Source organism: Molossus molossus, unplaced genomic scaffold (genome assembly GCF_014108415.1).
Source record: "Molossus molossus isolate mMolMol1 unplaced genomic scaffold, mMolMol1.p scaffold_m16_p_2, whole genome shotgun sequence".
Lineage (NCBI taxonomy): Eukaryota > Metazoa > Chordata > Mammalia > Chiroptera > Molossidae > Molossus > Molossus molossus.
Window position 1 is genome coordinate 76227563 of NW_023425355.1, and position 576716 is coordinate 76804278.

The window sequence follows — 576716 nt, forward strand, 5'->3', positions numbered from 1 at the left end:
CGAGGCCTGAGGCATGTGCCAAGCCGCCTGAGGGGATGAGCCCAGGTGGAGCCCGGAGCCTTCCGTTGCCATCTGCACGTGGGAGTCTAGGCTGGGACCGCCACCCCAGCCGTCCGCCGCCGAACTCCACCCTGCGTCGGTGTCCACGCACCACCGGAGGGTTCCTGCTGCTGGACCCGCTCGGCCCAGCCGTGGCCAGCCCTCCCGCCTGAGACCGCTTGCGGGGCTAGGGGCGCTGGAGTTTGCAGAGTGCTGAGCTCCTGGATCCCAGGAACTTGCTCAGAGTGTGGGGCTCCGATGGAGTGCTTCTGGCCACCGCCACCACGAAAGCAACTTCTCCAGGGTGTGCACACACTCCACAGTATAGCTTCCAAAAGGATGGGAGGAGGCGAGGCGGGGAATGTGACAGAGAGGCTCAAGTAGCCAAAAGGGAGAACCCCTGCAGAGTCGCCCATTATCAGGGAGGGAAGGCTAGGCTACCAGAGCATATGTGGTGGGAGAAGCCGGCCATCCTCGCATTCCCAGGGCAACTCTTCCAAGTCTTGGTGGTTCCCTAGCATTCCAGCTCGCACTGGCTAGAGGAAAGATTCACTGCTCCGCTGCTCCGGGGAGTTGCTCAATGGAGGCACCGGTGGGTGGCCCTGCCAGGACTGCTGTCCCTGTCAGCACCAAGAGGAGACTAGCCCTGGACAGCCTAAAAGGGTCTGTGCTGAGACCAGAATATGCCTTCCCCACCCCCAAAGGGGGCGCGCTCTCTCTCTCTCTCTCTCGTTCTTAACTCTTGGGGATTTTAAGTGTCTTGCCCTCCAGATCCCCGATTCTTAAACTCTGGGGTCCTAGGAAGCCCCTGTATAGATACCTGGGCTGCCATCCCTCAGAGGCTTGGGAATCTTCACCCGTCTTTGAGAGGGCACAAGAAAACAGGAAGGCAAGGGGAGGCGACTTATGAGAGAAGTTGAGTGGGAAAGAAAAGGGAGCTAGAGCTCATTCCTTTCCCCAAACCTCCAGGGATGGGACAAAGGAAGGATGGGGCTCTGCAGGCCTGGAAGTAAAGAAGTTACCAGGGCCTTCAGGAAGCTGCAGTGGGCTGAGAAGTGGCCAGGGGGGTGTCAGCATAAAAACTACACAAGTCTGAAACTGATTCAGTGCCACAGGGATTTTCCAGCTTCTGTTCCAATGCTAGAAGTCTTCATGGGAATTACAAGTGCCACTTATTTATTTAATTCTACCCTTTTCAAAATGGTTTGTCAGGAGAGTGGCTGATGTTATATAGGCCAATTATTCGAAGTGAATCTTTGAGATACTCTATGGGAAGTCACTGATTTATACCTGAGAAGAATGGGTCCACAAAAAGTACAAAAGGCAAAAGTGAGTAGGGGAGGAACAGACACACACACACACACACACACACACACCTTTTTCTCTAGCCTGTTTAAGTTCTGTCTGAATGCGTCAAGTCAACAGGCAGAATGTTTGCCAGCCTCTCTCTTGACTATGTGCAGAGGGGAGACTGGCAACTGCTTATAATTGTCCTCTCTGTTGTGGACAAGATGACATTAAAAATTCCACCAATGCTACAGTCATTGTTCTTTTACAACAATTTAAGTTAAAAATAAATAAGAATATAAAAGTCTATAAAAGTACTAGATGAGGGGGAAAGAAAAATGGCGGCGGAGTGAACGGAAGCTACACAGACCGTCTCCCAGAACCAAACTGGAATTACAACTATAACACAGACAAATCGACAGGAAAAAGCAACAGAAAAGCAGCTTGCGAGGACCATACAACGAGGGACACTGACTCCATCCCGGTAGGCTTGCGAAGGCGCGAGATGGGGGGAGCCCACAATTGGCAGCTCGGCAGTGGCCTTAGCTGGGAGCGGCGCCCTCGGGTTACACTCCCAGGGGGCTCTGCAGCGCAGAGCCTGGACAGAGGCTGAAACAGCCACAGCCACTCATCTTGGGCTCCGGCAGAGGGAGGGCAGACTGGACTGGAACTGTATCGGGACACTCGAGATTTGGAGGGCGCTCAGAGCTTTGGCTGAGTGCAGCCACGCAGGACAGTGGGCATATTACTCCTTCCCAGGGCTCTGGGGAGAGGCAGCAGCCCCTCCCTCGGAGATCCAACCCCACCCTGTGGGCCATTGAAGTGCTAATTGAGGCTCACTAATGACCAGCATTTGCCCCAACCTCGGGAAATCCCCTTGTGCCAAGCACCTAAGGGAGCTTTTCAATCAACTGACAACCCAAAACTCATCAAGTAACCTAGACTGCTAGTCTCCAGGCAAAAAGCTAGAGGATAACAGTACCTTTCCTGGGCTGGCAACTTTAACCAGGAAAGTAAGACTTGACAGTAGTGTTCAACGTGGGTCCACCCTCGCTCATCTAAACACAGGAGAGGGAGCCACAAACAGCAGAACACCAACACCCACAGGGAAAACTTGACAGGCTCCAAAGCCCACAGTGATAGCCAAAATGGTGAAACACAGAAACAGAAGCCAAATGAAAGAGCAAGAGACCTCCACCGAAGATGAGATCAATGTGGAGCAATTAGGCATGTTAACAGAGCTAGAATTCAGAGCCATGATCTTGAGGAAGCTGAACAGCATGAGTAAGGCCATAGAGACACTGAAAATAAGCCAATTGGAAATTAAAAACCAACAAGAAGAGATAAAAAATGACATATCCGAAATGAAAAACACATTGGAAGGTTTAAAAAGCAGAGCAGAGGAAGCTGAGGACCGGATCAGTGAATTAGAAGACAGGGTAGAAAAAATCAACCAATCAGACAAACAAAAGGAAAAAAAACTATTAAAAAACAGGAAGACAGCTTAAGAGAACTGTGGGACAATGGGAAACATAATAATATTCGCGTCATAGGAGTCCCCGAAGAAGAACAAAATGAACAAGGGATAGAGAATATATTCAAAGAAATAGTGACAGAAAAAATTCCCTAATTTGGTGAAGGAAGAAGGCATTCAAGTTCAAGAAGCACAGAGTCCCAAGTAAGAAGAACCCAAACAGGCCCACACCAAGACACATAGTAATTAAAATGCCACAAATTAAAGACAAAGAGAGAATCCTAAAAGCAGCAAGAGATAAGCAACAGGTTACCTACAAAGGGAACCCCATAAGGCTCTCAGCTGACTTCTCACAAGAAACACTACAGGCCAGAAGGGAATGGCATGAAGTAATCAAAGTCATGAAAAACAAGAATCTGAATCCAAGACTACTCTACCCAGCAAGGCTATCATTCAAAATAGAAGATAAAATAAAGAGCTTCCCAGACAAAAAAAGGCTAAGGGAATACATTAGCACCAAACCAGCAGTGCAAGAAATGTTAAAAGGACTGCTGTAATTAGCAGTAGAAATGGGAAGAAAAATAGAACCACACTAAACAAAAATTGCAATAAATAAGTACATATCAATAATCACCTTAAATGTAAATGGATTGAAATACAAAAGATCATTAACAACTACTATGAACAACTATATGGCAACACATTCGACAATCTAAGCGAAATGGACAAATTTCTAGAAACACACAGTCTCCCAAAACGATTCCCGGAAGAGATAGAAAACTTGAACAGACCAATGACAACTAAGGAAATTGAAGAGGTAATCAAGACTCTCCCAGCAAACAAAAGCCCAGGCCCAGATGGCTCCATGGGGGAGTTTTACCGAACATTCAAAAAAGAACTAACACCCATTCTCCTCAAACTATTTCAAAAAATTCAAGAAGAAGGAAGACTTCCAAACACGTTCTATGAGGCCAGCATAATTCTAATTCCAAAACCAGAAAAAGATACTAAGAAGAAAGAAAACTACAGGCCAATATCCTTGATGAACATAGACACCAAAATCCTGAACAAAATATTAGCAAATTGAATCCAGAAATACATAAAGAAAAATTATTCACCATGACCAAGTGGGATGCATGCCAGGGATTCAAGGCTGGTACAATATTCGCAAATCAATAAACGTGATACACCACATAAACAAAATGAAGACTAAAAATCACATGATCATATCAATAGATGCTGAAAAAGCATTCGACAAAATCCAGCATCCATTTCTGATAAAAACGCTCAGCAATGTAGGAATAGAGGGATTATATCTCGACATAATAAAGGCCATATATGAAAGACCTACAGCCAACATCATACTCAATGGACAGAAACTAAAAACATTTCCATTAAGAACAGGAACAAGACAGGGATGTCCACTTTTGCCACTCTTATTTAACATTGTACTGGAAGTCTTAGCCACAGCAATCAGACATGAAGAAAAAATAAAAAGGATCCAAATTGGAAAGGAGGAAGTGAAACTGTCACTATTTGCAGATGACATGATATTATACATAGAAAACCTTAAAGACTCCATCAAAAATCTACTAGACTTAATAAATGAATTTGGCAAAGTAGCAGGATACAAAAGTAACGTCAAGAAATCGACGGCATTCTTGTACACCAATGATGAACTCACAGAAAGAGAAACTGAAAAAACAATCCCATTTACCATCGCACCAAAAAAATTACGATACCTAGGAATAAACTTAACCAAAGAAGTAAAGGACCTATTTGCAGAAAACTACAGGTCATTGAAAAAAGAAATAGAGGAAGATATAAAAAAGTGGAAGCACATACCCTGTTCATGGATTGGAAGAATTAACATCATTAAAATGTCCATACTACCCAAAGCAATCTATAGATTCAATGCAATCCCCATCAAAATACCAACGACATATTTCATAGAACTAGAACAAATACTTCAAAAGTTCATATGGAACCAAAAAAGACCCTGAATAGCCACAGCAATCTTGAAAAAAAAAAAGAACAAAGTAGGTGGGATCACAATACCAGATATCAGGTTATGCTACAAAGCGACTGTAAGCAAAACAGCCTGGTACTGGCTCAAGAACAGGCATATAGACCAGCGGAACAGAACTGAAAACCCAGAAATGGACCCAAGGCAATACGCTCAATTAATATTTGACAAAGGTGGCAAGAACATACAGTGGAGTAAAGACAGCCTCTTTAATAAATGGTGTTGGGAAAATTGGACAGCTACATGCAAAAAAATGAAACTAGACCATCAACTTACACCCTACACAAAAATAAACTCAAAATAGATAAAAGAATTAAATGTGACCTGTGAATCCATAAAAATTCTAGAAGAAAATGTAGGCAACAAACTTTCGGACATCATACGGAGCAGAATTTTCACTGATACATCACCTAAGGCAACAGAAATAAAGGAGAAAATGAACACATGGGACTACATCAAATTCAAAAGCTTCTGCACAGCAAAAGAAACAACCATCAAAATGGAAAGGCAACCCACTGTATGGGAGAACATCATTGCCAATGATGTATCAGAGAAGGGCTTAATTTCCAATATATATAGAGTGCTCATACAACTCAACAAAAGGAAGACAAAGAACCCAATTAAAAAATGGGCAGAGGAGCTGAATAGACACCTCTCCAAACAGGACATACAAATGGCCAAAAGACATATGAAGAAATGCTCAACATCACTAATCATCAGAGAGATGCAAATTAAAACAACAATGAGGTATCACCTCACACCTGTCAGAATGGCCGCCATCAACAAATCATCAAACAACAAGTGTTGGTGAGGGTGTGGAGAAAAGGGGACTCCAATACACTGCTGGTGGGAATGCAGACTGGTGCAGCCGCTATGGAAAACAATATGGTGCTACCTCAAAAAATTAAAAATTGAACTGCCATTTGACCCAGTGATCCCACTGCTGGGAATATACCCTAAGAAGCCTGAAACACCAATCAGGAAGAATATATGTACCCCCATGTTCATAGCAGCACTATTTACAATAGCTAAGATCTGAAAACAGCCCAAGTGTCCACCAGTAGACGAATGGATAAAAAAGCTGTGGTACATATACACAATGGAGTACTATGCAGCGGTAAGAAAGAAAGATCTCTTATCCTTTGAGATGACATGGAGGGACCTAGAAAGTATTATCCTAAGTGAAAGAAGCCAAGCAGAAAAAGATAAGTACCACATGATCTCACTTATATATGGAATATAATGAACATAACAGTCTGAGGAATACAGTAGACCCAGAAACATGTAAGTAGGGCACAGACTGACACCCCTCAGAAGAGGGGGTGGGGGGGTGGGGGGGTGGGAAGAGATAAACCACAGAACTTATATGCATGTATGCATGACCAATGGACATGGACAACTAAGCCGGGGACGGGGCGGAGGTGGGGAGGGGTGGGGGGTGCCAATGGGGTAAAAAGGTAAAATATATGTAACAAAAAAATATATAAAAAAAGTACTAGATGACTATATAGGAGGGTATTTTTACAACATTGGGGTGGAAAAGGCTTTACTTAGCATAATAAGAAAAATATGCACTTGATCCACATATGGAGAGACACCTGCTATATTGTCAAGTGAAAAAAGTAAGATGCAAAACCATATTTAAGTTTTGTAATACTTTTAAAATCCTATACTTATGTATATGAACAGAAAATGACTGGGAAGGATACAAACCTCTAACAGTGGTGGTATCTGGAAACTGAAATTGGCAATTAAGACAATTCAACAGAGAAAGAATATTTTTTTTCAACAAATTGTGCTGGGACAACTAAATACCTATATGCAAAATAATTCAGTTGGACCTATACCTTACATCATGTACAAAAATTATTCAAAGTAGATCAATGATCAAAATGTAAGAGTTAAAATTACAAAACTACTACGAGAAAACAAAGGTATAAATATTCATAACCTTGAACTGGACAGTGGTTTCTTATACCATATCAAAAGCACAGGTAACAAAAGAAAACTAGATAAAGTAGAGGTCATTTAAAAAAAGTAATGTGTGAAAAACTATCAGGAAAATGAAAAAATAACTCAGAATAGGAGAAAATATTTGGAAATAATATATCTGACAAATGTCTAGTGTTTAGAATATATAAAAAACTTTTACAAATCTAAGATAAAAAGTCAAATAAAGTAACTTAAAAATGGGCAAAGGATTTAAATAAACATTTCTCCAAAGAATATATAGAAATGATGGATAAGTACATGAAAAGATGCTCGACATCATTAGCCATCATGTAAATGCAAGTCAAAATCACAATACAATAACACTTCAGATCCACTAGAACGGTTATAATAAAAGACAGACAATAACAAGTGTTGGTAAGAATGTAAAGAAAATGGAAACTTCATTATTTATGGGAGTGTAAAATATTGCAGTCACTGTGGTAAACACTGGCAGTTTCTCAAAAAGTCAAATATAGCATTACCACATAACCCCAGCAATTCCACTCCCAGGTGTCCAAAGAGGGATGAAAATGTTTCCACACATTTGTATACAAATGTTCATAGCAGCATTATTCATAACAGCGAGAATGTCGAAACAACTTAAATGCCTATGAAGAGATAAGTGAATAAACAAAATGTTTATTCATACAGTAAAACATTATTTGGTTTTAAAAGGAATGAAATTCTAATACATGCTACAACATGGTTGAACCTTGAAAACAATACACCACAAAAGACTACTCATTTTGTTATTCTATTTACATGAAATGTCCAGAATAGGTAATATAAAGATAGAAAGTAGATAGTGGTTGCTGGGAAATGGGGAAGATGGAGTGATCGTGGATAACAGCTAGAGTACTTTGTCTTAGAGTAATGAAATGTTCTAAAATTAATTATGCTGATAGATGGTCAATTTTGTGAATATACTAAAAAACATTGAATTGTACAGTTTAAATGGGTAAAATTCATTGTATTTTAATTTTATCACAGTAAATATGTTTAAAATATCCTTAATATGTGAAAAGTATTCATAAATTAATATGAAAATGGTCACAAGATAGGGACAGATAACTCTCAGGAGAAAACAAAAACAAAATATATATATCTTAGGGGGGTAATTTTATAACTATAAAAAAATAAACCAAAGAATCCCAGGATATTATTTTTTCACTCATCAAATTGGCAAAGATACTTTTTTTTTTTTTTAGTAGAAAACATATAGATGAATATTTTTGCAATTTTTGGGAATGAAGAATACATTTCTAAATAGTCCTATGGCAGAAAGAAGAAAACTGATGGGAGAACATTAAAATGAATGAAACTTTTCTACATACAACATAAAATTTAAAAGGTAAATAATAAATAAAAATATTTAGAAATATATATGATGATATTCTTAACATATAAAAAGTCTTTAAAAATTAATAGGAAATATGAACACTAACAAAACTGAGAAATACACATTAATATACAGTGTACAAAAAATATACAAGGGAACTCTACAATTTAGAAATAATTAAAGAAATACGAATTTGATTAAAATTATGAACAATTTGATCCTATTTAAAATAAAATTATCTGAATTTTGGGGGGCTGAACAGCCTCAGATGAACAAAAGAATTTGAAATGTGTGAAAACAAGAATGTTGGGTCCTGCCAGGAGCTCTGTGTGCGGTTTGTTCTTACTCAGCCATCCCAGCTTCCCACCCTCACCTTGGCTGTTCTTTTCTCTGCTCCTTGAACACCTGTATTCCAAACTTCTCCCTCCACTCCCTGTGTCCCTCGTCCACGATGGGCACCAGGATGTTCTGTCTCCAGTTACTGAAATAGTCAACTGTAGGTAGGTAGCACTGAATATTGCCTATAAGGCTCACCAATTTCTGTATCACTTGCTGGTTGCTACTCATATTCTCTTCCTTCATGTTGCAAATTCCTTTAAATTACTCAAGATGTCCATGAGTGAGGGAAAGCAAGGACTGGGGACTGCCAGTTCAGGGTTTTAGGCTGCACAGGCTTAACTCACTCATTCTAAGAGGTGAGGGGATTAAAGTTTAGCAGCACACATTGGAGTCTCTGCTCTAGGGGGATTCATTCAACTGAGGTTAAGAACCTATGAAATTTAGAGGTTCTGGAACTCTAGAAAAGAGTTTAGAAAATGGAAAAGGTTAAGCATTAATGGTTCAGTACTGTTTAAACATAATAATGAAAAGAAACTACTCTCTCTAAGATGCCTACTATTTCTTTTGATTCACAGCATGTGTGTGTGTGTGTGTGTGTCTGTACGTGTGTTTGTATATTCTGAATCAAGAGAAGTATCATCCTAGAGGGGCAATATAATTTCTTCTCATTGTTAGCTTTAAAAAGCATTGAAATAGTAATTTGTTATCAGAAGCATTGTTAGGCTGCTATAGAAATGTTTAGAATCTGGTATGCATGAAATCAATTAATGGGCTGTGATCAATATTCTTAACAAGAACTGAAATAAAATAGACTAGACCAGAAAATAAGAAAGTGTATTTTATGTGGTAATGGTAAAGTGTGTTTCTTGAAATTTTGTTTTAGTTTTGTGTGTGTGCGTGTGTTTGTATTCCCTATAATGTGTGCAGGGTTACAGTGTAAAATGTATTTCTTACAATAAGTTTGAATTGAAAAAAGTTTCAGAAATGTTCTCTTACTATGGTAAATAAGGTAGTATTCTAAGAAAGGCAATGCTGCTAAGTTTATTTATATTTTCCTCTAGATCTTTTATTTTATTTTATTTTATTTTTGTTACAGATGTTTCTCCTTTTTTTACCCCATTGACACCCTACTCCTCATCACCTCCACCACGTCCCAGGCTTTGTTGTCTATGTTCATTGGTTATGCTTACATGCATATAAGTTCTGTGGTTTATCTCTTTCCTCCCCCCACCACTCCCTCTTATGAGGGTTGTCAGTCTGTACCCTATTCCACGTCTCTTGGTCTACCCAACTCCTCAGATTGTTATGTTCATTATATTCCACAAATAACTGAGATCATGTGGTATTTGTCTTTTTCTGCTTGGCTTCTTTCACTTAGGATAATACTTTCCAGGTTCCTCCATGTCGTCTCAAAGGATAAGAGATCTTTCTTTATTACATCTGCATAGTACTCCATTGTGTATATGTACCACAGCTTTTTTATCCATTCATTTACTGATGGACATTTGGGCAGTTTCCAGATCTTAGCTATTGTAAATAGTGCTGCCACAAACATGGTGGTACATATATTCTTTCTGATTGGTGTTTCAGGCTTCTTAGGGTAGATTCCTAGAAGTGGGATCACTGGGTCAAATGGCAGTTAAATTTTCAGCTTTTTGAGGTAACACCATATTGTTTTCCATGGTGGCTGCACCAGTCTGCATTCCCACCAGAAGTGTACTAGAGTCCCCTTTTCTCCTCACCATTACCAACACTTGTTGTTTGATGATTTGTTGATGGCGGCCATTCTGATAGGTGTGAGGTGATACCTCATTGTTGTTTTAATTTGTATCTCTCTGATGATTAGTGACGTGGAGCATTTTTTCATATGTCTCTTAGCCGTTTGTATGTCCTGTTTGGAGAGGTGTCTATTTAGTTCCTCTGCCCATTTTTTAATTGGGTTCTTTGTCTTCCTTTTGTTGAGTTGTATGAACACTCTATATACTTTGGAAATTAACCCCTTATCTGATGTATCAATGGCAGTCATGCTCTCACATAGAGTGGGTTGCCTTTCCATTTTGGTGGTTGTTTCTTTTGCTGTGCAGAAGCTTTTGAGTTTGATGTAGTCACATGTGTTCATTTTCTCCTTTGTTTCTGTTGCCTTAGGTGATGAATCAGTGAAAATTCTGCTGCATATAATATCTGAAATTTTGTTGCATACATTTTCATCTAGGATTTTATGGATTCATGAGTCACATTTAAGTCTTTTATTCATTTTCAGTTTATTCTTGTTTATGGTGTAAGTTTATGGTCTAGTTTCATTTTTTAACATGTAGTTGTCCAATTTTCCCAACACCATTTATTAAACAGGCTGTCTTTACTCCACTGTATGCTCTTGCCACCTTTGTCAAATATTAATTGAGCATATTGTTTTGGGTCCATTTCTGGGTTCTCTAATTAGTTCCATTGATCTATCGGCCTGTTCTTGTGCTAGTACCAGGCTATTTTAAATACAATGGCTTTGTAGTATAACCTTAAATCTGGTAATGTGATCTCTTCAACTTTGTTCTTCTTTTTCAAGATTGCTGTGGCTATTCCAGGTCTTTTTTGGTTCCATATGAACTTTTGAGGTATTTGTTCTAGTTCTGTGAAGTATGTCACTGGTATTTTGATGGGGATTGCATTGAATCTATATATTGCTTTGGGTAATATGGACATTTTAATGATGTTAATTCTTCCAATCCATGAACAAGGTATGTGCTTCCACATTTTTATATCTTCCTCTATTTCTTATTTCAATGACCTGTAGTTTTCTGCGAATAGGTCATTTATTTCCTTGATTAAGTTTATTCCTAGGTATCTAAATTTTTTTTGCAACGATGGTAAATGGGACTGTTTTTTTAGTTTCTGTGAGTTCATCATTGGTGTATAAGAATGAAATCGATTTCTTGAAGTTAATTTTGTATCCTGCTACTTTGCCAAATTCATTTATTAAGTCTAGTAAATTTTTGATGGAATGTTTGGGGTTTTCTATTTATAGTATCATGTCATATGCGAACAATGACAGTTTCACTTCCTCTTTTCCAACATGGATCCCTTTTATTCTTTCTTCCTGTCTGATTGCTGTGGCTAAGACTTCCAGTACTATGTTAAATAAGAGTGGTGAGAGTGGGCATCCTTGTCTTGTTCCTGTTCTTAATGGAAATGCTTTTTGTTTTTGCCCATGGAGTTGATGTTGGCAGTAGGTATTTCATATATGGTCTTTATTATGTCGAGATATGATCCTTCTATCCAAAGACTGCTGAGAATTTTTATCAGAAATGGGTGCTGGATGTAGTCAAATGCTTTTTCAGCATCTATTGATATGATCATATGATTTTTATGTTTCATTTTGTTTAGGTGGTGTATCGCATTTATTGATTTGCAAATATTGTACCAGTCTTGCATCCCTGGAATGAATCCCACTTGGTTATGGTAAGTAATTTTTTTTATATATTGCTGGATTTGATTTGCTAGTGTTTTGTTCAGGATTTCGGCATCTATGTTGCTCAGGGATATTGGCTTGTAGTTTTCTTTCTTTGTAGTGTCTTTTTCTGGTTTTGGAATTAGAATTATGCTGGCCACATAAAATGAATTTGGAAGTCTTCCTTCTTCTTGAATTTTTTGAAATAGTTTGAGCAGAATGGGTGTTAGTTCTTTGGTAAAATTCCCTCATGAAGCTGTCCAGGCCTGGGCTTTTGTTTGCTGGGAAAATCTTGATTACATCTTCAATTTCTTTTATTGTTATTGGTCTGTTCATGTTTTCTATCTCTTCAAGGTTCAATTTTGGGAAACTATGTTTCTAGAAATTTGTCCATTTGACTCAGATTGAATTTTTTGCCGTATAAATGTTCATAATGTTTGTTAATGATCCTTTGTATTTCTGTGGTATCAGTTATTATTTCTCCTAGTTCATTTCTGAATTTGGATTCTCTTTCTTTGTTTCTTGGTGAGTCTAGCTATGGGTCCATCAATCTTGTTTATCTTTTCAAAGAACCAGCTCTTTATTTCTTTGATCCTTTGATTTTTTTTTTTTTTTTGGTGTCCATGTCATTTATTTCTGCTCTGATCTTTACTATTTTCTTCCTTCTACTTGCTCTGTTTTGTTTGTTTGTTTGTTTGTTTGTTTGCATTCTAGTTCTTTAATTTGTGAGGCTAGATAGTCTATTAGAGATTTTTCTTGCTTCTTGAGGTAGGCTGCAGTGCTCTCAGAGCTGCTCTCCCTGCATCCCATAGATTTTGTGTTGTTGTGTGTTCATTTTTCTTGGTTTCCAGGAAGTTTTTAATTTCTTCCTTGATCTCCATGGTAACCCATTCATTGTTCAATAACATGCTATTTAGCCTCTATGTTTTCAAATGTCTTTGCATGTTCTTGTTGCAATTGAGTTCTAGTTTCATGCCATTGTGATCTGAGAAGATGCTTCACAGGATTTCAATCTTCTTGCTCTTGTAGAGACTTAGTTTGTGTACTAACATGTGGTCTATCTTTGAGAATGTCCCATGTGCACTTGAAAAGAATGTGAATTATGCAGTTTTGGGGTCTAATTCTCTGTAGATATCTATTAAATCCATTTGATCTAGTGCTTCATTTTGAGTCTGTGTTTCCTCATTTATTTTTTGTCTAGATCTATCCAGTGATATCAGCAGGGTGTTGAAGTCCCCTGCTATGATCGTATTGCTGTTAATTGTTTTTTAAAGTCCTCCAGAATATTTTAAATATATTTTGGTGCTTCTTTATTGGGTGCATATATGTTTACCAAGGTTATATCTTCCTGTTAGATAGATTCTTTCAATAATATGTAGTGGCCTTTTTGTCTCTAGTTATGTTCTTCATTTTTAAATCTACACTATCAGAAATGATTATTGCTACCCCAACATTTTTTTTCATTTGCTTGAAAGATTTTTTTTCATCCCTTCTCTTTCAACTTATGTGAGTCTTCTGTTTTGAGGTGGGTCTCTTGTAAACAACATATATGGGAGTCATGCTCTCTTATCCAGTCAACTACTCTGTGTCTTTTTATTGGATCATTAAAACCATTCACATTTAAGGTGATAATTGATAAGTATTTATTTATTGACATTTTTGTTTAGTGTGGTTCTATTTTTCTTCCTATTTCTTCTACTAATCACAGCAGTCGTTTTAGCATATCTTACAGTGCTGGTTTGGTTGTAGTGTATTCCCTTAGCCTTTTTTTTTTTTTTGGTTTGGAAAGCTCTTTATTTGACCTTCTCTTTTTAATGGAATCAGATCCTCGTTTTTCATGACCCTGATTACTTCATGCCACTCCGTTCTGGCCTGTAGTGTTTCTGTTGAAAAGTCAGCTGAGAGCCTTATGGGGTTTTCTTTGTAGGTAACCTGTTGCTTATCTCTTGCTGCCTTTAGGGTTCTCTCTTTGTCTTGAATTTTTGGCTTTGTAGTTACTATATGTCTTGGTGTGGGCCTGTTTACATTCTGCTTACTTGGGGCTCTCTGTGCTTATTGTACTTGAATGCCTTCTTCCTTCACCAAATTAGGGAAGATTTCTGTCACTATTTCTTCAAATATATTCTCTAACTTGTGCCCATTTTTTCCTCTTTGGGGATTCCTATGATGTGAATGTTATTAAGTTTCCAGTTGTCCCACAGTTCTCTTAACTGTCTTCCTGTTTTTTAATTGTTTTTTTTTTTCCATTTGGTTTTCTGATTGGTTGATTTTTTCTACCCTGTCTTATCATTCACTGATCCAGTCCTCAGCTTCCTCTACTCTGCTGGTTAGTCCTTCCAATGCGTTATATATATATTTTTTTTTTCTGCTATGCCATTCTTTATTTCCACTTGGTTGCTTTTCAGTGTTTCTGACGTCCTTACTCATGCTGTTGAGCTCACTCAAGATTGTGGCTTTGAACTCTACCTCTGATAATTTGCTTAACTGCATTTCATTTACCTCATCTTCAGTAGAGTTCTTTTGTTCTTTAATTTGGGATTTGTTTCTTTGTTTCATCATTTTCACTATATCAGTGGGTTTTGGAGCTTGCTAAATTTTCCTGTGGGTGTTGGTGTCCTGCTGTTTGTGGCTTTCTCTCCTGGGTTTGGATGAGCCTGGATGGGCTCACATTAAACACCACTTACTTTCCTGGGTAGATTTCCAAGCCCAGGAAAGGTTCAGTTATCCTTTAGCTTTTTGCCTGGAGGCTAGTAGCCTGAGTTACTCAGGGCCTTGGAATATAGCCCTAGTGTTCTGCATAAGAGGATTTCCAGAAGGTGGGAAAAATGCTCGTTGTTAATGAGCCTCAATTTACATTTCTTTGCTTCACCTGGAAAAGGCTAAATCTCTGAGGGAGAGGCTGCTGCTTTTTCCCACAGTTCTGGGAAGGAGCAAACTGACCACTGTCCTTTGTGGCCGCAACTCAGCAAAAACTCTGAGTGTCCTCCAAATCCCAGATGGCCCCACAGAGTTCCAGTCCAGTCTCCCCTTCCTCTGCCAGAGCCCCAGGTGAGTTGCTCTAGCCAGTCTTGGGCTCTGTTCTGGCCCTCTATGCTGTGGAGCAAGCTTAATATTTTATTCCCAAGGGCACTGCTCACAGCTAAGTCCACTGCTGTGCATGGGCTCCCAGCCTGCCACCCTGTCACACCTCCACAGATCCTACCGGTGTCCCTGGTTATATGGTCCTGTCCCACTGCTTTTCTGTTGCTTTTTTCTGAAGATCTGTCTTTATTTTAGTTGTAATTTCCGTTTGGTCCTGGGAGATCATCTGTGTAGCTCTCATTCACTCCACTGCCATTTTCCTCTCCGATTGAATTCTATAATACCCAATCAAATCTATATTTAGGTGATTTGGAACTGAAGACTGGCATCTGAAAAGATGATCAAGTTAAAACAGCTTGTTTTAAGAAAACCACTTTCACCAGAGTGGTTATTTAGCTCACATGAGGATAAAAAAAGTACAGGTAATAGACCTAAGCTGATTCCATAATTATACATAATACCTGGTATTTCTCAAAAAAATATATATATTCTTTGGTAACAGTAACCAATAAAAAAGATAATCTGTGCTATTTACTTTGTATAAGGCCAAATTTAAAGATCCAAGTTTTTATAAGTTTAGTAGGTAACCATCTTAATTTGATATACGCCAGTTGCCGCTGTTACTACTACTAATAAAAGTAATGTGCACTCTCTTTGTTTCCACACTTCATCTTCATCCACACTTACAAGTACTTTTACCTTTTCATTCATTTGATCCTCCAAAAATGCTTCAAGGAAGGCCCACTTTATTTATCCTCACTTTTCAGGTGATGAAATTTAGATTAAGACAGACTAACAGAGTTGCCCAAACTCATGCTGTTAGCCTGTAGCATAACTAGAACTACTCTAAGTCTGTTTACTAATCCCAGCATTTTTGAAAAACAATCACAGAGATGAACTATGATTTTCATGTCTGCAACTTGAAAATATTACTCCAACCCGAAATTATATATTTTTTCAGGCTTCCTACTTCCTTTGTCTCTTTCTTTTTCTCTCTCTGTTTCTCTCTTAGAAATAATCAATTTAATTTTTTTTTTCAATTGCAGTTGACATTCAATATTGTATTAGTTTCATGTGTAGAGGTTAGTGGTTAGAAATTTATATAACTTACCAAGTGATCCCTCTAATAAACTTCCTCTCTTTAAAAGAGGAATCTTAGCCCTGACCAGTGTGGTTCACTTGGTTGGTTTGTAGTCCCATGCACCAAAAGGTGACGGGCTCAATCCCAGATCAGGGTTTATTTAGGGCGAGTATGGGAGGCAACCAATGGATGAATCTCTCTCACATCGATGTTTCTCTCTCTCTTTCCCTGCTTTCCCCTCTCTCAAAAAGAAAAAGAGGAATTTTAGTGTTTATAAAGTGCAGTTTCCCAGAATTTCACCCATTAGTAATTGCAATATCAGCATTAAGGATTCTAGTATAGCATACCATGCTTTTTCTTTTAGTAACAGCTTTATTGAGATATAACCCACAGAGATGTGCAACCATTACAAAAATCTAATTATAGAACATTTCATCACTCGTAAAAGAAATCCATACCCTTTAATAGTCACCTCCCCAAGTGCCCCATCCCCACCTAGTAATCACATTTCTGTCTCTATGAATTTTTCTATTCTGGACATGTTTCTGTAAGTGGAATTATGCAATATGTGGCCTTTTGTGCCTGACTTCATTCATTTAGCATAATGATTTCAAGGTTTTTCCATGTTGTCATTTATTTTTATGGCTGAATAATTTTTAATTGTATTTGTCACATTTTGTTTACCCATCCATCATTTGATGGATACTATGCTCTTTTTAATATAAAATATTGAAACTGATATTTTTGAGCTAATTATTTTCTCCTTAGAACACTTATTTAAAAAATCTAATCTTGAGATGTGAGTACTGCAATAAAATTTCAAACCACAGACACACTCATTTTGAAAGTGTTCTGAGGACCTCCCTCCTCTGAGTAAAGCCCTTCCAAGTCTCTTACTATTGTTGAAATGGCTGATTCTGGGTTAGCTGTGAGGTTGAACATTTTTTTGTTGTTGTTGTTTTATAGTTACCTAGCTGTTCTCTTGGAGTCTGTTTTCAGAGGTCTCTGATGAAATAAGCTTAGAATGGGGTGTGAATATTAAAATAAAAGGGCCGAGAAAGAAGAAAGCTATGATAGGGAGATGATGAGAGAAGGGTAGAGACAAGGGATGTTCTTAGGCCCAATTTCCAGAGCTTCCTCTTGAACTTGACCACCTCCTTTTCCCCTGACTTAGGTTCTCTGAGTTCCCTCCCCCTTTCCATCCAGGCCAGATTTTTTTCTTAGGATTTTTTTTTTCCTCACCCGAGGATATTTTTCCATTTTTTTGTACAGATAGAGTGGGAGGGAAAGAGAGGAAGGGAGAGAGAGAGAGAAACATCGACGTGAAGGGACACATCGAGTGGCTGCCACCCACACGACCAACCAGGGCCGGGGACAAACTGCAACCGAAGTACGTGCCCTTAGCGGGAACCGAACCCAGGTCTCTCCGGACTGCAGGCCGATGCTCTAACTGCTGAGTCAAACTGGCCAGGGCTTTTCTTAGGATCTTATCCCTCCTTCTCTATGGTAATTTATTCTACCTGTGACCTTCTTTTTCAATCATCCTATCTGGAGGCACTCAAGCAAGAAGGACAGAACAGCCTCATCTGAGCCTCTACTGGGAGAAACATGTTATAGGGAAGAAGATGATAACCATATTTAAATTTTTAATAAAATACTGATATTTTGGTGTAACTAGGAATACACTTACAGGTGAAGGAAAATTCCACCACCACTACCAAGCCATGGAGCCAGACACCAGGAACACCAATTAAAATCTGGCCAGGTAGCTCAGTTGGTTAGAGCGTCATCCCAATTCACCAAGATTGTAGGTTCCATTCAAGGTCATGGTTTTGATTCCTGGTCAGGGTACATACAAGAAGCAACTTGTATGTTCCTCACCCTTGCAAGAGAGCAGAGACTTCTCTGGAAAATTGGAGGGCCTTTTAAAAATTCCAAATTCTGCTATTTAGGGGTTTCCATCACATTATTCTATTCCTCATCTTTTTACCCTAAAGCAAAGACTTTCAGTTTGTCAGCCCGGCCTACAAACTCCCCAATCAGCTTTTCTGGGCTTTATTTTTTAAATGTTTTTATTGATTTTTTAGAGAGAGAGGAAGGGACAGAGAGATGAAAACTTCGGTGCATAGGTCAATGCTCAACTACTGACCCACCCTGGGCTGGGCTTTATTTTTAAATATGAACAGGCCTGCAAGGATCAATAAATGTTTGAAGTAAATGACTCTAATGATCACTTTTATATGTCAATTTGGTTAGGCTACAGTTATCCAGTCAAACACTAATCTAGGTGTTGCTATGAGGTATTTTGTAGAAGTTATTAACTTCTATAATCAATTGACTTTAAGCCAATTGTCCTTGAGAACTGGGATGGCCTTATCCAATGAATTGAAAATCTTAAACAGCAAAACAGAGGTTTTTCTGAGAAAGAAATAAAAATGCCTCAGGCCTGTAAGTTAGCACCTGCCTGAGGTTTCACCTTGTAGACCTACAGTGTTTATTTCAGATACACCTAGACAGCCCCATGATTGCCATTGCTTAAGCCAATTCCTTGAAATAAACCTCTGTCTGTCTGTCTTTCTTTATCTACAGAAAGATAGATATATATGCATGTGTGTGTATATTCACATATACTCTATTAGTTGTGTTCCTCTGGTAAAAATTGAAATAGGTCACCAAATGCAAAAAGAGGCTAAGATAAACAGTGGAAATGATATGCCCCAACCCCTACCTTACCAAATTCATCTGTTATCACTCTGCCTCTTGGTGCTCATTGTCCAGTCACACTAGCCTTCTTGCTGTTCCTGGGACACAGCATGCTTGTGCTGTTTTCAGAGCCCAGGACCCCTGAGGCTGTCTCCCATTGCAATGATTTGTCTGGCCTTCAGAGACACCTTCCCAGACCACTTCATTAAAAAAAAACAAAAAAACAAAAAACAGATTTCTACTCCCACATGCTTTATCTATAGCATTAATTTTTTTCATTCATAGCAAAAATGACTTCCTAAAATTATATATTTGTACATTTATTATCCTATTATCTATCTCCACTAGCATGCCAGTTCCAGGAGAGAGACCTTTTGTGTATTGTTCACCGTTGTATCACCATCACCTAAAATAGCGCCTCATCCTTTATTTGAAGAGTTGATATATAGATGAATGGATAAGTGGAAAAAAAAAAAAAAACAAGAAAGTAATAGACATAATTCAGGAAACAGAGAACTTTAAAAACAATGCTAATTATTTATACACTGAAAGATTCAAGTCATTGTTACAATCTATAAACAATAATGGGATACTATGAAAAGAGAATAATCAGAGAACAAGAGATGTCTTAGAACTGAAAAATGATTGGCAAAATTTGTTTTTAAAGTCACAGAATGGACAATTTTAAGCTATTAACTCCATGTCACTGAATGCTAAATTGGGAAGAAAGGTGCAGAATTGGCTCTCATAGGTTGGTTTGAGCTGTTGTGTTAGAAGCAGTGACGTATCATCCAGATCCTACTTCAGAAATGAAGGATTTATTCTCTCATCTGTTGAAAATGCTGCTAGATAAATGTCTTCACCTGTCAGTCCCCTGCAAGGATTGTCTCAGCTGAAAAGACCCACCTAACGTAAGGTCACTGCCCCTGCCAAGGGCAACCCATATCCAAAGACTAAACAATATGGGGTATCAAGGTCCACCTCCTTAGCCACAGATAGGTCCACTCTGACAAATTATACCATCTTCAGAACTTTCTCTAGGGTTGGATGAGGCTTCTATTGAGGATTCTTTACAGTTTGACTTCTTCCTCTGCCCAAACAATCTTCCTTAGCTTCCTTATTCTTGCAAAAGTGTTAATGTCAGTAACATGCTTTCATAAACCTCCTATTTTTTTTTTGAAGTCATTAAATGATAGTGAAGAGGAGGAGGAGGGGAGGGAAGAGGAATGAGCGTAGGAACTTTGAGGAAAGAAAAGAGAGGTGAAATGGTCATTTTAGAGCTGAAAACTGGGTTTCTAGGAAAGTATAGTGGGATTGCTTGATGGTGTTGAGTAAGAGAAAAGAGATATAGAGAGTCAATTCTGGAGGCACAATATCCCACAGGAGCCTAAGAAAGAACAACAACAAAAATATTGTAACTTTCTATAATGATGGATGGTAACTAGACTTGTTGTGTTGATAATTTTACAATATATACAAATATCAAATCATTATGTTGTACACTTGAAACTAATAAAATGTTATGTGTCAATTATACTTCAGTGAAAAAAGAAAGAACACGGAAGAAGGGGAGGGGCATTTCAAAGAAACAATAGAATAAAAATAATTTTTTTTCTAGAATTGAGTAACATAAGCATTTGTGTTAAAAGGGCCCATCAAATGCAAAATGAGATGATTTTTTTCTAAAGTACACTGAAACATACCCTTATGAATTTTTAAGGACAACAGAAATATGAAAATCACCTAAATATTTCCAGGGTGGGGGGAATCCCTTACAAAGGAATAAGAATCAAATGGCTAACATGGCGGCAGGCAGGACTAGAGGGAAGGTGAGTGTGTGAGAGAGTGAGCTAGTTTGTGAGAGAGTATGAGTGGACCTTAAGGTGGATGACCAAACCCAAGCAATGCAGAGCCACGGAGCAGAAAGTTCCTGTGCTGTAGACGAGAACAGCCGGCTACCGTGGTAAGTGGACCTTCAGGGTGCTTCTCCCTGCACCATGGGGAGGTCCCACCATTTTGGAAGATCCCGGGTCTTCCCAAGGAGGATGCAGTGGGAGCATCCAGGGCCGCTGAGCCCGCCAGCACACGAGGCACCACTGGACCAGTGGACACTCTGTGTCAACACAGACCTGTGCACAGTAGTGGAGCTCCGAAGGTGCTGGTCCCAGAAGCTGCAGACAACCCACAGCCCAGCACCATCCCCCACAGTAGCAGCCCACTCAGAGTCGAAATATACCCCCAGCAACAGAGGCTGGGGAGCAGACATCTATCTCCAGGCAACAGAAGCACAGACCAGAAGCTGAGACCCATCCCAAAAAACTACAGCAAAAGCTGAGGAGGAGTTTAGCCCCCACAGGGCAGCAGAACTCCCCAGCCACCAGTGGCGGGACCTGGGGCTCCACAGAGGCCTGTGTAGTCCAGTAACTCAAAAGTGCAGTGGGAAGCCAGAGCATGAGAGAGACTAGTGTGATGCAGCTGCCCGCCCACAGAAACTGCAAGGTGCAGGGGCACCAGAGAGGCCTGTGCCACCCAGCAAGGACTGTACTATCCAATTACCCCCGGGACCTGTGGGGTGCTGATGCACCAGAGAGGACTATGTGAACCAGCAGGAACTGCACAATTGAGTTGCCCACGGGATGCTGAAGCCAGAGAGGCCTGCACGACACAGCAGGGACTGTGCCATCCACTTACTCGCAGGACCTGCAGGGTGCTGAAGCACCAGAAAGGCCTGTGCGACCCAGCTATGCATGAGATAGGTGTAGAGGATGTGAAAATGGAGGCGGAGTGAATAGAAGCTAGGCAGAAAATCTCCCAGAACCAAGTGGAAATTACAACTAAAATAAAGACTAATCCTCAGAAGAAAGCAACACTAAAACAGCAGGACAAGACCATATAACCAAGGACACTGGTAAGATCTGCAAAGGCGCAAGAGGGTGGTGGGCTGGGAACCCATGGACAGCGGCAGTCTTAGCTGTGAGCAGCACCTTTGGGGAATAAAGACCAAGCCCACTCCACAGCACAGAGAGCCTGGACAGAGCACTAAAATATCCACAGCCACTCAACTAGGGCCTATGGCAGAGGGAAGGCAGACTGGGCTGAAGCTCTGTGAAAACAACCGGGATGTGGAGGGCACTCAGAGTTTTTCCTGAGTTGTGGCCACAAAGGAAAGTAGTCAGTGTGCTCCTTCCCAGAGCTGTGGGGAAAAGCAGCAGCCTTCCCCCCTCAGAGATTCAGCCTTTCCCAGGTGAGGCAAAGAAATCTAAATTGAGGCTCATTAACAACAAACATCTATTCCACCCTCTGGAAATCCTCTTAAGCAGAACACCAGGGCTACATTCCAAGGTACTGAGTAACTGAGACTACTAGCCACGAGGAAAAAGCTAGAGGATAACTGAACCATTCCTGGGCTTTCAAATCTACCCAGAAAAGTAAGACTTCACAGTGGTGTTTAACATGAGCATACCGAGGCTCATCCAAACCCAGTAGAGGAAGCCACAAACAGCAGAACACCAACACCCACAGGGAAAATTTGGCAGGCTCCAAAGCCCACTGAGATAGCCAAAATGGTGAAACAAAGAAACAAATCCCAAATGAAAGAACAAGAGAACTCTATCGAAGATGAGATAAATAAAATGCAGCTAAGCAAATTATCAGCGTAGAGTTCAGAGCCATTGTCTTGAGAAAGCTCACCAGCATGAATAATGACATCAGCGCCATGAATAGATACAGATTTTGTCGAATGCTTTTTCAGCATCTATTGATATGATCATGTGGTTTTTATTCTTCATTTTATTTATCTGGTGTATCACATTTATTGATTTGCTAATACTGTACCAGCCTTGTATCCCTGGGAGGAATCCTACTTGGTCACGGTGAATAATTTTTTGATGTGTTGCTGGATTCGATTTGCTAGTATTCGTTCAGGATTTTGGTGTCTATGTTCATCAGGGATATTGGTCTGTAGTTTTCTTTCTTTGTAGTGTCTTTTTCTGGTTTTGTTAGATCTTTTTTGAATGTTCGGAAAAACTCCCCCTTGAAGCCATCCGGGCCTGGACTTTTGTTTGCCGGGAGAGTCTTGATTACATATTCAATTTCCTTAGTTATTTGGTCTGTTCAAGTTTTCTATGTCTTCCCAGTCCAGTTTTGGGAGACTATGTGTTTCTAGAAATTTATCCATTTTGCTTAGATTGTCGAATTTGTTGCCATATAATTGTTCATAGTAGTTGCTAACAATCTTTTGTATTTCTTTGGTGTCAGTTGTTAGTTCTCTTTCATTTGTAATTTTGTGTATTTGGGTACTCTGTCTTTGTTTCTTGGTGAGTCTAGCTAAGGGACCATCAATCTTGTTTATCTTTTTGAAAAACCAGCTCTTTGTTTCATTGATCATTTGAATAGATATTTTGGTCTCTATGTCATTAATTTCTGCTCTGATCTTTACTATTTCCTTCCTTCTACTTGCTCTGGGGTTTTCTTACTGTTTGCTTACTAGTTCTTTAAGTTGTGAGGTTAGATCGTCTATTAAAAATTTTATAGATTTTGTGCTCTTGTGTCTTCATTTTCATTGGTTTCCAGGAAGTTTTTAATTTCTTCCTTGATCTCCTCGGTAAGCCATGCTATTTAGCCACCACGTGTTTAAATGTCTTTGTATGTTCTTACTGCAACCGATTTCTAGTTTCATGCCATTGTGATCTGAGAAGATGCTTGATAGGATTTCAATCTTCTTGAACTAGTAGAGATTTAGTTGGTGTCCTATCATGTGGTCTATCTTTGAGAATGTCCCATGTGCACTTGAGAAGAATGTGAATTCTGTAGTTTTGGGTTTTAATTCTCTGTAGATATCTATTAAATCCATCTGTTCTAGTGCTTCATTTAGAGTCTCTGTTTCCTTGCCAATGTTTTGTCTAGAGGATCTATCCAGTGATGTCAGTGGGGTGTTGAGGTCCCCTGATATTATTGTATTGCTGTCTATTTCTCCCCTGAAGTCCGCCAGATAATTTTTAATATATTTTGGTACTCCTATATTGGGTGCATATATGCTTATCAAGTTTATATCTTCCTGTTGGATAGATTTTTTTCAATATTACATAGTGGCCTTCTTTGTCTCTAGTTATGGCCTTCATTTTCAAATCTATTTTATCAGATATGAGTATTGCTACCCCAGCTTTTTTTTTTTTCTTTCCATTTGCTTGGAACTTTTTTTTCATCTCTTCATGTTCAACCTATGTGAGTCTTTTGTTGTGAGGTGGGTCTCTTGTTAACTACATATAGATGAGTCATGCGTTCTTATCCAATTAGCTACTCTGTGTCTTTGTATCGGAGCATTCAATCCATTTACATTTAAGGTGATTATTGATATGTACTTATTTTTTGTTTTGTTTGGTTTTATATTTCTTTCTATTTCCTCTACTAATTACAGCAGTCCTTTACATTTCTTGCATGCTGGTTTGGTGCTAATATTATTCCCTTAGCCTTTTTTTTTTTTTTTTTTTTTTTTTACTGGGACACGCTTTATTTGACCTTCTTTTTTGAATGATAGCCTTACTGGGTAGAGTAGTCTTGGATTCACATTCTTGTTTTCCATAAACTTGGTTACTTCATGCCATTACCTTCTGGCCTGTAGTGTTTCTGTTGAGAAATTATATGAGAGCCTTATGTGGGTTCCTTTGTAGGTAACCTGTTGCTGATCTCTTGCTGCTTTTAGGATTCTCGCTTTGTCTTTAATTTTTGGCATTTTGATTACTATGTGTCTTGGTGAGGGCCTGTTTGGGTTCTTCTTATATGCGGCTCTCTGTGCTTCTTGACCTTGAATGGCTTCTTTCTTCACCAAATTAGGGATGATTTCTGTCACTATTTTGTCAAATATATTCTCTAACACTTGTTCATTTTTTTCTTCTTCAGGGACTCCTATGATGCAAATATTATTACGTTTCCAGTTGTCCCACAGTTCTCTTAAGCTGTCTTTCTGTTTTTTAATTGATTTTTTTTCCTTTGGTTTTATGATTGGTTGATTTTTTCTACCCTGTCTTCTAATTCACTAATTCAGTCCTCAGCTTCCTCTACTCTGCTTTTAGACCTTCCAATGTGTTCTTTATTTCTGATATGCCATACTTCATTTCTTCTTGGTGGTTTTTAATTTCCAATCGGTTGATTTTCAACATTTCTATGTCTTTACTCATAGTGCTCATGTCCTTACACATGCTGTTGAGCTTCCTCAAAATCATGGCTCTGAATTCTAGCTCTGTTAACTTGCTCAACTGCTCCACATTTATCTCATTCAGTAGAGTTCTCTTGTTTTTTCATTTGGCTTTGTTTGTTTGTTTGTTTCATCACTTTGGGAATCACAATGTGCTTTGGAGCCTGACAAATTTTTCTGTGGGTATTGGTGTTATTTTGTTTGTGGCTCCCTTTCCTGGGTTTGGATGAGCGAGGGAGGAACCATGTTAAACACCAATGTCAAGCCTTACTTTCCTTGTTAGAGTTCATATCCCAGGAATAATTCAGTTACTCTTTAGCTTTTTGCCTGCAGGTTATTAGTAGCAGTAACTTGAAGAGCCTTAGGTTCTCAGTTGAATGAAAAACTTCCTCAGGTGTTCAGCATAAGGGGATTTCTCCAGGTTAGGACAGATGCTGGTTTTTAATGAGGCTCAATTTGCATTTCAATGGCCCTCCTGGGTGGGTTGATTCTCAGGAGGTGGGGCTGCTGCCTCTTCCCATAGCCCTGGGAAGTAGTAAGATGGCCATTGTCCTCTGTGGCTGCAACTCAGAAAAAGCTCTGACCACCCTCCAAATCCAGAGTGTCCCCACACAGTTCCAGTCCAGTCCACCCTCCCTGGACTGGAGGCAAATATGAGTGGCTGTGGCTATTTTAGCATCTTTCCCAGCTCTGGGCTGTGGAGATGCTTGAGAACTTAACCCGAGGACGCTGCTCACAGGTAAGACTCCTGCTGTCCATGAGTATCAAGCCCCCCACTTGCACCTCTGTAATTCTACTGGGATCGAGTCAGTGTCCCTGGTTATATGATCCTTTCAAGCTGCTTTTCCGTTGCTTTTTCACCCGACGATTTGTCTTTATTTTAGTTGTAATTCCAGATTAGTCCTGGAAGCCAGTCTCTGTAGCTTCCATTTATTCAACCACCATTTTTGAATCCAGCATCCATATCTTCAAGAGACATGAAAAAAATAAAAATAAAAGGGATACAAATTGAAAAGGAGAAAGTGAAACTGTCATTATTTGCAGATGACATGATATTATACATAGAAAATCCTAAAGACTCCATCAAAAATCTACTAAACTTAAAAAGTAAATTTGGCATAGTAGCACGAAACAAAATTAAAATCAAGAAATAGACAGCATTCTTATACACATAGATGAACCCACAGATAGAGAAACTAATAAATAATTGCATTTACCATCACAGCAAAAAATTAAGATCCCTAGGAATAAACTTAACCAAAGAAGTAAATGACCTATTTGCAGAAAACTACAGGACATTGAAAAAAGAAATAGAGGAATACATAAAAAAGTGGAAGCATATACCTTGTTCATGCATTGGAAGATTTAACAACAATAAAATGTCCGTATTACCCAAATCAATCTATAGACTCAATGCAATCCCCATCAAACTACCAATGACATATTTTACAGAACTAGAATAAATACTTCAAAAGTTCATATGGAACCAAAAAAGACCCCAAATAACCACAGCAATCATGAAAAAGAAGGACAAAGTAGGTGGGATCACAATACCTGATATCAAGTTATACTACAAAGCTACTGTAATCAAAACAAACTGGTACTGGCACAAGAACAGGCATATAGACCAGTGGAACAGAACAGAGAACCCAGAATTTGACACAAGACATTATGCTCAATTAATATTTGACAAAGGAGGCAAGAGCATACAACGGAGTAAAGACTGCCTATTTAATAAATGGTGTTGGGAAAATTGAAAAGCAAATGGAAAAAAATGAAACTAAATCATTAACTTACACCATACACAAAAATAAACTCAAAATGAATAAAAGATTTAAATGTGACCTCTGAATCCATAAAAAGTCTAGAATAAAATGTAGGCAACAAAATTTTAGACATCATATGTAGCAGAATTTTCACTGATACATCACCTAAGACAAGAGAAACAAAGGAGAAAATGAACACATGGGACTACATCAAACTCAAAAGCTTCTGCCCTACAAAAGAAACAACCATCAAAATGGAAAGGCAACCCACTCTATGGGAGAGCATAATTACCAATGATATATCAGAGAAGGGGTTAATTTGCAATATATATAGAGTGCTCATACAACTCAACAAAAGGAAGACAAAGAACCCAATTAAAAAATGGGCAGAGGAACTCAATAGACACTTCTCCAAACAGGACGTCCAAATGGCTAAGAGACATATGAAGAAATGCTCAACATCACTAATCACCAGAGAGATGCAAATTAAAACAATAATGAAGTATCACCTCACACCTGTCAGAATGGCCACTATCAACAAATCATCAAACAACAAGTGTTGGCGAGGGTGTGGAGAAAAGAGGACTCTAGTACACTGCTGGTGGGAATGCAGACTTGTGCAGCCACTATGGAAAACAATACGGTATTATGTCAAAAAGTTAAAAATTGAAGTGCCATTTGACCCAGGGATCCCACTTCTAGCGATATACCCTACGAAGCCTGAAACACCAATCAAAAAGAATATATGTACTCCCATGTTTGTAGCAGCACTATTTACAATACCTAAGTTCTGGAAACAGACCAAATATCCATCAGTAGACGAATGGATAAAAAAGCTGTGGTACAGGACCAGAAAATGGCAGCGGAGTGAATGGAGGCTACACAGACAATCTCCCAGGACCAAACTGGAATTACAATGTAAATAAAGACAAATTGTCAGGAAAAGGCAACCGAAAAGAAGCTTGGAGAACCACATAAGCAGGCACACTGAGTCAATCCTGGTAGGTTTGCGAAGACACGAGAGGGGGCCCGGAGCCTTCAGTCTGCAGCGACCTGGGTTGGGACCTGCGGCTGCCTCGGCTGGACCTGCACCCTCATCTGGGACCTGCGCCTTCAGCTGGGACCTGTGCCCTCGGCTCGAAACTGTGGCCTCGGCTGTGACCTGTGGAATATAAGCCTGAAAACACCAATCAGAAAGAATATATGTACCCCCATGTTTGTAGCAGCACTATTTACAATAGCTAAGATGTGGAAACAGCCCAAGTGTCCATAAGTAGACAAATGGATAAAAAAGCTGTGGTACATATACACAATGAAGTACTATGCAGCAGTAAGAAAGAAAGATCTCTTATCCTTTGAGACGACATGGAAAGTATCATTCTAAGTGTAACAAGCCAAACAGAGAAAGACAAGTATCATATGATCTCACTTATTTGTGGAATATAATGAACATAACAGTCTGAGAAATGGGGTAGTCCTAGAGACGTGGAAGTGGGGTACAGACTGACAATCCCCAGAATATTGGGTGATGGGGGAGAGATAAACCACATAACTTATATGCATTTTGTGCATGAACAATGGACATGGACAACAAAGCTGGGGACAGGGCAGGGAGGGAGAGGAGGGGGGAATCAGTGGGGGGAAAAGGAGAAACATCTGTAACAAAAATGAATTAATAAAAATAAATAAATAAATAAATAAATAAATAATAAATAAATAAATAGGTTTCTTTGTCTTTCTTTTGTTGAGTTGTATGAGCAGTCTATATATTTTGCAAATTAATCCCTTATCTGATGCATCATTGGCGATAGTCTCCCATATAGTGGGATCCCTTTTCTTTTTGATGCTTGTTTTTTTGTTTTTTTGTTTTTTTTGTGCTGTGCAGAAGCTTTTTACTTTGATGTAGTCCCATGTGTTCATTTTTTCTTTTGTTTCTGTTGCCTTAGGTGTTGTATTAGTGAAAATTCTGCTGCATATGATGTCCGAGATTTTGTTGCCTACATTTTTGTCTAGAATATTTATGGATTCACGAGTTACATTTAAGTCTTTTATCCATTTTGAGTTTATTTTCGTGTATGGTGTAAGTTGGTTTTCTAGCTTCAGTTTTTGCAAGTAGCTGTCCAATTTTCCCAACACTATTTATTGAAGAGACTGTCTTGACCCCACTGTATGCTCTTGCCACCTTTGTCAAATATTAATTGAGCATTTTGTCTTGGGTAAATCTCTGGGTTCTCTATTCTGTTCCTGTGGTCTATATGCCTGTTCTTGTGCCAGTACCAGGCTTTTTTGATTACAGTGGCTTTGTAGTATAACCTGAAATCTGGTAATGTGATCCCTCCTACTTTTTTCTTCTTTTTCAAGATTGCTGTGGCTATTTGGGGTCTTTTTTGGTTCCATATAAACTTTTGGAATGTTTTTTTCTAGTTATGAGAAGTATGTCATTGGTATTTTGATGGGGATTGCATTGAATCTATAGATTGCTTGGGGTAGCATAGACATTTCAATGATGTTAATTCTTCTAATCCATGAACAAGGTATGTGCTTTCACTTTTTTATGTCTTCCTCTATTTTTTTTTTTTTTTTTAAAGACTTGTAGTTTTCTGTGAAGTGGTACTTTACTTCTTTGGTTAAGTTTATTATTAGGTATCTTAAGTTTTTGCCATGATGATAAATGGGACTGCTTTTTAGTTTCTCTTTCTGTGAGTCAATCATTGGTGTATAAGAATGCCACTGATTTATTGATGTTAACTTTATATTCTGCTAATTTGAGAAATTCATTTATTAAGTCTAGTAAATTTTTGATGGAGTCTTTGGGGTTTTCTAAGTATAATATTACGTCATCTGCGAATAATGACGGTTTCACTTTCTCCTTTCCAATTTGAATCCCTTTTATTTGTACTTCATGTCTGATTGCTGAGCCTAAGACTTCCAGTAATATGTTAAATAACAATGGTGAAAGTGGGCATCCCTCTCTTATTCTTGTTCTTAAGGAAAATGCTTTAATTTTTGCCTATTGAGTATGATGTTGCCTGTAGGTCTTTCGTATATGGCCTTTATTATGTCAAGATATAATCCCTCTATTACCACATTTCTGAACTTTTTTTTTTTTTTTATCAGCAATGTATGCTGGATTTTGTCGAATGCTTCCTCAGCATCTATTGATATGAGCATGTGGTTTTTATCTTTCATTTTGTTGTGATCTGAGTAGATGCTTGATATGATTTCAATCTTCTTGAACTTGTACAGACTTAGCTTGTGTCCTACCATGTCATCTATCTTTCAGAATGTCCTATGTGCCATTGAGAAGAATATATATTCTTTGGTTTTGGGGTGTAATTCTCTGTAGATATCTATTAAATCCATTTGGTCTAGTGTTCATTTAGAGTCTCTGTTTCCTTGTTAAACTTTTGTCTACAGGATCTATCCAGTGATGTCAGCAGGGTGTTGAAGTCCCCTGCTATGATTGTATTTCTGTCGATTTCTCCTTAGATGTCTTCCAGAATGTTTTTAATGTATTGTTGTACTCCTATATTGTGTGCATATATGTTTACCATGGTTATATCTTCTTGTTAGATAGATCCTCTCAATATTATGTAGTGACCTTCTATTTCTCTAGTTATGGCCTTCATTTTGAAATCTGTCTTATCAGATATGAGTATTGCTACACCCGCTCATTTTTCCTTTCTGTTAGCTTGGAAGATTTTTTTCCATCCTTTCACTTTCAACCTATGTGAGTCTTTTGTTGTTAGGTGCGTTTCATATAAACAACATATATGTGAGTCATGCTTTCTTATCCAGTCAGCTACTTTGTGTCTTCTTATCGGAACATTCAAACCATTTGCACTTAAGATCATTATTGATATGTACTTATTTACTGCCATTTTTGTTTAGTGTGGTTATATTTTTCTTCCTATTTCTTCTAATTACAGCAATCCTTTTAGCATATCTCACAGTGATGGTTTGGTGTTAATATATTCCCTTAGCCTTTTTTTTTTTTGTCATGGAAGCTCTTTATTTGACTTTCTATTTTGAGCGATAGCCTTTCTGGGTAGAGTAGTCTTGGATTCAGATCCTTGTTTTTCTTGACCTTGGTCTGCAATGTTTCTGTTGAGAAATCAGCTGAGAGCCTTATGGGGGTTTGTTTGTTGATAACCTGTTACTTATCTCTTACGGCCTTTAGGATTTTCTATTTGTCTTTAATTTTTGGCATTTTAATTACTATGTGTCTTGGTGAGGGCCTGTTTGGGTTCTTCTTACTTGGGGCTCTCTGTGCTTCTTGAATTTGAATGGCTTCTTCCTTCACCAAATTAGGGAAGATTTCTATCACTATTTCTTCAAATATATTCTCTAACCCTTGCTCATTTTCTTCTTCGGGGACTCCTATGATGCAAATATTATTATGTTTCCAGTTGTCCCAAAGTTCTCTTAAGCTGTATTCCTGTTTTCTAATTTTTTTTTTCCTTTTGGTTTTCTCACTATTTTGTTTTTTTTTTTACCCTGTCTTCTAATTCACTGATCAGGTCCTCAGCTTCCTCTGCTCTGCTGTTTAGTCCTCCAAGATGTTCTTTATTTCTACTTTGTCATTCTTCATTTGTTCTTGGTGGTTTTTCATTTTCAATTGGTTGAGTTTCAATGTTTCTATGTCTTTACTTATGGTGTCGATGTCCCTACCCATGCTGTTGATCTTCCTCAAGATCATGGCTCTGAATTCTACGTGTTATAACTTGCTTAACTGCATTTTAATGATCGCATCTTCAGTAGAGGTCTCTTGTTCTTTCATTTGGGATTTATTTTTTATTTCACTATTTTGGCTATCTTAGTAGGTTTTGGAGCCTATCCATTTTTTTTCTGTGGGTGTTGGTGTTCTGCGGTGTGTGCCTTTCTCCACTGGGTTTGGATGAGTGTGGGAGAACCCATGTTAAATACCACTGTCAAGTCTTACTTTCCTGAGATTTGCAAACCCAGGAATGGTTCAGTTATCCTCTAGCTTTCTGCCTGGAGGCTATTAGACACGGTTACTTGAAGAGCCTGGGTTTCTCAGTTCAATAAAAAATTCCCTCAGGTGTTTCACATAAGAGGATTTCCAGAGAGTAGGGCAGACACTGATTGTTAATGAGCCTCAATTTGCATTTCAATCGCCCACCTGGATGGGGTTGAAACTCTGAGAGAGTGATCGCCTCTCCTAAGATCCCTGGTAATGAGTAAGTTGACCACTGTCCTGCATGGCTGCAACTCAGCAAAAGTTCTAGCAACCCTCCAAATCCCTAGTGTTCCCACACAGTTACAGTCCTGTCCACCCTCCCTCAGCCAGAGCCCAAGTTGTGTGCTGTGGCTATTTTAGCATTCTTTCCTGGCCCTCTGTACTGTGGAGCAGGCTTGAAATTTTAACTCCAAGAGTGCTGCTCACAGCTAAGACGTCTGTGGGCTCCCAGCCCCCGTCTCATGCCTCCATAATTCTACTACAATCAATTCAGTGTCCCTGGTTATAAGACTTTTGGAAGCTGCTTTTCTGTTGCTTTTCCCCAATGATTGTCTTTATTTTAGTTGTAATTCCAGTTTGATCCTGGGAGATTGTCTGTGTAGCTTCCATTCACTCTGCTGCCATTTTGGAATCTGTATTCTGCATGAGTTCTTTATATATTTTGCAAATTAACCCCATATCAAATGTATCATTGGCATATATGTTCTCCCACACAGTGGAAAATCATTTCATTTTTTTATGGTTTCTTTTGCTGTACAGAAGCTTTTTAGTTTAATGTAATTCCATTTTTTCCTCATTTGTTTCTTTTGCCCTAGGTGATGTATCAGTGAAAATTCAGCTACATGAGATGTCAGAGATTTTGATACCTATGGTTTCTTTTAGGATATTTATGATTTCACAAGTTACATTTAAGTCTTTTATCTATTTTGAGTTTATTCTTTTGTATGGTATAAGTTGGTGGTCTATTTTCATTTTTTTTTTTGCATGTACCTGTCCAATTTTTTTCTGTATAGTTTATTGAAGAGACTATCTTTACTCCATTGTATGCTCTTGCCTTCTTTGTCAAATGCTAATTGAGTGTAATGGCTTGGGTGAATTTCTGGGTTCTCTGTTCTGTTCCATTGATCTATAAGCCTGTTCTTCTGCCAGTACCAGGCTCTTTTGATTAAAATAGCTTTGTAGTATAACCTGATGTCTGGTATCATGATCCCTTCTACTTTGTCCTTTTTTCTCAAGATTGCTGTCACACATTCTTCATTGTCCTTCCATTTTTTAGAAACAACATTTAAAGAACAAAGATGCTGACTACACTGACTGGATTTGGCCCATGTGTCATAGTTAGCTAGTTTGTAAGCCCCTGATCTATTGGAAATGATAACAGGTAGATAATACTTAATGGTGAGGGTAAACAGGTTCACTATTTTAGAGAGTACAGATTGATACAACATTTCTAAGGGACATTTATCAATGTATCAGCATTTTAAGCATGCACATTCTTTGCATCAAAAGTCCTTCTTTTTTTTTTTATTTTATACCAGAAGATAATCCAACAAGTATGTAATTTTTTTTATTTTGTTTGGTCTAGGGTACATTGTCTCATCATTAACATTAGCAGGCAGGAAGAGGAAGAGGAGGAACTCAAATAGACATCAACTAGGGGATGGCTAAATAATAAATGTACATAAAATCAATCTCTGAATTTAACATGGAAAGGTTTTCATAGCTTTTCTGTTAAAATATATAAAATAGGGTGCATAATATTGTCCAATTTATATAAAATTATGCATACATATGTGTTATATACATGTTATCTGTATATATGTGCATAGAGAGATATTTTGAAGAATACAGTTAACTTGGGGGGGTTAGAATATTAAGTAAGTTACTTTCTCATTTATATTATTAGGCATTTCTTTTTGAGTAGGTATGATTATTTTAATTTTAAAAACTCTTACTAAATTTGGAAAACATATAGTAAATTAAAATAGATTTTGTATGAAATGCCATTTTTAAAAAATCATCATTCCAAAAGTATTCTTATAATACAACAATGGCAGCTATTTTTTCACCATTTAAACAAATATTTTTATGTGCTTTGTTAGCTTTTTAGATTGTATCTTGTGCTAAAAGTACTAAGTTGCTCATTAAGTCATCTTATTAATATTGTTTTTGGAAATCTATTGTCATGCATTTGAATTTATACCACCACTTTTTTCGAACTCTGTGAACATTCACTGGCACCATCATAGTATCATCATACTCTCAACAGAGGGCACAGAGAATGGAACTACAAAAAAATCACCACACTGGCTACTGCACAGAAGATACAGAGTGAAAAGTTGGAAAGAAAGTGGAGGGTGAAAAGCATTTGAGAAAGCACTCCCTCTGAAAATGCCCTCACAACCAGCATTAGCATGTCAGTCAATCACTATCTGCAAGTTGCAGCTAAGCAGTCCTCAGTTACTCCACACTTGAAAATAAAACTGTAAATAAACAGAAATATCAAAGCCCTCATGTTCTAAATAGCACTTTATTTGCACCATGCCTCAGATCAACAATGAATATTTCAGTATTCAAATAAAAAGTGCTCACTGACAAAGTTACAACAGGAATTCAGATTAAAGCTCTTAGAATCAGGAGTATTGAACAGGCCCTGGCCAAGTACAGTCATCCCTTGCCACTTCACGCTTCGGCTTTTGTGGCTTCACTCTATCTTGGTTTTTTCAAATATATTAATTAAAAAGTTGATTGAGATAGTGAAAATGAAACAGCGCATGCTCAGTTGTCTGAGTCAATTATACACCCCTGCATTACAATTAAAATTGAAATTACTGTGTGTATAAACTGTAGGCCTATGTATTTGAGCACCCTAGGAATCCTTCAACACCAGGTGCAACCGCTAGGGTCTGAAACGGATTAACCGCAATAAAAAAGAAACAACTGTAGCTCAGTTGGAGAGTGTTGTTCTAATACCCCAAGGTTATGAGTTTCATCCCTTGTCAGGGAACATGAAATCCAGAACCCATCTATGATAAAAAAAAACAACAACCTCTCAGCAAGGTGGTAATAGAGGAATCATAACTCAAATTAATATAGGCCATGAATGAAAAACCTTCAGCCAACATCAACTCAATGAGCAAAAACTAAACATGTTGCCCTTAAGATTGGAAAAAAGACAAAGATGTCTGCTTTCACCACTCCTAGCCACAGAGATCACACAAGAACAAAAATAATTTAAAGGCATCCAAATTGGATAGGAGAAAGTAAAATGGTCATTATTTGCAAATGACATGATATTATACACAGGAAAACTTAAATATTCCACCAAAAAACTACTAGATCTAATAAATGAATCTGGCAAAGTAGCCAGATACACAATTAATATCTAGAAATTGGTGGCATTTTTATACACCAATAACACGCTCTGAAATTAAGAAAACTATCCCATTTACTATTGTAACAAAAGAAAAATAAACTACCTAGGAATAAATGCAAAAAAAGGAGGTAAAAGACCTGTACTCAGAAAACTATAGGACATTGAAGAAAGAATGAAAGGAAGATGCAAACAAGTGGAAGCATATACCATGTTCACAGATTAGAAGAATCAACATCATTAAAGTGTCACTAGCTAGAGAATCAAGGCAATTCCTATTAAAATACCAGAGGCATATTCCACAGATCTAGAAGAAATATTCTAAAAATTTATATGGAACCAAAAAGGTTCTACATAGCCTTAGAAATCTTGAGAAAGAAGAACAAAGTTGGAGGAATTACAATACTGGTTATCAAACTACAAAGCAACTCTAATCAAAACAGCCTTTTGCTGGTACAAGAACAGGCATACAGATAAATGGCAAGAAATAAGTACATATTATCATAGCATGTTATTAAACAAAAAATGGATTACTAGCAAGATTAAGGAAGAAATTAAAAACTTCCTGGAAACCAATGAAAACAAATATACAACAACACAAAATCTATGGGACACAGCGAAAGCAGTCCTGAGAGGGAAGTTTGTAGCACTACAGGCGTACCTCAAGAAACAAGAAAAATGCCTAATTGATTTTCTACCTACGACTTAAAGAACTAGAAAGTAAACAAAAAGAAAAACACAGAGCTAGTAAGATGAGGGAAACAGTTAAGGTCAGAGCAGAAATAAATGACATAGAGAATAAAAAAATAATTCAAAAGATCAATAAAACAAAAAGGTGTTTTTTTGAAAAAATAAATAAGATCGATGTACCTTTAGCCAGACTCACCAAGAAAGAAAAAGAGAGAAACCAAATAAACAAAATAAAAAACAAAGGAGGAGAAGTAACAACTGACATCACAAAAATACAAAGGATCATCAAAACATACTATGAACAATTATACACCAACAAATTGGACAATTTAGGAGAAATGGACAAATTTCTAGAAATTTAAAGCCTCTCAAAACTGAACCAGGAAGAGATAGAAGACATGAACAGACCAAAAACAACAAAGAAAACTGAAGATGTAATTAAGAAACTCTCAGCATAAAAAAGCCCAGGCCCAGATGACTTGATGGAGAGTTTTACCGAACATTCAAAGAAGAGCTACTACCTGTTCTCTTCAAACTATTCCAAAAAATCCAAGAAAACAAAACACTTCCAAACTCACTTTATGAGGCCAGCATAATTCTAATTCCAAAACCAGATAAATACACTACAAGGAAAGAAAATCACAGGACAATATCCTTGATGAACACAAAAGCCAAAATTCTTAACACAATATTAGCAAATTGGATCCAGCAATATATCAAAATAATTATTCATCATGACCAAGTGCAATTTATCCCAGGGATGCAAGGCTGGTACAATATGGGCAAATCAATAAATGTGATACATCACATAAACAAAATAAAAGATAAAAACCATATGATCATATCAATATATGCTAAAAAAGCATTTGACAAAATCCAGCACCCATTTCTGATAAAAACGCTCAGCAATGTGGGAATAGAGGGATCATATCGCAATGTAATAAAGGTCATATATAAAAAACCTATAGCCAACATCATACTCAATGGGCAAAAACTAAAAGCATTCTCCTTAAGAACGGAAACAAGAGAGGGATGCCTACTTTTGCCACTCTTATTTAACATAGTACTAGAAGTCTTAGCCACAGCAATTAGACATGAAGAAAAAATAAAGGGGATCCAAATTAGAAAGGAGGAAGTGAAACTGTCATTATTTGCAGATGACATGATATTGTACACCGAGAATCCTAAAGACTCCATCAAAAATCTACTAAAGTTAATAAATGAATTTGGCAAAGTAGCAGGATACAAAATCAATGTCAAGAAATCAACAGCATTATTATACACCAATGATTAACTCACAGAATGAGAAACTAAAAAGACAATCCCATTCACCATCACAGAAAAAAAAAAAAAAAAAAGATACCTAGAAATAAACGTAACCAAAGAAGTAAAAAACCTCTTCACAGAAAACTACAGGTCATTGAAAAAAGAAATAGAGGAAGATATAAAAAAGTGAAAGCACATACTTTGTTCATAAATTGGAAGAATTAACATCATTAAATAACTATACTACCCAAAGCAATCCATAGATTCAATGCAATCCCCATCAAAATACCAATGACATATATCACAGAACTAGAACAAACACTCCAAAAGCTTATATGGAACCAAAAAAGACCTTGAATATCCACAGCAATCTTGAAAAAGAAGAACAAAGTAGGAGGCATTACATTACCAGATATCAGGTTATACTACACAGCCATTGTAATAGAAACAGCCTGGTACTGGCACAAGAGCAGGTACATAGATCAATGGAACAAAACAGAGAACCCAGAAATTGACCAAAGACAATATGCTCAATTTGTATTTCACAAAGGTGGCAAGAGTATACAGTGGAGTCAAGACCGTCTCTTCAATAAATGGTGTTGGGAAAATTGAAGAGCTACATGCAAAAAAATAAATAAATAAATAAAACTAGATCATCAACTTACACCATACACAAGAATAAACTCAAAATGGATAAAAGACTTAAATGTGACTCGTAAATTTATAAAAATCTAGAATAAAATGTAGGCAACAAAATTTTAGACATCTAATGCAGCAGAATTTTCATTGATACAACACCCAAGGCAAGAGAAACAAACAAAAAAGTGAACACATGGGACTACATCACACTAAAAAGCTTGTGCACAGCAAAAGAAAACCATCAAAATAAGAAGGGAACCCACTGTATGGGAGAGCATAATTGTCTATGATACATCAGATAAGGAGTTAATTTCCAAAATATATAGAGTGCTCCTACAACTCAACAAAAGGAAGACAAATAACCCAATTTAAAAATGTGCAGAGGACCTAAATAGACACCTCTCCAAACAGGATGAGTAGATACAAAATCAATGGTACATATATACAATGGAATACTCTGCAGCTGTAAGAAAGAAAGATGTCTTATCCTTTGAGACAAAATGGAGGGACTTGGAGAGTGTTATGCTAAGTAAAATAAGCCAATCAGAGAAAGACAAATATAACATGATCCCACATATGTCAAATATAATGAACAAGGTGCACAGCAAAAGAAAATGATGAACAAAATAGACCCAGAGACATAGAAAAGAGTATGGATCAGACTGACAAACCTCAGAGGAGGATGTGGGGTGGATGGATGAGATGATCCAAACAACTTTATGCATGTATGCATAACCAATGGATATAGACAACAATGCTGGTGGGGGGAGGGGAGGCGGGACAGGGAGGAGGGTGTCTAGGGGGGAAAATAGAAGAAACATATGTAACAAAAAAAAATTAATAAAAATTGAAAAAAAAAAGACAAAGAGATATCACTTCACACCTGTCAGAAATGGCAGCTATCAAAGTGTCAACAAACAAGTGTTGGTGAGGATGTGGGGAAAAGGGAACCCAATACACTGCTGGTGGGGATGCAGATTGGTGCAGCCACTGTAAAAAAAAAGTATGGAATTTCCTCAAAAAAGTACAAATGAAACTGCCTTTTGACCCAGTGATCCCACCTCTGAGTATATATATATATCCTAAAAATGCCAAAATACCAATCAGAAAGAATATGAGCACCCCTATGTTTACAGCAGCATTATTTACAATAGTCAAGATCTGGAAATAGGCAAGTGACCATAAGTAGATTAGTGGATTAAAAAGCTGTGGTACATTTACACAATGGAATACTATGTGGCTGTAAAAAGTAGGATCTCTTACCCTTTGAGACAGCTTGAAGGGACCTGCAGAGTATTATGCTCAGTGAAATAAGCCAGACAGAGATAGACAATTACCATATGATCTCCCTCATATGTAGAATCTAATGAACAAAATAAATAGGAGTAAAATAGGACCAGAGCCATAGATATATGGAACAAACTGACAGATCTCAGAGGGGAGGGTTGTGGGAGGACTGGATAAAGGATGGTGAAGGGCTTATCTAAAGATAAGCATAGGCCATAGACACAGACAATAGTGTGGGGTAGACCAAGGGGGCAGTGGGGACTGGGCAAAGGCAGGGGTGCAAATAGGTGACATCTGCAATAGTGTCAATAATAAAAATTTTAAATTAAAAAAATCAACTGAAAAATGAATAAATAAGTGGAACAATAAATTGATGTTTCTCTCTCCCTCTCCTCCCACCCATTTCTCTCTCAAAAATCAAATAGAAATGGGAGTATTACACTGCTGAAATTTAGTTTACTTTTATCTTTGAGAATGATTTACTTTTTAGTGTTTTTTATTATACATGCTCACTGTAGATTTGTAATCTATAGAAGAGCATAAAATGAACAGAAAAGTAGCCTGGCTGGTATGGCTCAGTGGACTGAGCATCATCTCATGGACTGAGAGGTTTTGGTTCAATTCCTGGTCAGGGCACATCCTCAGGTTACAGGCTTGATCCCCCATGGGGGGCGTGCAGGAGGCAGCCAATTGATGTTTCTCTCTCTCAACAATGTTTCCATCTCTCTCTCTAATAAAAATAAATAAAAATATATTAATAAAAGCAGAAAGGCAAAACCCTGCCTTAATGGCCACCATGGATAATATGGCATTTTGCCCCCAGACATTTTGAGATCAGGCTGTTTTAACTTTGAATATTTTCTTTTACTAGGCATTAAAGTGTAGTCATTTCCCATGGGCAATATCTTTGTAATCTATGTGAAGAAAAACACACCAAAGCTTTAAATAACAAACTAGTAATGAAATAAGTTTAACAGATTATATTTGCACAATGTGTGACTTCATACCACTATAATTAAAATCTAGGGTGCTACACAAAATTGCATTTTAAATACAACAAGGATATTTTCAAAAACAAACTAAAACCTAAACATTGAATTATATAGTACTTTCAATCAAATGGTCAGAAAATTTCTTATAATCAAAAGAAGGGTCTTTAGGGGGAAAGTATTAAATATGCCATCAATGCACACAGTGTTAATCACATCCTTTGATGACACTTCAGTGATTGACAAAAAAGTTTAAGTTGCTTTTCAAATTTTATATACAGACCCAAAATTTTTAATTATTTTTCTTCCAGATGTTTCTCCTTTTCCCTCCATTGACACCATCCTCCCAACTCCTGCCCACTCCCCCTTCACATTATTGTCTATATCCATTGCATATATGCATATGTTCTTTGGTTCATCTTTTCCCCACCTCTCACCCCCTTCCTCCTCTGAGGTTTGTCAGTCTGATATCTTATTCTATGTCTCTTCATCTATTTTGTTATCAGTTTATTTTTTTTTATTATATTCCACAAATAAGTGAGATTGTGTGGTATTTGTCTTTCTCTGAATGGCTTATTTTGCTTAGCATAATACTCTCCAGGTCCCTCCATGTCCTCTCAAAGGAAAAGAGATCATTTTTTCTTACAGCTGCATAGTATTCCATTGTATAAATGTACCACAGCTTTTTCATCCACTCATCTACTAATGAACACTTGGGTTGTTTCCAGATCTTAGCAATTGGAAATGGTGCTGCTCTGAACATAGATGTGCATATATTCTTTCTCATGATTGTTTCAGGCTTCTTTGGATATATTCTTAGAAGTGGAATCACTGGGTCAAATGGCAGTTCAATTTTTAATTTCTTGAGGAAACACCATATTGTTTTCCATAATGGCTGCACCAGGCTGCATTCCCACCAGCAGTGTACTAGAGTCCCCTTTTCTACACAAACTCACCAGCACTTGTTTGATAATTTGTTGATGGCAGCCTTTCTGGCAGGTGTGAGTTTATACCTCATAATCATTTTAATTTGCATCTCTCTGATGATTAGTGACACTGAGCATTTTTTCCATATGTCTCTTGGCCATTTGTATCTCCTGTTTGGAGAGGTGTCTATTTAGGGCCCGCACCCATTTTTTAATTGGATTCTGTGTCTTCATTTTGTTGAGTTGTATCAGCACTCTCTATATTTTGGAAATTAACTCCTTATCTGATGTATCATTGGACATTATGTTCTCCCATACAGTGGGTTCCCTTTCCATTTTAATGCTTGTTTCTTTTGCTGTACAGCTTTTTATTTTGATGTAGTCCCATTGATTAATTTTTTGTGTTGTATCTCTTGCCCTAGGCATTGTGTCAGTGAAAATTCTGCTGCATGTGATGTCTAAGGTTTTGCTGACTACATTTACTTCTAGAATTTTTATGAATTCACTAGTCACATTTAAGTCTTTATCCATTTTGAGTTTATTCTTATGTATGGTATAAGCTGGAGTTGTAGTTTCATTTTTTTGTGTGTGTGTAGCTGTCCAATTTCCCAACAAAAATTATTAAAGAAACTGTCTTTACACCATTGTATGCTCTTGCTACCTTTGTCAAATATTAACTGAGCAGAATGTCTTTGGTCAATTTCTGGGTTCTCTGTTCTGTTCCATTGATCTATATGCCTGCTCTTGTGCCAGTACCAGGCTGTTTTGACTACAGTGGGTTTGTAGTATAACCTGATATCTGGTATTATGATCCCTCCCACTTTGTTCTTTTTCAAGATTCTGTGGCTATTTGAAGTCTTTTTTGATTCTATATACATTTTTGAAGTACTCGTTCTAATTCTGTAAAATATGTTGTTGGTAGTTTAATGGGGATTGCATTGAATCTGTAGATCGCTTTGGGTAGTGTGGACATTTTAATGATGTTAATTCTTCCAATTTATAAACAAGGTATATGCTTCCACTTTTATATATCTTCCTCTTTTTTTCTTTCAATGTCCTTTATTTCTTTGATTAAGTTTATTCTGAGGTGTCTTATTTTTTTTTTTTTCACAATGCAATGGTAAATATGTTGTTTTTTGTTTCTCTTTCTGTGTCTTTATTATTGATATATAATGAAAATGCCAACGAGTTCTGGATGTTCATTTTGTATTCTGCTACTTTGCTGAATTCTTTTATTAAATCTAGTAGATTTTTGATAGAGACTTTAGGGTTTTCTATGTACAATATCATGTCATCTGCAGATAAGGGCAGTTTCATTTTTCCTTCTTGTTTGACTCCTGTGGCTAAGACTTTCAGTACTATGTTAAATAAGAGTGGTGAAAGTGGACTTCCCTGCTTGTTACTGTTCTTCAGGGAAATTATTTTAGTTTTTGACCATTGAGTATGAGGTTGATTGTAGGTTTGTTATACATGGCCTTTATTATGTTGAGATATGATTCTTCTATTCCCACTGTTCTGAATTTTTATCACAAAAGGGTGCTGGATTTTGCCAAATGCTTTTTTGGCATCTATTGATATAATTATATGATTTTTATCTTTCATTGTGTTTATGTGGTGTATCACATTTATTTATTTACAGATATTGCGCCAGCTTTACAGCTCTGGAATAAATCCCACTCGGTCATGGTGTATAATTATTTAAATATATTGCTGAATTCAATTTGCTAAGATTTTGTTGAGGATTTTGGCATCTATTTTCCTCGGGGATATTGGCCTGTAATTTTCTTTTTTTGTTCTGTCTTTATCTGAATTTGATTTTAGAATTATGCTGGCCTCATAAAAAGAGCTTTGAAGTTTTTCTTCCTCTTGAATATTTTGGAGTAGTATAAGGAGAATAGGTGATAGTTCTTCTTTGAATGTTTGGTAAAGTCCACTGTGGAGTCCTTCAGATCAGGGCTTCTATTTGCTGGGAATTTATTGATTACTGATTATATTTCCTTAGTTGTTGTTCTGTTAAGGTCTTCTTACTCTTCCCTGTTGAGTTTTGAAGGACTGTATAATTCTAAGAATTTGTCCATTTTACCTAGATTGTTGAATTTGTTGGCATATAATTATTCACAGTATTTTCTTACAATTCTTTGTATTTCTTTAGTTATGTTGTTACTTTATCTCTTTCATTTCTCATTTTATAAATTTGGGTCCTGTCTCTGCTTCTTGATGATTCTGGCTAAAGGTTGATCAATCTTGTTTATCATTTCAAAGAACAAGCTCTTGGTTTCATTGATATTTTGTATTGTTTATTGAGTCTCTGTCATTTATTTCTGCTCTGATCTTAATTATTTACTTCCTTCTACTAACTGTGGGTTTCTGTTTTTGTTCTCTTTCTAAATCTTTAAGTTGTTGGGTTACTTTATTATAAATTTTTATTCTTGAGGTAGGCCTGTATTGCTATTAACTTCCCTCTCAGAAATACTTTACTGTGTCCCATGGATTTTTTATGTTGTTATGTGTTAATTTTTTTTAGTTTCCAGGAAGTTTTTAATTTCTTTGTTGATCTCCTTGGTAACCCATTCATTGTAATAACATGCTATTTAACGTCCATATGTTTGAATGTTTTTGAGTGTTTTTATTGTAATTGCTTTCTAGTTTTATGCCATTGTGATCTGACAAGATTCTTGATATGATTTCAATCTTTTTGCCTTTGTAGTGACCTAGTTTGTATCCTAACATGTGGTATATCTTTGAGAATGTCCAGTGTGCACTAGAGAGGAATGTATATAATGCAGCTTTGGGGTGAAATGTTCTGTAAATATCAGTGGAATCCAACAGATCTAGTTGGTCATTTAGGGACTCTTGTTTCCTTGTTAATTTTTCATTCAGAAAATCCATCTGGTGGTGTCAGTGAGGTGATAAGTCACCCACTGTCATTGTATTGCTATTGATGTCTCCCTTGAAGTCCTCCAGCAATTTTTAAATATATTTTGGTGCTCCTGTATTTGGTGTGTATGTTTACCAGGGTTATATCCTCTTGTTGGATTGATCCCTCTAATATTATGTAGTGACCTTCTTTGTCTCTTATAATGGACCCTGTTTGGAAGTCTATCTTATCAGATAAAAGTTGTTTGTTATTTTTTTTTCATTTGCCCAGAAATATTTTTTTATCCCTTCACTTTTACCCTGTGTGAGTCCTTTGTTGTGAGGTGGGTCTCTTGTTGACAGCATATATATGGGTCGTGTTTTCTTATCCAATCAGCTACCCTATGTCTTTTGATTGGAGCATTTAAGCCATTTATATTTAAGGTTATTATTTGCCATTTTTATTTTATGTCTGTATTCCTCTCTCGCTCTTTCTCTCTGTTTCTTCTTCTTATACAGTCTCTTCAGCATTTCTTGCAGTGCTGGTTTGGTGGTGGTAAATTTCGTTAGCTTTTTTTTTCCCTCTGTGAAGTTCTTTATTTCACCTTGAATTGTGAATAATAGCCTTACTGGATAGAGCAGTCTTGAATTCAGACCCTTCCTTTCATTAATTTGTACACTTCATGCCACTCTCTTCTAGCCTGCAGTGTTTTTATTGAGAAATGAGCAGAATGTCTAATGGGAGCTCCCTTGTAGGTAATTTTCTGTTTCTCTCTTGCTCCCTTTAAGATTCTTTGTCTTTAACGTTTGGCATTTTAATTATAATGTGTCTAGCTGTGGGTCTTTTGGGGTTCATCTTGCTTGGGTCTCTCTGTGTTTCCTGGACTTGTGTGAGCTTTTTGTTCTCCAAATTAAAGAAATTTTCTGTAATTATTTCTTCAAACAGATTCTCCATTCCTTTATCTGATTATTCTCCTTCTGGTACCCCTATGATGCAAATTTTATGTTTCGTATTGGTCCAAAGCTCCCTTAAACTCACCTCCTGCTTTTTAATTTTTTTCCCCATTTCCTGCTCTATTTGGGTATTTGTTTGTTTTTCTACTTTGTCTTATAACTCACTGATTTGGTCTTCAGCATCTTCTAATCTACTATTGAATCCCTCCAAGGTATTTGTTGTCAGCTACATCAGTCTTTATTTTCACTTTATTTTTATTCATAGCTTCTATATCTTTTTTATGCTGATGTAGTTCCCACTGAACTCTTTATAATTCTCATTAAGTTGCTTGTAGTTCTCACAAAGTTGTTTGAGCACCCGTAAAACCATTGCTTTGAATTCTTTATCTGACAATCTGCTTGTCTTTCTTTCATGTAGTTCCTTTTCTAGCAATTCCTCCTTTTCTTTCACCTGGGTGTTGTTTTTTTGTCTCACCATTTTAGCAGTCTGGTAGTTCCAGGTCAGGTGAGGCATGTTGGAATGTGTAGGCAGGTTGGTTTGTTATCAGGTAAGACTGCGATGCCTCCCAGACTGTTCTGGTGTGTGGTGCCTCTTGTCTGCTGTGGGTCCTAGAGGACTGACAACTGGTGGCTGGTATTGGTCAGTTGTGGTAGGTACTGCTCGGGTGTGTGGATCCAATCCAGCTGGTGTGCTGCTGTAGTACGTGGGTTCTCAGGTACCACTGCTCCCTGGTGGGGCTCAGTTCTTAATCAGCCACTGCTGATCCTGGTGGGGGCGAGTGTCAGTTACCAGTTTGCTCTGCTATGGCTGCTGCTACTGCTGCTCCTGCTGCTGCAAGGGGACTCTTAGCTCCCAATCCTCTGTTGCTGTTGGGGGCTCAGAATGCTCAGCTACCAGGTCATTGCTGCTGCTAGGGTAGGGTCTCCACTCCCAATTCACTGTTGCAGTTGTCAGGGGCGTGTCTTAACTACCCAAGCCTTGCTGCTGCTTGGGCTGGGGCACCGCTCCTAATCAGCCTCTGCTGATGCTGGTGGGCTGGGTCTCAGCTGCTGATGTGTGCTGCTGCTGCTGCCGCCTGGAAGTAAGTGACCACTCCTGAGCCTCCGCATATGTTGTGGGTGGGGCTCCATCCCTGAACCAGTCACTGCTGCTGTCAGGAAAAGTGCTGGTCTCCTAAGCTGGCACTACTGCTGTTGGATGTGGTGCTCAGCTCCAATCAAGCTGCTGCTTTGGGGGATGTTGCTTGGCTCCCAACCTGGCACTAAAGTTGTGAGATTGTGCTCAGCTCCGAAGCTGGCTACTGCTGTGGGGGATGGTGCTCGGCTCCCAGCCCATTGCTGCTTCTACAAACAGATACCTTGACAGCTCCACTACTGTGCACTGATCACATCTGAATGGGGGGGCCACTGGTACAATGGCACAAGGTGCACAGTTGGCCTCAGGTCACTGGGCCCTAGCAGTTCCCTGATGCCTTCTCCTAGAGAAGACCAGCAGATCTTCCATGGTGGGGCATTCCAGCCCTGTGCAAGGAGAAGCACCCTGACAAGCTGCACACAGTGGTAGCCAGCTGCTCCCCTGTCCACAGCACTGTAACCCTATGCCCTATGTTTCTGCACTGATGCGCAGTTGCTCACCCACACTCACATCCACTCACACTCTCTCTTACACTCGCTCACACTCTCACACACTCACCCTCACTCTGGTCCTGCCTGCTGCCATCTTTCTCTATATACAGATTGATTTTCAAGGCATGGAAAGAAAACAAGATAAAAATTTGTGATCCCTATCTAGTTCTACAAATATTCAATAGAATGGATAATTTAAATGTCAGAAAAAGGCCTTTCAAACACTTTCAGAAATATTGACAAATGGCATAAATAATCTTCACCTAATATTTTTATAATTTAAAATGTATTCTTTATTTAAAAAAAAAATTACTCCAGCCTGGCCAGTGTGGCTTAGTGGATTGAGCATCATCCAGTTCACCAGGAGGTTGCTGGCTTAATTCCCGAATGGGACACATGCCCAGGTTGCAGGCTTGATCCCCAGTAGGGGACATGCCTGAGGCAGCCGACTGATGTTTCTCTCTCACCCATGTTTCTATCTCTCTCCTTTTCTCTCTCTGAAATAAATAAAGACATTAAAAAATATCCGGAAGTCTTCACATCAGTTTCACCTATAAAACAATAGTACACTATTCAATTCAAATTCAAAGCAAATTTATATTTAGATTTCAATAGTACATGTTCATCCTTAAAGGTTATAATTTGTTTTAAATAGTACAGCCATCTGTCCTGTGGTGGCTCATATGAGTTTAATTATTAGAGAAATCTAAGTGAAATTTCTCCCAAAAATTCACATCCTGCTGATCTATACTGAAAGCATGAGACTTGACTCTGACACCTCTATCTTACAAGGGTATTATACTCTTGAATTCACTATTTTTCAGTAGTATAAATCACTAATGTCTGCCACATTATACATTACATTCAGCTATCATCCATCATATATTTATAAAGCAGTTACTACTTCTAGAACCTTCTTATTAATGATTGCTGACCTGTTATTGCAATGAGTATATATTTAGGTTTGCTCTGTACACACTTTGCAATACATAGTGTATGTATAATAAATTGCACTCAAAGTTATTTATTTTGGTTTAACACCTTAAATCTTAGAAGGCAAGCCTATAAAATTTGCACACATAACAGAGGTAGCATTTTCAGAAATTATAGAGTAAGATTTAAAATATCTCAGCAAGGTAGGATAGTAGGGTAAAAACCAGTGTAATGAGGAGTCCAGCTTAGGCATAAAATTGTGCTATTCTCATGACTCATCCACATGGTAGCACATCTAAATCTCTAAGATGACTTTGTAGTAGGTCTAGATCTAGAGAAAGGGACTGAGGAGTCTCATAGGAAGGAAGTCACTTTAGTGGTGTGTCAAGGCATAGGGGCAATAATTAGGCTAGTTATTAGGAGAAGAAAGACTGAATGCAGGTTAGTTTATTTGTTCATTTTATTCAACAAATACTGAGCTCATGCAACTTTCTATACACTGAGGGATATATGGAGAGCAAAAAACAGGGGTCCTGCCCTCAGGTAGCTTACATGTATAGTTGGGGGAAAAAAACATAAACCAATAAAGTATGATGTTATTATTTGATCAAACTTAAATAGGACCTACTTTGTGTCAAGTACTTTTCTAAGTGCTTTACATGTAGTTCACCTAAACAACAACCATATAATGTAGGCACTATTTTATTTTCAGTCTAAAGATGAGGAGCTGTGGTATACAGTGACTTGCCCAAGTAACCCCACCAGACACTTGCAGGGTCCATACCCTTAACTCTTATGCTGTGCTGCCTTGGGATGACAATGGTGAAGGGATAGGGTGGCAGAAGTGACTTAAAACTTTCTCTTAGGTGATCTAGTGCCACCAATTATTCAGCATTTGTTAATTCAATAAATATTTCCTAGGGGTCCTGCTGTGTGGCTGGCACTGCATTGGGCTATTAGGACACAGTTATGAACAAGACTTTGTAGTCACTGCCTTCAATGGAACCTAAAGACCAGCAGGGAAGGAAAATATAGAACAAACAACATGAAAAGAGAAGTACAGAGAGTGATGGGGAAAGATAGCCTGGACCCCTAGCCCAGATCAGGAAACTGATATCTCCATTACTCAAACTGTCCTGTGGCTCAGGCCTCACAGGTGATCAGACACACAGACTCTCCTCCAACTAGAAAAAAACAGCACTCTATGACATCTGTGTGAGATGTAGGAAGCACAAAGGAAATTATTTAGGGATCACAGATGAGGTAGAGGGGCAGCTTCTCCCCATGACACCTACCTCTAGAGGGACAGCATCAATCACATGGGAGGTAGTACTCGTGTTAGACCTTCACAGAAACTCTGTGGATGTGGACACTTTACCATAGGGAGTCAGAGGAGTAGAGATAGATGCCATATGGAGAGTGTTCTTATGACAGCTTGCAGGAGAGAGGATTTTAATGGATAGAGGTCCTACAGTAGCAGGTAAATGAAAAATCAGCACAACACTGTACTCTTATTATTGTGATGCAATTTTTAAACAAGACAATGTGGCCTAGGAAAATCAACAATAAACAAAACGTGACTAAATTAAAAAATCCTGTATTCATGTTCCAAAAAACAATTGTACAATCATAGAATGGGAGGCTGTAATGAGTTGAACATTGGCCTCAGATATGTCCACTTTCTGATCTCTGGAAACTGTGAATGTAACTTTATTTGGTAAAAGGGTCTTTCCAGATAGTTAAATTAAGGGTCTCAAGATGATGTCATCCCAGATTATCTCTGTGGGCTCTAAATTCAATGACAAGCATTCTTATAAAAGAGACACAAAGGAAAGACACAGAGAGAAGAGAAGGAGGCGATGTGAAGATGGAAGCAGAGATTGAAGTGATGCAGCCACAAAGCAAGGAAGTCTTCTTACAGAAACTTTGGAGTAAGTGTGTTTCTGTTGATACCTTAATTTCAGACTTCTAGCCTCCAAAACTATGAAAGGATAAATTTCTGTTGTTGATAGCCATGAAGACTGTAGTAAATTTTTACAGCAGCCCTAAGAAATTAACCTAGGGACACATGGGTTGACAACAGTATATGTGAAAATATTTGGGCCAACATCATAATGTGGCTGATAAAGAAAGAAAATGTGGTCCCCAGCCACAGCAACATAAACAGAATTAATAGATCAAGGAAAGTAATTGTTCTACCAGGTAGCTGCAATATTGCACTCTGTTCTTAGTGCAACATTTTGGAAGGGACATTGATGAATATGAGCCTAGTCAGAGACAAGTGACCAGGATAGTGATGGTTCTGTAAAGCTTGTCATAAAAAGGATGAGTTGAGAGTACTGGAGTTGGTTATGGTGGGAAATGGGTGGATGAACGTGAGAGCAATCCTGAAATATGTGAAAGGCTGTCTTGTCAAAGAGGGTATCATCTTGTTTTGTGTTTCTCCGGGAGGAAAAATTGGGTCCAGCAAGTGGAAAGAAAAATGGAAAAGTTGTATAACAATTGTCAATTATAGGAACTCAAAACATTGGAAATACTTGAGAAGGGAAATGTTTTGCTTCCTATTTCCAGAGATATAGTATGTGGTTCTGCCTTTGCAGTTAATTGGTTGTATGACTCTGGATATATAATTCACCCTTCTTTGGACCACAGTTTCCTTCTATGTAAAATTAAGAGGTTAAATTGGTTGCTTTCCCAAAGTTACTTTGCTTTTGTTTACTTCCCATTCTACAGTTTAATAAAAATCTTAAGATGTTTTACAATTTCTTAGTACCCAGTATGTGCTAAGGCTAGCATCTGTACTAAGTGCTTCAACATGCATGATCTCATATAATCCTCTCCGCACTGCCTGGTAGGTATGTTAACCTCATTTTACAGATTAGATCGCTGGAAGATTGTGACTTGCCCAAGGTCATAAAATATGCAGCTGAGCTAAAAGAATGCAGCATTATGTACAATAGGCAAGATATGGAAGCAACCAAAGTGCTCATCAATAGAAGAGTGGATAAAAAAAGCTGTGGTACATTTACACAATGGAATACTACTCAACCATAAAAAAGAAAGAAATCTTACCATTTGTGATGGCATAGATGGGCCTAGAGGGTATTTTGTGAGACAAAAATATAATTTCAGTTATATGTAGAAACTAAAGAACAAAATCAACGAACAAATAAAACTGAAACAGGTTCACAGACATAGAGAGCAGATTGGTGGTTGCCAGAGGGAGAGGGGTTGGGGGATTGGGTAGAAGATGTGAAGCAATTAAGTATAAATAGGTAGTTATAGAATAGTCATAGAGTTGTAAAGTACAGCATAGGGAACATAGTCTATAACATTGTGATAATTATGTACAGCACCAGGTAGGTACTAGACTTATCATAAGGATCACTTTGTATGTTACATAAATGTCTAACCACTATGCTATACACCAGAAACTAATATAAAATAATACTGAAGGTAAACTGTAAAAAAAAAAAATTAATTAAAAACAAAAATTCCTCTGGGTTTGTTGAGTCAGAACCTTTCCCTCATCATTTCATATAGTATCTGATCTTCTTCTCTGAAGAGATGGGTAAGCTAGAGGGTTAGTAGTTCCCTTGGGAATCTGGGGCAGCCTGGGTTGTTGGGCTGTGGAGCATGGAGGTGAAAGTAAAAAAGAGTAGCAATGTCTTGTGGAATTTCTACCAAAGAGGAAGATAAATAGGAAAGCAGGTTGAAGCTCCTTAGAATTCTATGCATGAGAGGCTCAGCACAGGAAGTATGTAGAATCAGCCTGGAGGATACTTCAACCAAGAAGTACTCAGCCAACTGCAGGGTTTTTATGTGATTCCTGTGGCTTTGGGGTGAGGATGAGTGGGCACCATCCCTGAGAACTCAGTACAGTCCAAAGTCAGCACGCATGGAATTCTGATACACTTATTCATCTGAATTTTAGTCAGTTATATGTTATAATTTACAAAGTAATCCACGGGAGAAGTTAACAGGAAGGAAGCAGACAAATGTAGCAAGATAAATGCTATAAATGTAGCAAGAAGTAATAATAACTGACAATGAGTGCACAGGAGGTGCCAGGACAACAGTAGCAAGAAATCTGGTATGCATGTAAAGCCAAGCAATGTGGAAGCACCCAATCATGGCTATTACTATACTTCTTTGTCTGGCACTATACTGGAAATCCATAATGATGACTCAGTGTCATCAAGAGAAGTAGAGATAGTATTCTGTGTCTTCTGTATATAATGGCAGAAAAAAAGTGCAGCACAATATAAAAAAATTTCTGTTCAAAAATGACCTGAGAGATGATGTAGGTTGGCCAGGGGGTTGAAGGCATCCTCCACCTCAGTGGAATAACTCTGACAAATTTGGGAGCTCATGGTTGTTCAGCAATAAGGAGTTAAGGTGGACTGCTTCCAAACATTCCATGTCTCATCTGACTGCAACATCATGAATAAGCCAGAGAGGATTCCAAAATGGTGGCAGAGTGAATGGAAGCTACACAGATCAAACTGGAATTACAACTAAAATAAAGACAAACTGTCAGGAAAAAACAACAACAACAAAGAAGCAGCTGTGATTATACAGGTATAATAACTCTCAGAAAGAGGACACTAAATAGAGCCTGGTAGGAACTATGGAGGTGTGGGAGGGTGGGCTGGGAGCCCACGGAAAGCAGCTGTTTTAGCTGTGAGCACCTCCCTTGGGGTTAACATACCAAGCTTGCTCCATAGCACAGAGGGTAGAGACAGAGCACTAAATTAGCTACAGATACTCACATTGGGCTCCAGAAGAGGGCGGACTGGACTGAAACTGTGTGGAGAATCAGGAGCTTGGAAAGCTGGGAGGACAATGGAGGTTTTTTGATGAATCACTCCCTCACAGGACAGTAGCCATATTACTCAAAGAGCCCCTGCCCAGAGCCCAGAAGAGAAGCAACAGCCCTTCTTTCGGAAATTTAACACCACCTGGCGAGGCTGGAGAAATGCAAATTGAAGCTCATTAACAGCCAGCAAGCATCTGCCCCACCAACTGGAAATCCTCTTATCCTGAACACCTGAGGGCTTTTTCCATTCAGTTGATAGCTACAATCCAAGGCTAATCAAGTAACTGAGACTAATAACCTCCAGGCAAAAAGCTAGAGGATAACTGAACTTTTCCTGGGCTTGCAAATTTTCCCAGGAAAGTAACACTTGACAGAGATTTTTTTTTTTTTTTTTTTTTTTTTTTATTATCACCCGAGGATATTTTTCCATTTTTTGTACAGATAGAGTGGGAGGGAGAGAGAGGAAGGGAGAGAGAGAGAGAAACATCGACGTGAAGGGACACATCGAGTGGCTGCCACCCGCACGACCAACCAGGGCCGGGGACAAACTGCAACCCAAGTACGTGCCCTTAGCGGGAACCGAACCCGGGTCTCTCCGGACCGCAGGCCGACGCTCTAACCGCTGGACCAAACTGGCCAGGGCTTGACAGAGATTTTTAACATAGGTCCTCCCACACTCATCCAGACCCAGTAGAGGGAGCCAAAATAAGCAGAACACCAACATCCACAGGGAAAATATGGCAAGCTCCAAAACCAACTGAGATAGCCAAAATGGTGAGACAAAGAAACACATCTAAAATGACAGAAGACAATTCAACAGAAGATGAAATAAATGAAAGGAAACTGAGAAAGATATCAGAGGGAGAGTTCAGAGTAATAATCATGATGAAGTTCAACAGCATGAATTAAAGATACAGAAGCACTGAAAACCAACAAATTGGAAATGAAGAATGACATAGCAGAAATAAAGAACACCTTAGAAAGAATAACTAAGAGAGTAGAGGAGGTCAAAGATTGTATCAGTGAGTTAGAAGACAGGGTAGAAAAAAATCACCCAATCAGAGAACCAAAAAGAAAAAACAATTAAAAAAGAGGAAGACAGCCTAAGCTAACTGTAGACAACTGGAAACATAATAGGAGTTCCAGAAGAAGAAAATGAGCAAGGGTTAGGGACTATATTAGAAGAAAAACTTGCACAACTTGGTGAAGAAAGAAGGCACTCAAGTTGAAAAAGCACAGAGAGCCCCAAGTAAGAAGAACCCAAACTGGCCTGCAGAAAGATACATAATAATTAAAATGCCAAAAATTAAAGACAAAGAATCCTAAAGGCAGTAAGAGAGAAGCAACAGGTTACCTACAAAGGAAACCCCATAAGGCTCTCAGGTGACTTCTCAACAGAAACACCACAGGGCAGAAGGAAATGGTATGAAGTAATCAAAGTCATGAAAAACAAGGATCTGAATCCAAGACTACTCTATCCAGCAAGGCTATCATTCAAAATAGAAAGTCAAATAAAAATCTTCCCAGACAAAAAAAAAAGGCTAAGGGAATACATTAGCACCAATGCAGTATTGCAAGAAAACTTAAAAGGACTGTTGTAATTAGTAGAAAAAAATAGGAAAAAAATAGAACCAGAACAAACAAAAATGGCAATAAATAAGTACATATCAATAACCATTAATGTAAATGAATTAAACTCTCCAATCAAAAGACACACAGTAGCTGATTGAATAAGAAAGCATGACTTGCCTTGGCCAGTTTGGCTCAGCAGTTGAGCATCAGCCTGTGGACCAGAGGGTCCCGGATTTGATTCCCATTAGGGACACATACCACAAAAAATAAATTAAATAAAATAAAGAAAGCATGACTCATACATATGTTGTTTACAAGAGAAAACGAAGGACTCACATATGTTGAAAGTGAAGGGATGCAAAAAATCGTCCAAGTAAATGGAAAGAAAAAAAGAGCTGGGGTAGCAATACTCATATCTGATAAAACAGACTTCAAAATGAAGGCCATATATAGAAACAAAGAATGCCACTACATAATACTGAAAAGGTCTATTGAATAGGAGGATATAACGTTGGTAAACATATATACATGCAATATAGGAGCATCAAAATATATTACAAAACTACTGGAGGACTTCAAAGAAGAAACAGAGAGCAATACAATCATAGCAGGAGACTTCAACTCCCCACTGACATCACTGAATAGATCCTCTAGATAAAAAATTAACAAGGAGAAAGAGACTCTAAATGATGCCCCAGATCAAATGAATTTAATAGATGTCTACAGAGAATTAAACCCAAAACTGCAAAATTCATGTTCTTCTCAAGTGCACATGGGACATTCTCAAAGATAGAACATAAGTTAGGACACAAACTAAGTCTCTACAAGTACAAGAACAATGAAATCACATCAAGTACCTTCTCAGATCACAATGGCATTAATCGACAAATCAAAACATGCAAAAACATTTAAACACATGGAGGCTAAATAGCACATTATGAAACAATGAATGGTATCCATCCCCAGGCAACAAAAGCACAGACCAGCAGCTGAGACCCATCGCCAAACACCACAGCAGAAGCTGAGCAGGAGTTGAGCCACATAGGGAAGCAGGACTCCCCAGCCACAAGGGTCAGGAGCTAGGGCTATACAGAGGCCTGTGTGGCCCAGCAGCTCACAAGGGCAGTGGGAAAATGGAGCCCGAGAGAGACTGCAGCAATCCAGCTGCCTGCCTGCAGGACCTACAGGGTGTAGGGGCACCAGAGAGGCCTACGTGACCCAGCAAGTGCTGTGCAATATAGTTACTCTTGGGACCTGCAGGGTGCTGAACCACAAGAGAGGCCTTTGCGACCAAGCAGGGATGGCACGATCTACTTACCCATGGGACCTGCGGGGAAGTGAAAAACCAGAGAGGCCTGTGCGACCCAGCTGCACACAAGACAGGCTTAGGGGATGTGAAAATGGATGCGGAGTGAATGGAAGCTACCCAGAAGATCTCCCAGGACCAAATGGGAATTACAATTAAAATAAAGACAAATCCTTGGAAAAAAAGCATAAAAAAGCAGTAGGTCAGGACCATATGACCAGGGACACGGGTAGGATCTGCAGAGGCACAAGAGGGTGGCGGGCTAGGAGCCCATGGACAGCAGCAGTCTTACCTTGTGAGCAGCACCTTTGGGAAATAAAGAACAAGACAGATCCACAGCGCAGAAAGCTGGGACAGAGCACTAAAATGGCCACAGCCACTCACCTGGGGCTATGTCAGAGGGAGGGCAACTGGGTTGGAACTCTGTGGAAATACCTGGGAATTGGAGGGCACTCAGAGTTATTGCTGGGTTGTGGTCAGAAAGGAAGATGGAAACTGTGCTCCTTCCCAGAGCTGTGGGGAAAAGAACCAGGACTCCCCCGGCCTCGGGGAGATTCAGCCTTTCCCAGATGAGGCAAAGAAATCTAAATTGAGGCTCATTAACAACCAGCATCTATCCCACCCTCAGGAAATCCTCTTATGCAGAACACCAGGACTACATTCCAAGGCACTGAGTAACTGAGACTACTAGCCTCCAAGGAAAAGCTAGAGGAAAACTAAACCTTTCCTGGGCTTGTAAATCTACTCAGGAAAGTAAGACTTGACAGTGGTGTTTAACATGGGTCCGCCCAGGCCCATCCAACCCAGAAGAGGGAGCCACAAACAGCAGAACACCAACACCCAAAGGATAATTTGGCAGGCTATAAAACCCACTGAGATAGCCAAAATGGTGAAACAAAGACACAAATCCCAAATGAAAGAACAAGAGGACTCTATCGAAGATGAGATAAATAAAATGCAACTAAGCAAATAATCAGAGGTAGAGTTCAGAGCCATGATCTGGAGGAAGCTCAACAGCACGAGTAAGGACATCAGCACCATGAGTAAAGATATAGAAACATTAAGAACCAACCAAGTGGAAATAAAGAATGACAAAGCAGAAATTAACAACAAATTGGAAGGACGAACCAGCAGAATAGAGAAAGCTGAGAACTGAATCAGTAAATTAAAACACAGGTTAGAAAAAATCAACGAATCAAAAAAACCAAAAGGAAAAAACAAAAAAACAAGAAGACAGCTTAAGAGAAATGTGGAACAACCGAAACTGTAATAACATTCGGCTGATAGGAGTCCCCGAAGAAGAAAAAAATGGGCAAGCGTTAGAGAATATATTTGAAGAAATAGTGACAGAAAACTTTCCTAACTTGGTGAAGGAAGAAGGCATTCAAGTTCAAGAAGCACAGAGAGACCCAAGTAAGAAGAACCGAAACAGGCCCACACCAAGACATATAGTAACTAAAGTGCCAAAAATTAAAGACAAAGAAAGAATCCTAGAGAAAGCAAGAGATAAGCAACAGGTTATATACAAAGGAAACCCCATAAGGCTCTCAGCTGACTTCTGAACAAAAACACTACAGGCCAGAAGGGAATGGCATGAGGTAATCAAGGTCATGAAAAACAAGGATCTGAATCCAAGATTACTCTATCCAGCAAGGATATCATTCAAAATAGAAGGTCAAATGAAGAGCTTTCCAGATTAAAAAAAGGCTAAGGTAATACATTAACACCAAACCAGCACTGCAAGATATGGTAAAAAGACTGCTGTAATTAGTAGAAGAAATGCGAAGAAAAATAGAACTACACTAAACAAAAATGGCAATAAATAAGTATGTATCAATAATCACCTTAAATGTAAATGGACTGAATGCTCCCATAAAAATACACAGAGTAGCTGACTGGATAAGAAAGCATGACTCACATATATGTTATTCACAAGAGACCCACCTCACAACAAAAGACTCACACAGGTTGAAGTGAAGGGATGGAAACAAATCTTCCAAGCAAATGGAAAGCAAAAAAAAAAAAAAAAAAAAAAAAAAAAGCTGTAATAGCAATACTCATATCTGATAAATTAGATTTCAAAAAGAAGGCCATAACTAGAGACAAAGAAGGCTACTACATAATATTGAAAGGATCTATCCAAAAGGAAGATATGACCTTGATAAACATATATGCACCCAATATAGGAGCACCAACATATATTAAAACTCTTTTGGAGGACTTCAAAGGAGAAAACAACAGCAATACAATAATAGCAGTGGACTTCAATAACCTGCTGACATCAATGGATAGAACTTCTAGAAAAAAATTAGCAAGAAACAGAGACTCTAAATGAAGCACTAGACAAAATGGATTTAATAGATATCTACAGAGAATTACACCCCAAAATTGCAGAATTCACATTCTTCTCAAGTGCACATGGGACATGCTCAAATATAAACCACATGTTTGGACACAAACTAAGTCTCTACAAGTTCAAGAAGATTGCGATCCTATCAAGCATCTTCTCAGATCACAATGGCTTGGAACTAGAAATCAATTGCAACAAGAACATGCAAAGACATTTGAAAACATGGAGGCTAAATAGTATGATCCTAGACAATGAATGGGTTACCATGAAGATCAAGGAAGAAATTAAAAGCTTCCTGGAAACCAATGAAAATGAACACACAACAACACAAAATCTGTGGGATGCAGCAAAAGCAGTTCTGAAAGGGAAGTTCATAGTACTACAGGCCTACCTCAAGAAGCAAGAAAATTTTCTAATAGACCATTTAACAGTACAATTTAAATAATTAGAAAGCAAACAGAAAGAAAACCCCAGAGCAAGTAGAAGGAAGGAAATTCCAGTACAGATCAGAGCAGAAATAAATGACATGGAGACCAATAAAATAATACAAAGATTCAATGACAGAAAGATCTGGTTCTTTGAAAAGATAAACAAGATTGATGGACCCTCAGCTAGACTCACCAAGAAACAAAGACAGAGAACCCAAATACACAAAATCAGAAAGGGAAGAGGAGAAATAATAACTGGCACCACAGAAACACAAAGGATTGTTAACAGATATTATAATCAATTATACGGCAAATATTCGATAATCTAAGGAAAATGGATAAATTTCTAGAAACACATATTCTCCCAAAAACTTGACCGGGAAGACATAGAAAACTTGAACAGACCAAGAACAACTAAGGAAATTGAAGATGTAATGAAGACTCTCCAAGCAAACAAAAGCGCGGAACCAGACAGGTTTACGGGTGAATTTTACCAAACATTCAAAGAAGAACTAACACCTATTCTCCTCAAACTATTTCATAAAATTCAAGAAGAAGGAAGACTTCCAAATTCTAATTTCAAAACCAGAAAAAGACAATATAAGGAAGAAAACTACAGGCCAATATCCCTGATGAATATAGATGCCAAAATCCTTAACAAAATACTAGGAAATCGGATCCAGCAATACATCAAAAGTATTATTCACCACAACCAAGTGGGATTCATCCCAGAGATGCAAGGCTGGTACAATATTCACAAATCAATAAAAGTAATACACCACATAAACAAAATTAAAGATATAATTCATATGATCATATCAATAGACACTGATAAAGGATTTGACAAAATCCAGCACCCATTTCTGATTAAAACACTCAGCAATGTGGAAATAGATGGATCATATCTTGACATAATAAAGGCCATATATGAAAGACTTACAGTCAACACCATATTCAATGGGCAAAAACTAAAAGCATTTCCCTTAAGAACAGGAACAAGGCAAGGATACCCATTTTTTAACATAGTACTAGAAGTCTTAGCCACAGCAATCAGACAGGAAGAAAAAATAAAAGGGATTCAAATTAAAAGGAGAATGTGAAACTGTCATTATTCGCAGATCACTTGATACTATACATAGAAAACCCCAAAGACTCTATCAAAAATTACTCGACTTAATAAATGAATTTGGCAAAGTAGCAGGATACAAAATTAACGTCAAGAAATCGATGGCATTCTTATACACCGATAATAAACTCACAAAAAGAAAAAGTGAAAAAACAATCCCGTTTACCATCACGGCAAAAAAATTAAGATAGCTAGGAATAAACTTAACCACAGAAATAAAGGACCCATTCACAGAAAACTACAGGTCATTTAAAAAATAAATAGAGGAAGATATAAAAAAGTGGAAGCACATACCTTGTTCATGGATTGGAAGAATTAACATCATTCAAATGTCCATACTACCCAAAGCAATCTATAGATTCATTCCAATCCCCATCAAAATACCAACGACATATTTCACAGAACTAGAACAAATACTTCAAAAGTTCATATGAAACCAAAAAAGACTCCGAATATCCACTGCAATCTTGAAAATGAAGAGCAAAGTAGGAGAGATCACAATACGAGATATGAAGTTATACTACAAAGCCATTGTAATCAAAACAGCCTGGTACTGGCACAAGAGCAGGCATATAGAACAATGGAACAGAGCAGGGAACCTGGAAATTGACCCAAAATATTACACTCAATTAATATTTGAAAAAGGTAACAAAAGTATACAATGGTGTAGAGAGTCTTTTTAAGAAATAGTGTTGGAAAAATTGGAGAGTTAATTGCAAAAAATAATGCAACTGGACCATGAACTTACATCATGTACAAGAATAATCTCAAAATTGATAAAGACTTAAATGTGATGTGTGAATCCATAAAAGTCCTAGAAGGAAATGTAGGCAACAAAATTTCAGACATCATACGCAGCAGAATTTTCACTGATACAATGCCTAAGGTAAGAGTAACAAAGGAAAAAAACAACAACAACAACGAATAAATGGGACAACATCAATCTAAATAGCTTCTGCGCAGCAAAAGAAACCACCACCAATTAGAAAGAATATATGTACCCCCATGTTCATAGCAGCACTATTTACAATAGCTAAGATCTGGAAACAGCCCAAGTGTCCATCAGTAGATGAGTGGATAAAAAACCTCTGGTACAGATCAGAAAATGTGAATGGCGGCGGAGTGAATGGAAGCTACACAGTCCATCTCCCAGGACCAAACTGGAATTACAACAAAAATAAAGACAAATTGTCAGGAAGGCGCAACCAAAAGGCAGCTTGTAGGACCACATAACCAGGGACATTGACTCAATACTAGTAGGCTTGTGAGGACACGAGATGGGGCCGGGAACCCACAGTCTGCAGCGGCCTGGGCTGAGACCTGCTGCGGCCTTCGGCTGGGTCTTGCGACCCCAGCTGTGCCTTGTGGCCCCTGCTGGGACCTGCTGTGGCCTCGTGTGGGACCTGTTTCAGCCTCGGCTGCGACCTGTGGCCCCCGGCTAAGATCTGCGGCCTCGGCTGGGTCCTGTGACCTCGGATGGGAGCTGGTGTACCATGGGCCGCCCTTAGCTGGGAGCAGCACACTCGGTTAAAGTCCCAGGCAGCTCCACAGCGCAGAGCCCAGACAGAAGCTAAATTGGCAGCAGCCAGTCACCTTGGGCTCCGGCACAGCAAGGGCAGACTGGACTGGAACTGTGTGGGGACACTCGGGATTTGGAGGGTGCTCAGAGCTTTTGCTGAGTGCAGCCACACAGAACTGTGGTCATCTTACTCCTTCCCAGGGCCCTGGGGAGAGGTGGCGCCCCTCCCTCGGAGATTCAACCTCACCTGGTGGCCAATGAAATGCCAATTGAGGCCCATTAACAACCAGCATCTGCCCCACCCTCTTACACTGAACACCTGAAGGAGTTTTTCGTTCAACTCAGACACCAAGGTTCATCAGGTGACGGCTACTAATTGCCTCCAGGCAAAAAAAGCTAGATGATACCTACCATTCCCTGGGCTAGCAACTCTAACCAGGAAAGTTAAGACTTGACAGTGGTGGTTAAAGTGGGTCCTACCTGCCTCATCCAAACCCAGGAGAGGGAGCCACAAACAGCAGAACACCACCACCCACAGGGAAATTTTGCAGGCTCCAAAGTCCACTGTGATAGCCAAAATGGTGAAAGACAGAAACAAAGGCCAAATGAAAGAACATGAGACCTCTACCGAAGATGAGATAAATGAGGTGCAGTTAAGCATGTTAACAGAACTAGAATTCAGAGCCATGATCTGGAGGAAGCTCAACAGCATGTGTAAGGACATGAGCACCATGAGTAAAGACAAAGTAATGTTGAAAATCAACCAGTTGGAAATTAAAAACACCCAAGAAGAAATTAAGAATGACATATCAGAAATAAAGAACAGATTGGAAAGTCTAAATACCAGAGTAGAGGAAGCTGAGGACCGGATCAGTGAATTAGAAAATAGGGTAGACAAAATCAACCAATCAGAAAACCAAAAGGAAAAAACGATTAAAATACAGAAAAACAGCTTAAGGGAACTGTGGGACAACTGGAAACGTAATAACATTTGCATCATAGGAGTCCCTGAAGAAGAAAATGAGCAAGGGTTAGAGAATATATTTGAAGAAATAGTGACAGAAAACTTCCCTAATTTGGTGAAGAAAGAAGACATTCAAGTTCCAGAAGCACAGAGAGCCCCAAGTAAGAAGAACACAAACAGGCCCACACCAAGACACATAGTAATCAAAGTGCCAAAAATTCAAGACAAAGAAAGAAGCCTAAAAGCAGCAAGAGAGAAGCAACATGTTACCTGCAAAACAAACCCCATAAGGCTCTCAGCTGACTTCTCAACAGAACCACTACAGACCAAAAGGGAATGGCATGAAGTAATCGGTCATGAAAAACAAGAATCTGAATCCAAGACTACTCTACCCAGCAAGGCTATCATTCAAAATAGAAGGTTAAATAAAGAGCTTCCCAGGTTAAAAAAAAAAAAAAAAAAAAGGTAAGGGAATACATTAGCACCAAACCAGCAATGCAAGAAATGTTAAAAGGACTGCTGTAATTAGCAGGAGAAATAGGAACAAAAATATAACCACACTGAACAAAAATGGAAATAAATAAGTGCATATCACCTTAAATGTAAATGTATTGAATGCTGCCATAAAAAGACAAAGAGTTTCTAATTGGATAAGAAAGCAATTCAAAGGATCAATGAAACAGAGGTGGTTTTCTGAAAAGATAAACAAGATTGGTGGACCCTTAGCTAGCCTCATCAAGAAACAAAGAGAACCCAAATACACAAAATCAGAAATGAAAGAGGAGAAGTAACAACTGACACCACAGAAATACAAAAGATCGTTAACAACTACTGTGAACAATTATATGGCAACAAATTCGACAATCTAAGTGAAATGGACAAATTTCTAGAAACACGTAGTCTCCAAAAACTGGATCAAAAAGAGACAGAAAACTTGAACAGACCAATAACAACAGAAGAAATTGAAGATGTAATCAAGACTCTCTCAGCAAACAAAAGCCCGGGCCTGGGTGGCTTCACGTGGGAATTTTACCAAACATTCGAAGAAGAACTAACACCCATTCTCCTCAAACTATTTAAAAAGTTCAAGAAGAAGGAAGACTTCCAAACTCGTTTTATGAAGCCAGCATAATCCTAATTCCAAAACTAGAAAGAGACACAACAAAGAAAGAAAACTACAGGCCAATATCCATGATGAACACAGACGCCAAAATCCTGAACAAAATATTAGCAAATCGGATCCTCAATACACCCAAAAAATTATCCACCATGACCAAGTGGGATTCATCCCAGAGATGGAAGGCTGATGCAATATTCGCAAACCAATAAACGTGATACACCACATAAATAAAATGAAGAATAAAAACCACATGATCATATCAATAGATGCCGAAAAAGCCTTTGACAAAATGCAGCATCCACTTCTGATAAAAACACTCGGCAATGTGGGAATAAAGGGATCATATGTCGACATAATAAAAGTTATATATGAAAGACCTACAACCAACATCATACTCAATGGGCAAAAACTAAAAGCATTTCCCTTAAGAACAGGAACAAGGCAAAAATGCCCACGTTCGCCACTCTTGTTTAACATAGTACTGAAAGTCTTAGCTACAGCAATCAGACAGGAAGAAAAAATAAAAGGGATCCAAATTGAAAAGAAGGAAGTAAAACTGTCATTTTTTGCAGATGACATGATACTATACGTAGAAAATCCCAAAGACTCCATCAAAGTTTTACTAGACTTAATAAATGAATTTGGAAAAGTAGCAGGATACAAAATTAACGTGAAGAAATCGATGGCATTCTTATACACCAATGATAAACTCACAGAAAGAGTAACTAAGAAAACAATCCCACTTACCATTGCGGCAAAAAATTTAAGATACCTAGTAATAAACTTAACCAAAGAAATAAAGGACCTATTCTCAGAATACAGGTCATTGAAAAAAGAAATAGAGTAAGTTATAAAAAAGTGGAAGCACATACGTTGTTCATGCATTTGAATAATTAATATCATTAAAATGTCCATACTACCCAAAGCAATATATAGATTCAATGCAATCCCCATCAAAATACCAACGACATACTTCACAGAATTAGAGCAAGTACTTCAAAAGTTCATATGGAACCAAAAATGACCTCAAATAGACACAGCAATCTTGAAAAAGAACAAAGTTGGAGGTATCACATTACCAGATTTCAGGTTATACTACAAAGCCACTATAATCATAACAGCCTGGTACTGGCACAAGAACAGGCATATAGACCAGTGGAACAGAATAGAGAACCCAGAAATGGACCCAAGGTACTATGCTCAATTAATATTTAACAAAGGTGGCAAGCGCATACAGTGGAGTAAGGACAGCCTCTTTAATAAAAGGTGTTGGGAAAATTGGACAGCTAAATGCAGAAAAATGAAACTAGACCATCAACTTACACCTTACACAAGAATAAACTCAAAATGGATAAAATACTTAAATGTGACTCATGAATCCATAAAAATCCTAGAAGAAACTGGAGACAACAAAATTTCAGACATTATACACAGCAGAATTTTCACTGATACATCACCTAACGCAATAGAAACAAAGGAGAAAATGAACACATGGGACTACATCAAACTCAAAAGCTTCTGCACAGCGAAAGATACAATCATCAAAATGGAAAGGCTACCCACCCTATGGGAGAGCATAATTGCAAATTATATATTAAATAAGGGGTTAATTTCCAATATATATAGAGTGCTCATAAACTCAACAAAAGGAAGACAAAGAACCCAATTAAAAAATGGGCAGAACTAAATAGACACCTCTCCAAACAGGACATACAAATGGCTAAGAGACATATGAAGAAATGCTCAACATCACTAATCATCAGAGAGATGCAAATTAAAACAACAATGAGGGATCACCTCACACCTGTCAGAATGGCCGCCATCAATAAATCATCAAACAACAAGTGTTGGCGAGGGTGTGGAGAAAAGGGGACTCTAGTACACTGCTGGTGGGAATGCAGACTGGTGCAGCCACTGTGAAAAACAATATGATGTTACCTCAAAAATTTAAAAATTGAACTTCCATTTGACCCAGTGATCCCACTTCTAGGAATATAACCTAAGAAGCCTGAAACACCGATCAGAAAGGATATATGTACTCCAATGTCTGTAGCAGCACTATTTACAATAGCTAAGATCTGGAAACAGCCCAAGTGTCCATCAGTAGACAAATGGATAAAAAAGCTGTGGTACATATACACAATGCAGTACTACGCAACCGTAGGAAAGAAAGATTTCTTATTCTTTGAGACAACATGGAGAGACCTGGAAAGTATTATCGTAAGCGAAACAATCCAATCAGAGAAAGACAAGTATCATATGATCTCACTTATTTGTGGAATATAATGAACATAACAGTCTGAGTAATGGGGTAATCCCAGAGATGTGGAAGTGGGGTACAGACTGACAATCCCCAGAAGAGTGGTTGGTGGGAGAAAGATAAACCACAGAACTTATATACATGTGTGCATGAACAATGGACATGGACAACAAATCTGGGGACAGGGCAGGGAGGGAGGGGAAGGGGGTAATCAGTGGGGGGAAAAGGAGAAACATCTGTTAGAAAAATAAATTAATTAGTAAAAAAAAAAAAAGTGGTGGTACATATACACAATGGAACACTATGCAGCTGTGATAAAGATCTTGTATCCTTTGAAATGACATGGAGGGACCTGGAGAGTATTATGCTAAGCAAAATAAGCCAATCAGAAAAAGAGAAGTACCACTTGATCTCATATATTTGTGGACTATAATGAACAGAAAAAGCTGATGAACAAAAAAGACCCAGAGACATAGAAAAGAGTATGGTTCAGACTGACAAACCTCAGTGGGGTTGAGTGGGGAGATGAGATAAGCCAAAGACTTATGTGTATGTTTGCTTAACAAATGGACATAGACAACAAGGAGGGTGTCTGCAGGAAAAAAGGAGAAACATTTGTAACAAAAATCACTTAATATAAAATAATTAAAAATAATCTCAGAAAAAGTTTTGATGCCTAACTGAATATGTTATCTAGACAATCCAATTAGATATACATTGACAGTGCAAGATGAAAGACATCATGTTGTCAAGGAAATCTAGCAAATGTGGGGGGGTTATGCTCAATAAATATATTAAAAACCAAATTCAATTTCTGACTTGGCTTGCCCCCATCCTGCCAGGCTGCCTCCATAAACAAATGAGTGAATGAATAAAAAAAAAAATTTGTTTCTAGGTTTCCCTTTTTCTCAGGTTTAGGTTATAGTATTGCCAAGGCTGGCTAGGATCTTGTCTGTCTTGATACACCCCACGTTATCTCCATTCCTGTTATTTCCCTGGGGGTGCTGCTCAGTAGGAGAGCATAAGTTCTGTCTGCTCTTTTCACGCAAAGACCCCTTTCTCATTTCTTCTCCAGTATCCTGGGGAAAGAATCTGTAATCATATAATTCCAAGACGCTCTGTGCCCATGACTCCCCTTTTCCTTTTCCTGTGCAAACCTAAATTCTCCTTAGTGATCCTCCTTTGAAACACAAAAGTCAAAGGCTATGCAGGCAATATTTTGCTTTTCTGGTGCTGTATACTTCTTAAGGTAATGAATGAGCTTGGGGCTAGCTATGCGAATATGAAGGTAAAGGAGAAAATGTGAATAACACTCCCCCTCATATATTGCAATATCTCTCCCCTGTGAATTCAAAGACAGTTGAGAAAGAGGTTCAGGCAGCAGTCAGACAGACATAAAATGCATTCATTAATTTAACATGTATTTGTTAAATGCCATCTATGGCTCCAGCATGGCGATAGGTCATAAAAATGCAGCAGGGTGTAAAGCAGACAAAATAGCCATCTAATATTTGCAAAGTTGCATTTTTACTTCTCAGACGGGATAATCATACACAGAACTTCCCAAAGTTATTTGCCCAGGGAACCTACTTTTTGAAGAAAATCTAACATTTCCTAGGATTCTGGTTTCCCTTTAAAAAAAAAACAAACCAGATACCCCCCCCCCCTTCACTCACCTTCCTGTTGTCTGGGTCTATTGATTATGCATATATGCATATAAGTTCTTTGATTTATCTCTTCCCGCCCTCCTGCCTTCCCATACCTGGTTCCCTCTGAGTAGACTAGTGGATAAAAAAGCTGTTATACATATACACTCGTTTCTTCATACAACCCAGTTTGGGGAATGCTGAATAACAATCATCTCAATAAGATTTTGATAGAGTGGGGTAGAAGCATTGGAGATAAAGTGCTGGCATATCTCCATGTTCTTGCTTTAAGTGAAGTACATACTTTAGATCCAGAAGTAGAGGTAGGTGACTAACCTGATACCTCATAATTTAATTGAAGCTTGCTTGTATTCTCACTCAGATGGCAGGAGGCAAAGTAGGCTAAAACTTACCTGGGACACCTGAATAAGTAGCACCTGAGGAAAACCCAGTTTAGGGGCAAAAGGGAAAACCTGGACCTCGGGCATTCTGAGGCCATCCACCTCAACAGTAAGTGTTGACATGAGTCCTGTTTATGGTTAGATTTGCAGCAGGATTGACTGCATCCTGGTGGGCCCACATGAAAATGACTGCAATAAGATTTGTTTCATTAATCTCTAGAATCAAGTAGGACATCCTTTAGAAGCTCCAGACAAAATGCAGTGTGGTGTAGTGGGAAGCACGTGGCTCAGACCAGGGTTCAGGCCTGTGGGAACAAGAACATAATTAACCTGTCTGAGCCTGCGTCATTGTATATAAGAATCTGGAAGATCTCTACATAGGGCTGTTGTGAAGATTAAATAAGGTATGCAAAAGCATTCCAGAAAGTGCTATGCAGATATTAGCTAAGACCTTGTTTCTCTTTTACAGTCAACTTAATGTTCTCTCCCATTATTTTTATACTTCATTGTGTTATAATTTTTCAAATTATAATTTTAAAATAATTTCAGACTTTAGTTGCAAAAACAGTAGGAAAACTTTCATATACTTTCCTCTCAGACTCCCCAAAATATAACATAATCACAGCACAATTTAAAAACTCAGGATATTACATTAATATAATGCATATAATGTGCATACCATAGTCAAACTTTACCAATAATCTAATGTCCAACTTCTGATCGTACACTGTACTTAGTTACATCGTCCATTTCCTTTATGTGGGCATTCCTTAGTCTTTATCTTTCATAACTTTGATAATTTTCAAGACTACAAGCCAGTTATAGTGTAGACTGTCCCTCAACTTGGGTCTGTCTGATGCTCTCATGGTTAATGTTAATGTTTTGCATTAATATCGTAGTGCTTTATGTTTACTTGTGCCATCAGGGGTGGTATGATGGAAATTATGTTCCGGTTAAGTGCATAGACTCTAATCAAAATACCTGGGTTCAAAATATGACCATACTAAACTGTGTAACCTTGGTTTGTGACTCAGCTTCCCTGTCAAATGAATACATGTTAATACCAATTCCATAGGGCTGTTAGAATTATTATTAAAGGAGTTAATATATGTAAAGTCATTACAACAGTGCTTGGCTGTGTGTTAATGAGTTGGGATTTTAGTGACTTTACTAGTAGGAATTATCCCCTTGCAAACTGATGAAGAGACCAAAGCAGCAGCAGGCATTTTAGCCATAAGCATCCTTTGCCCCTCCCCACCCAAAGGTCCAGGGCCAAAGACTTGCTGCTGGCAGGAACTCTGGTCAACCAAGAGGTGTACTGCTCCTTTCAGCTCGTAAGGCCCATGAGATGAGGATTTGCTTGATCCACACAGCAGTATTTCTTCAGCATAATAGGTCCACATACTAGGAACTAAGCATACGTTTCCTTGTCCATCAGTTGCTGAGAGAAAATGTGCAAAATTAAAAAAAAAAAATGTTGTGAAATACTTAAGCCCCCTTTTGCCCTGTAAACTATTCCCAGAACTCAGCCCTTCAAGCTTTATTAGTATGCACCCAGCACTTCAGCCATGCACACATTCACTGAATAACCATAGTGACAACCTCAGCCCCTAACCTTTGCATATGCTTCTCGTCCAAGGGGCCAAACCACTCAAGACCCTCACAATACCTTATTGGCCAATCCTCAGCAGACTCAGCAGTGAGGCAGCCCCCCAAAGGCTGGATGGGGGAAGTGGGGGCTGAATAGACTAATTCTAAAAAGGTAGAAAGAATCTAATAAAATTTGGTAAATGACAACTAGTCATTTAGAAAGTGAAAACAAACAAAAAACAAACAAACAAAAAAAACCCTTAATATAAAAAGAATGTTTTCATCTGAATAGCAAATGACATTTTACAAAGCAATTTTTATCCTTTACCTCATTTGACCACCTCTTACTCCCAAGACACCACTTTGCAGGTAAAAAAGAGGACTGAGAGGGAAATGGCTCTAAGTGGCAAAGCTGATACTTTAACTCAGGTCTCATCTCAAAATGCAGTACATTTCCCACTTAACAAAAATAGGCCAAAAAAAGAGACTCACGTGTAAAAATGTAATGCATCAAACTACAGTGGAGAAACTAGTTTCTTAGTCAAGGAAAGCAGGGTTTTTCAACAGAGACTTTTAACCACAAGAAGGAAGGTAGAGAAGTAGGGGAGAGGGAAAAAGGGAGAGAGGTGTACATACTTTAGATCAAGTTTCAAGCCATTGTAAAATCCCTGCATCTTTGCCTACTTAAGAATCAAATGATTTCAATGGGATGGAGACAACCGACCATACATCACACCACCTCCAATGCATGGGCAGCAGCAAGCACACTGACAAGCACAGTTGACTTTCAATATGTATTTGCTGATTTGGCTGGACTTTTATCTATGCAGTAACATGATATAGTTTTATTCAATACTCCCACCAATATCATAACTTCCACAAATTAGATACTGCCCTAAAATGCCAATGAAATGGCATTTTGTGACTTGTATAGGCAAAGAGGAAATTAGAAACTTTTTCCCATCACCAAACTGCTTCTATATTGTTTTTATGTCTGAGATGTTTCCAGAAAAGAAGCTAAAATATCAATCATATCATACCAGTTTATTGATTAGATCAAACAATATTTCTGTAATGAAAAAGGCAAGATGCATTCATAAAAGAGGGCATTCACACTCATTATAGAAAAGCAACAACAAAGATGTAAAAAATTGCTTAAGTGAAAAAATGTCATATTGCAGTCCCATTTTGCAAGCCAAAAAATAATTTTGTTCAACATTTGCATAAAATCTGCACATTTATAAACTGTATGTTATTAAAACCTTTCATCACTAAATTATTATGAACTTTGCAGATTTATGCTTATATTTATACTGTTGCTGGTGTAAATGTGATAGGTATGGAATTTAGTTTTTCAGTTCAGTAGGTAACACCCTCAAACAATAGATAACAGTTGTGAAATTACAAGGACATTTTGATTATTCAAAATTCTTAAAATGATGTAATATGATTCTAGAGTTACACTTTCTCATCTGTCACAAAATAAGGTGGTTAGATTATAGTGTTGGGCATACTGGATGGCTTACTTCAAGTTATTCTATCTGGTTTAACCCCACACTAGCCAATTTTTAGCTCATTAATAAAATGTCTTTTAAAAAGGAAAGTTGAGTTCCTCTCAAGGATTTAAACCATGATATTACACGTCATTGCCATAATGAATTTGAACTGCAGTGTAATGGGTAGCTGAGACATGACTTGAAATCCTCCTTACTCTTCTTTCTTCTTGGCTGCAGGAATTTTATATGCTACCAGTTGTATTTCCACTGCAATGGATATTCTGATTATGTCAAATCTTCAATGGTTCTGCATTAAACAAGCATCTTTATCCACTGTGGCTCTCTCATTTGTATTCATAGTCCCTATAGTTCTTACATAAAACAATAATAATACAGCAACAACTATAAAAACAAGAACAGCCCTGACCGATATGGCTCAGTTGATTGGGTGTCTTACTGTGCACCTAAAGGTTGCCAGTTTGATTCCTCGTTAGGGAACATACCCAGGTTTTGGGCTCGATCTCTGGTAGGAGGTGCATAGGAGGCAGCTGATCGATGTTTCTCTTTTTCCCCCTTCCTTTTCTCTCTAAAAAGAAAAATCAGCCAGACCAGTGTGGCTCAGTGGTTGAGCCTTGACCCACACACCAAGAAGTCGCCAGTTCGATTCCCGGTCAGGGCACATGTTCAGGTTGGGCACCAAATCTGGGGGGCATGAAGGAGGCAGTCAATCAGTGTTCTCTCTCATCGATGCTTCTATCTCTATCTCCCTCTCCCTTCCTCTCTCTCTAAAATCAATAAAGAAAAACATTTTAAATAAAATATATTTTTTAAAAAGTACTTCTTTGAAAACCAGTAACAACAAAACATCACAAGCTTTCCTGGGTCTGAATTTTTAGCTCTTTGGAATAAGCAAAGAAGATATACACTTTGTTTTCAGCAGGTTGCCTGAAATACAGGCTACCAGAACACAGCATACTTAAGTAAGGTGTGAATGACACCTAACAAAAATACTCAAAAACAATACTGACTGATGACAACAAATGAAATAATGAAAACGGGTCAGTAATGATAAAATGGTTCTGATAAGTGAAATTATGTCCTTCTAGAACTTAAGAAAAACTACATCTAAACATTAACACAAAATATATATAAAAGAATCAAATATGCCATATGGACTATAAAATACACTGGTATAGACTGAATTCAAAAGTTTTCTAAACAGGTACAATATAAACACTAATAATAGTATAGGCATGCCAGAAAGACAACCAAAAATGGAAGCTGGTATGAAAACACTTTCTAAAAGACCATTTCTTTCTATTTTTTTTTTTTAATTTTTGGTACATGCCCCTAGCAGGAACCAAACCCTGGACTCTCTGGTCCACAGGCCGATGCTCCAACCACTGAGCCAAACTGGCCAGGGCTAAAAGACCATTTCAATCTAGTAGTCTAATGTAGTCATTTATATCCCACCAAAATATGTTTAATTTTACCATGTAATAAAGACACTTCACATTTATTTTTATGTTTTAAGTTAACTCATTAGCAGGCTAAAATTTCCTTCTAGTCCAGTAAGTTGAGGGCTTTAACAAGGTGAATCTCATGGTTTAGAGTTAGACCATAACCCAGCTAGTTTGCTGAGAGAGACAGCATTTATGTTCAGAGTTATGGCTCTTCAGGCTGAAATACCATTTGGAATGGATCCTTCCCTCCCACATTGGTAAGTAAAAAAAAGTGCTCTATATATGATTAAATGTAGCCTCTTTCAAATAAAAACTGTTAAGTTTGAAAGAAGCTATTCTTACTTCCTCTCTACACAAAGTTATAAAAGACTGATGTTCAAAAATGCCCTTTACTTTTATGTAACTATGGTTTGGCCCACCTTACCTTAGATCCCAGTAAAATATGGGAACAATCTGTTACATCTCAACTATTTTGAGGGGCTACTAAGCGATTGGAAATGTTTTATTTTCAAATCTAGTAGCCACACATTCATTGAGTGGGGTTTATTGAGAAGAACGAAACTAAAACTAAATACATGTTTTTGATTCTCACAAAAACACCCAGGACTAACGTTATTTTAATATAAATGTTCAAGGTATTTTTTTGGCAAGGATATTCTATCAAGACAAAATTAACATGTGGGTGAACAGAAAGGATTAACTATTCTATCTGATGCATTGATATCATTTAGTCTTCTTGTATTTTCAAGTATTCCTTTCATATGTTGAAAAAATAATTTAAGGTTATCATTCAGCAGAAACAAGAAATGTGATCCAAACAGCTTATTTCTTCTACCAGGCAAAGAAAGAAATATTAGTAAAATCTATTCATTCCCATTGCATGACTCCTATTTTATACTATTCTTTTTATATCTATTCACAAAATCCATGGGTTAACAGAGCACCCATTTGGTAGTTATATTATTCTATCTAAAGCCAGAAATTCTAAATATTCTTACTTTCAACTTTCATATAATTTGTAACTTAAAGCTTTGGCCATAACAGCTACTTACAATAACTGTAAATGCTTACAATAGTCATTTGGTATTTTAATGGATATTTATTCTGAACCCTAGACATGAGAGTGGTTTAGTTTGTTGCATATCGAATATCCTGAGATGATAACTTTTTGTACTTGTTTCTTCATGCTTTCTTTTTTTTAGCTGTAACCACTGTCAATATGCTTGAAGGACAATAACATAGGCAGTTCAAGATTCGGATTCTGAAAAATTTAAAATATACAAAGTTAAAAGGTTTATTTTAATAATAATGTAAAACCATCTGTATAGCATTTTCAAAAATAAATCAAGTAGTAAATTTTGTTATGAGAGTAAAGCCGTTTCATTCACATGCAGGGAAAAAGAGTGACGCAATAACCAGTTTTTAATAATTTCATCATTTGTCAGCTGAATAAGATTCAGACTTGCTTTTTGCTTTTGGATTGCTCCAGGGTTCTCCTAACAGTTGTTACCACAAGGAATATCCACTATAGCAGAGGCTTACATCACACCAAGATCCCTTCCTCTAGACTTTAAGCTCCTCGAAAACAGGGACATTTTATTTATCTTTTTATCTCTAGCACCTAGCACAGTGTCTGGCACATAGCAGATGCTCAGGACATGCTGAATGAATTAATCAATTACTATTTTTGGAATGTGTACATTTTGACAATGTCTAAAGACATATTCAGTTTTGAAAGACTGCTGTGAAAGTATTTTTCCTTTATTGAAAGAAACAAGTTAGCACCCTGTAATATTAAAGTTAATTTTCTTTTTGGTAGATCATCTAAGGGTTAACTAGGTCATTTTTCTTATTCACTGTCTTTTTAGGAAAGAAGACAGAGATTTCCCCCAAAATATTGTAGATTCTTTTCTGTCCTCTAAATATTATCAAATGCTATGATCGGGATGGGGCATGCTATGCCAACAAATCACTGAGTGTAAATCAGGTGTGTAGAAAAGTAGAAGACTTATGTCAAAAGAGGGAACCTAACTTTGATTTTCTGCTCTAAAATCCAATCTTTTTAAACCTGAGTAGTGGAAGGCTTTAAAGGGGTGTGCTATTTTGTTCCCATTTTGGTGCACCTTCCTTGCCATGGTTGGACTAGAAGTCCTCTAGAGTACCTTCCATTCCTTTTTATGTTCTGTATTCTCATATTAGTCTTTCAGATAGCAGGGTTATGATGACTAAAGAAAATAAGATTGCAATTCACACTGAGAATTTGTAAAATGTGTCGCCTTATGAATCAAGGGACAAATTCAGAGGGGCTAAACTAATTGCCAAATATTTTTCTTGGAGGAGAAATAATGCCACATGAATACAAATTCCTGGAGAAATAAATACATTAAAATAAGACAATTGTTTTTAAAAAAAACACAACTTCCTCAGTTCTATTATAGGCATTGTAGGAGTTAAAGCCCTGGAGAGGCCAAAAGCAATAGCAGTGTCTGCTACCCAGCCTAGTCACCCAAACCACAGACCAAGCTGAAGAAAGCAATCCAGGGGGATACAAAATTAACTGGAAACAGTATAGTGAAAATGTACCACACAGCTTAGGACAAGGCTATCTGGGACAAAAGGGTCAAAGACTTTGAAGGTTACTGGGAAGCAGATTTATCACTGAGGGAAAATATAAGCAAGTGAGTTGCTCAAAATGGAGTTGTTGGGGGGAAATGCTAACAGAGGCAAAATTAGTCGGCCTCCAAAATAACAATGCAGATGCACACTGTGACAAACTGTAGGAGACAGAAGAACCAATGGAATCAATCCATCAGCTCAATATTTCTTTTTTTCTGGAGTGTGGGGAAGTTGATAACTAATAAAAGAATGGGCTATGAGGTGGACTCACAATTATTAACTTCAAAATGAACTGACTTGCAATTTCTTTCATGATCAGTAATTTTTATGTGTGCATGAAAGATAGCCCTGCCCTAAGCTGTACAAAGTTGTTTCCAAGCTGACAAGCTTGGAAACCTCACTCATCATGAATTACTCTAAATTTCCATTATTGGATAAAAGACCTACAAAAGTCTAGAGTAGCAGAGGCCCTTGCAGTAAGAAACAGAATACACATGGAGGAGTCACTCCAAGTTCAAGGATTCCTCCCATAACATATCAATTCCTCCCCAATACTTTTTGGGCAAATGAAAGAATGCTATTAAATGAATTTACTCGTTTTTATAAAAATTGATTATGAAATAGCTTATATAATTAGGCCAGCACCCCCCTGAATGGCTAGGAAAGATTTTACCTGTGAAAGCTGAAACATTTAGCTTGAATATAATTAGACATTAAAAGTGATTAGAGTAGACTGGCTCATTAATATACTTTTGGGGATCAGACATTTACAAGGACATTTAAACCTGCAAACACACAGACACGGCATATGGAGATAGAAACACACTGACTTATTTTCACATAATTCCAAAAAGAACATGCAAAGCTAAACTGACTTGATATTATACAGATGCAATTTTGGAATATTTATTTTCAATTTTCCAAATTATATTTTAAAAGAAAAATTATATTTCTTGATTATTATTGAGCATTTTCATATGATGAGACTGCCGTGATTACTTGCCCCTTACAAATTAAATATACTGTATTACCATTCAGCTCTGGAAAATGCCTAAAATTTTATTGGAGGCAGTTAGCAAATTTAAAATACATATTTCCACATATTCCAAGTAATGCATCTTTATATTTTTGCAAAGAACAGTATAAAGTTCACCACATCAACAGCAGAAAAATATTAGAGAGTGATATTTTCATTTTTTCTTTATAATGCTATTAATCTTTCTTTAAAGCCAGCCCACTTAACACTAGGTACCTGTTACAATATATTAGATTCGTCTGAGAATGTTCGTAAAAGAAGAGGTCTGACTGAAGGTCTGGCAGATAATGAATCAGATGCCTTTTTACAGCTCAGATTTCTCTGTAATAGTGAGGTAAAGATACTTAAAGGATTTGAAGATTGGTTAACCTACCTGGTGATAAAAATGTAGAAGAAAAAAATCACTTTCTATAGACTGCTCTTCTGGCCAAAAGTACAAGTGACTACAGCATAGCAAATGAATAACATTTAAATGAATACACTTAAAATCTAAGGAAGTCTCCAACTTGAATTGAATTGTTTTCATAAAAGTATACAAACATTAATAGGATGTGCCAAACTTGGGTTTTTGAAATGACACCAGTAGATTATCTGGTAGATGAGTCATTATGCTTTGATTAGTAAACCATATCATCCTTTTGGTGAACACCTCTGAGAGTTGTGGCGTGCTCTCAGTGTATCGAACAAAGAAACTGTGCAAAACATTCTTGTCTTGGTGAACAGATTGGCTCTAACGCGCCGTGGCTTCTACTGCATACTAGAAATCAATGGGAACAGAGACTAAGTTTTTGAGAGTAATTCCTCTACAGTGTGACAATTTAAGAAGATGAACAAATGATTAAGGGAAAATGACAAAATACTCTTAAGTATCAGTACAAGATATAAAAATGAGTCACGAGAAGTAATTTTTCACAGAAAACCAGAAGATGGTGTTAAACAAATGAGAATGCAAGCAAGTTGGTACATTAAGAAAGGAAATCACCTTGTTCACTCCAAGAGAAATTGTGATTGCTGGGAGTTTGAGAAAGCATGAAGACAGTAGATGTTCCTGAGGAAGGGAGGCGTTTCATTACCTTGTTCACAATTGCACAAAAGGTGGAAAATTGCAGTAAAAATAAGAGAAATGCAGAAACAAAACAAAAAAAGTAAATATTCTCTGAAATGTAAGACATTTAAAAAGAAACCTTGAGAATTTGAAGTTGAAATGACATGTTAGTATTGAAGATGTTACTTTTTCAAGTAAGAGTTAGAGTTAGGAAGAGTCTATTATATGTGCAAACTACTATTTCTCTATATATCAATTTAAAATTTTGCTAATGAGAAAATTGACTATTTTGAATAAAATAATTTTAAAATGTTTCTCATTGAAATAAGGCTTATCTCTAATCATTAGTTCACTAAGTTACATTGTTCAAAATCCACTGGTCAGACAGCTATGTCCAGGTCCATCAGCAGTCTACCTTGAAATGACGGTCTCCTATGCAACTGCACAAATACAATATGAAGGGACTAACTGCCCTTAAGCAGCTGCAGGTTAAAAACCTAATCAACACTAACAAAGTGGGAACACATTTGGTGAAACCATACTTTAGTCCCATTTACCACTGGGCCAGTGGTTAACTACATTTACTCTAACATACTTTGATGATGGGTTTCCTCCTTTTTCCTACAGAGAACTCTTTAAAAGTGTAGGCTAAAGAGCTATAATTTTCCCCTTTAAAACACCTAGAAAAAGTAAGCATTGATATAGTTTAATCAGAAAACCTAAAAGATTATGTTTTTCCTTCTTTTTCTGTGCCTGAAGTTATAAGAAATTAGAGACTTGGTTTTGGCATTGCCCAAGCAAAACAGAAGATGAGTAGTCAACTATGGGTACAAGTTTAACAAAGGTGCTCATTATCCATATCATCTACTTAGTTACTAATGGAAACACTTAAAAAAAGAAACCAGTTAAACTAACATATGTATCCACCAGAGTCTAATAAACAAACTTTTAAAGGTAAATACTTTGATTTATTCATGTTTTTTTTTTTTCACTTTACTACTTTTTTCCTATTAATATTGTACCTTAAATAAAGTTGGTAAAATGTTGGTAACATGCAAATTACAAATGGATAAAGCTAAAGAAATATTTAGTTTTTAAAAAAATTATTTTTCTTAATTTGTTTTTGTTACAGATGTATCTCCTTTTCCCCACATTGATACCCACCTTCCCATCCTCCCCGCCCCATCCCCAACTTTGTTGTCTATGTCCATTGGTTATGCATACATGCATGAAAGTTCTCTGGTTTATCTCTCCTCCCCCAACACCCTCTCTACTGATGTTTGTCACTCTGTACCCAACCTCTATGTCTCTGGGTCAATTTTGGTCATCACTTTAAGTTCATTACATTCCAAAAATAAATGAGATCATGTGATATTTGTCTTTCTCGGATTGGCTTCTTTCCCTTAGCATAATACTCTCCAGATCCCTCCATATCGTCTCAAATGATAAGAGATCCTTCTTTCTTACAGCCGCACAGTATTCCATTGTGTACATGTACCACAGCTTTTTTTTATCCACTCATCTACTGATGGACACTTTGGTTGTTTCCAGATCTTAGCTATTGTAAATAGTGCTGCTGTGAACATATGGGTACATATAATCTTTCTGATTGGTGTTTCAGGCTACTTAGGATATATTCCAAGAGTGGCATCACTGAGTCAAATGGCAGTTCAATTTTAAACTTTTTGAGCTAACACCATAGTTTTCTTCTTTTTTTTTTTTATTTATTTTTTGTCTTTTTAGTCTTCACCCGAGGACATTTTTTTTTTTAGTATTTTGTTCAGATAGATTGGGAAAGAGAGAGAGAGAAAAACATTGACGTGAAAGGGACACATCAAGTGGTTGCCACCCACACGACCCAACCAGGGCCGGGGACAAAATGCAACCGAGGTACATGCCCTTAGAGGGTACTAAACCTGGGTCTCTCCGGACCGCAGGCAGACGCTCTAACCCCTAAGCCAAACTGGCCAGGGCCATAGTGTTTTCCATAGTGGCTTCACCAGTCTGCATTCCCACCAGCAGTGTACTAGAGTTCCCTTTTGTCCACACCCTCGCTAACACTTGCTGTTTGATAATTTGTTGATGGCGGCCATTCTGACAGGTATGAAGAGATACCTCATAGTCGTTTTAATTTGCATCTCTCTGATAATTAGTAACGTTGAGTATTTTTTCATATGTCTCTTGGCCATTTGTATGTCCTGTTTGGAGGTGTCAATTTAGGTCCTCTGCCCATTTTTAAATTGGTTCTTTGTCTTGCTTTATTGAGTTGTAGAAACACTCTATATATTTTGGAAAGTAATCCCTTAATCTGAAGCAACATTGGCAATTATGGTCTCCCATAGAATGGTTTCCCTATCCATTTTGATGATTGTTTCCATTGCTGTGTAGAAGCTTTTTAGTTTGATATAGTCCCATGTGTTCATTTTTTCCTTTGTTTCTCTTGCCTTAGGTGTTATATCAGTGAAAATTTTGCTGTATATGATGTCTAAAGTTTTGTTGCCTACATTTTCTTCCAGGATATTTTTAATTTATTTTTATTAATTTTTTTAAAGATGTTTCTCCTCCCCCCCCGCCCTGTCCCCAGCGTTGCTATTCATGTCCGCTGTTCATGCATACATGCATATAGGTTCTGTGGTTTATCCCCCCCCCCTCTACTGGGGATTGTCAGTCTGTACCCTACTTCCGTGTTTCTGGGTCTACGCTATTCCTCAGACTGTTATATTCCATATATAAGTGAGATCATGTGGTATTTGTCTTTTTCTGCTTGGCTTGTTTCACTTAAGATAATACTTTCCAGCCTTGGCCAGTTTGGCTCAGCGGTTAGAGCGTTGGCCTGCGGTCTGGAGAGACCCTAGTTCGGTTCCCGCTAAGGGCACGTACTTTGGTTGCAGTTTGTCCCCGGCCCTGGTTGGTCGTGCGGGTGGCAGCCACTCGATGTGTCCCTTCACGTCGATGTTTCTCTCTCTCTCTCCCTTCCTCTCTCTCCCTCCCACTCTATCTGTACAAAAAGTGGAAAAATATCCTCGGGTGAGGATAACAAAAAAAAACAAAAAAAACAAAAAGATAATACTTTCCAGGTCCTTCCATGTCGTCGCAAAGGATAAGAGATCTTTCTTTCTTACAGCTGCATAGTACTCCATTGTGTGTATGTACCACAGCTTTTTTATTCATTCATCTACTGATGGACACTTGGGCTGTTTCCAGATCTTAGCTATTGTAAATAGTGCTGCTATGAACATGGGGGTACATATAGTTTTTCTGATTGGTGTTTCAGGCTTCTTAGGATATATTCCTAGAAGCGGGATCACTGGATCAAATGGAAGTTCAATTTTTAATTTTTTGAGGTAACATCGTATTGTTTTCCATAGTGGCTGCACCAGTCTGCATTCCCACCAGCAGTATACAAGAGTCCTCTTTTCTCCACACCCTCGCCAACACTTGTTGTTTGATGATTTGCTGATGGCGGCCATTCTGACAGGTATGAGGTGATACCTCGTTGTTTTAATTTGTATCTCTCTAATGATTAGTGATGTTGAGCATTTCTTCATATGTCTCTTAGTGATTTGTATGTCCTGTTTGGAGAGGTGTCGATTTAGTTCTTCTGCCCATTTTTTAGTTGGGTTCTTTGTCTTCCTTTTGTTGAGTTGTATGAGCACTCTATATATATTGGAAATGAACCTCTTAACTAATATATCATTGGCAATTATGCTCTCCCATATAGTGGGTGGCCTTTCCATCTTGATTTTGCTGTGTATCTTTTACTGTGGAGAAGCTTTTGTTTGATGTAGTCCCATGTGTTTTTTTCCTTTGTTTCAGTTGCCTTAGGTGATGTATCAGTGAAAATTCTGCTGTGTATGATGTCTGAAATTTTGCTGCCTACATTTTCTTCCAGGATTTTGATGGATTCACGAGTTACATTTAAGTATTTTATACATTTTGAGTTTATTCTTGTATATGGTGTAAGTTGGTGTTCTAGCTTCAATTTTATGCAAGTAGCTGTCCAATTTTCCCAATACCAATTATTGAAGAGACTGTCTTGACTGTACTATATGCTCTTGCCCACTTTCTCAAATATTAATTGACCATATTGTCTTGGGTCAATTTCTGGGTTCTCTGTTCTGTTCCATTGATCTATCTACCTGTTCTTGTGCCAGTACCAGGCTGTTTTCATTAGAGTGACTTTGTAGTATAACCTGATATCTGGTAATGTGATGCCTCCTACTTTGTTTTTCTTTTTCATGATTGCTGTGGATATTTCGGGTCTTTTTTGGTTCCATACAAATTTTGGGAGTGTTTGTTCTAGTTCTGGAAGATATGCCATTGGTATATTGATGGGGATTGGATTGAATCTATAGATTGCTTTGGGTAGTATGGACATTTTAATGATGTTAATTCTTCCAGTCCATGAACAAGGTATGTGCTTTCACTTTTTTATATCTTCCTCTATTTTTTTTCAATGACCTGTAGCTTTCTGTGAAGAGGTTCTCTATTTCGTTGGTTAAGCTTATTCCTAGGTATCTTAATTTTTTTGCTGCGATGGTAAATGGGATTGTTTTTTAGTTTCTCTTTCAGTGAGTTCATCATTGGTGTATAAGAATGCCATTGTTTTCTTGACGTTAATTTTGTATCCTGCTACTTTGCCAAATTCATTTATTAAGTCTAGTAGATGTTTGAAGGAGTCTTTAGGATTTTCTAAATACAATATCGTCATCTGCAAATAATGACAGTTTCACTTCCTCCTTTCCAATTTGGATCCCTTTTATTTTTTCTTCCTGTCTAACTGCTGTGTCTAAGACTTCGAGTACTATGTTGAATAAGAGTGGTGAAAACGGGCAACCCTGTCTTGTTCCTGGTCTTAAGGGGCATGCTTTTAGTTTTTGCCCATTGAGTATGATGTTGGCTGTAGGTTTTCCATATATGACCTTTATGATGTTGAGATATGATCCCTGTATTCTCATATTGCTGAGTATTTTTATCAGAAACGGGTGTTGGATTTTGTGAAATGCTTTTTCAGCATCTACTGATATGATCATACAGTTTTTATCTTTCAGTTTGTTTATTGGTGTATCACATTTATTGATTTGCAAATATTGTACCATCCATGCATCCCTGGGATGAATCCCACTTGGTCATGGTGAATAATCTTTTTGATGTATTGCTGGATTCGATTTGCTAACATTTTGTGAAGGATTTTGGCGTCTATATTCATCAGGGATATTGGTCTGTAGTTTTCTTTCTTTGTATTGTCTTTATCTGGTTTTGGAATTAGCATTACGGTGGCCTCATAACATGAGTTTGGAAGTGTTCTGCCTTCTTGTATTTTTTGGAATAGTTTGATGAGAATGGCTATTAGATCTTCTTTGAATGTTTGGTAAAACTCCCCCATGAAGCCATCTGGGCCTGGGCTTTTGTTTCCTGGGATGTTCTTAATTACATCTTCAATTTCCTTTGTTGTTACTGGTCTGTCCAAGTTTTCTGTCTCTTTCTGGTTCAATTTTGGGAGGCTGTGTGTTTCTAGAAATTTGTCCATTTCTCCAAGGTTGTCCAATTTGTTGGTGTGTAATTGTTCATAGTATGTTTTGATGATGCTTAGTATTTCTGTGGTGTGAGTTGTTCCTTCTCTTTCATTTTTGATTTTGTTTATTTGGTTTCTCTTTTTGTTTCTTGGTGAGTCTGGTTAAAGGTCCATCAATCTTGTTTATCTTTTCAAAGAACCAGCTTTTTGTTTCATTGATCTTTTGAATTAGTTTTTTGTTTTCTTTTTTCTTTTTGGTCTGTATGTTTATTTCTGCTCTGACGTTTATTATTTCCTTCCTACTACTAGCTCTGGGTTTTTCTATTTGTTTACTTTCTAGTTCTTTAAGTTGTTGGGTTGGAAAGTCAATTAGGAATTTTTCTTGTTTCTTGAGGTAGGCCTGTAGTGCTATGAATTTCCCTCTCAGGACTGCTTTCGCTCTGTTCCATAGATTTTGTGTTGTTGTGTGTTCGTTTTCATTGGTTTCCAGGAAGTTTTAAATTTCTTCCTTGATCTCATTAGTCACCCATATTTGGTTTAATAATATGCTGTTGAGCCTCCCAGTGTTTGAGGGTTTTTTTTGTTTTTATTGTAATTGAATTCTGGTTTCATGTCACTGTGATCTGAGAAGATGCTTGATATGATGTCAATCTTCTTGAATTTGTAGAGACTTGCTTTGTGTACTAACATGTGGTCTATCTTTGAGAATGTCCCATGTGCACTTGAGAAGAATGTATATTCTGCAGCTTTGGGGTGAAATGTTCTGTAAATATCAATAAAGTACAAGATCTATGTCATTGCTCATTTTTTTGTCTAGAAGATTGACCCAGTGGTATCAGTGGCATGTTAAAGTCACCCACTATGATCATCTTGCTATTGATCTCTCTCTTGAAGTCCTCCAGAAGCTTTTAAATATATTTTTGTGGTCTCGTATTTGGTGCGTATGTTTACCAGGGTTATATCTTCTTGTTAGATTGATCTTTTTAATATTATGTAGTGAGTTTCTCTGTCTCTTACTATGGCCCTTGTTTTGAAGTCTATCTTGACAGATATTAAGTATTGGTACACTAGCTTTTTTTTTTTCATTTCCATTTGCTTGGAAAATTTTTTTCCATCCCTTCACTTTCATCCTTTGTGAGTCTTTTGTTGTGAGGTGGGTCTCTTGTAGACAGCATAGATATGGGTTGTGTTTTCTTATCCATTCCACTATCCTATATCTTTTGATTGGAGCATTTAAGCCATTTACATTTAAGGTAATTATTGATAGTTATCAGTTACCATTTTAATTTTATGCCCTCCTCCTCCTCCCCCTCCCCCCTTCCTCTTCTTCCAACAGTCTTCTCATCATTTCTTGCAGTGAAGGTTTGGTAGTGGTAAATACCTTCAGCTTTTTTTTTTTTTTAATCATCCGTAAAGCTCTTCATTTCTGCTTCAATTTTGAATGATAGCCTTGATGGATAGAGTAGTCATGGATTCAGACCCTTGCCTTGCATTACTTTGTACACTTCATGCCACTCCCTTCTGGCCTGCATGGTTTCTATTGAGAAATCAGCTGACAGTCTAATGGAAGCTGCCTTGTAGGTAAGTTTCTGTCTCTCTCTTGCTTCAAGATCCTTTCTTTGTCTTTAAAATTTGCCATTTTTATTATGTGTCTAGCGGTGGGTCTTCTGGGGTTCATCTTACTTGGGACTCTATGTGTTTCCTGGATTTGTGACTTTTTCCTTCACCCGTTTAGGGAAGTTTTCTGTCATTATTTCTTCAAACAGGTTCTCTATTCTTCTCCGATTCTTCTCCTTCAGGTACCTCTATAATGCAAATGTTGTTATGTTTTGTATTGCCCCACACCTCCCTTAAACTCTCCTCCTGCTTTTTAAACTTGTTTCCCATTTGTTGCTCTATTTGGGTGTTTTCTTTACCTTGTCTTCTAAGTCGCTGATTCAGTCTTCAGCTTCTTCTAATCTACTATTGAACCCTTCTGTGGTATTTTTTATAACAGCTATGTCATTCTTTATTTCCTCTTGATTTTTATGCATAGTTTTTACCTCTTTATGCATAGCTTCTACCTCTTTTTTTAAGCTGAAGTAGTTCCCAGTGAGCTCTTTATAATTCTTATTAAGTTACTTGTAGTTCTCACCAAATTGTTTGAGCACCCTTAAAATCATTGCTTTGAATTTTTTATCTAACAAGTTGGTTTCTTCCATTTCCTGTAGTTCCTTTTCTGGTGATTCCTTTTTCTTTCCTTTGGGTGTTGTTTCTTTGTCTCCCCATTTTAGCTGTCTGGTAGCTCTAGACCCGGTGAGGGATGTCTGGATGTGTAGGCAGCTCATTGTATATCAAATAAGGCTACTGTGCCTCCCAGACTGTTCTGTTGTGTGTCGACTCTTGCCTGCTGTGGATCCTTTAGGACTGAGTACTGGAAGCTGGTATTGGTGTGTCCTGTTAGGTGCTGCTGCTGGATTGCATGGGCCCCTCTGAAGCTGTGTTTTCCACTGGTCGCTGGTGCTACCTTTAGCTGTATTGCTCAGGACCTGCTGAAGTCGCACTCCCTGCCCGCACCTTTGGCCACTGGTTCACACAGGTCCCTCTGGATCCCTGGCTCCGCACTGCTCTTGTAGGGTGCTGTGTTGCACAGGCCCCTATGGAGCCCCAGGTCCTGCTGCTGGGAAGTGCTGCTGCCCGGTGGAGCTCAGCTCCTGCTCAGCCTTTTCAGTACTTTATGGGGTTGGGTCTCAGCTGCTGGTCTGTGCTTCTGTTGCCTGGGGATGGATGTCTGCTACCCAGCCTCTATTCCTGGGGGTATATCTTGACTCTGATCATGCTGCTACTGTGGGGGATGATGCTGGGGTCCTGGTCGTTTGAGCTTTCCGCAACCAGCACCTTAACAGCTCCTCTACTGTGCATTGGTCTGTGTTGACACAGAGTTTCCACTGGTCTGATGATGCCAGGTGTACTGGCGGGGTTAGGGTACTGGGGCCTAGCTGTTACCACTGCTTCCTCCCAGGGAAGACCCGGGATCTTCCAAAATGGTAGGACCTCCCTGCAGCACAGAGAGAAGCGCCCTGAAGAGCAGCTTACCATGGTAGCTGGCTGCTCCCATACACAGCACAGGAACCTTCTGTTCCATGTCTCTGCACTGTACGAGTTTGGTTGTCCACCTTCACATCCACTCTCTCTCTGTCACACACTAGCTGACTCTCTCATACACTCACCCTCCCTCTCGTCTTGCCTGCCATCATCTTTTCTATTGAGAAATATTTAGTTTATTAAAAAATGCTTTGAAAATTTGCTTTGTCTTCTATTTTGTGGGTGAAAACCTTACAAGATTAGCATGATACCAAGTCGCTCACCTCCATGTTTAATATACAAGCCTATCTTTTAAATACTATAATGAGAAGCATATTTTGGTGCACTCAAAACCTTGTATCCAACCACTAAAGATAAAACTATTTCTATATAGCATACATTTTAGAAGATTATAGATTAGGTTACTTTATAAAGAAAAAAAAATGAGGTATGAAAGTACAGAAGGCAGTAGAGGGCATGGAGAGTATCTAATGAAATCCAAAACTGACATAGTTTGAAATTGGTAGGGGAGAGAGGTGAGAAGTATGTGAGATAATGTGCTAAAACAGTAAGAAATTTCCCCATTCCTTTGTAGTCATCTATAGCTTTAACACCAGCTCAGTTTGCCATATGTCAATGAGGCCAATGCACAAAGGTCCACTGCAACAGCCATGGCATTCGGATTCAACTTTACTTTTGTCTAATAGTTTGGTCTTAATTTTCCTCAGAATCAATGGTTGTACGTAACTATTAGCATTTCAGTAGTAATCGTGATCGTCACTATTGTTATTATAAGGATAAACTACATTTTCCAAACATTTCAAAGTGCTTTCTCTGGGCATTTTGCTCAGATAGCTGACATATGTCCTTTGTTCCACTTTGAAAGAGCTCCCTGCATAATGGAATATTTTTTCTTGTTTTGACAGACATCCCATGCTAGGCATCACCATGTTAATGGGTCCCTTCCCAATGGATTATAGTGTTCCCATGTCTAATAGTCAAAGTCAAACCTCCCTTTTGATTATGGTGGTTTACATGGGAAAACTTATATAAAACTATGTGGAAAACTCCTCTATTGGAAATGGGAAGTGGTATTTACTACATGGCCAGAAAGTGTAGATGTATTTCACTGAGAGAGTCTAACAATTGTGTTCAGAGGGGAAAACAATTTTTTGAAATACCAAAAATCCTAAACTTTAAATTTCCTTTGAAGTGTTATTCTGTGGCTCCACTGTTCAGTGTTCAATGGTAGTTCCATCATACACTGTCAGTAGTACGGCAGTGTGGCTTTGTCAATTTATAAGCTACAGAAAAGCCCTATGATACTTAATGATGGAATTTTAGTTTAAAAATAAGCAAATTGCTGAAAATAAAGATGAGGAATATATAGCTTAACTATACCCTTAAATTAAATGACTGAGGGAACATATTTCTGAAGATAGTAGAATTTCTTTTTATCCTTATCTTTTTAAAAATAATTTATTTTTATTTTTCAATTACAGTTGGCATCCAGTATTATATTTGTTTCAAGTATACAACCCAGTGATTAGACATTTATTTAGCTTAGAAATTGATCACCCTGATAAGTCTATTACCTATCTGGCCCCATATATAGTTATTAGAATATTATTGACTATATTCTTTATGCTGTACTTTACATTCAATGAGTATTCTGTAATTACCAATTTGTACTTCTTAATCCCTTCACTTTTTTGAAGATAGCAGAATTCTTTATAAATGTTACTGCTATGACAGAACTTGGCTGTGGTGGAAGCTGCCATACCAAGCCTTTTTATTGGAGGCTTCAGGAGGTAATGACTCAACTGAAATACCTCAGTTGTCTTAAAACAAGCCATAGCAGCCCTGGCCGATTTTGCTAAGCGGTTAGAGCATCAGCCCTCAGACCAATGAGTTGCAGGTTCGATTCCAATCAAGGGCATGTACCTCGGGGGCAGTTTGTCCCCAGCCCTTGTTGGGTCGTGCGGGAGGCAACCAGTTAGTGTGTTTCTTTCACATCAATATTTCTCTCTCTCCCTCCCTCCCACTCTATATGATGATAAATAGAAAAATAACCTCAGATGAGGATTGAAAAAAAACCAAAACAAAACAATAAACAAGCCGTATCATTGAGTCTATTATTATAATTTATATCACATGAATCCCTTTTATAATTTAACTAGAGTGAGGCTCCTTATGAGCTGGGGCCTCATCTGATTCATCCCTGAATTATCAACACCTAGCACAGTAGCTAACTTATAGTGGAACCTCAGGGAATGCGTACTGAATTGAATGGTAGTCACCAAAAGGCTGCTTCTGTAATTGTTACATGTAAATGTCTTAGTTTCCTTCTTCAAGGCCATGGAGACATTTTCACTACCCACTGCTAAATTCCTTCTCAAAAAGGCTGCCAAGACAGACATGAGGATAACCCTAGGTGTCTACCTGCCATAGGCATTTCTGGCAGTGTGTAGAAAATATCCAGTATGCTTACTGGTTGGTGGCCAGGAGATCTTCTATTCCTAGGTAGGAACACATCCCTTGTCCCATTAGGGAGAGTGTCAGGTATGAGGCCAAACTAGCATAAAATAGTATTTTCCCCTCTTTAAAATGAGGCCAATGCCACCCTGGCCAGTTTGGCTCAGCAGTTAGAGTGTCGGCCCATGGACCAGAGTCGTGGGTTCAATTCCAGCCAAAGGCATGTGCCTTAGTTACGGTTCATCCCCAGCCCTGGTCGTGGTCATGCGGGAGGCAGCCATTCGATGTCTCTCTCTCACATCGGTATTTCTCTCTCTCTCTCTCCTCCCCTCCCCTTCCACTCTATCTAAAGATAAATGGAACAAATATCCTCGGGTGAGGACTTAAAATAAATAAATAAAATAAAATAAATAAATAAATGAAATGAGGCCAATGCCCTAGCAAGGGCTATTGAACAAAGTAGGAAGTCACCCAGGATGTCAGACTGTTGGTCTTTAAGATATTCTTTCTACTTTATCTTAGAAGTGGCCTCTGCCTCTTTGACATAGCCAAATAGGGCCTTATGTAAACAGGTGACTTATCAGAATAGTTGTGGCTGCCACATTTTAGTTGGCCTTGATGCATTCACATGTACTACTTTGCTCTTGCAATTTCTCACAAGGAAAAAAAAAAGTGGCAGCACTGTTGAGTGCCCACAATGTTCTGTCTCATCAGCAACTCTCAAAATCAGAGTTTGAAAAACCATTTAGCCTTTCAGATATTGGATATAAAAAGAAATGTTCATCATTAGGTGGTTCAACATGTTCACTAGTTCAATGAGGGTAAGAATAAATGAATGAATGATTGAATGAATGAAAGTGATTATGAAAATGATCCTTGTTGTTCTAGCACATCAGCATGACAAGCTACAGTACAGACACTAGAATTCTTCCACCCATGGCAAACAAATTTCATGCTGAACCCCTGGCAACATTCTGTGCTTGCTATGTAGAGGGCTGTAGTCCCAGAACTGCATGGTTTCAATAGAAGTTAAGAATGTTTTAGTCTTTATCTGTGACTGCTTTGTAGCATCTCTCCATTTAACAGCCATTTAATTTATAGAAAAGTCATGCCTGGCCGGTATGGCTCAATGGTTGAGCATTGCCCCATGGACTGAGAGGTAGGTCCTGGTTTGATTCCCAGTCAGGGCATGTGCCCAGGTTTCGGGCTCGATCCCCAGTAGTGGGGAAGGGGGAGACAGCAGATCAATGTATCTCTTTCACATCGATGTTTCTATCTCTCTCCCTAAAAAATTTAATAAAATCACATATTTTTAAAAAGTCACCTTCAGCCCTGGCCATTTCGCTCAGCGGTTAGAACATCAGCCTGCAGTCCAGAGAAAACCGGGTTCGGTTCCTGCTAAGGGCGCGTACCTTGGTTGCAGTTTGTCCCCAGCCCTGGTTGGGTCGTGGCGGGTGGCAACCACTCAATGTGTCCCTTTCAGGTCGATGTTTCTCTTTCTCTCTCTCCCTCCCACTCCATCTGAACAAAAAATGGAAAAATGTCCTCGGGTGAGGATAAAAAAAAGTTACCTTCAGCCAGTATCTAATTTTTTTTGTCTGTCAGTGGTTTCTATCACCTAAGAATCTAAGTTTTTTTACAGGGCCTAAAGGAAGAGGATAATATATTTGAAGGTTTTGATTTCTGAAGATTTTTATATCATCTTTAGAGCATGAAGCTGGATGTGAGCCATTATTTAGTACAAGCTCCATTACCCCACACATAAGAAAAATATTTAGGAGTACCCCAAAGTGTACTTCCAAATAATGAGAATAGAAAATCACCTCAGAGATTCTTCCCAGACAAATTCTCTATTATAACAAGACACCAAACCATTTCTTACTGTGACACTTTTTATTTGGCTTTATGCAAATTGCCACTTGAGCCATTCTGGGAGGAAGCTGTTATGTCAATCTGTTCATCTGATATTAAGATAATAATAAGAAAAGCAAGTGTCACTTTCCCATCCTAAAACTAAACATCAGGCTAGAAGAAGTTAGTCAGGGGTCTATTAGAATGATGGAAGAGTAGACTAAGGCAGTATTAGCTAGTTTAACATTATTGTATCCAGTTCTACCCATAAGGGATGCAGAAGCAGGGAATCAAAGCCAGTTCTGACCACTTAATTGTATACTGACTGGCCTTGTATACCAAGAATCAGTGTGGCTTATGCCACTGACAGTGTATTGCTTTTGACTGGGGCCAATACTGACCTGTATCAATCATGTTCCTCTTTTACATATCTAATCACTAAAAATATTCCCACTATAATTATTTTAGTTCCCCATGTCTGCATGATGACAACCACTGCATTCTATCGATTCAATAGGCAAAAAAAAAAAAAAAATCCAGACAAACCACTATTGTGGCTAAAGTGGTTGACAAATTTGATCAAACAGGTTAGAAGATATAGCTTAGACTATTACATGAAAATGTTGCCTTGGAGGGGCTACAAGATCTAATTGTTGTCAGTAAGATAGAAACTAGGTTTTGTTTGGCAAAATGAGATAGAATGACATATTAACATGTTGGTCAAAATTTGCCAAAAGTCCCCCCTAACCAGGTTAATCTACCCCCTTTACTTTAAAGGCTTCTATAGAAATGCTCAAAGAGCCCTGGCCGGTTTGGCTCAGCAGTTACAGTGTTGGCTCGTGGTCCAGAGAGATGCGGGTTCGGTTCTCGCTAAGGGTGCGTACCTCAGTTGCAGTTTGTCCCTGGCCCTGACTAGGTTGTGCAGGTGGCAACCACTCTATGTGTCCCTTTCACGTTGATGTTTCTCTCTCTCTCTCTCTCTCTCTCTCTCTCTCTCTCCTTCCCACTCTATCTGAACAAAATGGAAAGATGTCCTCAGGTGAGGATGACAAAAAAAAGAAATGTTCAAAGATATCAGACAATGCAGGGCTAAAGCGATTAGGCTGACAGAGGGTAATAATTTCTCATTCCTACAAAAAAAGTACAATTTAAGCAGCAATAATAAAAACACACTTATAAAGCAATCTTGAATTTTTAAAAGTGTGTTCAGGAGGGTAAGGATGTAGAAACCACATCCAGGGAATTTCCTTTGGTTCAATTATACTGCTGGACAGACAAGGCTAGACACAACTCAGAGATTAAGCAGCACTATAATTAAAGGAAGGGAAAAGTTATGAAAAAAGGCAAATGAGGACTATCAACTGAAAAAAAAAACTCTGCGAAGAACACACAGGGAAATTTCTAAGGTTAAAGCTGGAATGTTGGCGTGGAAATTCCTGGTGTAAAAATTCTAGGCTGAAGAAAAAAATCATTTTTCCATTTAAAATTCCATATAGAGCATACATGATACTCCATATGGGTTGCTAAAGGTTACATAGAACACTATTAAGGAATCTACTTACCATCTCTATTGGATAATGAAGTTTTTACTATACTTTTTATGCAGAAGAGGAAATTAATGAACCTGTAAGGAGGGGTTTAACATGCTGTAGCTAATGCAATTCTCTAAATAAGGTTTTTAGTTCACAGTTGATGTTGAAGTCCCTTCCAAAAACCAGGTTGTAATATAAACTTAGTTCTTACCCTGGTACTTCTTCTTCTTACATTCTTTAATACTATCAGGAGAATCTCAGGGAAAAGGCTGATAAATATTAGAAGAACTATGGCCAGCCACGTGGATACAGAAGACAGCATTTGAGCAAACACAAAATACATTCTCTGTTGTTTGAGAAAAGGCCTAGAGTGGAAAGAAAATGCATAATGGAAAAACAAATCAGTCCCTGTCATAAAAAAGAGAACTATAATTGAAACTGCCTTTTGTATTTAAAAAGAATTTTCCTTATTTACATTAATAAAAAGAATTTTCTTTAGAATGTTCCAAAAGTAGTAAACAGATTTCATTTATCAAATGTTTGAAAAGAAATGATCATCAAAAAGAAAAAAAAAGATAATAAATGCACTTGACTTTAGAACAGCCAAGCAATCAACTTTAAACCTGCTAACTAGAAAACCTTTATTTACATTAGAAAATATTGGAGCTGCAAAGATATGGAAGAAAAATGATAGGTAATTTTTATGCTAAATAGCATTTTATTTCCTCGGCTGTTTTATTAATAGGAGAGTGGATTTGTGCTCTATATTCAAAATTTAAAAGACATTTTTATACCCCCCCTCAAATCCCTATGTAAATACAAAAAGAACTGTAGAGCTTATCACTCTTAAATGGGAAGACACTACCCATTCGCATCAACAAATATATATTGAGTACTAGTGTATGTCAAATAGGTTGACAGACAGCAGAATATTGCTAAAAGGACATTAAGCCTTGGAGTCCAGATATCCAGGAGGACCCCTCATTCTGCTGTTGGATTTCATTTCAAGTCATCCATTGAACTGAAGGGTGGCTACTGAGAAGCACAACCAGATTTTCTTCTACTGCCTAGCTGAACCACAGAGCGGCTAATCAAGGTTGGAATTCACTCCAGACTATCCTCAGATTAGGAACCCTAGACAGATAAATGGTTGGTCCCATTTTTTAAGTCATATACAGTACTCACTGAAGATAAAATATTCTCATGTTAAAAAGGACATTTGTGCACTCATATGTAACATGATAAAATCAAGCTTGTTGCTCTACATATATAAAAACCAGACTGGGGAATAAAAAGTGACCAGAACAGTGAGGTGGAGAAACTTAAAAGGTTTGGGTTAAACAGACTTTCTAGAGTCACTACTATACATAAGTGATAGCTTAATCACTTAAAGGATTTATTTAAATCAATAAGAAATAGTCTATGGGGACTTCCGGTCAAGATGGCGGCGTAGGTAAACGCGGTATCGCATCCTCCCACAACCACATCAAAGTTGCAACTAAACTACAGAACAACCATCATTCAAAACCGCCTGAAATCAAGCTGAATGGAAGTCCTACAACTACAGAACTAAGAAAAAAAAAGCAGCTACATCCAGACCGGTTGGAAAACAGGCTTAGAGAGGTTGAATCACATGCATAGTTGGTATTGCTATAAACTGAATGTCTGTGTCCTCCTGAAATTCACATATTGAAAACTAACCTTCAATATGATGGTAGAAGGAGATCGGTTCTGTGGAAGGTGATTAAGTCATGAAGGTATTTGGTATTACAAAGAAGGTCTCATGAATTCTAAAAATGGCGGCGGAGAGAATGGAGCTACACAGACCGTCTCCCAGAACCACACTGGAATTACAACTATAACACAGACAAATCGACAGGAAAAATCAACAGAAAAGCAGCTTGCAAGGACCATATAACGAGGGACACTGACTCCATCCCGGTAGGCTTGCGAAGGCGCGAGACGGGGGCTGGGAGCCCACGGTCGGCAGCTCGGCAGAGGCCTTAGCTGTGAGCAGCGCCCTCGGGTTACAATCCAAGGCGGCTCCACAGCGCAGAGACGGGACAGAGGCTAAAACCTTGGGCTCCGGCAGAGGGAGGGCGGACTGGACTGGAACTGTGTGGGGACACTCGGGGTTTGGAGGGCACTCAGAGCTTTGGCTGAGTGCAGCCACTCAGGACGGTGGCCATATTGCTCCTTCCCAGGGCTCTGAGAGAGGCAGCAGCCCCTCCCTCGGAGATACAACCCCCCCTGTGGGCCACTGAAGTGCTAATTGAGGCTCACTAAAGAACAGCACCTGCCCCATCCTCCTGAAAGCCCCTTGGCTGGGCACCAGAGGGAGTTTTTCAATCAACTGACAACCCAAAACTCAACAAGTAACCTAGACTGCTAGCCTCCAGGCAAAAAGCTAGAGGATAACAGTACCTTTCCTGTGCTGGCAACTTTAACCAGGAAAGTAAGACTTGACAGTGGTGTTCAACGTGGGTACTCCCTCGCTCATCTAAACACAGGAGAGGGAGCCACAAACAGCAGAACACCAACACCCACAGGGAGAACTTGACAGGCTCCAAAGCCCACAGTGATAGCCAAAATGGTGAAACACAGAAACAGAAGCCAAATGAAAGAGCAAGAGACCTCCACCGAAGATGAGATCAATGTGGAGCAATTAGGCATGTTAACAGAGCTAGAATTCAGAGTCATGATCTTGAGGAAGCTGAACAGCATTAGTAAGGACATAGAGACACTGAAAATAAGCCAATTGGAAATTAAAAACCAACAAGAAGAGATAAAAAATGACATATCAGAAATGAAAAACACATTGGAAGGTTTAAAAAGCAGAGTAGAGGAAGCTGAGGACTGGATCAGTGAATTAGAAGACAGGGTAGAAAAAATCAACCAATCAGAAAAACAAAAGGAAAAAACTATTAAAAAACAGGAAGACAGCTTAAGAGAACTATGGGACAACTGGAAACGTAATAATATTCACATCATAGGAGTCCCCGATGAAGAAGAAAACGAGCAAGGGATAGAGAATATATTCAAAAAAATAGTGAGACAAAACTTCCTTAATTTGGTGAAGGAAGAAGGCATTCAAGTTCAAGAAGCACAGAGAGTCCCAAGTAAGAAGAACCCAAACAGGCCCACACCAAGACACATAGTAATTAAAATGCCACAAATTAAAGACAAAGAGTGAATCCTAAAAGCAGCAAGAGATAAGCAACAGGTTACCTACAAAGGGAACCCCATAAGGCTCTCAGCTGACTTCTCACAAGAAACACTACAGGCCAGAAGAGAATGGCATGAAGTAATCAAAGTCATGAAAAACAAGAATCTGAATCCAAGACTACTCTACCCAGCAAGGCTATCATTCAAAATAGAAGATCAAATAAAGAGCTTCCCAGACAAAAAAAGGCTAAGGGAATACATTAGCACCAAACCAGCACTGCAAGAAATGTTCAAGGGACTGCTGTAATTAGCAGTAGAAATGGGAAGAAAAATAGAACCACACTAAACAAAAATGGCAATAAATAAGTACATATCAATAATCACCTTAAACGTAAATGGATTGAATGCTCCCATAAAAAGACACAGAGTAGCTGATAGGATAAGAAAGCATGACTCATCTATATGTTGTTTACAAGAAACCCACCTCTCAACAAAAGACTCACATAGGTTGAAAGTGAAGGGATGGAAAAAAATTTTCCAAGAAAACGGAAAACAAAAAAAAGCTGGGGTAGCAATTCTCATATCTGATAAAAATAGATTTCAAAATGAAGACCATAAATAGAGACAAAGAAGGCCACTATATAATATTGAAAGGATCTATCCAACAGGAAGATATAACCTTGATAAACATATATGCACCCAATATAGGAGCACCAAAATATATTAAAAATCTTCTGGAGGACTTCCAAGGAGAAATCGAAATAATACAATCATAGCAGGGGACTTCAACACCCCGTTGACAGCACTGGATAGATCCTCTAGGCAAAAAATTAGCACCCAAAACTACAGAATACACATTCTTCTCAAGTGTACATGGGACATTCTCAAAGATAGACCACATGATAGACACAAACTAAATCTCTACAAGTTCAAGAAGATTGAAATCATATCAAGCATCTTCTCAGATCACAATGGCATGAAACTAGAAATCAATTGCAACAAGAACATGCAAAGACATTTCAACACATGGAGGCTAAAGAGCAGGTTATTAAACAATGAATGGGTCACCGAGGAGATCAAAAAAGAAATTAAAAACTTCCTGGAAACCAATGAAAATGAACACACAAAAACACAAAATCTATGGGATGCAGCGAAAGCAGTTCTGAGAGAGAAGTTCATAGCAATACAGGCCTACCACAAAAAACAAGAAAAATTTCTAATTGACTGTCTAACCTCACAACTTAAAGAATTAGAAAGCAAACAAAAAGAAAACCCCAGAGCAAATAGAAGGAAGGAAATAGTAAAGATCAGAGCAGAAATAAATGACATAGAGACCAAAAAAACAATTCAAAGGATCAATGAAACGAAGAGCTGGTTTTTCGAAAAGATAAACAAGATTGATGGACCCTTAGCTAGACTCACCAAGAAACAAAGAGAGAAAACCCAAATACACAAAATCAGAAATGAAAGAGGAGAAGTAACAACCAACACCACGGAATACAAAAGATCGTTAACAACTACTATGAACAATTATATGGGAACAAATTCGACAATCTAAGCGAAATGGACACATTTCTAGAAACACACAGTCTGCCAAAACTACTCCCGGAAGAGATAGAAAACTTGAACAGACCAATTACAACTAAGGAAATTGAAGAGGTAATCAAGACTCTCCCAGCAAACAAAAGCCCAGGCCCAGATGGCTTCACGGGGGAGTTTTACCGAACATTCAAAGAAGAACTAACACCCATTCTCCTCAAACTATTTCAAAAAATTCAAGAAGAAGGAAGACTTCTAAACACGTTCTATGAAGCCAGCATAATTCTAATTCCAAAACCAGAAAAAGACACTACAAAGAAAGAAAACTACAGGCCAATATCCTTGATGAACATAGACGCCAAAATCCTGAACAAAATATTAGCAAATCGGATCCAGAAATACATCAAAAAAATTATTCACCATGACCAAGTGGGATTCATTCCAGGGATGCAAGACTGGTACAATATTCACAAATCAATAAACGTGATACACCACATAAATAAAATAAGAATAAAAAACACATGATCATACCAATAGATGCTGAAAAAGCATTCGACAAAATCCAGCACCCATTTCTGATAAAAATGCTCAGCAATGTAGGAATAGAGGGATCATACCTCGACATAATAAAGGCCATATATGAAAAACCTACAGCCAACATCATACTCAATGGACAGAAACTAAAAACATTTCCATTAAGAACAGGAACAAGACAGGGATCTCCACTTTCGCCACTCTTATTTAACATTGTACTGGAAGTCTTGGCCACAGCAATCAGACATGAAGAAAAAATAAAAGAGATCCAAATCGGAAAGGAGGAAGTGAAACTGTCATTATTTGCAGATGACATGTTATTGTACACAGAAAACCCTAAAGACTCCATCAAAAATCTACTAGACTTAATAAATGAATTTGGCAAAGTAGCAGGATACAAAAGTAACGTCAAGAAATCGACGGCATTCTTGTACACCAATGATGAACTCACAGAAAGAGAAACTGAAAAAACAATCCCATTTACCATCGCGCCAAAAAAATTACGATACCTAGGAATAAACTTAACCGAAGAAGTAAAGGACCTATTTGCAGAAAACTGCAGGTCATTGAAAAAAGAAATAGAAGATATAAAAAAGTGGAAGCACATACCCTGTTCATGGATTGGAAGAATTAACATCATTAAAATGTCCATACTACCCAAAGCAATCTATAGATTCAATGCAATCCCCATCAAAATACCAACGACACATTTCATAGAACTAGAACAAATACTTCAAAAGTTCATATGGAACCAAAAAAGACCTCGAATAGCCACAGCAATCTTGAAAAAGAAGAACAAAGTAGGTGGGATCACAATACCAGATATCAGGTTATACTACAAAGCGACTGTAACCAAAACAGCCTGGTACTGGCACAAGAACAGGCATATAGACCAGTGGAACAGAACTGAAAACCCAGAAATGGACCCAAGGCAATACGCTCAATTAATATTTGACAAAGGTGGCAGGAGCATACAGTGGAGTAAAGACAGCCTCTTTAATAAATGGTGTTGGGAAAATTGGACAGCTACATGCAAAAAAATGAAACTAGACCATCAACTTATACCATACACAAAAATAGACTCAAAATGGATAAAAGACTTAAATGTGACCCATGAATCCATAAAAATTCTAGATGAAAATGTAGGCAACAAAATTTCGGAGATCATACGGAGCAGAATTTTCACTGATAAATCACCTAAGGCAACAGAAATAAAGGAGAAAATGAACACATGGGACTACATCAAACTAAAAAGCTTCTGCACAGCAAAGGAAACAATCATCAAAATGGAAAGGCAACCCACTGTATGGGAGAACATCATCGCCAATGATGTATCAGATAAGGGGTTAATTTCCAATATATATAGAGTGCTCATACAACTCCACAAAAGGAAGACAAAGAACCCAATTAAAAAATGGGCAGAGGAGCTGAATAGACACCTCTCCAAACAGGACATACAAATGGCCAAAAGACATATGAAGAAATGCTCAACATCACTAATCATCAGAGAGATGCAAATTAAAACAACAATGAGGTATCACCTCACACCTGTCAGAATGGCCGCCATCAACAAATCATCAAACAACAAGTGTTGGCGAGGGTGTGGAGAAAAGGGGACTCTAATACACTGCTGGTGGGAATGCAGACTGGTGCAGCTGCTATGGAAAACAATATGGTGCTACCTCAAAAAATTAAAAATTGAACTTCCATTTGACCCAGTGATCCCACTGCTGGGAATATACCCTAAGAAGCCTGAAACACCAATCAGGAAGAATATATGTACCCCCATGTTCATAGCAGGACTATTTACAATAGCTAAGATCTGGAAACAGCCCAAGTGTCCACCAGTAGACGAATGGATAAAAAAGCTGTGGTACATATACACAATGGAGTACTATGGAGCGGTAAGAAAGAAAGATCTCTTATCCTTTGAGACGACATGGAAGGACCTGGAAAGTATTATCCTAAGTGAAAGAAGCCAAGCAGAAAAAGACAAATACCACATGATCTCACTTATATACGGAATATAATGAACATAACAGTCTGAGGAATACAGTAGACCCAGACACATGGAAGTAGGGCACAGACTGACATCCCTCAGAAGAGGGGATGGGGGGGTGGGGGGTGGGAAGAGATAAACCACAGAACTTATATGCATGTATGCATGACCAATGGACATGGACAACTAAGCCGGGGACGGGACGGAGGTGGGGTGGGGTGGGGGGTGCCAATGGGGTAAAAAGTTAAAATATCTGTAACAAAAAAAATAAATAAAAATTCATCAAAAAAAAAAATAGTCTATGGTAAGAGTTAGAAAGTAGTTTAAGACATTTTATTTTTATGGAAATTTTGCATAATTAGTTCAGATGCTGATTACACAGATTCATCTGTGAATTTTGGTATCCGCAGGGGTCCTGAAATAAGTCCTTAGTGGATACCAAGGAACGACTGTAATTTTAAGTTTTCTTGCAAGTCAAAAGATTAGATTTTCAATTGTGTGTGTGTGGGGGGGCTAACTTTCGTGTTGTGGGTAAGGAAAAGAGATGAAAATCTAACTTATTTTCATTCTTTATAACTCTCCCAATCACAGCTAAGTGTTTCTCAGTGGACTCGAATCTCCTTAAAGCAGGGGTACAGTCTATGTCTTGTATCCCAAAGAGTACCTCACACAAAATGGATCCTGAATATACATGTATTAAACCAAAATTAACTAAATAAACTTTAAGGCCAAGTTTTAGTCTCTGTTTTTACCCTCCAAAACAATGAGATGGTTATTTTAAGACATAACTCTCTAAGTATTAAGTGGTATATATTCTATACCATCAGTACACCTGCAGTGACATGAATGACAGCTATATACCATAAAGAGAGAATAGGGCCCAAAGAGATAATAATGTATCTATCAGTCATTATATTGTATAGAATCTTTACAGGATGTGTATTTCCACTAGAAATCAGATGAGAGGTCATAGTAGAAATTACAGTTTCACTTCATAGAGAGATGTTTACACACTTTCAAGTTGAAAGATTTGCCCAGGGGCTACCAGAAAGGAACTCTTTTAAGTAATTTGTGAAGTCTATACACTTGTATTTGAAATCTCCCTGAAGTTAGCAGTGTTATTGGCTAGAAGTAAATTCCAGTCCATTAATATTGAAGACATGTCATCTTATATAATGAAAACTTTAAAAGTATAATTAATGTTTGCATATACAATGTATATATACATATACCTATTTTCTTATTTACATATTACACATATATAGATGCTTACCAAATAATTCCTCCCCAGAAGAATGAGAAAAATACATAAAAGGCTAAAGAACCCCAAATCACAAAGTGATTTATCCATGTCCAGAAACGAGTATCCAAGGCAAGCTGAAAAGATATAACACAAGAGATTTCATAATGAGTACAGATTGTACCAGGCAATAATACAGTATAGTATCAGATAACTTGTATACAATATAGTATGTACGGGACGATCTAACTTGGGCCAGGCTTCCAGGAGAGAATGAAACTAAAATGAGAACAGAGTCCAGGCCTTTCAAAGAGATAGGGTATGAAAGTACTGAACTCTTTCTTAAGTCCTTTAGATTCTAGAGTACAGGTGTAGAGATGTGGTCAAGCAAGTAGCTAGTAGGTATGGGGCTACAGATGTCTTACTAGTGAAGAAAGGGCAAATAATGAGGTAATGATAACATCTAGGAGTTTTTAGCCCCAAATCCTCAGGTATTGGTGGACAGGGAGATGACAGCAAAAGGAGAAGGCCTCACTAGGAAAGGTAAACAAATCACACAGAGTCTTGATAGCTCAAACACAACAAATAGGGGTTACTAAATACAAAGGAAACTAGCTCTAAACACCTGCATCATGTAGCAGTGGATCATGGGACTATGTAGTGTGCCTTTCAAATGCAAAACCCTTATCTATTCAATTAAATAACACTTTCAGTTGTCTTAGATTTTAATCCTTTGTGGAACTGGGATTTTCAAATGCAATCTAAAAACAAGAAAGTATCGTCTGCTTCGCTTGCTTATAATTTCTGGGTCACATGAATTAATATTCAGGACACTGCATTTTTGAAGAGTAAGTGGTATCTCAGTTTTGATACTTGCTGTGACACCATGGTCTTCAGCTCTTTGTTACAGTTTCTCACTCATAAACAGGATGTTGATAACATTGTTAATGTAGTCTAGTCTTGAATTCTCACTGTCTGGGGTACTAGGGAAATTGTCACAATAATATCCATCCAAAGAAGAGGGAGTGGATGTCTTTTGAGGGACTCATGAAAGATGTTGCAGTAAGGCCAACTTTAATTATGAAGGGCACTTGAAGTTCTGGGGCCATACACAAGGCCAGGAGAAAAAAGGGTGGGGGGGCTTCCATTTCAAATTATGACCCTATAAATCATAGTAATAAATAACAACTAGCACTTATTGTACTGAGAACATTCTAGTATGTGCCAGATTGCATTCTAAGTGCTTTATATGGACCATTAATTGAATTCTCACACACACAAAAAAATCCTATGAGAGTAGGTTCACTTTTATCTCCATTTTATAGAAGAGATGAAATGGAGGTACTGAGAAAACAAGTCACTTGCCCAAGATAACACCATGCTATTAAGTAGCTAAATTGGGATGAATTGTAACATTTTTTGGTAATCCTAAAATATCACTGAAATAGCAGATACAAACATGTTAGTTCTTTTTGGTATAAGAAATTAACCAGGAATACAATTTAAGAGGGGAAATTATTAGCACTCTATTATCAATTATACTTCTGAATTCTAGTTCTTACTACTGGGCATATTGGAATTCATTTAAAAGCACTCATTCTTAGATCCTATGTGAGGTGTTTATTACTGGAACAATCAAAAGAATTTGATTATTCTTTCAACTATAAGAGAGTCCCAACTCATGAGCCTCAAGAGTAGCATTCATAAGGCTTCAGAGCCATCACTATATGGCTGCCAATGATTTTGCCAAAACCAGCCTTCTTACGTGTTACCTGCAATATATTTTTATATATTTGATTACTAACATAGGTAAATTTCAGTGATGAATACATTCTATAACATTTCAGCACTACTAAGCTCTTTTACATACATATCTTGCTGAGCTGTGTTAAGTACTGAAATTCACTTAAGGCCTGGTGTACTTAAACAAATATATAACTTGTAAAAACTATATAGGTACTGCCTGGCTGGTGTGGCTCACTGGTTGAGCATCGACCCATGCACCAAGAGGTTGCCAGTTTGATTCCCAGTCAGGGCACATGCCCAGGTTGTGGGCCCAATCCCCAGTGGGGGGCATGCAAGAGGCAGCCAACTGATGTTCTCTCTCATTGATGTTTCTCTCTCTCTCCCTACCTCTCTCTAAAATCAATAAAGAAAAAATATTAACCCCCCCCACAAACTATACAAGTACTTAACATGGTAAAACACACACACACACATACACAGTCTGATTATATACCACTTTTAACATCTTGAAAATAACTGAAAAGAAGGAACAGATTTCCAACATAAGTGTGGTGTAAGACTTTTTAAAAAATAAAGCCAAATAAAGGGGATAGACAATATACAGTAAAACATGAATCACAAATAGTATACAGATACCTATATCTCTAATATTATACATATTTTAGTAAGTATTCAGACATAAATGATAACCCATGATAAAAATAAAGATTAAAAGGCAAAAAAAAAATATTAGTATAAGACCAGAAAGTATTACAAAAATTCTGTTAGACACATTTGAATAAATAAAAATCTAACCTTCAGAGTTACAGTGAATACTAAGACTGTAAAAACAATGGTTCCAAAAGTCCAGTTTCCATACACCTGAAAAAAAAAAAACAAAAAACTACATGTACCAAGAATACAAAAGCCTGCTTAAAAAATAAAAGCCAAGTATAATCTTGTATATAACTGCAAAGAAATTTTGTATGAATTGTTTAGGGAATATCAAGTCAAAAGATCAGGCCAAAATGCTGGATTTAATTGTGACTTGGTCAGGTATACCACACTTGTGGTTGGTAGCATTTATTTCCATTATTCCATACAGTATGAAACAGGAAAAATACTGGTATGATAAAGGCAGAAAAAAAACCCTATTACACTAACAATAATGTTCGTTATTGCATGCCTCATGTCTCTAAAGAGATTGATATGGGCTTTCCCTATAATATAAAACTAAAGCTCTGAAATAAGTACTAATTTGCAGACAAATAGACTCTCATTTTTAAAACAGAGTTCAATTTTTGGCTGTAAATATTAGAGCTGTCAGCATGTGCACATCAAAGAAAAGCAGATATCATATATAACCCAAATGATGGCAATGAATGGCACACATGCTTACCAAATGCTGTCAAATCTGAATGCATAACATTAAAACAGAATAAAAATGTAAAAAGTTTTCAAAATTAAAAACAAAAAATTAAGGTTAATAGAAGCAAAAAAAGAATTCATACATGGGCTTTATGTTTAACTGATGATAGCAGTTATTACACTTACTGTAATTTTAGCAAACATTTAGATGGTGAAATATACAGTAAAATCTAATTAAACTGGACATCATAAACTGAACATGGGTGATGAATTGGACACAGGCTGTGCTGAGGCTCCCCATGCATCATCTGAAGAATTTGCTGAGCAAATGAACCATGTCAGTAGGATTGCAGGAGAGTATCCACCTACTTTGTAGCAAACTTTTTGAAAAGCAATGGTCAGCTCTATATAAATTGTGTCAAATAAAAATAAAATGAAAAGTGAAAGTCACAGAATCAGTCATAAAGCTAAAGACTTGAAAAATTATAAAATCTAATTCCTTCTTCTTACTGATGGACAAAATTCACTTGGAAAGCTGAAGTGACTTGCCCAAGACATAGAGAGATTAAGTAGGGCACACTTCTTGGCAAGTGTTACATGTACCTACTTTGAATTACTAGATGCGTATTTCCTCAAAAGGTACTCAGTGATTAATAATTTTAATGGATTCATACTAAACTGACTTCTGCCAGTCCAAATTAGAGAGGTTTTGACTGTAGTACCTAATTTAAAGTATTATTCAAATCCACTGACCCTATAAATCCCTAATAGATATTGACTATCTAGGGTCTAGACATAGGCATTGTACTCAGTAAATTCTTTTTGAACCTTAGCTTTGCTTCACATTATGAATATAAAGAATGAATAGCAACAAAAGGGGAAAACCAGGAATAGCAAACATAGTGAAAGCAGCATGCAAGCTGGTTAGTCTGATTTTCCACTGTGTGGCTGCAGGAAGACCATTCTCTCCTATAGCACAGTCAGGGCAAAATCATACCAATGCAGGGGCTAACTTATATGCTTGCTGGAAATGCACTGGCGGGACCAGTGCAGCCTTTCTGGAAAACACTATGCTACCATGTGGAAGGGAAGGAGGAAGAGAAGGGAATTCCAAAGATATGGCAGTTACCCTCCTGAACTCCAACCATGGAAGGCCACTATGAATAAGAACTGAGTAGGGCCAGACTTTGCTTTTAAAACAGAAAAGCCTTGCTCACATCAAAGTGTAGTGGTTCAAAGTCTGAAGTCCCAATAACTTTGTTCTTCTAATAAAAACAGCCAAGTTAAATTAAGCTTCCAAAAGGTTTGCACATAAGCTCTCTAGTTAGCCATGCACAAAAGAAGTGATTTTATACTTCAACACTTCTAATGTTCAAAAGAAGTTGTGAGAACTATACTGTACCTTTAAAAAATTGCAAAATGAGCCCTGGCCGGTTTGGCTCAGCGGTTAGAGCGTCGCCCTGCGGTCCTGAGAGACCCGGGTTCGGTTCCCGCTAAGGGCATGTACCTCGGTTGCAGTTTGTCCCCGGCCCTGGTTGGTTGTGCGGGTGGCAGCCACTCGATGTGTCCCTTTCACGTCAATGTTTCTCTCTCTCTCTCTCTGTTCCTCTCTCTCCCCTGCACTCTACCTGAACAAAAAATGGAAAAATGTCCTCGGGTGAGGATAAAAAAAAAAATTGCAAAATGATTACAGCTAGAATATGTATATGATAGATCTAGTGACTATGGAAAAAAGATAAGCCATGTTTCTAATACCAAAAGAGTAATGCTATTTTTTTTTTACCTTTGCAGTTTCTTCTAGGGATAAAGTCTGAAAAAGAAAATAAGTCCCAAAGAAAAATACTATCCCTTCAAATGCAGCCAGAAACGTCCAATATAAGAAGGGGCTCCACTGCAGCATGGCATTGCCAGAAATTTTCCTATTGAGTAATGGGAAAAATACAGGTTAATGAATTTCTGAATTATGTTTATTTAAAAATATGGTGAACTGTCAAAAGCGCACATGGGTTTTGACACTGTTATAATGAAAGGGGCTACCCCTGAAGAGCTGAAAGGCTTTTGGTAAAAGATCAGACTGAACCATGGGTTTATTTTTGTGCAAACATCTCCTGACTGAGGTATTGGAGTAAACTGTGCAAACACTTGTATGTTAAAATTCTGGCCACCTGACAACAATAATATAATCAATAATAATTAGCTCCCATTTATTGAATACTTATATGTCAGAAAATTAGGTTAAGTTGTACACAGACAATTTTTATCCACATAAAAACCACATGTGGTAAGTATTGTTATCACTTCTATCTATAAATAATAAGGAGCCTCAAAAAAGTGTATCATAATGCTTCCCAAACTTTGATGCACATTGGAATCACCTGGGGATCTTTGAAAACAATGATGCCTGGCTCCCAACCTGATTTAATTGGCTAAAGGCTAACCTGGGCATCAGGATATTTTTAAAGCTACCCAGGTGATTCTATCATGCAGTAACATTTGGGAACCACTAGCGTAGCAGCACACCAGAGTTCACTCATTTAGTAAGGGACAGAGCTAATATACAGTCCTAGATTTACTAAAATCAAATGCTTTCAACCAAGACACTTCCACTTTCCCACTAAAATTGTTAAAATATTTCTTTTAATCAAGATTTCTTCCTGGGAGTTTAACCTTTTTTGGTCTTGGGATGCCACCTTTGTACTTTTGCAGTTTAGTCAAATAACATGTTTGAAGCTGTACAGTCTTGCTTTGCCAAATGGAAGATAGCAAATTAAACATTTACAATCTGTCAAAAATAGCACAATATTTTCAGTGCAAGTCAGAATATTAAACAAGGATATCAAAAGTAATAGAGTAGAGCTGCAGAAAGAAGATAGATTTGTGCATAGAATTTCTTTGGACTTATTACTCTATTTCAAATTACTGTTAATATTTATCAAAAGGTATCTAATCACTCAAAAATAACACACCAGTCATCAATAGCACCAAGAATGTCACTGTGCTGATGGAATACAAAACATCTTTGTAATGCAAATACCACTGATCCTCATTCAGCTGGTATTGAATACTTTGGGGTTTCCTGAAAACATAGCAAATATACAACTTTTACTTACTAATACTTCCAGGTACATGCAGGTTCTGAAATTCAGGGGATGCATAAAGCAATGCACTGTTGTTGGACTTAGCAACACTGCAGGAGGAAAGAGGTAGCTGCTTCCCAGAAACAAGCTATCCCCACAGCCAATAAGTCAGATTCCCAAGGCAACTAGGAGCCAGAGGCACCTTCCTAAAGATCCTTGCAAGAACTGTCCAGCAACTGCCAGCCAATAAGGCTTTTGAGAGCCACTGTCATGGGCTGAGGCAGAAAGTGGTTCCTGTGTTTCTACACCTTCTCTGGAGTTACATTACATAATGTGAAAAGATGGACAGGGGTGTTGTGGTATATGTGTGAAGCCTTCTGGCTGTATTCAGATAAATGACAAAGTAATTGGAAACAGAATATGGCAGTCAACATGCAGGAGAACATGAGAGACAATATAGACCTGGGGAGCCATTGACCAGCAGCACATGCCTGAGCATCTCCATCTGATGGGAGGCAACTGCTGTACCAGGACCCTTTTTTGCTTTTAAATCAGTAGAAGAAACAAACCGTGTTTCTTCCCTCTATAAAGAAACTAGTTTACCTTTAACATTTCTCTTAAAAATATAAAAATATCCAATTATGTTTTTCTTGTTTCATGTCAAAATGTGTGGGAAATGCCTAAGTCACTAGGTTCCTGAAGATGTAATCTAAAATATGCTACACCACTGCAGAGAGAGCTACATATGAAGACTAGGGTTTCATATTTACAAAATAATACTTGGATTAATGGAGCAATCTACAGTGACAGGCTGAGAGTAATGTCTCATCAGAACACACAAGAAGGAAAACTGAATTTTGGGCTGGGCAACAGGTATGCCATGGCTTTCATTTCTACATCAGATGTGGCATGTATACTATACCCTCTATGCAAAATTGTTTAATAGTTCATTACCTACACCTGCCGTTCAGTAAGTAAAACTTCATGGAAACCCTTATACTAATTTGTGCTCAACAGTTTTCTTTAGGTTTTCAACATTCTTAATGTATGACAGTGCTCAGAACAGCCCTGAAATTAAGTGTAGGAGGGTGTTAGAATAAGATCAATAACTACCATCTTCTGAAAACTTACTATGTGCCAGGCACTGTTTTAAGTTTTTTTTCTTTATTATTATTTTTTATTATCTTTATGATTGAGGGTGTTACAGATGTCCCCCCACTTTAATCCCCAATTGCCCCCTTCCACCCAGCTCCTGCCCCACCATCCAGTCCTTCACCATCCTACTGTCAGTGTCATGGGCACATATATGCATATAAGTTCTTTGGTTAATCTATTCCCATCCCCCTTTCCTCTGAGATCCATCAGTCTGTTTTAAGTTCTTTTATACATAGTCACTAGTTTAATCCTTATAAAACCACTGTGGATTAGGTGTTATTGTTGCCCAGACTATAATGAAGATGAAATTGAGGCACATTTCAGTTAAGTAACCTGGGAAAAGTCACACAGTTAGTGAGTGGTAAAGCTGGGACTAGAACTCAGGCAATTAACTGGACCTCTTGCTGGGATTAAATGAGAGGGATTATGGTCACTGCTGCCCAAACCCCACTTCAACCAGACCAATGGCACTATTGGCTTCACATTTGTGTTGTCGTAAAACAGAATACACTGTTGGCTCAGTGTTTGAAAACCACCAGCCTGCTGGAAAGAGCACAGTGTTGATCATCAGGAGGACCAAATTCTGATCTTAGTTTGGCCTTTAGTTATACCCTGCGTTCTTAGGCAAGTCTTTTCTGGGTCCTGGTTCCTCATTTTAAAAATGAGAGTATGGGAGATGATGCTCTGTAACATTTCTACAAAAGTTTCTGTGATTCCCCTCTGCAGCAAATCTAACTATCCCTTTGCAGCAAATATGGGGTAAAGAAAAACTATCTAACTATCCCTTTGCAGCAAATATGGGGTAAAGAAAAACATGTTAATCAATGCAATCAGCAAACTCTAGATCAGGGGAAACTAGATAAGATAAATGATCCTGTTTCTGCAACAAATAAGTTGTCAGGTTAACCTACATATTAAAAGAAAATCAAGAGCCTGGGCTGGTTTGGCACAGTGGTTAGAATGTCGGCCCCATGGACAAAAGGGTTTTGAATTCAATTCCTTGGTTCGGGTCCTGTGGGAGGCAACAAATCGATGTGTCTCTCTCATATTGATCTACATTTTGATCTCTCTCTTTATCTCTCTCTCTCTTTCTCCTTCCCGCTACATCTAAAGGAAAAAAATACTTGAGTGGGCATTAACAAAAAAGAGAGAGAGAAAGACTCAAGAAGCAGATTAACCAACTGCAATATATGAACCTTATATCCTGAGTCAAACACGAATGCTATTCAAAGAAATAAATCAGTTGGAGAAATCTGAACAATGACTGAATATTTGATACTATGGACTTGTAAAATTTTAAGGTATAATAAGGAACTATTATTTTCTAAGTCCTTATCTTTAAAAGATATATACTGAGATTTCCAAAATTGCGGTGGAGTGATTGGAAGCTACACAGACCGTCTCTCAGGACCAAACTGGAATTACAACTAAAACACAGACAAATCTATGGGAAAAAGCATCAGAAAAGCAGCTTTCGAGGACCACATAACCAGGGACACTGACCTGATCCTGGTAGGATTGTGAAGACCTGAGATGGGGGCTGGGAGCCCATGGTCAGCAGCTTGGCAGCAACCTTAGCTGTGAGCAGTGCCCTTGGGTTAAACAACCAAGCGGCTCCACAGTGCAGAGCCCGGACAGAGGCGAAAATAGCCACAGCCACTCACCTTGGGCTCTGGCAGAGGGAGGGCAGACTGGACTGGAACTGTGTGGAGACACTAAGGATTTGGAGGGTGCTCAGAGCTTTTGCTGAGTTGCGGCCACAAAGGGCTGTGGCCATATTGCTCCTTCCCAGGGCTCTGGGGTGAGCCAGCAGCCCCTCGCTTGGAGATTGAACTCCACCCTGTGGACCATTGAAATGCAAATTGAGGCTCACTAACAACCAGCATCTGCCCCACCCTGGGGAAATCCCCTTACACAGAGCACCAGAGATAGTTTTTCAATCAACTGACAACACAAAACTCTTCAAGTAACCTCTACTGCTAGCCTCCAGGCAAAAAGCTACAGGATAACAGTACCATTCCTGGGCTAGCAACTCTAACCAGAAAAGTAAGATTGACAGTGGTGTTTAACGTGGATCCACCCTCGATCATCTAAACCCAGGAGAGGGAGCCACAAACAGCAGAACACCAACACCCACAGGAAAACTTGACAGGCTCCAAAGCCCACAGTGATAGCCAAAATGGTGAAACACAGAAATAAAAGCCAAATGAAAGAACAAGAGACCTCCACAGAAGATGATATCAATGTGGAGCAGTTAGGCATGTTAACAGAGCTAGAATTCAGAGCCATGATCTTGAGGAATCTCAACAGCATGAGTAAGGACATAGAGAAGCTGAAAATAAAACAATTGGATATTAAAAACCACCAGGAAAAGAGAATCCTAAAAGCAGCAAGAGATAGGCAACAGGTTACCTACAAAGGAAACCCCATGAGGCTCTCAGTTGACTTCTCACAAGAAACACTACAGGCCAGAAGGGAATGGCATAAAGTAATCAAGGTCATGAAAAACAAGGATCTGAATCCAAGACTACTCTACCCAGCAAGACTATCATTCAAAATGGAAGGTCAAATAAAGAGCTTCCCAGACAAAAAAAGGGTAAGGGAATACATTAGCCCCAAACCAGCACTGCAAGAAATGTTAAAAGTACTGCTGTAATTAGTAGAAGAAATAGAAAGAAAAATACAACCAAATTAAAAAAAATGGCAATAAATAAGTACATATCAATAATCGCCATAAATATAAATGCACTGAATGCTCCAATAAAAAGACATAGAGTAGCTGATTGGATAAGAAAGCATGACTCATCTATATGATGCTTACAAGAAACCCACCACACAACAAAAGACTCACACAGTTTGAAAGTGAAGGGAGGGAAAAAAATCTTCCAAGCAAACAGAAAGGAAAAAAAAGCTGGGGTAGCAATACTCATATATGATGAAATAGATTTCAAAATGAAGGCCATAACTAGAGACAAAGAAGGCCACTACATAATACTGCAAGGATCTATCCAACAGGAAGATAAAACCTTGTTAAACATATATGCACCCAATATAAGAGCAGTAAAATATATTAAAAAATTTCTGGAGGACTTCAAATGAGAAATCGACAGCAATACAATCATAGCAGGGGACTTTAACACCACGTTGACACCACTGGATAGATCCTCTAGACAAAAAATTAGCAAGGAAACAGAGACTCTCAATGAAGCACTAGACCAAATGGATTTAATAGATATCTACAGAATTCACATTCTTATCAAGTGCACATGGGACATTCTCAAAGATAGACCACATGATAGAACACAAATAAATCTTTACAAGTTCAAGAAGATTAAAATCATATCAAGCATCTTCTCAGATCACAATGGCATGAAACTAGAAATCAATTGCAACAAAAACATGCAAAGACATTTGAAAACGTGGAGGCTAAATAGCATGTTATTAAACAATGAATGGGTTGCTGAGGAGATCAAGGAAGAAATTAAAAACTTCCTGGAAACCAATGAAAATGAACACACAACAACACAAAATCTATGGGATGCAGCGAAAGCAGTTCTGAGAGGGAAGTTCACAGCACTACAGGACTACCTCAAGAAACAAGAAAAATTTCTAATTGACTGTCTAACCACACAACGTAAAGAATTAGAATGCAAACAAATAGAAAATCCCACAGCAAGTACAAGGAAGGAAATAGTAAAGATCAGAGCAGAAATAAATCACAGAAAGACCAAAAAAACAATTCAAAGAATCAATGAACAAAGAGGTGGTTTTTCGAAAAGATAAGATTGATGGACCCTTAGCTAGATTCACCAGGAAACAAAGAGAGAAAACACAAATGCACAATATCAGAAATGAAAGAGTGAAAAATCACAACTGACACCACAGGAATACAAAAGATCGTTAACAGCTACTATGAACAATTATATGGCAAGAAATTTGATAATCTAAGCAAAATAGACAAATTTCTAGAAACACATAGTGTCCCAAAACTGGACCAGGAAGAGATAGAAAACTTGAACAGACCAATAACAATTAAGGAAATTGAAGAGGTAATTAAGATTCTTCCAGCAAACAAAAGCCCATACCCAGATGGCTTCATGGGGGAGTTTTACCGAACATTCAAAAAAGAACTAACACCCATTCTCCTCAAACTATTTCAAAAAAATTCAAGAAGCAGGAAGACTTCCAAACTCATTTTATGAGGCCAGCATAATTCTAATACCAAAAACAGAAAAAGACACTACAAAGAAAGACAACTATAGGCCAATATCCCTGATGAACAGACACCAAAATCCTGAACAAAATACTAGCAAATCGGATCAGGCAATACATCAAAAAAATTTTTCACCATGACCAAGTGGGATTCATCCCAGAAATGCAAGGCTGGTACAATATTCGTAAATCAATAAACGTGATAAACCACATAAATAAAAAAAAGAATAAAAACCACATGATCATATCAATAGATGGTGAAAAAACATTCGACAAAATCCAGCATCCATTTCTGATAAAAACGCTCAGCAATGTGGGAATAGAGGGATCATATCTCAACATAATAAGGCCATATATGAAAGACCTACAGCCAACATCATACTCAATGGGCAGAAACTAAAAACATTTCCTTTAAGAACAGGAACAAAACAAGGATGTCCACTTTTGCCACTCTTATTTAACATTGTACTGGAAGTCTTAGCCATAGCAATCAGACATGAAAAAATAAAAGGGATCCAAATTGGAAAGGAGGAAGTGAAACTGTCATCATTTGCAGATGACATGATATTACACATAGAAAACCCTAAAGACTCCATCAAAAATCTACTAGACTTAATAAATGAATTTGGTAAAGTAGCAGGATACAAAATTAACGTCAAGAAATCGATGGCATTCTTATACACCAATGATGAACTCACAGAAAAAAAAAAACAAAACAGAAAACAATCCCATTTACCATCGTGGCAAAAAAATTAAGGTACCTAAGAATATACTTAACCAAAGAAGTAAAGGACTATTTGCAGAAAACTACAGGACACTGAAAAAAGAAATAGAGGAAGATATAAAAAAGTGGAAGCACATACCTTGTTCATGGATTGGAAGAATTAACATCATTAAAATGTCCATATTACCCAAATCAATTTATAGACTCAATGCAATCTCCATAAAAATACCAACAACATATTTCACAGAACTAGAACAAATACTTCAAAAGTTCATATGCAACCAAAAAAGACCCCGAATAGCCATAGCAATTTTGAAAAAAAAGGGCAAAGTAGATGGGATCACAATACCAGATATCAGGTTATACTACAAAGTGACAGTAATCAAAACAGCCTCGTATTGGCACAAGAATAGGCATACAGACCAGTGGAACAGAATAGAGAACCCAGAAATGAACCCAAGGCAATATGCTCAATTAATATTTGACAACGGTTGTAAGAGCATACAGTGGAGTCAAGACAGCCTCTTTAATAAATGGTGTTGGGAAAATTGGACAGCTACATGCAAAAAAGTGAAACTAGACCATCAACTTACACCATACACAAAAATAAACTCTAAATGGATAAAATAATTAAATGTAACCCATAAATCCATAAAAATTCTAGAAGAAAATGTAGGCAACAAAATTTCGAACATCATACGCAGCAGAATTTTCACTGATACATCACCTAAGGCAACAGAAACAAAGGAAAAAAATGAACACATGGGACGACATCAAACTAAATAGCTTCTGCACAGCAAAAGAAACAACCATCAAAATAGAAAGGCAACCCACTGTATGGGAGAGCATCATTGTCAATGATACATCAGATGAGGGGTTAATTTTCAAAATATATAGAGTACTCATACAACGCAACAAAACAAAGACAAAGACAAACCCAATTAAAAAATGGGCAGAGGAGCTGAATAGACACCTCTCCAAACAGGACATACAAATGGCCAAGGGACATATGAAGAAATGCTCAACATCACTAATTGTCAGAGAGATGTAAATTAAAACAACAATGAGGTATCACCTCACACCTGTCAGAATCGCCGCCATCAAGAAATCATCAAACAAGTGTTGGCAAGGGTGTGGAGAAAAGTGGACTCTAGTGCACTGCTGGTAGGAATGCAGACTGGTGCAGCCACTATGGAAAACAATATGGTGTTACCTCAAAAAATTAAAAATTGAACTTCCATTTGACCCAGTGATCACGCTTCTAGGAATATACCCTATGAAGTCTGAAACACCAATCAGGAAGAATATATGTACCCCCATGTTTGTAGCAAATAGCTAAGATCTGGAAACAGCCCAAGTGTCCATCAGTAGACAAATGGATAAAAAAGCTGTGGTACACATACACAATGGAGTACTATGCAGCTGTAAGAAAGAAAGATCTCTTATCCTTTGAGAGGACATGGAGAGACCTGGAAAGTATTATCCTAAGTGAAAGAAGCCAAGCAGAAAAAGACAAATACCACATGATATCACTTATATATGGAATATAATGAACATAACAGTCTGAGGAATAGGGTAGACCCAGAAACATGAAAGTAGGGTACAGACTGACAACCCTCAGAAGAGGGGGTGGTGGGGGTGGGAAGAGATAAACCACAGAACTTATATGCATGTACGCATAACAAATGGACATGGACAATAAAGCCAGCGATGGGGTGGGGGGCATGGGGGGAGGGTATCAATGGTATAATAATGGAGAAACATCTGTAACAAAAATAAAATTAAAAAATAAAAATAAATTTTAGAAAAAAATGATATATACTGAAATAATTATTTTTATACAATGTTTGATATTTTCTTCAAAATAAGTCTGTGATGTGATGGAGCAGAGAGGGTTATTAATGAAAGAGAACTGGCCCTTAATTGATAACTGGTGAAGCTGTGTGGTAATGACAGGGAAGTTCACCATAATAATAGTATTTTTGCCACTTTGGTGCATGTTCAAAAATTCTCGTAATAAATACAATACCTTAAAAATTATGATGATATATTTTATAAATCTGATTAAGTCTAACAATTACTAAATGTGAATTTTATGAGTCATACTGGTTAAAGAAATGCCTTAATTTGTATACCTTCACTCCATACAAATAAACCACCCAAGTCTCTGTACTGCTCTTGACATCCACTATTTAGTAATGCTTATAATCTGCTTTAAATTAACATCTTATTTATTCTTAGCTTTAGGCTTAACTAATAAAATCCAATTAAATCATAGGGTAAGCAACTGAGGCTAGTTAGTGCCCAGTCAGTCCCCCATCCATACAGAAACACGTGCATTTCCAAAGGAAGGAAAATGAATATTATGGCTTGGTAAATTTATTATTTTGTTCAACAAAGCACTTTTAGAATGAGGCTAACAAAGGGAGAGAGTCTTCAGGGGCAGTTTACAAGAGAAAGCTTAACATAATATCATCAGTTTATTCTATTATATGTAGAATTCAATATTCTAAACTAAAAAAATTTGTATTAGGCTATTATGTTTTTGGTAGTTAAAATATTGTATCTTCCTCTAAGACTCCGAAACTCTATGACAATATAGGTTCAAGTTTTAGAAATTAATGATTTTGAACTAAATGGTTCATACACATTCAAGTATAGGATCTATACCTAGGAAATATACCATTTTCCTGTTGAATGGAACAGAACCATGTGATCAAACCAGGTGGGTAGTCTGTGTCCTTCCCTCCTTCATACGAAGTGAAACCCACAACTTTGTAAGTCTGAGGAAACTTAAACTGTAATGTTCAACTTACATATACAAGTGGGGATCTGAGGTCAGAGTGTCAATGTTGATGTGCTGTTCCAGTAGACTGTAGGCCAGGATGGGCAAGGACGTGAAGCAGATATTGTACATTGTAAGGTAAGCAGCATCATACAGTGGCTGAAATGACAAACAACAGAAGAGAAAGAAAAGTCCTATAACAATCATCTTCAAGAGGATATTTATGTGTTAAAAAAAAACAAAAGCTAAAACAAGACAGTTTTTTCACATTTTGTAATACCAAAGGAAGTTTTCTTAAAAAAAATTAAATACCTTTTTATTTTGAAATTACAGTTGACATTATATTAGTTTCAGATGTGCAATCCTGTAACTAGGCATTTATATAACTTATGGAGTTATCACTCTGATAATTCAAAGTACCCATCTGGCACGATACATAGTTATTACAATATTATTGACTATATTCCTTATGCTGTACTTTACACCCCCATTACTATTCTGTAACCACCAATTTGTACTTCTTAATCCCTTCACCTTTTTCACCCATACTCCCCCAAATCTAACCTCATCCCACCCCAAATCTGGCAACCATCATAGTGTTCTCTGTATCTATGAGTTTGTTTCTCTTCTCCATGTTTGTTTATTTTGTTTTTTAGATTCCACATATACATCTGGTATTGTCTTTCTCTGTCTGATTTATTTCACTCAGCTCAATACTCTCTAGACCAGTGGTTCCTAACCTTCCTAATGCCGTGACCCTTTAATACAGTTCCTCATGTTGTGGTGACCCCCAACCATAAAATTATTTTCGTTGTTACTTCATAACTGTAATTTTGCTACTGTTATGTCTTAGGCGACCCCTATAAAAGGGTCGTTTGACCCCCAAAGGGGTCGAGACTCACAGGTTGAGAACTGTTGCTCTAGACTCATCCATGTTATTGCAGATGGCAAGATTTCATTCTTTGTTATGGCTGAATTATATTCCATTGTATACATGCATTTAGTTATCCATTCATCTACTGATGGACACTTAGGTTGTTTCCATATCTTGGATATTGTAAATAATGCTACAATGAACATATGGGTGTATATGTCTTTTTGATTTAGTGTTTAGGTTTCTTTAGATTAACACCCAGAAGTGAAGCTGCTGGGTCCTTCTTTGTCTCTTGTTATAGCCTTTATTTTAAAGTCTATTTTATCTGGTATAAGTATTGCTATCCCAGCTTTTTGTTTGTTTGTTTCCATTTTCATGAGATAGCTGCAGCTTGAGAAAGAGCAAAGTGGCTTCTGACATCACGGAGCTGGCCTGGCGCTCACAGCTAAGCATGGGTGGTCTGCCAAACATGTACATTTTCACAGAAATGTAATATCAAACAAGGCCATTCTGTGATTATGATGTATTAAAACAAAAACAAAACCAGTCCACAATCACATATGAACACAGAGCATGAATATCATTCAAATCATAAATAATGACAAACAAACCCATTCTGGATAATATGAGTAACTGTTGCTTCTTGACCAATGACAATGTTAACCTCTTTCTAGTCTTTATTCCTCCTGAATAAGATTTACTGAAATGCCCAGTCATAAAATTACCTCTGCTTATTAACAGTACACAATCTAGAGCAAGGCTCCACTTCTTAAAGCCTTCTGAAAATTACCTAACTCAACCCAAATCTTATAAGACTTTTCTAACACTCTCTTCATGAGAGGCCTCTGTTCCTCATGGTGTGTATTCTTTCTCATTGCATCGAGCAATAAACCAAATTTGATTACCTACAAGTGTGTTCCTGGTAGTGTTTGGCTAGAGGGCTTTGACAACCTTAAGCTCTTAGAACAGAACTTGACATATAAAAAGCATTCAATAAATATTGAATGATTGATTAGAGATTGAAAGCTATAACACATTTGTAAAAACCTGATTTGATATTGTAAATTTTCCTTTATGGAAAAAAATTAAGGTATTCTCTGAATCTCATTTTGATGAATATACTTATTGAGTTCAGTATTTCTCTACACAGTGTTAGATATCATACAACCATTACCTGTGGCCTGAATATCTCATATTCATCTGTATTTTCACACATATAAATGTTATTTGATTAATAAAATGCATTTAAATATGACATAAGTGAACACAATTATGCATTTTCAAACAATGGTTAGTAAAGATACACTTACTATCATAATGGGAGTTGCCTCAAAAAGGTTGAGAACAACTTGAATAGAGCATTAGTTCATTTATTACTTGAGTTAAAAAACATTTACTGAGTGCTTACTAAGTGACAAGTAAGATTCATGCCCTGTATGTTTAGGAACCCAAATTGCAGAAGCAGAGCAGGGTGGTGAGTGTATAAAGAGCTGGGGAAGCTTAGAGGAAGGGACAAATTTGACCTACGTTAGAGACAAAGCAAGATAATATGCATGCAAAATTATCAATGAAGTTAAAACTATGGCTCTACATAGAACATGGAGATGCTTCCATATACAAAGGTTTAAACTCAGCAAAAATATTCTACTAAATTCTTAAGGGGGAGGACTAGTCTGTTGACATAAAGCACTACATTTTCATTGGAAACTACCCATTTTCGCTAATGAGGAAATTAAAAAGAATAACTCAGATTGATTGGTATTTAATTTAGTCTTGAATTTCACTCAAACAAAAGAAAGAAGCATCAGTCTACTTTTGTTTCACTATGGTACTTTGAGGTTACATGAAAGAGAATAGTAATTCTTAGATGCATAATTAGAGAAGGTAGAATTCTGTCCTCAAAATAAACAACAGCTTTACTTGATAATACTATTTGTTATATCAAGTTAACATACAGCATATTCTTTATGTAGTAAATGTTCAAAAAAATAATAGAAGACAAAAAAATGTAGAGTTGATCAAGTAATCCAAGGCTTTATCGAGGAATCACAGCTTCACGGCCAGCTTAAAACTCAACGTTTTTCTAAAAAATCAATTTGAGAAACTGCAAAGGTGTGAGATTCTATTTTATGAAATATTAAATTATAACATTTTAGGATTATTGGAAAACAATAAATATGCTGATACAAAGAAAAAAATCAGAATACTCTTTCAAAGGTTATCTCAAGTCTAATAAGATATACTAAATAACTTTAAAAACAAAGTAATAATAAGAACACGACTAAAACAAAAACAAACATTTGCTGTTGTCAAAATGCAAGCCAAGAAGGTCTACTGTTGGGAAAAAAAAAAAAAAAAACTCTTTTTACTTTGGATATACTTCTCTAATACCTATAATCCAACACATAAAAAGGTAAATTATTAATAGTAAGTATAAACTATATTATAACAAATAACTAGGGAAACAAACCTGTTGTGAGAATCCGCAGAAGAATTGGTACAAAAATTGTGGCAAAATGAAACAAAGGTTCTGGGAGAAAAATGGAGAAAAAGGTTAATGTTTTCACTTAATCAAATTTCTAAACTAAAACAAGAAACTACTCCAAATAGACTACAGGCAGTCCTAAGTCCTTCTAACATCAGAAGGCAATAAATCTCTATTCTAGAGTTGTAAGTGAATAACAAAAACAAATGACTAATTCATATTAATATCAACTTTTGCCCTACCAAGGCCAAAAGATCTCACTTTATGAGAACCTCTTGCTATTCTTCTGGTAAAGGAATGAGATCACATAATACAAGTACCTAATGGTACTATACCTTAAATGCCAATTAGATTTAAAATCATTATAAAGTAGTTTTATCATTAACTGTGTTTCAGTACTCACAACTGTAAACCTACTTTTGCCCATCCCGTATTTTAAATCAATTAATGCCAATAAAGAGTCAGGAAATTATTACAGTGTATGTTGCTTTACTGCCTTTATCACTGCCTCATCAAACAATCAACATACTAATATTGATCATTTACTATAAGCAAAGACGGCACCCTGGGTGATACAAGAAAACCAAACCAAAACAAAACTACTTATTCCTAAGGGACTTATAATTTAATAGGGAGAATACTAAAATTAGATATTAAAAATTCAAGCAAAGAATTCATAAGGCACTAAAAGTTACTTGCTGTGGCTCTAAATACTGAAATTAATATCTTCAGGCCAAACTACCAGAATCAATACTTTCAAATGACCTTGAGTGCTGCTTATTCACTTTTTCAAACTGTCTCTGGATTTTTCTTTGGGCAGCACCTTTATGAGCCCATTTTTGAGCCATGTCAAAAAGCTAGTCTCCTTCCTTCTGTCATACATTCTCACTTAGGTAATTTACCAGGCTGGGAGACTAGAGGTTGTTTTTGAAAATCTAGCCCCACTGGTTTGGCTCAGTGGATTGAGCATCGTTCCACGGATTGAGAGGTCCTAGTTTGATTCCTGGTCAGGGCACATGCCCTGGTTGTGGGCTAGATCCCTAGTGGGGGGCATGTAGGAGACAGCTGATTGATGTTTCTCTCTCCCATCGATGTTTCTATCTCTCTCTCCCTTAAAAATCAATAAAAACATATTTAAAAAAATATATATAAATCCAATACATTCTCAAAGGATGAACATCTGCCATGGCTGAGGATATTTAGGTGAATATAATAAAGGCTCTGGAGGATATTCCTAAAGAAAATTGCTATACATGTTTTGATTAACTCCTATAGCATTACAGTAAGTGCCACTGCTCAAAAGAGTTCATCACCTGGAAGGGCAGCACTCAATTGTATGTATCAATTCTAATATAAAGTAAAATTTTGTAGGTAGCATTTCTAAAGTCATACTTTTTCTTTTTTATTGAATTTATTTTTTTATATTTTATTTTTTTAAGAGATAAGGGAGAGAGAGAAACATCGATGTGAGAGAGCTACATCAATTGGCTGCCTCCTGCACACCCCCTACTGGGGATGGAGCCCACAACCTGGGGAATGTGCCCTGACTGGGAATCAAACCAGGACCTCTCAGTCCATGGGAAGATGCTCAATCCACTGAGCAACACTGGCCAGGCTTTTACTGAATATATTGATGTGACATTGGTTAATACGATTCTATCGGTTTCAGATGTACAATTCTATAATATATCAAATGTATATTGTCTTGTGTGTTCAACAACCCAAGTCAAGTTTCTTGCCATCACCATTTATCCCCCCCATACCCTCTAAATACTGATGTCTGAGGAGGCAGAGCTTGGAGGGATTATGGGAGTGCTTTGTGGGAAGGGGAGTCTGACTCTCCCACTAGGATGTAATTTCCATAAGAACAGGGAGTTTGTTTTATTCCATTATGAATTCTGGGGGCCTAAAACAGTGCTTGCCACGTGGTAATACATTCAAACATTTGTTGATTGAATAAATAGAGAAGTTAGCATTTGAACTAGATGCTAAAGATGATTAGGATATGCTGATAGTAGGAAACAAGGTAAGGTTTTAAGAATTTTAAAAAGATAAGGTAAAACAGGGTGAGACTGTGCGGTGCTTTAAAAGCCAGACTAATCCGTAGACAATGGAGAGTCAAGTTTCTATAGTACAGTTGGTAAGTGAGATTTTTCAAACATTAACCTGGCTGAATTATGCAAGGTAGACTGCATGGAGAAACAGAAAGCAAGATCTGTCACTGAAGTACTTCAGGGATGAGGCAATAACAAACTGAAGATGTAGGAAGTCTTTTTAGCTCAGCTAAAGAGGGCCAAAGGTATTATAAATTATCTTGGGATGAATGGCAGCACTAAAATAGGAATATTTCTAAGTCAGTAATTAAGAGATAATGGGCATAGAGATCCTATGAAGACAGAGGGCACCACCTATATAAATAATCCCCACAATTGGGAACCTTCAATTACAGACAACTGGGTAAACATTAGCCATTTTAATGCTTATTTTGTTTTCCTTAATAGAGTATTCCTTCCATCTGGTGGCAACTGAATGAATTGCAGGCCAACATTTTAGGCAAACCAAGCCTCTGGAAATAGGGATTAGACTGGTAGGCAGATCTCTATGGTAAATCTTCATGGGCTCTCCTAGAGGGAGGTAAGAGAGAATAACAACCCATCGCCACGCTCCATTTGGGGCTGTTAAGTTACTGAGTCCGAGGTTCCATAAACCCTAATTATTTTGTACAGAGTACTAGAATTAGCGTAAGTAAAGCTATTGTGGAAATCTTGTTCTGTCACCTCCTATATTGCTCCAAAGGCAAGTTATGTAAGTTCTCTGAGGCCTACTTTCCACATATTTTATTTTTAATTTTTAGTTTTTACATTTTTTTCTTTATTGATTTTAGAGAGAGAGGAAGGGAGAAGAAGAGAGAGAGAACATCGATTGGCCACCTCCTGCATGCCCCCCACGAGGATTTGGCCCACAACCTGGGCATGTGTCCTGACCAGGAATTGAACTGGCAACTTCTTGGTGCATGGGTTGATGCTCAACCACTGAACCACACAGGCCAGGCTCCACATATTTTAAATGGAAATAATATGAACTGCCTCGTAGATTTGTGAAGATTAAATAAGAAAATAAAGTGTTTTTGTCAACCAGTAAAGTACATTACACATACTGGGTTAATAATTATCACTATTAATCATCATCGATGTTTGACCTGGATAGCAGCTGATATTGGTTGACAGGGTCTTAGCAAATCTGTAAACCTGAGGTCATGGTTTTATATATATTTTGTTTGTTTGTTTGTTTTTTTAAAATATGAAGTTAATAAGACCTGGGCTTGATCACAGAAAAACAGTTTCTAAGCTTTTCCTCCTATGATATATAGGGTATGAAACATCCTAACCACTTGAATCATTTAGAACTGGTACATTAACCTGATAATACACCTATAAACTGAGATATAATTAAAATCTTTGGTAAATGGCTATTATAGACAGAACAATGAGTATGCAGGCTCAGTTTAACATGTACTCTAATTGATGTTAAAAGAAAATCAAGGTGTTGTTGGAGAAACTACCTTATGTTTTTTGGGAAACCCCCAATGTCTAATCATGGGGGGGGTTTGCACAATTATTATTTTAGGTGAACATTTAACTGGATGGAAAAAAATGCTCACAACATATTAAATAAAAATGGCAAAGTGCTAAACATGTTTTGGGGCTGACTGCTAATAGGTTTGCGGTTTCTTATTGGAGTGATGGAAATGTTCTGGAATTAAATAGTGGTGATGGTTGCACAGCCTAGTGAATATACTAAAAGCCACTGTATTATATACTACAGTGAATCGTTATCTGAATTACACCTCAAAAAAAAAAAAAAAGAAAAAGAAAAGAAAACGCCCAGTATACACAGTGTATGAAAACAATGTGTACATATGTTAATTTGTATAGACAAAAGTACAGGTCACATAACAACGTTATCATTGGTTCTTTCTATTGGTATGCATTTACAGATGACTTCAAAAATTTCATTTTAGAAAAGAAGTTATGTATAAGTAAAAGAGATTGGAAAAAATCCCTTGTAAAATTTTCCTTTCATTTAGAGCATTAACTCACTAAGCAACATCCTCAGAGAACCTCAACTTGAGGAGAACCATGCAAGTTTGACATAATCAAAAATCAGAATTAGTCAAGATTAGAGAGGAAAGACCCAATTGAAACGCAAACAAAAATTTTACCTAAATATATTACAAATAAATAACATAACCACACTAAAATGGTAGAAAAGGGGGGTAAAAACAAAGTTTGGAAATAGTATTTTGACTATAGACTCTAAGGCCAAAGACAAAAATAAGGGCACACAAATATATAACTCAAGTGAGTTTGTTTCTCCCAGGAGTATGAGTTAGCAATTCTGAAACTACTTTAAGTGTATTCTAGGATTGAGTAAATAAATAAACATATTGAGAATAATGTTGACTTATTTGAGGCAATGAGAACCAGGTTTCTCATCACTGAAGAAAGGAGTTACAAATAAGGAAAAGGGAAAAGTTAGAATAAACCTTGTGGTGTTGGCGGGAATCAAAGGTATCAGTATAAACTGAGTTCACATACTGAGTTCACACTGGTACTTTGGATTCCTACTCCAACACCTACATATATTTCCTAGCTGGGTCCACTGAGAAGGCCTAGAATCTTCACCTCAGCAGTAATAAGTACAACTCGCACCCAGATCTTGATTTCTAAATAACACTTGCAAATAAAAGAAACTAGTATTCCTTGAAGAAATGTACAAATCTAGGATAGGAGCAGGAAAACTACAAGATGAGCTTAGAACATCATGTGGTACTCGAAAATAAAGGAGTCTTCAAGAAGGTTGGGGATGGGGGCAGGAGGGAATGGGGAATTGCTACTCAATGGATGTAAAGTTTTAATTATGCAAGATGAGTAAGTTATAGAGATCTGCTGTACAATGTTGTGCCTATAGTTAACACTACTGTATTGTACACTTCAAAGTCTGTTAAATGAGTAGAACTCAGGTTAAGTATTCTTATCACAATAAAATAAAAAACTTAAAAATCATGAGGAGAACTTTCAGTCAAGATGGCAGTGTAGGTAAACATGGTACTTGCCTCCTCCCACAACCACATCAACATTACAACTAAACTACAGAACAACCATCATTCAGAACCTCCTGAAACTGAGCTAAATCAAAGTCCTACAACTACGAAATTAAAGAAGCCACACCAAGACTGGTAGGAGGGGCAGAGACACGGACAGGCTGGTCCCATACCCACATGATGATAAAAATCAGGAGGGATACCGCAGCTGTGAAACTCCTCCCTGAGGAGTGAGGGATCCCTATCCTACACAAGGGCCCCCCAGCTCAGGGTTCCAGTGCCAGGAAGAGATGTCCCCATAACTTCTGGCTGTAAAAACCAGTGGGAATTGAGGCTGAGGGAAGCTGAGGCTGCTGGAGCCCCAGGCAGTTCCTCTTCAAGGGCCATAGCATGGACTTACTCAGACTCACACCCTCCAGGCTCCAGTGTGCAGGACACAGCTTGAAAGTCACCAGAGACATACGGCGAATAATTGAGTTGTTTGGCATTGGGTGGAGAGATGGAGGGGCAGCTTTCTCTTGGACAGACTTGCTGTCAGAGGCCACTGTTTCTTTGGTGAGCCCTTCCCTGGGGAAGCAGATGGCTGGCAGCCATATCTGGGACTCTAGCAACCTGGTTCACACTGTTTGCCCTGCCCTGGCAATTCCCTGAGGCCCTTTGCCACCCAACATTTGGGCCCACACAAGCTGTTTCCAATGGCTTCACCATATGATTGGCCTGTCTTGGATTCTGTTTCAAATTTTCCTAAATTCTCACCAAAAAAAGTACCATCTAGCCTCAGTGAGTTCCATACCTCTCACTAAGTGGCCCCAGGCCCAGCACTAGGAACACCTAACTTTAGTTCACAACGACTTTGCCTGGGCACCTCCAAGACCAGCACAAGAAGCAGCAACCTGCAGATCGCTTTGTAGCTTATGTTGGGTGGCCCCAGGTAGAACACAGGCAGAGGCTGATCTTGCCCCAGAGCCAGCACACCCAGTGGACAGCTTCAGATCACATCTAAAACCACCATCCAACTACCTCCACAAGTAAGACACTCAATGAGTGGACTCAGTGGGTACCAGAGCCCTGCTGAAGTAAGTCTTTCTCTGTGTGGTGGGCCCTGCATAGCTGGTCCTCCAAAGTAGTCAGAGATCAGTGGTTATTGGGCACAGACAGTCCTTGCAGCTAATCAGCCTGAGTAAATACCTCCCATTGACAAGTCAACAGCAATGAAGGCTCAATTACAACAGAAAGGTGTACACTCCACACTAGGGGTGCACCTCATGGGCACAGCTGGGGTGATGAGGGAGGCTGTGCCACTGTACCCTGTAGGACACCTACTATAATAGGCCACCATAGGAAGCCTAGAAGACATAGAAACTCTACCTAATACATAGAAACAAAGAGAGGCAAGCAAAATGAGAAGAGAAAGAAATATGTCCCAAATGAAAGAAAAGAACAAAACTCCAGGAAAAGAACTAAATGAAATGAAGATAAGCAATCTAACAGATGCAGAGTTCAAAAACACTGGTTATAAGGACGCTCAGTGAACTTAGTCAGGGTCTTAAGAGCATAAAAAAGGAGCAGTCAGAAATGAAGGATGCACTAACTGAAATAAAAAATAATTTACAGGGAATCTATAGTACAGTAGGTGAAGCCAAGGAGCAAACCATTAACTTTGAATATAAGGAAACAAGAAACACCTGATTAGAACAGCAAAAATAATAATAATAATAATAATAATAAAAATGAAGATAGTGTAAAGAGCCTCTGGGACAACCTCAAGTGTACCAATATTCACATCATGGGGGTGCCAGGCAGAGAAGAGAGAGAACAAGAAATTGAAAACCTATCTGAAAATATAATGACAGAAAACTTCCCTAACTTGGTGAAGGAAACAGACATACAAGTCCAGGAAGCACAGAGTCCTAAACAAGATGAACCCAAAAAAGGCCCACACCAAGACACATCATCATTAAAAGCAAAAGGTTAAAGATAATGAGAGAATCTTAAAAGCAGCAAGAGAAAAGCAGTTACTTACCTACAAGGGAGCTCCCATAAGACTGTCAGTTGATTTCTCAAAAGAAACTTTGCAGGGCAGAAAGGAGTGGCAAGAGATATTCAAGGTGATGAGAAGCAACAACCTACAACCAAGATTACTCTGTCCTGCAAAACTATCATTTAGAATAGAAAGATATAAAAGGAGTGTCCCAGACAAGAAAAAGCTAAAGGAGTTCATCACCACCAAAACAGTATTATATGAAATATTGAAGGGTCTTCTTGAAGAAAAAGACAAAAAATATGAATAATAAAGTGGCAATAAATACATGTCTATCAACAACTAAATCTACAAACAAAATAAGCAAGCAGAACAGAAAAAGACCCATAGATACAGACAACTTTTTGTTGGTTGCCAGATGGGAGGGGGGTTGGAGGAATGGGTGAAAAAGGTGAAGGGATTGCCCGGCTGGTGTGGCTCAGTGGTTTAGCGTCGACCCATGCACCAAGAGGTCAATGGTTCAATTCCGGGTCCGGGCGCATGCTCAGCTTGTGGGCCCGATTCCCAGTGGGGGGCATGCAGGAGGTGACCAATTGATGTTCTCTCTTATCAATGTTCTCTCTCATCAATCTCTCTTTCCCTCTTCCTTCCTCTCTCTCTAAAAATCAATGAAAAAAAAATTTAAGGTGAAGGGATTAAGAGGTACAAATTGGTTATTAGACTGACAAACCTTAAAGGGAAGGGGGAGGAGGGGCAGGAAGAGATGAACTAAAGAACTTATACGCATATATCCATAACCAATGGACATAGACAATAGTGTGGGGTAAGCAGGTGGCAGGTAGAAGCAGGGAGGAGGTGGTCAATAAAAGGAAAAGGTGTAACATCTGTAATACATTTAACAATAAAGATAAGTTTTAAAATAAATAAATAAAAACAAATAGTTTTAAACAATAAAAAAAAAACTGCTGCAGAAAGTCACGCCACATGATAACAAAACCAATTACCAAGTGTGATGGGTATGATCACGTACTAATCATTCACAGAACATTGTTTATAAGTAGTGACTCTTGGATTTAAATATGTAGACTATAGTTGTAGATATGTAATATTTATTTATGTTAGCAAAATTACTACAGTGTTTTTTCTAACATATGGCCTGATTGCTAAAATCTGTTAAAATAACAGTGAATTAATAACAAAAAATAACCTTTTATTTTAATTATAATCAAATCTTGGGTAAAAGCATTGTAAAATTAACAGGGTGTTAATTTTCACATATTACATATGGACCGAAAATTTTGTCCTTTAAATCCACATTCCATTAAATCGAGGTCGGCAAAATCAAAGGTTTACTGTACTTTGAATGGGTATCTTTTATTGTATTTAAAGTATATTTCAAGAAAGTTGACAAAATTTCATCACAAATCTCTTGCATTAAAAGGAATTTCTACTTTCTGATTCCATAAATAGATTTCTATTTTGCTGACTACAAATTTAGTATGAAGACAGCAAAAGAAACATGAAAAAAAGGAGGAAAAACACTATAACTAAACTGAACCCATGTTGGATTAAGTAGTCATATGTTAAATTGTAAATATTTGTTCACATACCTTATAGAAGAAATACTGTACAAGGTGTGCTATTCTCACATAATATAGATGTCCATGAGCCAATAGCAGTTTCTTTAAATGTTTAAACTTTGGAAGAGAATAATCACTATTCCTGGATGCTTGGCGACCTTCTTTGCCTTTAATACCTAAAAAAAGAAAGAAAATCTCTATAGGATGAGTATTTTATAGAATAAACAAGCCCTGGATTTGTTATTTTCAACTTGCTTACATGTTATAGTTCAATTCTATAGTCTAGCTTAGTTTTATTTAACCAAAAAGCACTTTCTTGCCCTGGCCGGTTTTGCTCAGCCGTTAGAGCATTGGCCCTCGGACCAAAGAATCGTGGGTTTGGTCCCTGGCCGGGTCGTGCAGTAGGCAACCAGTTGATGTATCCCTCTCACATAGATCTCTCTCTCTCTCTCTCTTTCCCTCTTCCCTTCCCTCCCTCCCACTCTATCTGAAGAAAATGGAGGGAAGTATCCTCAGGTGAGGGTTAAAAAAAAAAGTACTTTCTTTAACAATGACAATTACCAATAAAGAGTAAAATCAAGTTTAATTGGTATTTACCTATTTATAACACACTATACAACAATTGAATAGAATAATTATTTTAATCATTATAAGGCAAAAATTACCTTGAGAAAAAATTAAACCTGAAAGTTATTTTAAAGCCACCTAGTGCTTAATTGTGCATGGCACTAAACTGGGTACAATATTAAAGCAAACCAGAGACCTGGGGTTTGTGGTCTAGGAGCTGAAAACTAAAAAGTTACAATGAGATAGTGAAATTCTTTCAATGAATAAAACTCTCAGTAGTGCCTATGTTTTATGAGCTTAAGCAGCTTTAGGCCATTTCTACAATGGATAACCAATGAATAGAAAGAACTAAGAGTTCCACATAATATAGGGTTACTTCCAAATGAAAATAATTTGGGAATCCAAACTGCAGTACAATAATTCCCAAGATATAACTTCCATTACTTCTCCTCCTTCAAAAAAAAAAAAAAACTTGCTAGGATGTTAGGATTGCTTTTTACCAGCAGCCTGACGGGGAAAAAGGTACAGGTTATAGAGAAGCTGTTGTTATATGCCAACATATAAATTGAACACCACAGCCCAAACCACCCATAAATAATACCATGTGGAAAACCAGCCAAGCATTTATCATTTCTTAGTACCAAACAATTAAGAATCTCAAAAGATATAGTGCAGCAACATAGGAAGGTAATGTGGCCAGGAGAGAAAAATCAATAAAATTTCATACATGCTGTAAAAGTGAGATCAATTGTGCTGCTAGTAGATTTGGGAAATTCATTTTACTTGGCTCATATAAAAAGATCTTCAACTTTGTATTGCTATATTCCCCCCCACAGGAATAGGACTTCGGATGGACATGTTGCATGATAAAATGGCGACCTTCAATCAATTAAAAATTGATTCCCAAGTTCGAATTCAGATGAGCAACCAAAACAATCTCTCTAGAATATAAGACCACACTACCTAAAAGCAATACTGATACCTTACAGCTGCCATCTCATTAGATGTTTCTTACCTATTCCCACATGGGATTCCAAGATCATACTAACATCATTGGCACCATCACCTATCGACAGTGTTATTGGGCTGCCTTTTAAATTCTTCACCATTCTGACAATCTAAACATTAAATACAAAAGAGGTATAGAAAAGGTCAAAGCTGAAAGTGAGATTGTACTACATTAGGGATAAATGCCTCATTCATACCTGTACATGGAAGCTGCAAGCTGAAAGGGCATTTGTGCGTATATGTATAATCATAGAATTTTCAGAGGCAGAAGAACACAGCTTTTTAAAATGTAATACCAAGGAGACTTGACTTGGGGAGGTAAACACACAATACAATATACAGATGATGCATTACAGAATTTTATACCTGAATGCTAAATAATTTTATGAACCAATGTCACATCAATAAATTCAATGAAAAAGAAATAAAATGTAATACCAGTGCCCACTTGTTTCTGGTTTTATGACTATATGAACTGTTAAAATCCCTGCCTCTTACCTATATTAGAGGACAACATGTTTTCCTCTTTTGTCATTGCTTCATGTATCCTTTTGGATCAGGTGCTGAATGTGACAGTGAAGACCAGAAAGTTGATTTGGGGTACAATGCATAGGGCTACCAGAACAAAAGTGGGAAGTGAAAGAACAATGTCTGGGAAACCTATCCCTCTCTTCTCCATGCTGACATTCCTACTCCTCATTGATACACCCCAAACCTTATCCCCAGGGACTTATCTAATGTTAAATTCTTGCATTCATCTAGATGCCAACTAAATTTCTCCCAGTGCCCAATATAATTTCACTTCTCCTATATGTAGCAGCATTTTAAAAGGGGAAAGATTTTTACAATCTGAAGAAAAAACAGAGTATGGGTAGCTACATTTTGAAAGGGGACATCTTAAAGGCAGCGAGATTTGCAGAAACTATCAGAGATATGTGCAAAAAGCCTGTCACTATTCCTCGAGTGTCTCTTCAAGATGTCAATGAAACAGTGTAGCTCAATGCTGTGTTCATGGTAGGTACTCTATAAAATAAATCTTCTGGACACAGACAATAGAGTGGGGAAGGCAAAAGAGAGGTGGGAGCAGGGAGGAGGGGGGTCAATGGGGGAAAAAGGGGGGACATCTATAATAATTTTCAACAATAAATATTAAATAAATACTTACATTACCTTGAAAATAAATAAATAAATAAAATAAATCTTCTGGTGCACTTACTTGTAGGAAGTGTATTCAGTAAGCAGCTGTCCTCCCATCCTATGTTTTAGATAATTACTGCTTTATGTGTCAACCCTCAAAACCCCTTTAAAAGCTTATAAAATCTAGTAGTTAAATAATGCTTTGCAAAAATTCTGTGCTCACAACTGATTTCAATAGTTAACATACATAAAATATATTTTAAACATAACTAAAGTAATTCAAAATAATTTATGTAAAGCTAAATCAACCCACAGTATTTTCTTTAAACAAAATTGTCAGGTTTTATTTAGTATTAAATAGCATACCCCAAAAACCCACATCCAATTCAATTTAACAGAAAAATTATGTTACTGTGGAATGGCAGCATTTCTTCCAATCCTTTCCTCTCATCTGGGTTCAACTATAAAACTTTATAAGAATGTCACAAATTATGAGTCAAAGACAAAATTTAAAAACTCAAATTAAATTATTTTTTTATATGCTACAGTACTTGTTAAACTAATTCTACTTGTTATACTATGTGTAGTAATGATTTGTACCTCAAGGAAGAAAAACTGCAGCCAGGAAAGGTAATGAAATTATCAAAGGTGACAGCTTCTGCATGAAAATATAGATTAAAAATAATAAAGCTTGTCCTTGTGGAAAGAAAAGGAAATATGGTCATGGACTACAAAATAAGGAAAGATTTATAGATAAATATGAAGTTTTTTTTTTTACTGAGCCCCAGGTTACCTGGATTAAGAATTTCTCTTCAATCTCTAGGATAGCTTCATGAAAGAAATCAATTTACCAAAAGCTGTTTATTGATCAAATATAATTTCAGGTAACTCAATGTGCAAAGCAAAGTACAAATTCCAAAAATGATATAAGGCTTGGTCACCTTAAAAAGCATATGATTAAATAGCAGAGATAGAGAATGAATACAAGAATATTAGTAATCAGATTAACAATACAAGAGAACAGTATGCAGTAACCTGTGCAAGGGAATATATAACATTGTTATCTAAGTCATCCACATAACAAGGCCTATGACTTCAGAGAAGGAAGAGGATACTATATACCACAGAAGAGTGATATGATCTCAATCATAAAAGATTGGTAAGATTTCTATGGATGGGGAAAACAAGGTTGGAGAAATATTCCAGATAAAGAAAATGTCACGGCCTGGATGGTGTGGCTCGGTGGTTGAGTGTTGACCCATGCACCAAGAGGTTGCCGGTTTGATTCCCGGTCAGGGCACATGCCCAGGTTGTGGGCCCGATCCCCAGTGGGAGGCATGCAGGAGGCGGCCAATAGATGTTCTCTCTCATAGATGTTTCTATCTCTCCCTCTCCCTTCCTCTCTCTCTAAAACCAATAAAGAAAAAAATATAAAAAAATAAAGAAAATGTCATACTTTAAGACATATAGTTTGGTAAGCACAGCAAATGCTCAGAAAATAGATCTGGCTTCAGCATGTCAATGAGTTTTCATGTAGGGGGAATGGACAGGTACACGTGGGGCCAGATCAACAGGGACTGATATTCTGAAAGTGGCAGCAGGGTGCAAGAAAAATGGGAAGAAAGAGCAAGACTGCAGGCAAAGAGAAGTTAGGTGGCTAGTTATAGGTTCAGTTCAATTAGTTGTTAAAGGCCTAGACCTGGAAAATAATGTACAGAAAGGAATGGATGGCAAAGACAATGATGTACTAGAAAGCAGATGGGAATAAGTGACGGAGGATAAAGCATGGGGGAAGGCAACACAGATTTAAATGTTTTTAATCTAGAAACCTAGTGAGCTCAGTAATAGACACAGAAAAATACAAGGAAAATGAGAGTTGGGCTCTAGAGAAAGCTGAGTTGAGGTGATAATGATACACCCAAGGAGATGTATTCAGTAAGAAACTACAGAAGTAAAGTAAAACCCAAAGATTTGGAATGAAGAAGTGACTTGAAAATTACCTACATGAACATGACAGATGAGTAGATGATAACCCAGAAGTGACTATATTGAGAGAAATAAAACAGAGTGCGGACTGCACCACAGGGGGCTCCATATTCTGGGTGGGAGAATAAGCATGGGGTCAGGAATTCAGTCACCAGCCTGGGCAATGCAATAGTCAAAACCCAGGTGAGGAACTTGAGCAACAATGATTATAGGAGGGATAAAAGGGATATTGCCTCTTACTAAAGGGACAGATTTCTATGAATGTGTTCTGGCAGGATATGCCTCCCGAGCTGGGACTAACCAGGGCTCTGAAGGTTGAATAAAAAAAAAAAAAAAGAGCACCTGACTGGTGAAGATTGAGAGTGAGAAGAAAGTAGACAGAGACAATACACTAAATAAGGATGGGCTCTGTGTGTGCATGTGTGTGTGTGTGTGTGCATGTGTGTGAGTGCGTGTATGAGGCAGGAGGCAGGTTGTATGTAAAGGAGAAGTCAAAGACACAATAATACCCTGTATTTAGAGCAAGCAGCTGAAAAATCTGAAGAAGCAAGACTAACACATATGAAAGAATACTCTAAAGTGCATACAGCAGTGAAAAGTGTATCACTGAGATTCTAAAGTTCCTTGAGTACAAGGAAGCAAGGTGAAGCACATCGATGTGGGCTGGAGAAGATGAAAAGAATAGCGTATGGGAAGTGGTCTTGAGCTGGGTTTTATTATGAGTATAATTTTTGTTAGGCCAAGAGGAATTCCAATAGAATTACAGATGAGGAGATGATAGAAGAAAAACTTGGAAGTTGGCAAGTGCATAGTATGTTGGAAGCACATTAAAGGGGAAACAATTCACACTGGATATGAGAGTTGTGATGGACACAAAGTATGTAGGCATACATTAAGAGCCAACAGGGTGAGCCTTGAGTCCTACACTGAGTCATCTGCCCTTCATTCTGAGAGACTAGGAAACTACTGAAAGTGACTGAGCAAGTATATATGCGAAGTAGTGTTTTGACAAGATTAATTTGTGAGTGTGGGGAAAGCGATTAAAGGGGGAGCTGTGAAAGCAAGGAGACCAAATCAAATGATCTCTGTGTAGTCATCAGGGCTTGGAGTGGGCTGTAGGGAAAAGGTTTAAAAAGATGGCACCAAAATGAGAGCTATGACAAAGGGTAGAATCAACAGGACATAGTGTCTATATATGGAGTAAAAGAGAAGAGCAGGGTCAGAGGTAATTTGGAGACTTAAAAAGCAAAAGAAAAATGGCACTGGTAACAGGAATAATAAAGACATAAAACAAACTGGCCTGAAGGAAAAAAATTGTAAGATCTGTTTTGAACACTAGAATTTAACATGACAGTGGGGAATCCATATGGAGCTGTTGAGCAGACAGCCAGAAATATGAGACTTAATGAAAAAGAAAAGTCAAGACCAGAGAAAACTGATAATTAGGAGAACATAGATGAAAGAAAATTAAAAGACACTAGACTGTCAAGTAGGAGGCAAAAAAAGTCAGGACTGTGTACCATCATGGAAACCAAGAGAGGAGTTTTAAGGAGGCTATAATTGATACTGTCAATTGCAGTGAAGAACTGAGGAGAATGGAAAACAGCACAATGGATTTGGCCAGGAGGTCATTGTTCTCCTTTAGGAGATCCAACAGGGTAAGATGAGAAGAAAGAATGCATGGGACTAGGGTAGGTAGCAGGCAGCAAACATTCATTAGAGAAGTCTGGAAAGTGAGGAACAGGACAACCAGCTTGAGGGAACAACAAGGCTGGTTTAATTCAAATTGAAGAGAAAACTCCTAACTTTGACCACAAAGAGGATGAAGCCAGGGAAGATGTAATTAGGTAATAATAGCTCTTTGAAGAAGAAACACGTTAAAATAAAAGTGAACATTTGCATAGGTGTATATAGAAGTCCCCGGAATGGAACATTAACTAATATCCAGTTACCTGTGCTTTCTGTAACGGTGCCATCCGGCAGCAGAGCACTGCAGTGCACTTCATACAAATCTGTATGAAAATGCTTTTGTAATTGTTAGAACCAGAGTCCTGACCAGAATTTAATATGAGTGACAACGTGGAGCCATCAATAATTAATCCATATTCCTGTTGTTCTGTCCATGCTCTGAAAAGGAAAATCAATACTGTATTTAAATCTATTATACAACTCCATTTAGGAACCTTACTTCTTTTTAACTATAAGGAGGAGGATCTCACGTGAGTCATCATCAATTTGATTCCTGAACCTATAAATTCTAAAGAAGCAAATGTCTCTAATTAGGGCATATCAGAGACTTTTAATCACATGTTTGAGACTCAAGCTGCTTATATAGATGACTTTAAGTTCCAAAACGTGTAAAAATAATGGACATTTAGTGGTCAGTCTCCCTATAAGAAACGGAAGGTGAATTTTGGAAATTATAGATTAGTCAAACTCTGCTATAAAGACAAACTATTAGTCAACCTAGGAACTACTTAACAATACAAGGAAAAGACAAAATGGCTTTGGTGTATACACCCACAGAGGACCTTTTCTTAATAGTTTTGCCTGAATGACATAAAATATAAGTAGACCTGGCTTCTCAAATATGGTGGAGTACCTAAAATATATGGTGTTCATTAAAGAATACCATACAATGATATGCATTCCTTAAATAATTATCATTTTACACCTGATTAGTGGTTCTCAGATACAACCTTCCCATTATGATCATCTGAGCAGTTTTAAAAAAATTGCCCATGCCTGAGGACTATCCCCAGACAAATTAAATCAGAGTATCTTGGGCAAGGCTCAGAGAGATATATATATGTATACACACACACACACACATAAGTGTGCGCGCACACATTAAAAACCTCTGTAGATGATTCTCATGCATAGCCAGGAAAGAAAAATGTAACCAGTTCCAACTATTTAAGAAAAACATATGAGAGGGCTGGCAGGTGTGGCTCTGTGGTCGAGTGTGGACCCATGCACCAATAGGTCGCAGTTTGATTCCCGGTCAGGGCACATGCCCAGGTTGTGGGCCTGATCCCCAGTGTGGGGCATGCAGGAGGCGGCCAATCGATGTTCTCTCTCATCAATGTTTCTATCTCCCTCTCTATTCCTCAAAGTATTGATTTTAGAGAGAGAGGAAGAGAGAAGGAGAGAGAAGAAGAGAGAGGGAGAGACAGGAAGGGAGAGAGAGAGAGGGAGAAAGAGAGATAGAAACATCGATGAGAGAAACATCAATTGGCTGCCTCCTGCATGTCCCCCACTGGGGATCGGGTCCACAACCTGGGCATGTGCCCTAACCGGAAATCGAACTGGCGACCTATTGATGCATGGGTCGATGCTCAACCGCTAAGCCACACCAGTAGGGCAAGAAAAACTATTTTTTAAAAAAGAAAAACATGAGGGGAAAACTTACAACTGAGAAAATTCTACCAATCAACATGTATTTTTTTTTTTTTACAGTGAAGAATAAAACAGTGATTAGTCAATGTTAGCTCAGGAAATCTTGGGTGTCAATTGAGAACCAATGCAGTGAAAGTATTAGAGCTTGATCTCACGATTATATATTCATTTGTCTAACTTGATGCTTCCCAAAGTTTAATGTTTAAAAGAATCTTGCTAAAATTTCTGGAAATCTTGTAGATTCTGATTCAATAAATTTGGGGGTATATCATAAGATTTTATATTTCTAACAAGTTTCTGGTGATAATGGAGCTGCTGTTCGATGGACCAAACTTTAAGTAGTAAGAGCCTAATATGCCTCATCTATCCTTTATTCCATATTTCTTTGGTGTATAGTGCTAACACCATAATATTTTGTACTTATTTATATTTTGATTCATAATTTTATGACCATTTTTTTCACTAATTAAAGAGATATCACTCATGTGTTCTCCTTCTTTGCTCCCCTATCCACAGAGCTGACTTATTATGTAAACAGTGGCTCAATAATCAGTCAATCAATATTTGTAAATACCAACTATAACTAGGTCATATAAAAGAATGAAAAGAATTATTAACTAATCTTTCCTTGGAGAACAGAAAATCTCCTTGGGGTGACAAAAACATATGATAGACTATACAACCAAAGAAGATATTAAATAGTCACTATCCAGTGATTGGGGCAATAAATGCACAGGAAGAACAGTGGGTTCTTTATGAGGTGTGATATCTAAAATGGAACTTGAAAAACAGGGCAGAAAGTTGTACGGAGAGAGAATGTATGTTGTGATGCACTAGAAAAGCAAGTTGAAAATGTCACTTGAGGGCTTTGGTCCAAACTGATTCTGTGGGTAATGGAGAACCACTACACGTTTCTGAGCAGGAACATGATATAGGCAGTACTTTATATTTAGGGGTCTCTTGTCTGGCAGAGGGGCTTAAGGGATTTGAGGCATAGGTTACTAACAAAATCTGATGTGGAGCACTAGTGGTGAAAATGAGAACATGAACAAGGTTTGTTGGCTGATCTGAAGTTGAAAGGGCAAAAAAGCACAAGCTGGCAGAGGTGATTCTAGGTCTGACACCTATGTAACCTGGGGAAAGACTGCACCCATACAATTCTAAACAGATGAGCCAGAAAGATGGAATGCTCTGAGCTGAAAAGTTTTCCATAAGCCCTGGCTTTTATAAAAGTGCCCCAGAACTGCTGAATGGTGCTATGGACTGAACTGCGGTTCCCATCAAGTCTTATGTTGAAGCTCTAACCTCCAATGTGATGGTATTTGGAGATGGAGTCTTTGGGAATTACTTAGGTTTAAATAAAGTCATGAGGGTGGGGCTTTTATGATAGGATCAGTGTCCTTATAAGAGGAAGAGACACCAGAGCTTCCTTTCTCTGTGCAATGTAAGGACACAGTAAGAAAGCAGCCTTCCGCAAGCTAGAAAGAGGGAGCACACCAGATACAAGAAATTAGTTTCCACTGTATAAGTCACCCAGTCCATGGTATTTTGTTATGGTAGCCCAAAAAGACTAAGAAAACAGGCAAGTAAAATTCATGTAATTTGGACTGCCTTTATAAGTGCAATTTGCCTAAAGGAAGGAAACATTAATCAAAGGCAATTAATAAAAACCTGTTTATTCTCATTGATGCCCAAATACCAGAATAACAGCTGTTTTAGAATTGGCCATAGCCTCATGAATGTGGGCTATTAATATTTAAAGTTTGTTTCAACACTAGAGATGAGGATAATTGTTAAAGTTGTAGCATGGGCTCTGGAACTGGATAGACTTGTTCTAACCCTTATTAGCTGTGTGATCTTGAATAAGTCACTTCATCTCTCTAAGCCTTAGTTTCTCTACCTATAAATTGAAGAAAATAAGATTGTCTTACTGGGTTGCAGTGAAGATTAAATGAGGATAATTATATAAAGTGCTTAATATTGTTCCTGGAACAAAGATCGTGCTCAAGAAATGAAAAACAGTATTATCTAGGGGTCTTTGAATTTAGCGCAAGCACATCCTGTAGCATTCTTGAAGAGGAAATCAATTTGCTTCTGGGCAAGGTAAATTCTAGTAATTGGTTTAGACATGGCTAAGCCTTGGTCAATGATAACTATAAAAAAATATGTCACTGAATTATTGTGGATCGGTGGCTTTCCTTGAGATCCTTAGGTTCCACAAGTTCTTCCTAAGCAGCCAGTTGAAAGCAGAGTTGAAGTGTCCATGTTAACAAGATTTGGTTCCCTTTGGAATTCTGGGGCATGAAAATCCATAGAGAAAATGGGTCCAGAGTCTCAAAATATATGGAAGTTATTACAGAGACTAGTTTTATTACATTCAGTTTAAGAAACTGTGAAAAGAAGTATTTGTTCTTAACACAGCCCAGGCGAGAATATTAATGCTAAATACCCAGGCCTTATACACTGAGAAACTGAACTAGTTTTCTAAACCTTGAGAAGTGCAGGGTTTTCTTTTATTTTTTATTTTTTGTTAATCCTCACCTGAGGATATTTTCCCATTGATTATATTATTTATATATATATATATATATATATATATATATATATATATATATATATAGTTTTTGGATAGAGTGGAAGGGAGGGAGGGGGAGAGAGAAACATCGATGTGAGAGACACATCAGTTGGTTGCCTCCAACATGACCTTAACTGGGACCAGGGATTGAATCTAGGTCAACACAGGTATGTGCCCTTGACCGGGAATAAAATCCATGACCCTTCAGTCCATGGGCCAATATTTTCTTTTAAACTAAAAGAAAGGTAAAAAATGCCAAATAATTTCAATTAGGTCATTAGCTACATCTTCAGGAAAGGTTTTAATTTATAAGGATAAAATACCTGCAAACAAAGAATAAAAAATAGAGCCTTCTGCAAAAGCAGCTGTCATTTACATCTGTACCAATGTCTAAATATAAGAAACTGATGCACCTTCTTACTTTTTAAGGCTTTTAGTACTTTTGGGAAATTCATGCAGCAACTTCTTACGGTATTCTATCAACAATTCATGTAATCGATCTTCTTTCCTTTCACTTTCTTTGATGGTTTTTGTGGTAAGTTCCAAGAGCTCAGTGCTGGTTTGGAAAAGGCGGCAGGCATAACAGGTGGATTTGGCTGTCTCCATCTTATCCCCAGTAAGCACCCAGACTTTCAGACCTGCTGCATGCAGAGCTTCAATGGTCTCGGCTGCTTGATCCTGTAGCCTGGGAACACAAAAGAAACTTTGTTGTCCTAAAAAATTCCCAGCGGAGATTCTTTAAGAAGGCTTGTTAAAGAGAATATTTTCACAATTCATAGCATTTCTGGAGTCCTGACATGCTTTCACAGTCGGTTTCCTTATGTATGTTCTACTCTGAGAGTATTCTCTCTGGTACAGTTTTACTTATTAAAGTGAATTTCAAACAATAAAGTTTAGAAGAATTCATGACATCTCTTGATATAACTGGTATCCTATGGCCAAATTGAAAATCATCATTTTTAGCTAAAACATTCAGAAATTCACCAGGCATTCTTATTCATCATCACTTAAGCATATTGCATTATGTTTTATATGTCACCACACAGATACTTAATATGGTTCAAGACAGAAAGAGCCAAATATATTCTAATGAGATACTGAGGAAAGCTAGTGAACCCCACCCCATCCCTAAGGAGCTTTAAAAACAGGAAAGTCAACCATCCTGAAAGAGAATTTAAGCATAATCCTAAAAGGCAGGGATAAAAGGAGAGTGATACTTTCTTGGAGTTCCTTTTGGTAAGAGAATAAAAATTAAATTAAACTAAAATAATTTAATTAGAACTTTAGTACCTTCCAATGTGGCTGAATATATATTTGTAACTTTTTATTTGGTTAAGTCTCAAAATTGGCACATATAACTTAAAAAACAAAAAACTCCTATAATACTGAGTCTAAACTTTTCAGGAAGATCAATGCTAGGGCCCTACAATTATGTCTTTCAGAGCTCAGACTATAAAGTTAAAGCAACTCATTTTAAAGTATGCAAAAACAAGCTCTAGTCTGTTAAACCATGTTAAAATGGACTTTCATGCTATTTATTCTACCTTGAATTTTCTTTCTGCTCATGTCTGTCAAAATTGTACCCATTCTACCAGGTATCAGCTCAACTCAAATTATAACTCCAGCACAAAGCTCCCTACACATAATAAGACTATTCCATAAATATCTGCATAAATAAATTATGGCTTCAAAAGACCTTAGAGATGACAGATTCATTCTTCTAACTCACAAATATTTAACTTAAAAAATCATTCCCATGAATAGTTCAAAATCTGGTGTGTAGTCAAAGCAAAATCAAAGATGTCAAAACTTGAGACTAAATTATCAATCTGAACAGATACCACCCCAAATGACTGGTCATTGAAACAATAAGAATATCATTTTCTAGTTACTTGTCTTCCACTGCAGTAGCTCCAATTAAATTCATGTTTGTCTCAATATCATCAAAAACTTTTTCCATTTTTTCTTCTCTGTCTTGTAAGACCATTTTCGCCTCTATGAGCTGTCTGTCAATTCTTTCATAATCATCTGGAGCAATTTCTTTGAAGGCTACACAAAGTGTCCGATACCCATCCTAGAAGCAAAGTAAGAGATCTCTAGTTATCCATATAATAATAGAAAAAGAACCACACTCTATTTAAATACTCTTGCTTTCCCATATAAAAGAGAAATAAAAGAACAAATTACAACTAAAAAGGTAATATTCAACTATGTTCAAACTAACAAAATAATTATTTCTGGAAGAAAAAAAGAAGAAGCAGAACATAATACAAAGATTCTCGAAAAGTCCATAAGGATCCAAATTCTGAAGAGAAACTGTCTCTAGAATAATGCTTTATAATAAAATAAAGAAAACACTATTATTAAAGCCCCAAATCTAAAAATAGATCATAATGGAGTGGAAAATGGCAACAGAGTGAATGGAGGCCAAACAGACCATCTCTTAGGACCAAACTGGAATTACAACTAAAATAAAGACAAAACATTGGGGAAAACCAATTGAAAAGCAACTGGAGATAACCCATACAACCAGGGACAGAAAAAGGATGCCAAATCAAGCCTGGTAGGAATTGTGGAGACTGAAAGCCCATGGACAGCAGCAGAGAGCTGTATTAGCTAAGGGCACTTACCGTAGAGAAAGTGGGGGTTTTAAGAAGGACCAAATCAGCTACAGCCACTCACCTTGGGCTCTGGTAGAGGGAGGGCGGACTGGACTGCAATTGTGTGGAGAGAGTCCAAGGCTCCTGGCTAAGGAGAGAGCTAGATGGAGGACACTGGGAATTTTGTGCCGAATCACCACCTCACAGGACAGTAGCCATCTTACTCAAAGAGCCTCTTCCCAGAGCCCAGGGGAGAAGCAACGGCCCCTCCCACAGGAATTAACATCGTCAGGCCGGCCAGAGAAATGCAAATTCAGGCTCATTAACATCAAGTCTGATAGCAAGCAAGTATCCCACCCATTGGAAATCCTCTTACACCTGAGAGATTTTTCATTCAGATGAGGGCTACAATTCCAGGCTCATCAAGTATCTGAGATTAATAGCCTCCAGGCAAAAAGCTAGAGGATATCTGAACCTTTCTCTGGCTTGCAAATCTACTCAGGAAAGTAAGACCGGACAGAGCCCAGCAGAACACCAACACCCACAGGGAAAATTTGGCACACTCCAAAATCCACTGTGACAGACAAAATGGTGAAACAGAAAAGAATCCCAAATGAAAGAACAAGATAATTCTGCAGGAGAGGAAATAAATGACAGAATTAAGCAAGCTATCAGAAGGAAGAGTTCAGAATAGTAATCATGAGGAAGCTCAACAGCATAAGAAAAGATATAGAAACACTAAAAACCAACCAATTGGAAATAAAGAAGGACAAAGCAGAAAGAAAAAACACATTGGAAGGAATAACTAGTAGAGTAGAGGAAGCTGAGAACCGGATCAGTGAATTAGAAGTCAGGGTATAAAAATCATCCAATCAGAAAACCAAAAAGAAAAACAATTAAAGAACAGGAAGACAGCATAAGAGAACTGTGGGACAACATAAAATGTAACAATATCCACATCATAGGAGTTCTGGAAGAAGAAGAAAATGAGCAAGAGTTAAGGAATATATTTGAAGAAATAGTGACAAAAAACTTTCCTAGCTTGCTGAAGGAAAAAGGCATACAAGTTCAAAAAGCACAGAGAGCCCCAAGTAAGAAGAACCCAAAGAGGCACACACCAAGACACATAATGATTGAAATGCCAAAAATTAAAGACAAAGAGAGACTCTTAAAGGCAGCAAGAAATAAGCAACAGGCTACTTACAAAGGAACCCCCCCCATAAGGCTCTCAGATGACTTCTAAACAGAAACACTACAGGCCAGAAGGGAATGGCATGAAGTATCAAGGTAATGAAAAACAAGGATCTAAATACAAGACTACTCTTTCCAACAAAACTATCATTCAAAATAGAAGGTGAAATAATGAGCTTCCTAGACAAAAAAAAAAAAAAAAGGCTAAGGGAATATATTAGCACCAAACCAGCACTCCAAGAAATGTTAAAAGGACTTCTGTAATAAGCAGAAGAAATAGGAAGAGACACATAACCAGAATAAACAAAAATGGCAATTAATAAGTACATATCAATAACTTAAATTTAAATGGATTAAAATTTCCAATCAAAAGACACAGAGTAGCTGAATGGATGAAGAAAGCATGATTCATATATATGCTGTTTCCAAAAGACCCACCTCACACCAAAAGACTCTCATAGGTTGAAAGTGAAGGGATGGGAAAATTTTTTCCAAGCAAACAAAAAGGAAAAAAAAAAAGTGGGGCAGCAATACTCATATCCGATAAATTAGACTTCAAAATGAAGCCCATAACTAGAGACAAAGAAAGCCACTACATATTATTGAAAGGATCTATCTACCAGGAAGATATTACCTTGATAAACATATATGTACCCAACATAGGAACACCAAAATACATTAAAACAGTTCTGGAGGACTTCAAAGGAGAAATCAACAGGAATAGAATCATAGCAGGGGACTTCAACACCCCTCTGACATCACTGGATTGATCCTCTAGACAAAAACTTAGCAAGGAAACAGAGACTCTAAATGATGCACTAGGTCAAATGGATTTAATAGATACCTACAGAGAATTACACCCCAAAACTGCAGAATTAACATTCTTCTCAAGTGCAAATGAGATATTCTTAAAGACAGACCACATGTTAGGACACAATCTAAGTCTCCACAAGTTCAAGAAGATTGAAATCATATCAAGCATCTTCCTAGATCACAATGGCATGATATTAGAAATCAATTACAGAAAAAACATTCAAACACATGGAGGCTAAATAGCATGTTATTAAACAAGGAAAGGGTTACCAAGGAGATCAAGGAAGAAATTAAAAACTTCCTGGAAACCAATGAAAATGAACACACAACAACACAAAATCTATGATTTCATTTATTTGTGGAATATAATGAACAAAATAAGGTGATAAAGAAAATAGACCCAGAGACATCGTAGTAGGGTACACACTGACAAACCTCAGAAGAGGGAGGCAGTGGGGAGGCAAGAGATAAACCAAAGAACTTATATGCATGTATGCATAATGAATGGACATAGACAACAATGCAGGGGTGTGTGTGTCAGGATTGGTGGTCAATGGGGGAAAAAGGAGAAATATCTGCAACAAAAATAAATTAATAAAAACAAAAATAGAGCATAAAATTAGTTCAAATTCACTTAAATAGATATTTAAATAGCAACCCCATAAATAATAGTCATCTCCAGCATTTCTCTATTTCTTGGGGGTATGGATATAGGCTCACCATTGCATTTCGTTCCACATGGGCTTTAGTTGACTCAATGTCATGATTTTGCACCCTGGGGAAAACTGCTGAGTCAGCTCCTTTACAAAAGAGAAGTATGTCTCCTAAAATAAAGAACCAAAGTACTTGACTTGGGATTTTAAGACTTGTACTTGGACTTTAGTAGCAGATAACTATTAGGGTGGGCACTGCCACCCAGCTGTTATGTATACTGAGACTGTCTTGCAATGCTCACCCAAAAGAATGAAACACCTTGACCTTTACACTGTCAGGGCAACATTTACCACCTCTTAAGACCCAGACGAACACAAGTAATAACTCGAGTTTACAACATGCACCTTTTTAAGAATATACTTCCTTCTAGTGAACCATGCAAGACTGTGCTTGCGTCAAGAAGTGCAACTGAATTATCTTTGAAACTGCTGTCAACCATGGTATAAAGAGCATGTGTGGCACCTACAGATATCAAGAACCAAACTCATCCTCAAACGAAATAAAATAATTTTGAATAAGCCACACAAATTAGCTTCTGAACAGTGGCTTGATGGTTTTTACCAGAAGCTTGAGAATAGCTTTGTAGAAAATAGTTGCAAATAGTTTGTACTTGGTAGCACAAGTACAGCTTTATTATCAGTTCATGCATCCAGGAACGTAGTAACAGTTGAGCATTAAGAAAAGTCACTTCAGCCCTACTGATGTGGCTCAGTTGATTGAGCATCATCCCATGGACTGAAAGGTCGTGGTTCAATTCCCAGTCAGGGCACATGCCCAGACTGTGGTCTCAATCCCCAGTGGGGGGCGTGCAGGAGGCAGCCAATTAATGTTTCTCTCTCACAGAAATGTTTCTATCTCTCTCTTCCTTCCTCACTCTCTAAAAAAATATCAATATCGCCCTGGCTCTTTTGGCTAAGCGGTTAGAGCATCAGCCTGTGGACCAGAGAGGTTCAGGTTCGGTTCCTGCTAAGGGCACGTACCTCGATTGCAGTTTGTCCCCAGCCCTGGTTAAGGTGGGTTGCAACCAGTCCATGTGTCTCTCTCACGTCCATGTTTCTCTCTCTCTCTTCCTCCCACTCTCCCTCCCCTTCTATCTGAACATAAATGCAAAAATGTCCTCTGGTGAGGATAAATATATATATATATATATATATATATATATATATATATATATTTTTTTTTTTTTTTTTAAAAAGGTACTTCATCCTTATAAGGCAAAATGCTGAGTCCAACAACTTACAAAACAGCAATAGTGTTGCTCTGACGTTAAGGCCCTTGGAAGATCACTTCCCTAGATATCTCACCATTTGTAGTAGAATGCGTACGTGCATGGGCATAGGTAAAAACAGCAAGTATTTCAAATGTTAACTTTTTTTTTCCATTTTCTCTCACACACCCAATGTATGTAAAAGTCGCAAGGCAAATTATACATTAACATAATTAAATCATTTTTATGACTTTGTAATCACACTACAATGTATGAATAAAGTAGGATAAATTCCCTCAAGAGTCTGTCTGTATCTTCCCATTCTACCATTCAGAAATTTGCAACAGATTTAACAATAAAAAGTAAATTACTAGGAAATTAATCAAGGGCATTTTGTAAAAGCCATGTGGAGACAGACACACATACACAAACAGATACAGAGGCTTCTGAAAGCCCACAAATGTAATAGGATTTCTCCCCATGAGTCTTGCTGAATTCAAACAGAAGGTATCTGAATCACCATGGGTCTTCCCAAAGATACAGGGGAACCCTGGGATTATGGTACTGGTCCCCTTGCAAGCAAAGGGCAAGCTTCTTTACTCTGTCAAAGAGGCCAGAGTGCTGAAGTAATATTACAATTCTTTCACATTAGGTTGCCATTAGTTATTTCTAGCTCACTGGCTTCCAGAAAGTATAAAGCAGTGGGGAATGAGGAAGGTAAAGGAGGGATAACCAGCAACTCTCTACACTCAAGGATTCAAGGCTAGTAATTGTAAACCCCACAATTGTACTGGGCTGCTGCATGTCGACATTATTGGTGATTGGTCAGTACTCAGAACAAAAATGTCATTGTTTTTGTTCTTGTTTGCACAACCAGGACTGAGTAGAGTTCAGTTTCCAGGAAAATGTATACACTGTCATACCAGGGGTTCTGTCACTGACAATTTGGCATGCTGAACATATGTGCTTAGTACCTATATAAATACATTAAAGCCTATACAGTGGGCCCTTGTTTATCGCAGTTAATCTGTTCCAGACTTGACCGCGATAAATTTCTGTGAATTAGGATTCTTTAAATACAATCGTCCCTCATCACTTTGCACTTCAACTTTCGCAGCTTCGCTCTATGGTGGTTTTTTCAAGTATAGTATAGTATAGTATAGTATAGTATAGTATAGTATAGTATAGTATAGTATAGTATAGTATAGTATAGAACTTGAAAAAGCCATGATAGAGTCAAGCCGGGAACATTGAAGTGCGAAGTGGCGAGGGACAACTGCACAAATGCTACTGCTTTACATGATGTTAGGTAATTATATACTACTACATTTAATGTTTTCTTTCTTGAAATTGTTGAGTAACATATAAATCTAAAGTGGAAAAAGAGAAAAAGTCAATTTTTTAAAATGCATACCTGCTTGAGTCTTCACAATGACACTCATACGACGGCGGACAGAATCAAAGTTTAAGGTGTGAAGAAGTTTATACCTTTATGAGAAGAAAAATGAGAAAAGTGAAATAGCTAATCACACTAGGAAAAATAAACACAAGAGACACACCTTAAGATATTTAAACATCTTAAATGAACAGAGATCTCCTCTTTGGGTAAGGGGTGCTGGTTATGTGTACAACTGGTGATTTCCATTGTAGTTTTTAAATTTCGTTGCACTTAGAACATGCAGTCAGAGGACACTTGTTCGCAAGGGGTATCTGTACGCTCTCATTATATTACCTAAAATGGTAAAGAGAGAGTGACTACATAGGAATGAGGGACAAAGAAATGTCCCACCAAGCCATATTTCAAGGGGTCTAGATAGAAATAGTCTCACCCTGCCCATTATTTTAATTATCTATGAAATGTCTACTATGTGTCAGGCACAATGCTAGATGCTGGAAAATAGACAGGAAACTGCCTGAGTCCCCTCCCTCAAAGAGCTCCCTATATGATAAGGTAATCAGAGGGTAAGGTATGAGATGGCTACCTTCCAGTCTGACAAATACTGTAATAAAGAAACTTATAGGAGAGATATGGGGGGTGCAGAATGGAGATATCTGAAGGAAGGCTTCCTGGAAAGTTTTACCTGAGCTGTGTTCTCTAAAAGTGATATGATGAAGAAAGGGTACCGTGGCATTCTGAGTAGGGAAGAGCATATACAAAGGCACAGGAACATGATAACATATGGACCATTGTGGGGATATAAAGTAGTTCACTGAGGCTTGACATCTAGTTAATAGGGGAATAGTAAGGGTGGTAAGCAGGGGCTGGGAAATGAAAATACTGTGGGCCAGAGATTTGGGATTTTATCCTAAGAGAAATACGAATGCATTGAAGTGTTTAAACAGTGGAATGATATGATCAGATTTCTCTGTGGATGGCTGCTATATTAATCACATGAAAGGACGAAGAAGGATAAAAATAAAAATTAATTATTTTAAAAATGTGAGAAAATATTTTCTTGAAAATAAACAACTTGGATATAAGCATTTGACCTAAAATATTTAACAAAAATCTTGTTTTTGATGGGAGTGAGGGGACATGTGTGTGTAAAACATCAACATGTAGCATTTCATTTGGTGTTGGCCAAGATGGGAGCACTGTTGTAAACTGGTTAGAATCTGGACTGATGATGACTCTGGGCTCTTGACAGTCAGGTGAAAGAGCCTTCCTCTCACTTCTGAGCACTTCTCTCCAAAGACACATATTGCCCAAGCACATCTACATGTATTACAGGTTTGTGAAGTGGGTTTCATGAGATGCTGGGGTCAGAATGTAAATTAGATAATTAAATTTCAAGTTAAAATAAAGGAATTCAAATTAATCACAGAGCCTAATTCAAATGTGCTATCAAGCCAAAGTGGCTTTGTTTGTTGGAGTCTCTGTAGAAGACACTGATGCATTAGGGTACTTCCCCCGAGGCTCAACCCTGAGCATCCAGAACAAGACAAAGCTTCTAACACCAAAATGGCCATGACTGGCTGGGCTTGAAATCCAAGAGTTATTGGTTGGGTTCTGGACAGAAGGTTTCATGCATATTCACGGATTTTTCTTGCAGCATGTGCTGGAGACCTGAAATGGTATTTTAATTTCAGAAAGGAAGTCCAGGCAGACTCTCATTCAGGCTACTGGATCCATATGTGAACCAAACTGGAATCATTTCCACACCAAATCTCAGTTTCTATCATTCTATGAAAAATGCCTTTCTCCTCCTATAACTACATTTACATAAAATTCTGAATGGGGAGAGCACAGTCCAACACTTATAGATGCAATCAGTTTCCTCTGCTGCCCTTACTAAAGTCAATGAAAGTTGACTGTGGGGTTAAGATGTGACAAACAAATACACAGCGCTACTCACTCTTCTATTTCTTTTCTTTGGTTCTCTACTCTCATATGGCCATTCTGAATTCCTAAAAATGTGAATCCATACCTGTCAAAAACAATAAGAAAGACATTTGTATATTTCTAAAGAATAATTTTCTTTGCACTGGGGTTACTTATATTATTTTATTGTTTTCTTCTCTTTCATACAATCTCAATTTATAATTGTATTTCCCTTTACTGGCTGATCATAACACATAACAAATCAATACCCAGTCACAAACTGTAACCAAAAAAAAAGAGGTAATTTATAATTCCAATTAACATACTGGGTGACCTTTTAGCCACTTATTCATCTTGGGCCTCATGGGTAAAATGGGACTGTCATTACAAAATTACGTCAAAATCGCTAGGAGCACTTCAGAAATAACATGTGTTGTAGTGGCCATTGTTATGATTTACAAAATATAACATGAACATTTAGACTTCTGGCTGCTATGAATAAACAGTAATATAAGTTACACATATGCATTACTATTTTCTTTTTGCTCTTAATTGGTTAGTATTTAGGAAGTTTTCAGAAACTTTCAGATAAATGAGTCTGACTTTTATTAAAGATTAAGTATATTGACAAGATAAGGTTATTGAAGCTGTGATTTCACTTCCTCAGGAAAAGTAGAGGAAGTGCTTCATTTTTTTCTTCACTTTTCAAAAATGATAATGTATTTCTCTGCAACTTATCTCAGTGTTTTAAAACAGCTTTATTGAGGTATAACTGATACACAAAGAACTGCACATATTTAATGTGTGTAATTTGATGAGTTTGGACACATGCAAACACCCGTGATACCATCACCACAATCAAGGTAAGATATACCTGACATCTCTCAAAGTTTCCTTGTGTCCTTTTGTTTTTTTGTTTTTGTTGTTTGTGGTAAAAATACTTAATGTGAGATCTACCCTCTTAACAAATGTTGAAGGGCTAGAATACTGTATTGTTAACGATAGGTATGGCACTGTAGAACAGATCGCTAGAACTTATAAATCTAGAATAATGTCAAGTGCTTACTTTTTAGCTCCTTTCACCAAAGCTATTTCATCTGGTGAAGAGGACACATAGGTTACTTCAGCTAATTCTGTAGCTCCATCAACAGCATCATTTGTTTTAATTTCTACAGTATGGCATAAACACAAGGCACGCAGAAAGAGCTCTTCTCGATTCTGTTGAACAGGAGTAAACAAATAACTTAATTTCACTTTTATCACTTGGTGACTAGTCCATGAATAAAGAAATAAATTAATGTGAGAGAAAGTTATAACTTCCAGCAAGTTGAGCTAGCAGAAATGTATAAATTCTTAATACTCAAATGAGCTATATATCTTCCTAGTACCTAACAGCATTCCTGGTTCTCAGCTAATATATTGTAGGGGCTGTGTTAACTCATTCAGGTTAGTGTAGGGCCACCTAATACTAAAGCAGTGACTTCTTCATGCCCTAAAAGAGTTCATTCAGTATCTAATATACAATCTGGCAACAGCTCAGGCTCAGGTAGACTCTGGTTCATTTAATGCCTAGACACTCCTGGGACCTGAATGATTTGAATAGATATCATTCTAGGAGAAGCTCATATTTTAAAGATAAAACACAAAAAATTATGATCACACAGAAAGGGAAGTGAAAGTTTTACCCAAATGCAATTACTAATAATTCTCTCTACTTGCTTGAAATTCCAGAGGTGTTAATAAAACAAGAAAGGTGAAAAGAGAGAAGAAATAAATGGTTATTCAAAAGCCTGTTACAGGCTAAAATTTTTCATTTCTACTATGCAGGATTAACACATGCATACATAGATTGAGTTTTCAAGATAAAATGGTAATGCAGAAAAATGCAACCTTATCTGCTTTATCAAAATATGTTAAGGGTCCATCAGTTTGAGGGAGTCCATCAGTTTCCTGAGTTACACCTTTATACTTGTGCCCATCTATGCAGCATTCAATGAATTCCATACTGTTTTCAGTAAGTGTTCCAGTTTTATCTGTAAACACATAGTCTACCTAAAAACAAGGACACAAACATACATTTTAAATTTGTTCAGTGTGATTAATTTTTAGTTGGATGAAGGCAGAGTAATTGTCGTATCCATAAAACATACCTTTTCTAAGCCTTCTTGTCAAAGTCAGCTAATTACAGAAGCAATATTGTCAAATGAATGAGAAATGAAATTTTTTTTTAATCTTCACATGAGGCTATTTTTTAATTTATCATCAGATACAGTGGGATAGAGGGAGTGAGAGAGAGGGAGTGAGAGAAACATCGATGTGAGAGAGAGGCAAATCAATTGGTTGCTTCCCGTACCACCCGACCAGGCCCAGGGACAAACTGCAACCAAGGTACATGTCCTGGACTGAAATCGAACCCGTGACTCAATGGTCCTCAGGCCGAGGCTCTAAGCACTGAGGCAAACTGTCCAGGGCAACAAAACAGTATTTTTAAAGATACAAACCAGTATCACGTGTCTATGGTACACCTATTCAAATAGAGAAGATTAATAGGAAGGAAGAATGTGGCTATTTTATCAAAGTAAGAACCCTGAAATTTAACACCTACCCATTCTGATGTAAAGTTACAGGAGAAAATCAATTTTCAAAGTGGGAAACAAGATCATACTGACCACATATTTTATGTGCATATGTGTGTATGCGTGCACACACCCCTCACACACACAAAACATACATATATTTGATAAGAACCTACACTAACTGGGATATAATAAAACTTTTCCTTAAAAAGTAAAATATTTGGTGCATTGAAACCAAGTGCAGAAGCTGTGGGTCTTCAGCCTCTGTATATTGATGGACTCATCTTTTTCTACTGCAATAGACTTGGGGGGGGGGGTGGAGTGAATGGAAGCTACACAGACCATTTCCCAGGACCAAACTGAAATTAAAACTAAAATAAAGCCAAATCATCGGGAAGAAAAAAAAAAAAAAAAGAAAAGCAGCTTGTGAGGACCATATAACCAAGGACATTGTATCCATCCTGGTAGGATTACAGAGGTGAGAGAGAGGGGCTGGGAGTACACTGACAGCAGCTGTTTTAGCTGTGAGCAGCTCCCTGGGGGTTAAATTCCCAAGCCCACTCCACAGCACAGAGAGCTGGGACACAGCGCTAAAACAGCCATAGCCACTCACCTTGGGCTCCAGCAGAGGGAGGGCAGATGGACTGGAACTGTGTGGGGACACTCGGGATTTGGAGGGCACTCAGAGATTTTGCTGAGTTATGGCCACACAGGACGGTGGCCATCTTACTCCTTCTAAGGGCTCTGGGGATAGGCAGCGGCCCCTCCCAGGGTGATTCTACCCCACCCAGGTGGGACATTGAAATGTATATTGGGGATCATTAACAACCAGAATCTGTGCCACCCTTGGGAAATCCACTTACACTGAACACGTGAAGGAGTTTATCATTCAACTGAGAACCAAGGCTCTTCAAGTAACCTCGACTAATAGCCTCCAGACAAAAAGCTAGAGGATAACTGAACCATTCCTGGGCCCACAACTCTACCCAGGAAAGTAAGACTTAACAGTGGTGTTTAACATGGGTTCTCCCACACTCATCCAAACCCAGTAAAGGGAGCCACAAACAGCAGAACATCAACACCCACAGGGAAAATTTGGCAGGCTACAAAACCTACTGAGATAGCCAAAATGGTGAAACAAAGAAACAAATCCCAAATGAAATAATAAGAAACCTCTACCAAAGATAAGATAAATGAAGTGCAGTTAAGGAAGTTAACAGAGCTAGAATCCAGAGCCATGATCTGGAGGAAGCTCAACAGCATGAGTAAGGACATCAAGTCCATGAGAAAAGACACAGAAACATTGAAAATCAACCAGTTGGAAATTAAAAACCACCAAGAAGAAATGAAGAAGTACATAACAGAAATAAAGAAAACACTGGAAGGACTAACCAGCAGAATAGGAAGCTAAGGACCGGATCAGTGAATTAGAAGACATGATAGAAAAAATCAACCAATCAGAAAACCAAAAAAATAAAACAATTAAAACATAGAAAGACAGCTTAAAAAAATGTGGAACAACTAGAAAGGTAATAACATTCGCATCATAGGAATCCCTGAATAAGAAGAAAATGGGAAAGGGTTAGAGAATATATTCAAAGAAATAGTGACAGAAAACATTCCTAACCTGGTAAAGGAAGAATGCATTCAGATTCAAGAAGCACACAGAGCCACAAGTAAGAAGAACCCAAACAAGCCCACACTAAGACACATTGTAATTGCAATGCCAAAAATTAAAGACAAAGAGAGAATCCTAAAAGCAGCAAGAGAGAAGCAACAGGTTACCTATAAAGGAAGCCCCATAAGGCTCTCAGCTGACTTCTCAACAGAAACATTACAGGCCAGAAGGGAGTGGCATGAAGAAATCAAGGTCATGAAAAACAAGAATCTGAATCCAAGACTACTCTACCCAGCAAGGCTATAATTCAAAATAGAAGGTAAAAAAAAAAAAAAAAGAGCTTTCCAGAAAAAAAAAAAAAAGGCTAAGAGAAGATATTAACACCCAACCACCACTGCCAGGAATTCTAAAAGGACTGCTGTAATTAGTAGAAGAAATAGGAAGAAAAATAAAACCACACTTAACAAAAATGGCAATAAATAAGTAAATATCAGTAATAACCTTAAATTTAAATGGATTAAATGATCTGATAAAAAGACATAGAGTAGTGACTGGATAAGAAAACATGACTCACATATATGCTATTTGCAAAAGTCCCACCTACACAACAAAAGACTCTCATAGGTTGAAAGTGAAGGGATGAAAAAATACCTTTCAAGCAAATGGAAAGCAAAAAAAAGAAAAAGCTGCGGTAGCAATACTCATCTCTGATAAAATAGATTTCAAAATGAAGGCCATAACTACAGACAAAGAAGGCCACTGCATAATACTGAAAGGATCTATCCAACAGGAAGATATAAACTTGATAAATATATATGCACCCAATATAGGAGCTCAAAAATATATTACAAATCTTCTGGAAGACTTCAAAGAAGAAATCAACAGCAAAACAATCATAGCAGGGAACTTCAAAACTCCGTTGACATCAATGGATACAAACTCTAGACAAAAAATTAGCAAGGAAACAGAGACTCTTAATGAAGCACTAGACCAAATGGATTTAATAGATACCTACAGAGAATTACACCCCAAACCTACAGAATCCACATTCTTCTCAAGTGCACATGGCACATTCTCAAAGAGAGACAACATGTTAGGACACAAAGTAAGTCTCTACAAGTTCAAGAAGATTGAAATCATATTAAGCATCTTCTCAGATCACAATGGCATGAAACTAGAAATTAACTGCAACAAGAACATGCAAAGACATTTGAACACAAGGAGGCCAAATAGAATGTTATCACACAATGAGTGGGTTACCCAGGATATCAAGGAAAAAATTAAAAACTTCCTGGAAACCAATGAAAATGAACAAACAATACAAAATCTATGAGATGCAGCGAAAGCAGTTCTGACAGGGAAGTTCATAGTACTACAGACCTACCTCAAGAAACAAGAAAAATTTCTAATAGACGATCTAACCTCACAACTTAAAGAACTAGAGAGCAAACAGAAGAAAACCCCAGAGCAAGTAGAAGGAAGGAAATAGTAAAGATCAGAGCAAAAATAAATGACATAGAAACCCCCCCCCCCAAAAACAACAACAATTCAACGGATCATTGAAACAAATAACTGGTTTTTCTAAAAGATAAACTAGATTGATGGACCCTTAGCTAGACTCACCAAGAAACAAAAAAGAGAACACAAATACAATAAATCAGAAATGAAAGAGAAGTAACAAATGACACCAGAGAAATACAAAAGATTGTTAACAAATATTATGAACAATTATATGGCAACAAATTCAACAATCTAAGAGAAATGGACAAACTCCTAGAAACATACAGTTTCCCAAAACTGTACCAAAAACAGACAAGTTTTTTTAAATTTTTTATTAATGTATTTTTATTACAGATGTCTCTCCTTTTTTTCCCCATTGACACCCTCCTCCCATCCCCACCACCCCGTACTCGGTTTTGTTGTCCGTGTCCATCAGTTATGCATACATGCATATAAGTTCTGTGGTATATATCTTGCCACCCCCCACCTCCCCCTCTTCTGAGTGTTGTCTGTCTGTACCCTACTTCCATGTCTCTGGGTCTACCCTATTCCTCAGACAGTTATATTCATTATATTACATAAATAAATGAGATCATGTGATATTTGTCGTTCTCTGCTTGACTTCTCTTGCTTAGGATAATACATTCCAGGTCCCTCCATGTCATCTGAAAGGATAAGGGATCTTTCTTTCCTATAGCTGCATAGTACTCCATTGTGTATATCCACCACTGCTTTTTTTATCCATTTGTCTACAGATAGAAAACTTGAACAGACCAATAACAACCAAGGAAATTAAAGAGTTAATAAAGACTCTCCCAGCAAACAAAAGCCCAGGCTCAGATAGTTTCACAGGGGAGTTTTACAGAACATTCAAAGAAGAGCTAATACCCATTCTCTTCAAACTATTTCAAAAAATTCAAGAAGAAGAAAGACTTTCAAACTCATTTTATGAGACCAGCATAATTCTACTTGTAAAACCAGAAAAAGGCTCTACAAAGAAAGAAAACTACAAGCCAATATCCCTGAGGAACATAGATGTCAAAATCCTAAACAAAATACTAGCAAATAGGATCCGGCAATGCATCAAAAAAAGTATTCACCATAACCAAGTGGGATTCATCCCAGGGATGCAAGGCTGGTACAACATTCACAAATCAATAAATGTGATACACCACATAAACAAAATGAAATATCAAAATCATATGATCATATCAATAGATGCTGAAAAAGCATTAGACAAAATCCAGCACCCATTTCTGATAAAAACACTCAGCAATGTGGGAATAAAGGGATCATATCTCGACATTATAAAGGCCATATATGAAAGACCTACAGCCAACATCATACTAAATGGGCAAAAATTAAAAGCATTTGCCTTAAGAACAGGAACAACTCAAGGATGCCCCTTTTCGCCACTCTTATTTAACATAGCACTGGAAGTCTTAGCCACAGTAATCATACATGAAGAAAAAATAAAAGGAATCCAAATTGGAAAGGAGGAAGTAAAAATGTCATTATTTGCAGATGACATGGTATTATACTTAGAAAACATTAAAGACTCCATTAAAAATCTACTAGACTTAACAAATGAATTTGGCAAAGTAGCAGGATACAAAATTAATGTCAAGAAATTGACGGTATTCTTATACACCAATGATGAAGTCACAGAAAGGGAAACTAAAACAAAAAAATCCCATTTACCATTGCAGCAAAGAAATTAAGATACCTAGGAATAAACTTAACCAAAGAAATAAAGGACCTATTCACAGAAAACTACAAGACATTGAAAAAAGAAATAGAGGAAGATATAAAACAGTGGAAGCATACATACCTTGTACAAGGATCACAAGAATTAACATTAAAATGTCCATATTACGAAAAGCAAGTTATAGATTCAATGCAATCCCCATCAAAATACCAATGACATATTTCACAGAACTAGAGCAAACACTTCAAAAGTTCATATGGAACCAAAAAAGACCTCAAATAGCCACAGCAATCTTGAAAAAGAAGGACAAAGTAGGTGGGATCACAATACCAGATATCAGGTTATACTATGAAGCTACTATAATCAAAACAGCCTGGTACTGGCACAAGAACAGGCATATAGACCAGTGGTACAGAATAGAGAACCCAGAAATGGACCCAAGACATTATGCTCAATTAATATTTGACAAAGGAGACAAGAGCATACAATGGAGTAAAGATAGTCTATTTAATAAATGGTGTTGGGAAAACTGGACAGCTACATGCAAAAAAAAGAAATTAGACCATCAACTTACACCACACACAAGAATAACCTGAAAATGAATAAAAGACTTAAATATGACCTGTGAATCCATAAAAACACTAAAAGAAAATGTAGGCAACAACATTTCAGACATCATACGCAGCAGAATTTTCACTGATACATCACCTAAGGCAATAGAAACATAGGAAAAAATGAACACATGGGAGTACATCAAGCTAAAAAGCTTCTGCACAGCAAAAGAAACAACCATCAAAATAGAAAGGCAACACACTCTATGGGAGAGCATCACTGTCAATGATACATCAGATAAGGGGTTAATTTTAAAAATATATAGAGTACTCATACAACTCAACAAAAGGAAGACAAAGAAACCAATTTAAAAATGGGCAGAGGAACTAAATAGATACCTCTCCAAACAGGACATACAAATGGCTAAGAGACATATGAAGAAATGCTCAACATCACTAATCACCAGAAAATTGCAAATTAAAACAACAATGAGGTATCACCTCATACCTGTCAGAATGGCCACCATCAACAAATCATCAAACAACAAGTGTTGGCAAGGGTGTGGAGAAAAGGAGACTCTAGTACACTGCTGGTGGGAATGCAGACTGGTGCAGCCACTATGGAAAACACGATGGTGTTACCTCAAAACACTAAAAATTGAATTGCCATTTGACCCAGTGATCCCACTTCTAGGAATATACTCTAAGGAGCCTGAAACACCAATCAAAAAGAATCTATGTGCCCCCATGTTCATAGCAGCAGTATTTACAATAGCTAAGATCTAGAAACAGCCCAAGTGTCCGTTAGTAGACAAATGGATAAAAAAGCTGTGGTACACGTACACAATGAAGTACTATGGAGCTGTAATAAAGAAAGATCTCTTATCCTTTGCGACGACATGGAGGGACCTGGAAAGTATTATCTGAAGCAAAACACGACAAGCAGAGAAAGACAAATTTCACATGATCTCACTTATTTGTGGAATATAATAGTCTGAGGAGTAGGGGAGACCCAGAGATGTGGAAGTAGGGTACAGACTGACAATCCTCAGAAGAGGGGTGGTGGGAGGAGGGAAGGAGATAGACCACAGAACTTATATGTATATATGTATAACCGATGGACACAGACAACAAAGCTGGGTAAGGGGTGGGAAGGAGGTGGAGGGGGAATCAGTGGGAGAAAAAGGAGAAACATCTGTAACAAAAGTAAGTTAATAAAATAAAATAAAATAAATATTCTATAAATATACTAGATTGAAGTAAAATGCATTGTTTCTTATTATGTTCATAAGAGTTACAGAATGTAGATGGGATAGGGGAAATAATTAACAAGTTATTTAACTGAGAGAAACAGGAAATCAATAAAGATCAAAAACATAACTGAAATGTCTTTCCATGTACTACATATATTTTCAGATATGCCTCAAAAAAGTTTCCAAGCTTACCATGGCTAGAGCTGCTGAGGGGTTAGAGTGTTGGCCCACACACCAAGGTCATGGGTTTGACTCCCAATCAAGCGTAGGTACCTGGATTACAGGTTAGATCCCCAGTCCCAGGTGGGGAACATGCAGGAGGAAACCAGCCAATCGATGTGTCTTTCACATTAATGTTTCTCTCTCTATCCCCTTCCCACCCTTCCACTCTCTCTAAAAGAGCTTCCAAACAAAAAAAAGTAGGGTTTTATGAAAGACTAAAGTATAATATAAGCACATTTTCATAAATAATGGAAAAAATAAGCTTCGACGTAAATTTTCCATGTAAAATAAGCCATTTTGAGCATTTCCATTTTATCTCAGTTTGTATCTCTTCTATTTATAACATCTGGGTTTTGGAAACCCACAATTTTATCTCCTTTTGGCAATTTATGCTTAAATAGTTAAAATTATGGGCTTACAGGAACAAGAATAAGCATAAGACTAAGGTTTCTATTTTGTAAGGGAGAAACAAATGAACTCCAGCAATAGTTGCTTTCTAATTATTTTTCAACGCTTTTCACAATAGCAGCACTGGTATAAATATAGCATTCCCATCTTCCTTTTTTCCCCTCTCTTCCAGCCAAATTTAAATTTTCACTTTAAATTAATCCAAGTAGCATTATTCCTGTGTTGTTAGATTTTTTCCTAGCTAAATGCAAGTTTTGGGGGCTTTTTTTTTTTTTTTTCCTGATAAAAATGATTAACCTTCATTTTCCCCTAAAGGTTGTCCTGGGTTATAGCACCAACCGTACTAGGGTGAGCATTAATTAACCCATTAAGACATATTTTATGAGTGTCAAAGGTGGTAGTTTTAAAAATATAAAGTGCAAATGTTTGCTGATATATAATAGGTTGTGCAGTATGGCTCTGCATACAATTAATCTCACAGATATACACAGACTATACATTAATATAGCAATTATCAAACTGAAGTGTGCATCACACTTGGAGGGCTTGTTAAAACTCAGATCAATGGGCTCTATCCCCAAAGTTTCTAATTCAGTAGCTCTGGGGCATGCTCTGTTCATGTGAATTTCTAGTAATTTATCAGGTGATATTAATGCTGCTGGTTCCTGGATCCTACTTTGAGAATCACTGTTCTAATATATACTCAGGAAAGGAGGAGGAAAGGATTGGTTGTTATTAGAAGGTATGTATTCTTATATTTAAGGGAGATAGAAAACTAAAGAATGAGAGCCTGCTGCTTGCCTCTGACTCTCAACAGAATCTTCCTCTTTAGTGGTGGGTTTGAACCAGCTAAAAAGTCCCCTCTCTATCAACAGGCTCAAACTCATCATTTTATGTATACAAAGCCTAAAGTGATATAGGTGTTCCAAGGTAGGGAGAACCCTGAACTAAAGGTTGAACACACAAAATCGCTTATTTCATAGTTCAAAACTGGTCAACTATGTTCATATCATTCAACTTAAAGAAACACCTGGAATAGAGTCTTGGTTCCAATACTTACTAAATTTGTGACTTGTGGCAAAATCTATTCCTCTCTCTGAACTTTAAATATTAACCTTAAAAAAAGTAAACCTGCTGCACAAGGCTGTAAATAATACAAAATAAAGCTCAACAATAAACTAAGATATGTTATAAAGAGGTTGACTGACATCACTATTGACTTGAACAAAATTACACAGTACTGGACCCTTTCCATCATCTCACATTTCCTAATTTTTCTGAATTATTATGATGACACTGCTACAGTTAGGTGTGATATGTGTATTTTCCCAACTAAATGAGGAAAACCTTGAGGGGTTCTTGTTTACTTTATAATAGTAACCTCAGTACCAAGAATATATCCTACATAAACAGAAGTTCAATACCTACCAATGGACTGAATTGTAGTAATCAGAGTATATACTCAGACACAATATTAAGCATACCTACAAAACTGGGAGGGGATATAAAGAAGGAGACTATCCCCATAGTTTTTTTTTTCTTTTCTTTAAGACAGTTTGAAACAATTTGATTGTATAAAATACTGATGTCCGATTGTAAAAGACCCCATCCTTGTCCAACTGAACTGAGTGAGCAGTCTACTTCTTTTTGTTTCTCAAGTCAAACACTGTCCTAAAAATTTCTTCCTAGTTTTTTAAAAAATACCAATGTAGGTCATTTTAAAAGAGGTTAAACAGGTGTTGACAATGGTGTTGATGAGTAAAAAATGACACTGCTTTCAGCAACATTAAAGCCCTATATATATATATTAAATTATGACTCATCAAAGAGGAAATTGGTTATATTTCGTTTTGTGTGTACTGTTCCATTGAAAGCTAAATGATCTAAGAAACTATTTCACGACATCTGTGAATTATCAATCGTGTAGTTTCTACATATATAACCTGATAATAATGGCAAGTTCTTTTTTAACTGTATATATTGAGGTAGTGGTCTGGATATATTAACTGAATGACAATTACACCGAGAAAAAAAAAGGCCAGGCTGGTGTGGCTTAGTGCTTGAGCATCGACCCATGCACCAAGTGGTCGCTGGTTCGATGCCCAGTAAGGGAACATGCCCAGGTTGTGGGCCCCATCCCCAGTGGCAGACATGTAGGAGGCAGCCAATTGATGTTTTCTCTCATCGATGTTTCTATCCCCCCCCCTTCCTCTCTCTCTAAAGTCAATAAAAAAAAATAAGAAGGTTTTGGCTGGAGAAAGAAGTGGTGGATGGAATGAAGACTGTAGTTTCTTTTCACTGATCAAATTTACCAGATCATTCCCCAAAGCTCCTCTTTGTCTTCTGCAGTGTGAATACAGTCTAAATGATAGGGACTGCATTCCCATAAGTAACATGGAATCTGCTAAGGTGGAGATCCCAAAGAGATAAAAGTCTCATCTAGTAAAATCTGGCCTAGATATCCTGCCTAACATTAGGTATCAAACTTGGAAAGCTGGGTCTTTTATTTGCAGTAGCCTGGGGCTAGCTAGCTAAGTTCATCTTTGGGTAGGTTAATCTACATAGTCAGGCACTGGATCTACTCAGCTAACTCAGCTGCCAGGGAAAAGTTCACCAGAGGTGGCTTTTGTAACTTAATATTTGTTTTTAGTGCAAAAATGCTACAAATGTATGCCTATTATAGGGACTATAGTTCTACTCATATATCTCTGACCCTGGATGAAAACTTCCAGTTTAAAAAAGGCTAAGGTCAGAAAACTTCCAGTCAAGATGGCGGCATAGGTCAACATGGTATCGCCTCCTCTCACAACCACATCAAAATTACAACTAAACTACAACACAATCATCATTCAGAACCTCCTGAAATCGAATTGAATGGAAGTCCTACAACTACGAAATTAAAGAAGCAGCCACATCGAGACTGGTAGGAGAGGCAGAGGCACGGATGGGCTGGTCCCACTCATGTGTGGCAGATAAAAATCAGGAAGATACCTCTGCTGGAAAGGTCCTCCCTGAGGAGTGAGGGGGTCTCCATCCCATACCAGGTGCCCAGCTCACAGTTCCAGTGCCAGGAAGAGAAGTCCCCATAACTTCTGGCTGGAAAAATCAGCAAGACCTAAAGCTGAGGGAGGCTGAGGCTGCTGTAGCCCCAGGCAACTCCTCTTAAAGGACCCGTGCACGAACTTTCCCAAACGTGTTCCCTCTGAGCTCGGAAGGGAGGCAGCATGAGGGGCGCCAGAGACATGCAGAGAAGAATTGAGCTGTTTGGCCTTGGGACAGGGCTGGAGAGGCGGCTTTCTCCTGGACAGATGTGCTACCAGAGGTGATGTTCCTTTGGTGAGACCTTCCTTGAGGCAGCAGACAGCCGCCATATCTGGGACTCTAGCAACCTGGCTCACACTGTTGGCCCCACCCTGGTGATATCCTGAGGCCCTGCCCCACCCAACCTTTGGGCCCACCCAATCTGTTTCCAAAGGCTTTACCCCAGGATTTGCCTATCTTGGATCCTGCTTCAGATTTTCTTAAAATCTCTCAAATAAGCTGCATCTAGTCTCAGTGAGCCCCATACTTCTTGTTAAGTGGCCGCAGGCCTGACACTAGAAGCAGTCAGCCTTGGTTCACAACTTGGCTTTTCCTGGGTACCTCCAAGCCAAGCACAAGAAGTAGCTATCTGTACATTGCTTTGTAGCTTATGTCTGTTGGTCCCAGGTAGAACAGAGGCAGTGACTGACCTTGCTCCAGGGCCAGCACACCCAGTGGACAGGTTCAGACCACATCAAAACACAACCACCTCCACAAGTGAGACACTCAATGAGCGGACTCAGTGGGTACCAGAGCTCTGATGAAGTAAGTCTTGCTGTGTGGTGGGCCCCTACACAGTTGATCCTCCAAGGGAGTCAGAGGCCAGTGATCAGTGGGCACAGCCAGTTCTTGCAGCTAATCAGCCTAAGTAAATCCCTCCCATTGACATGCCAACAGCAATCAAGACTCAATTACAACAGAAGGCTGTACAGTCCACACTAGGGGTGTACCTCGAGGGCACAGCTGAGATGATAAGGGAGGCTGTGCCACTGGATCTTATAGAACATCTACAATAATAGGCCACCCTACAAAGCCTAGGAGACATAGTAACTCTACCTAATATATAGAAACAAACACAGGGAAGCAGCCAAAATGAGGAGACAAAAAAAAACAACAACAACAACAACAACAAAACACGTCCCAAATGAAAGAAAAGAACAAAACTCCAGGAAAAGAATTGAACAAAACAGAGATAAGCAATCAATCAGATGTATAGTTCAAAACACTGATATAAGGTTGCTCAAGGAACTTGGTGACACATTCAAGGAACTTAGTGAGAACTTCAAGGAACTTAAGGAGACCTCCAAGGAACTTAGTGAGAGCAAACATCAACAACATAAAAAAGGACCAGTCAGCCCTGGCCAGTTTGGCTCAGCGGTTAGAGCGTCGGCCTGCGGTCCGGAGAGACCCGGGTTCGGTTCCCGCTAAGGGCACGTACTTCGGTTGCAGTTTGTCCCCGGCCCTGGTTGGTCGTGCGGGTGGCAGCCACTCGATGTGTCCCTTCACGTCGATGTTTCTCACTCTCTCTCCCTCCCACTCTATCTGTACAAAAAATGGAAAAAATATCCTCGGGTGAGGAAAAAAAAAAAAAAAGGACCAGTCAGAAATGAAGGATGCACCAAATGAAATAAAGAATAATTTACAAGGAATCAATAGTTGAGTAGGTAAAGCAAAGAAGCAAACCATCAATTTGGAATATAACAAAGCAAAAAACACCCAATCAGAACAGAAAAAATAATCCAAAAAAATGAGGATAGTATAAGGAGCCCCTGGGACAACTTCAAGCATGCCAACATTCACATCATAGGGATGCCAGAAGGAGAAGAGTGAGAACAAGAAATTGAAAACCTATTTGAGCCCTGGCAGGTTTGGCTCAGCAGTTGGAGCATCAGCCTGCGGACCAGAGAGTCCCGGGTTTGGTTCCCGCTAGGGCTCGTACCAAAATAAATAAATAAATGAATAAATAAATAAATAGCCTATTTGAAACAATAATGACAGAAAAGTTCCCTAACTTGGTGAAGGAAACAGACATACAAGTCCAGGAAGCACAGGGTCCCAAACAAGATGAACCCAAAGAGGTCCACACCAAGACACAACATCATCAAAATGCAAAAGGTTAAAGACAAAGAGAAAATCTTAAAAGCAGCAAGAGAAAATCAGTTTGTTACCTGCAAAGGAGCTCCCATAAGACTGCCAGCTGATTTCTCAAAAGAAACTTTGCAGGCCAGAAAGGAGTGGCAAGAGATATTCAAGGTGATGAAAAGCAATAACCTACAACCAAGATTACTCTACCCTGCAAAGCTATCATTTAGAGTTGATGGACATATCAAGAGTTTCCCAGACAACAAAAAGCTAAAGTGTTCATCACCACCAAACCAGTATTACATGAAATGTTGAAAGGTCTTTTTGAAGGATAAGAACAAAAATATGAACAATAAAATGGCAATTAATACATATCTAACAACAATTGAATCTACAAACAAAATGAGCAAGCAGAACAGAAACAGACTTATAGATACAGAGAACTTTGTATTGCTTGCCAGATGGGCAGGGGCTGAGGGTTGGGTGAAAAAGATGAAGAAATTAACAAGTACAAATTGGTTAGACTGATGAACCTCAAAAGGAAGGGGCGAGGGAGGGCGGGATGAGATAAACCAAAGAACTTCTATGCATATATGCATAATCAATGGACACCGACAATAGTGTGGGGAAGGCAGGAGTGGGGGGGATTGAGGAGGAGGGGGTTAATGGGGAAAAAAAGAGGGGACATCTGTAATACATTCAACAATAAAGATGAGTTAGAAAAATAAAATAAATAAAAATTAAAAAATTAAAAAGCTAAGGTCAGCTGTCACAGCTGAAGTCACTTAAAAAAGAATCTTATGGGAGCATTATCTGAGGGGAAAACATTCATTCCTTTCTGTTTTTAAGAAAATTGTTTTATTTATTTTTTTTATTGATTTTCTTAGAGAGAGAGAAAGGGAGGGAGTGATAGAGACATTGATGTGAGAGAGAAACTGATTGGTTGCTTCCTGCATGCCCCCTACTATGGATCGAGCCCGCAACCAGGGTATGTGCCCTAACTGGGCATCGAACTGGGACCTCTAAGTCCATGTGATGATGCTCAATCCATTAAGCCACACTGGCCGGGCTCATTCATTCATTTCTTGTTACATCCTTAGTGACTCTGTATTACTGTGGGATGCAGATTCCATGGTTTGGGATCCTGGAGTCCTGAAGTCAGGTTTCAACAAAATTATATCTGAAGAGTTCTTTCACCCTTGTGACTGTAGTGGTCAATAGGGTACTTTGGTTTAGGTAAAAGTTGTGTAAACAACAGAAATAGAGAGCAGAGGTGGAGGGAGAACAAATTCAGGAAGAGAGTTTTGAGGTATAGATGCAAATTGGCACCATTTAAAACAAGTTTGAGGTCTTGTTCTAGCCACCCAGTTCCATTAACTGAATTAACTGAAATGACAGAAATGACATTTCCACATCCCTGACTTTATAAATATCATGCAAATTAAATGCAGTCAAAATTTTGCCTTAGCTTGTGAAGATCATTACATGATATAGTACATTCAGACAAAGGGGACGACTCTCTCAATACGGCTAGGAAAACACCTAGGAAGTCATCACTTAAAGAGTTACAGCTGTTGCATTGCACTGGAAAACAAATGTACCTGGGTTGGAAACAAGGTCACAGCCTGGACTACATTGGTATATGAAGTAAAAAGCATTTTGAGGAGTGTATACCCTTACATTTTCCTTCATTTAAATTTTTGAGCTGAAATAAGCAACTGCTTTCTAGATATATTCTATCTGACCAGAAATGTACTAAGAAAATGTCAATTGGACAACTCTGGTCAATCTAGTTTATGGAACAAACTGCATTTATAAAATAGCTTTATTTACTACTCCACATTATATCCCCAAATGGTTATAGTTGGTGATGATCACTACATGTTTCCTGTTTCAAAGCAATAATCCATAGTCTAACAATATCACTAAGTTTTAAAGAGAATTTCTGTAACATTCAAATTCAGTACATATTGGGTATGTCTCAAAAATGCCAGCAAAATAACTGATGTTATAGCTATGAAAACATCATTTGCCTTCATTGTATGTCTGTATAAATTTTTTTAATCACATTCTCAAACATGACATTAGTCACATACACTGGTAACCCAGACTACAAGAAAAAATATTTCAACTATGTTAATTTATTTTAAGTAAAAATAAATTCTAACCTGACCAAGTTCTTCATTAAGGTCTGATGTGTTAACCAGAGCTCCTTCATTAATTTCTTCATCATAAAAGTCCTTATCCCATGAAATGAAGAAGGAGCCCAAGAATTTCTGCATTTCTACTGTGACATACATGGAGACAGGAATGATAAAGTTGAACAGAACCATAAATGATAGAAAGTCGGTGAACACTTTTAAAACCTAAAACAAAATAAAAATAGTTCATGCTAATTAGATACACAGTTCTATTAAACACATGTAATATAAAGAACTAGTTAACTTTCTACCTTTTTATTTCAATCTGAAAGCACTGTTCTTGCTACAATGAAAAAACTTCCCAAAGACATTATATCATTGGTCAAAAACATTATCACAGTATGTATAAACACCCTCAATTTTTCATTATTCTTCAGTGAATATACCATTTAACTCCATACTTTTTCACTTCCTTGTCTGCTCCCCTCAACCCTAGATAGGAATGTAGCAGCAAAGTATATATGTAAGCATTCATTATGCTCCTTGCATGATATATCACAATCTCGTATTATATTAAAATGCCAGCTTCTTGCCCCAGTTGTTTAAAACTCTTAAGAGCTAAAAACAAACATAGAAGCCTAAATTAAAACAAAACAAAATTCTAAAACTCCTTAACTACTTAATGGTTTAGGGTTACCATACAACCAGGAGAGAACTCAGAAACCAACTAAAGCCATCATTAATCTCAGCAGCATTTCAATCAAAGGTGGTGTGGTAACAAAGTGCTAGAGTTAAAATTTATAGCATAAAACAAATTACCTTTAAAGTATCCCGTTCTTTCTGGGTCTTTTGGTTATACCAAGGTTCATCATTATATGAGGTACTTTGCCAAACATACTTTAGAATAGTGCATACTGCAGCTTTGGTCAGTAAGATAAATAAATACACAACCAAGAAGAGATTAATGGACCTGAAAAATAAGATATTACGGAATGAAAAACTATCTAATTATTTAAGATATTAGCCAGGTATAAATTAAACTATTCAGTTTTCTAACTCTTCTCCTGCTATGATATGTAACAACAGCACAAGCCTCTATGTATGCACAAACCTCAGTTATCACCTACCAAAGCATTACTCTCAAGCAGTAGAATGGAAAAGGTAGTCCTGACCTGTTTGATGGTCAACAATACTTCCCAAAGTGCAATGGCTGACTACCTTAACACACCTTCAGTAAGGATTCTATAAAGCAGGAGTGGGGAACCTTTTTTCTGCCAAGGGGCATTTGAATATTTATAACATCATTCGCAAGTTGTACAAAATTATCAACTTAAAAATTAGCCTACTGCCCTGGCCACTTTTGCTCAGTGGTTAGAGCATCAGCGGCGCATCTGAGAGGCCCTGGTTCAGTTCCCACTAAGGGCATATTCCTCGGATGCAGTTTGTTCCCGGCCCCGATTGGGTTGTGTGGGTGGCAACCAGTCAATGTGTCTCTCTCACACTGATGTTTCTCTCTCTCTCTCTTCCTCTCTCCCTCTGACTCTGTCTGAAGATGAATGCAAAATTGTCCTCGGGTAAGGATAAAAAAAAAAAATTAGCCTACCATATGTGGTCAAAAATTTAATTAACTCACGGTGATGAGTTAACTAACTTAATGTGATATCTGGAACTGCTTCTCTTTGGTGAGCATGTGATGTTACCTGGTTTTGATTTCACGGGCCTTATATGCGTCATGGGCCAGACATTCCCCACCCCTGCTATAAAGTGACAGGACAGACAGACACACACACACACACACACACACACACACACACACACACCAATACTTAATCCTTTGAGTAGATTGTCTCTGTTTCCCTGAATCCTAAAGATTTGGAGTAGAGGGTAGAAAAGCAAATGTGCTATCCTCAAGCTTAATGCAGATTATTTTAGTCTGAAAGCAGAGCTATGAAGAGTGTGCCACTAATGTACTGGATATCCATGCTACTGATAGCTAGGTCCATGTCAGTGGCAACTGGCTTGAAGGTCTACCAGGTACCACTTCAACATTTGCCTGGAAACTATTATCTATGTTGTAGAACCCCCTTACATATAGCAACTTTAGGACCACAAACCATTATGCAAAAGCAAATGGAATACATTTATATTTCAACTAAACTCTGCTTTTGAATAGCTGTGTGAGCTTAGGCAAGTCACTTATCTCTGAGATGATTTTTTTCATCTGTAAAGTGAATAGGCTAACAGGAATTACTCCATAGAGCTGCTTAAAGGATTAAACCAAATCAGAAATACAAATCATTGAGCAGTTTCTGGAACATAAATAGTACTCAAAATGGTAGGTAGTCACCATTATAATTGATGTTGTTTTTTCATTATGGTTCTTACTGTAATTACTGAGAAGTAACTACTTCAATTCTATAAGAACTGAAGAAATTGTGGTGCATACTAACTTTTCAACAGCAGAACGTTTCTGTGATTTCCCTTGGTAGTTCAAAGCCATTTTGGTTTCCATCCCAGTGTAAACAGCAACTCCTAAGGAATAACACAATGAAATGAAAACTAAGTTACAACCAACTCCCCACTAACCTGGATCTATCAATTTTTTTTTTCTATCCTATAAAAGTAGGAATTTTAAACTCTCTTCTGTTCACCAGTTGATATATCATTTATAGTATAATTTTAATTTTATATAATCTATCATATTTTAAGTTAGTTTGCTACTTATAAATTCCCAACACCTAAAAATAGGCTTAGATTAAATGGCAGTTATCTGCTATGTTCAGTTTTTAACATGCACTATTTATCCACAGGCTTTATAAAGCATATTTCTGATAAATATATCTTAAAATTGTTCACCATATATCTTCTTGGTATTTTTTAGTGTAGCTCCTTTCAACAAGAGATTTTCAGGTCCCAAAGACCTAAATGAAAAATGAATACAGTTTATACAAACAACCCAATAAATAGAACCATCAACTTTGGGGACACATTCTGTCCATACATCTATGTCCTAGGTTCAGAATATATCTATCTACTAATAGCACATGCTTACTCCCCAAGACAAGCTGAAAGACCCTTCTCTCTGAAGTTACTTGAGGGTACTGCACAGATAAAAGCACAGTACAAGAGTAGCAGGCAACACACAGAGGTAAAGGATGCACAGAGAGATAAAAGGATTGTGAGCAACAGACAAGAAAACAAGAAAAGGATAAAGCAGCAGACAGCAAGACACAGAAAGAGAAGTGACAGATTAAAGACTGGGAAAGCAAACATCAAGGTGGGAAAGACATATTGGCATATTTATAGAGAGAAGAGTACAGTCGTCCCTCACCACTTCGTGCTTCGACTTTCATGGCTTCACTCTATTGTGCTTTTTCAAATATAGTATAGTATAGTAAATAAAGAATCTTACTTCGCGGAAATTCATTTATCGCAGTAGAGTCTGGAACTGATTAACTGCAATAAATGAGGGCCGACTGTAAACTTGCCTTTGGGGGCTCATTGAGCAACTGGGTGTTTCTTTTACTTCCTTTTGAGTATGGTATAAAGGCCAAGTGGAAAAGTTTAGGTACTAAATTATAGAAGAGGAAAAAAATATCCCTTTTTATATAAATTGCTTCATTATAAAGGATTAGCCTTTCATTTTACTTAAGTCCAAGTAATTTTCCTAGCATTTTATATACTGCTTATACCCTCAATGACTCTCCCTTAAACCACTATTCTCCAGGTATACTTCCAATGTTGTCAGCCACTGAAGAAACTAGGACAATAAATACAGTGTCTAGAAGAGATTTGGGATTACCAAAGTCTCTAGAGCTCTACAATTCTGAAAACCTTCAGCATCATTTCCATTACTGCCCCCTTCCCAGGACACACATAGAGACCTTACCACACAAGGTCCCCTACCAATTACAAGGTTGGTTACTTAGGACCCATTAGTGGGATGTTGGCTAGTTATTCCAGAGTTATTCACCTTCACACCTCTCTCTATAAAAAAAAGTGTTTGGCTATTTTAATGGGCTTAAAATAGAAATATTCCCCCTCAAAAGACAGATGAAAGGAATAGCAAACTAACCTTGCAACAGCTTCAAGACTATTACTACAGATACTAATTCTCCCAACAAACCTGCAAAAAGAACATAATAGCAAATGAGTTTTCAATATATAGGTAAAATCTATACACCACAAATATGGAAATGGATCAAAATACAAATAATGCAAAAGAGATAAGACTGTGAACTATGAATGCCTATTATATTTCTGAAAAAATATGAAATAATGGTAACATTTTAATCTAACTCTTAAAATAATATTATCGTAAGAATGTAAACATATTCTAAATTGATTCTCAAGATCTTGGCATTGTGCATGCAGGTAACATCCCTCTTGTTTATACTTTATATACATAATCGGCTTCTATCATAGATTCATGTGAAGAAAGATTTCTGGTGCTAACACAACATTCAAAGCCATTATGTATTTAGTTCAGTAGTTCTTTCATTTGCACATGAATCAGAATCACTGGAGGGCTAATTAAACTACAGACTTCTGGACCCCATCCCCACATTTATGATTTAGGTAAGAATTGTAATTCCAGCTAGTGCTCAGGTGATGCTGATGTTGCTACCTTGGCATTAGTTTTAGACCGTGAACACTTGATTATCATCTTGAAAATTTCCAAACTGTCTTGTAGCTGATCTCATTACTGAGCTTGGTCCAATCACTTAATATAGCTAAGTACATGGTATTCTGCATTTCTGAAAAAATGGGGTAAAAAGACCTAACCCCTTCCTTAACAAGAGTGTTGTGGACATTTTATTATGTGCATTATATTTCTGCTGAAAAAATAGAGCTTATTACTGTATTCCAAAATATGAGTATCTGCTAATTCATTCATCATTTATCAATTGTGCTAGGTGCTAGAGATACACTAATAAGTAAGAAAGACATTACCTTCCCTAAGACAGACAAATTAACAGGCAATTACGATATCAGTGATTACCACTAGGGTACTGAAAGTACAAAGTATTCTGAAGTCACATATCAGGGGCACTCAATCTAGTCTAGAGAATTAGGTATAACCTTCCCTGACCTAAAATTCTCCTTCATATTTAAGGTAATTGAAAATTTTAGGAGTTGCCCTATAAATATGTAAGCATGTATATTATTCTCTAACTCAGGCAGAATCAGTCAAACCCTTTTCTGTGATTCCATGGGCCTTTTATTCACCTCTATTATCTCACTGTACTGTATGCCTAGCTTTACTGTTTTATCTCCTCTGCAAACTGTGAGCTAAGGCAGGGAACAGCTGTTTTGATTTGTGGTCCTAGTTCTTATTATCAAGGTGGATACAGAAGAAGGAAATGAGGAAAAAAAGGAATGGTGAGAAGGAGGGAGGGGCACTGTTCTTGTAGTAAGATGACAATGACTACTAGGAGTTGGTTTAAGCCACATTCAACCACGTGATTCATTATGACCAACAACTCATTAAGAAGATGGCTGGAATAGGTAATGGATGACATTGGTAATGGTGTAACAAAATGAAATTGACCCAGTTGGGGATAAAAACTGATACTCTACCTTCATTGACACTATGCTATAATCAGCTAAACTGACCAGTCTTAAAAATCAAATTCCAAATTTCCGACAATCCACAATGACTGTTAATCAGCAAATCTACTTCAGAAAGCCTAAGTATAGTAAAAAAGAGGACATTACACCATTATACTACTTCCTCCATTTGTCGGTTTACTGTGGACAAAACATGGCTTATTTGAAATATGCAGTTCTTCATGATCATCACATAAAAAGACAGAGTGCCCACTAAATGCATGGCTCAATGTCCTCTTCTCTCTTTGGTGTTGGAAGACACATAGAGTGATTTATTTTTGTTTTAGTTAACTCTGGTTAAGGAATGAGTTTGGTAGATCAGCCTTACAGGATAATATCATCTTAAAATTTGATGGATGTGTCATGGTTACAAATAAAAATAAAAGAAAAATCACAAGTAAGATGCCTGCAGCCATATAAGTGAACAAGACTGATATGATTCATTTCCCTGCCAGAAGGAAGAAACAGCTCATAAAAACACAAATGAAAGGAGGCTGGTAAGTGGTGGGCATTTCTTCACAATACTGGTGGCAGAGATAGGCAGAGACAACAGACAGCAGTAAAATGAAACCAGGTGATGTTTACTTGTAGAGGTCAGGTTGAGGCTGTTCACATTCAATCACTGCTCGGAGGGTATCAATGGATTCAGGTGTACATAGTGCAATGGTATCACGTACTGCATAATGTGTCTAGACGAAAGCAGAAGAAAAGGCAAAACCAAAAAATATTTCATTTCATAATCAAACACCCACCTGATTCCAGAAACACAGTATGTTTTAGTAAGATGCTTTGGCAGAATAATACAAACATTGATGCACATTTACAACTAAATAAAATTCTTATAATATATTATAATTACAAAGCTATCCCTACAGCAAGGGGATTCCAAAGATAATGAGAAAACTGAAAGGTTTTTCTTGATATTGACAGTAGAGATAATTCCATGTTCAGCATGCATATAATTAACTGAAAATCCAATAAAAATTTAATGCATTTACTTTTACCAAGACCTATAATTTTGCTCACCATAGTGTATAGTGATATAAATATACACATATGAATTGAACATAGCCCTTTTGCTTGTAAGATGCTAACATCTTGCCAACAAAAAGAAAAAAAATCATTAATAGTTCCATTACACAAACAGCATAATTAATGATCCTGAGAATGCTCAAACTGGTTACATTTCATATGAGGAGCAGGGAAATGATGTGCCTTGCTTTATTCAGACAGAATATTCTATTAGTGTATATGAGGTACATATTAGGTACATATTAGGTATATTAGTGTATTGATTTACCCAGAACTAAAAGCAGGCTCCAGTGAACCCATTTATAAATCATCAATAAAAGGCAAACAGACTCAAAGACTGTACCACTTGCACAGAAGGGAAAGCGTTTGCACAGCCTTTAGGGAATATTATGGAACTGCCTGGTGCATACTAAAAACTATCTCCTAACTTTGAAAACATATGTACTTTTAGCTGGCTTGATCAGATCAACTTAAAAACTTTTCCCGTATTAGGGAATCTTTAGGTAGATTTCTTGATTTTTACCTTGACATTCCCTCAAATATAAATTTATTTTTGAACAGTTTAAATAGTATTAGTTTATCACTATACCCTGAAGCACAGAATATAGTTATCTAAGGCATTTAGGTTCCTTTTTCACATACTGAATCCTGGTCATCAACTCCAGATGGAATAAGCATAGGAAAGCCCTCAAGGATACACACAGAGGTGAGCACATTAGTATCCTTCCTTAAAGGCAGCATGCCCTATGGACTTGTGGTCAATGGCCAAGAACTGTCTCTGTTAGACAGTACCAGGAAAGTAATTTATCCTCCAGTTTGAGCAAATTTACTTTAGCAGATTTATGATTTTTCCTAGTTGCAATAAAGTAAACATTTGCCAAACTACACCATAAGGTATTATTTAAAAAACAGTAAAACTACTCCAGATTACATTTTCTATATGCCAGGAATAAACATTTAAAAAAAAATTATTCATCACTTTTAAAATAAAAACAGATAAAACAGGTGAGAGTACTTGAAATTATTTTTATATTTCATATAGTTTCAGTCTATGTTTACCCTCATTTTTAAAAGCCTAAATAAAATACTGTGTGGGTTATGTCAATATGAAATGCAAACACTGACAGAAAAAATGTGTTGGCTTTTACTTGGGACATGGATTTTCCTCAGCCAACATCACTCTTTTCCCCAAAGTTGAGAATTTGCTTAGAAGTTCTGAATTAATTATATAAAACCTGACTTCAAATACAAAACTTACACAAATACGATTGAATAAGATAAAAGATTAGGGGGCAGTGGGAAGGAGTATTTAATGATGAACTCTACTGAGCTTAAAATGTTTAAGCAAGGTTCAGTCTTCATTACCTTGCAATTGGATTCCCCATCAAGACTGGCTGTAGTAACATAACAAGTTCCATCACTAGTGCAGGATGACAAAAGAATCAGATCACAGGGAAAGGTTTCATCTGCCTGTACTTCTACTACATCACCGACCTTGAATGGAAAAATTACATATATAAATATTCTTAATTCCAAACAAATCATTCATTATTTTGCAAACTAAAGTCAAAACAGTAGCAAGAATCCCGAAACACCAATCAGAAAGAATATATGCACCTCTATATTCACAAGAGTGTACAGCTAAAATCTGGAAACAGTCCAGGTACATTTACACAATGGAATACTATGCAGCTGTAAAAAAGAAGGAAATCTTACCTTTTATGACAGCATGAATGAACCTGGAGACCATTATGCTAAGTAAGCCAGTCAGAGAAAGGCAAATATCACATTATCCCACTTATATGTGGAATCTATGGACACATTAAACTGACAAACAAAATAGGTCCAGAGGCATGGATGCATGGAATAGACTGACAGAGCACAGTGGGGAGGGGGATGGAGGTATTGGAAGAGGTTAACCAAATAACTTATATGCATATATACATAGCCCATGGATGCAGGCAACAGTGCAGTATGGGCCTGTGGTGGCACAGGGCTTTGTGGAAAGGGGCAAAGTGGGGGAAATGGAGAATATTTGTAATACTGTCAACAATAAAAATAGATTAAAAATTAAAAAGAAAAAAAAAATAGCAAGATATCTCTCCTGTTCTGGGGCTTAGAGAGTGTCTCAGCATCCTACTCCACGTGATGAAAGAATATTACGGAACATTCAGAATCCTCTTTAAAATCATAAGGACTTGTGATGCTTTCAGATTAACCTTAGTATTGACTTTTAATCTCTAATGAATGACTTCAGCACCCAGAGACCCGTTTGCTCTCTGATATTTCTGGCACTGATGTTTGATAAGACAATGATTATTATCAATTCATAAATGAATCAAGAAAATCTAGATTTCAACTTGAGAACTTCATGTACACTTGGCAGCCATACTCCCACTCTGTATCATGCATATTTTAATATGTTTTGCTTTCAACGTGATAACGGTTTATTATTGTTGGGTGCCAATTCCCTCTTCAATGCACAGAAAACCTCAGTTAATTACAGGCACTAAATTTCCCATAACATTTGAAAAAAATTCAAATATGTCATTTCCCAACAATTCATCTGCTATTAGAAGAATCAATTAATACAGCAATGAGAAACGATTTCCTAAGTACAAATACCCCAAGCTCAAGTTGAGGAAAAACGTGAGAGAAGAAATCATGAACCATTTGTATTACAGATAATTTAATAATGTAGGGATAATGGTTCAAAGGTAGGACTTTTTAACATGACTTTATGTCCCAGCTTTGCAACTTAACTATTTGTCCTTGGGTAATTGCCCTAAGTGATTGAAACTACCTAGTAGGACTGATTTGAGCATGAAATGAGGTAGTATTTTGCATACTCCTGGTATATAGTAACCATCTGATAGGTATTAATTATAATTATTAATAATACCCCGCAACTATTTTACTCCCAATTTTTTTTTTTTTTTTGGAAAGATGTAGGAAATCATCCAGTCCAGCACTTCCCAAAATTTTCACACCATGGCACATACAGAAAACACTTTTGTACAGCATCCTCAGAAGACGACCCACTTTATGAGATAGTTGATATCTGGCACACCAACCTAGACATATTGGTTGTGAAATGCTGAATAAAAAAATAAAATAAAATAAAATAAAATAAAAAATAAAACAAAACACCTGCCTCTTCCTTGATACACAATTTGGCAGATAAAGATGAGGATTTTAAGACCTATTTGGGAACAATTTTCTTTTCTTTTCCAATCTCCATCAGTCACCAAGAGCAACAGCATCAATAATTGAACTAATTTGTAAATAACACTTTATTTTGTTGGCTCTATCCTTCTTCAAGTACATAAATTTATGTTGCTTACATAGAACCACAACTGATGTTCAAATACACGAAAGAAAAATAAATGAAACCCCAAAGAACGTTAGAAGGAAACATTCAAAGGATGGAAGGTGATTCTCAGGCACTGAAAAATAAAAACCACAAACAGAATTTCTTCTACAACATTTAGGATTTTCTTAGATATTAACTATCAAGGTCCCTGTATCTGGAGTGCAAGTTGAGTCCTGGTGAGATGGATATGGGCCAGATCTCAAAGGTCATAGCAGGACAGGCTTAGAGGTTTAGGCCTCACCCTGAAGGCAAAGGGGAACTAGGAAAGGACTTTTAAAGCAAGAGAACAACATGGTCCAGTTAGACAATTGACTCTAGGGTTCTGGTTCCATTTAGCAAGTTCAAAACCAGAAGAGAGCAGCACTATTCCTCAATATAAATATTAGAAAATCTACAAAATCAGCCCTGGCCAGTTTGGCTCAGCGGTTAGAGCAATGGCCTGCGGTCCAGAGAGACCCGGGTTCAGTTCCTGCTAAGGGCATGTACCTCGGTTGCGGTTTGTCCCCGGCCCTGGTTGGTTTGTATGGGTGGCAGCCACTCGATGTGTACCTTTCATGTAGATGTTTCTCTCTCTCTTCCTCTCTCTCCCTCCCACTCTATCTGAACAAAATATGAAAAAAAAATGTCCTCTGGTGAGGATAAAAAAAAAATCTACAAAATCATATTTTTAGTTCATCAGAGAGCTGAGGTTGCAAGGCAACCAAGTGAACTGAATTTCAAAGTTTGAAAAGTCCCTCTGAGGAGAGACAACAGTTTCACAATTAATTGACAAAGCACAAGATGAAGAGATGGCTACCATAATGTACATAAAAAGAAAACAACTAGATTTTAAATCAATTCTAAGAGGCTTGGTAGGAGCTAACATAACATTAGAATCTCTGCAAACCTGATAGAAAAGAAGAGACAATGACTACTCATTAGTTCTTCTCTACAGGCATCCAATGGGTGCTCATGAGAAAGCAAGAGGGCAGAAGACCTAAAACAGTCTTCCTCACCAGTAGAGGCACACAAGTTGTGATCGACTGTGTGCTAGATAGTGGATCCTTTTCTCATTTGAGGCAAACACCACTTGTGTCTAGATGAAAGGCAAGAAACCTTCCCTGGCATAGTATCAGGGAAATGTCACTACTGCTACAGGTACAGGTAGAAGCAAAAGCCATCTGCTGCTAGGGATGGGACAGAAAACTCAACTCATACTGAGAACTTAGCATTAATAAAAGGCAAAGTGCAGCTGCTATGTGAGGTGGGGTGGGAATACTGAGAAAGTTCCACCCTGAGGCAAAGATACATAAGGACTGCCTAATATTGAGAGTAGAACATGAGATCCAAGAAACCACTATGTTCTAAACAGGAGCCTTGCAATGAATAAAAACAAGAAATAGCAATCTACTACTGAGGAAAGAGAAATGGCAGAGAGAGAAGCACCCACTGTGTTTCAGGGATGTAGGACCTATAGGTAGTAGAAGAGGAACACTGAGAAAAATCCTTTGGGGCCCCCAGGCTCCACAAAAGCACAAGGCAATGTCAATCTAGCACTCCAAGAATTTGAGGTCCAGTGGTGTACTGAAATATAAATAGCTACAAACAAAAACTAAAGCCAGCGTAACCCCTGACTAGATTGATGCAACTGCCAACACTACTAGGACAACAGAAGAGGCCTCCCCAGTTCATAATATAAATACTGTCTACCTAGGTCTTTGGCAATTTTAATATACAATGAACAAAATTCAATTTTAAAAAATGAAGACACAACAAAACACAAGACAAAAATGACCTATCATTAAGAGATAAAGAAATCAACAAAAGCAGCCCCGGAAATGCTCAGATTTTGATATTATGAAACAAGGGATGTAAAAATAGCTATGATTAAGATTTTAAGTACTTAGTGGAAAAGGTAGACAAAATACATTTATTTACAGATGAAGAATTTGGACAGAGATGGAAACTACAAAAACAAACAAACAAATAAAACAAAATAAACAGCGAAAACAGAAATGAAAAACATGGTATCATAGATAAAGATGTCCTTTAATGGGCTTATCAGAAGACTGGATATAACAAAATAAATAATCAGTAAATTCTAAAGAAACTCGTCTAGTATTTCTAATGCCAAAACACATACTCTTTCCCTTTCAAATATCTGTGATTTTTTACAATTGAATTCTACAAATTCTGTTTCTATTCTCTCTTCTCTATGTTCTATTGATTCCATCTCGTCTCATAGCAGCATATGCCATCTACATGCTGACAAAAATCCAAATTTCTGTTTCCATCTAAAACATCTCTGAGCTCTAGTCTTGACAGTTCCACCCAGATATCTAATAGCTACCACAATATCAACATGGCCAAAACAAAATTCCAATTTCCCTTCACTTCCATCTGTCCCTAACCCTGCTCTTCTCCATCTTATTTAATAGCACCAGCGTTTTGTTTCATGGCATTATTTAATTCACCCAATTGCTCAGGCCAAAACCAAGAAGGTTATCTTTATTCTTTATCTGCTCTGTCTCACTCCCCACATCCAATATATCACTAAATCCCAATGTCCATTAGTTGTAGACAAGTTTCTTAACATCCCTGAGGCTCAATTTCATCACTTAGAAAGAGGGGATGATAATACAAAAAAGGCACATCCTACCTCATAGGACTGTTGAGAATTAGGATTAAATGAGTTAGTATAATATAAAAGAGAGTGCTTGGCACATTTATATAATATAAATGCTAACTAAAATTTTATGATAATTATTTCTTCTACTATCACCCTGATATAAATTCTTATCATATTTCACAGTAGCCATTTAACTGGTCTCCCTGATTCAACCTTTGCCACTCTCCAGAGTTGTCTTTTTTTTTCTTTTTTTAAATCAAGTCACTCCCTGGCTTGGAAACTCTTCAAAGAATTATCATTGCACTGAGGATATGGACCAAGTCACTCTCCTGATCAACAATGAAATATTTGGACACATTTGGTTTATACGCATCTCTTTACACATACAAATACTCCAGAAAATCCTCAGTCAAATAATCAAACAGGATTTCACACAACAGCATCAACTTATTTAATTAAGATTATAGATGAAAAAGGTAAGCCTTAATGCAATAAAGCCTAGTGAAGAGAAGGTGAGATATAGAGGTATTTCTAAGGGAATGGGGGTGATAGCAAAGTCAGAAAGAGAAAATGAGAAAAAGGAATCAAATTGGGAGACTTTTACTTGCTTTGCAATTTTACTACATGTCCTGCAAACAACAGATTTACTGCTATGAATTATTTAGGATGCCTTGGTTCTTATGCTGAACAGCAATGCTGAGATTCTACAACTAGTTTGGAAAATTCAGATCCTAACTACTCTAGTTCATCACAGGATCTTCCCTTCTGGAATGCAGAGAATGAAGGGAAAAAATAGAAAAACAAAGACATTCTATGCCAAACTCGGGTAACCCTCTCGTGTTGTAGCTTTCTTCCCATCATTACTCTAAGATGAAAGACAATTTACCTATCACTGGGGATATGGAGAACTTATATCCATAAATTCAGGTATTCAATAAATAATTCAGCAGTGATAACACTTGATAAAAGTACAGGAAGTGTAATTTTTATTAATTTTTCCCCAATTTTTATTATTTTTATGAATTTATATGACAGTCCTAAACCATTCTGGAATTGTTCTTTCTTTTTTTTATCCTCACCTGAGGACATTTTTACATTTATCTTCAAAACAGAGCAGAAGGGAGAGAGGGGGGAAGAGAGAGAAACATTGATGCGAGAGAGACACATCAAGTGGTTGCCATCCACACGATGCCAACGGGGGCCGGGGACACTGCACCGAGGCACGTGCCCTTATTGGGAAGCAAACCTGGGACTCTCTGGTCTGCAGGCCAACACTCTTGACCACTGAGCCAAACCGGCCAGGGTTGGAATGGTTCTTTCATGTGCCTGTTGCACTTTCTATTCCACTCATCTTCTTCCCTTGTTCTAGGGGATTTGAATTATATTAGCTTTCAAATTTTAATCCACATTCACATAGAAATAGTATTTTTAAAATAATATCTTGCAAGATCAACAAAGTTGACAAACCGTAAGCCAGACTAAGAAAAAAAAGAAAAAAAAAAAGAGAAGACATTACAACTGATGACATGAAATAAAAAGCATAAAAGACTACAAATAATTATACTCCAGTAGGATAACCTAGAACTGGATAAATCCCTCTTATATACAACTCACCGAAATGGAATTATAAAGAAATAAAATATCTGAAAACTGTTGAGGATATGAAAGCAGGAATCAAAACCTCCCAAAAGAGAAAAAGCAAAGACAAGATGATTTCATTGGCAAATCCTACCAAATATTTAAAGAATAAAACATGAGTCCTTCTGAAACTCTTCTAAAGAATGGAATAGGGTATGCTCCCACTTATTCTATGATACCTTAATACCATTACCAAAAAAAGGCAATAAAAGAAAATCCAACTATAGATCAATATCCTCAATAAATATTGAAGCAAAAATTTTAAACAAAATATTACTAAACCAAATTCAACATCACATTAAAATGATCATATGCCATGACCAAATGGGACTTATTTTTGGGATTCAAGGATATATATAGAAAATCAATGTAATGCAATACATAAACAATGGAGAAAACCTATATGAGCACCTCAACTGATATAGAAAAAACGTTCAATATTCTTTTCATGATAAAAAACAGTCAATAACCCAGGAAGAGAAGGAAATGTCTTCAACATCGTAAAAGTCATGTTATGAAAAGCCCACAGCTAACATCATACTCAATGGGGAAAGACTTTTTCTCAGTTTTTCCTCTAAGATCAGGAACAAAGCTAGGATGTCTACTCCCAGCACTAAATTCAATATTGTACTGGAAGTTCTAGCCAGAGCAATTAGACAAGGAAAATAAATAAAATGCATACAAGTTGGAAAAGAAGTAAAATTATCCAGTTTTGTAGATGATTTGATATTATACAAAAAAAAAGTCCTAAGGATTCCACAAAATATTTTAGAATTAGTAAACAAATTCAGCAAAGTTGTAGAGTGCCAAATCAACACTCAAATATCAGTTGCATTTTTATACACTATCAATGACAAATCCCAAAAGAAAATTAAGAAAACCCATTTACAATAGGATCAAAAGGGATAAAATACTTAGGAATAAATTTAACCAAAGTAGTTAAAGACTTGTACATTGAAAGCTACAAAACACTGCTAAAAGAAGTCAAATATAGTACAAATAGATGGAAAGATACTTCACATCCATGGAATGAAAAACCTGATATCATTAAAATGTCTATAATATCCAAAGCAATCTGCAGATTCAGTGGAATTCCTATCAAAATGCCTATGAGATTTTTCTACAGAAATAGAAAAAAAAATCCTAAAATTCATATGAAATCTCAAGGGACTTGAGTTCCTGAAGAGCAAAAACTATTTTTGGGGGAAAAAAAAAAAAAGAACCTAAAATCTTTCACACTCCCAGATTGAAAAACATAATATGCAGAACAGTAATTAAGACAGCGTGGTTCTGGCATACAGACAGATAATATAGACCAGTGAATAGAAACCTGCACAAACCCTTGCATGTATGGTCAAATGATTTTCAACAAGGGTGTCAAGACTATACAAGAGCCAAAGGAAAGTCTTTCTTCAACAAATTTTGCTGGAAAAACTGGGTATCGCCATGAGAAAAAAAAAAATGACTCTTACCTTACACCATATATAAAAATCAACTAAAAATAAATTAAACAATTAAATGTAAGTCCGGCTGGTGTGGCTCCGTGGTTGAACATCAACCTATGTGGCCAGAGGTCACGGGTTCGATTGCTGGTCAGGGCACATGCCTGGATTTCAGGCTCAATCCCCAGTAGGGGGTGTGGAGGACGCAGCCAATTGATGATTCTCTCTCAAAGTTTCTGTGTCTCTCTCCCTCTGCCTTCCTCTCTTAAAAAAAAACAAAAAACAATAAAAAGATACATATATATATATATAATACACAGAGAGAGAGAGAGAGAGAGAGAGAGAGAGAGAGAGATCGCGCGCGCTAAAAGTAAGACCTAAATCTATTAGATTCCTAGCAGAATGTGAGGGAAAAGCTTCAGGATATTGGATTTGGCAATAATTTCTTGGATAGAACAAAAAAAGCACAGAAAAACACCAATATTAGAAATGCAAATACATCAAACTTAAAAAATTCTTACCACAGGACACTGTCAACAAAGTAATAAGCCAACATATGGAATGGGAGAAAACATTTGATAAGGGGTTAATAGCCAGAATATATGAGAATCTTCTACAACTCAACAACATATAACCTGATTAAAAAATGGGCAAAGGACTTGAATAGAAATTACTCCAAAGAAATCATACAAATGGCCAATAAACACATGAAAAGATGCTCAACATCACTAATCATTAGGAAAGTGCAAATCAAAACCAAAATGACATATCATCTCACATTCATCAGGATGGTCATTATCAAAAGAAATGAAAATAACAATTTTGGGAGAAGATGTGGAGAAGTTGAAACCCTGGGCACTCTAGGTACAAATGTAAAATGGTGCATCAGTTATGGAAAATTGTATGGAGGTTTCTCAAAAAAGTAAAAATAGAATTACCATATAATCCAAAAATTCTATTTCTGGGTATATATCTAACATAATTCAAAGCAGGCTCTTCTGCTAAAAAATATTTGTATTTATTTTTTAATTTATTTATTTTTGCTACAGATGTTTCCCCTTTTTCGCCCACTGATAACCCCTCTCCCACCCTCCCGGCCTTATCCCAAGCTTTGTTGTCCATGTCCATTGTTCATGCATACATGCATATAAGTTCTCTGGTTTATCTCCCCTTCCCAACTCCTCTTCCAGGGATTGTAAGGCTGTAGCCCACTTCCACGTCTCTGGGACTACCCCATTCCTCAGACTGTTATGTTCATTGTATTCCACAAATAAGTGAGATCATGTGATATTTGGCTTTCTCTGCTTGGCTGGTTTCGCTTAGGAAAATACTGTCCAAGTCCCTCCATGTTGTCTCAATGGATAGGAGACCTTTCTTTCTTACAGCTGCATAGTACTCCATTGTGTATATGTATCACAGCTTTTTAATTTTTTTTTTTTTTATCCTCACCAAAGGACATTTTTGCATTTATGTTCAAATAAAGTGGGAAGGAGAAACAAAGGAAGAGAGAGAGAGAGACATCAATGTGAAAAAGACACATTGAGTGGTTGCCACCAATACGACCCCAACCAGGGCTGGGGACAAACTGCAACCGAGGTGCATGCCCTTACCAGGAACCAAACCTGGGACTCTCTGGTCTGCGGGCTGACAGTCTTACCACTGAGCCAAACTGGCCAGGGCTGTATCACAGCTTTTTTATCCATTTGTCTACTGATGGACATTTGGGCTGTTTCCAGATCTTAGCTATTGTAAATAGTGCTAATATGAACAAGGGGGTACATATATTCTTTCTGATTGGTGTTTCAGGCATTTTAGAGTAATGAAAAGGCAACCCATTCTAAGGGAGAGCATAATTGCCAATGATACATCAGATAAGGAGTTAATTTCCAATATACAGAGAATGCTCATACAGCTCAACCAAAGGAAGACAAAGAACCCAATTAAACAATGGGCAGAGAGCCTTGGCCAGTTTGGCTCAGCCTTTACAGCATGGGCTTGTGGTCCAGAAAGACCAGGATTACATTCCCGCTAAGAGCATATATGTACCTTGGTTCCAGATTGTCCCCGGTTCTGCTTGGGCTCTGCAGGTGGCAACCACTCGATGTGTCCCATTCATGTCAATGTTTCCAATGTTTCTCTCTCCCTCTCTCTCTCTCTCTCTCTCTCTCTCCCCCTCCCTCCCTCCTACCCTCCCTCCCTTGCATTGCATTGAACAAAAAATGGAAAAATTTCCTCGAGTGAAGATAAAAAAAAATGGGCAGAGGAACTACATAGAAACCTCACCAAACAGGACGTACAAATGGTTAAGAGACATATGAAGAAATGCTCAACATCACTAATCATCAGAGAGATGCAAATTAAAACAACAATGAGGTATCACCTCACACCTGTCAGAATGGCCGCCATCAACAAATCATCAAACAACAAGTGTTGGCGAGGGTGTGGAGAAGTGGAGACTCTAGTACACTGCTGATGGGAATGCAGACTATGGAAAGCAATATGGTGTTACTTCAAAAAATTAAAAATTGAACTGCCATTTCACCCAGTAATCCCATTTCTATTTTTTTAATTTTCAATTACAGTTTACTTTCAATATTATTTTGTTTTGGTTTCAGGTGTATAGTATAGTGATGAGACAATCATATACTTTACAAAGTGTTCCCTCCTGATATTTGCAGTACCAAGCTGGTACCGTACAGCTTCACAATATTATTGACTATATTCCCTATGCTCTACTTTACATATCCCTGGTACTATTTTGTAACAATCAATTTGTATTGCTTTTATTTTTTAATTAATTAATTTATTTTTGTTACAGATGTTTGTCCTTTTTCTCCCAATGATTTCCCCTCCCACTCCTTCCCCTCATTGTCCCCAGCATTGTAGTCCATGTCCATTGTTCATGCACACCTGCATATAAGTTCTGTGCTTCATCTCTCCCCCACTACCCTCTCTTCTGGTGATTGTCACTCTGTACCCCACTTCAAAGTCTCTGTGACTACCCCATTCCTCAGACTGTTATGTTCTTTACAATCCACAAATAAGTGAGATCATATGATACTTGTCTTTCTCTGTTTGGCTTGTTTTTCTTACGATGATACTTCCAGGTCCCTCCATGTCGTCTCAAAGGATAAGAGATCTTCCTTTATTACAGCTGCGTAGTACTCCATTTGGTATATGTACCACTGCTTTTTTATCCATTCATCTACTGATGGACATTTGGACTGTTTCCAGACCTTAGCTATTGTAAATAGCACTGCTAAAAACATGGGGGTACATATATTCTTTCTGATTGTTGTTTCAGGCTTCTTAGGGTATATTCCTAGAAGTGGAATCACTGGGTCAAATAGAAGTTCAATTTTTAATTTTTTGAGGTTAACGCCACATTGTTTTCCATAGTAGTTGCACCAGTCTGCATTCCCACCAGAAGTGTACTAGAGTCCCCTTTTCCACACACCCTCACCAACATTTGTTGTTCGATAATTTGTTGATGGCAGCTGTTCTGACAGGTGTGAAGTGATACCTCATTGTTGTTTTAATTTACATCTCTCTGGTGATTAGTGATGTTGAGCACTTCTTCACATGTCTCTTAGCCATTTGTAAGTCCTGTTTGGAGAGGTGTCTATTTAGTTCCTCTGCCAATTTTTTAATTGGGTTCTTTGTCTTCCTTTTGTAGAGTTGTATGAGCACTCTATATATAATGGAAATTAACCCCTTATCTGACATATCTTTGGCAATTAGCCTCTCCCATGCAGAGGGTTGCCTTTCCATTTTGATGATTGTATCTTTCACTGTGCAGAAGCTTGATATAGTCCCATGTGTTCATATTCTGCTTTGTTTCTGTTGCCTGAGGTGATGGATCAATGAAAATTCCACTTCGTATAATGTCTGAAATTTTGTTGCCTGCATTCTCTTTTAGGATTTTTATGGGTTCATGAGTCACATTTAAGTCTTTTATCCATTTTGAGTTTATTCTTGTGTATGGTGTCATTTGAAGGTCTAGTTTCATTTTTTTTGCATGTAGCTGTCCAATTTTCCCAACACCATTTATCAAAAAGGCTGTCCTTACTCCACTGTATGCTCTTGCCACCTTTGTCAAATATTAATTGAGCATATTGCCTTAGGTCCATGTCTGGGTTCTCTATTCTGTTCCAGTGGTCATTATGCCTGTTCTTGTGCTAGTAACAGGCTGTCTTGATTACAGCGGCTTTGTAGTATAACCAGAAATCTGGTAATGTGATCCGGCCTACTTTGTTCTTATTTTTCAAGATTGCTGTGGCTATTCGAGGTCTTTTTTGGTTCCATATGAACTTTTGAAGTATTTGTCCTAGTTCTGTGAAGTATGTTATTGGTATTTTAATGGGGATTACATTGAATCTGTAGATTGCTTTGGGTAATATGGATATTTTAATGATGTTTTTTATTTTCCAATCCATGAACAAGGTACGTGTTTTCACTTTTTTTATATCTTCTTCCATTTCTTTTTTCAATGACCTGTAGTTTTCTGTGAATAGGTCCCTTGTTTCGTTGGTTAAGTTTATTCCTAGGTATCTTAATTTTTTTGCCACAATGGTAAACGGGATTGTTTTCATAGTTTTTCTTTCTGTGAGTTCATCATTGGTGTATAAAAATGCTGTTGATTTCTTGACATAAATATTTTATCCTGCTACTTTGCCAAACTCATTTATTAAGTCTAGTAAATTTTTGATGGAGTCTTTGGGGTTTTTTTGTATAGTATCATGTCATCTGAAATAATGAGAGTTTCAATTCCTCCTTCCCAACTTGGATCCCTTTTATTCTTCCTTCCTGATTGCTGTGGCTAAGACTTCCAGTACTATGTTAAATAAGAGTGGGGAACGTGGGCATCCCTGTCTTGTTTCTTTTCTTCAAGGAAATGTTTTTAGTTTTTGCCCTCTGAGTTTGATGTTGGCTGTAGGTCTTTCATATATGGCCTTTATTATGTTGAGACATGATCCCTCCATTCACACATTGCTGAGCATTTTTATCACAAATTAATGCTGGATTTTGTCGAAGACTTTTTCGGCATCTACTGATATGATCACATGGTTTTTATTCTTCATTTTATTTATCTGGTGTATCACGTTTATTGATTTGCAAATATTGTACCAGCCTTGCATCCCTTGGATGAATCCCACTTGGTCAAGGTGAATAATTTTTTTGATGTATTGGTGGATCCAATTTGCTAGTATTTTGTTCAGCATTTTGGTGTCGATGTTCATGAGGGATAATGGCTTGTAGTTTTCTTTCTTTGTAATGCATTTTTCTGGTTTTGGAATTAAAATTATGCTGGCCTCATAAAACGAGTTTGGAAATCTTCCTTCTTCTTGAATTTTTTTAAAAGAGTCTGAAAAGAATGGGTGTTAGTTCTTTTTTAAATGTTCGGTTAAACTCCCCCGTGAAGCCATCCAGGCCTGGGCTTTTGTTTGCTGGGAGAGTCTTGATTACCTCTTCAATTTCCGTAGTTGTTATTGGTCTGTTCAAGTTTTCTATCTCTTCACAGTCCAGTTTTCGAACACTATGAGTTTCTAAAAATTTGTCCATTTTGCTTAGATTGTCGAATTTGTTGCCATATAATTGTTCATAGTAGTTGTTAACGATCTTTTGTATTTCTGTGGTGTCAGTTGTTACTTCTCTTTCTTTTCTGATTTTGTGTATTTGGCTTCTCTTTGTTTTTTGGTGAGTCTAGCTAAGGGTCCATCAGTCTTGTTTATCTTTTCGAAAAACCAGCTCTTTTTTTCATTGATCCTTTGAATTGTTTTTTTGGTCTCTATGTCATTTATTTCTGCTCTGATCTTTACTATTTCCTTCCTTCTAGTAGCTCTGGGATTTTCTTCCTGTGTGCTTTCTAGTTCTTTACATTGTGAGGTTAGATAATCTATTAGAGATTTTTCTTGATTCTTGAGGTAGGCCTGTAGTGCTGTAAACTTTCTTCTCAGAACTGCTTTTGCTGCATTCCATAGATTTTGTGTTGTTGTGTGTTCATTTTCATTGGTTTCCAGGAAGTTTTTAATTTCTTCCTTGATCTCCCCGGTAACCCATTCGTTGTTTAATAACATGCTATTTAGACACCCTGTGTTCAAATGTCTTTGCATGTTCTTGTTGCAATAGATTTCAGTTTCATGCCATTGTGATCTGAGATGATGCTTGATATGATTTCAATCTTCTTGAACCTGTAGAGACTTAATTTGTGTCCTAACATGTGGTCTACCTTGGAGAATGTCCCATGTACACTTGAGAAGAATATGAATTCTGTAGTTTGGGGATGGAATTCTCTGTAGATATGTATTAAATCCATTTGTTCTAGTGCTTCATTTAGAGTCTCTGTTTCCTTCCTAATTTTTTTGTCTAGAGGATCTATCCAGTGATGTCAGCGGGGTGTTGAAGTCCCCTGCTATGATTGTATTGCTATTGATTTCTCCTTTGAAGTCCTACAGAAGATTTTTAATATATTTTGGTGTTCCTATATTGAGTGCATATATGTTTATCAAGGTTATATCTTCCTGTTGGATAGGTCCTTTCATTATTATGCAGTGGCCTTCTTTGTCTCTAGTTATGACCTTCATTTTGAAATCTATTTTATCAGATATGAGTATTGCACCCCAGCTTTTTTTTTCCCTTTGCCTTTGCTTGGAAGATTATTTTCTATCCCTTCACTTTCAACCTATGTGAGTCTTTTGTTGTGAGGTGGGTTTCTTGTAAACAACATGTATATGAGTCATGTTTTCTTATCCAATCCGCTACACTGTGTCTTTTTATGGGAGCATTCAATGCATTTACATTTCATTTAAGGTGATTTTTCATATGTACTTATTTATTGCCATTTTTGTTTAGTGTGATTATATTTTTCTTCCTTTTTCTCCTGCTAATTACAGCAGTCATTTTAATATTTCTTGCAGTGCTGGTTTGGTGCTGATGTATCCCCTTAACCTTTTTTTTTCATCTGGTAAGCGCTTCATTTGACCTATTTTGAATGATAGCCTTGCTGCGTAGAGTAGTCTTGGATTCAGATCCTTGTTTTTCATGACCTTAATTACTACATGCCATTCCCTTCTGACCTGTAGTGTTTCCGTTGAGACTTCAGCTGAGAGCCTTATGGGGTTTCCTTTGTAGGTAACCTGTTGCTTCTCTCTTGCTGCTTTTAGGATTCTCTCTGTCTTGAATTTTTGGTACTTTGATTACTCTCTGTCTTGGTGTGGGCCTGTTTGGGTTCTTCTTACTTGGGTCTCTCTGTGCTTCTTGAACTTGAATGTCTTCTTCCTTCACCAAATTGGGGAAGTTTTCTGTCACTATTTCTTCAAATATATTCTCTAACCCTTGTTCATTTTCTTCTTCTTCGGGGACTCTTATGATGTGAATATCATTACATTTCCAGTTGTCCCACAGTTCTCTTAAGCTGTCTTCACGTTTTTTAATTGTTTTTTTCCTTTGGTTTTCTGATTGGTTGATTTTTTTTCTACTCTGTCTTCTAATTCACTGATCCAGTCCTCAGCTTTCTCTACTCTATTTTGACCTTCCAATGTGTTCTATATTTCTGATATGACATTCTTCATTTCTTCTTGGTGGTTTTTAACTTCCAACTGGCTGATTTTCAACATTTCTATGTCTTTACTCATGGTGTTCATGTCCTTACAAATGCTGTTGAGCTCTCTCAAGGTCGTACCTCTGAATTCTAGTTCTGCTAATTTGCTTATCTACACCTCATTTATCTCATCTTCAGTGGAGGTCTCTTGTTCTTTCATTTGGCTTTTGTTTCTGTGTTTCACCATTTTGTTTATCACAGTGGGCTTTGGAGCCTGCTAAATTTTCCCTGTGGGTGTTCATGTTCTGCTGTTTGTGGCTCCCTTTCCTGGTTTGGATGAGCCAGGGAGGACCCAAGATAAACACTGATGTCAAGTCTTACTTTCCTGGTTAGATTTGCTAGCCCAGGAATGGTTCAGTTATCCTCTATCTTTTTGCCTGGAGGCTATCAGTAGTGATTACTTAAAGAGCTTTGGCTTCTGCTTTGAATGAGAAACTATCTCAGGTGTTCAGCATAAGGTGATTTCCGGAGGGTGGGGCAGATGCTGGTTGTTAATAAGCCTCAATTTGCATTTCAATGGCCACTGTGTGGGTTTGAATCTCCGAGGGAGGGGCCTCTGCCTCTCCCCTGAGCCCTGGGAAGGAGTAAGATGACCACTGCCCTGCATGGCCACAACTCAGCAATAGCTCTGAGTGCCCTCCAAATCCCGAGTTTCCCCACACAGTTCCAATTCAGTCCACCCTCCCTTTGCCAGAGTCCAAGGTGAGTGGCTGTGGCTATTTTAGTCTCTGTCCTGGCTCTGCACTGTGGAGCCACTTGGGAGTTTAACCTGAGGGTGCTGCTCACAGCTAAGGCAGCTGCTCACAGGTAAGGCTGCTGCCAACTGTGGGCTCTCAATCTCCTCTAGCAGCTTCACAGTCCTACCAGGATTGAGTCAGAGTCCCCGGTTATATGGTTCTCCAAGCTGCTTTTCTGTTGCTTTTTCCTGATGATTTGTCCTTATTTTCGTTGTAATTCCAGTTTGGTCTTGGGAGATGGTCTGTATAGCTTCCGTTTACTCTGCCACCATTTTGGAATCCCCTCAATTTGTACTTCTTAATCCCATCACCTTTTACCTAGCCTCCCAATGCGCTCGCCTCTGGTATCCACCAGTCTGCTTTCTATGTCTGAGTCTGTTTCAATATTATTTATTCATTTAGTTAGTTCCTTAGATTCCACATGTAAGTGACATCATATAGTATTTGTCTTTCTCTAACTTTTCACTATGCATAATACCTTCTAGATCTTTCCATGCTTTTTCAAATAGGAACATTTTGTTCTTTTTATGGCTGAGTAATATTCCATTGTATATATGTACCACTGCCTTTTTGTTGTTATTGTTAGTCCTCACCTGGGATATTTTTCCATTGACTTTTTAGAGACAGTGGAAAGAAGAGAATGAGGTGGAGGGGAAGAAACATAGAGACAGAGAGAGAGAGAGAGAGAGAGAGAGAGAGAGAGAGGAATTTTGATATGAGAGACACATCGATTGGCTACCTCCTGCATGTGTCCCAACCAGGGTAGGAGATTGAACCTGCAACCCAGGTCCAGTCCCTTGACCAGGAATCTAACCTGTGATGCTTCCATGTGCGGGTTAATGCTCTAACCACATAGCCACACCACCCAGTTCTGTACCACCACTTTTTTATCTACTTGACTATTAATGGGCACTTTGGTTGCTTCCGTATCTTGGTTATTGTAAATAATGCTGCAATGAACATAGGGCTCTGCATATTCTTTCTTTCTTTCTTTTTTTTTTTTTTTTTTTGTACAGACAGAGTGGGAGGGAGAGAGAGGAAGAGAGAGAGAGAGAGAGAAACATCGATGTGACAGGGACACATCGAGTGGCTGCCACCCGCACGACCAACCAGGGCCGGGGACAAACTGCAACCGAGGTACATGCCCTTAGCGGGAACCGAACCCAGGTCTCTCAGGACCGCAGGCCGACGCTCTTAACCGCTGAGCCAAACCGGCCAGGGCATATTCTTTCAAATTAGGGTTTTGGGTTTCTTTGGATATATACCTGGTGGTGGAATTGCTAGATCATACAGCAGTTCCATTTTTAACGTTTTGAAATGATTCCATATTATTTTCGACAGTGACTGCACCAACCTGCATTCCTCCCAACAGTACACGAGGGTTCTCTTTTCTCCACATCCTTGCCAACACTTGTTTATTTATTGATGATGGCCATTTTAACACTTATGAGGCGGTATCTCATTGTGTACCACAACTTTCTTATCTACTTGTCTTTTGATCGGCGCTTGGGTTGCTTCTATATTTTGTCAAAACAGGATCTTAAAGAGTTATTTGTACATGTGTGTTCATCACAGAATTATTCACATAGCCAAGAAGTGGAAGCAATCCAAATATCCAACAACAGGTGAACTGATAAAGAATCTGTGCTTACCCAGCCAGTGTAGTTCAGTGGATTGAGCATCCTCCCATGGACTGAGAGGTCCGAGTTTGATTCCTGGTCAGGGCACATGCCCAGGTTACAGGCTGGATCCCCAGTAGGGGACATACAGGAGGCAACCAATCAATGTATCTCTCACATTGATGTTTCTAACTCTCTCTCCCTTCCTCTCTCTCTAAATGAAAGAAAGAAAGAAAGAAAGAAAGAAAGAAAGAAAGAAAGAAAGAAATATGAAAGAGATAAAGAAACTGTGCTAAATGCTTACAATTAAATATTATGTAGCCTTAAAAAGAAGAAAATCCTGTCATATGCTGTCACGTGGATGAAGCTTGAAGACATTATGCTAAGTGAAATAAGCCAATTACAAAAGGGTAAATACTGTATGATCCCACTTATAGGAAGTATCTCTCTAAAGTAGTCAGTCATAGAAACAGAAAATAGAAAGGTGTTTACCAAGGGCTGGAGGGGCAATTAGTGTTTAGTGGGTACAGAGTTTCAGTGTTACAGGATTAAAATGTTTTAGAGATTTGCTGCACAACAATGTGAATGCACTTAACACTACTGAACAGTACACTTAAAATGGTTAAGATGGTAAATTTAATGTGTTCATAGTAAATACAAAAGCAAAAAAAATTAAAAATAATAACTTGAGACTAGGATAAAATATTGCAAAAAACACATCTGAGAAAGGACTGCTATCCAAAATATACAAAAATTGTTAACCCTCAACAAGAAAATGAACAATCTGATTTAAAAAATGGGCAAAACACCTAGTCACCTCACCAGAGAATATATTAAGATGACAAGTGAGTATATGAAAAGATGTTCAACACCATAAGTTATCAAATAATTGCAAATTAAAACACAAATGAGATTCCACTACACATCTATTAGAATTGTTAAAATCCACAAGACTGACAACAAATAATGATGTGGAACAACAGGAAGTCTCATTCAATGTTGATGAGAATGCAAAATGGAATAGCCAATTTAAAGATAATTTGGCAGTTTCTTATAAAAGTAAGCATGCTCTTAATATACAATCCAGTAATCACACTTGGTATTTACCTAAATGAACTGAAATCTTATATCCACACAAAAACCTAGATGTTCTTAACAGTTTTATTCACAACTGCCAAAACTTGGAAGCAAGTAAGATGTCCTTCAGTAAGTGAATGGATAAACCGGTACACATAGATAATGCAGTATAATTCAACACTAAAGAAAAATGAGCCCTCAAGTTATGAAAAGAAATAAATTAAACTTAAATGTGTATTACTAAGTGAAAGAAGCCAATATGAAAAGGCTACATACTGTATGATTCTAATTATATGAGATTATGGAAAAGGCAAAACTATGGAGACAGTAAAAAGATTAGTGGTAGTCCTGGGTTGAAGGAAGGGAGAGAGGGATGTATAGGCAGAGCACAGAGGATAATCAGGGCATTGTAACAATTCGGTATGATAATATAATGGTAGATACATGTCATTTATACATTTATTCGGGTACAAAGAATGTATAACACCAAGAGTGAACCCTAATGTAAATTGTAAATTTTGGATAATAATGATGTGTCAATCTAGGTTCACTGTTTGTAATAAATGTACCAATCTGGTGGAGATTATTGCTAACAATGGAGGTTTTACCCTATGGGAACATGGGGTATGCATAAACTGTACTTTCTGCTCAGTTTTGCTGTGACACTAAGACTTCTCTAAAAAGTAAAGTTTATTATTAATTAAAATAAAATCTTTTGACAACAATAATATTATTTGAGTACAGTCGGCCCTCATTCATCGCTGTTAATCAGTTCCAGACTCTACCATGATAAATGAATTTCCGTGAAGTAGGATTCTATATTTATATACGGTCATATACAACTGTAGACAAGTCTAAAATCTTACTGACAGGAATCTTATGAAGTAATAATAAACAATGATTACTCTGAAAAAAATTAAAATGCCTGAGATATGAAAAATAATAACTTTGGAATATTTTCACATTACTGGTAGAATATAAAATGGTAAAAATTGCTGTGGAAAATAGTTTGTATTTCATGAAAAATTTAAATATAGAATTACTGCATCACCTAGAAAGTCTACTCCTAGATAGATACCCAAAAGAATTGAAAACAGGTGTTCAAACAAAAACTTGTATATGCAATTTTCATACTAGCAATATTCATAGTATCCAAAAGATGGAAAAAAAGAACTAACTTCTATCAACTGATGAATGGATAAACAAACAATGGTATAGCCATAAAATGAAATGTTATTCAGCTGTAAAAACTAATGAAGTATTAATGTATACTACAGCATGAATGAACCTCGGGAACATTACATTAAGTGAAAAGGCAGACACAAAAGGCCACACAGTGTATGATTCCTTTTATATGAGATATCTAGAATAGTTAAATCCATAGAGACAGAAAGAAGATTAGTGGTTTCCAGGGACTGAGGGAGGGAGGAATGCGGCATGACTACTTAATGGCTAATGGGGGTTTCCTTTTGGGTGATGAAAATGTTCTGGAACTAGAGTGCTGATGGCTAAATGCCACTGAATTAATTGTCCACTTAATAAAGGTGTTTCCTTGGCTAGTGTGGCTCAGTTGAAGTGTTGTTCTGTGCACTGAAGGGTCTCAGGTTCAATTCCTGATCAGGGCACATATCTATGTTACAAGTTCCGTGCTGGGTTGGGGTGTGTGGGAGGCAACCAGTCGATGTTTCTCTCCCCATTTCCTCTCCCTTCCCCTCTCTCTAAAACCAATGAAAACATGTCCTTGGGTAAGGATGAAAAAAAAAAAAAAAAAAGGTGGTGGTTTTTTTTTTATCATAATAAAGAAGACTGAACTACAAAAATTAATACCTTGATTTTCTCACTCTCTTTTCTAACTCGCTTTGCATTTTCAATAATGTAAACATTTCTCTTGTTGACTTCATTGTCAGCTCTGTGTCTCAGCCAATCCTCATATCCCTAGAAGAATTAAAAAAAAAACAAAAAAACATGATATAATCAAGCTCATGTAAAGTTATTGATTTGCATAACCCACTCCATGAGTTACCAGCAAATATGTATACTTACAATATTAATTTAAATTAATAATGCTAAAGCGACAACACTGTACATTTTTATAGAAAAATTAAGATATGCTTTCAAAATACCCCTTGGTAAAAAGCTTTATTGTATTAAAAAGTTCCTCCATTCTACATTTAAGTATTAATAAAAACACAGGCATTAGAGCCTTAATATTCTTCAAGTGTGAAGGACTATGATCTATTCCTCTAATTCTACTCTTATTCAAGTTAATGTTAATTTTTTCTACTTTTGAATTTGAAAAACATTTTTTCTGGGTATTATTTTCTTACAGATTTAACCACTTAAATATATTCTTCCGTGGTAGACTATTGGATTGATCATCTCTGAAGAAATTGAATTACTCCCAGGGATAGAATAGAAAAGACAAGCTAGGATTATTTTGGCAGAGAATCCATGAGTAGTTTGGGGGATCAACAGTTAAACTTCTACACTGACTTGGTAATAAATATATATATATATATATATATATATATATATATTAGTGTTCATTTTGTAGAATTAAAAGTAATCGGGGAAAGGTCTAATGGCTCATTTCTCTTAGGGCTTTTTGTCTGGAGTGTATTTAAGGCAAAATAAACAAGGAAGGAGGATGCATGTTCAGTTGTTTCAGCACAACTTTTTCTCCTTTTTTACATCACTTTCCTTTTTTCTTTATAATTATATCCGTACCTTTTCAAATATAACTGTTTGAAAAATCGTTTGATTGCCCCCCCCTTTTTCTCAATTGCTATATTATTTCCTATTCTGTCTCTCTTTATAACAATGCTAGGCTATCACTTCAGTGAGGAAAGAAAGGCCCTAATATGAACTAGCATTGGGAATAAAATGAATCAATAAGAACTTTTGAAACCATACAGTGTATTTTGGGAAGCAACAATTCTATGATGTTAAAGAAAATAATCCTAACAGCCTAAGGGAAAGAACATTTCAAAAGTCTTGACTTAGCAACCAAGAACTTGACAAAATATTCTTGCAGTTCCTGTTAGGCAAGATAGAAAACCAGATAACCTCAAGAGGAAAAGTAACCTTATTCCCAATACTGTTAAGCAGACCTTTATTTTAGAAATTCTTTGAGACAACTGTTAAAAGCACTTCGATAAGTACTGTCTAAAAGTATGTTTGTATTTAGTCCAGTCTTGTGGCTAATTACATGATAAAAATTGTTAATCTATCCCTTTTACTCCAGTTTATGTTTCCATTTTCAATTTCCTCAGAATTTTCCAAAGGTACTGATACCGTTACAATAATATGGTTATTATTTACCAGGACAGGAATGAAGGGGAGACTAAACAATACAGGCATGCCATTTATACAGCTTTGAAAGAAAGCTGAAGTTAACACTACAGGTCTGTTTCCCGAAGACTGATGGGGGAAGGGACTAGACAAAGGCAGTTTAGACACATACACAGTAAGGATTGAGTGACATGGGAAGGTGCTTACCTGTCTCCCACACCTGGGAGTAAGTCAGTGGTCAGAATAGGCGTGGCCACTGCAATCCTGCAAAACCTGAATATTTAATCTCCTGAACAAACGATGGTTCTCTCTTTCTCTCATAGCCCCCTCCCTTGCTGTCTGCACCAGACTCCTGGCTTGTGGGGCTCCCAAGCCCTGAATTCCTCCAGGTGGCTTACGGCCATGTGGAACCCATACAATGGACTGATAGACTAAATCTAGCCTGATGCTCTGCCAGACCCAGCTCCACCAAGGTCAGAAAAGTCTGGACACTGGCTCTATTTCCATCTTTGCTAAACCCACTGCCTCCTTTCCAGGACTGGGTTAAAGGACATGGGACTTTACAACCCAAGGAATATAACTCCATGCAAATAAACACTATTTATTCTCCCATGCAAGTCTTAGAAAATTCATTTTCTAAAGATATCACAAGAGCCACCCCATTCTCACTAGCAATGGAGAAATCTAGTCCAATGATTTCTCCTATAACAGTACTATCATACAAAATGCTCAAAATACTTCAAAGACATTATAACCATACAGAGAGTTCATTTCTTTAATATAACATTTTCTCTTTTCCTTCCTTTTGATTCAAACTGGTCTTGTCCAGCACCCTGATCCACCTGCCTCCTCCTCCCTTGCATGTCCACTACCTTAATCGTTAAGCCCTTAAGACAAAGAGATTCAAGTAATATTAGGAAAAAAGCCTCGGGTCTGTTGACCCAGAGACAGAGTTTCAGTCAAATTACAGATAACGTCTAGGCCTCAGTTGTGTTTCAGTTCCAGGCCCAGAAAAGCATCAAAAATCCCCTACCCTAGTGCCGACCAATCAGTAGAGACCACGACCCTGACCACAACCCTAACTCCCTTAGTCACCATGATTAATGATTTTTTTCCTTGTACAAACCCATCCCCTAGAAGCCATTGGGGAGCCAAGTCATGGAGAATTAGCTCACCTGTGACTTCAGGTGTAGGCCGCTATCTAAAAATAAACCCTTACTTGCTTTGCTGCAAACTCCTGTTCATGTCTTATTGGGCTTTGATGCACTCAGGCAAATGGACTCCTTTAGCCCAGTAACAACATCATAGAAACACTGTATCTACTCTGGAATGATCACCTCCAGATTTTTTTTCATATGATGGAAATATATTTAAGATATTGTTTTGAGAAGTTTCTGTTACGTGGAGGTGAATAACATTTCTGATACATATAAGTTCTCAGTTCAAATATTATTTTTTGTTTCTTTCATAACATTTCTTAACATTTTTTAGTTATTCCTTTGTGGCTTTGTTGTTATTGAACGTCTTCCCTACTAGAATGTCAACTCTATGACTAGAGAGACTATGTCTGTATAGTATACCAGAACACTCACTCCCTAGTCACCATAATTAATGATTTTACCTCTATACAACCCATCCTCTGGAAGCCATCAGGGAACCAGGTCTTTGAGCATTAGCTCACCTGCGATTTCAGGCAGGCTACTTCCTAAAAATAAATCCGTACTATTTTTGCTGCAAGCTCTTGTTCGTGTCTTACCGGCCTTTGATGCACTCAGGAAAATGGACCCCTTTAATCCCTTTAGTCTGGTAACAACATCAGCAATACAAACCATGGCAATTGTCAGCTTTGACAAGAAGCAGTAAGTCTCCTCTACCTAGCACCCCCTTTAGCCATCAGGAAAGACAACAAAATTAAAGTGTTCATGTTCTTGAATTTGCTACTATAGGTGTTAACAAAAACAAAAACAAAACACTAGAATGGAAATTTTTCAGATAGACATAACACAATGAAAAAATTAATGCACATTAAAATTTTACCTCCCATTTCCCAACATGAGTTATATCCCCACACAAAAACAGTGAGGAGGAAAGGAGCATAGATATTAAGAATGTACTTTACAATCATTTTAATAGGTTTTCAATAGGAACCAAATATAAATTAAATCCAGAGATACTGTCCACTTTACATAAATATGAAAAATAATCTTTGATAATGAAATTCAAACCAGACAGGAATAAAATGCAGACATAATTGTAAATAGGAAATGTACCTGCTTGATGGCTGTAACAGTTATAACAAAGAAAAGTGGAAGTCCACTAGTAACTGGGCTAGTTGGTGTGTCTACTGTGACCTAGGTAAAGAAATTAAATTGAAAGCAAAATGAAAATGAGCCAATAACTTAATGCAGCACGTACATATTGCAAAAATTTCAGACAGAATGTAGACAAAACATATTCCAGTAACAAGGTGAATGTTAACGTTCATTAAAACAATAGCAATCCACACAGCAGTTAGTTTAAGAAAATAGTTCTAAACCAGGTTTAGTTTTCATCCCAGCTTGAATTAACCCCTTTACTGAAATACATCCATTAATTTACCATCTATTTGTTGAGCACCATTCTGTCAGCCCCTGCACTATTATGGGCCAGGCTCTAGAGATGCTGCTTTAAACAGATGAAGAAAAGTTTTTGACCTAATAATATACCTGGCAGCTTACAGGGAAAACTAGCCATTAAACAAATGATATGTTGAGATCTGAAGAGTAAACAGAAGTTAAGTAGATAAAGGGGGGGGGACGCTTTCCAGGAACAGTAAACATTGTATGCAACACCCTATGGTAGGAGAGGGAGTGTGGCACAGGTAAGGATATAAAGGAAGCCATTAACAAAAGCCTGTGGTGTGAGACGGGGCTGGAGAGAGAGATGGGCCAGACCAAGCAAGGTCCTCAGCACTAGAATTCATTCTTTATCCCGCAAACAGTGGAAAATAAGTGAAGCTTTTAAGTGGGGAGAGATCACACAAAGAAAACTACATTTTGAAAAGATTCTCACTGCATTGTGAAAAATAAAATGGAAGGGAACAAGAGTGAAGTCAGGGAGTCCATTTAGGGAGCTACTGCTCTAATCTGGATAAAAGATGTTTTGGATGAGGGGAGTAGCAGCAGACATGGAAAGATGTTTCAGAGCTTTTAGGAGGCAAAAATGGCAGGACTGGTAAAGAATTTCTTATAAGAGGTGATTAAAGATGTCTTCCAAGTATCTGGTTAACATAGCTGGTGGATGTTGTCATCATTCACTGAAATAGGAAAGAGTGAAAGAGAACTAGATTTGAGGGTCAGAGGACCATCTACCCTCACAATGCGTTTACTCTTGTCTCTAACCCCCACCCAGACCTGCCCCTGCCACACATGCTGCACTGCAGACATAGGCTTTTATATGGCTCTGTGCCTTCATGCAAAGACTAATATATCAGTCTGTAATCCTTCAAGGCTCACTGCAGATATCATCTACTATTTGAAGCCTTTTCAAGCTCCTCTTTGGTAGAAAAAAAAATCACAACCTCCACTGTATCCCCATAACATTTTGCTCATGCTACTTTTATGACTTTTACTACATTAAATTAAGTGAATGCATGACTGTTTTTCGATATGAAAGCTATATCTTGATCTTCATTGCATCTGCTAAAATCTCTGTTGTCTGGACTACTGAATGGCACATAAGAGGTTCTTGCTATATGTTCACTAAATCAAAGTGAAATGTCCTGTACACCAAATGGAATGACTCTTGTGGACATAATCCTCTATGTAGTTCTGTAAAGTATCTTATCATGGATGTAGGGAAGCCCCTTTTAAAATGGCCCATCATTCAAAATTAAAATTGGTTCTTTCCCAGATTGGTTTTGCGTAGCAGGGTTAAAGTAAATTATAGCACTATTTAAAGATCAAGCCCTGGCCAGTATGATTCAGCAGTTGAGCGTCGGCCTGCGGACCAGAGAGTTCTGGGTTCAGTTCCCGCTAGGGGCATGTACCACAAAAAAAAAAAAAAAAAAAAAAAAAAAGATGATCAACAAGGTACTTGTGCAATTTTATTGCAATGTTTCTGCTTCATTTTAAAAATTGAAATGAGAAAAAAAGTACCTTTAATGTGGTAAAATTTTCAGGGGTTGATGTTGGCAAGGGAAAAATTTTAATAGCTTATAGACTTAAAAATGGAGATGTAATTTAAAATGTCTAAATACTAGGCTTTAGTCCTTAAAGTAAATGAATAAAGAGCAAAACTGATAATCAGGAAGATAAGTGATAGATTTTCAATTAAGATAAAACTGGTGCTTAATAAAGTAAACTATTAACCTAAACTATTTTCAATTTTGATATATACCATTGCATTTATGATTTTGAATACATGTCCTTTTAGCATGAACAAAGATATAAAATCCATGAAAAGTTTTTTAAAAAGTAACAGTCACAAGTTTTCTAGTAAAAGTGCTACTTTAGAAATGTATAAAATAATAAAACCTTAAAATGTATGATTAGTACTTTAAAAAGTATTATTATAATAAACACTGAAGCATCGTTTTAATCACAGGGCATTTTAAGATTAGAAATTGATTGAAAATTTGTTTGAGTAATTATGTTTCTAAAAGTGGAGTGGCTGTTTACGGAGCTCTTACCTGTACAAGGAAAATTATAAGAAAATAAAAATTTGCTATTCTTCTAAACTGTTCAAACAGATTCTTTGGGAGGAAATTCCAAAGTGTATACTGTAAAGAAGAAAGGAAAAAAATATTTTCAGAAAACAAACTCAAAAAGAAAATTTTAGTAACAATGACTCACATGGGTCCAGATTATTACAACACTTTGAAAACATGTTAAAACCCCAAACTCACACATGTGAATAAGCATATACTTAGAGGTATGGTAAATAAACTTTTTAGTAATAAAATTTTCACTTTTGACCATTATAATTGGGTCATCTTGTCCCATACCTCTGCCTTCTCTGATCTGATTTAAATTAGGTTCTTGTTATGTGCTCTCATCTCATCCTACACTTCCCTGATAACACTTGTTGCAGTGAATAATTACACAGTTGTCCCTCGTTTATTGCGGTTAATCTGTTCCAGACTCTAGCAGTTGCATCTGGCTGAAGGATTCCTGGGGTGCTTGAATACCTAGGCCTACAGTCCATACGCACAATAATTTTAATTGTAATACAGGGTGTATAATTGACTCAAACAACCAAGCACGCTCTGTATCATTTTCACTGTCTCGATCAACTGTTTAATGAATATATTTGAAAAAACTGCGATAGAGTGAAGCCATGAAAGTTGAAGCGCGAAGTGGCAAGGGACGACTGTATATGTGTGCATTTTTAATTAAAATTTTTCCCTCAATACAGAATGACACAAAGTAGACCATAAATTAGTTGGATAAATGAATGAACAAATTAATTCCTCTAGCTAAACTAACCTCTGGAGTCTTGATCACAATCACAGATATAACTCTGTCCCTATCAATATCTCCCTCCCTCCATGACAGCTGAGGTATACACATAACCCTGGATCATAGAGGGCTTTCACTTTAATCAACAACATATCACCCTAGGGTTTTGTAACTGGTAAATAGGTCAAGGTTTTAATGCTAAATTGTATATGGGCAGGAGGAAAGACCTTTTGGGCCAATTATCAAATCATATAGACTTTCTCACTGATACCTTTAAGCTAAGGGCTGGGTCACTTAAAAATCACCAGAAACCAATATAAATGTTTCTTCAGCTAAAGATCTAAATTTATATTAGAACAGCCTCCATACAAAGTATCTCCATAATGTGAGAAAATATCCATTAAATTAAGTAAGGTAAATGAAAAGCAAAAGTCACAGAACATGAGGTAGTATATGGGAATTTACTACTAATACCACTTTAAAGAGCTTATGAGCTCAAAATCCCACAAGGTAATACCAAGAAAATTAAGATAAATAAAGGGAAACATATTCAGTGATGCAACTGCATTATAACCAACAGACAACCTACAAGGTCCCCCCACCCCCGCAAGTTTCAGAAGTGCCTCAAGGAAGCCTATCTAAAATAAAATGCAGAATTGTGTGTGCATGAACATCAATTGGGAGAAGAGAGTCCACACTTTCACCAGATTCTCAAGGCAACCTGCAACCAAAAATAAAAGAGATCAACACCACTGATCCAGTCACTTTGAAGTTGATGTAGTCCAGATCAACACCTAACTGTCCCAACAATAGGCTAACAGCTGAACTTCTGGCTTGTTGAACTTCTATTCCCTAACTAAATGATTTTTAATTAAACAAATATTAGGAACTGGTAGAGTCCTCTGGTAGGTCTTGGCACGTAAAAGGAAATGTTTATGTTGTTTCTAGGGCCCCACTGTTTCTTTGCCACTTTTCTACCTTCCTAAAGAACATGTTCCTTGAAGAAGTTGGGTTATTCCCTTTACAGGAAAACTGCTATATGCCCTCTTCTTTCCTATTTCAGGTCCTGAGCTATTTTGAGCTACAACAACATGGATATTCCTAGAGGGTATTATGCTAAGTGAAATAAGTCATACAGAGAAAAACAAACACCATGACTTCAGTTATATGTGCAATCTAAAAAAACAAAATAAACTAGCAAAACAGAAACAAACTCATAGAAAAATAATGTTTAATGGTTGGCATATTGCAAGGGTGTTGGGGGGATAGGTAAAAAGGTAAAAAGGAGGGACATCTGTAATAATTTCAACAATAAGGATAAATTTTAAAAAAGAAGTACAAATTGGTAGTTACAAAATAGTCACAAGGATGTAAAGTACAACATAGGAGATATAGTCAATAATATTATATTAACTATGTATGGTGTTAGGTAGATACTGGAAATATCAGGGGAAACATTTTGTAAAGTATATGATTATCTAGCCACTATACTGTATACTTGAAACTAATACAAAATAATAATGAATTAAACTATAATTTAAAAAAAATTATGTACAGCAAAGGGAATATAATCAATATAATATTATAATAACTATGTATGGTGTCAGTTGGGTACTAGATTTATTGGGGCAATCACTTAGTAAGTTATATGAATGTCTAATCACTATGCTGTATACTTGAAACTAATATAATATTGTATACCAACTGTAAATGAAAAAAATAAAAAATAAAAATAAACTCAAAATTCCAAACAAACAAAGGTCAGAGAGCATATCATAAGCCCCCTTACTACAGGTGCCTAATAAAAAATCTTGATTAAAATTTGTGTGTTGGACTTCTATTCCCTAACTAATTTATTCCTTTGCTCCAACATATAGCATACATTATTTCAATGCAGAATAAAAAAAGCCTATGTTTTTAGAGTTATCTGATTAAAATTTAAATTGGATTAAAGCCATCTACACCAAGTTATTCAAATTGACTTGTTTACCTAAACAATAGTCTTAGACTTAATTGCTACAAACTAATGACAATGTTAATTCACAGGGAAAATGTTTATAGTCTTTGTTTCATGAACAATGAGGAGATTATACCAGGGGCCATAAGTAAATTCTTGCTCAAAGTAAGTGGGATCTTTTATACTATCTTAACATGCAATATAATTAAAAAGCAACACAGGAATTTACATGTTTAGAAATGGGTTCTACAAATGATAGAAGTAAATGGCCATTTTAGAAAAAGCAAATACCCAGGAGATAACCAGACCCTTTTGCTTCCCAGGAGATAACTAGACCCTTTGCCTCCTAGAGATAACCAGATCTTTTGGCTTCCTGTTTCTGTAAGCTGCTTACTGCTCTCACATCTAAAGAAAGTCCACCCAGCCTGCTATAAAGCTAGGCACGCCCTACAACTCAGGGCCCAGAATTTGGTGACTGCCTCCCCTGGGTCTCCATGAGTGAATAAAGAAACCTCTTAGCTTCTCAGGTGTTCTGTCTGAGTCTTTTCCTTAACATTTTGTTCCCTGACCAGGAAATGACTCACAGGAGCAGGCGATTGCCACCAGTGAAGTGGCCCCGCGGGCACTCTGTGAAGCCCTGTGATGGAGGAAAGCGTGCGTCCCGGTCATTTCGGGTCCCTGCCCATTCCGGGCTCAGCAGCCAGCTGTTGGTGAGGTTCATGCCCCACCTGGGCTGCCAGGGAAAACAAACAGGACCAGCTTCAGAGACTGCGCAACTTCAGGACTGGTGAGTGCTCTGGGCACCAGGAGCCCGAGTACAGGCCAACCCTTGAGGTGGGAGGAGAGACTGATTATCTCTCAGGCCTTCCGGCCCGCCTGGTAGGGCAAGCCCTAATGGGAGGGAATGTTTAAACTCGTTTGAATGTCAGTGCATGAATGAGTGTGAATGTCTGTGTGGCTTCACCGGTGCAAACTTACGAAGTCTGAGTGGACCCCAACCTGCGGTACTGTGGTGACTTCATATGGCTCAGGGCAGTATCAGGTTCTGGGGGACACACTCCCTCCATGTGAACCTGATCCGAGTCAGGGGTTTGTACTGACCTGCCAAAGCTAAGAGGCACCTAAATCCCCACCCCTTGTCTGTCTGCACCATTATGGGAGGAGAAACTATGGGAAGAGGCCCATCAACAGTACTCGACTGCATGTTGCAGAATTTTAATCGGTTCCGAGGCCAAGATCTGAGCATGACCCCGAGCCAATTGGAAACCTTCTGTTCAGCTGAATGGCCTAGTTTTAGGGTAGGCTGGCCCCCTGAGGGAACCTTCAACCCAGGAATCAAGCAGGTAGTACATCTGATAGTAACAGGGAGGCCAGGACACCCAGACCAATACATCTACATAGATGGCAGGAACTACATAAATAGCTCAGGACATGCCAAAGTGGCTCCAACACTGTGATGGGCAGAAGCTGAAACTGGCAGGGGTAACCGGAACAAAGAAAAAGAACTCACCTTGCCAAACACGGGCAGTTCCCACCCATGTCCTCGTGGCTCAATTTAAGGAAGCACGCTGAACCCCCATTCTCTAAGGCGACCCAGAGGAAGAACCACCCATCCACTTACCCACCCCCCCATATGCACCTGAGATAGTCCTCTGGACGCCCAAAATCAAAACTCTACCATCATCTGTCTCACCAGCACCAGCCCCAGAAGCACCCCTGGCCTTCCCAGTCTCAACAAGGCACCAGCAATGGCACCCACTCCAGATGCCTCTCAGGGAGACCCAGGCTCCGCCACAAATTTGGCCAGATGGTACCAAGCAATTAGGATGGACCATCTTTTATTACCAACCATTCACTACCACTGACCTCTTAAACTGGAAGCACCATACCCTGTCCTACTTGGAGAAACCCCAGGCCCTGATTGACCTTATGGAGTCCATCATACAGACGCATAGTTCTACCTGGTACGACTTCTGACAGCTACTCCTCACACTGTTTAACACCGAGGAGCAAAGGTGCATTCTCCAGGAAGCCCACCAATATCTAGAGACTATGGCACCCATGGGCACTTCAGACCCAGTCCAATGGGCAACAGCAGCAGCACCTGAGACCCAACCTGACAGGGACCACCACTCAGAAAAAGGAAGGGCCGCACTTCAGAGATACAGGGACGCCTTTCTTGGCAGAATCCAGGCAGAGGCCCGATTGGCCTACTAACATATCAAAGGTAGGTAATGTGACTCAGTGGCCTGATGAATGCCCTGAGGATTTTTACGAATGTCTGTGAGGCCTATCGAATATATACCCCATTTGATCCTGAAGGGTCAGACAACCAGACAATGGTCAACATGGCATTTGTTTCCCAATCAGCCTCGGACATTAGGAAGAAGCTTCAGAAACTCAAGGGCTTTGCCGGAATGAGCATAAGCCAACTAATAGGGATTGCTAACAAGGTGTACAATAACAGAGAGAGGTGGCCGAGCGGGAGTCTCAAAAAAGAATGGAGAAAAAGGCAGCCATGCTAGGAAAGCCCCTGCCACCCAGGAAAGGCCAGCAGCCAGAAGGAAAAAACAAGCTTACACACTGGAGTGTGCAATCAGACCAATGTGCATAGTGCAAAGAAAGGGGACACTGGAAAAGAGAATGTCCTGCCCTGGCCGGTTTGGCTCAGCGGTTAGAGCATCGGCCTGCGGTCTGGAGAATGTCCTAACCGAAAGAAGAAAAGGCAGGTCAATAGGCAATCGGGGCCTGAGACCCAGGCACCTACCATCCTCAGTCTTGCAGGCCTAGACTCAAACTAGGGGAGACCGGGCTCACTACACCTCGGCCCCCATTAGCCCATGGTCCAAATGACAGTAGGGGGCCAAACCCTCCCCTTTTTGGTAGATACTGGAGCAGAACATTCAGTAGAAACAACCGCGGTTAGACCTACCTCACAGCATGAGATCTCTATCACTGGCGCCACCGGACAGCCTAGTGGCCCCAAACAGTTTTGTCAAGCTCGCACTGTAGAACTCGGGGACCACCAGGTAAAGCACGAATTCCTGTACATGCCAGAGTGACCGGTTATGCTCCTGGGACGCGACCTGCTTTCTAAGCTAGGAGCCCAGATCTCCTTTTGCCCATCGGGAAAGGCTCACTTATAAGTTGGCACCCCACACCTCATAGAAGTCTTAGTTCCTGGGGAAGAAGAACATCGACTATATGAGGAAGCGGAGGAAGGCCAACGGGAGCCCACAGAGGGAAGGGGGATTGACCTTTGAAAGAGATACCCAAAGGTGTGGGCAGAAGACAACCCACCAGGATTGGCAGGGAACCATCCACCTATAATTATAGAACTGAAGCTGGGAGCTGGACTGAAACAGGTCCATCAGTACCCCATCCCCAGGAAGGCCCGGCTGGGCATTACAGAGGTAATCCAGAAGCATCTCAGGGAAGGTATACTTGTCCCATGCCAGTCCCCCTGGAACACTCCCTTGCTGCCAGTAAAGAAGCCAGATGGGAGCGAATACAGGCCAGTGCAGGACCTGTGAGCAGTGAACGAGGCAACAATCGCCCTGCACCCCGTCGTACTGAACCCATACAAGCTCCTTAGCCAGCTCCCGCCGGAGGCGGCATGGTTCACCTGTTTGGACTTGAAGGACGCCTTTTTCTGCCTCCAACTTGCAAAGGCGAGCCAATCACTCTTTGCTTTCAAAAGGGAAGACTCCCACACTGCAGCAAAGACCCAACTGACCTGGACCAGATTGCCACAAGGATTTAAGAATTCACCCACTCTCTTCAGAGCGGCCCTGGCCAGAGACTTAAAAACATTTACTGATACAGAAATAAACCTGTTGCTGCTACAATATGTAGATGATCTCCTACTAGCTGCCCCCACATTGGACCGGTGGTGGGAGAGTACCTGCCAGCTCCTTGAACTGCTAACAAAGGCAGGGTACTGGGCCTTATGGAAGAAAGCACAGATATGCCAGGCCCAGGTAAAATATCTGGGATTCCTCATTTCCCAAGGGACACGGGTCCTGGGACAGGAAAGGAAGTAGGTCATAATGGCCCTACCAACTCCAGCCACACGGAGGGAACTTCAAGAGTTCCTAGGGGTGGCCGGGTTCTGCCAAATCTGGATACCGGGGTATGCAGCATTAGACAAACCACTTTACCAAATGCTTAAAGGCCCAGACAGAGCAACCATCTTATGGTAAGCTGAACAGGAAGGAGAAAGCCTTCCAGATTATAAAAGATCATCTTTTCAACCTCTACACACACAAAATGAAGAAAACAGCATTAGGGGTCCTTACGCAACCAATGGGACCATGGCAAAGGCCAGTTGCATACCTGTCTAAGCAACTGGACAATGTAGCAGCAGGCTGGCCGCCCTGCCTGAGGGCCATAACTGCAGCTGTCACTCTCTTACAGGAGGCAGACAAACTAACACTTGGGCAAGAGATCAACATATTTGTTCCCCATGCAGTATCTAGCCTTCTGGCTGGACAGGGACACAAATGGCTCTCCAACCCGAGACTGACACAGTACCAGGGACTTCTCCATGAGAATCCCCAAATGAAAGTCAGCACTGTCTGGCGAATAAACCCTGCTATCTTCCTCCCTGCTGAGCTGGGAGAACCAGACAAGACAACTGGAGGGATGCATACCAGCCGAACAGACCTGTGGGACCAGCCTCTAGATAAGCCAGACTTAACGCTCTACACTGATGGGAGCACTTACATGACTGAGGGGAAACGAATGGCACTGTACGCTGTCATGGACAATGAGAAAATAATAAGCAAAGCCCCTGCCGGCCGGCTGGTCCACCCAAAGGGCAGAACTCTGGGCATTAATTAGGGCGCTCGAAATAGCAGAAGGAGCCCTGACCAGTTTGGCTCAGCGGTTAGAGCATCAGCCTGCAGTCCAGAGAGTCCCGGGTTCGGTTCTCGCTAAGGGCGCGTACCTCGGTTGCAGTTTGTCCCCAGCCCTGGTTGGTGGTGCAGGTGGCAGCCACTCGATGTGTCCCTTTCACATCGATGTTTCTCTACACACTGCCTATCGCCCTCAGAGCTCAGGAAAAGTAGAATACATGAACTGGACTCTAAAAGAAACCCTGCCCTGGCCAGACCTGTTACCCTTAGCATTATTCAGGGTACAAACTGCCCTAATGCCACAGTGTATACACCATTTGAGTTAGTTTATCGGAGACCGCCAGCCATATTACCCCTACCTACAGGAGAGTTTTGGATTATAGGGGAAGCAGGGCAGACTAAGTACCTCCAGAAGGTAGAGGAAACACTTAGCCAGATACATCAGGCCGGATTAGGCCAAGAACCCTTACAACGAGGGGGGCCAGCCCACTCACATAAACCAGGGGACTATATACAGATTAAAGACTAGAAAAAGGAACCCCTCCAACCCACATGGACCGGGCCCCACCTTGTCATACTAAAAACCCCTACTGTACTTAAGGTTGCAGGAATCACCTTCTGGATCCATCACAGCCGAGCCAAGAGAGCAACGGACCCAGCAGATTCCAGGAAGACGGATGGGCTCCCAGAGGACCAGCCGCCACGGTTGCTGACCCTGAAGCTGAAAAGGAAACCAGGCACTGGCGGAGGCTCAGAGGAATAGACAATTGCCCAGGATAGTACCTGACAGCAGTGGGAAGTTTTGCTATAATCTTAGGAATTGAACTGATGACTGTAGCCCCAACAGAATGGAACACCTGGGAGCTACTGGCTCTTGGGGGAACATATCTTGGGCTTGTCTGTGCTTTTGGATACTTAGTATGCTTTGCTTAGCTGACCCTGCCCCAATTCAAGCCCCTATATGTAAATGTAGCAAGCCTGCAGAAAGGATACAACTTGCAGGATGAATAGCAAGCTATAAATTTCTTGCATCACCCTTCACATATGCCACTGCTATGCCTGCGGAATGACTACAACACTATCTCCCAGGTAGCGACCAGGCTGGGCCCCTCACATGTATGGGACAATAAATTATACATGACGGGGAAATTGGGAGGGACTACTGGATACTAGAGTCAAAAGTGTCAGGCACACGGGCCCCTAGATAGGCAAGTTTGTTGGAATACCTACCGCCAATTAAGTGATTTAACCCAGGAAGAATTTGAGACGGTCCGGAAAGAAGCTGTTAGAGAAATAGCCAGACGGCTGAGAAAACAGTTGGAAAAGATAATATATAAGGGTGCCAACCTTACTACTTTCCGGGAGGCACTACAGAAAATCAGCCCCGTAGTACAAGTTCAGGAACTAGTACGAACCATGTACTCGGCATACCGGAATATTAGCAACTCCACTCAGGAATGTTGGGTTTGCCTACTGTTCCAGGAGAAAAGACTCCTAAAAATATGTGTTCCATGTACCTGGGGATCATACTGGGGCGCCTCCTGGTCCCAGTCAGACCCTAGCCCAAGGGGCCATAACAACCAATGTATTCCTAGATACTAGACGATCAAATGTAACCTGCCTAGAGCCCAAAAAGATCTCCCCAGAAGGAAACCCAGTAGGGTCTCTTAACCCAGAGCTGTGTACCAGTAACCTCAGTATCCCCAATAACAGCAGTTTCTGTACTGAGCCAGGATTATTCCTCCTTTGTGGATGGGAGGCCTGTAGGTGCCTCCCCACCAATTGGACCAGGAAATGTCTAGAGGTCTTCCTTATCCCTAGCTTCAGCATCCGAACCCCCTAGGAAATATAGAACCTACTCCTACTCCTACTGAGCCTAAAGGGACCTACCCGAATCAAAAGGGAGGTAGGCATAGCAGTTGCAGCCGGAACTGGCATTGCAGCTGGAATAGGGACAGGAGTAGGGGGCCTAGGGTTCTCTGTCTCTACCTACTATAGGTTGTCTGCCCAACTTAATGCAGACATGACTACAGTAGCAGACTCCTTGACCACTATCCAACAACAGATTAATTCACCAGCAGAAGTAACCTTAAAAACTGCTTGGCTCTAGACTTGCTAACAACAGAAAAAGGAGGAACTTGCATGTTCTTAGGGGAAGAATGCTGCTACTTTGTAAACCAGTCTGGAATCGTAACACAAAAGGTCAAAAAACTCAGAGAAAATATAAAACACAGAGCCAAAGAATTAGAAAATTGGAATTGGGGAACAGACTCACAGGGCTGGCTCTGATGGCTACTTCCACTAATTGGACTGTTAGCCATCATTGTCCTAGGAGTAAGCCTCGGACCATGCATAATACGGACCATAGTCCAAACTTTAGAGTACACTGTAACCAGGGGGCCACGGCCAAAATATTGGCCCTCCAACAGTATCAGTACAGATATCAACTCCTACAAAGGTCTGAAGACCCAGATTATAGAGATCTGTATCATGATGCAATAGGCAGCAATTGCAGTTAATAGCATCAAAAGGGGGGAATGATAGAAGAAGCCAACTGCCAATTTAAAAAAAGCAAGTACCCAGGAAGACAACCAGACCCTTTTGCTTCCCAGGAGATAACTAGACCCTTTTGCCTCCTAGAGATAACCAGACCTCTTTGCTTCCTGCTTCTGTAAGCTGCTTACCACTCTCATATCTAAAGAATGTCCTCCCAGCTATAAAGCTAGCTGTGCCCTACAACTCGAGGCCCAGAATTTGGAGACTGCCTCCTCTGAGTCCGCATGCGTGAATAAAGGAACCTCTTTGTTTCCTCGGGTGTTTGGTCTGAGTCTTTTCTGTAACACAAAAATGCCAGCTTCCCAAAGAGATACAATGCATTTCACAACTACTTCGTAGCGGATTATATAATTGGTACACAAATGTGGCCTTGAAGGATGCAATTATATGTAAGGGGGTATTAAAATTGCAGCAGAGTAAGCAGATCTTTCTCACACTTCCTCCCAAAACATAACTGGAATTAAAATTAAATTGGGGAATATTCACCCTGAATTACTAACTGAAGACTGGCTGAAGATTATTATTTAAACAAGGAAGGGCAGAAACCACCTCAAGACTCGTAGGAAAGGTGAGGTTTCAAGAAGGACTGGCCCAGCTCCCTGGAGAGGCAAGCCAAGGGTGAGGAGGATTCCCCTGAAGAGGAGAAAGGCCTGGACCCCAGGCAAGGCAACCCAGCTAGGACAGCCAGAGCTGTCAACATCCACCCACACAGCAACATGCCACTGGGAAATGAGGAAAATCCATCAGGGAAATGAGGCTCCTGGAGACAAAGCCACTTTTTTTAAAGGGACAGGTCACAGGATTTTCATTCCCAGCCACTAAACATAGGTTTTGGGGGAGGCAGGGAGATGTGGGCTGGAGCTGCCTGAGGAGAAGACAGGGGTGGAAGAAGTTGGGAAAGATAGGGGGATGGTGGCTGCTGGTATACCTGTGTTGGGTCATTCGCCTCCATATCTCAGCAGCCAGTTTTCCTGAGTGGCACAGCCCCTTCCAACAGCAGAAGACTATGAAAAGGCAAATTACTAGCTCACCAGGATACATCTCATCCCACATTAAGGAATACCACTTTCCCCCAGCCTCTGGTATCCAGAACACCCCAGCCTCTGGTATCCTGCATCTTGACCCCTGTTGAGGAGGTGGCAGTCTCAGGGTGTTCAGTGACTGCCTTTGGAGGGTACCATAACCTCCTCATTACTTGGAACCTGTCTGGTGCTTTCTTCTCACAGGAGAGCTGATAGAAACACCTGGCTTCCAGCAGATCCCACTGCCCTGCCTAAGAGAGGCTATACTCTACTGGGGTCAGGGAAATATTCCAGGACAGACTCAAATGAGTGATTCTGGGATGGGGGACAAAGCCACCATCTTCCGCAAAGTCTGAAGATTTGCTGACCCACCTCAGGGCCCAGTGCTGTGAAAAAGCTGACCTACAAGCTCAGCTCAGCCCCTCCAGTGGGCAGCAAAGCCCAGTGGAGGTAGCCACAGGCTATGGATCTCTTGAAGCTTAAAACAGGGTGCTGTGAGACAAACGCGGACAGCTTCTGGTATGTGCTAGCACAAAAGTATCTCCCAGGAAGCCTGAAACTGGCATACCAAAAAGTAAGCTTCAGATAATGTAAGACAGGATTCAAAGGGAAATCCTAGCAGGTACTAAAATCTGGTGAAACAAACTTCTCCATTATTATCTTTCTTTTTTATTGCTTTGGAATTATTATTATTTTTTCCTCATTTTTCTCTATTGTTCCCTTCACATCTCTTAGTTGTCGCTTTCCTGTTCATATCTTTTCTTTCACTTTATATTTAATTCTCTTGTTTCCATATTTTCATATTTTTTTCGTTCTTCTTTTATTTTTTTATGGTATTCCTTTGCCTATTCCTTATTATTTTCTTTTCTTCTTTTTTTCTCATCTAGTATTATTATTTTTATTTTAATATTATTATTGTTTTCTCATTTTCTTTTGTTATTCTTGTTCTCCTTCCTCTTTCCTAATACTCTTTTCTTTTGAGGTTGTGTTTGGGTTCTTTTGTAGGTTTTTATTTTGTTTTGCCTGTCAACACCTGTACAACAGCTCACAGGATGTGGTTGGGGTTGAGCTTCACAGTTAGCCAGGCTGAGGGATCAAGGAGATCTCACCTACAAGTGGGGAAACAACAATCAAGACACAGTTACAAAAAAGCCCAAATAACACACAAAAGGGACACTCGCAGAGCATCCAAATCTGGAGTTCAAAGAGACTGCACTACTGAGTCCAACATAACATTTACTCCAAAAGGCTACCTGATGAAAACTGGGAGTCAGAGCATGTTTACCTAATTCATAGAAAAAAACAAAGGGACAATTAAAATGGGAAGACATAGAAACAACCACAAAGGAAGAAAAGGAGGTATCTCCAGAAAAAGAGCAAATGAGATGAGGTAAGCAATGTATCAGACATAGAATTCAGGATGCTCAACGAACTTGGTAAAAAACACAAGAAACTTAATGGGAATTACAAGGACATTAGTGGGAAATATAACAGCATGTAAAATGATATAGAAACCATAAATAAGAACCAGTTGAAAATAAAAATACTATATCTGACATCAAGAATACACTGCAAATAATTAAAAGCAGGCATGTTGAAACAGAGGTTCAAATAAATTCGCAATTTAGTAGACAAGGTAGAAAATAAAAACAATCAGAGCAGCAAAAAACAAAACAAAACAAAAAAACCCAAAACAAAACAAAACAAAACAAAGACAATGAGGAGAGTTTAAGGGAACTTTGGGACAAAATTAAATGGAACAACATTTGCATAATAGGGGTACCAGAAGCAGAAGAAAATCAGCAATGGATAGTGAATCTTTTTGAAGAAATAACAACAGAAATCTTCCGTAACCTGGTGGAAGGAAAACCACACAAGTTCAGGAAGCAAAGAGAGTCCCGATAAAGATGAACAAAAAGACACCCACACCAAGACATTATAATTAAAATGGCAAATATTAAAGACAACGAGAGAATCTTAAGGGCAGTAAGAGAGAGACAGTCAGTTACCTATAAGGGATAGCCCAAAGGCTGTCAGTTGATTTCACAACAGACACACTACAGGCCAGAAGGAATGGCATGAAGTATTCAAATTAATGGAAAAAAAAATAAAGGATCTGAAATCAAGACTACTCTATCCAGTAGGCTACCATTAAAATGGAAGGTTAAATAAAGAGCTTCCCAGACCAAAAAAAAATAATAAAAAGTAGGCTACAGGAATATATTACCCCCAAACCAGCATTAAAAGGAATGCTAAATGGATTATTGTAAGAAGAACTAGAAAGAGAGGAACATGGGTATAAAGAATAAAAGTGGCAACAAACAAGTACTTATCAATGATAACCTTAAATGTAAATGGTTTAAATGCAGCAATCAAAAGACACATGGATAGGAAAGATGGCAGTGAGCAGGACCAGAGCAAGGGTGAGTGTGTGAGAGTGTGAGCAAGTGTGAGAGAGAGCGTGAGTGGATGTGAGTGTGGATAAGCAACCTTGAGCAGTGCAGAAATGTGGGACAGGGGGCTCCTGTGCTGTGGACCGGGAGCAGCTGGCTACCGCAATAAGCGATTTGTCAGGGTGCTTCTCCCTGCATGTCTGGAAAGCCCCGCAATTTTAGAAGATCCCTAGACTTCTCTGGGAGGAAGGAGTGGGGAGCAGCTAGGGCCAAGCAACCTGAGTCCACCTGTGTACCGTGTACCCTCGAACCAGTGGACCCTGCTGTATCAATGTGGATGAGTACACAGTAGCAATGCTGTCAAGGTGCCTGCTGCAGTAGCAGCAACCAGCTGGGAGCTGAACACCATCCCCCATAGCAGCAGCCTGATTACAGATGAGCACAACCCTCAGCACAAGTAGCACCAGTTTGGGAGCCCAGTACCCTCCCACACAACAGCAGTAGCTGGGTGGGAGTGGAGCCCCACCCCCAACAGCAGCTGAGGCTCCAGAACCGAGATATACCCCCAGCAGCAGAGGCTCGGGAGAGGACATCCATCCCCAGGAAGCAGCAATACAGATCTGCAGATGAGACCCATCCCTAGCAGCATCAACAGAGGCTGATGAGGAGCGGTGCCCCAGCCAAAGCAGCAGCAAGTCTCGGGCCACCAAGACCCGCCCCTGACCACTGCAGCAGCAGATTTGGAGTAGAGCCCCTCCCCCAGCAGCAGCAAAGTCCCAGGACCTGAGAGCACACCAGGGCAACAGCAGCAGCAGTAGCAGCACAAACGGGGAGCTGACACTTGTCCCCAGCAGCATCAGCAGCGGATGATCAGCAGCTGAGCCCTCCCATACAGCAGGGCACCCCAGCAGCATCCAATGGGACCCATGCACACCAGAAACACACCAGAAGAACCTTAGCACCCCAGCAGTTCACCAGTGGGACCCACGCACCTCAGGAGTGCACCGGAAGAACTCATGTGCATCATCAGTGCACCGGCTAGACCCAAATGCCCAGAAGCGCACGTTATGGACCCATACACTGCAACAGCACACTGGTTACACCCATGCGCCCCAGCAGTGCACCAGCTGGACCCACGCACCCCAGCAGTGGCTACTAGGACAGATCAATACCAGCTGCCATTTGTCAATTCTCCAGAACACACAGTAGGCAAGGGGTGCCACACACCAAATCAGTATGGGAGGCACAGCAGCCTTATTTAATACACTCTGACCTGCCTTCATATCCCAACAATCCTCACCAGGCCTAGAACTACCAGACTGTTAAAATGGTGAGACAAAGAAACAACACCAAAAAAAAAAAAAAAAAAAAAAAAAAAAAAAAAGAACAAATCACCAGAAAAGGAACTACATAAAATGGAAAAGAGCAATTTGTCCGATAAAAGAATTCAAAGCAATAATTTTAAGGGTGCTCAAACAACTTAGTAAAAACTGCAAGCAACTTAATGAGAATTATAAAGAGCGCAGTTTGAACTACATCAGCTTAAAAAAACAGGAAGAAGCTATGAAAAAAAATAAAGAGAAAATAAAGAATGATGTAGCTGATATGAAAAATACTCAGAAGGATTCAATAGTAGATAAGAAGTTGAAGATCGAATCAGTGAGTTAGAAGAGCAGGTAAAAAAAAAAAAAAATCCAAATAAAGAAGCAAATGGGAAAAAAAAATAAAAATCAGAAGAACAGTTTAAGGGAGCTTTGGGACAACACAAAATGTAACAACATTCGCATCACCGTGGTACCAAGAGAAGAAGAATCAGAGAAAGGAATTGAGAACCTATTTGAAGAAATAATGACAAAAAAACTTCCCTAATTTGATGAAGAAAAAAGCCACGTAAGTCTAGAAACTATAGAGAGTCCCAAGCAAGATGAACCCAAAAAGATCCACAGCTAGACACATCATAATAAAAATGGCAAACGTTATAAAGGAAAAAGAAAAAGAAAAAAAAAAAAAAAACCTAAATGAAGCAAGAAAGAGACAGAAAGTTACCTACAAGGAAGCTCCCATTAGACTGTCAGCTGATTTCTCAATAGAAATGCTGCAAAGGAGTGGCATGAAGTATACAAAGCAATGAAAGGCAAGGGTCTGAATCAAAGACTACTCTATCCAGCAAGGCTAACATTCAAAATTGAAGGGAAAACAAAGAGCTTCACAGACAAAAAAAAAAAAAAAAAGCTAAAGGAGTTTACCACCACCAAACCAAAATGGCAAGAACTGCTAAAGGGACTGTTGTAAGAAAAAGAAATAGAGAAAGGAACATGGGCATGAAATAGAACTGGCAACTAATAAGTATCTATCAATAATAACCTTAAATGAAAATGGTTTAAATGCTTCAATCAAAAGACATAAGGTAGCTATGTCTAACTGGATAAGAAAACACAAACAATATATATGCTGTCTACAAGAGATCCATGTCAAAACAAAAGACTCACACAGGATGATGAAAAAAAAATTATCGAGGCAAATGGAAATGAAAAACAAAAAAAGCTGGTGTAGCAATACTCGTATCTGATAAGACAGACTTCAAAACAAGGGCCATAATAAGAGACAAAGGTCACTACATAATATAGAAAGGATCAATCCAATAAGAGAAAATAACCCTGGTAAATATATATGCACCAAATACAAGAAAAACAAAATATATTTTAAAACTTCTGGAGAACTTTAAGAGAGGGATCAATAGCAATACAATCATATTAGGTAACTTAAACACCCCACTGAAACCACCAGATAGGTATTCTAGATAAAAAATTAACAAGGGCATAGAGTCCTTAACTGACAAACTAGATCAGCTGGACTTAATTAATATTTACAGAACATTTCACCCCAAAGCTTCAGAATATACATTATTCTCACTATTCTCACAGAACATTCTTGAAGATAAACCACAAGTAAGGACACAAAGTAAGTCTCTACAAATTCAAGATGACTGAAATCATATCAAGCAATTTCTCAGATCATGATGGCATGAAATTAGAAATCAAATACAGCAAAAATATTCAAACACAAGGAGCCTAAATAGCATGTTATTAAACAACCAATGGGTTACCAAGGAGATCAAGGAATTAAAAACTGCCTAAAAACCAATGAAAACGAACACACAACAACACAAAATCTATGGGACATAGTGAAAGCAGTGCTGAGAGGGAAGGTCATAACCCTACAATCTTACCTCAAGAAACAAGAAAATTTTCTAATTGACTATCTAACCCTACAACTTAAAAAACTAAAAAGTAATCAAAAAGAAAAACCCATAGTAAGTAGAAGGAACGAAATAGTAAAGGTCAGAGCAGAAATAATGTAATCAAGAAATTCCCCCGGACGGCTTCAAGGGGAAGTTTTACTAAACATTCAAAGAAGATATAACACCCATTCTCCTCAAATTATTCCAAAAAAACCAAGAAGATGGAATATTTCCAAACTCATTTTATGAGGCCAGCATAATTTTAATTTGAAAACCTAATAAAGACACCAAAAAGAAAGATACACTACATAAACAAAATGAAAGATAAAAACCATATGATCATATAAATAGATGCTGAAAAAACATTCACACCCATTTCTGATAAAAACGCTCAGCACTGTGAGAATAGAGGGATCATACCTTGACATAATAAAGGCCGTGTATGAGAAGCCTATAGCCAACATCATACTCAATGGGCAAAAACTAAAAGCATTTCCCTGAAGAACAGAAACAAGACAGGGGTGCTCACTTTCGCCACTCTTATTTAACATAGTTCTAGAAGTCTTAGCCACAACAATTAGACATGAAGAACAAATAAAGAGGATCCAAATTGGAAAAGAGGAAGTGAAACTGTCATTATTTGAAGAAGGCACGATATTATACATAGAAAACTCTAAAGATTCCATCAAAAATCTACTATATCTAATAAATGAATTTAGCAAAGTAGCAGGATACAAAATTTATGCCAAGAAATTGATGGCATTCTCATACACCAACAATGAACTCACAGAAAGAAAAACTAAAAAAAAAAAAGAATCCCATTTACCATTGCAACAAAAAATTTAAGATAGGTAGGAATAAATTTAACCAAGGAAGTAAAGGACCTATTTGCAGAAAACTACAGATCATTAAAAAAAGAAATAGGGGAAGATGTAAAAAAGTGGAACCACATACCTTGTTCATGGATTGGAACAGTTAACATCATTAAAATGTCCATACTACCCAAAGCAATCTATAGATTCAATTCAATCACTATTAAAATACCAACAACATATTTAATAGGACTAGAATAAATACTCCATACGTTTATATGGAACTAAAAAAGACCCCGAATAGCCACAGCAATCTTGAAAAAGAAGAACAAAGTAGGAGGGATCACAATACCAGATTATCAGGTTATACTACAAAGCCACTGTAATCAAAACAGCCTGGTACTGGCAGAAGAACAGGCATATAGACCAGTGGAACAGAACAGAGAATCCAGAGATTGACCCAAGTCATTATGCTCAATTAATAATTGACAAAGTTGGCAAGAGCATACAATGGAGGAAATATAGCCTCTTCAATAAATGGTGTTGGAAAAATTAAATAGCTACATGCAAAAAAATTAGGCTAGACCACCAACATACATATATAAGAATAAATTCAAAATAGATAAAAGACTTAAATGTGACTCGTGAATCCATAAAAAATTCTAGAAGAAGATGTAGGCAACAAAATTTCAGACATCACACGCAGCAAAATTTTCACTGATACAATGCCTAAGGCAAGAGAAACAAAACAAAAAATGAACACATGGGACTACATCAAACTAAAATGCTTCTGCACAGCAAAAGAAACAACAATGAAAAAGGAAAAGGAACCCACTATATGGGAGAGCATAACAACCATCAATACATCAGATAAGGGGTTAATTTCCAAAATATAGAGTGCTCATACCACTCAACAAAAGGAAGACAAAGAACCCACTTAAAAAATCGGCAGAGAACCTAAATAGACACCTCTCCAAACAGCACATACAAATGGGCAAGAGACATGAAAAAATGCTCAACATCACTAATCTTCAGAGAGATGCAAATTAAAACGACTATGAGGTATCACGCCACACCTGCCAAAATAGCTGCCATCAACAAATCATCAAAAAGCAAATGCTGGTGAGGGTGTGGAGAAAAGGGGACTCTACTACACTGGTGGTAGGAATGCAGACAGGTGCACCCATTATGGAAAATATGGTGTTACATAAAAAAATTGAAAATTGACTTGCCATTTGACCCAGTGACCCCATGTCTAGGAATATACCCTAAGAAGCCTGAAACACCAATCAGAAAGAATGTATGTACCTCTATGTTCATAGCAGCACGGTTTACAATTGCTAAGATCTGGAAACAGCCCAAGTGTCCATCAATAGATGAGTGGATAAAAAAGCTGTGGTACATATACACAATGGAATACTATGCGGTTATAAGAAAAATAGATCTCGCCCTGGCCGGTTTGGCTCAGCGGTTGGAGCATCAGCCTGCAGACCATAGTCCTGGGTTCGGTTCCCACTAGGGGCATATACAAAAAGAAAAAAGCTAAAATTAAAAATAAAAAAGAAAAATAGATCTCTTATCCTTTGAGACAACAAAGAAGGGCATAGAGAGTATTATCCTAAGTGAAACAAGCCAATCAGAGAAAGACAAATATCACATAATCTTATTTGTGGAATATAATGAACAAAACAAGCTGATGAAAAAAAATAGACCGAGAGACATAGAAGTGGGGTAACAGACTGACAAACCTCAGAAGAGGGGCATCTGGGGGTGGTGGATGGAAGAGATAAACCACAGAACTTATTTGCATGTATGTGTAACCATGGACATAGACAATAATGCTGGGGTGGGAGTGGGATTGGAAGGAGGGTGTCAATGGGGGGAAAAGGAGGAACATCTGTAATAAAATAGAAAAATAAAAAAGACACATGGATAAGAAAACATGATCCATATACATGCTATCTACAGGAGACACATCTCAGAACAAAAAATTCATACAGGATGAAAGTGAAGATATTAAAAAAACATTCCATGCAAATAAAAACAAAATCAAAGTGAGGGTGGCAATACCTGTATCTGACAAAATATCCTTCAAAACAAAGGCCATAATTATAGACAAAGAAGGTCACTACATAATACTTAGGAATGGATTCAACAAAAGGATATAGCTGTGGTAAATATACATGCACCCAATATATGAGCACCTACATATACTAAAAAAACTCACGTAGGACTTTAATGGAGAGATCAACAGCAATACAATACAGTCATAGTAGCGTACATTAACACCCGACTGACAACACTAGATACATCTTCCAGAGAAAAAGTCAACAAGGAAACAGAGAATTTAAATGATACACTAGATGAGATAGACTTAATTGATATTTGCAAAATATCTGATCCCATAGCTGAATATTTTACATTTTTCTCAAGAGCACATGGAACATTCTCAAAGATAAATCCCATGTTACTTCACAAAATAAGCCGGAACAAGTTCAGGAAGACTGAAATTTTATCAAGCACCTTCTCAAATCACAATGGAATGAAACAGAAATTAACTGTAATAAAAAAAAAAAAAGACATTCAAACACATGGAGGCTAAATAGCATGTAATTAAACAATGAATCGCTTAACAATGAGATCAAGGAAGAAATAAAAAAACATACTAAACATCCTGGAAACAAATGAAAATGAATACACAATAACCCCAAATCTATGGGATATAGTGAAAACAGTCCTGAGAGGGAAGTTCACAGCATTATAGGTCTAACTAAAGAAACAAGAGAAAATTCTAATAAACTATCTAACCCTACAACTAAAAGAATTAGAAAGAGAACAAGAAAAACACAAAGGAATTAGAAAAAAATAATAAAGATCAGAGCAGAAATAAATGATATGAAGACTAATAAAACACTATAAAAGATCAATGAAACCTAGAGCTTGTTCTTTGAAAAGGTAAACAAGATTGATGAACCTTTAGCCAGACTCCTCAACAAAAATAGAGAGAAGACACAAATAAATAAAATCAGAAATCAAAGAGGCAAATCAATTGACATTACAGAAACAGAAAGGATTGTAAAAAAAAATAGTATGAACAAACTGCTAACAAACTGGACAATCTGCGTAAAATGTACAAATTCCTGGAAATATAAAACCTTCTAAAACTCAATCAGAAACAATCAGAAAGCCTTAATATGATGATAACAACTAATGAAATTGGAAAAGTAACAACAAAAAAAAAAAGTCCCAGCAGCTCTGGCCAGCATGGGTAAGTGGATAGAGCATCAGCTTCTATTCCCAGTCAAGGGCACATACCTGGGTTGCAGGTTCAATTCCTGGCCCCAGTTGGGGCATGTGAGGGAGACAACCAATTGATGTCTTTCTCTCACATCAATGTTTTCCTCTCTCTAAAAATCAATGAAAATAATATACTTGGGTGAGGATTTTTTTTTTTTTAATCTCCCAGTAAACAAAAGCCTCAGACCATATAGATTCACAGGTGAGTTTTACTAAACATTTTAAAAGAACTAACACTTACCCTCCTGAAACTATTCCAAAAAATTCAAGAGGATGGACAACATTCAAGCTCTTTTTACGAGGCCAGCATTATCCTAAATCCAAAGTGAAATAATGACAATAAAAAGAAAGAAAAGTACAGGCCAATAACCCTGATGAACATAAATGCTACAATCGTCAACAAAGTATTAGCACATAGGATCCATCAATAGTAAAAAGATCATACAACATGACCAAGTAAAATTTATTCCAGGGATGCTAGACTGCTACAATATTCACAATTATTAAATTGGATACATCACATAAACAAATGGAAAGATAAAAATCACATGATTATATCAATAGATGCGGAAAAAGCATTCAACAAAATTCAAAATGATTTTTTATAAAAACTCCAGCAAAGTAGGAATAGAGGGCCCATAACTCAACATAATAAAGATCATATACAAAACACCTACAGTCAACATCATACTCAATAGGCAAAAACAAAAACTATTTTACCTTAAGAACAGGATCAAGACAAGCATGTCCACTTAAACCTCTCTTATTATACATAGTACTATAAGTCCTAGCCACAGTGATCAGAAAAGAAGAAAAAATAAAAAGCATCCAGTTAGAGAGAAGGTAAAAATGTCATTATAAGAGATGACATAACACTGCATATAGAAAAACCTAAAGACTCCACCAAAGCACTACTAGATTTAATAAATAAATTTGGCAAAGTGGCAGGATATAAAATTAATATCCAGAAATTAATGGCATTTTTATACACCAATAATGAACTCTGAGAAACAAAAACTAAAAAAAAACATAATCACATTTACCATTGCAAATGAAAAGATATCTAGGAATAAACTTATCCAAGGAAATAAAAGGCCTGTGCTCCGAAAACTAGAGGGCACTCAAAAAAGGAACAGAGTAAGACAGAAACAAGTGGAAGCATATACTGTAAACAAGGATTGGAAGGATTAACAATATTAAAATGTCCACACTACCCAAAGCAATCTCCAGATTAAATGCACAAAACTTGTTGTTGTGGCTCAGTTAGTTAAGTGTTGTCCCATGCACTGAGAGGTTGCCAGTATGATTTGAGATCAGAACACATACTGGAGCCCTGGCCGGTTTGACTCAGTGGTTAGGGCGTCGGCCCACGAACCCAGAGAGTCCCGGGTTCAGTTCCCACTAAGGGCACATACCTCGGTTGCGGTTTGTCCCTGGCCCCGGTTGGGGATGTGTGGGTGGTGACCAGTCCGTGTGTCTTTTTCACATTGATATTTTTCTCTTTTTCCCCCTCTCTCCCGCCCACTCTATCTGAAGATAGGTGCAAAAAAATGTCCTCAGGTGAGGATAAAAAAAATGAACACATGCTTGGGTTGCAGCCTCGATTACAAATAGGAGCCATGCAGGAGGCAGCAGATCTATGTTTCCCTCTTTTTCTCCCTTCCTCTCTCTCTAAATTCAATAAAAAAATCTAAAACATATCATCAGCATATTTCACAGATCTAAAACAAATATTCAAAAAATTTATATGGAACCAAAAAGGACCCCAAATAGCTGCAGCAATCTTGAGAAAGAAAAAAAAGGTTGGAGGGCACTGGCAGGTTTGGCTCAGAGATTAGAGAGTTATCATGCCAAAGGAAGGGCTGCAGGTTCCATCCCATCCCAGCCCAGTCAGGGTCATGAAGGAGGCAACCAATTGATCTCTCTCTCTCTCTCTCTCTCTCTCTCTCTCTCTCTTCCTCCCTCTCTTCCATTCTATCTAAAAATCAATGGGAAAATATACTTGGGTGAGGATTAACCAAAAAAAAAAAGGCAAAGTTGGAGGGATCACAATAAAACATATCAAACTATACTACAAAGCCATTATAATAAAAACAGCATGGTACTGTCACAAGAACAGGCGTATAGAGCAAGAAAAAAGAACAGAGAACCCAGAAATCAACCTGACATTATGCTCAATTAATATTTGACAAAGGAGGCAAGAGCATATGAGGGAGTAAAGACTAAATCTTCAATAAATGGTGATGGGAAAATTGGAAAGGTATATGCAAAAAGGTGAAACTAGGCCACCAACTTACACCATACTCACGAATAAACTCAAAATGGATAAAGGAATTAAATGTATGTCACAAAACCATTAAAATCCTAGAAGAAAACATAGGCAGTAAAAATCTCAGAAATCTCTTGTAGCAATATATTTCCCAATATATCAACTAGGGCAAAGGAAGCAAAGGAAAAAAATAAACAAATACATCAAACGAAAAACTTCTGCACAGCAAAAGAAACAACCATCAAAATGAAAAGAGAACCCTCTATACAATCCAATTTAAAAATGAGCTAAAGATCTGAATAGAAACTTCTCCAAAGAAGACACACAGATGAACAAGAGACATATGAAAAAATGATCAACGTCACTAATCATCAGAGAGATTGAAATTAAAACTACAATGAAGTATCACCTCATACTGCCAGAATGGATACCATCAATAAATCAACAAACTATAAGTGCTGGCAAGGATGTGAGGAAAAGGGAACCCTGGTACACTGATGGTGGGAATGCGGACTAGAGTAGCCACTGTGGAAAAGAGTATGGAGTTTTCTCAAAAAATTAAAAATGAAACATCCGTTTGACCCAGTTATCCCACATCTGGGAATATATCCTAAGAAGCCTGAAACACCAATCTGAAAGTACATATGCACCCCTATGTTCAAAGCAGCATTATTTACAATAGCCAAGATCTGGAAACGGCTCAAGTGTCCATCAACAGATGAGTGGATAAATAAACTGTGGTACATTTACACAATGGAATAGTATGCAGGTATAACAAAGAAAGATCTCTTGCACTTTGAGACAGCATGGATGGACCTGGAGATTATTATGCTAAATAAAATAAGGCAGCCAGTGCAAGACAAATGCCATATGATCTCCCTAATATGTGGAATCTAATGAACAAAATAAACGGATGTACAAAACAGAACCAGAAGCATGCATACATGGAATAAATTGACATATGTCAGAAGGGAGGAAGGTAAAGGGATTAGCTAAAGAACATATGTGCATAACCCATGGGCACAGACAATAGTGTGGGGAGGGCCAAGTTGGGGGATTAGGTAGAGGTGGGCAAACGGGAGGGGGAGAAGGACACCTGCAATAATATCAACAATAAAAATCAATTTTAAAAAGATGAAATCATGTGAAAAAATTGTGGATCTTCCCCACAAATATTTACTGGTTAATTTGAAACCAAAATCTCATAAACCTTCCTAATTCAAAGAAGGGATGTTGATGTGAATTGAGTCACAGTGTGAGAGTCTATTATTTCAATTTAAGCAAAGGGAGGCTTTAAAACATTACTTGTTTATACCTAAAAATATATATATATATATATTTTCTGATTTAGCATTTAAAATGCTGATAGTATAGCTAAACCTCCAAATAACATGTTCCATTGTGTCAGTATATCATGAGAGAAAGGGGAACAGTTCAAAATAAAATAACTATTTAAAGTACCTACTAAAGTTAACAATTATGAATGAGCTATCAGACGGAACACTGACTTTTCTAACAACTAGGATTTGGATTGATGGAACAAAATAACAATAAGATTACTTGCAAATAAGATCTCAGTTGTAAAAAAAACAGAGCTCTACCTTGAGTAAATATTCAGTTTGTTAAATTACTGTATCCATTTCATTATCAATTATCTTTGTTATAGGCATTAAATACAATTTTGAATATCATAGCAGTCTATTTTCATTTCCATTAACGATGTCAAGTAGAACTTTACTTCTTTTTAAGTATCACAATTTCCGCCATAAATTCAGAAGTGCAAAAGGAGGTAACCAGGACATTATTGCATTAGGATTCAGCTACTTTGGCTAAAAAAGGACCTTCAGAGAATTCAATAAGACTAAGACAAACCGATAATAATCTGTGGGAGAAAAAATGGAAGTGGAGTGAATGGAAACTACACAGACCATGTCCAAGGACCAAATTGGAATTACAACGAAAATAAAGACAAATCCTCAGGAAGGGACAACTGAAAGGCAGCCTGGAGGACCACATAACCAGGGACACTGACTCAATCCTGGTAGGCTTGCGAGGATGCGAGAGGGGGCCGGGAGCCCATGGTCCCCAGCAGACTGGGCTGGGACCAGCGGACTTTGCTGGGACCAGGGGACTCGGTGGAAGCTGCGCCCTCGGCTGGGTCCTGTGGCCTTGGCTGAGACCAGCAGCCACCTCATCTCAGTCCTGCAACATCAGCTGGGTGCTACACCCTTCGCTGGATCTAGCTGACTCAGCTGGAAGCTGCTGCCTCCTCAGCTGGACTGGAACTGTGTGGGGACACTCGGGATTTAGAGGGTGCTCAGAGCTTTTACTGAGTGCAGCCATGCAGGACTGTGGTTATCTTACTCCTTCCCAGGGCCCTGAGGAGATTCAACCCCACCTGGGGGCCATTGAAATACTAATTGAGGCCCATTACCAACAACCATCTGCAACACCCTCTGGAAATCCTCTTATACTGAGCACTTGAGGGAGTTTTTCAGTCAACTCTGAAACCAAGGTGCTTCTGGTAACCCCTACTAATAGTTTCCAGGCAAAAATGCTAGAGGAAAAGTACCATTCCCTGGGCTAGCAACTCTAACGAGGTAAAGTTAAGACTTGACAGTGGTGTTTAAAGTGGGTCCGCCCTGCCTCACCCATACCCAGGAGAGGAAGCCACAAACAGCAGAACACCAACACACACAGAAAAGATATGGCAGACTCCAAAGCTCACTGCAATAGCCAAATTGGTGAAAAACAGAAACAAAAACCAAATGAAAGAACAAGAGACCTCTACTGAAGATGAGATAAATGAGGTGCACTTAAGCAACTTAACAGAACTAGAATTCAGAGCCATGATCTAGAGGAAGCTCAACAACATGTGTAAGGACATGAGCACCATAAGTAAAGACACAGAAACGTTGAAAATCAACCAGTTGGAAATTAAAAACCACGAAGAAGAAAAGAAGAATGAAATATCAGAAATGAAAAACACATTGGAAGGTCTAAAAAGCAGAGTAGAGGGAGCTGAGGACCGGATCAGTGAATTAGAAGATAGGGTAGAAAAAAATCAAGCAATCAGAAAACCAAAAGCAAAAAAAAAACACTTAAAAAACAGGAACACAGCTTAAGAGAACTGTGGGACAACTGGAAACGTAATAATATTCACATCATAGGAGTCCCCGAAGAAGAAGAAAATGAGCAAGGGTTAAAGAATACACTCAAAGAAATAGTTACAGAAAACTTCTCTCATTTGGTGAAGGAAGAAAGCATTCAAGTTCAAGAAGCACAGAGAGCCCCACGTAAGAAGAACCCAAGAGGACCACACCAAGACACAAAGTAATCAAACCGGCAAAAATTAAAGACAAAGAGATAATCCTCAAAGCAGCAAGAGATAAGCAACAGGTTACCTACAAAGGAAATCCCATAAGGTTCTCAGCGGACTTTTCACGAGAAACACTACAGGTCAGAAAGGAATGGCATGAAGTAATCAAGGTCATGAAAAACAAGAATCTGAATCCAAGACTACTCTACCCAAAAGGCTATCATTCAAAATATAAGGTCAAATAAAGCTTTCAAGACAAGAAAAGGCTAAGGGAATACATTAGCACCAAACCAGCACTGCAAGAAATGTTAAAAGGACTGCTGTAATTAGCAGGAGAAAAAGGAAGAAAAATAGAACCACACTAAACAAAAATGGCAATAAATAAGTACATATCAATAATCACCTTAAATGTAAATGAATTGAATGCTCACATGAAAAGACACAGAGTATCTGATTGGATAAGAAAGCATGGCTCACCTATATGTTGTTTACAAGAGACCCACCTCACAACAAAAGATTCACATTGGTTGAAAGTGAAGAGATGGAAAATAATCTTCCAAGCAAATGGAAAGAAAAAAAAAAAAAAAGCTGGGGTAGCAATACTCATACTTGATAAAATAGATTTCAAAATGAAGGCCATACATAACTAGAGACAAAGAAGGCCACAACAAAATAATGAAAGGATCTATTCAACAGGAAGATATAACCTTGATAAACATAAATGCACCCAATATAGGAGCACCAAAATATATTAAAAATCTTCTGGAGGATTTCAAAGGAGAAATCAATAGCAATAGAATCATAGCAGGGGACTTCAACACCCCGCTGACATCACTGGATAAATCTTCTAGACAAAAAATTAGCAAGGAAACAGACTCTCTAAATGAAGAACTAGACCAAATGGATTTAATAGATAACTACAGAGAATTACACCACAAAACTATAGAATTCACATTTTTCTCAAGTGCACACGGGACATTCTCAAAGATAGACCACATGTTAGGACACAAACTAAGTCTCTACAAGTTCAAGAAGATTGATATCCAATCAAGCATCTTCTCAGATCACAATGGCATGGAACTAGAAATCAATTGCAACAAGAACATGAAAACACATTTGAACACATGGAAGCGAAATAGCATGTTATTAAACAATGAATGGGTCACCGAAGAGATCAAGGAAGAAATCAAAAACTTCCGCCCTGGCCAGTTTGGCTCAGCAGTTAGAGCGTCGGCCTGCGGTCCGGAGAGACCCGGGTTCGGTTCCCGCTAAGGGCGCGTACCTCGGTTGCAGTTTGTCCCCGGCCCTGGTTGGTCGTGCGGGTGGCAGCCACTCGATGTGTCCTTCACGTCGATGTTTCTCTCTCACTCCCTTCCTCTCTCTCCCTCCCACTCTATCTGTACAAAAATGGAAAAATATCCTCGGGTGAGGATAAAAAAAAAAAAAAAAAAAAAAAAGGAAATAAAAAACTTCCTAGAAACCAATGAAAATGAAGACACAACACAAAATCTATGGGATGCAGCAAAAGCAGTTCTGAGAGGGAAGTTCATAGCACTACAGGCCTACCTCAAAAAGCAAGAAAAATCTCTAATAGACACTCTAACCTCACAACCTAAAGAACTAGAGAGCATACAAAAGAAAACCCCAGAGCAAGTAGAAGGAAGGAAATAGTAAATATCAGAGCAGTAATAAAAGACATAGAGACCAAAAAAAACAATTGAAAGGATCAATGGAACAAAGAGCTGGTTTTTCAAAAAGATAAACAAGATTGATGGACCCTTATCTAGACTCACAAAGAAACAAAGAGAACCCAAATACACAAAATCAGAAATGAAAGAGGAGCGGTAACAACTGACACCACAGAAATCAAAAGATCGTTAACAACTACTATGAACAATTATATGGCAGGAAATTCGACAATCTAAGCGAAATGGACAAATTTCTAGAAACGCATAGTCTCCCAAAACTGGAACAGGAAAAGATAGAAAACTTGAACAGACCAATAACAACAGAAGAAATTGAAGATGTAATCAAGACTCTCCCAGCAAAGAAAAGCCCAAACCTGGATAGCTTCATGGGAGAGTTTTACCGAACATTCAAAGAACTAACACCCATTCTCCTCAAACTATCTCAAAAAATTCAAGAAGGAAAACTTCCAAACTCGTTTTATGAAGCCAGCATGGTTCTAATTCCAAAACCAGAAAAAGACACTACAAAGAAAGAAAACTATAGCCTAATATCCCTGATGAACATAGATGCCAAAATCCTGAACAAAATACTAGCAAATCGGATCCAGCAATACACCAAAAAAATTATCCACATTGACCAAATGGGATTCATCCCAGGGATGCAAGGCTGGTACAATATTTGCAACACAATAAACGTGATACAGCACATAAATGAAAGGAAGAATAAAAACCACATAATCATATCAATAGATGCTGAAAAGCCTTCGAGAAAATCCAGCATCCATAACGGTCAGCAATGTGGGAATAGAGAGATCAGATCTAGACATAATAAAGGCCATATATGAAAGACCTACAGCCAACATCATACTCAATAGGCAAAAACTAAAAGCATTTCCTTTAAGAACAGGAACAAGACAAGGTTGCCCACTTTCGCCACTCTTATTTAACATAGTACTGGAAGTCTTAGCCACAGCAATCAGACAGAAAGAAAAAATAAAAGGGATGCAAATTGGAAAGGAGGAAATGAAACTGTCATTATTTGGAGATGACATGATCCTATATGTAGAAAACCCGACAGGCTCCACCAAAAATTTACTAGACTTAATGAAGGAATTAGGCATAGTAGCGGGATACAAAATTTACGTCAAGAAATGGATGGCATTCTTATACACCAATGATGAACTCACAGAAAGAGAAATTAAGAAAACAATCCCATTTACCATTGCTGCAAAACATTAAGATACCTAGAAATAAACTAAACCAAAGAAATAAAGGACCTATTCACAGAAAACTACAGGTCATTGAAAAAATAAATAGAGGAAGATAAAAAAAAAGTGGAAGCACATACCCTGTTCATGGATTGGAAGAATGAACATCATTAAAATGTCCATATTACCCAAAGCAATCTATAGATTCAATGCAATCCCCATCAAAATACCAACGGCATACTTCACAGAATTAGAACAAGTACTTCAAAAGTTCATATGGAACCAAAAAAGACCTCAAATATCCACAGAAATCTTGAAAAAGAAGAACAAAGTTGGAAGGATCACATTACCAGATTTCAGGTTATACTACAAAGCCACTGTAATCAAAACAGCCTGGTACTGGCACAAGAACAGGCATATAGACCAATGGAACAGAACAGAGAACCCAGAAATGGACCCAAGGCAATATGTTCAATTAATATTTGATAAAGGTGGCAAGAGCATACAGTGGAGTAAGGACAGCCTCTTTAATAAATGGTGCTGGGAATATTGGACAGCTACATGCAGAAAAATGAAACTAGACCATCAACTTACACACTACACAAGAATAAACTCAAAATGGATAAAATACTTAAATGTGACTCATGAATCCATAAAAATCCTAGAAGAAACTGTAGGCAACAAAATTTCAGACATCAGACGCAGCAGAATTTTCACTGATAAATCAACTAAGGCAATAGAAACAAAGGAAAAATTGAACACATGGGAGCATATCAAACTCAAAATCTTCTGCACAGCAAAAGATACAATCATCAAAACAAAAAAGCTACCCACTGTATGGGCGAGCATAATTGCCAATGATATATCAGTTAAGGGGTTAATTTCCAATATATATAGAGTGCTCATACAACTCCACAAAAGGAAGACAAAGAACCCAATTAAAAAATGAGCAGAGGAACTAAATAGACAACTCTCCAAACAGGACATACAAATGGCTAAGAGACATATGAAGAAATGCTCATCGTCACTAACCATCAGAGAGATGCAAATTAAAACAACAATGAGGTATCACCTCACACCTGTCAGAATGGCCGCCATCAACAAATCATCAAACAACAAGTGTTGGCGAGGGTGTGGAGAAAAGGGGGCTCTAGCACACTGCTGGTGGGAATGCAGACTGGTGCAGCCAGTATGGAAAACAATATGGTGTTACCTCAAAAAATTAAAAATTGAACTTCCATTTGACCAGTGATCCCACTTCTAGGAATATACCCTAAGAAGCCTGAAACACCAATCAGAAAGAATATATGTACCCCCATGTTTGTAGCAGCACTATTTACAATAGCTAAGATCTGGAAACACCCCAAGTGTCCATCAGTAGACGAATGGATAAAAAAGCTGTGGTACATATACACAATGAAGTACTACGCAACTGTAAGAAAGAAAGATCTCTTATCCTTTGAAACTACATGGAGGGACCTGGAAAGTATCATCCTAACTGAAAAAAGCCAAACCGAGAAAGTCAAGTATCATATGATCTCACTTATTTGTGGAATATAATGAACATAACAGTCTGAGGAATTGGGTAGTCCTAGAGACGTTGAAGTTGGGTACAGACTGACAATCCCCAGAAGAGGGGATGGTGGGGGAGAGATAAACCACAGAACCTATATGCATGTATGCGTGAACAATGGACATGGACAACAAAGCTGGGGACAGGGCAGGGAGGGAGGCGGAGGGGGAATCAGTGGGGGGAAAAGGAGAAACATCTGTAACAAAAATTAATTAATAAGCCCTGGCCGGTTTGACTCAGCGATTGGAGTGTTGGCCTGCGGTCCGGAGAGACCCGGGTTCGGTTCCCGCTATGGGCACGTACTTCGTTTGCAGTTTGTCCCCGGCCCTGGTTGGTCGTGCGGGTGGCAGCCACTCGATGTGTCCCTTCACGTCGATGTTTCTCTCTCTCCCTTCCTCCCTCTCCCTCCCACTCTATCTGTACAAAAAATGGAAAAATGTCCTCGGGTGAGGATAAAAAAAAAAAAAAAAAATTAATTAATAAAAAAAGGACTCAGACAAACCAATCATCAGAGAAATGCAAATTAAAAGCACAATAACATATCACCTCACACCTGTCAGAATGGATATCATCAATAAATCAACAAACAGCAAGTGTTGGTGATGATGTAGAGAAAAGGGAACCCTCATGCAGTGTTGGTGGGAATGCAGACAGGTGCAGCCACTGTGGAAAGCAGTATGGTGTTACCTCAAAAAATTAAAAATATAATTGCCTTATGACCCAGTGATTCCACTTCTTGGACCATACCCAGAGAAACGCAAAACACAAATTTGAAAGAATATATGCACCCTGTGTTCATTGTAGTGTTATTTACAATAGCTAACATTTGCAAGCAGCCCAAGTGTCCACCAGCAGATGAGTGGATAAAAAAGCTGTGGTACATTTACACAATGGAATACTACTCAGCTGTAAAAAAAGAAGGAAACTTTGCCCTGGCCAGTTTGGCTCAGCGGTTAGAGCGTCGGCCTGCGGTCCGGAGAGACCCGGGTTCGGTTCCCTCTAAGGGCACGTACTTCGGTTGCAGTTTGTCCCCGGCCCTGGTTGGTCGTGCGGGTGGCAGCCACTCGATGTGTCCCTTCACGTCGATGTTTCTCTCTCTCTCTCCCTTCCTCTCTCTCCCTCCCACTCTATCTGTACAAAAAATGGAAAAATATCCTCGGGTGAGGATTAAAAAAAAAAAAAAGAAGGAAACTTTACCTTTTGTAACAGCGTGGATGGACCTGGATAGTTATTATGCTAAGTGAAATAATACAGACAGAAAGAGACAAGTACCATATGATTTCACTTACATGTGGAATCTAATAAACAAAATAAACTAAAAAATTAGACAGACTCATGGATACAGAGAACAGATTAACAGTTCTCAGAGGGGAAGGAGTTGGGCGCTAGGAGAGAAAGGTGAAGCAAGGAATAAAATAGAAAGACTCATGGACACAGACACCATTATGATGACTGCCAGAAGGAAGGAAGGTGTGGGGAGGTAGAATAAGGTATAGCAGGGATAAATGGTGATGGAAGGAGACTTGACTTGGCATGGTAAACACACAGTACAATATAGTGATGATGTACTATGGACTTGTGTACCTGAAATCTGTATAATTTTATTAATCAATGTAACCCCAATAAATTCAATTTAAAAAGTCTCAGACAAAAAGATGTCTAATAAATTCTATGGGCAATTCTAATTTTTAAACTGAAGGTAGTTGCAGGCTTGAAACTTAAATCTAAGATGTTCTTTTTACATAAGAGTACTAAGCTTAACCTTGGGTATACCTTCAAAGAGTTAGGTGGAGTTCATTGATTCTTATCCCACTGAAGGGCCTTCAAGATTAGGCTTAAGATTTTTAAAGGTAAACAATGTGGAACAGAGAAATAGGATAAAATCTAAAGATCCTAGCAGGAGCAATCAACTCTTTTGCTAGAGGAGGTGATTTCTGAGTTTCATACCAACTACAAAATTCTGGTGATTTTCAAAGGTCCCTGCAGAGTATATTAAATGAGGAAGGATGGAGAGGACATTTTCTAAAGAAAATGTTTGTTTTCCCAAAAGAAGAGAAGAACATTAATTTATAAATAAAATTTCAAGTAGGTCAAAGTTTTATCTTCACTGTTACATTACCAAAACTTATTTCCAGTGTTACACTGACATTACTGATGGCATTTGTAAACAAACTAAAAGCACCCAATTAAGAGAAAATTATTTTCATTACTAAAGTGTTGAGAAAGAAAATCAACAATTGCTACAAAGATGGAAGGCTGCTAACGTATTCTTTAAATTGTATATTTCTTCAATTAAAAGTTTCTGGTATAGCCCGGCTAGTGTGGGTCAAATTATGAAACTTGTTCTCTCCAGTATGGATCCAAAGGCGTCTTTTTCAGAGAAATAACTCCATATATTCAAAACACATGAGACTGAGAAAATCAATAGTACTGTTATTAACTATAACAATAATAATAATAATTATTATTATTATTACAGAAATATAAGCAACAATAGCAGCTACCATTTATGGAGTTATTACTACAAGCCAAACACAGTGATTAAATGCTTTCTGTGGATTACTTTATTTCATCCTTGACAAAATCCTATGAGGTAAGTACTATTAATGTCCCCATTTTAAAGGTAAGAAAATTGAGACACAGAGAGGTTAAATGGCTTATTTTAATTTTAAACTCACTTCTGTCTACAAGGATGCAGTTCTTTGCCATTATACGCTGTATACTATCCTCTTATAATTATTCATTGCATTAAGATTTTATTCCTTTTTCTGGTTAGTATACTGTCATTTCCTCATTTTCTGCTCTAGAGCTTTTATGAAAAAAATCAGTTAACATGCAGTCAACTAGAAAAAGTGTAAACATATTATTTATAAAGAAAAAAAGATCTGTTAGGTTGTCCATGTTCAATTCTTTATTCTGATTTCTAAAATATATACATAGATACATAAGTAAATCTGCTTAGATATAATCTTTGTTTACCTTGTAAGCTCCTTAATATTTAAATAAATATATATCCTATTGCATTATTTTATCTGCTAGCAAAACTATAGCTAGATAAAATATAAAAAACATTAAATACAAAATGAGTTGAGAATTAAGGTGAGTTTTATAAGTTCTTTTGAAATACAAAAATGCAAAGTATATTGCAACAAAATGATTATTACTACTTCAATGAAAAGTTACTTTAACATCTTCTACATAAAACACTATGAAAAAAAATAATTCCCTAGAAAATATTTTATATTTCTCTGATGCAAAAGAAGAGATAAAACTGAGAAAGGAACCCAAACAGGACAATGATATGAAAAGGGCTTTATCAGTAACTCTGCTTGATGACCATATCACCAGCTCAGTTTCTCTGGGTTTGCTTTATACATTTGTAAAGTCAGTGAGATGAACAAGATGACCTATTAGGATCTTTCCGTTCTAGAAGTCTAAGATTCTGAGCCAAAGGACTATGATTCTTCCATAAGGTTAAAAATTAACAAGAAAGCCCTGGCCGGTTTGCTCAGCAGTTAGAGCGTCCGCCTGCGGTCCGGAGAGACCCGGGTTCGGTTTCCGCTAATGGCATGTACCTCGGTTGCAGTTTGTCCCCGGCCCTGGTTGGTCATGAGGGTGGCAGCCACTCGATGTGTCCCTTTCACATCGATGTTTCCCTCTCTCTCTCTTCCTCTCTCTCCCTCCCACTCTATCTGTACAAAAAATGGAAAAATGTCCTCGGGTGAGGATAAAAAAAAAAAAATTAACAAGAAAAACATTTTATACAAATGTACTCAGAGTATTCTATAGGCCAATGATCATAAAACAACACAGTTTTCCCTCATTCTGTCCACATTTTATATGTTAATCTCCTAGCTAAACATAATCTGTATTACATCACTACCCAATGATAAATCACATGTATGTTTGAAAACTAAAGTTTTTAAAGGGCATAATTTTGTGTTTCAGGTCCAAGGTGTTTGTAAACATGCAGTGAATCAATTGTCACCAACATTTTAGATATGCCTTGTCTGGTTGCATGAGGAAGTGAGGAAAATTATCTGAATCTGGGCCATGGTATAAGAAATGTCAGTGGGCCAACCATCAGGCATCTAGAACCTAGCACCTAACCTAGTCAGCCAAAGGTAAAGATGACTATGAGTACTAGGAACTATAAAGAGTGCTTTCACATATCAAATATCAGCTCTATTTCACTAATGATAACATTCAGACTTAGAGATTAATTTAACCAAGTTCACATAGCTAACAAATGGTCAGGCCAGGCTTTAAACTCAGGTCTTCAGACTTCCAGGCCATTGCTCTTAGCACTACACTATGCTGAAGTAAGATGATTATTCCAATGGTGACAAAGCTACAGTGATCAAACTCTTAACTGTTTAAGCACTATACTGAGCAGGGGAAGCTCCTCAGTGAAATAGAAAGAAATATAGATGTCATTCTTGGATAGCACCCTCCAAAAGAATGTAAATTATTTACAAAGTACTCCATACAATTAAGGGCAATTCAGGAAGCTTTGGGCAAGTAAATAATTCCTACTTTTAGCACACTTTAAGGCTTAAAGTAATATGTATAATCAACAGGCACTGTCAAACATAATGGAAGGCAAGTGAGTGATGCTTCAGCTATAACAAGACAAAGTGATGCTTTAAAAAAATTGCCTTTTGCTGAAATAATGATCAGAGTTGATGTATGACTGGTATTAAGTACACATAAATATATGCATATATAAATGTACCAGAGTCCTCAGAAGCATAAATAAAAAATAAGTGCATTATCTGTCTCACTACATGAATATATATTGAGTTAAAAAACTTACCTTAGATGAGACTATTCTATTATCAAAAAATCTTTGTGCAATGTAATCTTCTGCTGCTGAAGTTGGATGCTGGCCAACAAACACTGTGCGTGTACCAACTTGCTTCTCTTCTCCAGCACACTGACCAAGAAAAAGAGAGATAAAGTTGGTTTTTCATTACATTTCTCCATGCTTCTATAGAGCACAAAATTCTTGTCTAAGCATGTTTGACTACAGTCTAGACTAGAGAAAAATAAATAGGAATAGAAAGAGGAGAAAACCTTATTGGGAATGTCAAACTCCAGTAAGCTCTTGGTTGCTGATTTAGTAAAAGTGTTGCTTGAGCCAACTGTTCTGAGGCCAACAATGCAATTCTAAAATGTTTAAATTAAATAAAGTATCCTAGAGAAACAATAACTTTTATCGCCAGTCATTTTTTTTTTTTATCCACAGAACCTTAATCATCACCATCATAGTAACACACTAACTTAGGAAAGGTCAGACTGAAGTATTTCATTTTTTGGAAAATACTTAATTTTTATACAACTAGTAATGATAACCTTGTCATTGCCCTTACCAGACAACAGAAAACAGAATGCAACTTACTTCTCAACACAAAATAATTATTTTTAAAAAGATAGAAAAACTAATGCAATGATCAACTATTTCTACAAAGAAAATTGGTAAAATCTTTGGCTTTACAGGAAAGACATTCCTTTGTGTTCTTTCAGGGTCTGTTGTCAAAAAAATCCCACTTCACAAATTATATCTCTAATGTTCCTTTTACATTTTTAAAAAGCATATCTGCTGAATCTATAAGTTTTAAGTTGAGTTCCATTTTACCTCACTCTTGTATTTCACTGAGGCTTCACTCTGTTTTCTTCTCTTAAATCAGGCTAATACATTTTCTTATATAAATTTAGGACAATCTACTTTGATGGTACTATATTATCATGTTTGAGACAACCATATATTTAATTTAAAGGAATTATGACAGAAACCAATATCCACTTACATATTTATTTTTTCAAGATAATGCCTCAACCTAAATGTTTTAAAAGTATATAGCCACAAAGACTTTCCTTCCTTTCAATGATCTATTCAAAGGTCAAAGATGTAACTCTCTACCCGAAAATTATTTTAAACAAACTACCTGCAGCTTGCAAAGTTCTCCAAATATGTATGTTTAGATTTATTCTGGTCAAAATTTTTGCCCGTTACATAGATAGTATAGGGAACATAATATTTTAGTTTGAAAAAATAAAAATCACCCACAAAATATAGATAAGACCTCTTGCCTCACCACTTTTTATTTAAGCTTATTAAATAATTATTTAGTGAGTATTTCCTTCAAAACCTGTAGCGGATAAAGTGAAGTAGGAGAGAATGAGGCTATATATAAAAGGTAACTTCTGGAAATCTACCTTGGCAAAGGGTTAAGAGAGGTTGTGGGAATCTCTACCCATGGCAAGCTAGAAAAACTCAGTATCATTGCTGAATAGCTTAGCAATTTACCCATTGCCCAAAGACGGGGCATTAGAACAACTGACTGTACATTTCCTTCACATGCCAAGAGTCAGTGATTAGAACAGGTAAATTTTCAAACTGTTCCTGGAAACCAGTAAAAAATATGTTTAACAGAATGGTAGCTATATACATTTTGCTTCAGGAACTGACTTTGTTTGCAACTGTGATATATACGGTCTGACACAGCTTACTGATAAGAACACTACGTTTTCTATAATAACTATTTTGCAAAATGTAAAGTAAAATTGAATACACCTTCTAAAAGTATAGTTTATTCCGGTTCACACTTATCCTCACCTTTTGCTGCAAGTTACCGTCTCATTGTAGTCTCTACAACACTTGCACTTTATATAACGTACCAATTTGAATTACAGAAATTGTCAAGGCCATAACACACTGCAATTTACAACCTTTAGTTTAATATTCATATGGTTGTTTAGTTTTTCACACAAGCAAGAAATGACAGAGTAAATAAAAAAGAGCTACTTTTTTTTTATTAATTAATTTTTGTTATAGATGTTTCTCCTTTTTCCTCCACTGGTTCCCCCCTCCTCCTCCCTCCCTGACCTTTCCCCAGTTTGTTGTGCATGTCCACTGTTCATGCATACATGCATATAAGTTCTGTGGTTTATCTCTCCCCCACCACCCCCCTATTTAGGGGATTGTCTGTCTGTATCCCACTTCCACGTCTCTGGGACTACCCCCTTCCTCAGACTGTTATGTTCATTATATTCCACAAATAAGTGAGATCACATGAAACTTGTCTTTCTGTGTTTGGTTTGTTTCACTTAGGATGATACTTTCCAGGTCCCTCCATGTAGTCTCAAAGGATAAGAGATCTTTCTTTCTTACAGCTGCGTAGTACTTCATTGTGTATATGTACCACAGCTTTTTTATCCATTCGTCTAGTGATGGACACTTGGGCTGTTTCCAGATCTTAGCTATTGTAAATAGTGCTGCTACAAACGTGGGGGTACATATGTTCTTTCTGATTGGTGTTTCAGGCTTCTTAGGGTATATTCCTAGAAGTGGAATCACTGGGTCAAAGGGAAGTTCAATTTTTAATTTTTTGAGCTAACACCATATTGTTTTCCATAGCGGCTGCACCAGTCTGCATTCCCACCAGCAGTGTATTAGAGTCCCCTTTTCTCCACACCCTCGCCAACACTTGTTGTTTGATGATTTGTTGATGGCGGCCATTCTGACAGGTGTGAGGTGATACCTCATTGTTGTTGTAATTTGCATCTCTCTGATGATTAGTGATGATGAGCATTTCTTCATATGTCTCTTAGCCATTTGTATGTCCTGTTTGGAGAGGTGTCCATTTAGTTCTTCTGCCCATTTTTAATTGGATTCTTTGTTTTCCTTTTGTGGAGTTGTATGAGCACTCTATATGTATTGGAAATTAACCCCTTATCTGATATATCATTGGCAATTATGCTCTCCCATACAGTGGGTAGTCTTTCCATTTTGATGATTGTATCTTTTGCTGTGCAGAAGGTTTTGAGTAAAAAGAGCTACTTTTTATGCCAGTTCTCAGATCATTTTGCAAATGGAAAGTGGGAAGAGTAAAAGAAAAAGATATAGAGGGTCGGTGAGTATTTTCTGCAGGATGTTTCCTACACTACCAAAATAAACAGTTCCCCTCACTTAACAATGGTCACTGATTAACTTAAAATAAAAATGAACCAGTACTTCCTCAATTCTGAATTGTCCTCAACTTTCTTCTCTGGCAGGTCACAGCATTCCAGAGAACAAAAGAAAGAAGCAAGCATTATGCAATTTTTCAGACACATGGTATTTTTATGAATGCCATACATCTGAACAACATTTACAGTTTCCCTAGGTGCTTTCCCTATACATTATCTCTGGGATCTCTTTCAGATAGGCCTAAGTGACTGCTATATCTCCATTTAATTGGAGAATATGTATTTAAATGGATGTGTAGGTAGGCAGATAGATCCTGGCAACGATCATTATTAAATGATGAAATAGGAGCCTGAGAGCTGCAGTATGTCCACTCCAGAGGATTTTCCATAAAAGGGAAAAGTTTCTTCGCCACAGCAGGATTGGGGTTGGAGCTTCCTGAGAACTGGGGGTGGGGGATGAAAGAGACAGCTTTTCCATGCCTGTTTTCATTCTAAAATCTGATGAACCTGCCATTTCTGGTGGAATCTGCTGTGTTTAATGTTGTTTGGTCTGCGCATAAATGACAATGCTGAACTCGTGTAAATTCACTGTACTTTTCCACTTGCTCCAATGTAGTATTAGAACAGTGGTTTTAGGTCCTGTGATTCTGAATAATGTAGGTGCCTCAGCCAAAGCAGAGAAACTCCAAGTAGGAATCATAAAATCATTTCCCATCTGGATGGCATACAATGTAGTCTGGAGTGAGAGTGTATGATTCCTACCACCTTACAAGGCATTTTAACCAATAAGGAATAATATTTGCATTGCGGTTTTGGACACCCATGGGTTTTTCTGTATGCATTATGGGTAAGGTCTTGTGCTGAAGAAAGATAGTTATATAATCCTTTTCTGTCAATCATCCCTGGATGCAAATGAAAGTCTCCACCCAGAAAATCCCTCATTTAAACCATATAACCCAGGAAGTTCAGGCAACTGTCTCACTCAACTGGCCTGCTTCTCGGAGTGTATTTTCAAAAACTTCCACTTTGCTTTATTTTCATTTTCATAGGCCTCAAAAGCTTTTCTATGTCAACAAGGACTGAGGTCCCAGCCGGTAACCCCAATCAGTAACATCTTTGGTGCCGTGACTCAAACTGTGCAAACTGTAAGTCCTCTAGCCACAAGACCAGAGAAAGGGCTGCTTTACTTTTCCTTCTTTTCCAGGATTGAGAGGGTGAGTCAGTAATTCTAGTTAAAAGGGGATGACTGCCTACAAGTGGAAAACTAAGGTAACTATGAGCGCCTGGTGATGAACTGGTACTGAAGATATGAGACACTTTTCCCCCTGGTCTGCGTAAGCCGACACTCTCAAGTGACTGAAGGTCAGTGTGGAGGTGTTGGAGGGTCTTCCTTTCAACGTGCAAGGGCCTCATAGGGACTCCAGAATAGAACTGTAATTAAACTTTGACCCATCTGTGGGGATTATATAAGATTTGGTTGCCCAGCACTCCGGGTCCTCTGAATAATGTAGGTGCTTTAGCCAAGGCAGAGAAACTCCAAGTAGGAATCATAAAATCGTTGTTTTAGATAGCTGGTGAGAGAAACCAAGATGCGAAAGAGGAGTGAGGATGACCAGCTGTTATCACGGCCTCTGGGAGTCTACTCCACAAACAGCAAACTCTGACCCACCACACTGATCCCCAAGAATTCCACTCGCAGTCACAACTCCCCGGCACCCACATTTTCTGCATATAATGCTAGCATCCAAGCATTATTAGGACTTAAAACGTCTCACCTGCCCAACTGGACTGACCGCTTGACCTACACTCTCGCTTGCCTCTTTGCAACTATTGTATCCAGGGACATTGTTGCATTTGTTGCTGGGTTTAAAACTGAACAGGAACTCAATTAGACAGGAATCACTTTTTAGGACAGAAAATAGAACCTCCTCTCCTTACCTGTGTCCTACAACACTATAGGAAACATCACTGGCCTAACACTTCAAATTTGCACCAGATAACCTGCTTCTGGAGATGGTTTATGCCCCACTCTTTGCAGGAAAGAATAAAGGATCTAATACTAAAGCTCTCCATTCAGCTTTTTAGAGCCTTCCAGTGAAGCCCACTAAAGAGCATTCCCCCCATCCAGTAAATACAGGCTACCTGGGAAATAGGAACCTTTTATTCCACCTTTACTAGACTACTAATTCCTGACTTTCTAACCTGAAAATCCTTTTCCCAATATATGGAACAAGTTGATGGAAGGAATAGGAAATCTCTAGTTTGTAACTATAGGACATATTTTGGATTACCCCAGGGTTCTTATTACCTACTTTTCTACTCAGTCCTAGAAGCCTCCCACATCTATTTAGGCATTTACATTGTATGGAACCCCGAAGGGTATGGGCAGATAACATTCATGGGCCAACTCTAAAATGGGAAATCTATCTGTCCAGCCATACCTATTGGGTAAATCTTTTGGTCCACTGCCTACAAAATCTCTCAGGGTTTAATGGGGTCAAATCTCTACAGCACTTGGCAGGAAGTACCATGGTAGAATTTCTATAGTACCATGAGTTATGGCAGGCACAGTATTCCCACAATCTGGACAATGTAAAAACTCTCAGAGTAGGCGTCCACCCTGTCAGAGTGAATCCTAGAGGGCGTCAGCAGAAATGGCATAGGCATTGTTAAAGGAATAGAAGACACACAGACCATAAGATATTGTGCAGAAGTTCACGGTACAAGATAACTAGGAGGTAAAGGACACTCTAAAATTACCTCAAAACATTAGTCTTTCTACTTACTGGCTACTACCTTATTTATATTAAGAACCTTTGAGCAAAACTCTTCTCTATCTATAAAACCCCTTACTCTGTTGTCTCCTCTGGACATGCTGGCTCTGACAATTTGCCTTTTCTGCTCCTTTGCCCTGGCTGAGCAGACTTGCCTACTCCCAGATTCATAAGCATATCCCACCCTAAGGAAAGATCCTCCAGGTCTTTGGAGACTCCCAACACCTGATAAGATTTTACTTCCCCTCTCTGAGATTATGGTGAGAGCAGGTGGTACCCTTCCTCTCTCATCATCCCTGCTAGACGCCTGAAGCATCAGATGCTAGCCCTTGAGCTCTGGGATGCCAGGCTCCAGAATTTTGACCCTGGGATGCTGGGCTCCCTAATTCCTAACCTGAGACCATGGTGAAATCACATGGTACCCTCTGTCTCTCATCCACACTAAATGGCTGAGACTTGTAAGACACTAGCCCTCCAGTGCTGGGATGCCAGGCTCCGGAACTGACCCCAGGACACTGGACTCTCTAATGCCTAACCTTTTCTTCCTTCCATATGGGAAATCAACAATCTACACCAGACAGAAGTCCTCTGGCCTGAATCTTGGCTAACTGGGCACAATTAGACCCCCAGACCTTACAAAAGAAAAGACTAATTTTTTATTGTAATTCAGTATGGCCACAATATAAGTTCCCTGATGGGGAGTCATGGTCTCAAAATAGGAGTATTAATCACAATACCACCCCTCAATAGGATCTTTTCTGCAAGCAACAGGGTAAATAATCAGAAAGCCCTTATGTCCAACATGTTTCCTATTATGAGAATAGGAGGATCTGCTTCAGAAATGTAAATTGATTACCCTGGCAGTATTAAACAAAGATTCTGCCTTTCAACCTTGTACTAACTAACTGCCCAAAGAATTCTCCCAGCCACACCCCCATTGCATTGCCTAAACCTTCTCTCTATCCAACCTGGCCTCCATATGGTGGGGGAGGAGGATATGTCCCCCCATCAAAGCCAGAAAGGCCAAGACAGCCCCTACCTATGCCTGCCAGGGTCTGCCCCCTGATGGAGGCACCAGGAGAATGCAGCCCCACTGCTTGTCCATAAACCCTTCTCACTTGTAGAATAAAAAAAAATTGCCCCGCCAGTATGGCTCAGTGGTTGAACATCGACCCATGCCTAAGAGGTCGCTGGTTCAATTCCCAGTCAGGGCACAAGCCCAACCTGGGCTATATCCCCAGTGGGGGGCATGCAGGAGGCGGCCAATTGATATTCTCTCTCATCGATGTTTCTATCTTCCTCTCCCTCTAAAATCAATAAAGAATAAAATATTAAGGCAGATCTCAGGAGTTACTCTGAAAACCCCAGTGCCCATGTTACTACGTTATACCCATGTTATCTTTAGCCTGTGAATTAACGTAGAAGGGCATAATGATAACCCTGGGCCAAACTTTGTCAGACACTAAAAAAGACAGGGTCATCAGAGAGGCCAGAAAATTTGCCAGCAGCCATCAGCTGACTGATCCCATGTACCCTATAGGGGAAAAAGGTGTACCCTCTGCAGTCCCTGGATGAGATCACATCAACACCAATCACACATGGTAAAGGAATTACTTTCTGTTGTTTATTAAGGCTGGTCTTAAGAACGGACAACAGAAAGTCATCAGTTACTCTAAGGTCTCCACAATCAGCCAGGGACCAGAGGAAAATCCTACAGTCTTCTTGGAAAGGCTACAAGAAGCCCTCACAAAATATACAAATCTAGATTTAAGTTCATATGCGGGCCAGGTTCATCTTAAAGGAAAGGTTCCTTACCCAGTGTGCCCCAGACATTACATGCAAGCTCCAAAATGTCATTCAGAGCCTGGGGCAACTCTGGACAAAATTCTAACTACAGCTACCTCAGTTTTTTATAACCATGGCCAGGAGACAGAGGCCAAGGTTCAGCAGAAAGAAGGAGGAAGGAAGCAAGGAATGCCCCAATATTAGTGGCTCTTTACAGACATCTCAATACAAGACTGTCACTATAAAAGCTGGCAAAGGATCTGAAACAGAGCTCACCCTCTCCACCCTTTCCAGGTGATAGCCGAATTAAATTTATCACTTAGTCCTAAATCAGTGGTTCCTAATTCTGGCCACACACTGGCTTTATACATAATACCAATGCCTGTGTCTTTTATTTAATATCTAACTTAAGTTTTCTGGAAACTTCCTAGGTGACAATTACAGTTTGAAGCCAGAATTGATAAAAACTTCTACAGAATCCCTCTCACTGAATGAGTGATTGCCCTTAACTAACATCCTAAAAGTTTTTGGCCATAATCCTATACTTTTCTTTAAGTAAAAGAATTTAAAGAATTTGTTTTTCAAAGGATAAAAATACAAATAACCCTCACATTGTGCCCCCCCCCAATCATTTTAAGCTGTTCACAAAATGAGATTCCCCAGCAATACTTAATTTGCATGTGGCTAATCTACCATCAATTATTCAGATCACTGATAAAAATTACAGGCCCTGATATAATGCACATCAACTCACTTGAGCAACAAATCTTCATTGATATCATCTTCCACAATCACAGCAATGTTTACTTTTCATCAGACTCTTTGTGAGTTATTAAATCAAATATAAATATTTGCTTAAAAATGACAAAAACCCTTATTAAAAATCTGAAAACTTTGCAATGATTAAAAATTGTTCTCTGTACCATGGCTCCAAAACAGTTTTCTTCTCTGAAGCACAAGTATATTCAAACAGCATCATCAGCCTTAAAAAGTCCAAATGAATTCAAAATACAAAGAAAGAGCATTTCATCAAAGTTTCAGCCGTCTATTAAAATGCTCCCAAAGGTCAGCATTTTTATACTAGGGTTGGAGGGGCGGGGTGTGGGAGAGCACTACAAGTGCCAGGGAACATTTCCAGTGTGTGTTAAACTTCTTGTTTAAACTTGCTACAGTGTATTTATTCAGTGGTCAGATTGCTGAGGCTTCCAACCCCACACCATCATAACATGCCAGAAAGAGGAATCTTAATGTGCAATTTAGTCATAACTTTAAAATGAGCATTATATTTGTACTTTTCAGATTTTGTGTTTACTGCATCTTTTTAAGTGATTAAGCTGTCTCTCCCTCCTTTGCCAGACGTAGTGAAGCAAGACTGAGATAAGGCATTTTTTTTATCTTCTTGCCTTTAAAGCTTAATTATGGTCCTATTAATCCAAAACTCTCAAACAACTGATCAGAAGACAACTGAATATTCAAAGTACATAGCCAGACACAAAGAATGTCTCTAATTAGCCATTACCCAATGGCAGCACATTTAATTGATAGAAACTAATATAGGAAATAAAATAAGTCCCACAAAAACAAACACCTAAATCAGCAAGCACAATGCTTAGGAAATGGGAGTGACCATAAAGACGTGGATAAGAACACCTTGCTTGGAAGCTCAGAGTTAGACTTTTATCATCAAAATGCGATCCACTCAGCAGTTTAATTTCACCAGGAACAACCAGTTCTGAGTGTTTCTAATCTGATCCTCCTCCCCACAATGCTCTCACCCCAAGGACCTCAGGGCTATACAGAAAGGTGGCTCTAAAATGTAGCAATACAGCTCTCTTAACAGGATGGCTAATAGAGAGTAGAGTGGATAGATGAAAATGCTATAAGCATTTAGATATTCAAGATTCTTACAGGAATATTTTTTTGCATTTATCTTCAGACAGAGCGGGAGGGGGAGGGGGGGGAGAGGGGAGGGGGGGAGAGAGAGAGAGAGACATTGATGTGAGAGAGACACATCAATTGGTTGCCTCCTGCACAACCCAGACCAGGGCTGGGGACCGAACCGCAACATAGGTACATGCCCTTGACAAGAATCGAACCTGTGACTCTTTGGTCTGCGGGCCAACGCTCTAACCACTGAGCCAGACTGGCCAGGGCTCACAGAAATATATTGTAATAATTCAGAGATTATTCCATTTACAGAAAGTAATCAGAGACTTCTCAAGTTTGTCCTGGGGCTCCACTTTCTTTGTTAACAGTTATTTGTCCTGAGAACCTGGCAATATGCACACAAACTGAACTAGAGATAAGCTGGACACACATGTCTACAAGGCCTCAGAAGTCACTTTTCACTTTCACTACCAATATCTACACACCACCTTGCATTCCAAACACTTAAAAAAGTTTAAAAATCTAAATTGAGCCCTGCTAGTGTGGCTCAGTGGTTGAGCATTGACTCATGCACCAAGAGGCCAATGGTTCAATCCCCGGTCAGGGCATATGCCCAGGTTGTGGGCCCCATCCCCAGTAGAGGGTATTAAGGAGGCAGCCAATCAATGTTCTCTCTCATCAATGTTTCTATCTCCCTCTCCCTCTCCCTCCCTTTCTCTCTAAAATCAACAACAAAAAAAATTACTTTAAAAAAAATCTACATGGGGAAGTACATAACTTCTATGGATAGGACCAGTGAGGCTGACTAACATAGCTAAACATTTCCCATAGCCCTTGGGAAATAGATACAAACACACATGCAAATTAGAAAGCAAGTGTAAAAAGGCCCCAGGACCACATCAAAGCCCAACCTGGATGGAAAGAGAACAGAATACAATACTGATTGCACACATCAGAGGCAGGAAGGAAAGATGAGACTATCTGCATACCAACACTCCTTGTAAAGTTTCCTAGAATTTGGAAGACAGCCAATTGTGGCTTGCAACTTTATGTAGGACCAAGGGAAATGACAAAGGAAGAACTAGAACACTAGTCTACTATTCTTTTAGACTTCAAAGCAGCACTCCGGTGGCCTGACCTCCATTATAGCATTTTACAAAAGACCTGATTTGCCTAGGTAACTTTTGATTTTAAAGTATCATTATTTTAAAATATTAGTATCTTGCACCAAATAATATTTTCTCCTCATCTTGTGAAGTTCTTTTCTAAACCATGCCTACAACAAATGAACCACGGTAAGAAGTGGGGCTAAAAATCAAACTTCTGCCCAGCTGGCGTGGGTCAGTGGTTGAGCTTCGACCCATGCACCAAGAGGTTGCTAGTTCGATTCCCAGTCAGGGCACATGCTCAGGTTATGGGCCCAATCCCCAAAGGGCAGCATGTAGGAGGTGGCCAATCAGTGTTCTCTCTCATCGATGTTTCTATCTCTCTCCCCCTCTCCCTTCCTCTCTCTCCCAAAAAGAAAAAAAAAATCAATAAAGAAAGCAAGTTTTTAGAAAAAAGAGACTTCTGAGGAAAGTTCAATTGAACTTTTGGTTCCAGGTAGGTAAATAGTATAAGATGAAAATATAGCCCTGGACGGTTTGGCTCAGTGGATAGAGCGTTAGCCTGAGGACCAGAGTCAGGTTTAATTCTGGTCAACAGCACGTACCTCTGTTGTGGTTCAGTCCCTGGCCCTGGTCAGGGTCATGCAGGAAGCAACCAGTTGATGTGTCTCTCTCACAAAGATGTCTGTCTATCTCTGTCTGTCAATCTGTCTCTCTCCCAGCCTATCTGAAGATAAATGGAAAAATACCCTTAGTTGAGGATTAAAAAGAAAAAAAAGAGGAAAATATATAATTTAGGGATTCACTATGATACACTGAATTCCCCCCCCCCCCCACTGTTAGGAGAGTGACTGTAATACCGTACACTGAAGCTTCAAAAACCTGTGCCAGAATACACATATAAGGCCTAAGCAGATGTCTTTGTGTGTGACGTCCCTTAGGGCTGGAAGATATTCCTCACTTTTTAGATATCCCATAGATAAGAAAGTTTTATCTCAGCAGCAAACAGTTTTATCTAACAATGCAAGAAAAGGCATCACTGGATATTAGGGTGAAAAATGCCTTTACCAATATCATTACCTTGAAGAGACAAATTCTCATCCAAAAAAAAAAACAAAAACAAAAACAAAAACCACTTTCTAGGTCTAGAGCTAAAAATATATATTGTAAAACAGGCATCTCATGTCCTGAACATGGTTTTATCTGCCATTTCAGTGATAGCATCATTATAAAAGTGGCAAATTTCCTAGAAAGGTGCAGCAGTCCAAATATATACTAGAGTGTGTTGGTAAAACCAATGAATGCATTTTTCTTGGTATGGTTAAATATCATAAAGAAAACTACCTAGAAAAAAATGTCAAAGCAACCCTGGCTTGTGTTGCTTAGTGGTTAGAGCGTCAGCCCAAGCACCAAAGGGTGGCAAGTTTGATTCCTGGTCAAGGGCATGTACCTGGGTTGCAGGTTTAATCCCTGGCCCCGGACAGGGAACATGCAGGAGGCAATAGATGGATATATCTCTCACATCAATGTTTCACTCTCACTCTCCCTCCCTACCCCATGTCCACTCTCTCTAATAATCAATGAAAAAAATATCCTTGGGTAAGGATTAACAACAACAAAAAAATGTCAAAGCTGTAAATATAATTAATTTAAATAGTACATCCAGGCTATATCTATCTATTTTAACATTCCCCCCAACAGAAAAGGTAGGTTAAAAAAAAGTTTCCTTTGTGAAGGATGGCTGAGTTGAATCAGCCAAGAAAACAAAGGGGAGGGGCCCTGAACTATGACGCTAGCCTTATAACTCTAGCCTCTTTTTCAGTGAAGAATTTCTAGTCTTCCATTCAATCATGATATCATGGCCAATTTCTTGGCTCAAATGACAATAGCGTAAAGAAATTCTATTCTTGAAAATAGTATCCTCCCTAATGATGAAGGCTTTTCAGGGCAAGGTTTGGAGGGAACAGGAGAGGCAGTAAAGACATGACCTTGGAAAATGTTGACACATATGGCTTAGTTAGTTAAGCTTCTATTTCCTTAACAGTAAAATAAGGTGATATAAATTAAAAGACTACTTACAGTAGGATTAACAACAAAATCACTTTAAAGGGCTCTAAAGGCTAATCACATAAGAAAATGAGGTTTATTAACTAACTATATGACTATTAAAACTCCAGGAACTAGGCTGGCACAGAACTAGGAAACGGCCTCAACATAATTCAGATGTAAATGTTTTATTTAAAGCCAGAAAGTTTCTGGCTCTACAGAAGAGCTAGAACAGGCAATTCTGCTGCCACCCCTGTACAAAGGGGCAGATAAGTTATGGCCCAATGGCAGAGTATTTGATGTTTAAATCACCATTCCTTAGTGTGTATGAAGAGGACTACAGCTGGCCAGGAAGGTTGACAGGTGGCATGTTTGATCTCACATGAGGGCCACTCAATTCCCCTGGAATCTGTTGGCAATGTTATAAGCCATTATTAGTTCTTTGGAACTGTTGATCTGACACCATGGGAGTAAGATTAGGAATATATTTCTCCCTCTGTGGCAGAGCACTTGGTCACTGTGGAACTGCACTGGAATTAATAACATTTTCTTTAAATCTCCTTTCTCTCTGCTCAAAACTTTGGCTTCAAAGCTCCTGTGCATTATAAAGAGTGGGTGATGCTATAAATTTAACAGGTCATCTGTTTGTAATTATTTCTAAAATATGCTTAAAAGAGACATTAGAAATTAACAATATGTGTGAAGTATAACTTCAGTACTTTCAGTATATTGAAGCATACAAGGAAGGGCACTTCAAATGAATATTTGATTTATGTATGGCTTAATGGCATTATTGTGGCTTGTGTATAATGTTTTTATTTTTGAAATTTTAATATGTCTTTGAGTACTGCTAACTTGTAATTCCAAAGTAAAATGGACTGGCAAAAATATAAGAATACATCACTCAGTGTTTCCTAAACTGCATCACATGGATAACGATGTTCTTTAGCAAAGTGGGAAGTCTGCTCCTATAATCCTTTCTCCTGGTTATGCACAATACACAATGCATATTCATATAATAAAAGCTCTAAAAAGTCTTGAAATAAAGAAACCTCTTCATCTTTGATCAGCATTGCAATAGAAATCTCATACCTCCCTCACCCCTCAAAGATCTAACGGCATCATGTTCTGTCTGTATGACACAGTCTGGGCACTGCTACTCAAATATATTTCTTACTTTATCACAATCAGCTCTATTGGTAAAGCATTCAAGGGTATGAGGTGAGATAACTTAAATTTGTGACAATGTCTCTCCTGTATGCCAAAAATAGATAAGGAAAATTAAGTGTCTGGCCATGATCCCAGGTGGGTGTGGTCTTGCTTCTAAGCTTAATTATGAGAAGCAAGAAACCAGGAGATCTTGGTTCTAATTCATTCTACTACCGATTGGACTGTGTGTGGCTTGGCGGAAGTCCCATATTGATTTCCTTGCAGGAAACTGGAGGAGAGCTTAACTAACTAATCTGATCAAAAAATGCAGAGAAATTTGGTCCAGATCTTCTATCAATAAAACTTGAAATTTTGAATGTTGTGCCATTTGCCACCTTTTTCTGCCTGGAGCAACCACCGCAAAGAAAACAAAACAAAACAAAACAAAACAAAACAAAACAAAACAAAACAACACTTTCCAAGGGTAGGAAAAAGATGTTTAAGGATAAAGAATAACTTACAGCCCAGCCGGTGCAGCTCAGTGGACTGAGAGTTGTCCCATGGACTGAGAGGTTCTGGTTCAATTTCCAGTTAGGGCACATGCCCTGGTTTTGGGCTCAATCCCCAGTAGGGGGTGTGGAGGAGGCAGCCAATCAATGTTTCTCTCTCACATGGACGTTTCTCTTTCTCTCTCTGTCTCTCTCTCTCCCTCCCTCCCTCCCTCCCTCTCTCTCAAACATCAATAAAACATTACAAAAAGAATAACTTAAACACCAATATATAATGAGAAGATAGTGTATTCAGGATGAAATTTATTTGTAGATTTCAAACTACAGGAGTGAAAAATAAAGGAAATGATGAAAAGTCTCAAAGACCAGAGAAAGGCTAATGTGCCTTCAGGGTACTAATTTTGACACACTAGAAGGTGTATTGGTTCTTTCAGACTTTAAGGATGCCCATTTAAAGCACCACAGTCAATTTATTTAATGGAAACCTTTAGATGTGAAAAAAATAAATGCCTTCTCAAATGTGGCTACTATCTAAGGAAAACAGTATATTCCTCTGATAAAACAGAATTAAATTTATGTCCTGGCACACCAGCTACAAACAACTTCAAGTTAGAACAGGTTAGGATTAATTGCCATAAAGGCAATTAAAAAAATAATGAATCATATAAAATTACAAGTTTTATTTGAACAAAAGGTTTTTACTATAAAATGAAACACACACACAAAAGAACCTGAAAAAAATTTTATTACAGCACACACATTCAAATGTATAACTTTTCAAAAACAAACCTTACTCACACTAAAAGTCATATCACCACCAAACAAAACAATACTTTTAACCAAAAAGGACAAACAGTAGTCTGAGGTTCTGTTCAAGCATATGATTGAAAATAGCAGTGGGATATTTCCAAAACACACACAGAGGTTATCTAGAACAATTGTAAGAATTTACAGCTGACATTAAAAATACCTAGCAAGCTTTGAACAGGAAAAACATTTTCAGCTAAATCATGAAACAATATAGTGGTTATAGCATTACACAATTGTTGCTCAGTGGATCACAAACAAATTAGTTATGAATAGTACTTGACAATCAAATGTTTGCAACAACTCAATTCTTCTGACTGCAATGCATTTCACCCTACTTCACATTATTTAAAAAGGCATATATATGTGTATACAAATGTGTTAACAGATTTCTAAGTCCATTATTACTTTAATTTGTAAACTCAGATATGATGTAAAACCTTCTAAACACTGACTAACAGGAAATAATGAATGACAGCATTAGTTAACTGTGGGAAAATGGCAGAACCCATCATGTACAATGGTATTCAAAGGCTAGAAATTTAGGTATTAGGTTAGTCCTTTAGACCTTATCTTTGATCCTAAAAATGATAGATAAGAGGGAAGAGTGGGATTATCCTAATAGTTGCAAGCCTTTCTTAGAAGGCAATGTATCAGAATGATATTGAACATAGATTTAATGGATTCAGAATCCAATTCTGTCCAGTGTGTCTTTGATCATCGAGGTATCAAGGAATGAAATATTCACTGTAAATAAGAGGAGGTTCATTCATACATTTTATTTATGTATCCATAATTTCCTCTTTATTAAAATTTTTAATATTAACATTATTGCAGGTATCCTCCTGCCCCCTGTGCCCAACTCCATCCACTCCCACTAGCGTCCCCCTCCCTTGGCCTTCACCACACTATTATCCATGTCCATGGGGCATACATATATATTTTTTTTTCCATTTTTTTCTTTATTGATTTTCAGAAAAAGAGGAAGGAAGAGGGGGAGGGAGAGAGAGTATCGATTGGCCACCTCCTGCATTCCCCCCACTGGGGATCGGGCCCACAACTTGGGCATGTGCCCTGACTGGGAATGGAACCGGCAACCTCCTGGTGTATGGGTCGACACTCAACCACTGAGCCACACCAGTTGGGATATATATATATATATATATATATATATATATATATATATATCCCTTCACGTTCTTTATCCACTCACCTCCACACCCTTCCACTTAGGCACCAGCCAGTCTGTTCCATGTCTCCATGCCTCTGGTCCCATTTATTTAATCAGTTTATTTTGTTCATGAGAGTCCACATATTAGTGAGATTATATGGGATTTGTCTTTCTCTGACTGGCTTATTTTGCTCAGTATAATAATCTCCAATCCATCCTTGCTGCTGCAAAGGGTAAGAGTTCCTTCTTTTTTACAGCCACATAGTATTCCATTGTGTAAATGTACCACAGCTTTTTTTATCCACTCATCTGCTGGTGGGTACTTAGGCTGTTTACAGACCTTGGCTATTGTAAATAATGTTGCTACAAACATAGGGATGCATATATTATTTCTGATTGGCATTTTAAAGGTAACATCCTTCTAGGATGGCTAGACTTTTTAAAAGATAAGGAAAATAAAAAGTGTTAGTGGGGACACCTTGTGAAAATTGGAACACTCACATTTTGCTGGCAGAAATATAAAACAGCTCAGCCTCTATGGAAACAGTTTGGTGGGTCATCAGAAAGCAAAACAAAGAATTATTGTATGGCCAGCAATTTTATTCCTACATATATACCTAAAAGAACTAAAAACAGATGCTCAAACAAAACCTTGTTCATTAGTGTTCATAACAGCCCTATTTAGAATAGTCAAAAGGTGGAGACAACCCTAATATCTACCAACTGAAGAATGAATAAACGAAATATGGTATACCCATACAATGGAATATCATTCAGGCATACAAAGAAATGAAGTACTGATATAGTCTACAACATGAATACACCTCAAAAACATTACATTAAAAGAGAGAAGCCAGCCCTGGCCAGCTGGCTCAGTTGGTTGGAGCATTATCCCATACACCAAAAAGATTGTGGATTAGATTCCCCATCAGGGCACATAACTAGGTTGCAGGTTTGATCCCTGGTCAGGAAGCTCATAAGAGGCAACCAATCAATGTTTCTCTCTCACATTGAATTTTTCTGCCCCCCCCCCATTTCTGTAAAATAAAAAATAAATAAAAACATCCTCAGGTGAGGATTTAAAAAAAGAGAGAGAGAAGCAATACACAAAAGATCACATATTGTATGATTCTATTTATATAAAATATTCAAAATATTTAATTTCATAAAAACAGAAAGCAGATTGGTTGTTGCCAGGAGATGGAAGAAGGAAAATAGGTATGGAGTTTTCTTTTGGGGTGATGAAAATGTTATAGAACGAGATAGAGTTGGTGGTTTCACAACAAATGCCACTGAATTGTTTACTTTAAAGTAGTTTATTTTATGTTATGTAGAATCAATTAAATAGTAACACCCTTGCCTTATAATAGGTCACAAGACAAAGTTGTTAATGTGGTTGATATCTGCATTTAACCAATATGTTTATTGAGCCCCTAACATGTGCAAGACACTGGAAATAAGAATGATAAATAAAAAATAGACACAGTCCCTGCCTTTAAATAGTTTAGGGTAATGGGGAGAAAAGACATTAATCAAATACTTAAACATATCTGTTAAGTGACAATAATGATGGCTGCACAGTATTCCAAGAACTGATACAGCCAGGACCACACAACAACCACATGTAACACATGCCTGATCATACTGCTTCTCTAGTCCCTGTTTTAATGGTTTCCCACTGATCTTCAAACTGAAAACTAAAATCCTGATTCTGATCTGCAAAGTACTGCACAATCTCAGGTCTCTTCCTTCTATGTCTCCAACCCAGACTTGCCCAAGCCTCACACATTCTTGCTTTCTCTGTTACAGCCCATCAATCTCCTTTCTACCCAACGTGAGCCCCAGGCCCCTTCCTGACCCAGAGCTCCTACTCTGTTGCTTCCCTCTATGTAGAATACTCTTCCCTCTCCTCTTTACCTTTTTGTAACCATCATTCAGCTCTCCCAGCTGTCATTTTCTCAATAAAGCTGTCCCTGTTAACTCAAATAAAGAAAGACTAGTAACTTGTTCTCCAAATTCTGTCTGCTACAGGGAATCTACAATGAACAATGCAAAGCAAAAAGAAAATTTCAATTCAGCTTTTGAAAAAGCCGTAACTTCAAGTCTCCCCAAAATTCTACTCAAACATCCTTGTCAATATTTACCCAAAGAAATCCTTTGTGAATTCCTTGACTTTGCAGAAATTTAAATTATTTTTTTGTTACAGATGTCCCCCCATTTTCCCCCATTGATATCCTTCTCCCTGCTCCTGTCCCACCCCCACCTTCACAATATTGTTGTATGTATCCATTGGTTATGCACATAAGTTCTTTGGTTATCTCTTCCTCTCACCCCCCCTGCCCCTCCTTTTGAGGTTTGTCAGTCTGTTCCCTACCTTCATGTCTCTGGATCTATTTTGTTCATCAGCTTATTTTGTTCATTATATTCCACAAATAAGTGAGATCATGTGATACTTGTTTTTCTCTGACTGGCTTATTTTACTCAGCATATTACTCTCCAGGTCCCTCCATGGTGTCTCAAAGGGTAAGAGATCTTTCTTTCTTACAGCTGCATAGTATTCCATTGTGTACATGTACTACAGCTTTTGTATCCACTCATTTACTGATGGGCACATGGGCTGTTTCCAGATCTTAGCTATTATAAATAGTGCTTCTAGAAAAGTGTATTTTATAACCTGATTTCTTTCAATGAAAACAAGGCAGTGATTATGACAATAACTCTTTAGAGTCTAGTGACACTTTAGTTCATTAAACATAATTTAATGTGATTGGCTATTGTGATGCCTTGTTAAGTGATTTATACACACTTCAGATAATTTTTTTTCCTGAGCAATATTAAGATTCATCATTTCTAGTTTATTTAAAAGGGTGGTTATGGTAATTTCTGTTTAAAGTCAGGCATCAGGCCAGGAATATAATCCTCCATGTAATATTGCTTCTGTGAGGGAAATGAGATTAGACTTATATTTCTTTGACTTCCATGAATATAACCTGCCATAATACACAAAGATAAGTTGTAAAAGGTTTTCAAGAGGATCTACCACCTAGCCAGTGTATACTATGGAATAGAAGCTACAAGAAAGACTGACATAATTCAAATCAGCCAGTCATATACTGTTCCCTTTTCAAGTCCACCTCATTTAATAATCATAAACTGGGGCAGGGTATTTTTTACAACATTATTTCTCTGCAAGCAGAGCAGAGAGAAATATCACTGAACTACAGAAAGGCCCACCAAAAACAAAAACTCTGTTAAATCTGTCAAAGGACATTTATACACTATAACATTATTCCTGTATTTTTGGAAGTGAAAATAAATTGCATTAAAAATAACATCTTAATGATTAATAAATATTATTTATTTGTACACATATTTGACACAACAATTAGTAATAAATCTTGCACACACAGTTTACTAATAAATCAGTAAACAACAGCATGTAGTCAGCACCACTATTTCTTGGATCGTAGCTTCTAATTTTAAAGAATACTGTTGGAGAGCAGGTAAGAAGGTATGGAATTTAAAACCTGAAACACAGCCCTAGCTGGGTAGCTCAGTTGGTTAGAGCGTTGTGCCAACACAAGGTTGTGGATTTGATCCTAGGTTAGGGTACACACAAAAATCAACCAATGAATACATAAATATGTGGAACAACAGATGTTTTTTTCTTTCTTTCTCTCTCTCTCTCCCTTCCTTCCTTCCTTCCTTCCTTCCTTCCTTCCTTCCTTCCTTCCTTCCTTCCTTCCTTCCTTCCTTCCTTCCTCCCTCCCTCTCCCCCTCCTCTACCCCCCCACTCCTCTCCAAAAATCAATAAATAAAAAAATTTAAAAAACACTGAAACATGTCCTGGCCTGTTTTGCTCAGCACTTAGAGTGTCTGCCTGCAGACCAAAGAGTCACAAGTTCGATTCCAGTCAAGGGCACATACTTCAGTTGCAGTTCAGTCCCTGGCCCTGCCCTGGTCAGGGTCATGCATAAAGCAACCAGTGATCCTTGGAGCTCTGTGTCTTATTTTCTTTATATATACTTGGGACTTGCTTCCTCAGTAAGGATAAGCAACACCTATGTGTATGTTATAAGCAGATGACGAATTCTGTAGGTGGATAGAGAGAAGGATGAATGGACACAGTGACAAAAGAGTACAGGGAAACAGATATTGCTCTCTCATTTAACTAAACCAGCCTAGCCCCAAAATCAGAGTATCATTTACAGCCATTTGAGATCACCAAGAATCATCAAGCTATAACCTGAGGTGAAAATATAGTTTGATCAAGGCCAGAGTTTCAATGTTTAACAATCTCAAAAACATCTTCTAATGATGGAATTTTTTTTCTTTATTGATTTTATAGAGACAGGAAGGAAGAGGGAGAGAGAGATAGAAAAATCGATGAGAAAGAACATCAATTGGCCTCCTCCTGCATGTCCCCCACTGGGGATTTGGCCCACAACCTGGGCATGTGCCCTGACCACAAATCAGTGACCTCTTGGTGCATGGGTCAATGCTCAACCACTGAACCACACCAGCTGGGCTAATGACAGTATTTTCAATGCTAAAAAACCAGAGGCATTCTGACATTTGCTAGTCTAATGAGCTTTTTTCAGAGAACTTGGCAATTATCAGGTTGCTTCAAAGTGGCCATAAAAGATGTGGTGAGGAAGAGGAGCGCACTGGCTGAGTGTGTACGTTCTGGAGCCAGATGTCTGGGTTCAAATACTGGTTATGCTACTTACTATCGAAGTGACCATGGACAAATTCCTAACCACATCATATCTCAGTTTCCCAATCAGTAAAAATGAGGACGATGTTGATGATAAGGTAATTGTGAGACAGTGCCTTCATACAGTAAATACTAAACAATATTAGTCACTACTTTATATACACAGCAGCTGCCTCTAATCAGTTGCTTCCACCAAAGATAAACAATTCTATATAAAAACATATAATACTAACAAATAATTGAAATACATCTACAGGGTTATTACACTTGAAATGCAGTGGCATAAATGAAGTCAACATGAACATATTTGTAACTAGAATAAAAATAGAGATACAATCTTTGTGAAATGGAAGCAGAGAGAAAGGAAGTATGCTTACAAAATCAAAATGATCATAAGTATTTATTTAAATGAACTGTGTCACACCAAACAGATGATACTTCTTACTTAGCATATGAACATAAGACAGAATAGTATACACTGCGACTTTACTCAGGACTTCAGCGGAACTAGAATACCTATATTTCATTCAAAATGTTTGCAAAAAAGAAACTAAAGCCAACTTCAAAAGGCTTAGAGTTGGAATCCAGACAGTATCAGAGTGGAGGGCTCTGAGTAAGGAACTAAGTTGGAAGCAGAAATAAACAGCATGTGTAACCAAATGTACACAACTATGAACTAGCATATGGCTCCACAATACCTGCAATGCAGAAAAAGCTGGGTGCTGGAAGTGAGATGAAAGCACATACACAAGCAGACAGTATAAGGAAATCTCCCATCCTGCCCGGGTAGCACCTTTACTAAAGGGAAGAAGGTGGTCAGAGCAGCAAGTGCCTTTAGACAAAGAGAGGGCCACAGGTTTAGACTGGAAACAGCTGGCCTCAGATATTCACCTTCTTCTACCTTTTATTCTGAATCAAATAAAATAGTATGTGCACAGAGGGTTGAGTATTTGTGAGATTCCCATAAACCAAGGCCGACCTCCCCCCCTTATTTAATTAAAACAAATGTTTAAAGAGCACTGAAACAATGCTGGGGGTGGATCGGGAAGAGGGTGTCAATGGGGGAAAAAAGAGAAACATCTGTAACAAAAATAAATTAATAAAATAAATAAATAAAGGCACAGTGATAAGCATAATTTTTTTTTTTTTTTTTTGGTACGTGCCCTTAGCGAGAACCAAACCCGAGACTCTCTGGTCCGCAGGCCGATGCTCCAACCGCTGAGCCAAACTGGCCAGGGCGATAAACATCATTTCTATGTTAAACTGAACAGGCTTACTTCACCAGAAAGGCAACTCTGAGTCTCAGTTCTTCCATTCATAAAATGTGGCTCCCAGCTGGTAGCCCAGTATCGTCTTGCTGTTCACTAAGCAGCAGTGGCCCAATGGTTTGATTTTAATGACCAGGAGACAAGATGCGACAGAATGAAATCAGAAAACCTTTCTAGAGCTTTTGTTTTTAAAAGATTTGGAAAAATCACCCTGGCCAGTTTAGCTCAGCGGTTACAGCATCGGCCCACAGTCCAGACAGACAGGGGTTTGGTTCGTGCTAAGGGCACATACCACAGATGCAGTTTGTCCCCGGCCCCGGTTGGGGTCGTATGGGTGGCGACCAGTTGATGTGTCCCTCTCACATCGATGTTTGTCTCTCTCTTCATCCCTCTCTCTCTCCCGCTCTATCTGAAGATAAATGCAAAAATGTCTTCGAGTGAGGATTAAAAAATAATAATAATAATAATAATAAATAAAAGATTTGGACAAACCACCATAAATGCTTCTGCTTTTTCATTAAAATGCTTCTTATTAATAAGTGTTTAAAATATTTTAAATATCAGGAGAGATCAGGGATTTCTAAAAGTGTGAGTATAAAGGGTGGAGCAATGGGAGTAGTCTGGATATAGTTCACATAGTCAGGTGATTAGAGAAAGTGAAGAGACCTTAATGGGCCTAACACTACAAACTACATTAGGCTTTTTAAATACTGGAGTACTCAGGCAAGTTTATATATAAAATACTCTAAAAGATGACATTTTAATATTGTAGTCATCTTTCAAAAACTACTGCCTTTATCCATAATTCCCTCTATTTAAGGCACAAGGTAGGCCTTTCCAAATAACTGTTCCTGGCAAGAGAACACTAATTCTCTGCTTTTCTAAGTTTTCAGCATTACAACTAAAATCTTTAAACATCTTTAGTATCCCTTTTCAAACATGTTTGCCAAATAATCTGTTCCATTCATTTTTTTATATGTCTGAATAGATTTGAATTGGGAATAATTAAGTTTAAGAAAATTCCCACAGCAAGAAGAAAGTTGAAGGCCAATATAGAAGTTGCTCAGACTACTGTTTAAGAATCTCTATCATATCAATCTCATTGTGAATTTTCTGATTTTAATGTGATCTTCCAAAAATAAGGATGTCTTATACATTTATATTTAAAGGTTTATAGCAAAAGGCCATACATTACTTGACCTTAATAGCACCTCTTGCATGAACCCAAATCACCTCTAGCTGTTAACTGGTATATAACAAATAAGAGAAAGATTTGCTAAGGGGTTTCAATATTACTATTGTTCAGTTGTTTCCAACCTAGTGAACACTGGATTTCCTGCTTAAATAACCCCCACCCCCTACCTCAAAGAATTCATAAACAGCTAAATTATAAGATTTTTGTGGTGTTGAGTGACTATAAATTTTAGTAATAATCACCTCTGGACTTGGTTTAGCCTATCTGATGATCAGGATCAAAGAACTAATATCAAAACTGGCTTTGTAAACATTTAAACAAGATTGGGTTGAGCAACTGTTTGTTGCATAATGTAATCCACCGTGTAACTCCCAAGGTTTACTTTTGCCCTCATTCTTTTTTCTTTTCCTTATAAATACGTAAGTAGATAGACCACCAGTCTCTTCTCTGTATCTACGAGTCTGTTTCTATAAAACCTCTAGTCTCTTGATCCCACCTTCAGTTTCTCAAAGTCCTTACTTTCACTTTGCCTAATAAGTCTGAACACCACATTCACTATTGGAACCCACGAGGTCCCATCAATTCCTTCCCAACCTACTTTTCTGCCATAATTGACATACAAAGTCCTAAATCCAGGACCAATCTCAGAAACTGCTTTCTTCATTCCTCCATGAAGGAAGCTGAGAACAGTTTTGGTATAATAACCATACTAATGTGAAGAATTATGTCATTAAAAATCCCTCATTGCCACTCCACAAATCTCTCTTGTCCTTGTCCATATCACTCTCCATTCACTCTAAGTACCGATTTCAAAGCTTCATGAATCTCCTCCAGTCCTCATCCACACATTTTTCTATATAGGTGACCTTGCTCCTACATCCCTTATAAAACCAGGGTAATTTTATGGACATTTCTTTACGCTTTCCTAGTGTTTGCACAGCAACTGTTTTTCTCCAGTTTCAGAAGAGGAAATCTCCTATTCTGCTGATAAAGTGCCTCCACATATGTTCTTAATTTCATCTTTCCATCTTTTTGCACAAAAAATTATCCCATCTACCCTATACTGTCAACCACTTCATCTCTATTCTTTACTCCCAATGGTTCCCTAGCTTAAATATGTTTATTTTTTTATTTTTTTATCCTCACCCGAGGACATTTTTTTCATTTTTTGTTCAGATAGAGTAGAAGGGAGAGAGAGGAAGAGAGAGAGAGAGAGAAACATCGATGTGAAAGGTACACATCGAGTGGCTGCCACCCGCACGACCCAATCAGGGCCGGGGACAAACTGCAACCGCGGCACATACCCTTATAGTGGGAACTGACCGAACCCAGGCCTCTCTGGACCACATGCCGATGCTCTAACTGCTGAGCCAAACCAGCAAGGGCTTAAATATGTTTAAATCCTCATTTTATTAAACACACACATGTACATGTGCACACACACTTCTGTTGAAAAAGAGCCTTGTCTGTCTCCTTCCATACATAGGCCCAATATAAAGAAAACCTCCTTTAAGGTAGGAATTTTTGGAAAATTTTTTTTGTTTTTGTTTTTTATAATGGAAATTGATTTATTCAGGAGACCCTTGCATATGTTCACTTACTTTTTTTTGTTTTTTTTAAATGGCATTCATAATTGTATTTTAATTAATTAATTAATTTTTTATTGTGGACAGTATTACAGATGTCCTCCCTTTTTTTCTCCATTGACCCTCTCCTCCCCACCCCCATTTCCCTCCTGCTTCCACCAAACTAATGTCTGTGTCCACTGGTTGTGCAAATATGCATATAAGTTCTTTGGTTTATCTCTTCCCACCCCTTTCACTCCCCATCCCTCTGAAGTCTGTCAGTCTGTTCCCTACTTCCATGACTTTTTTCTTTTTTAATTCACTGGAATAACACTATCCTAGAGCAGGGCCTGGCACATTGTAGGAGCTCAGTAAATAATTGTTTAATGAATGAATAGCCTCCTCAAAAGAATACACTCATTATATCTTCTTCCTCACCACCTCCTCACTCTCTCAGCTCTCTCCCTATAACATGGTTCCTGCCCCTACATTCCCACAGCTCTAACTTGCCAAATTGAATGCAGTTTCCTAGTTAACCTCTGTCTGATACTAACATTATTAACCATCTTCTCCTTCTTGGAAGACTGTTTTCTCCTTTGCTTCCATGATATCCCACCTCCTCTTACCACTCTGGACACTCATTTTGAGTCTGCCAAATGTGCTTGTGCTGCCACCATACTAAATTACTAAATGCTAGTATTTCCCTTGATTCAGTCCTCAGATCTCTGTCTTTCACCATTCTGTATGCTCTCTCTAGAAAACATAATCCATATGCATGACTTTAATCAATATCTATATGCTAATAACACCAAAAAGAGTATAACTCTAGCAGCCTTCTGAGCTCTACAAACAACAGAAAAATGATGACAATCATTGAAATTTGAGGACTTACATTCCAAAGCACAATTCTAAGCTCTTTATGTTTATATTTGGTTAATATCCACAACCAGCCCATTAGGAAGGTACTATTATTATCACCATGTACAGATAAGAAAGCCATGAAGCACAAAAAGAAAAACAACTTGCTCAAGGCCATACAAGTGGTAGAGCTGGTAAATATGAGAACCTTATTAAAATAACAGCTTTCTTGATATATAATTCACATAGTATAGAATTCACTTGATAACAATGCAATAGTTTTTAGTATGTTCAGTGTTATACAACCATCACCACAATCTTACTTGAGAACATGTTCATCTTCTCAAAAAGAAACCCAGTACCTATTAGCAGTCACTGGTATGGTGACTTTTTAACTTTGATTTTAGAAACTGAAACTTTAAGATAATTACATTCTAAAAAAATAAAATAAATACAATGTATTAAGTCAGCTGACAAAACAATTTTATTTTGTTGTTGTTGTTGTTGTTAGCTTTTACAATACAAAAGATTATTTTTAAGTGTTTAATATGGGAATTTGCTACCAGGATTGGATTCACCCATATGGTACAACACATTCAAACAAAAAAGAGCTAAATATTTCTACAACTAGACAAATATTGCAGCCTTAATGTATTACCAGGAGGCAGATACACTCAATCCTCTCATGAACAGTAAAAAGGAGAATATCTTTAGCAGACTGAATAAAGAATGACATCTTCTTACATACACAATACATGTGTCTAGTTACATGATATAAAGCCAGTACAGTATGTAAATGGCAATTATCAACAGCATATATAGCACAAATGAAAAGAAACTGCTTAACAGAAGAAAATGTAAAAGGCTTTTTAAAAACAGACTTTCATTAGACTTTTAATGACTCTCATTAGAGAAAGTATTCTCTTGCTGCTCCAGGTGGAGAGCTGCAGCAAAACTACACCGTTGGTGACAGTTTTCCTTGCCCAGTGACTGCAAAGCATTAATGAGTTATTTCCCATCTAATTTACTGTTTAAGGACTTGAGATAGACCGAAAATGAAAAAAAATAATAAAATATATATGTAGGATATAACTGATACAAGAAAAGAACAACCACTAAAGAAAAGCATCAGTATTCAATTTTATAAAAATGAATTCTTGCAAGTGTCTTGATTCTGGCTCCTCCCTCTCAGATATACTGTACCTAAATTGAGGTTAAAAATGTGTTACTTCAAATTAAGTCAGATTCAGATCCCACAGCTCCTAATAATCTTGAAACCATCATTGGTTTAAAAAGGCAGCTCTTTATTTCCATCTTGAGAAGGGTAAACTCATTCTCTGATTCCTTGTTCAATTCAACAATCATTTATCGAGCACATACTATACTCTAGATTCTATGTTGGGTACTGAGGACCAGAAAGAAAGAAGATAATATCCCTTTCCCTTGCAGTTAAGTAGGGGAGGAGATGTACATCTAAATGAGGCAGAAATATGACACTGATAAATAGTACACCTGGATGTAACAACAATGTTCTGGTTTTTAGACCAAGTACCCCAAAATTTTGTTCTAGGAAACATGGTAAGTCCAGCTGCAAAAAATACATGGAGAAAGAGATTAGTTTATAAGGAAATGGAGAGGGTAAAGGACAAATGTAGGAAACACAAAGGTATCCCTTCACTCACTAATTCATTAATTAAGTACGTATTATATGCCAGGCTCAAAAGACATAAAGAAGGTCTCAGAAAAAAAAAAAAAAGAAGGTCTCAGTTTACTAAGCACAATAAGCAAACACTGATATTGCATGCTGAGAAGTGGAGATAATATTGGCAATAATGGTTAACATCTATTGAAGATTTACCATGCGCCAGGTATTGTTTAAAGGATTTCATATGTATTAACTCATTTATCCTTTATAACAACTCTATGACATAGGTAGCTATGTTATTTTGTTTAGTCTTTTTAGAAATGTAGTGTGGCTCCAATTTACAAAAATGGAAACTGAGGCACAGAATGGTTAAGTAACTTGAAAAATATGACATACCTTGCTATTAAGTGGCAGGACCATGGATTTGAACCGAGGTCTTTTTGACCCCCACTATTTGTACCTACCACACACTTTGATAAGAAATCAGACCATTGTTCATCTTGAATGCTAATAGTTGGCAAGTTTCCCCATTTTATGGATGAGAAAACTGAAGCACAAAGAGATTATTTGACTTATTCTAGGTCAGGTGGCTAAGGAGGAACAGAGCCAAGGTTTGTATATCAACAGACTCTCAAGCCTGCATCCTTAACCCCAATACTACACTGTCTTAAGCAAATACATAAATCAAGATTATATAATCTTGTTGAATAAGCCCCACAGCAGAGCTATGAAGTAATTTTTATCACCCCAATTTAGAAAGGAAGAAATTGAGGGACAGAGAGGATAACTAAATCATTCAGTCTTTTAGTTATGCAGCAGAGCTCAAATACAAAACAAAATCAGCCATAAATCTATTTATGTATTAGAAATGTCAGCTCTAAACACACTGAAAAAGTAAACCACTATGTATACAGTGCAGCAATATCATACAGAAAACACACTAGTTTTTTAAATGCCTTAGGCACATGGTACCTTGGGGAGTGACTGCTACAGCATCTGTGTCTGCATTAAACAGTTACCACAGAAACTGATTAATTCCTGAGAACCAGCAATACACACAGCACTTTGATTTGTTTTGATAAGTACAGAAACCCTCAAAGAAGAAGAAACACAGGACATAGGATTGACATGACAGTTGTGTTAGCAATATAGCTGGAGCTACTGTTATTACACTCTGTGCTGCATAGCGACTTATTCAGGGAGAAGTTTGTTACTTGTGGACTTTAATTTCAACATGTTTTTTTCTATTAATTCTACAACTTAGGAGAATACATTTGTTTTCTCATTCCTGAGAAGCTTATAAAATAGTACTCATCAGGGCCACAGAGCAACCCCTGTGGTATGTACTTACTAAGAAGCTTTATTCAAATGTAAAGGACTGATAACACATACAAATACTGCTACAGTGTTAAAAGAGAAGTTAGAACAATTTTATTAATGGAAAATGCAAAATTTCCCAAAAATGTTGACAATATAAGAAAAAATATCCGTAAAATTTTTTCAAAGAAAAAGTATTAGTAAAAAAACTATTTAAGAATAACTGAAACATGTAATATTAAATTCTCTATACACTTACAATAATTTTGTAGTTTATTTACATAAAATAAATTACAGTGTATGTGTGATATAAATATTAAAGTATAGTTTTACAGCTATTAATTTTTAATTCATTTGCTGAATATATTTTCCAGTATATTTTTTGGACTTTACTTCTTACAAATGGAGCTACAAATCTCTCAACTTTAAGAAATCCAAAGTTGCTTTTACTTAGTGCCAATTTTTGAAAAGTAGCAAAAACTTGCCAACTATTAGCATCCAAGATGAACAATGGTCTGATTTCTTATCAAAGTGTGTGGTAGATACAGATAGTGGGGGTCAAAAAGACCTCGGTTCAAAACCATGGTCCTGCCACTTAATAGCAAGGTATGTCATATTTTTCAAGTTACTTAACCATTCTGTGCCTCAGTTTCCATTTTTGTAAATTGGAGCCACACTACATTTCTAAAAAGACTGAACAAAATAACATGTATAGAGTGCCTGACCCATAGCTGGCACTCAGTAAATGTTCATTTTATCACCACCACCAGTGTCCCCATGTTCTGAAAAAACCTGTAAGGAGCATATATTAAATCCTACTTTTGCCAGATGGAGCTTAGTACACATACAGTTCCACTTTCCAGAATGCCAAGATGGGTAGTTTTCTGCCTTTTTAGTATCAGCTTCTGGGGAAAAAATAAGATTTGCCAATCCTGACTAGATGTCAGTCTTTATAAACCTGGAACTATTACTTTCCTGGCTACAAAAAATGGAAGGCCGATTTGGCTCAGCGGTTGGAGCACCAGCCTGCGGTCCGAAGAGACCTGGGTTCAGTTCCCGCTACGGACACGTACCTCAGTTGCAGTTTGTCCTCGGCCCTGGTTGGTCATGTAGGTGGCAGCCACTCGATGTGTCCCTTTCACATTGATGTTTCTCTCTCTCTCTCTCCCCCACCCACTCTATCTGAACAAAAAATGGAAAAATATCCTCGGGTGAGGATAAAAAAAAAAAAATCAATAAAGCATATATATGTTAAAAAAAAAAATGGAAGACTCTGAAGCTGATGAAATAAAGCAACCTGAGTTAAAAAGGTCTCAATTGAGACAGATCCACTAGCCCAATCACAACCTGTAATCCTATACTAGCATCAATATTCCTCAAATACTGAAGAGGCTCCTACAGAAGCTCAGACAGTGAGTGGGCTTACTGCTCTAATAAAGGTCAAAGTTCAGAGTTCCCATTATTGTCTAAAATGGTTACAGTTTTCTTCAGGTATTCGCATATCTAATTTAATATGTTTTTTAATTTTTTTTTTCCTTTATTGACTTTAGAGAGAAAGGAAGGGAGAAAGAAAGAGAGATAGAAACATCAATGAGAGATAATATCAATCGGCCGCCTCCTGCATGCCCCCACTGGGGATTTGGCCCACAACACAGGCATGTGCCCTGACTGGGAATTGAACCAACGACCTCTTGGTGCATGGGTCAATGCTCAATCACTGAGCCACACTGGCCAGGTCACATATCTAATTTAAACACGAACCACTATAGTAACTGTTAAAAATTCCAAACACTAATATAAAGAAAAAAAAAAGTTCTGAATAATGTATTTAAATTCCATTCAAACATTCATTTCACAATGAATTTTTTCATACTTTCAAAACATGCAATACCAGACTAGCTTCTGGAAATGAAGAAACAAACATGTAGTGTTTCTAAGGCAATGTCCTAAAAGAAGAATAACAGTAATGAGTATTTATTGAGCATTTACTATATACCAGGTACTCTTATAATATGTTATATAGGCCTACTTATTTAATCTTCAAAAACAATGTACAGTAAATATGACTATTAGCCCCATTTTACAGAAGAGGAGACACAGACACAGAGAAATTATGTAACTTGTTCATGGTCACAAAGATAAAAATAAAATCATGTGTTGTAAATGAAATCAGGTATTCTGGCTCCAGACAGTACACTCCTAATATATACAGTTAGTTGATCCTTAACAACATGGGTTTGAACTACATGAGTCCACTTATACGCAGATTGTTTTCAAAAGATACTGTAAATGTAATTTCTCTCATTATTTTCTTAATAACATTTCTCTAGTTTATTGTAAGAATACAGTATATAATACTGTACAATACAGAGTATAATACAATACAGTGTATAATACTGTATAATACAGTGTATAATAACATACAAAACATGTGATAATCAATTGTATATTATGGGTAAGGCTTCCAGTCAACAGTAAGCTCTTAGTTAAATTTTGGGTGAGTCAAAAGTTGTATGTGAATTTTCAAATGTGAGGAGAGTTGGTGTCCCTAACCCCCACAGTGTTCAAGAGTTAACTGTACTCTCTGAGGCAAATGAAGCAAACATTTTTCAATCATTCAACAAATATTCATTTAATGCCTACCATGTGCCTAGTACTGGTTTAGGCAGTGAGAATATGACAGCTAAAAAAATACAAAACTCCCTTTCCTCACGGAGCTTATATTCTAGTGGGAGAAGACAGAAAATAAAAAAGTAAAATACATATTTTGGTAAACAGTAATACGTCATGAGAACAACAACAAGGAAGAAGAATAAGTATTGGGGAAGGATGCAATTTTAGATAAGATTGCACAGGAAGGTCTCTCTGAGATAGAGATTACATGATTAAAGGAAGGACACACACCTTGTTCACACACACACACACACACACACACACACACACACACACAGAAACTAGATAAGGATTTCTGCTGGAGCATCTAAAAGCTCACAGTTTAATAGAGAACACAGACACTCAAATAAATCAGGACAACCCAGTGTGGTGAATCTAACATCAGAAGATCTACAGGCAAGTGTGGGCAAGGAGGTTGTCTAGCTCAAACCCAGTTAGGGATTAGCACAGCCTTCCTAAATGTGATGCCTGAAACAAGTCTTACAAAGATGAAAAGAGGTTAAACTAGGCTAAGAAGTAAGGGGGAGCCTTGGCCATTTTTGCTCAGTGGTTAGAGCATCGGCCTGCGGTCCAGAGACCCAGGTTCGGTTCCCGGTAAGGGTACATACCTTGGTTGCAGTTTGTCCCCCGCCCTGGTTGGGCCATGCTGGTGGCAGCCACTCAATGTGCACTTTTCACGTCGATGTTTCTCTCTCTCTCTCTTCCTTTCTCTCTCTCCCACTCTATCTGAACAAAAAAATGGAAAAAAATATCCTTGGGTAAGGATTAAAAAAAAAGTAAGGGGGACTATCCAGTAGAGGAGCCAGCATGTGCACACACCCAAGGCACAAGATGACACTGAGTGATTAAATGATCTACAAGTTCTCCTATTGATGAATAAAAATATATAAGAGAACAAAGATGTCAAGGAAGACATTAACCAAAGAATATATATGCATGTAGCCATAGCCCATGGACACAGACAATACTGTGATGAAGGCCTGGGGTAAGGCAGGAGCTGGGTGTAGGGGGGCAAAGGAGGGGAAATGGAGGACATCTGTATTAACATCAACAATAAATTTGTTAAAAAAGATGTCAAGAGGCAAGGCAGGACAAGGGACCAAGCACATACTTGCACATGACAGCATTCACTTTGGCATTCAGGGCCTGAACCACAGCTGTTCAACTCACATGAGGATGGTAAAGAGTAGGTAGAGTTGTTTGAGGAAAAGAGTGATAGAACTTGGAGGTCTATCACTTCGATGATGGTAAATGGGAACATCATCCAGTCAGACAGGAAATACAGAAGGTCCAGATTTGTGAGTGAAGGTGATTTTGAGCTGTTTTAGACACAGTGCTGCTCCTGAGGGACCTGTAGGAAAGTCAAGTGCACCTCTTTAGTAGTCAGCCTCAAATATAACTCTGTAGCTCAGAGGAGAGAACTGTCTGGAGAAAAGAAAAATCTGTTCTTCACAGAAATTTAGCAACTGAGGGCATGACATTGGAGATCACCCCACCAAAAGAGTCCAGGACAGACATTTAAGAAATAACAATATTTTAAGGGCTCTCTTTGGTTTTATAATGCTGGACAATATGTAATCCCATGTTTAAAGTTATAATTCAATGGTTTATAATATGTCCAGAGTTGGGCAACCATTGCCATGATTCAGTTTCAGACCCTTTTATCCCCTAAATGGAACCCCATAACTATTAGCAGTCACTCCAAATTTCCCCCATTTTCTCCTGTCCCTCTAATCCCTGAGCTTTTAAATCAATAGAATAATACACTATGTGATCTTTTCTGTCTCACTTCTATCACCTAGCAATGTTTTCAAGATTTATCCACATTGTAAGATGTATCAGTACTTCATTCCTTTGTATGGTCGTACAAAGTATTCCATTGAATGGATATTCCATTTTATGTTTATGTATGAATTCATCAGTTGGTGGACATCTGAGTTGTTTTCACCTTCTGGCTATTTTGAACAATACTGCTATAAACATTTATGTACAAGTTTTTTGTGCAAACCTATGTTTCCATTTCTCTTGGGTATATAACTAGGAGTGGAATTGCTGGGTAATAAGGCAATTCCATGATTAACTTTTTGAGGAACCAGCAAACTGTTTTCCACAATGGTTGCACAACCTTACTTTCCCAATAACAAAGTATGAGGGTTCCACTTTATCTACATCCTCCCCAACACTCTTATTTCCCATTCAAAATAAATAGTCAATCCAAATGGGTATAAAGTGGAATCTCACTATAGTTTTGGTTGGCATTTCCTAAACAACTAATTGTGTTGAGAACCATTTCTTGTGCTTATTGTCCAGTTGTACATCTTTGGAGAAATGTCTATTAAAAGCCTTTGCCCTCTTTTCAATTAGGTAGTCATTTTATTGTTGAATACACAGTGTTTTCCAGTCTTCACTCTGATGCTACCTATGGGACTTTGGACAAGTCTCTAAACTTTCTCTAATCAGTTACCTCATCTATAAATTGGGAACACTAATAGTACCTATCCCACTGTGTTGGGAGGATAAATGAAATAATGTTGGTGATCTTTAAATGGTAACTATTATTGTTTAAAATATTTAGACACATTTTAGATACAGGGATGGGCAAAGGTAGGTTTACAGTTAATATAATGCAATAATACATTGATTAATATATAATACAAGAATAAACTATGTTTTGTGTATTCACAACTGTAAACCTACTTTTGCCCCACCTTGTATATGTGCAAGTGTGTATGATGCTAGTTTTCATTCTTATTGTTCCAAAAGTTCGGTTTACACTGGCTTTATTTTAAAATTATGAACTATCAAATAGAACATTTTTTTTTCTTTTCTAAGGAGATAGAAACATCAACGTAAAAAGGAACTATTGACCAGTTGCCTCCTGAACACCCCCTATGGGCATCAAGCCCGCAATCCAGGCATGTGCCCTGACCAGGAATCAAACCTGCAACCTCCCAGTGCATGGGTTGATGCTCAACCACTGAGCCACACTGGCTGGGCAAATTTTTATTTTATTTTTGATTTTTAATCTTCACCCAAGGATATTTTTTCATTGATTTTTTTAGATAGAATAGGAGGGAGGGAGGGAGGGAGGGAGGGAGGGAGAGAGAGAGAGAAGGGAGGAAGGGAGGAAGGGAGGAAGGGAGGAAGGGAGGAAGGGAGGAAGGGAGGAAGGGAGGAAGGGAGGAAGGGAGGAAGAGAGGAAGGAAGGAAGGAAGGAAGGAAGGAAGGAAGGAAGGAAGGAAGGAAGGAAGGAAGGAAGGAAGGAAGGAAGGAAGGAAGGAAGGAAGGAAGGAAGAAAGAAAGAAAGAAAGAAAAGAAAGAAAGAAAGAAAGAAAGAAAGAAAGAAAGAAAGATCGAAGTGAGAGAGACACATTAATTGGCTGCCTCCTGCATGACCCCGACCAGGCCAGAGATTGAACATGCAACCAAAGCATGTGCCCTTGACCAGGAATTAAACCCACGACTCTTTGGACCAAGGGCCGATGATCTAACAGCTGAGCCAAACTGGCCAGGGTGGAAAACTTTTGTTAATATCACTACTCTAGTTTTTAAAAACAGCTGTGTGATTCTACAAGTAAGAGTAATAAAAAGTAGAAGGATGTTTGTTAACACCACTGTTTTATTTTTATTATTTATTGTTGAAAGTATTACAGATGTCCCCCTTTCTTTCCCACTCACCCTCTCCTTCCCGCTCCCACTTCGTCCCTGCCATCCCCAGCCTAGTGTCCATGTTGATTGGTTGTGCATATATGCATATAAGTTCTTGGGTTTATATCTTCCAACTCTTCCCAACCCCATCCCTCTGAGGTTTGTCAGTCTGTTCCTTAAGCCATGAATCTGGACGTGTTTTGCTCGACTTCTTATTCTGTTCAACATGCTCCACAAATAAGTGAGATCATGTGCTACTTGTTTTTCTCTGACTGGCTTAATTAGCTTAGCATAATACTCTCCAGGCCCCTCCATGTTGTCTCAAAGTGTAAGAGATCTCTTTCTTACAGCTGCATAGTATTCCATTGTATAAATGTATCACAGCTTTTTTATCCACTCCTCTACTAAAGGGCACTTGGGCTGTTTCCAAATCTTAGCTACAGTCAGCCCTCGTTTATCATGGTTAATCAGTTCCAGACTCAACCATGATAAATGAATTTCCACGAAGTAGGATTCTTTATTTATACAGTCGCCCCTCGCCACTTTGTCCTTGGCCTTTTGCAGCTTCGCACTATCATGGTTTTTTCAAATAGAGTGAAGTTGCGAAAGGTGAAGCACGAACTAGCAAGGGATGACTGTATTGTAAATAGTGCTCCTATGAACATCGGGGTGCATATATTCTTCCTGATCAGTGTTTCAGGCTTCTTAAGATATATTCCTAGACGTGAGATCACTGGGTCAAATGGCATTTCAATTTTTAATGTTTTGAGGAAACACTATATTGTTTTTCATAGTGGTTGCACCAGATGGCATTCCCACCCGCAGTGTGCTAGAGTACCCTTTTCTCCACATCCTCATCAGCATTTGTTGTTTGAGGATTTGTTGATGGCCACCATTCTGGCAGGTGTGAGGTGATACCTCATAGCCATTTTAATTTGCATCTCTCTGATGATTACAGATGTTGAGCATTTTTTCATGTCTCCTGACCATTTGTATGTCCTGTTTAGAGAAGTGTCTATTCAGGTTCTCTGACCATTTTAAATTGGATTTCTGTCTTCCTTTTGTTAAGTTGTATGAGTACTCTATATATTTTAGATATTAACCCCTTATCCAATGTATTGTTGGCAAACATGTTCTCCCATATAGTAGGTTTCCTTTCAATTTTGATGCTTCTTTCTTTTGCTGTGCAGAAACATTTTTAGTTTGATCTAGTCCATTTATTAAATTATTCCTTTTTTCTCTTGCCCTAGGTGATGTATCAGTGAAAATTCCACTACATATGACATCTGAGTTTTTCTGCCGACATTTTCTTCTAGGATTGTTATGGTTCCAGGGGCTACATTTAAGTATTTTATCAATTTTGAGTTTATTCTTCTGTATGGTGTAATTTGGTGATCTTTTATTTATTTATGTATTTATTTTGCATATAGCTGTCCAATTTTTTCAGCACCATTTTTTGAAGACAGTCTTTTCTCCATTGTATGCTCTTGCCTCCTTTGTCAAATATTAACTGTGCATACTGTCTTGGGTTGATATCTAGGTTCTCTGCTCTGTCCCATTGATCTATATTTCTGTCCTTGTGCCAGTAACAGGCTGTTTTGATTATGATGGCTTTGTGTTGTAATACCTCCCACTTTGTTATTCTTTTTCAAAATTGCTGTGGCTGTTCAGGATTTTTTATGGTTCCATATAAACTTTTTGAGTATATGTTCTAGATCTGTGAATTATGCCACTGGTACTTTAATAGGGATTGCACTGAATCTGTAGATTGTTGGGGTAGTATGGACATTTTAATGATGTTGATTTTTACTATTCATGAATATGGTATACGTTTCCAATTCTTTATATATACATGTGTTTTGTTTTGTTTTGTTTTTCCCCAATGTCCTATAGTTTTCTGAGAACAGGCCTTTTACCTCCTTGGGTAAGTTTATTCCTGGGTATTTTATTTTGTTGTTGTTGTTGCAATGGTAAATAGGATTTTTTTTAACTTTCCCTTTCTGAATGTTCATTGTTGGTGTATAAGAAAGACATCGATTTCTGGATGTTAATTTTGTATCCTGCTCCTTTGCCAAATTCATTTATTAAATCTAGCAGATTTTTGATGGAGTCTTAGGGTATTCTATGTACAATATCATATTGTTGGCGAATAATGACAGTTTCACTTCCTTCTTTCTTTGGATCACTTTTATTGTTTCTTCTTGTCTAATCGGTGTGGTTAGACTTCTAGTACTATGTTAAATAAAAGTGGTAAAAGTGGGCATCCCTGTCTGGTTTTTGTTCTTAAGGGAAATGCTTTTAGTTTTTTCCCGTTAAGTATGATGTTGGCTGTAGGTTTTTCATATATTGCCTCTATTATGTCGAGATATGATCCCTCTATTCCCACATTGCTGAGAATAGAGGGTACTGAATCAGAAAAGGGTACTGAATTATGTTAAATACTTTTTAAGCATCTACTGATATGATCATATGGTTTTTATTCTCATTTTGTTTATGTGGTGTATCACATTTATTGATTTGCGAATATTGTACCAGCCTTGCATCCCTGGGATGAATCACACTTGGTCATGGTGAATATTTTTTAATGTATTGCTGGATCCTATTTGCTAATTTTTTGTTAAGAATTTTGGTATCTATAGTCATCAGGGATATTGTCCTGTAGTTTTCTTTTTTGTAGTGTCTTTATCTGGTTTTGCATTAGGATTATGCTGGCCTCATAAAATGAGTTTGGAAGTCTTCCTTCTTCTTGAATTGTTTGGAATAATTTGAGAATGGTTGTCAGTTCTTTGAATGTTTGGTAAAACTCCCCCATGAAACCATCAGAGCCTGGCTTTTGTTTGCTGGGAGTTCACTGATTACATCTTCAGTTTATTTAGTTTTTATTGGTCTGTTCAAGTTTTCTGTCTCATCCCAGTTCAGTTTTGGGAGACTGTGTTATTTTAGAAATTTGTCCATTTTTCCTAGATTGTCCAATTTATTAGCATATAATTTTTCATAGTATTTTTTAACAATCCTTTGTATTTCTGTGGTGTCAATTATTTTTTCTCTTTTGTTTCTGATTTTATTTATTTGGGTGCTCTCTGTTTCCTGGTGAGTCTAGCTAAGGGTACATCAATCTTGTTTATCTTTTCAGAGAACCAGCTCTTTGTTTCAATGATCTTTCAAACTGTTATTTTAGTCTCTATGTCATGTATTTCTGCTCTTACCTTTACTATGTTTTTCTTTTTGGTTCTCTGATTGGGTGATTTTTTTTTCTACCCTGTCTTCTAACTCACCGATCTGATTCTCGGCTTTCTCTAATCTGCTGGATATTCCTTCCAACGTGTTGTTCATTTCTGCTTTGTCACTCTTCATTTTTCCGCTTGGTGGTTTTTCATTTCCAACTGGTTGATTTTCATTATTTTTATATCTTTACTCATGCTGTTGAGCTTCCTCATAATCATTATTCTGAACTCTACCTCCGATAACTTGCTTAATTCTATTTCATTTATCCCATCTTCTGTAGAATTCTCTTGTTCTTTCATTTGGGATTTTTTTTCTTTGTTTCACCATTTTGGTTGTCTCAGTGGGTTTTGGAGCCTGCCAAATTTTCCCTGTGGTGGTGGGTGTTCCGCTGATTGTGGCTCCCTCTACTGGGCTGGGATGAGTGTGGGAGGGCCCATGTTAAACAGCAATGTCTAGTCTTACTTTCCTGGGTGGATTCACAGGCCAAATAAAGATTCAGTTTTCCTATAGCTTTTGCCTGCAGGTTATTGATCTCAGTACTTAATAAGAAGCCTCAGGTTATAGCCCTCATGTGAATAAGAAATCCTGCAGGTGGTCAGGGTAAGAGGATTTCCAGCAGTGGGGCAATTGCTCTCACCTGGGTTAAAGTTACTTTGATAAGAACATGGTTTCTGAAGTGTGGGTTAAGGGCTCAGCACAGGGGTCCAGGCTTCTTCCTTCATAGCTCAGTCCCCAGAGCCACAGGGCACTGTTAAATTCCTGAGGGAGGAGCAGTTGCTTCTTCCTCAGGCTAAAACCACTCTCATGGGGATACTTGACAGAGATAGCTACTGAAGCCATGGGGGCGGGGCTCAGAACAGGAACTCAGACCTCAGCTTTCACAGCTCAGTCCTCATTGCTAGGACTCCCAACACTAAGAGCTGTGTCCAAATTTCAAATCTTTCAGAGGCCTTTTTTTTTTCTTTCTTTTCTCCTGCTTGCTGGTAGTCTGTAGCTGATAATTAGCCTCAGTGGTGTTTAATTCCCAAGGTAGGGGCCATTGCTTCTCCCCAAGGCTCTGGGAAGGGGCTCTTTGAGTAATATGGCTACTGTCCTACAAGGAAGTGATTCAGCATAAAACTCCTGATGGCCTCCCTCCCAGCTCTCTCCCCAGTGCCACAAATCCCTGACTCTCTTCACACAGTTCCAGTCCAGTGTGCCCTCCCTCTGCCGGAGTCCAAGGTGACTGGCTGTAGCTGATTTAGTGCACTTGCCCTTCAGGGAAGTGTCAGTGTACCCAGTGCCTCTTCCTGCCAGACAAAACCTCTGCTCTGGTGTCTTTCTCTGCCAGGTGTTATGTGAGTACCTTTCTGTTCTGCCACTCTGTGCTGGGGAGCTGGCTTGGGGTTTTAACCCCTGACTTCTCTGAGGAAACTGCTCATAGCTAAGACAGCCCTCAGCCTCAGCTGCTGCCTGTGAGCACCAAGCCAGACCTCTCATGCCTCTGCAGCTCCTATTAGGCACGATTTTGGGTCCTCTTTACGTCCCTGGTTATAACAGTTTTCTCCAGCTGCTTCTCAGTTGGTTTTTCTGGATGACTTGTATTTATTTTAGTTGTAATTCCAGTTTGGTCCTGGGAGATGGTCTGTGTAGCTTTCATTCACTCTGCCGCCGTTTTAAATCTCACACCACCACTGTTTACAACAGTAAAACAATTAACTAAATAATTCAGATATCCATCAGGAGGGGACTGTTTAACAATGGACTGTTGTGCAACTGTTAAAACATGAGTAGCTCAATATGTACCCATATGAAATCATCTCTAACATATATTTAATGAAAAAGCAAATGGAAACATATTATGCATTCTGATTCTAACTATATATATATATATATATATATATATATATTAATCCTCACCCAAGAATATTTTTATTGATTTTCAAGAGAGAGGAAGGGAGAGAGAGAGAAACACCAATGTAAGAAACATCAACTTGTTGACTCCCTTACACATTCCAACTGGGGATCAAACCCACAACCTAGGTATTCATGTGCCCTGACTGGGAATTGAACCCACAACCTTTTTGTCTATGAGACGATGCTCCAACCAACTGAACCACCTGGCCAATGTGGTTTATATAAAAAAAGTGTGTGTGTGTGTGTGTGTGTGTGTGTGTGTGTGTGTGTGTTCTCACATAGTCATAAAAACAATCTGAACATGTAGACAAGAAATACAATAGTAGTTACCTCTGGAGAATAGGGCTACAAATGAAACATTAGTATCAACCTTTTTATACTTTCTGGAGTTAAAAACATTTAACCACATATAATACATTTCAATTTTAAAAAATACAGATTATTGTCAATAAAATTTTTCTCAATCGTATCTATCCTAAGTTACATAAAATGCCAGTTAAAGAGAAACAAACCCTAAATTAAAAGAAATCAATCACTCCTATTGATTTTAGGATTAGATAAAAACTGATCTAAACTTTAAGTTATTATCAAGTACAATTCAGTCCCTGTTTGGTTGATACAAATTGAGTATTTTAAGACAACCTAAGGAATTAAAACATAGGAGTGCTATCTTTAAGTAGCTAAAAACTGATTTTAACCACAATAACTTTCAGAACAACAATAGCATTTGAAATAGTCTACATCAGATTCACCAAGATACCAAGTAAAAATCCAACCTTATTAAGACTTCCTATGAGCTACCAAATATGTTTTTTTTCCCTGTGAGTTTCCTATGACTCTATTGTATTGTCATCTAATCTGCTCTAGAATAATTGTAAAAAAAAAATTTCAATTTTCAGAATTTTCCCAGAAAGACAAGAAAAAGGGAATGAGTCGGGGAATTGTATTTTCAAATGCTTAAAATGAAAGTATTATACGTGTATAACCACACAATTCAGTTTTCTAAGTATTAGTAACCTGTGGGCAATTCACTTAAAAAACTTAAGGGAAGGAAAAAGTGAAAAGAGGCTTCAGTGAAAAAGTTGGGCTTAGGCTTTCATAATCAGCACTTTTAACATATAATGCTTTGCTTTGTATAAAGCATCCCAAAATATACAATCTCAGTATTTAGAGTTACTGAGTATAATGGATTTTTAGTCTGATGCAGCAACTTGCATGAATCCATGCGACCGAAAATGTGTTTATTTTCCAAAGAAACTGACCTCCCTAGAGTAAAGGAAACACCCAACTATAAAGCTTGTTTTTCTTTTCAGTGAAGCTTTCTTATCTGTAAGTTATGGGATATAAAGCTAGTTTGTTTTATAGGGTGGTGTGGATCTCAAGTGCTTTAAGAGATACAATCTCTCATTCTTTAAGGCAATCTAAATTCTATTTAAAATGTCTCTAACCTTGTTTCAACTCTGAGTATATAATTATAAATCCTGGCTTGATTTGTAATATTTTTATCTAAAAAAAATCAACAGCCAACTGGTGACTATGGATAGTAATGGTATACTCTTAACATAAATGTTGATTAACTCTATCACAGAGACAAAGTATAATAGTGGTTGATAGGAATTAGGAAAAGGGGAGAATGGCAAATTATTATTTAATGGGTACAGAGTTTCAGTTTTGCTAAATGAAAAGAGTTCTGGAAATGGATGGTGGCGATGGTTCACAACAGTATGGATGCACTTAATGCTTCAGAACCATACACTTAAAAGTAAAGATGGTAAACTTTTATTTGTATTTTAGCATAATTAAAAATAACTTTAAAAAATACTAAATTGGCTTGTTTCTGAAACATTTTACGTTGACTGGCTCTAAAGACAGTGCAGTAGCAGGTTAGAGTGCCCGCAATGAGTCTTGAACCAAGAACTATGATTCCAATTTCCTGCATCTGAGATGCATTAAAAATAGAAATAGAGTGTAGACTGGAGTAGCTTGCCTGGATAAACTTCCTTCTCTGCTCCTAACTAATTTTGTGATTTGGACAAGTCATTTAAACTCTCTGACCCTCAGTTACCTTATCTGTAAAACACAGAAAATAAACATTACTTATCTTCACCAGGTGTTTCTGAGGATTTATTCAGAGTATACCTGTTAGAGTACACATCACATTCAACAACCCTTAGCTTGTACTAGCAACCACATAAATATGCAAAACTGATTTTCCCAAACTAAACAGAAATGCATTTGTTCTCATTTTGGCAAAGGTGTAAGAGGACACATGGATGTGTGTAGATGTAGGCCCAGACTCAATGCTGATACCAGGTGTTGTCCCAATGACTAACCAATTATGGGGATATTTGGAACCTAAGTGGAATCCAGGCTTTCTCAAAGGATGCTTCTGAGAAGGTCTGCAAGAGAATCCCCACAGAACTTGTTCAAAATGCAGAGCTCTCTCCCCAAGCCATATTCAATCTTCTGGAGGTGAGGAGGCTTGGGAATAACATCCACTCTGGCTGTGAGCATTTAAAATAAGGTGAATTTGAGGGCAAGGAAGGAGAGGAAAGGAAACTGAAAGGGGTCTAACTCTAAAGAAAGGCTTGCTGATTTCTCTTGCTTTAACTTTACTAGCAGCTGGTGCATAGATCTTGACATCTATTTCCATGACTAGTCAAATGCCTTGTCTAATTTAATTTTTCTTTCCTCTCCTACCACTCTCCTCCTCCCAATCTCATTCCCTGATGGAAAAGCATACAAGACAAAATTTAGGACTCAATACTCTTGCCATCATACCACTTTCATTACCAATTCATTTACATCCACTGTGGAAAATTAAGATGAAACAAATGTCATAGTCTCAGAATAAAATAGCACAAATGCAGGTATTGTAATATCTATTTCTAGGCTCTTCCTGGTTTCTCATCTGACTACTTGATTCTTAGTATTGCTCTCCTCACGCTCTTTAGCCAATAATAATAATAAAAAAGCACCTTTGAACACACATCCTCGGGGTAAGCAAGAAACCAGCCTGGGATTCTTTTGAGAACAGTAACAAGAATCTTAGAGCATTATTAACCTGGACAGCACCCTGGCTTTTGGGGAGGTGTGGAATTTTCTCAAGACACAGGAGGACAAGTTTGAAAATGAAAAATGAAAAGTCACAAGTTGTCTCTGAAATGTTTTTGTGTTTTTATTTTGAGAAGTGCTTTAGCTCATTTTTCCTGTCAAGTTGAACAGCAACCTTATACATTTATTTTTTTTATGTTTTTATTTTTTAGAGACAAAGGAAAGGAGAGATAGAAACATCCACGTGAGAGATAGAAACATCCACGTGAGAGATAAACATCCATGTGAGAGAGACATCAATAGGCTGCCTCCTGCATGCCCGCTTGTGGGGATGGAGCCTGCAACCCAGGAATCAAATGGGGACCTCTCAGTCCATGGGACAATGCTCAATCCACTGAGCCACAATGACCAGCCATGCCTTATACATTTTACCAGACAAGAAAGCACATTACTTAATCTGCAGTATCAGGAACTGACTAAAGAGTCAAACTGTTGGCCATCAGCCACTAAATCTGTCTATAGCTTAGAATATAACAGAAAATATGGTAGTCTGTGAAAAGAAACAACAGCCACAAAACATAGCCTTAAACCATGCTCCCCCCCCAAAAAAAAAAAAACTTAACTAGAAAAGTTATGGATAAATATCAATTGAAAGAAAGAAAATGACAGAGAAAGACAAATTTCATATGATCTCACTTATTTGTGGAATATAATGAACATAACAGTTTGAGGACAATCCCCTAAGGAGTGGGGAGGTGAGAGAGGGATGAACCACAGAACTTATATGCATGTATGCATGAACAGTGGACATGGACAACAATCTGGGGAAGGGGCAGGGAGGGAAGGGGGAGGGGGGAATCAGTGGGGGAAAAAAGGAGAATCATTTGTAACAAAAATTAATCAATAAAAAAGAAAGAAAGAAAGAAGAAAGAAAAGAAAGAAAGAAAGAAAGAAAGAAAGAAAGAAAGAAAGAAAGAAAGAAAGAAAGAAAATTCCACAGGCACTTTTCTAACAAGTAAAACAGCAATGGTGTTTTTCCCCCTAAATGATTACATTTAAGTGATCCTAAGGAAGACCATTATCTCCAGAAGCACCCTTACACACAAACTAATGTTTTTTCAAGTGCTCTTTCCAAATAAAGCAACACCTGAGGCAGAAAGTGCAGTTCAAATTCCTAATACAACAAATTTATTTTACAAAAAATCTTAGGTACAAGTGATAACCCATTTACATCCTGAGCTTGAAAGCAAGTACCAACCTCAAAGGATGTGTGTGAGTGGAGACAAATGTGTGTAAAGCAATTTAAATAGCACCTAGTATTTGCTAAGGGAACTAAAAAGTTAGCTCCTGTTATTTTTGTTAGTTTTAAGAAATAGTTACATGCAATAAGGTTTTATATAAGCCAACATTCTGGATGAACCTGGGTAATTTGCTGAAATGAAAAGCTGACTTTAAAAACCAAAATGCAGTAACAGTTCTTAAAAACAAGGTACAAAAGCCATGAGGCTTAAAAAAAGAAAAACTACAAATTCTGCCCTGGAGAAGCTGACACACTAATAAAGAGACAAACCTGGGGCAAAACAAGATAAAAGAATAGCAAAGGTAATAAAGGCAGCCTAAAGAGACACAGGGCCCAAGGAAAGGGATCACCCTAGGAAGGGAAACATGAGGAAGGGTCAGGACAACAGACCTAGGTCCTGATTAAAGATAGAAAAGGCAAGGGCAAAGTCAGATGTAGAGGAACAAAGTAAAAAGCAGTCTTTAACTTAGAAAAATCACAGGGCCAGGGCTCCTTCAAACTGAGCCATCGGGAACCAAGAATAAAAAGACAATAGGGGACAAACTAGTTAGTTTCCTGGTAAATACTGGTGCAGCAGACTCAGTCCTAACCTGGCCAATGGGCCCCTAACCTATCCCTGGACTTCAAAGAGGACTATAGACTTTAGGAAAAATACTGTGACTCATTTGTTTCTGGTTATGCTGCAGTGCCCATACCCCCTACTTGGACGTGATCTTCTACAGTGACTGTTTAACTTCTGGCCACTGCCACTCAACCCCACATCAAGTTCCACAAGACACTGGCAAGCAATACTGCCAGCATGCCTCCAGATGATGACCCAGAGAAACCTCTACAAGACTACTTAGAAGCAATCGACATAGTGCAGACGGCCTGCCCAGACCTCAAGGGTGTCCCACTACCATCATCAGATGAGGTATTGTTCACGGACGGGAGCAGCTACGTCCAGGAAGAAATCGGGTATGCTGGGGCAGCAGCAATAACTCTAGACCGTGTTATATGGTCTCAGTCATTAAGTAGGGGAACTTCAGCTCCAGCCCTAAAACCAGTGGGGCCTCACCAGATACGCTAGGTCAGAAAATGACTTAGCCACATAGAAGCAAGCCATAAAGGAAATCAATGAATGAGGGACACTGCCTGATGGGAGGTTGATAGTCCCAGAGGCTCTAGGTCAAACTTTAGTCAACCAGCTACACCAGACTACCCACTTAGGATACACCTAGCTTTCTGAACTTTCTGAGGCAGGTAATGTCCAGTAAAGTCACAGGGAAAGGGAGAAGGCAGAGAGAAACTGGAATGTGTGGATCTGAGTAGGGAGGAGGAGAAGAAAAACTGGGGAAAGTGTAGACTGCAGATAGATTGAGCAAGCTCTCAGGTTAATGTCAGGGGAGGAACTAGAAAAGTCACAGAGGGTCTATGCAAGTTAAAGAAGGATTATGCAGAGGAAGTAAAAATTTAAAAAGGAACAAAAGGATATACATATTACAGAAAGACATGACATTGAAAAAAATACTAAAGGAGGAAAAAATAGGACATTGAGTAAAAGAGAGAGAACTTAAACCTGGTAGTAGAATAACAGTCTGGCTTTTAATAAAGGCAGCGACAGGTTTAGTCTACCCCTGACCCTTGGATCAGACAATAGCTCCACCTTTACAGCAAAGATATCACAGGAGTGGGATTCCAAAATGGCGGCGGAATGAACGGAAGCTGCACAGGCCATCTCCCAGAACCAAACTGGAATTACAACTATAACACAGACAAATCAACAGGAAAAAGCAATGGAATAGCAGCTTACAAGGACCACATAACCAGGGACACTGACTCGATCCTGGTAGGATTGGGAAGGCGGGAGGGGGGCTGGGAACCCACAGACAGCAGCGGCCTTAGCAGTGAGCAGCGCCCTCGGGTTACACTCCCAGGGGGCTCCACAGCGCAGAGCCGGGACAGAGACTAAAAAAGCCACAGCAACTCACCTTGGGCTCCGGCAGAGGGAGGGCAGACTGGACTGGAACTGTGTGGGGACACTCGGGATTTGGAGGGCACTCAGAGCTTTTGCTCAGTTGCAGTCATGCAGGACGATGGCCATATTGCTCCTTCCCAGTGTTCTGGGGGGAGGCAGCAGCCTCTCCTGTGGAGATCCAACCCCACCCAGTAGGTCATTAAAATGCAAATCGAGGCTCACTAACAACCAGCATCTGCCCCACCCTCGGGAAATCCCCTTCTGCTGAGCACCTGAGGGAGTTTTTCAATCAACTGAGAAGCCAAAACTCTTCAAGTAACATCCACTGCTAGCCTCCAGGCAAAAAGCTAGAGGATAACAGTACCATTCCTGGGCTAGCAACTCTAACCATGAAAGTAAGACTTGACACTGGTGTTTAATGTGGGTCCTCCCCCGCTCATCTAAACCCAGGAGAGGGAGCCACAAACACCAGAACACCAACACCCACAGGGAAAACATGACAGGCTTCAAAGCCCACTGTGATAGCCAAAATGGTGAAACACAGAAACAAAAGCCAAATGAAAGAACGTGAGACCTGCACCGAAGATGAAATGAATATGGAGCAGTTAGGCAAGTTAACAGAGCTAGAATTCAGACCCATAATCTTGAGGAAGCTCAAAAGCATGACCAAGGACATAGAGATGCTGAAAATAAACGAATTGGAAATTAAAAACCACCAAGAAGAGATAAAAAATGACATATCAGAAATAAAGAACACATTGGAAGGTCTAAAAAGCAGAGTAGAGGAAGCTCAGGACCAGATCAGTGAATTAGGAGACAGGGTAGAAAAAAATCAACCAATCAGAAAACCAAAAAGAAAAAATGATTAAAAAACAGGAAGACAGCTTAAGAGAACTGTGGGACAACTGGAAACATGATAATATTCGCATCATAGGAGTCCCTGAAGAAGAAGAAAATGAGCAAGGATTAGAGAATATATTCAAAGAAATAGAAATGATAGAGGAAAAGTAAAAACCGACATAACAGAAATAAAAAAGATCATTAACAGCTACTATGAACAACTATATGGCAACAAATTCGACAATCTAAGCGAAATGGACAAATTTCTAGAAACACACAGTCTCCCAAAACTGGACCAGGAAGAAATAGAAAATGTGAACAGACCAATAACAACGAAGGAAATTTAAGAGGTAATCAAGACTCTCCCAGCAAACAAAAGCACAGACCCAGAGGGCTTCACGGGGGAGTATTACCAAACATTCAAAAAAGAATACCCATTCTCCTCAAAGTATTTCAAAAAATTCAAGATTAAGGAAGACTTCCAAACTCGTTTTATGAGACCAGCATAATTCTAATTCTAAAACCAGAAAAAGACACGACAAAGAAAGAAAACGACAGGCCAATATCCCTGATGAACATAGACGCAAAAATCCTGAACAAAATACTAGCAAATCGAATCCAGCAATACATCAAAAAAATTACTCACCATGACCAAGTGGGATTCATCCCAGGCATGCAAGGCTGGTACAATATTCGCAAATCAATAAATGTGATACACCACATAAACAAAATGAAAGATAAAAATCATACGATCATATCAATAGATGATGAAAAAAGCATTCGACAAAATTCAGCATCCATTTCTGATAAAAACACTCACCAATGTGGGAATAGAGGGATCATATCTCAACATACTAAAGGCCATATATGAAAGACCTATAGCCAACATCGTACTCAATGGGCAGGAACTAAAAGCATTTCCCTTAAGAAAAGGAAAAAGACAGGGATGTCCACTTTCACCATTCTCATTAAACATAGTACAGGAAGTCTTAGCCACAGCAATCAGACAAGAAGAAAAAATAAAAGGGATCCAAATTGGAAAGGAAGAAATGAAACTGTCACTATTTGCAGATGACATGATACTATACGTAGAAAACCCTAAAGACTCCCTCAAAAATCTACTAGAATTCAATACAATCCCCATTAAAATACCAACAACATACTTCACAGAATTAGAACAAGTACTTCAAAAGTTCATATGGAATCAAAAAAGACCTCGAATAGCCACAGCAATTTTGAAAAAGGACAAAGTAGGTGGGATCACAATACCAGATATCAGGTTATACTACAAAGCGACTGTAATCAAAACAGCCTGGTACTGGCACAAGAACAGGCATATAGACCAGTAGAACAGTACAGAGAAGCCAGAAATAGACCCAGGGCAATATTCTCAATTAATATATGACAAAGGTGGCAGGAGCATACAGTGGAGTAAAGACAGCCTCTTTCATAAATGGCAGCTACATGCAAAAAAATGAAGCTAGATCATCAACTTAGACCAAGACAAAAATAAACTCAAAATGGATGAAAGACTTAAATGTGACCCGTGAATCCATAAAAATTCTAGAAGAAAATGTAAACATTAAAATTTCGGACATTATACGCAGCAGAATTTTCACCGATACATCACCTAAGGCAACAAAAACAAAGGAAAAAATGGACACATGGGACTACATCAAACTAAAAAGCTTCTTCACAGCAAAAGAAACAACCATCAAAATGGAAAGGCAACCCACTGTATGGGAGAACATCATTGCCAATGATACATCAGATAAGGGGTTAATTTCCAATATATATTGAGTGCTCATACAACTCAACAAAAGGAAGACAACGAACCCAATTAAAAAATGGGCAGAGGAGCTGAATAGACACACCTCCAAACAGGACATACAAATGGCCAAGAGACACATGAAAAAATGCTCAACATCACTAATCATCAGAGAGATGCAAATTAAAACAACAATGAGGTACCACCTCACATCTGTCAGAATGGCCGCCATCAACAAATCATCAAACAACAAGTGTTGGTGAGGGTGTGGAGAAAGGGGGACTCTAGTACACTGCTGGTGGGAATGCAGACTGGTGCAGCTACTATGGAAAACAATATGGTGTTACCTCAAAAATTAAAAATTGAACTTCCATTTGACCCAGTGATCCTACTTCTAGAAATATACCCTAAGAAGCCTGAAACACAAATCAGGAAGAATATATGTACTCCCATGTTCATAGCAGCACTATTTATAATAGCTGAGATCTGGAAACAGCACAAGTGTCCATCAGTAGACGAATGGATAAAAAAGGTGTGGTACATATACACAATGGAGTATAATGCAGCTGTATGAAGGAAAGATCTCTTATCCTTTGAGACAACATGGAGGGACTTGGAACGTATTATCCTAAGTGAAACAAACCAAGCAGAAAAAGACAAATACCACAAGATCTCACTTATATATGGAATATAATGAGCATAACAGTCTGAGGAATACGGTAGACCCAGAAACATGGAAGTAGGGCACAGACTGACAACCCTCAGAAGAGGGGGTGGTGGGAGTGGGAAGAGATAAACCACAGAACTTATATGTATGTATGCATAACCAATGGACATGGACAACAAAGCTGGGGATGGGGCGGGGGGGGGGGGGATGGGGAGGAAGGTGCCAATGGGGTAAAAAAGGAGAAACATCTGTAACAAAAATAATTTTTTTAAAAAAATAATAAAAATAAAAAACATATCACAGGATATCTCTACGGGGTTAAATATAAATTGCAAGCTCAATGGTGCTTACTGCCCACAGAGTTCCGGGCAGGTAGAGCACATGAACAGGACCTTAAAGAATACCTTAATCAAATTTACTTTAGAAACCAGTGAAAACTGGACCACTCTGTTCCCCCTCGCCCTCTTACAGTTCTTGCAGGCCCTGCAGTTCATCCAGAAGGCCGTCCATAAACATGTCTGCGATGCCCTGCCTGTGCCCACCTCGGACCCTATGTACCCTTTCCAGCACGGGGACTCAATGTTGGTAAAGAAGTTCACCACTCAGGGACTGACTCTGGCCTGGAAGGGACTATACACTGTCATCCTGCCTACACCAACAGCTTGGCTCTCAAGGTCAATGGCATCCCGATCTGGCAGCACCATTCCCAGTTGAGGGGGGAAAAGCAAAATGGATGGTTCAGGCCTCTCCAGATAAGACTCTTGCATTTATCAGTACTTTGATTTTTCTGGTTATGACTGTTCAAGGGAATCCTTATAGACCTGGGCCCCAGTGGAACTAGAAACTTAGAAAAGGAGTATCAGGGGAGGTGTTAAGAAATGTTACTACTCAATGAGGTATCACCTCACACCTGTCAGAATGGCCGCCATCAACAAATCATCAAACAACAAGTGTTGGCGAGGGTGTGGAGAAAAGGGGACTCTAATATACTGCTGGTGGGAATGCAGACTGGTGCAGCCACAGTGGAAAACATTATGGTGTTACCTCAAAAAATTAAAAATTGTACTTCCATTTGACCCAGTGATCCCACTTCTAGGAATATACCCTAAGAAGCCTGAAACACCAGTCAGAAAGAATATATGTACCCCCATGTTCATAGCAGTACTATTTACAACTTTGTCATATTCAGACTTCAGTTGTTTCCTCTGCACCCAGACTCATTTGTCAGAAACATGACATGGGGGCACAATGCAATAATCCTCAATAGAGTATCCCCCCTGCTCTCAGATGTCCTTAAGCCACCAGTCAGAACTGTGACATACTTCAGTGCACAAAAAAAGCAAGAGAAAGAATGTGAAAGCTGTCATCTATAGGTTTCTTTGACTTCATTCTGGCCTTGCTAAGGAGGAAGGCTGGTTATAAGAAAATGAGTATGGAAGAAGATGGCTACAAGGAAAAGGCACCTGAGGGGATTTTTGTTCTGCAATAAAACCCAGAGTAAACTCTTAGGTAAAATGACGACATCTTTCTGGAAAAGGTGAAACTGGTATGCTGACGATCCTTATCAGAAGTATCATGATCGAACACACCTGAAAATAGATCAGAAGTTTTTGATTTCTCAGTTATTGAATATGTATCTTTGTGTATATGATGTCTTTGCAAAAATGAATATAAAACTGTACCAACTGATATGGAAACATATAGTACCAACATTAAACTTAACAGATTATAAAATTTAGAACAAAACAAACAAACAAACAAACAAACAAACAAAAAGCCACCAAAAAGTTTAAGGACCAGTCTTTGAACATCTCTGCTTGTACACTGGAACTGTCTGTCTAGCCAATCTAGAACAGTTAAGTTCCGGCTATGAAGGGTAGAAGTTATTCCCGAAACTTTACCTCCCAACAACCAGTTATTTCATGAACTTACTTTGAAATTGGGCATCTAATCACAATTGCTATTCCTAATTGCAGGGACAAAAGTGGTCATTATACATTTAGTTTTTGAATGTACAAAGAGGTCAATAAAGTTTAAAGAGCCAGATTGGGCTCTAGGCCCATAACTCTTCCGCATCGAGCACTAGACAAAAATCAGAATTGGGTTCTGGATATTGGTGCAATATCCGATAGTAATCTTTGGGAAAGCATATCCCTAAGGTCTATTTTTTCCATCATATAATAGAAATAAAACCTACTCTAATTTATTAAATGAGACGATGTGGTCAATGTGCTCTGAAAACAGTAAAATATACAATATTGCATCAAGGTAGATCTAAAGTTAAGCATTCTTAACACACACACACACACACACACACACACACACAAGCACAGGGGCAGGAGGAGACTTTAAGAAGTGAAGGATATGTATATTACACTGACTGTGGTGATGATTTCAAGGGTGTATGCATACATATGTTCAAACTCATCAAACTATATACATTAAATATATACAGTATTTTTAAAAACCATCATACTTTAATAAAGCTGTTAAAAAAAGACTAGTGACACCCTCCTCAAGGGGCAAATAGGAGGGACATCTGTAATAAAAAATAAATAAATTAACTATTGAAAAAAAAAAGACTAGTGCCCAACCAGTGTGGCTCAGTGAATTGAGCATCGTCCCATGTACTGAGAGGTCCAGGTTTAATTCCCAGTCAGGGCACTTGACCAGGTTTCAGGCTTGATCCCTAGTAGGGGGCATGCATGAGGCAGCTGATTGAAGTTTCTCTCACATCGATGTTTTTCTCTCTCTCCCTTCCTTTCTACCTCAAAAAAAAAAGTAAGAACATATTTTTAAAAAAGGCTAGTGATTGCCAATTTTGATTTGCAACATCAAAAGATGATGTAATATCCAAAAATTACCAAATACAATTGATGTCCCTATAGTTTCGTCTATCAAACAGCAAATTTAGTTGAGAGGGTGCTGCTATAAAATCAAATAATAATGAGAACCAATTCCTAGAAGTCTGTGCATTGCTGGAGCTGGAGCTAACAGCCCTCCTGAGGTTCTGGGCATTGAAAGGTCATTTGATGATGGTCTAATGCCCTTTCTTAGACTCAGCCTTTTTTCTCATTGCTCTCCCCATAACTTGACAGATGAAACACCGAAGCTCATAAGCCTACCTGTGATGACCAAAATAACTTTATTGAAAAAGGCAATCATGCCCGGCCTGTGTGGTTCAGTGGTTGAGTGTCAACCCATGCATCAAGAGGTCGCTGGTTTGATTCCCAGTCAGGGCACCTGCCCAGTTGTGGGCTCAATCTCCAGGGGAGGGCATGCAGAAAGCAGCCAATCAATGTTCTCTCTTATCAATGTTTCTATCTCTCTCCCTCTCCCTTTCTTTCTCTATAAAAATCAATAAAGAAAAAAAATTTAAAAAAAAAAAGAAAAAGAAAAAAGCAGTCATTACCTCCAAACAGCCTGAAGTGGTTTGTGTCAGTTAGAGAAGAGAGTCATAATGACTCAGGAACTGTCAGATCAGATCAACATGAGCTAAGCAAATAAAGCTACCTATCAATGTTTGGTTGCCCATGTAAAATGAAAATGGCAACTGCAGTTCTCTGGGCTAAGACGACCACTTCCAGACCTCCACCCTCACCCCCACAAACACTACTAAAACCCAAACAATTTGGTAATACTTTTTAAATCTTCCAAATTTGCAAAGTGATTTAGTAAATTGGTGTTGTTTTGACTTAGGAAGATGGGTAAAAAGTAAAGAAAACTAAGTCCATTTTTATAAAACATAACTTGTTCTAGGCTATTTTGGCAAAAGAACTAAACAAACTTCAGTAATCACTCTAAGTCATATTTGACATTTTCCAAACCCAATTAATTATTTACAGTTATAAAGTACATTTAATGGTAGGAAACGAATAATGGATATCACTATATTGAGCACATTTTATGTATAAGGCACTTTACATATATTATCTGTATTCCTCATAGTAGTGCATGTTAATATTCCACATTTCAAATTTATAAAAATGAATCTCAGTGAGACAAATGTGCCACAAATCAAGTAAATGGCAGAGGTGAGATGCAAACCTAGATATCTAAAAGCCCAGATTTTCAGATGGCAACGAAAATTGGTAGAGCATCTTTCCCTTTCCTAATCTCAATCAATCTCTTTCCCACCCTCCTGGTTCCTGTCCCTGCCATTCTCCCTCCTTCCCATACACACATATGCAGACATTTCCAGAGAAAGGCAATACAGTGTAGCAGGTTGATCTTGGGGTTTAATAAATGAACCTGCACTTAAGTTCTGACCCTGCCATTAACTAGATACAAAACTTCAGTGTTACAAATTATTTGGTGGTCTAAATTTATCATTATATTAAATTTAAATGAACATACACTGTCTAGTACATAGACACTTGCTATACTTGTTGCCTTTCACCTAGCTCTCTTTTGATAGCCTGAAGAAGGAATGAAGATGAAGCAAAAGTAGTCTACCTGTATTGTGTAAGCAAGGTCAGCACTTTCCTTAACAAGGATAGAAGTGGTTTTTGTGACCTATAAAACACATACGGCTAAGGAACTGTTAAAAACTTTGTGGCACCTAACCATAAAATATAATAGAATAATATATAATGGTCACATGAAATTTAGCTAGGAATGCGAAGTCAGTTCAACATTTATAACTCAAACCATGCCATTCACAATATTGACAGCCTAAGAAAGAAATTATGTATGATTATTTACAAAGATGCAGAAAATGTGTGACATTCATTCAATAGCCATTTATGATTTTTTAAAAGTATTCAATTAATTAGAACTAGAAGGGAACTTCCTCAACCTAATAAAGACCACCTATGAAAAAAGCATATACCTAACTTATACTTAATGATGAAAGACTGAATGATTTTTTTTACCCATCTTTACCCTGGAACAAGACAAGGAATCCACACTTACCACTTCTATACCTCATACCACGTGGAAGGTCTAGCTAATGCAGTAATGCACAGAAAAGAAATAAAGATAGATAAAATTGGAGAGGAGAAATAAAAGTGTCTTTTTTTTCCCCACAGAAAACATAATTATCTAAGCAGAAAGTTCAAAAAGAATCTACAAAAAAACTACTAGATCTAATAAGTGACTTCAGCAAGGTTGGAAAATAGAAGATCACTACACAAAAATAAATTATAGTTTTATACAAAGCAATGAACAACTGGGGACTGAAATTTTTATAAGTACAATTTACAATAGTGCCAATACATATGCAATACTCAGGGATCAATCTAACAAAGTATTGTAAGATTCACATATTGAAAATTGTTAAAAAAAAAAAAAAAAAACTCTGATGAGAGAAACCAAAGAAGACATAATTGAAGAGAAACTGTTTTCGTGGATCAAAGGACTCAACATCATCCATACTGCAATTCTCTACCAAATTAATCTCTAGATTCAATTCAACCCCAAATAAAAACCAAGCAGGTTTCTCTTTTAGAAATTTGCAAGGTGATTCTAAAAGTTATATGGGAAAACAAATAATCTAGAATAAGTAAAACAATTTATTAAAAGGAAAAGTTGGAGAATTCAACTGATTTCAAGGCTTACTATAATGCAATACTATTCTAGGCAGTGTGATATTGGCAAAAGGATCAAAACATAGGTCAATGGAAAAGAACAGAACAGAAATTGATCCACACATATATATGGTTAATTGACTTTTGACAAAGATGCCAAGTTAATTAAATAAACAAAGGATAGACTTTTAGTGTTTCAACAAATAAAAAAAGAACATACCTACATTAGAAAAAAATGAAGCTCAACCCAAAATTCACTCTATACATATACAACTTGAAATGGACACTCTATATACATAACTTACAGTAGATCATAGGCTGAAATGTAAACCAAACTCTAAAGTTATAAACCCCTAGAAAAAAAAATAGAAGTAAATCCTCATGATTTTAGGTCTGGTAATTATTTCTTATGTAAGGCAGAAGCAGCATGAACCATAAAGAAAAAAATGATAAATTAAATTTCATCAAAATGTAAAATTTTGCTCTTTGAAAAACAATAAGAAAATAAGACACTGACTGAGTAAAATATTTACAAAACATATGTGACAAAGGACTGGTAACCAGAATATATAAAAACCCTCTAAACTCTGTGTGTGTGTATGTATGTATGTATGTATGTACACACACACACACACACACACACACACTTGCTCAAAATCATTAGTCATTCGAAAAAATGCAGAATAAAATTACAATGAGAAACCACCTACTAGAATGACTAAAATTTGAAAAGACAAAAACAATCTTGGCAATGATATTGGAGCAAATGGAGCCATATATACTGCTGATAGAAATTAAAAACAGTATAGTTGCCCTGGCCATTTGGCTCAGCAGTTAGAGCGTCAGCCTGCGGTCCAGAGAGACCAGGGTTCAGTTCCCGCTAAGGGCATGTACCTTGGTGGCAGTTTGTCCCCAGCCATGGCTGGTCATGCGGGTGGCAGCCACTCGATGTGTCCCTTTCACGTCGATATTTCTCTCTCTCTCTCTCTCTCTCTCTCTCTCTCTCTCTCTCTCTCTCTCTCTTCCTCTCTCTCCCTCCCACTCTATCTGAACAAAAAATGGAAAAAAAAATGTCCTCGGGTGAGGATTAAAAAAAAAAACAAAAAAACAGTATAGTCACTTTGAAAAACAGTTTGATAATTTCTTATAAAATTAAACACACACACATAAAACCAAGCCATTCCACTCCTTGGTATTTACCTAAAAGAAATAAATATGTATGTCCACACAAATACCTGAACACAAATGTTTATAGCAACTTCATTCATAATCACCAAAAACCTTAAATTCTCCAAATGTCCACCAACTGTTGGATGGATAAACAAAGTGTGGTACATTCATTTAGTAGAATTTCACTCAGCAATAAAAGGCAGCAAACTTTGAATAAATGCAACGACATGTTTGACTCACAAAAGCATTATGCCAAGTGAAATAAGCCAGGTTCAAAGGGCTACACGTTTTGACCCCATTTATATGATGTTCTGGAAATGACAAAACTATAGAGACAAAAATCAGACCAGTGGTTGCAAGGGGTTGGCAGTATAGGGGAGATTGACCACAGAGCATGAGGGAACATTTTGCAAGACAAAAAAAGTATATTATCTTGATTTCAGTGGTAGCTACAAACTATATAATTTTGTCAAAATTCATAGATTTGTACACACCCAAAAAGGATAATTTTTACTGTATGTAAAATATATCTCAATAAACCTGAAACAAAAACAAAAATTCTGTGCAATTCAGAAATGTCCAGAGATCTACAAGTAATCAGAATTAAACATGCTGAATTTTGATTAAATGACAGAAAGTCATGATTAAAGGACAGGAAGACAGGGAGGACAAAGTTAATGAATTGTGTGTGTCTTTCACTGCTCATTATTAAAACTGTGTTTAAAAGGCCTCTAGGAAGAAGGTGATAAATATGTAATATAAGACCAAAATTCCACATCTGCTGTTTATTTGAAACAAATTAACCTAAAATGATAAATGGCCACTAAACTGTCCTTACCAAATGCTTGAGTTTGTAGATGACTCATTCAAAGGACTGCCTAATAAGACAGGAAGCTATTCAAGTACTAATTCTCCTTAAATTACAGTGTTCTGATTTATAAGAGCAGGTAAGAAGCATTTCATTCTGTGCCATTTCCTTCTCTTGGTTAGAATTTTGAAGAGACATAATAGAATCTTATCTTGGCAGTAGAGGCTGCAGGGTGGGAGAAGTAAAAGAGTTGTCCAAAACCCCCCTGAAGGGCCTTTCTCCTTGTTTGGCAAGTTGTTCAGTGGCACTGGCAGGCAGGTGTCTAGTAGTGGATAAGCTGGTACACATGGTCCTGGGTTTGCAGGGAGCTATGTTCAAAACAGTGGTAGGAGTCATTTAAATAGCATTCTCAGCCTAAAGGATGACCTAAACTGGAACAGACTACAGAAAACTTGCCTGCATTCATTCATTCATTCATTCATCCAACAAATAACTATTGACTGCCCATTCCGGGCCAGGCTCTGTATACCTACCTGGTGTAAAGTAGCTTACAATCATCTGGTTGGCAGGGGTAGGGGTTTATAAAGTCCAATAACTGAAAACAGGCTGGAGTGAACTTAATGGAAGGGAAAGCTACAGCTGTCATTTATTCCTTCTTGTATGCCATTTTCAAGAATGATCTCGGCACCCCAGAGTTCACCCAGGAAGACAAGACAGGCAGGCACTCCAGGTATAAGGAGCAGCATATGCAATAGAAGCATAAGCACAACATAGCCAGAAAACTACACAAAGTTCTACAGCACTAACAATTTGATGGAAAAATGGCATGTAATGAGACTGAAGAGGTAGGCATAAACCAGAAAGGCTGAGGGCTTTGTAAGTTGTGTCAAATAATTAATTGTTAGTTTGTGGGGTAGACAATGGAAATTTATTAACAGGAGAGTAACAAACCAAGATTTGCATTTTGAAAGATGATTCTAAGGGCAAGTCAAAGACAGACGGGACATGAAGGAGATGGGGAGTTCCTTCTCTCTCTTTTGAGAGTAGTTGAAAAGCTGATGGAGTACCAGAAAGGTGGTGTTCATTGTAGAGTCCATCCATAAACCAACCCTGAGTCATGCAGAAGAAATGACCCATTCTTCTGCCCACTGCATGTCTCTAGCTGGCAATCATGATTATTTCTCTCCCCACCCCCACCCCCACCAAAGTAGCAGCTCCGTAAGGACAGGAATGGTCTTACACACACACACACACACACACACACACACACACACACATTCATTTATAGCCTAGTGCATTGCTAATAGTAGTAACTGTGTTGACTGAGTGAATGAGTAAATAAATTAACCAATTGAGAGATAGTTTGGGCCCAAGAAACCAATTGAGAGCTGTTGCAAAATGTTATTGATGGGTTATTTGAAAAGTTAGTAAGCTACCCATCACATGGAAAGTTGAACTGAATACCTCTGGAAGTCTTTTTCCAATGTGAAGATTTTATAATTCTAGGCTACTTCCCTGACAAAGTAATAAGAGACTGAAAATGAGATATGTTGAGATTTGTTCTAAAGAATGACAAAAAAAATTGGTCTAATAAAAATGTTAACAGGTGAGTTTATAATATCAGGAAACATTGAACTAAGTCAGCTAAAAGCTAACAGTACATTTTTTATAAAGGCCCCTGAGGAAGGAAACCACTGATTATCATAATTAAGCCAAGGCAATCAATGTAGTAGATCAGGCCCTGTAGTCTACACAGACCCTCATATACTGGAGGCAGGGAATGTCAGGTGCTTGGAGGCAGGCCCAGAAACAAGGTCTAGGAAGAATTCCAAGTAGGTAAAAATGCATAATTGGAAAAGGAGAGTAGGCAGCAATAGGCAGAAGTCCAGGCAGGTGAGCAGTGAGCATCAGGATACTCAGCATGGAGAAAACAGATAGAACACAGTAGGAAAGAAATCTGATAAAAAGCAATTAGTCAGTGAACATCAATATCAACAATGGACAGCAAAGTCCCAACCACAGGCATGCGCCTAGGCAGAATTCAAGTTCCTAAGAGGCCTGGCAAAAAGAAAGCATATTCTTACCCTTGAAGGAACTAGGGCACCAACCACTGTAAGCAGACAAGGACGCCACAGGGGCAAACAGAACAGGGCCCTGTTTCTGGCATGGAAATACAAAGCTGTTATTTCTTTCTTTTTTTTTTTTTTTTTTGTTACATTTCTCCTTTTTCCTCCATTGACAACCTCCTCCCCATCCTGCCCTTCAGTATTTCTTTTTAATAAATGCTCCCACAGTTTTTAATGATGTAATTGGATCATAACGCTATTCTTTGCTGCTGAGCATGAGACCACTTTCATTAAGGATAGAACATGCCAGAAATCCTTTGACATCTGTCTGCAGAGGTCCAGTGCCTATACAGTTAAGTCCTGCTTATGACAAGCACTGTACCCTATACTGAAATGACCCTTACCCTTTCCTTGTTTTTCCTGCAATGTTTGTTAATTTATTTTTGTTACAGATCTTTCTCTTTTTTCCCCCATAGACACCCTCCTCCTCATCCTGTCGCTCCCCCAGCATCGCTATCTATGTCCATTGGTTATGCATACATGCATATAGGTTCTTTGGCTTATCTCATCTACCACTCCCTTCCTCTGAGGTTTGTTAGTCTCAACAGTACTCCTTTCTATGTCTCTGGGTCTATTTTTCATCAGCTTATTTTGTTCATTATATTCCACAAATAAGAGAGATCATGTGGTATTTGTCTTTCTCTGATTGGCTTATTTCACTTAGCATAACGTTCTCCAGGTCCCTCCACATCGTCTCAAAGGATATGAGATCTCTCTCTTATAGCTGCATAGTGTTCCATTGTGTATATGTACCACAACTTTTTTTTCCCCACTCATCTATTGATGGATACTTGGGCTGTTTCCAGATCTTAGCAATTGTAAATAGTGCTGCTATGAACATAAGGGTACATATATTCTTTCTGACTGGTGTTTCAGGCTTCTTAGGATATATTCCTAGAAGTGGGATCAGGATACAAAATTAACTTCAAGAAATCGATGGCATTCTTAGACACCAATAATGAATTCACAGAAAGAGAAACTAAAATAAACAATCTGCCCTGGCCCGGTTTGGCTCAGCAGTTGGAGTGTTGGCCTGCGGTACAGAGAGACCCAGGTTTGGTTCCCGCTAAGAGCACGTACCTCGGTTGCAGTTTGTCCCCGGCCCTGGTTGGTCGCATGGGTGGCAGCCACTCGATGTGTCCCTTCACATCAATGTTTCTCTCTCTCTCTTCCTCTCTCTCTCTACCGCTCTATCTGAACAAAAAAAAAATGGAAAAATGTCCTCGGGTGAGGATAAAAATTAAAATAAAATAAAATAAAATGAAATAAAATAAACAATCCCATTTACCATTGCGGCAAAAAAAATTAAGATACCTAGGAATAAACTTAACCAAAGAAGTATAGGACTTATTTGCAGAAAACTACAGGACACTGAAAATAAATAGAGGAAGATATAAAAAAGTGGAGGCACATACCTTGTACATGGAGTGGGACAATAAACATCATCAAAATCCATACTACCCAATGCAATCTATAAATTCAATTCCATCCCCATTAAAATACCAATGGCATATTTCACAGAATTAGAACAAATACTCAAAGGCTTATATGAAACTGAAAAAGACCCAAATAGCCACAGCAATCTTGAAAAAGAAGGACAAAGCAGGAGGGTTCACAATACCAGATATCAGGTTATACTACAAACTCACTGTAATCCAAACAGCCTGGTACCGGCACAAGAACAGGAATATAGATCAGTGGAACAAAACAGAGAACCTGAAAATTGATCCAAGATATTATGCTCAATTAATATTTGAAAAAAGTGGCAAGAGTATACAATGGAATAAAGACAGCCTCTTTAATAAATAGTGTTGGGAAAATTGAACAGCTACATGCAAAAAAAAGAAAAAGAGAAAAGAAACTAGACCACCAACTTACACCATACATAAGAATAAACTCAAAATGGATAAAAGACTTAAATGTGACTCGTGAATCCATAAAAATCCTATAAGAAAATGTAGGCAACAAAATTTCAGACATCATAAGCAGCAAAACTTTCACTGATACATCACCTAAGGCAACAGAAACAAAGGAGAAAATGAACACATGGGACTACATCAAACTAAAAATCTTCGGCACAGCAAAAGAAACAACTATCAAAATGTAAAGAGAACCCACTATAAGGGAGAGCATAATTGCCACCAATATATCAGATAAAGGGTTAATTTCCAAAATATATAGAGTAGTCATACAACTCAACAAAAAGAAGAAAAAGAACCCAATTAAAAAATGGGCAGAGGACCTAAATACACACCTCTCCAAAAAGGACACACAAACGGCCAAGAGAAATATAAAAAAAAAAAAAAAAAAAAAATGCTCAATGTCAGTAATCATCAGAGAGATGCAAATTAAAATGACTATGAAGTATCACCTTACACCTGCCAGAATGGCCGCCATCAACAAATCATCAAACAAGTGTTGGTGAGGGTGTGGAGAAAACAGGACTTTTACTGCTGGTGGGAATGCAGACTGGTGCAGCCACTAAGGAAAGCAATGTGCTGTTTCTTTTTTTTTTGTTCCACATCTTTATTGTTGGATGTAAAATTTATTACAGATGTTCCACATTTTTCTCCCATTGACCCCCTCCTCCCCACTCCCGCCCCCCTCCCACCTTTTCCCAAACTATTGTCCGTGTCCATTGGTTATGTATATAAGTTCTTTGGTTTATTTCTTCCCACCCCCCCCAACCCCTTTCCCTTTGAGGTTTGTCAGTCTAGCAATGAATTTGTGCTTCTTAATCCCTTCACCTTTTTCATCCATTCCCCCAACCCCCTTCCCAACTGGCAACCAACAAAATGTTCTCTGTATCTATGAGAATGTTCCTGTTCTTCCTGTTCATTTTGTTTGTAGATTCCATTGTTGATAGATATGTATTCATTGCCATTTTGTTTGTTCATACATTTTATCTTTTTCTTTAAAAAGACCCTTCATCATTTCATATAACAGTTTGGTAGTGATGAACTCCTTTAACTTTTTCTTGTCTGGGAAAGTTTTTATATGTCCATCAATTCTAAATGACAGCTTTGCAGGATAGAGTAATTTTGGTTGTAGGTTCTTGGTTTTCATCACTCTGAATATTTCTTGCCACTCCCTTCTGGCCTGCAAAGTTTCTTTTGAGAAATCAGCTGATAGCCTAATGGGAACTCCCTTGTAGGTAACTAGCTGCCTTTCTCTTGCTGCTTTTAAGATTCTCTCTTTGTCTTGAACCTTTTGCATTTTGATGATGATGTGTCTTGATGTGGGCCTCTTGGGGTTCATCTTGTTTGGGACTCTCTGTGCTTCCTGGACTTGCATGTCTGTTTCCTTCACCAAGTTAGGAAAGTTTTCTGCCATTATTGTTTCAAACAGGTTTTCGATTTCTTGTTCTCTCTCTTCTCCTTCCGGCACCCCCAAGATGCGAATGTTAGCATGCTTGAAGTTGTCCCAGAGGCTCCTTACACTATCCTCATTTTTTTTGGATTCTTTTTTCTTTTTGCTGTTCTGATTGGGCGTTTTTTGCTTCCTTATATTCCAAATCGATGGTTTGCTCCTTGGATTTACGTACTCTATTATTGAAGCTATGTAAATTATTTATTTCAGTTAAAGCCTCCTTCGTTTCTAACTGTGCAGCGATCATTTCTGACTGGTCCTTTTTTATGCTCTTGAGGCCCTCACTGAGTTCATTGAGCATCCTTATAAGCAGTATTTTGAACTCAGCATCTGTTAGGTTGCTTATCTCCATTTCGCTTAGTTCTTTTCTTGGGGTTTTGTTCTGTTCTTTCATTTGGGACCTGTTTCTTTGTCTCCTCATTTTGGCTGCCTCCCTGTGTTTGTTTCAGTGTATTACTTAATGAGAGAGAGGTATGGGGCTCACTGAGACCAGATGCTGTTCGTTTGAAAGAATTTAGGAAAAACCTGAAGCAGGATCCAAGACAGGCCAATCCTATGGTTAAGCAACTGGCCACAGCTTGGGTGGGCTTGAAAGTTGTGTGGGGCGGGGCGGGGCCTCAGGGAGTCAGCAGGGCGGGGCTACCAGTGTGAGCCAGGTTGCTGCAGTCCCAGATATGGCTTCTGTCTGCCGCCCCTGGGAAGGGCTCACCAAAGGAACAAAGGCCTCTTAGGAAGCCCCCTCTCCAGCCCTCGCTCCAGTGCCAAACAGCTCAGTTCTTCCCTGTATGTCTCTGGCGCCCCTCGAGCTGCCTCCCCTCCGAGCTTAGAGGGAGAGAGTCCGATAAGTCCGTGCGCCGGCCCTTTAGGGAGCTGCCTGGGGCTCCAGCTGCTTCAGCCTCCCTGAGCCTCAGTTCCTGCTGGTTTTTCCAGCCAGAAGTTATGGGGACTTCTCTTCCTGGCACTGGAAACCTGAGCGGGGTACCTGGTGTGGGACGGGGACCCCTCAGTCCTCAGGAAGGACCTTCCCAGCCGCGGGAGCCTCCTGATTTTTATCCGCCACACTTGGGTGTGGGACCAGCCCGTCGCGCCGCCATGCTGCCGCCGCCACCCCTCGCGCCGCCGCCCCTCCTACCAGTCTGGATATAGCTGCTTTTTTTTTTTTAATTCCGTAGTTGTAGGACTTCCATTCAGCTTGATTTCAGGCGGTTTTGGATGATGGTTGTTCTGTAGTTTTGTTGTAACTTGGATGTGATTGTGGGAGAATGCGATACTGCGTTTCCCTACGCCGCCATGTTGACCGGAAGTTCCAATGTGGTGTTTCTTAAAAAAATTAAAAATGTATGTGCCATTTTTTCTTTAGAATTTTTACTGATTTTTAGAAAGAGAAGAAAGGAGAGGGAGAGAGGGAAGCATTGATGTGAGAGGGGAACATAGTTCAGCTGCCTCTTGCACATCTCCTGAGCTAGTTGCCTGAGGTTCCTGAAATTCTCTCCAACTCAGGACTTGTTAAAGCCCAAAGCCTCATACAGGGCTGACCTACCCCAACTCTGTCCAATGGATTGCTGTGAAGACATGAAAGCCAGCAGGCCCTCAGTCAGCAAGCATGAGGTAGGCCATATGTAGAAAAGAGCTGCTCAAAAAATATCAATGAAAGAGAAAGAGATTCTGTCACATGGAAGGACCAGGGAAAAGGAATATGGAATTCAGTATATAGACATTTCTTGTCTGTTCACTTTTTCCATCCACCACCGTTTTCCTAATCCAGGATAAATATCTTAAAGAAGCACTATGGACCACAGCTATTACCCAGAAATCTATTCATTTTTATATCTGTGGCTTTATCTAGAAAAAATAATAATTTGGCATCAGTTCCTTGATCAAGACTCATGCCGACAACTATATTTAAAACATGTTGTAGGAAGATCATATTCCCATTATATGTTTTCTTAATGTAACATACCATGATCACAATGTGTAATTGGGAGGACAGCCCATATTGCTATTCTTCTTTCCCATTCTGAACAACAGATTTAGAAGGTTTTGAGGGGTTTATGCAACCCCTATCTATTCTGACCTATCCACTCTCACTGTACAGAGGAAAATCTGTGGACCATTGAGAAAAGTTACATTTTAAAAAATTACACAACAAACTTGTGACAAAGCCAGCAATGAAACCCAGATGTCTGTGTTCCTTCTATGTTTGTAGTGTCACCAAATCTGGTGGATAATCCTGTCATGAGGAAGCAAAATTCAGTTAAATGCATTCACTCCTAATTTTTAACCCTTCCCATTTTAGCTCATACATAGCCCAAAAGAAAATCTCTTTCCATCTGCACAGACATTTCTTAATACATGACAGAATGGAAATTCATTAAAAGTTACACTATTTAGATGATCAAACTCCAAAGCAAGAGAACGCCTCAAACATCATCTTATTATATCTTGCTGCTGCCGGATAATTAATCAAATTCATCCTAGAGGCTCATCTGCTCCATGACACATTCATTCCTTGATATTGAAACCCCCTAACCAATTTCAACACAAGATGTGCTGATGACTTCTTTGCTAGTACTTTCTGATCTTTATCTGTTACTGTAACTAGCATTTGAAAGAATGTAAATAAGCAGGAGGTTGTTTAATCCATAATATCTATATAATCTTTTGAATTTTATAAAAGATGGGAGGATAGAAAGGGTCTTGCTTTAGGGAAATACTTTTCACTGTTAGTTCTAAATATAAAATAAGTTAAAAGAGAAGGTGAGGCAGTCTAACTTGTAAATCATGAACAACTGAGTCGCAATAACATTTGAAAAATGTGATTTAAATTATTTAACAATAGTTATCTGTAATTAAATAGTTAATTGTTTAAATTTTGTGGGCCATTCCTTCTAGAACAATCTTTCTGAAAAATGCTTTAAGTTTTGTTGGGCACCAAGGACATGAATTAAGGATGGGGTGGGTGGATAAAGAGTGAGTGGGACTGCTAGAAACAATGGCACCATGGCGCTGACCCTTGTTAACAGTCTTGAAGTAAGCACTATCACTTGCTTTAATTCTTACTCCTTCATCCTTTGCTACCTTTGAATGAGGTGATTTCTAGGAATAAACCTTCTTTATGATACATGCTGTATATTATTTGGTTTAAATAAGTCTTAAGTTTATGTGAAGTAAAGCGATATTCTTTTTCAAAGCTCTCAATTCTTAAAATATCAGAACCTGCAAAAAGCACATGCAGAGTTGTTATTATCCCTTCAGATCAATAGCTCAACTGCTATGAGATATTAAGAAAGGAGTTAGGAAGACAAGCAAATCTTTAGAGCTGCATCTATTCTGACAAAAGAAGCATAGCAGAGAGGCACAAACATGTTAAAAACCATTTTAGCAAGTGAGTTCTTGCCAAGCAAAAAACTCTTGGGTTATTCTATCTACCCAAATGTTTTCATAGAGATTTTAGCTAGCAGGCAATTAAATTCTAGGAGCAACTACAAGCAAACAGAGGCTTGGAGGTTGAAAAATAAGAGCGGATGTGAGCAACAGCTAGTATTTACAAAATTATATTAAGGGTTTTCTAACTGTTCCAGAACAAATATTCACTGAAATACTAATTTTAGTTTTAAATCCTGTCAGCTGAATAAACTTCACAATTTATTTTTTCAATATGTTTTTATTGATTGTTTTAGAGAGAGATGAAGGGAGAGAGAGATAGAAACATCGATGTGAGAAAGGAACGTTGATCAGCTGCCTTCTGCATGCCCTCAATCCTGCAACCTGGGCATGTGCCCTGACCAGGAATCAAACTGGGACCTCTCACTCCATGGGATGATGCTCAATCCACTGAGCCATACTGGCTGGGCTAAACGTCACAATTTAAATAAACATTTTAAACATGTAAATTTCATATACCTGTCTCCTAATTAAAATAAAACTTAAAAGGAAATATAAAGAAGGCTCCACTCAGCATGAAAAATGTTATATGGAATTTCATATTTAAAAAACAAATCTTGGGTTACACTTAGTGACTTGTTTCCAAAGAGCACAGTATAGAAAGGAGGAAAGACAGTAATTTTACAGTGGAGGAATCTGGTAAACACTAGTATAGACAGGTGATTAAGGTCAACACCAACAGTGACAAGTCATATTGATAATATGTATTCTTGATATGGTGTGATAAAAATGGCACTTCACCTCTCCAGTCTTCCTCACAAAATTCAATAGCCTCAGTCTAAATAATCATGAGAAAAGTCGAAAAATCCCAGTTGAAGGACATTCTACAAAATACCTGACTTGTATCTCTCAAAGCTGTCAACATCATCCAAGGAAAGTCTGAGAAACTGTCACGACCAAGAGGAGTCTAAGAAGCTATAACTAAATGTGATAAGGCAGTTGAATAGGATCCTGAAAGAGGAAAATTAATTAATGGAATACTGAGGAAATCAGAATAAAATATGGTCTTTAGTTAATCATATTGTATCAATACTGGTTCACTGATTTTGACAAATGTACTTTACTAGTACAAAATGTTAATAATATGGGAAACTGTGTGTGTCTGGGGTGTATATGAAAACCCTCTGTGCTATCTTTGCAAATTTTTGTAGGAAAGGCCTGGGGTGGGGTGGAGACTGGGTGGAGGGGGACAAAAAGGGGGGAAATGGAGGACAGCTGTAATACTGTCAACAATAATAATAATAATAATAAATGCTCTAAAATAAAAAGGCTTTTAAAACATTTAAAATTTCTTTCTTGGGCCCTGGCCAGTGTGGCTCAATTGGTTGGGCATCATCCTGTGCATTGAAAGGTTGTTGGTTCAATTCCTGGTTGGGGCACATGCCCAGGTTGCAGCCTCAATCCCCCAGTAGGGGGTGTGTAGGAGGCAGCTGATCTATGTTTCACTCTCACATGTATGTTTTATTTTGTTTTTCCCCTCTCTCTCTCTCTCTCTCCAAAAAAAAAAAATCAATAAAATATTTTTTTAAATTTTGTTTCTTAGATATCTCCTTTATTCAAAGCGTGTGCTTCTAACCAAGTACCAGAAAGGGAATCAATAAGGCTTGACCACCTGTTCTGTGAGGGGAAAAAAAACTGCAAATTATTTCCTATGGATCATCTAATAGTCACCAGAAGGGAATGGTTTTGTCAAAATAGTGTCTTTCAGTCAAACATGGAGCAAATTTAAAATCAATGGCAAAATCGGGGATAAGTGACCTTTAACAATGCAGTCAATCCACCAGGAAAAACAGAATGATGGTGTAGCAAAGCCCTAGAATCTAAACATAGTGAAGAATATGTGCAACTAAACCTTGATAATGCTTCAAAATATTTTAGATAAAAGTCTAGAAACTACAACAACCTAAGCTTTAGCAAAATATGGTTTTGACCCTGTATAAAAAACTTAAAAATTTTTAAAAACAAAGTACTGCAACACTGGAATTACAGGCATTATCAGTTTTACAATCATTTCCTGGATTTGGACGGTAGTAGATAAAAGTTAGATTTAGAAGGGTAAAGGTTAAAAAGTACTATGTAATTTTTAAAGTCCAAGTTTGGGTTGACTAATCAAGTAGACCTTGTTTACATTTCAGTTGACATCTGAAGACATCAAATGATAAAATGGGGGTAGGGTGAAGGACTGAAAACTATTTTATTACCAACTGTTGGTCAGAAACAAAGTACTTGATATTGAAAGGTTTAAACTGAGTCAACACTCAGTCAATATATTTTTTTTAATCCCCACCCGAGGATATTTTTCTATTTATCTGCAGATAGAGTGGGAGGGAGATAGAGGGAGAGAAAGCGAGAGAGACAGAAACATTGACATGAGAGGGACACATCAACTGGTTGCCTCCCGTATGACCCCCACCAGGGCCAGGGACAAACCGAAACCGAGAAACGTGCCCATGACTCATTGGTCCATGGGCCAACCAACGCTCTACCGCTAAGCCAAACCAGCCAGGGCTCAGTAAATATTTTTATAGAACACTGGTTCTCAAACATTATTATGCATCAGCAATACCTGGAGGGTTTGTTACAAAACAGACTGACGGGCCCCATCCCCAGAGGTGCTGATGCAGCAGGTCTGTATCAGAGGCCTGAAAAATGCATTTCTAATAGCTCCAAGGCATTACAGATACTTGTCTTTGATACTGTCTTTTCTAAATATTCCAAAATCATTAGAAAACCTACCAAACCCAAATTTACATGATTTGGGAATTTCCTGCTTTTTCTTTAGCAACAAACATATATTTTTTATAATGTGCTGACTTTCTGAATACATTTAAAAGGATAAACAGTTATTTTAATGCAGAGGAAAACAACTGATATTGCTCTAGCATAGAGTCAAAGCCAAGGGAGCTATAAAGCACACTTGGGTGTTCACTGTGCAATAGCAACAGATATTTTTGCGCATTTATTCCAATTCCCAGGACCATACTAAATACACCAGCTTTGAATATAGAGAACAGTGAAAAAGTAAAAGCATACATGCCCTTAGAGCTTGTTCTAAAAGGGAAGGCAGCTAATAACTATTTACAAAATTCATTATCAATTACAACTGCTGAAAGATCTAAGTAAAAAAAGTACAAGGTGCTATGAGACCCTGTGAAACTGGGTGCTCTGATCTCAGCAGGGTTCAAGAGAAGGCTTCCTTAAGGAAGTGATGTTCTGAGCTCAGTTCTGAAGGAAGAATAAAAATGGTGTCCTTGGGGAGAGGACTCCATACAGTAGGAGTAGAGTATGCAGTAGCATAATGGTGCCTTTCCACTATCTAAATACTTTCAGATAAGGTCTAAGATTCAAGCATGTTAAAACCAACTCTGTTCTGTGGTAGATCTCATAACAACTCAGAATGGCATTTCTTGCTCACAGACTTCATTCAAGGCTTTCTTCACATGGTAACTTTTCAGGGAGACCTTCCTTTATCACCCTATGAAAGACTGCAACCTCCTCCACTACCTGATACTTCCTATCCTCCTTCTCTGCTTTATTTTCCTGTTATCGCTCACCATTAGCATACAAGATATTACAATTATTTATTTTGTTTATTGTTTGTCTTCCTGTCTACTTGTTGTCCACCCAAACCTGTTCTTCCTTTCTTCCTGAGCACCTAGCTTTTCAGTTAGAAACTATATGCCTCTGTCTCCCTTGTGGCTAGGGAGGACCATGTGACTAATATTTCTCCAGAGGTATGTGTGTAATACTGATGTGTGAAAATTTCTGATCATTTCCTAAAGAAGCCTACCCTGGAACCCTCTCTCCTTCTAGCTGCCTGGAATTTGAAAACCAAATGCTGAGGAAGGCAGAACTGCCCCACTAGCCTGGAATCCTGAATGACCTCATGGAAAAGATGCTGGATCCTTGCCCTGGACAAGTACATGGCACAGAAACAAACATCTACCTTATTACTGGTCACTGTATTTTGTAACCCTTTGTCACATCAGTCTACCCTTTATAACAACATCCTCCTGTATTAAAATGTAAGGTCCATGAGGACAGAGATTTTTCTGTTTTGCTCACCAGTGCATCCATAGCAAGTAGAATAGTGCCTGACACATGGTAGGATACTCAAATATTTGTGAGTTGATTAAATGGGCAATTTCATTATCATCACCCTTCCACATCTCCAAATCACCCTCATGGCTTCAAGTTCATATCAAGAGATACAAACTGCTCTCAGGACAGTGCCACAAAATCCTATACTTGCTTCAATGACATCTTCCCTCCACTTCCTCCAAAGAATGTGCCCTTCGGCCACGTTACCCTCTTTTCAGTTTCTCAGCGTGCCTGGCTCTTGCCCAACTCAGGGCCTTTGAACAATTTGAATCTACTCCCAACCCCCTTTGCATAAGTAGTCCCTCATTCCTTCAGAAATGTCATTTCTACAGATACAACTTGTTGGTCACCATATCAAAAATAAACCCTATTTCTATTATCTCTGTTTCTATTTACTTTATTTATAACTTATGAAAATGAGTAATTATAATGTTTTTGCCTAGTTTTCATTGTAAATTAGATTACAAGTTCTACAGGACACAAACCATTTCTGTTTTTATTTACCCCTCAGTCCCCACTGCTTAGCATAGTGCTTGGCCTGTGATAAGAAGTCAATAAAGCAGTGAATAAATAAACTGCACTAAAGATACTGAGTGTTTTTATATATTTTGAGGTAGACATCAGTTAAAGCACATGTAGCTCCTCATAAATGCAGTCTTCAAATGTCCTTGACTACCAACTTGAGGATAACATAAGTTTCTATTTATGGAGCTATAAACCAATGTATACTCTGTCATGCCTTTAATTGTTTTCTTAGGATTATCATTCCTCCTTTCCACTACTAGTTTTTAGTTGCTAATGAACAGGTGGAATTTGAATGATTCCTACTGGTGTGATGACCAAAAGCAGCTTCTACTAGGATGTCTCAAATGCAGGTTCATATGGGCACATACAATTCTGAATACATGATTATATTTTGTGGGCATGCCAACTGGCCTCCCATGACCTCAGACCCAGTGACCAAAGTTCCTGTTATCTCTCAGGTCAAGATTTCAGTTCATCAATTTGCTTCTGGATTATGTAATCGGAGGTGGCCCTCTGAAACTGTGTGGGCACCAGCTGAACTAGGCACTCTGGAATACTGAGGGTACTCAGTGAAACAGACCTTTAAAAACACTGTTTTTAAAAATTGTTGTTTCCTTCTGTATCTTGTACATACACAAACCTATATATAAAACTGCATAGAATAAACACATACACACAGACACAAAAGAGTACAACAGGAGAAATATGAATAAGATCAGTGGATGTTATCAATATCAATATCCTGGCTGTGACATTATACTAGAGTTTTGAAAGATGTTACCATTGGGAGAAACTGAGTAAAGGGTTCAGGGGATCTCTATTATTTCTTACAACTGCATGCATATCTATAATTATCTCAATCTAAATTTCAATTTTAAAATTCTACTTCAACATAGAAACTCTGTTACAGGATTCAGCTGGTTACTTTTTAAAAACAAAACAAAACAAAAAAACAGGAAGGAAGATACTGGGGAAATGAGAGAAAGAGAAGTAAAGTAGGAGTGAATCTGAAACTTCATAATGGAGGACACAACTAAAAGAACCCTGCAATCTCTGAAAAAGTTACACACATATCTTCGGTATACTTTCAGGTCACAATGTCAAAGAGTAAAAGATAGTTAGAGAACTCCTAGTTAACCCCCTGCATTTTACAGATCTGAAAATGAGGCTCAAAAAATAATTTGCCAAACTTCAAAACTTTTAGAAAAAAGATCAAGGAGAACAGCTTTCCAAATTTGGCACAGGGAAGGATTGCTTAAACAAGACACATAAAAGCACAAACCATAAAAAAAAAAAGACCCCCAAAGTTAAGTACATTAAAATTAAGAACTTGTTTATCAAAAGATACCAAAAAAGTAAAAGGAGGACTTCTTATGACAGGCCAAGCACTATATTTGACAGACTAAGTCAAATATAACCAATAAAGAATTAATCTACTGAATATGAAAAAGACTCATAATTATAAATCAGTATGAGAAAAATAAACAAACCAATAGAAAATAACAAGATGCAGACAAGTATTTCAGGGGGAGAAACATAAGTCGTCCCAAAACATGCAAAGGAGCTTAACTTCATTAATAATCACAGAATTGGCAAAAAGTAAGAAGTCAAGACAATACCAAGTGTTGAAAAAATATGAAGCAATGGGAACTCATACATTGCTAGTATAAGTGTATATTGGTAAAACCACTCTGGAGAACAATTTCACCTCTTCTTGTAAAGTTGTACATTTTAATATCTATCACTACGTGTGTGTCTTCCTGAGTGTATATGCCTGAGTGTAAATGTTTGTATGTGCATAAATGTGTACACACACACACGGCGGGGGGTGGCTGTTTTATAAATACACACCAAAAGACACATATTTTCTGATCATAACAGAAAGAAATAACCTGCAAACAACCTAAAGGTCCATCAACAGAATAATGGGTAAAAGTGAAATTTTAGCAATGACAATGAATAAATTATAGCTACATAAACCTTATCAAGAATCTTAGGAATATATTATTGAATAAGAAAAAACAATATACTATTTCTAAAACTCAAAATAAGAAAACTAATATAATAGCTAGGTTTGCATACATGCATTAAAATTATCTTTTAAACCAATAGAATGACTCACAGAAATAAGATTAATGATTATAGGGTAGGGGGAGATAGAGGGATGAGATAAGGAAGTAGGACTTAGGTAGATAAGAATTTTATTGATAATGGTTTAATTCTGAAATTAGGTGGTAAGTGCAAGGGTGTTCACTTTATTATTATGCATACACTTTACACATATACTTCTATATGTAGTGAATGTTATATTTCAAAAAGAAAGTGATTTGCCCTGGCCAGTTTGGCTCAGAAGTTAGAGCGTCAGCCCGTGAACCAAAGAGTCATGGGTTCAATTCTGGCAGATTCAGTTGCAGTTGGGTCCCCAGACCCAGTCAGAGTCATGTGGAAGGCAACCAGTCAATGTGTCTCTCTCACATCGATGTTTCTTTCTCTCTCTCCTGTCCATGTGTCTCTCTTACATCAATGTTTCTCTCTCTCCTTCCCTCCCTCCCTCCCACTCTATCTGAATATAAATGGAAAAAAATACCCTTGGGTGAGGAAATAAATAAATGGAAAGTGATTTTCCTAAGGCTATGCTTCTGATTAGTAGAGGAACCATAACAGAGAAGTTTCTATTTCCACACCTCAAAAAACTTTCCCAGTGCTAAGTATATGTTAGGAACTAAAGAGACAAATTTTAAGGGAACAGGAATTTCATGACTACTTAAATTATTAATTCCAAACATGAATTCTATAAATCCATTAATATGTTTTCTGATTTGATTTCATTTTTATTACAATGCCTTCGTTAGTATCTTTGATAAGTAATATGTCTAAATTTGCACAATAATATTTTAATAGCATTGTTTTACATTTCTAAACAGCGATATATATTCCACTGATACTTTTCATCAAGGTCTAGGGTCCAACCTAAAGTAACAAAAAATGATGACATTTTGAAAAATATTCTCACTTGATGCACTGGCCAGTTTGGCTCAGTGATTAGAGCATCGGCCCACGGACCAATGAGTTGCCGGTTCAATTCCGGTTAAGGGCATGTACCTCATTGCAATTCATCCCCGGCCCTGATGGGGTTATGCGGGAGGCAACCACTCAATGTGTCCCTTTCACATCGATGTCTCTCTCTCTCTCTCTCTCTCTCTCTCTCTCTCTCTCTCTCTGCCTCCCACTCTCAAACAAAAATGGAAAAATGTCCTTGGGTGAGGGGCAAAAAAAAAAATTCTCACCTAAGGATATGTTTATTAACCTTCAGAGAGAGAGAAACAGGGCAGGGGGAACTGAACATCAATGTGAGAGAGAAACATCTGACCATAAATCAAACCCGTCCCTGAACCCGCAAGGTAGGTATATGCTTTGACCAGGAATTAAACCCACTCCCTTTTAGGTGTACAGGACGATGCTCTAACAAATTGAGCCACCCAGCCAAGGAGACCTTTTATTTTTCCCATGCCATTTATCCCCCATATACTCTCTTCCACCTCCAACCCTTCCCCATCTACAGTCTGCAATCACCACAGTGTTGTCCACATCAATGTGTTCTTTCTCTCTTTTTCTCATTTTTGCTTAAAATAGATTTATTTTAAGAAAATAGAATTCCATTTTATGAAGCTACTCATTTGCTATGGCCATTATCCTTTGGTTGAATCATCGTCTATAATAAAACATAGCAAGTACTCAATTCTGCTCCACAATACTATTGGTTCTCAAATATATACATATGAATTATCTACTTACTGCCTCCTACTGTCTCCTAGGACCTGTCACTCAGTCAAAGAGCTGCTTCTCTGTCTGTCATTGTTAGCTAACTGTGTTCATGAGTAACAATAAAGAAGTGTGTCCAGCCAGTGTGGCTCAGTGGTTGAGCATCCACCCATGCACCAAGAGGTCACCAGTTCGATTCCTGGTCAGGACACATGCCCAGGTTATGGGCCAGATCCCCGTCGGGGAGCATGCAGGAGGCGGCCAATCGATGTTCTCGCTCATCGATGTTTCTATCTCTCTCTCCCTCTCCCTTCCTCTCTCTCTAAAATCAATAAAGAAAAAAATTTTTTAAAAAAGATAAAGATGTGTCTTTGTAAGGTGGCCACTAGCAAAGACAGCGGTGCTGCTCCCCAGGAAGGCTGCCCATAATATTGTAGCATGATCAAAATATGCTCTCCACCATTAGAGTTGTTAGCTGAGAAGTTAATATAACCAGAGTTGAGTTTAACTCTAGGGCATAGTAATAACAAAGGTATGGGGTCTACATTTGATCCCCCATCATTCAGGTCAGTGTAAAACAAAAAAGCACAGCACTATTAAAGGCGCATTGCCCGGCCAGTGTGGTTTAGTGGTTGAGCGTCAACCCATACACCAGGAGGTCACCAGTTCGATTCCCGGTCAGGGAACATGCCCAGGTTGTGGGCCCGATCCCCAGTGAGGGGAATGCAGGAGATGGCCATGTGATGTTCTCTCTCATTGATGTTTCTACCTCTCTCTCCCTCTCCCTTCCTCTCTCTCTAAAATCAATAAAGAAAAAAAAAATTTAAAGCCCATAAATAGCATGAACAACACTTACTAAAGCTTATCACTGTTCCCAAAGTATAGACAATTTAGTTCACAATCGTTACTAATAAAGAGGAAACTGAAGTTTGGGGCAGAGTATAGTCCAATAACCAATCAATAGATGGAGATCTGAAGAGTAACAGCATTTAAAAAATTCAATAGAAAATAGTTTAAAAAAAATTCCACTGTAGCCCTGGCCGGTTTGGCTCAGCGGTTAGAGCATCGGCCTGCAGTCTTGAGAGACCCGGGTTCGGTTCCCGCTAAGGGCGCGTACCTCGGTTGCAGTTTGTCCCCGGCCCTGGTGGGTTGTGCGGGTGGCAGCCACTCGATGTGTTCCTTTCACATCGATGTTTCTCTCTCTCTCTCTCTCTCTCTCTGTTCCTCTCTCTCCCTCCCACTCTACCTGAACAAAGAATGGAAAAATGTCCTCGGGTGAGGATAAAAAAAAAGATAAAAAAGAAATCTCATTTCAAACTTTGATCCATATAAAAAAGATCATTTCCATCCTCATGTATTAATGGCTTAAAAGAGACACCACTATCATTTCTGAATATCTGGTAACCAGTAAAACTACAATAAATTCACAAAAAAATAATATCAAAAGTACTAAAAATAATAAATAAAGTGCTCATACCACAACATAACTTTTTTTAATTTAAAAATAAAGTATGTGTAAAATATGCAGATAAATAGTTATCCAAAGACAATAAAAAATACTTAAATCAGTAAATACTTCATGTTATTTATAGTGAAGTGAGAAACTATAAAGGAGCAAATTCTCAAGAAAGTCAATGATGTGAATGAATATGTGCACAACAATGCTGAGACCCATAAACATAAAAAGTTACTTATAACTACATCAGAGAATATTAAATACCTAAAAACATAATGAAGAGATATGATGTGTATATTACAAAACACAGCATGTAAGTCTAGAGTAAATGGCTTCATTTCTGAAGAATAAGCAAAGATCATTTTATTCACTGAACACAACAGTGATGTCTAAAGACTGAACAATTTGATCTCTCATTCAAGCTCTACAACTCTATGATTATAAATAAGATTAGAAATACAGATAGAAAAGATGGCAGCATAGGTAAACACAGTACTCACCTCCTACCACAACCACATGAAAATTACAATTAAACTACAGAACCATCATTCAAAACCACCTGAAATCATCCTGAATGGAAGTACTACAACTATAAAATTAAAGAAGCCACATGGAGACTGGTAAGAGAGGCAGAGACAGGCTGCTCCCACACCCACCTGTGGCAGATAAAAATTAGAAGGGATCCCTCGGTTGTAAAAATCCTCCCTGAGGAGTGAGGGGTCCCCAGCTCAGGGTTCCAGTGCCAGAAAGAGAAGTCCCCATAACTTATGGCTGTAAAATCCAGTGGGAACTGAGGCTGCTGGAGTCCCAGGCAGTACCTTTAAAATGGCCCACGCAGGGACTTACTCGGATTCGCACCCTCCAGGCTCCAGCATGGGGGAGGCAACTTGAAAGACACCAGAGACATACAGGGAAGAAAGTGGTTTGGCTTTGGGGCGAGAGCTATAGGGCAGCTTTCTCCAAAACAGACATGCCTGAGGAGATCATTTTTCCTTTGGTGAGCCCTTCCCTCATAGGGTCTACAGACTACTGCCATATCTGGAACCCCAGAAACCTGGCTCATGCTGTTTGCTCCACCCTGGTGATTCCCTGAGGCCCTGCTCCATCCAACTTTCAGGCTCACCCAAGCTGTTTCCAGTGGCTTTACTATACAATAGCCTATCTTGGATCTTGTTTCAGATTTTCCTAAATTCTCTCAAAAAAGGAGCATCTGGCCTCAGCAAGTCCCATATTTCTAAGGGGCCTCTGGCACTGCACTAGGAACAGCCAGCCTTGGTTCACAACTTGGCTTTGCCTGGCCACCTCCAAGACTAGCACAAGAAGCAGCTACCTGCAGATCACTTTGTAGCTTATGTCTAGTGGCTTTGGGCAGAACACAGGCAGTGACTGACCTTGCCCCAGAGCCAGAACACCCAGTGGACAGCTTCGGACCACCTCCACAAGCAACACACTCAAGGAGTCGACTCAGTGGGTACCAGAGCCCTGCTGAAGTAAGTCTTGCTTTGTGTAGTGGGCCCCTGCACATCTGATCCTCCAAAGAAGTCAAAGGTCAGTGGTCAGTGTGCACAGCCAGTCCATGCAGCTGATCAGCCTGAGTAAATCCCTCCCATGGATGTGCCAACAGCAATCAAGACTCAATTACAACAGCAGGGGGTACAGTCCACACAAGGGGTGCACCTCAAGGGCACAGCTGAGGTGATCAAGAAGGCTGTGCCACTGGACCCTACAGGACACCTACTACAATGGGCCACCATAGGAAGCCTAGAAGACATAGCAACTCTACCTAATACATAGAAAGAAACACAGGGAGGCAGCGAAAATGAGGAGACAAGAAACATGTCCCAAATGAAAGAACAGAACAAAACTTCAAGAAAAAAAAAACTAAACTAAATGGACATTAGCGATCTAACAGATGCAGAGATCAAAACACTGGTTATAAGGATGCTCAATGAACTTAGTGAAGTCTTCAAGAGCATAAAAAGGACCAGTCATAAATGAAGAAAACACAGTCAGAAATGAAGACTGCACTAACTGCAATAAAGAATAATTTACAGGGAATTAATAGTAGAGTAGGTGAAGCCAAGAAGCAAACCACTGATTTGCAATATAAGGAAGCAAAAAACACCCAATCAGAACAGCAAAAGAAAAAAGAATCCAAATACATGAGGACAGTGTAAGGAGCCTCTGGGACAACTTCAAGTGTACCAACATTCACATCATGAGGGTGCCACAAGGAGAAGAGAGTGAGCAAGAAATTGAAAACCTGTTTGAAAAAATAATGACAGAAAACTTCCTTACTTGGTGAAGGAAACAGACATACAAGTCCAGGAAGCACAGAGTCCCAAACAAGATGAATCCAAAGAGGCCCACACCAAGACACATCATCATCAAAATGCAAAAGGTTAAAGACAAGGAGAGAATCTTAAAAGCAGCAAGAGAAAAGTGGTTAGTTACCAACAAGGGAGCTCCCATAAGACTGCCAGCTGATTTCTCAAAAGAAACTTTGCAGGACAGAAGGGAGTGGCAAGAAATATTCAGGGTGATAAAAAGCAAGAACCTACAAACAAGATTACTCTATCCTACAAAGCTGTCATTTAGAATCAAGGGATATATAAAGAGTTTCCCAAACAAGAAAAAGCTAAAGGAGTTTATCACCACTAAACCAGTATTATATGAAATGTTGATGGGTCATCTTGAACAAAAAGAAGATTCAAAATATGAACAATGAAATGGCAATAAGAACATATCTAACAAAAATTGAATCTACAAACAAAATGAGCAAGCAGAACAGAAAGAGACTCATAGATATAGAGAACTTTTTGTTGGTTGCCAGATGAGAAGGGGTTGAGGGAATGGGTGAAAAAGGTGAAGGAATTACGAAACACAAATTGGTTGCTAGCCTGGCAAACCTCAAAGGGAAGGGGGGAGAAGGTGGGAAGAGATAAACCAAAGAACTTAAATGCATAATAACCAATGGACACAAACAACAGTGTGGGGAAGGCAGGAGGAGGGTAGCAGCATGGTGGAGGGGGTTATTAGGGGGGAAAGAAGAGACATCTGTAATACATTCAACAATAAAGATAAGTTTAAAAAAGGAAATACAGATAGAAATCATATTTCGTTCATTAAGCAAATATTTATTGAGCATATACTATGTCAGGCACTGATGCATCAGCAACAGCAATAAGCAAAAATGGTCACTTCTTATCTTCATGGAACTTACTATGTACAAGCCTGATACTAAATAAATTAGCAAACAAATATATTATATAAAGAATGCAAAGGAAAGGTTCATAGTGCTATGAGAACCTGGGAACCTGACACTATGAAGGAAGGGTAAGGGACAGCTTCCTTGGGAAAGTGATGTGTAAGCTGAGCTCTGAGAGATGAATAAGAGTTCAGGCAACTGATTACAATAGAGAAGTTTACCTGACACGGGAAATGATATATACAAAGGTCCTGTGGCAGATGGAACAAAAAAAAATGAGGAAGACTTTTGCAAAAATAGAAAAATTCATCCTAAAATCCATATAGAATCTCTAGGGACCCTGAATAGCCAAAATAATCCAAAAAAGAACAAAGTTGAGCTTCACACTTTCTGAATTATTAACATAGTACAAAGCTACAGTAATGAAAATAATGTAGTACTAGCATAAAGACAGACATATAGGTCAATGGAATAGAATAGAGTCCCAAAATAAACTCTCAGATACATGGTCAAATGATCTTCGACAATGGGGAAAACAGTCTCTTCAACATGTGGGAAGACTGAATACCACATGCAAAAGAATGAAGTTGGACCCTTACCTTACAGTATACTTGAAAATCAATTCAAGATTGACTAAAAACCAAAATATAAGGCTTAAAATGATTTAAAAAAAAAAAAAACACTATGAGAAAACTTCATTGGATTTGGCAATGATTTCTGAAAGTGTGCACTTATTATGTAAGCAGGACAACTAAATAACTAGTCATTTAATATTATATAAAGCAGTGTCATGAAATATTACCCCCAAATGCTTAGTCCATCCCAGTTCCTGCCTTACTATTCCTGCATCAAATCAAAAGATTGAACACAATCATTGGAGTCACAATTTCAGAAAAGAGCATTTGCAGGAAGATTCCTTTAGCTACTACTTTGGAGACAGAAAGCCACCTGATGTCCATTTTCAGTGCTCCCTTTTTTATTTTATTTTATTTTTTTTTAATTTTTAAAATTTATTTTTTTATTATTTATTTATTTTATTGATTAATTTTTGTTACAGATGTTTCTCCTTTTTCCCCCACTGATTCCCCCCTCCCCCTCCCTCCCTGCCCCTTCCCCAGATTGTTGTCCATGTCCACTGTTCATGCATACATGCATATAAGTTCTGTGGTTCATCCCTCCCCCACCTCCCCCCTCTTTAGGGGACTGTCAGTCTGTACCCCGCTTCCGCGTCTCTGGGACTACCCCATTCCTCAAACTGTTATGTTCATTATATTCCACAAATAAGTGAGATCATATGAAACTTGTCTTTCTCTGTTTGGCTTGTTTCACTTAAGATGATACTTTCAAGGTCCCTCCATGTAGTCTCAAAGGATAAGAGATCTTTCTTTCTTACACCTGCATAGTACTCCATTGTGTATATGTACCACAGCTTTTTGATCCATTCATCTACTGATGGACACTTGGGCTGTTTCCAGATCTTAGCAATTGTAAATAGTGCTGCTACAAAGATGGGGTACATATATTCTTTCTGATTGGTGTTTTATGCTTATTAGGGTATATTCCTAGAAGTGGGATCACTGGGTCAAATGGAAGTTCAATTTTTAATTTTTTGAGGTGACACCATATTGTTTTCCATAGCGGCTGCACCAGTCTGCATTCCCACCAGCAGTGTACTAGAGTCCCCTTTTCTCCACACCCTCGCCAACACTTGTTGTTTGATGATTTGTTGATGGCGGCCATTCTGACAGGTGTGAGGTGATACCTCATTGTTGTTTTGATTTGCATCTCTCTGATGATTAGTGATGATGAGCATTTCTTCATATGTTTCTTAGCCATTTGTATGTCCTGTTTGGAAAGGTATCTATTTAGTTCCTCTGCCCATTTTTTAATTGGGTTCTTTGTCTTCCTTTTGTGGAGTTGTATGAGCACTCTATATGTATTGGAAATTAACCCCTTATCTGATATATCATTGGCAATTATGCTCTCCCATACAGTGGGTAGCCTTTCCGTTTTGATGTTAGTGCTCCCTTTTTTAAAGTGTACATTTCACCAAAGCAAACATAAGGCATTGAAGATCAAGGTTTCGTTCTTTCTGCTGCATTTAGAGTTCAAACCTATGCACTCTAGATCAACTGTTTCCCCTGCTACAAGTGCCATAAGCAATAACTACCCAGCTGCTTAGGTAATTGTGTCCAACTGTAATGAGGTTGTCCATTCCTTCTAATCCCACGAACTTCAGTCCTTTGGGTTCCCCATCACCTAGTTTACATGCTATCTCCTCCGTAAATTCCTCCCCCAGCCACTGGGGCCAGAGGGAGATTGAGTGCTTTCTTCTGAATGCATGCTGCACTTACTGTGTGTGCCTTCAAAAGGATAGCAGTGATGACCCACTCACTGCCTTTTGAGAAGGCTGATCCTGTGTGTTCTCCTTTGTCTCTAATAGTGTGAAAACTACTAGAGAGCAAGGCTATGCCTTACATACTTCTGTAGCACCAAGTAGCATAAGAATGTTAAAAGGAAGCTTATGATTCATATGAATGTTTTCAGAAAAGAAGCCAAAGTAGCCTTGACCCATTTGGCTCAGCATTTAGAGCATCAGCCTGTGGTCCAGGGAGACCCAGGTTCAGTTCCCACTAAGGGCACGTACTGTACCTCCGTTGCGGTTTGTCCCTGGCCCTGGTTGGGTCGTGCAGGCAGCAGCCACTCAATGTGTCCCTTTCACGTCAATGTTTCTCTCTCTCTCTCTCTCCCCCTCCCTCCCTCCCTCCCTCTCTATCTGAACAAAAAGTGGAGAAATGTCCTCAAGTGAGGATTAAAAAAAAAGAAGCCAAAGTAAATTGTGCACTATACTATAAACCCCTTAATCCATATTACTGCGTTATGTGTGAAGCTTAAAGAACACTCCCAGAGTTTAGACAACAGGTGTAATTTAGACAATCTGCTCTACCCAGCTATTACTTATTTGTGACAGTTCCCTCCTGGCTTCTGCTACCTGTTGATCTGTAGGATTAGAGCATTTTCCAGTATGATTTTCTAATTTATTCCCTACCCAAATCATAAGAGTTTTAATTTCCCTTTTAGATGACAGTAAAAAAGGCAGACACTTAAAAATAACCAGTGATATCCCTGGGGTTTTCCATTGCTATAAAACTCAAAAAAACAATCCTGGAATAAAGCACTATTTATAAATGTTGCTATAAAATTCATTTATTAGTCCACAGATTTTTTTCCTTTTGGCAGTTTTTCCTATACAGTCATCCTTGACTAAATACTATTCAGTATGCCTTCTGTTTGGACTTGTGTTTCACAAAAAGATTTTAAAATCAGCTGCCTATGAGCTAACAGTTAGCCATGTATAGAATAAGATGAAGTAATGATGCAATGAGTGTTGAAACTATGGGTAAATGCATGGCACAAGGAGTGCTGAGGGCAGCAGCAAAAGTCCAAAAGTCAGAAAAAAATGAAAATTCATGAACCTGGTGATGCTCCAGAGAGGAAACCAGCAAGTATTGGCGCTAAACTGGCAGAAACATCAATACTTCCTGGCTCCCCCACTGGGTGCATCAATTTACCACCAGCAGGCTGCTCTTCTGCTGCAAGTGACAAACATAAATGTGTGCAATACCCTAAAAAGGAATGCCAGAATCATGGCGATGTGCAGCAATGAAAAGAAGGCAGTGACTGCTGAAATTCTCAATCTCAGCTTTGCTGATTAGCTTAATGACCACGGGCAAGTAATTCCCCTCAATGAATAATACCAGTGTTTCATAAGATTAGTGTGTAGGACAGAGTTAACATAACAGGCCTGAGACAGCTATTCTTTTTTTTTTTTTTAAATCCTCACCCAAGGATATTTTTCTATTTATCTTCAGATAGAGTGGGAGAGAGGGAGAGAGGGAGAAAAATACACATGAGAGGGATACACCGACAGGCTGCCTCCCACACAACCTCAGCCAGGTCCAGGGACGAACTGCAACAGAGGTACATGCCCTTAACTGGAATCAAACCCACTTCTCATTGGTCCGCGAGCTGGCACTCTAACCGCTAAGCTAAACCAGCCAGGACACAAACAGCTATTCTTTTTTTTTTCCCTCACCCGAGGACATTTTTCCACTTTTTGTTCAGACAGAGTGGGAGGGAGAGAGAGGAAGAGCGAGAGAGAAACATCGCCATGAGAGGGACACATCAAGTGGTTGTCATCTGCACAACCAACCAGGGCTGGGGACAAACTGCAACCGAGGTAGGCGCCCTTAGCAGGAACCAAACCCAGGTCTCTCTGGACAGCAGGCCGATGCTCTAATCGCTGAGCCAAACCAGCCAGGACAGAAACAGCTATTCTTAAAAAGCCCTGCTTGCAAGGTTGATACCCAACTGGTGCCTGAGGACTTGGATTTTGGAAAGGTGACTAACACCCTAACTGATAAGAGTAGCTCAGTGTGCATAAACTGTTTGTGCAAACAATATGAGTTATGCTAAATACCTATTTTCCTTACTAATGTCTAGAATTTTGACACATACCAGGCATTGGGTGTCTATGTAACCAGCTCCCAGTAAAAACTCTGGGCACTGAGGCTCTCTCTGATTAGCTTCCTTGGTAGACAGCATGTCACACAAAGTATCACAACTCATTACAGGAGAAATTAAAAACAACCAGTATGACTGTAGTGGGACAGGACTGTTGGAAGCTGTGCCTGATTTGCTCTCAATTTGGCCCCAATGTGCCTTTTCCCTTTGTGAACTTTGCTTTCTATCCTTTTGCTGTAATAAGTCCTAACTATGAGTGTAACTATAATGCTGAGTCCTGTGAATGCTGCCAGTAAATCATTTAACCTGATAATGGTTTGCGGGACTTCTGACACACTTGGTAGTGTTGAACAGTCTACCAAATATCTTTCCAACAACCTTGTGAAGCAGGTATTATTATGTTCATTCTACAGGTAAAGAAAGTAAAGTTCAGAGAGGTGTACAGTATACACAGAAAATAAATATTGCAGTATTTATTATATATGGGCATTCTCAAACTTTAGTGAACCACAGAACCATCTGGAATGCTTGATAAAAATGCAGTTTCCTGGGACCTACCACATGAAATTGGAATTGAGTAGGCACGAGGCCCAGGAACCTGTATTTATAATAAACATCCCAAATGATTCTTATGCAATGAGTCCAAGAACCACATTTTGAGACACACTTTGATATATATGAACTACATTGCCCAGTTTCCCAAGCTGGGTAATAAATAATAGAACTAGGATTTGCATTCACCCTTTTTAACAAGGTTGAGGCTCTTTTCACAATAAAACTGCTTCCAAATATCTCAATATCATCAGTTCCTCTGGTTTTCTCTGCCTTCTCCCCACTGGTATCTACCCAGCTGATGGAAATGGGGTGGAAAGAAAGGAAAGTATCTTAAATTCCAAGCATCAAATACTAAATGGTATCCTGAATCCAAATAATGCACACTTACCTTGGAAAATCAAAAGATGTACTCTTGGAGAGTTAACCTGGCAGTTTTGGTTTTCAACAAAGATTTGATGTGCTGGTGGCAACAGAAAATACTAGCTTATGCATAGATTTAATAAAAATAATATGAATTAACTTACAATTTTAGAAGTTGAAGACAGTATGTTAATTATAGTTTTCTATGAATGACCAATAAAGGGGAGGATGCTGAAGATTATTTAGTACCAGGGATGGACGGACAGCCTTACCACCAGAAGTCAGGTCTGGGAACTGTGGTATTTGCCGGGGAGGGACATAATACCAAAGGTAAAGGTAACAATCCAACAAGAGAATGTAATCCTAGTAAACATATATGCATCCAATATAGGAGCACCAAAATATATGAAAAAGCTCTTGGAGGACATTAAGAGAAAGATAGACAGCAATATAGTCATAGCAGGGAACGATGTCACTGGATAGATTCTCTAAACAACAAATCAACAAGGAAACAACAACCTTAAATGACACACTAGAAGAGATAGATTTAATTGACATTTACAGAAAATTTCATCCCAAAGCTAAAGAATATACATTCTTCTCAAGTGCACATGGGACATTATCAAAAACTTACCACATGTTAGGACATAAACTAAGTCTCCACAAGTTCAATAAGATTGAAATACCTCAACCATCTTCACAGATCACAATGGCATGAAACTAGAAATCAACTACAATAAAAAAATGAAGCCCCGCAGATGTGGCTCACTGGACTGAGCATCGATCCATGGACTGAGTGGTCCTGGTTTGATTCCCGTCAGAGAACATGCCCAGGTTGTGGGCTCGATCTCCAGTGGGGGCATACAGGAGGCAGTCAATCGATATTGCTCTCTCATATTGATGTTTCTATCTCTCCTTTCCTTTCTCTATTAAAAAATCAATAAAAACATATTAAAAAATTTTTTAAACTCGAAAACATTCCAACACATGGAGACTAAATAGCATGTTATTAAACAACAAATGGGTTACCAATGAGATCAAGGAAAAAATAAAAAACTTTCTGAAACAAATGAAAATGAACACAAAAAACCCAATCTATGAGACACAATAAAAGCAGTCCCAAGAGGGAAGTTCATAGCATCACAGGACTACCTCAAGAGAACAAGAAAAAACTAAAAAAAAAACAAAAAAAAAAAACAATCTAATCCTACAACTAAAAGACTAGAAAGAGAACAATAAGAAAAGCCCAGAGTAACTAGAGGGAAGGAAATCATAAACATCAGAGAGGAAATAAGGGACATAGAAACTAAAAAAACAAACAAACAAACAAACAAACAAAAAACAATAAAAAATATCTAAAAAACCAAGAGGTGGTTCTCTGAAAAAATAAACAAGATTGATAAACCTTTAGTGAGACTCATCAAGAAACAAAGAGGACGGAATTAAATAACATCAGAAATGAAAGAGGCAAAGTAACAACTGACACCACAGAAATACAAATGATTATACGAAAATACTATGAACAATTAATTACATCCCAATAAATTGGAGAACCTTGGCAAAACTGACAAATTCCTAGAAACATACAATCTTCAGAAACTCAATGAGGAAGAATCAGAAAAGCTGAATAGACTGATAACAACTAATGAAATTGAAGCAATAATAAAAATAAAAATAAAAAACTCCCAGCAAACAAAAGTCCTGGATTGGATGTCTTCACAGCGGAATTTTACCAAACACTCAAGAAGAACTAACACCTGTCCTCCTGAAACTATTCCAAAAAATTCAAGAGGAAGGAAGACTTAAAAGATCTTTTTATGAAGCCAGCATTATCCTAATTCCAAAGTCTGATAAAGACACAACAAAGAAAGAAAAATATAGGCCAACATCCTTGAACATAGATGCTAAAATTCTCAATATATTATTAGCACACTGGATCCAGCAATACATTAAATAATTCATACACCATGACCAAAAGGGATTTACTCCAGTGAAGCAAGGCTGTTACAATATTGGCAAATCAATAAATGTGATAAATCATACAAACAAAGTGAAGGATAAAAATCATGTGATCAGCCCACGCCAGTGTGGCTCATTTGGTGAAGCATCTTCCCATGCACTAAAACATCACTGGTTTGAATCCCAGTCAAGTCACATACTCAGATTGCAGGTTTGGTCCCCTGGTAGGGTACGTACAAGAGGCAACCAACTGATGTTTCTCACATTGATGTTTCTCTTTATCTACTTTCCTCTCTCTATAAAATCAATAAAAATATATTTTTAAAAAATCACGTGATCATATCAAATGTAGAAAAAGCATTAACAAAATCCAGCACCCATTTTTCATTAAAAACTCTCAGCAAAGTGGGAATGAAAGGTCATACTTCAACATAATAAAGACCATATATGACAAACCTACAACCAACATCATACTCAATGGGCAAAACTAGAAGTACTTCTTTTAAGACAGGGATCCCCACTTTCACCACTCTTATTCAACATAGTACTGGAAGTCTAAGCCAGAGTGATCAAACAAGAACAGAAAATAAAAGGTACCCAAATTGAAAAGAAGGAAGTGAAACAGTCATCTGCAGATGACATGATACTGTTCATTGAAAACCCTAAATACTCCCCAAAAAAACCACTAGATTTAATAAATAAATTCAGCAAAATAGTAGGATACAAAATCAATATCCAGAAATCTATGGAATTTTTGACTGTTGTTAATTCTCACCTGAGGATATTTTTCTACTTATTTTTAGAGAGAGTGGAAGGCAAGGAAGGAGAGAAAGAAACATCAATGGGAGAGACACACATCAATGAGTGCTTCCTGCATGACCCCAACTGGGGCCTGAGATCAAACCTGCAACCCAGAATTCAGGAGTGGCTTTAGGAAGATGGCAGCAGGCAGGACCAGAGGGAGGGTGAGTGTGTGAGAGAGTGAACTAGTGTGTGAGAGAGTGTGAGTGGACGTGAAGGTGGACGACCAAACCCGAGAAGTGCAGAGATGTGGAGCAGAAGGTTCATGTGCTGTGGACAGAAGCAGTCCGCTACCATGGTAAGCGGCTCTTCAGGGTGCTTCTCCTGAAGAGCCATGGGGAGGTCCCACCATTTTGGAAGATCCCAGGTCTTCCTGGGAGGAAACAGTGGGAACGGCTAGGGCCCAGCACCTGAGCCCACCAGCACACCTGGCACCATTGGACCAGTGGATACTCTGTGTCAACACAGACCAGTGCACAGTAGTGGAGCTCCCAAGGTGCCAGTCTCAGAAACCAAAGACAACCCGGAGCTCAGCACCATCCTCCATAGCAGCAGCCCGATCAGAGTCCAGATATACTCCAAGCGACAGAGGCTGGGGAGCAGACATCCATCCCCAGGCAACAGAAGCACAGACCATGAGCTTAGACCCATCCCCAAAATCTACAGCAAAAGCTGAGCAGGAGTTGAGCCCCACAGGGCGAGAACAATCCCGAGCCACCAGTGGCAGGATCTGGGGCTCCACATAGGCCTGTGCAGTCCAGCAGCTCACAAAAGCAGTGGAAAGCTGGAGCCAGAGAAGAACTGGTGTGATCCAGCTGCCTGCCCCAGGGACGTACAGGGTGCAGGGGCACCAGAGAGGCCTCTCCTACCCAGTAGCCCACAAGAGCAGTGGGGAGCAGGAGCCCGAGAGGGGCTGGTGCGATCCAGCTGCCTGCCCATGGGACTTGCAGGTTGCGAGGGCAGCAGAGAGGCCTGTGAAACCCAGCAGGAACTGTACCATCCAGTTATCCGCAGGACCTGCGGGATGCTGAAACACCAGAGAGGCCTGTTCGACCCAGCAGGGACTGTGCGATCTAGTTACCCACAGGACCTGCAGGGTGCTGAAGCAACAGAGAGGCCTGTGCAACCCAGCAGGGACTGTGTCATCCAGTTAACCGAGGGACCCGCAGTGTGCTGAAGCACCAGAGAGGTATGTGTGACCCAGCAGCCCATAAGGTAGGCATAGAGCCAAGTCCCCAAAGGGATTGTGCGATCCAGTTACCTCGGGACCTGCAGGGTGCAGGGGAATCAGAGAGGCCTGTGCTACCCAGCTGTGCACAACATAGGCATAGAGGATGTGAAAATGGAGGCGGAGTGAATGGAAGCTACACAGAAGATCTTCCAGGACCAAACAGAAATGACAACTAAAATAAAGACGAATCCTCAGAAAAAAGTAGCAGGACAGGATCATATAACCGGGGACACTGGTAGGATCTGCAGAGGCACAAGAGGGTAGTGGGCTGGGAGCCCATAGACAGCAGCCATCTTAATTGTGAGCAGCGCCCTTGGGGAATAAAGACCAAACCCATTCCACAGTGCAGAGAGCCAGGACAGAGTACTAAAATAGCCACAGCCCATCACCTGGGGGCTACGGTAGAGGGAGGGCAGACTAGGCTAGAACTCTGTGGGGACACCCAGAATTTGGAGGGCACTCTGAGCTTTTCTTAGTTGTGGCCACAAAAAAAAAAGGGGGGGGCCAGTGTGCACTTTCCCAGAGCTGTGAGGAAAAGCAGCCGCCTCCGACACCCACCCCTGGGAGATTCAACCTTCCCCAGGTGAGACAAAGAAATGCAAATTGAGGCTCATTAACAACTAGCATCTATCCCAAACTCTGGAAATCCTCTTATGCAGAACACCAGGGCTACATTCCAAGGAACTGAGTAACTGAGACTACTAGCCTCCAGGAAAAAGCTAGAGGATAACTGAACCTTTCCTGGCCTTGCAAATCTACCCAGGAAAGTAAGACTTCACAGAGGTGTTTAATGTGGGCCCACCCAGGCTCATCCAAACTCAGGAGAGGGGACTTCCGGTCAAGATGGCGGCGTAGGGAAACACAGTATCGCGTTCTCCCACAACCACATCCAAGTTACAACAAAACTACAGAACAACCATCATCCCAAACCGCCTGAAATCAAGCTGAATGGAAGTCCTACAACTACGGAATTAAAAAAAAAAAAAGCAGCTACATCCAGACCGGTAGGAGGGGCGGCGGCGCGAGGGGTGGCGGCAGCGGCGCGGCGGCGCAACGGGCTGGTCCCACACCCAAGTGTGGCGGATAAAAATCAGGAGGCTCCCGTGGCTGGGAAGGTCCTTTCTGAGGACTGAGGGGTCCCCGTCCCACACCAGGTGCACAGCTCAGGGTTCCAGTGCCAGGAAGAGAAGTCCCCATAACTTCTGGCTGGAAAAACCAGCAGAAACTGAGGCTCAGGGAAGCTGACCTGGCTGGAGCCACAGGCAGCTCCTTAAAGGGCCCGCACACGGACTTATCGGACTCTCTCCCTCTGAGCTCGGAGGGGAGGCAGCTCGAGGGGCACCAGAGAAATACAGGGAAGAACTGAGCTGTTTGGCACTGGAGCGAGGGCTGGAGAGGGGGCTTCCTCGGGGACAAACGTGCTGTAAGAGGCCTTTGTTCCTTTGGTGAGCCCTTCCCTGGGGCGGCAGACAGTCGCCATATCTGGGACTCCAGCAACCTGGCTCACACTGGTAGCCCCGCCCTGCTGACTCCCTGAGGCCCCGCCCCGCCCTGCCCCACCCAACTTTCAAGCCCACCCAAGCTGTTGCTACTTGCTTAACCATAGGATTGGCCTGTCTTGGATCCTGCTTCAGGTTTTTCCTAAATTCTTTCAAACGAGCAGCATCTGGTCTCAGGGAGCCCCATACCTCTCATTAAGTAATACACAGAAACAAACACAGGGAGGCAGCCAAAATGAGGAGACAAAGAAACAGGTCCCAAATGAAAGAACAGAACAAAACCCCAAGAAAAGAACTAAGCGAAATGGAGATAAGCAACCTAACAGATGCTGAGTTCAAAATACTGCTTATAAGGATGCTCAATGAACTCAGTGAGGGCCTCAAGAGCATAAAAAAGTACCAGTCAGAAATGATCGCTACACAGTTATAAACGAAGGAGGCTTTAACTGAAATAAAGAATAATTTACATAGCTTCAATAATAGAATACGTAAATCCAAGGAGCAAACCATCGATTTGGAATATAAGGAAGCAAAAAACGCCCAACCAGAACAGCAAAAAGAAAAAAGAATCCAAAAAAATGAGGATAGTGTAAGGAGCCTCTGGGACAACTTCAAGCGTGCTAACATTCGCATCTTGGGGGTGCCCGAAGGAGAAGAGCGAGAACAAGAAATCGAAAACCTGTTTGAAACAATAATGGCAGAAAACTTTCCTAACTTGTTGAATGAAACAGACATACAAGTCCAGGAAGCACAGAGAGTCCCAAACAAGATGAACCCCAAGAGGCCCACACCAAGACACATCATCATCAAAATGCAAAAGGTTCAAGACAAAGAGAGAATCCTAAAAGCAGCAAGAGAAAGGCAGCTAGTTACCTACAAGGGAGTTCCCATTAGGCTGTCAGCTGATTTCTCAAAGGAAACTTTGCAGGCCAGAAGGGAGTGGCAAGAAATATTCAGAGTGATGAAAACCAAGAACCTACAACCAAAATTACTCTATCCTGCAAAGCTGTCATTTAGAATTGATGGACATATAAAAACTTTCCCAGACAAGAAAAAGTTAAAGGAGTTCATCACTACCAAACCGTTGTTATATGAAATGATGAAGGGTCTTTTTAAAGAAAAAGATAAAATGTATGAACAAACAAAATGGCAATGAATACATATCTATCAACAATGGAATCTACAAACAAAATGAACAGGAAGAACAGGAACATTCTCATAGATACAGAGAACATTTTGTTGGTTGCCAGTTGGGAAAGGGGTTGGGGGAATGGATGAAAAAGGTGAAGGAATTAAGAAGCACAAATTCATTGCTAGACTGACAAACCTCAAAGGAAAAGGGGTTGGGGGGGTGGGAAGAAATAAACCAAAGAACTTATATGCATAACCAATGGACACGGACAATAGTTTGGGAAAAGGTGGGAGGGGGGCGGGAGGGGGGAGGAGGGAGTCAATGGGGGAAAAATGTGGAACATCTGTAATGCATTTTACATCCAACAATAAAGATGTGGAAAAAGAAAAAGAAAAAAAAAACAAACAAACTCAGGAGAGGGAGATACAAACAGCAGAACACCAACACCCACAGGGAAAATTTCACAGGCTCGAAAACCCAATGAGATAGCCAAAATGCTGAAACAAAGAAACAAATCCGAAATGAAAGACAAGAGAACTCTATCAAAGATGAGATAAATAAAATGCAGTTAAGCAAATTATCGGAGGTAGAGTTCAGAGCCAAGATCTTGAGGAAGCTCAAGAGCATGAATAAGGACATTAGCACCATGAGTAAATATATAAAAACATTAAAACCAACCAAGTGCACATGAAGAATGACATAGAAGAAATTAGGAACATATTGTAAGGACTAACCAGCAGATTAAAGGAAAGTGAAGACCGGATCAGTAAATTAGAAGACAGGGTATAAAAAAATTAACCAATCACAAAATCAAAAAGAAAAAAAACAATGAAAAAAGAGGAAGATAGCTTTAGAGAACAGTGAGACAATGGAAAATGTAACAACATTTGCATCATAGGGGTCCCCGAAGAGGAAGAAAATGGGCAAGGGTTAGAGAATATATTTGAAGAAATAGTGACAGAAAACTTTCCTAACTTGGTGAAGGAAGAAGGCATTCAAGTTCAAGAAGAACAGAGAGCCAGCCCCAAGTGAGAAGAACCCAAACAGGACCACACCAAGAATCACAGTAATTAAAATGCCAAAAATGAAGACAAACAGAGAATCCTAAAGGCAGCAAGAGATAAGCAACAGCTTACTTACAAAGGAAACCCCTTAAGGCTATCAGCTGACTTCTTAAAAGAAACACTACAGGACAGAATGAAGTGGCATGAAGCAATCAACATCATGAAGAACAAGGATCTGGATCCAAGAATACTGTACCCAGCAAGGCTATCATTCAAAATAGAAGGTCAAATAAAGAGCTTCCCTGACCAAAAATGACTAAGGGAATATATTAACACCAAAACAACACTGCAAGATATGCAAAAAGGACTGCTGTAATTAATAGAAAAAATAGGAAGAAAATATAACCGCACTAAATAAAAATGGCAAAAAATAAGTACATGTAAATTATCACCTTAAATGTGAATGGTTTGAATGCTCCAATAAAAAGGCACAGAGTAGCTGACTGGATAAGAAAGTATGATTCACATATACATTGTTTACAAGAGACCTACCTCACAACAAAAGACTCATAGGTTGAAAGTGAAGGGATGGAAATAAATCTTCCAAGTAAAGAGAAAGCAAAAAAAAAGCTGGGGTAGCAATACTCATATCTAATAAAGTAGATTTCAAAATGAAGGCTATAACTAGAGACAAAGAAGGCCACTACGTAATATTGAAAGGAACTATCCAACAGGAAGATAGAACCTGGGTAAACATATATGCACCCAATATAGGAGCACTAACATATATTAAAAGTCTTCTGGAGGACTTCAAAGGAGAAATCAACAACAAAAAATCATAGCAGGGGAGTTCAACACCCCGCTGACATCACTGGATAGATCTTCTTGACAAAAAGTTAACAAGGAAACACAGACTCTAAATGAAGGGCTAGATCAAATGGATTTAATAGACACCTACAAAGAAGTACACCCCAAAACCTCAGAATTCACATTCTTCTCAAGTGCACATGGGATATTCTCAAAGACAGAGCACATGTTAGGGCACAAACTAAGTCTCTACAAGTTCAAGAAGATTGAAATTATATCAAGCATCTTCTCAGATGACAGTGGTTTGCAACTATAAATCAATTGCAACAAGAACATGCAGACATTTGAACACATGGAGGATAAATAGCATGTTATTGAACAATGAATGGGTTACCAAGGAGATCAAGGAAGAAATTAAAAACTTCTTGGAAACCAATGAAAAAGAACAAACAACAACACAAAATCTATGGGATGCAGCAAAAACAGTTCTGAGAGGGAAATTCATAGCATTACAGGCCTACCTCAAGAAGCAAGAAAAATTTCTAATAGACTATTCTACCTCACAACTTAAAGAACTAGAGAGCAAACAAAAAGTAAACCCCAGAGCAAGTAGAAGAAAGGAAATAGTAAAGATCAGAGAAGAAATAAATGACATGGAGACAAAAAAAAAAACAATCCAAAGGATCAATGAAACAAAGAGATGGTTCTTTGAAAAGATAAACAAGATTGATGGACCCTTAGCTAGACTCACCAAGAAACAAAGAGAGAGAACCCAAATACACAAAATCAGAAATGAAATAGGAGAAGTAACCAACACCACAGAAATACAAAGGACTGTTAATAAATATTATGAATAATAATATGGCAAGAAATTCGACAATCTAAGCGAATAGGACAAATTTCTAGAAACACACAGTCTCATAAAACTGAACAGGGAAGAAACACAAAACTTGAACAGACCAATAACAACAAAGAAATTGAAGATGTAATCAAGACTCTCCCAGCAAACAAAAGCCAAGGCCTGGACAGCTTCCCCGGGAAATTTTACCAAACATTCAAAGAAGAACTAATAACCATTCTCCTCAAACTATTTCCAAAAATAAATTCAAGAACAAGGAAGACTTCCAAACTTGTTTCATGAGGCCAGCATAATTCTAATTCCAAAACCAGAAAAAGACACTACGAAGAAAGAAAACTACAGGCCAATATGCTTGATGAACATAGATGCCAAAATCCTAAACAAAATACTAGCACGTCAAATCCAGCAATACATCAAAAAAATTATTCACCATGACGAAGTGGGTTTCATCACAGAGATGCAAGGCTGGTACAATATTCGCAAATTAATAAATGTGATACACCACATAAATAAAATGAAGGATAAAAATCATATGATCCTATCAATTGATGCTGAAAAAGCATTCGACAAAATCCAGCATCCATTTCTAATAAAAAACCCTCATTAATGTGGGAATAGAGAGATCATATCTCGACATAATAAAGGCCATATATGAAAGACCTACAGCAAACATCATACTTAATGGGCAGAAACTGAAAGCATTTCCTTTAAGAACAGGAACAAGACAGGGATGCCCACTTTCGACACTCTAATTTAACATAGTACTGGAAGTCTTAGCCACAGTAATCAGACAGGAAGAAAAAATAAAAGGGATCCAAATTGGAAAAGAGGAAGTGAAACTGTCATTATTGGCAGATGACATGATACTATAGGTAGAAAACCCCAAAGACTCCATCAAAAATCTACTAGACTTAATAAATGAATTTGGCAATGCGGCAGGATACAAAATTAACATCAAGTAATCGATGGCATTCTTAAACACCAATTATGAACTCACAGAAAGAGAAACTAAGAAAACAATCCCATTTACCATTGCAGCAAAAAAATTAAGATACCTAGGAATAAACTTAACCAAAGAAATAAAGGACCTATTTTCAGAAAACCAGAGGTCATTGAAAAAAGAAATAAAGGAAGATATAAAAAGGTGGAAGCACATACCCTGTTCATGGATTGGGAGAATTAACATCATTAAAATGTCCATACTACCCAAACCAATCTATAGATTCAATGCAACGCCGATTAAAATACCAATGGCATATCTCATAGACCTAAAACAAACATTCCAAAAATGTATATAAAACCAGAAGGACCCCAAGCAACTGCAGCAATCTTGAGAAAAAAGAACAAAGTTGGAGGGATCACAATACCAGATAGCAATCAATACTATTAAGTCATTGTAATCAACACAGTATGGGACTGGGACAAGATCAGGCATATAGATCAATAAATGGAACAGAACAAAAACGCAACAGTCACATTCATTTATTACTTGACAAACGCTGCAAGAGCATACAGTGCAGTAAAAACAGTCTCTTCAGTAAATGGTGTTGGGGAAATTAGACAGGTACATACAAAAAAATGAAACTTAGACCACCAATTTACACCATTCACAAGAAAAAACTCAAAATGAATGAAAGACTTAAATGTAAGGAAAGACTTAAATGTAAGTCAAGAAACCATAAACATCCTAGAAGAAAACATAGGCAGTATAATCTCAGACAGCTCACCTAACAGAATTTTCACCAATTCATCCCCTAGGATGAGAGAAACAAGGGGAAAAATAAACATATGGAACTACATCATACAAAAAAAGCTCTGTACAGTAACAGAAACCATCATCATCATGAAAAGGGAAGCCACTGTATGGGAGAACATATTTGTCAACGATATGTCTGATAAGGGGCTAATTTCCAAAATATATAAAGAACTCATACAACTCAACAAAAAGAAGACAACGCAATTAAAAACTGGGCACAGGATCTGAATAGGCACTTCTCCAAAGAGGGCATAGAGATGGCCAGTAGACATATGAAAAAAAAAAATGCTCAATGTCACTAATAATCAGAGAGATGCAAATTAAAACTATAGTGAGGTATCACCCCACATCTGCCAGAATGGCTACCATCATTAAATCAACAAAAAAGTGCTGCCGAGGATGTGGAGAAAAGGGGACTCTAGTACACTGCTGGTGGGAATACAGACTGGTGTAGCCACTAAGGAAAACAGTTTGGAGTTTCCTCAAAAAATTAAAAATGGAACTGTCATTGGCCCAGTGATCCCACTTCTCAGAATATATCCTAAGAATCCCGAAACCCTGGTCGGTTTGGTTCAGCGGTTAGAGCGTCAGCCTGCGGTCCTGAGAGACCCGGGTTCGGTTCCCGCTAAGGGCGCGTACCTCGGTTGCAGTTTGTCCCCGGCCCTGGTCGGTTGTGCGGGTGGCAGCCACTCGATGTGTTCCTTTCACATCGATGTTTCTCTCTCTCTCTCTCTCTCTCTCTCTGTTCCTCTCTCTCCCTCCCACTCTACCAGAACAAAAAATGGAAAAATGTCCTCAGGTGAGGATTAAAAAAAAAGGGTATATGCACCTCTATGTCCACAGCAGCATTATTTACAGTAGCTAAGATCTGGAAATGGCCCAAGTGCCCATCATTAGATGAGTGGATATAAAAAGCCATGTTACATTTACATGATGGAATGCTATGCAGCTGTAAAAAAGAAGGATCTCTTACCCTTTGCAACAGCATAGATGGACCTAGAGATCATTATGCTAAGTGAAATAAGCCTATCAGGGAAATACAAATATCACATGATCCCACTTATATGTGGACTCTAATGAAGAAAATAAACTGACAGACAAAGTAGGTCTAGAGGTATAGATACATGGAACAGATTGACAGATCTCAGAGGGGATAGGGGTGGGTGTGACAGGAAGAAATAAACCAAAGAACTTACATGTATATAGGCATAGCACATGGACACAGACAATTGTGTGGTGAAGGCCTTGTGTAGACCAGGGTCTGGGTGGAGGGGAAGCTGGGTGGAGGGGGGCTAAGAGGACATCTGTAATACTGTAAACAATAACAAATAAAAATTAATTAATTAAATAAATAAAATAAAAAGAGCTTGCCATAAAAATTTATCTAGTACCCTAATCTAGTTTAGTAAACACCCTTAAATAAATACTCAACTTTTTTGGACTTCCAGTCAAGATGGCGGTGTAGGTTAATGCAGTACTAGCCTTCTCCTACAACCACATCAACATTACAACTAAACTACAGAACAACCATCATTCAGAACCACCTGACATCGAGCTGAATGGAGGTCTTACAACTATGAAATTATAAAAGTAGCCACATCGAGACTGGCAGGAGCAGCGGAGGTGAGGAAGGGCTGGTCAACACACCCATGTGTAGGGGATAAAAATCAGGAGGGATACCTTGCCTACGAAAATCCCCCCTGAGGATTGAGGGGTCCCTGTCCAAACCCGGCTACCAGCTCAGGGTTCCAGTGCCAGGAAGAGAAGTCCCTAATTTCTGGCTGTAAAAATCAGCTGGGACTTAGGCTGATGGAAGCTGAGGCTACTGGAGCCTTCAGCAGCTCCTCTTAAAGAGCTAGGGCATATATTTACTCGGACCCACTCCCTCCAGGTTCCAGCATAAGGGAGGCATCTTTATAGGAACCAGAGCCCTGGCTGGTTTTGGTCAGAGGATAGAGCATTAGCCTGTGGAACAAAGAGTTGCAGGTTCAATTCCAGTCAAGGGCATATACCTTGACTGCAGTTCGGTCCCCCGGCCCTGGTCAGGGTCATGTGGGAGGCAACCAGTTGATGTGTCTCTCTCACATGGATGTTTCTTCCTCTCTCTCCCTTCCACTCTTTCTGAAGACTAATGAAAAAATATCCCAGGTGAGAATTAATGAAAAAAGAACAAAGAAAGATCCCAGAGACACAGAGAAGAAATGAATTGTTTGGCATCTGGGCGAGAGCTGGAGTGGCAGCAGTCTCCTGGAGAGACCTCATCGTGGAAACCTTTGTTCCATTGGTGAGCCCTTCCCCCATGGGGCTGGCTCACAGTTTGCCCCACCCTGGTGATTCCATGAGACACTGGCCCACCCAACTTTCAGGCCCACCGAAGCTGTTTCCAGTGGCTTTACCATAGGAATGGCCTGTCTTGGATCCTGCTTCAGATTTGACTAAATTCTCTCCAGCAAACAGCATCTGGCCTCAGTGAGCCCCATACCTCTAGCTAACTTGCCCCAGGCCCGGCACTAGAAATAGCCAGCCTTGGTTCATAGCTTGGCTTTGTCTGGACACCTCCCAGGCCAGCACAAAAAGCAGCGATCAGCAGATCACTTTGTAGCTCGTGTCTGGTGGCTCTGGGTAGAACACAGGCAGTGGTTGACCTTGCCCCAGAGCCAGTACACTCAGTGGAAAGCTTCAGACCATGTCGAAGCACCAGCACCCAACCACCTCAAGTGACACACACAATGAGTAGACTCAGTGTGTACCAGAGCCCTGCTGAAGTAAGTCTTGCCCTGTGTGGTGGGCCCCTGCACAGCTGATCCTCCAAGGTAGTCAGAGGTCAATAGCCAGTGGGCACAGCCAACCTGTGCAGCTGATGAGCCTGAGTAAATCCCTCCCATTGACATGGCAACAGCAATCAAACTCAATTACAACAGAAGGGTGTACAGTCCACACTAGGGCTGCACCTTGAGGGCCCAGCTGGGGTGACCAGGGAGGCTGTGCCACTGGACCCTAAAGGACAACTACAATAATAGGCCACCCTATGAAGGCTAGGAGACATAGCAATGACACATAACACATAGAAACAAAGACAAGGAAGCAGCCAAAATGAGGAGACAAAGAAACATGTCCCAAATGAAAGAATAGAACAAAATTCCATGAAAAAAAAAACTACACAAAGAAAATGGAGATAGAATAAGATAAGCCTTTGGTAGCGGGAAAGAACTACTCAGGAAATATATGGGACCTGAGCTTTTGCGCTTCAGTTTCCTTACATGAGGGTCATAATAGTATCTACCTCATTAGGGTAAATGAGATAACAAAGGGGTGAGCAAAAGTAGGTTTACAGTTGTTTTCATGGAGAAATATATAATACAAGAATAGATAATAGATATATTTCAAAATGACAAAGGAGTGAATGGAAGCTACACAGACTGTCTCCCAGTACCAAACTAGAATTACAACAAAAATAAAGACAAATAGACGGGAAAAAGCAACAGAAAATCAGCTTGCTAGGATCATTATAACCAGGGACACTAACTCAATCCTGGTAGGATTGCGGAGGCTCGAGAGGGAGGCTGGGAGCCCACAGACAGCAGCTGGTTAGCTGTGAGCAGCACCCTGGGGTTAAACTCTCAAGCGGCTCCACAGCCCAGAGTCGGGACAGACACTAAAATACTCACAGCCACTCACCTTGGGCTCCGGCAGAGGGAGGGTGGACTATACTGAAACTGTGTGGGGACACGGGATTTCAAGGGCGATCAGAGATTTTGCTGAGTTGCAACTAAGCAGGACCGCGGCCATCATACTCCTTTCCAGGGTTCTGGGGAGAGGCAGCAGCCCCTCCCTCCAAGATTCAACCCTACCCAAGTGGCCATCGAAATGCAGATTGAGGCTCATTAATAACCAGCATCTACCCAATCTTCGGAAAATCCCCTCAAGCTGAGCAACTGAGGGAGTTTTCGTCCACTAGAGAACCCAAGGCTCTTCAAGTAACGACCAATAATAGCCTCCAGACAAAAAGACAGAGCATAACTGAACCATTCAGGGCGAGCAACTCTAACCAGGAAAGTAAGACATGACAGTGGTGTTTAACCTGGGACTTCCCTCGCTCATCCAAACGCAGAAGAGGAGCCACAAACAGCAGAACACCAACATCCACAGAGAAAATTTGGCAGGCTCCAAAGCCCACTGTGATCGCTAAAATGGTGAAACACAGAAACAAAATCCAAATGAAAGAACAAGAGACCTCTACCGAAGATGAGATAAATGTGGAGTAGTTAAGGAACTTAACAGAGCTAGAATTCAGAGCCATGATCTTGAAGAAGCTCAACAGCATGAGTAAGGACATCAACAGCATGAGTAAGGATATCAACACCATGAGAAAAGACATAGAAATGTTGAAAATCATCCAATTGAAAATTTAAAACCACCAAGAAGAAATCAAGAGTGACATATCACAAAGAACACATCGGAAGGTCTAAACGGCAGAGTAGAGTAAGCTGAGGACCGAATCAGTGTATTAGAAAACAGGGTAGAAAAAAATCAACCAAATGGAAAACCAAAATGAAAAAAACAATAAAAAACCAGGAAGACAGCTTAAGAGAACTGTGAAACAACTGGAAAAGTAATAATGTCCTAAACATAGAGTCCCCAAAGAAGAAGAAAATGAGCAGGGGTTAGAGAATATATTTGAAGAAATAGTGACAGAAAATTTCCCTAATTTGGTGAAGGGAGAAACCATTCAAGTTCAAGGAGCACAGAGAGCCCCCAGCAAGAAGAACCCAAACTGGCCCACACCAAGACACATAGTAATTAAAATGCCAAAAATTAACGACAGAGAGAATCCTAAAAGAAGCAAGAGATGAGCAACAGGTTACCTACAAAGGAACCCCAATAAGGCTATCAGCAGACTTCTCAACAAAAACGCTACACACCAGAAGGGAATGGCATGAGGTAATCAACATCATGAAAAACAAGGATCTGAATCCAAGACTACTCTAACCAGCAAGGCTATCATTCAAAATAGAAGTCAAATAAAGAGCCTTCCAGACATAAAAAGGATAAGGGAATATATTAGCACCAAACCAGCACTGCAAGAAATGTTAAAAGGGCTGATGTAATAAGTAGAAGAAATAGGAATAAAAATATGACCAAACTAAACAAAAATGGCAATAAATAAGTACATATCAATAATCACTTTAAATATAAATGGACTGAATGCTCCGATTAAAAAAATTCATAGTAACTGATTGGATAAGAAAGCATGACACATCTATATGTTGTTTACAAGAGACCCACCTCACAACAAAAGACTCACATAGGTTGAAAGTGAAGGGATGGAAAAAAATCTTCCAAGCAAATGGAAAGCAAAAAAAAGCTGGGGTAGCAATACGCATATCTGATAAAATAGATTTCAAAATGAAGGCCATAACTAGAGACAAAAAAGGCCACAACATAATATTGAAAGGATCTATCCAACAGAAAGATAAAACCTTAATAAACATATATGCACCCAAAACAGAAGCACCAAAATATTTAAAAAATCTTCTGGAGTACTTTAATGGAGAAATCAACAGCAATACAATCATAGCAAGGGACTTCAATACCCAGCTGACATCACTGGATAGATCCTCCAGGCAAAAAGTAGGAAGGAAACAGAGACTCTAAATGAAGCAGTACACCAAATGGATTTTATAGATATCTACAGAGAATTACACCTGAAAACTGCACAATTCACATTCTTCTCAAGTGCACATGGGACATTCTCAAAGATAGACCACATGATAGTACATAAAATAAATCTCTACAAGTTCAAGAAGATTGAAATCATATCAAGCATCTTCTCAGATCACAATGGCATGAAACTAGAAATCAACTGCAACAAGAATATGCAAAGATATTTGAACACATGGAGGCTAAATACCATGTTATTGAACAATGAATGGATTACCAAGGAGATCAAGGAAGAAATTAAAATCTTCCTGGAAACCAATGAAAATGAACACACAACAACACAAAATCTATGGGATGCAGCGAAAGCAGTTTTGAGAAGGAAGTTCATAGCACAACAGGACTACATCAAGAAACAAGAAAAATTCCTAATAGACTATCTAACCTTACAACTTAAAGAACTAGAGAGCAAACAAAAAGAAAACCCCAGAGCAGGTAGAAGGAAGGAAATAGTAAAGATCAGAGCAGAAATAAATGGCATAGAGACCAAAAAAAAAAACAATTCAAATGATCACTGAAACAAATAGCTAGTTTTTAGAAAAGATAAAAAAGATTGAAAGACTCTTAGCTACACTCACCAAGAAGCAAAGAGAGAGAACCCAAATGCACAAATTCAGAAATGAAAGAGGAGAAGTAACCGACACCACAGAAATACAAAGGATCGTTAACAAATATGATGAACAATTATACGGCAACAAATTCGACAATCTAAGTGAAATGGAAAATTTCTAGAGACACATAGACTTCCAAAACTTAACCGGGATCAGATAAAAAACTTGAACAGACCACTAACAACAAAAGAAATTGAAGATATAATCAAGACTCTCCCAGCAAACAAAAGCCCAGACCCGGAGGGCTTCTTGAGGGAATTTTACCAAACATTCAAAGAAGAATACCCATTCTCCTCACACTATTTCAAAAAATAAATTCACAAAGAAGGAAGACTTCCAAACTTGTTTCATGAGGCCAGCATAATTCTAATTCCAAAACCAGAAAAAGACACTAAAAAGAAAGAAAACTACAGGCCAATATCCCTGATGAACATACATGCCAAAATCCTAAACAAAATACTAGCAAATCAAATACAGCAATACATCAAAAAAATTATTCACCATGACCAAGTGGGTTTCATCACAGACATGCAAGGATGATTCAATATTCACAAATCAATAAATGTGATATACCACATAAATAAAATGAAGAATAAAAACCACATGATCATATCAATAGATGCTGAAAAGCATTTGACAAAATCCAGCATCCAATTCTGATAAAAACGTTCAGCAATGTGAGAATAGAGGGATCGTATCTTGACATAATAAAGGCCATATATGAAAGACCTACAGCCAACATTGTACTCAATGGGCAGAAACTAAAAACATTTCCATTAAGAACAGGAATAAGACAGGGATGCCCAATTTTGTTCCTCTTATTTAACATAGTACTTGAAGTCTTAGCCACAGTAATCAGACAGGAAAAAAAAAAAAAATAAAGGGGATCCAAAATGGAAAGGAGGAAGTAAAACTGTCATTATTTGCAGGTGACATTATATTATACATAGAAAACCCTAAAGACTCCATCAAAAATCTACTAGACTTAATAAATGAATTTGGAAAGTAGCAGAATACAAAATTAACATCAAGAAATCGACAACATTCTTATACACCAATGATAAACTAATAGAATGAGAAACTAAAAAGCCAATCCCATTTACCATCGCGGCAAAAAAAATTAAGATACCTAGGAATAAAATTAACCAAAGAAATAAAGGACATATTCACTGAAAACTACAGGAGATTGAAAACAGAAATAGAGGAAGATATGAAAAAGTGGAAGCACATACCTTGTTCATGGAGTGGAAGAATTAACATAATTAAAATGTCCATATTAGCCGAAGCAATCTATAGATTCAATGCAATCCGATCAAAATACCAACGACATATATCACAGAACTAGAACAAATACTTCAAAAGTTCATATGGAACCAAAAAAGACCTCGAATAGACACAGCAATCTTGAAAAAGAAGGACAAAGTAGGTGGGATTACAATACCAGATATCAGGTTAAACTGCAAAGCTACTGTAATCAAAACAGCCTGGTACTGGCACAAGATCAGGAATATAGACCCGTGGAACAGAACAGAGAACCCAGAAATGAACCCAAGGCATTATGCTCAATTAATATTTGACAAAGAAGGAAGAGCATACAGTGGAGTAAAGACAGCCTCTTTAATAAATGGTGTTGGAAAAATTGGACAGCTACATGCAGAAAAATGAAACTAGACCATCAACTTACACCCTACACAAGAATAAACTCTAAATAGATAAAAGACTTAAATGTGACTCATGAATCCATAAAAATCCTAGAAGAAACTGTAGGCAACAAAACATCAGACAGACATCATATGCAACAGAATTTTCACTGACACATCACCTAAGGCAATTGAAACAAAGGCGAAAATGAACACATGGGACTATATGAAAGTCAAAAGCTTCTGTACAGCAAAAGATACAATCATCAAAACGGAAAGGCTACCCACTGTATGGGAGAGCATCATTGCCAATGATATATCAGATAAGGGGTTAATTCCCAATTTATATATAGAGTGTTCATACAACTCCACAAAAGGAAGACAAAGAACCCAATTAAAAAATGGGCAGAGGAACTAAATAGACACCTCTCCAAACAGGACATACAAATGGCTAAGAGACATATGAAGAAATGCTCATCATCACTAATCATCAGGGAGAATCAAATTAAAACAACAATGAGGTATCACCTCACACCTGTCAGAATGGCCGCCATCAACAAATCATCAAACAACAAGTGTTGGCGAGGGTGTGGAGAAAAGGGGACTTTAGTGCACTGCTGGTGGGAATGCAGACTGGTGCAGCCACTATGGAAAACATATGGTGTTACCTCAAAAAATTAAAAATTGAACTTCCATTTGACTCAGTGATCCCACTTGTAGGAATATACCCTAAGAAGCCTGAAACACCAATCAGAAATAATATATGTACCCCCATGTTTGTAGCAGCACTATTTACAATCGCTAAGATCTGGAAACAGCCCAAGTGCCCATCAGTAGACGAATGGATAAAGAAGCTGTGGTACATATACACAATGGAGTACTACGCAGCTTGAGACTACATGGAGGGACCTGGAAAGTATCATCCTAAGTGAAACAAGCCAAGCAGAGAAAGACAAGTTTCATATGATCTCACTTATTTGTGGAATATAATGAACATAACAGTCTAAGGAAATCGGGTAGTCCCAGAGACATGGAAGTGGGGTACAGACTGACAATCCCCAGAAGAGGGGGTGGTGGGGAAGAGATAAACCACAGAACTTATATGCATGTATGCATGAACAGTGGACGTGGACAACAAAGTGGGGACAGGGAAGGGAGGGAGGGAAGGGGAGGGGGGAATCAGTAGGGGAAAAAGGGGAAACATCTGTAACAAAAATTAATTAATAAAAAAATAAATTAAAGAAAAAAATGGAGATAAGAAATCCATCAGATGCAAAGTTCAAAACACTGATTATAAGGATGCTCAAGGAACATAGTGAGACCTTCACGGAACTTAGTGAGAACTTAAAGGAACTTCAGGAGAACTCCAAGACACTTAGTGAGGACATCAACAACATAAAGATGGAGCAGTCAGGAATGAAGTATGCACTAAGTGAAATGAAGAATAATTTACAGAGAATCAGTAGTAGTGTAGGTGAAGCCAAGAAGCAAACCATTGATTTGTAATATAAGGAAGCAAAAAACACCCAATCAGAACAGCAAAAAGAAAATGGAATCCAAAAATATGAGGATAGTCTAAGGAACCTCTGGGACATCTTCAAGCGTCCCAACATTCGCATCATGGAAGTGCCAGAAGGAGAAGAGAGAGAGCAAGAATTTGAAAACATAATGACAGAAAACTTCCCTTACTCACTGAAGGAAACAGATATACAAGTCCAGGAAGCACAGAGTCCAGACAAGATGAACCCAAAGAGGTCCACACCAAGACACATCATCCTCAAAATGCAAAAGGTTAAAGACAAAGAGAGAATCTTAAAAGCAGCAAGAGAAATGCAGTTAGTTACCTATAAAGGAGCTCCCATAAGACTGTCAGCTGATTTCTCAAAAGAAACTTTGCAGGCCAGAAAGGAGTTGCAAGAGCTATTCAAGGTGATGAAAAGCAACGATCTATAACCAAGATTACTTTATGCTGCAAAGCTATCATTTAGAATAGAAGGATATATAAGCAGTGTCCCAGACAAGAAAAAGCTAAAGGAGTACATCACCACCAAACCAGTATTATATGAAACGTTGAAGGATCTTCTTCAAGGAGAAGAACAAAAATATAAACAATAAAAAGGCAATAAATAAATATCGATCAACAATTGAATCTTACAAACTAAATGAGGAAGCAGAACAGAAAGAGACTCATAGATACAGAGAAATTTTTGTTGGTTACTAGATGGGAGGGGGTTGGGAGGATGGTTGAAAAGGTGAAGGAATTAAATACAAATTGGTTGTTAGACTGATGAACCTCAAAGGGAAGGGGAGAGATGGGACAGGAATAGATAAACCAAAGAACTTATATGCATATATGCATAACCAATGGACACAGATAATAGTGTGGGGAAGGCTGGAAGGGGGCCTGGAGTGGGGAGGAGGGGGTCAATGGGGGGATTAAAGGGGGGACAAATGTAATACATTCAACAATAAAGATAAGTTTAAAAAGAAAAAGATACTCAACTTTTTAATTACTTTTTAAGTGGACATAAAAGCATTATTTTTCTCATTTGGAATAAGTATAGAATAGTACTTTTTCCACTAAAAGTAAGTTATTTTCAGTGCTGTACACTTAATAGTAGCCTCATCTGAAATGCATTAACTTCTTGGTAGCTGCTCATTCAACTGATCATGTTTCACCTTTATTACTGACTCAGACTGTGTTATCAATTCAGTTTGAAACAATTCGACAAGTATTTATTCAGCATCTACAGCTTACTTGATGCTATGCTAGCTGCAAGATCATTATCAAGAAAACTTTTCTCATTTTCCAACACCTGGTGAAGAGGAAGAGAGTAGGAAAATACAGCCACCATAATACTTTAAGAAAACATGTAATAGAAGAGCCTAATAAAACAAATAATACCTGCTTAAATAGGGTAGGCCCCAGCAATCTTCCCATATTCTATTAGATAAAAACAATGCAAAAAAATCGACGACATATCTGGATATCTGTGGTCCAACATTATCTGTAAACCACAGATAATCAAGAAGTCAGCCAAACCAACAATCCATCCATACACCGCAGTAATTGAGTGGCTGTCTTCCAATGTGCTGGCATAGGGCATCCCACGCCCTTATCTGCAGTGTTGAGCACTCATTCATCATTAAACTGCAGTAATGTTAACAGATGCTGAAGTCATGTTAATGTTTGTTTTATAATCACCCCTGATCTACTGTTATACCACCCAAGAAGGTAAGTGTTAAGTAAATGGAAACGAACTTAAAAACGAATTCATGTATAGAAGCCCAGGACCTCCCTCCACCAAACTAGAAAATTAGCCCCCAATCTCAAGGACTCCAGAATCAAAAGATTAATCCATATTAAGTACTATAGATGTACAGTAAACTCCACTACCTCAATGAAAATACAGAAATTTTGAGTCCCATGCTTTCACCCTCTTTAGGAGAACCATGTTAGGCAAGCAGTCAGCCTTGATGAGTTTTTTTTCCATCACTCAACAAACCAGTACTTGAAATCACTCATGGACTAGTTCTTTGCATATCATCCAGACACAGGGTGGGGGTTAGTAATAGTTCTCCCAGGGGCCACTGACCATCCTTTACATCCCAGAACTCACAGCCCAGCTGATGGCCAACTGGCAGCCTAGGTAAGGAAATGAGCTCGGTTGGACAGTTGTATCAATATGAAAATGGCCAATTTCATTTCATCTGCCTAAATTTTACCTCTGCTAAAAATTCATTAAGAGCACTGAAAACTACCTGATTAATAGGCACTCAATATTATGCACTAAAAGGATGAATTATGAGCAATAATCATAAACAGAAGGAGTAAACAGTACACTCTTATATAAGGTATTTGGAAGAGATTCAGAGTTTTATGTTGCTTAATCAGTAAAAGGCAGATCTGGGGACAAAAAAACTTGTTTTCAGGTTATTTAATATACAAACAGTTCAATGATAAATAAATATTCATTTCAAGTAAGTCATTCCTAAATAAGTTTCCCACCTTACATAGGATTTAGCATGAAATAATGGAATAAGTCAAAAGGGGAGAATTCTTCTTGTTTATGTTCTCATTATATCTTTAAACCCATGTGAAAATGCTACTGCAATCACTAGGAATTTTATGAAAAGTAAAAGACAGGATAACATAAAAGTCCCTTAACCTGAAGTCTTAACTAGTCTAGACCTTCGATTAAACAGGCCTTTAAAGGAAATAAACTGTATAAACAAAGCTACTATTATTTATTTTAATTAATAAATTTATGGAGAATGAAGATGTTAACTGGGAACAGGCAGGGCTTTTATCACACTCAGAGGCATCTAACTCTTTTCTTTAAATTTGTTTTTATTTATTTATTTTAGAGAGAGAGGAAGGGAGAGAGATAGAAACATCAATGTGAAAGAGAAACATGGATTAATTGCCTCCTGCATACCCCCTACTGGGGATTGAGCCTGCAACCCAGGCCTGTGCCTTGACCAGTAATCAAACTGGGACCTCTCAGTCCATGTGAAGATGCTCAATCCACTGAGCCACATCCGCTGGGCAAGGCATCTAACTCTTAAATCCTTTAAGACACCTCTTACATGCCTAAATCCTAAAATCCTACACCAAATCCACCAGTTTCTACCTCAAAACTGTAAAAAGGGATGTCACAATTCATCAGAAAGGAAAGAAAACAATTATCAATGGCAAAGACATCAAAGCCAAGACTTTAGAAAATACAGATAGTCACTATTTCTTTTTTCTTTTTTTACATATCTTTGTTATTCAAATACCATTCTATACTATGCCATTCAAATAGTCATGGTCCAAGAACATTCAATTAATAAACCAAAAAGAATAGATGTTCAAGATTGGTTTTCAAATATTATACTCAATTATGCCATGCATGCCTATGAGCTCGCCAACATAAAACCACATCCTCACCTCAGTGGCCACCAACCCATTCATCAGAGCTTCCTTAACTGTAAGTTGTTTGAAGATACCTGTTTGAGCACTAGAGACTATTTTTTTTTCAAGCTCAGAATAGCTATAGGGATCTCAGCAGGGGTTGGAGGAGCCAGCTCATCCATGGTATAGTGCCAAAATGTGGCCAATCAAGGCTTAGAGTAAATCACAGCATCTTTACCAGCATGCTTGCATGTGTGTGTGGGTGGGGGGGATCTTGGTCACAGACAAACTAGGCCATGGTTCTAGGATGGAAAGTCTCTGAATCACTACTTCTTTTAGCTTGAAATTGTAGATACTTGTGGAAATAAATGGCCTTTTTAAAATGATTTAACAAACACTACCAAACCACAGATGACACTAATCTGAAGAGATATTTACTTCCTATGTCAAATTTAAAATATAAAGCCCTATCCTAACATGTAGTATCTAGTTTTCAGTGACCAATAACTACAAACATCACCATAAGTCATTTCACATTCAAAGTCAATTTTAGACTTTAGATATACACAAAAAAAAACACTTAATTTTTGTTAAGAATTCACAGCTCCATCTCTGAAATATAAAAGCAATCATAAAACAGCACACAACTTGGATTGCAATGCTGTGTAAGTCTCAAAATCCAATCTAACTCTTTAATGGTAGCCATATAGTGATGTAAATGGTACTGCCCCTCAAATAATCTCTACCAGGCAAAAGAGGAGGACATGTGGCTTCCTGATTTAAAGGAGATAAAATTTGGTCCCAGAAAATTTTGAAGTCATTCTTTAGCAACAAGTATTCGATAGCATATTTCACATTCAATCCAATAGTTTGCAGATTAATTCCTTGTTCTAGGCTTCAGATACAACTCCTGAGAATCTTCTAGTTTACTGCACTGGTAGAAATTCCAAGACTCACCATAGCCATGACTGTGTAGGAAACTATGAGCAGTTAGGTATTCCAGCTGAAACAATGAGGTCAAAGCTCATTTTAGTGTGAGCTTAAGTGATTCTTTACAGAAAGAGCTTGGTTGGGGATCCAAAATACTAGCCTCAAATCTGCAGGTTGGCATCTCAAGAACTGCTGCAAATTTTACTGCATGTCCTGGCTTCTTGGGCCAACACAGCTTAATTACTGCTCTGATGCAATGCAGTTCATTCACTCTTAGCAAAAGAAAAGCAAAGGGGGCTTTTAGACCAATACTTCAGCTGTTTGGTTTCAAATGTTCAAATCCTAAAAAAAAGTGAAGATGTCAACATCTTAATTGTAAGATAATGAATTTTATTATGAACCTGAGGCCAGTTGCTTTCCACAATAATAGTGCCATGTGAAAAGATTATCCTTTTCCCAAATATTAGTTAGCTTTTGTCACCTTTCCCTTTTAGTCACCCCCAAACAACACACCAAGATCACAAAAATCTATGTAAAATAGAACTATGAAGTAAAATATTATTTTACCTTCTCAGGCTAAATGTGAGAAACCAATTTTAGTCATTTGCTTTATAGCAAAGCATCAAATACAAGCCAATTCCTATAAATTTCAAGATCCTTGATATGTACAACCTATACTGTTCTGTGCCACAGATAATCTGCTCCAATTTCATAAGACGTGTTTATGGGTGAGGTAAACATTCAGGAAAACATTAACGCAGCACTCTTGTGATACTGATATCCTAAAAGGGGGTGTACAAGTCTTTCTTTTAGCCATGGTACATTTGTGAAAGTTTCAAGTGCAGAAAAAATAAGAGCAAAATCATCCGACCATAAAAAAAAAAAAAAAAAAATGTCAGCAATGCTTTGATCAGGAATAAACAAAATAAATGAACCAAATCGACAAGTTCTCAAACCTGTATTGTGAAGGTGTTGTTGGGAGTGCACAGCACTCAACCATTTTTTCTAGGACAGAAAAATCTAAACTTAAAGACAAACCCTTCTTTCACATCATCGGCAGACATCAAATCCTATTCCCGCCACCTCATCTTGCAATTAAGGAAGTCACTATAAAATAGCAGCGTGGAAGTCAAGGTCTCTGCTTTGCTCCATTCTTAACGTATTCTCTGGGAGTAAAACAGGTTACTCAAAGGTCAGTAGGCAGAAATTACTTTTCCCAATGTCCAATTCTCGGTTCTGGGGACTTGGGAAGGGGATAACTGTGGGCGGAGGAGTCCAGCCTGCCTCCTCTCAGGGGTTCAATGCCTAGGGCATCGAGTGCTCCGCGAGGCTTTAGACGCCGCGCTCCTCAGAGGCTGTGCGCCTCCAGTGGTCTCCACATCCACCCAGTCCACATTGACAATTACCCTGGCTTCTATCAGCCCGTCAAGGTGAGCTTTTTAGTCTGGATTTCCAAATTCTGCCAAACCTCCAATCGTCAGCCACCCACCCGCCTGGCCGGCCGAGCCCCGGGCAAGACTGAATCCTGCCCTTGCCTCAGGCTCCCTCAGGCCCCCTCAGTCCCCAAGTCTTCTTTTGGGCCACGGAGACAGGTTTACGTTTATCTCCATGTGCTCAAAGCAGAGGAAACAAAAGAAAAACACCTCCCTGATAATAAAACGCCATCTTCAACTAATTGGCAAACCAAGGGACTCTTGGGTCGGTCCCCCAACATCCTGCCCGAAGCGCCCCCCACCCCGTCTCAAGCGGAGTTTGTAAGGGCCCCGGCAATCCCCGCTTAAATCGTCCCGGATGGTGGGGCGGGGGGGGGGGGGGGGAGGGGGCTGCCTCTCCACCGTGGCCGCCAGGGCAGCATATTTCAGTGAAAATTAAAAGGACGTGATAATGTCTTTCACAGATGCACTTATCTCCTAGAAAACTGTTCTGAGGGACCCAGCAGAAGGGGTGACGAGCCAGCGAACTGGCCCGCGCGGGGCCGCAGCACGTGTACTTACAAAGCGATTAAAGCTCCGGCGGAACATCACGTCCAAGGCTGGAGGCGCCAAGCTGGGCTCTGCCGGGCTGTCTAGGAAGATGCGGTCCACAAAAAACACTGCGGCGTGGGCCGGTGGCGCGAAGCGCATCGGAGGTATACTACCCGGCCACCACCCGCTGCCGCCGCCGCCGCCGCCGCCCTCCTGGGCTCTGCGCGCTCCCCGGTACCCCGCCACGCGCGCCCTCGCCCCACCCACCTCACGGCCCTCCCCCGCCCGCCCGTCCTGAGGGCAGTGGCCGGGTCGTTCCCCTTTATCTGGCCCCAGCACAGGAGCCCCTACGCTACCGGAGCAGTCCGGGTTTAAAGCGAACCAGATGCGCGGGGGAGGGAAGACGGAGCCCTAGGCTCCTCCTGCGGGGAGGGAACGCCCCTATCTCTCTGCCAACGCCGGCTCGGCCTCCCGCGGTCTGCACTCTTCCTCCCAGCAGTACCACTGCCCGCCCTCTCCGCTGGCCAGCCCGCGTGCTTCCGCCCCACTCGGGACACTGGGGGACTCTCTGAGGTACCCCCGCGCCTCACATTGCCTCAGCCTGGCACTACTCCACTGGCTCAGTCGGGAGTCGGAGCCTCCCCTGCTCCAGCCCTAGCTACTCCAGCCTCACTTCACTCGCAGCCCCTCCTCCGTCCGTGCCGCTCCGCGCATTCATTCCGCACCAGGATTGGGAGCCACGGTGCCGGCCACACGCCCATCAGGCAGCAGGGCTTTGAGCGACTACTAGCAGGTCACTGTGGAGACCCCAGAGCAGGCGGGGTGGAAGAACTAGTTATCCCGCGGATCTCCCCCACTACCCTCGCCTAGCTCCCCTCCCACCTACGCGGTTGTCCCTCCTCTGGTTCTTTCTCCCGTCCGGCCTGCCACCTAAACCTTCTTACTTCCACTTTCTAAATGAGGTTGTATAGTCAAGCTTTGTGTCTTTACTGCGCGGTGGGGCGGGGTTTCCCTGCCACCCACCCCCACCTCAAACCCCGCCCCCTCGCCTCCCTTCACCGCTCTGCACTTCTTCCAGAGCAACTTGGGAGCTGTAGTCCAACTGTGCCCCTATTCCGCCTCTTACTGCGGGCCGGGAGCTCCCACACTCGCCTGTGCAGGGTTTTCCCAGAGGGTTGAAGGACGGAGCGGCTGAGACTGGGTCTACCCGTGGTTCTCAGCACCGACTGGGATGTGGGGGTCTGGAGAGCTCCATAGATTCCCCGCTATGAGCGATGTGAGAAGGATAAATGAGGCGAAGTTCCGAATGCTGTGAGCTGTCCCTAGGGCGCGAAAATTGTGAAACCTTCTACACCCTCTGCTCCTACTTTAGAACTGGAATTTGCGAAACTTTCAAAATAGGATATGAAAACTGAGTCTAGAATTGCCCGGAGACTGGGCATCCCAACCTCCACCTCTTTACGATTTGCCCAAAGCTGTTGAAGAACTTTCTGATCCCTCTGTAAAAGTAAAGAACTAAGTACATTTATCTTCTGCTGCACCATATTCTCCTGCCAGTCTAGAGTTGGTAGCGGGGTCCTGCTACACCACGGGCCTCCCCTCAAGTCATGAAGGACCTTTACTGCTGCCCACAGGCTCTTCTTTTTCCCTACTCAGGGCTTCACACTCACTTCAACAAACCTTTATTGAACATTTTCTTTGTACCATGCACTGTGCTACGGGCTGGACGCAGGAATTTCTTGAAAAACCTCCCCAATAGCCTGGTCGCAGTATAGTCTGGGGATACTTGCTGGAGTAGAGATTTGGAAAATGGGGGAGAGCGATACTGCATCTGAAAAGGGGGTCTGGGAAGTTTTTCTGAAATCGCTGAAGCTTAAACTGCACCTTGAAACGTGGGGAGGCTTTACAGGAACTGACCGAAAGAGCCCAGTGGGCAATGTACAGGGTGGAGGGAGGGGTCCTTGATAAAGTACAGGATGAACTAAGAAAAAGAGCGCGCGGTCCTGGCAGACACCCGGATGTGTGGGCATGGGTAGCTGGAATGTACTAAACCCCAAAAGAATCTTCAGAAACACCCTATGAAGTTTGAACTTGATTCTTTGAGTGAGGAGCCAATTCTCAAAGAAGTGCAAATACATGAGACTTAGGTATGTTCCCAACTGTCATAATCGCCAAGAAGTAAAACCCTATGTTTCTAATTCTTTCCCTATTGTGATTCCTTAAATTTGCTCACATTTGAGGATAGCTAATAATTTTTTTAGGTTTATATTAAATGTGTATTAATCAGATATGATTTTTTTTTCAAAATGGATCTAAATTTTTGCTATCTACTCTTTCAAAGATTTATTTTCAAATAGAGTTTATTTTCTGGCTTTACTTTTATTGAACACAGAAATTAATATAATTTAACTCACTAATTATTTGTTGACTATGTGTATAGCAGACCCTATTCTAGATACTGAAATTTGGAGGTGGAAGAGGTTATTGTCATTTGTTCTAGGCATAAGTTTGGATTCCTTACCAATAAAATGTATTATTATCAATAAAATAGGTAATAGAAAATGAATTTAGACATTTGGATATGCAAGTGCCTACTAGTAAGTAATACCTTTTCATATACAATTTTGTTAAACAAATGGAAAAATGGACTTTGCTTATGAATTCAAACAGATCAACTAAAAAATTACAGAACTGAGAATTGTCACACACCATTCTGTATTATTTCATATGCCATTGTCATGTTGCCTAGCTTAAAAGAAAAGCATTTAGCCTACCTCAAGATATAAGAGTAATGTCTGTCATATTTTCATTTGTTACAATAATTCCACGATCTCTATGTTATCCTAATTTATTTCATCACAAAACCTATACTCATGAGTTTAGATTAATTTGATTCACTATAAAAATGCAATTGCACACAACTCAATCTTTGCTCAGCAAAACATGAAACTTATGCAAGGTAATTTTTTTCCATATCCAAACTCAACCTGAAGTTAGAGTTACTCTCACACACATCCTTTAGAGTTGCTTTACTTTGAGATTTTTTTATTTTTATTTTGTTATTAATTATTTTTGTTACAGATGTTTCTCCTTTTTCCCCCATTGATTCGCCCTCCTCCTCCCTCCCCACCCTGTCCCCACCTTTATTGTCCATGTTTATTGTTCATGCATACATGCATATAAGTTCTGTGGTTCATCTCTCCCCCACCACCCCCTCTCCTGGAGATTGTCAGTCTGTACCCCACTTCAACGTCTCTGGAACTACCCTATTCCTCAGACTGTTATGTTCATTATATTTCACAAATAAGAGAGATCACATGATACTTGTCTTTCTCTGTTTGGCTTGTTTCACTTAGGATAATACTCTCCAGGTCCTTCCATGTCATCTCAAATGATAAGAGATCCTTCTTTCTTACAGCTGCATGGTACTCCATTGTGTATATGTACCACAGAATTTTTCTCCATTCAATTACTCATGGACATGTGGGCTGTTTCCAGATCTTAGCTATTGTAAATAGTGCTGTTATAAACATGGGGTACATATATTCTTTCTGATTGGTGTTTCAGTCCTCTTGGGATATATTCCTACAAGTGTGATACCTAGGTCAAATGGAAGTTCAATTTTTAATTTTTTGAGGTAACACCATATTCAGTTCAGTTTGGGGAGACTATGTGTTTCTAGAGTGACTGCACTCCCACCAGCAGTGTACTAGAGTCCCCTTTTCTCCACACACTCACCAACACTTGTTGTTTGATGATTTGTTGATGGCGGTCATTCTGACAGATGTGAGGTGGTACCTCACTGTTGTTTTAATTTGCATCCCTAACTCTCTGATGATTAGTGATGTTGAGCATTTCTTCATATGTCTCTTAGCCATTTGTATGTCTTGTTTGGAGAGGTGTCAGTTTAGTTCCTCAACCCATTTTTTGGGTTCTTTGTCCTACTTTTGTTGAGTTGGATGAGCACTCTATATATATTGGAAATTAACCCCTTATCTTATATATCATTGGCAGTTATGCTTTCCCATACAGTGGGTTGCCTTTCCATTTTCATGATTGTATCTTTTGCTGTGGAGAAGTTTTTGAGTTCGATGTAGTCCCATGTGTTCATTTTCTCCTTTGTTTCTGTTCCCTTAGGTGATGTATCAGTGGAAATTCTGCTGCATATGATGTCTGAAATTTTGTTGCCTACAGTTTCTTGTAGGATATTTATGTATTCATGAGTCACGTTTAAGTCTTTTATCTATTTTGAGTTTATTCTTGTGTATGGTGTAAGTTGATGGTATAGTTTCATTTTTTTGTATGTAGCTGTCCAAATTTCCCAAAACCATTTATTAAAGTGGCTGTCTTTCCTCCACTATATGCTCTTGCCACCTTTCTCAAATATTAATTGAGGATAGTGCCTTGGGTCCATTTCCTGGGTTTTCTACGTGTTCTACTGGTTTATATGCCTTTTCTTGTGCCATTGCCAGGCTGTTTGATTACAGGGGCTTTGTAGTATAACCTGAAATCTGGTAATGTCATCCCTCCTACTTTATTCTTCTTTTTCACTATTGCTGTGGCTATTCCAGGTCTTTTTTGGTTCCATATGAACTTTTGAAGTATTTGTTCCAGTTCTGTGAAGTATGTCATTGGTATTTTGATGGGGATTGCATTGAATCTATAGATTGCTGTGGGTAGTATGGACATTTTAATGAAGTTAATTCTTCCAATCCATGAACAAGGTATGTGCTTCCACTTTTTTTATATCTTCCTCCACTTTTTTTTCCAATGACCTTCAGTATTCTGTGAATAGGTCCATTATTACTTTGGTTAAGTTTATTCCTAGGTAGCTTAATTTTTTAGCCACGAGAATAAATGGGATGGTTTTTTAGTTTCTCTTTCTGTGAGTTCATAAGAATGCCATCAATTTCTTGATGTCAATTTTGTATCCTGCTACTTTGCCAAATTCATTTATTAAGTCTAGTAAATTTTTGGTGGAGTCTTTCGGGTTTTCTACATGTAGTATCATGTCGTCTGCGAATAATGACAGTTTTACTTTCTCCTTTCCAATTTGGATCCCTTTTATTTATTCTTTCCGTCTGATTGCTGTGGCTAAGACTTCCAGTATTATGTTAAATAAGAGTGGCAAAAGTGGGCATCCTGGCCTTGTTCCTGTTCTTAAGGGAAATGCTTTTAGTTTTTGCCCATTGAGTATGATGTTGGTTGTAGATCTTTCATATATGGCCTTCATTATGTCGAGATATGATCCCTCTATTCCCAGATTGCTGAGCGTTTTTATCAGAAATGGATGCTGGATTTTGTTGAATGCTTTTTCTACACCCATTGATATGATCATATGATTTTTATCTTTCATTTTGTTTATGTGGTATATCACATTTGTTGATTTGCGAATATTGTACCAGTCTTGCATCCCTGGGATTAATCCCACTTGGTCATGGTGAATGATTTTTTTGATCTATTGCTAGATTCGATTTGCTAGTATTTTCTTCAAGCTGTTGGTGTCTATGTTCATCAGGAATATTGGTCTGTGGTTTTCTTTCTTTGTACTGTATTTTTCTGGTTTCGTAATTAGAATTATGCTGGCATAAAACACGACTTTGGAAGTCTTCCTTCCTCTTGAATTTATTTTTTGAAATAGTTTGAAGAGAATGGTTATTAGTTCTTTTTTGAATGTTCGGTAAAATTCCCCCGTGAAGCTGTCTAGACCTGGGTTTTTGTTCGCTGGGAATCTTGATTACATCTTCAATTTCTTTGTTCTTATTGGTCTGTTTAAGTTTCTTTCTCTTCCCTGTTCAGTTTTGGGAGACTATGTGTTTCTAGAAATTTGTCCATTTTGCTAAGATTGTCGTATTTGTTGCCCTGTAATTATTTATAATATTTGTTAACAGTCCTTTGTATTTCTGTAGTGTCAGTTATTATTTCTCCACTTTCATTTCTGATTTTGTGTATTTGGGTTCTCTCTCTTTGTTTCTTGGTGAGTCTAGGTAAGGGTCCATCAATCTTGTTTCTTTTCAAAGAACAAGCTCTTTGTTTCATTGATCCTTTGAATTGTTTTGTTTTGTTTTATGGTCTCTATGTCACGTATTTCTGCTCTGATCTTTACTATTTCCTTCTTTCCACTTGCTCTGGAGTTTTCTTTTTGTTAGCTTTCTAGTTCTTTAAGTTGTACGGTTAGATAATCTATTAAATTTTTTTTTTTTTTGCTTCTTGAGGTAGGCCTGTAGTGTATGAACTTCCCTCTCAGAAGTGCTTTCGCGCATCCCATAGATTTTGTGTTGTTGTGTGTTCATTTTCATTGGTTTCTAGGAAGTTTTTAATTTCTTCCTTGATTGCCATGGTAACCCGTTCATTGTTCAATAATATGCTATTTAGTCTGCATGTTTTGAAGCTGAGGACCGGATCAGTGAATTAGAAGACAGGGTAGAAAAAATCAACCAATCAGAAAAACAAAAGGAAAAAACTATTAAAAAACAGGAAGACAGCTTAAGAGAACTATGGGACAACTGGAAACGTAATAATATTCGCATCATAGGAGTCCCCGAAGAAGAAGAAAATGAGCAAGGGATAGAGAATATATTCAAAAAAAATAGTGACAGAAAACTTCCCTAAATTGGTGAAGGAAGAAGGCATGCAAGTTCAAGAAGCACAGAGAGTCCCAAGTAAGAAGAACCCAAACAGGCCCACACCAAGACACACAGTAATTAAAATGCCACAAATTAAAGACAAAGAGAGAATCCTAAAAGAAGCAAGAGATAAGCAACAGGTCACCTACAAAGGGAACCCCATAAGGCTCTCAGCTGACTTCTCACAAGAAACACTACAGGCCAGAAGGGAATGGCATGAAGTAATCAAAGTCATGAAAAACAAGAATCTGAATCCAAGACTACTCTACCCAGCAAGGATATCATTCAAAATGGAAGATCAAATAAAGAGCTTCCCAGACAAAAAAAAGGCTAAGGAAATACATTAGCACCAAACCAGCAGTGCAAGAAATGTTAAAAGGACTGCTGTAATTAGCAGTAGAAATGGGAAGAAAAGTAGAACAGCACTAAACAAAAAATGGCAATAAATAAGTACATATCAATAATCACCTTAAACATAAATGGAATGAATGCTCCCATAAAAAGACACAGAGTAGCTGATTGGATAAGAAAGCATGACTCAACTATATGTTGTTTACAAGAGACCCACCTCTCAACAAAAGACTCACATAGGTTGAAAGTGATGGGATGGAAAAAAAATTTCCAAGCAAATGGAAAGCAAAAAAAAGCTGGGGTAGCAATTCTCATATCTGATAAAATAGATTTCAAAATGAAGACCATAACTAGAGACAAAGACGGCCACTACATAATATTGAAAGGATCTATCCAACAGGAAGATATAACCTTGATAAACATATATGCTCCCAATATAGGAGCACCAAAATATATTAAAAATCTTCTGGAGGACTTCCAAGGAGAAATCAACAACAATACAATCATAGCAGGGGACTTCAACACCCCGTTGACAGCACTGGATAGATCCTCTAGGCAAAAAATTAGCAAGGAAACAGAGACTCTACATGAAGCACTAGACCAAATGGATTTAATAGATATCTACAGAGAATTATACCCCAAAACTACAGAATACACATTCTTCTCAAGTGCACATGGGACATTCTCAAAGATAGACCACATGATAGGACACAAACTAAATCTCTACAAGTTCAAGAAGATTGAAACCATATCAAGCATCTTCTCAGATCACAATGGCATGAAACTAGAAATCAATTGCAACAAGAACATGTAAAGACATTTCAACACATGGAGGCTAAATAGCATGTTATTAAACAATGAATGGGTCACCGAGGAGATCAAGGAAGAAATTAAAAACTTCCTGGAAACCAATGAAAATGAACACACAACAACACAAAATCTATGGGATGCAGCGAAAGCAGTTCTGAGAGGGAAGTTCGTAGCACTACAGGCCTACCTCAAAAAACAAGAAAAATTTCTAATTGTCTAACCTGACAACTTAAAGAATTAGAAAGCAAACAAAAAGAAAACCCCAGAGCAAGTAGAAGGAAGGAAATAGTAAAGATCAGAGCAGAAATAAATGACATAGAGGCCAAAAAAACAATTCAAAGGATCAATGAAACAAAGAGCTGTTTTTTTGAAAAGATAAACAAGATTGATGGACCCTTAGCGAGACTCACCAAGAATCAAAGATAGAAAACCCAAATACACAAAATCAGAAATGAAAGAGGAGAAGTAACAATGCACACCACAGAAATACAAAAGATCGTTAACAGCTACTAAGAACAACTATATGGCAACAAATTCGACAATCTAAGCGAAATGGACAAATTTCTAGAAACACACAGTCTCCCAAAACTAGACCTGGAAGAGATATAAAACTTGAACAGACCAATAACAACTAAGGAAATTGAAGAGGTAATCAAGACTCTCCCAGCAAAGAAAAGCCCAGGCCCAGAGGGCTTCACGGGGGAGTTTTACCGAACATTCAAAAAAGAACTAACACCCATTCTCCTGAAACTATTTCAACAAATTCAAGAAGAAGGAAGACTTCCAAACACGTTCTATGAGGCCAGCATAATTCTAATTCCAAAACCAGAAAAAGACACTACGAAGAAAGAAAACAACAGGCCAACATCCCTGATGAACATAGACGCCAAAATCCTGAACAAAATATTAGCAAATCAGATCCAGAAATACATCAAAAAAATTATTCACCATGACCAAGTGGGATTCATTCCAGGGATGCAAGGCTGGTACAATATTTGCAAATCAATAAACGTGATACACCACATAAACAAAATGAAGAATAAAAACCACATGATCATATCAACAGATGCTGAAAAAAGCATTCGACAAAATCCAGCATCCATTTCTGATAAAAACACTCACCAATGTGGGAATATAGGGATCATATCTCAACATACTAAAAGCCATATATGAAAGACCTACAGCCAACATAATACTCAATGGACAGAAACTAAAAACATTTCCATTAAGAACACGAACAAGACAGGGATATCCACTTTCACCACTCTTATTTGCCATTTTACTGGAAGTCTTAGCCACAGCAATCAGACATGAAGAAAAAATAAAAACGATCCAAATTGGAAAGGAGGAAGTGAAACTGTCATTATTTGCAGATGACATGATATTATACATAGAAAACTGTAAAGACTCGATCAAAAATCTACTAGGCTTAATAAATGAATTTGACAAAGTAGCAGGATACAAAATTAACGTCAGGAAATCGACAGCATTCTTGTACACCAATGATGAACTCACAGAAAGAGAAACTGAAAAAACAATCCCATTTACCATCGTGCCAAAAAAATTAAGATACATAGGAATAAACTTAACCAAAGAAGTAAAGGACCTATTTGCAGAAAACTACAGGTCATTGAAAAAGAAATAGAGGAAGATACAAAAAGTGGAAGCACATACCCTGTTCACGGATTGGGAGAATTAACTTCATTAAAATGTCCATACTACCCAAAGCAATCTATAGATTCAATGCAATCCCCATCAAAATACCAACGACATATTTCATAGAACTAGAACAAATACTTCAAAAGTTCATATGGAACCAAAAAAGACCCTGAATAGCCACAGCAATCTTGAAAAAGAAGAACAAAGTAGGTGGGATCACAATACCAGATATCAGGTTATACTACAAAGCGACTGTAACCAAAACAGCCTGGTACTGTCTCAAGAACAGGCATATAGACCAGTGGAACAGAACTGAAAACCCAGAAATGGACCCCAGGCAATATGCTCAATTAATATTTGACAAAGGTGGCAAGAGCATACAGTGGAGTAAAGACAGCCTCTTTAATAAATGGTGTTGGTAAAATTGGACAGCTACATGCAAAAAAATGAAACTATACCATCAACTAACACCATACACAAAAATAAACTCAAAATGGATAAAAGAGTTAAATGTGACCTGTGAATCCATAAAAATTCTAGAAGAAAATGTAGGCAACAAAATTTCAGACATCGCCCTGGCCAGTTTGGCTCAGGGGTTAGAGCGTCGGCCTGCGGTCTGGAGAGACCCGGGTTCGGTTCCCGCTAAGGGCACATACTTCGGTTGCAGTTTGTCCCCGGCCCTGGTTGGTCGTGCGGGTGGCAGCCACTCGATGTGTCCCTTCACGTCGATGTTTCTCTCTCTCCCTTACTGTCTCTCCCTCCCACTCTATCTGTACAAAAAATGGAAAAATATCCTCGGGTGAGGATAAAAAAAAAAAAAAAAAAATTCAGACATCATACGGAGCAGAATTTTCACTGATACATCACCTAAGGCAACAGAAACAAAGGAGAAAATGAACACATAGGACTACATCAAACTCAAAAGCTTCTGCACAGCAAAAGAAACAATCATCAAAATGGAAAGGCAACCCACTGTATGGGAGAACATCATTGCCAATGATGTATCAGATAAGGGGTTAATTTCCAATATATATAGAGTGCTCATACAACTCAACAAAAGGAAAACAAAGAACCCAATTAAAAAATGGGCAGAGGAGCTGAATAGACACCTCTCCAAACAGGACATACAAATGGCCAAAAGACATATGAAGAAATGCTCAACATCACTAATCATCAGAGAGATGCAAATTAAAACAACAATGAGGTATCACCTCACACCTGTCAGAATGGCCGCCATCAACATATCATCAAACCACAAGTGTTGGCGAGGTTGTGAAGAGAAGGGGAGTCTAATACACTGCTGGTGGGAATGTAGACTGGTGCAGCCGCTGTGGAAAACAATATGGTGTTACCTCAAAAAATAAAAAATTGAACTTCCATTTGACCCAGTGATCCCACTGCTAGGAATATACCCTAAGAAGCCTGAAACACCAATCAGGAAGAATATATGTACCCCCATGTTCATAGCAGCACTATTTACAATAGCTAAGATCTGGAAACAGCCCAAGTGTCCATCAGTAGACGAATGGATAAAACAGCTGTGGTACATATACACAATGGAGTACTATGCAGCGGTAAGAAAGAAAGATCTCTTATCCTTTGAGACAACGAGGAGGGACCTGGAAAGTATTATCCTAAGTGAAGGAAGCCAAGCAGAAAAAGACAAATACCACATGATCTCACTTATATACAGAATATAATGAACATAACAGTCTGAGTAATACAGTAGACCCAGAAACATGGAAGTAGGGCACAGACTGACATCCCTCAGAAGAGGGGGAGGAGGGTGGGAGGGGATAAAGCACAGAACTTATATGCATGTATGCATGACCAATGGACATGGACAACTAAGCCGGGGATGGGACGAGGGTGGGGTGGGGAGGGGGGTGCCAATGGAGTAAAAAAGGTAAAGTATCTGTAACAAAAAAATTAAATAAAAAATTTATATATAAAACAAACAAAAAAAGAAGTCAGCTGAGAACCTCATGGGTCTTCTTTGTAGGTAAGCTGTTACATATCTCTTGCTTCCTTTAAGATTCTCTCTTTGTCTTTAGTTTTTGGCATTTTAATTACTATGTGTCTTGATGTGGGCCCATTTGGGTTCTTCTTACTTGGGACTCTCTGTGCTTCTTGAACTTGAATGCCTTCTTCCTTCACCAAGTTAGCAATGTTTTCTGTCACTAGTTCTTAAAATATATTCTCTAACCCTTGCCCATTTTTCTTCCCCTTCAGGGACCCCTATGATTCAAATGTTATTACGTTTCCAGTTGTCCCACAGGTCTCTTAAGCTATCTTCCTGTTTTTTCATTGTTATTTTCTTTTTTGTTTTCTGATTGGTTAGCTTTTTCTACCCTGTCTTCTAATCACTGATCCGGTCCTCTACTCTGCTGGTTAGTCCTTCCAATGTGTTCTTAATTTCTGCTATGTTATTCTTCATTTGCACTTGGTTTGTTTTCAGTGTTTCTATATCTTTACCCATGGTGCTGATGTCCTTTCTCATGCTGTTGAGCTTCCTCAAGATCATGGCTCTGAATTCTACCTCTGATAATTTGCTTAGCTGTATTCATTGATCTTATCTTCGATAGAGGTTCTCTTGTTCTTTCATTTGGGTTTTGTTTCTTTGTTTCACCATTTTGGCTATCTCAGTGGGTTTTGGAGCTTGCCAAGTTTTCACTGTGGGTGTTGGTGTTGTGCTGTTTGTGGCTCCCTCTCCTGGGTTTGGATGAGCCTGGTGGACCCACGTTAAACACCTCTGTCAATTCTTACTTTTCTCGGTAGATTTGCAAGCCCAGGAAAGGTTCAGTTATCCTCTAGCTTTTACCTGGAGGCTAGTAGTCTCAGTTACTCAGTTCCTTGAAATGTAGCCCTGGTGTTCTGCATAAGAGGATTTCCAGAGGGTGTGATAAATGCTGTTATTAATGATTCTAAATTTGCGTTTCTTAGCCTCACCTTTGAAAGGATGAATCTTCAAGGGGGTGAGGGCTGCTGCTTTTCCTCACAGCTTTGGGAAGGAGCACACTGGCCACCATCCTTTGTGACCGCAACTCAGCAAAAACTCTGAGTGCCCTCCAAATCCCGGGTGTCCCCACAGAGTTGCAGCCCAGTCTGCCCTTTCTCTGCCATAGCCCCCAGGTGAGTGTCTGTGGCTATTTTAGCGCTCTGTCCTGGTTCTCTGTGCTGTGGTGCTGGCTTGGTCTTTATTCCCCAAGGGCGCTGCTCACAGCTAAGACTGCTGCTATCTGTGGGCTCCCAGCCTGCCCCCCTCTCACACCTCCGCAGATCCTACCAGTGTCCCTGGTTATACGGTCCTGTCCTGCTTTTTTCCGAAATTCATCTCTATTTTAGTTGTAATTCCCATTTGATCCTGGGAGATCATCTGGGTAGCTTCTATTCACTCCACCTCTATTTTTACATCCCTCCTTTGAGCTTTTTTATGACAACAAGAAACTATTTTTTATATTTTCAATGCCTCTACACAGTCTAAAAAAAACCCAGGTGTTGCAGAAAGCTATTGTCAATAAGTATGAAAAGCCGACCATCAGTCTGCATTTTGATTTGGCCAACTCCATAAATAGAACTGTAAAAACTAACTTCCTCACCTATCTCTCAGAAGCCTTGGTATATATAACACCAACTTTTGTGGTCTAGCAGCTGACTGCAGCTGAAGCTCCAGTGTCCTGCCAGCAGGAATTGTAAGGAAGCAGTCTTCTGTCCTTTTCACATATAGATATAATGCTACTGTACAATAAAGGGAAGGGAACGTGTTCTTCCTTGCCTATTTTAATTCTGCTGCTCCATTTCTGTGCATGCCCCTCACAAGCCCTTCTTCTCCATTGACCTATTTGTTCCTTCCCTTATACCTCAACCCCTCAGAAACCTCACCATGGCAAATGGACAGAATAACCTCTAGGGCACAGGATAAGACTGCAAAGGAGGAGAGCACATTACTTCTGGGTTTGGTCAGTTGGTCAGCAATTCATGGATCCAGCAGGAAGGGAATGGTAAGAAGGAGTCACTTCTGCCACCTAATACTAAAAAAAGAAAAGAAAAATTAAAGCTCTGGTATCAGCATCTAAATCAGTGCCATGAGCAAGTTGAAGAAATTCAGCTGTCTGCTGAGCTACTTTTTTTTTTTTTCTCACCCGAGGACATTTTTTTTGCTGAAGAGCGGGAGGGAGAGAGGGAAGAAGAGAGAGAAACATCGATGTGAGAGAGACACATTGAGTGGCTGCCACCACACGACCCCACCTGGGGCCAGGGACAAACTGCAACTGAGGTATGTGCCCTTAGTGGGAATTGAACCTGGGGCTCTCCAGTCTGTGGGCTCTAACCACTAAGCCAAACTGGCCAGGGCTCTACTGAGCTTTTAATTATACCTCATAAGACTATCTTTTGCCCATTTGACATTTTTTTCTCCCTTCCAAGACTAGCCTTAATGTTTATTTAAGACCAGTTTTACAGCCCTGGCCGGTTTGGCTCAGTGGTTAGAGCATTGGCCTGCGGTCCAGAGAGACCCGGGTTTGGTTCCCGCCGAAGGCATGTACCTCGGTTGTAGTTTGTACCCAGCAGTTTGTACCCAGCCTTGGTTGGGTCGTGCAGGTGGCAGCTACTCGATGTGTCCCTTTCATATTGATCTCTCTCTCTCCCTCACACTCTATCTGAACAAAAAAATGGAAAAATATCCTCGGGTAAGGATTAAAAAAAAGACCAGTTTTACTTATATCTTCCTATCAGCCCTCTTAATTCATTTTGTTGTTGTTGATCCTCACCAGAGAATATTTTCCCCATTGATTTTCAGAGAAAGTGGAAGGGAGTGAAGGAACAGGAGAGAGAGAAAAAGAGAGAGAGAGAGAAAAAAACATTGATGTGAGACAGACACATCAATTGGTTGCCTCCTGCACTTGCCGCAACCAGGGCAGGGATTGAACCGCAATCCAGATACAGTGCCCTTGACTGGGAATCAAACCTGTGACCCTTCAGTGTGTGAGCCAATGCTCTGACCACTGAGAAACACAGACTGGAGCTCCAGTTCATTTTTTACACTGCAACCAAAGAAATCTTTGGAAGACAAATCAAATCAAATCACTCCCCTGTTTATGACTTTTCAGTAGCTTCTCATTGCTGTTAGGATAAGTCCCAAATTTTGCTTTATCATCATCTACATGGCCCTGAAATCTCTGACTCCTAGCTTCCTCTTTAGCCTCTGAGGGCCTATTCTCCCCTTCACTAACCAAGCTCCACCCCACTAGACACCTTACTTCCCTTGAGTACCCAAAGCTCCTTCTTCCCTGACAGCTTTTGCACATGCAACCATCTCTGTTGGAAAGCTTTCACGTGGCCTTTGCCATTCATCTTTCAGATCTTAGCTTAAATGTCACTTTGTCAGATGAGATATGAGCTCCCTGTTATAGTGCTCTAAACAGCTCATATTAATGGCATTGAAGGTACTGACAAATGAGATTAGTTATCATGGAGAACAGCAGAAGTCCAAGGGGATTGTGGATGATCTAACATTGTTTTGCTTTTCAAAAAGGGGAAGTTAGTGTATTCTAGTAATCATGATATCAAAGGCGAACAAAGTTCTAGAACCAACTATTAAAAGGATGGGGTATCCCGGCCAGTGTGACTCAGTGGTTGAGCGCTGACCCATGCACTAAGAGGTCACTGGTTTGATTCCCAGTCAGGCCACATGCCCAGATTGTGGGCCTGATCTATCCCCAATGTGGGGCATGCAGGAGGCGGCCAATCGATGTTCTCTCTCATCAATGTTTCTGTCTCCCGCTCCCTCTTCTTTCTTTCTCTAAAATAAATAAATAAATAATAAAGGATCGGATATTTTATTACAGTGGAAGGGAAGAGGCAATCACTAGGAACCACAATGAATTCACTAAGATATAGTTTGCCCTTCAAGATTCTGAGAAAATTATTTCTAATTCAGAATTCTACATTCTCCCAAACTATATTGAGAGGATAGCCAGATGAGACATTATGGCATAAGAAGACTAAATATTTATCTTCCATAACAACAAATAATATTTATCTTCATTAAGTGAAAACATATCAGTAATATTATTGAGAAATACTAGAAGAAACAGCTAAAATAATAGAAAGTACTTGCCTCTAGGGGCACAAATTGAGAATGGAAAAGAAGTGATAAGGGACTTCTACCTTTTTCTCTTTTACAAGTCATAACTAACTTTTAAACTGTGTACACGTATTATTTTCATAAAAATAAAAATTAGTTTGAAAATACAAATAGCATTTGTACACACAGACAGGAATTTGGAGAGCATTCTAACCAAGAGAAATGGCAAAAATGTGAATGTAAAACTATTTGTGGACCTATGTAAGTGGACCTGCCTACAGGCATAATGGGTCCGTCCATGTTAAGGATTAATAAACGATAGAAAATTTAAACCTCCCTTCTCAAGAAGCCACTGGAATATGCACTGCATCAGATGAGACAATAAACTAAGTAAAAGGAAGATATGAGACCCAGAAAACAGGTAATGAACATAAAAGAGAGGTGAAGGGAATTTCCCAGATGATAATGAAAGAAAAGTTCAAGATAAATAGCTTTGTGGCATGCCTAGAGAGCAACAAGGCCCAAAGAAAGTAGGAAGATGGAGGGACACAGGAGGGATGTATCTAAAGAAAAAATTAACTGATAGATAACCTGATGTGTTTGACCATGTGGAGAATACTAATTCAGAAAGGTTTTACAATTATATAAGAAATTAATGACGAATTGGTGATTGATATATGTAAAGGCAGCAAACTAACAAAAAACAAGGCAGTTTTTAACTCCAGGAAAAACTGAAAGTTGATCAAGAAAGTAAGTGAAGCATGATAAAATGCTACTTGGCTCCAAAGTAAAAGATAATTACATAGCCATAACAATGAAAACACTGCCTTACTGATATAACAAATTAAAACTCTCTTCTAGGATGAAAGGAAAACAAGTTGGAAAGTTTGGTGTTATAAGAGTCTAAATATCTGTCTTCTATAGTAAGACAGCAATAAGTGCTATCTAAAAATTGAATAATCAAGAAACATCAGTATAAGTACATTATATAGAATTGTGGAAGTAAATACTACAAGAAACAGCTAAAATTATTATTATTATTATTATTATTTTTTTAATCATCCTCACCCGAGAACACTTTTCCATTTTTGTTCAGATAGAGCGGGAGGGAGGGAGAGGAAGAGAGAGAGAGAGAAACATCGACGTGAAAGGGACACATCGAGTGGTCGCCACCCGCACAACCAACCAGGGCCGGGGACAAACTGCAACCGAGGTACGTGCCCTTAGCGGGAACCGAACCCGGGTCCCTCCGGACCGCAGGCTGATGCTCTAACCGCTGAGCCAAACCGGCCAGGGCAGAAACAGCTAAAATTATTAAAAGTGGTTGCTTTAGTAGTACAGAAGTTTGGAGCTTTTTAGGGTTCTGCTCTTTATGTCCTATTAATTGATTTAACTTTTAACTATGAATATGCATTACTTTCAAAAATAAAAATTATCCTGGTAGGTGTGGCTCAGTGGTTGAGCATCCACCCATGCACCAAGAGGTCGCAGGTTCATTTCCCAGTCAGGGCACATACCCAGGTCTCTGACTTGATCCCCATGGGGGAGGGGCAGGAGGCAGCTGATCGATGTTGATGTTTCTCTCTCATCGATGTTTCTCTCTCATCGATGTTTCTCTTTCTCCCTCTCCCTTCCTTTCTCTCTAAAATTAAATTTAAAACACCCATAGGGAGCATTTGAGATCTTCCTTCCTGGCAATGTTGCCACTTTGGCTCAAATAAACTCATAAAAATTCTCTACAAATTTGGATGTTTTTTACATTAACAATTACTGGCAGAATTTTGAAGAAGCCCAATCAGGACCACCCCGTGGATCTGGACCCAGTGCTAAGTACCAGCATGGGCCCACTGTGTCCCACAGGCTTCCCACTTCAAATCGGGGAAACTTGGAAAGGACATAAAGTAAAGACACTCTCAAACCTCGTAGGAAGGGATCTTAACAGGCACCTAACCACTGAAGGGACCCCTACCATTGCTTCTGCCTACAAGGTACAACAGATGTTCCTCTAGGATGAAATCCATAAACATAACCAGTATATTTGAAGGCAAAATTGACAAGATTTGATCACTGATTTAATTTTTGAGACAAAGGAGAGAAGGACTTTTAAAATGACTCTAAGGAATTAAGGTTGGTAAATGGTGCTTATTAGTTTATTCATTTCAACAAATGTTTTTTGAATATTGACTACATCCAAGAAATGTGATGGAGCCATAGTAATGTATTTGAAATATATGATCCCCAGTCTCATAGAGTTTACCATCAGTCATGCATAAGAAAATTATTCAGGGGGAATATCAGTGGAGAAAATTGTGAGTTCAGTTATTACTATGCTGAACTAACAGTAGAATGCTCAAATTAAAATATCCAGTATGCATGGTATTGGAGCTTGGTATAAGATGCTCTAAACCTCAAAAATCTATTCCTCATCAAGGGAAATAAGAACTTAGAAAATCTATTGTGTTTAGTGCTTCAGAAATCCTGCATGAGCTTTAAGAGTGTAGTTGTATTGGAAGCCAAATTACATGAGTTTATCAGTGTAAAAACCATTCATTTGCAAAGCTTAATGGTGGAAGAAAGAAAAAGTGCAATAGCTAGGAGGCCCACCAGGGTTAAGAAACTTTTTTTTAAGCTAAAGGAGACCTATATATGTTTAAAAGCAGAGAAGGATTCTGTATAAAGAAGAAGCTAAAGATTTTATTTTTTTTATTCTCACCCGAGGATTTTTATTGATTTTAGAGAGAAAAGAAGGAAGAGAGAGAAAAACATTGATGTGAGAAACATTGACTGGTTGCTTCCCATTTGTGCCCCAACCAGGGATTGAACCCGCAATGTAGGTATGTGCCCTGACCAGGAATTGAACCCACAACCTTTTTCGTATACATGATGATGCTCCAAACAACTGAGCCACCCAGCCAGGGTGAAAAGCTAAAGACTTTAGAAAGAGAAGATAACTGAGGAAGTTGGGTATGAAATGAAGTAAGAGGGGATGGACTGCAAAAAATGAGGCTCAGGTTTGAGAGGGGACGAAGGAACCTTCTTCCTCTAAGACAGGAAGGAAAGCTGAGAGGGGAGAGAGGTAATCAAATGGTGTTAGAGAAAGAAGATGCACAAGAGTGAACAGTCTCTATCTTTTGAGCAGTACTTAATTTTTGTGAGAAAGGTCAATTGGGGAAGAGGATGGAGCTTTGTAAGGAACCAAATAATTGAATTTGAAGTTCAGATCTAAAAATGAACAAATTAGGGGGGGTATTAAACATCCTTATATCCACCACTTTATACTGTTTAAAATAATTGCAGATTGCACCATCATTCAGTCTTCCTGATCAATTAATTCATATTTTATCTCACCCAAGCCAACATTTAGATACTAAGGCTCAGGCAGAATGTCATCAAAATCCATTAAAAATGGCTCTCTCCCCAGCAGTGATAGTGATTCAAACTCCCTTAACTATCAAATTTAATCTTAATTAATATTTCTGTTGGTGTCTGTTTATTTTTAAGTCATATAGTTCTTAGTGTCTTGCTTTCTAGTATTTTTAATTCCATTTGGTATTATTCAGCAAGTATTTAGTCTGCCTTGCTTGAAAAGTATTTGCAATTTTGGTTTCACTTATATCTTGTCACAAGGTATAACTAGAATACATAAATATGCACAAAACAGAACGAACACAAGATTTTATTGAGGACAAAAATCATGCCTTATTTATCTTTATCCCTTTTTTCCAGGGAAGAGTGTGACACACTGATGAGGTTCAAGAAATATTTACAAAGGAATGAATGATTTTCTTTGTGCTGTTATGGAGAGAGCCCTAAACTGAGATCTAGGAAATGTTTATTCTGACTGAAATCTAGAGTTCCTCTTGGACCAATCACATACATTCTCTGAACTTTATTTTCCCCATTGGAAATTGAAGGGATTGAGTAATTTATTAATTACTTCTGAATTGTTATGCCATTTTTAAGCAGATAAAAATTCAGGTTTCCAAGTAGCCATATTTATATTGCTGTTAGAAACATATTCTAAGTCCCTGGCCAAACCAATTGTCACTGCCTATGAATTAGAGTAGATCTGTACCTCAGATTCTCTCTCCTCAGCACAACTGACAACCATATATGCTATTCAAAGTTCTGTCCTCTGGGAAGATTTCCCTTTCCTATTGTGTTTTCAGAGCACCCTGTGGTCAGATTGTAGTGTTGCAGTCATCCACATTCAGAAGGTGCCATCTTGCCCTGGCCGGTTTGGCTCAGCGGTTAGAGCATTGGCCTGCGGTCCGGAGAGACCTGGGTTAGGTTCCCGCTAAGGGCACGTACTTCGGTTGCAGTTTGTCCCTGGCCCTGGTTGGTCGTGCGGTGGCAGCCACTCGATGTGTCCCTTTCACGTCGATGTTTCTCTCTCTGTTTCTTCCTCTCTCTCCTTCCCACTCTATCTGTACAAAAAATGGAAAAATGTCCTCGGGTGAGGATAAAAAAAAAAAACAACAGAAGGTGCCATCTTAACTATGAAAACTTACGTGTAAATTCGGCTCCTATATTTCTTTTTTATCTTAAGACATTTGGTCATTGATAACTTACCATGAGATCACAGGTATGAATTGATGGAGGGGCAGCAGTATGGCAGGAGGAGTGCCATAGGAGTCTGGGCCACCTGCTCGTTAAATTAACATGCCTTCAGAGCCTGATCATGCTTCATCCCACATATACACCTTCCACAACATGATGGAATACTTCTGGGTACCACAGACTCTATGGCTAGGCAGATTAGATAACACTGGTTGTGATGGGAAACCTGTGTCTTTATCCTCACTTTACCAGGCAGTCTCCACCAGAAATCATCAGCCGACCAGGAGATTCTCGTCAAATGGAGAGCTCCCAGAAAAATAGGGAAACAATTGAGGTGAGCAAGATGGACATCCAAACAGGTATCTTCTAGACTTTCTCAAGCTCCCATTCACCCTGCTTTTAACACTGCCTTTTCCTAGACCCTGCCCCAAGAGCCCAGGGCTCTGCTGTAATCCACCCCCCCCCCCCTGTGAATAGATGAATAAGATCTGATAAACCTCTTCAATCTAAGAATTGGGAAACTTTTAAAAGTGTTTAGATGTTTATAAAGAACCACAGGGAATGAGCAATGCTGAGCCCCAAAAATGAGTTTATGGTAATGGAATTTAATATCAATAAGTAAATTATTTGGATGTGTGCATGAGGGTTCACTCACCTTATACCTTTCAAATCACCTTGTAACTGGCAGCTACTCTGCCTGATAACTTGTGCTTTATAGTTGTTGGGAGGGTCAAGTTTACTCTCTGTTTCAATCTACCTTTAAATATTCAATACCTCTTCTTTACCCCACCCTCCCTACATCATACCACCATACCTGTGGTTTATGAAAATTATCCTAGTCAATCCTGGGTTGAACAGAGAATGCCCAATAATAATAAAAACAAAAACAAAACTAAACCCATCAAATAAATTAAGTACTTACATTGTACTTTTCATTAACATTCAGAGTAAAACTACTCCCTCCTCTTTGTATATACAAACTTAGAGGTAGCCCAGAAGCACCCAGGCAACAAGATGGAATATGGACTTCAAAGAAACAATGGTCTTGTCATTCTTCACAGGAAGTTAATTAGCACATCTCCCCTAAAACACTGCTAAGACTATAATTGGCAGTATCTCAACTCCTGCTCAGCTATAAGTCATAATTAATAATTAAGCTATTTCTCAGGTCGTTTACATTCTGTATCTACAGGGAAATCTTTTATTTAATGACTGTTTTACTTTACCATGGGGGTTTAGCCAGATCTGATCTCTAAGAGTCTCCAGCAGACACACTCCTCTCCTAATCCCAATGCTGTAATACAAATAACTTAGGTTAAAGGAACAGAAAAGTTATAAAAGGGTGAACAAGAGTTTATAGAACAAGTATGTATATATTTGACAGATATTGTCAAATGGAGAGCTTTTCTTTCCTTTAAAGAATTCACTAGATCATGTCCTTCCTTTTTTTCTTTGGACTGCCATCCTGTCATTTCTCAGTCTACCAGATATTAGGTGTTCCCTAAAGCGTAAGCCTCTTGATAATTGCCTTGATTCAATCTACTTTATAAATGATGCTTCCTGGATGGTGTACATATTTGTAATATATAAAGAGGTCCTGCTATCAGCAATTTGTATTTAATAGAGAGATTTGAAGCTACTTTACTTTTTAACATTCTGTAAAGTGCCATATTAATATTAGTTATTGTTATTATTTGGTTGAAAAAGTCAGTATCTTCTTTGGTTAAAACCACAGCTGCCTCCAGAATATATGGTAATTTCCCTAATCAGCTATTATTCTTGGCTCAGATCATAAACAATATTTATGATCGCAAATGTAAAAAGTATTTATTTATAACCTTGAAATATTTTTTCATGAACTATTAAATGTCAACACAGTCCAAATGAAGCCTGCCAAGGACATAATTGATTCATATTCATTTTTTTTTTTTAGTTTCTATTTTTTACTAATTAATTTTTGTTACAGATGTTTCTCCTTTTCCCCCCACTGATTCCCCCTTCCCCCTCCATCCCTGCCCTATCCCCAGTTTGCTGTCCATGTCCAGTGTTCATGCATACAGGCATATAAGTTCTGTGGTTTATCTCTCCCCTACCACCCCCTCTTCTGGGGATTGTCAGTCTGTACCCAACTTCCACGTCTCTGGGACTACCCCATTCATCAGACTGTTATTTTCTTTATATTCCACAAATAAGTGAGATCATATGAAACTTGTCTTTCTCTGTTTGGCTTGTTTCACTTAGGATGATACTCTCCAGGTCCTCCATGTAGTCTCAAAGGATAAGAGATCTTTCTTTCTTACACCTGCGTAGTACTCCATTGTGTATATGTACCAGGGCTTTTTTATCCATTCATCTACTGATGAGCACTTGGGCTGTTTCCAGATCTTAGCTATTGTAAATAGTGCTGCTATAAACATAGGGGTACATATATTCTTTCTGATTGGTGTTTCAGGCTTCTTAGGGTATATTCCTAGAAGTGGGATCACTGGGTCAAATGGAATTTTTAATTTTTGAGGTAACACCATATTGTTTTCCATACTGGCTGCACCAGTCTGCATTCCCACCAGCAGTGTACTAGAGTCCCCTTTTCTCCACACCCTCGCCAACACTTGTTGTTTGATGATTTGTTGATGGCGGCCATTCTGACAGGTGTGAGGTGATACCTCATTGTTGTTTTGATTTGCATCTCTCTGATGATTAGTGATGATGAGCATTTCTTCATATGCCTCTTAGCCATTTGTATGTCCTGTTTGGAGAGGTGTCTATTTAGTTCCTCTGCCCATTTTTTAATTGGATTCTTTGTCTTCCTTTTGTGGAGTTGTATGAGCACTCTATATGTATTGGAAATTAACCCCTTATCTGATATATCATGGGAATGATGCTCTCCCATACAGTGGGTAGCCTTTCCGTTTTGATGATTATATCTTTCGCTGTGCAGAAGCTTTTGAGTTTGATGTAGTTCCATGTGTTCATTTTCTCCTTTGTTTCTATTGCCTTAGGTGATGTGTCAGTAAAAATTCTGCTGCGTATGATGTCTGAGATTTTGTTGCCCACCGTCTCCTATGGGATTTTTATGGATTCATGTTACATTTAAGTCTTTTATCCATTTTGAGTTTATTTTGGTGTAGGGTGTAAGTTGATGGTCTAGTTTCATTTTTCTGCAAGTAGTTGTCCAATTTTCCCAGCACCATTTATTAAAGAGGCTGTCCTTACTCCACTGTATGCTCTTGCCACCTTTGTCAAATATTAATTGAGCATATTACCTTGGGTCCATTTCTGGGTTCTCTATTCTGTTCCACTGGTCTATATACCTGTTCTTGTGCCAGTACCAGGCTGTTTTGATTATAGTGGCTTTGTAGTATAACCTGAAATCTGGTATTGTGATCCCACCTACTTTGTTCTTCCTTTTCAAGATTGCTGTGGCTATTCGAGGCCTTTTTTGGTTCCATATGAACTTTTGAAGTAATTGTTCTAATTTTGTGAAGTATGCTGTTGGTATTTTGATGAGGATTGCGTTGAATCTATATATTGCTTTGGGTAATATGGACATTTTAATGATGTTAATTCTCCCAATCCATGAACAGGGTATGTGCTTCCACTTTTTTATATCTTCCTCTATTTCTTTTTTTAAAGACCTGTAGTTTTCTGTGCATAGGTCCTTTATTTCTTTGGTTAAGTTTATTCCTAGATATCTTAATTTTTTTGCCGCAATGTTAAATGGGATTGTTTGCTTAGTTTCTCTTTCTGTGAGTTCATCATTGGTGTATAAGAATGCCATCGATTTCTTGAAGTTAATTTTGTATCCTGCTATTTTGCCAAATTCATTTATTAAGTCTAGTAGATTTTTGATGGAGTCTTTAGGGTTTTCTATGTATAATATCATGTCATCTGCAAATAATGACAGTTTCACTTCCTCCTTTCCAATTTGGATCCCTTTTATTTTTTCTTCATGTCTGATTGCTGTGGCTAAGACTTCCAGTACAATGTTAAATAAGAGTGGCGAAAGTGGACATCCCTGTCTTGTTACTGTTCTTAATGGAAATGTTTTCAGTTTCTGTCCATTGAGTATTATGTTGGCTATAGGTCTTTCATATATGGTCTTTATTATGTCGAGATATGATCCCTCTATTCCTACATTGGTGAGCGTTTTTATCAGAAATGGATGCTGGATTTTGTCGAATGCTTTTTCAGCATCTATTGATATGATCATGTGGTTTTTATTCTTCATTTTGTTTATGTGGTGTATCACATTTATTGATTTGTGAATATTGTACCAGCCTTGCATCCCTGGAATGAATCCCACTTGGTCATGGTGAATCATTTTTTTGATGTATTTCTGGATCTGATTTGCTAATATTTTGTTCAGGATTTTGGCGTCTATGTTCATCAGAGATATTGGCCTGTAGTTTTCTTTCTTCGTAGTGTCTTTTTCTGTTTTTGGAATTAGAATTATGCTGGCCTCATAGAACGTGTTTGGAAGTCTTCCTTCTTCTTGAATTTGTTGAAATAGTTTCAGGAGAATGGGTGTTAGTTCTTTTTTGAATGTTCAGTAAAACTCCCCCGTGAAGCTTTCTGGGCCTGGGCTTTTGTTTGCTGGGAGAGTCTTGATTACCTCTTCAATTTCCTTAGTTGTTATTGGTCTGTTCAAGTTTTCTATCTCTTCCGGGAATAGTTTTGGGAGACTGTGTGTTTCTAGAAATGTGTCCATTTCACTTAGATTGTCGAATTTGTTGCCATATAGTTGTTCATAGTGGTTGTTAATGATCTTTTGTATTTCCGTGGTTTCAGTTGTTACCTCTCCTCTTTCATTTCTGATTTTGTATATTTGGGTTCTCTCTCTTTGTTTCTTGGTGAGTCTAGCTAAGGGTCCATCAATCTCGTTTATCTTTTTGAAAAACCAGCTCTTTGTTTCATTGATCCTTTGAATTGTTTTTTTTTGTCTCTATGTCATTTATTTCTGCTCTGATCTTTACTATTTCCTTCCTTCTACTTGCTCTGGGGTTTTCTTTTTGTTTGCTTTCTAATTCTTTAAGTTGTGAGGTTAGACCATCAATTAGAATTTTTTCTTGTTTTTTGAGGTAGGCCTGTAGTGCTATGAACTTCCCTCTCAGAACTGCTTTCGCTGCATCCCATAGATTTTGTGTTGTTGTGTGTTCATTTTCATTGGTTTCCAGGAAGTTTTTGATTTCTTCCTTGATCTGCTCGGTGACCCATTCATTGTTTAATAACATGCTATTTAGCTTCCATGTGTTCAAATGTCTTTGCATGTTCTTCTTGCAATTGATTTCTAGTTTCATGCCATTGTGATCTGAGAAGATGCTGGATATGATTTCAGTGTTCTTGAACTTGTAGAGACTTAGTTTGTGCCCTAACATGTGGTCTATGTTTGAGAATGTCCCATGTGCACTTGAGAAGAATGTGTATTCTGTAGTTTTGGGGTGTAATTCTCTGTAGATATCTATTAAATCCATTTTGTCTATTGCTTCATTGACAGTCTCTGTTTCCTCGCTAATTTTTTGTCCAGAGGATCTATCCAGTGATGTCAGTGGGGTGTTGAAATTTCCTGCTATGATTGTATTACTGTTGATTTCTCCTTTGAAGTCCTCCAGATTTTTAATATATTTTGGTGCTCCTATATTTGGTGCATATATGTTTATCAAGGTTATATCTTCCTGTTGGATAGATACTTTCAATATTATGTTGTGGCCTTCTATGTCTCTGGATATGGCCTTCATTTGAAATCTATTTTATGAGATATGAGTATTGCTAACCCAACGTTTTTTATCTTTCCATTTGCTTGTAAGATTTTTTTCCACCCCTTCACTTTCAATCTATGTGAGTCTTTTGTTGTTAGGTGGGTCTGTTGTAAACAACATATAGATGAGTCATGCTTTCTTATCCAATCAGCTATTCTGTATCTTTTTATGGGAGCATTCAGTCCATTTACATTTAAGTTGATTATTGATATGTACTTATTTATTGCCATTTTTGTTTAGTGTGGTTCTATTTTTCTTCCCATTTTTCCTGCTAATTAAAGCGGTCATTTTAACATTTCTTGCTGGGCTGGTTTGGTGCTAATGTATTCCCTTAGCCTTTTGTTGTCTGGGAAGCTTTTTATTTGACCTTCTATTTTGAATGATAGTCTTGCTGGGTAGAGTAGTCTTGGATTCAGATCCTTGTTTTTCCTGACCTTGATTACTTCATGCCATTCCCTTCTGGCCTATAGTGTTTCTTGTGAGAAGTTCGCTGAGAGCCTTATGGGGTTTCCTTTGTAGGTAACTTGTTGCTTATCTCTTGCTGCTTTTAGGACTCTCTTTGTCTTTAATTTGTGGCATTTTTCTTACTACATGTCTTGGTGTGGGCCTGTTTCGCTTCTTCTTACTTGGGGCTCTCTGTGCTTCTTGAACTTGAATGCCTTCTTCCTTCACCAAATTAGGGAATTTTTCTTTCACTATTTCTTGGAATATATTCTCTAACCCTTGCTCATTTTCTTCTTCTTCGGGGACTCCTATGATGCAAATATTATTACGTTTCCAGTTGTCCCGCAGTTCTCTTAAGTTGTCTTCCTGTTTTTTAATTGTTTTTTTTTTTTTTTTCCTTTTGGTTTTCTGATTGGTTGATTTTTTCTACCCTGTCTTCTAATTGACTGATCCAGTCTTCAGCTTCCCTACTCTGTTTTTTAGGCCTTCCAATGTGTTTTTCAATTCTGATATGTCATTCTTCATTTCTTCTTTGTGGTTTTTAGTTTGCAACCTGTTGATTTTTAACATTTATACCTCTTTACTCATGGTGCTTCTGTCCTTATACATGCTGTTGAGCTTCCTCAAGATCATGGCTCTAAATTCTAGTTCTGTTAACTTGCTTAACTGCACCTCATTTATCTTATCTTCGGTAGAGGTCTCTTGTTCTTTCATTTGGGTTTTGTTTCTGTTTTTCACCATTTTGGCTATCACAGTGGGCTTTGGAGACTGCCAAAATTTTCCCTGTGGGTGTTGGTGTTCTTCTGTTTGTGGCTCCCTCTCCTGGGTTTGGATGAGGCAGGGAGGACCCTCTTTAAACACCACTGTCAAGTTTTAGCTTTCCTGGTTAGTGTTGTTAGCCCAGGGAATGGTAGTTATCCTCTAGCTTTTTTTGCCTGGAGGCTATTAGTAGAGGTCACCTGAAGAACCTTGTTTTCTGAGTTGCCTGAAAAACTCCCTCAGTTGTTCAGTGTAACAGAATTTCCTGAGGGTGGGGCAGATGCTGATTGTTAATGGGCCTCAATTAGCATTTCAATGGCCACCAGGTGGGGTTGAATGTCTGAGGGAGGGGCTGCTGCCTCTCCCCAGGGCCCTGGGAAGGCGTAAGATGACCACAGTCCTGCGTGGCTGGACTCAGCAAAATCCCTGAGCACCCTCCAAAACTTGAGTGTCCCCACACAGTTCCAGTCCAGTCTTCCTTCCCTCTGCTCGAGCCCAAAGTGAGTGGCTGCTGCCAATTTAGCCTCTGTCTAGACTCTACGTCGTGGGTCCACCTGGGACTTTTAACCCGAGGACGCTGCTTCCAGCCAATGGTGGCCGTGGCTGTGGCACCAGCCAAGGGCGTAGCACTCAGGCGAATTCGCAGGAGTCAGACGAGGGCGTAGCACTCTGCGGAAGGCACTGGACTCAGCCGCGGTAGCGGGACACAGCCGAGGTGTCAGCAGAGTCCCCTGGTCCCAGCCGAATCTGTGCCACACCAGCCGAGGGCTTAGCACGCAGCCGAGTTCGCCGGACTCAGCCGCGGTCGCAGCCGAGGTGGTAGCAGCTTCCCGCCACGTCCCCTGGTCTCAGCTGATTCCGCTGGTCCCAGCCCAGGCCGCTGTGGACCATGGGCTCCTGGCCCCCTCTCGCATCCTTGCAAGCCTACCAGGATTGAGTCGGTGTTCCTGGTTATGTGGTCCTCCAAGGTGTCTTTCGGTTGCCTCTTCCTGACAATTTGTCTTTATTTTCATTGTAAATCCAGTTTGGCCCTGGGAGATGATCTGTGTAGCTCCATTCACTCCGCCGCCATTTTTTTTCTCCATATTCATTTTTTATTGGTGACCTTCCATAGGAAGAAATTCAGAATTGCATAAATATAAAGAACAGGTAGGAATAGGCAAAAGTTTGGCAAACTGCTGTTATTATATCTGATAAAATTATATACTTTTAAATTTTTTCTGTATACCTCCTGTTTCCATAATGTAGTTCTACAATGACCTTCGTCAACTTTCAGAGCAAGTCATGCTCATTTCAATTTCTTCCTCATCTGCAGGGGTGGTGAAAATATGGCACATATGTTTCCACTCTCCACTCTTACATTCATAGGAAACAGTTCTAGTCGATCTTGGAACTCTTTTCATGATTTTGGAAGTAATCCAATGATCTTTTGCAATGTAGCCCTCTACAAAGTTATGTGAATAGATCAGAGTAGCCACCTGAGATGAAAGCATTTGTCATTCTTGTTCTAACCTTAAGAGACCATACCATGTCTTAGTCAAGGATCAGTGGTGGCAAAGAGTAGAAACTCAGGCATGCTATGTTAAGAAAGGAAAATTTATTATAAGAATACAGTGAATAATATTACAGCTTGCTGGGCTATTAAGTACATCCAGGCCACAGAGTTATTGAAACTAGAATTGGCGAGCTAAAGTGAAAAACGGTGAGGGAGACACACTCTAGAGTTGGTGCCAGGTGTGATGCCTGTTAATTTTGCTAGAACATGTTGGGGACACACTGAATGAGGCAACATAAACCCCAAGAAGTGAGAGTAGTACCATCATGCTCTTTCCTAGGGAAATACATCAGCATCTCAGCATCAAGCCACCAGAGCTCTGACCTTTGTCTCAGTGTATGTGAGATCCTGTTAGTCCACATCCTCACCATCATTTGCTGTCCTCAGGGTTCCAAATATTGGCCATTCTAATAGAGTTTACAATACCTCTTGCTGCAACTAACAGTGTGCAGGAGCTGGCTCATATCAGCTTGCAAGCATGGATGATTAAATTATTGGGCACAGAGAGAAACTGGCAGTCTGCAATACAGAGGAAGAATAATCAGGAATGTACCATGCTAGCCTTTTGATCCTGGGCTTCCAGCTTCCAGAACTCACCTGTAAAACACTTTCATACAATGTGGTCAGGGTTGAGCCTCAGAGTCAGCCAGCCTGAGGGGAGATCCCCCCAACGAATGGAACCACAACAATCAAGATCCAATTACAATAGGAGAGCCCCCCTCCTCTAAAAAAAAAAAAATACACAAGATACATTCTTAGAGCATTCAGCTCAGGAGATCAAAGAGACTGCACCACTGAGTCCCACATAATACTTACTGCAAAAAGACAATGCATGAAGACTGTGAGTAGCAATGCAGTAATAGTAGGGTACTTTAACACCTCACTGGCATCACTGGATAAATCTTTCAGAAAAAAATAAAAAAGGAAACAGCAACCTTAAATGATACATTAGATCAGATAGATATAAATGATATTTACAGAACGTTTCATCCCAAAGCAGCAGAATATACATTCTTCTCATGTGCACGTGGAACATTCTCAAAGACAGAACACATGTTAGGAAGCAAAATAAGTCTTAACAAATACAAAATGTTGACATACCAAGTGTCTTCTTAGATCACAATGGCAGGAAACTAGAAATCAAGTACATTTTAAAAACCTCAAGAACACTGAAACACATGGAGGCTAAACAGCATGTTATTAAACAATGAATGGGTTACCAGTGAAATCAAGAAGAAATAAAACATTTTTTGGAAACAAATTAAAATGAACACACAACAACCCCAAATCTATGTGACACAACAAAACAGTCCTGAGAAGGAAGTCCATAGCATTGCCAGCTGACCTCGAGAAACAAGAAAAAGCTCTAATAAATTATCTAACACTATAACTAAAAGAATTAGAAAGAGAACAACAAGAAAAGCCCAGAGGGAGTAGAAGGAAGGAAATAATAAAGATCAGAGTGGACATAAATGACATAGAGACTTAAAAAACACTACAGCCCTGCCCTGGCAAGTTTAGCTCAGTGGTTAGAGTGTTGACCTGTAAACCAATGAGTCAAGGGTTTGATTCCAGTCAAGGGCACATACCTTGGTTGTGGTTTGTCCCCAGCCCTGTTTGGGGTTGTGCGGGGGGCAACCAGTAGATGTGTCTCTTTCACACGATGTTTCTCTCTCTCTCCCTCTCTCTCGCTTGCTCTCTACCTGCCTTTCACTCTATCTGAAGATAAATGGAAAAATATCCTCAGGTGAGAATTAAAAAAAAAAAAAATGCTACAGCCCTGGCTGGTTTGGCTCAACAGTTGCAGGATCAGCCTGTGGACTGAAGGGTCACAGGTTTGATTCCTGGTCAAGGGCACATAGCTTGGCTGCAGGTTCAATTTTTGGCCCCAGTCGGGGTCATACAAGAGACAACTACTCAATGTGTCTTTCACACATCAATGTTTCTCTTTCTCTCTCCTCCTCCCTGCCTTCCTTCCACTCTCTTAAAAAACAAAAACAAACAAACAAACCAAAAAAACCTCTACCAAAGATTAATGAAACAAAGAGCTGGTTCTTTGAAAATATAAACAAGATAGATTAACCTTTAGCCAGACTCATTAAGAAACAAGGAGAAGGGGCACAAAACAATAAAATCAGAAATGAAAGAGGTGGTATAAAAACTGACACCACAGAAATACAAAGAATTGTAAGAAAATACTATGAACAACTATATACCAAGAAACTGGACAACCTGGGTGAAATGGACAAATTCTTAGAAACATACAACCCTCCAAAACTCAATAAGGAAGAATCAGAAAACATGAATAGACTAATAACAATGAATGAAATAGAAGCAATAAAAATAAAAATAAATAAATAAGAATAAACTTCCAGCAAATAAAATCTTGGATTGGATGGCTTCATAAGCGAATTTAACAATTATTCAAAGAAGATGTAACACTAATCCTTCCTAAACTATACCAAAAATAAATAAAAAAAGGAGGGCAGACTCTTAAGCTGATTTTATGAGGCCAGCATTATCGTATTTCCAAAACCAGATAAAGACACTACAGAGAAAGAATATTGTAGGCCAATATTCCTGATGAATGTAGATGCCAAAATCCTCAACAAAGTATTAGGAAACTGGATACAATAATACATTAAAAAGATGAGCACGGGCCAGTGTGATTTAGTTGGTTGAGGGTTGCCCCATACACAAAATGGTTGCCAGTTAAATATCTAGTCAGGACACATGCCCAGGTTACAGGTTTGGTCACTGGTCAGGGTGCATGTGGGAGGCAACCAATCAATGTTGCTCTCTCTCTCTTTGTCTCTCTCTCTTTCCCTCCACCATCTACTCTTGCTTAAATCAATAAAAACATATATATATATATATATATATATATATATATATATATATATATTAAATCTTCATCCGATGATATTTTTCCATTTATCATCAGCTAGAGTGGGAGAGCGAGAGAAAAACATCAATGTGAGAGAGACACATCAACTGGTTGCCTCTGGCATTTTTATACACCAATAACAAACTCAGAAAGAGAAACTAAGAAAACTAACTTATTTCCTATTGCAACAAAAAATAAGGTACCTAAAAATAAACTTAATCAAAGAGGTAAAAGACCTGTACTTGAAAAATTATAGGACAGTGAAGAAAGTAATAGAGGAAAATGCAAATAAATGGAAGTATATACCATGTTCATGCAGTGGAAGAATGAACGTGATTAAAATGTCCATACTACCCAAAGCAATCTATAGATTCAAGACAATTTCTATTAAAATACCAAAGGTATTTTTCACAGATCTAGAACAAATATTTCAAAAATTTATATGGAACCAAAAAAGACCCCAAATAGTCTTAGCAAACTTGAGAAAGAAAAACAAAGTTGGAGGGATCACAATGCCAGATGTCAAATTACACTATAAAGCCACTGTAATCAAAACAGCCTGGTACTGGCACGAGAACAGTCATATAGATCAATTGAACAGAACAAAGAGCTCAGAAATCAACCCACACTTTTATGGTCAATTAATATTTGACAAAGGAGGCAAGAACATACAGTGAAGTAAAAAAAGTCTCTTCAATAAATGGTATTGGGAAAAGTGGACAGGTATATGCCAAAAAATAAAACTAGACAACCAACTTATGCTATACACAGGAATAAACTCAAAATGGATAAAAGACTTAAATATGAGTCACGAAAGTATAAAAATCCTAGAAGAAAACAGAGGCAGCAAAATCTTAGACACCTCTCGCAGCAATATTTTTGCCAATATGTCTCCAAGTGCAAGGGAAACAGGAAAAAAAAAATGGGACTACATCAAACCTAAAAGCTTCTGCACAGCAAAAGAAACCAACAACAAAATGCAAGGGGAACACACTGTGTCGGAGAATATATTTGCCAATGATTCATCTGATTAAAAGTTTATCTCCAAAATATATAAAGAACTTATACAACTCAACACCAGGAAGTCAAACAATCCAATTTAAAAAGACAAAGGACCAGAATAGACGCTGGTGCTACACTCTCCCCTGGGAGCTGCCCCAGTCTAGGAAGCCCTAAGCTGGGAGCGGTGCCCTCGGGTTAAAGTCTGAGGCGGCTTCACAGCACAAAGCCTGAACAGAGGCTAAATTAACAGCAGCCATTCACCTTGGGCTCCGGCAGAGGGAGGGCAGACTGAACTGGAACTGTGTGGGGACACTCGGGATTGGGAGGGTGCTCAGGGCATTTTCTGAATGCAGCCAAGCAGGACAGTGGTCATTTGACACCCTCCCAGGGCTCTGGGGAGAGGCTGTGGCTCCTCCCTCAGAGATTCAACCCCACCCGGTGGACATTAAAATGCTAATGGAGGCCCATTACCAACAAACATCTGCCCCACACTCCGGAAATCCTCTTACACTGAGCACCTAATGGAGTTTTTCATTCAATTCAGAAACCAAAGTTCTTCAGGTGACCACTACTAATAGCCTTTAGGCAAAAGAGTTAGAGGATAACTACCATTCCCTGAGCTAGCAACTCTAACCAGGAAAGTTAAGACTAGACAGTGGTGTTTAAAGAGGGTCGTCCCTGCCTCATCCAAACCCAGGAGAGGGAGCAACAAACAGCAGAACACCAACACCCACAGGGAAAATTTGGCAGGCTCCAAAGCCCACTGTGATAGCCAAAATGGTGAAAAAACAAAAACAAAAGCCAAATGAGAGAACAAGAAACCTCTACCGAAGATGAGATAAATGAGGTGCAGTTAAGCTAGTTAACAGAACTAGAATTAAGAGCCATGATCTTGAGGAAGATCAACAGCATGTGTAAGGACAAGAGCACCATGAGTAAAGAGGTATACATGTTGAAAATCAACCAGTTGGAAATTGAAAACCACCAAGAAGAAATGAAGAATGATATATCAGAAATAAAGAACAGATTAGAAAGTCTAAATAGCAGAATAGAGGAAGCTGAGGACCGCATCAGTGAATGAGAAGATAAGGTAGAAAAAAATCAACCAATCAGAAAACCAAAATGAAAAAACTATTAAAAACCAGAAAAACAACTTAAGAGAATTGTGGGACAACTGGAAACATAATAACAATCGCATCATAGGAGTCCCTGAAGAAGAAAATGAGCAGTGGTTAGAGAATATATTCAAAAAAATACTGACAGAAAACTTCCCTAATTTGGTGAAGGAAAAAGGCATTCAAGTTCAAGAAGCACAGAGAGACCCAAGTAAAAAGAACCGAAACAGGCCCACACCAAGACAATTTGTAATCAAAGTGCCAAAAATTAAAGACAAAGAGAGAATCCTAAAAGCAGCAAGAGCCCCGGCCAGTTTGGCTCAGCGGTTAGAGTGTCTGCCTGTGGTCCAGAGAGATCCGGGTTCAGTTCCCGCTAAGGGCATGTGCCTCGGTTGCAGTTTGTCCCCGACCCTGGTTGGGTCATGCGGGTGGCAGCCACTCGATGTGTCTCTTTCACATCGATGTTTCTATCTCTCTATTCCTTTCTCTCCCTCCTGCTCTATCTGAACAAAAAATGAAAAATATATCCTCTGGTGAGGACAAAAAAAAAAAAAAACAGCAAGAGATAAGCAACAGGTTACCTACAAAAGAAACCTCATAAGGTTCTCAGCTGACTTCTCAACAAAAACACTACAGGCCAGAAGGGAATGGCATGTCGTAATCAAGGTCATGAATAAAAAAGATCTGAATCCAAGACTACTCTACCCAGCAAGGCTATCATTCAAAATAGAAGGTCGAATAAAGAGCTTCCGAGACCAAAAAAAAAGGCTAAGGGAATACATTAACACCAAAGCAGCACTGCAAGAAATGTTAAAAGGACTGCTGTAATTAGCAGGAGAAATGAGAAGAAAAATATAAACACACCAAACAAAACTGGCAATAAATAAGTACATATCAATAATCACCTTAAATGTAAATGAATTAAATGCTCACATAAAGAGACACAGAGTAGCTGATTGGATAAGAAAGCATGACTCATCTATATGTTGTTAACAAGAGACCCACCTCACAACAAAAGATTCACATAGGTTGAAAGTAAAGGGATGGAAATAAATCTTCCAAGCAAACAGAAAGGAAAAAAAACTGGGATAGCAATACTCATTACTGATAAAATACACTTCAAAATGAAGGCCATAACTAGAGAAAAAGAAGGCCTCTACATAATATTGAAAGGATCTATCCAACAGGAAGATATAACCTTGATAAACATATATGCACCCTATATAGGAGCACCAAAATATATTAAAAATCTTCTGGAGGACTTCCAAGGAGAAATCAATAGTAATACAATCATAGCAGGGGAGTTCAACACCCCGCTGACATCACTGGATAGATCCTCTAGACAAAAAAAAAAAAAAAATAGCAAGGAAACAGAGACTGTCAATGAAGCACTAGACAATATGGATTTAATAGATATCTACAGAGAATTACACCCCAAAACTACAGAATTCACATTGTTCTCAAGTGCACATGGGACATTCTCAAAGATAGATCACATGTTAGGACACAAACTAAGTCTCTACAAGTTCAAGAAGACTGAAATCATATCAAGCATCTTCTCAGAGCACAATGGCATGAAACTAGAAATCAATTGCAACAAGAACATGCAAAGACATTTGAACACATGGAAGCTAAACAGTATGTTATTAAACAATGAATGGGTCACCGAGGAGATCAAGGAAGAAATTAAAAACTTCCTGGAAACCAATGAAAATGAACACACAACAATACAAAATCTGTGGGATGCAGCGAAAGTAATTCTGAGAGGGAAGTTCATAGCACTACAGGCCTACCTCAAAACGAAGAAAAATCTCTAATAGACTATCTAACCTCACAACTGAAATAACTAGAAAGCAAACAAAAAGAAAACCCCAGAGCAAGTAGAAGGAAGAAAATAGAAAAGATCAGAGCAGAAATAAACAAAATAGAGTCCAAAAAAAAAAAACAAAAACAATTCAAAGGATCAATGAAACAAAGAGCTGGTTTTTCAAAAAGATAAACAAGATTGATGGACCCTTAGCTAGACTCCCCAAGAAACAAAGAGAGAGAACCCCAATACACAAATTCCGAAATGAAAGAGGAGAAGTAACAACTGACACCACAGAAATGCAAGAGATCATTAACAACTACTATGATCAATTATATGGCAACAAATTCGACAATTTAAGCGAAATGGACAAATTTCTAGAAACACATAGTCTCCCAAAACTGAACCAGGAAGAGATAGAAAACTTGAACAGACCAATAACAACAGAAAAAATTGAAGATATAATCAAGGCTCTCCCAGCAAACAAAAGCCCAGGCCTGGATGGCTTCACGGAGGAGTTTTTAAAGAAGAACTAATACCCATTCTCCTCAAACTATTTCAAAAAATTCAAGAAGAAGGAAGACTTCCGAACTTGTTTTATGAATTCAGCATGATTCTAATTCCAAAACCAGAAGCAGACACTACAAAAAAAGAAAACTACAGGCCAATATCCCTGATGAACATAGATGCCAGAATGCTGAACAAAATACTAGCAAATCGGATCCAGCAATACAACAAAAAAATTATCCACCATGACCAAGTGGGATTCATCCCAGGGATGCAAGGCTGGTAAAATATTCACAAATCAATCAACGTGATACACCACATAAGTAAAATAAAGAATAAAAACCACATGATCATATCAATAGATGCCGAAAAATCCTTCGAGAAAATCCAGCGTTCATTTCTGATAAAAACGCTCAGCAATGTGGGAATATAGGGATCATATCTAGACATAATAAAGGCCATATATGAAAGATCTACAGCCAACATCATACTCAATGGGCAAAAACTAAAAGAATTTCCCTTAAGAACAGGAACAAAGCAAGGATGCCCACTTTTGCCACTTTTATTTAACATAGTACGGGAAGTCTTAGTCACAGCAATCAGACATGAAGAAAAAATAAAAGGGATTCAAAATGGACAGGAGGAAGTGAAACTGTCATTATTTGCAAATGACAGGATATTATATGTAGAAAACCCCAAAGACTCCATTAAAAACTACTAGACTTAATAAATGAATTTGGGAAAGTAACAGGATACAAAATAAACATCAAAAAACTGATGGCATTCTTATACACCAATGATGAACTCACAGAAAGAGAAACTAAGAAAACAATCCCATTCACCATTGTGGCAAAAGAAATTAAGGAACATAAGAATTAACTTAACCAAAGAAATACAGCACCTATTCGCAGAAAACTATAGTTCATTGAAAAAAGAAATAGAGGAAGATATAAAAAAGTGGAAGTACATACCCTGTTCATGGATTGGAAGAATTAACATCATTAAAATGTCCATAGTACCCAAAGCAATCTATAGATTCAATGCAATTTCCATCAAAATACAAACGGCATACTTCACAGAATTAGAACAAGTACTTCAAAAGTTCGTATGGAACGAAAAAAGACCTCAAATAGCCATAGCAATCTTGAAAAAGAAGAACAAAGTTGGAGGGATTATATTACCAGATTTCAGGTTAAACTACAAAGCCACTGTAATCAAAACAGCCTGGTACTGGCAGAAGAACAGGCATATAGAGCAGTGGAACAGAACCGAGAACCCGGAAATGGACCCAAGGCAATATGCTCAATTAATATTTGACAAAGGTGGCAAGAGCATACAGTGGAGTAAGGACAGCCTCTTTAATAAATGGTGTTGGGAAAATTGGACAGCTACATGCAAAAAAATTAAACTAGACCATCAACTTACACCCTACACAAGAATAAACTCAAAATGGATAATAGATTTAAATGTTACTCATGAATGTATAAAATTCCTACAAGAAACTGTAGGGAACAAAATTTCAGACATCATATGCAACAGAATTTTCACAGATACATCACCTAAGGCGATAGAAACAAAAGAGAAAATGAACACATGGGACTACATCAAACTCAAATGCTTCTGCATAGCGAAAGATACAATCATCAAAACGGAAAGGCTACCCACTCCATAGGAGAGCATAATTGCCAATGATATATCAGATAAGGGATTAATTTCCAATATATAGAGAGTGCTCATACAACACCACAAAAGGAAGACAAAGAACCCAATTAAAAAAATGGGCAGAGGAACTAAATAGATACCTCTCCAAACAGGACATACAAATGGCGAAGAGACATATGAAGAAATACTCAACATCACTAATCATCAGGGAGAATCAAATTAAAACAACAATGAGGTATCACCTCACACCTGTCAGGATGGCCGCCATCAACAAATCATCAAACAACAAGTGTTGGCGAGGGTGTGGAGAAAAGGGGACTCTAGTACACCGCTGGTGGGAATGCAGACTGGTGCAGCCACTATGGAAAACAATATGGTGTTACCTCAAAAAATTAAAAATTGAACTTCCATTTGACCCAGTGATCTCATTTCTAGGAATATACCCTAAGAAGCCTGAAACAACAATCAGAAAGAATATATGTACCCCCATGTCTGTAGCAGCACTAATTACAATAGCTAAGATCTGGAAACAGCCCAAGTGTCTATCAGTAGACGAATGGATAAAAAAGCTGTGGTACACATACACAATGGAGTACTATGCAGCTGTAAGATAGAAGGATCTCTTATCCTTTGAGAGTACATGGAGGTACCCAGAAAATATCATCCTAAGTGAAACAAGCCAAACAGAGAAAGACAAGTATCATATGATCTCACTTATTTGTGGAATATAATGAACATAACAGTCTGAGGAATGGGTTAGTCCCAGAGACGTGGAAGTGGGGTACAGACTGACAATCCCCAGAAGAGGGGGTGGTGGGGGAGAGATAAACCACAGAACTTATATGCATGAACAATGGACATGGACAACAAAGCTGGGGACAGTGCAGTGAGGGAGGGGGAGGAGGGAATCAGTGGGGAAAAATGAGAAACATGTGTAACAAAAATTAATTAATTAAAAATAACCTCTTGGATGAGAATCAAAAGAAAAAAAAAGAAAAAAAAAAAAAAAAAAAGAATAAACTCTGTGTTTCATGTACCCACAACTGTAAACCTACTTTTGTTTACCCTTGTATATGTGATAAATGTTTGGAATCTGACTTTTTGGTACTTTTTAAAACTGATTGAATTTTTTAAAACGTGATCAATTTTTAGAGCTGTACTGAATAAAATGAAATAAATATAATTCATTTCATCCCTGGCCAGTGTGGCTCAGTTGGTGTGGTATCATGAGAAGTAGTTGGTTCGATTCCTAGTCTGAGCGCATGTCGTTGGTTGCAGGCTCGATCCCCAGTAGGGGGTGTGTAAGAAGCAGCCAAACAATGTTTCTCTTTTTCCCTCTACCTTCCTCTCTCTCTAAAATCAATAAAACCATTTAAAAAAGAAATTTCATATATATATATACACATATATATAATTCATTTCAGTCCCATATACAGGAGGAAGGCATACATTTTGGAGATGAGTGTAAGGAAGAGAGAGAGAGAAGGAAGTGTAGTAAGTTAACATGAGAGATAAGACAATGCTGAAACAAGACTAGGAAATAAAAATTCAGGACTCTCACTTAAATCAGGACATTACCAAGACTTACTAGAGACGATCTTTTAGAGTGATAGGACTTAATTATTTTAATTATTAGCCCAGGTAAATTTTGACTGGCAATTTTTTTTTTCTAAAATTCTTTTCTGACTCATGGTACATAATTTTATTATATATTGTATACTGATGTTTTATGTGTGAAGATCCTATTAATACACTTAGAATTTTGTATATTGAATGAGCTTCAAATGTTCTGTAGACTCCTACTCTATAATTAACTGTGGCGTAAAAAGGAATATACATGGTCATGCAGATAACTTGTTCTTAAGATGCCCTTATCATTAATTGTTACTGGCAGTTAGTCATTTTATAAGATATTAATATTCACAGCATTTAAAATATTACAAGTCTCTAGCTTCAAAATGAGAAAGAGAATAGAGCGTAGACTATTTGGCTCTGCCTACCAAGACATTAGTTGAATTTAATCTGAACACCACATAATTTTGACTTTTGGTATTTTTCAGGCTACTGACAGCTCAGACTAATTTCAAAAGCATCTTACAGTAAGAAGCCACATTAGCCAATCAAATTGTAATTTTGATTTTAAAAGACTTAGTCTTAGAGGTTGTCAAATGCTGATCAACTTCATCTGAACAAAGCAACCATAAAACAAATTAGCAGAGAGATGAAAAAAATTGAATAATATCTGGATAATTGATATTAAGAAATTATTGTTAATTTAGGTGAGATAATGGTATTGTGTCTATGTATTTTTAAACGTCATTGTGTTTTAGAGATATAAATGGGAAGGGGAAAGAATAGGTGTATAAATGAAATAAGGTCAGCCATGTAAAGATAATTGCTGAATCTGAGCAACGCTTACTTATATGGATGTTCTACTTGCTCTACTTTTGTATATGTTTGGACTTTTTTCAGAACAAACAGTTTAAAAATTAGATCAGAATGTTTACTTCTTTTTGTAAAATTTCAAAATACCAGGCTTTTCTAACCTCAAATAATTCTAACCCTTTACACTTTGTCTTTTAAAAGAGGATAATACCAGTAGGAAATCAAGTCTTCATTCCCCACAATGCTATTTATATGCATATACATACCATCGTTTAAAACTTTTATACATAAGCAGCTACTTCGTGACATCTATGAATTTTCATGTTGACCTTATGGGTACAGACCCCACCAGCAGAACCACCAGCAGAGGCAGATCTGAATAAACATAAGACATCTTTATATGCCCCCAGAAGGCTGGGAAAATGCCACAGACTGATTAAAAGTCAAGTAGGGATTTTGCTTACACAGATGGACTGGGTGATATGTGAACAGTGAGGCACCCTAAAAGCTGTTAGTGAGAAGGCAGTACAGCATAATGAAAATTGGAGCATAAGCTCATCATAGATTCATATCTCAATTCAACCAATTATATGATGTGATCTTACTATATGTTAAAGATCTTCAGTTAACTTATACAATCCCACATATAGTAGGGGGTTGTTGGTGATTAAGCAAAATATGTGATGGGTGACAAAGTGTTAACATAGCAGGTCTGATTGTTTAGTCCTTGTATGTCTTCAAGGGAACTTGGAACCATGATTGAGTACTTGCCAACCTCTGGGAATGTGGCATACTAACTTGTCAGGTTTGCTTTGCACACGCATCGGAATTAATGATGTACATCTGATTTCATTCTTGGGGTTCTGAATTTCAGTTGCCATGGCTAGTCATATAGTATGATTTACCTATGTGACCGCTTCTCAATAAAAGCTTCAGACCCAGAGGCTCAAATAGACCTTCCAGGGCAGAGATATTCTGCACATACCCTACTAGTTTGTTGCTAGAGAGAAAGAATGTCATAGGTGACCCAAGATGGGGAAGTACTCAAAAGCATCTGCTTGAGTTCTGTGGATTTCTCCTGATTCATATGTATTTTTCTGTTGCTCTTGATCTGTCTATTTTTGCTCTGATAAACCTTAGCCAAGAGTATAACCTACTATTGAGTCTTTTTTTTTTTTTTTTTTTGTTTTTGTTTTTTTTTTTTATTTTATTTTATGAATTTTTATTTATTTTTTTGTTACAGATATTTTACCTTTTTACCCCATTGGCACCCCCCACCCCACCCCCTCCACCCTGTCCCCGGCTTAGTTGTCCATGCCCATTGGTCATGCATACATGCATATAAGTTCTGTGGTTTATCTCTTCCCACCCCCCCACCCCCCATCCCCTCTTCTGAGGGATGTCAGTCTGTGCCCTACTTCCATGTGTCTGGGTCTACTGTATTCCTCAGACTGTTATGTTCATTATATTCCGTATATAAGTGAGATCATGTGGTATTTGTCTTTTTCTGCTTGGCTTCTTTCACTTAGGATAATACTTTCCAGGTCCCTCCATGTCGTCTCAAAGGATAAGAGATCTTTCTTTCTTACCGCTGCATAGTACTCCATTGTGTATATGTACCACAGCTTTTTGATCCATTCGTCTACTGGTGGACACTTGGGCTGTTTCCAGATCTTAGCTATTGTAAATAGTGCTGCTATGAACATGGGGGTACATATATTCTTCCTGATTGGTGTTTCAGGCTTCTTAGGGTATATTCCCAGCAGTGGGATCACTGGGTCAAATGGAAGTTCAATTTTTAATTTTTTGAGGTAGCACCATATTGTTTTCCATAGCGGCTGCACCAGTCTGCATTCCCACCAGCAGTGTATTAGAGTTCCCTTTTCTCCACACCCTCGCCAACACTTGTTGTTTGATGATTTGTTGATGGCGGCCATTCTGACAGGTGTGAGGTGATACCTCATTGTTGTTTTAATTTGCATCTCTCCGATGATTAGTGATGTTGAGCATTTCTTCATATGTCTCTTGGCCATTTGTATGTCCTGTTTGGAGAGGTGTCTATTCAGCTCCTCTGCCCATTTTTTAATTGGGTTCTTTGTCTTCCTTTTGTGGAGTTGTGTGAGCTCTCTGTATATATTGGAAATTAACCCCTTATCTGATACATCATTGGCAATGATGTTCTCCCATACAGTGGGTTGCCTTTCCATTTTGATGATCGTTTCTTTTGCTGTGCAGAAGCTTTTTAGTTTGATGTAGTCCCATGTGTTCATTTTCTCCTTTATTTCTGTTGCCTTAGGTGATGTATCAGTGAAAATTCTGCTCCGTATGATGTCCGAAATTTTGTTGCCTACATTTTCTTCTAGAATTTTTATGGATTCACGGGTCACATTTAAGTCTTTTATCCATTTTGAGTTTATTTTTGTGTATGGTGTAAGTTGATGGTCGAGTTTCATTTTTTTGCATGTAGCTGTCCAATTTTCCCAACACCATTTATTAAAGAGGCTGTCTTTACTCCACTGTATGCTCTTGCCACCTTTGTCAAATATTAATTGAGCGTATTGCCTTGGGTCCATTTCTGGGTTTTCAGTTCTGTTCCACTGGTCTATATGCCTGTTCTTGTGCCAGTACCAGGCTGTTTTGGTTACAGTCGCTTTGTAGTATAACCTGATATCTGGTAATGTGATCCCTCCAACTTTGTTCTTCTTTTTCAAGATTGCTGTGGCTATTCGGGGTCTTTTTTGGTTCCATATGAACTTTTGAAGTATTTGTTCTAGTTCTATGAAATATGTCGTTGGTATTTTGATGGGGATTGCATTGAATCTATAGATTGCTTTGGGTAGTATGGACATTTTAATTATGTTAATTCTTCCAATCCATGAACAGGGTATGTTCTTCCACTTTTTTATATCTTCCTCTATTTCTTTTTTCAATGACCTGTAGTTTTCTGCAAATAGGTCCTTTACTTCTTTGGTTAAGTTTATTCCTAGGTATCGTAATTTTTTTGGAGCGATGGTAAATGGGATTGTTTTTTCAGTTTCTCTTTCTGTGAGTTCATCATTGATGTACAAGAATGCCGTCGATTTCTTGACGTTAATTTTGTATCCTGCTACTTTGCCAAATTCATTTATTAAGTCTAATAGATTTTTGATGGAGTCTTTAGGGTTTTCTATGTACAATATCATGTCATCTGCAAATAATGACAGTTTCACTTCCTCCTTTCCAATTTGGATCCCTTTTATTTTTTCTTCATGTCTGATTGCTGTGGCTAAGACTTCCAGTACAATGTTAAACAAGAGTGGCGAAAGTGGACATCCCTGTCTTGTTCCTGTTCTTAATGGAAATGTTTTTAGTTTCTGTCCATTGAGTATGATGTTGGCTGTAGGTCTTTCATATATGGCCTTTATTATGTCGAGATATGATCCCTCTATTCCTACATTGCTGAGCGTTTTTATCAGAAATGGATGCTGGATTTTGTCGAATGCTTTTTCAGCATCTATTGATATGATCATGTGGTTTTTATTCTTCATTTTGTTTATGTGGTGTATCACGTTTATTGATTTGCGAATATTGTACCAGCCTTGCATCCCTGGAATGAATCCCACTTGGTCATGGTGAATAATTTTTTTGATGTATTTCTGGATCCGATTTGCTAGTATTTTGTTCAGGATTTTGGCATCTATGTTCATCAGGGATATTGGCCTGTAGTTTTCTTTCTTCGTAGTGTCTTTTTCTAGTTTTGGAATTAGAATTATGCTGGCCTCATAGAACGTGTTTGGAAGTCTTCCTTCTTCTTGAATTTTTTGAAATAGTTTGAGGAGAATGGGTGTTAGTTCTTTTTTGAATGTTCGGTAAAACTCCCCCGTGAAACCATCTGGGCCTGGGCTTTTGTTTGCTGGGAGAGTCTTGATTACCTCTTCAATTTCCTTAGTTGTTATTGGTCTGTTCAAGTTTTCTATCTCTTCCGGGAATAGTTTTGGGAGACTGTGTGTTTCTAGAAATTTGTCCATTTCGCTGAGATTGTCGAATTTGTTGCCATATAGTTGTTCATAGTAGTTGTTAACGATCTTTTGTATTTCCGTGGTGTTGGTTGTTACTTCTCCTCTTTCATTTCTGATTTTGTGTATTTGGGTTCTCTCTCTTTGTTTCTTGGTGAGTCTAGCTAAGGGTCCATCAATCTTGTTTATCTTTTCGAAAAACCAGCTCTTTGTTTCATTGATCCTTTGAATTGTTTTTTTGGTCTCTATGTCATTTATTTCGCTCTGATCTTTACTATTTCCTTCCTTCTACTTGCTCTGGGGTTTTCTTTTTGTTTGCTTTCTAATTCTTTAAGTTGTGAGGTTAGACAGTCAATTAGAAATTTTTCTTGTTTTTTGAGGTAGGCCTGTAGTGCTATGAACTTCCCTCTCAGAACTGCTTTCGCTGCATCCCATAGATTTTGTGTTGTTGTGTGTTCATTTTCATTGGTTTCCAGGAAGTTTTTGATTTCTTCCTTGATCTCCTCGGTGACCCATTCATTGTTTAATAACATGCTATTTAGCCTCCATGTGTTGAAATGTCTTTGCATGTTCTTGTTGCAGTTGATTTCTAGTTTCATGCCATTGTGATCTGAGAAGATGCTTGATATGGTTTCAATCTTCTTGAACTTGTAGAGATTTAGTTTGTGTCCTATCATGTGGTCTATCTTTGAGAATGTCCCATGTGCACTTGAGAAGAATGTGTATTCTGTAGTTTTGGGGTGTAATTCTCTGTAGATATCTATTAAATCCATTTGGTCTAGTGCTTCATTTAGAGTCTCTGTTTCCTTGCTAATTTTTTGCCTAGAGGATCTATCCAGTGCTGTCAACGGGGTGTTGAAGTCCCCAGCTATGATTGTATTGTTGTCGATTTCTCCTTGGAAGTTCTCCAGAAGATTTTTAATATATTTTGGTGCTCCTGTATTGGGTGCATATATGTTTATCAAGGTTATATCTTCCTGTTGGATAGATCCTTTCAATATTATGTAGTGGCCGTTTTTGTCTCTAGTTATGGTCTTCATTTTGAAATCTATTTTATCAGATATGAGAATTGCTACCCCAGCTTTTTTTTGCTTTCCATTTGCTTGGAAAATTTTTTTCCATCCCTTCACTTTCAACCTATGTGAGTCTTTTGTTGAGAGATGGGTCTCTTGTAAACAACATATAGATGAGTCATGCTTTCTTATCCAATCAGCTACTCTGTGTCTCTTTATGGGAGCATTCAGTCCATTTACGTTTAAGGTGATTATTGATATGTACTTATTTATTGCCATTTTTGTTTAGTGTGGTTCTATTTTTGTTCCCATTTCTACTGCTAATTACAGCAGTCCTTTTAACATTTCTTGCAGTGCTGGTTTGGTGCTAATGTATTCCCTTAGCTTTTTTTTGTCTGGGAAGCTCTTTATTTGATCTTCTATTTTGAATGATAGCCTTGCTGGGTAGAGTAGTCTTGGATTCAGATTCTTGTTTTTCATGACTTTGATTACTTCATGCCATTCCCTTCTGGCCTGTAGTGTTTCTTGTGAGAAGTCAGCTGAGAGCCTTATGGGGTTCCCTTTGTAGGTAACCTGTTGCTTATCTCTTGCTGCTTTTAGGATTCTCTCTTTGTCTTTAATTTGTGGCATTTTAATTACTATGTGTCTTGGTGTGGGCCTGTTTGGGTTCTTCTTACTTGGGACTCTCTGTGCTTCTTGAACTTGAATGCCTTCTTCCTTCACCAAATTAGGGAAGTTTTCTCTCACTATTTTTTTGAATATATTCTCTATCCCTTGCTCCTTTTCTTCTTCTTCGGGGACTCCTATGATGCGAATATTATTACGTTTCCAGTTGTCCCATAGTTCTCTTAAGCTGTCTTCCTGTTTTTTAATAGTTTTTTCCTTTTGTTTTTCTGATTGGTTGATTTTTTCTACCCTGTCTTCTAATTCGCTGATCCGGTCCTCAGCTTCCCCTACTCTGCTTTTTAAACCTTCCAATGTGTTTTTCATTTCGGATATGTCATTTTTTATCTCTTCTTGTTGGTTTTTAATTTCCATTTGGCTTATTTTCAGTGTCTCTATGTCCTTACTCATGCTGTTCAGCTTCCTCAAGATCATGGCTCTGAATTCTAGCTCTGTTAACATGCCTAATTGCTCCACATTGATCTCATCTTCGGTGGAGGTGGTTTGCTCTTTCATTTGGCTTCTGTTTCTGTGTTTCACCATTTTAGCTATCACTCTGGGCTTTGGAGCCTGTCAAGTTCTCCCTGTGGGTGTTGGTGTTCTGCTGTTTGTGGCTCCCTCTCCTGTGTTTAGATGAGCGAGGGAGGACCCGCGTTGAACACCACTGTCAAGTCTTACTTTCCTGGTTAAAGTTGCCAGCCCAGGAAACGTACTGTTATCCTCTAGCTTTTTGCCTGGAAGCTAGCAGTCTAGGTTAATTGATGAGTTTTGGGTTGTCAGTTGATTGAAAAACTCCCTCTGGTGCTCAGCCAAGGGGCTTTCACGAGGGTGGGGCAGATGCTGGTCCTTAGTGAGCCTCAATTAACACTTCAATGGCCCACAGGGTGGGGTTGGATCTCCGAGGGAGGGGCTGCTGCCTCTCTCAGAGCCCTGGGAAGAAGCAATGTGGCCACCGTCCTGAGTGGCTGCACTCAGCCAAAGCTCCGAGAGCCCTCCAAACCCCGAGTGTCCCGACACAGTTCCAGTCCAGTCTGCCCTCCCTCTGCCGGAGCCCAAGGTGAGTGGCTGTGGCTGTTTTAGCCTCAGTCCCGGCTGCGCTGTGGGGCCGCCTGGGAGTGTAACCCGCGGGCGCCGCTTATAGCTAAGGCCGCTGCCGAGCTGCCGACCGTGCGCTCCCAGCCCCGTCTCGCGCCTTCGCAAGCCTACCGGGATGGAGTCAGTGTCCCTCGTTGTATGGTCCTCGCAAGCTGCTTTTCTGTTGGTTTTTCCCGTCGATTTGTCTGTGTTATAGTTGTAATTCCAGTTTGGTTCTGGGAGACGGTCTGTGTAGCTCCGTTCACTCCGCCGCCATTTTTTCAGTCTACTATTGAGTCTTGTAAATCCTTTCAGTGAATCAGAAAACTTGATTGCAGCCTTCAGATACACAAACATCGAGTTACTTGTATAATGCCTGGCAAATAGTTCACATCCAATACAAGTTAACTACTTGCATTTAACTTATGCCTGCTAGCTGTTATAGGGGACTAATTTTACTGTACTAGAATATAGGCTGGGATTATAGGATTTTGCCTGATTTTCTCAACTATGCCCTTGGAAGAAGACAAGAATAACATCTTTTCAGTAGGGAAGTTAAAGGATATAACTCCAAGATTCTCCCCTGTCCACCCACCCCTGCCCACTCAGAGTGAGGAGGTACCATGTAGGGAAAATGGGTAGACATCAGACCTCCAATTGGGACCTTTTGAGAATGCACAGCAGGAAAAACTCTTTTACCATTTTGAAAGGTAACAAAAATAATTAAAAGTCTTGTTGAGAGTTATAAAGACTGGAACATTTAGACTGGTATCATGGAGCCTCAGGTATGTGCACTGGAGGCTGAAGTCTCATTTTAGATAGCAGTCACAGGAGGCAGTGGTGTTACATATAGCTATCAGGAGTTTCCCTAACTCAACCAGAACCAAGCTCACACAGCCATTTTTGCTAAGCACTGAGCACTACAGAAAGACAAGCTTGAACTGTAAGGACTGCATATAAACATTAAAAAATAAACTTGGTTGAGTTGGAATTTTGAGGGCAAATCCAAGGGAAGGAGGAGTCCAAGGTACTTATTTTGCAATTTCTTTCTAGGTTTGTGTATGTGTGTATGTTTGTGGTTCCCATCTAAGTGACAAGATCTAAATAAGGTACATCAAAAGAGTCTTCTGCCTCTAAAATGCAATAATAATTACAATGAAGTCATTTGTTATGCCAGGCATTTAATTAATATTTTTCCAATAAATTGCCTCCAAGATGGACAGGACTAATCTCAATAGTGATCACCAGGTGGATTTTCCCTTTTTAGTATATCTTTAAGAATGGCGAGCATAAAAAAGTTGGTATAGATTTAATTCTTCACAGGTGTTTTTTTTTAAATTGAGCCCTTAATAACTTGGGGTGTTATTAAGAATGACTTTATCAAGGTTTATGTTGCAAAAAAAATGGTTATTTCCCTCTCATTCTCGTCATCACTGTCATATGTCATCATATCACTGTCACTCACATTGCCATAGAATGCATTGTCTCTGGAATCTACCTTATTAAAGGACTTAGAAAAAGGCTTCACTTCACATGGAAAAGATAGGTTTTGAGCTTTTGTACTCTTGACCTCAGAAATACCATTGACCCAAGACTCAGAAGTAGTTCTGCAAACAAGGCAATTTTCTTTATAGTATGGACAAGAGTTGACTAATGGAGACATAAATAACATATCTGCCCTACCAGTACTAACTGATCTTTTTAGATTATGATGTCCGGAGGACTTGGTCAATTGCTGTAAACTGGATGAATTTGGTAGCAAAATTTTATTTTGTGGACAGGTTGGATAAAGTGGTTCAGTTGGTCCAAGTGAGTATTGTAAACTGGCTGACGAAGGTGGCCTTACTGCCCTATTTGGATTGAACAAACAATCTTGACTGCCTAGCTTATGGTCATAAGATAGTTTATGTTACTTATCTATACTGTGTTTTCTATAAGACTTTCCTAGGTGAGATGACCTGAACATACTTTTTGAGCTTGATGGTTTGATATACTTTTCTGCACTAGTTGGTATAGAGAACTCTTCTGAACTCAAGGACCTGATTACATTTTCTGAACTGGATGATATGGATGACTTCTCTGGACTTAAGACTCAGATAAGTGGTCTATAGCAAATAGCATGAGTTGTTTATCTGGAATACATAGGTTGGCTGTCTCGTATGTACTGAATGATATTTTGGATGACCTGGATGACTTAGTAGCTACACGTTCCTTGACCCTGAAAATATAAAAAATTTGTAGTATGACAATGACAACAAAAGAACATTATTGCTATCACCAGAAAATATAGGTTATTGTCAGTTTAGACTTTTGGTCTTTTTTTTTTTTTTTGCTCTAGTAGGAGTGTGGTGAAAGTCATTACTCAGGTTACAGATAAGAACTCATTGAATTCATGCTGTTTCTTTTTTCAGAGTATTTTACTGTTTCAACCACATTAGATAACTATATAGTCTACATATGGAATAATACAAAATTGTTTTAAATCTACTGTTGAGAAAGAATTTCATTTATTCCAGAAATTAAACTTTTTATTTAAAAAAGTCACAAATTGATACAGAACTGATATATGAATATCACAGCTTGTCACAGTAAAAAAATAAACTTTTTAGATGAAAGTCTTGGTTTCCTGTTATAGTTATCTATTCATGCATATTTATATTCACAACATTACTCTAAAACTAAAGGAAGAAAGCATTTGTATACTCTAGTCATTAGTTCTTGTATTGGGAAATATTTAGGGAATCATTATATTAGGGCCAGTCTGATCCTCCTATATGAAAGGCAGGGATTTGAGATAATGAGAACAGTGAATAATTTGTCATGTTAATACATCTTAAAATGGTACATTATCCAAAATGTTTCATTGTCTTTGGAATGCAAGCACAATTCCGTCTCTCTCCCCTTTTTCATTCTCCCTGTCTTCTTCAGATAGTCATGCTTTATTTTCCTAGATTCAATTTATAATGAAATTAATAGCCTGGAGCTCAGCTGAATCCTGAAGAGGAGGTAGCTTTGGCTAAAGTTGATAATGTACTTGAGAATATTTAAGAGCTGATATCATTCAAGTGTAAGTATCCACCCACAAGATGTTGGTAGCTCTTTAGAAGTCCAAAGTTAACATTAAGTAACCACCACAACAATGAAACCCCCACTATATGTACACACACACACACACACACATACACACACACCCCTTGCATTCTTAATTCAAGGTGTAAAACTTACATCTTTGCTTTGGGGACATCTTTGTTCAAACAATTATAATGGAGGCAACAAAAAGAGGTACAGATAAAAGCTGTGCTCATAATACCAACTACCATAATGAATAGACATCTTCTGTAATTGTCCATTTTGGCCTGCATTGATTCAAAGTGCTTAGCTCCTGTCCAAAAGATTGTATCACCAGAAAATGATAAGTAACCAAATTTTCTTCTATTTTGATAGTGGTTTGCCACTATAGATGAAAATAAAACCTCTTCATCAATGATTTTTTATTTATTTTTATTTTTTATTTTTTATGAATTTTTATTTATTTTTTTGTTACAGATATTTTAACTTTTTACCCCATTGGCACCCCCCCCCACCCTGTCCCCGGCATAGTTGTCCATGTCCATTGGTCATGCATACATGCATATAGGTTCTGTGGTTTATCTCTTCCCCCCCCCACCCCCCATCCCCTCTTCTGAGGGATGTCAGTCTGTGCCCTTCTTCCATGTGTCTGGGTCTACTGTACTCCTCAGACTGTTATGTTCATTATATTCTGTATATAAGTGATATCATGTGGTATTTGTCTTTTTCTGCTTGGCTTCTTTCACTTAGGATAATACTTTCCAGGTCCCTCCATGTCGTCTCAAAGGATAAGAGATCTTTCTTTCTTACCGCTGCATAGTACTCCATTGTGTATATCTACCACAGCTTTTTGATCCATTCGTCTACTGGTGGACACTTGGGCTGTTTCCAGATCTTAGCTATTGTAAATAGTGCTGCTATGAACATGGGGGTACATATATTCTTCCTGATTGGTGTTTCAGGCTTCTTAGGGTATATTCCCAGCAGTGGGATCACTGGGTCAAATGGAAGTTCAATTTTTAATTTTTTGAGGTAGCACCATATTGTTTTCCATAGCGGCTGCACCAGTCTGCATTCCCACCAGCAGTGTATTAGAGTCCCCTTTTCTCCACACCCTCGCCAACACTTGTTGTTTGATGATTTGTTGATGGCGGCCATTCTGACAGGTGTGAGGTGATACCTCATTGTTGTTTTAATTTGCATCTCTCTGATGATTAGTGATGTTGAGCATTTCTTCATATGTCTCTTGGCCATTCGTATGTCCTGTTTGGAGAGGTGTCTATTCAGCTCCTCTGCCCATTTTTTAATTGGGTTCTTTGTCTTCCTTTTGTGGAGTTGTATGAGCACTATATATATTGGAAATTAACCCCTTATCTGATACATCATTGGCAATGATGTTCTCCCATACAGTGGGTTGCCTTTCCATTTTGATGATTGTTTCTTTTGCTGTGCAGAAGCTTTTGAGTTTGATGTAGTCCCATGTGTTCATTTTCTCCTTTATTTCTGTTGCCTTAGGTGATGTATCAGTGAAAATTCCGCTCCGTATGATGTCCGAAATTTTGTTGCCTACATTTTCTTCTAGAATTTTTATGGATTCACGGGTCACATTTAAGTCTTTTATCCATTTTGAGTTTATTTTTGTGTATGGTGTAAGTTGATGGTCTAGTTTAATTTTTTTGCAAGTAGCTGTCCAATTTTCCCAACACCATTTATTAAAGAGGCTGTCTTTACTCCACTGTATGCTCTTGCCACCTTTGTCAAATATTAATTGAGCGTATTGCCTTGGGTCCATTTCTGGGTTTTCAGTTCTGTTCCACTGGTCTATATGCCTGTTCTTGTGCCAGTACCAGGCTGTTTTGGTTACAGTCGCTTTGTAGTATAACCTGATATCTGGTATTCTGATCCCACCTACTTTGTTCTTCTTTTTCAAGATTGCTGTGGCTATTCGGGGTCTTTTTGGTTCCATATGAACTTTTGAAGTATTTGTTCTAGTTCTATGAAATATGTCGTTGGTATTTTGATGGGGATTGCATTGAATCTATAGATTGCTTTGGGTAGTATGGACATTTTAATTATGTTAATTCTTCCAATCCATGAACAGGGTATGTGCTTCCACTTTTTTATATCTTCCTCTATTTCTTTTTTCAATGACCTGTAGTTTTACTTCTTTGGTTAAGTTTATTCCTAGGTATCGTAATTTTTTTGGAGCGATGGTAAATGGGATTGTTTTTTCAGTTTCTCTTTCTGTGAGTTCATCATTGATGTACAAGAATGCCGTCGATTTCTTGACGTTAATTTTGTATCCTGCTACTTTGCCAAATTCATTTATTAAGTCTAATAGATTTTTGATGGAGTCTTTAGGGTTTTCTATGTATAATATCATGTCATCTGCAAATAATGACAGTTTCACTTCCTTTTTTCCAATTTGGATCCCTTTTATTTTTTCTTCATGTCTGATTGCTGTGGCTAAGACTTCCAGTACAATGTTAAATAAGAGTGGTGAAAGTGGACATCCCTGTCTTGTTCCTGTTCTTAATGGAAATGTTTTTAGTTTCTGTCCATTGAGTATGATGTTGGCTGTAGGTCTTTCATATATGGCCTTTATTATGTCGAGATATGATCCCTCTATTCCTACATTGGTGAGCGTTTTTATCAGAAATGGATGCTGGATTTTGTCGAATGCTTTTTCAGCATCTATTGATATGATCATGTGGTTTTTATTCTTCATTTTGTTTATGTGGTGTATCATGTTTATTGATTTGCGAATATTGTACCAGCCTTGCATCCCTGGAATGAATCCCACTTGGTCATGGTGAATAATTTTTTTGATGTATTTCTGGATCCGATTTGCTAATATTTTGTTCAGGATTTTGGCGTCTATGTTCATCAGGGATATTGGCCTGTAGTTTTCTTTCTTCGTAGTGTCTTTTTCTGGTTTTGGAATTAGAATTATGCTGGCCTCATAGAACGTGTTTGGAAGTCTTCCTTCTTCTTGAATTTGTTGAAATAGTTTCAGGAGAATGGGTGTTAGTTCTTTTTTGAATGTTCGGTAAAACTCCCCCGTGAAGCCATCTTGGCCTGGGCTTTTGTTTGCTGGGAGAGTCTTGATTACTCTTTAATTTCCTTAGTTGTTATTGGTCTGTTCAAGTTTTCTATCTCTTCCGGGTCTAGTTTTGGGAGACTGTGTGTTTCTAGAAATTTGTCCATTTCGCTTAGATTGTCGAATTTGTTGCCATATAGTTGTTCATAGTAGTTGTTAACGATCTTTTGTATTTCCGTGGTGTTGGTTGTTACTTCTCCTCTTTCATTTCTGATTTTGTGTATTTGGGTTCTCTCTCTTTGTTTCTTGGTGAGTCTAGCTAAGGGTCCATCAATCTTGTTTATCTTTTCGAAAAACCTGCTCTTTGTTTCATTGATCCTTTGAATTGTTTTTTTGGTCTCTATGTCATTTATTTCTGCTCTTATCTTTACTATTTCCTTCCTTCTACTTGCTCTGGGGTTTTCTTTTTGTTTGCTTTCTAATTCTTTAAGTTGTGAGGGTAGACAGTCAATTAGAAATTTTTCTTGTTTTTTGAGGTAGGCCTGTAGTGCTATGAACTTCTCTCTCAGAACTGCTTTCGCTGCATCCCATAGATTTTGTGTTGTTGTGTATTCATTTCATTGGTTTCCAGGAAGTTTTTAATTTCTTCCTTGATCTCCTCGGTGACTCATTCATTGTTTAATAACATGCTATTTAGCCTCCATGTGTTGAAATGTCTTTGCATGTTCTTGTTGCAATTGATTTCTAGTTTCATGCCATTGTGATCTGAGAAGATGCTTGATATGATTTCAGTCTTCTTGAACTTGTAGAGATTTAGTTTGTGTCCTATCATGTGGTCTATCTTTGAGAATGTCCCATGTGCACTTGAGAAGAATGTGTATTCTGTAGTTTTGGGGTGTAATTCTCTGTAGATATCTATTAAATCCATTTGGTCTAGTGCTTCATGTAGAGTCTCTGTTTCCTTGCTAATTTTTTTCCTAGAGGATCTATCCAGTGCTGTCAACGGGGTGTTGAAGTCCCCTGCTATGATTGTATTGTTGTCGATTTCTCCTTGCAAGTCCTCCAGAAGATTTTTAATATATTTTGGTGCTCCTATATTGGGAGCATATATGTTTATCAAGGTTATATCTTCCTGTTGGATAGATCCTTTCAATATTATGTAGTGGCCGTCTTTGTCTCTAGTTATGGTCTTCATTTTGAAATCTATTTTATCAGATATGAGAATTGCTACCCCAGCTTTTTTTTGCTTTCCATTTGCTTGGAAATTTTTTTCCCATCCCATCACTTTCAACCTATGTGAGTCTTTTGTTGAGAGGTGTGTCTCTTGTAAACAACATATAGATGAGTCATGCTTTCTTATCCAATCAGCTACTCTGTGTCTCTTTATGGGACCATTCCATCCATTTACGTTTAAGGTGATTATTGATATGTACTTATTTATTGCCATTTTTGTTTAGTGTGGTTCTATTTTTCTTCCCATTTCTACTGCTAATTACAGCAGTCCTTTTAACATTTCTTGCAGTGCTGGTTTGGTGCTAATGTATTCCCTTAGCCTTTTTTTGTCTGGGAAGCTCTTTAGTTGATCTTCTATTTTGAATGATAGCCTTGCTGGGTAGAGTAGTCTTGGATTCAGATTCTTGTTTTTCATGACTTTGATTACTTCATGCCATTCTCTTCTGGCCTGTAGTGTTTCTTGTGAGAAGTCAGCTGAGAGCCTTATGGGGTTCCCTTTGTAGGTGACCTGTTGCTTATCTCTTGCTGCTTTTAGGATTCTCTCTTTGTCTTTAATTTGTGGCATTTTAATTACTATGTGTCTTGGTGTGGGCCTGTTTGGGTTCTTCTTACTTGGGACTCTGTGCTTCTTGAACTTGAATGCCTTCTTCCTTCACCAAATTAGGGAAGTTTTCTCTCACTATTTTTTTGAATATATTCTCTATCCCTTGCTCCTTTTCTTCTTCTTCGGGGACTCCTATGATGTGAATATTATTACGTTTCCAGTTGTCCCATAGTTCTCTTAAACTGTCTTCCTGTTTTTTAATAGTTTTTTCCTTTTGTTTTTCTGATTCGTTGATTTTTTCTACCCTGTCTTCTAATTCACTGATCCGGTCCTCAGCTTCCCCTACTCTGCTTTTTAAACCTTCCAATGTGTTTTTCATTTCTGATATGTCATTTTTTATCTCTTCTTGTTGGTTTTTAATTTCCAATTGGCTTATTTTCAGTTTCTCTATGTCCTTACTCATGCTGTTCAGCTTCCTCAAGATCATGGCTCTGAATTCTAGCTCTGTTAACATGCCTAATTGCTCCACATTGATCTCATCTTCAGTGGAGGTGTCTTGCTCTTTCATTTGGCTTCTGTTTCTGTGTTTCACCGTTTTGGCTATCGCTGTGGGCTTTGGAGCCTCTCAAGTTCTCCCTGTGGGTGTTGGTGTTCTGCTGTTTGTGGCTCCCTCTCCTGTGTTTAGATGAGCGAGGGAGGACCCATGTTGAACACCATTGTCAAGTCTTACTTTCCTGGTTAAAGTTGCCAGCCCAGGAAACGTACTGTTATCCTCTAGCTTTTTGCCTGGAAGCTAGCAGTCTAGGTTAGTTGATGAGTTTTGGGTTGTCAGTTGATTGAAAAACTCCCTCTGGTGCTCAGCCAAGGGGCTTTCAGGAGGGTGGGGCAGATGCTGGTTGTTAGTGAGCCTCAATTAACACTTCAATGGCCCTCAGGGTGGGGTTGGATCTCTGAGTGAGGGGATGCTGCCTCTCCTCAGAGCCCTGGGAAGGAGCAATGTGGCCACCGTCCTAAGTGGCTGCACTCAGCCAAAGCTCTGAGCGCCCTCCAAACCCTGAGTGTTCTGTCACAGCTCCAGTCCAGTCCGCCCTCCCTCTGCCGGAGCCCAAGGTGAGTGGCTGTGGCTGTTTTAGCCTCTGTCCCGGCTGCGCTGTGGGGCCGCCTGGGAGTGTAACCCTAGGGCGCCGCTTACAGCTGAGGCCACTCCCGAGCTGTCGACTGTGTGCTCCCAGCCCCGTCTCGCGCCTTCGCAAGCCTACCGGGATGGAGTCAGTGTCCCTCGTTGTATGGTCCTCGCAAGCTGCTTTTCTGTTGGTTTTTCCCGTCGATTTGTCTGTGTTATAGTTGTAATTCCAGTTTGGTTCTGGGAGATGGTCTTTGTAGCTCCGTTCACTCCGCCACCATTTTTCTGTCTCATCAATGATTTTTTAAAGCATAAATGTTCCAGTGTCATTTCTTACCTATATCACGTCCCCAGTAACAGTTTAGAAGCCAAATCTGAGCGATATCTCTGGCTAATCAGTATAATTACCTGGGTTACTCCTGCATCATGGCTTTCTCACTCTATTACTTAAGGTTTTGAGTGTGTGTACATCACTTGCATGTGTGAATGCACTTGAGTGTTAATGTGTGTGTTTCTATGGTGGGAAAGAAGATGGCACAAGTAAAATCCTTGTTGAAATCTACTATGTGTTAGATAGCATGCCAGATTAATTCACATAGTATTATCTAGTTTTGTTGGTGGAGAAAGGGACTGAAGGGAGACAATATGTCTGTATTCTTTTTTTTTTTTTTTATTTGCTATGTGCCTCTAGTGGGAACGGAACCCGGGACTCTCTGGTCCACAGGCCGATGCTCCAACCGCTGAGCCAAACCGGCCAGGGCATATGTCTATATTCTTTATGCTTCTATTTTGCTTAGATATTTCACACAGAATAAAAACTCTCAGATGTTGTCCTAGAAATTCTTTTTTTAAATATGTTTTTACTGATTTCAGAGATAGAGAGATAGAACATCTATTGGCTGCCTCCTGCATACCCCTTACTGGGGATTGAGCCCACAAATGGGGCAGGTGCACTGACTGGGAATCAACCAGGAACCTCCTGGTGCATAGGGTGGCACTCAACCAACTGAGCCATACTGGCTGGCTGTCCTAGGAATTCTTAAAGACCTACTAATGATAACATTCTAGAAAGATGAGATTTCTTAAACACAACTAGCTTGTCCAATTAGGTGCTTGAATGCATAATATAATCATAATTTGTAGGTTTTAAGGTTAGGTTTATACCTGTAGGAGAAGATCTATCACTTCGGTTTGTATTTAAACAACTATCTGTCCAAATGGACAAAAGTAGGACATAAATAAAAAACTTCATGTCAAGGGCTTTGTTCAAAGGTTTCTTCTACCAAGAAAACTGCTGTATTTAATATAGTTCAGCCTGTTCTAGGGGTTTATGACATTATCATTTTGTGTCATGGTCTGACAACATAATCTCACCATGGGGAAGCATGAGCTTCTGTGTAGCTAAAGTTAAGTGCATTTAATTTTATTCTAGAAAAAATGGGGTACCAGTAAAGAGTTTCTGGCTAGAGAGTAACATAATAAGATGCGCATTTTAGAAAAATCACTCTGGCTGTTGTATGAGGAAGAGATTTAAGGGGCACAAGTGGAAGAAAGTAGCTTCTTACACTGGTCCAGATGATAGAAGATGCTAGCTTGAAGTAGAGGGTAGTGGTAAGAATAGAGAAAAGTCAATGAATTTGAGAAATATTTTGATAGTTGATAGAACTAGATGATGGGTAGGCTATGCGGCATGAGGGGAAGAGAGGTAGCAATTCATTCATTCATTCAACAAAAAAAGTGTCGAGTGTCTATTATGTTACAGGAAGCTTTGTACTAGGAACTGAGCACTCAAATACTCATAGTTTCTGCCGTCCATGAGTTTGAAATCAAGTGGGAGAGACAGATATGTATATCAATAATCACCAGGGAATGTGGGTGTGTAATATCATGCAGGCCGTGATGTCACAGGGAACAGTGCCACAGGAGCACACAAAAAGAGTGTGTATTCAGGGTTGAGGCTCCTGTAAGAGATGACCCTTGAACTAGGGTGGGGTTTCTATTTTTTTAAAATTCTCTATATTGTTGAAAGTATTACAGATGTCCTTCCATTTTCTCTCCATTGATATTGTCCTCACTGCTTTTGCCCCCTGTCTTCATTGCACTAGTGTCTGTGTCCCTTGGTTATGAATATATGCATTTAAGTTCTTTGGTTTATCTCCCCACACACACACTCCCCTTCCTTCTGAGGTTTGTCAGGCTGTGCCCTACTTCCATGTCTCTGGAACTATTTTCTTTTTCAGCTAAAAATGTTCATTATATTCCACAAATACATAAGATCATGTGATACTTGTCTTTCTCTCACTGGCTTATTTCACTCAGCATAATACTCTCCAGTTCCCTCCATGTTGTGTCAAAGGGTAAGACATTTTTCATTCTTAGAGCTCCACAGAATACCATTGCATAAATGTACCACAGCTTTTTATCCACCGATCTACTAAGTGACGCTTCAGCTGTTTCAGCTATCGTAAATAGCGCTGCTACGAACATAGGAGTGCATAAATTCTTTGTGATCGGTGTTTCAAGCTTCTTAGGATATATTCCTAGAAGTGAGATCACTGGGTCAAATGGCAGTTCTATTTTTATTTTTTGAGGAAACACCATATTGTTATCCATAGTGGTTGCACCAGTCTGCATTCCCACCAGAAGCATACTAGAGTCCTCTTTTCTCCAGATCCTTGCCAGCACTAGTTGTTTGATGATTTGTTGATGGTAGCCATTCTGGTAGGTATGGGGAGATAACTCATAGTTGTTTTAATTTACATCTCTCTGATGATTAGTGATGTTGACCATTTTTATCATCTGTCTCTTGGTCATTTGTATGTCCTCTTTGGAGAAAGTCTATTTAAGTCCTCTGCCTGTTTACTTTTACTATTTATTTTAATTTTATTTTATTATTTAATTTAATTTAATTTTTTAAATCCTCACCCAAGGATATTTTTCCATTTATCTTCAGACATTGTGAGGGGCAGAGAGAGAAAGAGAGAGAGAGAGAGAGAGACACCTATGTGAGAGAGATACATTGATTGGTTACCTCCTGCACGACCCCGACCATGGCCAGGGACTGAACCGCAACTGAGGTATGTGACCTTGACCGGAAACGAACCCATGACCCTTTGGTCCATGGGCTGATGCTGAGTCAAACTGGCAAGGGCCCTCAACTGCTGAGTCAAACTGGCAAGGGCCCTCTGCCCATTTTTAATTGGATTGTTTGTTTTTTATTTGTTGAGTTGTATGAGTACTTTATACATTTTGGAAATTAACCCCTTATCCAATGTATCATTGGAAAAAATATTCTACCATACGGTGGGTTCCCTTTTCATTTTAATGCTGGTTTCTTTTGCTGTGCAGAACCTTTTTAGTTTGATGTAGTCCCATTTATTTATTTTTCCTTTGTTTCTCTTTTCCTAGGTGATGTATCAGTGAAAATTCTACTTTGTGTGATGTTTCCAATTTTGATACCTACATTTTCCTCTAGGATTTTTATGGATTCACGAGTCACATTTGTCTTATCCATTTTGAGTTTATTCTTGTATATGGGGTATGTGGCTGGTCTAGTTTCATTTTTGGCATGTACCTGTCCAATTTTCCCATCACCATTTATTGAAGAAACTGTCTTTCCTCCATTGTATGCTTTTGCCTCCTTTGTCAAATATTAATTGAGCATATTGTCTTGGGTCCATTTCTGGGTTCTCTATTCTGTTCCATTGATTGATATGCCTGTTCTTGTGCCAATACCAGGCTGTTTTGATTACAGTGGCTTTGTAGTATACCTGATGTCCGGTATTGTGATCCTTTCTTCTTTGTTCTTCTCTTTGAAGATTGCTGTTGCTATTTGGGGTTTTTGGTTCAATATAAACTTTTGGAGTTTTTGTTCTAGCTCTGTGAAATATGCCATTGGTGTATTTAAAAAAAATATCCTCACCCGGGGATATTTTCCATCTATATTCAGATAGAGTGGGAGGGAGGGAGGAAGAGAGAGAGAGAGAAACAATGATGTGATAGAGACACCTCGACTGGTTGCCTCGCACACAACCCTTAACAGGGTGAGGACCTAACTGAAACTGAGGTACATGACCTTGACAGGAATCAAGCCCACAACTCTTTGGTCCATGGGCTGTTACTCTTACCACTGAGCCAAACTGTGGGAGACTGTTTGCATGGCATCCATTTTGCTAAAATCTGCTCTGCCATCTCCTGCCCTAAGGCAGGATATCTCTGCATCTCTGCATACAATGTTTCTGCATTCCTTTAAGTAACCATTTACTCAGCCAGTTATGCTCTGTTTATCTTTTGTTCCACCCATGATATTTACATGATATTTACTTGAAATTGCTTCGGGGTGGTTACCACAAACATCGCTTGGCAACAAATGTTCTTGTTTTTCTGCTTCTTGCCCTATATATACTGTGGATCTCCCCAGAATAAACGAGACTTGATCAGAGCCCTGTCTTGCCTCCATTTCTCGTGTCTCTTGTCCCTCCTCATCCTCACTCCCCCTCTAGAGTCCTCATTGCTCGACCTGTGGGACGGGTCACCAAACCAGCCAGGGCATGACATTGGTGTTTTATTAGGGATTACAGAGAATCTATGCATTACTTTGGGTGGTATATTCTTTTTAATGATGTTGATTCTTCCAATCCATGAACATGGCATATGCTTCTATTTTTTTATATCTTCCTCTGTTTGTTTTGTCAATGTCCTTTAGTTTTCTGAGAACAGTTGTTTTCCTTCCTTGGTTAAGTTTATTCCGAGGTATCTTACTATTATTCTTATTTTTTAGTGTAATGGTAAATGTCTTTTTTCCCATTATTTTTAAAAATTTAATTAATTAATTTATTTTTGTTACAAATTTTCCTCCTTTTCCCCCCACTGATTTTCCCTCCCCCTCCCTCCCCATCCTGTCCCCAGCTTTGTGGTCCATATTCATTGTTCATTCATACATGCATATAAGTTCTGTGGTTTATCTCCCCACCACCACCCCTCTTCTGGGGATTTTCAGTGTGTACCTGACTTCCATGTCTCTAGGACTACCCCATTGTCAGACTGTTATGTTCATTATATTCCACAAATAAGTGAGATCAAATGATACTTGTCTTTTTCTGTTTTGCTTGTTTTGCTTAGGATAATACTTTACATGTCATCTCAAAGGATAAGAGATCTTTCTTTATTACAGCTGCATAGTACTCCATTCTGTATATGTACCACAACTTTTTTATCGATTTGTCTACTGATGGACATTTGGTCTTTTTCCAGTTCTTACCTATTGTAAATAGTGCTGCTACAAACATGGGGGTACATATATTCTTTCTGATTGGTGTTTCAGGCTTCCTAGGGTATATTCCTAGAAGTGGGATCACTGGGTCAAATGGCGGTTCGATTTATAAATTTTTTTTTAAATCCTCACTTGAGGACATTTTTCCATTTTTTGTCCAGACAGAGTGGGAGGGAGAGAGAGGAAGAGAGAGAGAGAGAAACATCGACGTGAAAGGAACACATCGAGTGACCAATCAGGGCCAAGAACAAACTACAACCAAGATATGCGCCAACAGTGGGAACCAAACCCAGGTCTCTCTGGACCACAGACCGACACTCCAACCACTGAGCCAAACCTGCCAGAGACAATTTTTAATTTTTGGAGGTAACACCATAGTGTTTTCCATAGTGGCTGCACCAGTCTGCATTCCCACCAGCAGTGTACTAGAGTCCCCTTTTCTCCACACCCTTGTGAACACTTGTTTGATGATTTGTTGATGGCGGCCATTCTGACAGGTGTGAGGTGATACCTCATTGTTGTTTTAATTTGCATCTCTCTGATGATGAGTGATGTTGAGCATTTCTTCATATGTCTCTAGCCATTTGAATGTCCTGTTTGGAGAGGTGTCTATTTAGTTCCTCTGCCCATTTTTTAAATTGAGTTCTTTGTTTTCCTTTTGTTGAGCTGTATGAGCACTCTCTATATTTTGGAAATTAACCCCTTATCTGGTATATCATTGGCAATTATGCTCTCCCATACCGTGGGTTGCCTTTACATTTTGATGACTGTATCTGTGGCTGTGCAGAAACTTTTGAGTTTGATGTAGTCCCATGTGTTCATTTTCTCCTTTGTTTCTCTTGCCTTGGATGATGTATCAGTTTAAATTCTGCTGCGTATGATGTCTGAAATTTTGTTGCCTACATTTTTTTCTAGGATTTTTATGGATTCATGAGTCACATTTAAGTCTTTTATGCATTTTGAGTTTATTCATGTGTAGGGTGTAAGTTGATGGTCTAGTTTAATTTTTTTGCATGTAGCTGTCCAATTTTCCCAACACCATTCATTAAAGAGGCTGTCTTTACTCCACAGTATGCTCTTGCCACCTCTGTCAAATCTTAATTGAGCTTATTGCCTTGGGTCCATTTCTGGGTTCTCTGTTCTGTTCCACTGCTCTATATGCCTGTTCTTCTGCCAGTACCAGGCTGTTTTGATTACAGTGGCTTTGTAGTATAACCTGAAATCTGGTAATGTGATTCCTCCAATGTTGTTCTTCTTTTTCAAGATTGCTGTGGCTATTTGAGGTCTTTTTGGTTCCATATGAAGTTTTGAAGTATTTGTTCTAGTTTTGTGAAGTATGTCATTGGTATTTTTGTGGGGATTGCATTGAATCTATAGATTGCCTTGGGTACTATGGACATTTTAATGATGTTAATTCTTCCAATCCATGAACAAGGAATGAGCTTCCACTTTTTTTTTATCTTCCTCTATTTCTTTTTTCAATGACTGTAATTTTCTGCGAATAGGTTTTTTATTTCATTGGTTAAGTTTATTCCTATGTATCTTAATTGTTTTGCCAGGGTGGTGAATGGGATTGTTTTTTTTTAGTTTCTCTTTCTGTGAGTTCATCATTGGTGTATAAGAATGCCATCGATTTCTTGACGTTAATTTTGTATCCTGCTATGTTGCCAAATTCCTTTATTAAGTCTAGTAAATTTTTGATGGAGTCTTTGAGGTTTTCTACGTATAGTATTATGTCATCTGTGAATAATGACAATTTCACTTCCTCCTTTCATATTTGGATCCCTTTTATTTTTTCTTCCTGTCTGATTGCTGTGGCTAAGTCTTCCAGTACTATGTTAAATATGAGTGGCAAAACTGGGCATCCCTGTTTTGTTACTGTTCTTAAGGGAAATGCTTGTATTTTTTGCCCACTGAGTATGATGTTGGCTGTAAGTTTTTCATATATGGTCTTTATTGTATCGAGATATTAACCCTCTACTCTCACATTGCTGAGTGTGTTTATCAGAAATGGGTGCTGGATTTAGTTCAATGCTTTCTAGCATCTGTTGTTACAATCATATGGGTTTTATATTTAATTTTGTTTATGTAGTGTATCACATTTATTGATTTGCAAAAAATGTACCTGCCTTGCATCCCTGGGATGAATCCCATTTGGTCATGGTAAATAATTTTTTGATGTATTGCTGGATCCAATTTGCTAGTATTTTGTTCAGGATTTTGGAGTCTATGTTCATCAGGGCTATTGGCCTGTTGTTTTCTTTTTTTGTAATGTGTTTTTCTGGTTTTGGAATTAAAATTATGCTGGCCTAATAAAACGGGTTTGAAAGTCTTCCTTCTTGAAATTTTTGAAATAGTTTGAGGAGAATGGGTATTAGTTCTTTTTTGAATGTTTGGTAAAACTACCCAGTGAAGCCATTCGCGCCTGGGTTTTTGTTTGCTGGGAGAGTCTTGATTACATCTTCAATTTCTTCTGTTGTTATTGGTCTGTTCAAATTTCTATCTCTTTCCGATTCAGTTCTGGGAGACTATTTGTTTCTAGAAATTTGTCCATTTCGCTTGAATTGTCAAATTTGTTGCCATATAATTGTTCCTAGTAGTTGTTGTCGATCTTTTGTATTTCGGTAGTGTCAGTTGTTACTTCTCTTTAATTCTGATTTTGTGTATTTGGGTTTTCTATCTTTGATTCTTGGTGAGTCTAGCTAAGGTTTTATCAATTTTGTTTATGTTTTCAGAAAAACAGCTGTTTGTTTTATTGATTCTTTGAATTGTTTTTTTGGTCTCTATGTCATTTATTTCTGCTCTGATCTTTACTACTTCCTTCCTTCCACTTGCTCTGGGGTTATCTTTTTGTTTGCACTCTAGTTCTTTAAGTTGTGAGGTTAGATACTCTATTAGAAATTTTTCTTGTTTCTTGAGGTAGGCCTGTAATGCTATGAACATCCCTCTCAGAACTACTTTTGCTGCATCCCATAGATTTTGTGTTGTTTTTTGTTCATTTTCATTGGTTTCCAGGAAGTTTTTAATTTATTCCTTGATCTCCTCGGTGATCCATTCATTGTTTAATAACATACTGTTTAGCTTCCATGCGTTCAAATGTCTTTGCATGGTCGTGTTGCACTTGATTTCTGGTTTCATGCCATCGTGATCTGAGAAGATGATTGATATGATTTCAATCTTCTTGAACTTGTAGAGACTTAGTTTGTGTTCTAACATGTGGTCTATCTTTGTGAATGAACCACGTGCACTTGAGAAGAATGTGAATTCTCTAGTTGTGGTGTGTAATTCTCTGTAGATATCTATTAAATCCATTGGGTCTAGTGCTTCATTTAGAGTCTTTGTTTCCTTGCTAATTTTTTGTCCATAGGATCAATCCAGTGATGTTAGCGGGGTGTTGAAGTCACCCGCTATGATTGTATTGCTATCAATTTCTCCTTTGAAGTCTTTCAGAAGATTTTTAATATATTTTGGTGCTCCTATATTGGGTGCATATATGTTTATCAAGGTTATATCTTCCTGTTGGATAGATCCTTTCAATAGTATGTAGTGGCCTTCTTTGTCTCTAGTTATGGCCTTCATTTTGAAATCTATATTATCAGATATGAGTATTCCTATCACAGCTTTTTGTTCCTTTTTGTTTGCTTGGATGGTTTGTTTCCATCCCTTCACTCTCAACCTATGTGAGTCTTTTGTTGAGAGGTGTGTCTCTTGTAAACAACATATAGATGAGTCATGCTTTCTTATCCAATTAGCTACTCTGTGTCTTTTTATGGGAGCATTCAATCCATTTACATTTAAGGTGATTATTGATATGTACTTATTTATTGCCAGTTTTGTTTAGTGTGGTTATATTTTTTGTTTCATTTCTCCTGCTAATTACAGTAGTCCTTTTAACATTTCTTGCAGTGCTGCATTGGTGCTAATGTATTCCCTTAGCCTTTTTTTTTTTTTTTTTTTTTTTTTTGGTCTGGGAAGCTCTTTATTTGACCTTCTATTTTGAATGACAGCCTTGCTGGGTAGTGTAGTCTTGGATTCAGATCTTTGTTATTCATGACCTTGATTACATCATGCTATTCCCTTCTGGCCTGTAGTATTTTTGTTGAGAAATCAGCTGAGAGCCTTATGAGGTTTCCTTTGTAGGTAACCTGTTGCTTATCTCTTGCTGCTTTTAGGATTCTCTCTTTGTCTTTAATTTTTGGCATTTTGATTACTATGTGTCTTGGTGTGGGCCTGTTTGGGTTCTTCTTACTTGGGGCTCTCTGTGCTTCTTGAACTTGAATTCCTTCTTCATTACCAAGTTTGGAATGTTTTCTGTCACTATATCTTCAAATATATTCTTTAAACCTTGCCCATTTTCTTCCTCTTTGGCGACTCCTCTGATGTGAATTTTGTAACATTTCTAGTTGTGCTACAGTTTTCTTAAGTTGTCTTCCTGTTTTTTAATTGTTTTTTTTCTTTTACTTTTCTTATTGGTTGATTTTTTCTACCCTATCTTCTAATTCACTGATCCAATCCTCAGCTTTCTCTACTGTGCTATTTAGACCTTCCCATGTGTTCTTTATTTCTGATATGTCATTCTTCATTTCTTCTTGGTGGTTTTTAATTTTAAACTGGTTAATTTTCAACATTTCTTTGTCTTTACTCATGGTGCTCATGTCCTTACCCATGCTGTTGAGCTTCCTCAAGATCATGGCTCTGAATTCTAGTTCTGTTAACTTGCTTTACTGCACCTCATTTATCTCATCTTTGGTAGAGGTCTCCTGTTCTTTCATTTGGCTTTTGTTTCTGTGTTTCAACATTTTGGCTATTACAGTAGGCTTTGGAGCCTGCCAAATTTTCCCTGTTTGTGCTGGTGTTCTGCTGTTTGTGGCTCCCTCTTCTGGGTTTGGATGAGCCAGGGAGGTCCCATGTTACACACCACTGTGAAGTCTTACTTTCCTAGTTAAAGTTGCTAGCCCAGGGAATGGTACAGTTATCCTCTAGCTTTTTGCAGGAGTCTATCAGTAGCAGTTACCTGAAGAACCTTGGCTTCTCAGTTGAATGAAAAACTGCCTCAGGTGCTCAGCATAAGAGGATTTCTGGGGGATAGGGCAGATGCTGGTTGTTTCTTGGCCTCAATTAGCATTTTAATGGCCACCTGGTAGGGTTGAATCTCCAAGGGAGGGGCCCCCACCTTTCCCCAGAGCCGTGGGAAGGAGTAAGATGACCACAGTCCTGTGTGGCTGCAACTCTGCAAAAGCTCTGAGTGCCCTCCAAATTTTTAGTGTTCCCACACAGTTCCAGTCCAGGTGCCCTCCCTCTGCCGGAGCCCACGTTAAGTGGCTGTGGCTATTTTAGCCTTTGTCCCTGGTCTGCACTGTGCAGCCGCTTGGGAGGTTAACCCGAGGGCGTTGCTCGAAACTATGGCCACTGCTATCTGTGGGCTCTCAGCTCCCCTCTCGCGCCTTTGCAATCCTACCAGAATTGAGTTAGTGTCTCTGGTTATATGGTAGTGCAAGCTGCTTTTCTGTTGCTTTTTCCTGATGATTTGTCTTTATTTTCGTTGTAATTCCAGTTTGGTCCTGGGAGACGGTCTGTGTAGCTTCTATTCACTCCACTGCCATTTTGCCTCCTCCCTTCAGATGATTTTTAATGTATGCTGATTCTCCTATATTGGGTGCATATATGTTTACCAAGATTATATCTTCTTGTTGGTTAGTTCTTTTCAATATTATGTAGTGGCTTTTTTGTCTCTAGTTAATGCCTTCATTTTGAAATGTATTTTATCAAATATGAGTATTGCTGCCCCAGTTTTTTGTTTGTTTGTTTGTTTGCTTGGAAGAATTTTTTCATCCTTTCACTTTCAACCTATGTGAGTCTTTTGTTGTGAGGTTGGTCTCTTGTAAACAACATATAGATGAGCCATGCTTTCTTATCCAATCAGGTACCCTGTGTGTTTTGATAGTATTCAATCTATTTACATTTAATGTTATTATTGATATGTATTATTTATTGCCAGTTTTGTTTATTGTGGTTCTATTTTTCTCCTATTTTTTTTTTTTTTTTTTTTTTTTTTACTAATTACAGCAATCCTTATAACATTTCTTGTAGTGCTGGTTTGGTGCTAATGTATTCCCTTAGCCTTTTATTTTTTATTTTTTTGTCTGGAAAGCTCTTTATTTGACCTTCTATTTTGAATGATAGCCTTGCTGGATTGAGTAGTCTTGGATTCAGATTCTTATTTTTCATGACCTTTATTACTTCATGCCATTCCCTTCTGGCCTGCAGTGTTTCGGTTGAGATGTCAGCCTATAGCCTTATGTGGATTCCTTTGTAGGTAACCTGTTGCTTATTTCTTGCTTACTTAAGGATTTTCTCTTTGTTTTTAATTTTTGGCATTTTAATTATTTTGTGTCTTGGTGTGGGCTGGTTTGGGTTCTTCTTACTTGGGGCTCTCTGTGCTTCTGAAATTTGAATGCCTTCTTTCTTCACCAACTTATGGAAGTTTTCTGTCACTGTTTCTTCTTATATATTCTCTACCCCTTGTTCATTTTCTTTCTTTGTTTTTTATTTTTGTATCTCCTATGATGTGAATGTTTTTATGTTTCCAGTTGTCCCACAGTTCTCTTAAACTGATTTTTTTTTCATTTCGGTTTACTGATTGATGAATTTTTTTCTACCTAGTCTTCTGAGTCACTTATCTGGTCTTCAGCGTCCTCTATTCTGCTGGTTATTCCTTCCAATGTGTTCTTTATTTATGCTATGTTATTACTTATTTCCACTGGTTGGATTTCAATGTTTCTATATCTGTACTCATGGTGTTGAGTTCTTTACTCATGCTGTTGAGCTTCTTCAAGATAATAGCTCTGAACTCTACCACTGATAACTGGCTTAACTGCATTTCATTTGTCTCATCATCGGTAGAGGTCTCTTGTTCTTTCATTAGGGATTTGTTTCTTTGTTTCACCATTTTTTCTATCTCATTGGGTTTTGGAGCCTGCTCAATTTCCCCTGTGGGTGTTGGTGTTCTGTTGTTTGTGGCTTCCTCCACTGGGTTTTGATGAGCATGGGAAGACCCACATTAAACACCACTGCCAAGTCTTACTTTCCTGGGTAGATTTGTAAGGCCAGGAAAGGTTCACTTATCCTCTAGCTTTTTACCTGGAGGCTCTTTGTCTCTGTTACTTGATTAGGTTTGAGTTGTAGCCCTTAATTGAATGAAAAACTTCCTCAGGTGTTCAGCATTAAAAGATTTCTGGAGAGAGGTTCAGATGCTGGTTGTTAATGAGTCTCAATGTAGGTTTCTCTGGCCCAGCTGGATGGGGTTAAATATCTGAGGGTGGGGCTGCTGCTTTTCCCCAGACCTCTGGGAAGGGGCTACCTGAGCAAGAGGGCCACTGTCCTGAGTTGTCGTGACTCACCAGAAACACTGAGCAACCTCTCAACCCTGAGTGTCCCCACACAGTTCCCTTCTAGTCTGCCCTCCCTCTGCTGGTGCACAAGGTGAGTAACTGTAGCTAATTTAGTTCTCTGTCTTGGTCCTCTGCACTGTGGAGCCAGCTTGGGATTTCAACCCTGAGGGCACTGCACACAGCTAAAACAGCTGCTCTCTGTGGGCTCCCAGTGTACCCTCTCGGGCCTCCACAGACCTACCAGGCTATATTCAGTGTCCTTTTTTCCTGTTCTTGGTTATATGGATCCTCTCCAGCTGCCTTTCTGTTGCTTTTCCCCAATGATTTGTCTTTATTTTAGTTGTAATTCCAGTAATGGTCCTGGGAGATTGTGTAGCTTCCATTCACTCTGGTGCCATTTTGGAATCCAGAATGCTTTTTTTTTTTTCTTTTTCAGAGTGCTTATTATTGGTGTATAAAATTGCCATTGATTTATAAATGTTAATTTTGTAACCTGCTACTTTTCCAAATTTATTTATTAACTACTAGTTTTTCGGTGGAGTCTGTATGATTTTCTATGTTTAATATCATGTTTTCTGTGAATAATGACAGTTTTAATTCCTCTTTTCCAACTTGCATGACTTTTATTTTTTCTTGTTGTCTGAATGCTGTGGTTAAGAATTCCAGTACTATGTTGAGTAAGAGTGGTGAAAGCAGACATTCATGTCTTGTTATTGTTCTTAAGGGAAAGGCTTTTAGTTTTTGACCATTGACTATGATGTTGGCTTTAGGTTTTTCATATATCGCCTTTAATTTGTTGAGGTATAACGCTTCTATTCCCACTTCACTGAGAATTTTTAATAAAAAATCGGTGCTGGATTTTGTCGAATGCTTTTTCAGCGGCTGTTTATATAATCATATAGTTTTTATTTTTCATTTTGTTTATGTGGTCTATCACATTTATTGATTTGCAAATATTGTACCAGCCTTGCATCCCAGGGATAAATCTCATTTGGTCATGGTGAAAAAAAAATGTTAATATACTGCTGTATCTGATTTGCTAATTTTTTTTTTGAAGATTTTGGCATATATATACATCAAGGATATAGACCTGTAATTTTCTTTCTTTGTAGTGTCTTTATCTGGTTTTGGAATTAGGATTATGCTGGCCTCATAAAAAGAGCATGGAAGTATTTCTTCCTCTTGAATTTTTTGAATCACTTGAGGAGAGTATGTGTTAGTTCTTCTTTGAATGTTTGTTAAAACTGCCCTGTGAAGCTCTTCGGACCAGGGCTTTTGTTTTCTGAGAGTTTATTGATGACTTTCAACTTCCTTGGTTGTTATTAGACTGTTCAGATTTTCTGACTCTTCCCAGTTGAGTTTTAGAAGCATGTATGATGCTAGGAATTTGTCCATTTCACTTAGGTTGTCAAATTTTTTTGGCATATAGATATTCATATTATTTTCTTACAATTCTTTGTATTTCTGTGGTATTAGTTGTTATATATCTCTTCTTTTGTTTCTGTGTTTCTGATTTTGTTTATTTGGGTCCTCTCTTTTTGTTTCTTGGTGTGTCTGGCTAAAGGCTGATCAATCTTATTTATCTTTTTAAGGAACCAGCTCTCGGTTTCATTGATCTTTTGTATTTTTTTTTTTTTTTGTCTCTGTGTCATTTATTTCCATTCTGATCTTTATTTTCTTCCTTCTAAATATATATATATATATATATATATATATATATATATATGTAATGAAGTAGGCCAGCAATGCTACGAACTTTTCTCTCAAGACTGCTTTTACTGTGTCCCATATGTTTTGTGTTGTGTATTCATTTTCACCTGTTTTCAGCAATTTTTTAATTTTTTCTTTGATTTCTTTGGTAACCCATTCATTGTTTAATAACATGCTATTTAGCCTCCATGTGTTTGAATGATTTTGAGTGTTTTTATTGTAATTAATTCCTAGTTTCATGCCATTGTAATATGAGAAGATTCTTGATATGATTTCAATGTTTTTGAACTTGCAAAAACTTAGTTTGTGTCCTAACATGTGTTCTTTCTTGGAGAATGTCCTGTTTTCACTTGTGAAGAATGTATATTCTGAAGCTTTGTGGTGGAATGTTCTGTAAATATTAATACAATCCATCTGAACTAGTCTGTCATTTAGGGTAACTCTTTCCTTGTTGATTTTTTTGTCTAGAAGATCAATCCAGTGATGTTAGTAGGGTATTAAAATCTACTATGATTGTATCGGTGTCAATCTTTCCCTTAACATCCTCCAGCAGTTTTAAAATATATTTTGGTGCTCTTATATTGGTTGCATATATGTTTATCAGGGTTGTATCCTCTTGTTGGAACAATCCTTTTAATATTATGTCGTGTTATTCTTTTTCTCTTGTCATGGCTTTCATTTTGAAGTCTATTTTTATCAAATATGAGTTTTGCCCATCCAGTGTGGCTCACTGGTTGAGCATTGACCCATGCACCAAGAGGTCACCGGTTTGATTTCTGGTCAGGGCACATTCCCAGGGTGTGGGCCAAATCCTCAGTGGGGGGCATGCAGGAGGCAGCCAATCAATGTTCTCTCCCATTGATATTTCTCTCTCTCTCTCTCTTCCTCTCCCTTCCTTTCTCTCTAAAATCAATAAAGAAAAAAATATTAAAAAAAATAAGTATTGCTACCCCAGCTTTTTTGTTCCTTTCTACTTACATGAAAAAATATTTTTCTATCCCTTCAGTTTCATCCATACGAGACTTTTGTCCTGAAGCGGCTCTTTTGTAGACAGCATATATATGAGTCATGTTTTCATATCCATTGTGCTACCCTGTCTTTTTTTTCATAGTGGCTACCTCTTTTTTTCATGCTGATATAGTTCCCACTGAGTTGTTTATAGTTTTCATTAAGTTGCTTATAAATATTACGAAGTTGTTTGAGCCCCCTTCTTACCCTTACTGTGAATTCTTTATCTGAGAAACTACTTTCCTCCATTTTATTTATTTTCTATTCTGATGATTCCTCCTTTTCTTTTATTTGGAGGTTGTTTCTTTGTCTTAGCATTTATGCGGTCTGGTAGTTTGGGGCACACTGGGTCACATTGGCAGGTTGGTGTGTTCAGGAGCAATGGGTAGTGCTGGGGCCAGATCTCAGATCCAGTCTAGTCACTTTGGGGTACTGGTGACTCTCAGCAGTAGATGTAGTGACAGGCAGGTGGCTCCTGGCTGCTGCAATATCTGTGGGGTCAGCTGGTGCTAGGCACACTCATGGCCATGGTCCACTGGGCCCTAGATGTTACCTACTGCCTACTCTCCAGTAGGACCCAGGGGATCTTCCAAAATTGCAGGGCCTTCTACCCTCCAATGGCGAGAGCAGCGCACACCGGTAGCTGTTGCTCCCCATACACAGCATCGGAGGCTTCTAATCTAATTTTCCACACTGCTGTGTGGATGCTCACCCACACTAACACCTACTCACACTCTCTCTTGCACTTACTCAACCTGTCACAAACTCACCCTTGCTCCAGTCTTGCTTGCGGCCATCTTGATCTTGAGGTGGGGTTTCTTATTTGTTGTTCAATGAGAGTAGGAATTTTTGAACCCCAAAAGAAAGAAAAGAACATTGCATTGCAGACAGATAAAATCAATATTTATAAAACATGCTTGAAGAAACTTTATTTCCATATGGCCATAATAAATAAGGTTGGCAGGAAATAGCTGGAAATAAAGCTGGAGTGTATAAGCACAGCAACCCTTATAAAGGGTTCTGTAATAAATGCCTTTTTAAAAAAATCTTTATTGTTGGATGTAAAATGTATTACAGATGTTCCACATTTTCCCCCCATTGACCTCCTCCTCCCCACTGCTGTCCCCCTCCCACCTTTTCCCAAACTATTGTTCGTATCCATTGGTTATGCATATAAGTTCTTTGGTTTATTTCTTCCCACCCCCCCAACCCTTTTCCCTTTGAGGTTTGTCAGTCTAGCAATGAATTTGTGCTTCTTAATCCCGTCACCTTTTTCATCCATTCCCCCAACCCCCTTCCCAACTGGCAACCAACAAAATGTTCTCTGTATCTATGAGAATGTTTCTGTTCTACTTGTTCATTTTGTTTGTAGATTCCATTGTTGATAGATATGTATTCATTGCCATTTTGTTTGTTCATACATTGTGTCTTTTTCTTCAGAAAGACCCTTCATCATTTTATATAATAACGGTTTGGTAGTGATGAACTCCTTTAACTTTTTCTTGTCTGGGAAAGTTTTTATATGTCCATCGATTCTAAATGACAGCTTTGCAGGATAGAGTAATCTTGGTTGTAGGTTCTTGCTTTTCATCACTCTGAATATTTCTTGCCACTCCCTTCTGGCCTGCAAAGTTTCTTTTGAGAAATCACCTGACAGCCTAATGGGAACTCCCTTGTAGGTAACTAGCTGCCTTTCTCTTGCTGCTTTTAAGATTCTCTCTTTGTCTTGAACCTTTTGCATTTTGATGATGATGTGTCTTGGTGTGGGCCTCTTGGCGTTCATCTTGTTTGGGACTCTCTGTGTTTCCTGGACTTGTATGTCTGTTTCCTTCACCAAGTTAGGAAAGTATTCTGCCATTATTGTTTCAAATAGGTTTTCAACTTCTTGTTCTTGCTCTTCTCCTTCTGGCACCCCCAAGATGCAAATGTTGGCACGCTTGAAGTTGTCCCAGAGGCTCCTTACACTATCCTCATTTTTTTGAATTCTCTTTTCTTTTTGCTGTTCTGATTGGGCATTTTTTGTTTCCTTATGTTCCAAATCGATGGTTTGCTCCTTGGATTTACGTACTCTATTATTGAAGCTGTGTAAATTATTCTTTATTTCAGTGAATGCCTCCTTCAATTCTAACTGTGTATCCACGATTTCTAACTGGTCCTTTTTTATGCTCTTGAGGCCCTCCCTAAGTTCACTGAGGTTCTCACTAAGTTCATTGAGCATCCTTATAAGCAGTATTTTGAACTCAGCATCTGTTAGGTTGCCCATCTCCCTTTCGCTTAGTTCTTTTCTTGGGGTTTTGTTCTGTTCTTTCATTTGGGACCTGTTTCTTTGTCTCCTCATTTTGGCTGCCTCCCTGTGTATGTTTCTGTGTATTACTTAATGAGAGGTATGGGGCTCCCTGAGACCAGATGCTGCTTGTTTGAAAGAATTTAGGAAAAACCTGAAGCAGGATCCAAGACAAGCCAATCCTATGGTTTAGCAAGTGGCAACAGCTTGGGTGGGCTTGAAAGTTGGGTGGGGCGGGGTGGGGCGGGGCCTCAGGGTGTCAACAGGGTGGGGCTACCAGTGTGAGCCAGGTTGCTGGAGTCCCAGATATGGCGACTGTCTGCTGCCCCCGGGAAAGGCTCACCAAAGGAACAAAGGCCTCTTACAGCATGTTTGTTTCCGAGAAAGCCCCCTCTCCAGCCCTCGCTCCAGTGCCAAACAGCTCAGTTCTTCCCTGTATGTCTCTTGTGCCCCTTGAGCTGCCTCCCCTCCAAGCTTAGAGGGAGAGAGTCCGTTAAGTGTGTGCGCGGGCCCTTTAGGGAGCTGCCTGGGGCTCCAGCCGCTGCAGCCTCCCTGAGCCTCAGTTCCCGCTGGTTTTTCCAGCCAGAAGTTATGGGGACTTCTCTTCCTGGCACTGGAACCCTGAGCGGGGCACCTTCTGTGGGACGGGGACCCCTCAGTCCTCAGGAATGACCTTCCCATCCGAGGGAGCCTCCTGATTTTTATCCACCACACTTGGGTGTGCAACCAACCCATCGAACCTCCGCTGCTGCCCCTCACGCCTCTGCCCCTCCTACCAGTCTGGATGTGGCTGGTGCTTTAATTTCATAGTTGTAGGACTTCCATTCAGCTTGATTTCAAGCAGATTTGAATGATGGTTGTTTTGTAGTTTAGTTGAACTTTGATGTGGTTGTGGGAGGACGTGATACCGCGTTTACCTACACCACCATCTTGACCGGAAGTCCCTCCTTGTCCACTTTAAAAAGCAGAAGATAGCATCTAAGGATTCATCTGGTGCTTCTGAACAAGGCTATGTTGTCCCCAAGACCCCTAGAAATTTCTCTATGTCATCTGCCCCAGAACTCTGCTCTTGGGATGCTTTTTAATGATTCCCCCTATTTATCTGATTGTCTTGCTTCCAAAGTTTGGCCATCACCATTGGCAATGGAATCAAAAGTATCCAAGCTTGTCCCAGTGCCCCATGGAAAGTTAGAATCCTTGGCCCTTTTTCAGGTGAGACTGAGGAACCTCTCTGGGGTTTCCTCTGCATGAGTTTCTACTGCCCTCTTCTGGGCCTCAATTGCCGGTGCAATTCCATGGCAGATTTTAATTTTTTTTTACCAATAGATTTTTTTAAATTGGAAAAATATTGTAAGTGCCTTATAAAAATTTCAAATTGTACAGAGGTATGTAAGCTTTATTTTATGCTTTGAGTTCTTATGACCCCTTCAAAACTGCACAAAATAGTTTTTGCCCATGGCCTGCCATGATGAAGATCTTTATTTTTAATTGCATTTTAAAATTGCACAAGATAGCCCGGCCGGTGTGGCTCAGTGGTTGAACATTGACCCATGCACTAAGAGGTCACTGGTTCGATTCCCAATCAGGGCATATGCCCAGGATCTGGGTCCGATCCCCAGTGGGGGGCAGGCAGGAGGTGGCCAATCTATGTTCTCTCATTGATGTTTCTATCTCTTTCTCCCTCTTGCTTCCTCTTTCTCTGAAAATCCATAAAGGAAAAAAATTAAAAATAATAAAATTGCACAAGATATATATTAGTCTATTCTCATTATGCAAAATCAAAAATAAATATGCACAATAAAAGTTATAGAGTCCTTTGCTTCACTAGACCACTCATTTCCCATTCTAGACATGACTCAAAAGTTTCATGTGAATCTCGCGGATATTTTTCTATACATTTGCCTACATTTTATATATATAATTTACACACTAAATATAAATGGGATCATTCTGTAAGTATTTTATCAGTGTTTTAAAAAATTACACAACTAGCCCTGGCCGGTTTGGCTCAGCAGTTAGAGCGTCGACCTGTGGTCCTGAGAGACCCAGGTTCGGTTCCCGCTAAGGGCACATACCTCGGTTGCAGTTTGTCCCCGGCCCTGGTCGGTCGTGCGGGTGGCAGCCACTCGATGTGTTCCTTTCACATCGATGTTTCTCTCTCTCTCTCTGATCCTCTCTCTCTTTCTCTCTTCTCTGTTCCTCTCTCTCCCTCCCACTCTATCTGAACAAAAAATGGAAAAATGTCCTCAGGTGAGGATAAAAAAAAAATTACACAACTATGTGTACACCCATGTTTATAGCAGCATTATTTACAATAGCCAAATGATGAAAACTATCCAAATGTCCACCGAAAGATGAATAGACCAACAAAATGTGGTATTTCCGTACAATGAAATATTATTCACCTTTCAAAAGGCATTAAATTCTGAGACATGCTCCAACATGGGTGAACCTTGAAGATATTATGTTGAGAAATAATCCAGTCACAAAAGGCCAAATACTATATGATTCTACTTCTATGAACTACCTAGAGTTGTCAAATTCATAGAGATAGAAAGTGGAATGGTAGGTACCAGGAGCTGGGCAGAGGGGAGAATGCAAAGTAATTGTTTAAAAGGTACAGAGTGTCAATTTGTGATGATAGAAAAGTTCTATAGATGGATGATGGTGAATTTATTTAATGCCACTAAATTGTATACTCAAAAAGAGTTAAAATAGTACATTTTGTTATGTATATTTATCACAATAAAAATAGAATAAAACAACACCACTAATACCTAAATGATTTCCTTTTGAAAGAGGCAAGGCTTGGATAAAGAGAAACTAAAAAAAAAAAAAAAAAAAAAACACAAAAGGTGAACAATTACAGTGACTATTTTCTCTCCTCAGTTCCATTCTCCTCTCCTAAGGTAATGGATTTAAAACAGTCTGGTGTATGTTCTTTGAGTTTCTTTTCTGTGCATCTACATACATTATAAAGCATAGATCTGGAGCTAGACTGGGTTAAAAGCCTGGATCTACCATTTACCAGCTTGATGACCCTTGGTCAAGTTAATATTTCCGTACTTTATTTAAGTTTCTCATTTGTAAAAGGGGGACAAATAATAGAAGCTTCTGAATGGGGGCTACAATGAAGATTAAATTAATGCATGTCACAGAACCTAGCACATAATAAGTGGTCAAGAAATGTTAGCTATCACTGTTGGGTGTAGTGTCTGCTTTACAGAGTCAGCAATGTAGGCCAGTAGACATTAAATACCTATAACATTAAAAGCAGAAACTAGGGATTGGAAGGAATTTGAGGATGGGGAACAGAAAGGGCAACAGAAGAGCCCAAGGAAAGAAAGTGATCAGCTGTCAATCAATTCTAGTATCCACCTATATAGAAGAAGAAATAGAGGAGATAAAAAGAAACATAGATAGATACATAGTAATAAAGGAAACTTAATACACTACTTAGAGTACAAGTCATAGAAGACATAAACAACAAAATTAGTATAGTTGATCGTATGTATAACTGTGTTCTCTTTTTTTTTCTCATGAGCATGATAACTTGTTCTATCTGCTTGGAACAGAAAACTAATTATTTTGGAAAACCATTTATTTTTACTTCAACATGGTCCTGATGAAGGCTAGCAATCATAGACGCCCTCCACCTTGGCTACAATGGTGGGCATGTGGCTCAAGCTAGACTAGTAATAGTTTCTTATCTTTGGCCATAGTGATTGATTTACAGTCAACCATATGACTCAGGGTAGGCCAACCGTAGGTCTTTACCACATTTTTTTCAAATAATTTGGGTCAAGAAGTTTCTTTGCCACTACTGGTGGTAACCCTGGCAAGGATGTGAATTCAGAGTTGCTATGGCTCCTGTTGTCAGAAGTAAGATAATTTGAAAGAATAAAACTGACATAAAGAAAAATATAAAGAGGCAAGATGGAGAGCGTTTTATCAAGAGAGTCACAGAAAAACTCTTCAGGTAACCACTAGTGATAGCCTCCTGGCAAAAAGCTAGAGGATAACTGTACCATCCCTGGATCAGCAACTCTAACCAAGAAAGTGAGACTTGACAGTGGTGTTTAATGTGGGTCCTCCCTCGCTCATCCAAACCCAGGAGAGAGAGCCACAAAGAGCAGAACACCAACACCCACAGGAAAAATTTGGCAGGCTCCAAAGCCCACTGTAATAGCCAAAATGGTGAAACATAGAAACAAAAGCCAAATGAAAGAACAAGAGACCTCTACCAAAGATGAGATAAATGAGGTGCAGTTAAGGAAGTTAATAGAACTAGAATTCAGAGCCATGATCTAGAGGAAGCTCAACAGCATGGGTAAGGACATGAGCACCATTAGTAAAGACATACAAATGTTGAAAATCAACCAGTAGGAAATTAAAAACCACCAAGAACAAATGAAGAATGACATATCAGAAATAAAGAACACATTGGAAGGTCAAATAGCAAAGTAGAGGAAGCCGAGGACCGAATCAGAGAATTAGAAGATAGGGTAGAAAAAAATCAACCGTTAACAAAATCAAAAGGAAAAAACAATGAAAAAACAGGAAGACAGCTTAAGAGAACTGTGGGACAACAAGAAATGTAATAATATTTGCATCACAGGAGTCCCCGAAGAAAAAGAAAATGAGCAAGGGATAGAGAATATAATTGAAGAAATAGTGACAGAAAACTTCCCTAATTTGGTGAAGGAAGAAGGCATTCAAGTTCTAGAAGCACAGAAAGCCTCAAGTAAGAAGAACCCAAATAGGCCCACACCAAGACACATAGTAATCAAAATGCCAAAAATTAAAGACAAAGAGAGAATCCTAAAAGCCCCAAGAGATAAGCAACAGGTTACCTACAAAATAAACCCCATAAGGCTCTCAGCTCACTTCTTAACAGAAACACTAAAGACCAGAGGGAATGGCATGAGTTAATCAAGGTCATGAAAAACAAGGATCTGAATCCAAGACTACTCTACCCAGCAAGGCTATCATTAAAAATAAAAGGTCAAAGAAAGACCTTCCCAGACAAAAAAAAAAAAAAGGTGAAGGGAATACATTAGCACCAAAGCAGCACTGCAAGAAATGTTAAAAGGACTGCTGTAATTAGTAAAAGAAATAGGAAGAAAAAATATAGCCACAATAAACAAAAATGACAATAAATGAATACATGTCAATAATCACCTTAAATGTAAATGGATTGAATGCTCCCATAAAAAGACATAGAGTAGCTGATTGGATAAGAAAGCATAACTCATCTATATCTTGTTTACAGGGACCCACCTCACAACAAAAGACTCCCATAGGTTGACAGTGAAGGGATGGAAAAAAATTTCCCAGGAAATGAAAAGCAAAACAAAGCTGGGGTAGCAATACTCATATTTGATAAAATAGTTTTCAAAATGAAGGCCATAACTAGAGAAAAAGAAGGCCACTACATAATATTGAAAGGACCTATCCAACAGGAAGATATAACCTTGATAACATATATGCACCCAATATAGGAACACCAAAATATATTAAAAATCTTCTGGAGGACTTCAAAGGAGAAATCAATAGCAATTCAATCATAGCAGGGGACTTAAACACCCCGCTGACATCACTGGATAGATTCTCTAGACAAAAAATTAGCAAGGAACAGAGACTCTAAATGAAGCACTAGAACAAATAGATTTAATAGATATCTACAGAGAATTACACCCCCAAACTACATAATTCACGTTCTTCTCAAGTGCACATGGGAAATTCTCAAAGATAGACCACACGTTACGACACAAACTAAATTTCTACAAGTTCAAGAAGAGTGAAATCCTATCAAGCATCTTTTTAGATCACAATGGCATGAAAATAGAAAACAATTGCAACAAGTACATACAAAGACATTTGAAGACATGGAAGCTAAATACTAGGTTATTAAACTACGAATGAGTTACCGAGGACATCAAGGAAGAAATTAAAAGCTTTCTGGAAACCAAGAAAAATGAACAAAAAACAACACAAAATCTATGGGATACAGCGAAAGCAGTTCTGAAAGGGAAGTGCATAGCACTACAGGCCTACCTCAAGAAACCAGAAAGAAATATCTCTTATCCTTTGAGATGACATGGAAGGACCTGAAAAATGTCATCCTAAGCAAAACAAGCCAAGCAGAGAAAGAGAGTATCATATGATCTCCCTTATTTGTGGAATATAATGAACATAAGAGTCTGAGGAATGGGGTAGTCCAAGAGACGTGGAAGTGGGTTACAGACTGACTATCCTCAAAAGAGGAGGTGGGGGGGAGAGATAAACCACAGAACTTACATGCATGTATGCATGAACAATGGACATGGACAACAAAGCTGGGGAGAGGGTGGGGAGGAAGTGGTGGGAGGATTCAGTAGGGGAATATGGAGAAACATCTGTAACCAAAATAAATTGAGTAATTAAATAAAGAAAAAAAAGAAACAAAAATCGCTAATAGACTATCTAACCTCACAACTTGAAGAACTAGAGAGCAAACAAAAAGAAAACTCCAGAGCAAGTAGAAGGAAGGAAATAGCAAAGACCAGAGCAGAAATAAATGACAGAGACCAAAAAAACAATTCAAAAGATCAATGAAACAAAGAGCTTGTTTTTTGAAAAGATAAACAAGATTGACTCACCTAGACTCACTAAGAAACAAAGAGAGAGAATGCAAATACACAAAATCAGAAATGAAAGAGAAGTAACAACTGACACCACAGAAATACAAAAAATCGTTAACAACTACTATGAACAATTATATGGAAACAAATACGATAAACTAACCAAAATGGACAAATTTCTAGAAAGACATAGTCTCCCAAAACTGGACCGTGAAGAAGTACAAAAATTGGACAAACCAATAACAACTAAGGAAATCAAAGATGTAATCAAGATTCTCCCAGCAAACAAAAGCCCAGGCCCGCATGGCTTCATGGGGGAGTTTTACCGAACATTCAAAAAAGATCAAACACCCATTCTCCTCAAACTATATCAAAAAATTCAAGAAGAAGGAAGACTTCCAAACTTGTTTTATGAAGCCAGCATAATTCTAATTCAAAAACCGAAAAAGACATTACGAAGAAAGAAAACTACAGGCCAATATTCCTGATGAACATAGATTCCTAAATCCTGAACAAAATACTCGCAAATTGGATCCAGTGATACACCAAAAAATTATTCCAATGATCAAGTTGGATTCCTCCCAGGGATGCAAGGCTGGTACAATATTTAAAACTCAATAAATGTGATATGCCACATGAATTAAGTGAAAAATAAAAATGACATAATCATATCAATAGATGCCAAAAATGTCTTCGACAAAATCCAGAATCCATTTCTGATAAACATGCTCAGCAATGTGGTAATAGAGGGATCATATCTCGGCATAATATAGGCCATATATGAAAGACCTACAGCCAACATCATACTCAATGGGCAAAAACTAAAAGCATTTCCCTTAAGAACAGGAACAAGGCAAGGATGCCCACTTTCGCCACTCATATTTGGATCCCTTTTATTTATTCTTCCTGTCTGATTGCTGTAGCTAAGACTTCCAGTACTATGCTCTTATTTAAGTACTGGAAGTCTTAGCCACAGCAATCAGAGAGGAAGAAAAAATAAAAGGGATCCAAATTGGAAAGGAGGAAGTGAAACTGTCATTATTTGCAGATTACATGATACTATACGTAGAAAAACCCAAAGTCTCCATCAAAAATTTACTAGACTTAATAAATAAATTTTAAAAAGTAGCAAGATAGAAAATTAACATCAAAAAATTGATGGCATTCTTATGCACCAATGATGAACTCACAAAGAGAGAAACTAAAAAAAAAAATCCCATTTGCCATCTCAGCAAAAAAAATTAAGATGCCTACGAATAAACTTAACCAAATAAATAAAGGATCTATTCACAGGAAACTACAGGTCGTTGATAAAAAAAAATATAGGAAGATATGAAAAAGTGGAAGCACATACTTGTTCATGGATTGGAAGAATGAACATCATTAAAATGTCCATACTACCCAAAGCAATGTATAGATTCAATGCAATCCCCATCAAACCAACAACATACTTCACAGAATTAGAACAAATACTTCAAAAGTTCATATGTAATCAAGGAAGACCTTGAATAGCCACAGCAATTTTGAAAAGGAAGAACAAAGTTGGAGGGATCACAATACCAGATTTCAGGTTATACTATAAAGCCACTGTAATCAAAACAGCCTGGTACTGGCACAGGAACAGGCATATAGACCAGTGGAAAAGAACAGAGAACCCAGAAATGACCCAAGGCAATATGCTCAATTAATATTTGACCAAGGTGGCAAGAGCATACAGTGGAGTAAAGACAGCCTCTTTAATAAATGGTGTTGCGAAAATTGGACAGCTACATGCAAAAAAATTAAACTAGACCATCCACCTACACCATACACAAGAATAAACTCAAAATAGATAAAAGACTTACATGTGACTCATGAATCCATAAAAATCATAGAAAAAAAATGTAGGCAACAAAATTTCAGACATCATATGCCGCAGAATTTTCTGCTGATACATCACCTAAGGAAACAGAAACAAAGGAGAAAATGAACACATGGGACTACATCAAACTCAAAGCTTTTGCACAGCAAGAGATACAATAATCAAAATGGAAAGGCAACCCATTGTTTGGGAAAGAATAATTGCCAATGATATATCAGATAAGGGTTAATTTCCAACATATATAGAGTGCTCATACAACTCAACAAAAGGAAGATGAAAGACCCAATTAAAAAATGGGCAGAGGAACTAAATAAACACCTCTCCAAACAGGACATACAAATGGCAAAGATACATATGAAGAAATGCTCATCATCACTAATCATCAGAGAGATGCAAATGAAAACAACAATTAGGTATCACTTCACACCTGTCAGAATGGCCGCCATCAACAAATCATCAAACAGCAAGTGTTGGCGAGGGTGTGGAGAAAAGGGGACTCTAGTACACTGCTGGTGGGAATGAAGACTGGTGCAGCCACTATGGAAAACAGTATGGTGTTACCTTAAAAAATTAAAAATTGAACTTTCTTTTGACCCAATGATCCCACTTCTAGGAATATAGCCTAAGAAGCCTGAAAAACCAATCAGAAATAATATATGTACCCCCATGTTTATAGCAGCACTGTTTACAATAGCTAAGATCTGGAAACAGCTCAATGTCCATTAGTACAGGAATGGACAAAAAAGAAATGGTATATATACATAGTGGAGTACTATGCAGCTCTAAGAAAGAAAGATCTCTTATCTTTTGAGATGACATGGAGGGACCTGAAAAGTGTTATCCTAAGCAAAACAAGCCAAACAGAGAAAGACAAGGATCATATGACCTCACTTACTTGTGGAATATAATGAACATAACAGTCTGAGGAATGGGATAGTCCCAGAGATGTGTAAGTGGGGTACAGACTGACTTTCCCCAGATCGGGTAGTGGCGGAGAGTTAAACCACAGAATTTATATGCATGTATGCATGAACAATGGACATGGACAACAAAGCTGGTGACAGGGCAGGGAGGGAGGAGGAGGGGAGAATCAGTGAGGGAAAAAGGAGAAACATCTGTAACAAAAATAAATTATTTAAGTAAATAAAAAAAGGAGAGTCACAGTTACAGTTGTTCTTGAGGCCATCTGCAATCGTGCATTTTTGTTGGGTTGATTATATGTATTCATGTACTTCCTCTTTGGATTTACTGACTGGAGTTGGGCTTATGTCATTTGCAAGCACAAAAGTTCTAACTAATATGTGTTGGTGGTGTATGTGTTTAAATAGTAGGATAATACCACAGGGTCCTTGAGCCATTCATTCAGATAAGTGGGTCAAAAGCAGGCCCATCAGCAGTCCCAGCCACACTTCTGTGGCTCAGGACATGCTGCTGAGGTAGAATGAATCTGAGGCCAACATTGTCTGGAATTTCATCCATGTTGCTATGTATACTTGCAGCTTTTTTTAAGCCAATGTATAAAACTCTATTATATAAATGTCCTGGAATGTACTCATCCATCCACCTGTCCACTTAGCTTGTTTCAGCTTTTCTCCATTACATCCAATGCTGCTATGAATGTCCATGTACCTGACATTTGGTGCATATATATAAGGGTTTCTCTAGGGAATATACCTGGGAGAGAATGGCTGCATAATAGGGAATACAAATGCTCAACTTTTACATGATATTCTAATAGTCTCCCCATGTGATTGTATCAATTTATATTTCCACTAGAGTATATGAGAGTCTCCATTGCTTAAAATTCTTGTAATCATTTGAGTATGAGAGAACTTTAATTTTGGCCAAATTAGTGAGTGCAAAATGGTATGTCACTGTGGTTTCTAGGAGTTTGTCAAATTATTATGTTTTCAAATTTAGTAGCAGTAAGCTGGATTACTAGATGGGCAAAGGGACAGCATTTGAGCAGAGGGAAACACTTGGGAAAGTGTCTATCCATTTGCACTGCTATAACAAAATATCACAGACAGAATGGCTTGTAAACAAAAAAATGTATTTCTTTTTTAACAATGTTTTTATATCAATAGAAGGGAAATAATAATTTTATGCATTTTTTAACTTTTATAAACCTTATAGTTTTTCTTTTTATAATTAAATTTTTTTCATTACAGTTTATATTCAATATTATTTTGTATTAGTTTCAGGTATACAGAATAGTGGTTAGACAATCATATACTTTACAAAGTGTTCCCCCTGATATTTCCAGTACCCACCTGGCACCACACATAATCATTACAATATTATTGACTATATCTCACATGCTGTACTTTACATCCCTGTGAATATTTTGTAACTACAAGTCTGTACTTCTTTGTTTTTTAAAGAGCTCTTTTTGAAAAGAATATTTTTTCTTTATTGATTTAGAGAGAGACGAAGGGAGAGGGAGAAACATTGATAAGAGAGAACATTAATTGGCTGCCTCTTGCATGCCCCCCACTGGGGATCAAGCCCACAACTGGGCATGTGCCCTGACTGGGAATCAAACTGGTGACCTATTGTAGCATGGGTCGAAGCTCAACCAGTGAGCCACACCAGCAGGGCCCAATCTTTACTTCTTAATCCCTTTACCTTCTCTACCCATTCCTCTCCCCTCCCCTGGCAAACATCAGTTTTCTGTATATTTTCTCTGTGTGTTCTCTGTATTTATGAATCTGATTCTGTTTTGTTTGCTTTATGTTGTTCTATAGATTCCACATATAAGTGAAGTCATTTAGTATTTGTCTTTCTCTGATTTTTGTTATCATAATAACCTCTAGGTCCATCAATGCTGTCACAAATGGTAAGATTTTTTTCTTTTTTATGGCTGAAAAACATCTCATTTTATACATGTACCATAGCATTTTTATCCACTTATCTGTTGATGGTCACTTGGGTTGCTACCATAGCTTGGCTATTGGAAATAACACTGCAATGAACATAGGGGTGCATATATTCTTAAAATTAGTGTTTAGTTTCTTCAGCTATTTACCCAGAAGAGGAATAGCTGAGTCATAAGGCAGTTCCATTTTTAATTTTTTGAGGAACCTCCATGTTTTCTGTAGTGACTGTACCAATCTGCATTCTCACCAAAAGTGCATGAGGGAGGGTTCCCTTTGCTCCACATTCTCGCCATCACTTGTTTGTTGATTTATTGATGATAGCCATCTTGACAGGTGTGAGGTGACATCTCATTGTGGTTTTAATTTGCATTTTTCTGATGATTTGTGACATCAAACATCTTTCCATACGTCTACTGGCCATCTTTGGGGAAGTGGCTATTCAGGCCCTTTGCCCATTTCTTAATTGAATTGTTTGATTTTTGGTGTTGAGTTGTATAAATTCTTTATAAATTTTGCATATTAACTCCTTATCACATGTATTGTGGGTGAACAGCTTCTCCCACTGAGTGGGTTGTCTTTTCATTTTGTTGATGGTTTCTTTTGGTGTGGAAATATTTTGTTTGATATAGTCCCATTTGTTTATTTTTTCTTTTGTTTCCCTTGCCTGAGAAAATATATAAGAAAAACTATTACTGAATTCCGGTCAAGACGGCGGCGTAGGTAAACGCGGTATCGCGTCCTCCCACAACCACATCAAAGTTCAACTAAACTACAAAACAACCATCATTCAAAACTGCCTGAAATGAAGCTGAATGGAAGCCCTACAACTACAAAATTAAAGCAGCAGCCACATCCAGACTGGTAGGAGGGGCGGAGGCGCAAGGGCCGGTGGCGAAATGGGCTGGTCCCACACCCAAGTGTGGTGGATAAAAATCAGGAGGCTCCCTCGGATGGGAAGGTCATTCCTGAGGACTGAGGGGTCCCCGTCCCACAGAAGGTGCCCCGCTCAGGGTTCCAGTGCCAGGAAGAGAAGTCCCCATAACTTCTGGCTGGAAAAACCAGCGGGAACTGAGGCTCAGGGAGGCTGCAGCGGCTGGAGCCCCAGGCAGCTCCCTAAAGGGCCCGCGCACACACTTAACGGACTCTCTCCCTCTAAGCTTGGAGGGGAGGCAGCTCAAGGGGCACAAGAGACATACAGGGAAGAACTGAGCTGTTTGGCACTGGAGCGAGGGCTGGAGAGGGGGCTTTCTCGGAAACAAACGTGCTGTAAGAGGCCTTTGTTCCTTTGGTGAGCCTTTCCCGGGGGCAGCAGACAGTCGCCATATCTGGGACTCCAGCAACCTGGCTCACACTGGTAGCCCCACCCTGTTGACACCCTGAGGCCCCGCCCCACCCCGCCCCACCCAACTTTCAAGCCCACCCAAGCTGTTGCCACTTGCTAAACCATAGGATTGGCTTGTCTTGGATCCTGCTTCAGGTTTTTCCTAAATTCTTTCAAACAAGCAGCATCTGGTCTCAGGGAGCCCCATACCTCTCATTAAGTAATACACAGAAACATACACAGGGAGGCAGCCAAAATGAGGAGACAAAGAAACAGGTCCCAAATGAAAGAACAGAACAAAACCCCAAGAAAAGAACTAAGCGAAAGGGAGATGGGCAACCTAACAGATGCTGAGTTCAAAATACTGCTTATAAGGATGCTCAATGAACTTAGTGAGAACCTCAGTGAACTTAGGGAGGGCCTCAAGAGCATAAAAAAGGACCAGTTAGAAATCGTGGATACACAGTTAGAATTGAAGGAGGCATTCACTGAAATAAAGAATAATTTACACAGCTTCAATAATAGAGTACGTAAATCCAAGGAGCAAACCATCGATTTGGAACATAAGGAAACAAAAAATGCCCAATCAGAACAGCAAAAAGAAAAGAGAATTCAAAAAAATGAGGATAGTGTAAGGAGCCTCTGGGACAACTTCAAGCGTGCCAACATTTGCATCTTGGGGGTGCCAGAAGGAGAAGAGCAAGAACAAGAAGTTGAAAACCTGTTTGAAACAACAATGGCAGAAATCTTCCCTAACTTGGTGAAGGAAACAGACATACAAGTTCAGGAAGCACAGACAGTGCCAAACAAGAAGAACCCCAAGAGGCCCACACCAAGACACATCATCATCAAAATGCAAAAGGTTCAAGACAAAGAGAGAATCTTAAAAGTAGCAAGAGAAAGGCAGCTAGTTACCTACAAGGGAGTACCGATAAGGCTATCAGCTGATTTCTCAAAAGAAACTTTGCAGGCCAGAAGGGAGTGGCAAGAAATATTTAGAGTGATAAAAAGCAAGAACCTACAAAAAATTACTCTATCCTGCAAAGCTGTCATTTAGAATCTATGGCCATATAAAGAGTTTCCCAGACAAGAAAAAGTTAAAGGGATTCATCACCACCAAACCGTTATTATATGAAATGATGAAGGGTCTTTTTGAAGAAAGAGATAAAATATATGAACAAACAAAATGGCAATTAATACATATCTATCAACAATGGAATGTACAAACAAAATGAACAGGTAGATCAGAAACATTCTCATAGATACAGAGAACATTTTGTTGGTTGCCAGATGGGAGGGGGGTTGGGAGAATGGGTGAAAAAGGTGAAGGGATTAAGAAGTACAAATTTATTGCTAGACTGAGAAACCTCAAAAAGAAAGGGGTGAGCGGGGGTGGGAGGAAATAAACCAAAGAACTTATATGCATAACCAATGGACACAGACAATAGTGTGGGAAAAGGTGGGAGGGGGCAAGGAGTGGGGAGGAAGGGGGTCAATGGGGGAAAAATGTGGAACATCTGTAATACATTCTACATTGTACATTCAACAATAAAGATTAAAAAAAAAGAAAGAAAAATTATTACTAAGAGAAATGTTTGAGATTTTACTGCCTAAGTTTTCTTCTAGGAGATTTATGGTTCTAAGTCTTACATTTAAGTTTTTATTTTATTTTATTTTTTCCCCACATCTTTATTGTTGGATGTAAAATGTATTACAGATGTTCCACATTTTTCCCCCATTGACCCCCTCCTCCCCACTCCCGCCCCCCTCCCACCTTTTCCCTAACTATTGTCCGTGTCCATTGGTTATGCATATAAGTTCTTTGGTTTATTTCTTCCCACCCCCCAACCCCTTTCCCTTTGAGGTTTGTCAGTCTAGCAATGAATTTGTGCTTCTTAATCCCTTCACCTTTTTCATCCATTCCCCCAACCCCTTTCCCAACTGGCAACCAACAAAATGTTCTCTGTATCTATGAGAATGTTCCTGTTCTTCCTGTTCATTTTGTTTGTAGATTCCATTGTTGATAGATATGTATTCATTGCCATTTTGTTTGTTCATATATTTTATCTTTTTCTTTAAAAAGACCCTTCATCATTTCATATAATAATGGTTTGGTAGTGATGAACTCCTTTAACTTTTTCATGTCTGGGAAAGTTTTTATATGTCCATCGATTCTAAATGACAGCTTTGCAGGATAGAGTAATCTTGGCTGTAGGTTCTTGGTTTTCATCACTCTGAATATTTCTTACCTCTCCCTTCTGGCCTGCAAAGTTTCTTTTGAGAAATCAGCTGACAGCCTAATGGGAACTCCCTTGTAGGTAACTAGCTGCCTTTCTCTTGCTGCTTTTAGGATTCTCTCTTTGTCTTGAACCTTTTGCATTTTGATGATGATGTGTCTTGGTGTGGGCCTCTTGGGGTTCATCTTGTTTGGGACTCTCTGTGCTTCCTGGACTTGTATGTCTGTTTCCTTCACCAAGTTAGGAAAGTTTTCTGCCATTATTGTTTCAAACAGGTTTTCGATTTCTTGTTCTCGCTCTTCTCCTTCGGGCACCCCCCAGATGCGAATGTTGGCACGCTTGAAGTTGTCCCAGAGGCTCCTTACACTATCCTCATTTTTTTGGATTCTTTTTTCTTTTTGCTGTTCTGGTTGGGCGTTTTTTGTTTCCTTATATTCCAAATCGATGGTTTGCTCCTTGGATTTACGTACTCTATTATTGAAGCTGTGTAAATTATTCTTTATTTCAGTTAAAGCCTCCTTGTTTCTAACTGTGCAGTGATCATTTCTGACTGGTACTTTTTTATGCTCTTGAGGCCCTTACTGAGTTCATTGAGCATCCTTATAAGCAGTATTTTGAACTCAGCATCTGTTAGGTTGCTTAACTCCATTTCGCTTAGTTCTTTTCTTGGGGTTTTGTTCTGTTCTTTTATTTGGGACCTGTTTCTTTTTCTCCTCATTTTGGCTGCCTCCCTGTGTTTGTTTCTGTGTATTACTTAATGAGAGGTATGGGGCTCGCTGAGACCCGATGCTGCTCGTTTGAAAGAATTTAGGTAAAACCTGAGGCAGGATTCAAGACAGGCCAATCCTATGGTTAAGCAAGTAGCAACAGCTTGGGTGGGCTTGAAAGTTGTGTGGGGCGGGGCGGGGCGGGGCCTCAGGGAGTCAGCAGGGCGGGGCTACCAGTGTGAGCCAGGTTGCTGGAGTCCCATATATGGTGACTGTCTGCCGCCCCAGGGAAGGGCTCACCAAAGGAACTAAGGCCTCTTACAGCACGTTTGTCCCCGAGAAAGCCCCCTCTCCAGCCCTCGCTCCAGTGCCAAACAGCTCAGTTCTTCCCTGTATTTTTCTGGTGCCCCTCGAGCTGCCTCCCCTCCGAGCTTAGAGGGAGAGAGTCCGATAAGTCCGTGCGCCGGCCCTTTAGGGAGCTGCCTGTGGCTCCAGCCAGGTCAGCTTCCCTGAGCCTCAGTTTCTGCTGGTTTTTCCAGCCAGAAGTTATGGGGATTCTCTTCCTGGCACTGGAAACCTGAGCGGGGCACCTGGTGTGAGACGGGGACCCCTCAGTCCTCAGGAAGGACCTTCCTAGCTGCGGGAGCCTCCTGATTTTTATCCGCCACACTTGGGTGTGGGACCAGCCTGTCGCCGCGCCGCTGCCGCCACCCCTCGCGCCGCCGCCCCTCCTACCGGTCTGGATGTAGCTGCTTTTTTTTTTTTAATTCCGTAGTTGTAGGACTTCCATTCAGCTTGATTTCAGGCGGTTTTGGATGATGGTTGTTCTGTAGTTTTGTTGTAACTTGGATGTGGTTGTGGGAGAACGCGATACTGCATTTCCCTACGCCTCCATCTTGACCGGGCAAAATCACATTTAAGTTTTTAATTCATTTTGAGTTTATTCTTGCATATGATGTAAGAAGGTTGTCTAGTTATATTTTCTGCATGTATCTGTCCAATTTTTCCAACAGTATTTATTGACTAAACTGTCTTTACCCCATTTCTTGCTCTTACTTCTTTCACAAATATTAATTGACCATATGAGTGTGGGTTTATTTCTGAGTTCTCTATTTTGTTCCATTAATCTATCTCTGGTTTTATGACAGTACCATGCTGTTTTGATTACTATGCCTTTGTAGTATAGTTTGATATTATGCAGCATGATTCCTTTAACTTTGTTCCTCTCTAGAAAGATTGCTGTGTCTAATCGGGGGTCTTTTGTCATTTAAAGCGTATTTGGTCCAGTTCTGTGAAATTAGCCATTGATATTTTAATAAGACATCAATTAAATCTATAGATTGTTTTGGGTGGTATGGACATTTTTTTAAATTAATTTATTTATTTTTGTTACAGATGTTTCTTTATTTTCCCCCACTGATTTTCCCCTCCCCGTTTCTTCCTGCCCTGTCCCCAGCTTTGTTGTCCATGTCCATTGTTCATGCATACATGCATATAAGTTCTGTGGTTTATCTCTCCCCCACCATCCCCTCTTCTGGAGATTGCCAGTCTGTACCCCACTTCCACAAAAGTCTCTAAAATACCCCATTCCTCAGACCATTATGTTCATTATATTCCACAAATAAGTGAGATCATATGATACTTGTCTTTCTCTGTTGGGCTTGTCGCTTAGGAAAATACTTTCCAGGTCCCTCCATGTAGTCTCAAATGATAAGAGATTTTTCTTTCTTACAGCTGCATAGTACTCCATTGTGTATATGTACCACAGCTTTTTTATCCATTCGTCTACTAATGGACACTTGGACAGTTTCCAGATCTTAGCGATTGTAAATAGTGCTGCTACAAACATGGGGTACATATATTCTTTCTGACTGGTGTTTCTGGCTTCTTAGGCTATATTCCTAGAAGTGGGATCACTGGGTCAAATGGAAGTTCAATTTTTATTTATTTTTATTAATTAATTTTTGTTACATATGTTTCTCCTTTTTTTCCCACTGATTCCCCCCTCTCCCTCCCTCCCTGCCCTTTCCACAATTTGTTGTCCATGTCCACTGTTCATCCATACATGCATATAAGTTCTGTGGTTTATCTTTCCCCAACAACCCCACTTCTGGGGATTGCAAGTCTTTACCCTACTTCCACATCTCTGGGACTACCTCATTCCTCAGACTGTTATGTTTATTATATTCCACAAATAAATGACATCATATGAAACTTGTCTTTCTCTGCTTGGCTTGTTTCACTTAGGATGATACTTTCCAGGTTACTCCATGTAGTCTGAAAGGATAAGAGATCTTTCTTACAGATGTGTAGAACTCCATTGTGTATATATACCACAGCTTTTTTATCCATTTGTTAACTGATGGACATTTGGGCTGTTTCCAGATCTTAGCAATTGTAAATAGTGCTGCTACAAACATGGGGGTACATATATTCTTTCTGATTGGTGTTTTGGGCTTCTTAGGCTATATTTCTAGAAGTGGAATCACTGAGTCAAATGGAAGTTCAATTTTTAATTTTTTGAGGTAGCACCATATTGTTTTCCATAGTGGCTGCACCAGTCTGCATTCCCACCAGCAGTGTACTGGAGTCCCCTTTTCTCCACACCCTCGCCAACACTTGTTGTTTAATGATTTGTTGATGGCGGCCATTCTGACGGGCATTAGGTGATACCTCATTGTTGTTTTAATTTGCATCTCTCTGATGATTAGTGATGGTGAGCATTTTTTCATATGTCTCTTGGCCATTTGTATGTCCTGTTTGGAGAGGTGTCTATTTAGTTCCTCTGCCCGTTTTGTAATTGGGTTCCTTGTCTTCCTTTTGTGGAGTTTTATGAGCACTCTATATATATATTGGAAATTAACCCTTATCTGATATATCATTGGCAATTATGCGCTCCCATACAGTGGGTAGCCATTCATTTTGATGATTCTGTCTTTTGCTGTGCAGAAGATTTTGAGTTTGATGTAGTCCCATGTGTTCATTTTCTCCTTTGTTTCTGTGCCTTAGTTGATGTATCAGTGAAAATTCTGCTGCATATGATGTCTGAAATTTTGTTGCGTACAGTTTCTTGTAGGATTTTTATGTATTCATGAGTCACATTTAATCTTTAATCCATTTTGAGTTTATTCTTGTGTAGGATGTAAGTTGATGGTCTAGTTTCATTCTGTTTGTTTTTTTTTTTGCATGTAGCTGTCAAATTTTCCCATCACCATTTATTAAAGAGGCTGACATTACTCCACTGTATGCTCTTGCCACCTTTGTCAAATATTAATTGAGAATATTGCCTTGGGTCCATTTCTAGGTGTTCTGTTCGGTTCCACTGGTCTATATGCCTGTTCTTGTGCCAGTACCAGACTGTTTTGATTACAGTGGCTTTGTAGTATAACCTGGAATCTGGTAATGTGATACCTCTCACTGTTCTTCTTTTTCAAGATTGCCATGGCAATTCAAGGTCTTTTTTGGTTCCATATGAACTTTTGAAGTATTGGTTCTAATTCTGTGAAGTATGCCCTTGGTATTTTGTTGGGGATTGCATTGAATCTATAGATTCCTTTGGGTAGTATGGACATTTTAATGATGTTCATTCTTACAATCCATGAACAGGGTATGTGCTTCCACTTTTTTATAACTTACTCTATATCTTTTATCAATGACCTGTAGTTTTCTGCGAATAGATCCTTTATTTATTTGGTTAAGTTTATTCCTAGGTATCTTAATTTTTTTGCTGCGATGGCAAATGGGATTTTTTTTTTCTAGTTTCTCTCTTTGTGAGTTCATCATTGGTGCATAAGAATGCCATTAATTTTTTGACGTTAATTTTCTATCTTGCTACTTTTTAAAATGTATTTATTAAGTCTAGTAAATTTTTGATGGAGATTTTAGGTTTTTTTACGTATAGTATCATGTCATCTGAAAATAATGACAGTTTCACTTCCTCCTTTCCAATTTGGATCCCTTTTATTTTTTCTTCCTGTATGATTGCTGTGGCTAAGACTTCCAGTACGATGTTAAATAAGAGTGGCGAAAGTGGGCATCCTTGCCTTGTTCCTGTTCTTAAGGGAAATGCTTTTAGTTTTTGCCCATTGAGTATGATGTTGGCTGTAGGTCTTTCATTTATGGCCTTTAATATGTCTAGATATGATCTCTCTACTTCCACATTGCTGAGTGTTTTCATCAGATATGGATGCTGGATTTTGCCAAAGGCTTTTTCAGCCTCTATTGATATGATCATGTGGTATTTATTCTTCATTTTATTTATGTGGTGTATCATTTTTATTGATTTGTGAATATTATACCAGACTTGCATCCCTGGGATAAATCTCACTTGGTCATGGTGAATAATTTTTTTGGTGTATTGCTGGATCTGATTTGCTAGTATTTTGTTCAGGATTTTGGCGTCTATGTTCATCAGGGATATTGGTCTGTTGTTTTTTTTCTTTGTAATGTCTTTTTCTGGTTTTAGAATTAGAATTATGCTGGCTTCATGGAACTAGTTTGGAAGTCTTCCTTCTTCTTGAATTTTTTGAAATAGTTTGAGGAGAATGGGAGTTAGTTCTTCTTTGAATGTTCGGTAAAACTCCCCCGTGAAGCCATCAGTGCCTGGGCTTTTGTTTCCTGGGAGAGACTTTATTATATCTTAAATTTCTTCTGTTGTTATTGGTCTGTTCAAGTCTTTTATCTCTTCCGGGTCCACTTTTGGGAGACTATGTGTTTCTAGAAATTTGTCCATTTTACTTAGATTGTGGAATTTGTTGCCATGTAATTGTTCATAGTTGTTAATGATCTGTTGTATTTCTGTGGTGTAAATTGTTACTTCTCTTTTATTTCTGATTTTGTGTATTTGGGTTCTCTCTCTTTGTTTATTGGTGAGTTTAACTAAGGGTCCATCAATCTTGTTTATCTTTTTGAAAAACAAGCTCTTTGTTTCATTGATCCTTTGAATTGTTTTCTTGGACTCTATGTCATTTGTTTCTGCTGATATTTACTATTTCCTTCCTTCTACTTGCTCTGGCATTTTCTTTTTGTTTTCTTTCTAGTTCTTTAAATTGTGAAGTTAGAGACTCTATTATATTTTTTGTTCTTGTTTTTTTTGTGATAGGCCTGTCGTGCTATGAACTTCCCTCTCAAGTGTTTCCGCTGCATCCCATAGATTTTGTGCTCTTGTGTCTTCAATTATATTGGTTTCCATTACATTTTTCATTTCTTCCTTGATCTCCTCCGTAACCCAGTCATTGTTTAATAACATGCTATTTAGCTTTCATTTGTTCAAATGTCTTTGCATATTCTTGTTTCAATTGATTTCTAGTTTCATGCCATTGTGCTCTGAGAAGATGCTTGATATGATTGCAGTCTTCTTGAACTTGTAGAGACTTAGTTTGTGTCGTAACATGTGGTCTATATTTGAGAATGTCCCATGTGCACTTAAGAAGAATGTGAATTCTCTAGTTTTGGGGTTTAATTCTTTGTAGATATCTATTAAATCCATTTGGTGTAGTGCTTCATTTAGAGTCTCTGCTTTCTTGCTAATGTTTTGTCTAGAGGATCTATCTAGTGATGTCAATGGGGTGTTGAAGTCCCCTGCTATGATTGTATTGCTATTGATTTCTCCTTTGAAGTCCTCTAGAAGATTTTTAATATATTTTGGTGCTCCTATATTGGGTGCATATATGTTTATCAAGGTTATGTCTTTCTGTTTGATAGATCCTTTCAATATTATGTAGTTGCCTTTTTTGTCTTTAGTAATGGACTTCATTTTGAAATCTATTTTATCAGATATTGTATTGCTACCCCAGCTTTTTTTTTGTTCCGTTTACTTGGGTAATTTTTTTCCATCCCTTCACTTTCAACCTATAAGACTTTAGTTGTGAGGTGGGTCTCTTGTAAACAACATATGAATGAGTTATGCTTTGTTATTCAATTAGTGACTCTGTTTCTTTTTATGGGAGTATTTAATCCATTTACATTTAAGGTGAATATTGATATTTACTTATTTATTTCCATTTTTATTTAGTGTGGTTATATATATTTTTTCTACTAATTACATCAGTCCTTTTAGCATATCTTGCAGTGCTGTTATGGTGCTAATGTATTCCCTTTGCCTTTTTTTTTTTTTTTTTGTCTGGGATGCTCTTTATTTGACCTTCTATTTTGAATGATAGCCTTGCTGGGTAGAGTAGTCTTGGATCCAGATCCTTGTTTTTCATGACCTTGATTTCTTCATGCCACTCCCTTCTGGCCTGTAATGTTTCTGTTGAGAAGTCCGCTGAGAGCCTCATCAGGTTTCCTGTGTAGGTAACCTGTTGCTTATCTCTTACTGCTTTTAGGATTCTCTCTTTGTCTTGAATTTTTGGCATTTTCATTACTATGTGTCTTGGTGTGGCCCTGTTTGGGTTTTTCTTACTTGGGGCTCTCTGTGCTTCTTGAACTTGAATGCCTTCTTCCTTCACCAAATTAGGGAAGTTTTCTGTCACTATTTCTTCAAATATAGTCTCTAACCCTTGCCCATTTTCTTCTTCTTTAGGTACATCTATGATGCAAATGCTATAACGTTTCCAGTTGTGCCACAGTTCTCTTAAGCTGTTTTCCTGTTTTTTAAATATTTTTTTCATTTTGGTTGTCTGATTTTTAATTTTTTTTTACCTTATATTCAATTCACTGATTTCGTCCTCACCTTCCTCTACTCTGCTATTTAGACTTTCCAATGTTTTTTTATTACTGATATGTCATCTTTATTTCTTTTTGGTGGTTTTTAATTTCCAACTTGTTGATTTTCAACATTTGTATGTCTTTACTAATGGTGCTCTTGTCCTTACACATGCTGTTGTACTTTCTCAAGATCATGGCTCTAAATTCTAGTTCTGTTAACTTGCTTAACTGCACCTCATTCATTTCATCTTTGGTAGAGCTCTCTTGTTCTTTTATTTGGCTTTTGTTTTTGTGTTTCACCATTTTGGCTGTCACAATAGGCTTTGGAGACTGCCTAATTTTTCCTGTGGTTGTATTATAACTAAGTGCCATTGACCCAAACTCCCAGAGGCCTTCACGACAACCAAAAGGGTTGTCAGTTTACTCATTTACTGAAGAACATTCTTCACTAACTAATCCCTAAGTAATCACTAACCCTGGGGTAATAACTAACCCTTGAGTAATCCTGGGGTCAGCGCCAGGGATAATCTATTGAAAACATCTTGACCTTTGAGATGTCTGGGAAACTGAGTAACAGGTAATTAACTAACTGCTAAATTCCGCTTCTGTAACATGCTTGCTTACACGTAGCACCCCCCCTCACAAAATCCTATAAAAAGGAGCCATTTTAGCTCTCTGAGGCCGCAGTTACTCCTATGTGGGACATACTGCAGGTGCCTGCAGACTTAGCTCAATAAACTCCTTTTATTAAACCCCATCTCGGCGTCTGAGTTTGGTCGATCTCGTGGGCTACAACATTTGGAGGCCCCAGCGAGATTACCTCGAGGTCCCCCTCTGAGAGGGGTTGACCTCCTCAGGCACAAGGCAAGGCGCCTCCATCCTCGCCTCTACACATTTGATCTTCTGACTGCGGCCAGATTCGGCTTAGGGTCTCCGTGCCACGTGGTCTTGGTAAGTGGATCGATCCATTTGTTTCTTTGTGTCTTTGGCTCCGGAGCATTTGGCGAGGCTGTAGAGGTGGGACGCCTTGCACTGTCTGCCTCTAATCAGAGTCAAGATGCTGACTTCTGATTTTGGAAGCCTAGGTGCTTCACTTTGAAGGTGTGTGTGTTTCATGAGGGTGTGAGACTAGTCTCAGTGATTGTTCTTGTTTGTCTTCTGATTTCATGTTCTTGTATGTTCAGCCTCTCTTTCTGTTCTAACTGTTTCACTTTCAGGAGAGACACCATGGGTCAAGGACCATCCAGGAAACCGACCCCCCTTGAATGTCTGCTCTCTAACTTTTCTGATTTTCTCAAAAGGTCCTGTAATTATGGGAAGCCAGCATACCCCGGCTTCCTGAGGACGCTATGTGAACTAGAGTGGCCAACCTTTGGGGTGGAATGGCCCTCGGAGGGGAGTTTTGACACTAACCTCCCCTTCACCGTGTGTTCGGTTGTTTATAGGGTCCCTCACCCAGATCAATGGGTATATATAGATGTCTGGATTGACACAGTATTAGACAAGCCTCCCTATATAACAAAATGCGGAAGGGAGGAGCCCCAAAAAGGAATGAAAGCTAAGGTAGGAAACCATACCATTATGGTTGTAGCCCCAAAGGAGCGACTGCGGGGGGCAACCAAGGAGAGCCAACCAGAACCCCCTGGGAAAGCACCCAAACCCCGGTTATATCCAGTTCTCCCAGGGGATCCTGAGGAATCGCTCCTAGAAGTAATGACGCCCCCGCCCTATACAGGAAACGCCTGGGGCAGGAAGGCGAGGGCACCCTCAGACGAGCCTCAGGCAAGAGCCCCAGGCCCCGCTGACAATGCCAGACTTTTGAGTCCCTCACATACACGGGACGGCACCCCTTATCAACTGGCCCAGGAAGCGGACACCTCAGTCCCAATGCTCCCATTACGAGAGGTGCCCGCTGTGCCCGGCACTATGGGCCCGGTGTGTATGATCTATGTCCCCTTTTCAACTAGTGACTTATATAATTGGAAACAGCAAAACCCCCCTTTCTCGGAGCAACCACAAGCTCTGATAAGTTTATTGGAGTCTGTATTCCAGACCCACCAACCCACTTGGAACGATTGTCAACAGATTTTACAAACTTTGTTCACCTCAGAGGAGAGGGAGAGGATACGCACTGAGGCAATTAAGGCTGTGGTCGGGGATGATGCTGGCCCCGAGGGCTTAGATGATGAACTGCCTCAACAACCCCCAGAATGGGATCCAAACACTGGGGAGGGGATGCAGAGGTTACGCACTTATCACCGAAACCTCCTCAGGGGTCTAAGGGGCGCTGCTAAAAAACCCACCAATTTAGCAATAGTAGCAGCCTATGCAAGGAAAGGATGAATCTCCCACGGCCTTTTTAGAAAGATTATTAGAGGCCTACAGAACTTATACCCCCTTAGACCCGGATGCAGATGGGAATAGACGGATGGTCAACATGGCCTTCGTCTCACAGTCAACCCAGACATCAGAAAGAAACTGCAGAAATTAGAAGGCTTTGAGGGAAAGAATAGAAGTGAGTTACTTGAAATAGCTCAGAAAGTTTTTCAGAACCGGGAGGATCCCATTAAGGAGCAAACTAGGCAACTGTCTCGAATCTTGCTGGCAACCCCTAACAAGGGACCACTAGCCACCTATAAGGGGAACAAAGAACCATCTAAAGATAGACCCCAACTTACGAAAAATCAATGCACCTTCTGCAAAGCTATGGGACACTGGAAGAAAGATTGCCCCAAGCTAATGGCAAGAAAAGCACAAGAAACCCCTGCACGCTTACTCCTAGAGACTGAGGAAGATTAGGGGGGTCAGGGTTCCATCAATTTAGGCCCCAAGGAACCCATGTTAACCCTGACGGTCGAGGGAAAACAAACTGACTTCCTTGTCGACACGGGGGCCACCTATTCGGTCCTGCAGCAGGCCTCTGGAAAGTTCTCCTTCCAAAAGACATTGATTATAGGGGCAACAGGAAAGCCAAAAGCATACCCATGGACTAAAGTCAGAATCATTGATCTTGGGAAGGGCACTATCACTCACTCCTTCCTTGTAATGCCCGACTGCCCCTACCCATTGCTTGGCAGAGACCTGCTGCGAAAGCTGAAAGCAACTATAACTTTTCAAGACAATAGCACAACTCTAAGCTTAGGGAATCAACAACCTTCCACTATCATGGTTACAGTACCCCTTTCTGAGGAATATCTCCTTCAAGAGGAAATGTCACCTCCCACTGGGGAAAGTAACTCACAGGATGTCTTGACTAAATTAGCCATACAGATCCCTGAAGTTTGGCTGAAACAAACCCACCGGGGCTAGCCTCTCACCAGACCCCTATCATTGTGCAATTGGCCAGCACTGCTACTCCCATTCAAGTCAGACAATACCCAATTCCCCAAAAGGCCAAGGAAGGGATTGCCAAACATATTAAGAGGCTGAGAGATGCAGGCATTTTAATTCCGTGTCGGTCCCCCTGGAACACCCCATTGTTGCCCGGGAAGAAACTGGGAACGGAAGATTATAGGCCAGTTCAGGATTTGCAGGAGGTAAACAAAAGGGTTGAGTCTATCCACCCTAATGTGCCTAACCCATATACCCTCCTGAGTCTTTTACTTCCAGACAAGGTTTACTACTCAGTCCTGGACCTCAAAGATGCCTTCTTCACCCTGCCGCTTGCTGTGAAGAGCCAACCCATCTTTGCCTTTGAATGGACAGACCCTGAAGGGGGTTTCTCAGGCCAGCTTACCTGGACCAGACTCCCTCAGGGCTTCAAGAACTCTCCCACCATTTTTGACGAAGCCCTGAGCCGGGACCTCCTCAACTTCCGAGAGAGCCACCCACAGGTAACCCTGCTCCAATATGTAGATGACCTACTCCTAGCTGCCCGGACCTCCGATGAATGCCTTGCTGCCACTCGAGCCCTTCTCATTGAGTTAGGAAAACTTGGGTACTGGGTATCCATGAGAAAAGCCCAAATCTATGTCAAGAAAGCCACCTACTTGGGTTACCATTTAGAGGAAGGGAAACACACCTTATCCTCAGGAAGAATACAAGCAATCCTTGGGATCCCAAGGCCAACCACCAAAAGGCAGGTACAAGAATTTCTATGTGCGGTTGGATATTGCGGACTGTGGATTCTAGGGTTTGCAGAAATTGCAAGACCCCTCTATTCATGTATGGGGGAAAGGAACCTGATTAACTTGGACTGAAAGGGAAGAAGAGGCTTTTGAAAGACTTAAACAGGCACTTGCCTCAGCCCCTGCCCTTGCCTTGGCAGATACCACCAAACCTTTCCAGCTTTTTGTTCCAGAATGCAAAGGCATAACAAAAGGAGTCCTAACCCAGACTCTGGGACCATGGAAACACCCGATGGCTTATCTATCCAAACAGCTTGACCCTGTTGCTGCAGGCTGGTCGTCCTGCATGAGAGCAATAGCTGCAACCACTCTCCTTGTCAAGGAAGCGCAGAAGCTGACCTTAGGCCAGGACCTCCAAATCATCGGAGGCCACACCACTGAAGCCTTACTCAGGTCTCCTCCTGACAGATGGATTTCCAACGCTCGCCTCACTCAATATCAGGTACTATTATTGAACCAACCACAGGTTACCTTCTCCAAGTCTACTGCCCTCAACCCGGCTACCTTACTCCCCGACGGGAATCAAGGAGAACTGCTCCACGATTGCCACTCGTTACTAGACTCCATAGAGGGAACCAGACCGGACCTCAAAGACGAACAAATAGCCAACTCTGACTATGACCTCTATACTGATGGGAGCAGTTTCATCAGGGATGGAACTCGGTATGCTGGGGCAGCAGTAGTCACCAATTTACAGGTATTCTGGGCTCAGGACTTGCCCCATGGAACTTCTGCACAGAAAGCAGAACTTATTGCCCTGACACAGGCACTCAACTGGGCAAAAGGCAAGAGGGTCAACATCTACACTGACAGCCGCTATGCCTTTGCAACTGCTCATGTGCATGGAGCCCTATACCGAGAAAGGGGGCTCCTCACTTCAGCTGGGAAAGAAATTAAAAATAAAGAAGAAATACTCAATCTCTTAGCAGCCATCTGGCAACCTAAGGCTGTGGCCATTGTTCACTGCAGAGGGCACGAAACCAAGCCCAGTCAGACAAAAGAAGGAAATGACCTAGCAGACCGGACTGCTAAACAAATTGCCCTAACTGAGGTAAAACCTATAGAAATACTCCCTGCTCTTCCCCTTTGGGAATTGCCCTCCTCGCCATCCTACAATGAAGAGGAGCTACACCTGGGAAGGAAGTTAAATTGTTCAACAGAAAAGGGGAACTGGCATCGGCTCCCCGATGGAAGACTACTTCTCCCCAAAGCCTTGGGAATTGCTCTCATTAGAGATCTCTACTATAGTACTCACCTAGGCACATCAAAATTAATCTCTCTAGTCAGTAGACACTTCTATATTTCAGATCTCAAGACTATAGCCACTTCGGAGGTTACCCGATATTCTGCCTGTGCACAGGTAAATCCAGGGCCTCCCAGATCCCATGGACTTGGGGTCCGAATCAGAGGGCATGAACCAGGTGAGCATTGGGAACTTGATTTTACTGAGATCTCAACCAGCAAATTTGGATTTAAGTACTTACTAGTTTTTGTTGACACCTACTCAGGATGGACTGAGGCTTTTGCCACAAGGCATGAAACTGCTAACGTAGTTGCCAGACATCTCCTAAGTGGGATCATTCCTAGATTTGGCCTGCCCTTAGTACTGGGGTCAGACAATGGGCTGGCTTTCATAGCCAAAAATTCCAAATTAATAGCAGAAGCTCTCAGAATAGGCTGGAAATTACATTGTGCCTATAGACCGCAAAGCTCAGGTCAGGTAGAGAGAATGAATAGAACTCTTAAGGAGACTCTTACCAAACTTAAGATTGAAACCGGTGATAATTGGGTAAACCTCTTGCCATTTGCTCTGTTGTACACCCGATGCACCCCATATCTCAAGAACCTTACCCCTTATGAAATCATCTATGGGAGACCACCACCTATTATCCCTAAGATTCACTATGACCACATAGGTGAATTATCTAACCAGGGACTTCTCAAGTCTTTGCAGGCCATCGAAGTCATCAGAAGAGAGGCCCGCCTCTCAGCCAAGGAAAGAAAACAACCCACTGAAGTGGAACCACTCCCACTGGACATTGAGCCTGGTGACTGGATTTGGATCAAGAAGTTTAACAAGGAAACCCTCAAACCTACCTGGGATGGGCCCCACTTGGTAATTCTGACAACCCCCACAGTCTTTAAGGTGTTTAATAAGAGACCGTGGATTCACCACACCCAGGTAAAGAAAGCACACCCTGATCAGATTCCAAAGAAATGGGCTCTTTTCAAGGATCCCACAGACCCTCTAAAACTCAAGTTTACTGCATCCTCTTGAGTTTGTTGTGGGTCCCTACCTTCTGCAGCATTCCAATTAAACATACCTGGGTCCTCACCAGGACTAGAGATGGCTCTAGGCTAGCCATCAATGAGACCTTCCAAACCTCCCAGGTAACCCTTAAGACTGACTTTTCACAATTCTTCGATGACAACCTCTGTCATGGAGAATTTCTTTCCCGTCACACAACCCAACCAATAACTCGCTTTGGCTCAGCAAGTAAAACTCCAGTCTGTAACCTGGGACACCTTAACCATGTTCTATGGAGCACTAAGCATTATGGTTGTCCCAAGAACCCATTCTCCAGGCATATGAGGACTATATGTGGTGGACCGGGAGAATTTTATTGTAAGGTCTGGGGTTGTGAGACCCTAGCCCTTGGATGGTCACCAGGGGGCGGCAATGATGATGATATAACCCTCCTGCGGGACCCCACACCCCATACCCACAAGGGAAAAGATGGAATAGACCCTACTTGCAAGAACCAAACTTGTAACCCCACCACTATTACTATAAAACAGCCTCTAAACTCAGCCTGGCTTACTGGAAAAACATGGGGATTGAGACTATATCTCACTGGATACGACATTGGTACTTTATTCACCATCCAGCGACTTCCCTGGGTTCCTTCTCGGAGGGACCCGCCCAACCCTGCCGGTGGTCCACCCCCACAGCTTCCCATCAGACCAAACCACATTCTCAACCCAGTAACGCCCACAGAGTCTCTAGAGAGCCGGAATAGGGCAACAGCTCCAGTCTTTGGGCCCCCTCAGGTGCCAACACCACACCCCCTCAATTCCTTTAGCAACTCGCTTCTAACCATGTTAGATTCTGTTTTCTCTCTCTTAAATAGTTCTCAACCTAACACCACCGAAGACTGCTGGCTCTGTGTAGATCCAGCACCACCCTACTATGTTGGTATTGGGGCAAATGCCACAGGTACTCTAGCCCCCATAAACCAAACTTTTAGTGACTCAGACTCACCTGGGGAAGGAACCCTTGCCAACTGTGCCCGAGCCGGCAAGCTCACCCTAGGAGATCTTCAAGGACAGGGGACCTGCTTCATCCTTGGAAACCTCAACCTCCAAGCTTCGCCATACAAGGACAACTGCCTGACCAACACCTCTCTGCGAGCCGAAGGCTCAACCCCATGGACTCTGATTGCACCTAGCGGGACTTGGTTTGCATGCTTATCAGGTATCCACCGTTGCATTAGCCCCGGGAATCATTCAGATCTTTGTGTTGTTATCTATATAGTTCCCCAGGTATACCTATATGCAGGGCCCACAGGTGCAGCCCATTTTCTAGCCTCAGATTATCATACTAGACTCCAGAAACGTGTACCCATTCTGATCCCTGTACTGGCTACCCTGGGTATTGCCGGCTCCACTGCCCTAGGGGCGACAGCCCTCATTAAGGATGACCTTGCCCTTCATGAGCTGTCAGCCACGTTTTCCCGCGATGTTGAATTACTCCAGACCCAAGTCAAATACCTTGAAAAACAAGTTGACTCCCTAGCCGAAGTGGCCCTCCAAAATCGCAGAGGTCAATATCTGCTCTTCCTCAAACAGGGAGGCCTCTGTGCTGCCCTAGGAGAGACCTGTTGTTTCTATGCTAACCACTCAGGTATCACCAGACAATCTATGCAAGAGCTGCAAAAGCGATTACGAGATATATATAGAGAAGAACATACCTCTACCTCATGGTATGAGAGTATGTTCAATTGGTCTCCCTGGCTGACCACCCTCCTCACAGCTCTAGTGGGTCCGCTCCTCCTCTTATTCATAGCCTTAGCCTGCGGACCTATCATCCTTAACAGAATCACTGCATTTGTCAAGGAGCGGGTCCAATCAATTAAGCTTATGGTACTAGCCCAACAGCAACATTACCAATGCTTACCCCTAATCCATGACTAATATAAATCAAGGATTTGATTAATTCACCAGAAGAAGTGGGGAATGTTATAACTCAGTGCCATTGACCCAAACTCCCAGAGGCCTTCACGACAACCAAAGGGGTTTTCAGTTTACTCATTTACTGAAGAACATTCTTCACTAACTAATCCCTAAGTAATCGCTAACCCTGGGGTAATAACTAACCCTTGAGTAATCCTGGGGTCGGCGCCAGGGATAATCTATTGAAAACATCTTGACCTTTGAGATGTCTGGGAAACTGAGTAACAGGTAATTAACTAACTGCTAAATTCCGCTTCTGTAACATGCTTGCTTACATGTAGCACCCCCCTTACAAAATCCTATAAAAAGGAGCCATTTAGCTCTCCGGGGGCCGCAGTTACTCCTGTGTGAGACATACTGCAGGTGCCTGCAAACTTAGCTCAATAATCTCCTTTTATTAAACCCCATCTCGGCGTCTGAGTTTGGTCAATCTCCTGGGTTACAACACTTTCAATATTATGTAGTGTCCTTCTTTATCTTTAGTTATGGCCTTTATATTGAAATATACTTTATCAGATATGAGTATTGCTACCCCAGGGTTTTTCTTTTTTTTCTTTTTTTTTTCTTTGCTTTACGTTTGCTTGAAAAACATTTTTCCATCCATTCACTTTCAACATGTGAGTCTTTTGTTGTGAGGTGGGTCTCTTGTAAACAACATATATGTGAGTCATGCTTTCTTATCCACTCAGTTGCTCTGTGTCTTTTTATTGGAGCATTCAAACCATTCACATTTAAGGTGATAATTGATATGTACTTATTTATTGCCATTTTAGTTTAGTGTGGTTATATTTTTCTACCTATTTCTTCTACTAATCACAGTAGTTCTTTTAGCATAACTTGCAATGCTGGTTTGGTGTTAACATATTCCCTTTTTCTTTTCTTTTCTTTTCTTTTCTTTTCTTTTCTTTTCTGTTCTGTTCTGTTCTGTTCTGTTCTGTTCTGTTCTGTTCTGGAAAGCTATTTGACCTTCTGTTTTAATGATAACCTTGCTGGGTAGAGTCGTCTTGGATCCAGATCCTTGTCTTTCATGACTTTTATTACTTTATGCCACTTTCTTCTGGCCTGTAGTGTTTCTGTTGAGAAGTCAGCTGAGAGCCGTATGGGATTTTCTTTGTAGGTAACCTGTTGCTTATCTCCTGCTGCTTTAAGGATTCTCTCTTTGTCTTTAATTTTTGACATTTTGATTACTGTGTGTTTTGGTGTGGCCCTGTTTGGGTTCTTCTTACTTGGGGCTCTCTGTGCTCCTTGAACTTGAATGCCTTCTTTTTTCACTAAGTTAGAAAAGTTTTTTGTTACTATTTCTTCAAATATATTCTCTAACTCTTGTACATTTTCTTGCTTTTCGGGGACTCATATGATGCAAATGTTATTACATTTCCAGTAGTCCCACACTTCTCTTAAACTGCATTCCTGTTTTTTAATTGTTTTTTCCTTTTGGTTTTCTGACTGGTTGATTTTTTCTACCCTGTCTTCTGATTCACTGATCCAGTCCTCAGCTACCTCTACTCTGATGCTTAGTCCTGCCAATTTGTTTGCTATTGCTGCTATGTCATTCTTCATTTCCACTTGGTTTATTTTCAATTTATACTTTTACTCATGGTGCTGATGTCCTTACTCATTTTGTTGAGCTTCCTCAAGATCATGGCTCTGAACTCTACCTCTGATAATTTGCTTAATAGCATTTCATTTATCTCATCTTTGATAGAGTTTTCTTGTTCTTTTATTTGGGATTGGTTTCTTTTTTTCACAATTTTGGCTATCTCAGTGGGTTGTGGAGCTTGCCAAAATTTCTCTTGGGTGTTGGTGTTCTGCTGTTTGTGGCTCCCTCTACTGGGTTTGGATGGGCCTGGATGGGCCTACGTTAAACACCACTGTCCAGTCTTACTTTCCTGGGTAGATTTGCAAGCTAAGGAAAGGTTCAGTTTTTTCTCTAGCTTTTTCCTGGAGGCTAGCAGTCTCAGTTACTCAGTGCCTTGGAATATAGTGCTGGTGTTCTGCATAAGAGGATTTCCAGAGGGTGGGGTAGATGCTTGTTATTAATGAGCCTCAATTTGCATTTCCTTGCCTCACCTAGAAAAGTTTGAATCTCGAGATGGGGGGGGGGGGCTGCTGCTTTTTTCCACAGCTCAGGGAAGGAGCACACTGGTCACCATCCTTAGTGGCTGCAACTCAGCAAAAGTTCTGAGTGCCCTCCAAATCCTGGGTGTTCCCACATAGTTCTAGCGCAGTTTGACCTCCCTCTGCCGTAGACCCCAGTTGCGTGGCTGTGGCTATTTTATCGCACTGTCCAGGCTCTCTGTGCTGTGGAGTGGGCTTGGTCTTTATTCTCCAAGGGCACTGTGTACAGCTAAGACTGCTGTTGTCTGTGGGCTCACAACCCACCATCTTCTTGCATCTCCACAGAAAGTACCAGTGTCCCTGGTTATATGATTCTGTCCTGCTGCTCTCTGTTTTCTAAGGATTTGTCTTTATTTTAGTTGTATATCCCATTTGTTCCTGGGAGATTGTCTGTGTAGCTTCTATTCACTTGGCCTCCATTTTCACATCCTCTGTGCCTATCTTGTGTGCTGCTGGGTCACACAGGCCTTCCTGGTGCCCCTGCATTCTGCAGGTGTCCGGGTAACTGGATCTCACAGTCCCTCTGGGAACCAGGCTCTATGCCAATGTTATGAGCTGCTGGGTCACATAGGCCTCTCTGGTGCTTCAGCACCCTGCAGGTCCTGTGGGTAACTGTATGGCACAGTCCCTCCTGGGTTGATGCTATTTCTGTTTCTGAAGTACCCCACAGGCCTTGTGGGTAACTATATCATGCAGTCCCTGCTGAGTTGCACAGGCCTCTCTGGTGCTTTAGCACCCAGCAGGTGCCATGGGTAACTAGATTGCATAGTCCCTGCTTGGTCGCAAAAGTCTCTCTGGTGGTTCAGCACCCAGCAGGTCCCATGAGTAACTGGATGGTACAGCCCCTCCTGGGTCACACAGTCCTCACTGGTGCCCCCTTTCCCTACAGTTCCCGAAGGCAGGCAGCTGGATTTCACTAGTCTCTCTCAGGCTCAGGCTTCCCACTGCTCTTGTGAGCTACTGGACCACACAGGCCTCTGTGGAGCCCCAGGTCCCTCAGCTGGTGATTGGACCATGCTTCTGCCCCGTGGAGCTCAATTCTTGCTCAGCTTTTTCTGTAGTTTTTGGGGATGGGTCTCAGCTGCTGGTTTGTGCTTCTGTTTCCTGGGGTTGGATGTCTGTTCCCCAGCCTCTGTTGCTAGGAGTGTATCTGGACTCTGATCAGGCTGCTACCATGGGGGATGGTGCTGGGGTCCGGACTGTCTTGGGTTTCAATGACCTTCAGCTTGGGAGCTCCGCTACTGTGCACTGGTCTGTGGTGACACAGGGTGTCCACTGGTGCGATGGTGCCAGGTATGCTGGTGGGCTCAGGTGGCTGGGCCATAGCCACTCCCACTGCCTCCTCCCGGGGAAGACCTAGGATCTTTCAAAATGATGGGACCTCCCTGTGGAGAAGGGAGAAGTACCCTGAAGGCCTGCTTACCGAGGTAGCTGACTGCTCCAGTCCACAGCACAGGAGCTTTCTGCTCCACATATCTGCACTGCTGGGTTTTGGTTGCCCACCTTCATGTCCACTCACACTCTTACACACTCACTCACTCTCTCACACACTCACCCTCCCTCCAGTCCTGCCTGCTGTCATCTTCTAAATTCTATTTATTTTTCTTGATATGTAAAGCTTTACCTGAGGATATTTTTTCCATTAATATTTTTTATTGATTTTAGAGAGAGGGGTAGTGAGAGAGAGAGAGAGAGAAAATGAAAGAGAGTAAGAGAGAGAAAGAGAGAGAGAGAAAGAGACATCAATGAGAGAGAACATTGACTTGCTGCCTCCTGCATGCATCCCACTGGAAATTTGGATCACAACCTGGGAATGTGCCCTGACTCGGAATCACACTGGCGACCTATTAGTGCATAGGTCAACACTCAACCACTGAGCAACACCGGGTGGGCACTGTCATTATTTTTATTGAGCGTTGAAGGGAGAACTAAGGAGAAAGGGAAGAGAAAGAGAGAGAAACATCAATGTGAGAGTGACACATCAATTGGTTGCATCCCACAAATGCCCTGACAATCAATGTGGATCTAAACTCTAATCTATGTACGTACTGTTCACAAGAAATTGAATGATTGACCCTTCAGTGTGCAGGCCGGCAATGTAAGCACTGAGCCAAACTAACCATGGCAACCTATAATATGTCTTTTTATTGAAGCATAGTTTACTTATATTTAAATTTATTATTGGCAAGTATTCATTTGTAATCATTTTTTTCTTTATACCTTTGATCAAATCTCACTCTCATGTTTTTCTTAAAGCAGTCCCTTTAGCATTTTATTTATTTATTTATTTATTTATTTATTTATTTATTTTATTTATATTTAAGCCTAGATTTTTGGGCCTTCAACACCCCACTGACATCACTGAATAAATCCTCTAGACAAAAAAAATAGCAAGGAAACACAGACTCTATATGAATCACTAGACCAAAGTGATTTATTAGATATCTACAGAGAATTACACCGAGAAAGTACAGAATTCACATTCTTCTCAAGGGCACATGGGACATTCTCAAAGACAAACCATATGTTAGGATATGAACTAAATCTCTACAAGTTCAAGAAAATTGAAATCTTATCAAGCATCTTCTCAGATCACAATGGCATGAAACTAAAAATCAATTGCAAAAAGAACATGCAAAGACATTTGAACACATAGAGGCTAAATGGCATGTTATTAAACAATGAATGGGTTACTGAAGAGATCAAGGAAGAATATAAAAATTTCCTGGAAACCAATGAAAGTGAACACACAACAGCACAAAATCTATGGGATGCAGCAAAGGCAGTTCTGAGAGGGAAGTTCATAGCATGACAGGCCTACCTCAAAAACCAGGAAAAATCTCTAATAGACCACCTAATCTCACAACTTAAAGAACTAGAAAGCAAACAAAAAGAAAACCCCAGAGCAAGTAGAAAAAAAGAAATAATAAAAATCAGAGCAGAAATAAATGACATGGAGACTAAAAATACAATTCAAAGGATAAATGAAACAAAGAGCTGTTCCTTTGAAAAGATAAACAAGATTGAGGGACCCTTAGCTAGACTCACCAAGAAACAAAGAGGGATAAACCAAATAAAGAAAATCTAAAATGAAAGAGGAGAAGTAACAACTGACACCACAGATGTACAAAAGATTGTTAAAAACTACTATGAACAATTATATGGCAACACATTCGATAATCCAGGCAAAATGGACAAATTTCCAGAAACACATAGTCTCCTAAAACAGAACCAGGAAGAAATAGAAAACTTGAACAGACAAATAAACACAAAGGAAATTGAAGAGATAATCAAGAATATCCCAGCATAAAACCAAAAAAGACTCCAAATACCCACAGCAATCTTGAAAAGAAAGAACAAAGTAGGAGGGATCACATTACCAGAATTCGGGTAATACTACAAAGCCACTGCAATCAAACAACCTGGTACTGTCACAAGAACAGGCATATGGACCAGTAGAACAGAACAGAGAACCCCAGAAATGGACCCAAGGCAATATGCTCAATTAATATTTGACAAAGGTGGCAAGAGCATAGAGTGGAGTCAAGACAGCCTCTTTAATAAATGGTGTGGGGAAAATTGGACAGCTACATGCAAAAAAAATGAAACTAGACCATCAACTTACACCTTACACAAAAATAAACTCAAAATGGATAAAAGACTTAAATGTAACTCATGAATCCATAAAAATCCTAGAAGAAAATGTAGGCAACAAAATTTCAAACATTACACGCAGCAGAATTTTCACCGACACATCACCTAAGGCAACAGAAACAAAGGAGAAAATGAACACATGGGACTACATCAAATTCAAAAGCTTCTGTACAGCAAAAATATACAATCATGAAAATAGAAAGGCTACACACTGTATGGGAGAGCATAATTGTCAATGATATATCAGATAAGGGGTTAATTCCCAATATATATAGATTGTTCATACAAATCAACAAAAGGAAGAAAAGCAACCCAATTAAAAAATGGGCAGAGGAACTAAATAGACACCTCTCCAAACAGGACATACAAATGGCCAAGAGACATATGAAAAAATGCTCAACATCACTAATCGTCAGAGAGATGCAAATTAAAACATCAATGAAGTATCAACTCACAACTGTGAGAATGGCCACCATCAACAAATCATCAAACATCAAGTGTTGGTGAGGGTGTGGAGAAAAGGGGACTCTAGTGCACTGCTGGTGGGAATGCAGACTGGTGCAGCCGCTATGGAAAACAATATGGTGTCACCTCAAAAAATTAAAAATTGAACTTCCATTTGACCCAGTGATCTCACTTCTAGAAATATACCCTAAGAAGCCTGAAACACCAATCAGAAAGAATATATGTACCCCCATGTTTGTAGCAGCACTATTTACAAAGCTATGATCCGGGAACAGCCCAAGTGTCCTTCAGTAGACGAATGGATAAAAAAGCTGTAGTACATATACACAATGGAGTACTATGCAGCTATAAGAAAGAAAGATCTCTTATTCTTTGAGACAACATGGAGGGACCTGGAAAGTGTCATCCTAAGCAAAACAAGCCAAACAGAGAAAGACAAGTATCATATGATCTCACTTATTTGTGGAATGTAATGAACATAACCGTCTGAGAAATGGGGTAGTCCCAGAGACGTGGAAGTGGGGTACAAACTGACCATACTCAGAAGAGGGGGTAGGGGGGAGAGATAAACCACAGAACTCATATCAATATATGCATGAAGAACGGACATGGACAACAAAGCTAGGGAGAGGGCGGGTTGGGAGGGGGAGGGGAGAATCAGTGGGTGAAATAGGAGAGACATCTGCAACAAAAATAATTAAATAAATTAATAAAAAATAAATAAAACAAATCAAAATGAAGGAACAAACAAACAAACAAAAATAGAATATACCTGCAAACAAAAGTTCAGGTCTGGATGACTACACTGGGGAGTTTTACCAAACATTCAAAAAAGAGCTAACACCCATTTTCCTCAAACTATTTCAAAAAATTCAAAATAAATAAATAAATAAATAAATAAAGGATTCCAAACTTGTTTTATGAGGCCAGCATAATTCTAATTCCAAAACCAGAAAAAGACACTACAAAGAAAGAAAACTACAGGCCAATATTTCTGATGAGCATAGACACCAAAATCCTGAACAAAATACTAGCAAATCAGATCAAGAAATATATCAAAATATTATTCACCATAACCAAGTGGGATTTATTTCAGGGATGCAAGGCTGGTACAATATTTTCTAATCAATAAATGTGATACACCACATCAATAACATGAAGAATAAAAACCACGTGTTCATATCAGTAGATGCTGAAAAAACATTCGACAAAATCTATCATCAATTTCTGATGAAAACATTCAGCAATCTGGGAATAGAGGGATTATATCTCACCATAATCAAGGCCTTATATGAAAGTTCTACAGCCAACATCATACTCAATGAGCAGAAACTAAAAGCATTTTCCTTAAGAACAGGAAGAAGACAGGAATGTTCACTTTTGCTACTCTTATTTAATGCAGTACTGGAAGACTTAGCCACAGCAATCAGACATGAAGAAAAAATAAAAGGGATCCAAATTGGAAAGAAGGAAGTGAAACTGTCATTATTAGCAGATAACATGATATTATACATAGGAAACTTTAGAGACTCTATCAAAAATCTACCAGACTTAATAAATGAATATGGCAAGGTAGCATGATACAGAATTAACATCAAGGAATTGACGGCATTTTATACACCAATGGTAAACTCACAGAAAGAGAAACTGAAAAAACAATCCCATTTACCATTGTGGAAAAAAAATTAAGATACCTAGGAATAAACTTAACCAAAGAAGTAACGGATCTACTTGAAGAAAACTACAGGATATTGAAATAAGAAATAGAGGAAGATATAACAATGTGGAAGCACAAACCTTGTTCATGGATTGGAAGAGTCAACATCATTAAAATTTCAATATTTCCCAAAGCAATCTATACATTCAATACAATCCCCATTCAAATGCCAAGAACATAATTCACAGAACTAGGAAGAAATACTTCAAAAGTTCATATGGAGTTCCCTTTTCTCCACACCCTCGCCAACACTTGTTGTTTGAAGATTTGTTGATGGCGGCCATTCTGACAGGTGTGAGGTGAAACATTGTTGTTTTAATTTGCATCTCTCTGATGATTACTGATATTGAGCATTTTTTCATATGTCTCTTGGCCATTTCTATATCCTGTTTGGAGAGGTGTGTATTTAGTTCCTCATCCCATTTTTAAATTGTGTTCTTTGTCTTCTTTTTGTTGAGTTATATGAGTACTCTACATATATTGGAAATTAACCCCTTATCTGATGTATCATTGGCAATTATGCTCTCCCATACAGTGGATTGCCTTTCCATTTTGATGATTGTATCTTTTGCTGTGCAGTAGGTTTTGAATTTGATGCAGTCCCATGTGTTGGAGAGGGTGTGGAGGAAAGGGGTTTCTAGTACACTGTTGGTGGGAATTCAGACTGGTGCAGCCACTATGGAGAACAAATGGTATTACCTCAAAAAATTGGAAATTGAAATGCCATTTGACCCAGTGATGCCACTTCTAGGAATATACCCTTAGAAGCCTGCAACACCAATCACAAAGAATATATGTACCCCCATTTGTAGCAGCACTATTTATTATAGCTAAGATCTGGGATCAGCCCAAATTTCCATGAGTAGTCAAATGGATAAATAAGCCATGGTACATATACACAATAGTGTACTATGCAGCTGTAAAAAAGAAAGATCTCTTATTCTTTGAAATGACATAAAGGGACCTGGAAAGTATTATCCTAAGCGAAGCAAGCAAAACAGAGAAAGACAAGTATATAATCTCACTTTTTTGTGGAATATAATGAACATAACAGTCTGAGGAATGGGGTAGTTTCAGAGATGTGGATGTGGGGTATAGACTGACAATCCCAAGAAGAGGGGGTGGGTGGGACAGATACACCACAAAACTTATATGCATGTATGCATGAAAAATGGACATGGACAACAAAGCTATGGATAGGGTGCGAATGTGGGGGCAGAGGGAATCAGTGGGGGAAAAAGAACCAATATCTGTAACAAAGTTAAATAAGTTTATTTAAAAAAGAATTTAAATCAATGAATAAATAAAATGTCAATAATATTAGAAAAAATTAAAAATTAATGACATTATGGTTTTACCTCAAAAAAGTAAAAATTGAACTGCCATTTGACCCAGTGATTCCACCTCTAGGAATATACCCTAAGAAGCCTGAAACACCATTCAGAAAGAATATATGTACCCCCATGTTTATAGCAGCACTATTTACAATAGCTAATATATGGAAACAGCCCAAATGTCCATTAGTAGACAAATGGATAAAAAAGCAGTGGTACATATACAAAATGGAGTACTATTCTGCTGTAAGAAAGAAGGATCTCTTATTTTTTGAGATGAAATGGAGGGACCTGGATAGTATTATTCTAATAAAACAAGCCAAGCAGAGAAAACTAAATACCACATGATCTCACTTATTTGTGAAATACAATAAACATAACTGTCTGAGGAATAGGGTAGACCCAGTGACATGGAAGTAGGGTACAGACTGACAATCATCAGAAGAGAGGGTGTGGGAAAAAAGATAAACCACAGAACTTATATGCATGTACATATAACCAATAGACATGGAGAACATAGGTGGGGCAACTCGGGGAAGTAGAAAGAGGGTGTCAATGGAGGAATCAGAAGAAGGATCTGAAACAAAAATGAATTTAAAAAAATATTTTCAAAATAAAATGATGGAGAAAATAAAAAATATAAAAAACTTCTGGAAGACTTCAAAGAGTGATTAAAAGCAATGTAATTGTAGTAAGGAAGATCAATACCCCACAGGCATCACTGGATAGATGTTCTAGACACATAAACTAACCAGAAAACAGCGATCCCAAATGACACACTCTATTAAAGAGATTTAATTGCTATTTACAGAACATTTCACCTAAAAGCTGCAGAATATACATTTTTCTCAAGTGCACATGGAATAGTCTCAATTTAAACGACCACATGTTAAGATACAAATGAAGTCTCTACAAATTCAAGAAGATTGAAATCATATCAAGCATCTTCTTGGATTATAATGGCATAAAACTAGAAATCAACTACATAAAAATACCCATACTTTTGAAACACATGGAGGCTATATAGCACATTATTAAACAATGAATGGGTTACTGTGAGCTCAAGTAAAAAAAAATCAAAAACTTTCTGGAAAGAAATAAAAATTAATTACACAACAACCCAAAAGTTATGGTACACAGTGAAATCATTCCTGAGAGGGAAGTTCATAGCAATTCACGTCTTCCTCAAGAAACAAACAAAATAATTTTCTAATGAACTACCTAACCCTACAACTTAAAGAATTAAAAAGAGAAAAAAAGAAAAGCCCAGAGTAAGTAAAATAAATAATATAATAAACATCAGATTGGAAATAAATGACATAGAGAATGAAAACACAAAATATCAATGAGAACCAAGAGCTGGTTCATTGAAAAGATAAACAAGATTATTGAACCTTTAGCCAGACACATTAAGAAACAAAAAGTAAAAACACAAATAACTAAAATCAGAAAAAAAGAGGTAAAATATCAACTGACAACACAGAAATACAAAGAATTGTAAGAAAATATGAACAACTATATGCTTGGACAGACAGGGTAAAATGGACAAATTTTAAGAAACACACAAGCTTCCAAAACTCAACAAGGAAGATTCAGAAAACCTGAACAGACCAATAAGCACTAAAGTAATTGAAGCAGTAATCAATAAACTCCCAGCAAACAAAATTCCTGGTCCAGATGGCTTCACAGGGGAATTTACCCAACATTCAAGGCAAAACTAACACCTATTCTCCTTAAACTATTCCAAAAAAATTAAAGAGAAAGAAAGACTTTCAAGTTCTTTTTACAAGGCCAGGATTATCTTAATTTTAAAGCCTAATAAAGACACTACAAAGAAAGAGAATTACAGACCATTATTCCTGAAGAACATAGGTGCTAAAATCCTCAACAAAATTTTAGAAAACTGAAGCCAGCAATATATTGAAATGATTATACAACATGACAAAGTGAGATTTATCTAAGGCAGGCAAGTCTGGTAAAATATTTGCAAATCAATAAATATAACACATCACATAAAAAAATAGATAAAAATCACATGATCATAACAATAGATGCAGAAAAATTATTCAACAAAATCTAACCCATTTTTTATTTAAAAAAAAACTCTAAGCAAAATGGAAATAGGAGGATTATACCTCAACATAATAAAGGTCGTATATGACAAACCTTTAGCCAATATCACAATAAATGGGCAAAAACTTAATTAATTCCCCCTAAGAACAGAAACATGACTGGGATGCCCGACTTCACCACATTTATTCAACATAGTGCTGGGAAACCTAGCCACACCAATCAGACAAGAAGTAAAAAATAAAATAAAGGCATTCAAAATGGAAAGGAAGAAGTGAAACTGTCATTATTTGCAGATGACATAATATTGTACCAAGAAAATTTTAAATACTCCACCATAAAATCTACAAGATGTAATAAATGAATTCAGCAAATTAGGAAGATACAAAATTAACATCTAGAAATTGATGGCATTTTTGTACACCAATAATGAATTATCAGAAAGAGAAACTAAAACACAATCCCATTTGCCATTGCAACCCCCAAATTAGGATACTTAGAAATAAGCTTCACCAAGGAAGTAAAAGACCTGTACAGAAAAATCTACAGAGCATTGAAAAAAGATATAGAAGAAGATATAAACAGGTGGTAGTATATATTATGTTCACGGATTGAAAAAATTAACATCATTAAAATGTGCATAATACCCAAAGCAATCACTATTAAAATACCAAAAGCATATTTCACAAATCTAGAACAAATTCTCCAAAATTTTTTATGGACAAAAAATAATCCCAAATAACTGCAGCAATCTTGAGAAAGAAGTACAAAGTAGGAGGAATCAAAATATGAGATAATCTAGTTATACTACAAAGCCATTGTAATCAAAATAGCCTGGTAGTGGCATAAGAACAGGCATATAAAGCAATGTAACAGAACAGAGAACCCAGAAGTGGACCCAAGCCATTATGCCCAAAGAAGACATGATCATACAATGGAGTAAAGACAGAGTCTTCAATAAATGGTGCTGGGAAAATTGGACAGATATATGGAAAAAAAATTATACCATCAACTTACACCATACAAAAAAAAAACAAACTCAAAATGAATAAAAGACTTAACTGTAAGTCGTGACACCATAAGAATCCTAGAAGAACATGTAGGCAGCAAAATTTCAAACATCTCACATAGCAGAATTTGTACCAATACATTGCCTAGGGCAAATGAAACAAAGGAAAAAAAATAAAGAAATAGGACTACATCAAACTCAAAAGCTTCTGCAAAGCAAGAGAAACCATCATCAAAATGAAGAGGAAACCCACAGTTTGGGAGAACATACTTGCCAATGATATATCTGATACATCTCCAAAATATGTAAAATATTTATACAACTAAACTAAAGAAATACAATCTAATTTAAAAACTGGCTTAGATATAAACATAACCAATGGACATAGACAACAATGCTATGAGGGAGAAGGGAATGAGAGGAGGGTGTTAATGAAAAGGAGGGAAGGAGAAATATCTGTAACAAAAATAAATTAATAAAAATAATTTAAAAATAAAAACTACCTGAGGTTCTGGCTGGTTTGACTCAGTGGTTAGAGCACTTCCCTGTAAACCAAAGAGTCATGAGTTGAATTCACAGACAAGGGCACATACCTTGGTTACAGGTTCAACCCCTAGCCCTGATTAAGATCATGCTGAAGGCAACCAATCAATGTGTCTCTCTCTCATCAAAGTTTATTTTTCTCTCTCTTCTCTCTCTCTTCCACTCTATCTAAAAAATAAATGGATACTACACTTAAAAAATGCATTTGGCAAAGTAGCAGGATACAAAATTAACATCAAGAAATCGAGGGCATTCTTGTACACCAATGATGAACTCACAAAAAGAGAAACTAAAAAACAATCTCATTTACCTTGTGGTGAAAAAATAAGACACCTAGAAATAAACTTAACCCAAGAAGTAACGGACCTATTTGCAGAAAACTATAGGACATTAAAAAAAGAAATAGAGGAATATATATATATTTATATATATATATACACATACCTTATTCATGGACTAAAAGAATTACCATCATTAAATTGTCCATACTACCCAAAGCAATTCATAGATTTGATGCAATCCCCATCAAAATACCAATGACATATTTCACAGAACTGGAACAAATACTTCAAAAGTTCATATGGAACCAAAAAAAAACCTGAATAGCCACAGCAATTTTGAAAAAGAAGAACAAAGTAGGTTATACTACAAAGCTACTGTAACCAAAACAGCCTGGTACTGGCACAAGAACAAGCAGATAAATCATTGGAACAGAAAAGAGAACCTGGAAATTGACCAAAGACTTTATGCTCAATTAATATTTGACAAAGGTGGCAAGAGTGTACAATGGAGTAAAGACAGCTTCTTTCTTAAATGGTGTTGGGAAAATTGAAAAGCTACATGCAAAAAAATGAAACTAGACCATCAACTTAAGCCATAAACTGAAAATGGATAAAAGACTTAAATGTGACTCATGAATCCATAAAAATTCTAGAAGAAAATGTAGGCAACAAAATTTAAGATATCATACACAGCAGAATTTTTACTGATACATCACCTAAGGAAACAGAGACAAAAGAGAAAATGAACACATGAAAGTACATCAAACTAAAAGCTTCTGCACAGCCAAATAAACAATCATCAAAATAAAAAGGCAACCCACTGTATGGGAGAGCATGATACATCAGATAAGGGGTTAATTTCCAAAATATATAGAGTACTCCTACAACTCAACAAAAGGAAGACAAGGAATCCAATTAAAAAATGGGCAGAGGAACTAAATAAACACCTCTCCAAACAGGACATACAAATGGCTAAGAGACATGAAGAAATGTTCAACATCACTAATCATCAGAGAGATGCAAATTAAAACAACCATGAGATATCACCTCACACCTGTTAGAATGGCCACCATCAACAAATCATCAAACCACAAATGTTGGCGAGGGTGTGGAGAAAAGGGGACTCTAGTACACTGCTGGTGGGAATGCAGGCTGGTGCAGCCACTATGAAAAACACTGTGCTGTTGCCTCAAAAAATTAAAAATTGAATTGCCATTTGTCCCAGTGATCCCACTTCTAGGAATATATCTTTATAAGTTTGAAACACCAATCAGAAAGAATATATGTACCCCCTTGTCTGTAGCAGCACTATTTACAATAGCTAAGATCTGGAAAAAGCTCAAGTGTCCATCAGTAGATAAATGAATAAAAAAGCTGTGGTACATATACACAATGGAGTGCTATGCAGCTGTAAGAAAGAAAGAGCTCTTACCCTTTGAGACACCATGGAGGGACCTGGAAAGTATTATCCTACGCAAAACAAGCCAAGCAGAGAAAAACAAATATCACATAATCTCACTTATCTGTGCAATATAATAAACATAACAATCTGAGGAACAAGGTAGACCCAGAGACGTGGAAGTAGGGTAAAGATTGACAATCCTCAGAAGAGGGGTTTGGGGGGAAAGAGATAAACCACAGAACTTATATGCATGTATGCATAACCAATAGACACAGACAACAAAGCTGTGGAAGATGGGAAGATGGGAAGGAGGGTGTCAATAAGGTACAAAGGAGAAAGATCTGTGACAAAGATAAATTAATAAATAAAATTAATAAAATCTTAAAAATGAATGGAAAAATATTTTTCCATGAGGATTAAAAGGAGAAATATATAAAATGGCCTGAGGAGTTTAAGGGACACTTCTCCTAACAGACATGCAGATGGCCCAGAGACACATGAAAAATGCTATAAGTCCCAAATTATCAGTGACTTGAAAATTAAAATGATCATAAGGTACCATATCACACTTGCCAAGATGTCTACAATCACTAAATCAACAAACAAATGCTGATGGGGATGTGCAGAAAAGGGAACTCGAGTACATTGTTGGTTTTATTACAGACTGATGTAGTCGTTATGAAAAACATTATGGAATTTCCTCAAAAATTAATCATTGAACTGCTATTTGAGATAGTGATTCCACTCCTAGGAGTATGTCCTAAGCATCCTGAAACACCAATCAGAAGAAATATATGCACCCATATGTTCATAGCAGCACTATTCACAACAGTTAAGATCTGGAAACAAACCGAGTGCCCATTAGATGTGGATAAAAAGCTGTGGTATATATATATACAATAGAATACTATGCAGCTGTAAAAAAGAAAGATATATTACCCTTTGAAACAGCATGGATGGACCTGGAGAATATTATGCTAAGTGAAATAAGCGAGTCATAGAAAGACAGCTATCACATGATCTCACTTATATGTGTAATTAATGAACAAAATAAACTGGTGAATAAAATAGAAACACAGGCATGGAAACATGGATCAGACTGACATATCTCAAAGAGTATGGAAGAAGAGATTAATCAAAGAATTTATACACATATATGCATAACCCATTGACACACACAGTATGGTGGTGAAGACCTGCAGCAGGATAGGAACCAGGAAAGGGAGGCATTAGGGTAAAAAATGGGTGACATCTGTATACAACAATAAAGATTTTTAAAAATAATAATAAATTAATTTCAAAAAAACTGTATGAGGATCCTCAAAAAATTTAAAATTGAACTGTCATTTGACCCAGCCATCCCACTTCTGGGAATATATTCTAAACACCCCAAAACACCAATCAGAAAGAATATATGCACACCTATGTTCATAGGAGTGTTAATTACAATAGCTAAGATTTGGAAACAGCCCAAGTGAATATCAGTAGATGAATGTATAAAGATGCGGTACATTTACACAATAACATAATATGCAGCTGTAAAAAAGAATGATTTTTTTACCTTTTGAGACAGCATATATGGACCTGGAGACTATTATGTTAAGTGAAATCAGCCAATCATAGAAAGACAGGAGAAAGAAAAAATGGCGGCGGAGTGAACGGAAGCTACACAGACCGTCTCCCAGAACCAAACTGGAATTACAACTATAACACAAACAAATCGACAGGAAAAACCAACAGAAAGCAGCTTGTGAGGACCATACAATGAGGGACACTGACTCGATCCTGGTAGGCTTGCGAAGGCGTGAGACGGGGGCTAGGAGCCCACGGTCGGCAGGTCGGCAGGTCGACAGCGGCCTTAGCTGTGAGCAGCGCCCTTGGGTTACACTCCCAGGTGGCTCCACAGCGCAGAGCCGGGACAGAGGCTAAAATAGCCACAGCCACTCACCTTGGGCACCAGCACAGGGAGGGCAGACTGGACTGGAGCGGTGTGGGGACACTCGGGATTTGGAGAGCACTCAGAGCTTCGGCTGAGTGCAGCCACTCAGAACGGTGGCCACATTGCTTTTTCCCAGGGCTCTGAGGAGAGGCAGCAACCCCTCCCTCAAAGATCCAACCCCTCCCTGTGGGCCACTGAAGTGCTAATTGAGGCTCACTAACAACCAGCATCTGCCCCACCCTCCTGAAAGCCCCTTGGCTGAGCACCAGAGGGAGTTTTTCAATCAACTGACAACCCAAAACTCATCAAGTAACCTAGACTGCTAGCCTTCAGGCAAAAAGCTAGAGGATAACAGTACGTTTCCTGGGCTGGTAAACTTTAACCAGGAAAGTAAGACTTGACAGTGGTGTTCAACGTGGGTCCTCCCTCGCTCATCTAAACACAGGAGAGGGAGCCACAAACAGCAGAACACCAACACCCACAGGGAGAACTTGACAGGCCCCAAAGCCCACAGTGATAGCCATAATGGTGAAACACAGAAACAGAAGCCAAATGAAAGAGCAAGAGACCTCCACCGAAGATGAGATCAATGTGGAGCAATTAAGCATGTTAACAGAGCAAGAATTTAGAGCCATGAACTTGAGGAAACTGAACAGTATGAGTAAGGACATAGAGACACTGAAAATAAGCCAATTGGAAATTAAAAACCATCAAGAAGAGATAAAAAATGACATATCAGAAATGAAAAACACATTGGAAGGTTTAAAAAGCAGAGTAGAGAAAGCTGAGGACCAGATCAGTGAATTAGAAGACAGGGTAGAAAAAATCAACCAATCAGAAAAACAAAAGGAAAAAACTATTAAAAAACAGGAAGACAGCTTAAGAGAACTATGGGACAACTGGAAACGTAATAATATTCGCATCATAGGAGTACCCGAAGAAGAAGAAAATGAGGAAGGGATAGAGAATATATTCAAAAAAATAGTGACAGGAAACTTCCCTAATTTGGTGAAGGAGGAAGGCATTCAAGTTCAAGAAGCACAGAGAGTCCCAAGTAAGAAGAACCCAAACAGGCCCACACCAAGACACATAGTAATTAAAATGCCACAAATTAAAGACAAAGAGAGACTCCTAAAAGCAGCAAGAGATAAGCAACAGGTTACCTACGAAGGGAACCCCATAAGGCTCCCAGCTGACTTCTCAGAAGAAACACTACAGGCCAGAAAAGAATGACATGAAGTAATCAAAGTCATGAAAAACAAGAATCTGAATCCAAGACTACTCTACCCAGCAAGGCTATCATTCAAAATAGAAGATCAAATAAAGAGCTTCCCAGACAAAAAAAGGCTAAGGAAATACATTAGCACCAAACCAGCACTGCAAGAAATGTTAAAAGGACTTCTGTAATTAGCAGTAGAAATGGGAAGAAAAATAGAACCACATTAAACAAAAATGGCAATAAATAAGTTCATATCAATAACCACCTTAAAAGTATATGGATTGAATGCTCTCATAAAAAGACACAGAGTTGCTGATTGGATAAGAAAGCATGACTCATCTATATGTTGTTTACAAGAGACCCACCTCTCAACAAAAGACTCACACAGGTAGAAAGTGAAGGGATGGAAAAAAATTTTCCAAGCAAATGGAAAGCAAAAAAAAGCTGGGATAGCAATTCTCATATCTGATAAAATAGATTTCAAAATGAAGACCATAACTAGAGACAAAGAAGGCCACTATATAATATTGAAAGGATCTATCCAACAGGAAGATATAACCTTGATAAACATATATGCACCCAACATAGGAGCACCAAAATATATTAAAAATCTTCTGGAGGACTTCCAAGGAGAAATCAATAGCAATTCAATCATAGCAGGGGACTTCAACACCTCGTTGACAGCACTGGATAGATCCTCTAGGCAAAAAATTAGCAAGGAAACAGAGACTCTAAATGAAGCACTAGACCAAATGGATTTAATAGATATCTACAGAGAATTACACCCCAAAACTACAGAATACACATTCTTCTCAAGTGCACATGGGACATTCTCAAAGATAGACCACATGATAGGACACAAACTAAATCTCTACAAGTTCAAGAAGATTGAAATCCTATCAAGCATCTTCTCAGATCACAATGGCATGAAACTAGAAATCAATTGCAACAAGAACATGCAAAGACATTTCAACACATGGAGGCTAAATAGCATGTTATTAAACAATGAATGGGTCACCGAGGAGATCAAGGAAGAAATTAAAAACTTCCTGGAAACCAATGAAAATGAACACACAACAACACAAAATCTATGGGATGCAGCGAAAGCAGTTCTGAGAGGGAAGTTCATAGCACTACAGGCCTACCTCAAAAAACAAGAAAAATTTCTAATTGACTGTCTACCCTCACAACTTAAAGAATTAGAAAGCAAACAAAAAGAAAACCCCAGAGCAAGTAGAAGGAAGGAAATAGTAAAGATCAGAGCAGAAATCAATGACATAGAGACCAAAAAAACAATTCAAAGGATCAATGAAACAAAGAGCTGGTTTTTCGAAAAGATAAACAAGATTGATGGACCCTTAGCTAGACTCACCAAGAATCAAAGAGAGAGAACCCAAATACACAAAATCAGAAATGAAAGAGGAGAAGTAACACGGAACACCACGGAAATACAAAAGATCGTTAACAACTACTATGAACAACTATATGGCAACAAATTCGACAATCTCAGTGAAATGGACAAATTTCTAGAAACACACAGTCTCCCAGAATTAGACCCGGAAGAGATAGAAAACTTGAACAGACCAATAACAACTAAGGAAATTGAAGAGGTAATCAAGACTCTCCCAGCAAACAAAAGCCCAGGCCCAGATGGCTTCACGGGAGAGTTTTACCGCACATTCAAGAAAGAACTAACACCCATTCTCCACAAACTCTTTCAAAAAATTCAAGAAGATAAAAGACTACCAAACTCGTTCTATGAAGCCAGCATAATTCTAATTCCAAAACCAGAAAAAGACACTACAAAGAAAGAAAACTACAGGCCAATATCCCTGATGAACATAGACGCCAAAATCCTGAACAAAATATTAGCAAATCGGATCCAGAAATACATCAAAAAAATTATTCACCATGACCAAGTGGGATTCATTCCAGGGATGCAAGGCTGGTACAATATTCGCAAATCAATAAACGTGATACACCACATAAACAAATTGAAGAATAAAAACCACATGATCATATCAATAGATGCTGAAAAAGCATTCGACAAAATCCAGCATCCATTTCTGATAAAAACGCTCAGCAATGTAGGAATAGAGGGATCATATCTCGACATAAAAAAGGCCATATATGAAAGACCAACAGCCAACATCACACTCAATGGACAGAAACTAGAAATATTTCCATTAAGAACAGGAACAAGACAGGGATGTCCACTTTCGCCACTCGTATTTAACATTGTACTGGAAGTCTTAGCCACAGCAATCAGACATGAAGAAAAAATAAAAGGGATCCAAATTGGAAAGGAGGAAGTGAAACTGTCATTATTTGCAGATGACATGATATTATACATAGAAAACCCTATAGACTCCATCAAAAATCTACGAGACTTAATAAATGAATTTGGCAAAATAGCAGGATACAAAATTAACGTCAAGAAATCGATGGCATTCTTGTACACCAATGATGAACTCACAGAAAAAGAAACAGAAAAAAAAATCCCACTTACCATCGCGTCAAAAAAATTACGATACCTTGGAATAAACTTAACCAAAGAAGTAAAGGACCTATTTGCAGAAAACTACAGGTCTTTGAAAAAAGAAATAGAGCAAGATGTAAAAAAGTGGAAGCACATACCCTGTTCATGGATTGGAAGAATTAACATCAGTAAAATGTCCATCCTACCCCAAGCAATCTATAGATTCAATGCAATCCCCATCAAAATACCAACGACATATTTCATAGAACTAGAACAAATACTTCAAAAGTTCATATGGAACCAACAAAGACCCCGAATAGCCACAGCAATCCTGAAAAAAAAAAAAGAACAAAGTAGGTGGGATTACAATACCAGATATCAGGTTATACTACAAAGCGACTGTAACCAAAACAGCCTGGTTCTGGCACAAGAACAGGCATATAGACCAGTGGAACAGAACTGAAAACCCAGAAATGGACCCAAGGCAATACGCTCAATTATTATTTGACATAGTTGGCAAGAGCATACAGTGGAGTAAAGACAGCTTCTTTAATAAATGGTGTTGGAAAAATTGGACAGCCACATGCAAAAAATGAAACGAGACCATCAACTTACACCATACACAAAAATAAACTCAAAATGGATAAAAGACTTAAATGTGACCCATGAATCCATAAAAATTCTAGAAGAAAATGTAGGCAACAAACTTTCGGACATCATACGGAGCAGAATTTTCACTGATACATCACCTAAGGCAACAGAAATAAAGGAGAAAATGAACACATGGGACTACATCAAACTAAAAAGCTTCTGTACAGCAAAAGAAACAATCGTCAAAATGGAAAGGCAACCCACTGTATGGGAGATCATCATTGCCAATGATGTATTAGATAAGGGGTTAATTTCCAATATATATAGACTGCTCATACAACTCAACAAAAGGAAGACAAAGAACCCAATTAAAAAATGGGCAGAGGAGCTGAATAGACACCTCTTCAAACAGGACATACAAATGGCCAAGAGACATATGAAGAAATGCTCAACATCACTAATCTTCAGAGAGATGCAAATTAAAACAACAATGAGGTATCACCTCACACCTGTCAGAATGGCCGCCATCAACAAATCATTAAACAACAAGTGTTGGCGAGTGTGTGGAGAAAATGGGACTCTAATACACTGCTGGTGGGAATGCAGACTGGTGCAGCCGCTATGGAAAACAATATGGTGGTACCTCAAAAAATTAAAAATTGAACTTCCATTTGACCCAGTGATCCCACTGCTGGGAATATACCCTAAGAAGCCTGAAACACCAATCAGGAAGAATATATGTACTCCCATGTTCATAGCAGCACTATTTACAATAGCTAAGATCTGGAAACAGCCCAAGTGTCCACCAGTAGACGAATGGATAAAAAAGCTGTGGTACATATACATAATGGAGTACTATGCAGCGGTAAGAAAGAAAGAAATCTTATCCTTTGAGATGACATGGAGGGACCTGGAAAGTATTATCCTAATGAAAGAAGCCAAGCAGAAAAAGACAAATACCACATGATCTCACTTATATACGGAATATAATGAACATAACAGTCTGAGGAATACAGTAGACCCAGAAACATGGAAGTAGGGCACAGACTGACATCCCTCAGAAGAGGGGATGGGGGTGGGTGGGGGGGTGGGAAGAGATAAACCACAGAACTTATATGCATGTATGCATGACCAATGGACATGGACAACTAAACCGGGGATGGGGCGGAGGTGGGGTGTGGTGGGGGGTGCCAATGGGGTAAAAAGGTAAAATATCTGTAACAAAAAAATAAATAAAAATTCATAAAAAAATAAAAAATAAAAAGAATAAAACTACCAAAAGGAAAACACAAACACACAAAAAAAGAAAGAGAAATATCACATGATCTCCCTTATTTGTGAATCCAATGAATTGACCAACAAAATATGTTCTGAGGCATGGAGGCCTGGAACAGACAGGCATATTTATGGTTGGGGAGAGGATGAGAAGAAATAAACTAAAAACTAATATATTTATATGTATAGCCCATGGATACAAACAATAGTGTGGTGAAGACCTGCAGGGATGGGAGGGGATTTTTCCAGATTATAGGAGATTAAGAAAATATATTAACTAAATACAGTGTATATCCTAGATTGGATCCAGGACTCAGAACAAAAGAAGCTCTAAAGAACACTGTTGAGGCAATTCAAATTTGAATATGAATTATGGTTTAACTAATAGTATTATTTCAATAGTACATTTCTTGGTTTTTATAATTATACTATGGTTAAATACAAAATATCCTTGTTAGAAAACACAGCCTGAAGTATTTAGGAGTGAATGGACATGATGTCTTCATTAGTTTTAAATGATTAATGGGAGAGGCAGAATGATAAAATAACTGTCCCTCCCAGACTAAAACAGGGAGCAAGTCTGACCAAGGTGTGTATCTGGTCAACAAATTTGTGTACAAGGAGAAGTGGCCTGAGGTGAAAATATATACAGATTATTGGGAATTGGTCAATGTCTTACCATCCTATCAGGGGCCTGAAAGGAGAAGAACTGGAAGATTAGAGACAAGTAGTTCTGCATAGAGGCATGTAGATTGATATATGGGAATGAGTACAAATAGACACCACAGAAGTGGTACTGAATAATCAAATAGACAAAATAGCTTTCCCAGTTAACATTAGCCAGACATTGTTACCACACACTCCAGAACTTCCAAGATGGACACATGAATGGAATGGTCATGGTGGCAAAGAAAGAACCTACAGATGGATTCAGCAGAATTAACTCCTACTTAAGTAATCCAATTTAATATTTCCACTTCTGAATGTCCAACTTATCTGTGATGAGACCAACACTATATTGCACTATTCCTTGAAAAAACATACTGGCCACTGGTGGCAAGTGGCTATATTGGGCCTTTTTTTTTTTTTTTAATCCTGGAAGGTCCAAGTAGTTGATTCTCACAGGGATAGGTAATTATTTAGGCATAAATTTGCCTTTTCTGCTTGCATAGCCTCAGCCAGAACCACTATCTGTAGTCTTATGGAATTCCTGATTCATAGGCCTGACACCTCATAGCATCTAACTAAACTACCCCCTTATTGCAAAAGACATGCAGTAGTGGACCACTGGCCATGGGATCCACTGGTCATATCACATACCACACCATTAAGAGTGCAACTGGTCTCAAAGAACACTTAACAGTCTTCTAAAGGTATAACTGAAATGTCAGCTTAGATGAAATCCTCTGAAAATAGAGAGCAAACCCTAAAGATATGGTGTATTTGTTAAAACACAGACCACTATATGGTGGTATACTCTAATATTAAGGATACATGAATCCAGGAGCCAAGAGCTAAAAGCTGGAGTGACCCCAAATACCTTTACTTCTAATGACTCACTGGGGGACTTATGCTTTCTATTCCCTCATCCTTGGACTTTGCAAGGCTGGAGTTACTGTTTCCCAAAGGGGAAATGTGATTTCCAGGGAACATAGCAAGAGTCCCAATGAACTATAAGTTAGAGCTGATCCAGGGCACCTTGAATTCCTTGTGCCCAGGGACCAGAAGATGAGAGGAGGAGTCATCACCATCCTGGGAATGGTAATGGATTCTGGTGTTCTGGAAGAAGCAGGGTGGCTTTTACAAAATGGCAGCAAGGAGTTATGGGTGGATTCCAGGTGACCTGCATGGGTACCTCCTGGTACTTCCTTGCCCCATTGTAACTGGGGAAGCACAGCAACCCCTGGCAGAGGGGGGTCTCACATTACTCAAGAATAAAGATTTGGGTCCCATTACCAGTTGAGGATCAAGATCTGCTGAGGAGACTGCTGGGGACAAGATGAATTTAGAATGGATAGTGGAGGAGAGAGAGGATGAGTGTCAGTTTTGTGCCCAAAACCAGTTGCAATGACTACAGTTGTAATCCATCCAACAATCCACCTTCTTCTGAGCTTTCCCTCAGGAAAAAAAAAAGTGTTGATGGGAACTGCAGAGATGCTTCTCCACAAACCTGTGTGAAGTAGATCTATGATCCCAAAGGGTGGATGTGATGTAATGTGTAAACAATATAATCAGAGATGCACAGCCAAATTGTAAAGGAGCACTTTATTCACTGGCAGGCTTCAAGGAACATAGTGTCCCCAAATCCACAGCCTTGAGCCTTCTCGGTTGCTTTCTTATATAGGTTCAAAACTACAAAAGTATGGGCAATCATTAATCTCTTTCTTTTGTTATGGTCCCTCCAAGTTTTCCAAGGCTATTATTAATCACCTTATTTTTATGGTTCTTCTGGGCATCAGTCCCAGGTTTTGTTTTGAAACCACTCCAGTGTGTACATGCCAGAACAATTGATTAGAATGGAATCAAGTAGCCCAGCTCATTCTTCACTGTCTTTATGTATAAGTCAAATCATTGACTTTCTTTCCTCCTCTAGATCCAGGCTGTATTTTTTCTTAACTACAAGGAGTTTTATATAATTTATTCTCCTTTGTATAGTTTTCTTAGAGTGGGTTTGGGTGGGACCCAGACCTGAATAGGGAGAATTAACTCTGCTAATGAGCCAGTGGGGGTTATTTGTTTTTGGTTTTCTGAAACCTTCTGAATGGTGAATAAAATTCCAGGGTTTTTACCAGTTACATATAGCTTCAGTCCCTATGTTCTTTTTGTGACACAATAAAGGTTTGGCTTACTAGTGACCTTAATATGGATGGAGTTAGAGTTCCCTATAGGGATACCCTAGGGCTTGGTTAACTTTTTAAAATCAATATAAGGGTCCTTGTTTCTCAGATAACCCTTAATAATAGATATGGTTTCACAATCCTAAGATAAACAAAAGTATTCATTTGCATTTAAGCAACTTGTGGTGACTGTACCACTCCCTGGGCATATATAGATTCCTACCCCTTGTAGCCCCTATTCTCTCAGGGATGTTCTACAGCCCCAGGTTATGGGTCCTTCTATTTCTTCCTTATTATCTTCAGTAATATCTTTTGTGTCTGTGGTGCCTCTCACGAGGTCAAATAGGTCGAGATTAAAAACAGGTTTTTCGGTTGCCTTCCAAGCACTCGGCTGGTGCCACACGGACTCCCTGGGGCCAGGGAACTTGGCAGCAGGAAGTTGCTGCTAAAGCCTTCGCTGAGACCCCGCCTGAGTCCTGTGAACTCTGTGGCCTCCCAAGCACTCGGCTGGTGCCGCAAGGTTTGGCACGGCCTGGCTCCGACCAGGGGACTCGGCGGGTCGCTGCTACCCAGGCTGACTCCTGCAAACTCTGCATGCTAAGCCCTCGGCTGGTGCTGCACAGTCTCGTGGGGGCCACGGAACTCGGCGGCGGAAAGTTAGTGCTAAAGCCTCCACGGCGACCCTGCCTGGGTCCTGCAAACTCTGTTGACTCCCAAGCCCTCCGTTGGTACTGCATGGACTCGCTGGGGCCAGGGAACTCGACGGCGGTGGGAAGTTGCTGCTAACACCTGCGCTGCGATCCCGCCTGAGCCCTGCAAACTCTGCTGCCTGCTAAGCCCTCGGCTGGTGCTGCACAGGCTGGCACAGAATGGCTCCGACCAGGGGACTCGCCGGGACGCTGCTACCCAGGCTGATTCCTGCGAACTCTGCATGCTAAGCCCTCGGCTGGTGCCATACAGACTCGCGGGGACCAGGGAACTCTGCTGGAAGGTGCTGCCACCCCGGCAGTGTCTCGCTACCGCAGCTCAGTCCTGGGGCTTCTGCTGAGTGCAAAACCCTTTGCTGGTGCCACAGCTGTGGCCGCCCTTGGCTGGAAGCAGCACTCTCGGGTTAAAAGTCCCAAACAGCTCCACGACGCAGAGTCTAGACAGAGGCTAAATGGGCAGCAGCCACTCACCTTGGGCTTCAGCAGAGGGAGGGCAGACTGGACTGGAACTGTGTGGGGACACTTGGGTTTTGGAGGGTGCCAAGAGCTTTTGCCGAGTGCAGCCACGCATGACTGTGGTCATTTTGCTCCTTCCCAGTGCCCTGGGGAGAGGCGGGGTGGAGGCCCCCCCTCAGAGATTCAATCCCACCAGGTGGCCATTGAAATGCTAATTGAAGCCCATTAACAACCAGCAGCAGCCCCAACCTCTGGAAATCCTCTTACACTAAGCACCTGAGGAAGTTTCTCAGGCAACTCAGAAACTAAGGGTCTTCAGGTGACCACTACTAATAGCCTCCAGGCAAAAAACAAAAAAGCTAGAGGATAACTACCATTCCCTGGGCTAGCAACACTAACCAGAAAAGCTAAAACTTGAAGGTGGTGTTTAAAGTGGGTCCTCCCTGGCTCATCCAAACCCAGGAGAGGGAGTCACAAACAGCAGAACACCAACACACACAGGGAAAATTTGGCAGACTCCAAAGCCGACTGTGATAGCCAAAATGGTAAAAAACAGAAACAAAAGCCAAATGAAAGAACAAGAGACCTCTACGGAAGATGAGATAAATGAGGTGCAGTTAAGCAAGTTAACAGAACTAGAATTTAGAGCCATGATGTTGAGGAAGCTCAACAGCATATGTAAGGATATGAGCACCATGAGTAAAGACATAGAAATGTTGAAAATCAACCAGTTGGAAATTAAAAACCAACAGGAAAAAATGAAGAATGACATATCAGAAATGAAAAGCACATTGGAAAGTCTAAAAAGCAGAGTAGGGGAAGCCGAGGACCAGATCAGTGAATTAGAAGACAGGCTAGAAGAAATAAACCAATCAGAAAACCAAAAGGAAAAAACGATTAAAAAACAGAAAGACAGCATAAGAGAACTGTGGGACAACTGGAAATGGAATAATATTCGCATCATAGGAGTCCCCGAAGAAGTAGAAAATAAGCAAGGGATAGAGACTATATTCCAAGAAATAGTGACAGAAAACTTTCCTAATTTGGTGAAGGAAGAAGGCATTCAAGTTCAAGAAGCACAGAGAGCTCCAAGTAAGAAGAACCCAAACAGGCCCACACCAAGACACATAGTAATCAAAATGTCAAAAATTAAAGACAAAGAGAGAATCCTAAGAGCAGCAAGAGATAAGCAAAAGGTTACCTACAAAGGAAACCTCATATGGCTCTCAGCTGACTTCTCACAAAGAACACTACAGGCCCTCCCCCTCCCTTCCTGCCCCCTCCTCAGTTTGTTGTCCATGTCCACTGTTCATGCATGCATGCATATAAGTTCTGTGGTTTATCTCTCCCCCACCACCCCCTCTTCCGGGGATTGTCAGTCTGTACCCCACTTCCACATCTCTGGGACTACCCCATTCCTCAGACTGTTATGTTCATTATATTCCACAAATACGTGAGATCATATGATAATTGCTTTGACCACTTTTTAATTGAAATGGGAGATTGTTTGGTGTTGAGTTTTACAAGACCTTTATGAATTTTGAATATTAGCACTTTATCAGATGTATCATTGGTGAATATGTTCTTCCATTTAGTGAATTATGTTTTTATTTTGTTAATGTTTTCCATACCTGTCAGAATGGCTATTATCAATAAATCAACAAACAACCAGTTTGATGAAGATGTAAAGTATAGAGAAACTGAAGACTCAAAAATGGTGGCAGAGTGAATGGAACTTACACAGATGATTGCCCAGGACCAAACTGGAATTACAACTAAAATAAATACAAATTGTCAGAAAAAAGAAACATAAAAGCAGCTCTAGAAAACCCTATAACCAGGGACAATGAACCAGCTTGGTAGAATATGTGGTGGTGTGAGAGGGGGGTTGGGAGGCACAAACTGCAGCGTTTTTAGCTGTGAACAGCACGCTCAAGGTTAAAATCCAAAGGCGGTTCCACAGCTTGGAGAACAGGGACAGAGTACAAAATAGCTGCAGCCACTCACCTTGGGCTATGGCAGAGGACGGGTGGATTGGACTGGAACGCTATGGGGACACCCAAGATTTGGAGGGCCCTCAGAGTTTGTGCTAAGTCATGGACTCACAGGACGGTGGCCACCTTACTCAATTTCAGAGCCATGAAAATAAATAGGAGCCCTCCACAGAAAGACATGCCCCTTCCCCAGCAGGGCGATAGACATGCAAATTGAGGCTTATTGAAAAGAAGCATCTGCCCCACCCTCTGGAAATTCTTTTATGCTGAACATCTGAGAAAATTTTGCATGCAGCTGAGGGCTACAAACCAAGGCCCTGAGTAACTGAGACTAATAGCCTCCAGGCAAAAAGCTAAAGAATACCTGAACCTTTCCTGGGCATAAAAATACACCCAGGAAAGTAAGACTTGCAGGGGTGTTTAACAGGGTTCCTCCCACACACCCACCAAAATTCAGTAGAAGGAACCAAAATAAGAAGAACACCAACACACACACTGAAAATTTGACGGGCCCCAAAACACACTGAGATAACCAATATGCTGAAACAAAAACAAATCCCAAATGAAAGAACAAGAGAGCTCTACTGAAGATAAAATAAATAAAATGCAGTTAAGCAAGTTATCAGAGGTCCAGTTCAGAGCCATGATATTGAGGAAGCTCAACACCATGAGTAAAGATATCAAAACATTAAAAACCAACCAGGTGGTTTTTAATGACATAGCAGAAATAAAGAACACATCAGAAGGAATAACCAGCAGAGAAGAGGAAGCTGAGAAGAACTGGATCAATGAATTAGAAGACAAGGTAAAAAAAAAAAAAAAAAGAATCAACCAATCAGAAAAAAAAAAAAAAATTAAACACAGAAAAAATTGCTTAAGAAAACTGTGGAAGAACTGAAAATGTAATAATATTTGTAACATGAGTGCCCAAAAAAGAATAAAATGAACAAGGGTTAAAGAATATATTTAAAGAAATAGTGACAGAAAACTTCTCTAACCTGGTAAAGAAAGGAGGCATTCAAGTTCAAGCACAGAGACCCCAAGGAAGAAGAACCCAAACAGACACACAACAAAACACATAGTAATTAAAATGCCAAAAATTAAAAACAAACAAACAAAAAGAATCCTAGAGGAAGCAAGAGAATACCTATGAAAGAAACCCCATAAGGCTCTCTGCTGACTTCTCAACAGAAACACTACAGGCCAGAAGTGAATGGCATGAGGTAATCAAGGTCATGAAAAACAAGGATCTGATTCCAAGACTACTCTACACAGCAAGGCTATCATTCAAATTAGAAGGTCAAATAAAGAGCTTCCAAAATGAAAAAAACAAAAAACAAAAACAAACAAAACAAAACAAAAACAAAACAGGTAAGGAAATATATTAGCACCAAACAAGCACAAAAAAAAAATGTTGAAAGGATGGCTGTAATTAGTAAAAGAAATAGAAAAATATATATATAACCACACTAAACAAAAGTGGCAATAAATAATTACACATCAATTATCACCTTAAATATAAAAGAGTTGAATGCTCCAATAAAAAGACACAGAGTAGCTAATTGGATAAGAAGGCATGACTCACATATATGTTGTTTAGAAGAGACACACCTGACAATAAAAGACTCACATAAGTTGAAAGTGAAGGGATGAAAAAAAAATCTTCCAAACAAACGGAAAGAAAGAAAAAGCTGGGGTAGCAATACTCATATCTGATAAAATAGACTTCAAAACAAACGTCACACCTAGAGACAAAGAAGGCCACAACATAATATTAAAGGATCTATCCAACAGAAAGATATAACCTTGTTAAACATATATGCACTCAATATAGAAGCACCAAAATATATAAACATTTTTTGAAGGACTTCAAAGGAGAAAACAACAGCAATACAATTATAGCAGGAGACATCAACACCCCACTGACATCAGTGAAGGGATCATCTAGACAAAAAATTAGCAAGAAAACAGACTCTAAATAATTAAATTTAATAGATTTCTACAATGAATTACACCCCAAAACTGCAGAATTCAGTCTTCTCAAATGTACATGAGACATTATCAAAGACAGACCACATGTTAGGGCACAAACTAAGTCTCTAAAAGTTCAAGAAGATTGAAATCATATCAAGCATCTTCTCAGATCACAATGGCATGAAACTAGAAATTAATTGCAACAAGAACTTGCAAAAACATTTGAAAACATGGAGGTTAAATAACATGTTATTGAACAATGAATGAGTTACCATAGAGATCAAGAAAGAAATTAAAAATTTCTGGAAAAACAATAAACACACAACAACAAAAAAATCTATGGAATAGAGCAAAAGAAGTTCTGAGAGGCTAGTTCATAGCAGTAAGAGCCTACCTCAAGAAACATAAAAAAAAAATCTTATAAACTATCTAACTTCATAACTTAAAGAACTAGAAAGTAAAAAACCCAAAAAGCAAGTAGAGAAAGTAAGTAGTAAAGATCACAATAAAAATAAATGACAAGGAGACCAAAAAAAAAAAAAAATTCAAAGGATTAATAAAACAAAGAGCTGGTTCTTTGAAAAGATAAAAAAGATTGATGGACCCTTAGCTAGACTCACCAAGAAACAAGACATAGTACCCAAATACACAAAAGCAGAAATGAAATAGAAGAAATAATAACTGACACCACAGAAATACAAAGCATCGTTAACAAATATTATGAAAAATTATATGACAAAAAATTGAAAAATCTAAACAAAATGGACAAATTTATAGAAGCGCAGTCTTCCAAAACTGTACTGGTAAGAGATAGAAAACTTGAACAGACCAATAACAACTAAGGAAATTGAAGATGTAATCAAGACTCTCCCAGCAAACAAAAGCTCAAGCCCAGATGGCTTCACAAAAAAAGTTCTGCCAAACATTCAAAGAAGAACTAACACCCATTCTCCTCAACTATTTCAAACAATTCAAGAAGGAGATAGACTTTCAACCTCATTCTACATGGCCAACATAATTCTAATTCCAAAACAAGAAAAAGACACTACAAAAAAACAACAACAACAAACTACAGGGTAATATTCCTGATGAACATAGAGGCCAAAATCCTTAACAAAATATTAGCAAACCTAATCCAGCAGTACATTAATAAATTATTCACCATGACAAAGTGGGATTCATCCCAGGAATGCAAGGCTTACACAATATTTGCAAATCAATAAATGTGATAAACCACATTAAAAAAAAAGAAAAAATATATGATGATATTAATAGACGCTGAAAAAGCATTCAACAAAATCCATAACCATTTCTAATAAAAATGCTCAGCAATGTGGGAATACAGGGATCATATCTTGACATAATAAAGGCCATATATAAATAACCTACAGCCAACATCAAACTCAGTGGGCAAAAACTATACGCATTTTTCTTAAGAACAACAACAAATAAATCCAGGGATGCCCATTTTCACCACTCTTATTTAACATAGTACTGCAAGTCTTAGCCACAGCAATCAGACAGGAAGAAAAAATAAAAGGGATCCAAATAGAAAAACTGTCATTATTCCCAAATGACATGATATTGCACATAGAAAACCCTAAAGACTCTATCAAAAATCTACTAGACTTAATAAATGAATTTGGAAAAGTAGCAAGATACAAAATTAATGTCAAGAAATCGACGGCATTCATATACACCAATGATGAACTCACAGAAAGAGAAACTGAAAAAACAATCCCATTTACCATTGTGGCAAAAAAATTAAGATACCTAGGAATAAACTTAACCAAAGAAATAAAGGACCTATTTGCAGAAAACTACAGGACATTGAAAAAAGAAATACAGGAAGATATAAAAAAGTGGAAGCACATACTTTGTTCATGGATTGTAACAATTAACATCATTAAAATGTCCATACTATCCAAAGCAATCTATAGAATGAATGCAATCCCCATCAAAATACCAATGACATATTTCACAGAACTAGAACAAATACTTCAAAAATTCATATGGAACCAAAAAAGTCCCCGAATAGCCACAGCAATTTTGAAAAAGAAGGACAAAGTAGGTGGGATCACAATACCAGATATCAAGTTATACTACAAAACTACTGTAATCAAAACAGCCTGGTACTGGCACAAGAACAGGCATATAGACCAGTGGAACAGAACTGAGAACCCAGCAATAGACCCAAGTCAAAATGCTCAATTAATATTTGACAAAGGGTGCAAGAGCATACAGTGAAGTAAAGACAGCCTCTTTAATAAATGGTGTTGGGAAAATTGGACAGATAGATGCAAAAAAATGAAACTAAACCATCAACTTACACAATTCACAAAAATAAACTCAAAATGGATAAAAGACTTAAATGTGACCCGTGAATCCATAAAAATTCTGGAGGAAACTGTAGGCATCAAAATTTTGGATATCATACGCAGCAGAATTTTCAATGATACATCGCCTAAGGCATCAGAAACAAAGGAGAAAATGAACACATAGGACTACATCAAACTAAAAAGCTTCTGAACAGCAAAAGAAACTATCATCAAAATGGAAAGGCAACCTACTGTATGAGAGAACATCATTGCCAATAATATATCAGATAAGGGGTTAATTTCCAATGTATAGAGAGTGCTCATACAACTCAACAAAAGGAAGACAAAGAACCCAATTAAAAAATGGGCAGAGGAGCCCAATAGACACCTCTGCAAACACGACAAACCATTGGCCAAGAGACATATGAAGAAATGCTCAACATCTCTAATCATCAGAGAGATGCAAATTAAAACAATAATGAGGTATCGCCTCACACCTGTCAGAATGGCCGCCATAACAAATCATCAAACAACAAGTGTTGGCGAGGTTGTGGAAAAAAGGTGACTAGTGCACTGCTGGTGGGAATGCAGACTGGTGCAGCCACTATGGAAAACAATATTGTGTTACCTCAAAAAATTAAAAATTGAACTTTCATTTGACTCAGTGATTTCACTTTTTGGGAATATTCCCTAAGAAACCTGAAACACCAATCAGAAAGAATATGTGTACCCCCATGTTCATAGCTGCGCTATTTACAATAGCTAACATCTGTAAACAGCCAATGTGTCCATCAGTAGATGAATGGATAAAAATGCAGTGGTACATATACACAATGGAGTACTATGCAGCTGTAAGAAAAAAGAGCTTTTATTCTTTGAGGCAACATAGAGTGACCTGGAGAATATTAATATGAGTGAAACAAGCCAAGAAGAGAAACACAAATATCACATGATCTCTCTTTTTTGTGGAATATAATGAACATGACAGTTTGAGGAACAGGGTAAACTCAGAGATGTGGATGAAGGGTACACAATAACAATGCTCAGAAGAGGGGAGGGAGGAGATAATTCGCAGAACTTTTATGCATGTATGCATAACCAATAATATGGACAACATAGCTGGAGATGAGGCAGGAAGGGATGGGAAGGATGATGTCAGTGGATGAAAAGGAGAAACATCTGTAACAAAAATGTATTAATAAAAATCTATAAATAAAAATAAAAATAGAGAACTCTCGTACACTGTTGGTAGGAATGCAGACCTGTGTAGCCACTGTGGAAAACAATATAGAGATACTTAAAAACAATTGCAAATGGAAGTGTTTCATGATGCTGTGATTCTACTTCTGGAAATTTATCAAAAGAAACCATATCCACTTTCAAACCATTGACAGAGAGAGCAATTTTACATGGAATTGATCTAGTCCCATGCCCATACCTATGTCTCTCTTCTTACTTTTATGAGCAAATGCTTGCTGATGTTTAAATACTGATTCTATTTTCTCTCTTTGTTCGTCTGTTCCTGAAGTGTCACCATTTTCAATGGATATGTGGAATAAACTGTAGGCCCTATCAATTTTTTTTTCCCCACTATGATTTCTGCTTGGCAGAGGCAGCTGCATTGACCATGAGAAAGGTTGTGCTATTTTCCTGTTCCAAGTCAAACAAACAATCCAAAATTTGGTAGAGATATTCTTTAAACTTAAAGAAACAATTTAAAGTCTCAAGTACTTAGATAGTAAATTAAATAATCCTTAAACAGATAGTAAAAAAAAAAAAAGTTAAAGGACTGAGGACAAAAAAGAGACCTTGGATACCATCTTGCCTACGCTCTTTATTTTACCTATAAAAAAACCAAGGGAGATACACTTACAGGGGATTGAAGAAATGTAGGCGGAGTAAATGGAGCTACACAGACCATCTCCCAGGACCAAACTGGAATTACAACGAAAATAAAGGCAAGTCTTCAGGAAGAGGCAACCGAAAGACACCTTGGAGGACCACATAATCAGGGACACCGACTCAATCCTGGCAGGCTTGTGAGGACACAAGAGGGGCCTGGGAACCCACGGTCCCCAGCGGCCTGGGTGGGGACCAGGGGGCTCAGCAGGAATTTGCTGCTGCTGCCGCCTGGGCTGCGACCCAGCCTGAGTCCTGCGGACTCTGCTGCATTCTAAGCCCTCAGAGGGTGCCGCACAGACTCACAGGGACCAGGGTACTCAGCGGGATGCTGCTACCGAGGCTGAGTCCTGAGAATGCTGCCTGCTAATGCCTCGGCTGGTGCCACACGGACCCATTGGGACCAGGGGACTTTGCTGGAAGCTGCTGCCACCTCGGCAGTATCCCACTACTGTGGCACAGTCCTGGGGTTTCTGTTGAGTGCAATACCCTCGGCTGGTGCCACAGCTGAGGCCGCCCTTAGCTGGGAGCAGTGCCCTCGGGTAAAAAGTCCCGGGCGGCTCCATGATGCAGAGTCTGGACAGAGGCTAAATTGGGAGCCGCCACTCACCTTGGGGTCCGGCAGAGGGAAGGCAGACTGGACTGGAACTGTGTGGGGACACTCAGGTTTTGGAAAGTGCTCAAAGCTTTCGCTGAATGCAGCCACGCATGACTGTGGTCATTTTACCCCTCCCCAGGACCCTGGGCAGAGGCAGCAGCCCCTCAATCAGAGATTCAATGCCACCTGGTGGCCATTTAAATGCTAATTAAGGCCCATTAACAACCAGCAGCTGCCCCACCCTCCAGAAATCCTCTTACACTGAGCACCTGAGGGAGTTTTTCAGGCAACTCAGAAAACAAGGGTCTTCAGGTGACCTCTACTAATAGCCTCCAGGCAAAAAAAGCTAGAGGATAACTACCATTCCCTAGGCTAGCAACACTAACCAGAAAAGCTAAGACTTGACAGTGGTGTTTAAAGTGGGTCATACCTGCCTCATCCAAACCCAGGAGAGGGAGCCACAAACAGCAGAACACCAACAGCCACAGGGAAAATTTGGCAGACTCCAAAGCCGACTGTGATAGCCAAAATGGTGAAAAACAGAAACAAAAGCCAAATGAAAGAACAAGAGTCCTCTACAGAAGATGAGATAAATGAGGTGCAGTTAAGCAAGTTAACAAAACTAGAATTTAGAGCCATGATGTTGAGGAAGCTCAACAGCATGTGTAAGGATATGAGCACCATGAGTAAAGACATAGAAATGTTGAAAATGAACCATTTGGAAATTACAAACAGGAAGAAATGAAGAATGACATATCAGAAATGAAAAACACATTGGGAGGTCTAAAAAGCAGAGTAGGGGAAGGTGAGGATCAGATCAGTGAATTAGAAAACAGGCTAGAAATAATCAACCAATCAGAAAACCAAAAGGAAAAAATGATGAAAAAAACAGGAAGGCAGCTTAAGAGAACTGTGGGACAACTGAAAACAGAATAATATTCGTATCATAGGAGTCCCTGAAGAAGAAGAAAATAAGCAAGGGTTAGAGAATATATTCAAAGAAATAGTGACAGAAAACTTCCCTAATTTGGTGAAGGATGAAAGCATTCAAGTTCACGAAGCACAGAGAGCCCCAAGTAAGAAGAACCCAAACAGGGCCACACCAAGACACATAGTAATCAAAATGCCAAAAATTAAAGACAAAGAGAGAATTTTAGAAGCAGCAAGAGATAAGCAACAGGTTACCTACAAAGGAAACCCAATAAGGCTCTCAGTGGACTTCTCACAAAAACACTACAGGCCAGAAGGGAATGGCATGAAGTAATCAAGGTCATGAAAAACAAGGATCTGAATCCAAGACTACTCTACCCAGCAAGGCTATCATTCAAAATAGAAGGTCAAATAAAGAGCTTCCAAGACAAAAAAAGGCTAAGGGAATATATAAGCACCAAACCAGCACTGCAAGAAATGTTAAAAGGAATGCTGTAATTACCAGGAGAAATGGGAATAAAAACAAAGCCACACCAAACAAAAATGGCAATAAATAAGTACATATCACTAATCACCTTAAATGTAAATGGACTGAATGCTGCCAAAAAAAGACACAGAGTAGCTGATTGAATAAGAAAGGATGACTCATCTGTATGTTGTTTAAAAGAGACCCACCTCACAACAAAAGACTCACATAGATTGAAAGTGAAAGAATGGAAAAAGATCTTCCAAGCAAACTGAAAAGAAATAAAAGCTGGGGTAGCAATACTCATATCTGATCAAATAGATTTCAGAATGAAGGCCATAATTAGAGACAAAGAAGGCCACTACATAATATTGAAAGGATTTATACAACAGGAAGCTATAACCTTGATAAACATACATGCACCCAATATAGAAGCACCAAAATAAATTTAAAAACTTCTGGAGGACTTCAAAGGAGAAGTCGATAGCAATACAATCATAGCAGGGGACTTCAACAACCCGCTGACATCACTGGATAGATCCTCTAGACAAAAAATTAGTAAGGAAACAGAGACTCTACATGAAGCACTAGACCAAATGGATTTAATATATATCTACAGAGAACTACACCCCAAAACTACAGAATTTACATTCTTCTCCAGTGCACATAGGACATTCTCAAAGATAGACCACATGTTAGGGCACAAACTAAGTCTCAACAAGTTCAAGAAGATTGAAATCCTATCAAGCATCTTCTCACATCACAATGGCATGAAACTAGAAATCAATTGCAAGAAGAACATACAAAGACATTTGAAAACATGGAAGCTAAATAGCATGTTATGAAACAATGAATGGGTCACCGAGGAGATCAGGGAAGAAATCAAAAACTTCCTGGAAACAAATGAAAATGAACACACAACAGCACAAAATCTATGGGATGCAGCGAAAGCAGTTTTGAAAGGAAAGTTCATAGCACTACATGCCTACCTCAAAAAAGAAGAAAAATCTCTAATAGAGTATCTAACCTCACAACATAAAGAACTAGAGAGCAAAAAAAAAGAAAACCCCAGAGCAAGAAGAAGGAAGGAAATAGTAAAAATCAGATCAGAAATAACTGACATAGAGACCAAAAAAAAAAATTCAAAAGATCAATAAAACAAAGAGCTTGTATTTCGAAAAGATAAACTAGATTGATGGACCCTTAGCTAGACTCACAAAGAAAGAAAGACAGAGAACCCAAATACACAAAATCAGAAATGAAAGAGGAGAGATAACAAGTGACACCACAGAAATACAAAAGATCGTTAACAACTACTATGAACAATTATATGGCAACAAATTCGACAGTCGAAGCGAAATGGACAAATTTCTAGAAACACATAGTCTCCCAATACTGGATCAGGAAGAGATAGGAAACTTGAACAGACCAATACCAGAAGACATTGCAGATGTAATCAAGACTCTCCCAGCAAACAAAAGCCCAGGCCCGGATGGCTTCACGGGGGAGTTTTACCGAACATTCAAAGAGGAACTAATACGCATTCTCCTCAAACTATTTCAAAAAATTGAAGAAGGAAGACTTCCAATCTCGTTTTATGAAGCCAGCATAATTCTAATTCCAAAACCAGAAAAAAACACACAAAAAAAGAAAACTAGACGCCAATATCTCTGATGAACATAGATGCCAAAATCCTGAACAAAATATTAGCAGATCGGATCCAGCAATACAACAAAAAAATTATCCACTATGACCAAGTGGGATTTATCCCAGGGATGCAAGGCTGATACAATATTCGAAATCCATAAATGTGATACACCACATAAATAAAATGAATACTAAAAACCACATGATAATATCAATAGATGCTGAAAAAGCCTTCGACAAAACCCAGTATCCATTTCTGATAAAAATGCTCAGCAGTGTGGGAATACAGGGATCACATCTAGACATAATAAAGGCCATATATGAAAGGACTGCATCCAACATCATACTCAATGTGCAAAAACTAAAAGCATTTCCCTTAAGAACAGGAACAAGGCAAGAATGCCCACTTTTGCCACTCCTATTTAACATAGTACTGGAAGTCTTAGCCACAGCAATCATACAGGAAGAAAAAATAAAAGGGATCCAAATTGGAAAGGAGGTAGTGAAATTGTTATTATTTCCAGATGACATGATACTATTCATAGAAATCCCCAAAGACTCCATCAAACGTTTACTAGACTTAATAAATGAATTTGGCAAAGTAGCAGGATACAAGATTAATGTTAAGAAATCAATGATATTCTTATACACCAATGATGAACTCACAGAAAAAGAAACTAAGAAAAAAATGCCATTTACCATTGCAGCAAAAAAAATAATATAACTAGGAATAAACTTAACCAAAGAAATAAAGGACTTATTGGCAGAAAACTACAGGTCATTGAAAAAAGAAATAGAGGAAGATATAAAAACGTGGAAGCACATACCCTGTTCATGGATTGGGAGAATTAACATCATTAAAATGTCCATATTACCCAAAGCAATCTATAGATTCAATGCAATCCCCATAAAAATACCAACAGCATACTTCACAGAATTAGAACAATTATTTCAAAAGTTCTTATGGAACCCAAAATGACATCGAATAGCTGCAGCAATCTTGTAAAGGAAGAACAAACTTGGAGGGATCACAATACCAGATTTCAGGTTATACTACAAAGCCACTGTAATCAAAACAGCCTGGTACTGGCACAAGAACAGGCATATAGACCAGTGGAACAGAAGGGAGAACCCAGAAATGGACCCTAGGCAATATGCTCAATTAATATTTGACAAAGTTGGCAAGAGCATACAGTGGAGTAACGACAGCCTATTTAACATATGGTGCTGGGAAAATTGGATAGGTACTTGCAGAAAAATGAAACTAGACCATCAACTTCTACCCTACACGTGAATAAACACAAAATGGATAAAAGACTTAAATGTAACTCATGAATCCATAAAAATCCTAGAAAAGACTGTAGGCAACAAAATTTCAGACATCATACGTCCCAGAATTTTCACTGACACATCACCTAAGGCAATAGAAACAAAGGAGAAAATGAACACATGGGACTACATCAAACTAAAAAGCTTCTGCACAGCGAAAGATACAATCATTAAAATGGAAAGGCTACCCACTGTATGGGAGAGCATAATTGCCAATGATATATCAGATTAGGGGTTAATTTCTAATACAGATAGAGTACTCATACAACTCCACAAAAGGAAGACCAAGAATCCAATTTAAAAATGGGCAGAGGAACTAAATAGCCACCTCTCCAAACAGGACATACAAATGGGTAAGAAACATATGAAGAAATGCTCATCATCACTAATTATCTGAGAGATGCAAATTAAAACAACAATGACTTATCACCTCACACTTTTCAGAATGGCCGCTATCAACATATCATCAAACATCAAGTGTTGGCGAGGGTGTGGAGAAAAGGGGAATCTAGTGCACGGCTGGTGGGAACGCAGACTGGTGCAGCCACTATGGAAAACAATATAGTGTTACCTCAAAAAATTAAAAAATTGAATTTCCATTTGTCCCAGTGATCCCACTTCTAGGAATATACCCTAAGAAGCTTAAAACACCAATCATAAAGAATATATGTACCCTCATATTTGTAGCAGCACTATTTACAGTAGCTAAGATCTGTAAACAGCCCAAGTGTCCATTAGTAGATGAATGGATAAAAAAGCTGTGGTACATATACACAATGGAGTACTATGCAGCTGTAAGAAAGAAAGATGTCTTATCCTTTGAGACTACATGGAGGGACCTGGAAAGTATTATTCTAAGTGAAACAAGCCAACCAGAGAAAGACAAGTTTCATATGATCTCACTTATTTGTGGAATATAATGAACATAACAGTCTGAGGAATGGGTAGTCCCAGAGATGCAGAAGTGGGGTACAGACTGACAATCCTCTAAAGAGGGGGGTGGGGGAGAGATAAACCACAGAACTTATATGCATGAATGCATGAACAGTGTACATGAACAACAAACTGGGGAAAGAGCAGGGAGGGTGGGGGAGAAGGGAATCAGTGGGGGGAAAAGGAGAAACATCTGTAACAAAAATTAAGTAATAAAAATAAATTTAATTAAAAACAAAGAAAAAACCAAGGGAAAGAGTGGGGCTTTATTTGACCATGGTGGCAGAGCTGGGCTTAAAATACAGGTCCTCAGACTTCTCAAACTAGTTCTCATTCAACTGTATAATGCCTTCTTGCTGAAAACTTTTAAAATTGTAATTTGCAAAAACAGTATCATTGTATTCTTATGAATATAATTTTAATGTACATACAGACATACCTATAAACATAGCTCCTGACAAAATGTTATTACTACATTAAAAGAAAACTCAAATAGTAGAGGGGAAACATACATCATATCATTGTCCTAAAACAGCATTTTGGTTATAATGGTTTACAAGTAGCATAATTTCAACCTCTTCAAAAACTTCACTGGCATGTTTATTATTTTTATAATATTCTCTTTCTGTTAAAGTGGTTCATTCTTCCTTTCTCCATTACTATTTTAAGTATGCACTGTCAGAAATTGTGAACATATCTAGACTGTAACTCATACATATTTTTTAAATTCTCACCCAAGAACATTTTTCCATTTTTGTTCAGATAGAGTGGGAGGGTGAGAGAGGAAATGAGAGAGAGAGAGAGAGAGAGAGAGAGAGAGAGAGAGAGAGAACATCGACGTAAAGACACACATCAAGTGGTTTCCTCCCTCATAACCTCAACCTGGACCAGGGTTGAACCACAATCAAGGTACGTGCCCTTGACCAGAACTGAACCCATGACTCAATTCATGGGCCAATGCTCCAACTGCTGAGCCAAAATGGCCAGGGTGAGAGTGTAATTGATATTTTTAATGGGTCATTTAAAATCTATATTATAAAACTCAGAAGTTGAAGAAGGCAGCAGGCAGAACAGTAGGAAGAGTGAGTGTATGAGAGTGAGCTAGTGTGTGAGAATATGAGTGTACATGAAAATGAATGACCAAACTCATGCAGTGCAGAGAGGTGGAACAGAAGGTTCCTGTGCTGTGGATGGGAACAGTCAGCTACCTAGGTAAACAGCTTTTCAGGGTGCTTCTCCTTATGCCATGGGAAGGTCCCATCATTTTGGAAGACCTTGATTCTTCCCTGGGAGGAGGCAGTGGGAGCAGCTAGGGCCCAGCAACCTGAGCCCACCAACGCACCTGGCACCATCGAACCAGTGGAAACTCTGTGTCAACACAAACCAGTGCACAGTAGTGGAGCTCCCTAGGTGCCAGACTCAGAAGCCACAAACAGCCAGGAGCCCAACACCATCTTCTATTGTAGCAGTCCAATCAGAGTCAAGATATAACCCCAGCAAAAGAGACTGGAAAGAAAACATCCATCCCCAGGCAATGGAAGCACAGACCAGCAGCTGAGACCCATCCCCCAAAACTACAGCAAAAGCTGAGCAGGAGTTGAGCCCCATGGGGCAGCAGCATTTCCCAACTGCAGCTGTGAGACATGGGTCTCCAAAGAAGCCTGTGTGGTCCAGCAGTTCACAAGAATAGTAAGAAGCCAAAGCCTGAGAGAGACTGGTGTGATCCAGCTGCATGCCTGCAGGAACAGCAGGGTGCTGAAGCACCAGAGAGGCCTGTGCAACCCAGTAGCCCATAACATAGGCATAGAGCCTGGTCTCCAAAGAGACTGTGCAATACAGTTACTCACAGAACCTGCATGGTGTGAGGGCACCAGACAGAACTGTACAATGCAACTGCACACAAGATAGGCTTAGAGGATGAAAAATTGAGGTGGAGTGAATAGAAGCTACGCAGAGGATCTCCCAAAATTAAATGGGAAATACAACTAAAACACAGACAAATCCACAAAAATAAACAACAGAAAAGCAGCAGCACAGCACCATACAATCAGAAACACGGGAAGGTTCTACAGAGGTGTGAGATGGTGGCAGGCTGGGAGCACCCAAAAAAAGAAGTCTTAGCTGTAAGCAATGCCCTTGGAAAATAAAGACCAAGCCCACTATGAAAAATAAATACCAAGCTTAGCTGTGGGGAAAAGCAGCATCACCCTCCCCAAAGATTCAGCCATTACCTGGTGAAGCAAAGAAATGCAAGTTGAGGATCATTAACAACCATCATCTATTTCACACTTTGGAAATTCTCTTATGCAGAACATCTGGGCAACATTCCAAGGCACTGAGTAATTGAGACTACCAGCCACCAGGAAAAAGCTAGAGGATAACTGAACCTTTCCAGGGCTTGCAAATATACCCAGGAAAGTAAGACTTGATATTGGTGTTTAATGTGGGCCAACCCAGGTTCATCCAAAGCCAGTGGAGAAAGCCACAAACAGCAGAACACCAACACCCACATGGAAAATTTGGCAGGCTCCAAAATACAATGAGATAGCCAAAATGGGGAAACATAAAAACAAATACCAAATGAAAGAACAAGAGAACTCTATCAAAGATGAGATGAATGAAATGCAGCTAAGCAAATTATCAGAGGTAGAGTTCAGAGACATGATCTTGAGGAAGCTCAAAAGTACCATGAGTAAAGATATAGAAACATTAAAAACCAACAAAGTGCAAATAAAAAATGACATAGCAGAAATAAAGAACACATTGGAAGGATTCACGAGCAGAGTAGAGGATGCTGAGAACGAGATCAGTGAATTAGAAGACAGGGTAGAAAAAATTAAACAATCAGAAAAACAAAAGAAAAAAAAACAAATAAAAAACAGGAAGACAGCTTAGGCGAACTGTGGCACAGCTAGAAATGTTACAACGTTCACATCAGAGGATTTGCCAAAGAGGAAGAAAATGGGCAAGGTTTAAAGAATATATTTGAAGATATAGTGACAGAAAACGTTCCTAACTTGGTGAAAAAAGAAAGCATTCAAGAAGCACAGAGAACCACAAGAAAGAAGAACTCAAACAGGCCCATACCAAGAAAAATAGTAATTAAAATGCCAAAAATTAAAGACAAAGAGAATCCCAGAGGGAGCAAGAGATAATGAACAGCCATAAAGCTCTCAGCTGACTTCTCCACAAAAACACTACAGGCCAGAAGGGAGTGGCATAAAGTAATCAAGGTCATAAAAAACAAGAATCTGAATCTAACACTACTCTGTCCAGCAAGGATATCATTCAAAATAGAAGGTCAAATAAAGAGCTTTCCAGACAAAAAAAAAGTCTAAGGGAATATGATAACACCAAACCAGCACTGCAAGATATGCTAAAAGGACGGCTGTAATTAGTAGAAGAAATAGGATGAAAAATATAACCACACTAAACAAAAATGGCAATAAATAATTAGATATCAATAATAACTTTAAATGTAAATGGATTGAATGCTCCCATAAAAAGACACAGAGTAGCTGATTGGATAAGAAGGCATAACTCATCTATATGTTGTTTACAAGAGACTCACCTCACAACAAAAGACTCACATAGGTTGCAAGTGAAAGGATGGAAAATAATCTTCCAAGTGAAGGGAAAGAAAATAAAAGCTGGGGTAGCAATACTCATATCTGATAAAATAGATTTCAAAATGAAGGCCATAACTAGAGACAAAGAAGGCCACTATATAATATTGAAAGGATCTATCCAACAGGAAGATATAACCTTGATAAACATATGCACCAATGTAGGAGCACCAAAATATGTTAAAAATCTTTTGGAGGACTTGAAAGAGAAATCAACAGCAATAAAATAATATCTGTGGATTTCAACACCCCGCTGACATCACTGGATAGATCCTTTAGACAAAATACTTAGCAGGAAAACAGAGACTATAAATGAAGCACTGGACTAAAGTAATTTAATAGATATCTACAGAGAATTACACCCCAAAACTACAGAATTCACATTTTTCTCAAGTGGACATGGGACATTCTCAAAGACAGACCAAATGTTAGAATGCAAACTAAATGTCTACAAGTTCAAGAAGATTGAAATCATATCAAACATCTTCTCAGATCACAATGGCATGCAACTAGAAATCAACTGCAACAAGAACATGCAAGGACATTTGAACACATGGAGGCTAAATAGCATGTTATTGAACAATGAATGGGTTACCGAGGAGATCAAGGAGAAAATTAAAAACTTGGAAACCAATGAAAATGAACACACAACAGCACAAAATCTATGGGATGCAGCAAAAGTAGTTTTTAGAGGGAAGTTCATAGCACTACAGGCCTACCTCAAGAAACAAGAAACATTTTTAAGAAACTATCTAACCTCACAACTTAAAGAACTAGAAAAGAAAAAACAAGTTTGTTCCTTCTACAGAGCAAGTAGAAGGAAGGAAATAGTAAAGATCAGAGCAGAAATATATGACATGGAGACCAAAAAAAAAATTCAAAGGATCAATGAAACAAAGAGCTGGTTCTTTGAAAAGATAAACAAGATGGAAGGACCCTTAGCTAGACTCACCAAGAAACAAAGGAAGAGAACCCAAATACACAACATCAAAATTGAAAGAGGAGAAGTAACACTGACACGACAGAAATAGAAAGAATCATTAACGACCACTGTGAACAATTTTCTGGAAACAAATTCGACAATCTAAGTGAAATGGACAAATTTCTAGAAACACATAGTCTCCCAAAACTTGACCTGGAGGAGATAGAAAATTTGAACACCAAGAAAAACTAAAAAAATTGAAGATGAAATCAAGACTCTCCCAGCGAACAATAGCTCAGGCTTGAATGACTTCAAGGGGTGTTTTACTGAACATTAAAAAAACAAAAACAAAAAAAACTAACACCTTTTCTCCTTAAACTATTTCAAAAAATTCAAGAAGAAAGAAGACTTTCAAACTTTTTTCATGAGGCCAGCATAATTCTAATTCCCAAACCAGAAAAAGACACTACAAAGAAAGAAAACTACAGGCCAATATCCCTGATGAACATAGATGACAAAGTCCTGAACAAAATACTAGCAAATTAAATCCAGTAATACATAAAAAAATTATTCACCATGACCAAGTGGGATTCATTCTAGGGATGCAAGGCTGGTACAATATTTGCAAATCAATAAATATGATACACCAAATAAACAAAATGAAAAATAAAAATCATATGATCATATCAATAGATGCTGAAAAAGCATTTGACAAAATCTAGCACCAATTTCTGATAAAATCCTCAGCAATCTGGGAATAGAGGGGTCATATCTTGACATAATAAAGGCCATACATGAAAGACCTACATCCAACATCATACTCAATGGGCAAAAACTAAAAGCATTTCCCTTAAGAACAGGAACAAGATAAGGATGCCCACTTTTGCCACTCTTATTTAACATAGTACTGGAAGTCTTAGCCACAGAAATTAGACAGGAGGAAAAATTACAAGGGATCCAAATTGGAAAGGAGGAAGTGAAACTGTCATTGATTGCAGATGACATGACACTATACGTAGAAAACACCAAAGACTCCATCAAAAATTGAATTGACTTAATGAATGAATTTGGCAAAGTAGCCGGATACAAAATTAATGTCAGTAAATTGACGGCATTCTTATACACCAATGGTAAACTCACAGAAAGAGAAACAAAAAACAACCCCATTTCCATCACAGCAAAAATATTACTATACCTAGAAATAAACTTAACCAAAGAAATAAAGGACCTATTTGCCATAAACTGCAGGTCATTGAAAAAGAAATAGAGGAAGATATAAAAATGTGGAAGCACATACCTTTATCATGGATTGGAAGAATTTACATCATTAAAATATCCATACTATGTAAAGCAATCTATAGATTCAATGCAATCCCCATCAAAATACCAATGACATACTTCACAGAACTAGAACAAATACTTCAAAACTTTATATGGAACCTAAAAAGACCCTGAGGAGCCACAGAAATCTTGAGAAAAAAGAAAGAAAGAAAGAAAAAGAACAAAGTTGGATGGATCACAGAACCAGATTTCAGGTTATACTACAAAGCCATTGTAAGGAAATCAGCTTGGTACTGGCACAAGAACAGGCAGATAAATTAATGGAACAGAATAGAGAATCTAGAAATAGACTCAAGAGAATATACTCAATTAATATTTGACAAAGGTATCAAGAACATAGAATGGAGTAAGGAAAGCCTCTTTAATAAATGGTGCTGGGAAAATTATTCAGCTACATGCAAAAAAATTGAAACTAGATCATCAACTTACATCCTACACAAGAATAAACTCAAAATGGATAGAAGAATTAAATGTGACTCATGAATCCATAAAAATCCTAGAAGACAATGTAAGCAACAAAATTTCAGACATCATTCACAGCAGAACTGATATATCAAAAGGCAGCAGAAACAAAGGAGAAAATGAACACACAAAACTACATCGAACTCAAAAGCTTCTGCACAGCAAAAGAAATAACCACCACAGTAGAAAGGCAACCCTCTCTATGGGAGAGCATAATTGCCAATGATACATCACATTACGCATTGATTTCCAATATACATAGAGTGCTCTTTCAGCTCAACAAAAGGAAGACAAAGAACCCAATTAAAAAAATGGACAGAGGAACTAAATAGACACCTCTCCAAATAGGACATACAAATGGCTAAGAGACATATGAAGAAAGACACAACATCACTAATCATCAGAGAGATGCAAATTAAAACAACAATGAGGTATCACCTCACACCTGTCAGAATGGCCGCCATCAACAAATCATCAAACAACAAGTGCTGGCGAGGGTGTGGAGAAAAGGGGACTCTAGTGCACTGCTGGTGGGAATGCAGACTGGTGCAGCCACTGTGGAAAACAATATGGTGTTACCTCAAAAAATTAAAAATTGAACTTCCATTTGACCCAGTGACCCCACTTCTAGGAATATAGCCTAAAAAGCCTGAAACACCAATCACAAAGAATATATGTACCCCCATGTTCGTTGCAGCACTATTTACAATAGTTAAGATCTTGAAACAGCCCAAATGTCCACCAGTAGAAAAATAGAGTAAAAAGCCATGGTACATATACCTGTTGCTTATCTCTTGCTGCCTTTAGGATTCTCTCTTTGTCTTTAATTTTTGGCATTTTAATTACTATGTGTCTTTGTGTGAGCTTATTTTGGTTCTTACTTCGGGCTCTCTGTACTTCTTGAACTTGAATGCCTTCTTCCTTCACCAAGTTAGGAAATTTTCTGTCATTATTTCTTCAAATATATTCTCTAACTATTGCTGATTTTTTTTCCTCTTAGCGGACATCTATGATGCAAGTGTAATTATGTTTCCAGTTGTCCCACAGTTCTCCTAAGGTATCTTCCTGTTTTTAAATTGTTTTTTCCTTTTTGGTTTTCTGATTGGTTGATTTTTTCTACCCTGTCTTTTAATTCAGTGATCCATTACTTAGCTTCCTCTACTCTGCTGATTAGTCCTTCCAATGTGTTCTTTATTTCTGCTATGTAATTCTTCATTTTCACTTGGTTGGTTTTCAGTGTTTGTATATCTATAGTCATGATGCTGATGTTCTTACTCATGCTATTGCCCATTCTTAAGATTATGGCTCTGAACTGTACCTCTGATTATGTGCTTTGCTGCATTTCATTTATCTCATCTTTGATAGAGTTCTGTTGTTCTTTCATTTTGGATTTGTTTCTTTGTTTCACCATTTTGTCTATCGCAGTGAGTTTTGAAGCCTGCCAAATTTTCCCTGTGGGTGTTGGTGTTCTACTGCTTGTGCCTTTCTCTACTAGGTTAGGATGTGCCTGGTTGGGACTATGTTAAACACCACTGTCAAGTCTTACTTTCCTGGGTAGATTTGCATGCCCAGAAAAGGTTCAGTTATCCTCTCGCTTTTTCCTGGTGGCTAGTAGTCTCAGTTACTCAGTGCCTTGTAATGTAGTCCTTGTGTTCCACATAAGAGAATTTCCAGAGGGTGCAATAGATGGTGGTTTTTATTGAGCCTCAACTAGCATTTCTTTTCCTCACCTGGAAAAGGGTTAATCACTAAAGGGGGAGGGTGCTGCTTTTCCTCACAGCTCAGGAAAGAACACACTGGCCACTCTTTTTTGTGGCTACTACTCTGCAAAAACTCTGAGTGCCCTCAAAATTCTGGATGTCCCCTCAGAGTTCCAAAAACTCTGAGTGCCCTCAAAATTCTGGATGTCCCCTCAGAGTTCCAGCCCAGTCTGCCCTCCCTCTGCCATATCCCCCAGTTGAGTTGCTGTGGTATTTTAGCACTCTGTCCTGACTCTCTGGGCTATGGAGAAGGTTTGGTGTTTATTTTCCAAGGGCACAGCTCACAGCTATGACTGCTGCTGGCCTTGGTCTCCCTGCCCGCCACCCTCTCGCGCCTCTGCATTCTACCAGTGTCCCTGGTTATATGGTCCTTTCCTGCTGCTTTTTAATTTATTTTTATTTATTTATTTTTTTCTGAGGATTTATCTTTATTTTAGTCATAATTTCCCCTTGGTCCTGGGGGATTATTTGTGTAGCGTCTATTCACTCCACCTCCCTTTTCACATCCTCTATGCCTATCTTGTGTGCAGCTGGGTTGCACAGGTCTTTCTGGTGCCCCTGCACCCTGCAGAACTCATAGGTAACTGGATCGCACAGTCTTTATGGGGACTTGGCTCTGTGGTTATATTACGGGTTGGTGGGTCGCACAGGCCTCTCTGGTGATTCATTACCCCACAGGTCACATGGGTAACTGAATGGCACAGTTCTTGCTGGGTTGCACAGGCCTCTCTGGTGCTTCAGCACACCAAAGGCCCCATGGGTATCTAGATCACACAGTCCCTGTGGGGTCACACAGGCCTCTGGTGCTTCAGCACCTTGTAGGCCTCATGGGTAACTAGATTGCACAGTCTCTTCTGGGTAGCACAGGCCTCTCTGGATTTTAGCACCCCACAGGTCTTTTGAGTAAGTAGATCACACAGTCCCTGCTAGGTTGCACATGACTCTCTGGTACTTCAGCACCCTGCAGGTCCTGCAGGCACGAAGCTGGATCACACCAGTCTCTTTTGGGCTCTGGCTTCCCACTGCTCTTGTGGGCTGCTGGACTGCACAGGCCTCTGTGGAACCCCAGGTCCCTCAGCTGGCAGATGGGGAGTGCTGCTGCCCCATGGGGCTGACCTCCTGCTGAGCTTTTGCTGTAGTTTTTGGGGATGAGTCTTATCTGATGGTCTGCTCTTCTGTTGCCTGTGGATGGATGTCTGCTCCCCAGTCTCTGTTGCTAGGGTTATATCTGGACTCTGATGGGGCTGCTACTTTTGGGTATGGTGCTGGGTTCCAGGCTGTCTGCGGCTTCTGTGACTGGCACCTTGGAACCTCCATTAATGTGCACTGGTCTGTGTTGACACAGAGTGACTACTGGTCTGATGGTGTTCGGTTCGCTGGTTGGCTCAGTTTGCTGGGCCCCAGCAGCTCCCACTGCCTCCTCCCAGGGAAGACCCAGGATCTTCCAAAATGGTGGAACCTTCCTGCAACACAGAGAGAAGCACCTTGAAGGGCTGCTTACTGTGGTAGCTGGCTTCTCCCATACACAGCACAGGAACCTTCAGCTCCACGGCTCTGCACTGCCGGGGTTTGGTCATCCACCTTTACTTCCACTCATACTCTCTCACACCCTCATGCAGTCTCTCACACACCCATCCTTTCTTAGGTCCTGCTCACCACCATCTTCCATGGCTTTGATTTCGAAGTTTATTTTGTCAGATAAGTATATTGCTATTACTTTTAGGGTTATTATTGATAGGTACTTGTTTGTTGCTATTTTATTCTGTATATGTGTGTTTTTCTCTCTCTCTTTATTTCTTCTTCTTTTTACAACAATCCCTTTTGCATTTCTTGCAGTGCTGGTTTGGTGGTAATCAACTTATTTAAACTTTGTTGTTGTTGTTGTTGTCTGCAAAGCTCTTTATTTCTCTTTCAATTTTGAATGATAGCCTGGCCGGATATATTAGTCTTAGATTCAGTCCCTTGCCTTTCATTACCTTATATATTTCATGCCACTCCCTTCTGGCCTGTCATGTTTGTATTGAGAAATCAGTTGTCAGTCTAATGGGAGCTTGCTTGTAGGTAATTATCTGTCTTTCTCTTGCTGCTTTTAAGACTCTTTCTATATCTTCAACGTTTGCCATCTTAAATATGATATGTCTAGCTGTGGGTATTTTCAGGTTCATCTTGATTGGGACTTTGTGTTTCCTGAATTTGCATGAATTTTTCCATGATCAGATTAGAAAAGTTTTTTGGCATATTTCTTTTCTTTGTTTTTGTTAATCTTCACCTGAGTATATTTTACCATTGATTTTTATTTTTATTTTTATTTTTTATGAATTTTTATTTATTTTTTTGTTACAGATATTTTAACTTTTTACCCCATTGGCACCCCCCACCCCACCCCCCCTCCACCCTGTCCCCGGCTTAGTTGTCCATGTCCATTGGTCATGCACACATGCATATAAGTTCTGTGGTTTATCTCTTCCCACCCCCCACCCCCCCATCCCCTCTTCTGAGGGATGTCAGTCTGTGCCCTACTTCCATGTGTCTGGGTCTACTGTATTCCTCAGACTGTTATGTTCATTATATTCCGTATATAAGTGAGATCATGTGGTATTTGTCTTTTTCTGCTTGGCTTCTTTCACTTAGGATAATACTTTCCAGGTCCCTCCATGTCATCTCAAAGGATAAGAGATCTTTCTTTCTTACCGCTGCATAGTACTCCATTGTGTATATGTACCACTGCTTTTTTATTCATTCGTCTACTGGTGGACACTTGGGCTGTTTCCAGATCTTAGCTATTGTAAATAGTGCTGCTATGAACATGGGGGTACATATATTCTTCCTGATTGGTGTTTCAGGCTTCTTAGGGTATATTCCCAGCAGTGGGATCACTGGGTCAAATGGAAGTTCAATTTTTAATTTTTTGAGGTAACACCATATTGTTTTCCATAGCGGCTGCACCAGTCTGCATTCCCACCAGCAGTGTATTAGAGTCCCATTTTCTCCACACCCTCGTCAACACTTGTTCTTTGATGATTTGTTGATGGCAGCCATTCTGAAAAGTGTGAGGTGATACCTCATTGTTGTTTTAATTTGCATCTCTCTGATGATTAGTGATGTTGAGCATTTCTTCATATGTCTCTTGGCCATTTGTATGTCCTGTTTGGAGAGGTGTCTATTCAGCTCCTCTGCCCATTTTTATTTTTTTTTATTTATTTTTTTTTTTGAATTGACATGTCTTTCTTTTTTTTTTTATTGATTAATTTTTGTTACAACTGATTCTTCTTTTTTCCCCCAGTGGTTCCCCCCTCCCCCTTCCCTCCCTGCCCCTTCCCCCGATTGTTGTCCATGTCCACTGTTCATGCCTACATGCATATAAATTCTGTTGTTCATCCCTCTCTCAGCTTCCCACTCCTTAGGGGATTGTCCTCAAACTGTTATGTTCATTATATTCCAGAAATCAGTGAGATCATATGAAATTTGTCTTTCTCTGCTTGGCTTGTTTCACTTAGGATGATACTTTCCAGGTCCCTCCATGTAGTCTCAAAGGATAAGAGATCTTTCTTTCTTACCGCTGCGTAGTACTCCATTGTGTATATGTACCACAGCTTTTTAATCCATTCGTCTACTGATGCCTCTGCCCATTTTTAAATTGGGTTCTTTGTCTTCCTTTTGTGGAGTTGTATGAGCACTCTATATATATTGGAAATTAACCCCTTATCTGATACATCATTGGCAATGATGTTCTCCCATACAGTGGGTTGCCTTTCCATTTTGATGATTGTTTCTTTTGCTGTGCAGAAGCTTTTAGTTTCATGTACTCCCATGTGTTCATTTTCTCCTTTATTTCTGTTGCTTTAGGTGATGTATCAGTGAAAATTCTGCTCCGTATGAGGTCCGAAATTTTGTTGCCTACATTTTCTTCTAGAATTTTTATGGATTCACGGGTCACATTTAAGTCTTTTATCCATTTTGAGTTTATTATTGTGTATGGTGTAAGTTGATGGTCTAGTTTCATTTTTTTGCATGTAGCTGTCCAATTTTACCAACACCATTTATCAAAGAGGCTGTCTTTACTCCACTGTATGCTCTTGCCACCTTTGTCAAATATTAATTGAGCGTATTGCCTTGGGTCCATTTCTGGGTTTTCAGTTCTGTTCCACTGGTCTATATACCTGTTCTTGTGCCAGTACCAGGCTGTTTTGTTTACAGTCGCTTTGTAGTATAACCTGATATCTGGTATTGTGATCCCACCTACTTTGTTCTTTTTTTTCAAGATTGCTGTGGCTATTCGGGGTCTTTCTTGGTTCCATATGAACTTTTGAAGTATTTGTTCTAGTTCTATGAAATATGTCGTTGGTATTTTGATGGGGATTGCATTGAATCTATAGATTGCTTTGGGTAGTATGGACATTTTAATTATGTTAATTATTCCAATCCATGAACAGGGTATGTGCTTCCACTTTTTTATATCTTCCTCTATTTCTTTTTTCAATGACCTGTAGTTTTCTGCAAATAGGTCCTTTACTTCTTTGGTTAAGTTTATTCCTAGGTATCGTAATTTTTTTGGAGTGATGGTAAATGGGATTGTTTTTTCAGTTTCTCTTTCTGTGAGTTCATCATTGATGTACAAGAATGCCGTCGATTTCTTGACGTTAATTTTGTATCCTGCTACTTTGCCAAATTCATTTATTAAGTCTAATAGATTTTTGATGGAGTCTTTAGGGTTTTCTATGTACAATATCATGTCATCTGCAAATAATGACAGTTTTACTTCCTCCTTTCCAATTTGGATCCCTTTTATTTTTTCTTCATGTCTGATTGCTGTGGCTAAGACTTCCAGTACAATGTTAAATAAGAGTGGTGAAAGTGGACATCCCTGTCTTGTTCCTGTTCTTAATGGAAATGTTTTTAGTTTCTGTCCATTGAGTATGATGTTGGCTGTAGGTCTTTCATATATGGCCTTTATTATGTCGAGATATGATCCCTCTATTCCTACATTGCTGAGCGTTTTTATCAGAAATGGATGTTGGATTTTGTCGAATGCTTTTTCAGCATCTATTGATATGATCATGTGGTTTTTATTCTTCATTTTGTTTATGTGGTGTATCACGTTTATTGATTTGCGAATATTGTACCAGCCTTGCATCCCTGGAATGAATCCCACTTGGTCATGGTGAATAATTTTTTTGATGTATTTCTGGATCCGATTTGCTAATATATTGTTCAGGATTTTGGCGTCTATGTTCATCAGGGATATTGGCCTGCAGTTTTCTTTCTTCGTAGTGTCTTTTTCTGGTTTTGGAATTAGAATTATGCTGGCCTCATAGAACGTGTTTGGAAGTCTTCCTTCTTCTTGAATTTTTGAAATAGGTTGAGGAGTTTGGGTGTTAGTTCTTTTTTGAATGTTGGTAAAGCTCCCCCGTGAAACCATCTGGGCCTGGGCTTTTGTTTGCTGGGAGAGTCTTGATTACCTCTTCAATTTCCTTAGTTGTTATTGGTCTGTTCAAGTTTTCTATCTCTTCCGGGTCTAGTTTTGGGAGACTGTGTGTTTCTAGAAATTTGTCCATTTCGCTTATATTGTCGAATTTGTTGCCATATAGTTGTTCATAGTAGTTGTTAATGATCTTTTGTATTTCCGTGATGTTGGTTGCTACTTCTCCTCTTTCATTTCTGATTTTGTGTATTTGGGTTCTCTCTCTTTGTTTCATGGTGAGTCTAGCTAAGGGTCCATCAATCTTGTTTATCTTTTTGAAAAACCAGCTCTTTGTTTCATTGATCCTTTGAATTGTTTTTTTGGTCTCTATGTCATTTATTTCTGCTCTGATCTTTACTATTTCCTTCCTTCTACTTGCTCTGGGGTTTTCTTTTTGTTTGCTTTCTAATTCTTTAGGTTGTGAGGTTAGACAGTCAATTAGAAATTTTTCTTGTTTTTTTGAGGTAGGCCTGTAGTGCTATGAACTTCCCTCTCAGAACTGCTTTCGCTGCATGCCATAGATTTTGTGTTGTTGTGTGTTCATTTTCATTGGTTTCCAGGAAGTTTTTAATTTCTTCCTTGATCTCCTCGGTGACCCATTCATTGTTTAATAACATGCGATTTAGCCTCCATGTGTTGAAATGTCTTTGCATGTTCTTGTTGCAATTGATTTCTAGTTTCATGCTATTGTGATCTGAGAAGATGCTTGATATGATTTCAATCTTCTTGAACTTGTAGAGATTTAGTTTGTGTCCTATCATGTGGTCTATCTTTGAGAATGTCCCATGTATACTTGAGAAGAATGTGTATTCTGTAGTTTTGGGGTGTAATTCTCTGTAGATATCTATTAAATCCATTTGGTCTAGTGCTTCATTTAGGGTCTCTGTTTCCTTGCTAATTTTTTGCCTAGAGGATCTATCCAGTGCTGTCAACGGGGTGTTGAAGTCCCCTGCTATAATTGTATTGTTGTCGATTTCTCCTTGGAAGTCCTCCAGAAGATTTTTAATATATTTTGGTGCTCCTATATTGGGTGCATATATGTTTATCAAGGTTATATCTTCCTGTTGGATAGATCCTTTCAATATTATGTAGTGGCCGTCTTTGTCTCTAGTTATGGTCTTCAATTTGAAATCTCTTTTATCAGATATGAGAATTGCTACCCTAGCTTTTTTTTGCTTTCCATTTGCTTGGAAAATTTTTTTTCATCCCTTCACTTTCAACCTATGTGAGTCTTTTGTTGAGAGGTGGGTCTCTTGTAAACAACATATAGATGAGTCATGCTTTCTTATCGAATCAGCTTATCTGTGTCTCTTTATGGGAGCATTCAATCCATTTACGTTTAAGGTGATTATTGATATGTACTTATTTATTGCCATTTTTGTTTAGTGTGGTTCTATTTTTCTTCCCATTTCTACTGCTAATTACAGCAGTCCTTTTAACATTTCTTGCAGTGCTGGTTTGGTGCTAATGTATTCCCTTAGCCCTTTTTTGTCTGGGAAGCTCTTTATTTGATCTTCTATTTTGAATAATAGCCTTGCTGGGCAGAGTAGTCTTGGATTCAGATTTTTGTTTTTTATGACTTTGATTACTTCATGCCATTCTCTTCTGGCCTGTAGTGTTTCTTGTGAGAAGTCAGCTGAGAGCCTTATGGGGTTCCGTTTGTAGGTAACCTGTTGCTTCTCTCTTGGTGCTTTTAGGATTCTCTCTTTGTCTTTAATTTGGGCATTTTAATTATTATATGTCTTGGTTTGGGCCTATTTGGGTTCTTCTTACTTGGGACTCTCTTTGCTTCTTGAACTTGAATGCCTTCTTCCTTCACCAAATTAGGGAAGTTTTCTCTCACTATTTTTTTGAATATATTCTCTATCCCTTCCTCATTTTCTTCTTCTTCGGGTACTCCTATGATGCGAATATTATTACGTTTCCAGTTGTCCCATAGTTCTCTTAAGCTGTCTTCCTGTTTTTTAATAGTGTTTTCCTTTTGTTTTTCTGATTGGTTGATTTCTTCTACCCTGTCTTCTAATTCACTGATCCGGTCCTCAGCTTTTTCTACTCTGCTTTTTAAACCTTCCAATGTGGTTTTCATTTCTGATATGTCGTTTTTTATCTCTTCTTGTTGGTTTTTAATTTCCAATTGGCTTATTTTCAGTGTCTCTATGTCCTTACTCATGCTGTTCAGCTTCCTCAAGATAATGGCTCTGAATTCTAGGTCTGTTAACATGCCTAATTGCTCCACATTGATCTCATCTTCGGTGGAGGTGTCTTGCTCTTTCATTTGGCTTCTGTTTCTGTGTTTCACCATTTTGGCTATCACTTTGGGCTTTGGAGCCTGTCAAGTTCTCCCTGTGGGTGTTGGTGTTCTGCTGTTTGTGGCTCCCTCTCCTGTGTTTAGATGAGTGAGGGAGGACCCACGTTGAACACCACTGTCAAGTCTTACTTTCCTGGTTAAAGTTGCCAGCCCAGGAAACGTACTGTTATCCTCTAGCTTTTTGCCTGGAGGCTAGCAGTCTAGGTTACTTGATGAGTTTTGGGTTGTCAGTTGATTGAAAAACTCTCTCTGGTGCTCAGCCAAGGGGCTTTCAGGAGGGTGGGGCAGATGCTGGTTGTTAGTGAGCCTCAATTAGCACTTCATTGGTCCACAGGGTGGGGTTGGATCTCCGAGGGAGGGGCTGCTGCCTCTCCCCAGAGCCCTGGGAAGGAGCAATGTGGCAGCTTTCCTGAGTGACTGCACTCAGCCAAAGCTCTGAGTGCCCTCCAAATCCCGAGTGTCCCCACACAGTTCCAGTCCAGTCTGCCCTCCCTCCGCCGGAGCCCAAGGTGAGTGGCTGTGGCTGTTTCAGCCTCTGTCCTGGCTGTGCTGTGGGGCCACTTGGGAGTGTACCCCGAGGGTGCCGTTTACAGCTGAGGCTGCTGCCGAGCTGCCCACCGTGTGCTCCCAGCCCCTTCTTGCGCCTTTGTAAGCCTACCGGGATGGAATCAGTGTCCCTCGTTGTATGGTCCTCCAAGCTGCTTTTCTGTTGGTTTTTCCCGTCGATTTGTCTGTGTTATAGTTATAATTCCAGTTTGGTTCTGGGAGATAGTCTGTGTAGCTCCGTTCACTCCGCCACCATTTTTCCTACCCCCATTGATTTTTAGATATAGTGGAAGGGTGGGAGAAAGGGAGGGAGAGACGGGGAATAGAGAGAGAGAGAGAGACAGAGAGACAGAGAGAGAGAGAGAGAGAAGAGAGAGAGAGAGATCAATGTGATAGAGACACATCAATCAGTTGCTTCCTGCGTGACCCTGACTGGGGCTTGAGATTGAACCTGTAACACAGGTATGTGACCTTGACTGGAATCATAGCTGAAACCCTTCATTTCATGGGCTGACCCTCTAACCATTGAGTGAAACCAGCCAGGCTGTCATTATTTCTTCAGATTCACTATTCTTTGCTCAGGTTCTTTCCTTCTGGCACACTATAATGTGGATGTTGTTATGTTTCATATTGTCCCAAAGTTCCATTAAACTATCTTTCTGCTTTTCAATTTTTCTTTCAATTATGACTCTACTTGGATGTTTCTTTCTACCTTGTCTTCTAATTCGCTGATTTGGTTCTCAGCTTCTTCCAATTTCCTATTGATTTTTTTCAGGGTATTCTTTATTTTAGTTATGTCATTCTTTTATCCACTTGATTCTTATTTTTTATTTCTACCTCCTTTTTCATGCTGCGGAAGTTCCCATTGAGTTCCTTGTAACTACCACTAAGTTTCTTGAGCATCTTTACAACCATTACTTTGAACTTTATGTCTGATAGTTTGCTGGTCTCCATTTTACTTAATTCTTTTTTCTGGAGATTTTTCGTTTTATTTAATTTGGGCACTGCCCTCCCCCCCCCATTTTAGCTGTCCTTTTGTGTTTGCTTTTTTTTTTTTCTTTTTTTGTATTAAATAGAACTGTTATGTCTGCCTGTTTTTGTGGGATGGCCTTATGTAGGAAGAGTTTTGAGGGACCCAGTGGTACAGTCTCTTTGATCTCCTAGGCTGGACACTCTAGGATTGTCCCTTGTGTGCATTGTTTAGGCACTTTTGTTGTAATTGGGACTTGATTGTTGATGTCTTGTTCATGGGTGAGATCTCCCCTCTGACTTGCTGACTGTGAGTCTCAATCCCAACCTCATTGTGCCAGCTATTAAACAGGTCCTGATAGAACAAAGCAAGACACCAGAGGACTGAACCAAAAACACTGCAAAAAGCAAATTAATCAAAACACAACAACAAGGAAAGAGGGCAAAGTAAATGAAAATATAAAGAATACTAAAAGACATGAGAGCAAAGAATGGATATAAGGATAAAAGAAGAAAAAAGAGTATGAAAGCAAAAAAATAGGCTAAAGAACTACAATAAGACTAAAAAGAAGAAGACTGGAGAAATGGCTGTGGAGTGAATGGAGCTACACAGACCATCTCCCAGAACCAAACTGGATTTACAACGAAAATAAAGGCAGATCTGCAGGAAGGGGCAACTGAAAGACACCTTGGAGGACCACATAACCAGGGACACTGACTCAATCCTGGTAGGCTTACAAGGATGCGAGACGGGGCCGGGAGCCCATGATCTGCAGCGGCCTGGGTGGAGACCTGGGGGCTCGGTGGGAAGGTGCTGCTGCTGCCTCAGCTGTGACCCCACCAGAGTCCTACGAACTCTGCTGCCTGCTAAGCCCTCAGCTGGTGCCGCACAGACTGGCATGGACTGGCTGGGACCAGGGGACTTGGCGGGACGCTGCTACCAAGGTTGAGTCCCGCAAACTCTGCATGCTAAGCCCTCAGCTGGTGCCGCACGGACTTGCAGGGACCAGGGGACTCTGCTGGAAGCTGCTGACACCTCAGGAGTGTCCCGCTGGCGCGGCTCAGTCCTGGGGTTTCTGCTGAGTGCAATGCCCTTGGCTGGAGCCACAGGTATGGCCACACTTGGCTGGAAGCAATGCCCTCAGGTGAAATGTCCTAGGCGGCTCCATGATGCAGAGGCTAGACAGAGGCTAAATTAGCAGTACCCACTCACCTTGGGATCCAGCAGAGGGAAGGCAGACTGGACTGGAACTGTGTGGGGACACTCGGGTTTTGGAGGGTTCTAAGAGCTTTCGCTGAGTGTCACCACTCAAGACTGTGGTCATATTACGCCTTCCAAGGGCCCTTGGGAGAGGAGGCGGCCCCTCCCACAGAGATTCAACCCCACCTGGTGGCCATTGAAATGCTAATTGAGGCCCATTAACAACCTGCAACTGCCCCACCCTTGGGAAATCCTCTTGCACTGAGCACCTGAGGGAGATTTTCAGGAAACTCAGAAACCAAGGGTCTTCAGGTGACCTCTACTAATAGCCTCCAGGCAAAAAAAGATAGAGGATAACTACCATTCCCTGGGCTAGCAACACTAACCAGAAAAGCTAACACTTGATGGTGGTGTTTAAAGTGGGTCCTCCCTGGCTCATTCAAACCCAGGAGAGGGAGCCACAAACAGCAGAACACCGACAGCCACAGGGAAAATTTGGCAGAATCCAAAGCCCACTGTGATAGCCAAAATGGTGAAAAAACAGAAAGAAAAACCAAATGAAAGAACAAGAGACCTCTACCGAAGATGAGATAAATGAGGTGCAGTTAAGCAAGTTAACAGAACTAGAATTTACGGCCATGATGTTGAGGAAGCTCAACAGCATGTGTAAGGATATGAGCACCATGAGTAAAGACATAGAAATGTTGAAAATCAACCAGTTGGAAATTAAAAACCAACAGGAAGAAATGAAGAATGACATATCAGAAATGGAAAACACATTGGAAAGTCTAAAAAGTAGAGTAGTGGAACCTGTGGACTGGATCAGTGAATTAGAGACAGGCTAGAAGAAATCAACCAATCAGAAAACCAAAAGGAAAAAAAAGATTAAAAAACAGGAAGACAGCTTAAGAGAATTGTGGGACAACTGGTTATGGAATAATATTCGCATCATAGGAGTCCTTGAAGAAGAAGAAAATAAGCAAGGGTTAGAGAATATATTCAAAGAAATAGTGACAGAAAACTTCCCTAATTTGGTGAAAAAGAAGGCATTCAAGTTCAAGAAGCACAGAGAGCCCCAAGTAAGCAGAACCCAAACAGGCCCACACCAAGACACATAGTAATCATACTGCCAAAAATTAAAGACAAAGAGAGAATCCTAAAAGCAGCAAGAGATAAGCAACAGGTTTCCTACAAAGTAAACCCCAGAAGGCTCTCAGCTCACTTATCACAAGAAACACTACAGGCCAGAAGGGAATGGCATGAAGTAATCAAGGTCATAAAAAACAAGGATCTGAATCCAAGACTACTCTGCCCAGCAAGGCTATCATTCAAAATAGAAGGTCAAATGAAGAGCTTCCCAGATAAAAAAGGCTAAGGGAATACATTAGCACCAAACCAGCACTGCAAGAAATGTTAAAAGCACTGCTGTAATTACCAGGAGAAATGGGAATATAAATAGAGCAACACTGAACAAAAATGGCAATAAATAAGTGCATATCAGTAATCACCTTAAATGTAAATGGACTGAATGCTCCCATAAAAAGACACAGAGTAGCTGATTGGATAAGAAAGGATGACTGATCTATATGTTGTTTACAACAGACCCATCTCACAACAATAGACACACATAGATTGAAAGTGAAGGGATGAAAAAAAATCTTTCAAGCAAACAGAAAACTAAAAAAAGCTGGGGTAGCAATACTCTTATCTGATAAAATATATTGCAGAATGAAAGACATAATTAGAGACAAAGAAGGCCACTACATAATATTGAAAGAATCTTTCCAACAGGAAGATATAACCTTAATAAACATATATGCACCCAACATAGGAGCACCAAAATATATTTAAAAACTTCTGGAGGACTTTAAAAGAGAAATCGACAGCAATACAATCATAACTGTAGACTTCAACACCCCGCTGACATCACTGGATAGATACTCTATACAAAAAATTAGCAAGGAAACTGAGACTCTAATGAAGCACTAGACCAAATGGATTTAATAGATATCTACAGAGAACTACACCCCAAAACTACAGAATTCACATTCTTCTCAAGTTCACATGGGACATTCTCAAAGATAGAGCATATGTTAGGGCAAAAACTAAGTCCCTACAAGATCAAAAAGACTGAAATCATATCAAGCATCTTCTCAGATCACAATGGCATGAAACTAGAAATCAATTTCAAGAAGAACATACAAAGACATTTGACACATGGAAGCTAAATAGCATGTTATTAAATAATTAATGGGTCACCAGGGAGATGAAGGAAGAAATCAAAAACTTCCTGGAAACCAATGAAAATGAACACACAACAACACAAAATCTATGGGATGCAGTGACAGCAGTTCTGAGAGGGAAGTTCATAGCACCACAAGCGTACCTCAAAAAGAAGAAAAATCTCTAATAGACTATCTAACCTCACAACTTAAAGAACTAGAGAGCAAACAAAAAGAAAACCCCAGAGCAAGTAGAAGGAAGGAAATAGTAAAGATCAGATCAGAAATAAATGACATAGAGACCAAAAAAACAAAAAAAAACAAAAAACAATTAACAGGAACAATAAAACAGAGAGCTGGTTTTCCAAAAAGATAGACAAGATTGATGGACCCTTTGCTAGACTCACCAAGAAACAGAAGAGAGAGAACCCAAATACACAAAATCAGAAATGAAAGTGAAGAGATAACAACTGACATCACAGATATACAATAGATCGTTAACAACTACTGTGAACAATTATATGGCAAAAAATTCGACAATCGAAGCAAAATGGACAAATTTCTAGAAACACATAGTCTCCCAAAACTGGATCAGGAAGAGATAGAAAACTTGAACAGACCAATAAAAACAGAAGAAATTGCAGATGTAATCAAGACTCTCTCAGGAAACAAAATCCCAGGCCTGGAATGCTTCACAGGGGAGTTTTCCTGAACATTCAAAGAAGAATTAATACCCATTCTCTTGAAACTATTTCAAAAAATTCAAGAAGAAGGAAGACTTCCAAACTCGTTTTATGAAGCCAGCATAATTCTAATTCCAAAACCAGAAAAAGACACAACAAAGAAAGAAAACTAGAGGCCAATATCCCTGATGAACATAGATGCCAAAATCCTGAACAAAATACTAGCAAATCGGATCCAGCAATACTCCAAAAAAAATATCCAACATGACCAAGTGGGATTCATTCCAGGGATGCAAGGCTGGTACAATATTTGCAAATCCATAAATGTGATACACCACATAAATAAAATGAATACTAAAAACCACATGATAATATCAATAGATGCTGAAAAATCCTTCGACAAAATCCAGCATCCATTTCTGATAAAAACTCTCAGTAGTGTGGGAATAGAGGAATCACATCTAGACATAATAAAGGCCATATATGGAAGACCTACAGCCAACATTATACTCAATGGGCAAAAACTAAAAGCACCTCCGTTAAGAACAAGAACAAGGCAAGGATGCCCACTTTCACCACTCTTATTTAACATAGTACTGGAAATTTTTGCCTCAGCAATCAAACAGGAAGAAAAAATATAAGGGATGCAAATTAGAAAGGAGGAAGTGAAATTGTCATTATTTGCAGATGACATGATACTATACATAGAAAACCCCAAAGACTCCATCAAAAGTTTACTAGACTTAATAAATGAACTTGGCAAAGTAGCAGGATACAAAATTAACGTCAAGAAATCGATGGCATTCTTATATACCAATGATGAACTCACAGAAAGATAAACTAAGAAAACAATTCCATTTACCATTGTGGCAAAAAATTAAGATACCTAGAAATAAACTTAACCAAAGAAATAAAGGACCTATTCACAGAAAACTACAGGTCATTGAAAAAAGTAATAGAGGAAGATATAAAAAAGTGGAAGCACATAACCTGTTCATGGATAGGGAGAATTAACATCATTAAAATGTCCATATTACCAAAAGCAATCTATAGATTCAATGCAATGCCCATCAAAATACCAACGGCATACTTCACAGAATTATAACAATTACTTCAAAAGTTCATATGGAACCAAAAAAGGCCTCGAATAGTCACAGCAATCTTGAAAAGGATGAACAAAGTTGGAGGGATCACAATACCCGATTTCAGATTATACTACAAAGCCACTGTCATCAAAACAGCCTGGTAGTGGCACAAGAACAGGCATATAGACCAGTGGAACAGAACAGCGAACCCAGAAATAGACCCAAGGCAATAAGCTCAATTAATATTTGACAAAGTTGGCAAGAGCATACAGTGGAGTAACGACAGTCTCTTTAATAAATGGTGCTGGGAAAATTGGACAGCTACTTTCAGAAAAATGAAACTAGACCATCAACTTACACCCTACACGAGAATAAACTAAAATGGATAAAAGACTTAAATATAACTCATGAATCCATAAAAATCCCAGAAGAGACTGTAGGCAACAAAATTTCAGACATCATACGCAGCAGAATTTTTACTGACATATCACCTAAGGCAATAGAAACAAAGGAGAAAATGAACACATGCAACTACATCAAACTCAAAAGCTTCTGCACAGCGAAAGATACAATCATCAAAACGCAAAGGCTACCCACTGTATGGGAGAGCATAATTGCCAATGGTATATCAGATAAGGGGTTAATTTCCAATACATATAGAGTGCTGATACAACTCCATAAAAGGAAGACAAAGAATCCAATTAAAAAATGGGCAGAGGACTAAAGAGACACCTCTCCAAACAGGACATATAAATGGCTAAAAACATATGAAGAAATGCTCATCATCACTAATCATCAGAGAGATGCAAATTAAAACAAGACTGAGGTATCACCTCACACCTATCAGAATGGCCGCCATCAACAAATCATCAAACAACAAGTGTTGGCAAGGGTGTGGAAAAAAGGGGACTCTAGTGCACTGCTGGTGGGAATGCAGAGTGGAGCAGCCACTATGGAAAACAATATGGTGTTACCTCAAAAAATTAAAAATTGAAGTTTCATTTGACCCAGTGATTCCACTTCTAGGAATATATCCTAAGAAGCCTAAAACACCAATCAGAAAGAATGTATGTACCCCCATGTTTGTAGCAGCACTATTTACAATCGCTAAGATCTGGAAAAGGCCCAAGTGTCCATTAGTAGATGAATGGATAAAAAAGCAGTGGTACATATACACAATGGAGTACTACACAACTGTAAGAAAGAAGGATCTCTTATCCTTTGAGACTACATGGAGGGACCTTGAAAGTATCATCCTAAGTGAAACAAGCCAAACAGTGAAAGACAAGTTTCATATGATCTCACTAATTTGTGAAATATAATAAACATAACAGTCTGAGGAATGGGGTAGTCCCAGAGATGTGGAAGTGGGGTACAGACTGACAATCCCCAAAAGAGGGGTGTGGTGGGGGAGAGATAAACCACAGAACTTATATGCATGTATGCATGAACAGTGGACATAGAGAACAAACTGGGGAAAGGGCAGGGAGGGAGGGTAGGGGGGAATCAGTAGAGGAAAAAGGTGAAACATCTGTAACAAAAATTAATAAAAAAAAGACTAAAAGAAAAAGAAAAGCAGCACAAATTAATAACAACAATAATAATAATTTAAAAGTAATAATAATGGATGTATTAAAATATAATTAGGAAAAGTAAAACAGGGAAAGAAAAAAGGAGAGTAAAATAAAGTAAGAAAAATTAATAGTAACAATAAAAAGAAAAGAGAAAGAGACAAAATGTGAATAGAATAAAATTAAATAGAGAAATGAGGAATACATAAAAAAAGAAGGAAGAACCAAGAGGATATAAAGAAAAATACAATAGCAACAAAAAACAAACAAAAAACAAAATCACACACACACACACACACACACACACACACACAAACATAACATATACACACACGTTTGGGTCTGCTATTTATGGATCTTGCTGGATTTAATTTTAATGTTGTTGAATATAGTCTCTTGGTATGTCTAATTTTCACCTCCTGGTTGCTTCTCTAGTGCAGGCCAATGTGAGTCAATGTTCTTTCCTATCAATAGGTAAGCTGACTGAGGTCTCATAGGTTGGAGCCCCAAGAAGTTTGGTGGGTGGGGCCTCTTTATCCCAGGTGCTATAGGTTTTTCTCTGGTCTTGTACCTTGAGTGTCCCTGTTCTGAGCTTTTCCCCTTCCCTCATGGAACTGGTCTTTGCTGGAATATCCTGGTCTTGGACAGAATTTTTTTTTTTATCAGACTTGTGTTGGGGGTGGTGCCAGTAACTTGTAGGAGGGGGGTGGGTATTTTCCTTCCAATGTCTCAGCTATGCCTGGCTTGCTAGAACCTCTTCATTGCCACATGCAGGGGCAGAAATTTCCAGCTCCAAGCTGTTTCTTCTTTCCTCAGTTCACTGTAAGGCAGGTCAGAAGCAACTGTTCTGCAGCTCAAGGTAAACTTTCCATGCTGGATAATGGCTGGGTGTTAGTTCTACTCCATTTTTGAATTTCAGCCCCAGGCTTCTGTCTCTGCATCCACTTTACATCTCCACAGCCAGCACCCTCTGGTGCACCACTCTCTGTCCCAGGCACTATTGTCTCACCCACAGAACTGTAGCCTCTTCAGTCTCCTCTGGTTCTCAGATCAAGCAGCTCATGGCCTGGGAAGGCTATAGCACCCATCCAAGCCTTCAGTGCAGCTTCTGCTCCTACCCTCTGGTGGTGGGGCCATGCAACTTGGATCTAGGGTGGCAGTACAGCCCCATGCCAACATTGGGAATGGCAGTAGTGGGTAAGTCCACAGCAGGGCCATGGCAGGAGTCTAAGGTGGATCACACTCGTGGAGGATGCAAGTGTCCAGGCCAGGATGCTGATGTGTCCAGTTGACAGCGAGGCTGGGCAGAGAGCCACAGCTGTTCCCCACAGCCTCCTTTCAAGGCGGACCTTTTATTTTCATTTATTTATTTATTTATTTATTTATTTTTCTCTAACATATTAAAAAATTTTTAAACTTATCTTTATTGTTGAATGTATTATAGATGTCCCCAATTGACCTCCCTTCTCCCTAATCCTGCCCTCCTCCTGCCTTTCCCATACTATTTTTTGTGTCCATTGGTTATACATATATGCATAGAAGTCCTTTGGTTTATCACTTGTCAACCTCCCTCCTCCCTTCACTTTGAGGTTCATCAGTCTAACAATCAATTTGTACTTCTTAATTCCTTCATTTTTTTTCTTACCTATCCTCCCAGTCCCCTCTCATTTGGCATGCAACAAAAATATCTCTGTATCTATGAATCTGGTTCTTTTCTGCTTGCTCATTTTGTTTGTAGCTTTAATTATTGATAGACATGTATTTATTGCCACTTTATTTTTCATATTTTTGTTCTTTTTCTCCTTTAAGAAGACCCTTCAACATTTCATATAATACTGGTTTGGTGGTGATGAACTCCTTTAGCTTTTTCTTGTCTGGGAAACTCTTTATATGTCCATCGATTCTAAATAATAGGAGCCTAGATTGCTGTTGCAGAATAGAGTAATCTTGGTTGTAGGTCATTACTTTTAATCACTTTAAATATCTGTTGACACTCCTTTCTGGCCTGCAAAATTTCTTTTGAGAAATCAGCTGAGAGTCTTATGAGAGCTCCTGTGTAGTTACCAAATTGTTTTTCTCTTGCTGCTTTTAAGATTCTCTCTTTGTCTTTGACCTTTGGCATTTTGATGATTATATGTCTTGGTATGGACCTCTTTGGGTTCATCTTGCTTGAAACTCTGTGTGTTTCCTGGACTTGTATGTCTTTTTCCTTCACCAAATTAGGGAAGTTTTTTGTCATTATTTTTTTAAAGTAGGTTTTCAATTTCTTGTTCTTTCTCTTCTCCTTCTGGCACCCCCATGATGCAAATGTTGGTATGCTTGAAGTTGTCCTAAAGGCTCCTTACACTGTCCTCATTGTTTTGGATTCTTTTTTCTTTTTTGCTCTTCTCATTGGGTGTTTTTTATTTTCTTATATTCCAGTTTGATGGTTTTCTTCTTTGTCTTCATCTACTCTACTATTGATTTATTGTAAATTATGTTTTATTTCAGTTAGTAAATTCTTAATTTCTGAATGGTCCTTTTTTATGTTGTTGATGTTCTCACTAAGTTCCTTGGAGTTCTCCTTAAGTTCCTTGACAGTCTCACTACATTTCTTGAAGGTCTAATTAAGTTCCTTGAGCATCCTCATAACCAGTGTCTTGAACTCCGCATGTGATTGATTGCTTATCTCCATTTTGTTTAGTTCTTTTCTTGGAATTTTGTTCTGTTCTTTCACTTGGGACATGTTTCTTTGTCTCCTCATTTTGGCTACTTCCCCATGTTTTTTTTCTATGTATTAAGTATAGTTGCTATGTCTCCTAGACTTTGTAGGGTGGCCTATTGTTGTAGGTGTCCTGTAGGGTCCAGTGGCACCCCAGCTGGGCCCTCGAGGTGCATCCTTTGTGTGGACTGTACACCCTTCTTTTGTAATTGAGCCTAGATTGCTGTTGGCATGTCAATGGGAAGGATTTACTCAGGCTGATCAGCTGCAAGGAAGGACTGGTTATGCCCACTGACTACTAGCCTCTGATTCCCTTGGAGGATCAGTGGTATAGGAGCCCAATACACAGAGCAAGATTTACTTCAGCAAGACTCTGGTTCCTACTGAGTCTACTCATGGAGTGTGTCACTTGTGGAGGTGGTTGTGTGGTGGTGCTTTGATGTGGTCTGAATCTGTCCACTGGGTGTGTGCTGGCTCTGGGGCAAGGTCAGCCTCTGCATGTGTTCTACCTGGGACAACCAGGCATAAGCTACAGAATGATCTGTCAATGGCTGCTTCTTGTGCCAGGCTTGGAGGTGTCCAGGCAAAGCCAAGTTGTGAATCAAGGCTAACCACTTCTAGTGCAAGGCCTGGGGCCACTTAACAAGAGGTATGGGGCTCACTGAGACCAGATGCTTCTTGTTTGAGAGGTTTTAGAAAACTTTGAGGCAGGATCCAAGACAGGCCAATCCTATGGTAAAGCCATTGGAAACAGCTTGGGTGGGCCTAAGGTTGGGCGGGTAGAGCCTCAGGGAATCACCAGGACAAGGCAAACAGTTTGATCCATGTTGCTGGAGTCCAAGATATGGCTGCTGTCTGTTTCTCCAGGGAAGGGCTCACTAAAGGAATAATGACCTCCCACAGTAAGTCTATCTGGGAGAAAGCTGCCCCTCCAACTCTTGCCCCAATGCACAACGATTCAGTTCTTCCCCATATGTCTCTGGTGATTCTCAGGTTGCCTCCCCTTTGTGCTGGAGCTCAGAGGGAACAAGTCTGAGTATGTCCAAGTAAGTTTGCTCCTCAGGGAGGACCTTCACAGCTGAGGTATCCCCCTGATTTTTATTCACCACATGTGGGTGTGGGACGAGCCTGTCTGCACCTTCACCCCTCCTACCAGTGTCAATGTGGCCTTTTTTTTTTTTTAAATTTTGTAGGTGTAGAACTTCTATTCAGCTTAATGTCAGGTGGTTCTGAATGATGGTTGTGTTGTAGTATAGTTGTAATTTTGATGTGGTTGTGGGAGGAGGCGATACTGCTTTTACCTACCCCATCATCTTGACCAAAAGTTTCTCAAGGTGGACCTTTTAAATCCTCAAAGATAGCATGATTTCCAAGCCAGAGCTTCGAGAAAGTGTAAGCATACTGGCTGTGTCAGCCACCCATAGCTCATCCACCAGGAAAGTCCAAACTGTCTGCCCCCAAGTTCCCACACGATTGGACTGGCCCTCACACACTCACACACCCACGCACACTCACAAACTTACCCTCTCACTCTCTCACTCCAGTCCTGCCACCCACCATGTTGAAAAGCTGGGCCTCTTTTCACCTCATTCTCTCTTTGTCTTTTTATTTACCTTAGTATACAGAGTGAGTCAAAGGTAGGATTACCTTTGTTTAGTATGTGAAACACAGAGTATTTTCTTGTATTATTTTTAAGTATTGCATTATTTTCCATACAAACAACTGTAAGCCTACTTTTGCCCCACCCTGTATTTAAAGAATATAGGCCAGTCATTTGTACATTGTCTCTAAATCTGGATTTTTATGCTTTTTCAAATGGTCAGATCAACATAAATAACAAAAGTGGGACTGTGTCCTTCTCAGTTTGTCATATCAGAAGGTACATGATATCAGTTGTGTCAATATTGTTGCTGTCAGCTTTGATCACTTGGTTTAGGTGAGTCATTGTCTTAATATTTGTGTCCACCCTCTTCCCAAATTCATATGTTGAAATCCTAACCTCTGAAATGATGGTATTAGTAAGTTTGGGGGCCTTTGGGAGATAATTAGGTCATAAATGTGGATCCCCCATGATTGGGCTTAATGCTCTTATAAAAAAAGACCCCAGAGAGCTTCCTTGCCCCTTCTGTCATGTGAGCTTACAGTGAGAAGGCCAAGTATGAGGAAGCAGAAGCTCTCCAGAAACAAAATCTGCCAGAGTCATAATCTTATACTTCCCAGCCTCCAGAATTGTGAGAAATAAATATTTATTTTTTATAAGCCACGATGCCTACAATATTTTCTTATATCAGCCCAAAGTCCCCACACAATTGGACTGACCCTCACACATGCTTACTCACCCACACATGTTCACACACTCAACCTCTTACTCCCTCACTCTGGTCCTGCCTTCACCATGTTGAAAAGATAGGTAGTAGCCACCAGATTATTCTGCTGTAAAGTTAATATTTTTTCTTTGTAATTGATCAATAATTGTGGGTAACTATTTTGATATTTACATGAATGCTTTTACCCTTATAACACTTTAACTCATGAGTTCTACCATCCACTGATGATTTTCTAACTCCATCATTCCTTCTAGATTTATTAGTTTACATTTTACTCTAAGGAAGAACCTTTCTTCTCACCCAATAATGAACTACATTGTTAGTTAATATGAGTATAGACTCATGGATTCTTATTTTATTTAGTGCACTATATTGTATTACTATCATTATTTATTTTGATGAAATAATTATTTTACATGTTTGCCATAATGAACCCACTGGCTTCTGTGTTCTTCTGAGATGGCCCCATGATTCTCTGACATGTCTTCACTTTCTGACACCAGAAGATGCTAAGGCGAAAAGAATGTTGCTTTTTTTTTTTAAAACAAATATTGTATATCTAGTTGTCTTTTAAACAATGTGTATATATATATTTCTAATAAAAATAAAACTAATTTAAAAAATATATTCCTTGTCCAAATCAGTTAATCAGTTGCAGTAGTTTTATGAACCTCATGTTGTCATGGAGGCCATAGGACAGGCCTTGGCATCTATAAAAGCTCATTGCCTTTGTTGTAGGGAGGGGACATAGATTATTAAAAAATAGTCACTGCTTTTATAGCATTTAATATTTCCAAAATAAATTGATAAAAGATGTTCAGAAAAAGTAAAAAAAAAAAAAAAAAAAAAATGGCGGTGGGCAGGACCGGAGGGAGGGTGAGTGCATAAGAAAGTGAGCTAGTGTGTGAGAGTGAGTGAGTGGACATGAAGGTGGATGACCAAACTTGTGCAGTGCAGAGATGCAGACCAGAAGGTTCCTGTGCTGTGGGTGGGGAGCAACCAGCTACCATGGTAAGCGGCTCTTCAGTGCACTTCTTCCTGTGCTGCAGGGAGGTCCCACCATTTTGGAAGATCCTAGGTCTACCCTGGAAGGAGGAAGTGGGAGCAGCTAGGGCAAAGCAACCTGAGCCCACCAGTGCACCTGGCACCATCAGACCAGTGGGGCCTGCTGTGTTAACACAGACCAGTGCACAATATCGGAGATATCAAGGTACCTTCTGTGGAAACTGCAAATGTCTGGGAGCCCAGTACCATCCTCCACAGTAGCAGCCCTATCAGAGTCAAGATATACCCCCAGCAACAGAGGCTCAAGAGAAGACATCCATCCCCAAGTGAGAGAAGCACAGATCAGCAGCTGAGACTCATTACCAAAAACTACAGCAAAGGCTGAATAGGACCTGATTCCCACTGGGCAGCAGTGCTCCCCAGTATCCAGATGTAGAACCTGGGTCTCCATAGGGGCCTATGCAACCCAGCTGCCCACAAAAGTGTTGGGGAGCCGATGCTCCACAGGGACCTGTGTGACCCAGCTGCTCACAAGATAGGCATGAAACTGGGTCTCCAGAGGAGACTGTGTGATCCAGCTCCTCACAGGATCAGCAGGAAGTGGGAGCTCCTACGGGGCCTGCACAACCCAGCTGCTCACAAGATTGGTGGGGAGCTGGGCCTCCAGAGGGGCCTGTGTAACCTAGCTGCCCACAGTGTGGGCAGGGAGTGCGGCTCAAGCAGGGCCTGAGCAATACAGCTAGAGGTGGCACCAGCAATCAGCAGGGAACACAACTTCAGAGAAGTCCATGAGATCCAGCTGCAGCATCGACCAGGACACACCTATACCAACCCCCAGTAGTCAATCCTTCAGGATCCACAGCAGGCAAGAGGCAACATGTAACAGAACAGCCTGGGAGGCACAGCAGCCTTATTTGATATACAGTGAGCTGCCTACTAATCCAAACATTACTCACTGGGTCTAGAGCTACCAGATGGCTAAAATAAAGAGACAAAGAAACAACACCCAAAGGAAAAAAAAAAAGAGGAATCACAAGAAAAGGAACTACAGGGAGTGGAATAAACCAACTTGTTAGATAAATAATTCAAAGCAATAATTTTAAGGGTGCTCAAACAATTTGGTGAGAACTACGAGCTACCTAATAAGAATTATGAAGAGCTCACTGGGAACTACTTCAGCTTAACGAAAGAGGTAAAAGCTATGCATAAACATGTAGAAGCTATGCATAAAACATAAAAGAAAATAAAGAACGACATAACTGTTATGAAAAATACCTTAGAAGGGTTCAAGAGTAGATTAGAAGAAGCTGAAGACCAAATCAGCAACTTAGAAGACAAGGTAGAGAATAACACCCCAATAGAACAGCAAATGTAAAAAAAAGGTTTAAAAAAACAGAAGGACAGTACAAAACATAACATTTGCATTATAGGGGTACTGGAAGGACAAAAATCAGAGAAAGCAATAAAGACCTGTTTGAAGAAATAATGACAGGAAACTTCCCTAAACTGGTGAAGGAAAAAGTCACGCAAGTCCACAAAACACAGAGAGTCCCAAGTAAGACAAACCCCAAAAGACCCACAGCTAGACAAATCATAATAAAAATGGTAAACATTAAAGACAAAGAAAGAATCTTAAAGGAAGCAAGAGACAGACAGAAAGTTAACTATAATAGAAACACTGCAGGCCGGAATGTAGTGGCATGAAGTGTACAAAGTAATTCAAGGCAAGGGTCTGAATCCAAGACTACTCTATCCAGAAAGGCTATCATCAAGATTGAAGGAGAAATAAAGAGTTTCATGGATAAAAAAAAAAAAAAAGGTAAAAAAATGTACCAACACCAAACCGGCACTGCAAGAATTGCTGAATAAAATGTTGTAAGAAGAAGAAGAAACAGAAAGAGGTGTGTGTGTGTGTGTGTATGCGGAGAGAGAGAGAGAGAGAGAGAGAGAGAGAGAGAGAGAGAGAGAGAGAAGAACACAGGCATAAAATTAAAAGGGCAACTAATAACTATCTATTAATAATAACCTTAAATATAAATGGTTTAAATGCTCCAGTCAAAAGACTTAGGGTAGCTGATTGGATAAGAAAACATGTCCCATATATATGCTATCTACAAGAGACTCACCTCATCACAACAAAAGACTCACACAGGATAAAAGTAAAGGGATGAAAAAAAAATTTCCAAGAAAATGAAAAAAAAAAAAAAGCTGGTGTAGCAATACTCATATCTGATAAGATAGAGTTCAAAATAAGAGCTATAATAGGAGACAGAGAAGGCCACTACATAATATTAAAAAGATCAATCCAACAGGAAGATCAATCCAACAGGAGGATATAAATCTGGTAAACATATACGTACCAAATATGGGAGCACCAAAATATATTAAAAAACTTCTGGAGGACTTCAAGGGAGAGATCAATAGCAATACGATCATAGTGGGTGACTTTAACATGCCACTGAAACTACTGGTTAAATCTTCTAGACAAAAAATTAACAAGGACATAAAGTCCTTACAAGACAAACTAGACAAGTTGGACTTAATTGATATTTAAAGAACATTTTATCCCAAAGCTGCAGAATATACATTCTGCTCATGTGCACATGGGACATTTTCAAAGATAGACCACATGTTAAGACACAAAGTAAGTCTGTAAAATTCAAGAATATTGAAATATCAAGCATCTTTTCAAATCACAGTGGCATAAAACTAGAACTCAATTACAATGAAAACACACAAAAACATTCAAACACTTGGAGACTAAACAGCATGTTATTAAACAATGAATGGGTCACTAATGAGATTAAGGAGGAGATTAAAAACTTCCTGGAAACCAATGAAAATGAACACACAACAACACAAAATCTATGGGCCACAGCATAGTACTACATGCCTACTTCAAGAATAATAACAAAAAAAAAATTCCTAATTGACTTTCTAACACTACAACTGAAAGAACTAGAAAGTAAACAAAAAGCAAAACCCAGAGCTAGTAGGAGGAAGAAAATAGTAAATCTCAGAGCAGAAATAAATGACATAGAGACTAAAAAAAGATAAATGAAACAAAAAGTTGGTTCTTTGAAAAGATAAACCAGATTGATGGACCTTTAGCCAGACTCACCAAGAAACAAAAAGAGAGGAACCAAATAAACAAAATCAAAAATGAAAGAGGAGAAGTAACAAATGAAACCACAGAAACACAAAGGATCATCAAAACATACTATGAACAATTATACGCCAAAAATTGGACAATCTAGGAAAAATGGACAATTTTTTAGAAACAGCCTCCCAAAACTGAACCAGGAAGGGATAGAAAACTTGAACAGACCAATAACAACAAAGGAAATTGAAGATGTAATTAAGAAACTCCCAGCAAACAATAGCTCAGGCCCAGATGGCTTCATGGGGGAGTTTTACCAAACATTCAAAGAAGGTATAATACCCAATCTTCTCAAACTATTCCAAAAAATTCAATTCTGGATATTGAAATTCTACTAGAGAGGTGCAATTTCTGAGTACTCTTTTGTGAAACTCTCAGAAATGGGCACAAAGAAACATGTACGAGAGCATTTTCTTCAATACTCTTTGTAATGGCCAAATATAAAATAAAATGAAAAAGTACAAACAATATAAGTCCTCAGTTGGAGAATATGTAAATAAGATGAGATTTTGTCATATAGTAGAATGCTATATAGTTGTTAAAATGAATGAACTAAAGCAACTACTGGGATGACATCAATCAACACATTGTTGTATGGAAAAATGAGGTATACAAGGTTAAACATTCATCATGCAAATTAAATTGCTTAAAAATACATAAAACAATATATTATTTATATTTGTATGTATGAAAAGTACAAAAATATCCACAAAAAAAATGATGCATGGCAACTGAAGGACAGTAGTTACTTAAGGAGAGATATGAGTGGAGAAGTGATAAGCCATAGAAGTTTTTACTTTATTTTCTAATACATTATTTCTTAGAGAGAGTCAAAGCAGATAAGGCAAAACAGTAACATCCAGTTAATTGGATGGTGTGATTATAGGTGGGTATTTTGCCATTTTCTTTATTTTTATATATGTCTGAAATATAATTAATTTGTAAAATGTAATGTCTATAAAATGTGGTTTCCAAACTGGAACACATTATACAAATGTTAGGCTATGATTCTTATTAATAATAATACTACCAGCATTCAGGCAATATAGGGACATGCAGTGAAAAGATAATGCTTACGCTGGGTAACAACCAAGGTGTAAAGCAGGTAGATAGTTTCTATGTTCTCATTTCTAGTTAGGTGTTTGTTTAGTCACACATGAATAATGAATGGTAACAAACAAAAATAAAGTGGTCCCAACCTGGAAATTTTCACCTAAACTGGAAGTAACAATGGAGAAAATTAGAGAAGACCAAGCAAACACCAATACAATTTCCCATCCTTAAAGTCTGGCTCAGCTATATATTCCTCTGTGAACTCTTCTGTGACCACCTTCCACTCCAGTTAGAACCTGCTTTCCTGTGCTCCTGCATTTCATCACATGCTGTGTTCTCATTAGTTTTTTTTGTGAGGTTTTCTCCCCCGCTGGACTGTGAGACTAAGAACAAAGAATATTTCTATTTCACCTCTTGTATTCCCTGCTGAGAATAACCTTCCTTGCCCCTACTTCAAGCCTGAGGTCACTTTGTCCAGGAAGCCTTTTCTGACTCTCTTAATTTGGGTTAATCCTCTTCCTCTGTATTCCCATACTCTATTCCAGCTTCTACCACAGTGTGCATCACACTGTATTATTATCCCATGTTTATGTTTCTCTCCACAGAGAGGCTAAGCTATGTGAAGTCAGTCTGTCTCCAAGTGTCCAGCAAAGAGACTAGTCCATAGAAGAATCTCAATAATGGCATATTGTATCATATTTAGCTAAAACAAGAAAGAATACCAATTGTGCAATTAAATGTCTTAATTTATACATGTGTAACAGATATTGTGGCTGGATTGGAATTGAGATATAGCTGGTGTGTGGAGTTTATCTCTAGTTATCATTATTAATTTGGTTCTGAGCATAAGAACACCTTAATAAAACACTATAACCTAACTCAGGGTCTATATAGAAGTGACAGTTTTCAAAATTATCATAATTAGCAGGGGAGATTAACAATTTTGTGATGGTCTTTTGTTTACATTCATTTTCCTCAAGACCTATCTGGTTGCCTGTTTAGAATTAATGTGAAGAATACACCATCTAGTTGAACTAAATATCTGTTCTGCTAGCTTTAGAATAATTAATACTCATTGCCTGGCCAGTGTGGCTCAGTGGATTGAGCATCGTCCCATGGACTGAGAGGTCCTGGTTTGATTCCCAGTCAGGGCACGTGCCTAGGTTTTGGGCTCAATCCTTAGTGTGGGATGCAGGAGGCATCTGATTGATGTTTCTCTCTTACATCGATGTTTTTATCTCTCTCTCCCTTCCTCTCTCTCTAAAACATCAATAAAAACATATTAAAAAATAAAAAACATTTCAAAAAAGCATAATACTTATTAAGCACTCACTAAGTTCAAAGCATGATAGATATATAAATATTCACATTTTATCCTTCCCAAAGTATCTCCCAAATACTGTTATTACTTCATGTTAAAGATGAAGAAACTGAGACTCACAGAGGTTAACCTGCCAAGGTCATTGAGTACGTAAATCGGGCAAGCTGATTACTGAATCGATGTTTTGAAACATCTCTGCTATGTTTTATTTTCTTTTTAAGATACTGTGTTTGATAAACTCTAAGATAGCCTCCAGTGATCCCTATGTAGGTGGTCATTGCCCCCCCCACCCCAAGTGTGGGTTGGCTTAAGTGACTTACTTTTAACTAAATAGAATATGACACAGGCCATAAGATATCATTTATGTGATTAGGTTACAAGAAATTGTAACCTCTGTCTTTCTGGCTGACTCCCTCCCTAGCTGGCTTTGACGAAGCAAGTTGTCATGCTGAGGAGGCCCATGTAGCAAGGAGTTTAGGGTGGCCTCTGGCCAATTGCAAGCTAGAAATTTAGGCCGTCAGTCCTTCAGACCACAAAGAAATAAATTTTGCTAAGGAGAGATATGAGTTTTGGTTTTGGAAGCAAATCCTTCCCCAGCCAACAGTCAGAAGAGAACCAAGCTCAGGTTTACATCTTCATTATAGCTTTGTGCATAACTATGAAGCAGAGGAGCTGGTTAAGCAGTGCCCATAATAATGACCTACAGAAATAGTGAGATAATATATAGGTGTTTTAAGCTGTGAAATTGTGGCAATTTGTTATACAATGATAGATGATTAATATATCCATTAAAGATACTGTTAAAACTAAGTTATATAATGAATATTGAAAACATTTACATGAACTTACAATATATCATGCGATGTTCTAAGTGCTTTACATGTATTAGTTCAATTGATTGTCTCAACTATGCTATGAGGTAGTACTGTTATTACCTTCATTTTTTAGATGAGAAAACAGGTATATAGGTATTCAGTAACTTGGCCACACATGTAGAAAATGGAAGAACTTGGATGTTCATTCAGGTATTCTGACACTGAGAATCACACATTTTATTCACAACCACTCTTCTATACTGATTTGAATGTCGTACTTTCTGAAAGGGTGCATAAGAGAACTTGGCTACTAAACCTTAATTAGAAATTTTATAAGTGAACATTTACTTTCAAAGCATAATGTTGTAAAATGGCCAAACCTAAAAACAAATATCATAAGGAAATCTATTTTTATGTGTCACAGCTCTAACAAGTAAGGTCTCTCCAAAAGTGACCATGGAGGAACAAGAAAAAGATGGCAGCGGGCAGGACCTGAGGGAGGGTGAGTGTGTGAGAGAGTGAGCGAGTGTGTGAGAGCGTGGGAGTAAATGCAAAGGTGGATGACCAAACCTCTGCAGTGCAGAGACTTGGAGCAGAAGGTTCCTGTGTTGTGGATGGGAGCAGCTGGCTACTGCGGTAAGCTGCCCTTCAGGGCACATCTCCCTGAGCTGCGGGGAGGTCCCACCATTTTGGAAGATTCTGGGTCTTCCATGGACAAAGGCAATGGGAGCGACTAGGGCCCAGCAACCTGAGCCCAATTGCACACCTGGCACCATTGGACCAGTGGACACTCTGTGTCAACACAGACTGGTGCACAGTGGTGGAACTTCCAAGGTGTAGTCTAGGATGCCACAGAAAGCCCAGAGCCCAGCACCATCCCCCACAGTAGTAGCCCAATCAGAGTCTGGATATACCCACAGGAACAGAGGATGAGGAGAAGAAATCCGTCCCCAGGCAACAGAAGCACAGACAAGCAGATGAGACCCATCCCCAAAATCTACATCAAAAGCTGAGCAGGAGTTGAGCTCCACAAGGCAGCAGTACTCCCCAGCCACCAGCGGCTGGACCTGGTGCTCCACAGAGGCCTGTGCAGTTTAGTAGCTCACAAGTGCAGTGAGAAGCCTGAGCCCCAGAGAGACTGGTGTGATCCAGCTGCCAGCCTACGGGAACTGCAGGGTGTGGGGGCACCAGAGAGGCCTGTGCCACTTAGCAGGAACTGTGCAATCCAGTTACCCATGAGAACTGTGGGGTGCTGAAGAACCAGAGAGGGCTGTGAGACCCAGCAGGGATGGTGCAGTCCAGTTACCAGCGGGTCTGTCTGGGTGCTGAAGCACCAGAGAGGCCACTGCAAATCAGCAGGGACTGTGCCATCCAATTACACGTGTGACCCAGCAGGGACTGTGCCATCCAATAACCCGAGAACCTGCTGGGTGCTGAGACACAAAAAAGGCCCCTGCGATCCAGCAGCGACTGCACTATCTAGTTATTCAGAGGGCCTCTAAGGTGCTGAAGCACCAAAGAGGCCTGGGCAACACAGCAGGGGCTGTGCCATCCAATTACCCATGGGACCTGAGGGGTGCTAAAGCACCAGAGAGGCCTGTGAGACTCAGCTTCGCACAAGATACGCTTAGAGGATGTGAAAAAGGAGGTGGAGTGAATAGAAGCCACGCAAACGATCTCCAAGGACCAAACGGGAATTAAAACTAAAATAAAGAAAAATCCTCAGAAAACAGATACAGAAAAGCAGCAGGACAGGACCATAAAAGCAGGGACACTGGTAGGATCTGTGGAGGTGAGAGAAGGTGGTGGGCTGGGAGCCCAAGGACAGCAGCAGTCTTAGCTGTGTGCAGTGCACTTGGGGAATAAAAACCAAGCCCATTCCACAACCCAGAGAACCAGACAGAGCCCTAAAATAGCCACAGCCACTCACATGGGACCTATGGTAGAGGGAGGGCAGATGGGACTGGAACTCTGTGAGGACACCCTGAATTTGGAGGGCCCTCAGAGTTTTTGCTGAGTCACAGCCACAAAAAAAGGTTGCAAGTGTGCTCCTTCCCAGAGCTGTGCAGAAAAGCAGCAGCCCAGCCCCTTGGAGATTCAGCCATTCCCAGGTGAGACAAAGAAATAAAAATTGAGGTTCATTAACAACCAGCATCTATTCCACACTCTGGAAATTCTCTTAGGAAAAACAACAGGGCTACATTCCAAGGCACTGAGTAGCTGAGACTACTAGCCACCAGGAAAAAGCTAGAGGATGACTGAACCTTTCCTGGGCTTACAAATATACCCAGGAAAGTAGGGCTTGACAGTGGTGTTTAACGTGGGCCCATCCAGGCTAATCTGAACAAGTAGAGGGAGCGACAAACAGCAGAACACCAATACCCAGAGGAAAAAATTGGCAGGCTCCAAAACCCACTGAGATAGCCAAAAGGGTGAAACAAAGCAACAAATCCAAAATGAAAGAATAAGAGAACTCTATCGAAGATGAGATCAATGAAATGGAGATAAGCAAATTATCAAAGGTAGAGTTTAGAACCATGATCTTGAGAAAGCTCAACAGCATGAGTAAGGACATCAGCACCATGAGTAAAGATATACAAACATTGAAAACCAACCAAGTGGAAATAAAGAATGATATAGCAGAAATTAAGAACACATTGGAAGGACTAATCAGCAGAGTAGAGGAAGCTGATGACTGAATCAGTGCATTAGAAGACAGGGTAGAAAAAAATCAACCAATCAGAAAACAAAAAGAAAAAATGATTAAAAAACAGAAAGATAACTTAAGAGAACTATGGGACAACTAGAAATGTAATAATTTTCGCATCATAGGAGTCCCCGAAGAGGAAGAAAATGGGCAAGGGTTAGAGAATATATTTGAAGAAATAGTGACAGAAAACTTTCCTAACTTGGTGAAGGAAGAAGGCATTCAAGTTCAAAAAGCACAGAGAGCCCCAAGAAGAACCCAAAAAGGCCCAAAACAAGACAAATAGTAATATAAATGCCAAAAATTAAAGACAAAGAGAGAATTCTAGAGGCAGCAAGAGATAAGCAACAGGTTACCTACAAAGCAAACCCCATAAGGCTCTCAGCGGACTTCTCAACAGAAGCACTATAGGCTAGAAGGGAGTGGTATGAAGTAATCAAAGTCATGAAAAACAAGGATCTGAATCCAGGAATACTCTATCCAGCAAGTCTATCATTCAAAATAGAAGATCACATAAAGAGCTTTCCAGACAAGAAAAGGCTACAGAAATATAATAACCCCAAACCAGCACTGCAAAATATGCTAAAAGAACTACAGTAATTATTAGAACAAATAGGAAGAAAAATAGAACCACATTAAACAAAAAAAGGCAATAAATAAGTACATATCAATTATCACCTTAAATGTGAATGGTTTGAATGCTCCTTTAAAAAGACACAGAGTAGCTGACTGGATAAGAACGCATGACTCACATACATGTTGTTTACATGAGACCCACCTCACAACAAAAGACTCACATAGTTTGAAAGTGAAGGGATGGAAAAAATCTTTCAAGCAAACAAAAAGCAAAAAAAAAAAAAAAAAAAAAAAAAAAAAAAAAAGCTGGAGTAGCAATACTTACATCTGATAGAGTAGATTTTGAAACAAACACAATAACTAGAGACAAAGAAGGCCACTACATAATACTGAAAAAAATCTATCCAACAGGAAAATATAACCTTGGTAAACATATATGCACCTAATATGGGAGCAACAACATATATTAAAAATGTTTTGGAGGACTTCAAAAGAGAAATTTACAGCAATACAATCATATAGGGGACTTAGACACCCCGATGACATCACTGGGTAGATCTTGTAGACAAAAAAATTAACAAGAAAACACAGGCTGTATATGAAATGCTAGATCAAATGAATTGAATAAATTTCTACAATAAATTACACCCCAAATCTGCAAAATTCACATACTTCTCAAGTGCACCTGTGACATTCTCAAAGATAGACCACATATTAGGACACAAACTAAGTCTCTACAAGTTCAAGTAGATTGAAATCATATCAAACATCTTCTCAGATCACAATGGCATGCAACTAGAAGTCAACTGCAACAAGAACATGCAAAGGCATTTGCAAACATGGAGGCTAAATGGCACATTATTGAACAGTGAATGGGTTAACATAGAGATCAAGGAAGAAATTAAAAACTTCCTGGAAACAAATGAAATTGAACACACAACACAAAATCTATAGGATGCAGCAAAAGAAGTTTAGAGAGGGAAGTTCATAGTACTACAGGCCTATCTTAAGAAGTAAGACAAATTTCTAACAGAATATCTAACCTCACAACTTAAAGAACTAGAAAGTAAACAAAAAGAAAACACCAGAGCAAGTAGAAGGAAGGCAATAGTAAAGATCAGAGCAGAAATAAATGACATGGAGAACAACAACAACAACAAAAAAACAATTCAAAGAATCAAGGAAACAAACAGCTGATTCTTTGAAAAGATAAACAAGATTGATGGACCCTTAGCTAGACTCACCAAGCAACAAAGAGAGAGAACCTAAATACATAAATTCAGAAATGAAAGAGGAGAAATAATAACTTACACCACAGAAATATAACGGATTGTTAACAAATATTATGAACAATTATATGGCAACAAATTTGACAATCTAAGCCAAATGGACCAATTTTTAGAAACACATATTCTCCCAAATCTAATCCGGAAAGAAATAGAAAATTTGAACAGACCAATAACAACAGAAGAAATGAAGATGAAATCAAGACTCTCCCAGCAAACAAAAAACCAGGCTCGGCAGCTTCACAGGGAATTTTTACTGAAATTCAAAACAGAACTAATACCCAATCTCCTCAAACTATTTCAAAAAATTCAAGAAGAAGGAAGACTTCCAAACTTGTTTTATGAGGCCAGCATAATTCTAATTCCAAAACCAGAAAAAGACACTACGAAGAAAGAAAACTACAGACCAACATCCCTGATGAACATAGATGCCAAAATCCTGAACAAAATACTAGCAAATCGAATCCAGCAATACATCAAAAAAATTATTCACCATGACCAAGTGGGATTCATCCCAGGGATGCAAGGCTGGTACAATATTCCCAAATCAATAAATGTGATACACCACATAAACAAAATAAAAGATAAAAATCATATGATCGTATCAATAGATGCTGAAAAAGCATTTGACAAAATCCAGCTCTCATTTCTGATAAAAACGCTCAGCAATCTGGAAATAGACGGATCATATCTCAACATAATAAGGCCATATATGAAAGACCCACAGCCAACATCATACTCAATGAACAAAAATTAAAAGCATATCTCTTAAGAACAGCAACAAGGCAAGGATGACCACTTTCACCACTCTTATTTAACATAGTACCAGAAGTCTTAGCCACGGCAATCAGAGAGGAATAAAAAATAAAAGGGATCCAAATGGGAAAGAAGGAAGTGAAACAGTCATTATTCACATATGACATGATACTATACGTAGAAAACCCCAAAGACTCCATCAAAAATTTACTAGACTTAATAAATATATTTGGCAAAGTAGCAGGATACAAAATTAACATCAGGAAATCGATGGCATTCTTATACACCAATGATGAACTCACAGAAAGAGAAATTTAAAAAACAATTCCATTTACCATCACAGCAAAAAAACTACGATACTTAGGAATAAACTTAACCAGCAAAATAAAGAACCTATTCGCAGTAAACTACAGGTCATTGAAAAAAGAAATAGAGGAAGATGTAAAAAAGAGGAAGCCCATACCTTGTTCATGAATCGAAAAAATCAACACCATTGAAATGTCCATACTACCCAAAGCAATCTATAGATTCAATGCAATCCCCATCACCAACGACATACTTCACAGAACTAGAACAAATACTTCATAAGTTCATATGGAACCAAAAAAAGTCTTCTAATAGCAACAGCAATCTTGAAAAAGAAGAACAAAGTTGGAGGGATCACATTACCAGATTTCAGGTTATACTACAAAGCCACTGTAATCAAAACAGCTGGTACTGGCACAAGAACAGACATATAGACCAGTAGAACAGAACAGAGTACCTGGAAATGGGCCCAAGGCAATATGCTCAATTAATATTTGACAAAGGTGGCAAGAGCATATAGTGGAGTAAAGAGAGCCTCTTTAATAAATGGTTTTGGGCAAATTGAACATCTACATGCAAAAAAATGAAACTAGACCATCAACTTACACCATACACAAGAATAAACTCGAAATGAATAAAAGACTTATATGTGACTTATGAATCCATAAATATCCTAGAAGAAAATGTAGGCAACCAAATCTCAGACATCATACGCAGCAGAATTTTTACTGATACATCATCTAAGGCAACAGAAACAAAGAAGAAAATGAACACATGGGACTACATCAAACTCAAAAGCTTCTGCACAGCAAAAGAAACAACCATCAAAATAGAAAGGCAACCCACTGTATGGTAGAGCATCATTACCAATGATATATCAGATAAGGGGTTAATTTCCAATACATATAGAGTGCTCATACAACTCAATAAAAGGAGAAAGACAAACAACCCAATTTAAAAATGGGCAGAGGAACTAAATAGACACTTCTCCAAACAGGACATACAAATGGCCAAGACACATATAAAGAAATGCTCAACATCTCTAATCATCAGAGAGATACAAATTAAAACAACAATGAGGTATCACCTCACACCTGTCAGAATTGCTGCCATCAACAAATCATCAAGCAATAAGTGTTGGCAAGGGTCTGGAGAAAAGGGGACTCTAGTAAACTGCTGGTGGGAATGCAGACTAGTGCAGCCACTATGGAAAACAATATTGTGTTCCCTCAAATATTTAAAAATTGAACTTCTGTTTGACCCAGTGTTCCCACTTCTAGGAATATACCCTAAGAAGCCTGAAACACCAATCCGAAAGAATGTATGTTCCCTATATTTGTAGCAGCACTATTTACAATAGCTAAGATTTGGAAACAGGCCAAATTTCCATCAGTAGACAAATGGATAAAAAAGGAGGGGTACATATACACAATGGAGTACTTCAGCTGTAAGAAGGAAAGGTCTCTTATCCTTTGAGACCACGTGGAGGGACCTGGAAATTATTACCCTAAGTGAAACAAACCAAGCAGAGAAAGGCAAGTGCCATATGATCTCACTTATTTTTAGAATATAGTAAACATAGCAGTCTGAGGAATGGGGTAGTTCCAGAGAGGTGGAAGTGGGGTACAGACTGACAATCCCCTGAAGAGGGAGTGGTGGAGGGGAAGATAAACCACAGAACTTATATGCATGTATGCATGAACAGTGGACATGAACAACAAAGCTGGGGACAGGGCAGGGAGGGAGGGGGAGGGGGGATCAGTGGGGGGAAAAAGGAGAAACATCTGTAACAAAAATAAATACATTAATTTAAAACAAAACAAAAGTGACCATGGAAAATGAAGGATTGAGATCTAAATGGATGAATCTTTGAACAAGCTCTTGGATATTTTATTTTATCCAATCTTGCTGAACATTCTCAATTAGAACAACAGACTCTACTGCAGTTTACTCTTGAAATTAATTTATTGTGGAGATAAACACTGAAATACTTTACATATTAAAATATTAGTGTTTTATATTTAGCGCTGGTAGTTGGGAGATGAAAAAGAATTTGCGTTCCAAACAAAACACTGAGATTGAGAACAGGGTAAGTGAAGGACATTACTTTAGACATAGGGAAATTATACATTTTTCCCTCACATCTTTTCTAGTATGTTATATCGTGTTATATAAGTTAAAATATCTTTATACCAAGAAATAATGCAGTCACCATAAATAAAATTTGTCTATTATTAGAAATCTGTATGTTGGAGACCTTCTGTGTAGCTGATAATAATGGCAGCCACTTAGGTTCCAATCTGTTTACATTTTCTCCAAAACAAATAGAGAAGAACAAGAAGTGAAAAATAAAATGACACAATACCATGCCCTCACTATAATTTGAAAAGAAATAATACCTAAACTTCAAAACAACTGTAAGTAAAAGGAGAAATGATACCAAATTAGAGCATGTTCCCTCCCGCTTCCACCTGCCTTCCCACAAGGTTTTGTGGGGAGGATGGCTGACTGATATAACACAAGTGGAAAATAGAAGAGGGAAGATAGCTAAAAGGCCTAAAGTTATGTAACAACCACCCTCAAAAAGACCAAATTCACCGTAAATTGAAAAAAAAAAGTAAGTGGAACAGACGTAAACTACAGGGAAGAGATTTAAAAGCTTGTATAATTTGAAGAGGCAGTATTTGAAACACATAGCTTCTTGCAAAGGATAAAAGGTTAAAAGTAATGGAGAAAAACACTTTATCAATTGAGTAGAGAAGGAGAAAAAAAGGTAAAATTTAGGGGCAGTATGACTAAAGAAAATCACAGAATCAGAGAATACACAAAGCCTCCTCTATTACAGAAACAGAAACACAAATTTATTAAATAGTTGGACTTTGCTATGCTGACAGAAGAGGGCGCCATTAAAATAGGAATCTTGAAATGAAAAACACACACAATACGACAAAAGGAACAACAAAAATGAGTAGATCCACACAGAATTGTTGCTAAGAGAGAAATTCATAGAACTAAATATTTAAAAGAGAAAAGACTTCAAATCAATAATTTAAGTGATCAGCACAAAAGAAAATAAAAAGAGAAAGAAGAGTAAAATAAACCCAAAGCAAGTAGAAGAAAATAATAAAGACCATAAATAAATGAAATTGAAAATAGGAAAACAAAAAAATAAATGAAACAAAATGCTAATTTCTTGAAATGATCAATAAAATTGAGAAACATCTAGCAAGACTAAAAAAGATAAAATGAGAGAAGATACTTATTCAAATATCAATAATGAAACTGGATATTACTACAAATCCTTCAGCCATTAAAAAATAGTAAGGCAATATTATGAACACTTTACTGGCACAATTTTAAAAATATAGAAGAAATGGATCAACTCCTTGAAAAACACAAACTACCAAAACTCATGCAATACAAAATAGATAATATGAATTGTCCTATAAGTAACTATTAAAGAAATTGAATCTGTAATTTAAAAGCTTTCATGAAAAATTTCTCCCAACCCCAATCATTTCAATGGAGAATTCTGCCAAACATTTGAGAAAAATCAGCACCAATTCTTTGTAACACTTTTCAGAATACAGAAGAGGATAGGACAGTTGTCAATTCATTATATGAAGCCAGTATTACCCTAATAACAAAACCAGGCAAAGGCAGTACAAAAAAGGGAAAACCAACAACCAATATATCTCATGATCTTAGATGCAAAATTTCTCAACAAAATAATTGCAATGCTTATATAAAAAGGAAGCATACATCATAATTAAGTGGAGTTTATTTCAGGATTCAAGGCTGGGTCAATATTAGCAAATCAAAGTTTTCTCCTATATTAACAAGCTAAAGGAGAAAAATTATGTGATCATATCAATTTATGCAGAAAATGCATTTGACAATATTCAACACCCATTCATGATTTAAAAAAGTTTCTAGAAAATTTAATACTTTGCTATAGAGAGAAACTTTCTCAACTTGATCAAGAGTACCTATAAAAATTCTACAGCGATTGTGATACTTAATAGCAAAACACTGAGTGCTTTCCCCTTAAGATCAGGAAAAAAGCAAGCATGTCTGCTTTTCCCACTCTTATTCAGCATAGAGGTAGATGTCCTAGCCAACTCAATGAGGCAAGAAAAGGAAATAAAAGGCACACATATTGGAAAGGAAGAAATAAAAAATTTTCCATTTTCATATTACATGATTGATTGTCTATGTGGAAAAGGAATCTAAAAGTTTATAGAATTAGTAAGTTCAGAAAGGTAACAGTATACAAGATGAACATACACGTCAATCATATTCCTATATACTAGCAAAGGACATGTGGAAACAAAAATTAAAAATGCATACTATAGTCTGGTCAGGTGTGCCAAGTGGTTAGAGTCTTGGCCACACACCAAAGAGTCATGGGTTTGATTCCTAGTCAAGGGCACGTACCTGAGTTGTAGGTTTGATTTCTGGTCCTGGTTGGGATGTGTGAGGGAGGCAACCAATCTATGTGTCTCTCTCACATCAATGTTTCCCTCTCTCTCTATCTTTCTCTCTCCCCGTCCTTCTCTCCATTCCACTCTCTCTGAAAATTAGTGGGAAAAACTATGCTTGGGTGAGGATTAACAAAAAAGAAAAGAAAAAAAACACATATTATTTATAATCACTTCAAAAATTGGAATACTTAGATATAAATCTATTAAAACAATTACAGAATCTGTATTTTGTATGGTGAAAATTTCAAAGCATAAATGAAAGAAATTATAGAACTACATAAATGGAGAGACATTGTGCTCATGAACTGGAAGAATTAATATAGTAAAAATATAAATTCTTCTTAAATTGACCTATAGACAAAATGCAATTTCTATCAAAATTCCAACAATATATTTTGTAGATATAATTATGCTTATTCTAAAAACTGTATGAAAAGGCAAAGGAACTGGAATGAATAAAAAGAATAAAGTAGGATAAATCACTATTCCTATTTTTAAAACTTCCTGTATAGGTACATTAACCAAGACAGTGTGGTACTGGCTGAGGAATGGCACTTAGATCAATGGAACAGAATATATAAAACCCCTGAAATAATCCAACACAAATATCCCAATAGATTTTTAGTTTATTTTTTAAATTTGTAGTATAAAATTCCATGTTTTTTACACTATTATTTAAGGCTAGAACATTTTATATTACTACTATTTAATTCTAGAACATATTCATTACCCTAAAAAGAAATCTTGCACTCATTAGCAGTCATTCCCCATCCCCCCATTCTCCATCCCCCAAGCACTGGCATTGATTAAGCTACATTTCCTCTGTATGGATTTGCTTATTCAGGACATTTCATATAAATGGAATCCTACAATATGTGGTCTTTTGTGTTTAGCCTCTCACTTAGCATTATGTTTTCAAAGTTCACCCATGTTGTGGCATATATTAGTACTTTATTCCCTTGTATGGTTAAATAATATTCCATATTGTTTATCCATTTATCAGTTGATGAACATTTGGGTTTTTACTTTTGGCTATTATGAATGATGCTGCTCTGAATATTTGTGTACAAGTTTTTCTGTGGAAATATGTTTTAAATTCTCTTGGGTATAGAAATAAAATTTCTGGGTCATATGGTAACTCCAAAACTTTTTTTTAAAAATCCTCACCCAAGGATATTCTTCCATTTACCTTCAGATGGAGTGAGGGGGAAGGAGAGAAAGAGAGAGAGAGACATTGATGTGAGAAACACATTGATTGGTTGCCTAATGCATGACCCTGACCAGGGCCAGGGACCAAACTGCAACCAAGGTATGTGCCATTGACTGGTATTGAACCCGTGACTCTTTGGTCTGAGAGCCAATGTTCTAACTGCTGAGCCAAACTGGCCAGGGTGGTAACTTCATAACTTTTAAAAATTTAATTAAATTTCATTTTGTTGTATTTTTTATTATGCTATCTTTATTTATTTTACTTTTTAATTAATTTATTTTTGTTACAGATATTTTTTCCCCCATTGACACCCTCCTCCCTGCTTCCCCTCAACCCCGTACCTTCACAGTATTGTTGTCTATGTCCATTGGTTATGCATATATCTATATAAGTTCTTTGGTTTATCTTTTTCCACTCTCCTCACCCTCTTTCTTTGCCAAGAACTGCCAAACTGTTTTCCAAAGCAGCTTCATTATTTTAACTTCCTACCAGGAATGGATGAACATTCTCATTTCTTTGCATCTTTGTGAACATTTGATATTATTATTTTTTTAATTATAGCCATCCTAGTGTGTATAAAGTAGTATTTTATTATGGTTTTGATTTGCAGTTCCCTTTTTATTACCAAATTGTAGGCATTCTTTAAAATTTGTTATGTATTTTAAATTAAAAAAAAAAGTTTTTATTGATTTTTAAGGAGAGAGCAAGGGAGAGGGAGAGAGAGATAAAAACATCAATAAGAGAGAAACATTGATCTGCTGCCTCCTGAATGCCCCCTGTTGGAGATGAAGCCCAAAACCTGGGCATGTGCCCTGACTGGGACCTCTCAGTCCATGGATCTATGCTCACCCACTAAGCCGCACCAGCCTGGCAGTTTTTATGTATTTTAGACCAAAGTCCCATATCAGATATATTTGCAAATATTGTATCCCATTCTATGGGCTGTCTTTCACATTCTTGAAAGTGCTCTTTTTAAAAAAATAAAATAAACTTGCAATTTGAAAATTTAAAAGTTAGAAGATGGTGGTGGGCAGAACTGGAGGAAGGGTGAATGTATGAGAGAGTGAGCGAGTGTGTGAGAGAGTGTGAGTGGACGTGAAGGTGGATGACCAAATGCCAGCAGAGCAGAGACACAAAGCAGAAGGGTCCTGTGCTGTAGACTGGAGCAACCAGCTACCTCAGTAAGCAGCTCTTCAGGGTGCTTCTACCTGTGCCTCGGGGAGGTCCCACCATTGTGAAAGATCCAGGTCTTCCCTGGGAGGAGGCAGTGGGAGTGGCTAGGGCCCAGCAACCCGAGCCCACCAGCACACCTTGCACCATTAGACCAGTGGACACTCTAGGTCAACACAGACCAGTGCACAGTAGTGAAGCTGCCAAGGTTCCTTTTGTGGAAGCTTCGGACAGCCGGGAGCCCAGCACCATCTTCCACAGTAGCAGCCTGATCACAGTCCAGACATACCCCCAGCAACAAAGGCTGGGGAGCAGACTACACCCTCAGGCAACAGAAGCAGAGAGCAGCAGCTGAGACCCATCCCCCAAAACTACAGCAAAAGCTGAGCCAGAGTAGAGCACCACAAGGCAGCAGTACTCCTCAGTCACCTGTGAGAGACCTGGGGCTCCACAGAGGCCTGTGTGGTCCAGAAGCTCACAAGAGCAGTGGGAAGCCTGAGCCCAAGAGAGAATGGTGAGATCCACCTAACTGCCCAGGAGAACTGCAGGGTGCAGGGTCAACAGAGAAACCTGTGCTACCCAGCAGGGACTGTGCAATTTAGCTACCCACAGGACCTGTGGAGTGCTTAAGCACCAGAGAGCTCTGTGTGACCCATCAGGGACTGTGCCATCCAGATACCCATGATACCTGAAGTGTGCTGAAGCACCAGAGAAGCCTGTGCGACCCAGCAGCCTACAAGATAGGTATAGAACCTGGTCCACAAAGAGACTGTTTGATCCAGTTACCTGCAGAACCTGCAGTGTGCAGGGGCACCAGAGAGGCCTGTGCAACCCAGCTGCACCCAAGATAGGCATAGAGAATGTGAAAATGGAGGCAGAATGAATAGAAGCTACGCAGATGATCTCCCAGGACAAAATGAGAATTACAAGTAAAATAAAGACAGGGATTTCTTGATGTTAATGTTGTATCCAGCTACATTGCCAAATACTTTTATTCAGTCTAGTAAATTTTTGATGGAGTCTTTGGGGTTTTCTACGTATAGTATCATGTCATCTGTGAATAATGGGTCATATTTCCTACTTTCCCATTTGGATCTCTTTTATTTTTTCCTCCTGTCTGATTGCTGTGGCTAAGACTTCTGGTATTATGTTAAATAAGAGTGGCATAAGTGGGCATTCTTGCCTTGTTCTTGTTCTTAAGGGAAATGATTTTAGTTTTGCCCATTGAGTATGATGTTGGCTGTAGGTCTTTCATATATGGCTTTTATTATGTTGAAATATGATCCCTCTATTCCCACATTGCTGAGCATTTTTATCAGAAATGGGTGTTGGATTTTGTCTAATGCTTTTCCAGCATCTATCGATATGATCATATAAGTTTTATCTTTCATTTGGTTTAGGTGGTGTATCACATTTATTGATTTGGAAATATTGTACCAGCCTTGCATCCCTGGGATGAATCCCACTTGGTGATGGTGAATAATTTTTTAGATGTATTGCTGGATTCCATTTGTTAGTATTTTGTTTAGGATTTTGGCATCTATGTTCATCAGGGATATTGGTCTGTACTTTACTTTCTTTGTAATGTCTTTTTTAGGTTTTGGAATTAGAATTATGCTGGCCTTATAAAATGAGTTTGGAAGTCTTCCTTCTTCTTGAATTTTTTGAAATAGTTTGAGGAGAATGGATATTATTTCTTTTTTGAATGTTCGGTAAAACTCTCCTATCAAGCCATCTGGGCCTGGGCTTTTGTTTGAAGAGAGAGTCTTGATTACATCTTTCATTTCTTCTGTTGTTATTGGTCGGTTCAAGTTTTCTATATATTTCGAGTTCAGTTTTGGGAGACTATGTGTTTCTAGAAATTGGTCCATTTCGCTTAGATTGTCGAATTTGTTGCCAAATAATTGTTTATAATATTTGTTAAGAATCTGTTGTATTTTTGTGGTGTCAGTTATTATTTCTCCACTTTCATTTCTGATTTTGTGTATTTGGGTTCTCTCTCTTTGTTGCTTGATGAATCTAGCTAAGGGTCCATCAATCTTGTTTATCATTTCAAAGAACCAGTTGTTTGTTTAATTGATCCTTTGAATTGTTTTTTTTGTTTGTTTGTTTGTTTTGTCTCCATGTCATTTATTTCTGCTCTGATTTTTACTATTTCCTTTCTTCTACTTGCTCTGGTGTTTTCTTTTTGTGTGGTTTCTAGTACATTAAATTGTGAGGTTAGATATTCCGTTAGAAAATTTACGTGCTTCTTGAGGTAGGCCTGTAGTGCTATAAACTTCCCTCTCAGAATTGCTTTTGCTGCATATCATAGATTTTGTGTTTTTGTGTGTTCATTTTCATTACTTTCCAGAAAGTTTTTAATTTCTTTCTTGATCTCCATGGTAACCCATTCATTGTTCAATAACATGCTATTTAGCCTCCATGTTTTCAAATGCTTTTGCATGTTCTTGTTGCAGTTGATTTCTAGTTGCATGCCATTATGATCTGAGAAGGTGCTTGATATGATTTCAATCTTCTTGAACTTGTAGAGACTTAGTTTGTGTCCTAACATGTGGTCTATTTTGGAGAATGTCTCATGTGCACTTGAGAAGAATGTGTATTCTCCAGTTATGGGGTGAATTCTCTGTAGATATTTATTAAATTCATTTGATCTAGTTCTTCAATTATTGTCTGTGTTTTCTTGTTAATTTTTTGCTTAGATGATCTAGCCAGTGATGTCAACATGGTGTTGAAGTCCCCTACTATGATTGTATTGATGGCATAATTATACAACAATGATGAACTCACAGAAAGAGAAACTAAAAAAATATTCTCATTTACCATCACAGCAAAATAATTAAGATACCTAGGAATAAACTTAACCAAAGTGACAAAGGACCTATTTACAGAAAACCACAATAAATACTTTTTATTCATTGAAAAAAATAGAGAAAGATATAAAAAAGTGGAAGCACATACCTTGTTCATGGATTGGAAGAATTAACATCATTAAAATGTCCATATTACCCAAAGCAATATATAGATTCAATGCAATCCCCATCAAAATACCAATGACATATTTCATAGAACTAGAAAAATACTTTAAAAGTTCATATGAAACCAAAAAAGCCCCTGAATAGCCACAGTAATCTGGAAAAAGAAGGATAAGTTGGTGGGATCACATTACCAGATATCAGGTTGTACTACAAAGTGAATGTAATTAAAACAGCCTGGTATTGGCACAAGAACAGGCATATAGACCAGTGGAACACAACAAAGAACCCAGAAATGGACCCAAGGAATATGTTCAATTAATCTTTGACAAAGGTGGCAAAAGCATATAGTGGAACAAGGACAGCCTCTTTAATTAATGGTGTTGGGAAAATTGGACAGCTACATGCAAAAAGTAAAACTAGATCCTTAACTTACACCATACACAGAAATAAACTCAAAGTGATAAAAGACTTAAATGTGACCCAGGAATCCATGAAAATCTAAGGAGAAATTGTAGGCAACAAATTTTAGACATCATATGCATCAGAATTTTCACAGATACATCACCTATGTCAACAGAAACAAAGAAAAAAATAAGCACATGGGACTATATCAAACTAAAAAGCTTCTGCAAAGCAGAAAAAACAACCATCAAAATGGAAAGGCAACCCACTGTATGGGAGAACATGATTGCCAATGATATATCAGATAAGGGGTTAATTTCCAAAATATATAGTACTCATACAACTCAACAAAATGAGGACAAAGAACACAATTAAAAAATGGACAGATGAACTAAATAGATACCTCTACAAACAGGACATACAAATGGCCAAGAGACATATGAATAAATGCTCAACATCACGAATCATCAGAGAGATACAAATTAAAACAATAATGAGGTATCACCTCACACCTGTCAGAATGGCCACCACCAACAAATCGTCAAACAACAAGTGTTGGCAAGGGTGTTGAAAAAAGAGGACTGTAGTACATTGCTGGTGGAAATGCAGATTAGTGCAGCCACTATGTAAAACAATATGGTGTTACCTCAAAAAAATAAAAATTGAACTTCCATTTGACCCAGTGATCCCACTTCTAAGAATATACCCTACAAAGCCTGAAACACCAATCAGAAAGAATATATGCACGTTCATGTTCATAGCAGCACTATTTACAATAGCTAAGATCTGGAAACAGCCCAAGTGTTTATCAGTTGACGAATGGATAAAAAAGCTGTGGTACAGAGATTCCAAAATGGCAGTGGAGTGAATAGAAGCTACACAAACCATCTCCCAGGACCAAACTAGAATTACAACAAAAATAAAGACAAATCATCAGAAAAAGGCAACAGAAAAGCAGCTTGGAGGACCACATGACCAGGGACACTGACTCAATCCCAGTAGGCTTGCAGAGACATCAGAGGTGGGCTGAGAGCCCATGGTCTGCAGTGGCCTTGGTTGTGAGCAGCGGTCTTGGCTGAGAGCTGCGGCCTTGACTGTGAGCAGCGACCTTAGCTGGGTTAAACTCCCAAGTGGCTCCACAGAGCAGAGCCGGGGCAGAGGCTAAAATAGCAGCAATCACTTACCTTGAGCTCTGGCAGAGGGAAAGAAGACTGGATTGGAAGTGTGTGGGAACAATTGGGATTTGGAGGGTGCTCAGAGCTTTTGCTGAGTTGCAGCCACGCAGGACTGTGGTCATCTTACACCTTTACAGGGCTCTGGGGAGAGGCAGAGGCCCCTCCCTCAAAAATTCAACACCACCACACCACCAGGTGGCCATTGAAATGAAAATTGAGGCCCATTAACAATCAGCCTCTGCCACACACTCTGGAAATCCTCTTCTGCTTAGTACCTGAGAGAGTTTTTCATTCAACTGAGAAGCCAAGGTTCTTCAGTTAATGTCTACTGATAGCCTCCAGGCAAAAAGCTAGAGAATAACAGTACCATTCCCTGGGCTAGCAACTTTAACCAGGAAAGTAAGACTTGACTGGTGTGTAACATGGGACCTCCCTGGCTCATCCAAACCTAGAAGAGGGTGCCACAAACAGCAGAACACCAGCACCCACAGAGAAAATTTGGCAGGCTCCAAAGCCCACTGAGATAGCCAAAATGGTGAAACACAGAAAAAAATCCAAATGAAAGAACAGGAGACCTCTACCGAATTGAGATAAATTAGGTGCAGTTAAGCAAGTTAACAGAACTAGAATTCAGAACCATGATCTTGAGGAAACTCAACAGCATGTGTAAGGACATGAGCACCATCAGTAAAGATACAGAAATGTTGAAAATCAATCAGTTGGAAATTAAAAACCACCAAGAAGAAATAAAGAATGACATATCAGAAATAAAGAACGCCCTGGCCAGTTTGGTTCAGCGGTTAGAGCATCGGCCTGCGGTCCCGAGAGATCCGGGTTTGGTTCCCGCTAAGGGCGCATACCTTGGTTGCAGTTTGTCCCCGGCCCCAGTTGGTCGTGTGGGTGGCAGCCACTTGATGTGTCCCTTTCACGTCGATGTTTCTCTCTCTCTCTCCCTCCCACTCTATCTGTACAAAAAAAATGGAAAAATTATCCTCGGGTGAGGAAAAAAAAAAAGAAATAAAGAACACATTGGAAGGTTTAAATAGCAGAGTAGAGGAAGCTGAGGAACGGATCAGTGAATTAGAAGACATTGTAGAAAAAAATCAACCAATAGAAAACCAAAATGAAAAAACAATTAAAAAAACAGGAAGACAGCTTAATAGAACTGGGGAACAACTGGAAATGTAATAACATTTGCGTAATAGGAGTCCCCGAAGAAGAAGAAAATGAGCAAGGGTTAGAGAATATATTTGAAAAAATATTGACAGAAAATTTCCCTAATTTGGTGAAGGAAGAAGGCATTCAAGTTCAAGAAGCACAGAGAGCCGCAGGTAAGAAGAACACAAACAGGTTCACACCAAGACACATAGTAATCAAAATACCAAAAAATCAAGACAAAGAGAAAATCCTAAAGGCAACAAGAGATAAGCAACAGGTTACCTACAAAGGAAACCACATAAGGCTCTCAGCTGACTTCTCAACAGAAGCACTACAGGCCAGAAGGGAATGGCATGAGGTAAGCAAGGTCATGGAAAACAAGGATCTGAATCCAAGACCACTGTACCCAGTAAGGATATCATTCAAAATAGAAGGTCAAATGAAGAGCTTCCCAGACAAAAAAAGGCTAAGGGTATACAATAGCACCAAACCAGCACTGCAAGAAATGTTAAAAGAACTGCTGTAATTAACAGGAAAAATAGGAAGAAAAATAGAACCACGCTAAACAAAAATAGCAATAAATAAAAACATATCAATAATCATCTTAAATGTAAATGGATTGAATATTCTGATAAAAAGACACAAAGTAGTTGATTGGATATGAAAGCATGACTCATCTATATATTGTTTACAAGTGACCCACCTCACAACATAAGACTCACATAGGTTGAAAGTGAATAAATGAAAAAAATCTTCCAACAAATGGAAAAAAAGAAAAAATCTGGGGTAGCAATACTCATATCTGATAAAATAGATTTCAAATGAAGACCACAAATAGAGACAAAAAAGGCGACTACATAATATTGAAAGGACCTATCCAACAGGAAGATATAACCTTGATAAACATATATGCACCTAATATAAGAGCACCAAATATATTAAAAATCCTCTGGAAGACTTCAAAGGAGAAATCAGTAGCAATACAATCATAGCAGGGGACTTCAACACCCTGCTGACATTACTGGACAGATCCTCCAGATAAAAAATTAGCAAGGAAACAGAGACTCTAAATAAAGCACTAGACCAAATGGATTTAATAGATATCTACAGAGAATTACACCCCAAAACTGCAGAATTCACATTCTTCTTAAGTGCACATGGGACATTCTCAAAGATAGACCACATGTTAGGACACGCACTAAGTCTCTACAAGTTCAAGAAGATTGAAATCATATCAAGCATCTTCTCAGATCACAATGGCATGAAACTAGAAATCAATTGCAACAAGAAAAGCAAAGACATGTACATGGAAGCTAAAAAAGCATGTTATTAAACAATGAATAGGTCACCGAGGAGATCAAGGAAATAGTAAAGATCAGAGCAGAAATAAATGACATACAGACCAAAAAAACAATTCAAAGGATGAATGGAACAAAGAGCTGGTTTTTTTGAAAAGATAAGCAAGATTGATGGACCCTTAGCTAGACTCACAAAGAAACAAAGAGAGAGAACCCAAATACACAAAATCAGAAATGAAAGAGGAGAAGTAACAACTGATACCACAGATATACAGAAGATCGTTAACAACTACTATGAACAATTATATGGCAACAAATTTGACAATCTAAGCAAAATGGACAAATTTCTAGACATAGTCTTGCAAAACTGGACCGGAAAGAGATAGAAAAGTTGAACAGACCTATAACTACAGAATCAATTGAAGATGTAATCAATACTCTTTTAGCAAACAAAAGCCCAGGCCCGGATGGTTTCACGAGGAAAAACAAACATTCAAAAAAGAACTAACACCCATTCTCTTCACACTATTTAAAAATATTCAAGAAGAAAGATTTCCAAACTCGATTTATGGGGCCAGCATAATTCTAATTCCAATACCAGAAAAATAAAAAAATAAAATAAAAAAAAAAACTACAGGCCAATATTCCTGATGAACATAGATGCCAATATCCTGAACAAAATACTAGCAAATTGGATCCAGCAACACTTCAAAAAGTTATTCACCACAACCAAGTGGGATTCATCCCTGGGATGAAAGGCTGGTACAATATTTGAAAATCAATAAAAGTGATACAGCACATAAACAAAATGAAGAATAAAATCCACGTGATTATATCAATAGATGCCGAAAAAGCCCTTGACAAAATTCAACATCCATTTCTGATAAAAATGCTCAGCAGTGTGGAAATAGAGGGAGCATATCTAGTCATAATCAAGGCCATATTTGAAAGACCTACAGCCAACATCATACTCAATCCACAAAAACTAAGAGCATTTCTCTTAAAAACAGGAACAGGACAACGATGCCCACTTTTGCCACTCTTATTTAACACAGTACTGGAAGACATAGCCACAGCAATCAGACAGAAAGAAACAATAAAAGGGATCCAAATTGGAAAGCAGGAAGTGAAACTGTCATTATTCGCAGATGACATGATACTATATGTAAAAAACCCAAAAATTTCATCGAAAATTTACAAGGTTAATAAATGAATTTGGCAAAGTATCAGGATACAAAATTAACGTCATATGCAAGTATGCATGACCAATGAACATGGACAACTAAGCCGGGGATGGGGCGGGGGTGGGGTGGGGAGGGGGGTGCCAATGGGGTAAAAAAGGTAAAATATCTGTAACAAAAAAAATAAATAAAAAATTTATATAAAAAAATTATTTATTTAAAAGGAAAAAAAAAAAAAAAAGAAATCGATGGCATTCTAGACACCCATGATGAACTCACAGAAAGAGAAACTAAAAAAAAAAAATATCACATTTAACATTGCAGCAAAAAAAATTAAGATAACTAGGAATAAATTTCACCAAAAAATAAAGGACCTGTTCATAGAAAACTACTGGTCATTGAAAAAAGAAATAGAGAAAGATATAAAAAAGTAGAAGCACGTACCTTGTTCATAGATTGGAAGAATTAACATCATTAAAATGTCTATACTGCACAAAGCAATCTATAGATTCAATGCAATCCCCATCAAAATACCAACGACATACTTCAAAGAACTAGAATAAATACTTCAAAAGTTCATATGGAATGAAAAAAGACTTCGAACAGCCACAGGCATCTTGACAAAGAAAAACAAAGTTGGATGGATCACATTACCAGATTTGAGGTTATACTACAAAACTACTGTAATCAAAACATTCTGGTACTGGCACAAGAATAGGCATATAGACCAGTGGAACAGAACAGAGAACCCAGAAATGGACCCAAGGCATTATGCTCAATTAATATTTGACAAAGGTGGCTAGAGCATACAGTGGAGTAAAGATAGCCTCTTTAATAAATGATGTTGAGAAAATTGGACAGCTCCATGCAAAAAATGAAACTACACTATCAACTTACACCATGTGCAAGAATCAATTCAAAATGGATAAAAGACTTAAATGTGACTCATGAATCCATAACAATTGTAGAAGAAACTATAGGCAACAAAATTTCAGACATTATATGCAGCAGAATTTTCACTGATACATCACCTAAAGCAACAGAAACAAAGGAGAAAATAAACACAAGGAACTACATCAAACTCAAAAGCGTCTGCACAGCAAAAGACACAATAATCAAAATGGAAAGGCAACGCACTGTGTGGCAGAGCATAATTACCAATGATATATCAAGAAGGGGTTAGTTTTCAAAATATATAGAGTGCTCATACAACTCAACTAAAGAAAAACAAAGAATACAATTAAAAAATGGGCAGAAAAACTAAATAGACACCTTTCCAAACAGGAAATACAAATGGCTAAGAGACCTATGAGGAAATGCTCAACATCACGAATCATCAGGGAGATGCAAATTAAAACAACCATGAGGTGTCACGTCACACCTGTAAGAATGGCCGCCATCAAGAAATCATCAAACAAGTGTTGGCGTGTGTGTGGAGAAGAGGGGACTCTAGAACACTGTTGGTGGGAATGCAGACTGGTGCAGCCACTATGGAAAACAATATGGTATTACCTCAAAAAATTAAAAATTGAACTCCCATTTGACCCAGTGATCCCACTTCTAGGAATATACCATAAGAAGCCTGAAACACCAATCAGAAAGAACATATGTACCCCCGTGTTTATAGCAACATTATTTACAATAGTTAAGATCTGTAAACAGCCATAGTGTCCATATATACAGTGGAGTACCATGCAGCTGTAAGAGAGAAAGATCTCTTATCCTTCGAGACGACATGGAGGGACCTGCAAAGTATCATCCTAAGTTAAACAAGCGAAACAGAAAGACAAGTATCATATGATCTCACTTATTTGTAGAATATAATGAACATAACTGTCTTAGGAATGGGGGTAGTCTCTGAGACATGAAAGTGGGGTACAGACTGACAATCCCCCGAAGAGGGGTTTTTGGGGAGAGATAAACCACAGAACTTATATGCATGTATACATGAACAATGGACATGTACCACAAAGATGAGGACAGGGTGGGGAGGGAGGGGAGAAGGGAATAAGTGGGGGAAATAGGAGAAACATCTGTAACAAAAATAAATTAATTAAAATAAAATAGAGGAAAATCCTCAAAAAAACAAACAAACAAAAAAACAGAAAGCAGCAGTACAGGATCATATAACCAGGGACTCTGGCAGGATCTGTGAAGGCACCACAGGGTGCAGGGCTGGGAGCCCATGGACAGCAGCAGTTTTAGCTGTGAGCAGCTCCCTTGGGGAATGATTACCAAGCCCACTCCATAGCACAGAGATCTGGGACAGAGCACTAAAATAGCCACAGCCACTCACCAGGGAAAAGAAGGGCAATCTGTGCTGGAACTCCGTGCGGCCAACCGGGATTTGGAGGTCACTCAGAGTTTTTACTGAGTTGAGGCCACAAAGGTTGGTGGCTAGTGTGCTCCTTCCTGGAGCTGTGGGGAAAATCAGCAGCCCCCCCCCCCACCTTGGGAGATTTAGCCTATCCCAGGTGAGGTCAAGAAATTCAACTTGAGGCTCATTAACAACCTGCATTTATCCTCTTATGCAGAACACCAGAGCTACATTTTAAGGCACTGAGTAACTGAGAGTACTAGCCACCAGGAAAAAGCTAGAGGATTTTTGCAAATCTACCCAGAAAAGTAAGACTTGACAGTGATGTTTAACGTGGGACCACCCAGGCTCATCCAAACCCAGTAGAGAAAGCCATAAACAGCAGCACACCAACACCCACAGGGAAAATTTGGCAAGCTCCAAAACACACTGAGATTTCCAAAATGGTGAAATAAAGAAACAAATCCCAAATGAAAGAACTAGAGAACTCTATCAATGATGAGGTCAATGAAATGCAGCTAAGCAAATTATCAGAGGTAGAGTTCAGAGCCATGATCTTGAGGAAGCTCAACAGCATGTGTAAGGATTTCAGCACCATGAGTAAAGATATATTAATATGATCACGTGGTTTTTATTGTTCATTTTGTTTATGTGGTGTATAACATTTATTGATTTGTGAATATTCTACCATCTTTTCATGCCTGTGATGAAACTGACTTGGTCATAATCAATATTTTTTTTAATGTATTGCTGGATCTGATTTGCTAATATTTTGTTAAGGATTTTGGCATCTCTGTTCATCAGGGATATTGGCCTGTAGTTTTCTTTCTTTTCAGTGTGTTTATCCAGTTTTGGAATTAGGATTATGCTGGCATCATAAAATGAGTTTGAAAGTGTTTCATCTCTTTGGATTTTTTGAAATCATTTGAGGAGAATGGGTATTAGATATTCTTTGAATGTTCGGTAAAATTCCCCCGTGAAGCCATCTGGGCCAGGGCTTTTGTTTGCTGGGTGTTTCTTCATTACATCTTTAATTTCCTTTGTTGTTATTGGTCTGGTCAACTTTTCTATCACTTCCTGTTTCTGTTTTGGGCGGCTGTGTGTATATAAAAATGTGTCCATTTCTCATACATTGTCCAATTTCTTTGCATATTAGTGTTCATAGTATGTTTCAATGATGCATTGTATGTGTGTGGTGTCAGTTGTTACTTGTCCTGTTTCTTTTCTGATTTTGTTTATTTGGATCATCTCTTTTTGTTTTTTAGTGATTCTGGCTAAAGGTCCATTGATCTTGTTTATCTTTTCAAAGAAACAGCTTTTTGTTTTATTGATCTTTGGAATTTTTAAAAATTAATTAATTTATTTTTGTTACAGATGTTTCTTCTTTTTTTCCCACTGATTCCCTATTCCCCTCCCGCATCGCCCTGTCCCCAGATTTGTTGTCCATGTCCGTTGTTTATGCACGCATGCATATAAGTTCTGTGGTATATCTCTCCCCCACCAAACACTCTTCTGAAGATTTTCAGTCTGTACCCCACTTCAACTTCTCTATGGGGACTACCCCATTTCTCAGACTGTTATGTTCATTATATTCCAAAAATAAGTGAGATTATATGATACTCGTCTTTCTCTGCTTGGCTTGTTTCATTTAGGATGATACTTTCCAGGTCCCTCCATGTCGTCTTGAAGGATAAGAGATCTTTCTTTCTTACAGCTGCATCGTACTCCATTGTGAATATGTACCACAGATTTTTGATCCATTCATCTACTGATAGACACTTGGACTGTTTTCAGATCTTTGTTATTGTAAATAGTGCTGCTACAAACATGGGGTGCATATATTCTTTCTGATTGGTGTTTTAGGCTTCTTAGGGTATATTCCTAGCAGTGGGATCACTGGGTCAAATGGAAGTTCAATTTTTAATTTTTTGAGGTAACACCATATTGTTTTCCATAGTGGCTGCACCAGTCTGTATTCCCACCAGCAGTGCACTAGAATCCCCTTTTCTCCACACCCTTGCCAACACTTGTTGTTTTGTGATATGTTGATGGTGGCCATTCTGACAGGTGTGAGGTGATACCTCACTCTTGTTTTACTTTGCCTCTCTCTGATGATTAGTGAGGATGAGCATTTCTTCATATGTTTCTAGCCATTTGTATGTCCTGTGTGGAGAGGTGTCTATTTAGTTCCTCTGCCCATTTTTTAATTGGATTCTTTGTCTTCCTTTTGTGGAGTTGCATGAGCACTCTATAGGTATTGGAAATTGACCCCTTATCTGATATATCATTGGCAATTATGCACTCCCATACAGTGGGTAGCCTTTCTGTTTTGATGATTGTATCTTTTGCTGTGGAGAAGCTTTTGAGTTTGATGTAGTCCCATGTGTTCATTTTCTCCTTTGTTTCTATTGCCTTAGGTGATGTGTCAGTAAAAATTCTGCTGCGTATGATGTCTGAAATTTTGTTGCTTGCAGTCTCTTCTAGGATTTTTTTGGTTCATGAGTTACATTTAAGTCTTTTATCCATTTTGAGTTTATTCTCGTGTAGGGTATAAGTTGATGGTCTAGTTTAATTTTTCTGCAAGTAGCTGTCCAATTTTTCTAGCAGCATTTGTTAAAGAGGCTGTCCTTACTCCACTGTATGCTCCTGCCACCTTTGTCAAATATTAATTCAGCATACTGCCTTGGGTCCATTTCTGGGTTCTCTGTTCTGTTCTACTGGTCGATATGCCTGTTCTTGTGCCAGTACCAGGCTGTTTTGATTACAGTGGTTTTGTAGTATAACCTGAAATTGGGTATTTTGATCCCTCCAACTTTGTTCTTCCTTTTCAAGATTGCTGTGGCTCTTCAAGGCCTTTTTTGGTTCCATAAGAACTTTTCAAATAATTTTTCTAATTCTGTGATGTATGCCGTTGTTATTTTGATGGGGACTGCGTTGAACCTATAGATTGCTTTGGGTAATATGGACATTTTAATGATGTTAATTCTCCCAATCCATGAACAGGGTATGTGCTTCCACGTTTTTATATCTTCCTCTATTTCTTTTTTCAATAACCTGTAGTTTTCTATGAATAAGTTCCTTTATATCTTTGGTTGAGTTTATTCCTAGGTATCTTAAATTTTTTGCTGCAATGGTAAATGGGATTGTTTTCTTAATTTCTCTTTCTGTGAGTTCATCATTGCTGTATAAGAATGCCATCAATTTCTTGATGTTAATTTTGTATCCTGCTACTTTGCCAAATTCATTTATTAAGTTCAGTAAACTTTTGATGGAGTCTTTCGAGTTTTCTATGTATAGTATTATGTCATCTGCAAATAATGACAATTTCACTTCCTCGTTTCCAATTTGGATCACTTTCATTTTTTCTTCCTGTCTGATTGCTGTGGCTAAGACGTCCAGTACTATGTTAAATAGGAGTGGCAAAAGTAGGCATCCTTGCCTTGTTCCTGTTCTTAAGGGAAATGCTTTTAGTTTTTGCCCTTTGAGTATGATGTTGGCTGTAGGTCTTTCATTTATGGCCTTTATTATGTCTAGATATGATCCCTCTATTCCCACACTGCTGAGCATTTTTATCAGAAATGGATGCTGGATTTTGTCGAAGACTTTTTCAGCATCTATTGATATTATCATGTGGTTTTTATTCTTCATTTTATTTATGTGGTTTATCACATTTATTGATTTGTGAATATTGTACCAGCTTTGCATCCCTGGGATAAACCCCATTTGGTCATGGTGGATAATTTTTTTGTTGTATTGCTGGATCTGATTTGCTAATATTTTGTTCAGGATTTTGCCATCTAAGTTCTTCAAGGATTTTGGCCTGTAGTTTTCTTTCTTTGTAGTGTATTTTTCTGGTTTGGGAATTAGAATTATTCTGGCTTCATAAAACGAGTTTGGAAGTCTTCCTTCTTTTTAAATTTTTTGAAATAGTTTGAGGAGAATGGGTATTAGTTTCTCTTTGAATGTTCGGTAAAACTCCCCCGTGAAGCCATCCGGGCCTGGGCTTTTGTTTACTGGAAGAGTCTTGATTACATCTTCAATTTTCTGTTGTTTTTGGTCTGTTCAAGTTTTCTATCTCTTTCTGGTCCAGTTTTGGGAGACTATGTGTTTCTAGAATTTTGTCCATTTCTATTCGATTGTCAAATTTGTTGCCATATAATTGTTCATAGTAGTTGTTAACTACTTTTTATCTTTTGTATTTCTGTGGTGTCAGTTGTTACCTCTGCTCTTTCCTTTCTGATTTTGTGTATTTGGGCTCTCTTTATTTGTTTCTTGGTGAGTCTACCTAAGGGTCCATCAATCTTGTTTATCTTTTCGAAAAATCAGGTCTTTGTTTTATTGATTCTTTGAATTGTTTTTTTTTTTTTTGTCCCTATATTATTTATTTCTGCTCTGATCTTTGCTATTTTCTTCCTTCTACTTGCTCTGGAGTTTTATTTTTGTTTGCTCTCTTGTTCTTTATGTTGTGAGGTTAGATAATCTATTAGAGATTTTTCTTCTTTTTTGAGGTAGGCCTCTAGTGGTATGAACTTCTCTCTCAGAACTGCTTTCGCTGCATCCCATAGATTTTGTTTTGTTGTGTCTTCATTTTCATTGGTTTCCAGGAAGTTTTTGATTTCTTCATTGATCTCCTTGGTGACCCATTCATTGTTTCATAACATGCTATTTAGCTTCCATATGTTCAAATGTCTTTGTATGTTTTTCTTGCAGTTGATTTCTAGTTTCATGCCATTGTGATTTGAGAAGATGCTTGATACGATTTCAATCTTCTTGAACTTGTTGATACTTAGTTTGTGCTCCAACATGTGGTCTACCTTTGAGAATGTTCCATGTGCCCTTGAGAAGAATGAATTCTGTAGTTTTGGGGTGTAGTTCTCTGTAGATATCTATTAAATCTATTTGGTCAAGTGCTTCATTTAGAGTTTCTGTTTCCTTGCTAATTTTTGTCTAGAGGATCTATCCAGTGATGTCAGTGGGGACTTGAAGTCACCTGCTATGATTGTATTGCTATCGATTTCTCCTTTGAAGTCCTCCAGAAGTTTTTAAATATATTTTGATATTCCTATATTGGGTGCATATATGTTTACCAAGGTTATACCTTCCTGTTGGATAGATTCTTTTAATATTATGTAGTCACCTTCTTTGTCTCTAGTTATGGCCTTCATTTTGATATCTATTTTATGAGATATGAGTATTTCTACCCCAGCTTTTTTATCTTTTCTGTTTGCTTTGAAAATTTTTTTCCATCTTTTCACTTTCAATATATGTGAGTCTTTTTTTTGTGTGGTTGGTCTCTTTAAACTACATATAGATGAGTCATGCTTTCTTATTCAATCAGTACTCTGTGTTTTTTTATTGGAGTATTCAATCCATTTACATTTAAGGTGATAATTGATATGTACTTATTTATTGCCATTTTTGTTTAATGTGGTTCTATTTTTCTTCCCATTTCTCCTGGTAATTACAGCAGTCCTTTTAACATTTCTGCAGTGCTGGTTTGGTGCTAATGTATTCCCTTAGCCTTTTTTTGTCTGAAAAGCTCTTTATTTGATCTTCTATTTTGAATGACAGCCTTGCTGGGTAGAGTAGTCTTGGATTCAGGTCCTTGTTTTTCATGACCTTGATTAGTTCATGCCATTCCCTTCTGGCCTATAGTGTTTCTTGTGAGAAGTCAGCTGAGAGCCTTATGGTGTTTCCTTTGTAGGTAACCTGTTGCTTTTCTCTTGCTGCCTTTAGGATTCTCTCTTTGTCTTTAATTTTGGGCATTTTGATTACTATGTGTCTTGGTGTGGACCTGTTTGGGTCCTTCTTACTTTGGGCTCTCTGTGCTTCTTGAAATTGAATGCCTTCTTTCTTCACCAAATTAGGGAATTTTTCTGTCACTATTTTTTCAAATATATTCTCTAACCCTTGCTCATTTTCTTCTTCTTCTGTGACTCATATGATGCGAATGTTATTACGTTTTCAGTTGTCCCACAGTTTTGTTAAGGCGTTTTTTTTGTTTTTTTAATTAATTATTTAATTTTTTTGTTTTCTGATTGGTTGATTTTTTGTACCATATCTTCTAATTCACTGATCTGGTCCTGAGCTTCCTCTACTCTGCTAGTTAGACTTTCCAACGTGTTCTTTATTTTTGATATGTCATTCTTCATTTTTTCTTCGTGGTTTTTAATTTTCCACTGGTTGATTTTCAACATTTCTATGTCTTTACTCATGGTGCTCATGTCCTTACACATGCTCTTGAGGCTCGTCAAGATGATGGTTTTGAATTTTAGCTGTTTTATCTTGCTTAACTGCACCTCATTTATCATATCTTTGTAGAGGTCTGTTGTTCTTTCATTTGGCTTTGGTTCTGTGTTTCACCATTTTGGCTATCACAGTGGGCTTTGGAACCTGCCAAATTTTTCCTGTGGGTGTTGGTGTTCTGCTGTTTGTCGCTCCCTCTCCTGGATTTGGATGTGGCAGTGAGGGCCCAAATTAAACTCCACTGTCAAGTCTTACTTTCCTGGTTAGACTTGCTAGCCCAGGGAATGTTAGGTATCCTCTAAATTTTTGCCTGGAAGCTATTAGCAGCGGTCATTTGAGGAACCTTGGTTTTTGAGTTAAATAAAAACTCCCTAAGGTGCTCAGTGTTAGAGGATTTCCTGAGGTTGGGGCAGATGCTGGTTGTTCATGGGCCTCCATTAGCATTTCTATGGCCACTGGGTGGGGTTGAATCTCTGAGGCAGGGGTTGCTGCTTCTCCCCATGACCCTCGGAAGGAGTAAGATGACCAGAGTCCTGCGTGTCTGCAACTCAGTAAAAGCTCTGAGTGACCTCCAAATCCTGAGTGTCTCCACACAGTTCTAGTCCAGTCTTCTTTTTTTCTGCCAGAGCCCAAGCTGAGTGGTGCTTCTGTTTCAGCCTCTGTCCTGGCTCTGCACTGTGGAACCACTTGGCAGTGTCACCCATGGGCACCGCTTTCTGCAAGGGCGCCACTGGGAGCTGGCAGAGGCCGCCGCAGCTCCCAGCTTAGGGTGCAGCTCCCAGCCGAGGCTGCCACAGTTTTCATCCAAGGCTGCCGCAGCTTTCAGCCGAGGCTGCAGCTCCCAGCTGAGGGCACAGCTCTTAGCCGAGGCCACAGCAGCTCCCAACCCAGGCCACTGCGGACTGTGGGCTCCCGGCCCTCTCTCGCGTCTTTGCAAGCCTACCAGGATTGAGTCAGTGTCCCTGGTTATGTGGTCCTCCAAGGTTCTTTTCGCTTACCTTTCATGTTTGGTTACAAACATGTTTTCTATTCCTTTCTCTGATTCTTTTTCTTCCAGTATCCCTATAATGCAAATGTTGTTACATTTTGTATTGTCCCACAGCTCCCTTAAACTTTCTCCTGCTTAAAAAAAAATTGTTTTTTCAAATTTCTGCTCTATTTGAGTGTTTTTCTCTACCTCATCTTCTAAGTCACTGATACGGTGTTCAGCTTCTTCTAATCTACTCTCGAATCCTTCTAAGGTATTTTTCATAACAGCTATGTCATTCTTTATTTCCTCTTGAATTTTATGCATAGCTTCTACCTCTTTATGCGTAGCTTCTACTCTTTTTTTAAGCTGAAGTAGTTCCCAGTGAGCTCTTCATAATTCTTATTAAGTTGCTTGTAGTTCTCACCAAATTGTTTGAGCACTCTTAAAATCATTGCTTTAAATTCTTTATGTGACAAGTTGCTGTCTTTCTTTTTCCGTGGTTCCTTTTCTGATGATTTCTCTTTTTCTTTCCTTTGAGTGTTGTTTTTTTGTCTGCCCATTTTAGCTGTCTGGTAGCTCTATACCTGCTGAGGGTTGTTTGGATGTGTGTGAGGCTCAGTGTATATCAAATAAGGCTACTCTTCCTCCCAGACTGTTTTGTTATGTGTTTCCTCTTGTCTGCTGTGAATCCTGGAGTATTGCCTACTGGGGGTTGGTATTGGTGTGTCCTGGTAGGTGCTTCTATTGGATCACGTGTGCCCCTCTAAAGCTGTGTTTCCAGCTGGTAGCTGATGCCACCTGTAGATGTATAGCTCAGGCCCTTTTGGAGCTACACTCCCTGCCTGTACCATGGGCAGCTGGATCTTGCAGTCCATTTGGAGACCCAGCTCTACACCTATCTTGTGGTTATCTGGTTTGCACTGGCCTCTCTGCTGCCTCAACACCCCACAAGTCCTGTGGGTAACTGGATTGCACAGTCCCTTTGGAGACATGGCTCTATTCATATCTTATGGGCTTCTGGTTCTCACAGGCCTCTCTGGTGCTCCCACACCCTGCACGTCTCATGGGTGGGCAGCTGGATTGCATTGGGCCCTCTCAAGCCCTGGCTTCCCACCTCTCTTTTGGGCTGCTGGGTTGCACAAGCCTCTGTGGAGCCCCAGGTCCTGCCACTGGTGGCTGGGGTGTGCTGCTGTCTTGTGGGGCATTATTTCTGCTCAGTCTTTGCTGTAGTTTTTGGGGATGGGTCTCAGTTGGTGGTCGGTGCTTCTGTTGCCTGGGGATGGATATCTGCTCCCCAGCCTCTGTTGCTGGGGATATATCTGGACTCTGTTTGGGCTGCTACTGTGGGGGATAGTGCCGGGCTCCCAGCCTTTTGCAGCTTCCACATCTGGCACCTTGGCAGCTCCACTACTGTGCACTGGTCTGTGTTGACACAGAGTGCCCACTGGTCCGATGGTGCCCGTTGCACTGGTGGACTTAGGTTGCTGGGCCCTAGCAGCTTCCACTGCCTTCTCCCAGGGAAGATTTGGATCTTCCAAAATGGTGGGACCTCCCCGCGGCACAGGGAGAAGTGCCTTGAAGAGCTGCTTACTGCAGTAGCCGGCTGTTCCCATCCACAGCACAGAAACCTTCTGCTTTACGTCTCTGCACTGCATAAGTTTAATAATCCACCTTCATGTCCACTCACACTCACACGCTAGTTCACTGTCTCAGGCACTCACCCTCCCTCTGGTCCTGCCCACTGCCATCTTTTTGCTACTACTGATTGTCTGTAAATTATTTCTTACTTTAGTTAGTGCATCCTTCATTTCTGACTGCTCTTTTTTTATGTTGCTGATGTTCTTCAGTAAATTCTTTGGAGCTCTTCTTTAGTTTCTTGAAGGTCTCACTAAGTTCCTTGAAGTTCTCACTAAGTTCCTTGAGCATCTTTATAAGCAGTGTTTTTAACTCGAGATCTGATTGATTGCTTATCTCCATTTTGTTTATTTATTTTTTCCTGGAGTTTTGTGCTTTTCTTTCATTTGGGACACGTTTATTTGCCTCCTAATTTTGGCTGTTTCCCTGTGTTTATTTCTATGTATTAGGTAGAGTTGCTAAGTCTCCTAGGTTTTGTAGAGTGGCCTATTGTTTTTGGTGTCCTGTAGAGTTCAGTGGCCCAGCCTCCCTGATCACCCCAGCTGGGCCCTCAAGGTTCACCCCTAGTGTGGACTGTACATTCTTCTGTTGTAATTGAGCCTAGATTGCTGTTGGCATGTCAATGGAACGGTTTTACTCAGGCTGATCAGCTGTAAGGACTGGCTGTGCCCACTGACCACTGGCCTCTGACTCTCTTGGAGGATCAGTTGTGTAAGGGCCCTACACACAGAGCAAGACTTACTTCAGCAGGGTTCTGGTACCTACTCAGTCCACTCATGAAATGTGTTACTTGTGGAGGTGGTTGGGTGATGGTGCTTCAATGTGGTCTGGAGCTGTGTACTGGGGGTGCTGGCTCTGGGGCAAGGTCACCCACTGCCTGTGTTCTACCTGGGGTCACCTGGCATAAGCTTCAAAGTGATCTGCTGATGGCTGCTTTTTGTGCTGGGCTTGGAGGTGGCTAGGCAAAACCAAGTTGTGAATGTAGGCTGGCTGTTTCTAGTGCCAGGCCTAGAGCCAATTAGCAAGAGGTATGGGGCTTGCTGTGGCCAGGTGCTGCAAGTTTGAGAAATTTTAGGAAAATTTGAAGCAGGATTCAAGACAGGCCAATCTATGGTAAAGCCATTGGAAACAGCTTAGGTGGACCTGAAAGTGGGGTGGGGCAGGGCCTCAGGGATTCACCAGGGTGGGGCAAACAATGTAATCCAGGTTGCTGGAGTCCCAGATATGGCTCCAGTCTGCTGACCTCTTGTAGGAGGGGCTTACCAAAGGAACAGCAATTTCTATTAGCAAGTCTGTCTGAAAGAAAGATGCACCTTCAGCTCTCGCCCTGATGCCAAACAACTCAGTTCTTCACTATATGTCCCTGGTGTCTTTCAAGCTACCTCCCCAACACTGGAGCTTGGAGGTTGCAAGTTCAAGTAAATCTGTGCTTGGGCCCTTTTAGAGGAATTGCCTGGGGCTTCAGAAAACTCAGCCTCCCTCAGCCTCAGTTCCCATTGTTTTTTTACAGACAGAAGTTATGGGGCCTTCTCTTTCTGGCACTGAAACCCTGAGCTTGGTCACCTGGTGTGGGACAGGGACCCCTCACTCTTTAGGGAGGACTTTCACAGTTAAGGTGTCCCTCCTGATTTTTATCTGACAATGTGAGTATGGGACCATCTCATCTGTGCCTCCGCCCCTCCTATACGTATTGATGTTGCTTCTTTAATTTTGTAGATGTAGGGCTTACATTCAGCTCAGTTTCAGGTGGGTCTGAATGATGGTTATTCTGTAGTTTAGTTGTAATTTTGATGTGGTTGTGGAAAAAGGTGAGTAACGTGTTTACCTATGCTGCCATCTTAACCGGAAGTTCCCCAGTACTATTTGTTAAAAAGATGACTCTTTCCCTATTGAAGTGTCTTGGCACCCTTGTTGAAAATTATTTGACCACAAATATCTAATTTTGCAACTGCTATTATTTGCTATAAGCCATACTTCATTATTATTGTATGTTTAGCTTTGTGTATGTATTAGTATGAGAAATATCATTATATTTTTAATTCTCAAGAGAGCAGGGACCACAAAGAGAGCAAGTACCACCATATAATATAGACCAGCTGCAAACTTAAAACTTCAGTTTTGGTCATCTGAGTTTGGCCTCTACATGGGTGAAGTATTTGGCAGAGAGGACAGGGCCTTGAGCCTTCTAGATGCCAACCACTGATGATAATTATGTGTGCAGGTGGCTTTCAACTGGCCAGCTAATTTCTGCAATATAGGAAATTACTGTAATTTATGTTTCTGCATCTGGCCTCAAAAGAGAAAGTGGCCCCAATTGCCTATTGAACTTATGGAGATGAGATCTCAAGTATCTTAGGATAATTGTTGGATGTAGGGACAGGCTTTGCCAGAAAAACAATTTTAGCATTTCCCCCTCTCATAAGGTACTTTGAAACAATTTTTCTATTTCTAAGTGTCATATCTTAAAAACTCTTTTATCACCTGTGACTAGCTTCTTTTTATTAATGCATTTTAGCTCCAATTTTAGTTCACAGGTACACTAATAAAACAGGGTTATGTATAGCAAGCTTCCTTTCTTAATTATCTTGCTTTTTATTTCAACCTATGTCCCACATACATCTCCTATTCTTGGTTATTATGTTTCTGCATCTCTTTTTCTGTTACTCTTCTATCTCTCTCATTACCTCCCTACACTGTGTGTGTGTGTGTGTGTGTGTGTGTGTGTGTGTGTAGTGGTTGTTTTGCCTCACACACCCACATTTCTCTCTCCATTGTCCATTCATTTAAGAAGTATTCATTGACCAGCTGTAATATGCATTAAAACATGACACTCTCAGAAACACAGGCTCTTAGCCTAATTGAGGGGACATACAAATGATGAATAGAAATAGTAATTAACTATAGTTAATGATGTAATGACAAAATGGTTTCTATACACAATAAATGCTATAGGATAAAAAATAAAGGTAATATGTGATTATGATTGGAAATTTGCAAAGTATAGAGAATATTTTATAAATGAAAATTGAGTCAGACTGTCTAGGTTGGAATCTTAGTTCTAGCCTTGGACAAGTTTCTTAACTTCTCTGAGCCCCACTTTCTTCACCCATTTAAATGGGGATAATAATACTACTTCCCTACCTTAGAGGGTTAGTAGGTTTACCACAGAGTCTAGTAAATTTAAGTGGTAGTAGTTGTCATTACCGCCACCATCAGCTTTTTTGTATATGACATTAAAATCTTTTTTCTGATATATATTTCATGACTCTTAATTGATGTTGAACATGTTTTTCTGTCTCCACTTTTTCCTAGATTATGCTTTAATTACTAAGCTTATTAATGTTATTTCACCTTTCTTTAATAGTTTCTCTAATTTCACCTCAAAAGAGAGCACAGATCATTTAGTGAACTGTTAACTGTCTGGCATACCTGTCTCTAAACTTTCCCTCCCACAGCTCTATTCTCACACTGTAGTTGTGATAATTGCTTTATTATTTTTTTATAATAACACAGACATGATCATGTCAAGTTTTTGCTTAAAAATCTTAAATGGCTTCTTACAATAGCTCAACACTCCAGAATCTTTTTGTCAGCTAAAATCAAACCATTCCGAAGTTGACTGTAAAATTTGAACCTTTGTCACTCACTGTAGAGCATGACAATGCTGTGTGAATTATATGATGGTGATAATTTAAGAATTCAATAAAGTAGAGAAGAGCAATTCAATGAAAGGTGATATTTAAAATATATCCTCATTTCTCATATTTTATATCAAAATTAACTCCGTATGAATCAAAAAATAAAACCATAAAAATGTAAACATCTATCACACTTTATAGAGAAGTATATGCTTAGCTTAGAAATAATTGGAGTAAAACTATAAAAGAAACTATTAAAATATTTGACAATATAAAATGAAAAACTTCTACATGTCAAATATAATAAAAGAACAAGCATAGAAACTTTTTGCCATAAATATGAGATGAAAGAATAATATGTTTTTTTTATTATCCTCACCCGAAGACATTTTTCCATTTTTTGTTCAGATAGAGTGGGAGGGAGGGAGAGAGAGAGAGAGAAACATCGCTGTGAAAGGATCGACCACCCGCATGACCCAACCAGGGCCGGGGACAAACTGCAACCGAGGTACATGCCCTTAGCGGGAACCAAACCCGGGTCTCTCTGGACTGCAGGCCACCACTCTAAACGCTGAGCCAAACCGGCCAGGGCTAATATCTTAATATCTAAAGAGCACATACAAAATAATAAGAAAATATAAAGACTCTCAATGGGAAAATTACATTTACAAACAAATTACAAAAGAGGAAATGTGAATGGCTAATAAACATATGAATAAATGTTCACCTGCACTAGTAATAAAAAATGCTAATGGATAAGAGATTAATTTTCACTAATTAACTAGAAAAGATAAAAAAAGACAATACCCTATGTTAGCTAGTGTGGCATAAGAAAGGCATTCATACTGTGATAATGGAAGAGTAAACTGATGCAGTCGTTTTGGAAAGTAATCTTTGACAATATATTTCAGGAGCTAAAACACAGTCCTATCCGCTAACCTGGAGTTCCACTGTTAATAGCAATTACTCCCCGTAAAGTAAGCTTAAGTCTGCAAAGAGATTCTTATTTATAATAACCAAATTGCCAACTAATCTAAATGTCCAACAATGGGCATGAGGGCAAAAAAAGTATTGTATAATTTTACCACAGAGTATAATTCAGCTATTAAAAATTGTGCCTATGGTGATGATTAAATGACATATAAAATGCTTATTATATGTTTGGAAGTAAAAAGATTACATATTACTGTACATGTATGTTCTCACCTGTGGGAACAATATAGATACCTAGAACAAAAGGAAAAACTGTTAATGTGATAGGCATTTCAAAGAGGCAAGCTTATGATTATATTATCCATGGTAAATTTTGTTTTATAAATTTTTGACAATAGCTATGCATTTTTTGTTATTAAAAAAACAAGTGTTTAGAACAGACCATTACAAGTGCTAGACTATAAATATGCATTATTATTATTTAACCACTATTTATTATTATTATTGTGTTTAATGTCCAGCAGATGGAGCTGCATCCCTTAACATTCAACTCTGGGAATATTAAAAACAATGACCACATTTTCATTTGTTTTGTTTTGTTTGAAGGAAATCCCTTTTATCTTCCTATAGATTTTGTAAAACATATGTTCTTTTAAAACAAAAAGGATTGCGTTTAAAATTTGTTTTGAAAATTTTGTGAAACCCCTCTGAGATAATTGAGACACCCTGGGGTGTCACAAAAAGCAGGACTATGTAGTGGCTTTGGGGAACTAGGGAATTTGACACATTAGCTGATTGCATAGGACCACACAGGGAGTCAGGTCAAAGCCAGAAAAAGCAAGCTGAGGGTCCTGTTCACTGGGCTTCATTTGCTGAATAAAGGCAGAGTAGGAGATTGAATTTTGATGCATAAGTGCACAGGGTTAGGAATTCGGCATAATGTCAGAATTGATGTTTTCATTAGTCCTTATCACACATTTCAAATAGTAATTAAAAACACTGTTTTTAGAGTTAAAAAGACCTTGTTTCCAAGCCTAATTCCATAGCTTTCTAGCTAGATGACTTTACCTCTCTGTGCCTTACTTTTCTCATTGGTAAAATAAGGATAGTAAAAAAATGAGAGTCAAAAGAGGTAATGCATGTAAAAGTGTTTGGCCTGGTACATGGTAAACGTGAAGTAAATGTTAGCTGTGAGTATCATCCATTCATTTATTCAATACATATTTTGAAATAATTTTTTTTTACTCTACTTTGGCATTTGACCTCCTAGAGTAGTGCCAGTCACCTGCACTGCTTACCTCATTAAGTTCATTTAAATGTGGTATTTTAAAAATTAATTAATTTATTTTTGTTACAGATGTTTCTCCTCTTTTTCCCCACTAATTCCCTACTCCTCTCCCTCATCACTCTGTCCCCAGTTTTGTTGTCCATGTCCATTGTTCATACATACATGCATATAAGTTCTGTGGTTTATCTCCCACCACCCCCTCTTCTGAAATTGTCAGTTTGTACCCCACTTCCACATCTCTGGGATTACCCCATTCCTCAGATTGCTATATTCATTATATTCCACAAATAAGTGAGATCATATGATACTTGTCTTACTCTTTGTCTTCTTTCACTTAGGATAATACTTTCCAGGTCCCTCCATGTCGTCTCAAAGGATAAGAGACCTCTCTTTCATACAGCTACATAGTACTCCATTGTCTATATGTACCACTGCTCTTTTATCCATTAGTCTCCTGATGGACATTTGGGCTGTTTCCTAATCTTAGCTATTGTAAATAGTGCTGCTACAAACATGGGGGTAAATATATTCTTTCTGATTGGTGTTCCAGGATTCTTCGGGTATATTCCTAGAAGTGGGGTCACTGGGTCAAATGGCAGTATAGTTTTTATTTTTGAGGTAACACCATATTGTTTTCCATAGTCGCTGCACCAGTCTGCATTTCCACCAGCAGTGTACCAGAGTCCCCATTTCTGCACACCCTTGTCAACACTTGTTGTTTGATGACTTGTTGATGGCGGCCATTCTGACAGGGGTGAGGTGATACTTCATTGTTGTTTTAATTTGCATCTCTCTGATTATCAGTGATGATGAGCATTTCTTCATATATCTTTTAGCCATTTGTATGTCCTGTTTGAAGAGGTGTCTGTTTAGTTCCTCTGCCCATTTTTTAATTGGGTTCTTTGTCTTCCTTTTGTTGAGCTATATAAGCTCTCTCTATATATTGAAAATTAACTCCTTATATGATATGTCATTGGCAATGATGTTCTCCCATACAGGGGGTTGCCTTTTCATTTTGATGACTGTATCTTTGGCTGTGCAGAAACTTTTGAGGCTGATGTAGTCCCATGTGTTCATTTTCTCCTTTGTTTCTATTGCCTTAGGTGATGTATCAGTGAAAATTCTGCTGCATATGATGTCTGAAAATTTCTTGCCTACAGTTTCTTCTAGGGTTTTTATGGATTCATGAGTCACATTTAAGTCTTTTATCCATTTTGAGTTTATTTTTGTGTACGGTGTAAGTTGATGGTCTAGTTTCATTTTTTTTTATTTATTTTGTATGTAGCTGTCCAATTTTCCCAGGACCATTAATTAAAGAGGCGGTCTCTACTCCACTGTATGCTCTTGTCCCCTTTGTCAAATATTAATTCAGCATATTGCCTTGGCTCCATTTCTGGGTTGTCTGTTCTGTTTCATTGATCTATCTGCCTGCTCTTGTTCCAGTATCAGGCTGTTTTGATTACAGTAGCTTTATAGTATAACCTGAAATCTGGTAATGTGATCCCTCCAACATTGTTCTTCTTTTACAAGATTGTTATGGCTATTTGGGGTCTTTTTTGCTTCTATATGAACTTTTGAAGTATTTGTTCTAGTTATGTGAAGTATGTAATTGGTATTTTGATGGGGATTGCATTGAATCTATAGATTGCTTTGGCTAGTATGGACAATTTAATGATGTTGATTATTCCAATCCATGAACAAAATATGTGCTTCCACTTTTTTATATCTTCTACTATTTTGTTTTTCAATGACCTGTAGTTTTCTGGGAATAGGTCCTCTATTTCTTTGGTTAAGTTTATTCCTCAATATCTTAATTTTTTTGCTGTGATTGTAAATGGGATTATTTTTTTAGTTTTCCTTTCTGTGAGTTCATCATTGGTGTATAAGATGTCATCAATTTCTTTTTTGAATGTTAGTTAAAATTCCCTCATGAAGCTGTCTGGGCCAGGCGTTTGTTTGCTGGGAGAGTCTTGATTACACCTTCAATTTATTTTGTTGTTATTGGTTTGTTCAAGTTTTCTATCTCCTCCCGGTTCTGTTTTGGGAGACAATTTGTTTCTAGAAATTTGTCCATTTCACTTAGATTGTAGAATTTATTGCCGTATACTTGTTCATAATATTTGTTAACAGTCTTTTGTATTTCTGTGGTGTCAGTTATTATCTCTTCTCTTTTATTTTTGATTTTGTGTAATTGGGTTCTCTCTCTTTGTTTTTTGGTGAGTCTACCTAAAGGTCCATCAATCTTGTTTATCTTTTCATCCTTTCTTTTTTTTTTTTTTTTGAAATTTTTTTTATTTATTTATTTTTTTGTTACAGATATTTTACCTTTTTACCCCATTGGCACCCCCCACCCCACCCCCCCCTCCACCCTGTCCCCGGCTTAGTTGTCCATGTCCATTGGTCATGCACACATGCATATAAGTTCTGTGGTTTATCTCTTCCCACCCCCCACCCCCCATCCCCTCTTCTGAGGGATGTCAGTCTGTGCCCTACTTCCATGTGTCTGGGTCTACTGTATTCCTCAGACTGTTATGTTCATTATATTCCGTATATAAGTGAGATCATGTGGTATTTGTCTTTTTCTGCTTGGCTTCTTTCACTTAGGATAATACTTTCCAGGTCCCTCCATGTCATCTCAAAGGATAAGAGATCTTTCTTTCTTACCGCTGCATAGTACTCCATTGTGTATATGTACCACAGCTTTTTTATTCATTCGTCTACTGGTGGACACTTGGGCTGTTTCCAGATCTTAGCTATTGTAAATAGTGCTGCTATGAACATGGGGGTACATATATTCTTCCTGATTGGTGTTTCAGGCTTCCTAGGGTATATTCCCAGCAGTGGGATCACTGGGTCAAATGGAAGTTCAATTTTTAATTTTTTGAGGTAGCACCATATTGTTTTCCATAGCGGCTGCACCAGTCTGCATTCCCACCAGCAGTGTATTAGAGTCCCCTTTTCTCCACACCCTCGCCAACACTTGTTGTTTGATGATTTGTTGATGGCGGCCATTCTGACAGGTGTGAGGTGATACCTCATTGTTGTTTTAATTTGCATCTCTCTGATGATTAGTGATGTTGAGCATTTCTTCATATGTCTCTTGGCCATTTGTATGTCCTGTTTGGAGAGGTGTCTATTCAGCTCCTCTGCCCATTTTTTAATTGGGTTCTTTGTCTTCCTTTTGTGGAGTTGTATGAGCACTCTGTATATATTGGAAATTAACCCCTTATCTGATACATCATTGGCAATGATGTTCTCCCATACAGTGGGTTGCCTTTCCATTTTGATGATTGTTTCTTTTGCTGTGCAGAAGCTTTTTAGTTTGATGTAGTCCCATGTGTTCATTTTCTCCTTTATTTCTGTTGCCTTAGGTGATGTATCAGTGAAAATTCTGCTCCGTATGATGCCCGAAATTTTGTTGCCTACATTTTCTTCTAGAATTTTTATGGATTCACGGGTCACATTTAATTCTTTTATCCATTTTGAGTTTATTTTTGTGTATGGTGTAAGTTGATGGTCTAGTTTCATTTTTTTGCATGTAGCTGTCCAATTTTCCCAACACCATTTATTAAAGAGGCTGTCTTTACTCCACTGTATGCTCTTGCCACCTTTGTCAAATATTAATTGAGCGTATTGCCTTGGGTCCATTTCTGGGTTTTCAGTTCTGTTCCACTGGTCTATATGCCTGTTCTTGTGCCAGTACCAGGCTGTTTTGGTTACAGTCGCTTTGTAGTATAACCTGATATCTGGTATTGTGATCCCTCCAACTTTGTTCTTCTTTGTCAAGATTGCTGTGGCTATTCGGGGTCTTATTTGGTTCCATATGAACTTTTGAAGTATTTGTTCTAGTTCTATGAAATATGTCGTTGGTATTTTGATGGGGATTGCATTGAATCTATAGATTGCTTTGGGTAGTATGGACATTTTAGTTATGTTAATTCTTCCAATCCATGAACAGGGTATATGCTTCCACTTCTTTATATCTTCCTCTATTTCTTTTTTCAATGACCTGTAGTTTTCTGCAAATAGGTCCTTTACTTCTTTGGTTAAGTTTATTCCTAGGTATCGTAATTTTTTTGGAGCGATGGTAAATGGGATTGTTTTTTCAGTTTCTCTTTCTGTGAGTTCATCATTGATGTACAAGAATGCCGTGGATTCTTGATGTTAATTTTGTATCCTGCTACTTTGCCAAATTCATTTATTAAGTCTAATAGATTTTTGATGGAGTCTTTAGGGTTTTCTATGTACAATATCATGTCATCTGCAAATAATGACAGTTTCACTTCCTCCTTTCCAATTTGGATCCCTTTTATTTTTTCTTCATGTCTGATTGCTGTGGCTAAGACTTCCAGTACAATGTTAAATAAGAGTGGCGAAAGTGGACATCCCTGTCTTGTTCCTGTTCTTAATGGAAATGTTTTTAGTTTCTGTCCATTGAGTATGATGTTGGCTGTAGGTCTTTCATATATGGCCTTTATTATGTTGAGATATGATCACTCTATTCCTACATTGCTGAGCGTTTTTATCAGAAATGGATGCTGGATTTTGTCAAATGCTTTTTAAGCATCTATTGATATGATCATGTGGTTTTTATTCTTCATTTTGTTTATGTGGTGTATCACGTTTATTGATTTGCGAATATTGTACCAGCCTTGCATCCCTGGAATGAATCCCACTTGGTCATGGTGAATAATTTTTTTGATGTATTTCTGGATCCGATTTGCTAGTATTTTGTTCAGGATTTTGGCGTCTATGTTCATCAGGGATATTGGCCTGTAGTTTTCTTTCTTCGTAGTGTCTTTTTCTGGTTTTGGAATTAGAATTATGCTGGCCTCATAGAATGTGGTTGGAAGTCTTCCTTCTTCTTGAATTTTTTGAAATAGTTTGAGGAGAATGGATGTTAGTTCTTTTTTGAATGTTCGGTAAAACTCCCCTGTGAAACCATCTGGGCCTGGGCTTTTGTTTGCTGGGAGAGTATTGATTACTTCTTCAATTTCCTTAGTTGTTATTGGTCTGTTCAAGTTTTCTATCTCTTCCAGGAATAGTTTTGGGAGACTGTGTGTTTCTAGAAATTTGTCCATTTCGCTGAGATTGTCGAATTTGTTGCCATATAGTTGTTCATAGTAGTTGTTAACGATCTTTTGTATTTCCGTGGTGTTGGTTGTTACTTCTCCTCTTTCATTTCTGATTTTGTGTATTTGGGTTCTCTCTCTTTGTTTCTTGGTGAGTCTAGCTAAGGGTCCATCTATCTTGTTTATCTTTTCGAAAAACCAGCTCTTTTTTTCATTGATCCTTTGAATTGTTTTTTTGGTCTCTATGTCATTTATTTCTGCTCTGATCTTTACTATTTCTTTCTTTCTACTTGCTCTGGGGTTTTCTTTTTGTTTGCTTTCTAATTCTTTAAGCTGTGAGGTTAGACAGTCAATTAGAAATTTTTCTTGTTTTTTGAGGTAGGCCTGTAGTGCTATGAACTTCCCTCTCAGAACTGCTTTCGCTGCATCCCATAGATTTTGTGTTGTTGTGTGTTCATTTTCGTTGGTTTCCAGGAAGTTTTTAATTTCTTCCTTGATCTCCTCGGTGACCCATTCATTGTTTAATAACATGCTATTTAGCCTCCATGTGTTGAAATGTCTTTGCATGTTCTTGTTGCAATTGATTTCTAGTTTCATGCCATTGTGATCTGAGAAGATGCTTGATATGATTTCAATCTTCTTGAACTTGTAGAGATTTAGTTTGTGTCCTATCATGTGGTCTATCTTTGAGAATGTTCCATGTGCAGTTGAGAAGAATGTGTATTCTGTAGTTTTGGGGTGTAATTCTCGGTAGATATCTATTAAATCCATTTGGTCTAGTGCTTCATTTAGAGTCTCTGTTTCCTTGCTAATTTTTTGCCTAGAGGATCTATCCAGTGCTGTCAACGGGGTGTTGAAGTCCCCTGCTATGATTGTATTGTTGTCGATTTCTCCTTGGAAGTCCTCCAGAAGATTTTTAATATCTTTTGGTGCTCCTATATTGGGTGCATGTATGTTTACCAAGGTTATATCTTCCTGATGGATAGATCCTTTCAATACTATGTAATGGCCTTCTTTGTTTCTAGTTATGGCCTACATTTTAAAATCTGTTTTATCAAATATGAGTATTGCTACCCTAGCTTTTTTTTTGCTTTTCATTTTCTTGAAATCCTTTTTTTTTTCATCCCTTCACTTTCTACCTATGTGTGTCTTTTGTTGTGAGGTAGGTCTCTTGTAGACAACATATATGTGAGTCGTGCTTTCTCATCCAGTAAGCTACTCTTTGTCTTTTTATCAGACCATTCAAACAATTCAAATTTAAGATGATAAGTTTCATGTACTTATTTGTTGCCATTTTCATTTAGTGTGGTTTTATTTTTCTTCCTATTTCTTGTACTAATTACGCAGTCCTTTTATTATATCTTGCAGTGCTGGTTTGGTGTTAATATATTCCCTTAGCCTTTTTTTTTTTTTTTTTGGTCTGGGAAGCTCTTTATTTGACCTCCTATTTTGATTGATAACCTTTCTGGATAGAGTAGTCTTGGATTCAGATCCTTGTTTTTCATGACCTTGATTACTTCATGCCACTCCCTTCTGGCCTGTAGTGTTTCTGTTGAGAAGTCAGCTGAGAGCCTTATAAGGTTTGCTTTGTAAGTGACCTGTTGCTCATCTCTTGCTGCCTTTAGGATTCTCTCTTTTTCTTTAATTTTTGGCATTTTAATTACTATGTGTCTTGGTGTGGGCCTGTTTGGATTCTTCTTACTTGGGGCTCTCTGTGCTTCTTGAACATGAATGCCTTCTTCCTTCACCAAGTTAGGGAAGTTTTCTGTTACTATTTCTGCAAATATATTCTGTAACCCTTGCCCATTTTCTTACTCTTTGGGGACTCATATGATGCAAATGTTATTATGTTTCAGTTGTCTCACAGTTCTCTTAAGCTGTCTTCTGCTTTTTAATTGTTTTTTTTTTTTTTTTTTTTTTTTCTTTTGGTTTTCTGATTGGTTGAATTTTTTTTACCCTGTCTTCTAATTTACTGATCCGGTCCTCAGCTTCCTCTACTGTGATGGTTACTCCTTCCAATGTGTTCTTTATTTCTCCTATGTCATTCTTCATTTGCACTTGGTTGGTTTTCAGTGTTGTATATCTTTACTCATGGTGCTGATGTCCTTACGCTGCTGAGCTTCCTCAAGATCATGGCTCTGAACTCTACCTCTGTTAATTAGCCTAACTGCGTTTTTATCGATCTCATCTTCAATAGAGTTCTCTTGTTCTTTCATTTTGGATTTGTTTTTTTTGTTTCACCATTTTGGCTATCTTCGTGGGTTTTTGAACCTGCCAAATGTTCTCTTTGGGTGTTGGTTTTCTGCTGTTTGTCGCTCCCTCTACTGGGTTTGGTTGAGCCTGGATGTGCCACGTTTAACACCACTGTCAAGTCTTACTTTCCTGGGTAGATTTTCAAGCCCAGGAAAGTTTTGTTTGTCCTCCAGCTTTTTTTCTGGAGGCTAGTAGTCAACAATTATTCAGTGTCTTCTAATGTAGCCCTGGTGTTCTGCATAAGAGGATTTCCAGAAGGTGGGATAGATGCTGGTTGTTAATGAGCCTAAATTTGCATTTATTTGCCTCAACTGGGAAAGGCTGAATCTCTGATGTGGGGGAGGGTGCTGCTTTCCCCACACCTCTGGGAAGGAGCACACTGGCCATTGTCCTTTGTGGCCTCAACTCAGCGAAAACTCTGAGTGCCCTCCAAATCTCAGGTGTTCCCACTGAGTTCCAGCCCAGTCTGCCCTCCTTCTGCCATAGCCCTCAGGTTAGTAGTTGTGGCTATATTAGCATTCTTTCCAGGCTCTCTGAGCTTTGAAGTGGGCTTAATTTTTATTCACCACTGGTGCTGCTCACAGCTAAGTCTGCTGCTGTCTGTGGGCTCTCAGCTGCCACCTTCTCATGCCTCCACAAATTCTACCAGTGTCCCTGGTTGTATGATACTGTCCTGCTGTTATTTTGTTGCTTTTTTCCCGAGGATTTGTCATTATTTTAGTTGTGATTTTCATTCGGTCCTGGGATATCATCTATGTAGCTTCTATTTACTCTGACTTTATTTTCACCTCCTCTATGCCTATCTTGTGCACAGCTGGGTGGCACAAGCCTCTCTGGTGCCCCTGTACCCTGCAGGTCTCGTGGCTATCTTATGGGCTGCTAGGTTGCACAGGCTTCTCTGGTGATTCAGCACCCAGCAGGTCCAGCAGGTAACTGGATCACACAGTCCCTGCTGTGTCGCACAGGCCTCTCTGGTGTTTCAGCACCCTGCAGGTCTCACAGGTAATAAATTTGCCAGGTGGGGGCTCTGCACTGGTAACAGAGAGGAAACCTGACACAGTCCTGCTCTCTAGGAGTTTAGGGAAGGTATATCATGTGGAAGCAGCAGTGTGAGAGAGTTTGAAAGCAGAATTTTTTGGTCTCTATTTGACTCTGATTTATTTTAAATATAACATAAATTACTTCACCTCTGGTTTCTTCTTGGTAAAACAAGAGGTTTGGAGATATGATCTCTAAAATATCTTCCAACTCTGAAACATTCTACAACTGCATTTCAAAGAATATTACTGAATAAGATAAAATCAAAGTTATTATCTTTCAAATATATTCACATTATATGGTCTCTTCTCCAGAGGTGCAAAACTCTCATAATTAGGTAATGGTCCAAGGGCAAACAGAAAGATTATAGCAGAGTCTGGATAAGATAACCCTCTTTGAGATGTTGGAGTAAAGAAAAATCAATATTCAAAAAAAATATGAAAATGGTACCTTACAAAATATTTTATTTCTGGCTATTTTAATTACCAAATAATACAAATGATTTATTTCCAATTTACAAACTTTACAGGGCATCAAAATGCCTTGGGTATATTCAAATCACAATAAAATGGTATTCCATTATTACAGTGTATGTGTGTGTGTATGTGTCTGCATGTGTGCGTGCATGTGTATATATGAGTATGTCTGTGCTTGAAGATGGATTTACTTTTGCTGTCTTGAGTTTATATACATAAATCAATTATTGGTAAACTGTTCTTGTAAAGGGCCATATAGCAACTATTTTAGGCTTTGTGGGCCATATACCATTTCTGTTGCTGCTGCTGGTTCTCTTCTTCCTCCTCCTCCTCCTTCTTCTAACCATTTAATAACATAAAAAAACACTCTTAAATCCAAGAATCTACAAAAACAGACTGAGGATTAAATATGCCATGTAGGTCATAGTTTGCTGACCCCCATTTTAAATCAAATTTTCAGACTCCTGTCTCCGCTGGTTTGGTTTCATAGAGTTTCTCTATTTTCACCCCATCAAATCTCATTCGGGGCCCAGATTTTTTATCACCTCAGTCTCCTCTCTTTTTCCTCACTTGGTTCTGCACCCTCCCTGCTTCCCATCTAATTTTCTTCCCTCTAATTATGACACCCTGGCTAACAGTGCAGCCCTAGCAATAAGCATTCCCCCTGAACCAAACTGGTTGTGATCTAGTCCAATAGATTGACTGCTCCATGGACAGGGATTCATCAACACATCTGTCCCATGAAACAATTTGCCAGGTTTCCCATGCCCAGTTCCCTAACCATGGCAACAGCATGGACTTAGTTTCCACCTAGATCCAAACTTTTCATCATTCAGAAAATACTTAATAAGTAGCAGTTATGTGCTTGATATTGTACTATAGAGTCTGAACACAGCAAGATAAGCCTGGCCATGGTTGTGACCGTTATGAATCTTATACAGCATAATGAGGGAAGATAAACATGGAGACATTTCAATGTAATAGTGCCAGAATTTTAATGTAAGATTGTAGGAAGTACAGGGTGTTATGGGAGCACAGAGGAGGGCACATGATCCAGACATGAAGGTCAGGGGAGGTGGTACCCAGAGGAGGTTATACCTAACTCTTGTTTCTAGGTAGGAAAGATATGTGGAGTCCTATATTAGAGCTGACCAGAGCAGTAGGTACCCTAATCTCCTTAGCAAATGGGTCTTGAGCTTGTCTTAGATTTTTGCTAATAATAATCCTGCCCAGTCTAGATTATCCCTTTGACCTAAGTGTTTGACTTCAGTCCTATTTCCTAAATCTGGTTCCCAGAAACACTATCTTAACAGCCCCCAGCCATGTTCCCACATCTAGAATTTTGACCCTAATCTAATCCTGAAGGTCTCTCTCTTCCAGGTAAAGCATTTTTGCTAATGTGACCACAGTTGAACAGCTAATTGGCAAGTACAGTGAAGATCAACTTTATCAGCTTTCAATGATCAGTATTGATACCAGTAATTGTTCTTTTCAGATATTATACATTTTACCTTTTTCAGTGTGCTGGGCTAGTTATAAAGGAAGGAAGAGTAGAGCATCCAGGTTTAAATAGATATGTTTTACATTGAACATTTTAAGTTTAAATTCTGTGTCCCCAAGAAAATTGGCCAGAAAGGGTCCTCTTACTCTTCATTAACTACAAAATGAATAAAAGGTTTTCCTCCTTTTGAGCCCCACCCTTGCAGAGGCTTCTTGGGAGGTATGTTTGTCTATTCATATGTTAATTTTGTAGAACCCTCAATCTTTTCATTTATTTTTTTTTTTTTTTTTTTTTTTTTTTTATTGAATAATTTTTGTTACAAATGATTCTCCTTTTTTCCCCCAGTGGTTCCCCCCTCCCCCTTCCCTCCCCGCCCCTTCCCCCGATTGTTGTCCATGTCCACTGTTCATGCCTATATGCATATAAATTCTGTTGTTCATCCCTCTCTCAGCTCCCCACTCCTTAGGGGATTGTCCTCAAACTGTTATGTTCATTATATTCCAGAAATCAGTGAGATCATATGAAATTTGTCTTTCTCTGCTTGGCTTGTTTCACTCAGGATGATACTTTCCAGGTCCCTCCATGTAGTCTCAAAGGACAAGAGATCTTTCTTTCTTACCGCTGCGTAGTACTCCATTGTGTATATGTACCACAGCTTTTTAATCCATTCGTCTACTGATGGGCACTTGGGCTGTTTCCAGATCTTAGCGATTGTAAATAGTGCTGCTACAAAGATGGGGGTACATATATTCTTTCTGATTGGTGTTTCAGGCTTCTTAGGGTATATTCCTAGAAGTGGGATCACTGGGTCAAATGGGAGTTCAATTTTTAATTTTTTGAGGTGACACCATATTGTTTTCCATAGTGGCTGCACCAGTCTGCATTCCCACCAACAGTGTACTAGAGTCCCCTTTTCTGCACACCCTCGCCAACACTTGTTGTTTGATGATTTGTTGATGGCGGCCATTCTGACCGGTGTGAGGTGATACCTCATTGTTGTTTTGATTTGCATCTCTCTGATGATTAGTGATGATGAACATTTCTTCATATGTCTCTTAGCCATTTGTATGTCCTGTTTGGAGAGGTGTCTATTTAGTTCCTCTGCCCATTTTTTAATTGGATTCTTTGTCTTCCTTTTGTGGAGTTGTGTGAGCACTCTATATGTATTGGAAATTAACCCCTTATCTGATATATCATTGGCAATTATGCTCTCCCATACAGTGGGTAGCCTTTCCGTTTTGATGATTGTATCTTTCGCTGTGCAGAAGCTTTTGAGTTTGATGTAGTCCCATGTGTTCATTTTCTCCTTTGTTTCTATTGCCTTAGGTGATGTGTCAGTAAAAATTCTGCTGCGTATGATGTCTGAGATTTTGTTGCCCACAGTCTCCTCTAGGATTTTTATGGATTCATGGGTTACATTTAAGTCTTTTATCCATTTTGAGTTTATTTTGGTGTAGGGTGTAAGTTGATGGTCTAGTTTCATTTTTCGGCAAGTAGCTGTCCAATTTTCCCAGCACCATTTATTAAAGAGGCTGTCCTTACTCCACTGTATGCTCTTGCCACCTTTGTCAAATATTAATTGAGCATATTGCCTAGGGTCCATTTCTGGGTTCTCTATTCTGTTCCACTGGTCTATATACCTGTTCTTGTGCCAGTACCAGGCTGTTTTGATTATGGTGGCTTTGTAGTATAACCTGAAATCTGGTATTGTGATCCCTCCAACTTTGTTCTTCCTTTTCAAGATTGCTGTGGCTATTCGAGGCCTTTTTTGGTTCCATATGAACTTTTGAAGTAATTGTTCTAATTCTTTGAAGTATGCCGTTGGTATTTTGATGGGGATTGCGTTGAATCTATAGATTGCTTTGGGTAATATGGACATTTTAATGATGTTAATTCTCCCAATCCATGAACAGGGTATGTTCTTCCACTTTTTTACATCTTGCTCTATTTCATTTTTCAAAGATCTGTAGTTTTCTGCGAATAGGTCCTTTATCTCTTTGGTTAAGTTTATTCCTAGGTATCTTAATTTTTTTTG

General features: G+C 38.6%; 2 protein-coding genes, 2 long non-coding RNA genes and 2 other non-coding genes across 11 annotated transcripts; 2 read left to right on the forward strand and 4 right to left on the reverse strand.

Annotated features, from left to right (window-relative positions):
- Window positions 1-65290: 65290 nt before the first annotated feature.
- On the reverse strand, window positions 65291-346052 carry ATP11C (ATPase phospholipid transporting 11C). Of its 6 annotated transcripts, none has more exons than XM_036270575.1 (30): window positions 345910-346052; window positions 234154-234273; window positions 198378-198467; window positions 195979-196059; window positions 192245-192352; window positions 171689-171817; window positions 169877-169980; window positions 167757-167807; window positions 166538-166602; window positions 166132-166213; window positions 164501-164651; window positions 163709-163906; window positions 148432-148593; window positions 147608-147759; window positions 146576-146647; window positions 144634-144707; window positions 142019-142122; window positions 139377-139442; window positions 138587-138768; window positions 137116-137379; window positions 132673-132847; window positions 127605-127707; window positions 126053-126198; window positions 117343-117402; window positions 114030-114157; window positions 103829-103964; window positions 101494-101559; window positions 98986-99089; window positions 90687-90840; window positions 65291-65338 (listed from the first exon to the last, which is right to left on the reverse strand). In XM_036270575.1, exons 1-30 carry the CDS (start codon window positions 346036-346038, stop codon window positions 65306-65308), a joined length of 3489 nt encoding a protein of 1162 aa, XP_036126468.1. In that variant the 5' UTR covers window positions 346039-346052; the 3' UTR covers window positions 65291-65305. The 6 variants fall into 6 exon arrangements, with proteins under 6 accessions (XP_036126468.1, XP_036126466.1, XP_036126470.1 ...); XM_036270573.1 differs by lacking the exon at window positions 65291-65338 and adding an exon at window positions 72453-72603; XM_036270572.1 differs by lacking the exon at window positions 65291-65338 and adding an exon at window positions 75211-75315.
- Window positions 266455-319168, reverse strand: LOC118635727. Its single transcript, XR_004960552.1, has 4 exons — window positions 319100-319168; window positions 285599-285724; window positions 266951-267131; window positions 266455-266506 (listed from the first exon to the last, which is right to left on the reverse strand). It is a non-coding gene; the product is annotated as an uncharacterized LOC118635727 (long non-coding RNA).
- Window positions 288593-288712, forward strand: LOC118636862. Its single transcript, XR_004960827.1, has one exon. It is a non-coding gene; the product is annotated as a U6atac minor spliceosomal RNA (small nuclear RNA).
- LOC118636827 lies at window positions 303383-303516 on the reverse strand. The gene has a single exon (XR_004960799.1). It is a non-coding gene; the product is annotated as a small nucleolar RNA SNORA22 (small nucleolar RNA).
- Window positions 346053-358411: 12359 nt separating the features above from the next.
- Window positions 358412-366317, forward strand: LOC118635609. The gene is made up of 3 exons (XR_004960541.1): window positions 358412-358457; window positions 359199-359326; window positions 366223-366317. It is a non-coding gene; the product is annotated as an uncharacterized LOC118635609 (long non-coding RNA).
- A 27664-nt stretch (window positions 366318-393981) lies between these two features.
- Window positions 393982-402855, reverse strand: CUNHXorf66 (chromosome unknown CXorf66 homolog). Its single transcript, XM_036270081.1, is given in 5 exon segments — window positions 393982-394201; window positions 394508-394682; window positions 394685-394812; window positions 395820-395976; window positions 402768-402855. Coding segments are annotated over 5 exon segments (768 nt in total).
- Between the last annotated feature and the right edge of the window lie 173861 nt (window positions 402856-576716).

Excerpts from the sequence above, each read along its gene's own strand:
- ATP11C (XM_036270572.1), bottom strand. The coding sequence starts at position 346,038 with ATGCGCTTCGCGCCACCGGCCCACGCCGCAGTGTTTTTTGTGGACCGC. Across the intron at positions 148,594-163,708 it reads TTAATGAAGAACTTGGTCAG|GTAGACTATGTGTTTACAGA; the intron begins GTTAGAATTTAT and ends CCTTGTTTTTAG. Across the intron at positions 137,380-138,586 it reads GCTACTGCAGTGGAAGACAA|GCTACAGGATCAAGCAGCCG; the intron begins GTAACTAGAAAA and ends TTGTGTTCCCAG.